This window comes from Stenella coeruleoalba (genome assembly GCF_951394435.1).
Source record: "Stenella coeruleoalba genome assembly, chromosome: 16".
In the NCBI taxonomy this organism is placed as follows: Eukaryota; Metazoa; Chordata; class Mammalia; order Artiodactyla; family Delphinidae; genus Stenella; species Stenella coeruleoalba.
The window spans coordinates 25,952,547-26,520,803 of NC_137162.1; the positions used below are offsets into that span (position 1 = coordinate 25,952,547).

General features: G+C 46.5%; 17 protein-coding genes and 2 pseudogenes across 55 annotated transcripts in view; 9 read left to right on the top strand and 10 right to left on the bottom strand.

Moving 5' to 3' along the window:
* Window positions 1-6,312: 6,312 nt before the first annotated feature.
* Window positions 6,313-117,123, bottom strand: SUFU (SUFU negative regulator of hedgehog signaling). 4 transcript variants are annotated; one of them, XM_079900643.1, is made up of 12 exons: window positions 116,738-117,123; window positions 112,325-112,459; window positions 83,628-83,764; window positions 44,006-44,148; window positions 43,019-43,104; window positions 42,673-42,745; window positions 39,262-39,415; window positions 37,343-37,454; window positions 22,673-22,807; window positions 20,969-21,107; window positions 12,143-12,211; window positions 6,313-9,699 (listed from the first exon to the last, which is right to left on the bottom strand). In XM_079900643.1, the coding sequence occupies exons 1-12, from the start codon at window positions 116,917-116,919 to the stop codon at window positions 9,610-9,612; spliced, it is 1,455 nt and encodes a 484-aa protein (XP_079756769.1). In that variant the 5' UTR covers window positions 116,920-117,123; the 3' UTR covers window positions 6,313-9,609. The 4 variants fall into 4 exon arrangements, with proteins under 4 accessions (XP_079756769.1, XP_079756768.1, XP_079756767.1 ...); XM_079900642.1 differs by having other exon boundaries at window positions 39,262-39,418; XM_079900641.1 differs by lacking the exon at window positions 6,313-9,699 and having other exon boundaries at window positions 10,822-12,211.
* Window positions 117,124-119,430: 2,307 nt separating this feature from the next.
* Window positions 119,431-137,498, top strand: ACTR1A (actin related protein 1A). The gene is made up of 11 exons (XM_079900811.1): window positions 119,431-119,569; window positions 128,369-128,433; window positions 129,686-129,761; window positions 130,486-130,611; window positions 131,411-131,535; window positions 132,746-132,962; window positions 133,691-133,783; window positions 134,394-134,568; window positions 134,672-134,733; window positions 135,450-135,490; window positions 135,668-137,498. Exons 1-11 carry the CDS (start codon window positions 119,522-119,524, stop codon window positions 135,768-135,770), a joined length of 1,131 nt encoding a protein of 376 aa, XP_079756937.1. The 5' UTR covers window positions 119,431-119,521; the 3' UTR covers window positions 135,771-137,498.
* Window positions 137,499-137,821: 323 nt separating this feature from the next.
* On the bottom strand, window positions 137,822-161,756 carry MFSD13A (major facilitator superfamily domain containing 13A). Of its 5 annotated transcripts, none has more exons than XM_079900808.1 (9): window positions 161,660-161,756; window positions 160,633-160,735; window positions 144,667-144,909; window positions 144,152-144,234; window positions 143,115-143,567; window positions 142,839-142,965; window positions 141,925-142,021; window positions 140,920-141,360; window positions 137,822-139,501 (listed from the first exon to the last, which is right to left on the bottom strand). In XM_079900808.1, the coding sequence occupies exons 3-9, from the start codon at window positions 144,832-144,834 to the stop codon at window positions 139,239-139,241; spliced, it is 1,632 nt and encodes a 543-aa protein (XP_079756934.1). In that variant the 5' UTR covers window positions 144,835-144,909; window positions 160,633-160,735; window positions 161,660-161,756; the 3' UTR covers window positions 137,822-139,238. The 5 variants fall into 5 exon arrangements, with proteins under 5 accessions (XP_079756934.1, XP_079756933.1, XP_079756932.1 ...); XM_079900807.1 differs by lacking the exon at window positions 161,660-161,756 and adding an exon at window positions 161,453-161,564; XM_079900809.1 differs by lacking the exons at window positions 160,633-160,735; window positions 161,660-161,756 and adding an exon at window positions 152,685-152,773 and having other exon boundaries at window positions 137,825-139,501; window positions 140,920-141,113; window positions 141,189-141,360.
* On the top strand, window positions 161,381-167,851 carry LOC307175448 (uncharacterized protein C10orf95 homolog; the record flags this gene model as incomplete). The annotated part of the gene is made up of 2 exons (XM_079900563.1): window positions 161,381-162,070; window positions 166,489-167,851. One exon carries the CDS (start codon window positions 161,381-161,383, stop codon window positions 162,038-162,040), a length of 660 nt encoding a protein of 219 aa, XP_079756689.1. The 3' UTR covers window positions 162,041-162,070; window positions 166,489-167,851.
* CUEDC2 (CUE domain containing 2) lies at window positions 161,958-178,864 on the top strand. 6 transcript variants are annotated; one of them, XM_079900816.1, is made up of 9 exons: window positions 161,958-162,070; window positions 176,874-176,957; window positions 177,318-177,461; window positions 177,556-177,617; window positions 177,705-177,826; window positions 177,912-178,094; window positions 178,236-178,297; window positions 178,395-178,455; window positions 178,540-178,863. In XM_079900816.1, exons 2-9 carry the CDS (start codon window positions 176,884-176,886, stop codon window positions 178,684-178,686), a joined length of 855 nt encoding a protein of 284 aa, XP_079756942.1. In that variant the 5' UTR covers window positions 161,958-162,070; window positions 176,874-176,883; the 3' UTR covers window positions 178,687-178,863. The 6 variants fall into 6 exon arrangements, with proteins under 6 accessions (XP_079756942.1, XP_079756944.1, XP_079756941.1 ...); XM_079900818.1 differs by lacking the exon at window positions 161,958-162,070 and adding an exon at window positions 171,686-171,798 and having other exon boundaries at window positions 177,759-177,826; window positions 178,540-178,864; XM_079900815.1 differs by lacking the exon at window positions 161,958-162,070 and adding an exon at window positions 171,686-171,798 and having other exon boundaries at window positions 178,540-178,862.
* Window positions 178,865-178,903: 39 nt separating this feature from the next.
* On the bottom strand, window positions 178,904-181,690 carry FBXL15 (F-box and leucine rich repeat protein 15). Of its 3 annotated transcripts, XM_079900812.1 has the most exons (5): window positions 181,625-181,683; window positions 180,978-181,107; window positions 180,651-180,804; window positions 179,799-180,304; window positions 178,977-179,301 (listed from the first exon to the last, which is right to left on the bottom strand). In XM_079900812.1, exons 2-5 carry the CDS (start codon window positions 181,028-181,030, stop codon window positions 179,112-179,114), a joined length of 903 nt encoding a protein of 300 aa, XP_079756938.1. In that variant the 5' UTR covers window positions 181,031-181,107; window positions 181,625-181,683; the 3' UTR covers window positions 178,977-179,111. The 3 variants fall into 3 exon arrangements, with proteins under 3 accessions (XP_079756939.1, XP_079756938.1, XP_079756940.1); XM_079900813.1 differs by having other exon boundaries at window positions 178,904-179,117; window positions 180,978-181,690; XM_079900814.1 differs by having other exon boundaries at window positions 180,594-180,804; window positions 180,978-181,687.
* Window positions 181,691-184,844: 3,154 nt separating this feature from the next.
* Window positions 184,845-198,105, top strand: PSD (pleckstrin and Sec7 domain containing). Its single transcript, XM_079899556.1, has 16 exons — window positions 184,845-185,513; window positions 185,788-185,890; window positions 186,382-186,742; window positions 187,484-187,924; window positions 189,145-189,339; window positions 189,506-189,586; window positions 189,793-189,905; window positions 190,531-190,589; window positions 190,698-190,787; window positions 194,561-194,604; window positions 196,057-196,247; window positions 196,332-196,402; window positions 196,511-196,668; window positions 196,828-196,972; window positions 197,234-197,377; window positions 197,863-198,105. Exons 1-16 carry the CDS (start codon window positions 184,860-184,862, stop codon window positions 198,091-198,093), a joined length of 3,081 nt encoding a protein of 1,026 aa, XP_079755682.1. The 5' UTR covers window positions 184,845-184,859; the 3' UTR covers window positions 198,094-198,105.
* Window positions 198,106-198,789: 684 nt separating this feature from the next.
* Window positions 198,790-206,543, bottom strand: NFKB2 (nuclear factor kappa B subunit 2). 2 transcript variants are annotated; one of them, XM_079899557.1, is made up of 23 exons: window positions 206,439-206,543; window positions 205,079-205,170; window positions 204,717-204,798; window positions 204,559-204,599; window positions 204,206-204,304; window positions 203,975-204,126; window positions 203,610-203,716; window positions 203,357-203,515; window positions 202,963-203,067; window positions 202,749-202,834; window positions 202,532-202,670; window positions 202,165-202,293; window positions 201,834-202,040; window positions 201,613-201,754; window positions 201,110-201,224; window positions 200,804-201,017; window positions 200,486-200,655; window positions 200,259-200,361; window positions 199,979-200,130; window positions 199,780-199,849; window positions 199,368-199,540; window positions 199,143-199,254; window positions 198,790-199,043 (listed from the first exon to the last, which is right to left on the bottom strand). In XM_079899557.1, the coding sequence occupies exons 2-23, from the start codon at window positions 205,097-205,099 to the stop codon at window positions 198,919-198,921; spliced, it is 2,703 nt and encodes a 900-aa protein (XP_079755683.1). In that variant the 5' UTR covers window positions 205,100-205,170; window positions 206,439-206,543; the 3' UTR covers window positions 198,790-198,918. The 2 variants fall into 2 exon arrangements, with proteins under 2 accessions (XP_079755683.1, XP_079755684.1); XM_079899558.1 differs by lacking the exon at window positions 206,439-206,543 and having other exon boundaries at window positions 198,790-199,040; window positions 205,079-205,383.
* Window positions 206,544-211,924: 5,381 nt separating this feature from the next.
* GBF1 (golgi brefeldin A resistant guanine nucleotide exchange factor 1) lies at window positions 211,925-334,115 on the bottom strand. Of its 7 annotated transcripts, XM_079899565.1 has the most exons (41): window positions 333,883-334,115; window positions 319,939-320,047; window positions 318,362-318,428; window positions 243,571-243,702; window positions 237,962-238,080; window positions 237,326-237,434; window positions 236,752-236,812; window positions 235,224-235,278; window positions 234,399-234,497; window positions 231,348-231,495; window positions 230,786-231,009; window positions 230,072-230,237; window positions 229,436-229,647; window positions 228,997-229,095; window positions 228,210-228,404; window positions 227,808-227,997; window positions 227,074-227,214; window positions 226,662-226,750; window positions 225,509-225,711; window positions 224,907-225,030; window positions 224,498-224,623; window positions 224,146-224,228; window positions 223,259-223,495; window positions 222,884-222,977; window positions 222,337-222,513; window positions 221,942-222,006; window positions 221,733-221,856; window positions 221,240-221,311; window positions 220,995-221,089; window positions 220,582-220,735; window positions 217,384-217,609; window positions 216,706-216,866; window positions 216,328-216,574; window positions 216,003-216,208; window positions 214,971-215,121; window positions 214,734-214,864; window positions 214,430-214,531; window positions 214,033-214,146; window positions 213,703-213,883; window positions 213,423-213,551; window positions 211,925-212,939 (listed from the first exon to the last, which is right to left on the bottom strand). In XM_079899565.1, the coding sequence occupies exons 2-41, from the start codon at window positions 320,032-320,034 to the stop codon at window positions 212,659-212,661; spliced, it is 5,685 nt and encodes a 1,894-aa protein (XP_079755691.1). In that variant the 5' UTR covers window positions 320,035-320,047; window positions 333,883-334,115; the 3' UTR covers window positions 211,925-212,658. The 7 variants fall into 7 exon arrangements, with proteins under 7 accessions (XP_079755691.1, XP_079755688.1, XP_079755686.1 ...); XM_079899562.1 differs by lacking the exon at window positions 234,399-234,497 and having other exon boundaries at window positions 216,015-216,208; XM_079899560.1 differs by lacking the exon at window positions 234,399-234,497.
* Window positions 334,116-346,701: 12,586 nt separating this feature from the next.
* On the top strand, window positions 346,702-348,351 carry PITX3 (paired like homeodomain 3; the record flags this gene model as incomplete). Its single annotated transcript, XM_079900039.1, has 3 exons — window positions 346,702-346,831; window positions 347,005-347,207; window positions 347,764-348,351. The coding sequence occupies exons 1-3, from the start codon at window positions 346,714-346,716 to the stop codon at window positions 348,349-348,351; spliced, it is 909 nt and encodes a 302-aa protein (XP_079756165.1). The 5' UTR covers window positions 346,702-346,713.
* Window positions 348,352-349,596: 1,245 nt separating this feature from the next.
* Window positions 349,597-352,512, bottom strand: ELOVL3 (ELOVL fatty acid elongase 3). Its single transcript, XM_079900275.1, is given in 6 exon segments — window positions 349,597-350,004; window positions 350,263-350,299; window positions 350,303-350,364; window positions 350,367-350,413; window positions 351,052-351,183; window positions 352,130-352,512. Coding segments are annotated over 6 exon segments (786 nt in total). The 5' UTR covers window positions 352,231-352,512; the 3' UTR covers window position 349,597.
* Window positions 352,513-355,779: 3,267 nt separating this feature from the next.
* Window positions 355,780-356,889, top strand: LOC307175449 (formylglycine-generating enzyme-like; annotated as a pseudogene). Its single transcript has 2 exons — window positions 355,780-355,789; window positions 355,882-356,889. The product of its transcript is annotated as a formylglycine-generating enzyme-like (transcript).
* Window positions 356,890-377,654: 20,765 nt separating this feature from the next.
* NOLC1 (nucleolar and coiled-body phosphoprotein 1) lies at window positions 377,655-404,960 on the bottom strand. 2 transcript variants are annotated; one of them, XR_013824345.1, is made up of 15 exons: window positions 404,527-404,960; window positions 402,280-402,335; window positions 402,026-402,165; window positions 401,799-401,929; window positions 401,221-401,386; window positions 399,752-399,882; window positions 399,478-399,622; window positions 399,033-399,161; window positions 398,653-398,763; window positions 397,919-398,560; window positions 397,629-397,735; window positions 397,362-397,454; window positions 397,050-397,187; window positions 382,722-382,854; window positions 377,655-379,659 (listed from the first exon to the last, which is right to left on the bottom strand). XR_013824345.1 is itself a non-coding variant. In XM_079900632.1 (13 exons), the coding sequence occupies exons 1-13, from the start codon at window positions 404,644-404,646 to the stop codon at window positions 397,029-397,031; spliced, it is 2,130 nt and encodes a 709-aa protein (XP_079756758.1). In that variant the 5' UTR covers window positions 404,647-404,958; the 3' UTR covers window positions 391,889-397,028. The 2 variants fall into 2 exon arrangements, 1 of the variants encoding a protein (XP_079756758.1); XM_079900632.1 differs by lacking the exons at window positions 377,655-379,659; window positions 382,722-382,854 and having other exon boundaries at window positions 391,889-397,187; window positions 404,527-404,958.
* On the top strand, window positions 399,958-401,135 carry LOC307175522 (ubiquitin-ribosomal protein eS31 fusion protein-like). The gene is made up of 2 exons (XM_079900645.1): window positions 399,958-400,167; window positions 400,455-401,135. The coding sequence occupies exons 1-2, from the start codon at window positions 399,960-399,962 to the stop codon at window positions 400,727-400,729; spliced, it is 483 nt and encodes a 160-aa protein (XP_079756771.1). The 5' UTR covers window positions 399,958-399,959; the 3' UTR covers window positions 400,730-401,135.
* A 997-nt stretch (window positions 404,961-405,957) lies between the features above and the next one.
* Window positions 405,958-421,336, bottom strand: PPRC1 (PPARG related coactivator 1). 6 transcript variants are annotated; one of them, XM_079901022.1, is made up of 14 exons: window positions 421,084-421,336; window positions 416,592-416,780; window positions 415,902-416,048; window positions 415,680-415,781; window positions 412,631-415,565; window positions 412,288-412,341; window positions 411,408-411,465; window positions 410,564-410,634; window positions 408,838-409,561; window positions 407,723-407,872; window positions 407,546-407,612; window positions 407,301-407,422; window positions 406,906-407,057; window positions 405,958-406,620 (listed from the first exon to the last, which is right to left on the bottom strand). In XM_079901022.1, exons 2-14 carry the CDS (start codon window positions 416,694-416,696, stop codon window positions 406,517-406,519), a joined length of 4,791 nt encoding a protein of 1,596 aa, XP_079757148.1. In that variant the 5' UTR covers window positions 416,697-416,780; window positions 421,084-421,336; the 3' UTR covers window positions 405,958-406,516. The 6 variants fall into 6 exon arrangements, with proteins under 6 accessions (XP_079757148.1, XP_079757147.1, XP_079757146.1 ...); XM_079901021.1 differs by lacking the exon at window positions 421,084-421,336 and adding an exon at window positions 420,635-420,995 and having other exon boundaries at window positions 415,689-415,781; XM_079901020.1 differs by lacking the exon at window positions 421,084-421,336 and adding an exon at window positions 420,635-420,995 and having other exon boundaries at window positions 410,564-410,631.
* Window positions 421,337-432,171: 10,835 nt separating this feature from the next.
* On the top strand, window positions 432,172-446,282 carry LDB1 (LIM domain binding 1). 4 transcript variants are annotated; one of them, XM_079900631.1, is made up of 11 exons: window positions 432,172-432,619; window positions 440,611-440,713; window positions 440,839-440,883; window positions 440,992-441,067; window positions 441,163-441,265; window positions 441,439-441,611; window positions 442,168-442,290; window positions 442,525-442,608; window positions 442,701-442,824; window positions 443,029-443,177; window positions 443,889-446,282. In XM_079900631.1, the coding sequence occupies exons 1-11, from the start codon at window positions 432,595-432,597 to the stop codon at window positions 444,117-444,119; spliced, it is 1,236 nt and encodes a 411-aa protein (XP_079756757.1). In that variant the 5' UTR covers window positions 432,172-432,594; the 3' UTR covers window positions 444,120-446,282. The 4 variants fall into 4 exon arrangements, with proteins under 4 accessions (XP_079756757.1, XP_079756754.1, XP_079756755.1 ...); XM_079900628.1 differs by having other exon boundaries at window positions 432,444-432,619; window positions 443,029-443,171; XM_079900629.1 differs by lacking the exon at window positions 432,172-432,619 and adding an exon at window positions 437,688-438,046.
* Window positions 446,283-463,491: 17,209 nt separating this feature from the next.
* Window positions 463,492-463,965, bottom strand: LOC307175450 (large ribosomal subunit protein eL32-like; annotated as a pseudogene). The gene has a single exon. The product of its transcript is annotated as a large ribosomal subunit protein eL32-like (transcript).
* Window positions 463,966-470,725: 6,760 nt separating this feature from the next.
* HPS6 (HPS6 biogenesis of lysosomal organelles complex 2 subunit 3) lies at window positions 470,726-473,596 on the bottom strand. The gene has a single exon (XM_079900458.1). It carries the CDS (start codon window positions 473,498-473,500, stop codon window positions 471,089-471,091), a length of 2,412 nt encoding a protein of 803 aa, XP_079756584.1. The 5' UTR covers window positions 473,501-473,596; the 3' UTR covers window positions 470,726-471,088.
* Window positions 473,597-473,801: 205 nt separating this feature from the next.
* Window positions 473,802-568,257, top strand: part of ARMH3 (armadillo like helical domain containing 3) — a 173,796-nt gene continuing 79,340 nt past the window's right edge. Inside the window, exons 1-22 of one of the 7 annotated variants that reach the window (XM_079900635.1) lie at window positions 473,802-473,889; window positions 496,016-496,128; window positions 498,656-498,712; window positions 498,822-498,968; window positions 501,312-501,419; window positions 505,474-505,566; window positions 506,290-506,364; window positions 506,449-506,535; window positions 511,064-511,120; window positions 513,033-513,076; window positions 514,151-514,211; window positions 516,064-516,110; window positions 516,630-516,705; window positions 518,390-518,483; window positions 524,263-524,364; window positions 529,048-529,106; window positions 530,707-530,772; window positions 532,262-532,331; window positions 533,362-533,422; window positions 538,401-538,489; window positions 560,124-560,206; window positions 560,739-560,865. In XM_079900635.1, coding sequence (XP_079756761.1) covers window positions 496,027-496,128; window positions 498,656-498,712; window positions 498,822-498,968; window positions 501,312-501,419; window positions 505,474-505,566; window positions 506,290-506,364; window positions 506,449-506,535; window positions 511,064-511,120; window positions 513,033-513,076; window positions 514,151-514,211; window positions 516,064-516,110; window positions 516,630-516,705; window positions 518,390-518,483; window positions 524,263-524,364; window positions 529,048-529,106; window positions 530,707-530,772; window positions 532,262-532,331; window positions 533,362-533,422; window positions 538,401-538,489; window positions 560,124-560,206; window positions 560,739-560,865 — 1,705 coding nt within the window. In that variant the 5' untranslated portion in view covers window positions 473,802-473,889; window positions 496,016-496,026. Of the gene's footprint in view, window positions 473,890-478,246; window positions 478,385-492,942; window positions 494,231-496,015; window positions 496,261-498,655; window positions 498,713-498,821; window positions 498,969-501,311; window positions 501,420-505,473; window positions 505,567-506,289; window positions 506,365-506,448; window positions 506,536-511,063; window positions 511,121-513,032; window positions 513,077-514,150; window positions 514,212-516,063; window positions 516,111-516,629; window positions 516,706-518,389; window positions 518,484-524,262; window positions 524,365-529,047; window positions 529,107-530,706; window positions 530,773-532,261; window positions 532,332-533,361; window positions 533,423-538,400; window positions 538,490-560,123; window positions 560,207-560,738; window positions 560,866-568,257 lie in introns of those variants that run through there. The other 6 variants (XM_079900639.1, XM_079900634.1, XM_079900636.1 and 3 more) reach the window with 6 other exon arrangements.

The window sequence follows — 568,257 nt, forward strand, 5'->3', positions numbered from 1 at the left end:
CGGCTGGCAGGGTGGAGACGCGGGCGGGCAGCGGGCTGCGGTGAGCCGGAGTCCCGAGCTAGGGCGGAGAGAGGCGGAGGGTGGTGTCCCTACATCAAGGCCGGTCCCGCTACTCTGCAAGGGAAGGGCGGGGAGACTGGGAGGGGGAGGAGAGGAGAAAGCAGCAGCGCAACAGCGGCGCCTGTAATCAGCACCCGCTGGTTCTGCCCACCCGGCACCGGAGAAATAAGCAGACGCGGAAGGGGGGAGGAGGGGGCGGGGAGTATTGTCCGGAAGTGCTATTACAGCTGCTGGGGCGCCCGGCTCCTCCCCTTTTCCCTATCTGGAGTTGGGGGCTGTTCCGGAGATTATTCCTGCTATTGGTCTCCAAACTGAGGCTCCGCCTCTTTAAGGCGGGGCAAGCCGTGGGCCTCATGTGACTTGCACTAACTTCGGTTACCTTAAACATTGGGGATGGGGGTTGAGTTTCCGCGCTTCTTAAAAGGGAGATGATAACATTGCGGGGTGGGACCACATCTTTCTGGGCCTCTTCACCCATAGCTCTTTTTACCTGAGAGGGAAAGGAGGGTTTGTCAGTCTGCTCATCTGTCAGATGGAACTGAGCAGTGACTTACAAAGGTTCACTGTGCAGCAATTTCCCGATATCCTCAATACTTTTCCCTATATATATATATATATTTTTAAATACGTTATTTATTTATTTATTTTTGGCCAGGCCTCGTGGCTTGCGAGATCCTAGTTCCCTGACCAGGGATCGAACCCATGCCCCCTGCAGTGGAAGCACGGAGTCTTAACTACTGGACCACTAGGGAATTCCCTTCCCTACATTTCTAACTTAGAACTACCAAGGAAAATATGCATTATCTCTCTTCAGTTAATAAGGAAATGGAGGCTTAAAAAACTGGGGTCAACCGGTCAGTTAACAAATATTTAACAAAAGCCTCATGTCCCAGGCGTTTTTCTAGGCCCTGGGGATTCCCTAGAGAACACGTACCAAACTTTTTTTTAAAAAATTAAATATGTAGGATAATTTCTGTGATAGAGAGTACGGGACTCACACAGTACTCTCAGAAAAAGTGACATTTGAGCTGAGACCTGAATGTTCAGGAGGGGTTGGGCAAGTGACAACCTGGGAAAAGAGTGCTTCAGTCAGGAGGAAAAACAAATGCAAAAGCAATCAATCAATCAGGCATGTTCCAGGGCAGAAAGAAGGCCTGCGGTGAGGGAGAAGCCAGGTAGGGACCAGAACACACAGGGTCATGGTAAGGAGTTTGGACCTGAAGCTGGTTGTGAGAAGCTACTAGATTTGGGATATATTTTGGAAGTAGAGCCAATAGGACTAGATAGGATTTAGACAGAGGGCGAAGAGGAATCAACGCATAATAGTAATGGGGTAGGAATGGGATCAAGATGTGCTTATCACTGTATATATATATAGTATATCCTTCTGAACTTATGATTTGGGCCTCAACAAGAGGCTGGGTGGTGGTGCCATTTACCCAGAAGGAGACAATTGGAGAGGATTAGGTTTGGGTGGGGACATTTTTAATAGTTCTAAGTTAAATCTGAGTTGGTTTAGCTATCCCAGTGGAAATCCTAGAGGAGACAATTGTATATACAGACTCAGAGGGGAGGTTTGTGCTGGAGATTATGGATTTCAGAATCATGGGCGATTATGTTCTGAATGGTAGGGACGTCCCTGGTGGCACAGTGGTTAAGAGTCTGCCTGCCAATGCAGGGGACGTGGGTTCGAGCCCTGGCCCAGGAAGATCCCACATGCTGTGGAGCAACTACGCCCATGTGCCACAACTACTGAGCCTGTGCTGTAGAGCCCACAAGCCACAACTACTGAAGCCCGCGCACCCTAGAGCCCATGCTCCGCAACAAGAGCAGCCACCGCAATGAGAAGCCCGCGCACTGCAACAAAGAGTAGCCACAGTTCACTGCAACTAGAGAAAGCCAGCGCGCAGCAACAAAGACCCAATGCAGCCAAAAAAAAAATTTTTTTAAGGTATAACTGAGATTCAAACTCAGTTCAAAATGACCCATGGGTCCCTGATCCTTCCATAAAACCAGTGAACTTCTCTGCTTCAGGACCTTCAATCTCCTTATTCCTGATGGGGGGGTGGAGGTGTTAATGTGGGCCCTTCAAGGACACAGCATGTGTCTTTTAGTACTTTACATCCCCTTACATGGAAGGTCTTATGCTGAATGAATGACGCATGCATGCATGTCTGAGTGAATAAACAAGGAGAAAGTGGTTTTCTAGCCCTAATCCTCAATTCCATGCTCTAAAGACAGTGCAAAGAAACAAGGTCTAGATTGGAGCTGTTGGAGCGTCCTTCTCTGGCCTCCTCACCAATGACCTCCAGGAGAATCTAAAGGCTTCCACTCATTTATCACCTTTCTAGACGGCTCCCCTTGACTTAAACATCATACTCTTCTGATTTTCTTCATATCTTTCTAACCACAGACTTCTCCAATTTCCATCTCCTAAATGTTGGCTGCCCTCCATGCTCTTCTCTTACTAACCTATACCTGCTCCCTCATTTACTCCTAAGGCTTTATTACTGTCTATATACTGATGACTCCCCAATCAGTCTCCAGCTTAGATCCTCACCCTCCTGGGTGCAAACCCATGAAACCAACTGTGCTGTCCACCCAGATGTCCCACAGATACCTTGAATTCAATGTACTGGAAACTAAAATCTTCATCCTCTTCGCTTTCCAGCCTGCTGCCCCTTCAAAATGTTTGCAAATCTTGACTATTTCTTAACCTCTCCATTACTTCACCACAAACTCTTGCCTAATTATTTCAGTAGGTCCTAATTGGTTTCTGTTTCTGCCCTTATGTCCTGGAGTCAATTCTCAACAGAGTAGCCAGAGTCATCTTTGAAAAGTATGTCAGATTGTGTCACTCTTCTGCTCACTTTATAATTGCCAGCAAGGTCCTACAGGATCCGGCCTCTGTGTAAGTAATCTCTTATTATCCCCTTTCTCTCACTCTGCTCCAGCCCCACTGGCTGTTCCTCAAATACACCTGGTGTGTCTCCCATGCCCCACCCCTCCAGGCTCTTAGCAGTTGCTCCTCACTTTGCCTGAACCAGTCTTCCCCTAGATATCCCTACTGCACCCTTCTTCCTCTCATTGAGATCCTTTGTTCAAGTTAGCCTAGGCAGTGAGGCCTTTCCTGACCTCTGTATTTAAAATGTGCCCCTCCCCCAGCCCTATCTCCCCTCCTCTGTTGCGTTTTTTTTCCTCCATAGCACATAGCTCCATGTACTATGTATTCTACTTTAAAAAAATATTATCTTCCATTTCCAAAATATAAGATCTGTGAAAGGGGTTTTCTTTAATGCTGTGTCCCTGATGCCTACAGTGGGACCTAGCACATAGTAGCTGCTCAATAATTATTTGTTGAATCAATGAATGAACCCCATTCTCTCCATTCCTACCACTTCTACCCTAATCTAGGCCTGACTGGTCACCTTGCCTCCAATCTAGTTCTCTTTCAAAATGTTCTCCATCCAGCAGGCAGGGGGATGGTCCTACTGTGAAAGCTGGATGACTTAAGCCATGTACTCTAGGCAATTGGAACTCCACAGTTCCCAAGAAGAGTTTTGGGGCTTTGCCCATGTTGTTCTGTCTGCCTGGAGAGCTTTTCAAAGTATAGCCCCACCTTCTTTTACCCAATTCATCCTTAAGCATCAGGTTTTGGCTTAGATGTCATTTCTTTCAGGAAGGTTTATAAATCTCCCCAGACTGGGTTGGGTACCTTCTCTGTGTTCATATCCTAGCATAGCCCTTTAATAAAGTGTTAACTCTAACTGAGCAATTACTATGTGCCAGGCATTTCATGTGTATTATCACATATAATCCTTGCCAAACCTCTGTGAAGCGAATATCCACTTTTAGCAGAAGAAACTGAGGCACAGATTAGTTAACGTGCCTCAAGTCAAACTGATAACAAGTGGTGGAGCTGGGGTAGGATTGAAAGCAGCTTACTGCCTTCCCCTTTTAGGGCTCTTGCAATTGTTTCCCGGCCCGTCTTCCCCCACTGCACTATGAGCTCCTTAAGGCCAGGCCTGTGAAGAGTCTCCCAGCATAGAGCTGAGTGCCTGCCACACGTTTGTTGAAAGGACAAGTGAACATATTTTCTAGTTCTTACCATTTCCACAGTGTTATCGTAGTGGCTCAATAATGCTCAGGTGGCCTTCCTCTGACTTGTCAAAGTTAAGACCCAGAAGCTCCATTCTCCCTCCTTTTGGTGCTTTCAGCACTGAGACGGCGTGTGGGGTGGTAGTGGGTGAAATTGGCAAAACAGAGGAACAGCGTCTGTTCTTTTAGTTCTCTGGCCCCAGGAAGGCCACTGCTCACCTCACAACCCCCTCAAAGTCTCCCTTGCCCCTCAAGTTCCTCAGAAGGCTGTGCTCACACAAACCATGGACACCCACCAGCAGTCTTTTTTGCCCTTTCCCCACCCTGCCCGCAGCTCTCCCGCGGAGACTTCCTGCACTGAGGAGGAGGGGCTGGTTAGTCCCACCATAGCCCATGGAAGGGTCCCGAGATGGCCACCCCTCCCAGGCCACATCCTGCCCTGCCCTACGGTCTCGGTCTCGGGACATTCCTCTCCCTTCTGCTGCCCAGCTAGTCCCTCCCCTCACCCCACGCTGGCCTCCCAACCTCAGAGCCTGGCAGGCTGGGTTGAGTCACTCATTTCCAGCATGCATTCTCCTTCTGGTCAGGCCAGTTTGGCAAATCTCTCAGGCTCCCCAGACCCATGGCCTTGGATTCTGTGGGTACCCCTCCCTAGGGCCCCTGATCCCCCAAATAGGGCAGAGCAGACTCCTGGAGGAATGTACAGGCTTTCGGAGGAGACATTAAAGATCACATGGACGGCTTCTCCCCTCCTTAAACCTAGGGACAGAGTCTCTGCTCTGGGTCCAGGAGCCCTTTTCTTTCCAGAAACAACCCCAGCCTACTCCTGTCTCCCGGAACCACCTAAGCACAGAATCTCGCTATTCTGTTTTCTTTGGGACAAGAACTTCACCCTGACCCTGGGTCCTTCCAGGCTAGTCAGATGAGGAGGATTAGATAAGCAACCTGCCCCCAGTCTCCAAGGAGAAAGGGGAAGGGGTGTGGCCTGGGCCACCCTGGGGTAGTCAGCCTGGCTCCAGACCCTCCCAGCTCCCTTGCTCTGACTGCCAGAGGGACTGAGGGCCCCAGACAGGACCTGCCCCACTGCTGAGGAGGGGCGGGGTGGGGTGGGGGGGGCAGCCATAGTTCAGCAGGAGGTCACAGAGGAAGGAGGAGTGACCTCCCCCTGGGGCAGGTCCCACAGATACAGCTGCATCTCAAAGAGGACAGGGAGGGGAGCTAAGAGACCCTTCACAGGAGCTGACTCCTTCTGCCCCCTACCCTCTTGTGGTGCCCCCAGGACCTCTGCAGAACCCCCTCAGTGCTACAGCTCCATCCTGAGGACCAGAAGAAAAGGGCCCTGCTATTCCCCAGGACAGACAAGCAGGCCTAGTGGGAAGGGAGAGAATGTGTTTGGGCCCAGAGCAGTCCTGCGGCTTCCTGGACCCTGCCTGGGTGTAGACCCACTCCTGCCTGTCTCTAAGGCCCCCGGCTGTTGCCTTCTCCCCCTCTAGCACTAGGCTCTGCTCCGCCACACCAGGCCCTGGAGAGATAGGAGCTGGGTGATCCAGGGAAGGAAGATCCACCTGCCTCCTCACCCAGACCAGGCCCAGAGGATTTAACAGGAAGGGTAGGCTGGCCTCTGTGTCACCCAGCGGGCCAGTTCTGAGGCTGCCCCTCCATCCTCCCCACAGGCCCTGGATTAGGAGGTTGAATTTTGGTGCCTGGTGAGGGGAGCGCTGTCTCTTGCTCTCGCTGAAAGGGGCGTAAGGACCTTGCATGAGCCTCTCCAGCCCCACAGAATGGCAGCTGGGTCTGTGGTCCTCCTGCAGCCCACACTGGACCTGAGGGGCCGTGGGCGTCTGCCTCGTATAGCTGGCAAACAGCATAGGGGAGCCCCTTCTTCTTGGAAGCTTCAGCCACGGGGACCTGAGGAAGGCCCGCCTTCCCAAGGGAAAAGGGTTTTTTGGTGAGAGGTGGGTAGGAGAATGAAGCAGAAGCACAGTCTCCCCAGACTGTGTTCCACCTCCTACCCCCCTGACCTTACAGGCATTCAAGACCAGTGAAAGAGAGCCTGTACCTGTGAGGTCATTTCTGCATGACTGAAGAGTCACAGGCCATGTGATCCTGCTTCCCTGGCACCCTCTCCACTCCCAACATCAGTCTTCAGGGCCCTTCCACAACCTGGCTTCTTCTAAGTGGCTGAGTCCAACCCACCCCCTCTGGCAGGGCCCCTGGCTTTCTGCTCCCCTACTCCAGGCAGCCAGAAAGGAGCACAAGACCCAGGCACTTCTGCAAATACGTTTAATGCACTTAGATTACACAGAGGAAGAGGGGGCAGGAAGGAAACGACATCTAAGTGAGTCACCCAAAAATTCTTACAAAAGTCCCAGGCTGGCTGCAGCCCCCAGGAACCGAGTCACCATTGACATTAGAAACTAATATAAAATTTTACAAAAGTCTGCTCATTGCAGCATTCAGGTACTTGTACAAAAGGAGGGCTCTTTCTACAGGGCTCCTGACTTACAACAGGGACCCAGGTACCTTACCTGGCACAGGGACCTGGAAGCCAGAGAGGAAAGACAACCAGATAAAAAAATACAGTCAAGGGAATTCTCTCTTGGTCTGCCCCATAGGGGCCGACCTTCAGGTTTTTTCCCTGCTCTCAACGCAATCTCAAAACCCAGTCTCAAGACCCTGTGTTTATTTTTTAAAACGTCCTAGCCCTTTAGACTCTCCCCAGGGCTTCCCAGCCCCTGCCCTGAAGCCTCGCCTTGGGAAGAGAAGGGCAGGAAGAGGCACCAGCTCCCCAGCCAGACCTGAGACCTTGCATGAGCCTCTCCAGCCCCACAGAATGGCAGCGGGGTCTGTGGTCCTCCTGCAGCCCACACTGGACCTGAGGGGCTGTGGGCGTCTGCCTCGTATAGCTGGCAAACAGCATGGGGGAACCCCTTCTTCTCGGAAGCTTCAGCCACGGGGACCTGGAGGGACGGGGTAGGATGGGGCAAGTTTCAAGGAAGCCTGTGGAAGAGGCAGATTTAGGGAGGGAGGAATGAGGTCAGGGCTCCCAAAGAGCTACAGGGAGGGCAAGAAGGGGTCCATCTAGTGAGCGTCCATCATATGCCAAGTGCTGTGCTGGGCATGCCCCATGGTCAGCCTCGCTTCATTCCCATTGAGGGTCCCCTCTCACCAGCCAGAAGCTCAGTGGAGGGCCCCCTCGCTGAGAAACCTCTGGAAGGCACCACCCCCTAAGGGAAAGGAGGTCTGGGCAGAGATGGCGAATGTTCTACCACTCCCCCAGAGCCTATGCACTGTAGGGAAAGGAGATGGAGGCTGGTTCCAGCCAAATTTTGGAGGTTCCCCACCTTCCTGCCCACCTTCCCCAGGGCAGGAAGGGGCCACGGGCTTCACAGGCTCATCGTCTCAGAGCTCCCCTGCTTCCCTTCTGCCTCCCACACTGACAACAACACTTAGCTCAGAAAATAGCCCTTCCCCCCAAGCCAAACCAGGCAGGTAGAGGCAGGTCCCCAGAAAGAAAGAATCTGTGGAGGGGCAGGTCAGGATGGCGAGCAGGGAGGCAAGCCAGTGGCACCTCTTTGGCCATGAAATGTCTGAAGACAAGAGCTTTAAAGGCAGGGATGCTGTGGTGGGTGAAGGCCAGGAAACGTCCTTCTGGAAAAGTCCTCAGAGCAGAAGGCACAGCTGCTGCCAACATCAGGTCCCGAGGGGCTTCCATCTTCGGCGCTTGTGTGCGTGTGGGGGCGTCTCTCCCAAATGCCAGGCTGATCCGCCGTGAAGCGCTGAGTTTGATGGGGTTAGCCAGGCAGCCCTGCTGGTGTATGCAGAGAAGGAACCAGACCCGAGTGGCCCCTTGGAAGTCCAACAGCCTGGCCACTACCCTCACGGCCCCTGGAGGCAGCTCTTTGGCTAGACTGCTCATCAGAGGCGTCCTGCACCCCGTGGGCCTCCTTGGCACTCCCGGTGGTGCCTGTGTGTATGGTGGCTGCAGACAGGGACAGGGCACGGGCCTGTGTGGTCCATGACAGACAAAAGGACTTTGCTTTGGAAAGGCCTGAAGGGTGATCTCGGAATAGCCGTCCCTGGAGTTGGGGCTAAGAGGGCACGAAAGGGGCTTTGCTGATTCCAGGTCGAAAGTGGGAGACAACCCAAGAAGAACCCCAAAACCATGGGCCAGAGATAGGCTGGCTATGAGATAGGAAGACCATGAGATCTGCAATACTGGGGTGAGGGACCAAGGACCGAGAGAGGCCAGGATGCAGGAAAGGAGACAGGACAAGGGGTAGAGAATGAAGGATGAGAAATGAATGGATGCAGGGAGGGCGGGAGGGCGGGAGAGTGCAGCGTTTGCAAAACCAAAATGAAAGACATGTTGAGAGGTTGATTTTTCTGTTTTTAATAAGCCAGAGTCCTGCAGCCTGGAGGTTGGGAGGCCCAGGGGATGAGGAAATGGGATGGGAGTGGCAGAGAGCTGGAGACCCAGGCCCTGAGTGGCAGGTGGGGATGGTCTGTGAAGCGCTGGGCTTCGCCCTCTCTCAGGCACGCCTGGTTGGGAGGAAAACACCTGGAAGGTGAGGCTGCAGTCACCAAGTCTCGGAGGTCCTGATGATCCTTGAACTTTGTGGGGACCCAGTCCAGCTGGGAACCAGCAGCAGCCCTTCCTGGCCCCAGCTAAACTGGGCTCAAGGCTGCATGGGGGAGTGCCTCGGCTCCACCAGGCCCAGCTGGGAAGAAAAGCCTCTCCGCGAAGCTGGCTCCTCCAGGGCCCCGGACTGGCAGGCGAACACTGGCACCTTCTCTGGTGGCAGCTCAGGGGGAGACGGCCCCAGGCCCTTGTCTGAGAGAATGAGAAAGTTCATCTGGAAATAAAGTTCTGTTTAAAAAACATTATATAGATGGCTTCTGGGCATCTTTGAAGAGCAATAAAATACCATCCGGTTTCTACAAAATAAAATAAGGAGGAAGAAAACCAAACACGATCGAAGGAATCGTTCCATGGTCAGAGGAGCTTGACTAACAAAGGCTCCCCAGAGTTGAGCTGGGCAGCGCAGGCGGCCACTCCGCCTCCCTGCTGCTGGGCTGTGTGGCAGAGGGTAGGTGAGAACCAGGCCTGTCTCCACCTAGGAGCACATCAGAGGTCCGGAGGCAAATCTCAAAACGGAACCTGTGGCAGTGGCAGGAGGGGAAGGTTGGCATTTGCCCAACTGTGCCCCACTGGGGCCAGGGCCTGGTCACATGGCTTGGCCGGCTGCCGGGGGAGGCCCCGAGCTGCAGGTGAGGGGGGGGGGCCTGTGGCCTGTGCGTGGCATCCCAGCGGGCTACGGGCGCAGTGGCTGCGTGGTCATCCTCACACTTGTCCTTTTATTTGTGGGAGTCTCGTTTACGCAGTTGTTACACTGGAGTCACCGGGGAGCAGCTGGGCTCTCCCTTGGCCCCTGCAGGGCCCAGCCCAGGCTAGTGCAGCGGACTGTCAAACACCATGTCAGGTAGGATGGAGACTTTGAGCTTCTTTTCGGGCCAGCTGTACTCTTTGGGAAGTTTGAACTGTGGAGGGGGAACAAGCACAGAGCCAGAGTATACATGGTTAGCAGAACCCTCCGCCTTCTTCCCACGCTGCCTAGAGAGAGGCCAGGACCCTCACCGAGGCCCCGTCCCCTGGGTGCTGGGGGCAAGACAGGCCACTGGTTGCCTGGCTTCAGTCACCAATGCTAGACCCAGGTGGGCGGCTGGGGTCAAGCTGCTGGAGTTCGCTGACCCCTCCTTTCCCCTTGCCCTGCCAATAATTAACTGGGGTTGGAGGAGGCCTGTTTTCTAACACTTTCTTGACTGTGCTGACCTCCCTCCAGCTCACTTCCTTGGTTCTGCCTCAAGCATGTAAGGAATCTGCTCCCTGAGGCCCAGGGGCTAGAGGATGGGGGGCAGGGGAGGGTGCAGATGCTACAGGGAAGTGGCTTGAGGTCTGGAAATCTGCGGTCCTGTCCCTGCCATGGCTTCTTTCTGAGGCTGGTGGGGAAGAACGCTGGAACTGGCCCTCTGTAGCCTTTGCCAAAGGGTCCCCAGAGAAGGAGGTCCTGGCTCGGCCTCGGTGGGTGCCGAGAAGTACGGCTAGTGTGGCTTAAGGTGATTTCTTGGGCCTGGTGCATTCTCGAGTGGAGTAAACCCCCATCCTGCTCCCCCTTGTTCATTCTCACCTCCTTCCCAGGGTTACCAGCCTGAGAGAGGTGCCAGCAGTGGCCAAGGAGAGCCCAAGGTCTTCCTACCCGACTCCCCGGAATCACTGATTTGCCTACAGTTGTGTTTCTCGAGCTTCTGGTGGGGGTAAGGGAAGAGGCTGACCTATCTTATTCCTTGTGTATGCTAGGACCCTGCATGGGTCCTATGGTGCTCATAGATGCTCCGCGATTTAGGAGCAGGGTCTGCCTTTTATGACTCCAGCTGCCCCGGGGCCAGGCAAGAAGGCAGGCCAGGCTGGGAAGGAGGGAAGAGCAGGGCCTTCAGCCTGCCTAGAGCTGGTGCTGGCAGTGGGTGGGCCTGACACTTCCTGGCTGGCTCCCTCTCCCTCCCTCTGATGGGGGACTGTCCAAGCCAGGACCAAAGTGGAGAGTAGGGCAGGGTGTGGGGACAGCCTCTGGACAGGAAAGAAAAAAAAAGTCATTTTTAGTGACCTACTTTCCTAAGCTCCTCCTGGCTCCTGTCCCTCCTGCCTGGACTACCCCCCTTCCACCCCCTCAGCACCCGAGCTGAAAGCAGCAGTCTGGCATGGTGCCGTCCCTGTGCGACATGGCCTCTCCGGAAGCACTTCTGGGCAGCTGGCTCTGGTCTGACTGAATGGGAGCCAGGCTTCAGGGACCGGTGACTTGCGGGGGTTGACTGGCCAGCACAGACTGGGTACTTCGTGACTTCTGAATGTATAAATGAGTTAATTTACCAAGCCACATCCCAGAGGAGAGAGAAGACACTATCCCTTTGGGGGTGACCTCAGGCTCTGAGGACTTCCTGTTCACCTGGAGACCTGGACGGGCCAGTCCTGCCCTGTGCACCGTCCTCCGCCCCGTGGACGTCTGTCGGAGGCCTCCGTGTCCTGGCTGACTCAGCCCTGGAAGCCCCGGCAACTGGACGCTCCAGCCCTGGCTGAAAGCTGGCTCCTGCCTGACTTCGCTCTAGCTTGGAAGCCTGGCCCCTGGGAGGTGAAGGCGCTCTTCCCCAAACACACTTCCTGGCACAAAGGACGAAGGAAGGGTCTCTGCCCCGGGGCAGGGGAGGCCCAGAAGAGCAGGAGGACAGCCAGCTTTGTTAATGTTCCATTAACCTATCGGGCAGGGCACTGAGGCCAGGAAGGCTCAACCCTGGGGTGCTGCTTGGTAGGAGGCCGGGGGGAGGGGAAGGGACTTTCCAGGATGAGGTAAATCCCCACAAATGAGGATGCTGGGAACAAGGAAGAAAAACAAAGGGGATTATGGGCTCCATTCCTATACCCCAGCAGAACAGCCAGGGAAAGCACAGGCCCCCACCTGGCCCGCCAGCTTGGCTAGGGCTGGAAGAGATGGACCAGAGGGGAGAGCTCATGGCCAGAGAAGGGAGGAAGGAGAGTGGCTCCTGGGTGGCCTGAGGCAAGAGCAGGAGTCCCTCGCTGCCCACCAGAACTCTCCCGTGGAATGTTCTCTGGCAGCAGGCGTGGGCTTTCTGTTCAGAACCTGCCAGGGAACAGCAGGGACTGAGGAGAACTCTGTGCTCCTCAATGAGGAGCCTGAAGGCCCTGGCTGCCTCTTCAATGAGGTTCTCAGGAGTTGGCAATTCAGACAATTTGCTGGGTGTCCTTACAAGGGCTGGCGGTGGGGTAGGGGGTGGTTCAGGGAAGAGAAGTAAAGTCATTTAACATCTCCTTTCCAGCCTATCTCCACACGTCAGACACACACACACACACACGCACACACACACACGCTCCTGGAGACTGGAACCTGCCGTCAGAGAGAATCAAACAGCTTACTTCCTCTGGAGAAGTCAAATCTTCCAAGTCCTCCAACATTTTCTCTACAAACTCTTCAGTCAACAGAATCTGGGAAGAAGGCACAAGACAGGCTTTTATTATTTTTTTTAAATATATGGTCTTTTTGCTAACTGCCAAGCTATGGACCTTTCTTCAGGCCATTAAGGAGCTATGAGGCCACTACAATGTGTTCTAGGGACACAGGGAAGGGCCTGTCGCCCACGTGCCCACCACCACCTGCCTACCACATCAGAGGGACTGGAGCAGAGGAGGAAGGACATCAGAGGACAATGGGAAGCAGGGGGGGACATCTGGAGAGATGGCGGTGCTGCTCCCAGAAGGGACACGAGAACGGGTGGGGAGGAACCCCTGTTTTGGCAGTTCGGGCTTCCTGCATGCTGCAGTATGGTAGTGGGGAGACAGAAGAGCCGAGGGGCAGAGAAGAGAGATTCCAACACTGTCCTTGCCCAACCAGGTTCACTTGGTAGGACAGAAGGGATCTGTCTGGATTTGGAATACAAGCCTCGTCTGGAATCTGGAAATGCCCCGGAAGGTACATCCAAGAACGTCTGAGCTGCAGAATTTGGAGATTGTACACCAACCTCTCTCATTTTACAGAAGGGAAAGGGACTCCTTAACTCCCACTTCCATCCGTGGCCTCCACCTCCTCCCAGACTGGAAGATCCCAAACCCCTGCCCTGCTGGCCCCATTCAGCCACTGAGTTCTTCAAGCTTTCCTTTAAGAAACCTCTTCTCCAGGGCATCTCCCAGCTATCCCACTTTGCTGTTCTAGTCTGGTGTCTTGTGGCTTCACGCTTTGATGTAGAGGACAGCCTGGTCCCACTATGCGGCAGGCACAACCACCACCCTCACCCCCTAAAGCAGTTTTCACAGTTAGCAGCAATGTTCAAGGGTACCCAGGGCTTCCTCAGCCTGGTGGGCCGTCTTCTCGACTGGCTCCTCTGCCCAGCCTGACCCCTTCCGCTACCCCTCTACCCCCGTGCTGGTCAACGGGGCCCCCTGACCTCTGCAGCAGACCCTTCTGTCCCCCCGGGCTGTGGCTCTCCCCGCCTCGTTCTGCCTTCTCCAGCAGCCTGTGAACGCCCGGGGTGGGGGTGGGGGGGACGGAGGGAGAGAACCATGAGTTGAAGACCAAGGTGAGGGGCTCCTCTGAGGAAAAGTCCCCTATGACAAGGAGGAGGATCCAGGACTTGAGAAAATACCCATCAGGTTTCCCCTGGGAGTTGTCCACTCTGACGAGAACCTAAGTTTCAACATGTGGAATAGAGTCAGCTTGTGAGATCAAGTGAAATGGCAGAGAAAGGAAGGCGAGCAAGCAGGATCACTGGGCGCCTCACAGGACGGAGGGCTCCGAAGGAAGGAAGTTGATGGGCTGGAGGTGTGAGCAAGGAATGAGAAAACTACCCCAAGTGAGCAGGTAAAACACCACCACATCAGGCACCGTGCTAACCGCTCATGTATCTTATCGCCTTCCAGATGAGGAAACTGAGACACAGATGGGCTATGTGATTTGCCCAATGTCACGTGGCTTGTGAGCAGCTGAGACAAGATCAGGTCCCGGTCTTGCCTGGACTCTAAAGTTAGCGCCCAGAGCACAGCTTCCAAACCCTAAGGTCTTACCCTCATTTACTGATCCTTCCACTCATCTGCCCATCCATCTATTTGATTCCATAAGCATTCCCTGGGTGCCTCTGCTAGGCCTGGCCCTGGGTGGAGCCTCAGGAACACAAGCATGAAGGCAGTCCATTCCCCACCTGGACAAGCACCTTCCCGCGCTTGACAGGGAGCCAAAGGTCATCTCCTTCTCAGGCTGCAAGCCCACAGTCAGGGACAAAACAGCTCCAACCACTGGCCCACAACTCCTCCCCAAGGTTTCTGTTTGAGGAGCTCAGGCTTCAAGTGGAGACAGAGACAAGGTTTAGACAGGCAAAGCCAGTCCAGGGAAATGCCCACCTGAGGTGCCCCCTCCCACCTTCCTCCTGGTTCCCCAAGGCGGGACTGGCTGGCTCCTCTCACAGACTACCGAGACCCCTTCCCAATCCCACCCTGACCCTTGCTCCTCCTGCTTTTATCCCAGGGCTCCCCTCCCCACTGCCCCCCAAAGCCCAGAGTCTCTCTACCAGTTATCACCAGTCTGCTTGAGTAGTACAAAAGTCACATTCACATTTTTGGCATTTCCGGGGCCTGCTGCCATCTCTGCAAATGCTAGCACAAACACAAGCATACCTAAAACCCAATTATATTACAGTGGCTCCAGTCCGGGCCAGGCTGAACTGATTTCTAACCCACAAATACTTCGGAGGGAGGACACTTCTGCCAGAGAGGTAAATAGGCCTGGCACCGTAGCTAGTGCTGGGGGTGAGATGGGATTGTGGGAGGGTTCACAGGGACGGTGACCACGCAGAGAGACTCCAAACAGCTGTAGAAATGGTAAAGGTAAACCCACCAACACTGAGTTCAGCCCTAAGCCAGTTCCTCTGACAAAGGTCTGGAACTGGTGGTGGAGAGAGGGTATGTTATGGTGGCCTTTGGTACGATCTGTGTGCGGACTCATTTTATACTCAGCTGGGGGAGGGGATGGTAAGACCGAAAAAGGGGACAAACCCTAGTCGCTCCTCAATTTTCATTTTTGGTGATTTGTTGGTTCCTGCTGGAAACTTCGCATTTTAAAAGAATTAAACGGGGAAAATTATACATGAGATCTCCATGATATTAAGGGTGACATTCCCTGCAAAGAAACACGACAGACTGTCATAGCTCCAGGCACCTAATTTAATTTCCTTTGGGAGTTAAACCTTAGAAGCTTGGATTGAACAAACAGGCCCTGTTCTTTGTATATTTCAGACCTGGAGCTGAGAATGTTAACAGATCTTATCAACAGGACACTGGAGATAGACAGCTATGATGGAGCAGCTCCTGGGCGCTCTCACGAGGAACAGACTCGCCGTTGTGATGCAACTGTGGGAAAAGCCTGTGCAATTCTGGGGCTTCGGGCTCTTGAAGCTCCCTGGGTCCCCATGGAGCTGCCTGGCTCTGCCACAAATAATAACAGGAAGGGTTATGATAATGACAGTGAGTGGTAATAATACCGCCAACAGCAGAAGCAGCGCCTCCCCCGTGTGCCAGGCACTGGGCCAAGTGCTTGACCGGTATCATCTCACTGAATCCTTAGGGCGGTCCTGCAAGGGAGGTAACCAGCATTCCCATTGTGCAGATGGGCGGGTGTCGAGAAGAGACAAGTCTGGACTTTAGAAGAACAGTGATCTGACCTCATGGTGGTAGAAGATGCTCTTTTCCTGTCTGGGGAAAGTACCCCAATTCAAGAAGCCTTGTATGCTCAGAGCTGACTCCTCTCTCTCCTCTGATGGGGGAGGTGGAGGTGACTTTGGCTTCAACCAATGGCCTGGAAAACCAACGACACATCTCCCGGCCACCTGCTCAGCTCAAGAGGGCTGGAACCCTGGGCGTCACAGACATGCAGCTGCTCAAAAACCAGGATGGCCAACTGGAAAGGAAGGCAAACCATGCCCCAATACAGTTTCCAAGTAGGGACAGCAGGTCAAATTTCCAGGTCAGCTTGGTAAATGTGTACATAAGACGACAGTTGCATTAGTCCAGAAAACAGCAGTAGAAATAATAATAATAATGAAAGTAGCACTTATCGATGGTAGTACTCACCAGGAGCTGGGCATAAATGCTTATGTCTGTGCACAAGCAACCCTTGGAGGGAGAAGACTCTCTAGTGAGACGGGAAAGCCCCCCCAAGCAATCTGAGCAGCAAACTCCCCTAGAAGGATTCTGAAAACCCAGAGATACCAGGCCCCATCCAGACCTTCTGAATCCAGACCCTCTGAAGCTGAACAGCTCAGGCAAGGCCAAGGCATCTGCATTTTTAAAAGGCAACCCCTCCCTCCAGGAGATCATGGTGGCGGGAGTGCTGGGGAAATACACTCACAGGGGAAGTGGGTTTGGGCACAGGTTTAACCAATACAGATGAGTTAGTGGCTGCAGCTCTACTACCAGCTCTAACTGGTGGAGCTGCGAGGGGAGCAGTGGCTCCCTGCCCCCCACTCCCAACCTCCACCTTTGATGAGGCTTGGAACACAGGCCAGCAGCTTACTCCAAGGTGCTCACACCCAGTGCCTTAGGACAGCCTGGCTGGTTGGTGAAGACGCAGGATTGTCAACAATCTCCCAATTCCCCAGGCCCCAGCAAGTTCCAGAAGGAACCTGAAAAGTGATCTTTCACCAATGCCTGCTCTGGGCAGGCCTGGCTATGGGACAGGCAGGGGCCCAGCTGCTGTAGATCTGATTCAAATGTCTGCGGTCAGTGATGTTTCTGAGTCTGCAAACAGCACTGACAATGCCCACTCCTTCCCCTTAGTATGACAAGCCACACTTTGTCTGGGGCCTTGTTTGCTCTTAGTGTTGACACGTTGTTCTTGCTTCCCAACAAGTTTGGCTTTCTTTTTCCTTCCCTTTCCTTCTCTCAGGGAAGGAGATGTGCTGTTTACGGGGCAGAGCCTGCCATGGAGCTGCTCTGGCACTCACAATGGCAGCGGGGGACACAAGACCAGGAAGCAGGCCAGTCTGCATCCCCCCAACCCCGACCGGCCAGACAGAAGTGAGAAAACAGCCCAGATGACCCCCATCCCCCAGGCTCGGGGGCAGAGGTGTGTGTGGCAGCTACCACCGCAGTGGTGGCACAGGGAGGCCACCTTCATTTCCTGTCCTTGCTGGGTGGTGAGGAGCTGCCTGAGGCGGCCAGGAGCAGGCTCACACTCCCCCTGCTCTGGCTGGCTGCCGCTGAGGGCAGAGCGGGCCGTCACAGTCCTCGCCCGAAGGGGAGGCTGCTGCACCTCCCTAGGCACAGTGCTGGCATTTAAACCCTAACGGCTGTACCCTGGACACTGAGGTCCCCATGGCAGCCCAAGCAAAGGTCTCCAGGGAGACCAGGTCATGGCCAGGTTCACCAGTGGAAGGAGAAACAGCAGAGGCACGGAAGAGGAGCTGCCCAGGGCCCGGGCCAGGGATCGCCAAGTGTCTTCCACACAACATCCAAATGGGTGCATGGGGACAGGAGAAGGCAGCGGCTTGTCCAGAGGACAGTGGTGAGTCAGCCGCTGGACTAGGAGGAGAGCCCAGCAGTGACTCCCCAAACCAGGCCTGGAGAAGCGAAGCCCACTTGAACAGCTGCTGGGTGTCTTCTCCCAAGCCCTGGGCCTCCCATCAGGGCTGGTAGGGAATGGCTGGGAACGGGGGGCCACCTGGGTGAGCTGTCAGACACCACACAGCTGAGAAAGCATTGCAGGGCTTAAAAAAATATTCTCATATTTGGCGATGTGACCCCTGTGTGACCTCTGGGGCCGACTTCTCCCCCTTCAGATCAACCTTGGCTGGGGACGGATGAACGACTCAGCTCTGGGCCAGGCTCCCACTCAGAGGCTAACAGCCCGGTGTTGACAGACTCAAGGGAGAGAGGCTTGTTAAAGCCACTGGGATGAGGAATGCTGGGGGAAGGAGTGCAGGAGAGGACGCTGGCAGGCATCCCCCTGGTCTGAAGACCCTCCTGTACAACCCTGGAGTTGGTGGACAGCCTTTACCATCTCAGAAAAGATAAAAACAGCAAATGGTAGGGCAAACGGAGGAGTCCAGCGTCAACCTATGGAAACTGAAGAGCCTAAGGAATTGGAGGATTCCTGCCTCTCCAGCTCCTCCAGGAAGCAGGGAGTGCCCACTGTGCTTACTCTGGGGTTGCAGACAGCCCTGCCTTTCTGGGCCGGGGCCTTGACGTTCCTGGGGCTGGAGAGATGGGGCAAGGAGGAGCCTGGAGGGCAGGTGCAGGCCCAGGAGCAGGTGGGTGTGGAGGCCCGTCTGGGGCCACTCCACAGGCTCCGGAAAGGGCCCAGATTCCCTCACTTTCTGCCTTTTTCTCTCAGGCTCTCCTTTGTCTCTCTTCTCCCATGTGGGGTGTCTCTGCCATGCCACTTCCCCAAGAGATAACAGGCCTGGGCTGGAGGCCAGAACAAGGTGCCAAGGCTGGGAGTGAGGGCTTCCAAGGCTGTTGAAGGCTGATGCAAGAAAGTCATCCTAGCCCCTCCCAACTCCTCTGGGACCAACAGGGAGTGTTCAAGCAGCAGCCAAGAGAACAGAAGTCTGGGTCTCTTCAGTCCTGGGGCTGCTGCATCCAGTTCCTTCCTGATGCTCTGCCCCCAGCAGGCCTGGGTACACAGGGGTCAGGGAGACACCCTGGATCCCGGAAGCATGAGTGAGAGATTCCTGTAGGAGGTGAGGGCAGGCCTCTCTGTTGGGGTCTCCCTCCAGAGGAGCCTGGGGTCCCTCTTGGCCCAGTGGAGTGGGCCCTCACTGGTGACTATGAGCCTGACCCCAGGCCTCCAGGAGGTCCTCAGACTCCCGGGGAGACAGGCAGCCCCACAGGGAGACTCAGAGGCCCACAAGTAATTACAAGCCCAGGTTCCCACAGGCTAGGGAGCTGCCTGTGACCACAGTGGCAAGACCCTAAAGAGGAAGGCGGGCTGCCAGTCAGATGCAGAAAGTGCTGACTGCTTTGGGGGCGGGGCGGGGAGGAGGGCTGGTGTGGGTGTTGGCTTCACAGCTGAGGACCGGCTGGCCTGGGGGCAGGGGCAGGGGGAGTGGGTTTCCCAGGGCTCCCTGGAAAGGGCCTTGAGAAACCCCTTGGTGAGTTAGGGTGCGTGCCTGGGGAGCGGGCCCCAGCCAGCCTTCCCGGGAGCTCCCCTGTGAGCTGGCCCCTGTGGTGGACCACACTAATGAGCCCATAACACAGGCCTTTGATTAAGCAGCTCCCAGCACAGCAACTTTATTGAAACATGCCGAGGCCAGCGGCTGGTTCCCACAGCTCCCGTTCCCGGGGCAACGGCGCCTGGGAGGGGACCATGTGCTGGGAGTCAGCAGGGCGAGTGCTCAAGCTCACTGAGGGGCTGCCAGGGAGGCGAGGGGGAGCAGGGCTGGAAGGGAACACCAGTAGCCGGAGGATCAGGGGCTTGGGAATCAGGGTTGGGCCCAGACCTTTGTGGGGACTGGGGGGCAACGTGACATCTGCCGAGTCCTCTGGAGGCCCAGGTCCCCAGGCTGCTGAGAACTGGAGACGCTGACTCCCCCCCCCATCTCCACTGGGGGCAGGAAGATGTTCCAAGGGGGATGGCGGGGCTCCAAGGACAGGTTCAGAGTTCAGCATGTGAAAGGCAACTGGGTGAAATTTCTTCTTGAGTTTGGGGAGACTCTAGTTCCTACTTTCCCAAGAAAATGTGCTTAACCTTCAATACACAAAAGTGCTATCTGAGGACACTTCTGCTGAGACCTGTCAACACACTGTCACCTGCTAGGAAGGAGGACCTGTGACCTCTCAGGGGCTGGGGGTCTCCTACACGGTCCCTCGTTCCCCAGTCCTTCCCAGCTCTGCCCAGGCAGAAGGTCTACCCCCTCCCTGCTCTCCACAGAGGCAGCCCGGTGCCCTGGGACACGCTGGGGCTGGGGGGAGGCCCTTTCCACTTGTGCTGGGCTAATTTCAAATGTTATACTTCAGAGCTTTTGCTACAGCAACTACCAACACCACATGGACAGAAATCTAATGTTACCAAGTGGGACTTTTAAAATGTATTTATAACTTTATGGTTCAAAGTAATTTTGTTATGAAACAATGTAATAACAACAGTGGAAAAAGGCAAGATAATTTATGGAACACAATATCCCTAAAGCACCGGCTTCCATTTCTACCTCAGCTTAGTCTGGGGAGCGTGGTTGGTGTCCTTTGTTTGCCGTTTGTTTTAATTAAGGGTTAGTATTTTGGTGGGGAGGGGCAGGGAGGAGCTGGCCTGAGGAAGAGACACAGACACTCAAAGACTAAAAATGTGCCTACATTGATGCTATACACACTTCACAGACCCCCACAGACCAGGCTAAACCCACAGAACTGGCAAAATTCTCTTCCCCTTTACAGTAATCCCTCCGCCCACCCGCACCCTCCACCATACACCACAAACAAGGCAGAGTCACCTGTTAGATCAGGGTCAGATGCCCTTTCTGAGAGAGGTAAGGTAGGGTTCCTCCTCCCGTGCCCCCAACAAACAAACAGAAAAGGATGTTGTTCCTCTAATACATCCGGGAGTGGGAATCAGCGTTGGGCCGAGTACCCATCAGAGACCTGGACGGGGCCGGGGCTGGAAGGAGGCCTATGGCTCTCAGGCCCCAGCACCCCGCTTGGCAATGGCTTGAAGCTGTGCTCCAGCCAGAACAGCAAAGGAGGGACAAAGTATTCCGGAAGCGCCAGCAGGTTTCCGCACAGAGAAGCTGGGTGTCCATCAGGAGGAAAAGGAGAACCATTAGACGGGGGAGGCTCTGTGTGCCAACGCCTGCCCATCTCAGCCCAGCTGAGGCATCCAGGTCCAGATGCCCACTTTCTAGGAATTCTGGTGGGCTTTCCATATAGCACGAAAGTGGCCTTCCTCCCATCCTGCTTCACCCTCCCGCTTCCTGTTCCTTGGTTTACCCAGTGTGCAGAAAGTCTCCCATCCCTCAAACCTGAATTTCCATGGCCAACAGAATTATCAACGGCCAGGGCCTGGAGAGTTATCGCTCCTGCCTCAGGGTCTGGGGGAGAGGCCAGGAAGTGCTTCTGGAGCTGGTGGGCTAGGCAGTAGCATCCACACTCCACATGGCATCTCACAACCAGCCCCTCAGGAAGAGGAGCCGCCAAGAGCTGCCAAGGGGGGACCGAGAGGGGGCGGGCACGGAAGGGAGGGAGGGAGAAGAAAAGGAGCCTTCTCACTTGTAGCCAGGGTCCATGAGCTGCGTAAGGGTGCTCTTCGGTGGCAAAGGCGCCTTCTACTCCCGTGGAGACAAAGGTGATGGCCATGTCACCTGTGATACTTTTATATGTAAAGTGCCGTCCGTGCAGGAGCCTGCCCCTGGGGGTGGGAACATGAGACAGTGAGAGCAGGCCTGGCCAAGGCTCAGGGACTGTGGAGGCTACACTCCCCGGGATGGGCTGTCTGGCAAATGCCCTCCTGACCGACCATCTGCCCACTAACAGGGGCCTGGAACTAAACACGTTCATCTCAACACCTCCCAAGAGAAGCCTCTTACGAGTTCTCTACTGTTATCCTTCCAAAGTGCTCAAGGCTAGCAGATACTAGAGCAGCATTCAAAGGGCCTGAAAGGGGATGGGAGTCCACCTCCTTCGTGTCCTGGTGAGGAGACTGAGGCCAGAGAGGCCGGTTAGTAATGTGCCCAAGGTCAGGCCCAAGGCTAAAAGGCGGATCGTGCCCCACCTTTGTTTGGAGGGTAGGGGTGAAGAAGCACCTAAACGAATTTCCCACACCCTGGGATGCCGGCCTAGTGCCCTCACAGCACAATCCTGTGTCCGGGGCACAGTCTTCCACCTCCTCCTGGCTCCCCACGAGATTTAAATGGCTACCAAGGCCACATCTTTAAAAAGAAAGCTGAAGCCAAGTGGGGTCACTCTGAGGGAGCCACAAGAAGTTACTGTTAATCCCAAGTCTGGAAATACACCTGGGGGAAGGGCAGGCAGGGGCAACCAGTGGGGCAGAGATGCCAGTCAGCAAAGGAAGCAAAACCTGCTCTTGGCTTTCTCACGTTGCCTCAGATTAACCCTTCACCAGCCTAAAGGCCCTGAGCCTGGGCCAGAGAGGGAGCTGGAGAGGAAATCGTTGGGGTCCTGGGGCGGGGGGGTGGTGCGGGGGCCTGGCCAGACCCTGATCGCTCTGGCCACTTGCTCTCGTTGCCCTACTGGGCAAGGCTGGTCACCACACAAGGTCCTTCCTCAGGCTCCAGGGACAGTGGGGACGGTCCAAACCAGTGCAACCCCTTTCTTCCTTGTCACTGCTGTCTGAGTTTAGAGTTATCCTTGCTGCTTCTCCTGCTATAAAAGTGAGGGTAGAACCCCTGAGGGCTGTGGAGGAAGCCACAGCTGCAACAGGTTCAGCCCTGTGCAGCATCCCCATGCAGAGAGCTGAATTCTGGCCACAGGGGTGGGTTTCTGGCACTGTGGACAGCAGCAGGAGGGACACAGCTGGGCTTCTGGGTCCCTCAAGGAGTCTGCTGTGCGGGCCACGGGGTTTGGAGAACTGAGTGTTTCTGCATGGAAAAGCAGCAAGGAGGAGAAAATAGAGTCCCACCCATCAGATTCCCCTGCCCTACTACCCCAGTGCTACTGGGGACCCTGCCACCCCTGACTCTGGGCTGGTGGGATGGCAGGGCATCTGAGACTCCCTAGGTCACTGAACCTTCGTAAGGGAGCAGGGCTGGGGGACACTTCTCTGGACAAAGGAGTGCTCTCCAGTGCGGTGAGCACTACTGGAGGGCTCAGGGTCCACAGGCTCCCCCAAAGGCCCAAGACGGAGCGGGCTGACTAGCTCTCCTCCCCACCTGGGCCCCAGACTCTGCCTCGGTGTAGGGGGCAAGCACAGGCCTGGTGGCTCCTTGAGGCCAGGTTGTATGCTGTGGGGCTTACCTTAGGCAGAGAGGAATGAGGGCTCCTGACTCCTGGTTGAATTTCAGATGTACGCTCTCGAGCTGCCGCGTGCGGATCAGCTCATGGGGAATAATGGCCGTGGAGCTGTCACTTTCCAGGCTGTCTTTGCGGCTCCTGCAAAGCAAGCACAGGAACAGGGTCAGCACAAGGTGAAAACCGCAGGACAGAAGGCTCTCAGGCCAGGCTCCTGAGGAACGACAAGGATGGTGATTGATGATGAAGATAACAACAGCCACCATTTACTCACTACACGCTCGCCAAGTGCCAGCCCTGTGTGAGGCACCTCTCGCTGATTACTCCTCACAGCGCCCCCGTGAGGTGGGCACTATTATTATGGCCCTTTTACAGATAAGGAGCTGGGGATCAGGGAGGTGACCTAACTCGTCCAGGTCGCAAAGTGGGGACTGTGGAGCTGGGATTTGGTCGCAGGTTGGTCTGGCTCTGAAGCCTCATCTTTGGCCAACACTCTGTATAAAAGCTTATGTCACAGTGGCTTGTTCTTCCCTAAGATAGCAGCAGGGGCTTCTGGGAGCCCTTCTTCCCCTGCCCTAGAGCCTCAGACCCCAAGTTCTCTAAGGCTGGGGTGCTAGAGTGCCAGAAGACATGGCTCCGAGAGCTTCCTTCCTGCTGACCCTGAAAAGGCTGACATCAGAGCAGGCTCAGAGCATGCACACTCCTGCTAACAGCCAGCAGCTGCCATGACATACACGTCCTTCATCCAACAGGAAATGACACAGTCCTCATCGAGGGGTGGAAACCAGGCTCTCATCAGTCACATCAGTGAGCCTGGCTGGGCAGCAGGACCGGGCCACCACCCTGCTGGGCTACGAGGCCCCAGGAACCCTGGACCAGATTCCTCCTGACTGTGGCCCCAGCCATGGCGAACTGTCACTTCTGCCTCACGCTCCATCCTGTCCTGCTTCCCACCCACAGCTTACTCCACAGCTGGGCCACGGGGTCCCTTTGCAATCTAAGATTTGCTCTTTCAAATTCAGCTGCCCCCACTGACAACCTCTCAAATCCGCCTCAGCCAGAAGTGAGGGTTACCCACTGATCTCATTCAAAAGGCCAGATCCTGGTTTGGACTGTGAATCTCAGAACAATTCCCCAAGTGAATAAAATACTGGGTGAGAAGCTTTAGTTATTTATCGCTGAAGCAGCAATAGCCACCCAGGATGTCCGGGCTTGATCTGGGCTTGACAGTCGCACAGCCAGTGGGGGCCCAACCTACTTACACACTGGGGGGCTGAGCACCGGGGCCTGTGGCCCAGTGAGGCACCCCAACACTCAGAGCACCTCCCCAGAGGGAGGAGGATGCGAGGTCAGCAGGCAGGATGGAGGGTGACATCAGAGAGCACAGGGCCCTACTGACGCAGCGGTTTATAAAGCTCCCGAGGTAACGGGGACCATTCCCACCAGCTGGGTGGATCCACCCTCAGATGTGACATGTGACTGATCTTTCACAAAGTGGTCCCTTCCTCTGGTTTCCAAAGCCAATTCTGAAACTGCCCTTTGCCCTAGTGTCTCCTTTGACAAACCCTTTCACAAGACCTGTGAAGGAGACAAACATGCTGGCCAAGAGGGTCACAGAATTTCAGGGCTGGAAGGAAACTCAGAGGTTGTTTAATCTACCTCTTTCCTTTACAAAAGAGAGCCGGTAATGTGCCCAAGGCCACAGAGCTGGGCTGTGGCAGGCCATCGTGGGAGCCGAGGACCTCTGACCAGCTCTCCTCCCCTTACACCCCGGCTGCTACGCCTCCCTTCTGAGGAGGGCAACACCAAACACCACCCTCGGGGCTTGGACAAGAGCAGGACTCAAGAAAGACAGCAGCCCTCTTTGGTGAGCCCTTACTCTCCTCCAGAGTAAGGAGTCCATAGATTCACTCACTGAGTCCTCACAGCAAGGACTCTACACCAGGTAGATTCCTCTATAGTTAACGCTTCTTGTACAGGTCAGGAAACCCGTGGCTCAGAGAAGTGAGGTGATAAGCCTACAGTCACAGAGTGAGTTTAAGAGGAAAAGCCAGGGTGTGACTCTCACCATCACTTCCCTGTGCTACCTCTGAGACACACCACCATGCTCCCAAAAGACCTGGCTGCCAGGTGGGGCCTCCGAGCCGGTGGGCCTCTCTGACACAGGCAAAAGTGCTGATGAATAGCAACTGGGGGTGGGAGCAGGGGGGTTGGGAGAGCAGAATCAACAGCACACAGGGCTAGAGATGTCTCAAGCTGGAGGGAAAAATAAATTGTTGAAAGTCAGCTAAAGTCACCTTGGTAACTGCTACAACACACTCACCCGGAACGAGGACATCAAACCCAAGTGCAAACAGCTTTAAAGAAATGGAAAAGAACTTAATCATCTGAAGAATTAATGTGACAAGTGCCCACATTTACACCTCCCACCAACCTTCAATCATTTGAAAACGTACTTTAATCTTTTAAAAGAAAAAAAAAATTGCAAAATGCTAGATGTGCCGTCCTGGAGCTTGGGTATTTCCGGCATGCTGCTTCAATGGAAACGCGGCTGCTCCACATACACACACGCAGGAGCCCAGCTTTTTGCTGATTTGTTTTTTCTGGACATCGATGCAGAAGCATGAATTATTTGTGTGGGCTGGGTGAGGTATTAAATCTGCAGCCGACACAGGTTTGCAATGTTTTGCATGGTTGTCAGCTTAATCTTAGTCATAAAAAAATAAGTAGTGTGCTCGCCAGCGTGGCCTAATTTTTCAGCTGGGCTGTTTTCTCCCTGAGTTCCTAGCAGAGGGGAAGGCAGAGGGCTGGAAGGGAGAATGGCTCCTAGGGAGGCATGGAGGCCCATAACCGCTGGGGGCTGCTAGGAAGATGGGGCCAGGGGATGAAGGATGCTCCGGGAGGCAGAATGGCTAACAACATAGGTTTGGGGTCTGAGTCCCATATGACCTTGGGCAGATAACTTAGCCTCTCTCTAAGCTTCACTGTCCTCTCCACGGGAAGAATAACAATACCCTTTCCTTATAAGGATGAAATGAGATGACCCAGGTGAAGCATCAAACAGCGCCTGGGATATAGTAGGTGCTCAAAACGTTAGCTGGCTGCCTCTAGAACTCTACCTGCTCCTCATGCAGGAATGTTGATAGCTTAATAGAGACTTATTTGCCTTTACCCTGGGCCCAGAATCCAACTGCCTCTGGCCAAGCCAGTCCCCCATTCTGAGCAAAGGTCCTTGCCCTGGGCTTGGAAGAGGGGACTTCTGAGATGGGGAAGCAGCCACTGTGGGCCCCAGGCAACCGGTGGTGTTCTGGGAAGGCCCAACTACAGGCCAGCAAAACCCCTTGAGGCCTTTGTTCTGCTGAGAGACACGCTGGCAGGACCGCCTTCCTACACAATCAGCACAATCAGCCTTCCTGCAATTCTCATCTACTGGTCCTCAAGTTGCCGAGAATTAGTTTAATCCATCCTCCATGACAGCCTTGTAAATCCCCGAGGCTCTCACAGACCAAGAGGAGTTTCTCTTTTCCAGTATTTGCAGCCCCAACTTTCAACTATATTCTTAAGATAAGGTCCTGAAATCTTCCATTCATCCAAGTCACTCTCCCTTGGATTCGCTCTAGCTTGTCAAAGCCCGAGTGTCATGTCCAGAAGTGAAGTGTCACGTGTGGAAATAAATACAGTATGTGGTTTAACCAGCAGATCACAGAAGGACTGTGAGCTTTCTCGTTTGGGATACTTTACTTCTATTAAAACTGTCATCAAATTGTCTATTCTTTGTAACCTCAGCATACTACCAACTTATACCACACTCCCTCTGTCAACAAGATCTCCCTCAGGCTTTCTCGCATGGACTGAGCTCAGACCTCTTCCGCCCTAGCTTGTATGTACTCTAGAGGATTTGGAGCTTAGAACAGAAATCTGCATTATCTGGCTAGGGTGTCAAGCAGTCTGGATACTTCTGAAACCTGACTCTGGCACCCATCATATTGGCACTCCCCCCTGACTTCACATCACTGACAAAACTGATAAACTTGCCATCGATGTTCTCATCCCAGGCTTTGATTAAATAGTGAATAGGACAGGGCCAGGCAGACAAGCTGACAGACTGACATCATCACTCTTTGGGTATGCTCATCCAACTGATTATAATCCACCCAACCATTCCATCACTAAGCCCCTCACCCTCCTGGATGCTCTGTATAGACATTTCTCTGTCTTGCCAGCAGTGATGTCAGAAGACACTCTCAAAACATCTTGCTAACCCCCCACCTATACAAGGTCTACAGCACTTCCTTTATCTACCAAATAGAAATAGGTTAAGTGTTTCTAAAAAGGCAGTGAGGATGGTCCGGCAGGTCTGACTCTTTGTGAATGCATGCTGTCTCTCAGGCCTCACTGTTTTTCCTTAGAGAGTGTTCACAGCCTACTCGCTGAATAATCTAGCCCAGAGTTTTCCCTGTGAGTTGACACCAAGCTCACTAGTCTAGAGAGTGCAAGATGCTTTTTGCATCTTGAAATTTTTGAGTGCTTTCAGTCTGTCAACACCTCTCTCCCATTCCCTCAGAGATTACTGACAACAGCTTCCTGAATCTCATCTGCCAATTTGACTGGTATTCTGGGGTGCAATACATGTGGACCAGGAGATCTGAAATCATGGCTTCAATCCTCTTATCGATGCCTGTACGACTCTTCCTAGTCTAATAACCATTCTTTTTGAGATGGAAGCACAATATAAGTAGAGGAAATTTTTGTTGCCTCTCTGCCTCTGATTAACATTACTCTGTCCAAACAATGGGGCCTAGGTTTTCTTCTTCTTGTCCCAAACAGAACTATGAAAAACAAAGTCCTTTTTGCTGATCATAGCCCTTTTTTGCAAGACTTAATTCTTCTTGAGTTTCAGCTTTTCTTGATCCTGTTCCTTAAAGTGTCTGTTGGTATAACATACTTCTCTCTCCAGCTTTTGTTCAAATTCTTCAAAAATATTCTGAGTTATGTAAAGAATTCTCTACATATCTCTACTGGTCCCCAGAGGTATTACATCTCTTTTTAGTTTTCAGGGGACTTTCTGCAATAATAGTATTAAGGGGTACCTTTAACTGAGTGCACACTATGATGCCAGGTCCTATGCTAAACCCTTTATATACTTTATTCCTTTCATTTCTATAACAACCCTATAAATAGGTATTATTTTTCCCATTCTACAGTTGAAGAAACCGAAACTCAGATACTTAAATAACTAGTCCAAGATCACACAATGGGCAAATAAAGGGCTGAGACAAACACCCCAGGTCTTCCTGATGCCAGCTAAAGTGTAACCACAATATTTTTCCTTAAGAGCCTCCCATCCCTCTGAGTGGTCTTTTCTTCTGGGGTTTCAAAGTCCATGAAGACACATCTATTTTTTTTTCCCCCTGAACTCTTAAAAGAATTGCTTCCTAGAAGCCATGGCAGGGCTTCCCAAAGGGTATTTGATGGAATTTTAATTTAAGAGAAGCTTCTAGAAGAGCAGATGTGGCAAAGGCTGGATGCAATACACTGCATCTCAGATTAAAGATTCGTAAAATGTTGGCATTTCGAAGACTCTGAGGAGGACTACAGAGGGCAAAGGAACCAGTTTCATTTTGTGTAAGCCAGTGTCTTCCAACCTTAGCCACAGGAACCCCTTTTCACTTAATCCCCAACCGACCTCCCTAAAAGGCTGTGGGGACCCTCCCTCTGGGGACCACTGGTCAGGCAGTGCTCTGACAAGGCCCAGGGTTTTCCCTCCTGAACCCTGCTCTGCCCAAGCGCTCTTTCCCAAGGCCCTGTCACTCCCACTCCATCAGCTTCCTTGCCGGTCAGAGTCAGGTGCACAGCCGAGGCGCCTCGTCATTTTCTTCACCCCAAGACAGATGATCTCAGGAGGCCTGTCAGACACTTATACGATGCTCACCTTCAGCTCTCAGCCCAATGCCGGGGAAGCTGAAGTTCTTCTGAGTGACCAGGGCTTACCTTGGTGCCAATTTTCTGATTTTTACCTGGAATTTTGTGTCATTCTTTCTTTTTACTGTGCAGGGCAAGCTGTAACAGCTCCTACAATATCACTTCTTTGACTTTTTTTTTTTACTATTCTTTTTTTAAAGTTGAAAGAGCCAAATAGTTCTATAAGGTTCATTACAATAGTCAGCAGTCTTCCCATTCCCCACTCCTTGGAGACAACCACCGTCATCTCTGTTAGCTGATTCTTTTGGTATTTTCCTCAATACCTCTAATATACTTTCTTTCTACTTCCTGGTATTCCCTTTTCAGGCTTTATCTATTGACTTGCTGCTACAGAAGATGAGCTTCTAGCTCCCTTCCATCCCACCCTCCCATCTTCCCAAGATAACTATATTGTAAGTTTGCTTGGCTAAGTATTAAGTGTTTACGTTATTATACTAATGCTATTTACGACTGAGTCATGTAGTATAATATGATTACTTTTCCTTTCTAGTGTGATTTTTAAAATTATTTATTTATTTATTTATTTTATTTTTGGCTGCATCGGGTCTTAGTTGCAGCACGCGTGATCTTTCATTGTGGCGTGCAGGTTTCTCTCTAGTTGGGGTGTGTGGGCTCCAGAGCACGCGGGCTCAGTAGTTGTGGTGTGTGGGCTTAGTTCCCCTGTGGCATGTGGGATCCTAGTTCCCCAACCAAGGATCAAACCTGCATCCCCTGCATTGGAAGGCGGATTCTTAACCACTGGACCACCAGGGAAATCCCTAGTGTGATTTTCTATTTTCCTTGTATTTAATAACTGTATTGGTTTTCTATGTGTTTATTGCTAATTCAATCCTAAACTAATGACCAATGGCCTATAGATTCTCCCAAGACTTTCAAATAGAGCAAATATTTATCAATTTTATCTTCTTTTTAAAAAATTAATTAATTTATGTCTGCGTTGGGTCTCCGTTGTTGCGCGCGGGCTTTGTCTAGTTGCGGCAAGCAGGGGCTACTCTTTGTTGTGGTGCGCGGGCTTCTCATTGTGGTGGCTTCTCTTGTTGTGGAGCAAAGGCTCTAGGTGCGTGGGCTTCAGTAGTTGCAGCACACGGGCTCAGTAGTAGTGGCTCGTGGGCTGTAGAGCACAGGCTCAGTAGTTGTGGTGCACGGGCTTAGCTGCTCCGCAGCATGTGAGATCTTCCCAGACCAGGGCTCGAACCCGTGTCCCCTGCATTGGCAGGCGGATTCTCAACCACTGCGCCACCAGGGAAGTCCCTCAATTTTATCTTTTTAAAGACACTTCTCCAGGGGCTTCCTTGGTGGTGCAGTGGTTAAGAATCTGCCTGCCAATGCAGAGGAGATGGGTTCGAGCCCTGGTCCAGGAAGGTCTTACATGCCGCGGAGCAACTAAGCCCGGGCGCCACAACTACTGAGCCTGCGCTCTAGAGCTCATGAGCCACAACTACTGAGCCCACGTGCCACAAATACTGAAGCCCGCGGGCCTAGAGCTGATGCTCCACAACAAGAGAAGCCACCACAACGAGAAGCCTGCGCACCGCAACAAAGAGTAGTCCCCGCTCGCCGCAACTAGAGAAAGCCCACATGCAGCAACAAAGACCCAACACAGCTATAAATAAATAAATAAATAAAACTTATTTTTTTAAAAAAAGAGTAGCCCCTGCTCGCCACAACTAGAGAAAGCCCGTTTGCAGCAATGAAGACCCAAAAGAGCCAAAAAAAACCAAATTAAATAAATAAATTAAATATCATTAAAAAAAAAAAGACATTTCTCCAGAGGATCCTTCCAAACGACTCTAGTCTGAACTGTCTACCTTCCGTTTTTGCAGCACAACTGTCGTCATGGGATCACCCCTTACCTTCACACTGGTGATTCCTCTCGCCTCTTTCTCACGTTGGATCCTATTTCCTGCTCCCCGTATGTCTTCCTCACTCATTTCGATGGAGCATATCCTCTAGCAGATTTCACTTTTTTAGTATGCTTCTCTCTGACCTGCCACCCTCAGGGGTTTTCAGGCAAATTAAAACACCAGCTTTACTCTGTGCACTGGTATAGAGACTTCCAAGGCCTTCTTTCGTTATTTTTTCCTGTGAATTGGCAGGCAACTCCTCCACTTTTATCTTCTTTTACAGGCAGTACCCAGTGGTGAAGAGGTCTGGATCTGGATTCAAACAACCCAAGGTTCAAATTTTGGCTCTGAACTTTATTAATCTTGGCTCATTGACCCAAAATAAGTTATACAATCTATCTAAGCCTCCGTGTTCTTGTTTGTAAAATGGGGACAAAAATAGCCCACAACACAGGGCCTGGCACATGGCGATACTTAATAAAAACTGCTTGCTTGGGACTTCCCTGGTGGTCCAGTGGTTAAGACTCCGTGCTTCTACTGCAGGGGTTCGATCACTGGTCGGGAAGCTAAGATCCTACGTGCCGCGCGGCCAAAAAAACAAAAACAAACAAACAAAAAAACCTGCCTGCTTGGTCACAGAAGCTGTCCAGCCCAGGATTCTTCCTGTATTGGGAGCACTGAGGACTGGTTTGTGGATGGCTCAGAGGCACACCTCAGTAATTCATCAATTGATCTAAATCTTTCCACGTCTTTCTTTTTTACTACCTGTCTATGTAACACATCCTATATTTACACTTTCCACTGTTTAAGGGGACTTTTTACATATCCTAACACGCCTTCTCTTTCCAGTGTCAGGACAGACTCCTGATTTCCAGTGCTGCACAGTTTATAGTACAGGCCCCTGTTCACCCTACCCACACTTCACAGATTGACAGAACCATATCCATGTTGCCTCTCCACCCTGGTCTCTACAGACTGAAGAGTCTTAATTTTTCCATTTTAGCCCCAGGGTATTGGTCACATTCTATCAATGGCAGCAGGTGTGGAAAGGAGAGGAGCCCAACCACCGAGACTCCTTTTAGCCACAATCCCAGTCCTGTGACAGTGATGACGTCTGCACTGGCCACACGACTTGGGGCCTTTTCCTTGGGGACGCCCGGGAGCAGGAACCAGGGCACCCGGGTTGGCAACTATTCAGAAGTGAAGTGGGTTTGGCCTGCTGAGCCCAGCTCAACCTCTGGCTTCTGCCGCTAGCTTGGGAGATTATTCCTTTTGCTTTCAGATTGCTGACGAAAGCTCTGAACTTTCCAGAGAAAGAACCACTTGCAGGTTTCCCTTCAGAGCAGGACTGGGACAGGGTGTGGGTATGGGTGAGGGCACCAGCTCACCTCCACAGTTACTGCTACCATCTGAATTTGGAAAAATTATCTGATGAGGATGACACACGGAGTAAAAGGCCTTAAAAGGTTATTGGTAAACACCAAAAACCAAACGATGAAACGCAGTATTTTCACTGTGAATATTCCAAGGATGGAACGTGATGATAGAACAGTGGGACGGAGTGTGGGTGAAGAAGACAGAGTGAGGAAAACTTGTGTTAAGGTTGGTGGATTCCTTCATCAACTATTAACTCCTCTGGGCACCAGGGACCGCCACCCGCAGCCTTGTGGTCTGACTCAGGTGGGAGACTAGGACCCCTGCTCTCCTGAAAGAGCCTGCTCTAGCCAGAGCCCTTGGCTTCCTGGTTTCTGAGACACTGAGTCATTTCCTCTCTCCAGCTCTCACCTTTGAGCCTTCCTTTTCCCTTCCCTGGAGAAGTGACTCACTACTGAAGTGTTGGGTGACACTGAGGATCAAGGATGGGCGATAAAAATACTCCTGATTGTGCAACTTGAGGAAGAGAGATGCAGTTTGGATTGAGAATTCAATGTGCCGGCCATGAACTCTGAGGCTGGGGTGTTAACGATGGCCACTGCTTCACCTCTTTGGGGAAGTAGAGCAGAGAATGGAGTTCAAACAGAAATTCACCCAGGCAGGACTGCTGTGGAGCCCTTGTTCTGCCCTTTCAAGTGTGTATTTCCGAGAAAGGCACATAAAGGCAGGCACTTAGCAAGACAAATGTGGATTACAGAGGCCTGGGCCCTTCCTCCCATCAGCCCTGTGGGGCCTGGCTGGGGCCCTGAGAGCAGGGCTGTTTCTTCTTGGGTTTTTCTCTCCAGTGAAAACAACCGTACTTCCCCAGCGTGGGAGCGGTGAGGGGCGCCAACATGACACACTCGGGCTCCAGGCAGGCCACTGCACTGACATGATAGAGCCCTTTGAGCAGGGTTACCCAAGACTGCCCTGCATGCAGGAAGTGATGGCAATAGCCCAGCTGTTTTCCCAGATGGAAACTCACCTTCCTTCACCCAATTCACTGGATGCAAACGAGATATTTTCTTCTTCTAATTAATCTTCATGGGTCTCATGGGCTGAGCAAAACAAAACACAATTTTCTCTAAAGGATGACTCTTTGGCCAGGTCACAAGCTATTCAAGATGGGAACAGAGGCAGCATGGCTACCCATCCAAAAGGCTAAAGAGATGGGAGCAGAGACAGTCATAAAAGTGGGGAGAAATACATGTGTGTTTTGTGTGCATGTTGGGGGAAGGGTGCAGCTGAAAATGTCACAACAGGAGAAATCATGCTACAAAACCTTAATTTTCCAGAAAATTAAGGCAACAAGCAAAAAAAAAAAAAAAAAAAAAAAGCCTTAAAAGCTGCTGGTGCAATTCCAGAAGACTGAGAAACTTAGCTCAGCGATGACGGTTAGTTTGCTTTTTTTTTTTTTTTGCGGTACGCGGGCCTCTCACCATTGTGGCCTCTCCCGCTGCAGAGCAGAGGCTCTGGACGTGCAGGCTCAGCAGCCATGGCTCACAGGCCCAGCCGCTCTGCGGCATGTGGGATCCTCCCGGACCGGGGCACGAACCCATGTCCCCTGCATCGGCAGGCGGACTCTCAACCACTGCGCCACCAGGGAAGCCCTAGTTTGCTTTTTAAAGGTGCCGCAACTACAAAGTGTCTCTCCAACAGCCAGGAACCTTCCCCCCCAACACATGTGCACACACATGCATGGGCCCTGCCCCTCTTTGGGGGGGGGTTATGTGACCCAGAGAGCTCCCTAAAAGTCCCCCAACCTCAATCAGTGACTCACTGGCAGAAGGAGGAGGAGGTCCTGGTACACTGATGCAGGTTCCCAGCATCAGAGCAAGTTTACACAAATGCAAACCTCCCCACGCAATGCACCTGACCAGACCATGCACATCCCCGGGGTCACTGTGGGGAGGCTGGGAAGCAAAGGCCAGACTCCACAGAACAGTCCACGTCTAACCAGGCAACCTCAGACAGAGGATGCCAGTGACGTTTTCTCCCTCGACCCAGGTCCTTATAAATGTCGGCAGGCACAGCCCTTAAGCCGGGCTCCCCTCAGTGGCACAGAGGAGTTGCTTCCCAAACTCACGCGGGCAGGCCATGGGAAGGGAGGCGCCAGCAAGCCGAAGGAGGCTTTTCTCAACTGATCATCTTGGGAAAAGCCAGATACAAATTTCACGGCTGGAATGCAGGGGTTGTGAAACGCTGGAAGAAGCCCCAAAGAGGGCCAAGGACTCCCCTTCCGGGAAGGCGGAAGGCGGTGGGAGGAGGGTTGGCAGGGGGAGTGGGAGAGGAGCAGTTACCCAGAGGGCCCTGCCTTTCTGGGAAGCAGGAAGTGAGGCCTCAAGCAAAAAAGAAAGAAATCCCCTAGCCCTGAAGTGGTGGAGGGGCCAGAGATATACGGTTGATTTTGTTTCTGAACATGAAGAAAACAAGGCTCTGTGTTAAAAAGTAATTCTGGTATAAATGAGACAATTATGACACATCTTGTTATCTCTGGGATTTGGAAGCACTGAGCCTGGCGGCATGTCTTCCCTAGAGTTAAATACAAACAGTGAGCTTCTAACATGGGGCTTTAGCCTTGTCCTCGGTGCCAAGGGAGCAGTCTCTACTCACGCTCTGACTAGTTAGAGGAGGTCCACCTATGAGGGTGAGAGACACAGTCTGGGGTGTCCCTCACACGGTCCCTGAGAATGGAGTAAGGAGGACCACACCGTGTTAATGGCTGAGGGACTGCCCTAAGTGCCACCCTTTTCTCACCTTGGCCAAGTTACTTATCAGCCTCTTTGTACCTCACTCAGTTTCCTCATCTATAAAAGGGGGATAATAAGATTATCTACTTCACAGAGTGACTATGAGGATGGTATAAAGCACTTGCACCTGATCAGTGTTAGTCGCCATTAAGGTGGGAAAAGATCAAGTGCCTGATTCCCTCAGGTAGGCCAGAGCCCAGCTGCTAATACTCAGGCTCCACTGGCTCTTCTGAACCTCTGTTCTATCTCCACAGCCTTCTCAAACCACGCTCAGGCCCATAAGACTATGCATCAGGGCCCCAGCCCAGAAAGCCTGACTAAAGGAAATCGGACACGAAGACACAATAGGGCCCATGCCGGTCACTCCCCCACAGGGAGAGGAGCAAACACTAGTGCCAGCACATTTTGGGTTGGCTTTCTCAGTCACAATCCATGCGGTTTATCTGAAACCGGGTCAGGTCCCAGGGTGGGCAGCACAGATATTACAGTCGTGCGTGCTAATCTGAACTGAGGCCGCCGTCATCGATCCTGAGGTGACAGGGAGCTGGAGACTTGAGGGAGGGTTGGAAAATGTTCTTGGCAAAGGAGGAACCATTTCTCAACCAACTGCTAACAAACTGGTAACCAGCACTGACAACCTTAGAGGAGACATTCCGAATCCCTTCAGACTGCAGATTCCAGCACCTTGGAGACGCGACTGGGTCCTTGAGCTGCAGGGAGGGGAGATGACCCCAGATGGCTGCACCTCTGATCTATTCGCATCCATCTCTCTGCAGCTCAGCCAACTCAGGCCAAAGAGAGGAGGCTGCAGCCTCTGCCCTGAGTCTACAGATAGCCCTTGGACCAGATCCGATGCCCCACTGCCCAGTGGGCTGAGTCTGGGCTGGACGTCTGCATCCAGGAACTCTGTGTGCCTTACAATGTCTGGGGGTGCAGCAGCTGGAAGTACGCCCTCGACTGGGAGTGAGATCTCAGACTTGTCCCAGATGTATAGTAGGGGCAAGTGGGCTGCCTCCACAGGAGCCCCTGCCCTTCTGCCCAGAAACCCAGACCTTTGGAGGTGGAAGGGCCATCTGGACTGAGACTACAAGTTATGGGGCAATCTGCTTGAGCCTTTAAGCCTTCAATTACCTCCCGACCTCCCATCAGTGCCAGTGGGGCTCAGAGGAAGAGGCCAAGCTCAGGGCACGCGAAGGAGTATGGCCCTGGGACAGGGTCCAGACTCACAGGTGGAGAGTTTCCAGATGCCCCACGACTCAGCCTGGCCATCTGCTCCTGCCAGGGGAAGATGGTGCCTTAAGCCAACTCCTTCAAGGCGGCTGGCTGCAGAAATCCACTGGCTGGAGTTGAAAGCTGCTTGGAGGTGGCAGTGGAAGCTTCTCCAGGCTCTTGCAAAAGGCCTCTACTCTCATGGCTTCTGGATGGCAGATTCTTCAGGTTGGCCACCTTGGGCAGCTGGAGTAACTCTCCCTACTCCACAATCTGCTCCCAGGTTACAGCCTCGACTTTAACCAGCCAGGCCTCCCCTGTTCCATCCCTGTCAGCTTCTTCACCTGCTTGTTAAAATTCCAGGGCTCCTTCGAGGCCCGTCTTATGTCCTTCCTCCTCCAAGAAGCCCTCCCTAACTACTCCAGATCATGCTGACTTGACCCTTCTGTAGCACAATAGATCATTACCATTTCTGGGGATCGTGGATGAGCAACTGGAGCTAGAATTCAAAGGAACTATTTCCAACAAATTACACCCACAGCCAGAATCATGCCAATTAATTAACTGTTTCAGTTCATGTGCCCCCAAAAGAGCCTACACCTCAGATGGCCCTCTGGGTCCTGAGCCTGCCACACAGCAAGTGTGTAATAAAGACTTCTTAGAAGAAGGACGGATCACCCTGGTCTTGCACGAGTGGTCCGCCTCCCTGTTAGCCCAGGGCACAGCAACTTCCTCTCTGGCAGGCAGGGTTCCTGCTCTGGGCTGCCAGCTCCCAGGCATCCCCTGCCAGCAGCTATTCCCTAGAGTTGCCCTGGGACTAAGGGCAGAGGGGGGTGCCCAGCTCCAGCTCTGCCCACCATTCGCCCCCATCAGAGGAAGAGAGGTCAGCAGGAAGTGGATCTGACCTCTGGGGTGGTCACAGTCTCTCCTAAGAGCTATAGGGGCTCTTGGACAGACAGCACAGGCCTGCAGAGGACTTCCCTTCCCTGGGCCCCATGGAAGGGAGGCAGGAAGAAGGGCCTCAGCAGCAGGCGTCCAGTCCGGGGCTGGCCAGACAGGGAGGCCCCTGGGGTTGCAGCTATCAGCCGGAGACCAGGCTCCAGGAAGGAAGGAAGGGCAACTCTGGCCGAGGCCGAGATAAGGAGGGGAATCGTGCTCAGCACAATGGGCTCCCACAAGGCTGGGAGGCCCCAAGTCAGATTTTGCCCCAACTTGGCCTCCCATCTGCTCACACAGCCTATGTAAATATTTACTGTTGTTTATATTTCTGGTCCGCTGCGTTCCCTCTGAGGCCCTTACAACCCACAGATCTGTGTGCCCCAGAGACCCTGAGTCCATCCAGCAAGGCCTCTGGGCATTGTTCTCTCTCATGCAAGCCACAGGGACAGGCCCTGAAGGACAAAACTGCCCCCTTGTCCCAGTCCCGGGACACTGCTGTCAGGAAGCTAGACTAACCCCTCTGTGGGCAGGGCACTTACGGGGCCCGGTCGTGGGTGAGGCCGTTCTGCCGCTGGGGGTTGATTGGCGGAAGGACGGGTTTGCTGTTGATCTCAAGTCCTCTCCTCAAGGTCTCCCGGATCTGCTCCGTGTCTGCAATGACACCATTAAGTTACCTGATGGCCCTCTGGGCCCCCAGCATCCCCATCCCTGTCCTTGGACCCTGGCTCTGCTGATGGGCTGGGGAAAGGCCCCCACGAAGGCTGGTCTTGAGGCCACTCTAGGCATCAGCTGTGCGATCTGAGTGCAGCATGAGGACACAGAGCAGACGAGGCATCGTGTGCTCTGGAAACATCTGGTCTGAAGAGCACCATTCTTGAGGAAGACAAGGAATGGCCTCTGGACTGCAGAAGGGCACTCTCCAAGGCAGGGCTCTCCTCCACTGTCCTTTCCCATCCTGTGTCACAGGCCCTAGGCTTACCCCTAACATGGCTCCAGACAGTGACTCACAAGACAGCCATTGCCCAAGACCACCCAGGGATTCTACCCACTTGATGGATGCCAGTAAGGGCTGCGAGTGCTCTGCCGTGAATGAGCAGGCAACCCTTACACAAGTTCCTGGCTTCTGGGTGGTCAGCTGGTATCTGGCCCTGCCACCCCTTCCCCTTGGGCCGGGTCAGTGGGATACTGAGTCATCTCCCCACCTTGGTACTACCCCAGGGAACCCTGCCTCTCCACGGGTCTGCCAAGGGCCAGGAGGTGACAAAGGAGTCCCCTGGTTGAATTATTTCTTTGCAAGGCGCTTTTCTGGTCTTTGGGGTGAAGCTTACTAGTCTGGTCCCCTATATTGAGATTTTCATCTAAGATTTACTTCTGCAAACTGCAAACACACACAAAAAAGCAAATTAACGTTTGTTGGTTAAAGGGTGGGCTTTGAGGATAGAAGTGATTATTCACTTTTCTAGTGTTTGGCTTGTTATAGTGGCATGGATCTTACTTTTATAATTTTTTTAAAAATAGCCAATGATGGTTGAAATTTTGGACAAAACTGCGAATCCCTCCTTAAATTAGCTCTTTTGTCAAAAGCAACTGAATGATTCTAATAACTGTACACTCTCTCAGAATCTCCCCAGGGCTTGGCACGTCATTAGAATAAGCAGGAAGGAAAGAAAGGGGTCAGATATTTGCACTAGGGGTTTAAGTTGTTTTTTATGGAAAGAAAACCTTTTATAAGTGCGGTCACATGCGCTGGTATTTTATTCAGGATTCTAGGTATCTTACTCTTCAAAAGTTAAGAAAAGGTGGAAGAATTGAAAAAGGAAGTAGAAAAAGCAGCTGCGATCACGTCTGTGTAAAGGGCCGCTTTTCTTTTGGAGTTAGTTAGGGATGCCCTTTCTTAAAAACCACAACTGTTTCGCTAACCAAGACCAGCATGGTAAGCTTCCAACAGGGGAGCCATATCCTCCTTCCCCAAGGCCCCCCGACAAAATGCAGCAGGTAAGGGTGCCCTGCCTACGCCCCTTACGTTATCTCTGCAAGAGAGTGGGGTGGGGAAGTGTGCAAACTGGCCTCACACTCAGGCCTCTCTTGTCTGAGGCCTGGGAGGGCCCAAGGCCAGAGTGATCCTCAGGTCTGGCATGACTTTCAGGCTAGAGCTGGGCCCTGTGTCAATTCTGTGGGTGGCCGATGCTTGTTCTCTTGCGTTTGGGTGGACTATGGCTGTTTCCTGTAACTGTTCTAGGGCTTCCACTCACCTCCCTGACCTCAGATAGCAAGGGGCAAATCTAAAACACAATGGTCACTGCTGGAAGTGCGATCTGAAATACACACAGGAAACACAGGAGAAACGGGTCAGTAAAGCTCCCTTCATTCCACCCTGCTGAAGACCTCACTTGCTGTTTAAATCCTGCCAGGAAATACTGAAACCCGGCCTGGGGAAAGGGAAGGCGACGGCTCCCACCTTTGCCAGAGAGCCGCCGGGGCTGAGTACCGATGCAAATGCTCCGGCTGTCCTCGTCGTCCTCGGGGGGCCGGCTCAGGTCATCCCAGGCACACTTGGCGCTGACACCGCTCAGGTTGGACCCGTCCGTCTCAATGCCTTTGTCAACTCTCTCCTGCTTGGAAAGAGTCAAAGAGCCGGAGTTCCTTCAGCGAACCGGTGGCCCAAGGTCACCACCACCTTTCCCACGTTTACTGAGCCCTGGTAAGAGCTGAGCACGGGGCAGGGGCCGGAAGAGCAGGGTCTCTGACCTTATTCTGCCCTGGTTACTAACGCATGGCGGTCTCTGCCAGCCACGGGTCTCCTCCAGGGGAACCAGGAATTAGGGGAGCCGGGAAGAATGAAAATCCCAAGGGAAGCGTCTCCTCTCCCATCAGCCTTCCAGTAAAGTGACTGTCATTACCCGCTTCAGAGCTCCGACTCTGCCCACCCTGTGCTGGCCCGTGGAGCTGATGTGGCAGAGCCAGGAACCACCCTCCTGAGGAAAGGCACAGTCCTTCCTCTCCTCACTGATCACCCGGTCGCTGCTCCAGAGGCCAGGGTGGACGCCGGCCACAGGCGGGAGAGGCGGGGACTCAGCCCAATTTCTCCAACTCCATACCTGCAGTTTTCTCTTCCAACAGCAGAGGGTGTGGTCACACAGGGAAGAGTCCCCAGAGAGCAGAAGGGCCGGACTTCCCCTTGCTGCATTGCTGACTTGTTTGGCCAAGAATTCTGGATGGAGATTCTTTTCCATTTCTTAGACTGAAACGGGGGCCTGGAGGGCAGTGACCATCTTTAGACCCCACCAGAGGCCCTGCCTTCGCACAGGCCTTGACACTTCTGAGTCCAAACACTCTCCAAATGGCCTCAAGGAAGAGCTAAACACAAACACCTGGGATTTCTGGTAAAACAAAGTTGTGATGTTGGGTTTTGGATGAAAGGTCATCTGGGAGGCTCCCGCAACCTTGTTCATAAACAGTCATGTAGGCCAAATAGAGCTCCTGAGTTAGTACTTCAGTAAGAGTCTGCTCCTCCCTGTCTGGGGAACTTTCTCCCCGTGGCTCCACAGGCTCTGAACAGGCCTGCTGCTCGGCCAGGGAGCCCATCCAGGGAAGCACAAGGTAAGCTTACAGAGGGTCCTTATTTTTTGAGACCAGTCAGCAGGTGGCCCTGGCCCAATGCCTCCTTCCCATCAATCCCATCCTCCTCCTCTCCAGTGCTACCAGCAGCCTAGGCAAAGCTGGGGATTCTGAGCAGAGGCGTGGGAGGCTGATGACAGGGAGTGGCTCTCTGTGCTCTAACCAGGGGCGTGTGAGCCCTAGTTTGCTTGGGGTGGAGTCTACGCTTTTCCCTCTCCACTGGCCACCCTGAGGCGTCTCACCTAAGCAAGGAGCTCAGGACACCTCTTGGCTCAACAAGCTCAGCCCACTTACTTTATGAGTAAACAAGAAAGGGTGAAGACGCAGAGGAGTTCAGAGACTTGTCCACGCACATAGCTAGCTAGTGGTGGAGCTTGGAGCAAAGGACCAGGAGCAGCTCTGAAACAAACGGCCTGCAAGCAAGCCCCGGAGACACAAGCGAGCACACAGGAGCTCCCACTGGGTGCACAGAGCGCCCAGGAAAGGAAGCTGGACTTTCTCACCAAGGTGCCCCTGCTTGCTTTTTTTCTTTAAATATAATCCTTCTCTTTATAAATTTATTTATTTATTTATTTTTGGCTGTGTTGGGTCATCGTTGGTGCGTGCAGGCTTTCTCTAGTTGCGGCGAGCGGGGGCCACTCTTCGTTGCAGTGCGTAGGCTTCTCATTGCGGTGGCTTCTCTTGTTGCGGAGCACGGGCTCTAGGCATGTGGGCTTCAGTAGCTGTGGCTCACGGGCTCCAGAGTGCAGGCTCAGTAGTTGTGGCGCACGGGCTTAGCTGCTCCACAGCATGTGGGATCTTCCCGGACCAGGGCTCGAACCTGTGTCCCCTGCATTGGCAGGTGGATTCTTAACCACTGAGCCACCAGGGAAGCCCCCCCTGCTTGCTTTTAAAGAACACTAGGCGCTCTGGGTTCTGCTGGCTGGCCTCAGGGGCGCCTGAAGACTAGGGAGGAGAACTGTTCTCAGCACACAGAGAAAGGATGGGCTGCTTACCCTAGTAGCTTAAAGGATCAGGTGCTTTCTTAGCACTTGGCACCTAGGACAGGGGCCAAACAACAGCCCATGGTGCCCCGTGCTGGATCCCAGTGTGGCTGCAGAACAAGGGCTTAGGGAAACATAGCCTTTGTGGTTCCTGGTTCTTGCATAAGCAGAAGCTACAAAGAAACCAAGTTTAAAGTACAGATAACAGAGGATATCCTGGCAGCAACTGGAAAGCTGCAGTGTTCAAGGCACTAGGAAAACAGAGGAGCATCATCTGTGAATGAGTAGGGCTTCTGCCCAAGAACTCCCAGGTCTGCAGTAAACAGCCCAGGAACTGCTGGCTACATGTCCGCCTGCTACCTCTCCTGGCCACCTCCCACCCTTCCTAAAGGACATATAACTCCTGGCAGCAGCCTGTGGCCTACCAGATTTTTGCAGAGGCATAAAATGTTCAGAGATGGCAATGACCCGCAATGGGCAGGGGCAAAGGAGAAGGAGGCAGGCACATGTCAGGCACATTATTAGCTGTCTGCGGTTCCTGCTTCAGGAGCTGCCAATAAGAAAGGAAGTTATGCTCTACGTGGCTTTCAAAATTCACCTTCATACAGAGTGCTGCTTCTAAAAAACCCAAAGACAACACTGACACTCTGTACAGGTGGGCTACAGTGAGTGAGAACTGCAGGCCTGTGTGTATAGAGACTTCCTTTTATATATGAAGGGATGCCAACCTAGCCAGGGGAGGAGCTCGGTATCCGACTACCCAAGATGAAAAATGTATCTAAAAGGGGGATGGGATCATTAGACCAATCAGCGCTCCTCCCTGCAGCTGGGCTGTGGAGTCACTATCACCTGTCCTACTGTTACAGGGTGGCGGTGGCAGTGGGATGGCTTCCTGAAAGAAACTCTGTGTTCTTCTAAGAAGGGGAACATGGCAGGATGAGTACTGGGCAAGAAATATCCACTATACTGATTTTCTTTCCTTGCTAGTGATCGGATTTTCTGGTCAGGTTTATTGATGTATAATTTGCATTCAATAAAATCAATCCTTTTAAAATGCAAAAAAACATATGTCTAAGACAAGTTTTCCTGGCCTGAAATCTCTGCTCCCTTATGTGCTCTGCAGAATTCAGAGGACAAATTCCAAATCATGCCATATTTCTACTCACTCACAAATAAAGCTCCTCCGTTTTCCCAGGATGAAAGCCAGTGTTATTTGGAAGAAGCCTAGGCACAGTGTGCTAGAAAGGTTTTCCTCACTCAAGACATACTTGCAGGTGTGGATCGATCTCAAATATGGTCTCTCCCCTCCTCATGTCAGTTATCAGCCAGGGGCCGCCAGCGCTGTGGACAAGGAAAGGGGACAGGATGGTAACTGAGGGTCTGGGGCTGATGGGCTGGGTCTACATCCTGCCCTGTTTGCTGCCCCCAGCCCAGAACACAGGGGATCAGTTAGTGGCCAGAGACAGTCAGGGAGAGTGATCAGGAAGCCCCAGTCTGAAAACCCAGAGCCTGAGCAGCAATGTAAGGGGGCACCCACATGTGGAGAGAAGGAGGGGTTCCCAAGCCCAGGCCCAGGGACCCCGCCCCCATCTCATAGTGCAGGGATGTACTCACATGGGTACTGTCCGCAGCAGCTCCAGGATGCCCTGCCCATTCCACTGCTGGGCTGCGTGGAGCTCCTCGGTGCAGACGCCAACAATCTGAGACCCCGGGACAAAGATGCCATTGTGCGTTAATGGCCATTCCTCCAACCCACCCGGAAAGTCAACTACCCAGGCTCTCTTAGTATCACCAAAGTTGGGGGACCACAGGCAGGATCTGTGCTCAGGGGCTGATGTGTCCAAAGTGGGATGGTTCCCTTAGGAGGGAACAGTGGCCTGGCTAGCAGATGGATGGGTCCACACACAGGGCACTGAGGTCTGACCCTTGCCCTGCTGTGATGGCTCAGGGGTCTGGGCGACACAAAGCCTAGCCCTAGACTGCAGAAGAGAAAATCAGGGCCCTGCCAACTCAGGATGGGTCCCCAGCCCATGTCTCTGGAAGCAGGGATGTGCTCCTGCCCAGTCTAGGATCATGGGGGTTGTAAACAGAGGAGATTTTGAGACGCTTTAAGCTTAGCACGATGACCAAAGGGCACCAGCAGCTCACAGAGAAGCTCCCTTCCTTATCAGGGGCTGAGCCTTTGAGTAAATCTCAAAGGAAACAACTGAACTTCCACACAGACCCCACCATGATCACAAGCAGCCCGGGTGCAGCTGGGGTAGGTGCACGTCGTCCCTTCCGGGTAAGGGAAAGTCCAGTCCAAAGCTGCCTGCTGGGAGGTCCTGTGCCTGTGGCTATCTGGGTCTTACGAGTTCACAGAAATACCCTCCCTGCTATCCACTCAGTACAGCCATCCTTTCCTACCCAAATGGCCCCTGCCCCTGCCCCCTTACCCCATCTCAGCAGGTTAAATCAGGCCATCCGAATCTACCCAACAAACCATCAGAGGGACTAGAAAGTGGAAGGAGACCACAGGAAATCTCTGTTCCCTCACTGCCCCACCCAAGCCCTCCTGTCCTACCAGGAAAGGCTCAAGCCCAAGTCCAACCTGTGCCTCACCTGGAGGAAGGTAACCACCCCAAACGGTGTCTGCACGGGCTGCATCTGCGGGTCCTCTGTCAGCAACATGTGCTGAATTCTCGACTCACTGTTATCCAAAGGGCTATGCCAAGACACGTGGTCCCCGCTGCAGAAGGTGTTCTCTGTGGACAGACGTGAGGGTCCTCAGCGACCGAGGCCCTGCAGCCAGGCCTGGAGCCCGACCCGGGGTCTCAGAAGCCCTGGCTGGGAGGCTCCCCAGCCTTCCAAGGTGGCCCCTGTGAAGGAGGGGACGCATTCACTTGGATGGGAGCAAAGAGTATGGTTACTGCCCCCAAACCAAACACGTTCCTGCTCGCCAATTCTGCCAGCCTTCAGTGGAAGATGACGGGCTACCAGTGTGGCTGCGTGCTTGGCCTGACAAGTCCAAAGACTTCTGGCATCTTTGCTTCCCCAGCACCTTCACTCATTCGGGAGGCAGGGGGCAGCCACAATCGGGTCTGCCAAGAAAGAATAAAGTTCTTTACTGTGTGACCATCTGGGCCAGAAGCCCACAGGAAGGCTGGAGGGCAATAAAACCCTTCACCTTGGAAAAACATACCAGGATTTCTGTGCAGCTGAAACAGTGTTCAAACAGGAACTTCCTTCCTTGGAGGGCTTTTGAGATCTGTCACCAGTTTCTCACAGGTAGACAGATTCAGGGAATAGTTCCTCATTAGATGGAGGTCTGACTTTGCCTCACACGCCTCGGCCTAGATGTGCAGCCTGGAGGGGCAGCTGTTCCCATGAGGACACAGGCACTGGACCCAGGCTGCCCAAGAGAAATGTGCAAATATGGCCACCCTGTAGCCTCACTGTTGCCCTTCACAGAGGCCCGCTGCTTTAAAGAAAGATGTTTAAGGTATCACAGCCACAAGGGAAAAACAACGCCTTGGGTGTCCTTCCACAGGTACTCTGCATTTACTAGCCTATAAGCATCTATAGGTCCTCTCCATTTTTTTTTCACTTCACACCATTTTGCACATTTCTTTTAAAATTATGTATCTTGGAGATCATTTCATATCAACACATAAAGAGTTACCTCATTCCTTTTTTCCCCCAGTTTTACTGAGGGGAAATTATTATTTATAATTGACATATAACACTGTTTTGTTTAAGCTATATAACATAATGATTTGATATATGTATATATTGTTAAATTATTACCACAATAAGCCCATCACCTCACATAGTTACAAATTTTTTTTCTTGTGATGAGAACTTTTAGGATCTACTCTCTTAGCAGCTTTCAAATATACAACACAGTGCTGTTGACCATAGGCCACCATGCTGTATAATTACCTCCCCAGAACTTATAACTGGAAGTCTGTACCTCTTAACCCCCTTTACCCATTTCACCTACCCCTCCCCCACCTCCTCTCCCCTCTGGCAACCACCAGTCTGCTCTGTACCTATGAGCTTGGTTTTTGTTTTGTTTTCTTTTGTTCATTTGTTTTATATATTTTTTAGATTCTACATATAATTGATATCATATGGTATTGTCTGTCTTTGTCTGACTTATTGCACTTAGCATAACATTCTCAAGGCCCATCCATGTCCCAAGTGGCAAGATTGCATTCTTTTTTATGGCTGAGTAGTATTCCACTGTGTATATATACCACTTTCTTTATCCATTCATCCATCAATGGACACTTAGATTGTCTCCATATCTTGGCTACTGTAAACAACACTGAAGTGAACATGGGGGTGTGTGTATCTTTTCAAATTAATGTTTTTGTTTTCCTCAGATACACCCAGAAGTGGAATTGCTGGATGACATAGTAGTTTCTGTATTTCATTTTTTGAGGAACCTCCATACTATTTTCCAAGTGGCTGTACCAAGTTACATTCCCACCAACAGTACATAAGTGTTCCCTTTTTCCACGCTCCCACCAACACTTGTTATCTTTTGTCTTTTTGATGACAGCTGTTCTAACAGGTGTGAGGTGATATCTCACTGTAGTTTTTACTTGCATTTCCCTGATTAGTGATGTTGAGCACATCTTCATGTACCTGTTGGCCATTTGTATGCCTTCTTTGAAAAAAGGTCTATTCAGTTCCTCTGCTCATTTTAAAATCAGATAGTTTGTTTTGGCTACTGAGTTGTATGAGTTTTAATTTTTTTGTATGAGTTATTTTTATATATTCGACATTAATTCTTTATCAGCTGTATGATTTGTAAATATTTTCTCCCATTCAATAGGTTGTCTTTTCATTTTGTCAATGGTTTCCTCTTCTGTGCAGAAGCTCTTAGTTTAATGTAGTCCCACTTATTTATTTTTGCTTTTGATGTCTTTGCTTTTGGGGTCAAATCAAAAAAAAAAATCACTGCCAAGACCAATGTGAAGAAGCTTACCCCTTATGTTTTCTCCTAGGAGTTTTATGGTTTCAGGTCTTACGTTCAAGTCTTTACACCATTTTGAGTAGAGTTCTGTGTACAGTGTAAGATAGGGGTCCAGTTTCAATTTTTCGGATGTGGCTGTCCAGTTCTTCCAACACCATTTATTGCAGAGACTATCCTTTCCCCCATTGTATATTCTTGGCTCCTTAGTTGTAAATTAATTGACCACATACGTGTGGGTTTATTTCTGGGTTTATTTATTCTGTCCCATGGATCTATATGTCTGTTTTTATTTATTTTATTTTACTTTTTAAATAAATTTATTTATTTATGGCTGCGTTGGGTCTTCATTGCTGTGCGCAGGCTTTCTCTAGTTGCGGTGAGTGGGGGCTACTCTTCGTTGCAGTGTGCAGGCTTCTCATTGTGGTGGTTTCTCTTGTTGCAGAGCATGGGCTCTAAGTACACGGGCATCAGTAGTTGTGGCACACAGGCTCAGTAGTTGTGGCTCGCAGCCTGTAGGGCACAGGCTCAGTAGTTGTGGTGCACGGGCTTAGTTGCGGTGCACGGGCTTAGTTGCTCCGTGGCATGTGGGATCTTCCCAGAGCAGGGCTCGAACCCGTGTTCCCTGCATTGACAGGCAGATTCTTAACCACTGTACCACCAGGGAAGTCCTATATGTCTGTTTTTAATGTCAATACCATACTGTTTTGGTTATTATAGTTTTGTATACTGTAACTACCTCAATCTTTTTTTTTTAATAATCATGAAGTAAGTTTGTATTTTTCATCCTGAAATAGCTGAAATTGTCAACTACTTCATCTTTCATATAGCTGTATAGTAGTTCATTGTCGTCTGTCACTTATTTTATTTATTTATTTGTTTATTTATTTATTTATTTGGCTGCATTGGGTCTTAGTTGCAGCACATGGGATCTTCATTGTGGTATGCGGGGTCTTTCATTGTGGCGTGCAGGCTCTTCGTTGCAGTGCACAGGCTCTCTAGCTGCGGCACACACGGGCTCTCTAGTTGTGGCGCACGGGCTCAGTAGTTGCAGCACATGGGCTTAGTTGTCCCGCAGCAAGTGGGATCTTAATTCCCCAACCAGGGATTGAACCCACGTCCCCTGCATTGGAAGGTGGATTCTTAACCACTGGACCACCAGGGAGGTCCCTGGTCTATTACTTATGATCTGGGAATTTCAACTGGTGAGATCTCTTGACTTTTTATCAATATTTAAAGTAAGGCACAGCTCCAGGCAGAGCCAATCATAAACCCCCAAATTTCCCAATTTCTGCTTGGCCCACTCCTCCCAGATTTTCTCTCCTTTTACAGTAGTGTGTGTCTACAAGCAGCATGCATGATCTGCAAGTAAGAAAACAATACAACAAGTAAAAAGACTGAATTAGTAATTAAAAGCTTCCCCCACAATAAAAAGTCTAGGCCCAATGGCTTCACTGTAAATTCTACCAAACATTTAGAGAAGAATTAATACCAATTCTTCATAAACTTTTGCAAAAATTAAAAGAATAGCTAACACTAATTCATTCTATGAAGCCCTGATACCAAAACCAGACAAAGGCACTGCAAGAAAAGAAAGCCATGGATCAATATCACTTATGCATAGACACAAAAATCTCCAACAAAAATACCAGCAGACTGAATACAGCCACATATAAAAAGGGTTATACACAATGACCAAGTGAGATTTATCCCAGAAATGCAAGTTTGGTTTAACATAAGAAAATCAATTGTTACATACTATATCAATAGAATAGAGATTTTTTTAAAATCACATGATCATCTCGATAGACACAGAAAAAGCATTTACCAAAATCCAATACTTTTTTTTTTAATGAATTTATTTATGTATTTAGTTAGTTTGGTCTGTGTTGGGTCTTCGTTGCTGTGTGGGGCTTTCTCTCTAGTTGTGGCGAGCGGGGGCTACTCTTCGTTGCGGTGCACGGGCTTCTCATTGCGGTGGCTTCTCTTGTTTTGGAGCATGGGCTCTAGGCACACAGGCTTCAGTAGTTGTGGTGTGTGGGCTCAGTAGTTGCGGCTTGCGGGGTCTAGAGCACAGGCTCAGTAGTTGTGGCGCACGGGCTTACTTGCTCTGCAGCACGTGGGATCCTCCTGGACCAGGGCTTGAACCCGTGTCCCCTGCATTGGCAGGTGGATTCTTAACCACTGTGCCAGCAGGGAAGTCCCAAAATCCGATACATTTTAATGACAAAAACACTCAAACTAGGAATAGATGGGAACTTCCTCAACCTGTTAAAGTGTATCTACAAAAAACGTACAGCTAACATCATACTTGGTGGTGAAAGACTGAATGATTTCCCTCTAAGATCAAGAACAAGACAGAGTTGCTGCCTCTCACCACTTCTATTCAATGTAGTGTTAGAGGTTCTAACCAAGGCAATAAGGCAAGAAAGAGAAATAAAAATCCGGATAGACTGATAAGGAAATAAAACTATCTCTATTAAAGATGGCATGATCTTATACATTGAAAACCCTAAGGAATCTACTTAAAAACTATCAGAAAAAACAAGTTCAGCAAGATTGCAGGGTACAAGAATAATATACAAAAGTCACTTGTATTTCTATACACTAGCAAGAACAATTTGAAGATAAAATTTATAAAATAATTCCAGGGACTTCCCTGGTGATGCAGTGGTTAAGAATCCGCCTGCCAGGGCTTCCCTGGTGGCACAGTGGTTAAGAATCCACCTGCCAAACTGATTCACTTTGTTATAAAGCAGAAACTAACACACCATTGTAAAGCAATTATACTCCAATAAAGATGTTAAAAAAAAAAAAGAATCCACCTGCCAGTGTGGGGGACATGGGTTCAAGCCCTGGTCTGGGAAGATCCCACATGCCGCGGAGCAGCTAAGCCCGTGTGCCACAGCTACTGAGCCTGTGCTCCAGAGCTCGTGAGCCACAACTACTGAGCCCGTGTGCCACAACTACTGAAGCCCGCACTCCTAGAGCCCATGCTCTGCAACAAGAGAAGCCACCGCAATGAGAAGCACAAGCACCGCAACGAAGAGTAGCCCCCGTTCGCCACAACTAGAGAAAGGCCGCCCACAGCAACAAAGACCTAATGCATCCAAAAATAAATAATATCAATAAAAATAAATTTTAAAAAAAGAATCAAGTTGGATCCCTTCTTCAAACCATAAATAGAACTTAATTCAAAATGGATCACAGGCCTAACTCTAATAGTTAAAACTCTTAGAAGTAACATAAGAGTAAATCTTCTGACCTTGGATTAGGCAATGTTCCTAGATAGATACCAAAAGCACAAGCAAACAAAGAATAGATAAACTGGACTTCATTAAAATCAAAACCTGTTGTGCTACAAGAAAGTGAAAAGAAATGCAAATGAAAACCACAATGAAATAACCACTTTACATCCATTAGGATGGCCATTATAAAAATAAAAAAAATAAAACAAACAAAAAACCCCAGAAAATAACAGGTATTGGTGAGGATGCGGAAAAACTGGAACCGTTGTGCAATAGTGGTAGAGATGTAAAACAGTGGAACTGCTTTGGAAAACAATTTGGTGATTCCATGAAATACTAAACATGGAATTACCATACGACCCAGCAATTCCACTAAGTATATACCCAAGAGAAATGAAGACATGTCCACACAAGGACTTGTATCTGAATGTTCACAGCAGCATTATTCATAATAGCCCAAAGGTGGAAACAACCCAAATGTCCATCAACTAATGAATGAATAAATAAAATGTGGTATATCCATATGATGGAATATTATTTGGCAACACAAAGTGCTGAAGTACTGATACATGCCACAACATGAATAACATAGCAAAAACATTACGCTAAGTGAGAAGCCAGTCACGAAAGGCCATGTGTGACTCCATTTATACAGAATGTCCTGAGTAGGCAAATCTATGGAGATAAACAGATTAGTGGTTGCCTAGGCCTGGGTTGGTTAAGGGGGAATCGGAAGTGACTGGTCTGGAGTTGCTTTTTGGGGTGATGGTGTCACAACTGTGAACTATAAAATATGTGAATTATATCTCAGTAAAGGTGATTTATTAAAAGAATAAAGAAAATGCAGTAGGCGAAAGGGAAGAATTTTGCGGGAGAGGAAAAGTGGGAGAAGCAAGGCCCTGGATTGTTACTACCACTTCAGGTTAAGCAGGCTGGCCCAGGAGAAACCTAAGTCGTAATGCCCAGACATCACAGCATTTTATAGTCCAAATCACCTCAATGATCACCTACTGCAGCATTTTCATTTTCTGCAAATGAGGAAAGGATCCTCAAGACAGCCCAACGTCAGGGAGCAAGCCAGTGAGGATGGGCACAGTGTAACGCCTCTCAAACATTTTTTGTTTTTTGAATTTTATTTATTTTTTTATACAGCAGGTTCTTATTAGTTATCTATTTTATACATACTAGTGTATACATGTCAATCCCAATCTCCCAGTTCATCCCACCACCATCACCCACCCCCGCTTTCCCCCCTTAGTGTCCATATGCTTGTTCTCTACATCTGTGTGTCTATTTCTGCTTGCAAACCGGTTCCTCTGTACCATTTTTCTAGGTTCCACGTGTATGCATTAATATACAATACCTGTTTTTCTCTTTCTGACTTACTTCACTCTGTATGACAGTCTCTAGGTCCATCCATGTCTCTACAAATGACCTAGTTTCATTCCTTTTTATGGCTAAGTAATATTCCATTGTATATATGTACCACATCTTCTTTATCCATTCATCTGTCGATGGGCATTTAGGTTGCTTCCATGACCTGGCTATTGTAAATAGTGCTGCAGTGAACATTGGGGTGCATGTGTCTTTATGAACCATGGTTTTCTCTGGGCCTCCCAAACTTTTGAGTCATCCATAACACCTGTTAGGATTTTTGACATATCTATGTACACCTGTACTGTCACCTGCATATATTTTTCCCCCTAAAATTGACTCACTTTTTTTTAACCTAAACAAACTTACTTTAAAAGGAAAATTCATTAAAAAAAATAAAAAATAAATGGAAACTTCATATCACTGTACTAAATAATAAGGAAAATAGAGAGAAAATCAGTGTTGCTCACCGTAAAGTGGAAGATAACAACTTCAAAATAATTCAATGAAAAACAATGTTATTAATTTATAACTGATACTGTTGCCTACCTAACATTGTTAAAAACTGAAATGAACAAGGGTTAAAGAGCTGTTAGAGGTTTAAAGAGTCATGCCAAACTGACAAACTCAGCAGGATTGAATCAGAAGGGGGAAGACAGTCCTCACTATTCATGTCACTGAATGCCTTGTCCAGTTATCACTTAAAATCTCTTGCTCGCTTTGGCAAACCCTGGCCGACTGGTTAACCTTGCGTTGGGAAGGCCCTGTTCCTTACTAGCTGTGACCCTGGGCAACTTACCCAATCACAATCTATAAGCCTGTTTCCTCATCTGTAAGCAGGAAATAGTGTGCCTACTCAGTGTGTGCTCCACGTTACTACTCCTGTACTGGAATACAGTATAGCTACTCCCATCCAGGTCCCAGTCCCTTTACCAGAAAACAGGACCGGCCACAGAACCTGTAGCTAACAGCAACTGCCAGTAGGTGGCACCATTGCTCCTGGTTTAAGGAAGAGCTGGGCCAGTTAGTTCCCTCCAGCGCCCCACCTCTAGCTGACTTAAGCTGGAAACAGGGAAGAGGCTACAAAGGTTTGGAGTCATGACCTTTTATTAACCATAAATAACATCGATTTAAAAATAAATGTTGTACCAACCCACACTGTTGAAATACGAATGACCAAAAGCTCCTATGTACAGACAATTTGGGAAGGGGCTTAATTTAGGCAGCTGGGAGACAGGCCCCAGTCGCTGTTCTTGGACCAACACACCAGCCTGCGGGATCCAGAGTGAGTTAAAGACAGGAGGGGGAGGAGACAGTGTTAACTATCCACAGAAAGGTTCAGAGAGCATGTAGCTAACAACCTCCCAGCCCTGCCTGGTGGGGGGACCAGACTTATTAGCTCTGCTATATGGCCAAGAAATGGTCTTTCTTAACAATGAAAGAGCCTTGGTCACAGTTTTCAAGCCTGGGACAAAGCCACAATGGGCTCATTCTTGAGTCCAGCCTGGTCTTTATGCCCCGGATGCTCAGCCCCATTCTGTGCAGAGCCACCGCGGGTCTCAGCACTCAGGCCCAGCACCCACCCCGGGAAGCCCTCAGACCCTTCAGAGGGGTTTTCAAATGCTAATACTGCCTCGGTTGGAGGCCCAGCTGTTCAGTCCAGTGGTCAGAGGCGCTCGCTCCCTCTCCCTTCCTCTCTCTGGTTCCCTGAAGGGTCCTTACCAAGATATTAGGATGCAAGTCCCTGAGACCCCAACCCAGACAGCACGGCAGAGTGGCCACAAGGGCTGTTCCAAGTGAGGCCTGCAGGCTTACTTCCCATTCTCTTCCCTCTTCCTCTGAGCTCTGCCTCCCAGCACCATGAGAAACCTCCCTTGGCCGCAGCCTGTTTGGCAAATTCACACCATTCCACGGTGGCAAAGAGAGTCCAAAAACTACTAGGTTCAGTTCTGCCCCTTGCTTTGTTTAAAGAAAGGTTTCATCACTCAATGTCTCTTTCCCCATTAACAAACAACTCCCTGGCAAGAACTCTTAAAAGGTGGAGGGCCGTATGGCTGTGCAGATCCTAACTGACCCCTCAAACTGGCTGTCACCCTACCCCACTTCCCAAACATCCAGCTTTAGTCATGGTGGTTTGAAGTTGGACTGTGCCGGATATAAAAAGTTAGCAAAACCTAGGGAAATGGGTTGCAGAAGAAAACAGCTATTGTTCGCAAAATAATTAGTGCTGCCTTTGAAACACTGAGAAACAAGTGCATTCTTCAAGAGTTCTTAATTCATCCCAACTCTGGAGAGTGACTGTCTGTCTCCATTCTGAGTGGAAGGACAGGCCCAGTGGTGTTTCACACAATACCTCAGAAAGCAATGTCCCACCCACAACATTCCATCTCCGTGGTCAGAATCCATATACCTGGTCGGAGGAGAAAGGGTTAACGTCTTTTGGAGCCCCAAAAAGAGGGTTTCTCACGGCTGACGCTTGGAGGCCCGTGTTTGGAGATGGCTACATGCATTCCAGAGACAGAGAGCAAGGGCAGGAAACCCAGATGAACTGTGCCAGGTGTCAAAGGGGTGGTGGGTCTGCAAGAAGTGTTTTAGGGAGTGCAGGAAAATGGAAGGTGGATCAAAGCAGGTTGGTAGATTGGAGTCTGTCAACTTTTTTTTTTTAAAGTCTTTATTGAATTTGTTACAATAGTGCTTCTTCTGTTTTATGTTTCAGTTTTTTGGCTGCAAGGCGTGTGGGATCTTAGCTCCCTGACCAGGGATCAAACCCGCACCCCCTGCACTGAAAGGCGAAGTCTTAACCACTGGACTGCCAGGGAAGTCCTGGAGTCTGTCAACTTTAAGGTCAAACTTCTCAACAATGGGGTAGCCATCACCGTCTCTCAAGAAGCAGTCTCCATCCCTCTCACCTTCTTGGTGCTCACAAATTTTCATGGTGTATTTCCAGAAAAGAAGAGCCTACAAAATTTAAGAGGTCATAGGGTGTAGACAGACTGATGTCACCGCCACAGATTACATTTCTGGAGCCTTTAACACACTCATGAGATGCTATGCTCATTCTGGGGAGGGGTGACCCGAGGCATCACACAGAGGGCACTGCCCTCACTGTCTAGCGCCAGTACTCCTCTACCTCCACCTGACAGCACCCACCAAAGGAAGGGCACAGACCACCTTCTAGCCGGTTAAGATCAGTGCTCACCTTCCCCTGGTAACTGCAACTCTCCTTCCTCCAGGGATCCAAATAAAGCTGTGAGTGAACACTTCCCCGCCCGCCTGCCCCGACTCCCCAGCCCCAAGCCAAAGCTAAGAGTTCGGTTCAGAGCCTTGCAGCCTGGTGAGGCACGGCCCACCCTAGGAGCTCTGGATGGCAGCTGAGAGCAATATGTATGTATATCGCATAGGAGCAAAAAACAAATCTGTCCCAGGTAGTTCCCCTTTAACACTTGAGTGCTGTAAGGAGAGAATAAGAGTGGGATGTTCTGGAGCTCAGAGGCTTCAATTGGTACAAAACAGCAGAATCTGGCGCCCCTGCCCTTCTCTACACACATGCACAGCAGACAAGATGCTTGTAGGGAAGATCTCAGGAGCGTGATTACACAATCGCCCCACTGCAGCGTTTCAAATCAAACTCTCCCAAAGAAAGGCCGAGACAGGATTCTTTCTTCAAAAAAGAAAAAAAAACCCACAAAACAAACAGCATGTGGAGGAGGGAGAGAGACAGATTCTCTGTCCGTGTGTTAATGGGCCTTCGTGGCTAGCAGGCAAAGCTCTTCGTAGCTGAGTGGATGGTGTGGACGGTGGCCCACTGCCAAGCTTTTCCAACCCAGGCAAGTGGTGGAAGCAAGGATTAAAACCCCCTCCCACCTTTTAAAAGTCCTGAAGGCAGTTTCATGACTGGAAAAGTGAATCTGTTTGGTTAGAGAGCATCCCTCATCTAGTTCTGTGTGATATCAATCTGGCTCAATGTGGCTGCAAGACACAGCTCGGGAAGTGGGCGTGCTGTACCACTTGATTAAGTAAAGAAGAGCGAGAGGAGACATGTTTATTCTTACAAAACTGAAGGGGAACTGAAAGGATGTTCCTTCTAGGTTTTTCCCAGAATCAAAGGAATTGCCAAGGATTAGAAAGCCAGTCCAAGGAGACTCAAAATTGTTTCCCTATGTATTTTCTCAACAACCTCTGTCTCTCCACCTTCCTCCCTCTCCCTCAAAGCCACAGACACAAAGGCAAATGGTTCAGGGGAAGGAAGATCCCTTTTATAAGCAGAGCTCGGCAAAGCTACTGCAGGGAAGGCAGGAGGCTGGCAGGCTGCTTGGGGCCCCCAGGGCCTAACCCAAAAGCGAGTCTCAGGACTGGCTCTCTACCTGGCAGTGGTGATACCCCCAGAGTCTGACTGTGGATCCCAGACACTCGCCTTGTGTCCGCACACACAGGGCCCTGGCCAGACACCCTCATTCTCCCCGCCGGTGATGGTGAGGACCTTGACTGCAAAGGGAGCTTGTAGGGATTTATCCGCCACGGCTCGCAGCTGTCACTAGTCAAAGCCTGTTCCTTCACCCACTATGGGCCATGCCCTCCTGTAAGGAATTCAGGGCCTTGCTCACCACTTCAAGGGAGCCTTGAGTCCTAAGCTGGCAGATGCTTCCACTTCTCTTTTAAAGCAGCTCCATCTGTTTAGACACCTGTCAGTATGGAAAGGAAGAGTCTTCTGCCCAGAGGCCTGTAAATGGGCAACACCCGCCCACGCTCCTCTCACTCTCCTGAACCAGCACAGAGGACCTGCCACCTACACGCAGGGAAGATTCCAAGCTCCCCTGCTCTGAAAGCCAAATTAACTAAAAAGGTTTTAAACTTGCAGTACCTACGTACATTTCAATCCCTCAAAATGCCAAGAGATGATTTGGAACTTTAAAATCAAGCACATGCTTCTACTCCTTCCACCTTTTTCCTAAAGAGACTACTATTTAAATCCACAAGAGGGCTTCCCTGGTGGCACAGCGGTTAAGAATCTGCCTGCCAATGCAGGGGACACGGGTTCGAGCCCTGGTCTGGGAAGATCCCACATGCCGCGGAGCAACTAAGCCCGTGCACCACAACTACTGAACCTGTGCGTCTGGAGCCTGTGCTCCTCAACAAGAGAGGCCGCGACAGTGAGAGGCCCGCACACTGCGAAGAAGAGTGGCCCCCGCTTGCCACAGCTAGAGAAAGCCCTCGCACAGAAACGAAGACACAACACAGCCAAAAAAAAAAAGACACATTGCCTTTGACTTAATCATTCTACTTCGTTTTGGGTTTTTTTTGCGGTACACAGGCCTCTCACTGTTGTGGCCTCTCCCACTGCGGATCACAGGCTCCGGACGCGCAGGCTCAGCGGCCATGGCTCACGGGCGCAGCCGCTGCGCGGCATGTGGGATCTTCCCAGACCGGGGCACGAGCCCGTGTCCCCTGCATCGGCAGGCGGACTCTCAACCACTGCGCCACCAGGGAAGCCCAATCATTCTACTTCTTAGCATCTATCCTAGAACAAAACGTGCACAAGGAGGAATGAACAAGGATGCTCACAGCATCTGTGCACTGTTTGTGATAATGGAAAAATGGAAACAACCCGAATGTGCATCACCAAGAGAATGGTTAAATGATGGCCTAGCCATACTACCAAGTCACAGGCAACAGTAAAAAAAGAATTAGATAAAGCTTCATATATTGACATGGAAAGATCTCCAAGACATACTGTTACTTGAAAAATCCAACCGTGAAGAACAGTACAGTTTCACTTACATTAAAGAAGGGAAAAAAAAAACCCAAACCATTTCTTTAGGTATCTAGAAGAAGGTGGATACACAGAAAAAAATGTCTGGATGGTCATACAGATATGTTGCTCCTTTTAGGGAGGGGCCTGAGATTGGGTCGTGTGGTCAAGGAGGACTTGACTTTATCTGTAGAATCTGAATTTTTAACCTCCAAAATGTATTTATGTATTATTGGTATATTTTAAAAAATAAAATTAGAAAGAACTCCTCCTTGATGCCTTGGGCACGCAGCGGAAACTCCTTAGCTGCTCCGGCAGCCACCACACTGGCTACCATGCCACTCACTCTGGGTGCAGTGATACAGATCTGGACTGGCCAGGAAGCTAGGGGGCCACCCTTGGCTCACATCTAACATGTCACCAGTGACACTTTCACCATCGAAGCTTTTAAGTTCTTAAATGCCCCACCTTCTCCTAAATTAATCAGACTGGTGATGCTGGTCCCCTTGCCACAGACTTCAAACTGTTGCTGTTACTTTATTATTCTTCTTCTCATGGTGGTTATGGTCAGTTACATAAAAACAATCCCCTTTCTCGGGCTTCCCTGGTGGCGCAGTGGTTAAGAATCCACCTACCAATGCAGGGGACACAGGTTCAAGCCCTGGTCCAGGAAGATCCCACATGCCATGGAGCAACTAAGCCCGCGAGCCACAACTACTGAGCCCATGCGCCACAACTACTGAAGCCCGCGCACCTAGAGCCCGTGCTCCGCAACAAGAGAAGCCACTGCAATGAGAAGCCCGCGCACCGCAACAAAGAGTAGCCCCCGCTCGCTGCAACTAGAGAAAGCCAGCACGCAGCAATGAAGATCCAATGCAACCAAAAATAAAATTAATTAAAAAAAAAATCCCCTTTCTCTCCCTTGCAATTTTTGTTCTTAGTCCTATTTCTGTACACTGTACATTGTTTCTTATGAGCACTTCTAGCATTCTTACGGCTCAGGATTAACATTGCCTTTGAAAAATCTAAAATCTAAGATCTGTAGACATAGCTATAGACCAACAACCTGATAGGCCCAGGTGAAGATGACCACACATACCTGCTATTCTCATTTTTTAGGGTAGACAGAGCTGATGCACTTTTGCTCTGGAACAAAGCTGCCTTCGTATCTCCAAGCATTTCTGAGTCAAAGAACTTCAGCACAGCCCTCTTTTTGCCTAAATTCCAAAAAGGAAGGGCATTTTGCCCCTTTGCAGAAGTCTGGAAATCTGGAGGGACACACTACTCTAGGATATACCTTTTTGCTTTGTTGTCGTTTTGCGTTTGCTTTGGGAGTAGAGAGTTGTATTCCTGGCACGTACAGGCTAGGGAGATGCAGACAAAACAATCATCTTTGTTTTTCCTTCAGGAGAGAGGACGGTGAAGACAGGATGTGGCTTCAGAACCTTTCACGGGAAGAACCTGCCCTGGCCTTACGTACATAAAGCATTTGGTTTCCAACGAATATGAAGAGAGAAACTTTCAGAAGCCAGGTAAGAAGTTAAGTAAATGAACGTTATCTCAAGTGCTACCCTCATTAAAGAAAATGTCTACCCTAATCCAGACTATGAGTTCAAATGTAAGCGAGAGTGGACCCATTCAATAGCAGGCCGGGGGTGGAGCTCAGTGTTTCACCCCAATACTCTCAGGAAGAAGCCATCACTGAGTGAATCACTAGATTCAGTCTGGTTGCAGGGGAAACTGATGGATCAATCAATCAATCAAACCAATAAACTTCACCCTCTTCCCAGCCACCAACCATGGTGAAACAGGTAAAAGGAAAGCATATGGTATAGAGGTGACCCGAGTACTACAGAACACAGTTTCCAAGGAATTCTCTTACTTAATCCACTAGGACTTGGCCAGCCCACCATACAGCTTTGTACTTCAAACCTCTCCAAAGTACATTAAAAAAAAATTTTTTTTTGCCACTCCTGGTCTGAAACTTAGGCTTTAGAAACAAACAAACCTTAAGGTGAATTTTCAAACAAAGTAGAGAAAATAATACAATAAATTCCCATATACCCATCACTTGGCTTTAGTAATTATCAACTCATGGACAGTCCTAAATCATCTATAACCCCCGCCGCCCAACTTCCCACCCTAACCTCACATGGTTATTTTGAAGCAAACCTCGGATATATCATTTCATCCATAAATATTTTAGTATTGATCTCTAAATGGTAAGGATGCTTTTAAAAAAACATAACCACAATTATAAGCATCAAACCTAAAAACTTTGACAGTAGTTTCTGAATATTATCAAATATCAAAGTTATTGTTCAAATTGACCTTCCATAAATGTCTTTTACAGTTAGTTTGTTCAAATTACTATTCAAACAAGGATCACACCATGTATTTGGATGGTTTACTTTTTAAGCCTTTTAATCTCAAAATTGTATTCTTCTTTCCTTTTTTTTTCCTTGTTGAAGGAAATGGGTTGTTTGTCCAGTAGAATTTCCCACAGTCTGAATTTCGCTGTTTGCATCCCCATGCTGCTCTGTCCCTTGGTGTTTCCTGTAAATACCAAAGGTTAGAGCTAGAGGTTGTGAGGTTAGCAGCCAATGATGACAATTGCCTAGATCTAATATTTCATTGGAAAGTTCCAAAAACTATTCTATCATTCTTTACAGTTTGTAAGCCGCAAATCGTCTCTAAAGTTACCTTGAGGTAATTTTTACAGGAAAGGCAGAGTAAATGTGTGGTTCTTTTCCTTTATTTGCCAGTTTTCAGTATAATAAATTGTTGTATCTTCTAAAGATGATCAGTGAGGTTTTTCTGTTGTTTGCCTTTTCTTAAAAATTTATTTTTTGAAGTATAGTTGATTTACAATGTTAATTTCTGCTGTACAGCAAAGTGATTCAGTTATACATGTATATATATATACATATATATATTCTTTTTCATATTCTTTTCCATTATGGTTTATCACAGGATATTAAATACAGTTCCTGTGCTATACAGCAGGACCTTGTTGTTTGTTTGTCTGCCTTTTTAAGTATTACTATGAACACATAGATTTTAATATATCTGCTGTGTTTTAATCACTGCAGTTGTTATTGTTATTAATACTTATGTTGTCCCCTCTTTGATTGGTGGAAGTCTTTACAATAGACTCCTGAGTCTGTTGATACGACCTTCACAGTCTTTGGTAGCTTCCTTGTTTTCTAGTATAAAAAGATGTTGTAAGCTCGTCTTGTATATTTTCTGCCCCAGATCTGGAATCAGCCACTTCTCCAAAAAGCCCTGATTTCTTTTAATGGGAAATAATATATAGTGACCAAGATCTGGACCTAAAAGTGTCTACTGCTACTGGATTGATTATTGTTTCAAGACTTTGTTAATGAAGAGATAAAATACACTTTTTTTAAAAAAGCACATCTCAAGTTTATCCTGATATTTTCAGTTAAAATTTTAGAATACAGCATTTTAATTTATTTGATTTTATATTTTTTTCTCTTATGCTGAAAATATTGGTTTCTAACGTAATTATTTGCATTATCCTATTATACACATATACTAGTTTCAGAATAATAGTACCAATAGTATTATGAACAATATGATACTGAAAACAGCTTTTTTTTTTTTTGTCTTTGTGGTATATCTATTAGGGATATAAAGTCTGTTTTAAAATCTATGTGTATTGTGTTTTTTGTTGTTGTTGTTGTTTTTGCGGTACATGGGCCTCTCACTGTTGTGGCCTCTCCCGTTGTGGAGCACAGGCTCCGGACGCGCAGACTCAGCGGCCATGGCTCACGGGCCCAGCCGCTCCGCGGCATGTGGGATCTTCCCGGACCAGGGCATGAACCTGTGTCCCCTGCATCGGCAGGCGGACTCTCAACCACTGCACCACCAGGGAAGCCCCTATGTGTATTGTTATGACATCATTTGGATATGCTGTGAATTTCATTTGCTTCATTTTGCTTTTAATTTTTAGGAAATGTGGCAGGCCAACTTTAAGGCAGCCCCTGTGATTCCCCACCCTCCTGGTGTTCACATCTTATATTCTCTCCCTTTGAGCATGGGCAAGACCTGCACCCTGCTCCTTGCCAAGAGAATATGGCAAAAGTGAAGGGATTTTACAGATAATTAAGATCCCTAATCATTTGATTTTTAAATTTTTACTTTTTGCTTGTGTTGAAATATACATAAAATAAAATTTACCATCTTAACAATCTTTAAGTGTACAGTTCAGTACTGTTAAGTACATCCACGTTGTTGTGCAACCAATCTCCAGAACTCTTTTCTTTTTTCTTTTTTTTAACATCTTTATTGGGGTATAATTGCTTTACAGTGGTGTGTCAGTTTCTGCTTTACAACAAAGTGAATCAGTTATACATATACATATGTTCCCATATCTCTTCCCTCTCAGGACTCTTTTCTTGCAAAACTGAAACTTTGTACCCATTAAACAACAACTCCCCATTCCCCCCTCCCTCTAGCCCCTGGCAACCACCATTCTACTTTTTGCCTCTGTGAAGTTGACTACTCCAGGTACCACATATAAGTGGAATCATACCATATTTGCCTTTTTGTGACAGGCTTATTTCACTTAGTTAGCATAATGTCCTCAAGGTTCATCCATGTTGTAGAGAGTGTCAGAATTCCCTTCCTTTTCAAGGCTGTATAATTTTCCACTGTACGTATACACTACATTTTACGTATATACATACATTTGTATACATATATATATATACGTATATACATACATTTTGTCTATCCATTCATCTGTTGATGGGTACTTGGGGTGCTTCCATCTTTTGGCTCTTGTGAATAACACTGCTATGAACATGGGTGTACAAGTATCTCTTGGAGACTCTGCTTTTCAATGCTTTTGGATATATACCCAGAAGTGGAATTGCTCAATCATACGGTAATTCTATGTTTAATTTTTTGAGAAACCACTGTACTGTTTTCCACAGTGGTTTTACATTCGTACCAGCAATGCACAAGGGTTCCAATTTCTCCACATCCTCGTCAACACATTATTTTCTGGTGTTTTATTTTTTTTAATAGTAGCCATCCTAATGGATATGAGGCCCAATCAATGATTTTAAGTTAATTATAAGGGAGATTATTTTTGGTGTACTTGACTGAATCAGGTGAAAACCCTTAAAAAAGGACTGTAGACACACACACACACACAACAGACACACACACAGACACACACACACACACACACACACACCGGAGACTCTTTCTGCACTGCTAGCTTTGAAGAAGCAAGCTGCCTTGAATCCTACAGCCATAAGGAAAGGAATTCTGCCAACAACCTGAGGGAACTTGGAAGCAATCCCTCCCCAGTAGAGCCTCCAAATAAGGATGCAGCCTGCAACTACTTCGATACCAGCCTTGTGAGACCCTAAGCCGAGGGCCCAGCAAAGCTGTGTCCAGACCAATGACCCAAAGAAACTAATAATAAATGTGTGTTGTTCTAACCCATTAATTTTGTGATAATCAGTTTTATAGCACAGAAAACTAACACAGGAAAAATGTTCATTTTGGTTTTTGTTTTATAATTTTTTTTTCAGAAGTAATTATTTTTTCAATATTAGGTAGTAATGTCATTTCCTCCATTATTGATATGCATTAGTAATCTTTAAACAAAACAAACAAGACAATCTTCTCATCTAGAAATCTTCTCTATATTATTACACTTTCTTACTCAAATTTCCTCAATGCTTTTGTAGAATATAATGAGGACCAAATTATACATCTGGTTATAAACTATCAAATTTATACAATGTGAAATATAGATCAATCACAATCTGTTTATAAGGACTAGTTTGGTAACATTATAGTCTTTTTTGTTTGTTTTATAATTATATAAAATTTACATCACTCCAAAGTCATAAATCTAAAAACAAAGTATATTCAGAGAAGTCTGGCTTCCCGTCCTCTGCATTCTGTTCCCTCCTTCTCCCATAGATCACCATTTTAAAAATAATATGGTTTACCCTTCCACATAAAAATATAAAGAAAAAACATGATTTCTTATACAAATAACTTATGTTACATACTTTTCTCCACATTGCTTTTTTTTTCGGCTGCTGCACTGTGCGGCCTGCGGGATCTTAGTTCCCTGACCAGGGATCGAACCCGTGGCCCCTGCACTGGGAGTGCAGAGTCTTAAGCACTGGACGGCCAGGAAGTCCACATTGCTTTTTTTTTTTTTTTCTTTTTTAAGATCGCAACGGCCATAGTTTTATTTTGGTCACAACATTACCGTATATTTGATTCTGTATCCCTGAGTATTCAACAACTTTTTAGGCTATATGAAAAAGAAACTTTTTTGCTTTGACTCGTTTGCCCGCATTTTAAGCAACAACTCTGAGGACACTGCACAGGAACTGAGGCAGTTCCACTGCTTATCCTCATCAACGTTATCATTATTACCACCAAATCTTTTATTGCACAGATAGAATGATGAGTATTCATATTCCCAAACATAACGTCTTAATGTATATTGAAATATCTGAAATAGAATGGTTGGATTTATACATTTTTAAGAGACATCTTGTTAACAGAGTGTATTCTACTTACATAACCAAGATCATAAATCTATAAACCATGCTGTATGAATTACAAGAAAGATTGTAACTGTACTTTACTCTGTGGTAAACTGACTGTATTAGGAGCCCCAATTAACACCCTCTCCGAATTCATATATTTTACCTGTAACTTTGTAGACCCTTCCCTCTCTGACCCTAGGTTTGGACAGGAGGCTTACTTTGGCCCATGGGACAGCAGTAAACACAGCAGAGGCCTGACAAAGCATGCACACATTTCCACGTCTTCCCATGGACCCACTGCTGTTGTGAGAAGATGCCTGCACTAGTTATTACAAATATGTAATGTTTCAAATATGATTTAAAAAATGCTTCAATTAGTAGCTATTTGTGAATATCTTTTCATATTTTTGCTCATATGTCTGGGATTCCTAGAAGTGAGATTGCTGTATCAAAGGGTAAATAGATAAGCATTTTGCAAGACAGTGATATGTTCTCTTCCACAGAGATAGCACCATTTTGCATCCCACCCTGAATGCATGAAAGTGCCTGTTTCCTCACAGCTTGGCAACAGGGTATGTGACCAAACGTGGATTTCTGTCAATCTGACAAGTGAGAGGTGGTATCTCAGGGTAGTTTAACTTGCATTTTTCTTATTATGGGACGAACATCTTTCCTTTCATGTGTTTATGGGCCATTTGCTTGAAATATCAACTTTTAACCCAGAGAGCTTTTTGGTTGGCTTCACCTCTGGCAACCCCAAAAAAGATAAATTAATAAAACACTGACTTCTCTTAGCTCTGTCACTGGCCACCATGGTGTAAGGTGAAAGCAACACTCAGCACTCATTGCTTTTCTTCTACCAGATCATGGGAACAAAGAGTCACCCCAAATGCATTATATTTACCCTTCTGTCCAAGGCAAAAACAGAGTCTCGAGTGAAGAGTCTCTGTGTAATCGTACTTCTCTTTATTTTCTGATGCATTTTCCTTTGCTGTGTAACCTTAAACAAGTCACTTAACTTTGCATCTGTTTCCCTATGTATCAAAACATGATACTATCTACCTTGCAGGGTAGTTTCTAGAATTAAATAAAAGAATTAAAATATGTAAAAATTGCCTTGAGATGAAAGTACTGTACAAATTAAGTAGCTGTTACCATTTGAAACATTCTACCGCTGGAAAACACGACCACTGTTGACAAGAAAAAGAATGAAGGCAGAAGGGCGCAGTGGGAAGTGAGACACTCAGAGTCTACCCACTGTGGCAGAGCAGACAACTTCCTCAGGGAGCCAGGATTCTAATTTTCAGCTCAGGAAATGAACCCCCCTCTTCCTTAGTTTACATCAAGAAACACAGCTACAGTATTTATGGCGTTCTCAGAGATCACCCATCTGGGTCAGACCAAGAGGGCCCTGGGACAGAAAGCACAGAGAGGGAGGAGGCAGGCCGTTTGCAGGAAGCCAGACCAGAGCACAGCGGAGCCAGCTGGAAGCTGGATTAGAAGGAAACAAGCATGTCTTAAGTGGCCTCTGGGTTCAGTGGTTTGAGCTCCCAGATCACCAACCCCATACCCAGCACTTAAAGCCTCTCTTCTTAAAGCCAGACTTGACCAGGACAGCTTCAGAGATGGTGGGTCTACTGCCTCCCGAGGCCTACCCATGTTAGGAAATGCTTCCACATCTCAAAGAGCAGTCAACACCTTTCTAATTGTCTCCTCTGGATAACAAAGAAAAGTCAAATCCCTCTTCCATATGGCAAGACCTCAGATATTTTTAAAAACACCTGTGTGGGTCATATGTCGTTCACCACTCTCCACACCTCATCCCAAAGTCTTTTCCTCTTCAAACCAAAAATGTTTCCAGTTTCCTCACTTTATTTATTTATTTATTTATTTATTTATTTATTTATTTATTTATTTATTGTCTTGCCGGATCTTAGCTCCTCAACCAGGGATTGAACGGGGCCCTTGGCAGTGAAGGCGCTGAGTCCTAACCACTGGACCGCCAGGGAATTCCTTCCAGTTTCCTCACTTTTAAAGCCATTCCTCACACACCACAGTTGAGCAAGCTTTTGCCAGTCTGAAAGTCACTCTTCTCTGGATACTCTCTGAGTTGTCAATGTCCCCTATAGCATATGGCACCCAGGAGGGACTGCTGGGTTGGAGATGGAACATGAAACAGAAACTTAGTTCTGAGTACAAGGGTAAAGACCAGACCTCTAGCTATCCAAGTGTCTGCCCAAGTACCTCCAAAGTTCCCTACCCATCAGATACAGAAAGTGGGCTGGGGATAACCAATTTTGGGTGATCTGGTTATTGGAAGAGGCAGCAATAAATTATGAGTGAGAACAGTTTGGTACTTAGGCCAGACTCCTTGCCAGGACATCTCTTCCTGCTTGAAGGGATGGAACAGGGACTCAGCCATGACAGTGAGCTTGGAAGTGCATTTAGCTGGGCTTTCTGAGCTATGGTGTCCGCTTAGCCTATATGTCCCCAGTGTCAAAGAACTCCTTTAACATTAGAATAAAGCCAGCCTTGAAGTTACCAACAACGGGAAGGCTCCTGTGATTCACTTTGTGGACCTCAGAAGCTACAAAGTCCTTCCCCAGTGCCTGGGCTGCCAAATGACCACGACTACAGGTGAGAGAACACAGTGGCAGTGTTGGTCAGGGGCCACCCAGCCTTGTGGAATCATCTTCATGGAGGATAGCTGGGCATATGTACCAAACTACAAAATGTGCAGATCTTGTGACCCAGAAATTTCACTTCAGAAATTTCTTCTGGGTGCCAAGGACCCAAGATGTCTGCCTCCTGCCAGAGTTCACACGGATGAACACACCCCACTGTTTCCACCACCAGCTTCTGTGACCCCAGGGAGAGCCACAGCTGCCCCCCGCCTCCCCCAGAGACCCTCCAAGACCCGCAGAAAATAATCAAATTCATCAACATCAAGAGTCAATATCCAAATGTGTCAATAGCATAAAGGACCTTGAACACTTCTACTGCCAATGTTATCCTTTACAGAGCTCAAGTCCAAATTCCTCCAGGACAGGGTGTGCAGGGATTCTGAAATTCCCAACAAGCCTAGCTGGGTAACCTGGGTGTTTGGAAGAACCAGTTCCAGGCAGCACAGGCAAAACCAGCCTAGACATGAGTTCCAGTAAAAGCAGCTGTTTCACCAACTCTGAAGGGGCTCCTTTATTTATTTATTTTTTATTTTTTTTTTGCGGTATGCGGGCCTCTCACTGTTGTGGCCTCTCCCGTTGTGGGGCACAGGCCCCGGACGCACAGGCTCAGCGGCCATGGCTCACGGGCCCAGCCGCTCCGTGGCATGTGGGATCTTCCCGGACCGGGGCACGAACCCCTGTCCCCTGCATCGGCAGGCGGACTCTCAACCACTGCGCCACCAGGGAAGCCCAGGGGCTCCTTTATTTTATCTTCTGATTTTTCCTATTTGGAAAAATCTCAGCTGCTGACAATGTCCAATCTGATATACTCCTCTGGCCCGCCTCAAGAAACATGTATAAGGAAAGGCCCACAGAGAAGGTGAGGACAGAGTCATCACAGAAGCTGAAAATGCAAGGTTTAGAAAAACACTTTAGTGAGTTCTCTATGACTGAATGATTTCTTGTACCCTAAAGATTAGGCAGGGTCTTTTCCATGGCAAACGCCAGAGGAATATGTACGTTAGCCAGAAAAATAAACACTTATTTATGCCAAAAAACAAAGAAATTTATTCTGAGATAACTGAACATGGTCACCAAGGTGTACATACATAAATGTTCCTTAGAGTATTGTTGAAAGTGGGGGAAAGCTGGAAACTCTCTGAAAGTTCATCAAGAAGGGTCTATTTATACTGGAGGGGTCTGTTATCTTACTATGTTGATACTGTGATATAATAAAAAATATATATTTTGCTTTTTGTCCCCAGCTCTTAGAGCTCTTAAAACCTTTGTTATTTCTTAAGTGAAAAAGGTGCTAGAAGCATCTTTTGTTCTTGGTCTTTACCCCAGTTCTTGACATAGACTCCTAAATCCCTTGGAATTTCCTGAATTGATAGGAGCATCTTTTGTTCTAATAAGGTGACTCTTGGTGGGCTCCTGGATAGCTGCAGGATGGGGGCTGGTCACTGAAAGGACCAAGCCATGATTAGAAGCTTGGAATGTTCAGCCTCACTGCCCCCATCCTCCACGGAGGGGAGAGGCTCTGGAGACCGAGTTAATAAATGATCATGTCCATGTGATAAAGCCTTGATAAAGATCCCTGAAGTATGAGATTCAGAGATCTTCTGGGTTGGTGACCATGTGCAGGTGCTGGGAGCATGGCACACCTGGAAAGGCACGGAAGTTCTGCACCCCTTCCCACATACCATGCCCTATTCATCTCTTCCATATGGTTGTTCCCAATGAGTATCCTTTTTTTCTTTCTTTCTTGTTATTGAGATAAAGTTGACATATAACATATTCGTTTCAGGTGCACAACATAATGGTTCAACACTTGTATATATTACAAAATGATCACCACAGTAAGTCCAGGTAACAGCCATCACCATACACAGTAACTAAATTTGTTTTCTTGTGATGAGAACTTTTAAGATCTACTCTCTTAGCAACTTTCAATTATATCAATACACTACAGTATTATTAACTATAGTTACCATGTTGTACATTATATCCCCATGACATTTATTTTATAACTGGAAGTTTGTACCTTTTGACCACCTTCACCCATTTCACCCACTCTCCACCCCTCTGCCTCTGGCAACTACCAATCTGTTCTCTGTATCTATGAGTGTTTTTTGGGGGGAGAGGGGTGAGATCATACATTTATTTGTCTTTCTGTCTGATTTATTTCACTTAGCGTAATATTCTCAAGGTCCATCCATGTTACTGCAAATGGCAAGATTTCCTCATTTTTTATGGCTGAATAATACTCCATTGTATATATATGCCACATTCTCTTCATCCATTCACCCACTGATGGACACTTAGGTTGCTTCCATGTCTTGGCTATTGTAAATAATGCTGCAACTGAGTTGTATTCTGTTACAATGAACCAGTAACCTGAGTTCTGTGAGCTGTTCTAGCAAATTATCAAACCCTAGGAGGCGGTCATGGGAACTCCAATTTATAGATAGTTGGTCAGAAGGACAGTTGACAATCTGGGACTCGTGACTGGTGTCTGAAGTGGGAGCAGTCTTATGGGACTGTGCCCTGACTTGTGGGATCTGACGCTAACTCCAGGTAAACAGTGCCAGAACTGGGAACACACTTCTATTTACTAGATGGGATGCTGCCCAATTAATTAATCATTGAATAAAGCCAGTTAGAGCTTTAAAAAAAAAAAGTGTCAGAACTGAACGGAATTGTAGGATACCTAATTGGTGCCTGCAGAAAACTGGAGAATTGCTTGGTATGGAAAAACCCAGACATCTGGTCATATAAGGAAGTAGGGTAGTAGAGGAAAACCATGCATTTTCCTTGCACTATTATACAGTGGGACACCATACAACCACTACAAACACTGCTACTGATCTCTATTCACTTAGACTATGACATAATGCTGGTGAAGAAAGCATGCTAATACAGTACAGTATTGTTAGTAGAACTGTCTATTTTATGTGTAGAGACATCTCTAGAAGGATGGTAAGCAAATATTAAGAGTAGCTATCTCAGGGGCTGGGATTTAGATAATGTTTCTTTTTCATTTTCGATTATATACTTATTTAAATTACAAAGCAACAGAGGTTTTTTTTTATAAGAAATTCAAACAACAGACAAGCGTATAAAGTGAAAAATGAAACTCTCTTTTCTCATCAGTCCCATTTCTCAGATATAACCACTATTCGTGTTTGACTTGCATTCTTCAAATTTTCTTCTAAGCATATATAATCAAAGTCACACTTTTTTCTTATTTTTTTAAAGTAAAAATGCAAGCCCACTCTACCCACTGTTCTGTGACTTGCTTTTTTCATGTTTTCCACATTACTTGGATTTTTTTAAAACATTACTTTTTTTTTTTTTTTTCCTTACGCGGGCCTCTCACTATTGTGGCCTCTCCCATTGCGGAGCACAGCCTCCGGACGCGCAGGCTCAGCGGCCATGGCTCACGGGCCCAGCCGCTCCGCGGCATGTGGGATCTTCCTGGACCGGGGAACGAACCCGCGTCCCCTGCATCGGCAGGCAGACTCTCAACCACTGCGCCACCAGGGAAGCCCTAAACATTACTTTTTAACTGGAAAAACAATAAAGTTATTTTTGTTTGGGGGAATGAAAGTGCATCAGCCAAAACAGATTACAATGCATGTATGATCTGAGTGGTCCAGTAAACAGACCCACAGGACAAAGGCTTCCCAAGTTCAGGTCACCAGGCTGGCCGGTCCGGGTGGGGATCCAGACGTACCCAGACGTGCCCAGTCGGCCCAGGAAGTTGATAAGTGTCCTGTTCTCCCTAAATCTTCAAACCCAAAGAGGGACTGTTAGAGCTAGGCCCAGGGCTCAGGAAAGCACAGACACTGGGCTGCAGCCTGTCCCTGAGATGCCTGCCCTGCACCAGTGCAGTGCCCCAGGTTGCAGCTTCCACTGGGCCAGGCCAGACAAGGCTGAGGATGGCTACCCCACTGATGCCAGCAACACAGCCACGTACGGCCTGGGCTTGCTGCAACCACTCTTGAAAAGCACCCAAGCTCCTTGCTCTTTTCCTCCTCCGGTTCTAGTTTCAACTGTCATATTCCTGGAGAAGGGCTCTGTGAGGGGTCAGAAATGCTGCTGGAACTTCATCAGAGCTCTGCGGGGAGGAGCAGGCCAGTTGCCTGGCCCCTGCGTCCTGGAGAGATACCAAACAACAAGCCTGTCACCATGTCTGCCCTGAAAAGCAAGAAGACAGGCCTGACTGCGGAGACCCAATGCCAGAGGGGCCAGAGCAGAGCTGTGTCTGGCTTAGGAGAGTCATTTTTTTTCCCACTGAGAGAGCTATGAAGAAACCGAGCAAGAAAGCAGGACCCCTGCACTGGCCCATCAGGGCATGGCATTCAAAGCTGTTCCAGTAACTGCAGCGGGGAGCACACTCTGAGGTGGTGACTGGCCCTGTGGTACTGGCCTGGGACTGCTTCTCGGGGCTCACCGTTCCCGACTCTGGGAAGTTCTTTGAAAAATTCAGTCACAGTTATCCTTCTCATTTTTTCTGATTATAAAATCCATGCTCTGTGCAGAAAATTCTAAAATGGCTGGAAGGTACCAAAAGGAAAATGTCAATAACTCATAACCCCATCACCCTAGGATGACCTCTGTGAGTATCTTCATGAATCTCCTCCAGGCATCTATATGGACATGTACATATTGTTAACAGGGTTAGGACCCAACTCTATATAGAGTTGTAATGTGCATCTTTTTTGTTCTTTTAAGCCTGTTTCCTTTTTGTCCTGCAATATACTTCTTAAATGACCACATAAATAATATTAACTGCTTCCATGTATTATGCCAGGTACTGTACTAGGGACACTGAATATATTATGAAGTAGATATCCTGATTACCCCATTTCACAGATGAAGTAACCAAGTCTCGGAGATGTTCAGTTTTGACCCACAGGTGCCACAGGTCCCACATGGCCAAACTGGCAAGCTGCGTCTTGGGCTCTTGCCCCTATCTGTGCTGTCCTCCAGCCCTTTCACTGAACATTCAATTAGGAGCCCCTTCAAGTTACCAGAAGGCTTTACCTCCTGCAGAGGTGCTGGGTCTACTCCTGACGCACCGGCTGCTCTGTTCTACTGGCCAGAAGCCCTCACTGCCCCCTGCAGGGAGCGTCCCTGAAATGCAGATGCTAGAGACAAAAGAGCCGCATTCTGCTGAAAGAGCTAAACAATTAAGACTCCCTAGGGGGCCGGAGAAGAGAGAATTAGTCTGAGGGTGAATATCCTAGCTTACTACCTTTATCAAATAACTCCTTTCTGAGAAGAAGCTCAAAACATTTCATGCAGTTCTCCAAGTAAGATACAGACCCATGGAAGATAAAGGGATCTGCCTCAAATTCTTCCTCCCCCAACAAACCTCTAGGTACTGTGATCCCTCTGTCCTGGGCCACCGCACAGGCCACAGCTAAAGCGAGGCACCTCACAGGGCCTCTGGATCTATCACAGAGATGGAAGGATGGTCACCTCTCTACTTGGATAGTTATTCAGAAGTGGAAAACACTCTGTCAGAGGTCGGCAGATTTTTTCAGTGAAAGGCCAGATATCAAATATTTTAGGCTTTGAGGGCCATATAGTCCCTGTCACAACTATTCAACTCTGCTGCTGCTGCACAAAAGCCACAGATAATACGTAAAGGGCACGTGTGCATTCCAATTCAATTTTATTTACAAAAACAGGTGTCCATCAGGATTTGACCCACAGGCTATACTTTGTCAGCTTCTGTTTTTAGGATTTAAGTCTTCTCTAAAAACACTTAGATTTAAATATTGGATAAATTATAATTTACATGCAAACCACTTAAATTTTAGGCCATAAGACCATTTCTGAGGGGTTGATCTATTTTATTTCAGTGGAATAGAAATACAATCTTTCAATCACTAATCGAAGATCTTGAGAAAGTACAGAGAAACCAGAGATTGTTTTGCCTTATAGTTGGTAAGTATTACTAACAGATGAAAGGGAAAATATTTTACAGATCCATAGCAACCAGAAAAGAGGATAAATCAGGCTGAGGGAAAGAAAACGTCAGGAAAATCAAAAAGAGTATGAGGAAGAAAAATGATATTAATAAAACCAGGCAGCTCCATTTGGCTTCAGTTAGCTAACTGGGGCAATGGAACCAGGAAATGAGAGAACTCAATAGCTCTCATTGGTAATGATGGAGCATCTCCTTTCAGAAAACTTCACTTGAGGCAAAGATATAAAGATGGAATACACCTGGGACATCTAGAGAGAAGCAAGCTGCTGATGGGAAACTGAACTGCAGCCTAGCAACGTCTCACACCTGGGGACATGCTCCAAGTGCCTCACTAAATCTTCTGACTTCCTTCACTCACTTGCCGAGCAGGGATGAGGAAGCAAGGCCTGATCCACTTCTTGAACCTGGAAGGAGAGCCCTGTGGTGTGTTGCTGGGCACAGGGAGGCAGAGGCTGCTGACAACCCCTGAGAGAGAAGAGGGGTTCCCCTCCTTAGGCTGGGGAGCTTTAGCAGAGGCAGGCTGGCGGCAGGATGACACTGCAGTAAGGTCCCAAGGACCAGAATGGCAGGGCTGAGAAGAATCCATGACTCTGACGCTGCGCTCCAAGGACTGCAGCGGCCCCAGCACCTTCTAGGGAAGGGCCACTCTAACAATACAGGCAGAAAAAAAGCTCAGAACACCTCAATTCCAAACACGTCTTAATTTTTTTTTAAGTGTTTTAACTCCCCAAACTGGTCATTTCCCCTTCTTCTCTGAAATGCTTTTGTAGCTCTCCACTGCCCTTAGAATCAAATCCAGACTCTTCATCAAGACTTTGAGTCCAAATGCAAGTACAAAGCCCAGCACTTTTCCATGCCTGCTAAGCCTCCAGCTTTTCCTGAGCCCTTTCCTCTCTCTCCCTCCGGTTCCTCATATTCCTCAAGCTCTTTCTCTCCTCAGGGGCCTACACGTGCTGGTCCCTCTGCCAAAAAATTCTTCTCCTCATTCTTTGCCTTTAGTCCTGTCCTTGCCCAACTCTACAATCTCAAATGAGTCCACCACTTTATTCTTTTGAAGCACCCTGAGCTTTCCCGTTCTGCGATCTTATGGAATCAAATATTTATTCACCTGTGCTTTCAGTGTCTCTCTCCACTACCTACGGGAAGGGATCCTATCTATTTGTTCCACAGGGCTTACCCAGCATCCGACAGAGTCCTTGGCATGTAGCAGGTACTTAAATAAAAAACACAACTAATAAAAAAGTGCTCCTTTCCCCCAAGGCCTCTTGTCATTTAAAATGGATCACTGGGACTTACTTCCCTGGTGGTACAGTGGTTAAGAATCCACCTGTCAATGCAGGGGACACGGGTTCGAGCCCTGGTCTGGGAAGATCTCACATGCCGCAGAGCAACTAAGCCCGCGCACCACAACTACTGAGCCTGGGCTCTAGAGCCCAAGAGCCACAACTACTGAGCCCACGTTGCCACAACTACTGAAGCTCACGTGCCTAGAGCCGGTGCTCTGCAACAAGAGAAGCCACTGCAATGAGAAGCCCACGCACCACAATGAGGAGTAGCCCCAGCTCGCCACAACTAGAGAAAGCCTGCACAGCAACGAAGACCCAACACCCAAAGCAGCCTAAATAAATAGATAGGTAGGTAGATAGATAGATAGATAGATAGATAGATAGATAGATAGATAGATAAAATGGATCGCTGGAGGCTCAGAGGCCACAGCACACAAACCAACGCTGGTTAGGGTGGCCCTGGAAACTAGCTCCTGCCACTCACCAGCTGCAGGAAATTCTCCAAGGCCCACCACCTCTCTGAGCCCATTTCCTCATCTGAAAAGTGGCAACATCAGTATCTTCCTCATCTAGCCACCTACTGCAGAGGTTAAATAAGAGAATGTAAGTGCTAAGGATGGCTTGGTGCTCCATAGCTACTGTTTTATTTACTTACTTTTAACTATTAAATTAAAAAAAAAAAAAGGAGGGCTTCCCTGGTGGCGCAGTGGTTGAGAGTCCGCCTGCCGATGTAGGGGACGCGGGTTCGTGACCCAGTCCGGGAAGATTCCACATGCCGTGGAGCGGCTGGGCCCGTGAGCCATGGCCGCCGAGCCTGCGCGTCTGGAGGCTGTGCTCCGCAACGGGAGAGGCCACAACAGTGAGAGGCCCGCATTCCGCAAAAAAAAAAAAAAAAAAGGACCTCAACAGGAAAAGACTAACTGCATTAGTAATTTTAACTTTAGAAAAGGTAGGAGGAGGTAAAACTCAAAAAAACTCCATAATTCATTGGGGTTCATTAATAAAACTCGACCCACTGTCAGTATCTGGAAAAGTCTCTGACTTCAGGCAGCAGGGTGTGTCCCTCACCACTTCCAGCTTCAGACACAGGAAGCATGATGGATGGGTTCCTGTGCTAAATCTAAACAGTATGAGAACCACATAAGAGCTTGCTCACTTTCCTAACCCCAAATGCATGCCGTTTAACATGTATTAACAAGCTTCCTCAGGCCAAGTAACCTAAGAAAGGGGATCAATTCTCAAGGACTCAGAAGACAACTTGGTTGCTATAAAAACAATTTTATATAACAATCATTTTGTTGTTTGTTGAAAACAATTACAACATTTATGGATGATCACAAAAGTATTATTACAATATTATAATCATTCATCTGCAATGGCTGTTAACATGTAAAATGTTCATTTCCCTTAACCTAGCAATCCAACTTCTAGGAATTTATCCCACAGAAATACTTAGGCAAGAGTGCAAAGACATACATCTACAAGGATGCTCACTGCAAGTTTGTGGTAGGGAAAAATTAGAAACCACCCAAATGCCCAATACCAGGAGAGTGATTAAAGTAAAGTATATCTAGATAATAAAGTGTACAGTTAGAAAGAATATACTAACATGGAAAGATGTCCAAAAGACATTAAGTTGAAAAACTATGAAAAACATGGTCCATTTTTATAAAAGATATATGCATTGAAAAGAAAGTTGAAATATAGAACACTAATGTTTCCTCAGTGGGGGAATGAATTATGAAGGACTTTAACTTTGTGTCATATATTTCTATGTTTCAGGTTTTTTTTTTTTAATATTCATTTATTTGGCTGTGCAGGGTCTTAGTTGCAGCATGCGGGGTCTTCGCTGTGGCGTGTGGGATCTTTAGTTGCAGCATGCAGGCTCGTAGTTGCGGCATGCAGGATCTAGTTCCCTGACCAGGGATCGACCCCGGGCCCCCTGCATGGGGAGCGCGGCGTCTTAACCGCTGGACCACCAGGGAAGTCCCTATGTTTCAGTTTTATAATGAGCAAATATTTCTTTTATAAATGGGAAAAGGAAAGAAAATGTGAAAAAAAAAAAAAAATCTCTTGTTGTCATTAGTCTGTCCATACCACAGAGTTCAGGATGCTCAGGCAGCACCCTCCCCCCAATCTCCCTGATTGGGCCTGAATCACAAAGTGAGCCGACTCAGCACATGTCATGAGGTTGCCATTAAACAGCAGCAAGCGACGGCACTTGAATTTCCACACAGTGTCAGTTACAAGATTGGGGGGCCATGTTTCTCCTGAAACTCAAGTGAAATTGCCTTGGAATTTGTGGTTAAGGCCTACCAATGGCAGAACTGAGAGCAGGCAGCCTCTCCAGCAGAATTCTAAAGCACAGCTCAGAAATCAAGCCCTGCTGAGCTGGGGAATGGTTTATTTCTAATGAAACCCAGAGGGAAGGGGGCAGGGGAACAGTCACTGGCAATCTGAGAAGAAAAAGTGAGCTGATCAATAAAATTAAAAGGGAATGGGTAAGTAAGAGAAACTAGCTGCCAAAAAGAAGGAAAGAAGTTGAAGTGTCTACTGGTGAAGTTACTGATGTATTTACTGCAGAACTTACCAAATGGTTCATGACAGTGGCTGGATTTGGTTCTAAATCTATGGAGCAGGTGAAACAATGACAGCTACCCTGTCACATTTTCTTTCCACATGACACTTTTATACCGGCCCAGCATCCTGATCAGTATGCAAGGATCCTCTGACCCCAGGTAACGCTTGGGGCTTCTTGGGTAGGGGAGCAGATTCTGTTTTGCCCACCTGGTGGCCATTCCCCTTCTTACTAAGAGAATCCCACTTTTCTTCCTCTGCCTTTCCTTGGCCATGACTTTCAGGGAACAAGGGCCCATCCCCAGCCCTAGGAGGTGGATACTGATCGGTAAGCCAACATGTTTGTCTCACTTTTCTGACAGAACTCTAGCTAATGAGATGCAAGAGGAGATCAATGAGGGCGGTTCTGTGGAGGCTTTGATTGGTCTTGAAAAGACACACAAGACACAGGGAGCTCAGCTCGGTTCTCTGTGATGACCTAGATGGGTGGAATGGGGTGGTGGTGGGAGGGAGGCCCAAGAGGGAGGGGATATATGTACACATATAGCTGATTCACTTCGTTGTACCGCGGAAACTAACACAACATTGTAAAGCAATTATACTCCAGTTAAGGAAAAAAAAAATACTCGCGACAGAAGTGTCTTTTTTGCTATTTGCAGATTCTGTCAGGTGTGATTCTAGGATGCTAGGGATTGCGGCAGCCATCTTTGGAGTATCAGGGAACAAGTTTAAAAAGTCAATCCAAAGTGCTGAGGAAGGCAGAGCAGGAAGTTAGAAAGAACTCAGGTCCTTAACAGCACCCCTGAACAGATGACAACCACCCCTGGAACGCCCCACCTCCAGATGGCTCGCTCTGTAAGATAAGTGCCCTTATTGTTAGGCCATTTTAGTTAGGGTGTTCTATTACCTGTAGTCAAAACCATCCCAACAGATACAAGACAGAACAAAAGGTGTCCGCTCCACCTATGCATTCTCTAATGATTTGACTTCCAAGCATAACTGCACATCACAGTTACTGAGGCAGTAGATGCCTTGTGAGAGCAACAGATTTTGCCTACCAAGGGCTATACCTACATGTTTTCTGCCAGTGCTTTCTACCCTTTGCTTTAGAGGACTTCTCTTCCACTCCGTGTAGTTGGAAGTGAGGAGGGAGAAGACCTTAAACATAAATCCTGGTGCTCCATCCGGACTACCACCCCCAACCAGGGGGGTGTCCTACTGATCTAGACAGAACTAAACTGGGTCCTTCCCCAGGACTGACAGAGGAATGTTGGAAGTAAAAAGCCTTCTGCCTGCTGGGACTACAAACTGGGAGAACTGGAAACTCTGGCTGGTGGTGCTCATCTTTCCTGGCACGTGGGAAGAGTCAGTCTACAGTACAAGACCAACACACAAGTCGGAGCCCTGAGGACACTGTTCGAACGTATAGATCAAGCCATGCCTGAAACCCTGGACATCCCAGTAACCTGACCAATAAAGTCTGTTATTATTTCAGGTAGTTTTTGTTGGACTTCTGTCATTTGCTCATGATTAGGAGCATCCCGACTCAAAGAAACACTAACCTGTCTCACCCCCACATCCTGACTCCTTCACCTTCTCTGGATACTCTTCTTTCCCAGGCCTCTCACGTTTCCACTTCCTTTTCTCTACTGCTCAGCTTCCCACCTCTGAGCAAACCAACCAAAAAGTGACTGCCCTCCAGCAGTTCGGGGCTAAGTTACAGAACCTGTCCAAGTCATTCTTCAGAGCAAGCGTCAGAGGCAGCCTCATGCAGCCCCAGGCTGGGCGTGGGAATCACCACTCCCCATCACACCACCCCCCAGAGTCTCGTCGTCTCTTTCCCTTGCCTCCCACTGCCCTGATGCTGTTTCTAAGTCTGGATGGCAAAGCTGTGGATGCTGTTTAGACCTGGAAAAGCAGGTCTAAGCATTCCACTTACTAGATACTGCTCAGCATGTTCTCACATGCAAATGGGCGGGGTACTCCATGTAAGTCACTGAGTTTAAGGTGGACAGCCCAGGTGAGGCAAGACCACCACACAGAACTATGCTGCTAGGTATACACGTGTAGGTCTATCTATCTATACATCAAACATAAAATACATGTTCTGTATAATAACATATGTGTAACCCTTGTAGAGAGTAACCAGTTGGGACAGAGCAATGCCTACAAGGGAGGTTCTCTGCAGCATCAGGAGAGTGTGCTCTGCTCCGAGAAAACTGGAAAGGCCTAGATCCAGTCTTACGAAAGAGTTACAAAAAGGGGCAATCATTCACACTATAAAAAGATTCTTCACCTTATAAAAAAGGATTTACTTACAAGGTCCCACTAAACTGCATGGGCTCTATTGCGTATAGAATAGGATTTCATTTGTATAAGACTTTACCGGCACTGCCAACTACATAAATCAAGGAGCCACAGTTGAACTGAATTTGCTTTTTGCGTTTACACTGTGATATACAAAATGAGGTAATTTTACCTCATTTGTGTCACTATTATTAATTTTCTGTGTGAAAGAAAGATAATGGCACCAAATATTATCATATCAGCTGAGGCAGGCATCTGATACAGGGACAAGCAATGCATCTCCTTCCTATCAGCGTTTCCTGTAAAATGGGGTCTTTACTAATACTGCAAAAAAAGACCAAGGTACCCATCTTCTCTATTCACATAAGGTTTTTGAAGACTGAATAATAATAATAATTGTGGGTGATACTTATATATCAATAGTACTTACTATGTATCAAGCACTGTTCTAAGTGCTTTGCAGGTATTAACTCATTTCATCATCTCAAGAACTTCACGTATAGTTACTATTATTATCTCTGCTTTATAGTTGAACAAATAAGTTATGATGCCCAAGGTCAGGAGGCAGTAACTGGCAGAGCTGAGGTAAAAATGCAGGCAGTCTGGGCCTAGGGGCCATGCTCTTAAGCATGATACTATTCTGTCCTCCTTGATCTAGCAGTAACGTGCAAGATGGTGAAGAGTGCCAGGGAGAGAAGTGGAAATGGGGGCTACGTAGCCTAGCTACCTACCTAACTTACCAACGAGCTCAGGGACATTGGGCTGAGGACCTGTACTATGCAGTGAAACAGGAAAGGTGGAAGGAAGGGAGGCAGGGAGGGAGGGAAGGGAAGAGAGAAAGAGAGAAGGGAAGAAAAGGTAAGAAGGTGATTGAGAGGAGGCACAAGGGAGGTTTCTGGAGAACTAGCCTGTTTCTTGATCTGGGTGCTGGTTACATGGGGTGTGTTTAGTTTGTTAACTCTCAGCAAGCTGTACTTTTTATATGCATATTTTCATGAACAAGAGTTAAAAGATGAAAGTATGGGTTTAAGAGGATTTGGGTAATATTACGAATGGCTTTAGCCCTCCTCTATGTATTTTCCAAATGTTCCAGAATGCCCGAGCAAGGCATGCTGGAGCTCAGAGGCTATGTGCACAGGTGCAATCACCCATGTGGATGATTCTCAAACCTCATGGTCCAGCCTGAGACATGCAGCAGCCCAAATATCAGCTGGGCCCCCAGCAACGTGGTGTCATGGTTAAGAGAGCGGCGTTAAGAACTACAACGGCTGTCCTTTGCACTTACTAGCTGTGTGATTTTGAGCAAGCTACTTCCCCTCTCTGCCTGTCTTCCTTTCTGCAACTGTAGAGCTGGTATAACAGCGCCTAACTCACAGGGCTTTACTGCACATTGAACGAGCACTTACAACCGTACCTGGCACATAGAACACACCACTAAATTTTAGCTCTTGTCCTCACTATTCAGGCTCATAGCCATGGTCTTCTCTCTTACATCAGTTGCCATATACTTTTCTTCATCATTTTCCCATTATTTAAATAATTACTACTCCCTGCCATGTTTCAAAAAGAATTTAAGGAAGATTTGTTTTAGTTACTATTCAAGTAGTACAATCATATTATGAAAATCTGGAAAACAGAAAATCAGGTATTATACTTTTGGGAGTATAGTCATCCTGCGGCTGCTGTGAAACGCCTGAAGTGATCTACAGGCACAAACTATAGCTGTTACATTACAGACACCATAAAAGGGCCTGTCGCAGCAGACAGGACTATGGAGCCACACCAGGCAACATACACTCAAGAAACAGCCACAACTTTTTATTCTCAAAATTTTCAGTCCCATAGAAAAGTTAGAAGGATAGTACAATATATCCTTCACCTCCATACATCCTTCACCTAGATTCACCCTTTAACATTTTGCCACATTTGCTTTCTCCTCTGTCTCCCCCCGACACACTTTTTTTTGCCAAGTCATTCGAAAGTTAAGTTGCAGATATCATGTCATTTTATTCATAAATACTTCAGCTTTTATCTCCTAGGAACAAAGACACTATCCTTTATAACCATAATACCATATCACACCCAAGGAATTTCACAGTTACACAGTACTGTTATCTAATACACAGTCTATATTTTTTCTAATTGCCCTAAAAATAACCTTTTTTTTCCAATTCAGGGTCCAATCAAGGATCATACATACATTTAAACTGTCATGTTTTCTTTGATCTAGGTCAGCTCCAGCACCTTGCCATGTTTTCTTTTAGAGCATTGACATTTTTGAAGAGTCCAGGCAGCTGTCTTGTAAAATATCCCACAATCTGGATTTACCTGACTATATGCTCAGGATTCAATTCAGGTGAAACATTTTTGGAAAAGTGCTACATGGGGACTTCCCTGGTGGCGCAGTAGTTAAGAATCGCCTGCCAATGCAGGGGACAGGGGCTCAGTCCTTGGTCCGGGAAGATCCGACATGCCGCAAGCAACTAAACCCGTGCACCACAACTATTGAGCCTGCACTCTAGAGCTTGTGAGCCACAACTACTGAGCACACGTGCCACAACTACTGAAACCCGTGCACCTAGAGCCCGTGCTCGGCAACAAGAGAAGCCACCACAATGAGAAGCCCACGCACTCCAACAAAGAGTAGCCCCCGCTCGCTGCAACTAGAGAAAAGCCCACGTGCAGCAACGAACACCCAATGCAGCCAAAAATAAATTAAATAAATAAATAAATAAAGTGTTACATGGTTGGTGCTTTATATTTCACAGTGTAACATGTAAGGAGGTACATAGTAGTCATTTGTTCCATTTTTGTGTTGCTACATTTGATCATTTGGTTAAGCTGATGCCCACCCAAACTTTTCCATTGTAAAGGTATTCTTTTTCTCTTCGTAGCACATAAGTAATCTGTGGAGAGATTCTTTGAGTCCTTGTGACTATGTTATACCCCAACAATCTTTCTTATCTGATAGTTTTGACATCTGTTGATAATGTACCTGAATCAATGATCACATTAGTGTTGCAAAACAGTCACTGTGATGTTTACTGTGTGGCTGAAATGAACCCTTGCAAATCAAATCCCGCTTTTCTCCCCACTTGCGTTATTATTTCAGAACTATAACATCAGAACTATTTCAGAGGTTCATCTGCTTGACTCCACCTGACAGTGATTCATAACACCTGTTCTACATTTCTCTGATCTTGATCCACATGAGCAGGTACATTAAGTGCAAACAAACATATAAATGTACTGGCTTAAGCACTGGGCAGGAAGCTACCTGTCTATACAAGCAAGAGGTTGCCTAGTCTTTAGAGCCCCATTTCCTATAGTAGATCAAATTCCATGTCAAGAAATGTCTATTTTCCAGGAGCTGAAATAGGTCAGTTGGGAGAGCATTAGACTGAAGAAAGGTCTGTTTTCTCAAAGACAGTTCTATATCGGCATCAGTTACAGGCATCAAAGAAGGGAGAGAAGGGGACACAGTGGGTTCAGGCAGTAGACTCCTGGCACAATCTTAAAACATTAAAAGATTGTGCAGGGGACTTCCCTGTTGGTTCAGTGGTAAAGAACCCGCCTTCCAATGCAGGGGACGCAGGTTCAATCCCTGGTCAGGGAACTAAGATCCCACGTGCCACGGGGCAACTAAGCCCATGCATGTGCCACAACTACTGAGCTTGTGTGCCTCAACTAGAGCCCACTTGCCGCAAACTACAGAGCCCATGTGCCCTGGAGCCCACGTGCCCTGGAGCCTGCGTGCCACAACTAGTGAAGAGAAAACCCGCACGCCACAACTGGAGAGAAGCCCGCGTGCCACAACGAAGAGCCTGTATGCCGCAACGAAAGATGCCCCATGCCACAACTAAGACCCGATGCAGCCAAAAATAAATAATAAATAAATCTTAAAAAAAAAAGATTGTGCAGACCTAGACGCTAGGATAGTACCAAATCACATGAGCCAGCTGCTTCAAGCAGCCTGCTTCCCCCGCCCCTGTGAATGATACTTCTTCCCATCAACAGTCCTTTAGAGTCCAAACAACATCCCCAGACCAGCTGCATTAGAATCTCCTGGGAAGCTGGTTAAGAAACAGATGCCCCAGTCCCACCTCTGACCAACTGAATCAGAGCCCTCCGGGAGCGTTTGGGACTCAGTGTGTTGAGATCCCAGAGGATCTCATGAGCAGCCAGGTTTGGGAACCCTTGCTTACAGAAGACCCACTGTAGCCTTCAAAAGGGTACTATCCCATAGGCTACACAATGATAGATGGTAGTTAAGGATCAGTCCCATTACATGATGGCCAACCAGCCAACAACTGACCCCCAGGGGTCTGAAACGAGGACAGAGGGTTTCAACCTACATGGTCAATTGCACCCCCAATTTATAGCCTACTCAAGGCTGAAAAAAAAGTCACTATACTCAGAGAAGTTGCCAGATCTATGGTTCTCCAAATTTAGTCTCTACCAGAGCATCTGGGAACATCACCCACCAAAGATTCTAAGTCAGAGATCTCCTCTGGGGCCCAGGAATGTGTGCTTGCAACAAGCTCTCCAGCTGATTCTGATGCAGGGGTCCAAGGACCATACTTTGAGAGACCCTGGCCTAGATGCTAGTCTGCTCCTATCTATGACAGTCAAAGAGCAAGAGTTGGATAAAATTGTGTTGGCTTTCATTTGAAAACTACTTACCAAACCAAAGACACAAAATATAAAGTCATATGGGAAATGTTTCTGAGCAATTAATTAACCACACAGAAACATTCAGATGATATGAAACCCTCCATAAAAGGTACTGAATTCCACTCCGACATTTCATTCCACTTGAGGACTAGAGGCAGGCTGAGTCAAGAGCATGCGACCAAGGCTCCCAGCACAAAAGTCCCCACTTCCGGTTCCATATTAGCAGTCTCCAGAAGGGCACCAGGGGCACAGGACCATCCCCTGGAGGACACTTGAATCATGTGAATCAAACAGTATTTCTGACTGTCAAGGTCCTGCCTGATTCCAACTTCCCGTTCACACTGTGAGAGAGCAAGTTCAAGGTAATTCGTTCTCTCTCTGCCCTATCCTCTACTGTGAACACTAGACTTAGCCAAGATTAACATGTGTGCTCGTGCCCCAGAAATGGAGGTGGCTAGGCCACTGGCATCAGGGAGGAAAGAGTGTGCTAATTGTGGGAAAAGGGGGAGACAGAGGAAGTGCTGGTCAGCTCCATGCTGAGCTGGCCTTTGGCTCGCTGGGAATCAGAAGTATGGCTGGCAGACTGCAACCAAGGCTCAGGGTGTCAGGGACTCCCGCTGCAGGAGGTCATATGACATATCCTTCCCTCCCATGGCCCAGGCAGCTTTCCACCCAGGAAACGCCAGGAAACAAGCCACCCTTATGGTACAAATGCGGTATAGCACTCCCAGGAAAGGTCCTTCCACGGACATCAAAATATACCTTCAGGTTCCCAACCCAAGCAGGCTCATGGTGAAAGGACAAGCACACCAGCCAGCTCCTGGGGCTCTTACCTGACTGGAACACATATCTGGCCAAGCCTTGCATTAGTTCTGCTGGCCATGTTGGGGGCGCAGACTCCCCTGTTTCTCTCTTCAGACGAAATGTCAACTCAAAGCCAAAACCACTAGGTCCATCTGCTCCTGTGAATCTGGAAGGAATAAAAAGCAAATGTTTTTTGTTTAACTACCTTAGGGAAAACACTGTTTCGTTGTCTAATTAAAGTTCTTTCCCTTTTTGGGTAGGCTCGGCATCCAAACCCCCTAGTCGGAAGAATCTTGAGCCTTGAGGGGAGGAAGGACCTCGATAGCCAATACGGAACAAGAACTCTAGCCTTGCCCTCCTGCCAGCTACAGCACATGTGTATGACCTCAGCCCCGCCAATCAAATTCCCCTGCTGGTACTCTGAATTACGAGTTCCAGGTTTTGTGGCTCTGGAACATTCCTTTCTGTATGATTGAGTTAAAACCCTACAAAGGGAGATGGGTCACTAGGGCAAAGGGAAGATTTCCATTACTGAAAATAACCCTTACACTCTTTATTCCTTCAAGGTATTAATAAGCACCTACTTACTTTGCTAAGGATATATGTCGTACTGTATGCCCTATGAGGATGAGACCCTTTCTCCACTCCCACCTCCACCCTGCCCCACAAGGGGACAATCCTTGGGCTAAACTGGCTGGCCTCCAAACTCAGCATTTGAGGATGGGTCCCAAAGCAGATTCCAAATATCCAAATACTGGGCGGGCCCATGATCTTCCTGAAAGCCAGCACCCCACATGCACTCATCAATCCGCACATGCTCTTCCTGAAACCTGGCACCCTGTGTGTACTCTTCAATCACTGGAACCTTGAGGAAGCAGAGTTTGCCCTCCCTTCCCATCCCCAAGTGGCCCAGAATGATGGTGGCCACAAACATCATAGGGAGATGAGGCAGGGGGAGCAGTGCCTGCCTCGCTGTCTGCTAGGAAACGCCCAGGAGGCTGAGTGTCCACAGGAGTCCCTGAAATGGACTTCTGCCAGAGAGGGAACTGATGTGGACGAAAGAGCAACGCTGGTTGGTGGTGGCGCCTCCTGGGGTGAGGGAAGCATTCAGGGAGGGGCTCCTGAGAGTTACAGGAGGCTTGCCAGCATGGGAAGGGCTAAAAGTTAAGCTATGTTCATGATATAATTTTCAGTAATAATATCTTGTACAAACATGAGCCACAATGATTATACACATTTAAACTCCTCAGCATACAAATACAAGCCATAAAATAAGATGACAGCCAACACCTCCTTGTGCGCCAAGCTACCGGAACAGGCGGTCAGAGGGGAGAATGCTGAAGGGGCAGTGATGCAGTCAGTGCCCAACCCTGGGATTCCAGTGGCATCTTTCCTCCATCATCACCATCATCGTCCCCAAGGGGCCGGGCCGGGAGACTGGGCAGAAAGAGGTGCTAACGTCTCAGAAGCTCTGACATCAGGGCTAGCCCTGCTTGTGTACCCAGGAGTTAGTCCAGCCCTCCTGCACTTGCTGCAGTGAGGAGCTCACCTCTGATAAGCTAAGTCCTCTAAAGGACTGAAAAGGAGCCTTAGAATCACTATTTTCTCTGAGTATCTATAATTGTGGAAGGCACACTCTCTTTTGGGGGTACACTCCTAGAATTTTGGAGACCGGGCTAGAAGATGCTTGGCAGGATGCAGTGTAAGCTATTTTCCTTCCTTGCTGAATTGCCCTGTGTGGGGGCAATTCTATGCAGAAAGGCTGAGGGAATAGCTAAGCAAGCTGAGGCTGTTAAGAGCTGCCTCCCAAGGGCTATAGGCTCGCAAGGGGTATGAAAACCTGGGGTAATGCAAGACTGACTTGGAGTTAAAACCCTACAAAGGGAGATGGGTCACTAGGGCAAAGGGAAGATTTCAAGCAGCCGCCAATTAGAGGCAGCTTTGTAAAATGTATTAGACCATTACTCCCAGGGCTTTCATCTCAGGCCAAGAAAAATACATGATTTCTAACCGCAAAAACTTGAGAAACAGACTAAAAGAAACATGCTCCTCAGACTGTGCGATGGGGTGAACCCTCAGATGCAGAGAGAGTAGCCACATGCATCCAAGCAGCGAGGGCTGTGCACACACGCACACGCGTGCATGGGTGTGCATGCACGCACACGCATTTCTACGCCATCTGCCTCCACACGGGGTGCTTTCTGGGCCAGCTCTGCGGTGGGCAGGCCGGCCCTCACTCGGCTGGCTGAGATGGACAGGTCTGGCCAGATGGTCTCCACCTGTGTTTGATTACCACCCACCAGGCTGGCTGGATGCAACCTCTAAACTCTGAAACATGAGTTTGGAATGGCCCAGCCTCAGGATAAACACACAACCTGGAGCCTGTCAGAAGGCCTCTTCTTCAAAGCAGATTGCTCAGGCAATAGCCCAGTGACAAGGTCATTCAGTCTTTAAGGTCCCCTGGAGAGGCCTGGCCTGGTCTGCATTCCCTCAAGTGAGGGCTTCTCCAGCCAAAGCAGATTTATCTGACCAGACGATGAAGCCCCTCCTGGAGAGCGGCTGTCTCGTGCATCCTCCAAGAAAGGAAAGCATGAGAGGAAATCGGCACGTGCTGCAGAAGGTGGGATCTGGGTCAGAGCAAAGAATCTTTCTAACGCCGAAGGCTGCTAAAATACTGGCTGGTGGAAAAGGGGCCCAGTGGAATTTCTTCCTACAGAGATTCTTAAAGGAATATACTACAGATCCCCCCCAATCTGGCAGGGAGGGGTTCTAACTGTCTTGTTGCAGAAGGATGGATGAGACGGCCTCTCAAGATTGTTTCCAGCTCAAGAACTTCTGATCCTGCTCACTGAGGTGCTCAAGGGAGAAGCTGGCTTTGTCCCAGCAGTTTAGTGAGCCTAGGCAATGGCTGTGCCAGCCTCAAGAGTAACATTAAACCTGCCAACAGGAAAAACATGTGCCTTGAATCCTGACATAGTTGTGCAACCACTGGAACCTGCCCAAAGGTCTCCCCCAAAGCACCTGATTAAGAAGGTACCAATCAGACAAACAGGAACCTGGGAGAGACTTTCTAGAGTGTGGGTAAGCAGAAAAAGCTGACCTAAAAGTTGGCATCTCATGCTCAACACCATTAATTATTAGGAAAATTCAAATCAAAACTACAATGAGGTGCCACTTCATACCCTCTAGGATGGCCAAAATAAAAGACAGACAGTAACAAGTGTTGACGAGGATGTAGAGAAACTGGAACACTCACACTTTGCTGGTGGGAAGTAAAATGGCAGAGCTGCTTTGGAAAACAGTCTGGCAGTTCTTCAGAAAGTTAAATACACCATATGACACAGCTGTTCCTCTCCTAGGTATATACCCAAGAAAACCAAAAACATTTTTCACACAAAAACTTGTACACTAATGTTCACAGTAGCATTATTCATAATAACCAAAAAGTGGAAGCAACCAAAATGTCATCAACATATAAACGGATAACCAAAACATAGTATATCCATACAATGGAACATTATTTGGCAATAAAAAGGAATGCTGTACTGATTATTTGCTATAACATGGGTGACCCCTGGAAACATTATGCTAAGTGAATGAGGCCAGATACAAAAGACCACATATTGTATAATTCCATTTATATGAAATGTCCAGAATAGACAACTCCACAGAGACAGAAAGACTAGTGGTTGCCAGGGGTTGGAGAAGGAGAGAATGGGGAATGACTCCTAATGGGTATAGAGATTCTTTTTGGAGTGATGGAAATGTTCTGGAATTAAATAATTGTGATGATTGCACAACCTTGTGAATATACTAAAAAGCACTGAATTGTACACTTTAAAAGGGTGAATCTCATGGTATGTGAATTATATCAAAAAAAAAAAAGCTGGCATCTCAGATACACCTAAATGCTAGGGGAAGCAGGGCCAACCATGTCAAGTATGCCAGGCCTTTACCTGGCTCTATCTACTAATAACCACTACAATTAACTGAATACCTACTAAGTTTGAGGCCTTGTACTAAGCACTTTTCTGATGCCATATTATTTAATTCTCCAACAACCCTGTGACTCAGCCATTGTTATCCTCATTTAACTAACATATGAGAAAAAGACACTTGAGAGAGTTTAAGTAATGTTCTGTAAGTCATCCAGTAAGCAAGTGGTGGACTTCAGACTTGAGGTCTGCCTGACTCCAAAGCCCATCTTCTTATTGCTGTGTGACCTCAGGCAAAATATTTAACCTCTCCATGCCTCAGTTTTCTCATCTATAAAATGGGGATAATAACAGTAACTATTTCAGAGTTGTTGTGAGGATTAAATATTCAGAAACCACCTGGAACACTATAAGCATTATATCACACTAAGTGAAAGAAGGCAGTTACAAAAGACCATATGTTGTATGAATCCATGTATGTGATATGATAAATAATATAATTTGTAATATATTATATATTTATATTACATAAAATGTCAAGCATAGGCAAATCTATAGGAACAGAAAGTAGATCAGTGACTGCCTCAGGCTGAGGACTAAGGACAAATGCAGAGTCACTGCTAATGGGTGTGGGGTTTCTTTTGAGGGTGATAAAAAAAGTTCTAAAATTAGTTTATGGTGATGGTTACACAACTCTTGAATATACTAAAAACCACTAAACCACTAAACCGTATACTAAAAACCACTAACCGCACACTGCATGGTATGTGAATTTTATCTCAATAAAGCTGTTTTTAAAACCTGAAGGGAAAAAAACCCAAAGAACTAATAGTAAAAAAAATTCACAAACTATAGCTATAGATATATTCCCCTTAAGCATACAACAAGATGGTCAATCTCACTCATTTGCAACTCAAAAGCAAATTAAAAAAACAATGATACCGTTATCACTTCTCAGATTGGCAAAAATTTTAAAGTATGACATTACAATCTATTGATGAGGCTATGAAAAAGGTATTTTCATATGTTGCTGGTGGGGATACAAATTAGTACAACCTCTTTGGAGGGGAAGTTAGCAACACCTAACAAAATTACATATTGTTTACCTTTTTTTTTTGGACATGCTGCACAGCTTGCAGGATCTCAGTTCCCTGACCAGGGATTGAATCTGGGCCACAGCAGTGAAAGCCCAGAATCCTAACCACTAGACCACCAGGGAACTCCCATCATACTGTCTACCTCCTGACCCAGCGATCCCACTCTAAGAATTTGTGATCCCCAAATATTGGAAGCAACTAAATGCCCATTCATAGGAGAGTGGTCCGAAGAGTACTATGCAGATATAAGAAAGAATGAGGAAGAGCTCTACAAACTGATATGGAAACTGTTAAGTAAAAACAACAAACGAGTACTATAGCATGCCACCTTTTGAGGAACAGAAAAGGGAAGACAGGAAAATGTACATGTATCTGCTCATTTCTGCAAAAAGCAACACAGGAAGGATAAATCAGAAGTAAGATTGGTTATCTACAGGCAATAGCAATAGGAGGGAATCAGGTGGAAAGTACTGCGTGGTGTGGGATGTATGAGTGTATGACATTTCTCTGAATATACATTTTTTTGGATCAATGATAATGCTTTCACATACTCAAAATAAACACGGATGGAGGAAAATGCTAAATGTAATACAAACATAAATTAGTGAACTGAACTGTACTTCAATGAACAATATAACCACACTGAAGAGGGGAAAAAAAGAAGCCACCCAAGTACCTTACGTACACAGTATGTTGACCATATGTCATCAGGCTAAAGCCAAAAAGTACAGTAAAATACTGAACCCTGGTTAGTAGGTTTACTTTTTGCAGTGTTATGAGTTGGTAATTCTGAAACTACCTTCTGTGTAAATGTACTGTGGATAATGAGAGCCAGGTTTCTCTCATTGTCAGAAATGTTAAAAACTGGTAAACATTTCAAAGTTAGAAATACATAAAAAAGGATGGACAGAATGAGCCTCATAGGTATAATTTTGGAATTAAAGGTATCAATATGGTATTTAAGAGAGGAATAGATATAGAAATAGATAAAGATGTGGGTGTGGGTGTGATATATGTGTGTGTATTTCCTAGCTCTCTCCACTAAGTGACACCCCAAAAGCAATGATAACTCCTAGCACTCAGATTTTGGTGCCTAAATACCATCTGCCATTAAAAGAAAAGAGCTCACTGGAGAAATGGCTGAATCTAGGGTTGGGAAAGCACAAAATGAGCCTGGAACTTTTCATTGTGCCAGAAGGTAAGTAAGTACTTGAAGAATGATGGGAACATGTCAAAAGTAGAGAGAAGCCAAACTGAAGGGCTCCCACTGGCCAAATCTAGGACAATTTGAGCATCGAAACAAATGGTATTAACAAATTATAACCTATTAAAGTAAAAATCCATGACTCCACACTGATTGCAATGGACCTAGTAACATTGGCTCTATAGATTTTGGACTTACCAGCCTCCATAATTACATGAGCCAATTCCTTATTTTATGTATATATGAGGGGGTAGCAGCTTTTCCCTCTTGTGTTTGGAAAAAGCCTTTTCTATAAATATATTCTGTGGTATTTATAAAACATTTAGAAACAATCTAAATATTCTACAAGTAGGGGTATTATCAGTTCTGGTGCATTGTGTGGTGGGACATTACATGGTCATTAAAAATGAGACTTTTTTTTTTAACAAGTTTATTTTCCTTTTCTTCTTTTTTATATTTTATTTATTTATTTTTGGCTGTGTTGGGTCTTCGTTTCTGTGCAAGGGCTTTCTCTAGTTGCAGCGAGCAGGGGCCACTCTTCATCGTGATGCGCGGGCCTCTCACTGTCGCGGCCTCTCTTGTTGTGGAGCACAAACTCCAGACGTGCAGGCTCAGTAGTGTGGCTCAAGGACCTAGCTGTTCCGTGGCATGCGGGACCTTCCCAGACCAGGGCTCGAACCCGTGTCCTCTGCGTTGGCAGGCAGATTCTCAACCACTGCGCCGCCAGGGAAGCCCAAAATGAGACTTCTTGAAAGCAGGAGGACTAATCCCTGAGTTTTGAGAGGCAAAGAGTTTTCCGCCTCTAACTGGTGAGGAGGAACAGGAAGTATAAGTCAGAACCCCACTCTATATCCTCTATTGTTTGCTGTTCACCTACTTCTAACTATAAGATAAAAATATAAATAACTTTTTTAAATGATCATGAAATTGGAACCTTTGTGCATTACTTGTGGGAATATAAAATGGTGCGGCCACTGTGGAAAACAGTATAGCGGTTTCTCAAAAAAATAAAATAAACATAGATTAAAGATTAAACACAGATTTATCAGATGATTTAGCAATTCCACTTCTGGGTATATAACCGAAAGAAATGAAAGCAGGTACTTGAACAGATTTTGTACACCCATGTTCACAGCAGCTTTATTCAATAAAATGAATATAACCCAAATGTGAAAATAACCCAAATGTCCATCAACGAATGAATGGATTTTTAAAAATGTGCTATATACATACAATGGAAAATTATTTAGCCTTAAAAAGGAAGGAAATTCTGACACATGCTACAACATGAATGAGCCTTGAAGACATTATGCTAAGTGAAGTAAGCTAGTCACAAAAGAACAAACATTATATGATTCCACTCACATGAGGTCCCTAGAGTAGTCAAATTCAGAGAGGCAGAAAACAGAATGGTGGTTGCCAGGGGTTATGGGAAGAGGTAAAGGGATGTTATTGTTTAATGGGTATAGAGTTTCAGTTTGAGAAGTTGAAAAAGTTCTGGAGATGGCTGGTGGTAATAATAATTCCACTAAATACATCAAAAATGATTAAAATGATAAATTTCATGTTATATATATTTTACTAGAAACAAATGGTTTTAAAAAAGCATGAAACAAAACTTACTATAATGTGTGATCCAAAATATTTGACACACACAATGTAGAAATATACGAGAAAAAGGAAGAAAATGCAATAAAATTATTGAATATTATAGTGGCTATCACAATACAATTTTTCTTTTTCAAACTTCTTTGTATTTTCGAAGTTTTTTACCATTTATACCCTCCAGTCTAGACTGTAAACCCCACAAGGGCAGGACTGTGTCTTGTTCACTACTGTATCTGCCCATCTAGCCTGCCAGGCTTCTCACAGAACCTGTTGGCTAAGTGTCCATACTGGACACTCATGGTATGACAGGAGAGTCCTGTGGTCAGTGCCCACTTTTTCTAGGGGTGGCCTGGATACTTCTGAAGCAAGAAACGCTGGGCCAGCTAAGAATGCCACTGACCTTGTGAAGGTAGTACCTCTGAAGTCAGGTCTACAGACTGTGGCTCAGTCTCAAGCTCAGTGCTGGTGTCAGAAGAAAAGGAAGAGGGGACCATTTTCCTCTGGAGACATATGGCACAGGAGGACAGCCCAGTCCAATTCCAGAATCAAGACTGATGTCACTTCATTCCCTACAAAAGCTCCTGTTGGGCTTCCCTGGTGGCGCAGCGGTTGAGAGTCTGCCTGCCGATGTAGGGGACACGGGTTTGTGCCCCGGTCCGGGAGGATCCCACATACCGCAGAGTGGCTGGGCCCGTGAGCCATGGCCGCTGAGCCTGCGCGTCCGGAGCCTGTGCTCCGCAACAGGAGAGTCCACAGCAGTGAGAGGCCCGCGTACCGCCAAAAAAAAAAAAAAAAAAAAGCTCATGTTGTCCTTCCTCCCCTACCCACTGGTTCCAGGCTGGCTGGAGAACTGGGTAAAAACAGGTCTTTATCCTGGGGCTGGTCTTCCCTTCCAACCAGCCCTCCTCCTTGGGATCAGGCTTTGTTCTCTGCTTTACTGAGTTTGATATTCTCTCCCAGAAGAATGGAGCCTCTAGGTCCCGTTCCAGGGGAACAGACAGAAAAGCTTTTCCTTTGGTGTCCTCCCTCCAAGTGCAAACACACATCCCCAGCTGGACCCAGCGATTACAGAAAGAACTGAAACGAAGACCTCCAGTAGCTCTGGGGCTCGGCACAGGAGGCTGCCTATCTCTTCTCCACAAGCTCTCTGCCTTCCAGGGCAACACCAAGCAAGTGCAAGGACCATATATCCAAACTCCAGCACATGCTTGGAGCACCAGCTGCCTTTACTATTTGCACCAAGTTTCTTGAGAAGGTCAGTCTGCTCCAAGGCCCTCAGTGCTGGCCCAAGCCCCATGACGCCCTGGGATTGGCCACTACTTTGCCCCTTACACCCATGCAGAGAATAAAGAGCTGCCTGGCAAACAGAGGGCATCACTGGAAACCACTTCACTAGGGAAAACAGACTGTGAGCATTTCCCCATGCATGGCCTCTATCTGTCCCCTAGGGGACTTTCTAGGTGAAGAAAGAGGGACAAAAGCCCGAGCCCTGCTTTCTCCAGGGCTCAGCTCCTGCCACCTCCTTACCACACATAGTTTCCCCAGGTAACCTCATAAAATGGTTTCCAGCACCAGGTCTGTGTTGAGGATTCCCAAATCTATCCCCAAGCAAAGGACCAAACCCAGACACCGCAAACTCAGTACATACAAATCTGAACTCAGTATCTCCCCAAACGTGATCCTTCTCCATCTTTCTCTAACTGAAGACGAGTACTACTATGGTAGCCTGTATAATGGCTCCCCAGATATACACATTCTAATCTGTGGAACCTGTGTATGTTACCTTCCATGGCAAAAGGGACTTTGCAGATGTGATTAAGGATCTTGAGATGCTAGATGATAATCTGGGTGACCTCAAGGTAACCATACGAGTCCTTAAAAGTGGAAGGGAGAGGCAGAAGAGTAGGTCAACGAGATGTGACATGAGGACTTGGCCTGCATTGCCAGTTTTGAAACTGGAAGACGGGGCATGAGCCAAGGAAGGCACGTAGCCCCTAAAAGCTGGTAAAGGAAACGGAATATAGCCCAACTGACACCTTGATTTTAGCCCAGTGAGACCCATGTCAGACATCTGACCTCCAGAACTGTAAGATAATCAATGTGGTAATTTGTTATGGCAGCAATAGGAAACTAGTACAGCCACTAAGCCAGAATCCCAGGAGTCATGCTCCAGCCCTCCCTGTCCTCCTGTGCAGCCAGGCTGGCAGTCACTGAGGTCTGTTGACACTTCCTCCTCCCTCCTCAGCAGCTCTCAAATCTGTTCTCTTCTCTCCATCCTCACTGCCACACCATGGGTTGGCCTTTTTTTTCCCCTAAGGTAGAGTCGATGTGCAGTATTATGTAAGTTTCAGGTGTACAACATAGTGATTTACAATTTCTAAAGGTTATATTTCATCTAAAGTTATTATAATATGTTGGTTATACTCCCTTCATCCTACACTTGGATGGCCAACACTGCTCTTCCTCACTGATCTCCTGCCTCCTGCCCTATTCAGTTCTTCACTCTGATGTTCTCAAAATGGGATATGATGTACCTCTCCCCTGCTAAAAAATCCTCCAATGCCCACCCCCACTCCAAACCTTCAGGGTAAAGTGCAGACTTCTCAACAAGACCACCGGGAACTGGGTCGCCCTCACCTCCTCGGCCTCACAATGAATGAATGACTGGCAGATCCCTGACACACTAATGACTTCCTCACCTCTGAGACTCTGCACAGGTTGTTCCCTTTTTCTCTGCCCTCTGCTCATCTTCAGGAAAGCTCAGGTGTTACCTTCTCTGAGCTGGGTACCTGTGCTGAGTATCTTCGGTTTGCTCTTCTAGGTCCATCCCCACCGTGGCAGACAGATCCTGAGGTGGCCCCCACGACCTCTGCCTCCTGTGTCCATGCCTTTGTGGAATCCCCCCTCCATTTTTTTTTTCAAGTATTTATTTATTTATTTCGCTGCACCGGTCTTAGTCGCAGCACGCGGGATCTTCGTTGCAGCGTGCGGGATCTTTAATTGCGGCATGTGGGATCTAGTTCCCTGACCAGGGATCGAACCCGGGCCCTCTGCATTGGGAGTGTGGGGTCTTAACTGCTGGACCACCAGGGGAATCCCGGAATCCCCCCTCCTTGAATGCGGGTAGGACCTGGGACTTGCTTTTAACCAACAGAACATGGCTAGGTGATAGAATACCACTCTCATGATTACGTTACATTATGTAAGACCATGTCTTGCTAGCAGTTGCTATCACCATTGCTGGCTCTGAAGAACTTTCCAGGACTCTTGCAAGGAAAGAAATTCTGCCAATAACCTGAGGGAGTCTGGAAGTACTAGATACTTCCCCAATGGAGCCTCAGATGAGAATGCAGGCCAGCTGACACTGATTGCAGCCTTGTGAGACCCTAAGCAGAACACTCAGCTCAGCTACACCTGGACCCCGGACCCAGAGGAGATGTGAGATTATGTGTGCTATTTTGAGCTACTAAATTTGTGGTAATTTGTATTGAGGCAATAGAAAACCAACACACCCACCTTGCTCTCTGCCCTTTAAGGCTGACCTCTGTGGGGCTTCTGAGCCTTCTGGCTTCCACTTGGGTTCAGCCAGTGGAAGCCCTAAAGGAAATCAGAGGGAGGAAGGAGAGAGAGATCAGGGCTCCCTCCCTTTGAGACTACCTGAGGCTGGCCATGCTCCTCGACTGAAGGTTAGGGCTAAAGGTCACTCTGAGGAGGGACACTCTACACAACTCTTTCCTTCTAGGTTCTCAAATCTCACTCCCTCCTCTGGTCCCGTCAGCGCTAGGAGAGCAGCAGCCAAGCCAACCGCTAGCCCTGCATTAGTGCACTATCCTCTATGGTGCCCTTCCCTTATAAACAAACCCTCCCCCAGTCATCCTACTTTGAAGGTACCAAACTCTTTCTTGTTGGGTCCCTGACCAATATAGGGCACCTACCACTCTTCCTTACTCCTGTGCAAACCACCATCACAGGACCCTCCTTGCTGTACTGTAACTGCCTTCCTAGCTCTCCCATTAGGACTGGATTTGCCCCTTTTTGCACCACCAGTGACTGGCAAAGAAGTGCTCAGTGAAGGCTTGCTGAACAAGGGAACAGAGTGAGACTAAAATATTTACTAACTAGACTAAATCTGAGAAAAGAGGCAAAGTTTTACAAGATTTAGAATACTGGGCAAGGGATAAGGAGGCAAATGCCAGCCCAAGGTTATGAGCTGAAGGGCTTAGGCAGAGTGGTGAGTCGGTCCAGCAGTGCAGGGAAGCTGGGAAGTGAGGAAGGGAGACACAAGAGATTCTTAGTCTTGGGCTCTTGGGCTCTTTGAACCCTCTGGAGGTCCCAGGGTGGACTTAGGGAAGAAATTGCATAAAATTGTACTACCCTAGGGTCCTAATAAGATGCTAGAGAAGAGTCCAGTGACATAGGCAAGCATACGGGCAGTGGAGGTCACCTGAGCTGACACAAAGTCCAGCTCCACCACTTGCTAGCTGACCCCTGGGCAAGTTAATTTCCATGTGCCCTGGAGTCTCCTCACCTATTAAACTGGGAGAAGAATATTTGCTTCATAGGGCAGTTGGGAGGCTTTTAATGGATGGCACAGTGTCCAGCACCAGCAAGTACACAAACAGAGAGGCCAGTATTCATCCTTCCCTTGCTTAGTGCTCAGTAGAAGCAGTCCTGCTCATCATTTCTCCCTGAGAACAACAGCAGATGCCTCTAGCTTCCCTACCCTCTAGACTCTGCAGCTTAATCAGCTCCGTCCTTCAAGAGCTGCCTGGATCTTCCAGCTTTGCCCAAGTTCCTGACCTTGGATCCCTCAAACCAGGCCCAAGATTCTTCCTGACTGCTTCCATGCTTTGAGTGAAGCCATTACAACAGAATTCAGTAAACAATTACAAAATAAACATTTGCAAAGATTATGTCTTTATTTTGAACAATTCACAATTACTGATAGATACTTCATGAGCTGTTTTCGAATGGTGTTTGGCGACTACACAAGTACTATTCAAGGTAATAAAACTTTGTAAAATTCTTTTCCAGTATGTTTATATGGTAATATTCTGATAGTTAAGATTTTTAAAACACTTCCAGCTATATTATATGAATTTTGCACAATCTTAAAGGAAGGGAAAAAAAGAAAGAAAGAGAAAAACCATATCAGTTGAGACTCTGCACCCTCACACTGAGCTGGGATTCTCATGAGTCTACAATGCGGGGCAGGCACCTTTGAGTTTTAACTCTGAGTAGCAGATACTCTTTCTACTACAACCAGACTCGTGGAATGCATTTGCCTACTCATGTAGATGTTTCCTGAGATCCCTTGCTGGGAGCCAAGTACCATGTTCCCACAGCATTCCTCAAGTTTAAAAACAGTAGCTCCCAGGACTGATTTAGCTGAGAACCCAGCTAAACAAACTACCTGGCTCCCAACACTTAGGGTGGCTTAACTCTATCCTGGGCTTTCAGTGAGCAAAGAGCTTCCCAGACTGAGAACTGAATCTAAGAAAAGCACCAAGCTAAGAGCAGCAGACGCTTTCTCTGCAGAATGGTGAAAGCTGATCACCCCACCCTACTGGAGACCGACTGTACCTTCTTTCCTCTACTCCCATCCACCACCAAAGAACCCAATGGTCAGTCCCCAGAGGGATTCCAAGTCCGCCCCGTGCTCTATAGGAATTCTGGGCCAAGGAAGAGCCTGGTGCTTGAGTTCCTTGGCATCACTATGACAGCCCCCACTCTTGGCTTTGGGCTAAAGCAGCATCTATACAAAGATCTTTTTAAAAAAAAAAAAAAAAAAGACAGGCTAGGCCAATGGCGGCAAGATCACAGTCTGATTTGGGAAGCGAGGTGCTGTCTGCACACAGGTGTACAGCCTGGGGGCTTCTTACAGACCCAAGAGCCAGGGCATTCTGTCCAAGGACTTTCTGTCCACCCACTAGCCTCCAGGACTCTGGGAAGTCGGCCACCCCAGATCGAGACACCTGAAAGAGGGTAATGGGAAGAAACAAATCTTTTTCAGCATCTCAGTTCCCCAAAAGCAAGGATTGTACTTATTGTGTTCTGTACATGGGCACATCATGTCACAGCTAAGCAAATGCTAAATGATAATAATATTCCCATTTCTGTCCAAAGAGATAATTAGGCTGAGACGTTCAATGACAAACAAGATAAGACAGTATTAAAAAGCAATGAGCTTTCCTCTTAGTCACTGCCAAAGTTAGACTCAAATATCTTAATGGTATTTCCTTTGAGCCACTTTGCTGTTTTCTTTTTAGGGAAATAAAACCATCACTCAACTCTGTTCTCTTGCCTTCACACCAGTGCTGAGTTCCCAAATTACCAGAAAAGTTTCCTAAAACCCCACTCCTGCCCCCATAATATCATCCCTTTGCTTCCCTCATCAGTCAACAGATAACAGATAATTTGTTGAATGTCACGTTCTTTGTATTGTCCTCAAACTCTCCAACCTCGTCTTGCTCCGCTGTCCTCTTCTTACCAAGCCCCAAGCATATTGGCCTTCTTTCTGTTCCTTGAACACCTCAAGGTCCTTCCTACCTCAGGGCCTCTGAACTAACAATTTTCACTGCCTACAATCTTCACACGGTTGGGTGACCAGAGCATTGTACAACTCCAGGGAGCACAAATTGCACTGAATAATATGAACGGTGCCCCTAGAGTTGCAAGACATGACAGCCCTGGCTGCCACTTTGTCACTGAAGTCTCAGTTCAAATGTGTCTTCAAGGAAAAGCCGTCACTGATTACCTGCTAAACGCAACCTCTCCACCCACCTCAACCCCTACTTCTCCCTGGGTATCTGCAGCACATCCTCCCTGCTTTATTTTCAACACGGCACCTGCGCTATCTAAAACTGTACTTATTTTTACATGTTCTTCCTATTAAAATGTAAAATCCATGAAAACAGAAATCTTGCCTGTCTTGCTCCCATGACAGCCCCAGCATTTAAAAGGTAATGTGCACTAAACACACTTCAGGAAATCAATTAAGGGATTACCATATACCAAGCACCGTGCTAGGTGCTGGGGGTTCTCCCCCACCCCGATAAAGCAAGCTTCCGACCTTTTTAACAAAATCACACACCTCCTCCCAGAGAAAGGCTCTGACTCCTATGAAAATGCCCATGGAGTATCAACCCTATTACAAGTACATGGGTCCAAACTGAAGAAATCCCCGAGTGAGCTAAACGCTCAGACTTGGTGCTGGACCAGAAGAATTCTTTGCCTCTGCTGTGAGAATGCTTTCCCAGCAGCCAGAGAAATCCCAAAGCAAGGTTTTTTTTAGTTTTTCATTTATTCATTCCTTCAACAAACATTTGTTGATGCACCGGGGAAACAATGCATAAAGCTGGTATACATCCTTTCCCTAAGGGAGCTTACATTCTAGTGGGAAGGAGGGCAGACAGACAACAAACAAGCCAACTAAGTAAAATAAGGTAAATGGTCATAAGTGCTTTAAAGAAAAATTAAGCAGGTGATACTGCTTCATGGAGGGGGGTTCAGGGTTCCCATTCTAAATAAGGAGATCGGGTAAGGTCTCACTAAAAGGTGATATTTGAGCAAAGACCTAAGGAGGTGAGGGAGTAAGGCATGAAGCTATCTGAGAATAGAGCTTTCTAGACATGGGGAGAGCAGGTGCAAAGGCCCTGAGGCAGGAGACTGCCTGGCACTTTGGAGGAACAGCAGCAGACTAGAGTGGGTGGAGCACAATGAGGAAGGAGAGCAGCAGGGGATGAGGTGGATAAAAGAATCCTGGCAGCAATGGCCTTTGGCTATTACTAAAGTGAGACTGGAGGCCACTGGATGGCAGAGGAGGGACATGGTGTGGACACTGCCCCCAGCCACAGAGCTGGCATAGAACTAAGGGATCCACATTAGCAATGCTCCTGTAAAGCTCGAACCCCAAAGGCTCCCTGCTCATCTACTGCCTTCCTTCTGGGCCTTTTCTCTGTGCAAAACCCCTGGCTACGGGAATGAAAAATTGCCAGACTGGCTCCAGGAGGGTGGGAATCCAGCACGTCTGCAATCCGATATATTGAAAAAGCTAGAACGGGAAGAAGAAGGGGTTAGGGCAAGCCATGGTGTTGTCTGTCAGATTTCACTGTTTTGTCCTCTAACCAATCAAGCTTTTCAGAAGCATTTAGGAGTCAGATCCATCACAGGCAGAAAGTGCAGCCAGCCAGCTTGATCCCCTGGGACCGGCAGCCTGGGCCAGGCCCCATTCTCTAGTAGTTACCCCTCCCCACAGGCATGGCTCCTGAGCTCCTAACCTCATGTTGAAAGGCCTGAGATCAGAGTAAGGGAAACTGCTGGTCAGAGGCAAGGCTCCAAGCACGTCCAGGCATCACATGGAGGTCAGCACTTGAGAAACAAAAACATCTTGACTGGCCTCATTATGGCAAAGTTGGTTCTATGACGGGGACTCAAGAGGCCTGAGTGACACGGGAGGGAGTAGGAAGGTAAAGGACCTCTGAAGGCCACCAGCTTACACTAACCTGCTAGTTAAGGGCCTGGAGTCCAGTGAACCACATCCCTCTGAGCAGCTGCTATGAACCCATGTTCTCACTTACAAATGAGGAAACGGCCCAACCCCAAACATAGGCCTGGCCTCATTTCTGAGCCTCAGGACTCCTGCTCGCAAAGAGCCCCACACTAGGCCTCAAGGGACAGACCGCAGAAAAGGAGGCAGGGAGGTTCCGCGTGACACCTAAGGTTCTGAGGCGGTAACCAGCCCACCTCTCTGCACTGTTTCCCTGCTCAAGGACACTTCAGCCAAAAGACTGGAGGCCCCATGAAGACCAGACCAGACCAGGAGTATGCTTTTCATTACTACGTACCTCATACCCAGAACTACCCCAATAACAACTAACCCTGTAATGAGTGAACGGCTGACCCTCCAAATGAAGAAGACAGGCCAGTGATTAATGCTGGATGGGAACCAAGTGTACCCACCCATCACCTGGTAGACCCAGTGCCAGGAAAGGACAGCAGGCCATCCTTTCTCCTAGATCCACTGATCAGATCCTGCTGCAAACAGACAGTATTATTATATTATTGATTCCTATGTATGGCAGAAAGCCTCAAAAGTCCTAAGTGGTAGCTCATTTATTTCAGGCAATTACCTGAGAAGGATCTTATCTGTCTCTTGGCAATTGTGCTTATACTTGTGAACCTTCTGTATAACTTGGGTACCAGGAACCTGGGGCACTCTGTAAGCCCAGTCTCAGTCTTCTGTATCCACACACCCAAGAAAGGGAGAGACAAGGAGGCTTGCGGTATTAATTTCCAGGTGACAGTGATCACCAAATCTAATCACTGATCAAGTTTCTAAGGGGCAAACAACAAGAGGAACAGCACACACTCTCAGGACTACCACCACCATGCACGGTGATTTGCATTAAAAGGATGGAGGTATTAACTGAGAGGTGGGTGGCCAGCACAGTTGGTACGTATACTACCTCAACCGCTCTTCACTTCCGTGAGAAGTCAAGCAGCAAGAGAAACGGATGTAGTTAATGCAACATGACAATGGGTAGGAGCCATCATCCCAAGCAAAAGTGCTGTTTTCAGAATTTGGAAATCCTAGCAGCCGTGGGCCAGATGAACTTAGAAAATAGCATGAGCCAAGTACTAGGGAAGCCTTGGAAGATGTTAGTCTCAAACTGAGAAACTCACGTAAGACAGAAGCCCTGCATACACTGGGCACAGCATCGCTCACAATGAACTGTTTACAGAAATCATCATAAGGACAGACGTAGGATCGCAAACAAAAGGTGATAGGATTATGGATGATTTTTTTTCTTCCTTCTCTAATTTCCAACATTTTTGGTAAAATGGTTCGACTGTCTGTCTTTGTAAATGAAAAAACACAAATTTATAACTAAAAAGTGACAACAATAATGGATGGAACAGGAAAAGTACAGGCCAGCAAAGTTTTGGACTTTAAAGAGTCTTCTTGATGCTGGTTCAGCTAAAACAGAGTTTGAGGTCTGGCTGGGGCCTTAAGGAGCCTGATGTACTCATTTCTCATCTAAGACAAGATTAAGCTTGCCAGGGTCTGCTGTTGGACAAGCTTGCACACCAGTCTTTGTAGTGTCTGTACTGGAGGGCATATCAATCTTGAACCTTGGGATTGAAGTTGTAGGCTACCAGCCTATCCAGTACCAGCTACAGACTTTATGAAAGACACCACCACTAGGGAAAAGAAGGTACAGAACACACGGGCCAACCCCAGTTAAAACCCACCGAGATGGAGGGATTCAGATGTGGACTCAGTACCTACTCAGGGGAACTAACTCACTTAATGGCTTGAGAAGTGACCAAAAGGAAAATATGCCAGAAAACACTGTCTGAACCCATGATGTAAGAAAAAGGGGTTTTGTGTTCGGGGGGGTAGAATGGGGAGGGGGAGGAAACGAAGAACAAAAACAAAGATATATCACTGGAGAAGACATACAGATGTCAGATAAGCATATGAAAAGATGCTCAACATCATGTGTCACTGGGGAATTGCAAATTGATATAACAATGAGATATCACTCCACCCGTTAGAATGGCTAAAATCCAAAAAACTGACAATACCAAATGCTGGTGAGGACACAGAATAAGAGAAATTCTTGTTCATTGCTGATGGGAATGCAAAATGGTGCAGCCACTTTGGAAGACAGTTTGGTAGTTTCTTACAAAGCTAAACATAGTCTTACCATGTGATCCAGTAATTTTACCCAAATGAGTTGAAAACTTATGTCCACAGAAAACCCACATATGAATGTTTATGGCAGCTTTATTCAAGATCGCCAAAAACTGGAAGCAATCAAGATATCCTTCAATAAAGTGAATGGATAAACTATGGTATATACACACAATGGAATACTGTTCAGTGATAAAAGGAATAAGCTATCAAGCCACAAAAAGACATAGAGGAACCTTAAATGCATATTGCTTAGTGAAAGAAGTCAACCTGAAAAGGCTATATACTGTATGATTCCAACTACATGACATTTCAGAAAAGGCAAAACTAAAGAGACAGTAAAACAATCAGTGGTTGCCAGGGGTCTGGGAGGAGGGAAGAAAGAATAAAAAGCACAGGGCATTTTTAGGGCAGTGAAACTATTCTGTATGATACTCTAATGGTGGATACAGGACATGTTTTTGTCAAAACACACAGAACTATGTAACAAAAAGAGTGAACCATAGGGCTTCCCTGGTGGCGCAGTGGTTGAGAGTCCGCCTGCCGATGCAGGGGACACGGGTTCATGCCCCGGTCTGGGAAGATCCCACATGCTGCAGAGCGGCTGGGCCCGTGAGCCATGGCCGCTGATCCTGCGCGTCCGGAGCCCATGCTCCGCAACGGGAGAGGCCACAACAGTGAGAGGCCCGCATACCGCAAAAAAAAAAAAAAAGAGTGAACCATAATGTAAACTAGAAGGCAATAGCTAGTAATAATGTACCATACTGGATCATCAATTGTAACTAATATACCACTAATGCAAGGGAATTAGTAACAAGGGAAACTATAAGCAGAGGAGAGAAAGGGTATATGAGAACTCTTTGGGCTGTCTGTTCAATTTTCTATAAACTTAAAACTGCTCTAAAATATAAAGCCTATTAGTTTTAAAAAACCATTACAGTAAGTCCCCTACATACGAACCTTCAAGTTGTGAACTTTCTAAGATGCGAACGTGTGTTTGCATGTCTGATCACGTAAGTTAGTTCACGTGTCTGGTGTTATCTGTGAAAGTTTGGTACCTAGGCTAACTTTGTTGGACTTAAAAACAAATTGGACTTATGAATGTGCTCTTGGAGTGGAACTCGTTCATATGTAGGGGACCTACTATACAGGAATTAAAATGCTTTAAAAAATGATGTGGGGCTTCCCTGGTGGCGCAGTGGTTGAGAGTCCGCCTGCCAATGCAGGGGATATGGGTTCATGCCCCGGTCCGGGAGGATCCCACATGCCGTGGAGTGGCTGGGCCCGTGAGCCATGGCCGCTGAGCCTGCGCGTCCGGAGGCTGTGCTCCGCAACAGGAGAGACCACAACAGTGAGAGGTCCGCGTACCGCAAAAAAAAAAAAATGATGTGACAGTCTGCATCGATATAAGGACAGAGGAAAAATATATCCTCTGCTGGTTATATCACTCTGCAGGATGACAAGACAACTTTATTTCAGAATAAAAATCCTTCCCATGTCGGCCCTACAGACAGCTCAGCTAGAAGGTATGGGTACTCCCAGCTTTGAAGTGTTCCTCATTTCTATACCTCCTCCCCAGAGAGAATGATCAGATAGTCCACACATTCTGGGCAACATATGCTCTGGGTTGTGGGAATGCTGGGGCACATCCTTGACCACATAGGAAGCATGACCATGTGAACTTAACATCCAAGCCAGAAGCATCACCTTTGTACTCTTAAGAGCAGATTTTCCTGGGAACTCACTAAAAATGACCACAGTAAGGCTGCAGAAGCCTTGACTTGAATTTGACACAGGATCCTATCACCTACCCTCTTGCCAATTCCCGACAGAACTCTTTCTTCTCTACAAAGTTGCTTCAACACTCAGCTCAACATTTCCCCTACAAAGCTCTTCCTGCTTAACTATTCACACTCCATTAATCCAAGATACCTTTGAACTGAGGCGCACGATAGTAATAGAGGTCCAAGCGGGGACCTTCCTCCACACACCCACACAGGTAGAGAAAGGGAAGGGTGAGGACTGTTGGAGCCAGACTGCCCAGGTTGATAGCCCAGCTCCAGCATTCCCTGGCTGGGTGATTATTTCCTTAACATCTCTGTGCCTCAGTTTCCTTGTAAAATAAGATTAATAATATCTACCCCATGGAGCTGTTGTAAGGATGAAATGAATTTATATAAAACACTTAGAATAGTGCCTTGCACACAGTAAGAGCTACAAGTAGTCTGCAATTATTATTACATGTTTTAATGAAGCACTGAGGACCACAGGGTGAGGGGAGACAGCCACAAAGTCACAGAAGTCAGGCAAAGCCTTAAGTTGCTTCCAGCCCCAATCCTCACTGTCGTCTTCTTTCCCAGGGACTCTGCCATCTCATATCAAGCAGATCTTGGGTTTTTTCAAGGACAGAAGCTCGGTATGACTTCTCATTGTCCCCCACCCAAACACATCACCTTCTCCAGTGTTCTGCCTGTACTGGGATATATTATCTCTGCTGGTGGGGTGTGCCGCGCAGCCTGGTGCTCTGTGGAGAGCTCGGCAGCAGGTCAGCGAGCTTCGAAAGTATGTGCAGGGGTGAGGAGACCACTCCCGTGGGGCTCAGGTCAGAGAGGACAAGACCTCTCCACACACTTCTTAGGACCAGACATCAGAACGGAGCTACTGAAACAGGAAACGTAGTTGACTGGGAGACCTCAAAGGCAGGACAGAGGAATGAATTTAGGAGCCAAAGGCCAAAGTCCTGAGTCAGGACCTCTGAGTCAGAATGCTGGGCAAAGGAGATGCTGGCAAACCCAGACCCAGAACACGGCAGGTGTGAGGACGAGCATGCCTGGGAAAAGCTGCGGCGTGGAAGATGGGAGTCTAAAAGGGTGGGCTGGCAGGCAAGAATCCTGGGGCTGAGAGATCTGATCACATCAAACCCATGAAGGCTTCCAAGTTTCTGCCTCTCTCTGCAGGAAGAGGAAGAACTCTCCCAGTGCTGACAGCCTGGCAGTCACTCCTGAATAACCAGGCCTCTCCGACTTTTAAGTCAGTTTGACTGGGCCAGCTCAAGGAATCTCCTCCCAACTGCCCCCTTACTGCTGAAGGACTCCTTGAATAGGAGAATTTAGCATCTCTACTCCATGGAGGAAGAGAGAATCCATGCTGCAAATGAAATGCTTTACAAAGAATGAGGCCACACACCCACACAGATCTGCTAGGAACCCCACAATGCCTCAGGTCTTCCTGTGGTTACAAAAGAAAAGGAATTCTCAACATTTCAAAATTCAGAGATTGGGGGCCTGAAATCCAGCCCAGAGTGGTGGTTTCAGCCTCAGGGAGAGCTCTATCCCCACTGCTGGCCCTTATTCCCACCCCAGGCCAAGACCAAGGGTGCCCCACTCTTTCTAGGTAGGCCAGGCCACGTGTCCTTAGCAGAGAGCACCACCAATTCACACAATCATCCTGAAACTAAACCCTCTGAGATGAAAGACAGAGGGAGGGACCAAAGCTTCAGGGAGGCCTGCCTCCCAGTGAACCTACAAAGCTCTTCCTCGGCCTGCTGTGCCCAGCTAGGGGGAGGGCTGGGACCTGCCATCTGTGGGTGGCTTAGAGAGGAATTCCACTTGTCAGGCTCCAGAGAGCTTTGGAAAGAAAGCAAAGGCCAACCAGAGGAGAGACCACACTCCTGGGCAGGTATGTTATGGCAAAGGCAAAATCTCCACTGGAAACCCCAGGGAATGAAATGGCATGTTAAAAGGTTCCTGCCAACCAAGCTTTGAGGAAGGCAAATTAGCATTTCCCAACTGCAGGGGACCAAGGCCACACAAAACAACAAGTGGAAAAGTTAATCTGTATCCAGTGTTTTAATAAATAACTCATTTAGTGCAGAGCCCAGATGGGAGAAACCCAAAGGGAAAAAGAGATTATCCACCAGCCCAGCAGAGGCAGCCACGGGGAGCCAGTCAGCAGCAGTTCCAGGCCCCAAGGGAGCAAGAACTACTCTACACTCCGTGGACATACCTGCCAAGAGGCCAGCGTTTGTGGGGCAGAGCCCAGATCGACCATGGAGGTAGAGCTGAGGTGTGGGCTCTACCCTGTGGAGCTGCCAGCCTGCAGGCCAACACCACACAAAGGCTGTCTTTGGAACCAGCCTGGCGCATACAGCGGATGACCTGCGCAGTGGAATCCCACCAGGGAAGTCTGCCTGAGATCACAAACACACTCTGCAACTAGCCAGCCTCCTGTGCCTTGGTTAGGCCCCCTGTAGTCTGGGTCTAGCCAGGGCTGCTGGCAGGACCGGGGACAGCCAGAAATCCTCACGGAGAGTGGTGCTGAAGCCCCCCTCTTCCACAGCTCTGCAAATCCGCACATTCCAGCCCACAGCTGCCTGGCCACAAAGGGAAGGGCCAGAGCTGCAGTCTTCCGACAAGCACTTGGCAGCTGAAGCTCAGCTGTCTCACACCTCCCAAGCTGGGGGGAAGAGCACCAGGACAGTCTCTCCTGCTGAAGTCAGTTGGCGGTGGCCTTAGGGTTCCTAGAAAAGCACGTTGATCTCCCGTGTGGCTGCCCCGAACTGCAACTTGCTCCATCTCTCCAACTTTAGAAACAGCCTCTTAAGAACCTTTAATCCAAACAAGTGCTCTCTTGCCCTATTTCCTTTAGTGACTGTGAATAGGGAAAGAACTTGGATGGAACTGGCCAAACCAGGGCTCATCCAGTCAGCTTACTCTTCTCCCCTCTCCGGGCTACCAGGGTGGGGCTGCTCCCCTTCTGCTCGCTGAAGCAAGCCTGCCAGGAGCAAGAAGAAACGCAGGGGACCCCTAGGCTTCTGCCTGTCCCTGTCCTCAACAAGCTGTGAGGATAAAGAAAGATCTTAATGGGAAGAAGTACACAGTAGGCATTTAATAAATGCTGTTGACTGATTAAAATGGAAAGGCAATACAGAACAGTAGCTAAGAATATAGGCTTTGGGGTTGCTAGAACTGACTGTCAATTTACCACCTGTGCAGTAAGTTCTCTAAGCCTAAATTTCTATATCTATGAGCAAGAGGTAATAAGAATTCCTTATGTCATAGAATTACTATGAGGATAATATAAAGTGATAATTTTATATAAAGAACTTAGCACTCAGGACAGGAATAAAGACACAGATGTAGAGAATGGACTTGAGGACACAGGGAGGGGGAAGGGTAAGGTGGGATGAAGTGAGAGAGTGGTATGGACATATACACACTACCAAATGTAAAATAGATAGCTAGTGGGAAGCAGCCGCATAGCACAGGGAGATCAGCTCGGTGGTTTGTGACCACCTAGAGGAATGGGATAGGGAGGGTGGGAAGGAGACACAAGAGGGAGGAAAAATGGGGATATATGTATATGTATAGCTGATTCACTTTGTTATACAGCAGAAACTAACACAACATTGTAAAGCAATTATACTCCAACAAAGACATTAAAAAAAAAAAAGAACTTAGCACTAACCTGCAATATAGTAAAAACTAAAAAGAGGGCTTCCCTGGTGGCGCAGTGGTTGAGAGTCCGCCTGCCGATGCAGGGGACACGGGTTCGTGCCCTGGTCCAGGAAGATCCCACATGCTGCGGAGCGGCTGGGCCCGTGAGCCATGGCCGCTGAGCCTGCGCCTCCGGAGCCTGTGCTCCGCAACGGGAGAGGCCACAGCAGTGAGAGGCCCACGTACCGCAAAAAAAAAAAACTAAAAAGAAACTAAAAAGAAAAAGTTTGCTTAAATTATTACCTTAAAGACGAACAATGCCCTGTACATTGAAAGAAAGCATAGAACATTTTATTTTTTACACTTTTTAAAAATTGAAGTATAGTTGACTTACATTGTTGTGTTAGTTTCTGGTATACAGCAAAGTGATTCAGTTTTATATATATACGTTCTTTTTTCATATTCTTTTCCACTATGGTTTATTACAGGATATTGAATATAGTTCCCTGTGCTATACAGTAGGACCTTGTTGTTTATCTAGCATAGAACATTTTAGATGTTAGGAGACCCTGCTGCTCTCATTACCTTGCTGTATGGCCTTTGGCAGGCTACTGTACTTTCTAAACTGCACAATTTAAGGGAGATGGACTAGATCAGTGTTTCCCATTTGTCTGCGACAAGAAATAATACTGAATCATACTTTAAAAAAAATTCCCTTCTCAACTGTCTTTCAATTTTTTAAATCATAGCTAGGGCCAGGTTCTATTTGGTGTTAGCATGTCTTTTTTAATACCTCGCTCGTACTTACTAATCTCCTGAACAAAGAGAAAGCTGGCCTCAGGCTCAGAATCTTCTGTGACAGGCCACTGTATTAAGCTAGAATTTAATAATATTGCTTTGTTATCACTGTGTTTACTTCCATAACTACCTTTAAATTACAGCAAGTGATATTGGTTTCCATATATGGTAGTGATTTAACTTTTTTTTTTTTTTGCGGTACGCGGGCCTCTCACTGTTGTGGCCTCTCCTGTTGCGGAGCACAAGCTCCAGACGCGCAGGCTCAGCGGCCATGGCTCACGGGCCCAGCCGCTCTGCGGCATGTGGGATCTTCCCGGACCAGGGCACGAACCCGTGTCCCCTGCATCAGCAGGCGGACTCTCAACCACTGCGCCACCAGGGAAGCCCTGATTTAACTTTAAAAAATATATTTATATCAGGGGAGGTTAATTTAAAGAAAACATAAAGTAGATAATATACTACAGGTGGCAAAGGTTATGAAGGCAGCACTAAAAATTTTGGAAATACTGGGCTAGAAGATTTTGAAATCTCCTCTCCTTTCCAAAAGTGAATGTTTGTGCCCTAGAGGTGTCAGACTGCAGATCTCACCCCAGCCCCTTCCTACAAGGTTCCTCTCAAACTTCACTTCCTCCCTGGAGCTTCTTCCAAACCAGCAGCCTGACTATAAGTCACTCACTCCACTGTGCTCCCAGAACATGTTCTACATCATGGATTGCAGCATTTATTTACCCAGTACTGTAACTATCTCTTTACATTTATCCTCCCTCTACAACATGTGCTCCTTAAGACAGGAATTTTGTCTTGGCATCTTATCCCCAAGACATCTATTATGGTGCTCTGTGTCCGGTACAAAATAGGACTTCAGCACTTGATAAATGCCGAATAAATGAACCAAGGCTTCTGCCCTTTTTTTTCACTGAATGAGAAGTCAAAGGCAGTGTAAGAAGAATGTTGCCAGAGAGTCATTTGCCATAATTCCAATTCAACACCTCTTAGCACTTAAGCTGGGTGATAGAACACTCATCTTTCTGACCTCAGTTTCAAGCCCTAAATTATATGAGAATCAATGAATCAGTTTTAAAGAGGGCTCACCACATGAAATGTTTGGAAAAGCAAACTTTTCTTCAAGAAATTTACCAGGATCGAGAAGAGACCAGTCACACCAGCACAAGGCCAATTACAAAGGTACTTTTGACTTCTGCAACATAGACCAGAACTGGGTAAATATCCAAGAACATTCCTTCCACATCCTTCTAGTGGCAGGTTTTAATACCAGAAAATACGAGGCTCGAGTGTGAGACCTCACCTCAAATGGAGGTCTCACTATTGTCATGAATGACATCTGAATATCAAAGTGTTTTATCACATAGAAATGACACACATATACGAGGGTACTGCTAAACAAAGAAAGGCCCTTTTTCAAATTCAGAGGTTGCCCTTTCTGAAATATGGGACTTCCTCAATTATGTTCTTCATGTCATTTGGGCCTTAGACTCATACCTCATAAGCAGGTAGACTGTAAGAATCTTTAGGCCACATAGAAAACAGTATTCTTTTAACTGGAATAAATCTGTCAACAAAAAGGTACAGGCTAGCTGCACTAAATATCCTCTGCAGGTTCTTATTAAAAATATAAATTAAAGTCCAGCATAGTCCCTCTACTCCCTGCATCTGTTTGCTATTCTATCTCCATTATTAATAATGCAATGCAGGGTCTTGATTCACGCAAGATTAATTCCTTGTTCCCAAAGCCTTAGGCTGACATTGCAATGGATATGTTTGGAAGGCTATAAAGGCAGGCCCAGGAATTGCTCCTGACACGTGATCAGTGAGGAGATGGGGCCTGGGCCTCCAAGATTAACAAGAGAAAAGAGGAAGTTGGGTTGGGCCTGTGATCAGAGCTGTGGTATAGCCTAGTGGTTAAGAGCTCAGACTCTGAACAGCTCAATTCAATCCTAGCTCTTTTACAGCCTACAGGCGAGACTTTAGACAATTCATTTAACCCCTCAAGGGACTCAGTTTCCCCACATATAAAACAGAGATAACAAAAGAACCTGATAAGATTGTAAAGCATTTGACAGGATGATGAAAGATAGTAAGAACGAAAACAAAGACAAAAAAAAAAAAAAAAAAAAGACTATTATCATCTTCTTCCTCATCATAGCATCATCATCTCCAGAATCAACCTCTTAATGCTGAGGCAAGGTAGGAAGAGCCCTGCTACTCTTTCAATCTACACACGCTAAGCAGCCACCACCAAGATACCAAAAAGATGGTATAAGAGGTAAAAAAAAGATAGTATGCAAAACAAAAAACAGAAAAGGACATAATAGAAAGAGAAATCATGGACTTCCCTGGTGGCGCAGTGGTTAAGAATCCGCCTGCCAATGGAGGGGACATTCCTGGTCCCGGAAGATCCCACATGCCGCGGAGCAACTAAGCTCGTGTGCCACAACTACTGAGCCTGCGCTCTAGAGCCTGCAAGCCACAACTACTGAGCCTGCGTGCCACAACTACTGAAGCCCACGTGCCTAGAGCCCGTGCTCCTCAACAAGAGAAGCCATCACAATGAGAAGCCTGCACACCACAACGAAGAGTAGCCCCTGCTCGCCGCAACTAGAGAAAGCCCACGTCCAGCAATGAAAACCCAACACAGCCTTAATTAATTAATTAATTAATTAATTAATTAATTTTAAAAAAAGAGTATGGACTCTGGAGCCAGACTGCCTGTGTTAGAATCCTGGCTCCACCACTTCCAATCTGTGTGACCTTAAGCAAATTATAGAATCTCTTTGCGTCTCACTTTCCTCAACTGTAAAATGGGGCAAATGTTAGTACCTACCAGTATTTTAGGGTTGTGGTGAAAATAAAATCAGTTAATACATATATATATAAAGTGATTAGAAGAGTACCTGTCTCATAACCAATGCTTAACTGTTAGCTTTTATTATTACTGTTGCTATTTTTTCAACTGACAATGTTTAACTTAATATTAGAATGTGTTTAAATTCAGTGATTATAGAGGGAAGTAGGGGAGGCAGGTAGGAATTATAAGTATTACAGGGCAGCAAATGGAAGAAAGACTAGGATAAAAAATGTACTGCAGGGACTTCCCTGGTGGTGCGGTGGTTAAGAATCCACCTACCAACGCAGGGGACACGGGTTCAAGCCCTGGTCCGGGGAGATTCCATATGCGGTGGAGCAACTAAGCCTATGCGCCACAACTACTGAGCCCGTGAGCCACAACTACCGAAGCCCGCGCGCCTAGAGCCCAGGCTCCGCAACAAGAGAAGCCACTGCAATGAGAAGCTCCCGCACCACAACGAAGAGTAGCCCCTGCTTGCTGCAACTAGAGAAAACCCACGCGCAGCAACGAAGACCCAACGCAGCCAGAAATAAATAAATGTACTGCAGCTGATCTGAGCACAGATAACTGCAGGTTAAAAGGAAGTAGGTAAGATCGACAGAGGGATAGAGATGGATACAGTCATGATAAAGCAAGTAGAATAAAATGTTAATGGTAGAATCTAGGTAGTGGTACATGAGTGTTCACTGTAAAATTCTTTCAACGTTGTTTCTTGTTTAAAATTTTTCATAATAAGCTAGAGGGGAAAAAAGGAAGTAGACCTAGAGGAATCAACCCAACATCTGGGTCATAGCTGTGCTGCCTGTCATTTGAGCTCAAACATCAGAAAAAGCTTGGAAAAACCTAATGGTTTTGGAACTCTTGCTCACCAACACTTTCCTGCACCAGATGAGCAGAGCTCAGGTGATGACCTGGACCACCTTGGCACAAGGAGGTACAGGCAGAAGGCAGAAACCCAGATGTTTCATGTGAGAAATGCCAATCTCAAGGGACAATGACATTATCATCCCTGCTCAGGAAAACCTCAGAAATAAGGCTCAAGGCTAAGGAACAGGGAGATGGAAGGGCAAGTGTACACACTCACTCATGGACTCTGTTGTCGCCATAGAGATCACTCAGGCCAAAGCTGATGTAGTGCCAGTGCTCAGGGATGTTGGCCGAAGGGCTCCCCACATTCCTGTACATGCTAACATAGTCCAAGGGGTCTGGGCCACCCAACCTGCAAAAGACAAAACACAGGAGTGTCAGTGTGAGCCTGAAATCAGAGAATGTGAAGTTGAGGGGCTCTACCTTACAAACCTAAAGACCCCATCCTAGAGGAACCTGGGGTAAAAGATAACTAAAGGGAGGCCACACCTCTCCAGGATAAGACCAAAGGATGGGCATCTGGAGGCAGCCCAATTCCATAAGCACAAGAGACTCCCTTCTCCTATCTCCAACAGGTAGAACCTCCTTCAGAAATAAAACAGACTTATTAATATGTATAAAATGGATAACTAATAAGAACCTGCTGTATAAAAAAGTAAATAAAATAAAATTCAAAAAAAAAAGAAATAAAAAAGACTGATTGGTTGACCCTTTGGCTTCCTCCTGTTTCAAATTACCAACCCCAAGTGGGATTGGCAGGGATTATCTCTCTTCCATGGTGCCTATAAACACGCCAAGCTTCAAGGCAAGAAGCGCATCAGTCAATCAATTGGCCTCTGTTGAAAGACCATCCTGATCATCCCCAATGGGCATTGTTACTGGAAGCAGAGGCTCAGCTCCACTCCTGCCTCTTAGACAGCTAATTCCTGAAAGACTATATTGTGCCCTATGTTAATTACAGTTTGTTCTAAACAGACCCAATGCCTCCAGACCCCAGCCCGCACCCCCCAGACCAAAGCTGGTCTTTTATCATGGAAGTGACAAAGGCCAAACTTAGGCTAGCTCGGCTCTGCAGAGAAATGAAGCAGGAGCCAGGCTGAGAGCCCTATGAGCTCTTGCATCTGGAAGATGATCCCAGGACACAGCTGCCTCTAAGGTAGAGCTGGAACATTAAATGATTTGGGGCCTCTGAGAACCACATTAGACTTCCCCCATAATTCCAACAGAGAGGCAGTTGAGGAAGAGATTCAGCCATTAGCTCACTCTGAGGATTTAATTCAATAAGGGTTCCCTTTAGTAGAGTAATTAGTGTTCTTTTTAAAAAAAAAAACCCTGCTTTTCTTCAGAATGGATAGGGAAACTTGGTAGACTTGAGAAACAAGACTAAATGGAAACCATCAGCAGAAGGAAGTCTGCATTTAGCCCACAAACACTGCACTTGAGCTGCCTCGGACATCTGACTGTTCCACAGACTGCAAAAACTTTGCCTGCTCCTGGGACAAGAATGGGGTACACTTTACATTTGGGATCATATGCTGAAGGAATGCCAACAACCAAATAAAAGACATGTTACATGTATGTGATCCCAGCAAGCATGCCAGTACCATGCAATTCAAACACTATTTAAAACCAGTAGGTCTGGTTTCACCCTCTTTTGCCAGGATGTTATTTGCCTTTGTAGAAATCCTTATTCTCTGCTAGGAAATGCTAAGTTATTTATAGGACTTGTAAGAAAGTCGCTACAAATAGCTTAGAATCTCAACTGAGTGGATTAGGAAAAGGGACAAATCTCCATGTCTTTCCTTAACTCTGCTTTCGCCAACTCATCCGACTAATTCCACAACCAGTTAGATTTAGAAAAGTTTGTCGGGGAAAAGAGGAAAGAAAGGGCGGCTACCCCTGCAAGGACCTCATGATAACTGCAGAACCCTGGAACAGGTGGGAATGATTACAGGCTCCATATCTGCCCATCCTTCAGACTAGGTCCATCCAGCAACAAGTGGCAAAACTGCATCCGCTCTTCCATGCTCCATCTACCACACCCCTGGCAGCCCTCTTTGTGGCCAAGTCTCCCAGAGGGTATTTCATCAAAGAGAGAGGCTTTACCTTAAAACTCCAACTGCAGAGAATGACCAAGAGTCAGACAAAATCAGCCTCATCTCTAAGCACAGAGCGTTCTGTTATACTCACTCAGAGACCTGATGGGAAGCAGATGAGTATGTGGAAAATACATCTTAGAAAAAGATGTTATCCCAGGACCCAGATCATCCCTCAACTTAAGTCCTTGAACACCTGACTTCATTCACTCCACAGGGAGGTTGCCAGAGTGAAGTGGCCCTAGGGCACTGGTTCTACTTCAGCAACCTGATCACTCATGTCTCAGCTTTCAACCAGGATGTCCCGGTTGGCTAGGGACCACTAGTCAAAGAGCCACCCTTCTGTCACAAGAAAAAGAATCCCAAGGTACCCTGGGCCACAGCCAAACTGAGGCAGCCTCAGTCAGCCATCCTGCTATGAAAATTGAAGCGGGACTGTGGGATCCCAATTGTGAGGTTATCAGTAAATTACTTTCAGGATCTTAACTATGCAACCCCCTCCAAATCTTAGAAAGAACCAGTCACTGAGCTGTTCCCTCTCAAAAATTCTGCATCTAGGCAGCATTTCTAGTTCCACAAAGTGCTATGCAATCCTTTTTATTCGTCATTAGATGCTGGCCCATCTTTCAAGATAAGTCCTGGCCTGGTTAAGAAACTTGCAACAAGATGAAAAAAGAAAGGTTCCTGGGGGGATGGGGGGAAAATAAAGGGTTCCCAAACCAGTCTTAGTCCTTTGCACCTGTTCAATACCTTTTACACACAACTCTATCCTTCATGGCCACTTGGGTGACATAATAACTGTTGCCCAAGGCTGCGTAGGGATTTCTCCTTATACTCAAATGAGGCCTGAACAAACAGCACGGCAGTGGCAGGTCCCCTTTTTTTCATGACACATCCCAATAGAGTCCATCACTATACATATTTAAATATAGTGGTACAATATATTTAAATATGGGTGATTAAGTTATCAAGAACTGCTTTGTACTCAGAAGCTCTCTTGAAAAACTCCTCTCAACCAAAGAACAGTGTGCCTGCTGGAGAGAACTGTACCACTGGCCACCCCTCCTCCTGGCTACCAGACAGAGGCAGGCTGCTCCCGTGGCTCTCCCTAAGGAGCAGGTGGCTGCTCCCCAGGCCCTTCACACGGTCAGCCTCTTCACATCCTCCCATAGACACAGGGAGCTGGCCTCAGCCCTACACAGCCTAGCTTCTGCCATCTCCAGAAGAAGAAAGAGGTTGTCACAGAGGAAAAAGACTCACTCTTAAAGGGAAAGGTAACCAGCAAAGACATCCACTCTATTCACTTCCCCCTTTGAGTGTACCTCCCCTTTGGCCACACCCCAAGCAGCTGCCTGAACAGAATTTCAGGAGTCAATGAAGGGGCTCATCTAATACAGCGCCTGCACGAATGTGGTTTTGGACAGATTCAATTAATTCTCAGTCAACTTTTGGTCCAGAAACACCATGAAGAAGAGTCCCTATAACATGTTTTGCCCAGAGGGGGCAGGAAGAGACAAGTTGCAAAAGAAATGGGAAACTAGAAAAGACCATCCCCTCCCCAGGGGCAGCCCATCTGTACACAGGTCTGATCTTAACAGAGCTACTTGAGCATTACCCTCAGCTTCCCTGAGGAACTGCTGCCTAAATCTGGAAGCTCTGGACCACCAAGCTCCTCTTAACATCTCACTGCAGGATCCTCCGTGTCCAAGTCCCAGGTCTTCATCATTTACTGCAGTCTTCTTCAATTCTGAGCCAAACCATGGATCTCCCTGACCCTGTCTGCCTCTGTTCTAGCCGGTGACCTAAAGCAAAGCAGCTGCAGAGCCAGAAGCAGCTCTGCATGGAGAAACAGAACTGTGCAGAGTAAGCAGAAAGTTTATCAGGAAAAATTGCTCCGCCAAACTTCAAACGCAAAAGCACTGCACTGATATCAATGTCTGAGCTCATCGGGAAGGGATCAAAAAGAGGCCTCCTCCTCATCCCTTCACAAGCACAACGCTCACAACTTGCTCCCCTCCTAACCCACAGACCCACACCCGTCACTACCCTGTGCAGTCTCGTGCCCTCTGAGCTCCTCCAGCCGCGCGGCTCCAAAGCCTTCTCAGATGCTCCCCAGGCCCCGCCTCGCCTCCCCCATCCCACTTCAGCAGCCGCCCCCCCCCCACGGCTTCCCCTCGCCCACTAATGACCCCCTACAGGCGCCCCCTCCTTTCACCACGTTTACAGTTCCTTCTCTCCTATCGTTCCCTCCGCCGCTCCTACTCACACCCCCAATTCACTCTATTCTCCTAATCCCAATTAACCCTTCATTCCCCTCCTCCCTCGCTAACCCTTCGCTACCCACAGGCTTCTTTAACCCCTTTGTCCCCATTCCTAACTTGAGCCTTAACTTCTTCCCTCGCAGCAGAAAGCCCTTCTTCCAAGTGCTTTAACCATTCTCCTTCCCCCTCCTATTCCCGCACAAATGACTTGGCCCCAGCGCTTTAACCCTTCTCAGCCCGCCCCTGTCCGTCTCCCCGCGGCCCAAGGCATACCAGTACTTGACGATAGCGGTAACCTGGAGCGGGTTCGGCTGGTCTGGGTAAAGGCGGCGGCACTCTCCGTAGATGGCGTGCAGTCCCGGGGGGAAGAGCGAGGCGAAGGCCGGAGGGGCTGTAGGGCCAGGGGCCGGGGGCGCGGTGGGAGCGGGGGCGCCGCTAGGCCGCAACTCCGCCATCGGGGCGCGTAGGGTGCTGGGGGGACCGGGGAGGGCAGACGAGGGGGAGAGCACTGACGCGCCAGCAGGCGACCTCCCTGGGTGCGACTCCCGGAGGCGATGGGGGGGCTGCAGCGAGGTCTAGGCTTCGCGCCTGCGCAAGGCGCACCGTCCGCCCAGGCCGTAGCCGCGGCAGAGACGGCCAGAGGGTGCCTCGGGGGCCGCGGGGCGCTCAGGGGGCGGGGCGCCGGCCTGCCCTATTCCGGCACCCATTGGCTAGTGTCTGTGCCAGTCACAGGTGGGTAAGGCATGAGTTGACAATAGGTCCCGCCTCCCTCTCCCAGGGTTGCGGGGGTGTCCCAAGGCTCTTGGCCTCCCCCTAGTGTTAGGAGGAACCCAGGTTTAAATAGAGATATAGGGGCATCGTTCTGAAGTGCTAGGGTCCCATGAAAGCACTGGGAAGTGCGCAAAGGGCTTGTCACTGTTATGGTGACACGCTGCTCAGAAGGATTTAAACATATACTTGCCGGGGACTTCCCAGGTGGCGCAGTGGTTAAGAATCCGCATATTAGTGCAGCGGCCACAGGTTCGAGCCCTGGATCGAGAAAATCTCACATGCTGTGGAGCAGTTAAGCCCGTGCGTCACAACTACTGAAGCCTGTTCGCCTAGAACCCCAGCTACGCAAGGGAAGCCTCCATTCGCCGCAAGCGCAATGAAGACCCAACACAGCCTAAAATAAATATTGTTTAAAAACCTTAAAAAAATGTCTTACAATGGATTGATTCATTCGGCCATGTAGCGTTAGTTTTAATAGATTATAAATGTAAATGTTTCCTACCGTCTTTGAATATCCATTGACCGTATTGACTGACACTAACACCGCCAAATTCGGGGGTCATATGTTGAAATACCTATTTTGGAGTTCTGTTAGAAAGTAGCAAGACTTAAACTAGGATCAGTTAAATAGACATGGTGATTATTTATTTTTATTGGAGTATAATTGCTTTTCAATGTTGTGTTCGTTTCTGCTGTACAGCAAAGTGAATCAGTTATAAGTATACGTATATCCACTCTTTTTTAGATTTCCTTCCCGTTTAGGTCACCACAGATCATTGAGCAGGGTTCCCTGTGCTAAACAATTGTTTCTCATTAGTTATCTATTTTATACATAGTAGTGTATATATGTTGATCCCAATCTCCCAATTCATCCCACCCTCCTCTTCCCCCCTTGGTAACCATAAGTTTGTTCTCTACATCTGTGACTCTATTTCTGCTTTGCCTATAAGTTCATCTGTACCATTTTTCTAGATTCCACATATAAGCGATATTATATGATATTTGTTTTTCTCTTTCTGACTTCACTCTGTATGGACTTGGTGATTATTTAATACATGGTTAAAATGACATGGTTAAGATGACAATCTCTTTTTTGTTCTGTTTTAAGCAGAGGTATGCAGGTTGCCTTGAGGAACACCAATATTCATTATCTACTGTGAAGCTGCCCCTCTCCATTACCTTTGACTCTCTGTAACTGGGACATGTTTTAATTCCTAAGACACCAGGTTGGGAATTATTTTCCTGCCTACAATAACTTTTCATACAGTAGTGTCTTCCACTCAGTGATCTTGAAGAAATTCCAAGAGAAAGGGATAGAAGAGAGTCCTGACTACTGCTGCTATTAACTAAAGGTTCCCTGCAACTTGAAGGGATGGAGGAAATAATTTAGAGAAAAATGCACTGGGCTCATTAGAAAACAGTGACACATAATCTCTCTTCACTTCCATTTTCTCATCCATCAATGTCAATTCTAAATCCCCATGAAAATTAAAGATATACTGTTACTGAAGCTATTAGATGAACGATGTTTTAATGACCAAAAGATCATCTATACCAGTAGTTCCAAATGCCAGTCTTCAGACCAATGTTAGCATGTTGCCAAGTTTACACCTATCCAGGAAAAAACGAGAAAATCAACCAAAATGTACTTTTTTTTCAAAAAAAGCAAATTTTATGCAATGTAAATTATTTTCCTTTGTTCTGGGAATAGGTTCCTCCCCATGTGTATTAAAATTTCCTTTTATTAGAGTGTGATGGTAATAGATGTTTAGAAACTGTTTATTTTGTAATAGATGTTTATTAATGTCTTATAGACCCATATGAGAACATGGCAACCTCAAACTGTCCAGGGTAGGGAGTGGAAGGACTCATCTGTAAAATCCAAACATCCATGAGTTACTCATCAATCCAAACCGAACTACAGACAAGTACTCAGGACTACATATTTCAGCATGCACTGCGAATCGCTTCAAAGGGACTACATATCCGGGCATGCAATGCAACCATCAATCGGCGTTCCCTTCTACTTATCTACGGAGACTACAAAGCCCAGGGTACTGTGCGTCGGAAACGCGACGCCCCGTCCCTTAAACTAGGCGGGCCTCCGAAGCCGCCTGGAGGGCTTACTCAGGTGCAAGGCATGCTGGGTGTTGTAGTTCTTCGGAAGCGAGGTCGGGCCGCTCCCTGGCCGCCCTGTACCGGCGGCTAGACTGCGCATGTGTGTCAGTGGCCTTAGCGGCGGACCAGGCTGGCAGTTCCTTCCTCAGAAGGAGAGATTCCTCTGCCATGGAGTCCTACGATGTGATCGCCAACCAGCCTGTCGTGATCGACAACGTGAGTTGCATCCCCCTAGCGGGGCTTATGCTCTCCTCCCCGAAGGGATCGCTTCCCGTGTTTCAGTCTGGGCCGCCGGCTCTTTGTCACTGGCCCGGCCTGTCAGGCGGGTTCAGCCGCCGCCGCCTCCGTCCTCCCCCGACCCGTAGTCCGCAGACAGGGCGGCCAGCCGGCCAGCAACCATAGGATGGAGAACCTTGGGATGGATAAAGGGAAGGGTTATAGTCCAGGCAGGGTCCTTGGGCCCTTGGCTCGAGGGGCCTTAACCGCTCTGTGAGCGCCCGGCGCCCGCCCCTCCCCAGTTTCCGATAACTCTATTGGCTCCTCTGGCTCTCCATCTTGACCGATGACCCCGCCTCTGGGCCTTGCAGGATGAGGGCAGCCCTCTGCAGTGATTGGCTCGCGCCCCTGTCGTTCTTCCGGGCCGCCATAGTGTTTCGCCTCTCTAAGGGGCGGGGCGGTGCACGAGGGCTGTTGGGATTGGTTTCTGGGACTCCCAGTGGTGCGGCCTGACTGGCTAGGGCCCGCCTGCTGGTGGAGAAGGGCTAAGTTCCCTTAGATCCCGAGCCGGCCGGGAGGCTTGGCGGTGTACCTGGGTGGGGCCCGACAGTCAGGTGCCAGAAATGGGCTTAGGATTTCAGTTTTTTCTGTGATTATAAATTACAGAGTTAATAAAAGTCGAGAAGAAAGGAGAGTGACAAAGCAAGCAGGGAGGTACCTTCCTCTTCGGAACGCCTAGTTTCTGGGGGAAAAAATTACTAAACATAATATTTGCCAGGCGCTCTAGCGCTTACATGGGGGTTTCACATACATTCGAACTGGATCCTCACAAAAACCGGGTGAACAGTTGAGGCAGGAATTTTGGTCCTCGTTTTACAAGTGTGAAAACTGAAGCGCGAAGAGGTAAAAGTGAGCCCAAGGTCGCACAGTGTAGGTGCCCTAAATCCGGTGCTTTATCCATTATTCCTCTTGATAGTACCCCACGCAAATGCATCAGTAGTGACAAATGGAAAGCTCTTATTTTTGGCGGAAGGAGGCAGTTGTTAAAAAAAAAAAAATGGATTTCTGTCTTCCACTCAAAGGTTTGGTCTCACGGAGATTGGTTGCTACCTTTCTAATCCCCTTCTAAGTCTCTAAATCCCTCCATTGAGGAAAAACTGACAATTCTGTCTTAAAGTGACTGTCAGATTCGCTCCGTTGATTCGGCCCTTTGGACCTTGCGCACTTGCAAGGTCCTTTCATTTGCATCATCTCATTTAAGCTTCAACACTGATATGTAGATAGAACTTGAAATATGCAGAAAAGTGAGGCTTGGAGAGGTTAACTAACAGTATTCAAACCACCTGGTTTATGAATTAAGGATCCAAGACTCAGATTGAGATTGGGTTCCAAATTCCTCACTTTTTCCAAGGAAAGGTGCTTCTTTGGTTAGTTTTCCTTCTCTCCAGGAAGGAGGTTGAGCTCAGTGAGACATCTCATGTTGGGGAGCAATTTTTTTTTTTGTCTGCTTCATTAGACTGTTAAACCCTGGTGGGAAAAAAAATGGTATTCCTTCGTTTTTCATTACTCTCTCTTTCCCCACCTCCCTCCCACATACAGTATCTAGGGCCTGACACCACTATGTGCACATTGGATTTTTAATTTTACTGATGGGTGGGGGGATAAATGACTGAATATCTCTATCACGGTAATAAAAATGTCCCTAAATAAAGAAAGGATTGTGGGGGATGGGGGGAGCCTAGTTAGTTTCTGTACAGGGTTGAGTAGGACTCCTTGTTCTTGATGTTGATTTTCAGAGAACACTATTTCTGTCTTCAGCCAGTTTGTGTGTGCTTCATCTGCCTTTTTCTTAAGTTTTAAAAAGAAAAAAAAAATTAGCAATCTCCTGTTTTCATCAGCAGTGCAGAAGGAGTAGTCTGTCCATCCCACCAGATCCTTTGCTTCTGGATTTGTCGGGCAGCAGTTCTATCTCCATCCGCTTTCTTTAATGTCACTTAAGCGAAGCCTCTTAGTTCCTTCTTTCTCTTTCTTGGTAGTGTATTTGAAATGCATCAAAACAGTGGTGCATTTTCAGTTTTAAGTCTTAAGGAATAGACTTGCTTTTTTCTGGGAAAACATTTCCTTTATTATGCCAGCAATCCCACCAAAAGGTAAAATAGGAGAAACTTAAGTAATTTTCCCACTAGGATTTACTGAGCATCTGCCACAGTTTTAGATATGGGGCCTCACGTAGTTCTTGCTGTTTGATATTTAGAGAGTTTTGTTTTGTTTGTTTCAAAGTGAAAGATGGATAGGAAAAATCATTTGAAATATTTGAGCCAACTTTATATTTTGAGAATGTGTCTCTAGCAGATTCAACAGCTCCATAGCTTACCATGCTGCCACAATTTTATTTCTGGGCTAAAGAGAGTGTAATTAGGGCTTCCCTGGTGGTGCAGTGGTTAAGAATCCGCCTGCCAACGCAGGAGACACGGGTTCGAGCCATGGTCTGCGAAGATCCCACGCCCGTGTGCCACAACTACTTAGCCTGTGCTCTAGAGCCCACGAGCCACAGCTACTGAGCCTGCATGCCACAACTACTGAAACCCGGGCACCTAGAGCCCATGCTCCACAGCAAGAGAAGCCACCACAATGAGAAGCCCATGCACTGTGACGAAAAGTAGCCCCCGCTCGCCGCAACTAGAGAAAGTCTGCGTGCAGCAACACTCAATGCAGCCATAAATAAATAAATAAACAAACAAACAAACATAAGTCATTCTTCCCAAAGGCATATCATAGATAGTAATACAAGAAAGAGGAGGACAGCTCCCAGGCCACATTCTGAGGTCCACAACACTTTGATTAGAATACTATGTTTATTCTGAAGCTCAAATCTTTGTGAAGATCTCGAAGGTTAAGTTCTTTCCTAAAATGGATCAACATTCTGGTCAATTTTAAGATTGTCTTCGTGACCATACTGTGTGGGCCTAAAGGCAGGAACAATACCAGATCTTTACAGGTTTTTCAAGCTAAGAATTTAACTGTTTGGGGGGAACGTTATGCTGCTTCAGCCCCCTTTTTGAAAAGTGGGATACTTTAAACACACAGAAAAGTTCAGAGAAGTATATAACAAGCACCCATGTAGCATGTCTTCCACCCAGATTTAATAAATGTCATTTGCCATATTTGCGTCATATATTTTTAGGAAATAAAACGTTACAGATATAATTGAAGGCTCTTTGTACCATCTACAATCCCATCCTTTCTTTCTGGTCCAGACATAACCCCAGAAGCAAACCATCATCATAAAATTGATGTGCTCCTTTCCATCCATGATTTTATGGACACATGTATTTTATAATGTGTGTGTGTACAGTATTTATGTTTTGAATTTTTACTTAAGTGTTATCATCTTATTTGCCAGCTCTCCTTATTATAGAAAATTTCAAATATAAACAAAAGGAGGAGGACTAGTATCACAAACATCCACATATCCATCACCTAGCTGAAATGGTTATCAACTCTCCGTCAATCTACATTCCCACCCACTTCCCTCTTCCACACTCTTTTATTTTATTATTTATTTATTTATTTTTGTTGCACCAGTTCTTAGTTGTGGCAGGCAGGTTCCTTAGTTGTGGCATGCATTGGGGATCTAGTTCCCTGACAAGCGATCGAACCCTGGCCCCCTGCATTGGGAGTGCGGAGTCTTATCCACTGCGCCACCAGGGAAGTCCCCACACTCTTAAAAACATAACCAAGGGCTTCCCTGGTGGCGCAGTGGTTGAGCGTCCGCCTGCCGATGCAGGGGACACAGGTTTGTGCCCCGGTCCGGGAAGATCCCACATGCCGCAGAGCAGCTAGGCCTGTGAGCCATGGCCGCTGAGCCTGCGCGTCCGGAGCCTGTGCTCCGCAACGGGAGAGGCCACAACAGTGAGAGGCCGCGTACCGCAAAAAAAAAAACAAAAAACATAACCAATATACTATTATCAAACCTAATAAAATTAATAATAATTCCTTAATATCATCAAATATCTAGTCAATGTTCAAATTTCACTAATTGTCTCATTTTTTTAAACAATTTGTCATCAGCTCTTTTTTTTTTTAACATCTTTATCGGAGTATAATTGCTTTACAATGGTGTGTTACTTTCTGCTTTATAACAAAGTGAGTTAGCTATACATATACATATATCCCCATATCTCCTCCCGCTTGCATCTCGCCTCCCAACCTCCCTATCCCACCCCTCTAGGTGGTCACACAGCACTGAGCTGATCTCCCTGTGCTATGCGACTGCTTCCCACTAGCTATCTATTTCACATTTGGTAGTATATATAAGTCCATGCCACTCTCTCACTTTGTCCCAGCTTACCCTTATCCCTCCACGTGTCCTCAAGTCCATTCTCTACATCTGCGTCTTTATTCCTGTCCTGCCCCTAGGTTCTTCGGAACCATTTTTTTTTAGATTCCATATATATGTGTTAGCATACAGTATTTGTTTTCCTCTTTCTGACTTACTTCACTCCGTATGACAGACTCTAGGTCCATCCACCTCACTACAAATAACTCAATTTCGTTTCTTTTTATGGCTGAGTAATATTCCATTGTATATATGTGCCACATCTTCTTTATCCATTCATCTGTTGATTGTCATCAGCTCTTAAGATCTGCTGATTCACTTAAGTTTAAGGGACACTAGAATTAGCTGAGGAAATGGAAGTCAATATATTTATGTAACACCGTCACTTGTGGTGTGACTTTCAGGCTGTTGGTTATACAACTGCAGCAAGAATCCATCCGTAGTTTGACGGAGAGAGTGAAGAGGAGGTGGCTTGCAGAGATAATCTCACTATTCAATTATGTATATTTTGAGAGCCACGGATGTGCTTCACATCAAGCTAGAAAGCATGTCTAGAACAGGGGTCTCGAACTCAATGCCTGCGGAGGCCAAGCAGATACATTAAAAAAGTCGTGGGGGCCAGGGGGAGAAGGTAGCCTTAACAACAGTGCGAGGAATATGAAAGGTGCGTTGGGCACACCTGACCAAAGGGCCAGCTGCTTCTCATTTCCAGCCAGTTGTCCCCATGTAGGAATGCAGACCCAGTGTTGCCATATCTTCTGATTTTTCAAGAGAAATCAGAAGTATTAAATTTCATGTGCAATCTCTAATTTTTTAACTGTTAGAAGTTAATGTAAAAGTAGTTTGTGGTCTATGGAGACAGAAAGTAGATTAGTAGTTGCCTAGGGCTGGGGGTTGGTGGTGGTAAGGATGGAGAGTGGCTGCTAATGGATATAGCGTTTCTTTGGGGGATGATGACAAAGTTTTAAAATTAGATTGTGGTGAATCATTGTACACTCTGTGAATATACTAAGAACCATTGAATTACACACCTTAAATGGGTAGATTGTACGGCATGTGAATTTTATCTCAATAAAGTTGTTTTTAAAAAACTACCTTGTGGGGGACTTCCCTGGTGGCTCAGTGGTTAAGAATCCGCCTGCCAATGCAGGGGACACAGGTTCGAGCCCTGGTCCGGGAAGATCCCACATGCCACGGAGCAACTAAGCCTGTGTGCCACAACTACTGAGCCTGCGCTGTAGAGCCCAAGAGCCACAACTACTGCAGCCCGCGCGCTTAGAGCCCGTGCTCCACAACAAGAGAAGTCACCTCAATGAGAAGCCCGCGCACCACAACAAAGAACAGCCGCAAATAGAGAAAACCCATGTGCACCAACAAAGACCCAACACAGCCAAAAATAAATTAATTAATTAATTTAAAAAAAAACTACTTTGTGGGCCAAACAAAATATGTCTTTGGGCCAAAATGGGCCACCAATATCCTAGAATCTGAGGCTCCACCTCTCAGCGTCCTCTTCCCACTGGTAAAATGTCAGACAGCTAGCCTCCTTCCCAGCACGTCAAGAATAATCAGTGCTTAGGATAAGGTTGCCCAAGCCACAAGGCCTATAGCCAGCAGGTACTGGGAGAGCCTTGCTGAAGGATTTGCTATTTGTTTGCCTGCATCAGAAGGAGAATTGTCAGTGGTGGCTGGCAGCAGACTCGAGTCCCCAAAATCAAATGTTTAATGAGACTACTTTTTCAAGTAGCTTCTAAAAGGCATTTGTTTACTTGGCTTTGCCAGAGTGAATAACAAAGAGAGTGGCAGCTCATTTGCCAGGTATACAGTTCCTAGTTACAAATACTGTTAAAGAAATTGACATGACCCTGGAGAAATTGACATGCCCCTTTTATATGCTCTTATGGTATGGCTTGCGCAGAATAGAGGCAACTCAGCCGGCTCCCCCATCCCCACACATTCTTAACCCATTCTTCAGCTGGCCTGCCAGCAGCTCGTGGAGCTGCAGGGACAAGCTGGGTCTGGTTCCACCCTGTGCATCATTCCCAACCCTGCCTTTGCCTTCCCTGTACCACCTCTGCCTGGGGCTTCTGGCATTCCAGCTGCTCATTAAGGTTCCATACTTTAGGCTTCATCAGCTCAATCATTTGAGCTTGGTTTTCATTTTAGTCAACCAGCATCTATTCACGTACCTTGCACATGTGAGATACTGCTGATATACAGAGTCTCTGACTTCAAGGAATTTGCGCTGAAAAGAAACAAAAGTGGAAACCATAAATTCGAATAGAAGGCAGAATGAGGGAACTTCCCTGGCGGCCCAGTGGTTAAAACTTCGCCTTCCAATGCAGGGAGTGCGGGTTCGATCCCTGGTTGGGGAGCTAAGAGCCCACATGCCTCATGGCCAAAAAAAAAAAAACAAAACAGAAGCAATATTGTAACAAATTCAATAAAGACTTAAAAAAATGGTCCACATCAAAAGTATATATATATATGTTTTTTTAAAGAAAAGCAGAATGAAATTTATGCTACCTAGTAAAACAGGTAATGGTGATTTGGGGAGATAATAGGAAGAGGATAATTAATTCCAACTGGGGATTATTCTTCAGGAGCAAGGCGGTGGTATTTGAACTGGGCATTTTATTCTCTTGCCGGGAAGGATGGAGAGAAAGAAAAGAACCTAACATCTTAATCTGCTTTGTCACTCAGCCTCCAGTCCTTTTGCTAGTAAACTCAAAATCAAATATCCAGGAAAATCATCTCTTAAAAATATCTAGGAACTTTCCTGGCGATCCAGTTGTTAACACTCTGCGCTTCTACTGTGGGAGGCACAGGATCAATCCCTGGTCAGGGAACTAAGATCCTGTATGCCACGTGGTATGGCCAAAAAAAAAAATCTGGAGTCTGAAGCACAGACTCTAGATTACTTTTCTTGTTTTCAACCTCTACCAGGAGATCCAGTTAGTCTGCTGGCATCACCACACCCAGATGAAGGCAGTGGGCAATTATTGGAAGCTTGAGCTCACAAGTTCCCAGAGTTCTCTTGTACAGTGTTCTTTTCACTAGCTGTGCTGCTGTCCCAGGGCCCTTGGGTTTGCAGTAAGATAGTCTTTTCCTCCTTCCCGGTCTTTGAGCTCAGTTTACAGCTGCACCTTTTCCAGGCTCCTTGCTGTTCTGCCTAGGCCAATGGGTTTGCACATTGTCTCCTGTTTTTTTCTGTTGGCAGAGGCTCCTGCTGTCTTAGAGAACTGGCTTGCCCTGCTCTCCTCCCATACTGCTTTCCCTGTCCTTCAACCACTTCTTACCTCCTCCCTCTGTCTTGCTACAATCAGGTACCAGGATGACCCATCTCACCCCACCCCAGCCCCTGCCCTTCTCCTATAGAAGAGCAGAAATAAGAGACAGAGAGGGATCCAGGGCTGTTGCCAGGAAGCCTTTGGTACCAAGGTAACCTTGGCTAGTTAGCTCTCCTGATGTGTTTACTGCTTGCTGTGTAGGTCCTGGAAATATCAATATTACACTCGCCCCAGGAGAAGTGGTCACCATGCAGCAGGAAAAGGCTTGCCCTGATTACACTTGCAGCTACAAAGTGTGTTGGGGGGTGGAAGGACGAGGGTATCAGGTGTGGTGGCAGAAGAATTAAGAAGGAAGAAAACAGGGTGAATCTCAAGCAGTATCAGGCCTCGACATCTGTCCTGCGTGGAGTTGATGTCCAGAGTCAATGTTTACTTTGGCTGGGCCCGGGTGGTACCAGAGGTGATGGTGGGAGACATCAGATTCTTCTCAGACAGAGCTTTAGGGCTTTCCTGCTGTTTACCTCAAGAGACCAACAAGTAAAGCAAAGCATAGTGAAAAAACAAAACAACAACCACAAACCCCCCACAAAGCATAGTGGTCTGCCGCTGTAGTCAGAACCAGACGACGTGTGTCATATTGGAGTTAACTTCAAGTATGGCAGCGCTCGTGGTGGTGTCTGTCATAGAGGCCTTGGAGGGCAGGGATAGTCTGGGTCTGAGCTGGGAAAGTAGGTTAGAAGCGTTCCACGATGGTGTAACAGAATCATGCGCTCTTCCCTCCTTGGTTATATTCCTAAACTTGGCTGCTTTGGTGCTTCTAGTCACTTTCCTCTTCTCTCCTCAAGAGTTCTTTTTTTTTCCCTTTATTAATATTAATTTCCCTTTTTAATTCCAAAAGTAAAACATGTTCAATGTAGAAAAGTCAAAGAATACATAAAAATCAAATAATATTCAGAGTATGCAGTAGAAATGCCCCTCACCACCCCCAGCCCCACTGCCCTCCCTTTGGTGTGTGTTCACTGTTCAGATTCTCATACCAGTGGATATAGTACACATAAGTATAAGGTCTCTCTCTTTAAAGTAAAGGTGGAACCATATTATACCTACTGTATGATATATATCTCCTCTTGTTTTTGTGATGTTGTGACTTCTCTTTCTCTCTCTCCTCAGGGATCCGGTGTGATTAAAGCTGGTTTTGCTGGTGATCAGATCCCCAAATACTGCTTTCCAAACTAGTAAGTCATTCTGTAGCTTAGTCAGGAGCTCGGGAGGCTTGTCAGCTTCATTATGGTGTCAGCCCTCCATCTGTTAGGGAGAAAGGATCTCTCATTTGGGTCAGTCTTGGTACTCAAAACAACAAGCGAGGGACAGGAGCTGGCTTTTGGAGTAAGCAGACAGTTGCCTGCAGGGTACAATCCGAGAGGTGAATTTTTTTAAATTTGATTTTATCTGATGCCAAAAATGTTATCATTGGTGACTCATTGCTTTGGATGACAGTCTCCTCATGGAACCCTCTTCTTAAAATTCTCCTATCACCCAGGATGGGGTTAACATTAAACCATACCTACCATCCTAGTGAGAATGAGTTTTTGGTTTTTTTTATATAAGTTTATTTATTTTTATTTTTGGCTGCATTGGGTCTTCGTTGCTGCGCGCGGGCTTTCTCTAGTTGCGGCACGAGGGCTTCTCATTGCAGTGGCTTCTCTTGTTGTGGAGCATGGGCTCTAAGCGCGCGGGCTTCAGTCGTTGTGGCACGTGGGCTCTAGAGCGCAGGCTCAGTAGTTGTGGTACACGGGCATAGTTGCTCCGCGGCATGTGGGATCTTCCTGGACCAGGGCTTGAACCCGTGTCCCCTGCGTTGGCAGGCAGGTTCTTAACCACTGTGCCACTGGGGAAGCCCAAGGATGAGTTTTTTTCTCAGCACTTTCTTCCTAAGGCAGAGAGATTGCAGGCAGGAAAAGGGCACGGGTGCCTGGGAAAGGGGCTCAAAGCAGTAGAAAAAGGAAGAAAGACCATCTGTCAGTTACAACATCACAGTTTTCCTTAAGAGGAGGCCTGGGCAGGAGGCTAAGGAGACAAAAACTTTTTGAGCTAATCGATCTAAATGAATTCTTGTTTCCCTGTCTCTCTTGATCTGCATATATAGTGTGGAAAAAGAAGAACTAGAGGTATTAAATCCTCCAGAATTTGTTTTAATAACTTATAAAATAATATAAATATAATAAATATATGAAATACAAATGACTTAAAATAATAAGTACAAAAAAATAAAATAATACATGTTTATTATAGAAATTGTGGGAAGTGCAGAAAAGTAGAAAGAGGAGAATCAAAATCAACTATAATCTCATTCGTCAACAATAATCACAGTAGAATTGAGTATATTTCTTCCCATCCAAGTACGTGCATCAGTACATCCTTCCCGTGTCCCGTCATGTGTTGTGTCATGAAATGAAAAGTAATGGTCCTCCCTGCTCTCTTTTGTAGTGTGGGCAGACCCAAACACGTTCGTGTCATGGCAGGTGCCCTCGAAGGCGACATCTTCATTGGCCCCAAAGCGGAGGTAATCCCCAGTCCTACTGAAGAAGCCTCAAGCCAGCAGGGCACCTTCATTGTTCCCCACTCGGGCAGTGTCCCACAGTGGGACATGGCCTCGAGTAAAAGGAGCAATTTCCTCTTGAACTCTCCCCTTTCACTCTCTCATTCTAGAGAGAGTAAACCTAGTTGGTTTCTTTCTCCCAGGAACAACCTCTGGTTTTGGAGAAAAAATATCTGGAACCCCACTTTGGGAAATAGAGACCAGTCTAGAAAAGAGGGCTTTCGCCTTCCTTCTGTACTCTGTCACTACATTGCCAATGATTAAGTTGACTGGCTTCGTTATTTTTTTGGCAGAAGTGATTGGGGGGAGATTCTAGCTGGGATACCCTGGGGATAAGTTAATTAGCACAGTTTGGCAGTTAATTAGCACAGTTTTCCTCAGGCAGCTTCTAGAAGCAGAACAACAGAATCATTGTTGCCAACCTTGGTTGCAAACGCCAGGAGATTGTGTCCTGAAACCAGGCAATGAGGAGGGTGCCACCCAGCGGCCCAGGGAAATGCAGAAGCCCTCTGCTTTGCCAGCTGGTTGGGCACTGAGTACAGTTCGCAGCATACAGCTTAGAGACTTGGAGGCTGGGTGGCCCGCCCTTAGCTGTGGTTGAGGACTGCAGGCCCTGGAAGAGCAGGGCCCACCTGGCAGCCCTGCTGAGAGGCTGGCTGTTGCTGTAAGTGCTGCTCTCTGCCCCCAGGAGCACCGAGGACTGCTCTCCATCCGCTACCCCATGGAGCACGGCATCGTCAAGGACTGGAACGACATGGAGCGCATCTGGCAATACGTCTATTCTAAGGACCAGCTGCAGACTTTCTCAGAGGAGGTGAGGGTCCTATGTTCAGGGTGCCCCTGCAGGGTTTGCAGAGCAGGCAGAGCCCCTACCCCAGAGATGAGGCGGATGACGATGATAACTGCCACGAGCGTTTGAGTCTTATGTTCTAGGCACCAGGCCATGTGCTTTCCAGACATGTTTGCATTTAATCTTCACAGCATTCCTATGAGATACAGGTAGTATTATCTCCATTTTATAAACAAGGGAACAGAAGGTCAGAGAAGCCAGGTGGTGTTTTTAAGATCACCCAGTGAATAGAGTAGTAGAACTGGGATTCAAACCCACGTCTTTCAGACTTCAGAGCCTATACTCTTTACCTTCTAAGAAAGGAAGTCTCAACTCAGAAACACAAAAGGAAGGTGCATACTAGGCTTATCAGAATTTCCAGGGGAGGGATATGTTCCATTTTTTAAAAGTACAGTCAATATTGAAATTTAATTTTCTATTTTGAAAAAAAAATTTTAACTATTATTTTTATCTTAATAATTCCAAATTTAGAGTTTAGCAAAATCTTGACAACTGGAGCTATACAGTAGGTACAAGGACCTATATAAGAATCTTGGAAGACAAGGAGGGGAGTAAGGGATGAGGACAGAATGAGACTTTAAAGGGGGTGTGAATTTAGAAAGTTGAGAAGCTGACTTGGGTGGGGATAGGTGATAAGCCCAGTTTGTCCTTTTTTGGAGAGAGGCTGACAAAGGTCGCCTGAGCTCTCCAGCCAGCCACACAGTACTAACGAGGGGTGGGAATCTGGCCTCGCCCTGATTGCCGTCTGGGCATCTTTCACCAGCATCCTGTGCTCCTGACGGAGGCGCCTTTAAACCCACGGAAAAACCGGGAACGAGCTGCTGAAGTTTTCTTCGAGACCTTCAATGTGCCAGCCCTCTTCATCTCCATGCAAGCTGTGCTCAGCCTGTGAGTAGCAGCTGGCTGGCTAGCCTGGCCCCTTGTGGAGAAAGCAGTCCTTTGGCAGAGTCGAGGCTGCCTCTCCTTTGGGTTGGTTCAGAGTCACCTGAGCATCTCTGTCAGGGAAGGTTGGATGGTGGGAAAGACAGCATTGAGGCTGTTTCCGAGTCTCGTAACTCCCTGCTGGTTTGGTGCCAGAGGCTCTCCACTCAGCCTGCTGGGAAGGCCATGTGCTGCAACAGCTCTCCCTGCAGGCCCCTGTGATGACTTCGGGTATTATTTCAGGGCCTACTTGTGCCGGGTGCTATGCAAGCCTGGTGATAGGGTCGTGATGAAAACAGCTCTCTGTTCCCTGTTCTCACACCCCCGTCGTTCTGTCATGCTCCCAACCTGCCTCACACCAGGGTTAGGTATATTGGCGAGATCGTACACTGGTGACCTACAGATGGCATGTGTTTGGCCCCATTAAAAAATTGTGAGCCAGCATTTAAAAATTAGGACATTTCCTATCAAAATCCAAATTTCCAGCTTCTCTGAAAAATGGGAAGATCTGGTCATTGCTGGGCTTGCACTCCTCTAGAACAAAAATCAGCTGGAGCTGAAATAAAGTAGCAGCTGCACTTTAGATAGGGTTTGCAAACTTGACTTCACCACAGACTCTCCATTGCCTGTTGTCCTCCCAACACGAAGGCCAGTTGCTATTTATGAAACATTGTGGGGTTTTCCCCTCATATCACAGAAATATATGTCTGTACCCTTGTCCTTACCAAAAGAGAAAATACTAAGGACAGACCTAGAGGGCCATGTGGGAAGAAGCTAGTTTTTTATGAAAGTGAAGATATTATTTTCTTTTACTCATTCACTTTTCCTGCCTGACCCTTGTAGGCATTTGAGTTTTGTCCTCTTGTCTAGAGAGTAAAAACTGTCCCTCAGGCTGGGTCCCTGAAGCAGTTGAAGGCCAGGCCATCTCCTGCGGTTAGAGGGCCTGCTCTTCTGGGGGTTGGGGAAGCAGCTTGGAGAGACTCAGCCCCTTTTCTTCAGACACTACAGGCTTGCTTGCTTCAGTACTCAGGCTGCCTTCATACTTAGTCCAGTCGAAGGCTTCTGGAGAAGGCAGGCCCCAGCTTTAGTTTAGCTGACACTGAACTCTAGCAAGAAGTGAGTTTCTTCCCCGAGTGAGGAGGCAGGGGTTGGTGATGGTTTGCCCCCTTTGCTTCAGTTACGCCACCGGCAGGACCACGGGTGTGGTGCTGGATTCTGGGGATGGTGTCACCCACGCCGTGCCCATTTATGAGGGCTTTGCCATGCCCCACTCAATCATGCGCATCGACATCGCTGGCCGGGACGTCTCTCGCTTCCTTCGCCTCTACCTGCGCAAGGAAGGCTATGATTTCCACTCATCCTCTGAGTTTGAGATTGTCAAGGCCATAAAAGAAGTAAGTGTTGCCCCCGTGGGCCCAGGGCTGGGAGAGGGAATGGGATCAGCAGCCAGGACCTCCGTGACCTGAAGTGAAGAGCGGCGAAGCTCCTGTCCTGGGGATCAGGCTCTGCCCTCCCCAGCCAGGCCTCCTGGCAGCTGTGTGGTCTCCAGCTGGGTCCCCTGACCCTGATGGATTCACCTTCCAAAGTGCTGCCGTCTTGTGGTAGAAAGGGAGCTGCCTCTATTTCCTAAGCTGGGTGATGAGCACACCCATGCTCGTTTACTTAATGCTTTTTATACATTACGTTCAAATTACATACGTTCTTTTACATCCTTGAAGAAGTCAGAATACTTTTTTCTTTTTTGGTAAAATGAACCCTCCTGCCACCTATAGCTCTAGGAGACCTCGGAGCTGGGTAGGCGGTACCCAGAACCGTATGAGTAGTAGGAGAAAAACACCCGAGTCTGCACTAAAATTAGGGTGTGGTCTCAGACCCAAAGCCAAAAAGCTGAGTTGCCACGCTTGCGCAGCAGGAAGGTGGAGCAGGTGAAAACGATATCCTAAGAAAGGGCAGGGAGATTTCGGTCAGCCCTCACTGGGTGGCACTTAGCATATGCAGCTCTAACGACCTTTAGGGCAGTCACTGCAATGGGCAGATTTCTGCAGCAGCACATCACTCCTGGGGACTTTGACTGGGTAGGCGCCAGGTTTCCTGCCTGCCTGACTTGTGCTTGGTTCTGCAGAGAGCCTGCTACCTATCCATAAACCCCCAGAAGGATGAGACGCTAGAGACGGAGAAGGCGCAGTACTACCTGCCCGACGGCAGCACCATTGAGGTAGGTGTCCGGACCTCTCCCCTCAGGCCCCCCAGGCCCCAAAAGCTCTGGGCCCAAACCAGACTTCCCACGGGCAGGCTGGAGTCAGGTCCTTCACACCATCTGCCTGGAGCAGCATAGCTCTTGAGCCGCAGCATCTTCTGCAGAGCGAGGTGCCAGGGACTTTGCTTGTCCTGTGTGGAGGGGAGGAGGCACCAGAGGCATCTTCCTAGGTCGGAATGGGACTACGAAGGGTGAGGTAGAGTGCTGTCCTTAACCACTTAGGCACAGTGTAGGGTGAGTTCCATCTCCCTGGACCTCCATTGATAGGAAGAAATTTCGACAAATGAATGAATCCATCTATTAAGTCTCTGGCCGGCAAGTGCCAGAGCTAGGATTACACACAGGAGCTTCCTCTCTGTAGTTTCCCAGGAGTCCTGTTTGTTCCTTTTTGTTCCCAGGAGCCCTCTCTTTGTTCTTCTTTGTGCCCTTGACGTACAAGGTCTTGCCTGAGCGTGGCCTTCCTAGCCACCTGGTTACTAAGCCATGGGCAGAGGGCCCTCTTCCATTCCCACTCCCAGAGGGACCTCAGCCCCCACCCCAGCCTAAGAAGCTTGCGGCCCCTCCGCAGATTGGTCCTTCCCGATTCCGGGCACCTGAGCTGCTGTTCAGGCCGGACCTGATCGGTGAGGAGAGCGAGGGCATCCATGAGGTGCTGGTGTTCGCCATCCAGAAGTCTGACATGGACCTGCGGCGCACACTTTTCTCTAACATCGTCCTTTCGGGAGGCTCCACCCTGTTCAAAGGTTGGTCTTTGCTCTCAGCACCCTTCCCCAGGAAGCTTCCACATACTGCTGGGCCCAGACGCCCAGAGAATTGACATGAGATTCTCCTTTCCTGCCCATTCAGGTTTTGGTGACAGGCTATTGAGTGAAGTGAAGAAATTGGCTCCGAAAGATGTGAAGATCAGGGTAGGAGCATGCTGGGGGCGGGGCCAGGGGCTGGGTGGAACTGAGCCTCCCAGGATCTGGAGGGCCATGTGGCGTGGCCTCCCCTCCTCTCTGCCCAAGTTTTTCGGGCACCGCCAGATGGCTCCCAGCTTCTACTCTGCCCCTGAAGCCCACCAGAGGGGAGGACCCCTCTTCACTCTCCGTCTTCACAAAAGGGGGCAGTTCTGATACCCAGATGTGGCAGGGTGCTTAGGCTGAGGGCCCCACACGTGGTCTTTCAGGGAAACGGTAACACTGACAGGAGACTGACTTTGACTGCTCCCCTGTGACACAGTCTAACGTCTCAGTGACTGCGGAGGAGAGCTGGCCTGCCTAAGGGGGGATCCTGAATGGAGGAGTGTGGTTCTTGCCATACAATCTGCTTCCCACCAGCCCCCGACGGAGCCAAATCTTGCCCCCAGATAGCCCCAGCTTCCCTGGGAGCCATAGATACTTAGAGATGCCAGGAACCTGTTTCTTCAGATGAGCAGGCTGGCCACAGTACCCCCCAGAGAGGCCACAGGGTCCAGCAGGGACATAACTTAAAGCCTGTTTTATGAAATATATCCACTGAAATGTATCCACGTATCCACCGGCTCTCACTGGCGGTGAGAATTGGCCACAAAGGTGAGTAGTGGCAGGGAAAGGGAGAGGGGAGGATGGACGTCTCAGATTCCTCTTTCCACCCACCCCTGCAGATATCTGCACCGCAAGAGAGACTGTATTCCACATGGATTGGGTGAGTAGCTCTTCTGGGCATAAGAGCGGAACAGGAAGCAAAGGCATTGATTACCCCTCACCACCCCATCCCTTTAAAGAAAAGCTTGGTCTGGTTTGGCCCCAGGGGGACTGGCTGGCTCCATGAGTACCCACTCCCCTTCTCTGACATTGTTCCTTTGGATTCCCTCCACTCCAGGGGCTCCATCCTCGCCTCCCTGGACACCTTTAAAAAGATGTGGGTCTCTAAGAAGGAATACGAGGAAGACGGTGCCCGATCCATCCACAGGAAAACCTTCTAATATTGGGACATCATCTTCACCTCTCTCTGAAGTTAACTCCACTTTAAAACTCGCTTTCTTGAGTCGGAGTGTTTGCGAGGAATTGCCTGTGTGTATGAGTGTGTGTGTGGGTGTGTGGGTATGAGTGTGTGCGCATATGCGAGTGCCGTGTGGCCTGGGGATCCCAGGGATCCCGGGGCCCAGAAAGGACGATGAACTACCCACGATGGTGACGGCCTGAGACCTGGGGTTGACCACTAACTGGTCCCTGACAGGGAAGAGTGCTGGCAGAGGGCCCTGCTCCGTCAGCGGGGTCTTTGGCTGGCTGTGTGGGACTATGTTTACTACCATAGGGAGACAGAGAGGGAGGTAAACCCAAGCCCCAGGAGACCTTGCTGCTGCCCATCCTAGGCTGGGCCAGCCCCACCCCTACCCCACCCAGGGTGCCCTGCGGCCCAAGGCAGCTGCTGCCTCCCCTTGCTCATCATTCTGCTCTCAATGCCTCTTGATCACAGACTGAGGGCCAGGGTTGAGTTCTGTCTGGTTTTGTTGCAGTTTGGGTTTAGAAAGCTGGAAAAGCACTCCAGGAGCGGTTACTGAGACTTCGGTATCAGGAGGGGGCAGGATGCCCTCATCTTCACCTGGAGACCAGGACCACACTGGGCATTTGAGGAGGGCAGGAGTAGTGCTACTTCTGATGGGTGGCAGAGTTAACGCTCTAACCCCCAACCCCCATCCGGGGATCTCGGGAGAGTTTCAGGAGCCTGTTGGCCCCAGGCCCTTGCTTTCCATCCATCCATGGGCAAAGCCATCTTCAGTTTTATTTATTGAAGTGTTTGTTCAGTACAGGGACTGGAGCGAGGGAGCTCACTGCCTCCTGCCCGCCAGTCACCCTGTTCACACTAACGTTTACAGCACCTAAGCTTAGCATAGCATCCAGGGCCCCGCCACTCCCTGCTAACGGTGAACTGACAGTATCCGTAGGCCTCAGGACCATTTGGGATCAGAGGCTACACTCAGAGTCACTCCAGCCTCTTTCTTTCTCCCTCTTCCACTTGCTCACCACCCTGGAATCAACAGGCTGGTTGCTGGTTGGATTTTCTGAAACAGGAGGTAGAATCACCCTTTGGCAGAGGCTGCTAGCAAAGGAGGGGTGCTGGGGATCCAGCCTCCTTAGGACTGGAGAAAGAGCTGCGATTAAGTTGCCTTTTCCCACGCTAGCTGACCCAGGGGGGACTAGGCTGTAGAGGCGAGACAGCCCCCTCTGGGCTGATTTGTGCCATTCTTGTCTTTGCACTTGTTTGGTTAGGGAGGGGCCAGACCAGAGTGCCAGGAGCTGATGGGCTCAGGCTCACCTCCTCTGGTCCAGTGGGGCCAGGTGCCTACCCTGGACTGGGCTGGCCTGGCAGTGGTCCCAAGGCTCTTCAGGCCAGATGGTGCAAAGCTGGGGCTAGCAGATATTCACCGGCACCCTCACCTGTGACACCAAGACCTGCCCTGATCCCAGATTCCAGGCAGTATTCTCCCCCATGCCGTCCAACGACCAAAGGCCCTGCCAGGTGTGGGCCACAGCAGCAGGTGTGTGTGAAAGCGATGTGGCGACCCACAGACTGCAGTGTGCTTAACCAGCTCACCTCCCCCGCCCTTAGCCCAAGCCTGTCCCTCGCACAGCCTCGCACAAACCACGTTGCCTGGTGGGGCCCAGTGTACTTAAATAAACTCGTTCCAATAGACACATCAGTTGGGCCTCTGTCTGTAGCCAGTGCAGGGTGGGAGGAGGGAGAAGCTGTGGGCCCGGAATCTGAGGCTGTGACTGGGCCTAGTCTGTCCTCTAGAGGGCACTGTTGCACCAGCCAGACTTGGCCTGACCTTAGCCCAAGCCCCAGCCTGTCAGGTGGACGCAGAGAAGATGGTGTTCACAAGGAAGCCCAGAGACCAGGTCAGGAATGAAGGTCCCAGGCCTGTGCACATGCCCAAGCCCATGGATGAGACTCCACCCCAAATGAGGGGGCCAGCTCTTCACATCTCTGAAGTCAGAAGCTTATTAAAATACTGTTCCCAGGGCCCACGCGCAGATATGCTGATTAATCAGTTCTCCATTTTAAACCTGTATACTTGGGGGGTAGGGGGGAGCGGTTTTCCAGGCACTTTACAAATGTTAATCCATTTGATTCTCCCAACAACCGTACAAAGTGTAAGTATGTTTGTTATTCCTTATATAATTTCCCAAAGCTCTGCCCTTTGTTAGCTAGAATTTGAACCCAGGCAATATAGCCCTAGGGCCTACATTCTTAACCGCTGTGCACACCCTCAAATAACCATTGGCCTAGAGCAGTGGTTCCCAATCAAAGTCAGTTTTGCCCCTTAGGACACACTTGGCAATGCCTGGAGATGTTCGGTCGTCACAACTGGAGGGAGATGCTACTGACATCTAGTAGGCAGAGGCCAGGGATGCTGCTAAACACCCACAACGAAGAACAGCCCAGCCCCAAGTGTCTGCAGTGCCGAGGCCGAGAAACGCTGACCTCAAGCAGAGGTTCTCAGTCCCAGCTGCACGGGAAAATCACCACAGAGCTTTCCGAAACCCCAGTGCCAGGCGGTACCCAGACCCATGAAATCAGAATCTTGGGGAACAACTCAGACACCAGCATCTTTGCAAGCTCCCCAGCGACTCCAAGGTTAAGGACCTCTAGCCTAGAAGTGGCCACTCCTCCTTGCCCACCACGTCCAGCAGTGGTACACGGGAAACGCACTGGGGCTACGAACGCAGGCCTGAAAGCTGATTTGCTCCCAAGGGCCCATGCGGCCATGGGCCTGTGGGCTCTCCCTGCTACCCCAGTGACTCTGATGTGGGTGGCCCCCCACTCATCTCTGAAAATGCTCTCAGGCTGCTCTTATTAAGTAAGGAATCCTGTTCCCCAACCCACCACTCCCACACACAGCACAGACCTCAGGAGTGGGAATAGAAATGACCGACTTCGATCAGTCTGTGATGAAATGAACATTGCTGAGAGGCCAGCTGGGGACGCGGGTGCCCTGCAGCAGCTAGGGCGCGCTACTCCACGCACAGCTGAGGCAGAGAGTTCTGAGAGAAGCCACCGCAAGGGGCAGGTGGGACTCAGTTTCCTCTGACTAGGCCAAAGTGGTTTCCGAGCCCACATAGGGCGCCAGCCCCAGCCAGGAAGGGGGATAGGCCTCTGTGCCCACAGCAACCCCACGTGACCACAGGGCGGGCCCCCTCCCTTCGTGATCCTCTTCTTCCTCCTGCCGCATAGGAGGAAGCGGGTCCCTGAGCACAAACGCCCCAACCCTTGCCCAAGCTGAGCCCGACAGCCAAGCAGGAACTTAGACCTCAGTGACGCTCCCTGCGCAGCCCCAGGAGCTCCCACTCCGCCATCTGTCCTCCAGGCTGCACCCCAGGAAGGCGAAAGAGACTGGCCGCCCAGGGCTGCAGGTAGTGTCCTCAGCAGGGTGGCCTTGCCGCTCCCCTCACACCATCTTAATGTCCAGGGTTTGGGCCCGTGACAGGTTCTGACGCTGGGCTTTGACCGCATGCAGGCGTCTCCCATACAGCGTGAACTGGGACCAGGTGAACAGCTGCAGCAGAGCACAGGTGAGGGGAACCAGCACCAGCAGGTAGAAGCAGCCCTGGCGGAGCGTCGGGGCCTGTGGTGGGGGTGGAGCCGGGGGCTCTGGCCAGGGCTGGGCACTCCCCACAGGCGTCAGTGCGGGCTGCTGGAAGAGATCATGACCTAGGATGAGAGAGTCCGCAGAAAGAACAGGTCAGCCCTGGTCTCCTCCACAGTCCACAGTGCCGCATCTCACACGCCATGGGCACGTGTCCAAATGGCAGCTCTTGATTCCTCCCCCAGACTTGCTTCTCCCCTGTTCTTCTCTTCTTGTGGAATGGTACCGCCATCCCCCCAATAACCTCGAAATCTTCCTAGATTCCTCAGTTAATTTCACCACTCCCCAACAGCCAATCCTTCACTTCCCCCAACTCCAAAACACAGCCCAAAACAAACACTTCTTTTCAGCCCCCGGCCCCACCTGCTCCAAGCCTCCATCGCCTGTGCCACAGCCTCCCTACAGCCCATCCTCCGTACAGCAGTCAGAGCGAACTTTAAAGCATGTAAATCAGACGAGGCCACTCCCCTACTTAAAAGCCACCCAATAGCTGCACTGAGAATAAAATTCACACCCTGCCCAGATCTACAGAGCCCTCTTCACTTTTCCAGCCTCATCTCCAAACCACTCTTTTTTATAAATTTATTTCTTTATTTATTTTGCTGCATTGGGTCTTCGTTGTTGTGTGCGGGCTTTCTCTAGTTGTGGCGAGCCAGGGCTACTCTTCGTTTCGGTGCACGGGCTTCTCACTGCGGTGGCTTCTCTTTTTGCAGAGCACGGGCTCTAGGTGCGCCGGCTTTAGTAGTTGTGGCACGCGGGCTCAGTAGTTGTGACTCGTGGCTCTAGAGTGCAGGCTCAGTAGTTGTGGCACGTAGGCTTAGTTGCTCCGTGGCATGTGGGATCTTCCCGGACCAGGGCTCGAACCCGGGTCCCCTGCATTGGCAGATGGATTCTTAACCACTGCACCACCAGGGAAGTCTGCCAAACCATTCTTGATAACTTGGGCCCACTTCCAGTTCTCTCTGTCTGGGATTTGCTGAGATCTTTGTAGACCAAATCCTCGCCATTCAATTCACATCCTGGGTGTCACCTCCTCAGAGAGACCTTCCCGGACCACACTAAACAGCTTCTCAGTCACAATGGCTAGTTTTTACCAACGCACTTATCACTACCTGTTTGGCTGTTTATTGCCGACCCTACCCCCACCCCCTGACTAGAATATAAGCTCCACGATGGCAAAGACCTTGTCTGTCTGATTTTGTCATCTCCCTCCCTAGAGGCACCTAGAGCAGCACCTGGCAGAGAAGGTATTCCATACATATTTGTTGAATGAATGAATGAAAGAGTGTAACCCAGTTCCTCTACCCACATGCAGAGAGGCAGAGGAGGGGTGGCAGCCAGGGGCGGCCCAGACCCAGCCTCTGTTGGCTGGTTGCCATTCTCTCCCTCAATGGACCCAGATCCCAGGCTGATCAGCTGGTACACCAGGTAAGCTGTGCTCCCTGGAGCCTCCAGAGCCCCGTGCCAGCCCCTGGGCTCTCACCTGTGTAGAAGCACAGCAGCCAGGTGCCCAGCAGCGGGGCGAAGGTCTGGCCTGGCTTGGTCACCAAGGCCACCATGCCAAAGAGAAGTGCTGAGGCCGCCTGCTTGCGGTGGTTCAGCACCAGGTCCTCGTCCACCAGGTCAGTGACCACCAAGGTCAACAGCTTACAGGTGCCCTCAGTGAAGACACGGTTGCTGCCGGCGGAGAGAGAGCAGACAAAAATGAAGGGGTGGGACAGAGGTGTGGGGACGAAGGAGGGCAGGGCATACCTGGCAATGAAGAGGCAGAGCAGGCCAGGGCGGTCGGGGCCAGCGCACAGCATGAGCAGGCTCAGGCCCAGCTTGAGCAGGAAGAGCCCGCGCACCACAGCGTAGACGCCCCAGTGCCGGCACAGGGGCAGGAAGTAGAGATTGTTGAGATGCGGAGCGACATAGGAGATGCCTGGGGAAGGGGGTGCGGCCTCGTCAGGGGGCACGGCCACAACCTCCACAACTGCTCACGGTTGGCCATCGGAATCAGAGTTTGCACTGATCCAACACTAACGAGGTTCAGGCTCCGTGCTAAGAGCTTCACACCCTTTTATTTAGTCCTCACGACCCTTTAAGGTAAGTACTATTATCATTCCTACTTTACAGAGAAGTGGAGGCCCAAAGAGATGAAATAAAACACACCCAAGGCCACACGGTGAATAAGCACGGTCAAGACACACACCCAGGCCTGTCAGGACGGTAGTCCTCCCTGTGAACCAGCCACTGTACCACTTCACCTCTGGGTGTCACCGCCACCCAGAGGACCACCATGAGGGCAGCCCTACCCACTCAAACCCACAGAGGCTCCCTCCCTCCCTCTGGAAAACAGAGCTGGGGGCTGGAGGTGCAACCCCAGCACGGATTCTGCCCTCTGCCACCTGGGCCCCAGCTGGGGAGGCGGCTGTGCCTACAGCCGGGCTAGGCGTTCTGGGGTGCAAGCCTTTGTCCTTCCGGCCTGCCCGAGGCGCCCACTCACCCAACAGGAAGGAGCCAGTGGAGAGGGAGATGTGGTCTGACAACAGATGCTCCAGGAAGAGCGGGAAGAAGTTGCTGTTGAAGTGGCAGTGAAAGACCTGCAACCAACAGGGACAGTGAGGAGGCCAGGAAGAGGGCAGAAGCCAGCAGGTGGGGCAGCAGGAGCAAGAGCGGCCTCCACCCCCGTGTCCCTCGGCGTGGAACGTGCCAGAACAAAACCTGAAACCAGGGCTTCCCTGGTGGCGCAGTTGTTGGGAGTCCGCCTGCCGATGCAGGGAACACGGGTTCGTGCCCCGGTCCGGGAAGATCCCACATGCCGTAGAGCGGCTAGGCCCGTGAGCCATGGGCACTGAGCCTGCGCGTCTGGAGCCTGTGCTCCACAACGGGAGAGGCCACAGCAGTGAGAGACCCGCATACCGCAAAAAACAACAACAACAAAACCTGAAACCAACTTCCTATGCTCATCAAGTTTGCTAAAAGTTAGAAGGAATGACAAAATTGTCATTAGAACAATTAAAAGCTTTTTCTCTTATAAAACCTATCAATGCTAAAACAAGCTAAATGACACAAAAACAATCTATTTCTAAATTTGGTTGGCTTATATACTACATATGTTTTAGGTATGGCATGTGGTGTTTTAAAAGTCTCCAAAGGGGCACCTCTTTTTCATATCCTCGCTTTGCAGGTGAGGACACAGCTGCCCCGAGAGACTGAGACAAGCCTAAGATGACGCAGAGAGCTAGGAGCTCAGATGCTGCTAGAATTCAGGTATCTAACAACCCAACTTGTGCTCCTGCCATTGAATGGCCCAGCCATTCTCAGGCGAGGCCAGAACTGATCTCCCAGCTTCTGAGGAGCCTGTCCCCTTGAGTGAGGCATTCGTAGCCATCCTGGACGGAGGCACTGCTCCCGTACCTGCACCAGGTCCATGCCCACGAACCACAGGAAGTTCCGGTGGCGGGCCAGCTGCCGAAGGTACTGGCCCAAGGTGATGCTGCCCGTCTCCTCGCCGCCAAGAAGCAGCTCTTCTTCTTCACACAGGCTACGGGGCAGAGGGGAGTCAAGAACGGCCTAGGCTGGGCCAGAGCCATCCCCCACCGGGCAGCCACCCACCAGCCAGGGGCCCCAGCATGGCAGTCATACCCAGCAGAGTGCTGGCGGGACCCTGGAGAGCCAGAGCTGGCCACTCACCCGCCATCCACAGCCAGGGTTGGGCACCCCGGTTCCCTGCTGGCCGCCTCCACCCGCCATCTCAGCAGCCGTGTGGCCCCCACAAAGCCCAGCCCAGACCCAGCGGCCAGTGCCAGGCAGAAGGCGCGGAAGGAAGAGAAGTCTTCTTTGTTCCAGAAGGCGTAGGAGGCAAAGACAGACAGGGAGCCAGCCGCACTGAAGAGGGAGCAGTAGAAGTTGAGGTGGGTGCGGTCGTGGGCTGAGAGGGCCAGGTCAGCCAGCAAGGCATGATGGTGCAGGTCCACGAGCGTCAGGAAGCCATCATAGAGGCACAGGCACAGCAAGAACTGCAGGCCAGCTGGGGCCCACGGCACCCAGAACGCCAGGAACGACAGCGCCAGCAGCGGCCCATGCCAGCCCAGCGCCCGCACCCGTGCCAGCACCACGGCCCTCGAGGAGAGCCTGGCGCCTGACCTGCCAGGGAGAGGGGTGCTGTTGGGAGATGCCCCTACAGCCTCGGCAGGCCCCAGTTCCCCCTGCCCGGGGCCCAGAGGAGGGAACAACAGAGGCCCAGAGCATGGGACTCACACCAGGGTGGTCCCACTGAGCCCTGAGTTCAACCCCTGATTTAGGAAGCACAACTCACCAGTGGGTACACTCTCCCCTCTGCTCTCTTACCAGCCTGCCAGGGCTGATGGCCAAAGGGTGGTGGGATACCCATTTCTCAAGCTTGGGGGCAGTGATGGGCCCAAGCAGGGATGGGCTAAAGAAATGTGCCAGAAGCAGCAGAGTGTTTGCTGCACGGAGCCCCGTCCTGAGGGCCTGGTAAGCCAAGCGGGGGTAAATTTCTCCCCGAGCTGAGCAAGGCAGCAGCCAGCCAAGGCCACTTCTTCAAACTGGACAGAGTCTGCCTGACCTTGGGAAAGGAGGAAGCCTGCACAACAGCTGGAAATGGTCTCCCTTTCTTCCCCACCCCAAACACAGGCAGGGGTCCTCCAGCTCTGGGGGCGGGGGTAGGTGGGACAGAACCAGTTCTGAGCCATCCTCGGGAAACAAACCGGGGCTGGGAGCTGAGGAACTGACGGTCACTCAGCCAGCCGAACAGGGGGTCATTGAGGCTGTTCCAGAGGAGAAACACCGTCTGTGGGCAGAGGGGAAACGGGCAGGTGGGCTCCAGGCAGTCTCCTCTCCGGGGCTTTCTCCATCCCAGCCTGCTCGCCACCTCTCAGAGATGACCCCAGCTTTCCTTCCTGCAAACCTTTGCTCAGGTCAGTCCCTCTGTTATAACCCATAGCGACTGTCCCATCAAACTCCCACCCATCGAGGTCCCAGCTGATAAATATATGTGAATATATTCTCAATGTGCATACATAGAACAGTGCCTGGCTCACAAGACAGAGGCCAGGAGAGCTGGCGTAATCCTCACTGAGGAGTCATCAAGGCCTCCAGCTCCAGCTTTCCTTGCTGAATCTCGGTGGGCAACTCGGCTTGCCCCAAGCTCCTGGCTGGGCAGGATCCAGCCCTGCCATCTGCCTGGCTCCCACCCTGGCTAGCTGCCCCAGCTCTGGCCTACCTCTCCGACCCAGAAGGCAGCTTTGTTGATCTTGTACACTGAGACAAAGGTGTCCACGTAGTAAAGCAGGAACACGTTGTGCAGCACAGAGATGAAGAGGGCCAGGGAGCCATAGACCATGGCCGTGGGCAGGCCCAGCAGCCAGGCCCAGGGCCCACCCAGCCCCATGGCGGCCAGCCCAGCCTCAGCCCCAGGAGTACTGAGGAGCGCTCATGGCCACGGGCAGTCTGGTCATCCTTGTCCCTGGGGAAGAAGAAGCCAGTTAGCTGCAGGGATCAGAGCCAGCTGATCTAACCCCAGACCTCTGAGTCATCTCACTGGGAGAAAGTCTGTACGTAAAACAAAACTGGGGAATCGTCAATGATGTCCAGCTAAAACAATGCTGGACTAGATACCACTACTGGAGAGTAACCCAAGGAAACTGATAAAGGCGTGGGAAGAGAAGGCAGCCAGCCAGCAAGTGCTGAGCCAGGTCGCGTGCTAGTGCTCAGTATCTTCTTTCATCCATACTTTACTCAACCTTAACGGTCCAGACATGACAACCCTGGGCTTGGGCACACACTGTGCCTACAGTGGCACCTCGGGCAAGCTACTTAACCCCAGCCTCAGTTTTCTCTTCTGTAAAAAGGAAAAGTGGATGATCATGGCTACTGAGAGGAATGTAAGGATTAAATGAGGTAACTCACAGAAAGTGCTCAATAAATGGACGTTAGTGATCTCATTATCATCTTTATAAAATCCCTACAAAGTTTACAGCACTATTACAGTATTATAGGAGAGCAACCCCAAGCTCAGAGATGTTAAGTGATTTGCCCAGTGTCGCACAGCAAAAAAGTAGCAGATTTGAACCCTGACCTGTCTGGCTCCAAAGCCTTTTCTGCCACTTGACCTCCCAAATTGGGTTCCTATGGACTGCTGGGTAGAATGGAGAAACCTGCTGTGATGGCAGTTTCCATAGGGATATACAAGTTATAAGATATGATAAGAGTCCACAACTGCTCACGCACTTTGATTCCGGAAATTCCACCTCAAGGAACTAACCCCAAGGGAACAAGTACAGAGCTGTTCATGGCAGCAACATTTATAAACAGCCAAAAGCTGGACACAGCCCAGGAACACAACAAAGGGACTGGCTCAACAAGCCCGATGCTCTCCAGAAAGGCCAAGTACGTGGGCAACCTCAACACAGGGGAGAGAAACTCAAGAACATGTTACATGAAAAGAGAGAACAGGGCTTCCCTGGTGGCACAGTGGTTGGGAGTCTGCCTGCCAATGCAGGGGACGCGGGTTCGTGCCCCGGTCCAGGAAGATCCCACATGCTGCGGAGCGGCTGGGCCCGTAAGCCATGGCCGCTGGGCCTGCGCGTCCGGAGCCTGTGCTCCGCAACGGGAGAGGCCACAACAGTGAGAGGCCCATGTACCGCAAAAAAAAAAAAAAAAAAAAAAAAGAGAGAGAGAGAACAAAGGACAGCACGAGTGCCTGCTCCCAACCAGGCCGACTCGTGTACAGAGACCAGCAGGCTAGACTGACCATGGATGGAAAAGCAAATAAAAGTCAGATTTTTATTAAAGCAGCGCTTCTCATACTGTAATGTGCTTCCAAGTCACCAGGGGACTTTGTTAAAATGCAGATTTTGCCTCCATAGGCGTGGGGAAGAATCTGAGATTCTGCATTCCTAACAGGCTCCCAGGTGGCACCAATGCTGCTGGTCCATGACCACACTTTAAGCAGCCAGGCATTAAGTCTATCTGTCTCTTTAGATTCAAAGCTGTTGTTCTCTTTTCAGAAAAATAATCTCATGTGTGCTTGTCTGACCCCCAGAGGGAAGCTATGGGGGCTTCCTTCTCTCAAACTCCCTGTTCTGAGTTGAATGTGCCCCAAAGAGATAAGTTCAAGTCCTAACCCCCAGTATCTGTGAGTGCAACCTTATTTGGAAATAGGATCTTTGCAGATGTAACCAAGTTCAGATGAGATCATACTGAGTTAGGGTGGGCCCTAATCCAATGACTGGTATCCTTAAAAGGAGAGGGAAATTTGGACACAGAGACAGACACACACAAAGGGAAGACAGCCACCTGAAGATGCAGGCAGAAATTTGAGTGACGCATCTACAAGCCAAAGAACACTAAGGACTGCAGGCAACCACCAGGAGCTAGGAAGAGGCAAGGAAGGATTCTTTCCTAGAGCCTCCCTCCAGAGGGCACATGACCCTGCTGATGCCTTGATGTTGGATTTCTACCCTACAGGAACTGGGAGGTTGCCTTAAGCCACTCAGTTTGTGGCAGCCCTAAAACTTACACACTTCCTCAGAGGCTTTCTCTTTGAGTCCTCGTGACCCAAGCCTACCCATGGGCTTCATTTACATGTCCGCATGCTTGCACGCACACATGCAGAACAGAAACTTCTGTTTCCCCATCAGAGTCAGGCCCTGGAGGACCGACTTCAGCCCCAGTCCAAATGTGGTGACTCCCCAGGCCCTGTTCTTGCCCCATGAGCAACCATGGCTCCCCTTCCCTGCCCAGCCTTCAAGGGCCTCTGTAGTCTGGCCTCTCCCCGCCAGACCAGCCCAGACTCCCATGGATCTTCAAGCCACTGTCTCCTCTGGCCAGGCCTTTGTTCTTTTTTTTTTTTTTTAAATAAATTTATTTATTTATTTATCCATTTTTGGCTGCATTGGGTCTTCGTTGCTGCGCACAGGTTTTCTCTGGTTGCGGCGAGCGGGGGCTACTCTTCATTGTGGTGTGTGGGCTTCTCATTGTGGTGGCTTCTCTTGTTGCGGAGCACGGGCTCTAGGCACGAGGGCTTCAGTAGTTGTGGCACGAGGGCTCAGTAGCTCTAGAGCGCAGGCTCAGTAGTTGTGGCACACAGGCTTAGTTGCTCCGCGGCATGTGGGATCTTCCCGGACCAGGGCTCGAACCCATCTCCCTTGCATTGGCAGGTGGATTCTTAACCACTGCACCACCAGGGAAGCTCCCAGGCCTTTGTTCTTGATGGTGCCTCCTACCAGAAGCACCCTGCCCATGTCTTCATCTCCATCTCACCCATCCCTCAGGAGCCAGCAGCATGTCGAGAAGACCTTCTCCAACTCCTCGGCCCTCACTGGTGCCTCCTGCCCCTGCACAGCACTCTCCCACCTGCCCGCACTCCAGCCTGACTGTGGGGTTCTCCAGCGCAGGGCCTGTGTCTTCGCCCTCTCTCTCCCTCTCTGGACTCAGCCACTCTTGCTATAAGAGTGACGGGTAAGAAAGAGGCTCTGCAGGGAGAATAAGGATGGTATCTCATGGGAGTCTCTCTCAGGCTCAATGGAAGCTGAGTGGCAATTCACTCAAGAGATCGGTATGCAGCCCCCCCTCTCCTGTGCCAACCTTGTGCCAGCCCACGCCTAGTGGTGGAGCAATGAGAGAAGGAGGAGTGGCCAAAACTACCTGAAAGCAGCCGCTAAGTCTGTGAGAATCTCTCCCAGGCCATAATGATGCCACCTTGATCCAGAGCCGGAGGATATCCAGGTGGCCTCTCCCTGGGGGCTTTGAGCCCCTGAAGAAACATTTGGTGGGAAATACTTTTTTTTTCACAGCTTTATTGAGGTACAACTGACATATAATAATCTGCATATCGGGGAGTCCCCTGGTGGCCTAGTGGTTAGGATTCTGGGCTCTCACTGCCATGCCTTGGGTTCAATCCCTGGTTGGGGAACTGAGATCCTGCAAGCTGCACAGCATGGCCAAAAGAAAAAAAGAAAAAAAAAAGACCTCCCGCCCCCAAATAATAATAATCTGCACATTTTCAAAGTGTACAGTCTGATCAGTTTTGGCATAGGTATGCCTGTGAAACTGTCACCACAATTGAGATCAGCAACATATCCATCACCCTTTAAGTTTCCTTGGCACTTTCCAAGTAACATAGTGGAAAGAAGACACAACTGGAGGTCTCCAAAGTCCTAACTCCACCATTTCCTACCCGTGTGACCTGAAGCAATTTGCTAAACCTCTCCATGCCTGTTTCCTGATCTGCACGATGGGGCCAACCTTCCTAAGGCTAGGGTTAGCAGTCCATGAGAAAATACTCTAACGCAATGAGCACAGGAAGTGCAGCGAGCACCCAAACTTCAGAGATTACTACTAACGAGCCTCCCAGACCCTCCATACCTACCACACAAGGATGGGGTGGGCTAATCTAAAGGTGCTTTGGGGCTGTAAAGCACCATGTACACCTCTGCTGCTATCCTTAACCCAGGTCACCTCCTGTGATTCCCCAGACCCTTTCAGAACTCCCCTCCCTCACCTTGAAAGCCTTTGTCCAAAGGGAGTGAAACCTCCTGGCACCCCTACCCAGATGTCCAGTGGCCTGCCCTGGTTACTGGAGAAGGTGAACCCTACAGGCAAGGTCCCCAGCCTCCAGCAGCTGGGGCAACAGTAGAAGAAAACCTCAAAGTGCGGTGAGATGGAAAACGTATGACTTTTGCCATCAGAACGGCCTGGGTTTACATCTCAACTGAACTTTCTACTAATTGTAACTGCAGGCAAGGTCTGAGCTTGTCTGAACCTTGGTTTCCTCACCTGTAAAATGGGAGTAACAGTGCCTATTTTTATAGGAATTCAGGGAGGATTAAACTATGTCTAGGAAGCCCAGAGATGTGCTCAGAAATGTGCTCAGAAACTGGCATTTCCTTGGACTCACTTATAACAGATCAGGGTAGGAGCAGGGGAATATGCTGGTAATCAGGCCCCTTCCTGTGGTAGGCGAGTTTGAGAGAAAAATCAAGGCACAAGGGGGAAAGTCAGAAGAGGACGGCCTGCAAGGAGCACAGGCCCAGATGATGTTCATGAGTACCAGAGACAGACCACTACCATGGACCAGATCTAGAGGCAAAGCAACCTGTCCAGGTAAGCCTCTGCCCGGGAAAGAAAGCTGGGGGAGGAGTATGCAGGGTCACTCCAGATTCCACTCCTCCATCAGGAACTGCTTCCTCTAATAGCCCTCCCCACCCCCACTCCACCCCCACAGAGAACAACAGCCCTGCCTCTCGGGGGAGGAAGGCTTGGGGCTCACACCAGCCTAGTTGCATAACCTGGCTGAGATAACCTGTAACCTGCAACCAACTCCACCCTCACCTTGGCACCTAGCAGGAGAGCCTGCTGGTGGCCCCAGAGCCCATCTCCCATGCCCCCCGCTGGTATGGTCCCAGTTGTGTGGCCTTGAGCCAGCCACTCCCTCTCCCTGGGCCTCAGTTTCCTCATCTATAAAGTGGGGATGACAACGCCAACCTCTTAGATTGCTGTAGGGCGAAATGCAAAAGATATATAAAGCACCAAGCCTAGTACCTGGCACTGAGAAGACCCTCAATAAAATGTAGCTATTCATGGGCTTCCCTGGTGGCACAGTGGTTAAGAATCCTCCTGCCAATGCAGGAGACACGGGTTCGAGCCCTGGTCCGGGAAGATCCCACACGCCGCAGAGCAGCTAAGCCTGTGCGCCACAACTGAGCCTGTGCTCTAGAGCCTGTGTTCCACAGGAAGAGAAGCCACCGCAATGAGAAGCCCACGCACCACAACGAAGAGTAGCCCCGGCTCACCGCAACTAGAGACAGCCCAGCGCAGCAACGAAGACCCAACACAGCTAAAAATAAATAAATAAATAAATTTTTTAATGTAGCTATTCTTCTTCTTTTTCATGTCTCTGAAGTTTGGCTTTATGATCTTTAAAGAGTTGCAGTCAGTGTCCCCTTCTGCCAAATCCATGACTGAAGTTGTCTTTTCAGCACTCAACATTGATGCTTCTCACTGCTTGATATATCCTGTCATCCATCAAATTCTTTTTTAAGTGCCACCCCCAACCTTTGTTCATGTTGTCCCTTCCACCTAAAACACCCTAGATGTGACTACATACCATTTCTCAGACATATAAGATATGCCTGGTTTTTACACCTATCATCATGAATCCTTACAACTCTTGTTACTATTTCCATCCTCATCTTGTAAGTGAAGAAACCAAGGCTCTGAAGGTTAAATAGCTGGCCCCAAATCACAGAGCTATTAAGTGCTAGAGCCAAAATTCAAAACAGGTGCTTCTGACTAAAAAAAAAACCCCCAAAACTCAGCATTTCTCACATCACTAGGCCCATACCGCCACCACAATTGTATCAAATCGTGCTGATTCAAGCAAGGCCCAGTTCAGGGGCACATACCTTCCCAAGGGCACCAAGTCAGGTGTTCTCTCCCCTTTTCAGGTCCCTTGGCTCTGTATCAGGATCCAAATGTCTCCCTAGCCCTTCTCCAGCACCCAAGCTCCTTAAAGGCAGGGCCAGGTCAGACCTGCCCCTGATCTGGACTCCCAGCTTCCACCAGGCTCCTTCACCACACAGTAAGTGCTCAATTAATACCTTCTGGGTCAATTTGACCCTAAAAGGCCAATGTGGACATCCGCAGCCCAACGGGAGAGCAGTGTGAGGAGGAGTGTCCTCCCCAGATCCCACTGTGCCCCTCAGCTCTGCATTCTGCTTGGCTGTGGGAGTCAAAAAGAGGCAACCTGGGGAACCCTGATGTGAAACATGGACAGCAAGGCAACAGGTGAGGCAACAAAGAGGAACAGTGATAATAACAAAATGTAACACTTATTAAGCTTTCACCCGTGTGCTAAGGAAAATTGATACACACCAGATCAGGAAGGGCTTTGGAAACCACACACAAGATCCTATCCTGAGGACAATAGGATGGGGGGCACTGGGAGTGGCCAGGTGACAGAATCAGATGTTTAGAAGGAGCCCCCAGCATCATGTAAAAACTCTCCCCTCCTCACCCCATCAGGCTTCTGGGAGATAAAGAACCAGAAAATGATAGAAACAGTAGCAGCTCCCTGATTTCTGAACCAGCCTGTGGTGAGTAGGGGGCTGATGAATTTGGTAGAGGAAACCAAGAATGACAGACCCTGGGGTGAGGGGCTTCAGAAAGAGGGTGGGTGTTAGCTTCTGATTCCTTTCAGAGGACTAGAGACTGTATGAGAAGCTATTAGTATGGAGGGAAAAAATCTACTAAAATAAGCATAATGTGGAGTTGGGAGCCCTGGGTCAAGTTTGAACCTTATCACTAACTAGCTCTCTGAGTTTATTCCTACATCTGCAAAGCGGGAGAAAATTCCATTCCCTGCCTGTCCCGGGAGTATTAAATGAATATGAAAGGTATTATACCCTCCGCAAATATTAGGTGTGTCCTTTTTTCAACAAGCAGGTGACCTCTGAATTGTCTTCTGTGTTTCTTGTTTCACACCCCCTTTGTCTCCCTGCTCAGTCTCCCCACGGCAGGACCAGCCCTGGCAGGGCTGTTGGGGATGCCCAACCCTGGAGGGGTGCCCACTTTCCATGCAGTGACTAATGGGCCCATCCTCCTCCTCAGGCTGGAAACGAACTTCACCCTACTGGGGGAGGGACCTTCTCCCTTTCCCTCCCTGCTCCGCAGCAGCACTGGAGGATCAGAAACTTCACCTCAGGACCATGCACCCCTCGCGAGCCACAGAGGAGTCTGGGAACCCAGGAGTTCCTTACTCAATAGCTGGCACTGAACCATGTGGTGGTTCTCCAGCCTGTCAGCACATTAAAATCACCTGAGGAGCTGCTCAATAACACGAAAGCCCAAGCCTCACCCCTGACCAATTAAATCGTAATTTCTAAGGATGGGGCCCAGCATCGGTGTTCTTTTAAAGCTCCCCAATTGGTTCTACAACGCCACCAGGGTTAAAAGCCATTATGTTAATGAAATGGATCCCGGCCTGAAGCATCACGCGACCCCAGGGAGTCCCTCTGCAAGAATTCCATCCTCACCCCTTGAGCCCAAGCTTCTCCCACCCTGCCCCGAGGCACTCTCTCAACCCACACCCAGATCACTTCAGGAACTCCCACAGACAGCCCCCAGGACTCCCAGAGCAGACAGCATTCCTGTACCCTTCGGGTGTGTCCTTTGTGACCAACTGGCCCCTAGTCCGGCCCGCTCCTGCCCCCAAGCCCCGGCCGCGGGCCAGCCCCTCACCGAAATTGTGGCAGGCGAAGCCTAATCCCGCGGCAGCCCGGAGCCAGGTGCCAGCCAGTGCGCCTGCGCGCAGGCCTCCAGCAGCTTCTCCAGCCCCTTCTTCCGCTCCTGCCCAGCGATTGGCTCCGCGTGGTCCGGGACCGCTGCTTCGGCAGGTGCTCGCGCCCGAGGATGCCGCCGCCATATTTGTTACGGGCGCTTGCCCTTAGGGACCAAAAAGAGGACGTGGGCGCCAGCAAAAAACGGGCAGATTGTCTGTATTCCTGGCCGGTTCACCCCCTCCCTCTCACTTCCACGAAGGCTTAATGTCATTTCAGTTCAAAGCAACAAGGTTTTTTCTGAGAGCTTCCCATCCTCTCCCCCGTCCTTTTTTTTTGCCTGTCGTGCGGCTGGTGGGATCTTAATTAACCCACCAGGGATCGAATCTGCACCCACTGCAGTGGAAGCCAGGAGTCTTAACCACTAGACCTCCGGGGAAGTCCCCCACCCCTACTATTAATTCGGAAAATGAAGAGAGCTCAGCACCTTCCTTCAAGCCTTGTGATGTGACTGGATGCACAGCTGAGACAGATATAAAGATGACAGTGGCATGACCTGGGACTCCCTGATGCTGGATTGTGAGCTTGTCAAGAGTGGACAGGCCCAGCTTGAGCTGTGGGCACCAGGGTTCAGGCCACAGGCACCAGGCCCTGAGAGAGCAACCAAGCAGCCCAACCTCTTCTTCTTATTATTTTCTTGTTTCATTTCTTTTTTTTTTTTGGTTGCACCAGGTGTTAGTTGCGGCACGTGGGCTCCTTAGTTGTGGCATGCGAGCTCTTAGTTGCGGCATGCATGTGGGATCTAGTTCCGGGACCAGGGATCAAACCCAGGCCCCCTGCCTTGGGAGCTCAGAGTCTTATCCACTACGCCACCAGGGAAGTCCCAACCTCCTATTAATAGTAATAGTAAAATATAAGGCTACGGAGCTCTTACAGTGTGCCCTGTGCTGTGTTAAGCACTCTACATGCATTATCTTGTTGAGTCCTCACATAGTCATCCCTGGGAGGTAGGTGCTATTATCCCCATTTTACAGATGAGGAAACTGAGGTTGGGAGAGATTCAGTGACTTTCACACAGCAAGCAAGAGGCCCAGACAAGTTGGAACCCAGACTTTCTGACTCTCAGAACAGGAGTCTTCCCTCTTCCTACCCCTGCCCAGACCCTGAAAGTCAAGTTTTGTTTTGCTCAGTCTAGTCTGGTAAGGATGTCCCACGTCTTCTCCCAACAGGCCTGTAAGCCTACTTAGATTTCTAGGCAATTAGACAGCACAGACTCCAGACTTGCTGTTTCCCTACCCTGGGATATGGGGCCATGAGTGTGGCTTTTGGCTTCTGGGGGACCTGGGACTCAGTTCCCTAGCTCCACCACTTCTTTTTCGGGGATGCTCTTTTTGTGAGCCTCTGTTTTACTCCTTAGAGGGATTTTGTGGGCATTAAATGAGAAATAGGAGTGTAAGAGTTCTGTTGTCAACAGGAATATCATCCTCTGCCTCCTTCCTGACAACCTGGCAAGGGCCCACCCAGAGCAAACAGTCCAATACAAGAGCCCAGGTGTCCAGGTGCTAGAGTCTGTTCAACCAGTTCCTGGGGAGCCCCAGAGGCCCCATGAACCTTGTCCCCAGCGTTCATTTCCCACCAGTCTGTCTCACTTTCCTCCTCCCCAGTCCTGCCTTTTCAGACCCTCTTCTTACCTCCTAGGTCTCCTCTTGGCCACACACACATCACCTCTTTTCTAGACTTCAAGCAATTGATGAAACCCCTCATGCTCCAGAAAGCCCTCATGACTAGAAGGAAGATTACCATTTCTCTCCCACCCTTACCCCTTACCCCCATCTATGCTTTACTGGCTGTGAGAATAGAGGGCAGGAAGGGCAGGAAACCAGCATTCAGCATAGAGTCTGGTACACTAGGGCCTCCATAAATTGACTAAAGGAGTCCCTCTGCCGTTCCATCTCTGGCCAGCATGTGCCTTTATTTCAAAGCAACACTGAGCCTTTACTTAGCCCTCCCTGGGTATCCCGTGGGGGAACAGGAGAATGCGGAGAGCTGCCAAGGGGCTGGAACTGGATGTGACCTTATAGGAAAGACTTTGGCTCCTGTGTTGCACTGAATACCCCAGTCTGAGTTCCCTCAGCCCTCTGATTTTACAGACAATGTAACCAGTTACCCTTTTTTGTCAGCACCAGGGCTGGGCCTTGTGATTATCTCTGATTTCCCTTCCCAGTTGTCAAGCACAGAGATAACTGGGAGGGGACATGGGGTGCAATTGAAGATCATATCGCCTGCCTTGAATCATACCGGAGTCTCTGGATCATGGGAGAGAGACATACAAAAACTCTCCCTGAAGTTCTCTCCTCCCTTGGCTCTGACCTCTGTGATCTAGGTTCCGCCATGTTCTCCTCCTACCTAACAACTCCTCCTCGGGCCCCTTCACCGGGGCACTTTTTCCCAGGGCTTTCTTAGTTGCAGAGAGGTCCCCCAAATTTCCATTTTCAAAACTCTTCACACATTCACTTAAACTTGTCAGGCCATACACTATATGGGGTAAAAGGGACTTCAAAAACAAGATTGCCTGTTGGTGGGAATATAAATTGGTGCAGCCACTATGGAAAGCAGTATGGAGGTTTCTCAAAAAACTAAAAATAGGGCTTCCCTGGTGGTGCAGTGGTTGAGAGTCCGCCTGCCGATGCAGGGGACACGGGTTCGTGCCCCGGTCCGGGAAGATCCCACATGCAGCAGAGCTGCTGGGCCCGTGAGCCATGGCCGCTGAGCCTGCGCGTCCGGAGCCTGTCGCTCCGCAACGGAGAGGCCACAACAGTGAGAGGCCCGCGTACCGCAAAAAAAAAAAAACAACTAAAAATAGAACTACCGGATGTCCCTGGTGGAGCAGTGCCTAAGAATCCGCTTGCCAATGCAGGCGACACCGGTTCGATCCCTGATCCGGGAAAATCCCACATGCCGCGGAGCAAATAAGCCCATGCGCCACAACTACTAAGCCTGTGCTCTAGAGCCCACGAGCCAGAACTACTGAGCCCACGCGCCACAACTACTGAAGCCTGCGCACGCTAGAGCCCGCATGCAACAACCACTGAACCTGCATGCTGCAACCACTGAAGCCCGTGTGCCTAGCGCCCGTGCTCTGCAAAAGAGAAGCCACCACAGTGAGAAGCCCGCACACTACATGAAGACCCAACACAGCCAAAAATAAATAAATAAATTAATTAATTAATTAATTAAAAATAGAACTAGCATATGACCCAGTAATTCCACTCCTGGGTATTTATCTAAAAAAAAAATGAAAACACTGTTTGAAAAGATACATGCACCCCATTGTTCATAGCAGCATTATTTACAATTGCCAAGATATGGAAGCAACCTGTGTCCATCAAAAGATGAATGGATAAAGAACAAGTGAGCCTAGGGATTTCCCTGGCAGTCCAGTGGCTAAGACTCCGTGCTCCCAATGTAGGGGGCACAGGTTCGATCCCTGGTCAGGGAACTAGATCCTGCACACTGCAACTAAAAGATCCCACATGCCTCAACTAAAAGATCCCACACACCACAATGAAGATCCCGCGTGGCACAACTAAGACCCAGCATACCCAAATAAATAAATATTTAAAAAAGGAACATGTGAGCATATATATATGTGTGTGTGTGTGTGTGTGTGTGTGTGTGTATACACACACATATATATGCACACATACAGAATGGAATACTACTCAGCCATAAAAAAGAATAAAATCTTGCCATTTGCAGCAACATGGATGGACTTGGAAGGTATTATGCTAAGTGAAATAAGTCCGACAGAGAAAGACAAATACTGTATGATTTCATTTCTATGTGGAATCTAAAAAATAAAACAAACTAGTGCATATGAGAAAAAAGAAACAGGACTTCCTTGGTGGTGCAGTGGTTAAGAATCCGCCTGCCAATGCAGAGGACACGGGTTTGAGCCCTGGCCCAGGAATATCCCAAATGCTGTGGAGCAACTAAGCCCATGCACCACAACTACTGAGCCTGCACTCTAGAGCCCACGAGTCACAACCACTGAGCCCGTGTGCCACAACTACTGAAACCTGCGCACCTAGAGCCCGTGCTCTGCAATGAGAAGCCACCGCAATGAGAAGCCCATGCACCACAACGAAGAGTAGCCCCTGCTCTCTGCAACTAGAGAAAGCCCGCACTCAGCAACGGAGATCCAACAGAGCCAAAAATAAATAAATAAATAAATATTTTTAAAAAGTAATTTAAAAAAAAAAACAGACTCAGATATAGAGAAGAAATTAGTGGTTACCAGTTGGGAGAGGGAACGAGGGAGAGGCAAGATAGGGGTAGGGTATTAAGAGGTACAACCTACTATGTATAAAATAAATAAGCTAAAAGGATATATAGTGTAACAGGGAATATAGTCAATATTTCATAATAACTATAAATGGAATAGAACCTTTAAAAATTGTGAATCACCATGTTGTACACCTGAAAGTTATATACCATTGTACATGAACTATACCTCAATTGCCCTCAAAAGGCATAGGTGGAACGCAACAGATTGGCAGCCATGATGACACAGTGTAATATGGGCCAGGGTAGCAGCTGTTCTGGTAACTTCACCTACTACCTTTCCTTCATGACTACCCCACCTCCCATCTCCAGCCTGAATATAAAACCACTGCTGGATAGCTTCCCAAACGTCCCACATGAACCCAGCACTCCCTCAACTTCCGATCACCCCAATTGTTTCTTATTTCCAGGATTGTCTTGACTACCCACCCAGCTGACCAAGCTAAAAACATGTGCATCCACCTTTACCCTCCCCTCTCCATCCAGGCACTTTTATGGAATCAAGTCCAGATGAATCTACGCCCATGTCTCTTTTCCATTCCCTGATCTTGTTTTGGTTGTCAGTTTTCCTAAACTAGGGTGTGAACCTCCTCCAAGACTGGCTTCCAGACTCTCTCCATCCTCTACTTTGCCCACAAAAGAGCCTCTGATCGTGGGGGTCACTGATCAGAAACTACTCAGGTTGCTGAATTTTGAAATTTTTCATAATAAAATTCTGGGGGAAAAACAGTCAGGGTGTATTGTTGATGCAAGCAACAGAAGACTTCACTCCATAGTATAATAACCTAAACATTTAATCTTCTAAAGACTAACATGATGGTGCTTTGAAATAATTTTTAAATGCCCATTTCATTATGTCTTTTGTAGTTAAATTTACATGAAGTAATGCAAGAGGGAAGAGATATGGGGACATATGTATATGTATAACTGATTCACTTTGTTATAAAGCAGAAACTAACACACCATTGTAAAGCAATTATACTCCAATAAAGATGTTTAAAATAATTTATAAAGTAAACACAACCGGCTATCTGTATAAAAAGAGTCCACTCAAACTAGACTAAGTAGGAAAGGAATTTATGGGGAAAGGGAAATTGGATAAAGGTGATCAAAAGATACAAACTTCCAGTTATAAGATAAATAAATACAAGGGATGTAATGTATAACGTGATGAGCAAAGTTAACACTGCCGTATGGTATAGCTGAAAGTTGTTAAGAGAATACACCCTAAGAGTTCTCATCACAAGGAAAAACTTTTTTTTCTTTTTTTTATCTATATGAGATGATGGATGTTAACCAGACCTATTGTGGTAATCATTTCCTAGTATATGTAAGTCAAATCATCATGCTGTGCACCTTAAACTTATACAGTGCTGTATGTCAACTATATTTCAATAAAACCGGAGGGGGAAAAAACGGGATTTATTGGCTTATGTAACTTCAAAGTCCAGGATTCAAACGATGTCATCAGGACCCAGTTTCTCTCTCTGACCCTTGGCTCCACTTCTTCTGCAGCTCTATGCTCAGAGAGATCTTCACCTCTGGACCCAGAACTGCATTCTTTCAGATCTCTGTCCAGGGGAGAGAGCACTTCACTCCATGCAATTAGAGAACAAAGCCCTGGGCTTGGCTCCCATTGGCCCCAATTGAGTCACATGGCTACCCTAAACCAATCACTATGGCCAGAAGGATGACAGCGATGATTGGTTTAGCCCTAAATCACCCAGGTAATTTAAGGATGAGCTAGAGCCAACTCCCCCAGAACCACTTTCCTGAGAGTAAATAAGGTGTGGGACCCAAAAAATCTGGGGGCTGTTACTGGAATTAGGGTGAATGAATGCTGAGAAACTCACAGCTTGGTCCTTATTTTTCTCATTTTTCCTGAAGACTGCCTCCCCAGTCTCCCTCAGCAAGCACGTCAGAACCAATATTAAAACGCAGGCTTCTCACTGTCCCAGGCTCCAACTTGAGCTTGGTCTCACACTCTCCTCATCTCCCACCCAGGTATGAGCAGATCCCCATGGGGGAGAAACTGGCCAGTCATACAGGGTCCATCGTTGAGCTCCAGGCTGGGGTGAGGTCAGTCTATAATAGGTAGTTTTGGACATTCCTCAAGTGCTGGGATTTGGAGGGGGGGCAAAGTTATAAATAGGAGTGGGGAGGTATATTAATTTCCTACTAACGCTCTAACAAATAACCACAAACTTGGTGGCTTAATACAAATCTATTACCGTTTTGGAGGTTGGAATTCTGTCTCATAAACTAAAGTCAAGGTGTTGGCAGAACTGCATTCCCTTCTGGAGGGTCTAGGGAAGAATCCACTTCCTTGCCCTTTCCAGCTTTGAGGCTGCCTGCATTCCTCGGCTCATGACCCCCTTCATCTTCAAAACCAGCAAGAGCTGGTTGACTCTTATTATCACATACGCTGACTCTTCAGCCTCTCTCTTCCACATTTGACTCCTGTGATTACACTGGGCCCACCCAGATAATCCAGGATAATCTATTTTAAGGACTGCTAATTAACAACTTTAATACCATCTGCAATCTTAATTCCCCCTTGCCATGTAATATAACATACTAACAAGTCTCCAGGGATCAAGCCATGGACATCTTGGGGGTGGGAGGCCTCCCCCAACAAAGGTCACTATGTCCTGGGACCAGTTCTTAAGTGGACAGAGGGAGAGGCTCCCTTCTTAGAGCTGTTGGGTAGGGCGCGTTAGATACATGCCATAACCTAGTCCTAGCTGCTGTTCTCACTAGGCCACTGGCCTGAATTAGACTTGAGTGGCTCAGTCAGGAATAAAGAAATGTGACATCACCAGGCTGAGTGTGGGGGACCTCCTCAGAGGGTAGCTGGGCTTTGAGGGATGCTGAGAATCTAGGAGAACCTATGGGGGGGGGGTTAGTCATGATGCTGCTTAAGTCAACAGAAGGGGAAGGAAAGTATGATGGCCTGGCGGCCTAGAAACTGGAAGAGGGTATCCATTTTAATCATCCAGCAACTACTACCCACTGGGGAAGAGAGGTGGAAGGGCATGAACTGCAGCCAGAGGGGACTGGAGCTCAGACAGTGCTCAACCCATCTGAATGAAGCAACCTTCCTGGCTTCACCCAAGTAGCTTCTGGGCTTTGGAATCATTTGCACTGGGTTCAAATCCCACTGTGCCAGTTATAGACTATGTGAACCTGGGAAAGTGGCCTAACTTCTCCGAATCTCTTGTTCCTCATCTATTAAATGAGAATGATACCACCATGTTCTTCATGTGGCTAATATGAATTAGAAGTTCTTTTTAAAAAAAAGTTATAAGCTCTTAAGGAACATTCTAGAAGGGAGGACTGTGAGATAGTCTAAAAGAAGCCCTAGCATGGATTGGTGATTAGGCTATTGTTGAGAGCACAAGTCTTGAGACAGACACGGGGTTGAATTCTGCCCTTACCATAACTAGCTGTGTGAGTCTGGACAAGACACTTAACCTATGTAAGCCCCAGTCATAGAATACATTTATTGTGTACCAAATCTGAGGCAAGCAGCTTCTTGCTATGTAAAGTCAGAAAAAGATTAGTACCTCATTCCTAAGGTTGATGTAAACTTGAAGTTAGATGCTCATAAGCAACTTGATTCAGTGCCTGGTGTGCAGGAGCTTCACTCAAATGTTAGGATAACTCCACCTGGGTGGAAAAAGAGGATAAGGAGAACAGGGAGCTAACTTGACTGGAAAGGCCACTGGATGTCCTGTGATGTTGCGGGCATCCCTGAGCACAGACCTCAGCGTCTAATTCGCAGCCGGTATGACCAGCAGGCTCACCCAATGTAGACACAAGCTGGCTGGCTCCTGGCCAGCTCAAGGTGTTTCCCTTTGCCTGGAAACCGGAAGGTGTGGCTGAGGCAGGGCATGGAGGAGAGCAGCTCAACTAAAAAGTGGTGGAGAGGAGCCCCGCTCTTGGATCTCTCTGGTTCCCCCAAATGCTGGGGACCAGCTCCCCCGGGCTAAAGGAGACAAGTGAGTAGGGAGCCACCTGGGAAGAGCATTTCAGGACTGGGGGCTTGAAAAAGGCTTGGGTCCTTCTTGCCTGCTGGGAGCCTGGGGTTTGGGTCCAGCCCTAGGACAAGAGGTGAGGTGGGAGCTGAACTCCTTAGGAAGAGTTCCCCGAACTCCAGCACACGGCAGGGCCCCCTGCTGTGAACCAGAGCCCCGGGTAACCAGGCCCCAGGGTCGGTGGTGGAGATGAGAGCAAAGTGCACCCCCACCCCCACCCCAGGTCTGGACCAGGACGAGGCACCAGTAGCAATGCCGGCCGCCTGAGCTTCACATCATGTATACATACTGCTGCCTGGCGCCTGGGCAGGACGTCTGGCCTCTGCTGCAGCACCTCACCTACACCTACCTGCCCGCCCCTCCGCGGCTGCCCCCCATTCAGGCCCACAACTTCTGCAGCCGGCCCCCGAGCCTGAGCGCGGGCGAGTGGGCGGCTCCGCGGGAATACCACTGCTTCCACGCCACAGGCGCGACGCTAGTGATCACGCTGCCCTTGTGGGCCTTCCCGCAGGCCTACGCTGTGGCCCTGCAACCGCCGTTCCCAGCGCCCGGCTACCCAGGGCCGTCGCTTCAGGAGCCCGCAGATGCGGGGCTGGCGGCGGTCGAGAGCGGGACGCAGTGGCCGGACGGCAGCAGCCTGCACGCTGAGCTGCACTGGGGCCGCGTGGAACGTACGCTCCCGCCGGGCCTCTTTCTGCCGGACTTCGTGCGCCGGGAGTTGCGACGAGCGTACGGCACGTACCCACGCACCGACGTGCGCGTCACCTATCGCGGCGGCGAGTTCCTGCTGCAGGGCGCGCCGCGCGTGCGCGAGCCCGAGTACCGTACGGAGAGGCGAGTGCTGCGCCGGCCAGCCAGCAGCTGCAGCGGCTACAGCATCCCCGCGGGGGAAGCGGCGGAGCGCGGCCGCCGGAAGAAGAGGAAAGACTTGAGCTGAGGGCGCCGCGAGGCCCTGCGGCCGGCCAGGGTGAGCACGCGCGCGGCTCTCCTCCTGCCGCCACAGCTGTGCGCTGGGGCTGGGTGCACCTGTCACCTCTTTTTTTTTTAACCACCGCCCACTTCCTGCACTTCCTTGATTTCTCTCAGCTTATTGCTGGATGGCGGGGCAAGGGCGAGAATGGATCAAGGACATCTCTGGGTGGGTGTCCTATTACTCCTTCCTTCTACTTGGACTTGGGAAGCCTGAGTGTGTGTGGTGGAAGGAGGGCCTGAACCCTTTGTTTCCTCTCTCCTTCCTCCCCATCTTCTTCCTCTTTGAAGCCTGCCCTGCAATAAGCCCCCACTTTCGCTTTTTCCTCTCCTCCCTCCAGCAAAGCTCTCCAAACTCCCCAAGCTGAGGGCCCACCTATCCCCAGCTTGTAAGAAAAGTAAACAAATGAGTGAAGTCAAGTGTAGGCTTCAAGATCATTTTTATGCCTGGGGATAGGGGTTTTTCTTCATCTGTGTAAGGTGAGCCTTACTTTCCATCTTGGGGTACAAGGTGTTGGAGGTGAGGATTAGAGTGGACCTCTGGAAAAAGTATGCTTCCTCACTGGCTGGGCTTCACTCTCCCTTAACCAGCTCCCTTCCAGTGCGGGAGGACACTCTTCTAGGTCCTGAGGCCCACCACCCCCAGAGAGATTCGGAGGGCATAAGCTATTTTGTTGAGGCGTGGATGACAGGCATGGCTGAGGAAGGCTGAGGAGGGGATCCATAATCAGATCCATAATGGCTCTGACATTTTCTAGACTCTGAGCCTCAGTTTCTTCATCTGTAAAAGAAGAAGAAAAACAACCCAGCCTACGTGGAAAATTTACCAACGTTTAAATTTAAGATGAATGTCACTTCTTGTCTCCTGATTCTTGCTAACAGTGTTTAATAGGGTGAATTTGCAATATTATAGGAGTTTGCTGGAGGGTTAGGCCACACATCCAATTTTAACTAAGGGTCTGGCCAGACCACCAGATCTGATGTCCAAGCTGTATAAATTTGGCTCCTATTGGAATTGCTTTCACTGAACTTCCATTTGTGGTTGGCCAACAGCTACCTGGATATACAGGTATGTTACTGAAGCTGTAGATCACTTGATTGAACACTGCTGTATTTATGAGCTTCATGGAGAAGTTCTATTAAACCTCAGCATTTGGTAAAGATGTTTCTACTGATAAGTTGTTTGCTTTTATCTTTGAATCACCAAGGATCTCATAATTGATCATATTTTTCTATTTGCCCTGGTTTCTAGGGAGCCAAATTTGCTTAGCATCTTTTGTGTAAAACCTTGATCCTGAACTGTTACCCCTAGTTTCATCTTATTTTCCTTTCCTTTTTTATTTTTTAATTATAAAGACACAGGGAGGTGTTGTAGTGTGATGGGTTTGCTGTGTGACCTTAGATGAATTGCTTAATGTCCCTGAACCAATTTCCTCATTGCAAATGGGGATGATAGTATTAGGACCTATCTCATAAGATTATTGAGAAGGTACTGTGAAATCCTGCACAAAAAATGTTTACCACAGTGCCTGTCATGTACTAAGTGCTCAAAGGGTAGTGTTTGTTCTTAAAAAGTAGTCTGCAATACAGAAATTTATAAAATAGGAAGTTAAAATCTGTTCTAATATCTCTCACCCCCAAATGATCACTGAGGTCCAATCTAGTATTTTTTACTATTTTTTTCTGTTCACCTAGTATTAATTACATAAAATGAATTGCACAGTTTTGCTTGTTGCATTATACATTAAGTATATCTTGGACATCATTTTATGCCAATGCGCATGGAGTTACCTCATTCTTTAACAGTCATCCAATATTCTATAGCATTTGGATTCTTTCCAGTTTTTAGCTATTAAAAGTCCATCCAACAAATTTCTTGAGTGCCTTTTATTTGCCAGGAACAGTGGTAGGCCCTGAGGATACCATAGTGAATGAGACAGCCATGGCAGTTTCTGTCCTTATGGAAGACATTTAAGCTGAGATCTAAAGAATATGAAGAAGTTAGCCATGCAAAGAGAAGGGTGAGGGGAAGCCAGGCAGGAAGTATGGTGGGTGCAAACGTCCCAAGGAATGAAAGTTATCTTTATTCACTCGACAGGCATTTGAGAGCCCACAGTTTGCTGGGCAGTGTTCTAGGCACTGGTACTACGGGAGAAAAACCAAACAACTCCCTGCCCTCGTGGAGCCTACTTTAGAGGTGTAATGTAGAGAAACAGAGACTGACAACAAGCAAATGGGAATATACGATGTAATGTCATACAGTGATAAGTAATGGGGTGCTGTTTTCAACAGGATAATTAGGGAAGGCTTCTCTGAAGAGGTGACTCTTGAGTGGAGACCTAATAAAGACCTTTATGAGCCATTTGAATAGCTGGGGGAGAAAAGCAAGTACAAACACCCTTTGGCTGGGGTGTCCTTGTCCTGTGAGCGAGCGGGAAAGTGATAATTAATGAGGTTACAGATGAGGCTGGATCCTGTGGTACCTTGAAGCCATGTAGAAAAATTTGGATTTTATTCTTAGGGGATGGAGGGTTATAAGCAGGGGGAAATGTGATGAGATTTTTTTTTTTAAGTTATTCTGGATACTGTGTGGAAAAGAGACTATAGAGGGGCCGTTTTGAAAATTGGGAGAGCAGTTAGGAGGCTTTTGAAGTAATACAGGCAAAAAATAAGCTGATGGCTTGGTCTTATTTGGAAGCTGTGAGGGTAATGAGAATAAATGTCCTTGAATATGCATCTTTATTCACATACACGAGTGTTAAATTGTGGAATCTGAAGTCTTAGAATTAGAAATTGAATCATTGAACAATGCCACCCTAGCAGCACAAGCACAGCCAGTGCCTAGATCTTTGGTTCTAAATTACATTCTCCAGTAAAAGGAACCAGTCCCCTCGGGAAAATGGCTGATTCCAAGGCTGTGGCAGGGAAGGTACAAGATGAGACTGGAACAACTTGTGCCAGAAAATAAAGGACTGATCAAAAATGTCAAAAGAACAAAGGAGCCAACTTGAAGGGACTTCCACTGACCAAATCAAGGACAGTTTAAGCATAGAAACAAATAATCACAGTAACAGATTATAACCTGCTGAATAAAATAAGGATCCCTAAGTCCATACTAATGCTAACTAAAAAATACATATGAAAGGAAAGCTCTTCCTTATAGTAGAAGTAATGATGAAATTAGAAAATCACCATTCCCAATCATCAGAGTAATGATTGATTCAGGTGAGAATCATTTCTGAATACTAAAACTGATGGGTGAAAGTTTGATGTGAAACTGGATATTTATATAGTTTCAAATATGTTCCAATAAGATATTTATTAATTACAAATTTTAAAATAGTAACCTGAAAAAAAATAGTAACGTGATAATATAATAGAGAAAACTGGTGGATAACACTTTAACCCCATTGCGGTAGTCCCTCTTAAAGTCTTTCTTACCATCTTTAATGGGTTTCTTTAAAAAAATTTTTTTCAATTTATTTATTTATTTTTGGCTGCATTGGGTCTTCAGTGCTGCGCACGGGCTTTCTCTGGTTGCGGCACGCAGGCTTCTCATTGCGGTGGCCTCTCTTGTTGCAGAGCACGGGCTCTAGGCGCGCAGGCTTCAGTAGTTGTGGCGCACGGGCTCTAGAGCGCAGGCTCAGTGGTTGTGATGCACAGGCTTAGTTGCTCCGCGACATGTGGGATCTTCCCGGACCAGGGATTGAACCCATGTCCCCTGCATTGGCAGGTGGATTCTTAACCACTGTGCCACCAGGGAAGTCCCTAAAATTTTTTCTTTAACAGAGACAAATTGACATCATGTGCTGTCTGATATGTTAAACTGAAAAATACAACATCAGTTCAGCAGTAAGGCATAATCATGAGGAAACCTCAGATAAACCTATATCGAGAGAAAATTGTTCAAAAATGTCAATGTCATAAAAGACAAAGGTTTCAGGTCAAAGGAGACAAAAAGAGGCATGAAAACTAAATGCAACACATGATCCTGTTTTGGATCCTGGACCAGAATGAAAATTGTTGTGAAGGACAGTGTCGGGACAAGTAACAAGATTTGAATGAGGACTATAGATTAGAGAAAGCAGCATGGCAAAACGTTAACAGTTGGTCAATCTGGTAGAAGCCTAAGCCAGAGTTCTTTGTACGATTCTGGCTACTTTTCTTTAAGTTTGAAATAATTTCTAACTAAAAATAAAAATAGCAATAATAAGTAAATTGAATCTCTGGATCAAAAAGGATACACACTTAAAATGTACTCTGTCACAGGTTTTATGTTTTAATCTTAGAGAATTGTCTGCATGCTGGTAAGCCTCCTCTAATCCTTTTTTTGAAACAAGGCAGGCTTCAAGTAAATCATGAGTCTCATACCAAGTTAGGTGTGTTCTGAATTCCCTTCCTTCTCTATTGTCTCAGGTCCAGACCCTTGAAGTCTCTCAACTTCCCCCATCTCGGGACTTCCCTGGTGGCTCAGTGGTTAAGAATCCGCCTGCCAATGTAGGGGACGTGGGTTTGAGCCCTAGTCCGGGAAGATCCCACATGCCGCGCAGCAACTAAGCCCATGCGCCACAACTACTGAGCCTGCGCTCTAGAGCCCGCGAGCCACAACTACTGAGCCTGCGAGCCACAACTACTGAAGCCCGCGTGCTCTAGGGCCCACGTGCCGCAGCTACTGAGCCCGCATGCCTAGAGCCCGTGCTCCGCAACAAGAGAAGTCACTGCAATGAGAAGCCCGCGCACCGCAACGTGAAGAGTAGACCCCGCTCACCGCAACTAGAGAAAGATCGCACGCAGCAACGAAGACCCAACACAGCCAAAATTAATTAATTAATTTTAAAAAAAGAACTAAGTACACATCCCCCAAAATTCCATTCACAGGAATTTAAAAACAAAAAAAACACTTCCCCATCTCTGAGAATCCGCATTGCTCACATTCTTCCCCCAAGTCTTCCACATATGCCCTGGAAATGCCCAGAGACTGCAAACAGTATACCCCTATCCCCCAGCCCCAGTGAGGGAGGAGGCCCCCAATTACAGGCTTTTTGAAGGAAGTGCTGCCACTCAGCTCAGTCCAACATGCCAGTCCTTCCAAACCCCAGTGCTTGCTCCAGCCCTAAGGATGTAAAGAAGCCCTGCAGGGAGCCTAGATGCTTCTTTGTTTGTTCTTTTCTTTGAACTTAACCCTTAGAACTCATAAAACATCTGGGCTGCCAGGGACTTTACTGTTCACCTGGCCCAACCTCCTCAGGTGACCTTATGCTGGGAAACCGAGGCCAGAGAGAAGGAGTGACTCACCCAATGTCACACAGTAGGTGGGAATCCAGAGCATCTAGATCCCAGCAGGGCTTGGGCTACCAAACTCATCTTGGTGGCCTTCTCCTCCTGGCCTTGCCCCAGCTTTACCCAACCCTGGCATCTGGTCTAGAGCCCTTTGCTCAATAAACCCTGACTGACCAATTTTAAACCCTGTCCTACCTCCCAGCTGGGTAGCTCACATCCTACTGAAGGGAGGATAATAAGAATCATAACAGGGAGTTCCCTGGTGGCCCAGTGGTTAGGATTTGGTGCTTTCACAGTGGAGGCCCAGGTTCGATCCCTGGCCAGGGAACCATCGCGCATGCCATGTGACATGGCATAGCCAAAATAAACACACACACACACACACACACACACACACACAAAAGAATCATAGCAATCTCACACACTTAACTCAGAACTTACTATGTGTAGGCACTGTGCTAGAGCCCTGTACAAAAACTATCATTTAATCTTCACAAAAACCTTGATGTGGATATAATTATTATTCCCATTTATAGATTAGGAAACTGAGGCCGATAGAAGTTAACAACTTACCCAAGGGTACACACAGAGAATACACCTGGGAAATCTGACTGTAGCCTTAACATCTAGGCCAAACTGCCTCTTCATACATGAGACACACTCAGCAAAATACAAGGAACGTTTATTGAACAGCCACTCTGTGTAGGACACAGGACTAGACACTCTGGGGCTCATGAATCAAGCCCCACTGGAAGCGGAGTGCGGAGGATTTGTAGGAGATCGTATGCATCATTGAGGGTTGAAGAAGATTCTTGTAAGAGGCATCTGAGAGAGGCTTTGAAGGATGTATAGGATTCCAACAGATAGCGATGGAATGGAGGTGTCCCAGGGAGAACTGAGGAGGGATCAGCATGAATAAAAGCATGCAGCGGGAGCAGGAAGTAGCAGGGTTTCATTGGAGGACAGGTTATAACCAGGGAGCAATGGAAGATCAGGCTTGAAAGCTAAGTGGAGGCCATACTTTGAAAGACTTTAATGGCAAGGTGAGGAGTTTTGGGGAGCCATTGAAGTCTTTGACAAGAAGAGTAACTCAAAGTTATTAAAAGTTCTGGCAGGTGGCAGCACCTGGCTGGGACGCTGTGAGTCTGAGATAGCAGGTCCCCCATGACCTCAGTATTGACAGTACAGCACAGCCGGGCACCAGAACTGAGTCCCCAGGGCATTTGCTAGAGCTCACAGCCTATGGAATTCAGTTCTCAGAGCCAGATGGCCAAAGTTCTCTTAGCCTTGATGCTGCCCTCCTGTGCTCCCTTCTGTGAATTTTCCCCCATTCCCAGGATGTCTCAGAAGAGGAACCTGGGATCTCAAGATTCCTCCTATCCCATCGAGGGTCTGAGCTCAGAGCTGAAAATAGGGGCCCATTGCTAGGGAAAGAGGTAAGGGTTCTCTAAATTCTAACAGGATACTGATGTAGGATATGAGGGGAGGGGACTCAGGGCTGTGGTAGGGATTCCGTGGGTACTGCAGAGTCAGACCCGTCATCTCCTGCCCAGATACGCTCCTGGTGGGGCCAGATGTGGAACTGGATGGGCAAGGGGTTAGGGGAACAGCCAGAACATGTACACTGAGAAGGGCATTTCTCTAGAGAATGAGTGGCTTCCTGAGCCAAAGAGGACCCACAAAATATGGATCCCCAAGGTAGAGGGAGGTCCAGGAGTCCCAGCTCCCTGAAAATCTCCCCACCTGAAGTGAAGATCTGAAGTACCTGGGATAGATAAGGGAGCAGAAGAGAAAGACTTCCCTGAAACACACGTTGGCTTTCTACAGAGTTAAACTGAGGGCTGGGGTGTTATTCCCATTCACAGGGCGGACCTGCAGCCTATCCCTGGAGATGGGAGAGGCAAGCTGGCAGGCTCAGGAGTCACCCTACCCCCACCCTGCTTGAGTTGAGAGAAAGGGGTCTGCATTTACCCATGAAGCCTCTTCTCTCCCTCCTGGAGCTGGATCTACAGGGATGCTCCCAGAGACTGCTCCTTAAATAGGGCCCGCCCCAGCCAACTCCCGCCCCCGCCCCATCCTGGCTCTTCTGAGAAAGGAGGAAGGTGTGGGAGGGCCAGGCACCCTGCCCAGAGAGCCCTTGCTGACCTCAAGCAAGAGTGGGGACCCCCCTCTTCCCCCCCACCCCATCTTTCAAAGCGTTCCCTTCCTCACCTCAGTCTCTGAGTCCCTCCCACCCCTTGAGACCAGCCAGCTGGGTTCTTTCTCTGCTTTTAACGTCTGGGAAATCTGCTCTTTATGCCTAATTCAAGCCCAATTTCCTCATTCTGAGGTTGGATGATAGGGAATTGATGTGCTAGGGGAAGCTTCAGCGCAGGCTTCTAGCTTCTCCCATCAGCTCAGGAGACCCAGCATCTGTTGCAGAATTCGTTTGACGGAATGGGGAGAGAGGAGGTATCGCTCTACCTCCTTTCACCTCATGTAGCTTCAAGCACCATCCAAAGCGTAAGTGGAGTTTGTTCCCATCCTGTGGAGAGAGATTGAGACCTGAGGGGACAGCAAATCAGGAGCTTAAGGTCCAGCCTGCTATGGAATGTCGAGAAGGACAAGTGATCCCTGGATCCCCTGCCTTACAGTTTGTGTGTGTCCTTGTGCCTGTGGTGGTCCCTCTCCTCAGCCCACTATCTGTCCTCTGACTCCAAAACCTAACCCTTGCTGCACAGAGTTGAGACTCTCCAGGGTCTGAACTGGGAACTGAGGGGCTCCCTCTAAATGGTCTTTCCCATCATCCTTCCCTGAAAGCTCAGGAAGTTCTTTCCCACGATAATATGTAGCTACATCCAACTGCTATTCAAGAAACAGGCCGTGGGGGAGGGGGAATGGTATGCCTCAGGGATGGCCACAAGGGTCCTGAGCCAGGACTAGGGACAGCTCTTCTGAGGAAACCTGAAAATTCCTGTAATGGGGGTGGTAGGGAGAGAAGAGTCATCATCAGTATTGTGCAACGGAGGGGGAGGGAGGATAGGGGACTGGGGGAGGGGAGCGATGGCCAAGTCTTTAGAGGGCTGGCAGCTATCCATCACCCCTTTCCCAGGGGCCTGCTTGGCCAGAGTTGAAAGTGGCTGTCACCTCACACCTCATTAACCCCAGCAGCACCAGGCTGGCAGCAGCAGTGCTTTCATGGGAGACACGTTGCTAAAGGTGCTCCCTCCTTCTTCCCTCCCCTTTCCTGCCCCCTCTCCCCAGCAGCCAACATCTTGCTCTCTTTGAGGCCAGACGATCCTGGTGGGGAGGTGGGAGGCTGCTGTGAGGGACAGGACTGGAAGAGGGAGCAGTGATCCCCTTTTTCTCCATATTTTGGCACTGCCTCGGTCCTCAGGGAAGAGAGGATGGGACCTTCTACCTTGGACTGTGAGCTCCTGTGGATAGGGACAATCTCTGGGTCCCCAGCACCCTACAAGGGGACTAGCCCTGAAAAGAGGCTCATCCCTGCTGATCGGGGATGGGAGAGTTCATCCTTGAATGGAACTCCTTCCCTCATGACCCATTAAAGGGTTCTTGGGAAGGGAAGGCTATGGGCTTCCCCACAGGGTAGTACCGGGAAGCTCCGTAGCAGGAAGAGAAAGAGGAAGCTGAGGCCTTACAAGGTACTGGAGTTCAGCCGTCCTGTCATAAATGAGAAGCCCTGCCAATTCGGGCATGAAGTTACCGGGGGTGGGCATGGCCTGCAGGCCGTCCTGGATCTGCGCTCAGGTGGATCCTCGCTCAGAGCACCTGCTGCCCCGCCTTCCCCATCCAAACCAGGCTCCAGGTCCCAAGACGCAGGCCCTGTAACCCACACTAATCTTGGGGAAACATCGCTGTTAAGAGAATACAAAAGAGAGTTAGATATGGCGGGTAAGTCAGCACCTCAGAGTTGTTGGGTGACAGGGCTTGAATATGGACTGGACACGAAGCGGGAGAGACAGGATTTGGGGAAGAACACTGGGTCTAGGAGTAGGGCCACCAGAACCAACCAGGGAGAGACAAGGGCGGGGTGGGGGTGGGGAAGCTACAGGATTTGAGGGCGGAGATTTGGGGGCGAGGAAATAAGACGGATGGGAAGACACCGAGTGGGGTCAAAATGTTCTCCCGTCTGTGCAGACGGCAAGGCACTAGGAGGGGATACAGTCAGTCACTGAGATTCCACCCACTGGCTGGACCTCCACGCCTAACTCCTCCCTACTGTCAACAAAAATGGTCGCCGCGGGATCTCGCCCAAAGCTCTGAGACAAATGAGAATGGTAGCAGGAGCACCGCCCACTTGTGGGCATGCCCTTCTTAAAAATGGCTACCATGGCGCTTCTGGAAAGTAACCGCTCTGGGCCCCGCCTTTGATCTCGTTGGTGGGGCTGGGGGATGAGAGCTGCACCGCGCGGGACAAATCGCCGGCGGCGCCCGACGGAGCAGGTGATTTCCCCTTCAGGCCCCGGCCCAGGGCTAAGAGAGTCGCGGAGAGCGTTGACCCAGGGTACCCGTCCTGTGTGTCTCCCCACGGTACCCCCGGGGCCCGCCGGAACCCCATCTCTGATTCTCGCCGTGGCCTGTATCAAGGCACATCCTAGCCTGCTCAGGCCTCCCTCGTCATGTGTCCCTCAGGGCCGCAACCGCATCCCTGTGCCCTCGGGCCCACTATTCTGGATGCTTATGGGTACCCCGCTAGCTCGTTTAGGGAGCTCCTGCTTCAGGGGTCGGCCATCATCATGGTCCCACTTCCTGTATTCCCGCCTCCCCCCATTTGTGCTCCTGCCTGACTTTGGATGCCGGAATCCCTTGTGTACCCATCGGTGTCCTTGGCTCCTCTAAGACCTGATTTGGGGGTCAGGGTACAATGATGTGCTCTGGAACCTGCGTTATGGGACTAGGGCCCCAGGAGCTGAGCTTCATAAGGGCTGGGAGAAGCAGTGAAGACCTCGTTTCTAGACCCTCTTGAGTGCCCCAGACTTCTTCCACTCTGCTTCCCAGAATTCCTCCTCCCACATGGCCTTCTGCTCTCCCTCCACCTTGGGCATCTCCCCACCCCAAGGGAACAACATGGTACTCCTTCCCCCAGTCTCACTTAAACTTGTCCAGGGGGGTTTTATGGAACATCTGGAAAGTCCAGGCCTGTGCTTGGTCCCGGGGATGCTCTCAGACCAGCCGAGGGCAGTGAGGATGGGGCAGTCAGGGTTGGCTCCAGGGAGGAAGTGAGGCCTGCAGAGTGAGAGGCGAAGGGAAAGACATTCTGAATGGGGAGAATGGTGTGAGCAAAGATTCCGAGGTAGGCAGAGGGCCAGCCAAGCAGGAGAGGATCAGATTACAGGCTGGGGACTGACCATTTGCATCATGAAAGGTGGTATAGTGTAGTGGTTAACAATGAGCCAGACTGCCTGGGTGTAAATCTGCCATTAACTTACTGTGTGACCCTGGGCAAGTTACTTAACCTCTCAGTGCCTCCATTTCCTTTTGGGTAAATGGGATAATATCAATATGACATATTAGTATCTATAATTGTGAGGATTAGGTAAGTTAATACATGTAAAGTGCATAGAACAATCCCTGATAGATTGTAAGCAGTCAGTAGATGCTAAATATTTTTACCTTCATCAGAGGTGTTTAAACAGGACTCATGACAGGATGACAATCACATTTCATGGGTGCAGCTAACCAGTGGACTCTTATTTGGAGCCCCCAGGAAGTAACGGGGTTCTGTGGGCTATATCCAGAATTTGAAAAGTCTCAGGGAAATCATGTTCTTGCCCTGGAGAAGGCTGGCTGTTCAGGCTGCAGCTTCCCCAGCTTAGGGACTATGGAGAAGAAATATTAGGAGACGCCTCTGGGTAGGAAAGAGATGCTGAGGAAGCCTAGGGGGATGGAGAAGGGTGAAAAAGAAGTGGCAAGCTTTGAAGGCTGGGTGGAGTTTGGGCAGCCCAAGAACAGGAGGAAGGGGGATGTTCCATTAGGAGACAAGTTAGAGCAAAAGCTCAGGGCAGGAAGACTTTTTTATTTGGGCACAGTGGGGGGGGGGTGTTTCCTAATAATAACTCCCTGGCTCTTGGACCTTGGTTAGAAACCTAGGGGCATCAGACACATCCCTGAGAGCTTTTTCCCTAGAAGTTTTCATGCAGCATCCGTGGACTTTTGTCCCAGCAGAGGTTGGCAGGCAACTGCTAGCAGCCAGGATTGGTATAACCCAGGGTGGATGTAGGTCTCCCTAGGGGGCTGACTTCTTGGGGGAGCTGCATGATGGGATCTGGTATGCCCTGTCTGAGCAGTTCTCTTCCTCCCCAGGGCCTACGCTAGGGTCTGGAGCAAGAGGCTAGCCTCCCCTGGTAGGATAGGGCTTCTCAGTTCTCCTGTCCTGAGCAACCCCTGTGCTGTCACGGCAACTCTGTGTTACCAGTCAGGGGACAAGGGAACTGCGATAATAGATGGTAGCCCTATCTCAACCCAATTGGAGGTCTTGACATCTCCCCATCCCCTGGAGTAGCCCCTAGAATATACACTCACTCAACTAGGTGTCCTGGATTTATCTCCTGACTACCACAGTCAAGCCAGGTGACTTTGGGCAAGTCATTAAACCCACTCAGCTTCAATCTCTTCATTTCTAAAGTGGGGAGTAACTGTTTATTGAGTGTCTACTTCACAGAAGACACTGAGTGTACATTGATGAATAAGCCAGGAGTGTAGTCTCTGCCCTCATGAAACATGTGGAAGAAACATTAAACATTGCCCCAATAATGTTTTGATTATAGCTGTAAAAGGTGCTGCTAAGTAAGGAAAAGTGTAGTCTGCAATGAGGATGTAAGATAGAGGAGACCAAACCAGTTCTAAAGGGTCAGGGGAGCATCCCTTGAAGGAAATTGTAAGCTGAAACCTGAAAGGTGAGAGGAGTTAGCAAGTGAAGGGGTGGAGGTGGCACGTTGCCCAGGCAGAGGAAACAGTTTGTGCAAAGACCCTTGCTGTGAAAAAGCTGGAGTGCTGGCAAGCTGAAAGCAAGCCGGGGTGGAGGGGAGTGATCCCGGGGGTGGGTGGTGCGTGGTGAGGCTGGAGAGATGTAGGCAGGAGTAAGGCCCTGAATTGAGGGCCATAAAAAGAAGCTGGACTTATCTGAAGGGAAGCAGGAAATCACTGATAGATTTTAAGCAGAAAAAGTGTGATTTTTTGGTAAATATTGTACAGCCATGATCTTTGTAGAGAATAGGTTGTTGGGGGAAAGATGGTAGTGGGGAGAACATTTAGGAAACTCTTGCAGTTAAGGCAAGAGTTGGAGCCAAGTGGGAGTAGAGATGGAGACAAGTAGATATGTTGAGGGATAATGGTCAGGGCATGGTGACTGATTGGATGTGAGAAGGCAAGAGGTAGGATGGTGTCAATGATAATTCCCAGACTTGTGGCAGAAACAGCTGGGTACGTGGACATGCGTATACTGAGATAATTCCCAGACTTGTGGCAGGAACAGCTGGGTACATGGACATGTGTATACTGAGGACAGCCTTGGAGGAATAAAAGACTTGGAAGAATGTCAGTTTGGGACATGTTAAGTCATCCCCACAGAGGTGTCAGAGAGGTAGACGTACAAGTGTGTAGCTCAGAGGAGGGGACTGGACTATAGGATTGGACATTTGGGAATTGGTGACATGGAGTTGGTACAAGAAGATGTGGGCCCAGATGAGATTTTCCAGAGAGAGAGGGTGCAGACTGAGGAGAAAGGAGAAGCAGCTTTGAGCCTGAACTTTGCTGCCACATTTAGAGGGAAGCAGAGGAGAGGGGGACAGAGAAGGAGCCTGGGAAGAAATGGCCAGAGAGGTAGAAGAGAAACAGGAGGATGTGATGCCTCCTAGACCAACATTGGTGCTACTTGAAAGGGCAAATATTAGGTGAAACTACAAGAAATTGCCTTTTTCTTTTCTTTTTCAGATCAAAAACAGGTAATATTGGCAAGTTCATATGGTTCAACCTAATGAGACCAAAACCTGAAAAAGTAACTCATGCCCTTAGCCTGAGAAAATTTAGTAGAGCAGAAGCCAGACTGAAGTTGGGGAGAAGTGGATAGAATGGAGAATAGTAAGGGAATAGATTCAACAGGACCTGGTGATTGATTGATTGCAGCAGGGGTTGAGAGAGGGTGAAATCATGGGTAACCCCCAAGTTTCAGGTTCGGTAGCTGAGTGAGTCATGTTAGCTGGTGAAACAGGAGGAGGTGCCTGTTTGGAGGGGGAGTACACACATCGGGAGGATATGGTGAGTTGGGGCTAGGTGCAGTTTGAGGTGCCCCTGAGTCTCCTGAGTGGTGTAATGAGCTGACATTTGGACTCGTGGGTCTGGAGCAGTTCTTTACCAAGTAAATGTTCCTGACTACCAAATACAGACTTTAGGGAGTCAAAAGCATGTAAGTAGGAATGAAATAAGTCAATAAGTATTTATCGAGCACCTACTAAGTGCAGGCATTCTTCTAGGTGCTAGGGCTATACCAATGGATAAGACAAAGTATCCCCCCCTCAAACTCCCTCTTCTTGAAGCATACATTCTGTGGGGGAGGACAACAGGCAAATAAACATAAAGATAACATGGAGCTGTAGTATATGCTATATAGAAAATAAAGCAGAGTAAGGGATTGGGGAGTATGGGGAATGCCTAATTTTGGTCGGTTAGTCATGAAAGGTCTCTCTATGGAGGCAACATTTGAGCAGAGCCCTGGCAGAGGTGAGGGGATGAGCCATGTGGATATCTGGAGGAGACAGGTAGAAAGAAACTGGGCAAGTCTGAGGAATAGCAAGGAGGCTGCTGGGGCAGGAGTGGAGTTAGCAAGGAGGGAGTGGTGAGGTTGGAGAGGTAAGCAAAGGCCAGATCTTGTAGGGCTCCGTAGGCCTTGGGACGGAGGATGGAAAGTCCTCCATAGATAGGCCCAAGCTGCTGGAAGGGCAAGGACCTGGCAGGAAGAGAGAATTCATGAAAGGCTTCCCCTTCTATCTGGGCCCCAGAGCCAGAAAAGCCCCTTTGTGCAGAGGGTGGGTGGCCCACTCTGGGTGGGGGAATGGCTGTGCTCAGTCCTGAGGCCTGCTCCTTGGGGGGCTGGACAATGGGTCCCTTGTGGTTGGACTTGGGGGCCAAGTGGCCCTCTCAGTGATGGGATTCCTCAGCCAGGAGGCATGTGACCTCAAGACCTCGGCTTCTTTCCAGAGGGTCTAGGCCTACTGTTGGGGAATGGGGTGGGGAGATGGGGAGAGGTCGGGGGAGGGGGGAGGGAAACGTCCACTCTGGAAACTTTCTCCTGAGACAGTGTCCTGCCCTGTCTCAGGCTGGAGGAGGTGGAGAGATAGGCAGGCAGGGGGCTGTGGCTCTGCTTGAGGGAGTGGGGGAGGGCTGAAGAACTGGAAGCTATGGGCAACATCAACAAATGGTTTCTACAGCAGGGCAGGAGGGAGGAGCTGGCCGCCCCTGGACCTGGTGGGCAGCGGCAGGCAGAAGAGGGCCTGACAAGCCTCTGTCTTGTGTCCCTTCAGAAGAGAGAGCATGGAGCTGGAGAGGATTGTCAGTGCAGCCCTCCTTGCCTTTGTTCAGACGCACCTCCCAGAGGCTGACCTCAGGTAGAAGCTGCTCTCCTAGAAGGGTCATGCTGGGGCCAGAGTTGGAGCTGCTGGGCAGTACTCTGGGCCTTGGCCAATGGAAAGACTGGGGTGGGAAGTACTCAGCCCTATTCCTCAGGTGGAGGAGGGCTGGTTATCATTTGCTGGTATGGCCTCACCTCTCATCCTGTTCCTGTCACCCTTGTTGAACAGATGCGAAACCAAAGCTCTGAGGGGGTCGGGGGGGGGTGGGGGGTGGGATACTCTTCTGGGCTTAAGGCTTGAGGTCTGGCTCCTGGACCCCATGAAGCCCAGGGCTGGAGTCCCAGGCTAGGTGGCAATGCTGGAGGTAACAGGGCTTGTCCTGTCCCCTTGCTGCAGTGGCTTGGATGAGGTCATCTTCTCCTATGTGCTCGGGGTCCTTGAGGACCTGGGCCCCTCAGGCCCATCGGAGGAGAATTTCGATATGGAGGCCTTCACTGAGATGATGGAGGCCTATGTGCCTGGCTTCGCCTACATCCCAAGGTGGGGCCTGGCTGGGACCAAGAGGAGGAGGAGGGCTGGCTGATTGTGGAGGGTGGGCAGAGTTGTCCTTTTACCGCCCTCCTTGCCTTTTCAGAGGTACAATAGGGGAAATGATGCGGAAGCTCTCAGGGCAGTTGAGTGGTGCCAGGAACAAAGGTGAGTCTGGGAATCGGGCACTTGGGTGACTTAAACCCCCATCCTCCAAAGCCCTGGCAAACCTGTTGCTCTTTCTGCCTCTTTAAGAGAACCTGAAACCACAGAGCTCTGAGGTCCAAGGTCAGGTATCTGTCTCCCCAGAGCCTCTGCAGCGGCTCAAAGAAGAGACGATGTCTTCTCCGACTGCTGCTGGGGACACCCAAGATGAGGTACTGGTAGAGGAGGGTACCAACGAGGGAGCTAGGGCCCTGGAAAGGAGGAAGTATTGCCTCTTGTCAACATTTATGCCCACAGGCATCCGGCGCTGAGGAGGAACTGCTGCCAGGGGTGGACGTACTTCTGGAGGTGTTCCCTACCTGTTCGGTGGAGCAGGCCCAGTGGGTGTTGGCCAAAGCTCGAGGGGACTTGGAAGAAGCTGTGCAGATGCTGGTAGAGGGGAAGGAGGAGGGGCCTCCAGCCTGGGATGGCCCCAACCAGGTATCCTCTGCTAGACAGCCCCCCAACCCCATGTAACCTCAGCTATGTTCCACCTTAGTGTTAAGCCCCCGCCCCTAGCCTATCCCCATTTGCTTTTCCTGCTGGTACCCTAGGCCCTAGACAGGCTTCCCCTCTCTGCAGGACCTGCCCAGGCGCCTCAGAGGCCCCCAAAAGGATGAGCTGAAGTCTTTCATCCTGCAGAAGTGAGTCTGGGCTGGGCTGGGCCGGGCCGGGCCGGGCCCTGCCCTTAGAGGGTTTTCCTAGGGTGGCAGGAGCTTCACCCAGCCAAGTTTTTGGCAGGTACATGATGGTGGATAGCGCAGAGGATCAGAAGATTCACCGGCCTATGGCTCCCAAGGAGGTGAGCCGGTTGCAGCTCCTAGGGTCATGGAGTGGGTGCAACTGTCTCCTGGCTTCTGCTACTCACTACCTGATTGCCTGACAGGCTCCCAAGAAGCTGATCCGATACATCGACAACCAGGTAGTGAGCACCAAAGGGGAGCGATTCAAAGATGTGCGGAACCCTGAGGCTGAGGAGATGAAGGCCACATACATCAACCTCAAGCCAGCCAGAAAGTACCGCTTCCACTGAGGCACTCGCCAGACTGCCAGAGCCGTCTAGGCTCAGATCCCAGAGGGATGCAGGAGCCCTACACCTCCACACAGGGCGCGCCGTAACTCCTGTCCCCCGTCTTTCCCTACTTCCTCGCTCCACAGTGTTAACCTCCTCTTGGAGCTGCCATGGGCACAGTAAAGGTAGCCCCAGGAAGGTGTGAGTGCATTCTGGTCATTTCACAGCTGGGGTGCTGGAGTACTGTGTCTGTCTCTCCCAGCCTCACATCCCCTATCTCCAACAGGGCAGCAGCGCCAGGCAAGAAGGGGTAAAAAGCTCTTTATTTGAAGCTCCAGGGTAGGGCAGGGCACTGGCCTCTCAGCCGAGGCCCCCACAGTTCAGTTTCCCTACGGTTCACAGTGAGGCCCCGCCACACAGTCCAGCTGTGCCCATCGGCAGGCGGGTCAGACCTGCAGGTTGACAAAGGGTGCAAAGCCTGCCATGTCCTGTAGCAGCACCAGGGCCTGATGCAGCGGAGGCTCCACATCGATGTCCACGCCGCGCTTCCGCAAACGGCTTAGGCTGGGCTCGGCCACATGGTGGCAGTGCCGCACCCGCAGCGAGCGCAGCGCGGGGCAGTACTCGGCCAGCGTCCTGGGGGAGGAGCCGGGTGAGGTGAGGGGCGTGAAGCCGCTACACCCACGGTGGGGGAGCCGGCAAAGCCCCTGTCTCCCTCCAGTTCGGGGTATACTTCTTCCCTCCGTATAGAAGGGAGGAGACCCGGTTTGGGGTCATACATTTAATGCGTCCAGTGAACCGGAGACTTCCTGTCTCTGAAACAGGGAACCTGCTTCTCAGCTGTGCCCAGGATTGCAAGGTTTTCCCCTTGTTGAAGAACAGCCAGAAATCTGACTTTTGTACTCTGTATGTGGAATCTCCCAATGTGTAAATACTGGTTCAAAAAAGTTTTTAAACTGTGGGCTCTCTGGCCTAGGCATTCCTAGAGGCCCTTCCTGTTCAGAATGGGGGTACCGTGGTAGCAGGAAGATACAGGAACCCCAGTTCTGCCTTTCGACAACTACAGCCCGCCCCAACCCCCAGAGGCTAATTTATTGCCCTCCTCCCATCCCACCGACCCCAGGCCCAGGCACCTGACACCGTCGCTTCCAACCCGGAGGCAGCCGGTTAGGTCGAGGTGCTGGAGTTCCGGGCAGTTGCGAGCCAACTCCTGGACGGCGACGTCCCCCACATTTGCGTTGACCGCCAGCGAGAGGCTGCGAAGGCCTGCGCCGCGCCTCTGTGCCAGGTACACGATGGCTTCATCCTTGAGCTGTCGGCAGGCGGTGAGGTCCAGCTCCTCAAGGGCCGGACAGCGGTCAGCGAGGCCGCGCAGCGCCAGCCCATCTACCCAGTCACAGTGCGCGAGCGAAAGGCGCTGCAGGCGGGGGCAGCCCTCGGCCAGCGCCCCCAGCGCGCGGCGGCTCAGTTGCCCGCAGCCGGCCAGCGCCACACTCCGCAGCTGGGGATTCCGCGCCAGCACCGGCACCAGATCCTCGTCCGACAGCCATTCGTGACACGGCGCCAGCGCCAGCTCCTGCAGCCCCTCGGCGTCCCGCAGCAGCCAGGCCAATGCGGCCTGCGGGATCTGCGGACCCACCTACGGGCGGGGAAGCACCTCGACTCTCAGCTGGTTACGGGGGCGGACGCTGCCTACCCGTCCCTGAGGAGTGCTTTCCTGGCAGCAGGTCGCCCTCGGGGCTTGCCACCTGACCTCCCAAGAGAGACCCTACGCGCCCTCTGAGTTGATTCCCGGTACTCGCCCTTTGAGAGTACTTCTCGCTGGGTGGATCGCTTCCAGGTCATTCCTAGAGGCCCAAGGGGGATCCCAAAGGGTAGACAGCAGAGCTGGGAGCTGGAGGTTCAGGGCTGGCGACTGGAGGTTAGAGGCGGGGCTGGAGCCGGGGCGGGGGCAGAAGTGGGTGGGGCTCCGGCCCCAGGCTTACCTGAGCGGCGTCGAAGCGGCGCAGCCCGGCCAGGTGCAGCTGCACTAGCGCCCGGAAGGCCCGACTGACGCGCTGCAGCTGGAGCAGCTGGCGCAGCGGCACACGGTTCAGGACGTGTGGGAGCAGCACGTCTTCCCAGGGCAGGTCCAGGAGCCTGCGGGCAAAGGGGCGTTGGCGGCGGCGTCACCGGGTTGCTGTTACCTGCGAGTCCGCCTCCGTTATGCTCCTAAGCCCCGGCTCCTAAAACCGACCCCCAGACCCGGCCCTGGTTCAGCTACCCTCCCCCAGGCCTTTTTTCCCTCTCTCGGCCCCTCCGGTGCTCGGTACCTGACGGCTCCGGGCTCTTGCTCCCCTCCGGACTGCTCCATCGGTGGCTCCATCGGCTGTCTACTGCGCGTGCGCAGTAAGGTCTTCTTGCTTTGGCCTGGAGCGGCCGCAGCGAACCCGCCTACTTTGGCTGTAGAGACAGACCGATTCAATCGAGTGCCGGCTCACTGAGGATCCTGTCTGAAAGTGTTCCGGATGGATCCCGAAACTGAAGGCGAAACAGGCCGGTGGTATAAAGTTAGACCTCGCCTTCTCCGCTACAGGGCTTGAGACCCGAGGCTGAAGAATGCGATGGTGCAGCAGAGACTGGCTTTTTTCGTTTTGGGCTAGTGGCCGCCTCAAAGTGAAGTGATGGGAGGAGCAGGCAAAGCCAAACGTATAAGGGGCGGGGCCAGGACTGTTAAGGTTCTGGGCCTATTTTCTCTGCCCTCTGATCGCGTTTAGCGAGTTTGAAAAATGGGGAAAAACTGTCCAGGCTCTTATTGCCTGGCACGTAGTAGATGTTGCTGAATGAATTGAATGGGGAAAGCTAGAATTTTTCTTCCTTCATCAAGCAAACTTGCCCAAACCTCCCATCCCTGGTTAATTGTGAAGTACAGAGCTATCCAACCCTTTCCACTCCCGGAAGATTTGTAACGGGTTTACACCTTGGAGGGAGAAACGTAGGGTCGAGAAGAAGGACTGTATCTCCAACTGGGTCCCTTTCCTTTACCCAGGAGGTCTAGAGTCCTGAGAAGAATAAGTGTTCAGGTCAGCCCTCCAGGAATACTGCTTATCGGTTGGCCTGGGGGTTTAGTTGTGGGGTCTGGGGCTGGGCCCGCCCTGGGGCAGTAATCCCCCCCCCCCACACACACACACAGAGCTCTGGGCTCAGACTCTGGGTTGCCCTCTCACTGCGTCCCCAGATCCTAGTTCAGAGTCCGCTCCAGGGAACCTCTGGAGCAGTGCTTTCCCCATCATCCATTGGCGGGGAGGATGTGAAGGAGGCCGAGGGCTGCTGCTCTCCCAGATAGCTCCCATCCCCCCACCCCAACCCCCGGCCCCAGCAGGGTTGCACTTTCCCGTCGTGCAACCGTTTCACCTGCCTCTTCATAACGAAAAATGCTTCCCATCCATTATCAGGGCTTCGGCATCTCTGCAAGGTGGGCATGTCTGTTCCGTCACTCCACTTTGAAGATGAAACCGAGGCCCTGGAGAGGCAGCACCTTGTCCGGGGTCAAGCGAGTCGGGATAAAGAACTCAGGCATCCTGGTTTTCCCAAAATCCCTTTCACACTCCTCCACCCTCCCCCACCCCACCCCCACTCCCATGATGCGAGAAGGGAGTAAACAGCAGCGGGGAAGGACCAAGGAGGGTCAGTTTGGGTGAGGGACTTGCTCCCTTTTCCTCCGCCTGCTTGGGGAAGGGTAGCTGGGAGGACAGATCTGTGCTAAGCTAGAGTCAAGTGGGCGCGCACCACCTCGGGCCGCGCGCCTCCGCCCCATCCCAGCGTTGTTCCCGCTTCTGCGCCTGCGCAGTGTGACAAATCTGGCGCTGTCCCCTTCAGCACCACGCCGAGCCCGCGCAGCCCCTCCCCGCGGTGAGCCCCGCGCACCCTCGCCCCGCAAGTTCTTGCGCCCCCTGACCACTCGAACAGACCCCTTCTTCCTTCCGAGGTCACCACTTGCCTGCCCTGGAGTTCCCAAGAAGAGCAGTTGCCCTAGTAACTTTAGCGGTGCTTTCTTAAAATAGCCGGGCCCGCTTCTACCTTGGCCAAGGACACAAGGGTTGCCTGTCTCCCACTTCCTCTAGTCCAGGCGTCATTCCGTCTAACCTCTTACCAGACGGGCAGGATGCCTAACTCAGGCAGCAAGGAAGTTCTTTTTGAAGTCTGACTAACATCCCTTCTGCTGCATCCTGGGCGAGTGGTCAGGGTTGTGTCTCCTGAGTCCTAGTCTTAGAACATCCGGAGGGTTTGAGGCAGTGCTCCCTAGATCTTTCTTCCATAAATTGATGGTTTCCTGGATTTAGGGGGCGGGTCCAGTCTACACCCGTACCGTGTGCTGGCGCGGCCGCGTGCTCGTGGGGGCGGGAGCGCATGTGGCATGTAACAGGTCATGTGGCAACCTCCTAGGGACACGCGTGGGGTCTGGAGCGGGACACGCGTGTGCAGCTGGGTCCTGCGTGCCGCTCGGGGTGGTGGACGAGAGGGACGTGGACACGATTGGGGTGGGTCATGTGAGGGTCTGAAGAACAAACCAGAGGTTCCATACGTCCTCCCCCTCCTCAGGGGCGGGTCTCAGGTTGGCGGGATTGCCCAGCGGGGACCTAGCGTCGAGAAGGGGGGCCAGCCTCCGGGGCTCAGGGCCCCGGGAAAGGGCGGGGTGGGGGGGAGGATTAGCTCTGAGCCGCGCGTAGGGGGGAAGGAGGGACTGAGAGGCGGGCGGGCCTGGAGCAAGCGGGAGCAAGCGGGAGTCGCGCTGCCTTCACAGCTGAGCTGGGCCCAGCCTCTCCCCTGCCTCTCCTCGGCCCCAGCTCCAGGCGAGCAGCGGTGAGTACTGAGGCGGCTCGAGTCCAGGGCTGCACTGGGGGTGCGCTGGGCCCCGATTGAGCTTCAGAAACCTGCCTGGCATGGTTGCTGCTCCTGACCCTTGCCCCTACCCTGCATTGCCACCAGGAGACCTTTTACCCCTTTATGGTCCTTCCTGGGTTGGACAAGATCTGTCATACGCCTGGGGGGTGGGGGGAGAGATGGGGAGAGGGTCTGGTTCAGCCTTCACGCTGCCCCCCCCAGGAACCAGTGACTAGTGGGGGTTGGGGGAGAGGGTGTATGTCCCTGTTTACGGATGTGTGTGAGGATGCATCTGTATGTGTGTGACTGTGATCAGTAAGTGTCTGTGAGTGTCTGATATGCCTGTGTCTCTATGTGCCTTGGAGAATGAGGGCCTGTGTGTATATTTGGGTATCTCTTTGTGTGTTCCTGTTTGATTGCAGTGTGTGTGTAAAACAAGCATGTGCCTTTCCATTACACACATATTTGTTATGACTGTGAGAGTGTATGAGGGTGTGTCTTTGAGCAATGTGTGTGTGTGCCTGTGTCTGTGTGTGCTGGAGGGTGTTGTCTATGAATGTGTTAGCTGTGTACTGATATTATTTGTCCTTATGTGTGTGTGTGTGCATGAGTATGTGTACCTGTATGGAGAACAAGAATGTCCCTTTCCCATTCAGCATGTATGTAGTAGAGGAGGAGCCTCTGTTCAGGCCTTTCTCTTCCCTTTCACCTATGCCTCTCAGCCCCTCATGTCCCTATGTACCACCCCCATTCTTCCTCCCTCTCCTTCCAGGAGGCCTGAGTTCTCTCCCCCTGAGTGAGGGGCTTCTATAGAGAGACTGTGGAAGGTCCATGGCTGGACGATGATGATGGCTGGCTGATACTTCTGGTCCTGAGGGTGGGGTAGCAGTCTTCCCCCTCCCCCACCAGAAGTAGTTCCAAAATGCCACAGGAACTCTGGGCTCACTCAACTTCTGAAATGCCTTCCTCTCTCCTCCCAGGGTGATGCTTAGAGCCCCCAGGCAGAAAGAAAAGGAGCCAGGGGCCCACTGGGGGTACAATTCTTTTCTCTTCAGGCCTCCATGGAAGTAGTCCCAGCAGGAAGACTGATCACCACCCCCAGGGGTGGGATCAATGATGCCATATTCCCGGCGTGGGCTAGACCCCTGGTGCTCAGTGACCCCAGCCAGCTTTCCCTTCCCTGTCTCTGCTCTCCTGTCCACCCAACTCCCCGGCAGTTCACCCCCTCCTCCCCTTCCTCTCTTGCAGGCCTGTCTGAAGAGTATGCTGCGCCCTCACTCCCCACCTGGCCTGGCCATCCCTGCCCCCCCAGCCTGACCCCCGGCCCCAGCATGGCCCAGGGTGCCATGCGCTTCTGCTCGGAAGGCGACTGTGCCGTCTCCCCGCCACGATGCCCACGCCGCTGGCTCCCCGAGGGCCCAGTGCCCCAGAGCCCCCCAGCCAGCATGTATGGCAGCACAGGCTCCCTACTGCGGCGGGTGGCAGGTCCAGGTCCCCAAGGCCGGGAACTTGGACGTGTGACAGCACCCTGTACGCCCCTGCGTGGCCCCCCTTCACCCCGTGTTGCTCCCTCACCCTGGGCACCCTCTTCACCCACTGGGCAGCCTCCACCAGGGGCCCGGAGCTCTGTGGTCATATTCCGCTTTGTGGAGAAGGCCAGCGTGAGGCCACTGAATGGGCTACCTGCTCCCGGAGGCTTGAGTCGGAGCTGGGACCTGGGTGGGGTCTCTCCTCCCAGTCCCACCCCAGCCCTTGGTCCTGGCTCCAACCGAAAGTTGCGGCTAGAAGCATCCACATCAGACCCACTCCCAGCTGGAGGAGGCTCAGCTCTGCCTGGCAGCCAGGGCCCTTTACACGGGCCACCAGCTCAACCTCAGGTTGGAGCAGACGGCCTTTACTCCTCTCTCCCCAATGGGCTGGGGGGACCCTCTGAGCACCTGGCCACATTATTCCGAGGACCTGCTGACACTGGACTCCTTAACCAGGTATGTGATCTCGCTTGGGCTCCCTGGAACCCCAGAGACCCAGCAAAGGCCAAGGCTTGTCTTCTTGGTGGTCTTGGGCCTATCAGCTGTTCACTCTGAATCCTTCAACGTGTGCTAAATCTGCCTCTTTCTTGCCCTCTTTGTTTGTCCTTATGTCTCTGCACCTCTGTCCCTGTCTGTTTTTCGTTCTGTGTTTCTGTCCCGTGTTCTTGTGTCTGTGTGTGTCTGGCTTTATCTCTGGGTGCCTGTGTCTATGTCTCCCTCCTTGGCTTAGGGGGACACCTGGTCCTCACCCAGAGAAGTCTCCTCTCATGCCCAGAGAATCGCTCGAGCCAAATGGGAATTCTTCTATGGCTCTTTGGACTCCCCCAGCTCAGGTAAGGCCTGGGACTGAGGCAAGGGGAACAGGACAGGGCCTTTTCCACAGCAGCCATGGCGGGCTAGGGAGCCTTCCTTTAAACCTCCCCCTATTCTTTCCTGGGCTTCTGAGTCAGCTAATGCCTCTCTAGGCCTCAGTCTATCCATCTGTGTTATGATGGGGGTTGGGGGATGGCAGCTAGGTTGGGCACTTGGAGGAAGCTGGGTAGTAGAGGGAGGGGATGGCAGGATGTCAAGGGTCATTCCTTGGAGTAGAAAAGAGGCTGGTCTCCCTCAGGCCCCTCAAAGCTGTTTGATAAGAACTTGATTTGAAATGAGCTCCACTGGCACCAGGAACAAGCTGAGTTTGTAGCAGGAGGAATGGCGGCTAGACAGTGAAAGAGCTTCCTGCCAGTTTGAGGTAGTGGGGGAGAGTTCCTTCTGAGAACAGAATCAGGACAGGGAGCTGACCTGAATAACCTCCTGACCAGGATGCCTGTGCACACTGCAGGTGCTAAGCCCCCAGAGCAGGCCCCCCCATCTCCACCTGGGGTGGGCTCAGGGCAGGGCTCTGGGGTGGCTGTGGGGCGAGCAGCCAAGTACTCCGAGACGGACCTGGACACAGTGCCCCTGAGGTGCTACCGCGAGACCGACATCGATGAGGTGCTGGCTGAGCGGGAAGAGGCTGACTCCGCCATCGAGAGTCAGCCCAGCTCTGAGGGCCCGCCTGGCACTGCCCGCCCACCTGCCCCACGTCCCGGCCCATGCCTTGGCCCTCGTTCCAGCCTGGGCAGTGGCAATGAGGACGAGGATGAGGCAGGTGGGGAAGAGGATGTGGACGACGAGGTGTTTGAGGCCTCAGAAGGGGCCCGGTGAGTGGGGGAGTGGGAGAGGAAAGTGGCTTGCTCCTTCCCACTGGCCCAGAGCCAGAGCTGGGCTCAAAGGGATGGGAATAGAGACAAGGGTGGGGCCGGGAATGTCAGGACAAAGCGGTGTGCTGACAGGGCGCTGTAGAACTCGGGATTCCGGACAGAGGCCTGAGGCCTGGCAGGGTGCGGGGGGTGTGGGGACCATCAGCAAGAGCCCAGGAGGGTAGGGGCAGCCAGGATAGAGGAGGAAAGTGGTTCTAATGAGGGCCAGGGGCAGAGTGACAGGCCGAGGTCAGAATCAAGCCTGGGGGCACGGGAGCATCAGGCTAGATCCTGGATCCCGGCAGGAGAACGTGGAGTGTAGGGGCCTTCCTCTCTGTCTCACACCCCATTGCAGCCTGGAGCCTCATCTTCTTTTCCTAAGATGTTGCCAGAAATAGAAATGGGATGGCAGGAGGAGAGAGGATCAGGGAGAAGGAGGAGAAAGGGAGATTAACAGGGAGTGAGAGAGGAAGGGGATTGGGTGTTGGGTATGGGTAGGGCTGGGGTGCTCCAGGGTCACTAAATAGCTTGGCAAACCTGTGGTGGGGACCCCGTACCCGGGTGGCTCTTTTCGGGGGCTGGGAGCCTGTGGAAAGGGGATGATAATCCCCTTCACAGAGTCGGTATGAAAGTTCAATGAAATGCTACCTGAGAGCTGTCCTGTAGGCCCCTGATCAGAGATTCTCCTCCCCGCCCCTGCAGGCCAGGCACCCGAATGCCTCACTCCGGGCCTCTCAAGTCGCCTCTGCCCTTTCTACCTGGGACCAGCCCCTTGGCTGATGGGCCCGACTCTTTCAGTTGTGTGTTTGAAGCCATCTTGGAGTCACACCGGGCCAAGGGCACCTCCTACACCAGCCTCGCCTCGCTGGAGGCCCTGGCCTCACCTGGCCCAACCCAGAGCCCCTTCTTCACCTTTGAGCTGCCTCCCCAGCCCCCTGCCCCCAGGCCTGACCCACCTGCTTCTGCCCCACTTGCCCCTCTCGAACCGGATTCTGGTACCAGCTCTGCTGCTGATGGGCCTTGGACACAGAGAGGGGAGGAAGAGGAGGCAGAGGCTGGAGCCAAGCAGGCCCCAAGGAGGGAGCCCCCTAGTCCCTGCCGCTCAGAAGACAGCTACGGGCTGGGGGCAGCTCCCCTGGGCAGGTGAGTGATTCCTTTGGGTCCTCAGACTTGAGGCCCCGGGGCCTCAGACTTGAGGCCCCGGGGCCTCAGGGCCCCAGGAACAGTTGCTCTAAGGGACAGAGCCTGAGTGTGAAGATGTAGTTTATATTCTTAACCCCTGATAGGAGTGGTTAGGGGATACAGATGTGTTTTCTCATTTGGAGGACTACTTCCATTGGCTGTGAGTGGGAGCCCCTCACAGCCTGCCACCTTGGTCTCAGATCCAGTGACTTGCGAAACCATGGTTTAGGATTGAAGGGTCCCTAGAGGACACCCTCCTCTTTCTCTAGAAGGGCCCTTCCCTCCCCAGACAGAGCCCTAACCTGCTTAGAATTCTTCTGATCTTACCCTCAGTCAGCCTGGAGGTTTCTCCCAAAGATGCAGCCACCAGCTTCTCCTTTTGCTTCCCTCCCATGTCACCTCCCCCCTCCAATCTAGAGTCTCTCACCCTTCTCCAGGAAGTCCTTTCACCAGTCTAACCTTTCTGCTCTCCCCTCTGCCAACTACCCTCTCAGTCACTGAAGCCATGGCAACAGGAGGGGGTGGCCAGGGAGACAGGGTTGCCTAGCAACTAGGAGTTTCCGGCCTCTGTCTCTGGGGTGACAGGTGGCTTTGTGAGTAGAGCAGCTGGGGTGGGAAAGGAAGGCAGAAGGAGACAGGGGATGAGGAATTCACTCTGACCCCCAATACCCTCTACCCCAGAGCCTACTTCTTTGAGGGTGTAAGAGAAGGACTGGAGGAGGCTCCTCTCCCTAAAAGGCGGGAAGGGGAAAGACATAGGAGCAGGAAAGTGTCCCTGCTGCCCTCACATCTTTGTCTGCCCCTCCACTGTTCCTCCCTAGCAGTCCATCTATCCTATCTTTGCCCATAGTCTCAGACAGAGAGGACTCTGTCCTGAGTAGGTCCAGTGTGGGAATGGGGAATCTATGTCTAATAGCAAACTTAGGGAGCTTTGGGGAAAGCAGCCAGAACTCCCAAAGCAGCAACATGGACGTGGGTTAGATTTGAGGCAGGACTTCCACAGAGAGGTGGTAATGATGGAGTAGGCTGATGGAAGGAATCTACTTCTCTGGAGAAAAGAAAAATGCCTTCCCCATGTCCCAATCTTCCCTTCTCTGTCTACTGGGTCTGGAGGCAGAGGAAGGATCTGGATGGCCCCCGAGGGCTTGCCCCACCTCTGAGCTGGTGTTCTACCCTGGCAGTGAACCGCCCCTGAACCAGCTCGTGTCTGATTCGGACTCAGAGCTGGACAGCACAGAGCGGCTGGCCCTGGGAAGCACAGACACCTTGTCTAATGGGCAGAAAGCAGACCTGGAGGCTGCGCAGCGCCTAGCTAAGAGGCTGTACCGACTAGATGGCTTCAGGAAGGCGGATGTGGCCCGGCACCTGGGCAAGAAGTAAAGGCACTGGGCTGGGATTGAGAATGGGGGGAGAAGGGATGCATCCTGCGGGCAGCACCTCCACATCCCCTGTATCTAATACCCCCAGGTCTCTAGGTAAACCCCACCTGGCCCCTTGACACTTCCCCTTGAGACTCCACCTGTCTCTCTGCCCTGCCCACAGCAATGACTTCAGCAAACTTGTGGCTGGAGAGTACCTGAAGTTCTTTGTCTTCACGGGCATGACTCTGGACCAAGCTCTCAGGTGGGTGTCCAGCCCTTTGAGGGCAGTGCCTACTCTCCAGGCCTGGTGTGCAGGGCCTCAGTTATGCCTCCTCTGAGCCCCGTGACTCCCCTAAACTGCCCTGAAGTCACCCTTTCCCAAGGTGTCTGGGCATGGCCAAGAGCCAGGGCTGCCTGGTAAGGGGACCTTGGGTAGAGGTGACATGTCCCCTCTTCCCACCTCCCCAGGGTGTTTCTGAAGGAGCTGGCCTTAATGGGTGAGACCCAGGAACGGGAGCGTGTGCTGGCCCACTTCTCCCAGAGATACTTCCAGTGCAATCCTGGAGCCCTGTCCTCAGAGGGTGAGGAGGCCCGGGGCAGGGCATTCCTGGCTGGTCACTGAGGCAGATGGGCACATCTGTGCAAAGCAGCATGAGTGTGTGTGCAGAAGTACCCAAATGCACGAGCTTGCAGGCATGCAAGCATGCATGTATGCAGACAGTACTGGCACGGCTGCACAGATGTGGAACTGTGCATGCGGGCAGGTATAGTGCTAGGTAGGGTCTAGTGTGTGTTGTGAAGAGGCACGTGGCAGGTGTGTTTGCATGCCGTTGTTTGCATACATGTGCAAGACACTGCTTGGCCTGAGTAGGGATTCTATTTGGTCTGCATAACTGTGTGGGGCCCAATGGCTTGCATAGACACAGAGGCATGGTGGTGTTGGGGCAAGCAGTGGGCTGCCCCTAGAACCTTAGGGAGTTAGGTAGGGTGACCTAAGAAGAGGGAGAGGTCCCATCTGAGGGATTTACTGGAAGAGAGGTCTTTGCTCTGGAGGGGTTTGCTAATGGGGTCGGGGACTTACAAAAGTGTGGTTGTGAGCCAAAGGGGTTCCTGAAAGGGGGCAGGGGATGAACTGGAAGATTGAGGAAGATAGATGTGGAAGAGTCCCTGCGAGGTGGCCAAGGCTGAATGTCAGTTCTCTCCTAGACGGTGCGCACACGCTGACCTGCGCCCTCATGCTACTCAATACGGATCTCCACGGCCACGTGAGTAGGGGGGCTGGCGGGAGGGAGCCCGGAGCACCCCGTCCAGGCCCTCAAGGCCTGGGAGGCGAAGGACTCCCCAAGCTCAGAGGCCTCTGTGCCCTCCATTAGAACATTGGGAAGCGCATGACCTGCGGAGACTTCATTGGTAACCTGGAGGGCCTCAACGAAGGCGGCGACTTCCCCAGAGAGCTGCTCAAGGTGGGGGGTGGGGTGGGGCGGGGCAGAGGTCGTTGGAGGGGAGGGACAGGGGACCTGTCAGCAGGCCTCCGAGGGAGGGGCGGGGAGGGGCCTGCCACCACCCAGTTCCCGCTGTGGAAGCCTGAGCTCTAGTGACTCAGCCTGGGGACCGCCCCCTCCCCCAGCCCCCACAAGACTGGCTTTCCCGGAACATGCGCACTCGCAGTCCCAGCGCGCAGCGGGGGAGGGCGGGGAAAACAGTTCTCGAAAACACGTGACCAGCAGGCCCTGGACCTTGTATTTTGGCTTCGTTAGTGCCCCTCCTTAAGTGTTCACTGAGGAAAGGGGTGGGGTGTGTGTGTGTGTAGGTACACCACTTCCCTCCCCGCGCCCAGCCCCCGCCCCACGGTGTACGGCCACAAAGGCCTCTCTGGTACCGCTGCACTGGAGGGACCCGGAGATGGGGGCCCTGAGAAGGACAAAGGCTTTCCGGGGTCCTGAAGCCAGTTAGCACCAAGCTGGGACTACACACTGCGCTTCTGGCTCCTTAGTGGGCAGGCCCCGCGCCCAGGCGCCAGGTCCTGAGGGGTTAGCTACACTGGAGCGGGTAGGATGGGAGGAGGAGGGGGGTGGCCTGGTCCTTGGCTTCAGTCCTCTTCCAGATCGGGTGGCGTTTTATCTGAGAAGGCCTGCACGCCCTTGAAACCCCCAGAGTTGTCAAAGGGGTCTCCCGGCCACCGCATACATGTGACAGCACAGGAGTGTCCTGGGGTGTGTCTGTGAACGTGGGGTATGTTGAGCTTCTGAGTTTGGGAACGTATCTTGAGTGGGGCCGTCCACTGTGAGTTGGGGGGGGCGTCAGTGAGTTGGGGTGTATGCTGACTTGTATATGTGATTTAGGGTCTGTGAATCATAGGGCTTTGACTTGGAGTGTGTTTGTGCTTTAGGGCTTATGATTTAGAGTGTGTTGGGATGTAGGTTGGGTGTTTGTGTGTGTTGGGGTGTATATCTACGAATTGACTATCTGGTTTATGACAGGTGTCCATGAGTAGGGGGTGTATGTCTGTGAGTTAATGACTGTAAAATTTGAGGTGTACCTCTGAATTTGTAGTGTCTGTGAGTTGAGGTGAATGTGAATTGGTGCATCTGGTTAGTTGGGGTGTATGTAAAGTGGGGTGTTTGAAGGTGATTATATACTCGGGCATTTGAAGTATCTGTGGGTCGGTGAGCTGGGTAATTCCACGGCTGTCTCCATCCCGCGCCGCTGTCTCTAGACTCGTGGCCCCTCCTGGCTCTGTAAAAAAGGGCCGCCAGGAGGCGTTCCGACCTTTCTCCTCACCACCGCACCCTGACGAGCCAGGAGAGCGCTCCAGACCCTACAGGGACAGCCCATCTCACAGCCCTAACCTCCCAGCACCCCTAGAAAAGGCCACCGCGCCGCCCCCCCACCGGCCCTCCCAGGCGCCTCCCCCGTGACGGCGCGCGGCGGGCCCTCCTCTCGGTCGGACGCCTCCATTTTGCGCCGTCCCCGCCCCTCGCCCTCGCCCTCCCCTCTCCGTCGGCGCCCACCCCCCCACGCGCTCTCGCCGAGCTGCAGAGCAGACCGCGTCGTCGCCGCCGCCGCCGAGCGCTCCGTGCGTCGGTGGGAGCCGGGCCGGGCCGGGCTCGGGCCGGGCCGGGCCGGGCTGCTCGCGCCGGCTGTCGGGGGAGCCGTCCGCGGGCCGTCCGGGCCGTCCGCGGCCGAGGCCGGACGGCGGCATGGCCGGGGGCCGCGGCGCGCCGGCCGGGCCAGCATGATCGGTGTCAACAGCATCCACAGCAGCGCCGGGCGGCTGCGCTCGCGCTCGCTGTGCTCCGTGCGCTACGGGCGCACCCACCGCGGCGCGGAGACCCTGTGCTACGGCTGGCCGCAGCGCTCGCGCAGTCTCAAGCCCGTGCTCTACACCGACCTGGTGGTCAGCCGCCTGCAGAGCCGCAAGAAGAAAAAGGCGGTGAGGGCGGTGGGGCCGCGGCCCACGCCAGGCTGGGGGACGACCGAGGGGGTTGCTGAGGGCGGCACGCGACTGAGGGGGCGGCTTGAGGGAGGCGCCGAAGGCATCGCAAGCCGAGGGGGGAGCCCGACACGGACAGAGCCCACGGGTAGCCAGGGGTGGGCATGGGGTGGGGGTAGGGCAGAGACCCTCGGATCAAGTTGGGGATCGCAGACCAAAGGGTCTTTGGACCTTCTAGATGAGAGCATGAGACGGAGCTCACCTGTGGGGTTTAGGAATTTTCGAAGGAAGACGTTGTGGGCCAAAGGAAGTGCCGAGAGGGGCAGGGGATGAACTGCAGGGGTGGAGACAAGGACCGCAGGTTGGCTTTCGGTGGCCACTTCACGTCCTGGCCCGAGAGTTGGAGCGTGAGGGCTTAGGGTCTGCGCCTTGCTGAGTTTGGTCGGGGTGGTGCTGGGAGGGCTGAGTATGCACCTGACTGGGCTGTGCTGTGTATGCATCTGACTGGGTTGTGCTGTGGGGTGGAGGTCGTGGTGTACCTGCCCCCCGCCAGGGTGTGCCCATGTGGGGTGCTTGGCAAGCCTTGTGGTTGGGTATAGCAGTGGACAGTGAAAGAGTCAGAGACCGTGTTGTGTGGGCAGTCGGGGCCTGTGTCCCATCTTGGAGAAGGTGCCAACGTCACCACTGCATCCAACTCCTCGCACGCAGGCATCACACGCCACACGCTTAGCCGCATGTGCTGGGGACACACCCACTCACGGACAGGCTGGTGGAAGCGCCCCCACAGTGGGAGGCACTGGTGTGAACCCACGTTGCAGGCTACTCCCAAGAAGAGGGGTCCCCTATGCCACTACTGGAACCCATCCTCTCCTCCGACCACCCCAAGACCCCTGCAGGTCCCCCAGGCCAACTGTACAGAGGCAAGTGACTGGTTCGGGAATTCACAGGGAGTGTGGAGTGTGCAGGGTTTGGAAGCTAAAACTATTGTCTTTTAGACTAGTGTCCACTCTGCAGGAACATGAAGTATGTGCGTGGGCAGGGGGCTGGACCACTCTGGCATTTGGCTTGGTGGGGCTCTCTGGGTTGGGCGAAGATCTCAGCTTGCACTGGGGCTGGGAGCCATGGGAGTGTGTTCTCTGTTAGCCAAGGAGGGAGGTGACAGGGAGAGTCCTGTTCCTGGGCCTCAGTTTCCCCATATGCCCTGTGTGGGTTTATCCTGTCGAAATAGGCCAAAACACATGGTTGGGGAAAGGAGAGCTTCTTAGGCTGCTCTTTTCCATTCCTTCTAGGGCTGTGCTTCCCCCACCCAGGTTCTGAATAGGATGACTCTTAACAATAACAACAACAGCAAAGATAATAGCAGTTGCTATTTGTTGTACATAAACCGCCAGGATGTCCTGTGTTAGTTGCTTGCCCTATGGTAAACGCGTGGTACTTGGACTTCCCTGGCGGTTCAGTGGTTAAGAGCTCCCAGTGCAGGGGTGCGGGTTCTATCCCTGGTCAGGGAACTGAGATCCTGCATGCTGCGTGGCGTGGCCAAAAAAAAAAATAAAACGACCATGTGGTGCTACGTTTGTTCTTCCCATGGAGACTTGTCCAAAGTCATGCAGCTCAAGTGGCAAACCTGGGCCTGGGTCATAGTACCTTGTTCTAGAGCCTGTCAGTCATTACACCCTGCTGCCCATCCCCACCCCCAGTTCTGTCTCCTCCCCCAAACTTGGAGGGAGGGCTCTGAGCTCTGGCATTGGTGCCCCTCCCCCCAGGGTTGACCCCCACCCCCTTGGTTTGTTCCTCCCTCTGCAGGCCTTGTACAGCTCCATCAAGAATGAAAAGTTGCAGTGGGCCATGTGAGTCCTGGGGCGTGTGAGGGGCTGGGATGGGACGTCGGGAAGGGGCTGCCTGGAGAGGTCGAGAGCCCTGAGATGGGCTGAGTGAATCCTGGGGCTGTGGAGCCGGGGAGGCGGGTGAGAGCACGAGAGGCAGTGAGGCTGCCTCACTTCCTTTTTTGGAGGTGCCCGCCTGGACGTGGGGTTCTGTGTCTTGTCTCTAGCTGGGTTGTTATGACAAGCTGGGTTGGGGTGGGTGGCCATTGTCAGCTGGCCTGGGATGAGGGTGCTGAAACAAATGGGGGGAGGTCTCTTGGCACCCAAGTGGGAAAATAGAAGTCTCTGGAAGTAGGGCCCCGACCAGTAAAGGGAGAGCCTCCTCCTGGGTCCTAGGGAGCCCAGAGTGTCACAGAATTGTCTACTCTTGGCAGCCCCAGTGGAAACAGAAAGACTCAGAGTTAAGTCTTGGAAGAGTCTAGTCTGAGGGAGGAGGTCTAGTTTTAGTCGAGTCCCCCAGTCTGAGGTAGAGCCCTCATCTAAACAGTCAATAGATCACTCCTACTTGCTGGTATCTGCTGAGAGTCCAGTCACTGCTCAGTTTAGCTGGGAGCTCCCAGTCTGCAGGAGAGAAGACCTCAGAGGAGGCAAAGCTCAGGACTGGGGTACAGGGGGGATCAGGGAAAGCTTCTGTGAGCATTGGTCTTGGGGCAAGCCTTGACGGAGAGGAAGCATTGTTTGGGGAGAGAAGGAGGGAAGTTGGCATTTGGGAGGCCAATGTGTGGTGGCTGAAACGAGTGTGGGGTGAGGAGACCAAGAGGAGGCAGGCTAGCTGGAATGGAGAGTGGCAGGAGAGAGACAGTGTTGGTGAGGATGTAGTGTAGGCTCCAGGTGGAAGGCAGTAGGGAGCTACTGCAGGTTCTTGATGAGGGAGTGACAAAATAGAATCAGATTCTTTAGATGACAGCTAACAGAGCCTGCAGACCAGGAGGTACTAGGAAGCTCCTTCTGCCACCATGTAGCCAGCAAGCTACGAGTAAAGCCTGGTGCTGGGTGTGGTTGAGAGGCTGATTCAGACATGTGTCTGCTCTGGTGAAGAAGGGAGTGAGGGGTGTGTGTGTGTGTGTGTGTGTGTGTGCAGAAATGGAGAGGATGGGGCTGCGTACACGTGAGGGGAGGAAGGGACAGACGTGGCCCTACCCTTGGGAACTCTAATCTGGGGGCAGAGACATGCTGCCTCGAGGACCCCTGATCTGAGTGCGGAGGTACAGCTACACCCTGGTGCAACCTGGTCTGAGGCCAGAAATGTGGCTCCAGGAGCCTCAGGCTGAGGGGAGCCACGCCCTATGAGAGGGGCAGTCCCCCCAGCCCCTTCTTCACAGACACTGGAGGAGCTTTCCTGGGTGGCAGAGGCCGGGCCTGAAGGGGGGGTCGTGGCTACACGGCCAGCCCCCTCTGAGGTGATCACACCTGCAGAGACGAGGAGGAGCTGAGACGCTCTCTGTCTGAGTTGGCCGACCCCAACCCCAAGGTCATCAAGAGAGTCAGCGGGGGCAGTGGCAGCGGCTCCAGCCCTTTCCTGGACCTGACTCCCGAGCCCGGGGCTGCAGTCTACAAGCACGGGGCCTTGGTGCGAAAGGTGCACGCAGACCCTGACTGCAGGAAGAGTACGTGGCCAGGTGGGGAGGCCTGGGGGATGGATGGGAGTGGGCCTGTCTCAGGCCCCCCTGACTTGTCTTCCTTCCCCCCAGCACCTCGGGGCAAGCGGGGCTGGAAGAACTTCCACGGGATCCTCAAGGGCATGATCCTCTACCTGCAGAAGGTGCGGGGGCCAGCTCCAGGGGCTGGGGCTGAGCTGGCTCAGGGGAGGGAGTAGGGGCGGGCCGAGCTGGGCTGGGACTGCAGCCAGGACGAGATGGGCACCCCACAGGAGGAGTACCAGCCTGGGGAGGCCCCATCGGAGGCTGAGCTGAAGAACGCCATCAGCCTCCACCACGCACTGGCCACGCGTGCCAGTGACTACAGCAAGAGGCCCCACGTCTTCTACTTGCGCACCGCTGACTGGCGGGTCTTCCTCTTCCAGGCTCCGTGAGTGCCCTCCTCCTGCCCATCCCAGACCCCTTCACTCCACTCCCAGCTTGCTCCCATCCCTTGTCCCTGGATTGCCTCATTCCTTCTCAGGCCAGGACTGGCATCCCTGGATGGAACCCTGGGCCCAGGTCCCAGATGGCTGTGCTGTCTCCCCAGGAGCCTGGAGCAGATGCAGTCCTGGATCACTCGCATCAATGTGGTGGCTGCTATGTTCTCCGCACCCCCCTTCCCAGCTGCTGTCAGTTCGCAGAAGAAGTTCAGCCGCCCTCTGCTGCCCAGTGCTGCCACCCGCCTCCCCCAGGTACCCCCAGCTCTGTCCACCTGGTGCCAGCGGGACGGAGTGAGGCAGGCCTAGGCCGACTGCACTCCAGGCCGCTGTGTATGATACATGTAGATGTCCAGTGCGCCAGGACATGGGCCATAGGGGGGCGTGCAGAGGCTGAAATACTGTTGGTTAACCCATACATGGTGCTTTGTTCATCCAAAGGATGGGGCACCTTTTCTAAAAACTTGCACAAAGGCACTGTCTCTGCCAGAGTGACCATGCTCCCCCGGCCTCTAGGAGGAGCAGATGCGGACCCACGAGGCCAAGCTGAAGGCCATGGCAAGTGAGTTGCGGCAGCACCGGGCTGCCCATCTGGGCAAGAAGGCCCGGGGCAAGGAGGCTGAGGAACAGCGGCAGAAGGAGGCCTATCTGGAGTTTGAGGTGAGCCTCCCGGCCCGGGCAACTCTGTGGCTCCTTGCTCCACCGGTGGGACCTCTTTGTCCCCATACAGAGGCTCAGACTAGTGATTCATGGCATGGACTCTAAGAGTGGGACTAGCTAAGTGACCCTGGGCAGACTGCTTAATCCCTCTGAGCCGCGGTTTCCTCTTCTGTGGGACAGGGACAGCATTCCATTCCCCACTAGGGAAATAAAAGGAGATGATGTCTCTTACGTGCTCAGTTTTGCCAACTTTGGTAAAGGCTCAAGAAACATTAGCTGTTACAGTTGACAGTCTAGAGAGAGCCCAGAGAAGGTCACCAAACTACCCAGGGATCATGTCGCAGTCAGTCCTTGGGGGCTTTTGGGGCTTCAGAGGTAGGCAAGAACGTGGCATCTCCTAGCCTTTGGCGTTCCCTCCCTGCTCCAGACGGGGGTGGGCTGGGCAGACGGCGGACAGCAGGCTCATCCCTGCCCCTCTGCCTCAGAAATCTCGCTACGGCACATACGCAGCGCTGCTTCGGGTCAAGCTGAAGGCGGGCAGTGAAGAGCTGGATGCGGTAGAGGCAGCACTGGCCCAAGCCGGGAGCACGGAAGACGGACTCCCCCCCACTCACTCCAGTCCCTCCTCGCAACCCAACACCTCCAGTCAGCCCCGGGCTCAGTGTCCTGGCGCAGAGTCTCGCGCAGGGGCAGGCAGTGGGCGGTGGAAGCCCTGAGTTGAGGGTGGGAGTCGGGGGGGGTGCGGGTGGTGCCCACCAGGCACCTGCATGACAGGGCCCTGCCTGAGCCCGGGCCGGCCTCGGGCCACCTGGGAGGGCCCCTCGGTCCAGGGCCTGACCGCGCCGGACGCGGTGTCCGGGGCAGGGCAGGGCTAGGGCATGGGCCTCAGGAGCCTTAGGCTAAGGGCCCCTCCGAGACCCCCTTTTTGTGATAATGTTTTGCACTTTTTCGTACAGGGAACTGGGACGGGAGGGGCCAGGGCCCCTAGACTTTTGATGCTTTTTTTTTTGTGTGGGGGAGACCTGACGTTTCTGCTGAGACACCCCACCCCTGACACCAGCAATCGCCCTCCACCCTGGGGCCTGGCTCAGACAGAAGCCAGGAGTTGGGGCTGAGCTGGTTTTCCCTCCCTCTTCCATGAGGGCTCACCCGCTCTTTCCAGAGGTGGCGGAAGGGTGTCCATGCTGAGGCCCTATGCACAGGCCGGGGGCAGCATGGCCTTGCTTTCCCTCCTTCAGTGGGCCCTGCCCTTTGTATAGCCTCCACCTCCATTAAAACTGCTCTAGACTTGCTGGCTGGGCCTCCTCCTCTATCCAGTGCCTGGCCTGAGGCCAGGATAGGCATTTGGTTCCCAGGAACAATAGTCACACACATCAGGGGCTGCTCTAAGTTGGGGAGGAGGCCACACCCCCTCCCTTTCTCATGAGAATCTTTTATTTGCCCCAACTGAAGGGTGGGCACGGGGTGTTAAATAAGAACTGGAATAGGTGGGGACACTGTACAGAGGGGCCCAGGAAGGGGGCTGGTGGGTGGGCAGCAGTTCAGTGCACCTGAGGCTGGGGATGTCCGTGGCAGAGCCCTCCTGGTGGCTCAGGAGGGGGACCCAGCTTCTCTGCTTCCTGTTCCACCGACTGGCTCCCGTATGCACTGTCCTCCTTCACCTCTGCTGGGGGAGTGGACACGGGGAAGGACATAGGGAAGAGTCAAGGCCTCAAGCCTCCCACCCTCCAAGCCCAGATCCACCTTTGAGGTAGGGCCCCTTTACCTGTGCTAGGCAGCTTTTCTCGGGTCTCAGGACCTCTCAGCAGCCTCACTCCCTCGTCCAGGCCCATGTCAGACAGGGCATCCAGCAGGCCCGCCAAGTCCCCACCAGCCAGCTGAGGAGAAGGACAAGGCAGGAGGCTTGAGTCATGGTTAGGGTGTGGTGTCCGCAGAGAAGCACCAGAGACCTGAGGCTGGGGCATGGAGCACGGGACGGGGACCGACTGACCTTGTAACTGCGTAGGAGACTGCCGCTGGGTGAGGCCGTCTTTCGATATGTGTCCACCAGACTGCGCAGACCCAGCCGTTCTGCCAGCTCTGCCCAGCTGCCCTGGGCTCCTGGCCCGTCTAGCAGATGCTCCAGGTTCTGTAGGACTGTATCCTCGAGTGGCATCTCTGGCTCTGAGGGGGACACACACATACCATGTTAGTTACCCCCCAGAGATGGGCAAAAACACAGCTGAATGCCACCTTTCTCACATGGTAACCTGACAGATAAGGCAGGAAGGGCCACTGGGGGGCAATGGACGGAGGACAGGGATGGAGGAAGGGAGACCTCCTTGAGTGGCCCTGAAGGAGAAGAGACCTCTGTGAGCAGGGGTCTGGGGTCTGGCATCTGGCAATGGGTGGGGAGATCTCACCTGCAGGGCTAGGTGGGGTCAGGGGGGGCGCCATGGTGTCCTGAGCAGCATTTAGCAGCAAGGTCTTCACCTGGGGAGACAGCCTCAGCCTTGACTACCTCCCATCACAGTCCTTAAGCCCAGGTACCAGATACTCAGGACCCATCTATAAGCCCAGCTGCCCCATCCCCTGGTACTTCTAGTCCCAGGCTGGCCTCACCTTGCTGCTGCGAGTGAGGTCAAGAGGTGTGTGGCCCCGAAAGCTGCCTCGGGTGTCCCTCTCAGGGCCCTCAGAATCTGAGTCACTACCAGAGGTGGGGGGCGAAGGCAGTGGGCACAAGGGCTCCTCGTTCTCTGCATGGATGTCGGCACCTGGGTGAGGGGATAGTCATGGAGAAGTACAACAGGAGCCCACATTAAGGATGCAAAGTGGGGGGACTGGGAGGCCCCGCTTTCCTTCCCCCCAGCCCTGTTCATATGCCCCTGAGAGTGAGACTGACCGGCCTTCAGAAGGAGGCGGGTGAGGGTCGGGGATCCCAGTCCAGCTGCCAGGTGTAGGGGCGTGTTTCCCGCAAAGGTACGGGCATTCACATTGGCCCGGAGCTGTGGGGTGCAAAGGAGTGGTTGATCACAGCACCAACTGATTGGCTGTCCCTCCGCCACACCCTCCCCATCCCTAGTCCCTCCACACCCTTGGCTCCATGCCTTCCACAATCCTCAGTCCCACCTTGGTGACCAGATGGGTGACCAACCCCAGCTCCTCCATTTCTGTGGCTAGATGCAGGGCTGTTCGGCCCCCCTGCCGCTCTGCAGCCTCCACTTCAGCTCCGTTGTCCACCAGCAGATCCAAGCACTCGGGGCTTCGGGCACGGACCGCCAGGTGTACAGGGTACAGTCCTAGTGACACAGCATGCTCAGCCTGCAGCTGTGCCCCCAGTGTGACCCCCTGACCATTTGACCTCGATGCCTCATGTCCACTACAGGCACTCACCAGGTACCCTCTCTGGTCCCCACCCTTGCCCGCTGGTCCAGGTGATGAACTCACCTTCAAAGTCTGGCAAGTGCAACAGTTGGGGCATGCTGGGAACTCCACTCCGCAGAAGGGTGCGCAGCACGTCAGGGGCACTGGCACGTGCCCGGAGTGCCAGGTGCACGGCTGAGTCTCCATGCCGATCCAGCAGTGCTGGATCTGCGCCCACCTGCAGCAGGAAGCTCACCACGCTGGTCTGCCCGGTGATCACTGCCAGATGCAGGGGCGTCTGGGGAGGCAGGCAGAGTGAGCCAGGCCTGCTCCTGGCCTAGACCCACCTGACTTCCAACCCCTACCCCCTCACCAATAGATGCCCCTCACCTGGTGCAGGTGGTTGGTGAGATTAACAACGCCGAGGTGCGGGGCGTGGTAGATGACGTGGGCTATTTGCTCAATGACGCTGGTCTGCCCGTGGATGATGGCCAAATGCAGCGGCCTGGGGGTTGGGGAGTAAGACTCTGGCCTAGTGAGCCCAGCAACGCAGCATCCTTCACTCTCAAAACCCCACCACCTCCACAATCTCTCTCCCTCGGCCCCGCCCAGCCCAGACGTCTCCAAGGACATCGCTGCACCTGAACTTAATACTTCCGAGCACCTTTTGCGCTAAGTATGTACTATTATTGTGCCCCTTTAAAACTGAAGTGTGCAGAGATTAAGTATCTTGGACAGAACTAGAGCATAACGAGGCCAGGCTTGAAACCGGGTCTGTCCAACTCCAGAGCCCTGGCTCTTTTTAAAGTCCCTTTCCCGCCCCGCCCCCCCACGACCTTCCACCGCGCCAAGCCCAGGACCCCGCCCGCCCGGCCGCCCGCCCTCCCACCTACGTGTCTCCGTTCTCGTCCTGCGCGGTCAGCAGGTGGCGCTGTCCTGCCAGCAGCGCGCGCGCGTCTGCCGTGACGCCGTAGTCGAGCAAGGCTCGGGCGCTGCGCTGCGCCAGGCCGAACAGGCGCGCGTTGTATTCCCGGGCTGGGGGCGACAGGGGGTGTGGGCATGGGCTAGGTCCCCACCCGCAGCGTCCCGACCGCCCGGATTCCCGAGGCCGTACCTCGATGCAGCAGCTCCGGGGCCTGTTCGCGTTGGAGGGTCCCGGAGGGGGCGCTCAGCTCTGCTGCTTCCTCCCCAGCATCCACGCTAGGCGCCTCGGAGGCCATCTGCGCCCCGCCCCCGCCTCCCGGGTAGCAGCCCATTGGGGCCGCACCGGACTGGTAGGGGCTGTAGGCCAAGGAGGAGGAGAAAAAGCCGAGGCTGCCACCTGTGGACACAGGCAGGACTGTGGGGAGGGGGCACCAGGAGGACTCTTCCAGATTTCTTCCCCCACAACTTTTCTCCCCTTTACCCCTCCCTCATCCATTCCCCTTCCTGCCACCAGCACTCACCTCCTCCTCCAGCTCCTCCATAACCCCCAGCCGAGCCCCCAGAGCCTCCACCCATGTGGGAGCCACCCCCAAAGGGCTGGGAGAAGGTGGGCAAGGCTTTCCTCCGCTTCCGCTGCACCTCCTCCTTGTCTGGGGGGAGAGGCAAATGAGATATTAAAACCCCAACTCACGCCTTGCCTCAAGAGCCCTGTCCCATGTTTGGTAATGGCCTTTCCCCTGAAAGCCCTCAGGCTGGCTCCTAGGGTCACCTCTTACTGGGACCTTCCCTACTCCTGATTTGACTCATGGGTCCCCTGATCTAGTTCTTGGGACCCTCCAGCCAAGCCCCCACCCTCCAGCCCCCGTGGGATCTTCAGCCCAGCTCCACCTTCCACCAGAGGATAATAGGTGAACTGTTTGGAGTCAGAGACATCCCCCCCACGCTTGCGTTTCAGTTGCAGGAACACAGTTACAGGACGCTCAATCTTCATCTTGTGATAGGGAGGTGTCCGGAACACAATGGCATACTAGGGGGAAAGAGAACATAAGGTGTATTAAGGCCTTGGCCTAGTTTCGGCCCAGGCCCAGCCCTGGCCCTAGGGTACCTGTTTGTGAACATCTGTGGGAGAGAAGTCCCCGAAGGCCTGCCATCCATTCTCATCATCCTCGTAGAACCGAACCTCAATGTCATCTACAGGGGAAATTGAAGTTTGGCCACAGCTCCTAGTAGAATCTCCAGGGCCATTTGTCCTGGAGCTGTCCCGGTCCCCAAGCTTGATACCCAACATCCCTAGCTCCCAGCCTAGGCTCCAGCCTCACCTTTCTGCACCTTGTCACAAAGCAGATAAACCTCATCTCCACCCCGCACAGAGCCAGCTGTCTTGTCCATTCGAGAAATCTTCAGGTTTGAGGCTCCAGGAGACTCTATGGAGATGGGATATCAATTACTTGAGAGGATATAATAGCCATGGTCCCAATTATGGAGCCAGAGGCTTTGTATTATCTGAACAACCCCAAGAGGTACAAGAACTGCTAGTATCTTCATCTACTCAAGATGGAAGCCATACTCAGAGAGGGGAAGTGACTTGCTCAAGATCACTCAGCTCATACATGGTGGGGCCAAGTTCAAACCCAGGCCTATCTGACTCCACAGTTCAAGGTTGCCCTCCATGCTCCCTCTGGCACCCAGGCCCCAGGTGATCAGGATACTCACTGCTGTCATGGATGGGTTGAGAGATAACTGGCTTCAGGGGCAGAGAGAAGGAGCCATCACTGGCTCGAAGGAAGGCAGAAAAGCGCAGCCGCACAATGCTCAGATCCATCACCTTCTTTAGTTCCTTGGCCTCCTGCTCCAGCTCCCGACGCTCGGCCTCTGGGCAGCGGGCACACGTGTGACCCCTGGAGTCCTCCTCCTTCTCTACTCCTTCCATGACCACCTCCCATGACTCCCTCCATGTCCTCCATACCCGTAAGGCCCTGGGGCCTGGAGCGAAGCCGCTGTCTCTGAAGTTTTTGTATCATAATCTCCATCATGTTCTTCTTGGTCACATGCAGGACACCCAGGTTGTTAAATCTGGGTAGGGGAGGGGAGGAGTCAGAGGCCTTGCAGGCAGTTCTTTCCTCCTGAGGCACCCTCCCCACTGCCAGGGCTCAGCTCAGCTCTACTTCCTCTAGGAAGCTTTTCTAGTTTTCACTTGGGGCCTTGGGTTCTAGGGCCAACCAGGGTCTCTCCCCTTGGTCAGATGCTAAGCTCACAGAGGTGGGCTGGGGCCTAGAACTGGCAAGCAATGAGGGGGCACGCCAGTGGAGACCAGGGGTAGGGGGCACCTACTGGGCAGTCATATCCTTGGGCCCCACAGACACTGCGCAGACCCCCAGCTCCGAGCATTGCTTGCCCACCAAACTGTGGGCGTGAGCACGAGGCGGGTCACTGTGTGTTACCAGGTCCACCTCTATCTTGGCTGGTCCCTCGTAGTTACAGATCTGTGAGGGGTGAGGGCTGTCAGTAATGCCCATGAATACACTGTCCACTAGCCCACCCTCCAGCACTATCCTGGCTCACCTTGACAGTGGGATACGTCTTCCGACCCTTCTCGCTGGAGGCACCTGGCAGCCCTCCGTGGGAAGGGCCTTCACAGCCATATCGAAATCGGAAGCCTCGCTGAAGGTGCCAGGGCACAGTGACATTGTGACCAGGACAGACACCAGCCCCCCATCCCCCCCAGCCAGCAGTGACCATAATGACTGGATGTGTGTATCCTGAATCACAACCACACCACTGTGATCATCAGCAGCTAACCATCCCAACCCTAAGTGGGTCTGTGTCAGTTACCCTCCCTGTGGCCACCCAGCTGCAACTACCCCACTCACCCCCAAAGCTGAAGCCATCCCACACTATCCCTTCCACTCGCTCACCTGCTTAGGCTGTTCCACGATCACCAGGTAGGGGCCATCAGCTGGGGACAGAGGGGCCTTGCTGAGCCAGGATCTCTGAGCCCACTCCCAAGGCAGAGGGCACATACTCCTCCCTTCCCCTCCCTCCAAGACAAGGGGAGGTCAGGGGACTTACTAACCTGTCTCTGGGGCTGGTTCCTTGGGTCCCACCATGGACGGGTTGAATTTGAAATCATCATATTCAATGATGCCATCCAGACCCTGGTTTGGAGACAGACTGGGGTGGCAGCTGATTCTGACCCCCAGAGCCCTCCACCTCTCAGCTCTGTAAGCCCTCAGTAATGACTCCCTCTCCTCCCCAGGCCCATATGAAAGCTCCTACTGTAAGCAGTTTGTAGACAGACTGACTGACAGGCAGGGTGAGATAATCTGAGGACATTACAGGTGTCGGGGAGTAGATGGCACTCCGAAAGATGGGCAGACAAGCAGACAGGCACGGGGGGGCAGACGGCCGGCTTTGGGGCCAGGCGGCGTGACTCACTGGGTCGTAGCAACTGTCCATGTCTCTGGGCTAGGCCCGGCTCTGTCCGGTGGCTTCGGCGGGTCCTGTTCCCCAGAGTTTCAGGCGCCCGCCTTAGGTGGGGAGGAGTGGCGGGGGTAGGGAGAGACAGATCAGGACGGGAGTTGGGGGAAGAGGGGGGCCCAAATTTGGGGGAGGGTCCGATCTCCTCCAGCTACCCGTCCGGGTGTGGCGGGCAAGATCCGGTGGAGGGCGAAATCTGGAGCTGGGCTGGGCCGGGCCGGGGAAGGGGCAGGAAAGTTAGAACAGCTTAGGAAAGTCCCGAAAATACCACGGGGAGGCGGGGCCGGAGGGGGCGTGCCTGGAAATGACGCCACTGGCCACTCCCCCGAGGCGGGAGGGGCGCGAGATCTTCTCGCTGGCCTGCGGGCGCCCGCAGCACCTCTACAAGCAGAGGAGCGGCGAGACCCAGAGAAGGCCTCGCGGGGTTGGGGGCCACCTCCTCCCTCCAGAGCAGGCGCCAGGGCCTGGAGGGTCTTTCAAGGCCGGGGGAGGCTACTAGTCCGGGGCCAGGCCCGCCTCCCGTCCCCTTCCCCTCCCCCGTCCTGGAGCAACCTCGGGATTTTCTACTCCGAGAGAGGCCACGGCTGATTCACCCCGGGGGGTTTTGGGGGGATATTCCTACTGTAAGGAGGCCTCCTCCCCGAAGGGCTGTAGGCGGGGGCTCTTCCCAGGCGGGGGCCCCGGGGTTCTGCCCCGAGAACCGGTCTCTGGGGCCACGGGGCGGCGGGAGGAAAGGTGTCTCCTCCTTGGGATGGGTTCCTCTATTCCCTCTCCCCGAAACATCTGTACAGCTGTTGATTCCCACACCGCACCTGCTTTGGGGGCCCACGCCCCCCCCAGTCCCATAGCCGTGTGTAATGCATGGATGTGTCTGCATCACAGGTGTACAAGTGTGTTTCGGCCCATGTGCTTGTGTGTGCATGGTGTGAACATGCGTGTACAGGTGAGCGTCCTTTAATCAGTGTGGACACATGTCTGAGCATGTATGTAAGGGCACAGGTGAACATATCTTTGAGTTTCTGCGTGAAGGGTATGGGGTGCAGGCACCTGTGCACGGGTGAGTGTGTTTTGCGTGTGCATGTGTGTGTGAGTCTGAGTGCATGGACGACCCTTTGCACCCGCCGGTATATGTGTAGATGTACGTATGGCCCGCGTCTTTGTACAGGGATATTGATGTGTATCCGCGTGTCTTGTTCGTGTGCGTGCTCTCTGGAGTGTGCAGATGCCGCTCTTAAGCTCTGGGGCTCGGTCAGCTAAGGGCCCTCCTCCTGCCCTTCCCGGCGTCCCGCCACCCAGGGGTCTGAACCCAGCCACTCACCGCGGCGGCGGCTCCGGTTCCGGATTCTCTCCTTGCCCGACCCACCTCGGACGGGTCGCGGCACCTCTCCAACCACCCTGACTCCAGTCGGGAAAGCCCCTTTTCGGCCCCCGGGAGGGGGGAATTCCCGTGACGTTTCCGTGCGTCACTCGCCATGCCCTTTTTTATTGGCTGAAAGTTTAAGTCCCGGACTCGCGCAGCCAATCAGGAGTGGCTCAGGCAGCCCCTCAGAGGAGAAATATTTGCGCAGCGCGGGAAGCAGGAGTGAGAATGACTCTCAGGCGCTGGCTCTGGCCTGGGGACCAGTCCGCTGCGGGATCCGCTGACCGAGTGCCATTCCCCAGTCGAAGGACCCGGCTCCAGTCTCCTCACCCACCCAGGCATGTCCCAGCCGGCTGGCAGCCCCCGCTGCTGCTCGGCTTTATGGTGCGCCTAATACTTTGCCACTTCTGAAGCCGGGGAACCCCAAGGGGAAGCTGGTTTGCCTCAGCCCTCTGGCCCCCCGCCCGGAGCGGGGCCCCGCTGCCGGGAAGACTTAGGGGAAGAGGGAGGAAGTTGATCTTGCAGTCGGTTCCAGAGTGCCATCTGGTGGCCTCTCTGGAGCCGCGAGGAGACTCCGTAATCTTCTCTTAATCAGTCTTCCCTGGAAGCGACAATCTGTACCTAAAACTTGTTCTATAAATGGCAGGTTAACAGCTGGCCAGACTTTCAGACCTGAACTCAGGTCTGCGCCGCGTAAGAGAAATGAGTTGTTTATTTGGGGGACTCAGGCCTTGTTCATCGATCACGGAGATTTGGAATATTAGAATGGAAAAGGCATCCAAAATTAATAGTTAATACTTCCTCCGATGTAGGAAATTGCCTTTTATACAGTTTCCAATGTCCGCTTCGACCCTTCTAGTGGCAGCAAGGTCAGTACAGAATTTCACAAGGTGCTGAACTCCGAGGCTGGACATTTCTGGTTGGTAGAATTTATTTTTAGGAGGTGCCATGAGTAATCTCCATTCTTGCAGGCGTCCTCCCTTCGGCTCACCGAGGTAGAACACAGGCTGTTGTTTCAGATCTTTCCTGCAACTTGCCCCTGACCTTAATAATGGAATTACAGGCCTGCAGTAGCTCTGCATAAAGGGAGACTATTATGGCCCTTGATTTGGGCTATTTCCTGTCACTTCCCCCTCTTCATGTTGCCTGCAAATGGAATGTGCCAGATACTGTGTTAAGATACTTTAGTATAAATTCTTATTCTTCCTCCCAGCAGCACTAGGAGGTAAATATTACCTTTACTGATAAAGAAATTAAGGCTCAGAGAGGTGAATTAACACAACCAAATACACAGCTAGAAAGGGACAGAGTGAGAATCAAACCCAGTCTCTTAACTCTAGGACAAAGCTCTTTCCCCTAAATTTGTATAAAACAAAGCAGGCCTTTCCACTGCACTGTGGGCCTCCAAATAATTTGTCAGAATCCAGGGATATTGTCTACTACCTTCCCCTGGTAAATCAGACCCAAAACCGTTAAATTAAAATGGAATGAGGTTAGATTGGTGTACTACAACTTAGTGAACCTGTGCTAGTTACCATTGATTACAACTGTCCTTTCAAAGTGCTCATAAACCAACAGCTGAAATTGGCATGAACACTTCTAGTCTCCAAAATGTCTCTAAAAGCAACCCTAGGGCTTGAGCTATTCTTTTTTATTTTATTTAATTTATTTATTTATTTATTGGCTGCGTTGGGTCTTCCGTTGCTGCACGCGGGCTTTCTCTAGTTGCAGCGAGCGGGGGCTACTCTTCGTTGCGGTGCGAGGGCTTCTCATTGCGGTGGCTTCTCTTGTTGCGGAGCACAGACTCTAGGCACGCAAGGTTCAGTAGTTGTGGCTCACAGGTTCAAGAGCGCAGGCACAGTAGTTGTGGCACGCAAGCTTAGTTGCTCCAGAGCATGTGGGATCTTCCCGGACCAGGGCTCGAACCCATGTCCCCTGCATTGGCAGGACGATTCTTAACCACTGCGCCACCAGGGAAGCCCAAGGGGTTGAGCTATTCTAATTATGAGATTCTGAGCTGTAATTTCTTTCTATTTATTTATTTATTTGTTTATTTTTGGCTGCATTGGGTCTTCGTTGCTGCACGCAGGCTTTCTCTAGTTGCAGCAAGCGGGGGCTACTCTTCGTTGCAGTGCACAGGCTTCTCATTGCAGTGGCTTCTCTTGTGGAGCACGGGCTCTAGGTGCACAGGCTTCAGTAGTTGTGGCGCATGTGCTTAGTTGCTCTGCGGCATGTGGGATCTTCCCGGACCAGGGCTTGAACCCATGTCCCCTGCACTGGCAGGTGGATTCTTAACCACTGCACCACCAGGGAAGCCTTAGTTTATCTGAAGATTTAAAAAAAGAAAAACCTTTATCATAGAAAGTTTCAGACATATATAGTGGAGAAAATAGTATAATGAATCCCCATGTACTCATCAGTCAGCTCCAACAATTCCCAGTGTTGTCCTGGAGATTTTAACTGACTCAAAGTTTATTGTTAGTTGCTATTGCCTCATCTGTCTCTACTTAAGAAACCTCTTCATTGTTTGTTTCACTAATTTCCAACCTAATGATTATCTCTGTTTCTGTACCCAGGCCTAGCACTACTGCTGGCCCAGAAGAGAGGCACCATAAATTCGCTCCATTCACTCACCAATAAATAGGGAGGGCCTATTCTAGAAATCAGTGTCCCTATTTGAAGACAAAAATCAAATGGTTGTATAATATGTCAGTTGGTGATAAGTGCTACAGAGAAAAATAAAGTAGTAAGAGTATAGAGAGTGACAAATGTTTTCTGTGTAGCAGTCAGGGAAGTCTTCTCTGATGAGGTAACATTTGAACAGTGACTTGAAAAAGTGAGGGGGTGAGTTATGTGGATATCTGAGGGAAGAGCATTCCAGGTGGAGGCACCAGTAGTGTAAAGGTCTGATACAAATGCGTTTGGTATATTTGAGGACCAGCAAGGTTAGTTAGGTAGGTGAGAAAAAGTAAGAACTTTGGATTTTATGCTGAATGAGATGGAGATCCATTTGAGGGTTTTGGGCAGTGGAGTGAAAATGATATGACATGTATTAAAAGTATCCATTTGGCTGCTGTGTGGAGAGTAAAGGGTAGAGAGTATGGGACTAGAATGAAGGAGGGAGACCAGTAGTCCAATAGATGGTGGCTTAGACTTGAGTGGTAGTGGGTGAGGGTGGGAGAAGTAGTCACATTCCAGATAGATTTGAAAGACAGAAGCAACAAGACTTGCTGAGGGATTGGGTGTGGGATGTGGGTGGTGGGGTGTGGGCATTGGTATAAGAACCTAGAAGAGATGAGGGGTAGTTGTACATAAAGTCAGAGTGATGGATGGTATTTAAAGTTTCGACAGTGGACATCACCCCACGATTGAATGTGGAGAAAAGAAGTTGACAAGCACTGAGCCCTGGGGCATTCTTTTTGGGTTTTTTTGGCAGCGTTGGGTCTTCGCTGCTGCGCGCGGGCTTTCTCTACTCTTCGTGGCGGTGCACTGGCTTATCATTGCGGTGGCTTCTCTTCTTAAGGAGCACGGGCTCTAGATGCATGCATGGGCTTCAGTAGTTGTGGCTCATGGGCTCAATAGTTGTAGCATGCAGGCTCTGTAGTTGTGGCTCACAGGCTCAGTAGTTGTGGCTCGCGAGCTTAGTTGCTCTGCAGCATGTGGGATCTTCCAGGACCAGGGCTCGGACCTGTGTCCCCTGCATTGGCAGGCGGATTCTTAACCACTGTGCCCCACCACTACTTTTGAGCTGAGGAAGTGTCATAGGAAAGACCATGGGGTTTAGAGTGAGACAGACCTGGGTTTGAATCCCAGCTTCCTAACTTCCCAGGAATTTGGCCTCTCTGAACCTGTTGCCTCATCTGTAAGAGGAGTAAATACCTCTACAAGGTTGGGTAAGCAGTGCACTTAATATTGACATATATTGGTGTTCCAACAATGTCACTTCTCCATGTTAGGGTCTTAAAAGTCTCTAGCTTTCCTCTGGACTTTTTGAAACCTGCTATCCTAGAGTTCTTATAGGAGACATCATTAAGACCAGCATTTCCCTTCAGATTATTCTATTACTTTCCCACAAGTTTTGTCACTTCCACATCATCAGCCATTCTTTGTTGGTCAGAATTAAGGCCTGAATATTAGTTCTTCTTGTAGTTTCCCTTGCCTGACAGAGACAACACTGTCAACAACACAAGTCACGTATGTCAGTTGATCTTTCTATAACAGAATGAGGCTTCCGACAAATGTTTTTCTTTGCTTGCCAGCGAGGAAGGGTTCAGTTTGCAATTACTCCAGCTTCTTTCCCAATATTTGTAGACTGAGGGATACAGACTTTTCATATTCCTTTGTTCATAGGATGGCCTTCAGGTTTCTATACAGTAGTCAATGTTGTTTCCCCCATAGGGAAACAAGCTTCTGAAGGCAGAGCTGTGGGGCTCAGAAGGGAGAACAGAGATGTTATAGCTGAAGCCAACGGCCCTAGTGTTAACCTGACTGTAGTTCCGGGCTTTTCTGCACTCATACAGAAATGTGCAAAGGAGGAGTGCAGTCTTACTCCTAATTTTCCCAGGGGCAAGGCTTCTAGTTAGTGTGGAAAGCAGGCATGGTCTGGACTACTTGCAGAAGGAAGGGAAGAGGGAGAAACTAGTGTAAGAGCTGCAGGACTCATGTCAGTATTGTTCCACATCAGGCTGTTTCCATTTCCAAAGCACCCGAGGGAGGCACTTACAGACATCCAGACCCAGCAACATCCACGTGGTTGTGCTGAGCAAAGGAAAGCCCAAGGTGCTGAACGATTACATAGTCATCTGGGACCAATGAAGAGGTGAGTGCCCCTAACTCTTCGTGAGGGAGGCCAGCTGGTAGTACAGCAGGTACCACTCTCTGCCCTCCCTTCCCCCGGGGGAAGAGACCATGGTGAAGGAGGATGCCAAGATGATGGAGATGCTTCACTTGGGAAAGCTTAATAGTATTCTGCATCACACCCACAGTACCTCACCCCTGTAGGGGCCACACTGCCTGCCCCATACACACTCCCACTTATTTTACCCTGACGCAAAGGGAAAGAAGGGGAGGGATTCTCCAATCATGCTGCAGTGACTGGGGTAGATGGAGGCTGTGGGATGGGAAGAAATTTTCCCTCCTCAGTTCTGGGCCAAAATGAATGCCCTGTGTCCAGAAACACATGATCACAGCTATGGGCAAGATAGCCTCCCACCCCCTAAGCCCCATGGGCTCCTCTCTGCTCCTGGGACCATGAGGCACATCTGAGGGAAGACTTCTGAATAACTACAGCTCAGCTCTGGTTCACCTTCCCTTTGACCCCAGCCTAGGCTGTCACGCTTATCTCCGATGGAGCAGTTAGGGAAGAGGACAACTGCCAACCCCCTAGCGCATCCCTGGTGCTAAGGGGGCACTGCTGTGATGGTGGTGGTGGGGCAGCAGCAGTGAAGGAATCCTGACTGCGTCCTGGCGTCTGGCTGGCTGGTGACCAGGGGCCACGTGGGCCAGACTGTTGGTAGGCTCAGTCTCATTTCTGTTCATGTGATGGCCTGGGTATCCCGAAACATGGTACCCACAAACTCAAGAAGGAAACCAGAGGGAAAGGCAATGATGTTGGTACTAAGACATTTATTACATCATAAAAAATCCATTGTTGTCCTGTTTTTCCATATGTACATGCTCCTGTGGGCAGTCCCTCTGTCCAGCCCCACCTGTCCACCCTCCATGGCGCCAATCAACTCTCCAAACTGACCAACTAATTAATAAAAGAGGAAGAACTAGAGGAGGTGGCCCAGGGCTGATGGGAGTGGGGTTCGGAGAGGGAAACAAAGTGCAGAGTGATTGGCTTGGCTCTCGATGCCTGACCACGGGCAGGAGGAGCACAAGGGCGGGCACTGCAGGGTTGGTACAGTGATGCCTCCCCGAGCTGCCAGGCTGCAGGTGATACCTGAGTGTGCTCTCAGGTTGGACTCCCAGGAATGGAGAGCAGAGGAGGAAGGTCCCACAGACTGACTGTGGGTCCCAGGAGGGGCTATAAAAGTTCTTTTTCAGGTCCCCATCCAAGTAGCAGTAATAGCAGCTTGGGCTGGGACTGAAGAATTTGTGGCCCCTGGGACAGCTGAGAGGTGGGCCAGGGACAGCCTGGTAGGAAGTACTGGTCCTGATCGCTGAGGGCCCTGCCTTAGTTGACCTCAGAGGTGGGCAGGGGGTCTGTGGGGCGGGGTGTGGCCAGGAGGGGCACAGGTGAGGTGGCCTCGATGAGAGCGGGGTTGAGTATGATAGGCAGAGTCATGGGGGGCACGCCCACCTGCAGTGGGGAGGCCAAGGGCTGCAGGATCAGTGGGGGCTGAGCCAGGGGTGGAGGCCCATCCGGGGTAGGGCTCAGTCTGCTGGGGCTGGATGCCACTGGTGATCCAGAGGAGCTGCTGTTGGCAGGTCGGGGGCCCTCGGGCTTCTCAAAGTCTAGAGGGAAAGCAAGGTGGCTGCAGTCAGACTCGCTCACATTCTGCAGCTAGTTTACCAAACTTCTGCTTCTCCCACTCCTGTAAGCAAGATGACCCCTCCCAGTCTACACAGTTGAGAGTCTCTGCTCAAAACTTATTCCAGTGTCCAGCTACCTTATATCTACCCTTTATCTTCTTTGCTGTACCTCCAGTAGGTTAATTTTGGTCTGGTCTTTATTAGAATTCCTGAAGGGCAACCTCTGCATATTCATTCCAAGTCCCTGATCCAGCCTCCTTCTCTGAAGCCTGAAAATCCCAGGCAGCTAGCTCATCATAGCTGACCTGGCCCTGCCATTTCCCGTAAGAAGAGAGCAGGTGAACAGGATCTTCTGGTTCTTTCCTTCCCCTGCCTCACAGCCCATGCCCAGCAGCAATCTCAAAGTACCCCGGACCTCCTTGACTTCCTGTTTGACATCCAGCAAACTCGCTCAGAGGGACTCACCACAGGTCCCCAGCTCAGAGGGCATCTCTGGGGGAGGTGGATGGCCAGGTGTCCTGGTGTCACCAGCAGCAGGAGTCAGGTGGGCTGAGGCCAGAGGTTTTGGGGCATGAGGCTCCATGGGCACAGGGTCTGGGGAGGGTAGAGAATCCAGATGGCGGCTCTCGGTGCTTTATTTCAAGTAGAGTCCTGGCTACCCACTAGACTTAACCCCCACCCCAGGCACAGAGAACTAATTATTAGCTCCAGACTCTCTTTGATGAAGTTGGTTGGAGCCCCCTACCCTGGATGACAGTCTGCTTGAAGAGCTCATCTCGTAGGTGGGGCAGGAAACAGTCAATGCGCTCCCAGGTGATCTCCCAGAGGGCTGAGGGGCTGCCTCCTCGGGCATCCGCACTGTGGAAAATCTCTGCTGTGTCCATCACCAGGAGCATGTTCTTCAGAGACTCAGGGATGGCCTCTGACTGCAGGTGGCAGTGGGGCCATGAGAATGGGAAAGAGGGCATGGGGGGATATGGTAAGGAGAAGGCAGCCACCAAGGGGGAAACAGCAAGTCTTCCCAGAAGATGGGAGAGGAAGTAGGCAGCTGGAGTTGGGCTGAGGCAGAACGTACCAGTAAGTCACTGGAGCCTGCATGCATGTACTTGTCCATGAAATCCAGGATGGTCAGCCAGAGGGCCGCAAAGGTAGAGAGCGACAGCAGTGGAGACAGGTGCTGCAGGAAGACCTATGGTCCCCCAGCCCCTCTCAGCCAAGAGTAGGGTAGGAGCCTTCTGCACCCCTCTCCAAGGGTGGGAGGCAAGCCTGCCCTATCTTGTGTGGGAATCCTGGATCAGAGACTCCTCTGAATTCCAAAATCCTCCCAAGTCCCTGGGTCCTGCTGAGTCTCCATAGCTGGGAGTCCTAAGCACCTACATTACATCTCTAGGTCCTCCCAGCAGCCTTGGCTTCCCTGCTTGTGAAGAGGCAGGTGTGGGGAGAGTGGGTGGGTGTAGGGTGGTGAGCAGTACCTTAGAGAGCAGGGTGGAAGCCCTCATCCGGGTCTCCTCCATCCCGCCCACATCTGCAGGGCTGATGTTTTCCAAGAGCTTGGTCAGTAGAGGAAACAGCACCTGGTGGGTAAGAAGCCAACATCTCCCTAGCAGGGTCAGGTGGAAGCCTTGTCCACTTGACCCTGGGCTGCGGTGGATGGGTACAGAGCAGGAGGGAAGGTCTGATACAGGCTGAGGATTGACATCAGGGGCTCTTCAAGCTGCTTGGCTCTCCTTGTCTTTAGGATTTGCACTTTACCTTAAGACCAGAGGGAAGTCCTACCTTGTTAAAACAGGACTCCCATTCCAGGGCATCTAACTTTTGCAGATCATGTACCAGTAGTGCTCGCTGCAGATAGGTCAGTGCCTGCATCCGCACCTGGCGCCGGGCATCACAGCACAGGCAGGCAATGCCTGAGAATGAGAACAGGCTCAGGATCCTTTGGGCATCCTGATCCTGGTACTTCCCAAGCGCCAGCTCCACCTCTGCCCCTGCCCTGCCTGCTCCCCTGAGGTTTACCCTGAAGTAAAGGGCACCAACAGTGGGCCCAGAGGGTGCGTGAATCCGCTTCGATCTTCCGGCCTCCTGCGTCCAGGTGGCGCTGCTCCTCTGCCCATGAGCTGTAGATAGAGGCTGCCCTTGTGTGTAGGGTGTGCATCAGGTCTAGCAACTGGGGTCACAGGAGGGGCACGACATGAGTGAGGTTAGGTCTGGTGGATCCCCTCCTCACCAGCCCACTCCCACTGTCCCTGACTGAGTCCTCAAGGGAGTCCCTAGTACCGATCACACCATACTCCACCCCTCTCACCACTCCCTTCTCCTCAACTTTATGAGCTGGTTGTCCTAGTCCTGACCAGTGTTTCCCAAAGATGGGTATTACTCCTAGTAGCGGGGATTTGAGGAGGTGTGTGGACTAAGTATTTAATAACACAATTACACAGTGAGAAAGGTACTTTTTCACTCCTTTTTCACACTTTCTGATGACAGATAAAGCCTCATCTTGTTAATCTCATTTTAAAAACGGCAAACCTCAGGCTCAGAGGCTTTGATAGGCAACAGTGTCTGGCCAGATTTAATAATTTTTTGTTTTTGTAATTTTTCTAAGGTTATTCTATTTAAAGCAATTAATTCTCCATTTATTTAGTGATGTAAAGTCTGCTCATAAAATAAATTTTATATGTCCTGAATAGACAACAGAATAACTCTGGAAGGATAAACAAGAAACTGATGGCAGTGGTTGCCTCTGGTAAGGGGAACTTAGCAGCTGGGGACAGGAAATGAATGGGACTTTTATCTGCTTACCCTTTTGTACCTTCTGAACTCTGTGCTATGTGCATTTGAATTACTTATTTCAAAAACAAACTATAATTTAAAAATGAAGCAAACAAAGACTTACAGGCGGTCCTGGACAGGGGGGCACTGTGGGGACACTGGCTGAGGCCCTGGCTGGAAAACAGGCCCTTCCTTTCCGCCCTGGCTGTCCCTGGCCCCACCAAGACTCCCAATGTCAGGTACCGGGAGAGGAGAGGAAGTAAAGGGTGCCATACTTACGTCCTGACTGACCTGTAAAGACACCGTATGGTAGCTGGCAGGCACACCTTCGTCCTCATCGTCATCACTATGCCCACCCCGCGTGGCATGTTGGCTGGAGGTTCGAGGCCGCCGAAGCATTGAGCCTTCCTTGGATTTCTTCTTGAAGCGGTTCCCTTTGCTGTCATACTTGTGACTCTTGCCACGTTTCTCCTGGGACTTGCACCCTGAGCAGGGCCAGACGCAGGTCACATTTCCATATCCATGGGTACAGACAGCCTGCTCCTCCCTTTCCCCCGTAATTCACATGGTTACTCCCCAACTGCCCCTTCATCAGGTGACCCACCGCCATTCAGACTGGCCTCCACAAAGATGCGGAGAGTCTTGACACAGAGCTCAAAGTTGTCAGGTGTGATGTGGGCAGCGTCACGCACGATGAAGGACAGGGACTCCACACACTTGAGCAGGGACTTGGTGTCATGTGGCCCGAGGTCCAGCCCCACTGTTAGGCTGTACTGATTGACCAGGGGTGAAGGACCTGGCCAGCTGGTCTCAGGCCCTGGCTTGGAGTTATCGATGTCATCCTTCCCCACCTGTAAAGTATAGAGGAGCTGAGAATCCAGGCTTGACCCTGATCTTCCCCTAGCTGCCCTCTCAGAAGGCCAGGAATCTTTCCCACAGGCCAAGAGGGGAAGACTCACCCGCTGCCCGTATGCTCACTCACCACTAACCAACCGCTGTTGACCACATCAGCATCTGTGGCTGATCGGTGAATCTTGCCAGGCCTGCCATGGTCAGTGTAGACCTCCGAGTCAGAAGTGTACCCTCGGTCCAGGCTCACATCATTTTGATGGAAGGATGGGAGTTCACTATCTGATTGGGCCCCTGAGCCAGCAGGGAGAAGCGCAGAGTCAGGATGGGGATGGGGAAGTTGGGATGAGGCATAGTTTCAGCTCTCAGAAGAAAGGTGCTGAAGCCTGGCCTCTCTTTTCTCTTGGTCTGGATTAGTTTCAGCCCTGTCACTAGAGGGCTGAAGGATGGCCTGGAGAGCTTCTCTGTTGACCAAATGGGGCAGCAGGCTAATTTGGGCTCCTGACAGCATCTAGTAGCAGCTGTTGGGGAGGGAGGTGGCAGTGAGGACAGAGTTTCTGAGAAAACAGTCCTCAGGACAGTAGGAAGCCTGGCTTCATAGCCTTCTCCATTGCCTACTTGCCTTTATGCTGTTTAATCTGTGGGTAATGGGGAGAGGCCCGTTAGGCACAGGAAGCTCTGGAAGCAGATAGCAGAAGCCAGGGGTATTTAATCTGCTGAACACAACAACCTGCGTTTTGTTTTCCTGTCTCAACCACTGGGGCCATAATTGTTTATCTGCCAGTGTGGGTCTCTCTGGGAAAGGGCTTACCAGCATCAGGTGCATCGGCCCTGGCTGTGGCCTGCAGGGCAGCTGGAGGCTTTACACCTGAGCCAATGCACTCCAGCAGCGTGAAGAGGGTGGCCCAGTCATCACTTGAGTGGATGTTGGCTGCGTTAGTCTTAAGGAGTTCATGGAGCCCATAGGCTACCTGGTGACTGACTCGGGACAACACGCTGGGCTTCATTAGTAGCAAAATGCGCAGGGAGAGCAGTACCTGGGGCAGGAGATGGGAGCAGGAAGTGGAAAGTGGGCACACGCGTCTTGTCTAGCCTCCTTCCCCACCAGCCTCCCTAGGCTAGTGAGAACAGTTTTGGCTAAGACCCAACTTAGGGTACTCTGTGGACAGATGGCCAGGGGCTAGGAATGGGGGCAAGAAAGAGGCAGGTGTGGTTATAAAAGGGCAATACGAGGGATCCTGTGGTGTTGGAACTATTCAGCATCTTGGCTAGTGGTAGATACACAAACCTACGCAAGTGCTTAAATTGTGTAGAACTTAATACACGTATGAACAAGTAAAACTGAGGAAATCTATATAAGATTAGTGAATTGTATCAATGTCAGTATCTTGGTTACGATACTACACTATAGTTTTGCACAATGCTACCATTGGGGTAAAGTGGGTAAAGTGTACAGACAGCCCCCAACTTATGATAATTTAACTTAGATTTTTTTGACTTCACAATGGTATAAAAGTGAAACACATTCAGTAGAAACCATACTTAGAGTTTTGATTTTTTCCAGGGCTACTGATATGCAGCACAATACTCTTTTGTGTTGCTGGGCAGTGGCAGGGAGCCACAGCTCTCAGTCAGCCATGCCATTATGAGGGTAAACAACTGATGCACTTAGAACCATTCCGTACCCAGACAACCATTCTGTTTGCCACTTTCAGTACAGTATTCAATAAATTACCTGAGATATCCAATACTTTATTATAAAATAGACTGCATATGAATCTATAATTATCTCTATTTTCAAAGTTTAATTTTTTAAAAACTGAAAAAAAGACCAGCAACATTATGCAAAACTACAGCATAATATCATAACCATTGTAACATTGATACAATTCACTAATCTTATTCAGATTTCCCCAGTTTTACTTGTACTCATACGTGGATTAAGTTCTACACAATTGAAGCACTTGTGTAGGTTTGTATATCCACCACTAGCCAAGATGTTGAATAGTTCCAACACCACAGGATCCCTTGGGTTGCCCTTTTATAACCACACCTGCCTTTCTTGCCCCCATCCCTAGCCCCCGGCCATTTGTCCACAACTTCTAAAACCTCATCAATTCAAAAACGTCATATAAATGGAATGATATAGTATATAACCGTTTGGGATTGGCTTTTTTCACTTAGCGTAATTCCTTGGACAGTCATGCAAGTTGCTGCATGTATCAATAGTTTGTTGCTTTTAATTGCTGAATAGTATTCCATGGTATGTATGTACTACACTTTACGCTGAAAACCATCTGGGCTGATTCTAGTTTTTGTCTACTACAAATAAAGATCCTGTGAACATTCATGTATAGGTTTTTTATAAAAGTAAACTTTCATTTCTCTGGGATAAGTGCCCAAGAGTGCAACTGCTGGATTGTGTTGTAACTGCATGTTTAGTTTTATAAGAAACTGCTCTATCATTTTATATTCCTACCAGAAATTTATGAGTGACTGACCCACATCCTTGTCTGCATTTGGTATTATCACTGTTTTTCACTTTAGCCATTCTGACAGGTGTGTAGTGGTATCTCACTGTGGTTTTAATTTGCATTTCCCTGTTGGATAATGATGATGAACACCACTTAAGCTTCTTCATGTGCTTATCTGCCATCTGTATATCTTCTTCATATCTTTCGCCCATTTTCTAATTGGTGTTTTTTTTTTTTTACTGTTACGTTTTGAGTTCTTTTATATTTTAGGTATTAGTCTTTTTTCAGATATTTGATTTGCAAACATACACTCCTTGTCTTTACCTCCTTTTCACACTGGGCTCTCATAGAGTAGAATTTTTAATATTGATGAAATCTACCAGTTTTTCCTTTTATGGATTGTATTTTTGGTGTCAAGTCTAAGAACTTTTTGCCTAGCTCCCAAAGATATCCTCCTATTTTTCTTTCTAGGGTTTCATAGTTTTACATTTTACATTTAATTCTATGATTCATTTTGAGTTAATTTTTCTATAAGGTATGAGGCTTAGGTCAAGGTTCATTTGTCCCCTGCCCCCTCAACCATGGATTTCAATTGCTCCAGCAATTAAAAGGATTATCCTTCCTCCACTGAATTGTTTTTGCACCTTTGTCAAAAAATTAGTTAGGCATCTTTGTGTGCGTCTATTTCTGGTTTCTCCTGTTACATCGATGCATGTGTCTGTCCCTCCAAAAATACCACAGTGTTGATTACTATAGCTGTATAGTAAGCCTTAATATCAGATGGAGTGATTCCTCCCACATTTTTTCTCAAAATGTTCAGCTATTCTAGGGCCTGTGCTTTTCCATCTTAGAATAAGCTTGTCTGTGTCTACAAAAAAACCTTGCTGGGATTTTCATAGGAGTTGCATTAAACTTACAGATCAATTAAGGGAGGAATGACCTCTTCACTACGCTGAGTCTTCCAATCCACGCATATGGTATGCCTCTTCATTTATTTGGGTCTTCTTTAATATCTTTCATTAGCATTTGTAAGTTTCAGCATACAGATCCTATACATGTTTTGTTAGGTGTATAGCTAAGTATTTGATTTCATTTGCAGCACTTGTAAATGGTTTCATTTTCTATATGTTCATTGTTAGTATAAAGAAATGTGATTAATTTTTCTGTATTGATCTTATATCCTGTGACCTTCCTGAACTCACTTCTATACTGTTTGTCTTTTATAAATTGGGTGAAGAGCTCTCAGGAGGGTCCTAAACATGAGAGCCGGGAAATCAGGTATGGGGCTGGGACTGCCACAAGGCAGCAGCCGTCCAGCCCTACTGAGCAGAGGTGCTGAGTACTAGCTTCATACCTGAGGCCATTCCAGATTCACTCTCAATGTCCCTGTTAGACTCCCCTAGCCCTGTGGTAGGTTACTGGGCTCATGCTATGGGGCACTAAATGAAGTCTCTGTCTCAGGCCATATCCATAACTGATACTGTGGCTTTAGTCCCTTGTACACCTTCCTGCCTTCCCAGCTGCACTCAGCTTACCTGGCCACTGATCTCTTCTCTCCGGAGTAGCCTAATGGCTAGGCGCAGCAGCCCCACCACTGCCCGCTCCACAAGGAAGCAGAAGTCCTGTGCCTGGACACATAGGTGGTATAGATGGTCTCGAACAGTCTGCCACACACAGCCCACACGGTCCCTGAGAAACATAAGGGATGAGGATAGTCTCAGCTGTAAAGGCCACTGGGCAATAAGCCTCTTTTTCTGATTGAGGCTAGGTCCTTCAGAGCTCAGTGGTATTATACCCTAAGCAGGCAGCTATAATGAGCAAGCTTCTCCTCTACTGCCTATAGCTTCATGTGCTTCTTGTCCCTAGAGCCCACTCTGCAAGATTACTCCAGGCTTCCATCCCTTTGGTACAAGCCCAGTATGAGGCCTGCCTAAAGACTGCCTTCTACCTGTTCTCCAGCACAATCCTCAGCAGCATCTCCAGGCAGAAAGCAGCATCCTCTTCATCATAGGTCTCTTCATCTGGTGTCACTGAGACCAGAGCCTGGAGGAGAATAATAGCAGGAAAATAGACATGGAGGAGAAGCCAGCCACTGGCCCACCCCTGACAGAAACTGAGGCATACACTACTATCCCTGTCTCCCCTCCCGGACCCAGCCAGCCCTTTCACCCCTCTTCCCTCTTCACTCTGTACCTTCATGAGCTCCTGCAGTGACTCCAGCTGGAGGAATTTGCTTTCTGTGATCATCTTTTCTGGGTCACATTGCTAGAGGCGGCACAAGAGAGGGTTTTTTTTTTTTTTTTTTTTTGCTGTACGCGGGCCTCTCACTGTTGTGGCCTCTCCCGTTGTGGAGCACAGGCTCTGGACACGCAGGCTCAGCGGCCATGGCTCACGGGCCCAGCTGCTCCGCGGCACGTGGGATCTTCCCGGACCGGGGCACGAACCCGTGTCCCCTGCATCGGCAGGCGGACTCTCAATCACTGCGCCATCAGGGAATCCCCGAGAGAGGGGTTATTGATAAGGACTAGAGGGAAGAGAATGTTCCCAAGAAGCCAGGGAGAGAGGGCAGAAGGAGTCAGCTCTGGTCACAAACCCTAGATGACCCTATTCTTCAGTTCATAGGACAGTGTCTATCTAGTAGAGAAGGGTCTACGCTTGTTCACCAGGGGTAGGCAGGGGCAGTTACCTTGATACAGTCCAAGGCCATTCTCTTGGCCTCTTGGCTCTCAGTGGATGGGCCCCGCACGCTAGACTGCTCAGTACCACTAAGTGTCAGCCAGCTCACAAAGCTCAGCACTGTTGACTCTCCTCTGTAGAAAGAGAGTACAAGCTCTAGTGAGCTCCAGAGTTCTAATCCTCCCTCTGCAAGGTCTCCAGCCTCTGATTTCCCCTCACCGGTTTGATGGTGTCTCTTCCCGTTGTAGAGATATCTTGCCATTGGGATCCACAAAATCTTCTACCTGGAAAATCAGGTCAAGAATAATTTCTTTCCACATGCCCTCTGCATTTCCCGCTCTGCCATGCAAAGTTTTCTGGTTTTCTTCCTGTTGTTCTCTGCCCTACACTATTGACTGGGCCCCTCCAATTGATGACTGGCAACAACTTCTACCAGCCTTCCTTTACAGCTATCCCCATGGCCAAAGATCTGCGGTCTTACATTTGAGGCGTTCCTGGTAAGTTTCAGCATGCATCAGGCCCAGTGCTACTCTCAACCAGTTCTATATGCAGACAGTACGTAATCTTGGAGCTCTTGCCTTGTTATTATTGATTAGTCTCCTACCAAGAATTACCTCCACCATAGCCTTGGGCAGCAGTTGGGCTCGGAAGAGCTGCAGCATGGCCTCCATGATATTCTTCCAGCCCTCCCGCAGGATGTCACCATGACGATGGGCCAAATGGAATACTGTCTTGGCTGCAATGTGGGCTTTAGGGTTGCTTCCAAACACAGTGGGCAGGTTCTCAATGGACTGGAAAGGAAGATGAGATGAGGCTTAGGGCCTGGCAAATGTCTTGAAAGGAGATTCTCTTAGGCCTCTACCTATGGTTCCTGAGGGTCCTTCTGCTAGTTCTGCTTCAATCCCCCATAATACTGGTGGGAAGGGCTACTCTGGCTAAGGCCTTCTCCACTATTGCATCTCTTCTCTCATCCCCATTATATAAGGTAATGCTATTCTCATCCTAGGGTGTGTCAGACAGAAATGGCTAAGCTCTACTGTAGTCCAGGGGTAGTGAGAGAATATGCTGATGGAAACCAGCTCCACAGATAAGGGTAGGTCTATGGCTAAAAGAGAGGTCATCCTTTGGAACTCCAAGTACACAGTCCCTGTCCCTGCTCACCTCACTGCTGAGAGCTGTGAATTTGCATAGAGAGATGATGAGATTGTCAAACACATCACTGAGGCCATAGTGGGCGGAGATCATGGCGCACTTCCTGTAACGTCACATATCAGATACAGTCACTGAAAGGCCAGGCAGCCCTTCCAAGTCCCCAAGGAGGCTTGCTTGGGATTCTTCCCTAATCAGTCCCAGGAAGAAACCTTTTACTCTTGAGTCTGTTTAAGACTGAGCTTTCCCAAGCTTCAGCCTCCCTGAAAAACTCAGGAGGAACCCATTCTAAGGAAAATAAGAGTAGGAGTCAGAGAGGCATGGAGGCAACCAAGTTAAATCAAAGAGGTGGAAGGAGATCCAAGACCATAGTCAAACTCTGGCTACCTGAAGCCTGAGATGGCTTTTTGGATGATTGTCTCCTCAAGGCTTTTGTCAAAGACATAAGAAAGAGCAGCAATAGTGGGGCCCCAGGTCATGGTGAAGAGGTCAAGATCGTAGCTGCCAGCAGGCACACGTAGGAATATGCCTTCTGGGGTGGCACCTCGATGAAGCAGCACATTCCATACATAATTCTCCCGAACCAGGCCTGTCTGCTCCTCAGGCATCACAATCTCCTCATTCCTGTCAGGAGGTAACAAAAGGAGTAGGTGCACTGCTCTGAACCTGACTGGTTACAAACTAGGACAAGGGGCTTTCTGCCCATTACTGACACTTTCCTTCAATGAGAGGTCATCAAAACTGCAGCTCAGTGGTCTGCTTCCCTCCCCACCAGTGGCACCAAGGAGAAAGAAAGGAAGCATCCCATAATCTCCAAGCCCCATCTCTAAGTGGGCCTTTAGTTCTATAGTAAGATCTCATATTTTTTCTGGGTATGAGAGGATGAACAATTCTACCTTTTCTGATTTACAGTAGAAACCTAAGTGTCCCAAACCTCATCCTCTAGTACCCATCTTGGGTTCTCTACTAGCCCCATAATGCATCTTGCAAGCTAGACAGGAAAACCCAGCTTCTCTGCGTTTGGAAAATGGGGTGATGACATTCCACTTAGCAGGGGCAGTTTGGATCCTGGCTCAGGGTACTAAAGTTCCAGTACTATTCAGGCTTCTTTAAGGAATAAATCAGTTGGGGGAGAAGGGGCTGCCCAGATAAATTACGATGCTAAATCCAGGGTGTATGAGTCACTGCAGTCTGATGTGACTCCAAAATCTGGAGAAGGAAGTAGCGTGCTTCTCCTTAACAGAGATGCTACACCATTCTCTACGCATACTCACTTGATGGCATGGTACATGTCCTCCAGAATGTCTTGCTCAAAGTCCTTGCCTCCATTCACACCTTTTAGATTTTTGCGAAACTCCTAGAGACAGGGCAATAAGCTTTACCCGCCATGTGTCAATGCTGAAGCCCCACTCAGGGAACTCCTGGGTCTATGGTAAATAGGACTTTAGGAAACAGTAAGTGACAGAATCCACTTCCCTACCCCAGTTCCTCTTCTGGATTGGCCAGCACCCCCTGACTCCCTTGGACAGAAGCTTGTCTATTGTGCCCACTGGAAAACCCATGTCCTTCCTGCTACCTCCAAAGCTGTGCTGGAACTGCTCTGCCATGGCTGGGATCCAATCTTACCTCCAGGGTCATGGGTGCATTTTGCTTGCGAACATTGTGGTTGTGCTGGTCAGTATTAAGCATGATGACAGCATAGGCCAGGGCAAAGCAGGCATCGCTATTGGCAAATGGGGAGCCATTACAATTCTGAAAAATCAAAGACCCCACCTATGTCAATGCCCTTCTCTGGCCAATCAAACCCTCACGACCAACCCACTGGTCAATGATGATAAAGAAGAAGGTACCAGCCAGAAAGAGGCCCATCTCTTGCCAACTCCCTGATGGAAGCTGGCCCCTCTATGGGAAAGCTCACTGACATTGCTCTCAGCCTTCTTAGGAGACAGCAACTGGGTCCTTCAGTTGAGGCCATAGAAACCCTTAGTCAAATTAATTTGGGATGCTGGGCTCAGTCCCTGCCACTCAAACTCACCCTCCAATGTTCTGTGAATGCCTCTAGCAACCTCTGGATGACTGGTGCTTCCCCGGGCAAGCGGAAGGCTTCCAGGTAGAGACGGAGAGCTTCATCCAGCCGCAGACCCTGAAAGCTGAAGGTGCTACAGGGAAAGAAAGAAGGACGAAAGGCTTAAGATGTATAAGCTGCAAATGTTGGGTGCTCTATTAGCTACAGTCCCACTAAGCTTCTCCTATTGGAACAGAAAAGGCTGAGAGCTCTGGCAAAGGGGAGGTATCTCCTAGGTCATCTCTAACACAGAACCAGAATTTGACAACCTCTAAGCTTAGTACTCTTCACATCAGTGTGCTCCTACATAGAAACCTCATCCCTGGAACCCAGGAACCTACCCTGTGCTCAGGAACCCTACTCCACCCCTTTGCAATGTTCTCTATGGAGAATGGAATGGTGCCCAAAGCTTTCTTGCTGGAGACTCTTTCAGATCCAAAAGATATAAATCTTGGGAAGAGGAAGAGTGTATGACCTGGGTCACCATCAGGAACTGACTGGTACTGTTTTGAACTGTCTGTCCCCCCAGGCTGATCCTCAACTATGTCCCACATTTCTTGCAGTTTCCTCACCTCACAAAGCTCTCCAACAGGTCAATGTTTTTGCGGTCACTCACAAACTCTCCAATCATTTTCTTGTCCAGCCGAGGGTTCTCTCGCAGCCACTGGGCTACCTCTGTGTTGTCCATTGGGATGGTGAGGAGACCTTTCTCTTGCAGAAACTGGATCCCCTTCTTTGGTTTCTGGTTGAACTGCTCTGTGCCAGTAATCAGCAGCTAGAGAAGAAATACAGGAGGTGTCAAAAGCTGCTCTGCCCCTAAACCAGACAAGGGCAGGTCTCCATCACAGTCCACAGCTGGTCACCTAATGGGCTCCTAGGACATGGTTCTAAGTCACTCCAGAACTAAGGCTGAACCATATTGGCCCCTAGCTTTACCCAACTCCATGTTTAACTAGAAGTGGCTGAGGAGCTCCTTTTTACTCCTTTTCTGAGTGCTAAAGATGCACAGCACTCTCCTCCAACCTGAGAACCAGAGAAAAAAAATATAAGAAAGAGACTAGAGAAGGTTTTCTCTTCTCTCCAGTATTAGAGCTGTTCCTGGCATCTGTTTACAGACTAGCTCGGATTCCCCTTCTTTCTTTGGCTTCCTAGCTCTTAAGGCCCTGGGGTTTGAAAGACAAGGTGAAATAACTGCAATGATAACTTTTTGACTGTCTAGTCACAGCCCTGCAATCAAGGGCACACATAAACCAAAGTCATTTAGGCTGGCCTTACGAGGAAGAAAGGGTTAAACAGAAGGTTTTCTTTGTGTTAGAAAACCAGAAAGTACAGTTATTTGAACTTTACTAAAAAGCACCAGAATAAATGTCAATTCCCTTTTATTGCCAATCATCACCCCAGAGCTCGAGATGACCAATAACCTTCGGTGACCCACAGGATACCAGCTTCCAGGGCTCTTGTCACCACAAGTAACACCTGACTCTCAGCTAGGGCAGCATTTGCCCAGGAGTACACAATAGGAGATGCCAATTACATGGCTTAGGAGTAAGGAAAGGGCTTCAAAGGAGATTGGGGGGTTGCTGAAGCTCCAAGAAGCTCAAAAACTATCCTTGGGAAGCTGTTCAGTGAGCTTAGACTCTCCCTCATTCTCTGAGACAGAAACCCAACAGAGAACACCCAGTCAGAAGTGGGTAGAGGCTGAGCTCTGGGGATATCTATATATACCTTCTTTTTATTCTTAATTTCAATCAACTCCCGTGGATCTGGCAGGAGACAGGAAAATCGAGGTGGCTTCCGGGTAAACTTTTTGTCAGCTAGGAATGGGAGGAAGAGAGGGAAACACCAGTAAGACCTCTTTTTAACCAGGATAATGACTTTTGGAAGGATGCTGATATACTCTCTAGTGAAAAAAAGGATGCCTCAGAAAATTTCTTGTCCTCATCAGTCTTCCCCTTCCTTAGAAGTCCTATCTTCTAGGGCTCCAAATGTTTTCTTTCCTCTCTCTGGGTCTGAAGGCATGGTGAGCAGCCAATGTTCATTCAGGTACTAACCTAGGGTATTTCTGCTCCCCTCCCCTCTGTTCTCTAACAGGCCTTCCAGTTGAGGGGGCTTAGGATGATGGATACCCAGTACCCACCCCCAGAGTCACCAGCTTCCTCCAGATCACTGCATCCTGGTTTCCCATGTTCTGCTGGCAGCCGCCCTCCACCTGGCACATGTAGGCCTGCGATGTCTGGGGCCATGCCTATAGCCTTCCCATCGCTGGCTGCTCTCTCAGCTGGTAAGAGAGAAGAAGGTAAATGAAGACTGATGGTGTAGGAAGCCAAGCAGAGCTGCAGGAGAATCGAGCTTCAGGCCAAGGAGATCTGCATGTTCCCACACAGGTCACCGGCCCTGACAGGACAAACCCAAGCCCAAATAAGTAGTCACTATCCCAGGTCAGCCAAGCATTAGCTTCTACAATTTAATAAAGAGATTATGCAATCACTTTCCCTGATCTTCTGCAACCTCAATCTCAAGGAAAAGTTAGAGATTAATTAGAGTGGAGGCAGGCACTGGGGGTAGGAAAAGGTAGGGCCTGGAGCTTTTAGGCACAGAAGTCCTATATCCTTTAATCTATATTCTCTTTTCTCCCCATAAAGAAATAACAATTCTGTAAAAATAGCTAAAGCATGGAAGAGGAGAAAGGGAGAAGTCCATGAGTCCTGCTAATGTGCCAGCCTGGTCTATGATTCACATCACCAAACCTCGGAAACACAGAATTAGGAGTACTTTGGAGGAAATGACATAAGGGTAGGAGAAAGGATTCAGTGAGTAGAGAAGGGATAAACATAGAACCCTGGGATCCTCAAAGAAAGAAATGCCTCTCACTATTGTTGGCTTCTCGAGTGCCATCTACTGCCTCACAGCCAGGTCTGGCTGCTTCTTTCTTTTCTTGCTGGGTAAGGTTGTTGAGGACTTTGGCTTGGCAGTGGGCCTCAGTGCTGTCAATCACTGTCAACAGGGCATCAAGAGACAGCAGGTGTGTTGTATAGAGCTGACCAGACACAGGGAAGGAATTCTGGAAAGTAAACAGATACAGGAGACTTGGGGTTAGAATACTTTTCCAAAAATCCTAAAACCGCCCATAACTTCTACATTGCCTTAAGATACACTTCTTCTTGTTCCCCAGCTCTCAAGTGTTTCGTTCCCTATATGTAGCATCCTCACTACCACTAGAGAGATCTCCTTAATAAAGTCGTCTTTCTAGAGGTCAGTAATAATGCTCAGCACCTTGGACAGCAGCTTGGTGAGATCTTCAAAGAGGTTGGAACAGTAGTAGTCACAATCATAGTTGATATAGAGCTCAGTGACAAAGCTGGGGATGTGCCAGAGCTGCACAGTGGCCTCCAAAGCCATCTCCTTCATTTCATAAGGCATCTTGGGGTTCTCCACAGTGATGATATCCATGAGCTTTTTGATGTACATCTGACAATAATCCAATAATTGCCATTTGGGTGGGGAAAGGATTCAAGATAGGAAGAGACAAATTGGACAGGAAAAACATTAAACAGGAAGCAGACGCCTAGCCAGAAGGTATGCATTAAGAGATACTTAATGGTATTCCATCCCCTAAATACATCCCCCTCTTTGTCCTTCATGATGGGGGAGGCCTGGCTCTCTACCTCCTACCTGATCAAGTTGCCCATTGCCCTTTTTGTGCTCTCTGTGTGAGCCTGATTTGGTCCTATTCAGAGTTCCCTTTTGCAATTTAGTGGCGAAGCCAGCTTGACTTGCCTGCCTGTGTTGCAAAAGAACTGCAGACAGAAGAGTTTTACCCACTCATGGTGAGGTTACCTGCCAGTTCTCATATTCGGGTTCTCCCATTTTATAGCCAGCCAGGTTTCTCTGGGCACCTCTTAAGTTCTTCACTAAAGAGGAGAGCCAATGAACCAAACTATAGAGGCTAAAAGCACTCTCCTCAGAAGCCACCAAATCCCACTCCTGCAGCATGACAAAGCTGACCCGAATGAAGGTGCCATACATCTTCCTATTTTTTTCCCAACTTCAAGAAACTCACCTCTAATTGGAACTTGAGGTGCTCCCTCATGCTCTCAAACAGTAGGAAGCATACGCGCAGGGAAGCAGCATAAAGGTTCAGTCGCTCTACGCTGAGTAGCTGGAGATCACAGTAGGATGGGCTATTAGGTTTCTGAACCTGACTGTGGCTCAACCAAGAGAAAGCAGGACAGCAAACTGTGGGAAGTTGTCACTAAGGTCATGTGCTCTGAGGGAACTCTATATCTAGCCATTCCTATGTTTCCCTTTGGTTGCCAGAGTCCCCGGGGAACTACTGGAGTCCTCTTGACTATGACTACTGGTCAGTAGGGGAGGTAGGTTCTTTCCTGGGTCCTATACTCTTCACATGAATCAGCCAAACCTCCCTGTGTTCCCCTGGCCCTTGAAAGACCCTGAAAAAAAGCCAGGTGTTCGGAGTCCCTCTAGAAATCCAGTCTTACCTGGAATAAGTGGCGGCACATCTCATCCTTGATGAGGCCCAAGAGGGTTTGGCACTGGGCTACAGGGGCCGACTCAAGAGCCACTGTCAGCAAATGCAGTCCCATGTGGATCATAACCTCTGAGTTGTGGCGGTCGTGTGGGTTGGTGAGGGAGATGAGGAATCGGAAGAGCTCACGGATGCAAGGAAGACCATAGGGGACCAAAGCTGTGCCTGGGAAAGGCCAGGAGGGAAGTGGGACTGCTAAGAAACAACTGGCTCGATTACTTGGCCTAGCCTGCTCTGCATTATACAGGCAATTTCAGATAAGTGATTCTCTTCAGGAAAAAAATGGTTTTTTTCTGGGGCAGTAAGGAGACTAGTCTCACTTACTGAAGGGAATCAGAATTGATGATCCCACCTTTCTGTTAAAAGTCCCAAGCTTTCTATTCTTCCCTCTCACTTTCTATTGTCCACCAAACTCACTCTCTGTGTAAGTTAGGGAAGGGCTCCATCCAATAGTCCTCTTGCTTGATTCCATTTCCTGACTAGAAAATGGCGTAGGACTAGGACCAGCAGACACCTTGGGTCTAAGATGGTTTAGGCTCAGACAGCTTAGTGGGTAGGATGGGGGAAGAGCCTGCCTGAGAGTACTTACCTTCTTTCTGAGAGGACTGTGTAAAGCGCACACCCCGGGGGTTGACGTAATCCATGTCATGGACAGAAGCAGAGTCAGAGTGGTCAGCAGGAGATGTGCACTCCTCTAATACTTCAGGGATGGATTCCACGGATGTTGATTGGGCCTTTTCCACATGGGCCCCTTCCTGCTATGACCAATAGTGGGGAGGATACAGGAAAAGAGATGAGGCAAGACCAACTGGGAACTTATTTCTCTTAAGTATCTGTCCTCCAAGTGTTTCTAATGGACCGCAGGTGTAGGGCCAGCTCAGTGGGCTGTGAATCAATGCAAGATGGTTCAGGGAAGGAGTACGATGAAGGACTCAGAAAACATCACCTGAGGCATCAGTGACCTACAGTGACTAGAGCCCCAGAGGCAACAGAGGCCCTCAGGAGCTTGGATTTAGATCATTAACTTCCAGAAAAAGCCATGGCCAGCATCCTCACCTTTGCCAAGTACTGCATGTATGCACAGCTTGAAAATCCTGTGAGCTACCTCTCACAGTGAGTAATGCTGTGGTTTTTCTAGGTAGCACAGCTAATTCTAGCAAATTCTAGCACAGCTAGTTCTAGCACAGGGAAGAACCTCCTGCCCCAAACTTCTTTTGAGCCAAGGCCTGGATAAAGAGCCAAAGGATCAAGCCAATTCCACAGCAGAAGACCAGACAGGGGTTTTTAGAAATCAAAGCCGTACCTGGGGGTCAGGTTGCTCAGGAACCCCTAGCTCGCTGCTGCCAGGCTCTGCAACTGTGCTGTACCCTGGAGAGCCAGGTTGCTCCAGGTCAGTGAGGTCCTCTTTGGAGGTGGTCTGGGAGGAGAACTCCAGGCCACTGTCTGTAGAGGGGCTGACCACTGCTGAGGCAGCTTCTGAACTTGCAGAGGAGATGGGAGTGGGTACATCTATGAAGGGCATGCCACCTGCCAAGCAAAGTGAGTGAGGCTTGAAGAAAAGAGACCCTGTGGGAAACACATCCCTTCCATGGTACCGTTTGTTTGTTTTTCCTAGACTGCATATTAATTTCTGCATATGCTTGGTCTCTAAAGTAGTCAGAGTCCCACTGGAAGAAGAACAACCTTAAGTCACTGTGAATTGCTAAATGGTCACAGTTTGATCTGACCTGGAGTTTTCCCTTTTTGCTCTCAGTAGAAAGACCACAGCCCCTCAATCAGTTGGTCTTCAATGTCAAAATTCCTGAGAGAGGAAGGAACTTTTCTTCTATCTATTCTAATCAGAAGAAGCAACTCAGGGTACTCACCAGTGAGGTTAGAGGATAAGCTGGTTCCACTGGGGGTGGGCAGCTCTGAACCTGGTGTGACTTTGGTCATATGGCGGGGGGGTCGGGGAGATCTCTTCTGTTTCTTCCACTTAGATGAATCACTCATGCCTCCTGCTCTCATTTTCAGCTGGAAATATCACACCTCATTAGCACTGGTATTCAAATTAAGATTGTATCCCTAGAAATCTCCCTTCTTTTAGTCCTACTGGTCCCTAGAAAATAGTCTATACCCCACATCTGTGCCACAGTAAGAATCTAGACCATCAGAGCACATTCCTACTCCTCTAACTTGCCTTCTACTCTTGCCACTTTAAAGGTCAGCCTGAGAGCCTCCAAGTGGAAGATGACATTCTGGTTTTAGGCTGGTCATTGATAAGGCCAGCCCTCATACATCACTCTGCTTCCCTGAATAATGGGTGGCAATCCTCAGTCCTGAAAGCGTAAGGGCAGGGGGTCCTTTGCCCAAAGCTGCAGATCTTCAGGCCCTGGATCCCTGGGCCTTCCTCCTCAACTACCTGCATAGTAGCCTCCTACTCCTAGTTCTTATCCAACCGTTGAGAGTCTACTCCTTCCCAGCCAAACTCTTAGCTTTCCTATTACTTCATGAACTGGGCCTAGATCCTAACCATATCCCTTACTGTGGAAAGTCTACATCAAATTGGTCAAAGAAAGGTTCATTCCTTGGAATTAAGGAAGGAGTGGCATCCCAGTTGATTTGTGGAGTTAAGGATGAAGGATTATGTCATGCTGCTGCTCTGCTCTCTGCTGCTCCCAACTTTGGTATATAAATGAGACCTCCTGTCCTTCTCACTGCTTTCAGATGGTAAGGCTACTGATTTCTTGGACTCTTGCTCTATTCCATTTCCCTTCCTCTTGCTGCATTTCTCTCTCTCCTATAGCTTCCTTTTAGTCACAAAGGAAAATCTTTATCACCTACTGACTACCTTAGGGTATAGGTTTTCATGCATTTTTCTCCACCCTAAGTTCACAGCTACTTTGTTTAAGCCCATTTCATTTTCTTAATCCTGATGCCTTCTCAATTACAGTTTGCATCCAGTCCTTCTACAGTTATATCAAACTAGTCCTAGATTGATAGACCATTCCTGGAATGGGCAACAGCAATTCTCTTCTAGGAACCATTAGAATGACTCTAAAAGAGAGTAGAAACAATTTTTCTCCCTGCCTCTTTCTAAAAGCTGAAAATACCCATATTATCCTTGGCCTATTCAATTCCTTCTGCTATTTGAAGGATAAGCCCCTCTTCCTCCCCCAAGTCCTCCAGAATCTGGACAACCTTTGATCCTTTGCTTAGAAACCACATAATTCTTCCTTCCATACTCATATCTCCACCCATAAAGGAGACAGGCCCAACAGCTGAGCCCCACCTCCAGCTCTTAGTAACATAGCAACAGCCTCACATTGGATTTACACTTTTTGTCCCTGCATCTCCAAAATGCCAGCAGTCATATGCCTAGAATAGAGCTTCAAGTGCTCTGAGCACTGTGGTTAAGCAGGAACCAGGATGCTCCCTCCAGAAACCACTGAAGCCCAAAAGAAAGTTCTGGGGGTAAGAGTCAGTTAAACATGCAGATAGGCCAGAAGTCCAAGAGATCAATGTGGGAAAAGAGGAACCTCCTGGTTTAAACTGGAAACTGTCACTGAGCTCCAAATGGCACTCACATCTGGATTGACTTGTGTGAAATATCTTTTCTCTCCAGGTGGCTCCCCAATATCAGGAATTCCAGGTAGTCCTACTTCCATGGAGAAGCCCAGTCATTGAGATTCCGTCCCACACTAGGATCAGTCCTTCCTATTTCCTTCTCTATCCTCTGCAGAGGTAGCTCTAACCTGATCATTTCAATGAATGCTCTCTGCCTCCTGGATGGAATAGGCGTTGAGAGGCTGCCAGTTCTTACAAGTGTCTCAGTCCTTTAAAAGTATAGCTGTGCTCCCTGTTCTAAGATCCTAAGGTGGGCGGGGGAGGGGCGAGCAGTTCATGAAACTCTACATCACCTTATCCGTATAACTTTTTATTTCCAAAGGACAATATAAGCTTTATAAAGAAAGGGCAGGTCCTAGGTTAATAATCATGGCAAAATGGTGGGTAGCCACTGAAGAGAGCTGCAACTTGAGACTAGGCAAGCACACAAATGAAACTTGAGACAAGGCATGCAAAGAAAACACAGGCCTATGGACTGTCTAGTGCACACACACACACGCAAAACACACACAGTTCTTTTTATCTTCAATGACCTGGATGTCCACAGCCACACCTCTAGCATGCACACTGTTATGAGAGCTTAGATAGCCCATACCTCCTTCTCTCCCTCTTCTTCCTAAAGCAAGGATATGCGGATTAGGGTAATCTTTAGCTTGCACCTCCGTTGTAAGTTCCCTTACTTCTAAAGGACAGAGGTCACCTTTGCAGATCCCAAAGTATTGCCAGTGTCCTGGGCTAACCTGGGACCTGGCTCCTTTTCATCCATCTAGAGTCCTAAACCTTAGAATGACACCTTTAATGGTAACCCAGAAAAAAATGACCCCAACTAGACAGACTACCCTTTCCCTCAAAACCAAGTTCAGGCATCCAGCTAGAATCAAGGACTGTGCTTAAGCTTTCTAATGCCAGCTCTGAGACAGGGAGAGGGCAGAAAAGGGAAGGGTCTTGTTTGACAGTTCCTCATAGTTCCCCTAGAAATGGTAGATATTAAGCCCCCCCACAAGACGTCAGCAGGACCCAGGCTCTCTTTCTAGGCCTACTACATAACGTATTATCAGTTCAAGGCTTCCTTCTGCCTTCAGGCGGCCAGATGCCCCACGAAAATTCCCAACACTGCAAAGTTACAAACACATGCAGCTCTTCCAAAGCCATGCTGTGTTACTAAGGAGGGGTAAATTGTGCTCTACACAGTGGATATGGGACCCAGATGTTACATATAAAAAATACACATTTAAATAAATAAATGAAAAGGGGGTAAGGAGAGGGAGAGGGAGAGGGAGAGGGAGAGGAAGAGGGAGAGGGAGAGAGACCTTGAGGTTCTTAAAGAGTAGTACCCTCTCTAACTGGTTCAGGGCTTTGGTCTGCTCCCCACTACTTAGCTCCAGTTTGTTGAGGAGACATGGAGAAATCTGTGAAAGACAGGCAAACGAACGATTTAAGCAGAGTGAAATAAACTCAAACACACACCAACAGGGCACAGGGCAGGAATGGGGATGGATGGCAGGGGAAAGGGGAAGGTTATGTGCATGCACCAAACAGCCAAGGGTCATCTCCAAGGGCAGAACCTCTTAGGGCTGCAAGCAGAATCCTCATCAGAGGCCTGTGAAGTCCAGGGCTTCACTTCAAGATAGAAAGAGGCCGTTCTTCTGAACACCATTCTTCTCCTAGCAGTTTGAGAACCTTCTGATCTGGAGTCAGACTTGATTTATCTTGTCAACAGAGGCTAGCCCAAGCATGAGCCCAGTCTAATCCAGTATTAGGATGGGATTTGAGGTATAGCCTCTCTAGGCTTCCTACCTGCTGGTAAGACTGGGCCCTGAGGGGATGGCAGGATTTTCACCTTTATCAACATACATTTTCAGCCCAGCCTGATGGGCCTTACCCAGTTTCCATGAAGGACTGGCTCACTAGCTTACATGGTGGGTCAACAAATATAGGCTGGAAAGGAAAGGTTGGGGAAGGAGAGGTACCTGGGAAAGAATAAATTTCTTGGTAAAGGAGAAATAGCTATTTCTAGATTCCAAGCAAACCTGTCTAGGCGAAAGTATGTTTTTGCTAAGCAAGGGTATCCAGGAAAATCTCTATAGTACAGAATTTGGGAGATCGAGGTTTGGATGAGGGATAGCAGGTCATACCTTCTTCATGTTGGTCCCCATATAGTTCTTGGGTTCTTCTTTAAACTGAGGTAACCTGTAAGACAGAAAATCCCATGGACTGTAATTAAGGATAATAACAAATCTTCCCCTCCATGCCAGCCACAGCCCAAAGAAGCTCTGGGCCAGAGCATGCTATCTCTTAGGAAAAGCTAGGAAAAGAAGCAGGCTAATTTCACCCTTTTTGGAGCTTCACTGAAGAGCCACAGAAATTGAGGGACCTGTGACACAGATACTTTCTAAAAAAGAAGGTAGTCATGAGGGAAAGGTGACTAAGTACCCTTGGAGTGTGGAGGCTCTTTTCATCTTTAAACTGACTCCTTTCTGCTTGTATTCACTAAGCAAGTATTGCTGAAAGCCATGATATGGGGAAAGGGCAGTCTATCAAAACCCCAGGAGACTGGGCATAGGGTGAGAAGTAAAAGGCAGGTGGAAGTTTTGAAATTAGTAAATTTGAACCTGAGAAGTAAGAAACAATTTGCAGCAGGGTCCAGAGGCAGATCTAGTCTGTAGATAATAAGGATTATTACCCATGTCCCCTGCACTGGCAGTAGAGAGTGTTAATCACTGGACCGCCAGGGAAGTCCCTAATAGACTTTTTTTTTTTTTTTTTTTTTTTTTCAGTACGCGGGCCTCTCACTGCTGTGGCCTCTCCCGTTGCGGAGCACAGGCTCCAGACGCGCAGGCTCAGCGGCCATGGTTCACGGGCCTGGCCGCTCCGCGGCATGTGGGATCTTCCCGGACCGAGGCATGAACCCGCGTCCCCTGCATTGGCAGGGGGACTCTCAACCACTGCGCCACCAGGGAAGCCCTCCTAATAGACTATTTTTAAAAGCAATCTTAGGTTCACAGTATACTGATTTCTCATATAAACCCTTGCCCAAACACATGCATAACCTCTTCCATTATCAATATCCCCTAGGGGAAGCTGTAAAGTCCTCGCCTCAGCGCTTCTCAAAGTTAGTCTACTCAAAGGAAGTGCAGAAAACAGGGTGTTAGGCATAGTATGAAAAGGTCTCCTAGGCCCTAATTTGAGGGTCTTGACGAGGTAACAACTGTTTTGGTTTGTGGGGATGAGGGACTTTCACTGCTAAAATTGGGACAGTCGGGCAAACCAGGATTGTTGGTCACTCTAGACTTGGTCCTTCCTTACAGAAATCGGGCTGAGCTCTGGGAGCTCAGCAACCTGTTCCAGGCTCCCTTGAGTTTGGCTTCCTCTCTGGGTTCCCTTTCCCAGCTGCTACCTGCACAGAAACAGACACAAGTATGGGAAGCAGAAGTTCTGTCAGCCTAGATCAAATAACCCTCTGCTTCCCCCTGAGGCCAAGCCAGCTCCCTCCTCTTTCTCCCTTGCTTGGTAACCCTGGTCCTAGAGAACCACGCCCATCCATAATCTCAGTGGCCTCTGATGTGGCTGTGGGGTTGGCCAGGTCCCTGAAGTGGCTGTGTGGAAGCAAGCAGGCTCAAGAGGCCTGGGCAGCCGGGCTGAAGCAAACAGCAGCAGGTTTACCTTGTGAAGAGCAGCTGCACCATGTCTACGAGAGTGTGCTCTGCGGATTTTCTCAATAACTCTGCACAGGCAAAAACAAATAACACAGGTGTCATTACTTGCCGTGCTATTATCAGGAGGCTTCTCAGAGCAGACTCCCCTCCAAACCTTGTTTACTAAGGATTATACCAAACTTATTAAAACCAGCTCCAGCTCAGCCTGGCAGCCAGAACATCACTGGCCCACTAGATGGCACTACTGAGTCAGGATAAAAAGGGGGAGCAATGATGTGTTCTCAGGGGTTGCAGGCTGGTGTCAATCCCAGAAACCTCAAGGGAGGGAGATTTGGTTCTGGGCTGAGTCATTCTGGGATCCAGCCCAATTCCTGCCCTGGCACAAAAAGCTAAGGTCTCTATTCTAGCTGCACAACAAATTGTCAAGTACAGAGACTCCTAGATCCCTATGGCTCCACAAGGTAGGTGATGGAGAAGTCATGAGTTTTCCATCTCTCTGGGACTGAGAGACAGCATCCTGTATTCATACTCACAGATACTGGCCCCAGGAATGGTGAGGGGCCCAGTATTCAAGCACCTACCACTGAGCCTCATTTCAAAGCAGATCCGGAAGCAAGACTGCATAATCTCACACACAGATTCATTGGTTAGATGGGCACCTACTGGGGTCAGCAACAGAGTCCGCAGTACCTACCAGGAAAAAAAAGGAGAGACCATGATAAACATGGCAGGCTGGGTGAAGAAGGGTGTACATGAGGGGAGAGAAGCTGCCTCCTGTTTCTCTAAGTCTCCTACGGAAGCACTCAGGGGTGAGAAAGAGGTTAGCAAGAGCGGACCTTGCTTCAGTTTGGTGGGGCGTCTCCCAGGAGCTTGTCTTAGGAACTGTGTCTTTACTCTGCATGATCCCAACATAGTTCAGCACTCATTCCAGCCCTAGCCCACAAGCCCAACGGATGGATGGCACAGATACAGTCTGCCAGAGGTACAAGCCTATTAAGGGTTCTGATATTTGATATCAATTCATTTAAGGCTTTTAATTATTTTCCTTAGAAAAAGCTTTTACTTCGGGTACCGGAGCTGCTTGTTTGGAAACAAAGTAGCTCTCTAAGCCCCAGTGGAGTCAAAACATAGCTTCAAGCTGCCATCAGGCTCCGGTAGGTAGAGCCAGAGGCACCAGCTCCTGGCCATTAGCCTAATTGCTCTTCCCCTCCATTTACCTGAAGGATTTTCATCAGGACAACCTCATCGCTGGCAGGATCTGTGCCCACAAAACGGGCATGGGTGACAGCATCTGCCATGTTCTCCATGCCCTCTGCCGTGCCCTCATGGGTGGGATCTGCTCCAACAAAAAAGAAAAGATGTGTAGAGGAGAGACAGAAAAGTCAAGACATCCTGTCTAGAGACTGTTTCGAGAGACTTTTGGTTTTCTCCTCTCCCAATTCCCTAACCCATGGCTTCCTGAGCTACCTGAGAATTTTTGCCCATAACTGGCTTTAATAAGCATCTCAGCACAAACTCCACTGTGTAAAAGTGGTTCTCAAACTTAAACATATATCAGAATCACTTGGAGGGCCTGTTAAAAATAGAAATTGCTGGGACTTCCCCGGTGGCGCAGTGGTTAAGAGTCCACCTGCCAATGCAGAGGACACAGGTTCAATCTCTGGTCCGGGAAGATCCCACATGCTGTGGAGCAACTAAGCCCGTGTGCCACAACTACTGAGCCTGCGCTCTAGAGCCCGTGAGCCACAACTACTGAGCCCACGTACCACAACTACTGAAGCCCACGCACCTAGGGCCCATGCTCCTCAACAAGAGAAGCCACTGCGATGAGAAGCACGTGCACCTCAATGAGAAACATGCGCACTGCAATGAAGAGTGGCCCCCGCTCACTGCAACTAGAAAAAGCCTGCATGCAGCAATGAAGACCCAACGCAGCCAAGAGTGAATAAGTAAAATAAATAATAAATTTGTAGAAAGAAAAAATAAAAAGGAAATTGCTGGTCCCACTCCCAGAATTTCTGATTTAGTAGGTCTAGCGTGGGGCCTGAGAATTTGCATTTCTAACAAGATTCCAGGTAAAGTTAATGCTGCTGGTCAGGGGACCACACTTTGGAAATCACTGGGGTAAAGCTACTCATTTCATAGAGGAAGGGCCTGGAAATCTGAGGTTCTGGCCCAGAGCAAGGGCCAAGTAGGGCCAGAGCTTTGAATGCCAAGGTTGCAACCTTTCTCTTTTCAGATGTTCTCTTTCAACACATCTCCCTCTGATTGCTTTTGGAATGTTGTGTTCAGGTGCAACTGAGGTAGGGGAGTAGGGGGAAGAAATGGACAGTCACTGCTGCCAATACTCATATATGGGTGCCCATTACAGCAAATCAGAGAACTCTTCCTGCTTTGGTTTCATTCTTATTTAAAACAGTATGTCAAGGACAAGAATCCTGTAACTAGCTTAACTAAAGATTAAGGAGAGATAAGGGACAAACTAAACAGGACTGGAGGCTGGCTAACTGGGGAATAGGTGGGAGGGAGACTTTCATCTGTAAGAGGGGAGAAGCTAGCCCTGACAATCAGCACCATGCTGCAAGCTAACACAAATGCTGCCAAGGAGGAAACTCTGCTCCCATTCATGACTTTAAATATCCACAAGGAGGACTTCCCTGGTGGCGCAGTGTTTAAGACTCCGCCTGCCAATGCAGGGGACACAGGTTTGATCCCTGGTCCGGGAAGATCCCACATGCCGTGGAGCAACTAAGCCCGTGTGCCACAACTACTGAGCCTGCGCTCTAGAGCCCGTGAGCCACAACTACTGAGCCTACATGCCACAACTACTGAAGCCCATGCACCTGGAGCCCGTGTTCTGCAACAAGAGAAGCCACCACAATAAGAAGCCCATGCACCGCAACAGAGTAGCCTCCGCTCCCCGCAACTAGGGAAAGCCCGCGTGCAGCAATGAAGACCCGATGTAGCCTAAAATAAGATAAATAAATTTATAATAAATAAATATCTACAAGGAGTAGCCAAAGTGACCTCCATCAAGGCTTACAAGGGTCCTGCTGAACTGCCTGGATTGTTCTTGAAAGGGGAGCAAAAGTAGGGAAAAAAGATAGGGACGTGACAAAGCTTTGTGAGTGACAGAGAAAAATGCTCCAGAGGTGGCATGGTGTAAGCTAGGAGAAGCTCCTAGTTTTAAGTGTGGGAATTAGGAGAAATTCTTACCATTTTCTCTTTCTTGGTACCTGAAATTAATGGAGTTCCTGAGTTTGAAGCTCAGCAGATGGCTGAGAAACCAGAACATTTCTCTTGCCACAATGAGCCAGAAAACTTTTATCAATTGTGAGTGGTTTTCATTTGTTTTCTTTCTTCTCTTCCATCCTGGTTAGTCTCTGACACTTAGTCAGGCTCTCTTTGACTGCATGCCACTACTCAGTATCACGAGCGGCTACTTTAGAGGTCATGCAGAAGGAAGCCAATTTCATGATGATCTACAGTATAGGAGGTGACCCAGCTCCTTCTATCACACCAACTCTCCATGTTTCTCCCAATCAACACGGAAAGTCCTATACTCTCAAGGCTGTTGCCTGAGTCCTCTCTCACAGCCCTGCTGGACAGGGTCCTTTATTCGGCCTCCAGGGTCCACAGAAGGACCTTTCCTTGTTCGGGAAATCCAGGACCTTCTCAGTGCTGTGTACTGTTTCAGAGTTCCTAGTGAATGGCAGCCTTGCTCCCAACTTCTGGGGGTCTATTTCTTCCCCTCTTTCAGTAGTCTCCCTAGGTAAAGTGGTTTAAGCGCTACTGATCTTTTTGTAGCTCTTATCCTCTGAGCTTGAATGAAGTAGCAAAGTTAATTTTCTAAAAAGGTAGGTACAAGTGACAGGTCCTTAGAACCACAGGCAGGGCCTCATAAGCCAGGCAATCAGAGGCACAAATCCTGATCTGGCAGCTGTGTGGGGCCAAACAAAAGGCTGGTCTTTGGAGTAGGATCTAAAATAACCCTAGACGCCTTGGGTCACAGGGCTGAGAGGTGGAGGGCAGTTTCTTCCAGAAGGGCAGCCTAAACAGAAGATGGCTCACTTAACAGACCTTGTCTTCCCCAGGACCCCTTCTTTAGAATCTCCTCCTTTCCTGGCCACCCTGGAGAAGACTGCAGGGAAATCTGCCAATCTCATCTCCTTTACCTTCTGGCTTCCATACACTCCTTCCCGTTCCTATTCTCATGCCCAATGCAATCACCACCTCCAGCACTCTCTTTTCCCACCACAGGAAACTCCAGTGACCAGCTGGCCTGAGGTCTCCAATGACCAGCTTGTCTGCCAACCCCAGAAGGGGGAGAGAGTAACACTGACGAAAGAGCAGAGGGAAACGGCACCGAGGGCAGCTGCTGGAGGCCATGAAGAGAGATGACCTGCAGGTGGTGCTCAGGGCAAGGCTGTAAGTAGCTGGGCCTGATTTTTGCTTAGGAGAAGTATGAAGCTAGGACTAGGGTGCCTGGAGAAGCTCATGCACCTAGAGAACCTAGCTGGCACCCAGGATACCTGCTCCCAATCCTGAATGCTTCAACTAAGCAAATCCAACTTTCTAGAAAAGATAAAGGGTTTTCTTGCCTTCAACTGAAGGTCATTTTCTTTCTTGCTAGCTACAGCCTGAGCTTCCTCTTTTCCTATCTCCTTACTTAGAAACAAGGACAGCTGCCCGTGTTCTATGTTCCTCACCCTTGCACATGGGCAGACAATAGGGGAAAAAAATCGGTATTCTAAGTGACAAAACCAACTATAAAGGAATCCAAAAAAGACACCATAAACAAATTCAGAGATAAACAACAGACTAGATAAAATATCTGGACTAGATTGGAAGAAAATATTTGTAATACTGTGATAGACAATAGGTTAATAAACACTATACAAAGAACTCCTACAAACTGATAAGAAAAACAAAAACAACTCAATAAAATAATAGGCAAAGGAGAATAAATTCAAATGTTCAGCCTCAAGGAAATGAAAGCAACAAAATACCAGTTTTCACCCATCAAATTAGCACAAATAAAGAATATCGATAATAATCAGTGCTGGTGACAGAGTGGGGAAATGGAAACTCTCAAACCTTACTGTTGGACGTGCAAATGATTTTAATCTTTTGGGAAAGCAAACTGGTAGTACATATAAAAATGTAATTTGCACATGGCCTTTAAACCAGAAATTTCAAGTTCAGGAATCTGTCATACAAAAGGAAAATGAATAATAAAGACATATGAACAAGGTTGCTTATTTCAGCATTATTAATAATGGCTTGGGGTTTCCCTAGTAGCACAGTGGTTAAGAATCCTCCTGTCAATGCAAGAGACACGGGTTTGAGCCCTGGTCCGGGAAGATCCCACATGCCACGGAGCAACTAAGCCCGCACGCCACAACTACTGAGCCTGCGCTCTACAGCCTTCGAGCCACAGCTACTGAAGCCCGCGCGCCTAGTACCTGTGCTCCGCAACAAGAGAAGCCACCGCAATGTGAAGCCCGCGCACCGCAATGAGGAACCCGCGCACTGAAACGAAGAGTAGCCGCCGCCCGCTGCAACTAGAGAAAGCCCACACACAGCAAAGACCCAACGCAGCCAAAAATAAATAAATAAATTTATTTATTTTAAAAATAATAATGGCTTAAAATAAGAAACAACCTAAATATTAAATATTACTCAATAAGAGAATGATTGAGTGAACTGTATTATATCTATACTATGGAAATCATACAGCTACCAAAAAGAAAAAAAAAAGTCTTACCAGGGACTGAGGGGCAGGGGAAATGGTGTATTATTGCTTAATGATTAGAATTTCTTTTTTGGCGTGATGAACAAGTTTGAGAAATAGATGGTGGTAATAGTTGCACAACACTGTGAATGTAATTAATGTCACTGAATTATATACTTTAAAATTATTAAAATGGCAAATTTTATATTATGTATATTTTATCACAGTAAAAAAAGAACATACAAACTTCCAGTTATAAGATTAATAAGTTCTGGGGATGTAGTGTACAGCATAATGACTGCAGTTAACAATACTGTATTGTATGTCTGAAAGTTGCTAAGAGAGATCTTAAAAGTTCTCATCACACACACAGAAAAGTTTGTTTCTATGTGAGGCAATGGATTTAACTAAACTTATTATGTTTATCATCTTGCGACATATGCATCTATCAAATCTTTTACACTGTAAACCTTAAAATGATACAATGTTATATACCTCAAAAAAACTGGAGGGAAAAGAATAAATCAGATGGATAATTATATCATGTACACCTAAGTTAATACTATTAAATGAGAAAATATGTAGCACATAATCCTATTTTTATTTCTTTTTTAAAAGAGGTGAAACTTTATATATATTTATACACATGTAGAAAAAGGTATAGGAAGATTCAAACCTGCCTGTTAATATTATTTACCTAAAGAAGGAGGAGAAACATTGAGAGAGACCATTAACTTTTCTTTTAGACACCTCTTTATTGTTTATCTTCTTAAAATGAGCATGCATTATATTTGAAAAATAACTTAAAAAATAAACCAAAATAAATCAAACCTTCAAGGGCACTATACCCTTAACTGCCTCCAGAGCACAAAGAAATCAGAGTCCCAAGGAAACCTCTCATTCCCCACTCTGCACAACCTGAGTCAATTAGTGTGATGAGTAACCAATAAACAATCCTATTTCTCTTCTACAAGGAAACGGATGGCTGGGAAAAACCTTCCAGTATCACCAGCTCATTGCCTAAAGCCTGACCACTCCAGGAGAGGCAAGAAATGAAGAGCTGTGGTCATCCAACAAAGTCTGAGCTCTTACCTATGAGCGCATAGGACAGGAACTTGTTGACAGAGGTGAGTGCTAGTCCAGTGATAGGGCCAGTGGTATCTTCAGAGCGAATTACTTCCAGAAATGGACGAAGGAACACATTGGGCTCAATTTCTGAGAGTTCTGCAAGAAAAGAAATGAGAATAAAGAGCCATCTTACAAAAAGCTAAACCCTAGAAAAAGGCCCTTCTTAACTGTGCCATGAGGCTAGAGTTCTTAGTTGCTGGGACAATCTTCCTCCCTCTGGATTATCCTGAATCAAACCCCAAACACTATGTCATTTTATCTGCAAAATTTTTAGTTTGTACCTCTAAAAGATGAAAAAGCTTAAAAAAACACAGTATCATTACTATGCTTAAAAATTAACAACAAAATGGTTAAGATGGTAAATTTTATGCTTTTAATATACTTATGTATGTATACATATTTTTAAACCACAATTTAAAAATTAACAGTAATTCTTTAATATCATCAAATATTGCTGGGTCAATTATCCATGTCCATTTCACCACCCTCCCTAGGGGTGCACAGGGAAACATCTTGAGTACAGCCAACGTGGCCAAAGAGATCCCAGGATGAGCTGCTTGCTGTCTTAGGTCTTTTGTTGTTATAGTTAAGGTCACTTTTCTTAGAGATAAAGAATGCAACACATTCCAGGAAGTTGAGGGGGAAACTTGAGGTTTATAGTCCCTTGCTGAAAAATAAGCTCAAAAAGAACAAAAGGCTGTGTTGGAGGCAGTTTATAATCTTGCAAAGCTCCTAACCACTCTCTAGCCTCCTTTCTGTCTACAGTAAGCAGAGGGCTAACTGCCTTGAGATGAAGAGGCAATTCATAATCTTTATTTTACAGATGAGAAAAATAAGGCTCAGATAAGACACATGATTGGCCCCAAATCACACAGCTAACAAGAAGCAGAGCTGGGATTTGAACCCAGTCTATACATATGGTTCTAAAACTTGTAAAACCATTATATCTATTCTACTTAATTATCAGCACATACTCCTAAATTTAGAAGGTTTCATTCCAGGTCTAAGAAGCTACTTTATACTGGACTTGCTCTGTACCCTACTATGCCCAGGGTTTAAGTTTTGTTTTTCTGCTGTGCTTTCATATCTCAGACACTAGCTCCCTAAAAGGCTTCCTAAATAGGCCAGAAAGACTCAGGGACTGGATATGGGCTGCCCCACCTTTAGAGACAAAAGGAAGCTGGGTTTCCTAAGCACCTTCATTTTCATGCAAATGTAGGGAGCTTCCCACTCAATTCTTACCACCCTCCTCTTTGGGTAAACATTCCCTGGCCCCGCTGTTCCTCAGATTAATGCTTTAATTAATTGGCAGATTGAGTAGCATTTTCCAAGCTTGTCTGTACAGTGATCACATCAGCTGTATAAAACCTGCTTCTCATCCCCCACTACCCCCACCTAGAGATGTACAATCTGCAGAAAAAACCTAGAGAAAAACCTTTGTGTGTGTTCAAGATGGTAAAGGGTTGATATGTAAGGAATAGATATATTTGGGAAAGCTGAAATAAAATACCTTTAAAAAGCACATCGAAAAAACTAAAGTCATCTAGTCTTGCTGCTTTAGGAACACAACTGTATTACATATGATTTGGTCTGTCATTTAAAAAACAGTCATGTTTGGTATATTTGAGATATGAAAGTGTTAGATGGAAGACAAATCTTTGCGAGGTGGGATAGGGAACAGATTTTCTGAGCATTCACCCAGTTGCTTTACCTATACTTGTTTCATAGTCAAAGACTAGGTCAATTTTACACCCACCATTTGACACTTCCAGGGCCAAGTGCATTCTGCCTCTTTTTGAGTCCTATAAATTTTAACACACATATAGGGTGTGGGCTCTCAAAGCCAAATGACTTAATGTACCAAAGCAGTAGTTTCTCTGCTGTGTTCAGTGGGCTTGAAATTGATGGAAGTTTGATCTGTCTCTGCAGGGCTGCTTCAACTGAAGATTTTTCTTTTTTTTTTTTTAATAAATTTATTTATTTTTGGCTGCGTTGGGTCTTCGTTGTTGCACGTGGGTTTTCTCTAGTTGCAGTGAGCCGGGGATACTCTTTGTTGTGGTGCGTGGGCTTATTGCAGTGGCTTCTCTTGTTGCGGAGCACTGGCTCTAGGCGCGCAGGGTTCAGTAGTTGTGGCACTGGAGCGCAGGCTCAGTAGTTGTGGCACACGGGCTTAGTTACTCCACAGCATGTGGCATCTCCCCGGACCAGGGTTCGAACCCGTGTCCCCTGCATTGGCAGGCGGATTCTTAACCACTGTGCCACCAGGGAAGCCCCTAACCTTCTGCTTAAGAGGAAAGAGTTCAACATGGCATTGAGAGACTTGGAGGGAGCAGGAGTGATACCATACAGACGCTTGGACAAAGTCCCACAGAAAACTCTCTGGATGCTCTGGATGTGACCCTCGCGTAATATACAATCCAGTCAATGGACAAGGAATCATTAGTCTCACTCCTACTAATAACCAGGCATATGATACCCAAGCTCATCTGTCAAATTAGATAGTTGGAATCTGACTGTTAAAATACATTCATTCCAGCACTTCCATTCTGTGAGTCAATGCTTTATGGAAACTTAGTGATGGAAAACTAGAAGGGCTGGACTTTTTTTTTTTCAATTCATTTATTTTATTTATTTATTTTTGGCTGCGTTTGGTCTTTGTTGCTGCAGGTGGGCTTTTCTCTAGTTGCAGCAAGCAGGAGCTACTCTTCGTTGCAGTGTGCGGGGGCTACTCTTCGTTGCGGTGCACGGGCTTCTCATTGCGGTGGCTTCTCTTGTTGCGGAGCATGGGCTCTAGGCACGCGGGCTTCAGTAGTTGTGGCACATGGGCTCAGTAGTTGTAGCTCGCGGGCTCTAGAGCACAGGCTCAGTAGTTGTGGCGCACGAGCTTAGCTGTTCTGCGGCATGTGGGATCTTCCCGGACCAGGGCTTGAACCTGTGTCCCCTGCATTGGCAGGCAGATTCTTAACTGCTGCGCAACCAGGGAAGCCCAAGGGCTGGACTTTTTAATGAGCCCACCAGGAACCTTCACTTTCACCCTCACTCCCCTACCCCTCTAAAAAAAGAGGATGATGGTATATAAAATTAACTTTCCCAAGAGAATTTGGTCTAGGCAGAACTGGAGTTTTGCCCTCTAGGTTCAACTGCAGATTCAACTCTACTTCTTCCTACGAATCCAGAAAAGAAAAATTTCTGGTGTTCTACCTCCTGGCTTAGCCTGCCTGGGGACAGAGATTCAACTGTCTAGATCTTCTTTGGAAGAGTAAGAAGAGTTGCCTGAGTCCTTCAGGGAAAAGATGCCATGATGCTGCTCATAGTGAGCAGGCTGAGTAATTTCACAACCAAGGAGACATCTGACACCCCTGCCAAGCAGCCAAAATTCCCGCCCTGGAAGGCTGTCAACCTCAAGGCACAAACAGTTCAGTAAACAGAGAGTGCAGATCAGGTAGAGGGGTGCTCTGAAGGTGACTGATTCATGTTCTAAGATGGGAAGTGAAAAAAAGGAATGGGTACAAGAAGGAGAGGAAATCCAACTCCCACCGGAGAAAGAACACTTGGGATCCTTCTAGGACTAGGCCACCTGCTGCTAAAATCAAGTCCAGGTCCAACTTCTGGCTAGTCAGTGCCCAATAAGAATAATCACAACAAGACTTATTAAACTATTTCTGGAGAAGCTGTAGGTCACTTCAACACAAAGCAAAGTGAAGCTCTTCAGAGGTTTCTTGGTGTTGTTCTGCTCATACTCTGCTCAACATCAGTGAACAGGGCTCTCAACTCCCTATAGTGTGACATTAAGACAGGTAAGTCTCCAAGTGACTTTTGGCCTAAAGTCAGGTTGAGAATCTGCAGATGTCCCCCAAGTCTCCTATCTTCTCAGATGATGAGGTGACCTGTCCAAAAGGAGATGAATACTGACACTGTTTTCTTTTTTCACATCAGGGCTGCCACCTTCTCTGACAATCTATGTCAAAGGCCTCAACATGTGGCATCATGCGCTGCCCTTAGACAAAAGGGAACAATCTCTTCTCAGCATACAGGGGAGCAGTCACCATCCTCCCAGGAGGCTTGTGTTCTCCAGCCTGCAGCAGCCTTTTCTCATTTGGCCAACATTGGGCTGGCACATTCCTGAGCCAAAATGCACACATAAGCTGCTTTCCCTGGTAGCAAGCTCTTTACTCCTGAGTGACTCTTATCAGGGGCGGTTGGGCATTCTCAATTGGATTACGCTGACAAGGAAAAAGTCCTGTGGTATATTATTTCAACACCATTTGGCTTCAGAAATGCTTGTCTCGACCCTTTTGCCCTCAGAGGCTACTTCTCCCTTCTTGCTTTCTAGAGGGTCACCAGCCTGCTCCCATCCTAGCTCTTCATCCTGCAAATATTGGCTCATGTTCCTGGAGACAGAATATCATCATTCACAAGGTAAATCATGTATAACAGACTAATAAATCAGAGCATGTTAAAAATATAAGTCTAGTTCATTTACCCCACTTGACATTACTGTATCCAGAGACACAGTACAGAATTATTTGAGCATAAAAAGCTCTTTGGTTTTGGGCTTTTATGTCTACGCCTCCACATTCCATTTTAGGAGAAAGTGTTTGGTCCTCATATTCCCCCTAGTTCCCCAACCATGGATTGAACCGGCATCCCCTGCAGTGGAAGCTCAGAGCCTTAACCACTGGACCGCCAGGGAAGTCCAGGTCCTCATAGTCATACTTCTCTGACTATGCTGTATCTAGGAATACTTCTTGTAAAAGTCAAAGTAAGATTGAGAATGAGCTGCAAATGGAATTTTTGAAATACTGTTCCATAGGAAAGAGCTGTGCTCTTCTTGGTCACTACAGGACATCAGGAGTAGTGGTCCAAAGGATGAGACAAACTAAACTTTGGTGTAGCCAGAAGCCTCTGGAATATCTGCCACACCTTTATTTCCAGCCTTGAATGGTCAGGTGGGGATTTAGGCTTGATTTCATGAACTGGCTTGAGAGATGGCTGCCAAAGGGCAGCTCTCAGAAAATTATCTAGTCCAGGCTTAAGGGTTAAACCCAGACAAGCCTTTGCAACCCTGCCTTATACAACAGGAGAAATGAAAAAAAGAAATGCACTATGCCCAGTCTTGGTCTGTCACTAATTATGCGACCTTGGGCAAACACTCCCCTTCTTTGGGCCATAGTTTCCTTATCCACAGGGTTTTCCTGGGGAAGAAGATGGTGGTGGTAGTACACAGTTTAATGAAATTCTTTAAGGCTCCCTTTAGATCTCCAAAATTTATTTTAAACGCAAAGTACAGTTTGGGAGTAAATAAGCATGAATGCAGACAGTCTGTTACAAAGGTAGCCTGGGGGAAAAGCAAGCCCAGTTTGTTTGTCTAAGCTCCTGACAGCGGATCCTCTTTTTTCAGCTATCACCCAATAGTTTCCCAGATCTGTTTCCTATTCTCAAACAAATCCTTAGTTTCTCAAAGTGCCTTTAGACTGCAGTGGGGATGAGGAGGGGGATTATCTTTGATATTATGACCCTTTAAGAAACAAAGTATGGTGATAACTTAATCACTACCACACCCAGGTACAAGGTGAGTTCATGGGTCCACCTAGGGCCTGCAGTAGAAGATAATGATACAAACAACCTTACACCAAGAAAGGCAAATTATTTTCTAACACTTGGTCCTTTAAATACCCTTTGAGAAGTATTCATTTTTCAGGCTTATTTCTCCCTCAAAGGCCAACCCAACCTGTTTTTATGAATTAAAAAACCAAACCTTAACTCTTACTCTAATTAAACATAAGCAAATCCTGAACTTACACATCTTGGGGTTTTACTGAAAGTCTGAAAATCCCAAGGATTAGAAATCATAATTTTATATCTTCCCCGAGCTGTCTTAGATAAGTAATTTGTAGAAGGTCATGTTCATGAGGTCCCAACCTAAGCCAGAGATGACATAAAAACTCCTCTCCTCCTCCGTAGACATCTGGCCCCCAAATGTTCAAGATGACCAGAAAGAAAAGGGTTTTTGGCATTTACATATGTTCTCTGGCTCAAACACCTTTTCAGGACCTGGGCTACCTTTGTCCCTATAGCAGGTCTGTCTCTCCTAAGAGAGACGATAGAAAGAAGATGTATTTTTTTCAGACTGAAATCTCTGATATCATATACAGCCCATAGCAGGCTGCTTTCAGGCTGCTCCTGAAATCCTCACTTTTTTGTGTGTGTGTGGTACGCGGGCCTCTCACTGTTGTGGCCTCCCCCGTTGCGGAGCACAGGCTCCGGATGCGCAGGCTCAGCGGCCATGGCTCACGGGCCTAGCCGCTCCGCGGCATGTGGGATCTTCCTGGACCAGGGCACGAACCTGTGTCCCCTGCACTGGCAGGCGGACTCAACCACTGCGCCACCAGGGAAGCCCTGAAATCCTCACTTTTATAATCTCCTCCTTGTTGAGTAGGACCACCCTAGTCTGCCTGGTATCAGATTTAGCCTACACTTTCAGAAGATAAGACAGGGACTTAAAGGCAGCATACACGTGGGAAAATAGTTTGTTTACTGCATGACTTTCTCCAATATGATACATAATCCTGATTGGAAGAGAAATGAGCTTCCCACCTTGGGCATTTCTGCTAAACAGCCAGTTTAGCTTGCTGCTAGGAGCTGCTATCTACCACCCTACAAGAAGAATCCCATTCCATTGCTCAGGACAACAACCTTAATTGGCCTCTGACATCAGCAACAGCTACATACTAAACTAATTATCATATGTAGGTTATTTACTTTATCTTCCCAGTAACCCTGAGAAATAGTATTACTGTTCCCATTTTATAGATAAGAACACCAAGGCTCTATGAGGTTAAGTGACTTGCCCAAGGTCATGCAGTAAGTGGAAGAGGTAGAATTTAAATCTGGGTCTGTTCTGGATTATGTTCTTAAATATTATACTATGCTATTGCTATGGGTTTACTATTAGATATATTAACTACATGACATGGACGGCAAATAGAAATTTAAGACTTAACTATGCTAGAATTAAAGTTTCTTCTGCACCCATCCTCTTCCTAGCCAATGACTAAACACTGTTAGTTCCTGACTTTAGTACTGCCATACAAATTAATCTTCAGGTTTGCCCACGTTCCTTCCTAATCCAAGAGGGAAGAATGAGGCCCCTTTAACAAGGCTGGCAGGGCTAAATGAGGCCCATAGGGACCTGAAACATATCGCAGAGGCCCGAGGATAGACTGATCCATCTGTCTTACTGAGAGCACAAGTTTGATGCGTATCAACTCTAAACACCAGTTCTCTTCCTTCTAGAGGAAACTGGCACATATTGAAAGGAAAGCAATTAGGCTGTAACATACAGGCAAACCAGAGCTGCTGTGTTTCTTTATTCTACCTTGCCGTTTTCTGCATTCATTGTATAAGACCAAGACCAGGGGGCTTCCCTGGTGGTGCAGTGGTTAGGAGTCAGCCTACCAATGCAGGGGACACGGGTTCGAGCCCTGGTCCGGGAGGGTCCCACGTGCCACGAAGCAACTGGGCCCATGTGCCACAATTACTGAGCCTGCGCTCTGGAGCCCACGAGCCACAAGTACTGAAGCCCGTGCACCTGGAGCCCGAGCTGCACAATGAAGAGTAGCCCCCACTTGATGCAACTAGAGAAAGCCGCGCAGCAACAAAGGCCCAATGCAGCCAAAAATAAATAATAAATAAATTAAAAAAAAAAAAAAGACCAAGACCAAACTTAAGCAGGCAATTTGAAAGCCCAGGAGAAATTAAAAACTTCTGTTGCTATACTTTAAAACAGGACATTCACCCCAGCTTTATGCAGTCATTACACTTGGAGCAACTTTTTCAATCCAAATTCCCCTCATAGTCTAGTAAAATATTTCACTGTTCCATGGCAGCAAGAAGACAATTATAGGTTTATCACCAATTACCACCCTGTCAGGTCTCCTCTAGGGGCCCTGAAGGGAAGTAAAAGGAAATAAAAAAGAACTAAATTCTGAACTGACATTAACAAAGTCTACAGATGATGGAAAAGACTGAAGGGTTAATAGCCAAAGCTTTTGGAGAAGAGTAAGAGAATCCCTAAAGAATATCAATTACGGGACTAGTAAGCAACTCTCTCTGTTCCTTAAGTGTACAGAATCCTATTTATTTACATTTATCCAGAAGCTGGAAATGCTTTTTTACAGCAGCATATCACAAATTCTTAGTGACAATTAAGTCTGAAGAATCTTATTCAGCCTCAGACACCCTTTGTGTTAACAAGCTCAAGAACGTTATGATAAGAGACATTTCCCATCTTACTGATGGGGAAACAAAGGCATCAAAAATATAACCAGTAAGGGCCAGGACAAGTACTCTAACCACTGCCACTGCTGCCTGTAAACACATGACTGTAAGCTGGAGAATGAACAAATAAAGTTTATAGGAGCAGCAGTACTCTGAGAAGTCATATGTTATTTGCTCTGAAAGGTGCCCAGAGAACCTTCAAAACAGCTGAATCTAGAGGAGCAATCCTGAAAGGGTTGGGAAACAACTTTAGAAAACATGGGACAGAACCCGGGTTCAGCCAACACCTGTTTCCCAAACAATATCTGTCTCTCTCTGTCTCTCATTTTATCCCAACCGCACACAATACAAAAGCTGTATTATTCTGGTAAAGTTGCATTCCAGCCCAGAATGCACAGTTAATGTTTTTTACAGCCCACATGCCTCCTTGCAATGGATGGCCACTTTATAATGGAAAACTTTATGCTCAATCAACTTACAAATAATGAGTGTTCCATTACAATGCATTAAAAACAAACCCCAGGGCTTCCCTGGTGGCGCAGTGGTTGAGAGTCCGCCTGCCGATGCAGGGGACACGGGTTCGTGCCCTGGTCTGGGAAGATCCCACATGCCGCAGAGCAGCTGGGCCCGTGAGCCATGGCCGCTGAGCCTGCGCGTCCGGAGCTTGTGCCCCGCAACGGGAGAGGCCACAACAGTGAGAGGCCCGCGTACCGCAAAAAAAAAAAAAAAAAAAAAAAAACACCCAAATCAGAAAGACCCAGAAAGAAACAAGGAATAGGAACGAAGGTGATTGCTGGAAAGCAAGGAGGAACTCAAGAGAATTCTCTGTAACTCCTTCAATCCTAAAGAAGATACAGTCCTAAGGAGAATTTGGTATTGAAAAAGGCATTAATTTCAACAAATGCTGTTGGGACAACTGAACATCCATATGCCAAAAAAAACCCCCTACTTTCATCTAAACCTCACATGTTACATGAAAATTAACTAAAAATAGATCATAGATGTAAATGAAAAGCATAAATCTGCATAGCTTTTAGAAGAAAATATAGGATAAATCTTTGTGACCTGCGATTAGGCAAAGAGTACTTAGATATGACACCAAAAGCACAGTGCACAAAAGAAAAAAACTGGTACACTGGACCTCATCAAAAATAAAAATGTCTGCTCTAGAGACATACTAGAGAGATGTCTATCTCTAGAGAGATAATGTTAAGAGACTGAAAAAACAAGCTACTGAAAAAACAAGCAATAATTGTATAATTATAATTGTGATTGTAAGAAAGGACTTGAATCCAGAATACACTTCTTTAAGTTTCTAAACTCAACAGTAGGAAAACAAACAACTCCATTAAAAAAATGGGCAAAAGACTTGAACAGATGCATCACCAAATGGTGTTCGATGTCACTGGCCATTAGGCAAATGCAAATTTAAACCACCTTGAGGGCTTCCCTGGTGGCGCAGTGGTTGAGAGTCCGCCTGCCGATGCAGGGGACACGGGTTCGTGCCCCAGTCCGGGAGGATCCCACATGCCGCGGAGTGGCTGGGCCTGTGAGCCATGGCTGCTGAGCCTGCGCGTCCGGAGACTGTGCTCCGCAACGGGAGAGGCCACAACAGTGAGAGGCCTGCGTATCGCAAAAAAAAAAAAACCACACACCTTGAGGTACCACTACCTACCTACTAGGATGGCTTAAATAAAAGTACTGAAAATACCAAGCACTGGAGAGGATGTGGAGAAACTAGAATTCTCATTTCTGGTGGGAATGTAATGTGGTACAGGACTCTGGAAAACAGTTTGGCAGTTTCTTAAAAAGCTAAACATACATTTACTCTTTGACCCAGAAATCCCACTCCTGGGTGTTTATCCCAGAAAGATGAAAACCAATGTTCTTAACACAAAAACCTGTACACAAATGTCTGTAGCAGCTCTATTCATAATGGCCCCAAAATGGAGAAGCCAAACGTCCTTCAGCTAGTGGATGGATAAGCAAACTGTGGTACAGACATGCAATGGAATACTACCTGGCAATAAAAAGGGAACAAACTATTGATCTAGGCAGCAGTTTAGATGAATCTCAAAGGCATCATGCTGAGTGAAACAAATCAGTCTCAGAAGGTTACATACTGTATGATTCCATTTATATGACCTTCTTGATAAAACTATGGTGAGAGAATAGATCAGTGGTTGACGGGAGTTAGGGGTAGAGGGATGGTGTGACCACAAAGGGATAATAGAGGGAGTTTTCTGGGGAGGTGAGACTGTTCTGTATTCCAATTGCCACAGTGGTTACATGGATCTATGTGTGTGTTAAAATTCACAGAACTGTATACTAAAAAAAAGTCAATTTTACTATATGATAATGAAAACATTTAAGTATTGAATCTTAATATACAAATCTCAGCCTAGTTCACACCAAGAATGGCATTCACAAGATGCAGCCCAATAGCAGGCCCTGCCTTCTAAGACTGAGGTCTGAAGATACTGAGATTATGTTTAAGGGAATGTCCACCTATGAATGTGGACCTGAATTCAGAAACGCCCTTTCCCCTCAAGAGTTGTGGAAAGGCTAGACTGGCATGGGGAGTCCATTTCTTCTCTCCCTGGGCCCTTCTAACCAATAGTAGAAAGAATTTGTTACTGGAACTTGTTCTTTTGAAATCTTCAGTTCAGGACTTCCCTGGTGGCGCAATGGTTAAGAATCCACCTGCCAGGGGCTTCCCTGGTGGCGCAGTGGTTAAGAATCCACCTGCCAATGCAGGGGACATGGGTTCGAGCCCTGGTCCGGGAAGATCCCACATGCTGCGGAGCAGTTAAGCCTGTGCGCCACAACTACTGAGCCTGCGCTCTAGAGCCCACGAGCCACAACTACTGAGCCCGTGTGCCACAACTACTGAAGCCCATGCGCTTAGAGCCTGTGCTCTGCAACAAGAGAAGCCACCGCAGTGAGAAGCCTGCGCACCACAATGAAGAGTAGCCCCACTCGCCTCAACTTGAGAAAGCCCGTGCGCAGCAACAAAGACCCAACACAGCCAAAAATAAATAAATAAATTTTAAAAATAAAGTAATTAAAAAAAAAAAAGAATCCACCTACCAATGCAGGGGACACAGGTTTGACCCCTGGTCCAGGGAGATGCCACCTGCTGTGGATCAACTAAGCCCGTGTGCCACAACTACTGAGCCTGCACTCCAGATCACGCGAGCCACAACTACTGAGCCCACATGCCACAACTACTGAAGCCCGCAGGCCTAGAGCCCGTGCTCTGCAACAAGAGAAGCCACCGCAATGAGAAGCCCGCACACTGCAACGAAGAGTAGCCCCAGCTTGCCACAACTAGAGAAAGCCCGCACACAGCAACGAAGACCCAACGCAGCCATAAATAAATAAATAGATTTATTAAAAAAGAAAGAAAGAAATCTTCAGTTGAAGCAGGCGTGCAGAGACAGATCACACTTCCATCAATTTCAAGCCCACTGAACACAGTAGAGAAACTACTGCTTTGGTACATTAAGTCATTTGGCTTTGGGAACCCACACCCTAACCTTCCGTTCCTTGCTTTAACCCTTGGCCCATGAGAATTAGTTCCCTAAGACCTAGGTAAGATAGAGGCATTAAAAATATAGAGAAAGAATTTTACCAGGGCATACTTTATTTCCCATAATATTTGACACACAGGATACCAAATCCTACCTGGCTAAAGTCCCTTGGCAATATTAATGTTACTAAGGGAAGTGCTGATTTCTACTGCATTCAGCTTCGAGAAGAGATGGGGATAAAAAGCAAGGATGGGAAGGGACTTTCATCTGCCACAAAGACTAACCACCCCATGCTCAAGAAGCATTTGGGCCACCAAAGGCCCCTCTCCTACATGACAATGTTCATTTACCTGCTTCAAATGTATCAAAATGTATCAAGTCACAGTACATACATTATTACATAGCCATGTCCTGAAAAACCGCTAATCCAGCATCCATTAAATTAGGTCTGAATTCTGCTGGCCAAGCCCCAGCCTCTCAGGGGGCTGGCATCAAATAGGGAGGCTGGAGTAGGGTTTCAAACACCTGTTTCAGCCTTTTAAGTGTCCGATTCAGGCCACTGTGCTCTGGCAGCAGGGACCCTGATGATGTGGGTTCTCTTCTCCTGCCAAATCGTCAATTTAAAGAGCCTAGCCCCCCCAAAAGGAGGAAAAGATAGACTGGTGGGGGGGTTATAGCCACTTTGAAGAAATGTTTCTTTTAAAGTTAAACACACATCTATGCTATGATCCAGCAATTTCACTCAAGTATTTATCCAAGAGAAACTAAAATATACGTTCACAAATAGACGTGTATTATGTTTATAGCAGCCTATTCATAACAGACAAAAACTGGAAACACTCCAAATGTTCTTCAGTAAGAAAATGAGTAAATTCTCTTATGGTTTGCCATACAATTCAATATTACTCAGTAAAACAGAATGAATCAAAACCAAAAAACCCAGTGATACATGCAACAACATGGATGAATTCCAAAAACATGCTAAGTGAAAGAAGAAGCTAGGAAAAAAAAGAGAATATCCTATATGATTCCATTTATAGGAAATCCAAAACCAAAACTAATGCATGGTAATAGAACACAGAAAGTGGTTTTGTGTATGTGTGTGTGGGTTAACTTAAATGGGGCATGAGGAAACTTTCTGGGGTGATGAAAATGTTCTATATCTTTTTTTTTTAAGGTGGTTACTGAATTTACACAATCATCAAAATTTATCAACTGAACATTTAAGGTCTGTGTATTTCACTGTATGTTAATTATATCTCAATTAAAAAAAAAGAGAACTGAGGGGGTCTGGGGTCAGCCTCTCCTACTTGGCATTATTTAGGAGAATGAAGATATAGAAGAGAAGAAACAAATTTGCTTCCCAACTCACCATTCTGGGAGCAGAGGCTCAACAGCCAGCTGAGCTGCCACCTCAGTAACCCTTGGGCAACCTTTTGGGAAAGAAGAGATTTTCAGGTGGTAACTGATATGCCCTTAATGGGGCCCTGTTGTTCCCCAAAGGGGTGTCACTGAAATGTCTTCAACAGTGTTTACTTCCCCATTGCTAAAAGTATAATCAAGGTTCAACTTAGAAGAAAGTTCACATGTAACCAAAGTTAGGCCCTCAGTACTTAAAATTCAGGGACTTCCTTGGTGGTCCAGTGATTAAGGTTCCGTGCTTCCACTGCAGGGGACATGGGTTCAATCCCTGGTTGGGGAACTAAGATCGCGCAGGCTGCGAGGGTGCAGCCAAAAAAACCCCCAAAACGAACAAAAAGCCATTCAGACAGTCTTAAAAAAACATTACATTATAACCATAGTAATAGACAAGTCAGAGCTCTAGTTCCAGAAATGTCACCACTCTGTCATGACGCCTTACACAAGACATGACCTCTAAGCCACAGATCCCTCTCAATAAAATGGGCCTGGATGACCTCTATGTTTCACTTTAGCTCTGCCACTGTATGATTTTAATACTCTTATAAGTTCATATGACCTCCAGGATCAGATGGGGAAGGCAAGCCTTGTAATCCTTCTCAGCATTGTTATAGAGACTCATCCTTTATTTTAATGAGGACGCCCCAGAGGGATTCTGCATTTCATGTGAAATGATTTCTCCCCTCTAACACACAGAGTTAGACTCAAAGAGAACAGTTTACGGTTAGCATGTGAGGTGATGCTTACGCGGCAAACCCAAGGTGGCACAGGATAAAAGAAGAGTAGGTATCCTCAAAATCCAGTGGGAAGATTTAAGAAGAAAACAAACATATATCAAGTGCCTCTTATATGCAAGGTATGCATTGTACTAGACTCCTTGCATACATCATCTTGTTTAATCCTCACAACAACCCTGTAAGACAAGTTTTTAATCTCCATTTTACAGATGAGAAATGGAGGTTCAAACAGGTCAAGTAACTGCCAAGACAACCCAATGGTAGAGATGGGATTTGAACCCAGGTCTATTCAGCTCCAAAAGTTATGCTTTTTTCCACAACCATTTGGCAGGAAATAAGTTGGAGATCCTGCATCTCCAAGGGGCCCTATCACTTTCTCCTTCTTGTAAATAACACATTTCACACATCTCACATAGCCCTTGGCACTATACAGAAGAAAGGGTTAAACCTACAGTTAGGAAGAGGAAATACCCTGGAAAATTGAAACACATGCTGTGGCTCTGACTAAATTTCACACCCATTCTGTTGAGCAACATCCATACTGTATGAGAAAAGATTCCTTCCCCCTCACCCCGACCCCATTCTTTATTCATTCTGTCACCTGCTGCCTTCCTTCAGACTAAGCTGAGGGGGAGGAAGGGAGGAAGACTATACATCTTTGCTTGGTGCATATTTAAGCCAGAGGTTAGTAAACCCAGGGTAGGAAGAAGTACTGTGTGAAAAAAGAAAAGGAAAAATACTTTCTCACTTCTACTTGGACTAGCACAGGAGGGAGCTCTTATGATAGGCCATAATGAAGAAAGGGGTTGGACTTCTGCTGGGGAGGCTGTTCTTCCTGAAGAGCAGGCAGAATTCAGGAGAACAAGGCCAATTTACATCTGTCCCCTTATCTGGTATTTCATGCTCAAGTGAACACTGAATTTCTGTCCATGAGAGTTATGCCTCACCCAGGAGAGCAAATGGGAAGGTGGAAACAATTTTTTTCCCTCTGCTACCCCCTTCAACCAGATTCCTACTTCCAGTACCAAATCACAATGGGTATAGTTATTTGGTACTGGACGTTGACTGGATATAAGATACTTGTGGGAAAGTTAAGAGCCTAGGGTAGCTACTTGGTATAAAAGAAGGAAGAAAAGAAAGGTAAGGACAAGTGAACAAATGCCATTATGATAATCTCCAAAGATAGTCCCATACAATGCCACCCCTCACATGCCCTTCCTCCAATCAAGAGGTAGAGCTTATGTCTGTTACCCTTCAATCAATGCAGGGGAAGTGACAATCTGGGACTTCTGTGCCCAGGCACTAAAAAGGCTTTGAAGTTTCTATTTCTTCCATTTTGGTGATCTGAACTGCCATGTACTGTACAAAGTCTAAGCTACTGTGAAAGAGAGAGAAGTCATGAGGGAAAGCCCTGGAGACTGAGGCATCATGTCAAAGGAAGCCACGTGGCACCAAACATCCAAGCTACAGTCATAGCTGATGCAACCTCAGGAGAGACCCCAAGTGAGACCATTAGAAGAACTGCCCAGCTGAGCCCTAGTCAACCCATGGAATTATGAGATATAATAAAATGGTTGTTGCTTTAAGCCATGAAGTTTTGGAGTGGTCTGTAATATAGCAACAGATAACTGAAACAGCTGGCTTTTGTTAAAAATGAAGCTAGTAGTTCTTTTGTCCTGGGTATATAACATAAACTATTGCAGAAATAAGGAAAATCCAGCCAGTTTTAGCTAAAAGGAATTTATACTGGGGGGAAATCTCATTCCACTAGCAATTGAAAATAAAAAATACCTAAGAATAAACTTAAGAAATTTACATAAATGGGGGAAAGAAGAACCTACAAATTTTACTAGAGTCACAAAAGAAGTCTTGAATAAATGTGGAAGACAAAACATGTTCCTGGATAGGGAGGCCAAATATACTATAAAAATGTCAAGTCTCTCCATATTGTTATTTTTTAAATTAATTAATTTATTTATTTATTTTGGGCTGCATTGGGTCTTCATTGCTGTGTGGGCTTTCTCTAGTTGCAGCGAGTGGAGGCTACTCTTCGTTGTGGTGGGCGGGCTTCGCCTTGCAGTGGCTTCTCTTGTTGTAGAGCTTGGGCTCTTGGCGCGTGGGCTTCAGTAGTTGTGGCTCGCAAGCTCTACAGCGCAGGCTCAGTAGTTATGGTGCACGGGCTTAGTTGCTCTGCGGCATGTGGGATCTTCCCGGACCAGGGCTCAAACCCATGTCCCCTGCATTGGCAGGTGGATTCTTAACCACTGTGCCACTAGGGAAGTCCCTCCCCATATTAATTTACAGTTTTAAATCAAAATCCCAATGGGAATTTTTTAAAGAACTTGAGTAAGTGACCCTGCACTTCATGTGAAAGAATAACCAGATAAGGATAGCCAGAATATTTTTTAAAACAACTAATGACAGAAAACATGCAGTATCATTTTAAAGTGAATTATAAAGCTATAACATATAAGCAAGTATAATACTAGCAAAAGAATAGGTAGGACAATATGTAGTACATGATATATGATAAAAGAATATTCAGTAAATGGTCCTGTAACACATGGTTAATTATCAGAGAGTAAAAGTTAAATTCCTGTTTCACTCCACTTGACAAAATAAATTCTATCTGATTAAAGGAAGACAATAATTAATTCACTGAACAAATATTTATGAGCACCAACTGTGTGGCAGTCACTGGGCTAAATAATAGAAACACCTTCATGGGGTTTCCTGAGTAGCGGAACAGAAAGACATTAGGGTTCGCATAAGTATTATGAAGCCAGGTGCTAAAGACTGTTCAAGAGTTAAATATAAAAACTGAAACATATAATAGGTAGAATAAAGTGACCTTATATGAAGGGAAAGGTAAGTAGTTATAAGATTCATCAACATATTCTTAGCAGAAGAAAAGGAAATGGAAGTAGAGCTGAAAAGGCTGAATACCAAGTGCCTTTAGGGGGAAGCACCAATGAGAAACAAGCTCTGAAATGGAAGCACGAGGTGGAGGGTGAGAAAAAAGGAGGGAAGAACAGAAAGAAATGGAAGAAGAGGAAATCACTGAAGAACTAATATAAGATCATCTCCCAAATGATACGATTTTCCTAGATCAAAAGGACCCTCACTAAGAACCTAACACAATGAATAGAAAGACATCCACATCAAGTGTTTTAGAACACTAGAACAAAGAGATTGCAAAAACGTTCCAGTTCAAACACAAAGGACTGAGAATCAATATGGCATCAGACTACTCAAGAGCAACACTGGAAATGAGGAGACAAACAAGCAAAGCGGGGATGGAGTTCAAATGGCGGAGTAGAAGGACACGGAGTTCGTGTCTCCTTGCAACCAGGGCACCTACTAGGTGCTGGAGTGGGACCTCGGACACCTAAGAGGACGGGAGGATTCCCCACACGCCCGGGTATGACGCTGTGGGGGAAGGGGGGGGGAGGAAACATGGAGGCAGGATGGGACTGGTGCCCCTGAGGGGCAAACGGGGGAGAGGAGGAGCTCCCATGCTCAGAGGGGCCCACTCATGGCGAGGGAATCAGCAGGGATGGGGAGAGACCTTCAGGGGATCGGGGAATCAGGGGGGAATGAGGCCAGCATCTCTCCTATCCTGCTCGGACCCCAGGCCTGGAACTCTGCCTTCTGGGGCCCCCTCTGGGCCGTAAGTCTAAGCTCCCCACAAAACCCCAGGCCAGGGCCTTTTCCAGCTTTTTTTTTTTTTTTTTTTTTTTTGCTGTTGTGGCTCTGTTTTGCTTTGTTGTTATTTCATTTTTATTTTTTCTAACATATTTTTTATTTTTCTAATCTTATTTTATTTTTTATTCTTTGTTATTGTTCTGCTCCTTTTTGTTTGTTGCCTTTTTTTTTTTTTTTTTTTTTGCCATACTGTGTGGCTTGTGGGGTCTTGGTTCCCAGGCGAGGGATCAGGCCTGAGCTCCCGTGGTGGGAGTGTTGAGTCCAAACCGTTGGACTAACAGAGAACCTAAGGTCCCAGGGAATTTTTTTTTTTTTTTTTTTTTTTTGCAGTACCCAAGCCTCTCACTGTTGTGGCCTCTCCCGTTGCGGAGCACAGGCTCCAGACGCGCAGGCTCCAGACGCGCAGACTCAGCGGCCATGGCTCACGGGCCCAGCTGCTCCACAGCGTGTGGGATCTTCCCGGACCGGGGCACGAACCTGTGTCCCCTGCATCGGCAGGCAGACTCTCAACCACTGTGCCACCAGGGAAGCCCCTCATGCCTGCAAATTCTAGTGCTGGATGCCTCAGGCCAAACAACCAGCAAGATAGGAACATAGCCCCACCCATCAAAAACAATGAGATGAGAAAAAAATACCTTACAGACACAAGGTAAAAACCTACAAGACCAAATAAATGAAGAGGAAATAGGCAACCTACCTGAAAAAGAATTCAGAGTAATGATAGTAAAGATGATCCAAAACCTTGGAAACAGAATGGAGGCATGGAGCAAGAAAATACAAGAAATGTTTAACAAGGACCTAGAAGAACCAAAGAACAAACAGTGATGAACAACACAATAACTGAAATGAAAAATACACTAGAAGAAATCAAAAGCAGAATAAATGAGGCAGAAGAACAAATAAGTGAGCTGGAAGATACATTGGTGGAAATAACTGCTGAGGAGCAGAATAAAGAAAAAAGAATGAAAAGAAATGACAACAGTCTCAGAGACCTCTGGGACAACATTAAACGCACCAACATTCGAATTATAGGAGTCCCAGAAGAAGAAGAGAAAGAGAAAGGGCCTGAGAAAATAGTTAAAGAGATCATGGTCAAAAACTTCCCTGACATGGGAAAGGAAATAGCCACCCAGGTCCAGGAAGCACAGAGAGTCCCATATAGAATAAAACCAGGGAGAAACACACAGAGACACATATTAATCAAACAAAAATTAAATTCAAAGAAAAAATATTAAAAGCAGCAAGGGAAAAGCAACAAATAACATACAAGGGGATCCACAAAAGGTTATCAGCTGATTTTTCAGCAGAAACTCTGCAGGCCAGAAGGGAGTGGCAGGATATATTTAAAGTGATGAAAGGGAAAACCTACAATAAAGATTACTCTACTCAGCAAGGATCTCATTCAGATTCAATGGAGAAATAAAAAGCTTTACAGACAAGCAAAAGTTACTCAGCACCACCAAACCACCTTTACAACAAATGCTAAAGGAACTTATCTAGGTGGGAAACACAAAAGAAAAAGAACCACAAAAACAAACCCAAAACAATTAAGAGAGTGGTTATAGGAACATACATATTGATAATTATCTTGAATGTAAATGGATTAAATGCTCCAACCAAAGACATATACTGGCTGAATGGATATGAAAACAAGACCAGTATATATGCTGTCTACAAGAGACCCACTTCAGCTTCCCTTGGCGCAGTGGGTTGAGAATCTGCCTGCCAGTGCAGGGGACACCGGTTCGAGCCCTGGTCCGGGAAGATCCCACATGCCGCGGAGCAACTAAGCCCTTGTGCCGCAACTGCAGGGCCTGTGCTCTAGAGCCCACGAGCCACAACTACTGAGCCCACATGCTGCAACTACTGAAGCCCGTGCACCTAGAGCCCGTGCTAGGTGACAAGAGAAGCCACCGCAATGAGAAGCCCATGCACCGCAACGAAGAGTAGCCCCCACTCACTGCAACAAGAGAAAGCCCGCACACAGCAACAAAGACCCAACACAGCCAAAAATAAATAAATTAAATAAATAAATTTTTAAAAAAAAGAGACCCACTTCAGACTTATGGACACATACAAACTGAAAGTGAGGGGATAGAAAAAGATATTCCATGCAAATGAAAATCAAAAGAAAGCTGGAGCAGCAATACTCATATCAGATAAAACAGGCTTTAAAATAAAGAATGTTACAAGAGACAAGGAAAGACACTACATCATGATCAAGGGACCAATCCAAGAAGAAATTATAACAATTATAAATATTTATGTACCCAACATAGGAGCACCTCAATACATAAACCAAATGCTAACAGCCATAAAAGGGAAAACCAACAGTAACATAATAATAGTGGGGGACTTTAACACCCCACTTACACCAATGGACAGATCATCCAGCCAGAAAATAAACAAGGAAACACAAGCTTTAAATGACACAGGAGAGCAGATAGAGTTAATTGATATTTACAGGACATTCCACCTGAAAGTGGCAGAGCACACTTTCTTCTCAAGTGCACACGGAACATTCTCCAGGACAGATCACATATTGGTTCACAAATCAAGCCTCAGTAAATAAAAGAAAATTGAAATCATGTCAAGCATCTTTTCTGACCACTATGCTATGAGATTAGAAACCAATACAGGAAAAAAAATGTAAAAAACACAAAGACATGGAGGCTAAACAATAAGTTACTAAATAACCAAGAGATCATTGAAGAAATCAAAGAGGAAATCAAAAAATACATAGAAACAAATGACAATGAAAACACACCACCCTATGGTGGTTTTGCTGCAAACCTATGAGATGCAGCAAAAGCAGTTCTAAGAGGGAAGTTTAAAGCAATTCAATCTCCCCTCAAGAAACAAGAAAAATCTCAAGTAAACAATCTAACCTTATACCTAAAGGAACCAGAGAAAAAAGAACAAGCCAAACCCAAAATGAAAAGAAGGAAAGAAATCATAAAGATCAGAGCAGAAATAAATGAAACAGAAACAAAGAAAATAATAGCAAAGATCAATAAACTAAAAGTTGGTTCTTTGAGAAGATAAACAAAATTGATAAAACTTTAGCCAGACTCATCAAGAAAAAAAGGGAGGATTCAAATCAATAAAATTAGAAATGAAAAAAGGAGAAATTACAACTGACACTGCAGAAATACGAAGGACCATAAGACACTACTACAACAACTATATACCAATAAAATGGACAACCTGGAAGAAATGGACAAATTCTTAGAAAGGTACAACCTTCCAAAACTGAACCAGGAAGAAATAGAAGATATAAACAGACCAATCACAAGTAATGAAATTGAAACTGTAATTAAAAATCTTCCAACAAACAGAAGTCCAGGACCAGAAGGCTTCACAGGCAAATTCCATTAAACATTTAGAGAAGAGCTAACACCTATCCTTGTCAAACTCTTCCAAAAAACTGCAGAGGGAGCAACACTCCCAAACACATTCTATGAGGCCACCATCACCCTGATACCAAAAGCAGTCAAAGATGTCACAAAAAAAAAAAAGACAGAAAAAAGAAAATTACAGGCCAATATCACTGATGAACATAGATGCAAAAATCCTCAACAAAATACTAGCAAACCAAATCCAAGAACACATTAAAAGGATCATAGACCACGATCAAGTGGGATTTATCCCAGGGATGCAAGGATTCTTCAATATATGCATATCAGTGTGATACACCATATTAACAAATTAAAGAATAAAAAACATATGATCACCTCAATAGATGCAGAAAAAGCTTTTGACAAAATTGAACACCCATTTATGATAAAAACTCTCCAGAATATGGGCATAGAGGGAACCTACCTCAACATAATAAAGGCCATATATGACAAACCACAGCAAACATCATTCTCAACGGTGAAAAACTGAAAGCATTTCCTCTAAGATCAGGAATAAGACAAGGATGTCTCTCTCTCTCTATGTTGCACTATTATTCAACATAGTTTTGGAAGTCCTAGCCACAGCAATCAGAGAAGAAAAAGAAATAAAAGGAATACAAATTGGAAAAGAAGAAGTAAAACTGTCACTGTCTGCAGATGACATGATACTATACATAGAAAATCCTAAAGATTCCACCAGAAAACTACTAGAGCTAATCAATGAATTTGGTAAAGTTGCAGTATACAAAACTAATGCACAGAAATCTCTTGCATTCCTATATTCTAAAAATGAAAGATCAGAAAGAAATTAAGGAAACAATCCCATTCACCACTGCAACAAAAAGAATAAAATACCTAGGAATAAACCTACCTAAGGAGGTAAAAGACCTGTACTCCAAAAGCTACAAGACACTGATGAAAGAAATCAAAGATGACACAAACAGATGGAGAGATATACCATGTTCTTGGATTGGAAGAATCTATATTGTGAAAATGACTCTACTACCCAAAGCAATGTAATCCCTATCAATGTAATCCCTATCAAATTACCAATGACATTTTTCACAGAATTAGAACAAAAAAATTTACAATTTGCTTGGAAGCACAAAAGACCATTAATAGGCAATCAATCTTGAGAAAGAAAAACGGAGATGGAGGAATCAGGCTCCCTGACTTCAGGCTATACTACAAAGCTACAGTAATCAAGACAGTATGGTACTGGCACAAAAACAGAAATATAGATCAATGGTACAGGATAGAAAGCCCAGAGATAAACCCACGCACCTATGGTCACCTAATCTGTGACAAAGTAGGCAAGAATACACAATGGAGAAAAGACAGTCTCTTCAAGAAGTGGTGCTGGGAAAACTGGACAGCTACATGTAAAAGAATGAAATTAGAACACTCCCTAACACCATACACAAAAACAAACTCAAGATGGATTAAAGACCTAAATGTAAGACTGAACACTACAAAACCCTTAGAGGAAAACAAAGGAAGAACACTCTGACATCAATCACAGCAAGATCTTTTTTGACTCACCCCCTAGAGTAATGAAAATAAAAACAAAAAAACAAATGGACCTAATTAAACTTAAAAGCTTTTGCACAGCAAAGGAAACCATGAACAAGATGAAAAGACAACCCTCAGAATGGGAGAAAATATTTGCAAACGAAGCAACAGACAAAGAATTAACCTCCAAAATATACAAACAGCTCTGGCAGCTCAATATCAAAAAAAAAACAAACAACGCAATCAAAAAACGGGTGGAAGATCTAAATACACATTTCTCCAAAGAAGACATACAGGTGGCCAACAAACACATGAAAAGATGCTCAACACCACTATCATTAGAGAAATGCAAATCAAACCAAAATGAGGTATCACCTCACACCAGTCAGAATGACCATCATCAAAAAAGCTAACAATAAATGCTGGAGAGAGTGTGGAGAAAAGGGAACCCTCCTGCACTGTTGGTGGGAATGTAAATTGGTACAGCCACTATGGAGAACAGTATGGAGGTTCCTTAAAAAACTAAAAATAGAACTACCATATGACCCAGCACTCCCACTACTGGGCATATACCCTGAGAAAACCATAATTCAAAAAAACACATGTACCCCAATGTTCACTGCAGCACTATTTACAATAGCCAGGACATGGAAGCAACCTAAATGTCCATCGACAGATGAACGGATAAAGATGTGGTACATATATACAATGGAATATTACTCAGCCAGAAAAAGGAACGAAATTGGGTCATTTGTAGAGATGTGGATGGACCTAGAGTCTGTCATACAGAGTGAAGTAAGTCAGAAAGAAAAAAATATCGTATATTAACGCATATATGTGGAATCTAGAAAAATGCTACAGATGAACCTATTTGCAGGGCAGGAATAGAGACACAGACATAGAGAACAGACGTGTGGACATGGGGTGGGGGAAAGCGGGGGTGGGACGAATTGGGAGATTAGGATTTCATATACACACTACTGTGCGTAAAATTGATACCTAGTTGGAACCTGCTGTATAGCACAGGCAGCTCAGCTTGGTGCTCTGTGATGACCTGGATGGGTGGGATGTGGGGGTGCGGTGGGAGGGAAGTCCAAGTGGGAGGGGATATATGTATACATATAGCTGACTCACTTTGTTGTACAGCAGAAACTAACACAACACTGTAAAGCAACTACACTTCAATTAAAAAAAAAAAAAAACCAAAAATAGAAAAAAAGGAGCAAAGCCACCATATTCTGAAAGAAAATAATTTCCAAACTAGAATTCTATGTCCTGTCAGACCTTCACTCAAGTGTCAGTACAGAATATAAATAGTTTCAGATATACAGTCTAAAAAAAGTTTATATCCCAGGTATCTTTTTCTAGGAGACTTTGGAGAATTTTTGAACCAAAACGAGAAAGTAAACCAAAAAAGAAATGGACATGGGATCCAGAAAAAAGGAGTCCAGAGAAAAGTGAAGAGAAGTTCCAGGTTGACAGTTGTGCCTAATGCCTAAAGAGCAACCAATGCAGAACGGAAGAAGAGGCTAGCAGGCACTGAGAAAGATTCTCTAGGAAGAGATAAAAATGGAGTAGAAGAACTGTGTGTTTGATCATGTGGGAAAATAGTATTCAAAGAGTTTTAAAAACTGTACTGTAGAGCTTGAGAAGAAATAGTAATACTAACATAGAAAACTGAGCATATTTTTCAAAAAGGGAGTAATACTCGACTTGGTAGTGAATAATACTTAATATCTTAGTAAGGTAAAGACTGAATATTGATTTAACCAATTGGAGACAGAACTATATTGGGAGGATGGAGGAAAGGAAATTGAGTATCAAGTAGTACTGCAAAAGTGTTATCTCTACATCTAGGAGTAGGAAGTCAACAGATATTGGTTCAAATGTTAAAAATCTATTTTTTTAAAAAAGTATCAGCAGGGCTTCCCTGGTGGCGCAGTGGTTGAGAGTCCGCCTGCCGATGCAGGGGACACGGGTTCATGCCCCGGTCTGGGAAGATCCCACATGCCGCGGAGCGGCTGGGCCCGTGAGCCATGGCCGCTGAGCCTGCGCGTCCGGAGCCTGTGCTCCGCAGCGGGAGAGGCCACAACAGTGAGAGGCCCGTGTACCGCAAAAAAAAAAAAAAAAAAAAAAAAAAACCCAAAAAAGTATCAGCATATTACTTAGAAATATAAAAGTAGATACCTGAACAAACAGCTAAAATAATTTAGGGAGGGGACCTTAAAAGTTGTTGGTGTGGGGGAGTTATATGCCTTGCAGCACTGACTTTTTTTTTTTTTTTCTTTTTTGGCTGTGCCAGGCGGCTTGTGGGATCTCAGTTCCCCTACCAGGAACTGAACCTAGGCCACGGCAGTGAAAGCCTGGAATCCTAACCACTATGCCACCTGGGAACTCCAACTATTTGACTTTCTAAAACTATGTGTTACCTAAATAGAAATAAAAATAATAAAGGAAATCTATTATAAGGAAATAAGAGTGATAGGCCAAGAATTTTGTACAAAGAAATTTATACTACACTGCTTATAATACTGAAAACTGAAAATAGTCTAAATAACCAATGACAGGGAACTTCATTTTTTTTTTAAATAAATTTATTTTTGGCTGCGTTGGGTCTCATTGCTGCGTGCAGGCCTTCTCTAGTTGTGGCGAGCAGGTGCTCCTCTTCATTGTGGTGCACAGGCTTCTCATTGTGGTGGCTTCTCTAATCACGGAGCATGGGCTCTAGGCGCACAGGCTTCAGTAGTTGTGGCCCACAGGCTTAGTTGCTCCGCAGCATGTGGGATCTTCCTGGACCAGGGTTCGAACCCGTGTCCCCTGCATTGACAGGCGGATTCTTAACCACTGCGCTACCAGGGAAGTCCCCCAATGACAGCGAACTTTAAATAAAAATTCTGAAACATTCATACAGTGAATATCATTAGATCTTATTTTTGAAGAATGTGTAATAATGTGGGAAAATGCCCATAATATAGGATAACAGAAAAAAGGAAAAGGCAGAAATATATAGAATATGATTCGAATTTTGCTAAAGGGTGTTACTGCATGTGTGTGCGCATTAAAAAAAAAAAGTTATTTCTAGGTGATTGGGCTATGGGTGGTTTTGGGCTATGGGTGGTTTTTATTTCCATCTCATACTCCCCTGTATTTTCCAATGTTTTCTACATGGAATAGTATATTATTACATAATTATTGAATATTATTTTTAAAAAATTTTAAAGCTAGCTCAAAAAAAGGGAGAACTAGGCAGCCTAAATCACAGGAGTCTAATGAAATACTATCACTAAGTTTTAGTGAAACTGACACTTACCCAAAACTTAATATGAATATTTTGTTGTTCATGTATCCTAAGAATTATTTTTTACTATAATATTCTGTTTTTAGAAAATTAAAAATAATCATAAAAACTTGGCACTTATAAGATCACTGAAACAATACTAGTCTTTCTGGACCCAAGTCCCTCACCCTCTCCTTCAATAAATACTAGTTTGCATCTCCCACAGGCCTGGCCCTATGTTAGACTTTGGAGATACAAAGATTAATAACCTATAGACTTATAGACTATAGACTACAGACTATAGACTACACTAGCTGTATGATCATAGCCAAACTCCAAATTTTCTAGGTCTTAACTTATTAGCTTTTCTGTCTATCTACCTAAATGAAAATGACCATACAGCTCTGAAATTAATGACTATGACTTCTAATTATCAGGCATGGCAAGTGTTCCTACTTGTTAACTGAGGTACAGTTTTAAATCTGTAGCTCACATAGGACCTAAATGGTGGTTCTGTTCCTAATGCTTGTTGAATAGTCACTAATACTGGATGAGACAGAGTATGAAGAAAGGGGAAGGGGAAGAGGATAACTGAAATTACCAGAAATATAAGCAGTCTGTGTCCTCACCTAAACTATACTCAGTCGAAAAACAAAGAGGTAGAGCCTCTCAAGAGTATGATCTAGGGACTTCCCTGGTGGCACAGTGGTTAAGAATCCGCCTGCCAATGCAGGGGACATGGGTTTGAGCCCTGGTCCGGGAAGATCCCACATGCTGTGGAGCAACTAAGCCCATGTGTCAAAACTACTGACCCTGCGCTCTAGAGCCCGCAAGCTACAACTACTGAGCCTGCGTGCCACAACTACTGAAGCCTGCGTGCCTAGGGCCCATGCTCCACAACAAGAGAAGCCACCGCAATGAGAAGCCTGCACACTGCAACGAAAAGTGGCCCCTGCTAGCCACAACTAGAAAAAGCCGGTGCCCAGCAATGAAAACCCAACGCAGCCAAAATAAATAAATAAATTTACTTTAAAAAAAAATGAGTGTGATCTAAACATAGAGGTAACTGACAAGAGACTATTGTCCTCATTTGTATATGAATTGGTATCTCACTTTGAAATAAAGTAGATAAAGGGAATGGCAAAGAAAATTGAGTACAAACAATAAAGAGGATTACCACTGCCCAACTTGCAATAAAAGTAGGAAGCATTATTGCCACCATGATGTGTCAAGATTCATATTCTGGGTTAGTTCTTATCCATTGACTCAGGGTATACAGGTCTCCACTTTGATGGCAGTAACAAAACCAAGATCTTCCCAAGAGTTTAGGCCTGGCTCTCTCAGTACTTTCTTGATTTCAGCAAAAATAACTATCCTTAATTTCTTGCTATCAGAATTTAATCTCTTCCTTCTTGGTACTTCTAGAGTGCTGTTGCTTTAGTATACCATATTCCAGCTTATGGAATAGCTAATGGTAGTCTGTAAGCTCCTGGAAGGCAGAGAGGGTTCATGAACATAGTGCTCAACCAATGTTTTTGATTTAGTTGAAAAAGGTCATGGGGGAGTACTAATGAACTCCATATCCCAATTTTCCTATCAAAGATTTCTTGTCATTTCCAGGAAAAACTGGTGAAAAGTAATGTTTACAAGGACTAGGGCAGCACCTGGAACAGAAGGTCCCCCCGTATGTGACCAGTGGCCATTGGCCAAAAGTGAGAGTTTAGAGAAGTAACATCTCTGAGAACAGCCTGCCAATGGAGGTGGAAAGCAGCTTAAACTTTGAGGTGGCTGTACTGGGAGGGGAGATGGGAGAGAAGCCATTTTGTGCTCTTTGGGGAAAATGTTAATGAGAGGTTTCACAAATGTCAGACTTGCCTGATTAAACGAAGCCAGCTAGGTAGATGTTTTTCATATTAATGCCATCTCTGCTAAAAGAGCAAAGGGGGGAAGAAAAGGAGGTTTGAGAAAGGAAAATGATAAACTTCAATTATTTACAGAAGAAATTACGCTTCTGCTAACTTGGGCTAGGATATAAAAGAAGAGAACTGTTATCTGGCAGGTGTGGCTGCTCCACCTCCTTGCCCCTTCCAAAAAGAAAAATGTAAGCCCTGAAGCCAGGAGAGAAAGATGCGTCAGTGCACCCAGTGCCCTGCCTAGGGTGTCTAATAATTAAGAACTCAAAGAATCTAAGCAAGTTAAGTCATAGAGAAAGTTTTATCTGAATAATTACTCTTAAAACTTAAAGGAAGGGCTTCCCTGGTGGCGCAGTGGTTGAGAGTCTGCCTGCCGATGCAGGGGACACAGGTTCGTGCCCCGGTCCGGGAGGATCCCACGTGCCGCGGAGCGGCTGGGCCCGTGGGCCATGGCCACTGGGCCTGCGCTTCCGGAGCCTGTGCTCCGCATCGGGGGGAGGCCGCAGCAGTGAGAGGCCCGCGTACAGCAAAAAAACAAAACAAAACAAAAAAACCTTAAAGGAAGAGAGAGTATAGGAGGAAAGTCAATAAAATAACTGACATGTTTAAGGGACTTCTTCCTCCTTAGTTTGGGCCTTTATCTTTAGAGTTTCTGTCACTTAAATTGAAGGTTAGGGGTGGGCAAGTGCTGTTGATTAGAGAGCTCAGCCTCCTTTTGCTTCTGTTTCTCCCCAGCCCAGCCTGCAATTGTGCCCCAATCAACCAGCATTAATACAGATACACAGAGGTATTTATTCGCTGCTGATTCTGCCTGGCTGTATTCAGACTCGATCTCCATGTGTATTTAATAAATCACAGTAGTTAGGTGGACAGGATTAGTTCCAAGTCACCTAATGACTATATCATGAACTGCAGCATTAAAGGGATTAATATTAATCTGAGCCACTGCAGTTCAGTGGGAAGGCCAGTCCGTTGACCAACAGGAGCTCCGGCCGGCAAGAAATCCTCAGCAAGACCAGGAAGATTAATGAGGGCTTCTACATTCTGCCTGCAAATCTTCACCTACCAGGGTGTGGGGTAGTGAATCCCAGCCCAGAAGAGCTCATAAATAACCCACAATATCACAAGTATTTGGGGCAGCTGAGCCCCAGCAAGGGAGGGCCAGCCAGCCCACTCCATCTTCTCCTCCTGTAACCTACACCACCGAGATGGCACAAGAATTTTACAGGCCCACACAGCAGCCGGTTTTGTTTTCTTTCACATAAGGGCCCACACCTCGTAAATCACTTCCTTATTTCAGGAAAAGAAAAGTACTAACTGCAGTTTGGACTTGTCTGTACTCAGAAGAACATGAAGCTTCTTGTTGTAGTGTCACTTCCCTGAAGTTGGGAACATAACCTGGCCTCCACAATACAAAGAGCCTGCTTTCAAGTCATGAAATTTTTTCTTTGCCCAGCAGCACAATTCCTCTTCATTTAGCCCCCACAGTATTGCTACCCTTGCATGGGACTCTGGAGTGCACATTCAGAACTACTTTCTTGGTCCTGCCAAAGTAAGCACTCACTAGGAGGAACTATATCCACAAAACACCATAGGAACCAGCATTTTCTTGTGCCTTGATCCTAATTTCACCACTAGGAGACCACGAAGATGAGCCTAGGCAAACCTCGGATCTCTACAGGACAAGGTACATCTTTGCTTTAAGTAGCTTAGAAAGCAAACTAATGGTGCCAATGTGAGATGCAGACAGAGAAAGCAACAGGCCACAATTAAATCCAATTCACTGGAAACCTGTTTCTTCCTCAGTGATTCTACAGGCACTTGAGGAAAACACCTGGAGGCGAATTTCATGAGCAGAGTTGTTTCTGCTGAAGAAGACAAACTGAAACAGCTGTTTCTACCTTGCAGCATCACAGTTTCACAGTTTGGGAACACCAAAAGCATGGGTTTACTCCAACTAAAGACCCTTTAAACTGCATAGACAACAGTGGATCAGCTGCCAAGATTCCCCTGTAATGGATGAGACTGCTAACTAGAATAGTTAGGCACCAACAAAGGTTACTGAACTAAAAGCTAAACTTCAAAAGCATTAAAATAAAAGTGAACCGAGGGCCTGGTGCCAGGTTATCCAAAGTTTATAAATGTTTTGCTAAGCAACATAAGCATAGAGCTGACATGGTTGCAGTTGGGAAGGGAAAAGATCCATTAAGTGCATTATGCCTCAACCCCACAGCAGAGTGGGGGCAGTGAGAGATTTAACATTTTCTAAGTTTGTAAACATTCCACCATTCTTATAGGAGATATGTCTAAAACGGGGCCCACTCAAGCTCTTCATTCAGTAAAGGAGGACCTGAGGGAATTGTTAAGGCTAGGTCTCTGTTTTCCAGTTAAGATGGAAGGGAAGAGAACTCTCATTTGTTGGGAAAATGCCCTGATAAGCTAGGGAACCTATAAATTCTCAGTTCTACCAGAGTAGTTCAACTTTGGGGAAATGCACAAGGCACAGGAATGGCTGATTCTACAGCCAGCAAAGGCAACTAGTTCACTTGAGTGAGAACAAGAGAAAATTATGCCCATATCCACAATCCATGTTTTCCTGACAGCCAGGCTGGTTAGCATAAAGTTCCCAATGGACTGATGGAGTAAAGTGACAGGGGCTTTCTCATCACTCTTACCAAACCAAAGTTTATAAGCTTTCATCAGACATCCCAGTTTTGTTCTCCACAAGATAGACACGAAGGAAGACCAGCATGAGATCATCCTGGAGAAAAAGATGGGTATGTGCAGCAACTTTTCTTGATAGTTGCAAAAGGCTCAATTCTCTCTCTCCACCTATATTCCCTGTACCATTTCTTCATCTTCCTATCCCTTACAGCCCCTCTCCTGGTTCTAAGAAAATTAACCACCCCACACATGGAGTACAAAACCCTTTCTTCATAGCTAAGTCAGCCCAAATTAAGGCTCAAGTAAGTGGCCTTAAGACAACTAAGGACATTAATCAGAAGTGGTACCATGCTAAGATCACGTGTATACACCACAGCAATCTGCTTAGAGCTTCAGCCCCAATACAGAGTGACCAGGAGTATTTATAGCACTTAAGAGCTCCTCTGTCTCTTGCCAGACATTCCTGTCCTTCTAACAAATAAGTCCTCAAATCATCAGAGGAAAGATGCTCCCCAGACATAAGGAACCTATGTTACATAAGTCTGTGGGAAGGGGACTTCTATAAGCACCAGGAAACTTTCTTTCCTCAAAGCACTCTCTAAAGGAGAGCACCCTGCACAATGCTGAGTCCCCAGGCCATCATGTACACAGGAACAGGGCCATCCAGTGGGATGCATCAGGCTCCAGGAATGCTGAAGTCTACATATTTGCCATTCAACACCAAAATGGCTTTTCAAGTTCAATCAGCTATAAATGTTGCTTTGTTTTAATTTTCCACTGAACTTCCTGGAACCTATTATCCAACTGTCAGGGATGTATATTTAGCAAGAGCAACATGGCCTCTTTGCCGCTGCCCCACTGCTCATGTCACCTCTAATAAATAGAAAATCAACCCCCTCCTCAACCCCGCTCAAACCCCTGTGGCTTAGGGCTGATAAAGACCAGTCTTGGTGTAGAAGCCACAAACTGACCAACCCCTCATAGTTACCTGCAAATCCCAAAATCTCTCCTAGGTTAATGCTGCTGCAAAATTTTCTAACAGTCCCAGAAAAAAAACCTTAGTGCTTATGATCATCAGAATACAAGCATGTACACATGCCTCTATTCTAGGGGATGCCAGTAATAGAAATGAGGTACCTAACAGAGACCAGAAATCTAACACAGATTAATAGAATCTCAACCAATATAGGCATAGCAGACTCTGAAATATTTAATGCTAATATAACATATCTTATTTAATAGGAAAGATTTGAAAAGCTAAAATCAGGGCTAAGAAGAATAAGCAGGGCAGATATACAAGTTCAATTTCATCTCAGGAAGCTAGTTTGAAAATATAACCTCCTCTTGGTCAACAGAACACAAAGCACAACTTTTTCAACTCTGTCAAGATGCTTCTGCGTTTTTGACCTACTGACACTTTTTACTGACATCAAACAATCAGAATAGACTACCCCTGAATGAGAAACAAGTGCACCCTACCACTTTTCCAATTCACCACTTCTACCAACTATAAATCCACCTAAATCCCACAACTATCCATATGGCCTATTTCCAATTCCACAATATCCAACACAGCTCTTTAAGCCCAACAGAAGACATGAAGCCTATATATATTTAAAATACAGGTGGTCATATTTTCTTAAGTTATACAAATGTAAACCAAGAATCATAAAATGAGATTTTTTTGATAACCCAGAAACTCAGAATAAATTGAAACCAGAATTGAAAGCAATTTCTAGGACTAACTCAGCATCACTAAATTAGCTTCTGATTAAAGCCTGATGACAGCAGATCTAGAATAGGGAGAAAATTCAGGAGAACAAAATATGTCTTGCCTTTCATTCCACAACTAATAATGAATCAAGTTCCAGATCCACAAACAAGAACACACAAAAATCATAACTAGAAAGACCAAAAATTCTCAAAAAAACAAAAAAGGAGCCTAATCTGAACAGATACAGTAGACAAGATATGCTTATCAGCCATGGAAGGTAGATAAGCAATATCTTACTTACAAATGAAGATACTGAGGCAAAAGTAAGAAATTTCACAAACTGAGCTGCCCAGGGAGAGAGAGTAAGCTTCACACTTACAACTTCTGGAGACTAACTCTGACAGGGGAAAAATTCAGTATTATAAGGGGAAAGAGTAGACCTCTTCTTGCCATTTCATTTTAGTTATATTACACTCATTTCCCCAAAGGCCATCTTATTAATACTGATGACCAAAAGAGAATATACCCTTGCATCCATAAATTTAACATTTACTATCTCAACTATTTTAAAATGACTCTAAAGATCCAAGACAAATCATAATTAATAACTTTTCTGAGACAAAAGTTTGAATCCTGCTCTAAGTAATTTGTAACAGCAAGTTATTTAGGTAGTGAGTGAGCCTGGCTGACTGCTCAACATCTACAAACTTAAGCTCTCCCTCCCCTTTTAGGAAATTTTTAAATTAAAGCACATAACATCATTAAGCTCAATGAATTTTCACAAACTTAATCACCCAAATAACCAGCACCCAGATCAAGACATGAACATTACCAGGATGCAGAAGTCACTATCATGACTTCTTCCAGTTACGACTCCAAAGGTAACCATTATCTTGAAATCTAATACCACTGATTTGCTCTGCACAATCAATGCAAAGCTTGTGGTAACATGTAGTATGAACTCCTCTGTGTTTGGCTTCTTTTGTTCAAGGAAAAATTAATCTATGTTGTCATATGCTGTAGTTCACTAATTCTCCTTGTCGTATAATATTTCATTGTGAGACTATACCACATTTTACTTATCCATTTTACTTACTACAGACATTTGGGTAGTTCCCCCCCCTCCTTTTTTTTTTTTTGGTGGTACGTGTGCCTCTCACTGCTGTGGCCTCCCCCGTTGTGGAGCACAGGCTCCGGACGCGCAGGCTCAGCGGCCATGGCTCACGGGCCCAGCCGATGTGGGATCTTCCCGGACCGGGGCACAAACCCGTGTCCCCTGCATTGGCAGACGGACTCTCAACCACTGCGCCACCAGGGAAGCCCTCCCCCTTTTTTTGCCTTCTATGAACAGTGCTGCTATAAACATTCCTGTATACATCTTTTGGTGAACATATGTATGAATTTCTACTGGGTATATCTCTAGATAAGAAATTGCTGGCTCACAGAGTATTGCCATACCAATTCATTTCAGTCGTTCTGCTCTATGTGTAGTAGTATTCCATAGTGCCTTTGAATTCCTCTAATGACTAATGAACACCTATTTTTGTTTACTGATTACTGAGATATCCTCTTTTGTGAGGTGTCTGTTCAAGTCTTTAGCCCATTTTTCTGTTGCAAAATCTGCCTTTTTCTTATTGATTTATACAAGTTTTTATAGAGACTTTTTTATTTGCCAGGTTTGGTGATTTGTAAATATCGCTAGAAATATTCCTCTCAAAAATCAGTTTACTGTTATTTCATGCATGTCTCTATTATTCTCTGGATAAAACTCAACTCCAACTAAGCTCATATGCCGATTTTTAACCAGCAGTTCCAACCTCTGATTTTATCATCCTGAGGCCCTTGGAATCTAAGAATAGTAGGAAGCACTAAAGTGTCAGGTCCCAATAAGAGCTGCAAATTATCTTCCCAATATAAAAGGGACAAAGTGTGGGGAAAGAGGAACAAGAAAGCAATACTTTTCCTGGGATGGAAGCCCCTACAGACACAGACCTGATTAGTAAATGGAAATTCTAGATAGCCTCTGAATAGAATCCTTTTCTACCTTTCAAATAATTTACAGCTTAATGTCAGCTAAACTTAGTAACTTCTCCCATTTGCCCATGGCAAGGAGATTGTTGGCTGGCTCGTCATGGTCATCACAGGCCCTCTCACAGATCCCTGACATATGATGTGGCCATCAAAATGTCAGCACTTACCTGTTGCCCACACTCTGGACACATGATCCAACTCTCAGGTCAGTAACTGACAACATGAGGAAACAAGACTAGCTTCAGATCTGATTCATGAACAGACACCTAGTAGTTCCCATGTTCTTTTTTTTAAATTTATTTATTTGTTTTTATTTTTGGCTGTGTTGGGTTGTCATTGCTGTGCACCAGCTTTCTCTAGTTGCGGTGTGCGGGCTTCTCATTGAGGTGGCTTCTCTTGTTGTGGAACACAGGCTCTAGGCGCACGGGCTTCAGCAGTTGTGGCACGTGGGCTCAGTAGTTGTGGCTTGCGGGCTCTTGAACGCAGGCTCAGTAGTTGTGTGTGGCACACGGGCTTAGTTGCTCCGCGGCATGTGGGATCTTCCCGGGGCAGGGCTCGAACCCATGTCCCTTGCATTGGTAGGCAGATTCTTAACCACTGCGCCACCAGGAAGCCCCAGTTCCCATGTTCTTGATAATATAACCTAATAATGATAATGATGGTCAACTTGATTACATGAAGAATTATCTAAAGTGACAGTCCCTCTAGAGCAATTACATAACGGTGAAGAAGCAGCATTAATAAAAAGGAGTATCCAAGCAACAAAACAGCAGTAATTCTGCTGACGAAAAAACTGTGCTCAGAAACCTTCAGCGATTTCCCACTTCTAACTGAATTAAGGAGAATCACAGAATTTTAGAACTATAAGGAAACAAGCACTCATCCAGCCCATTTCCTATCCCATAGTGTGTGTGTATGTGTAAAGAAAGTGAAGTCAAGAGAGATTAAGTCACTTACCCAAGATCATACACAATTATGACAAAGCCCAGTCTATATCTCAAGTATTCAGATTTCCAGTTAGGTCTCTTTTCACTATACCTAGTGGCTTTCCTCAGTTGGCAGTTAAGGCCCTCCATAACATGAATCCTACCTACCTATCACCCTTCTCTCCCACCGGATTCCTTGCTCTTCCCCAAACCCTGGATTGTCCTACCTCCATCCTTCTGGCAGGAATGCTCTTAACCTGTCCAGAACAGTATGTGAAACTCATAAAATGTGGTTATTTTTGTATTCCACAAAGTACCCAAAAGTGTCTGGCATACAGAAGACATTCAATAAAAATATAGTGAGGGCTTCCCTGGTGGCGCAGTGGTTGAGAGTCTGCCTGCCGATGCAGGGGACACGGGTTCGTGCCCCGGTCCGGGAAGATCCCACATGCCGCGGAGCTGCTGGGCCCGTGAGCTATGGCCGCCGAGACTGCGCGTCCGGAGCCTGTGCTCCACAACGGGAGAGGCCACAGCAGTGAGAAGCCTGCATAACGCAAAAATATATATATATATAGTGAAATGATTCTTTAGGAGAGAAACAGTTGAAAGGACTTCGACTTCTACAGCTAGGAGACAAATATTGGCTAGAATTAGAAGTAGAGTGGTACCTCTTAATATTATTTCACCAAGGTGACCAAGTTTAAAAGCTAACACTTCCTTAGGCATGTGGAACCAAGAATGCAAACTCATAGAGAAAAGGAAGTCTTAACACCAGAGTTGGAAGGAAACTAGTGAACACAGGACAGTTCCATCATCTTACACGTGAAAGAAAATGAAGCACAGAAAGTTAAAGTTACTTGCCCAAGTTCATGGAGATTTAGAATGTAATAGCTCACTTTGAGATTCTGATGAGATATCAATCTTCTCCCCAGAAAAGTGTGTGTGTGTGTGCGTGCACACACACACAAGTCTGCATATAATTTCAGGAGTTCTGTTAATCTCCTGAATCCCATTCCTAGACCCCAGATCAGAATGTCTGATCTCAATCCTTCTTGAACCAACTTCTTGTATAAAACTTTATAAATTTACTAACAACCACATAAGGTAGAACTTTCTCTTATACCTAATTCTAATTTGAAGATTATGTTCCTGAATTCCAATATTCCAAGATCTGGAAGTCCTTTCTTCATTATATTTTACCCTTCTCTGAATATTTTTTCATATATATATATATATATCTCTTAGATGCTGCAACTAGAACCACAAATGATATTCAAGGTGTTGGCATGCTAAAATTTTGTTTTTAAAATCCTGCAGGATGAGGCCCACCATTGTAAGGACCACTTTGGCTATGGAGCAAATAAGAAGCCAATGTATTCAGAAAGCAGTCTACATTCCCTTTCTGGGTCAGAATACAGACTACAAAAGGTCAATGAATCTTAAATATAGTTTAGATTTCCCCCTAAGTATATATTGGCTTAAACTTAAGTCTCATGTACCATTTTTCTGTTTGAATACATTTTTATAGTTATTATTCCTATTAGAACTCAATTTTATGTGAAGATGGAAACCTCACTATATGCTTTCTAAAGACAGTAGCTTTGGAATCAAAAAGACCTAGATTCAAATTTCAGCTCTGGTGCAACCATGGCAAACTTCTCTAAGCCTCAGTTTCCACATCTGTAAAATGGAGATTTTAAAAACCTTCCCTTGGACTTCCCTAGTGGCGTAGTGGTTAAGAATCCGCCTGCCAATGCAGGGGACGTGGGTTCAAGCCCTGATCTGGGAAGATCCCACATGCCACGGAGCAAGTAAGCCCGTGCGCCACAACTACTGCGCCTGCGCTCTAGAGCCTGTGAGCCACAACTACTCAGCTCATGCACCTAGAGCCCGTGCTCCACAAGAGAAGCCACCGCAATGAGAAGCCCTCACACCACAAAGATGAGTACCCCCGCTCGCCACAACTAGAGAAAGCCCATGTGCAGCAACAAAGACCAACGCAGCCAAAAATAAATACAATTTAAAATAAAAATAAATAAAATCCTTACCTCATAGGCTCAGTTTGAGAATTAAATGAAATAATGTATATAAAGCATTCAGATAATAATAGCTAAGAAAATTTTTGAAAAAACTAGGTCCTGAAAGGGTACTCACCCTGCCTATTAAAATGTATCATAAACAACAATACATTACTGACAGAATTCCGAGTACTTGGTAGAGAGTTGGATTAAATGATCATTAGGGTCCTCTACAGTTTTAATGCCACACCTTAGCCTGGGGAATGCTGCGGCTGCACAGTGTGAGCTGCCTGAATATATGACAGGAGGAGGCTTAGCGACACCACAACAATGGTGTCCGTTCTCACTCAAGTATAGCAACGTTCATATGGAAACATCCTGCGTTATTCTGAAGTAATACAGTCATCAAGACTATCTAAGACCTCAGGGAAGCTATGTAAGGCTTTTCTAGGAGAAATCTGTACAGATATCAGTCATTTTATACTAGGGTCATTTATGGTCAATTGATTTTTTTTAAAATGAGACTTTATTTTTAAGAGCAGTTTTAGGTTTGCAGCAAAACTGAGAAGGAAGTCGAGAGTTCCCATATATCCCCTGCCCCGCTCCTTCAGAGCCTCCCCCACAATCAACATCCCCCATCAGATTGGTGCATTTGTTACAACTGATGAAACTGCAATGACACATCATTATCAACCAAAGTCCATGTTTTACATTAGGGTTCACTCTTGGTGTTGTACCTTCTATGAGTTATGACAAATGTATAATGACATGTATCCACCATTATAGTAACATAGACTAGTTTCACTGCCCTTAAAATCGTCTGTGCAGCACGTATTACTCATCCCTTCCTCCTCCCTAACTCCTGGCAATTCCTGATCATTTTACTACCTCCATAGATTTGTATGGTCAATTGATTTTTTTAAAAAATAATTTTATTTATTTATTTTTGGCTGCATTGGGTCTTTATTGCTGCACATGGGCTTTCTCTAGTTGTGGCGAGTGGGGGCTACTCTTCGTTGTGGTGCGCGGGCTTCTCATTGTGGTGGCTTCTCTTGTTGTGAAGCACTGGCTCTAAGCACGCAGGCTTCAGTAGTTGTGGCTCACAGGCTCTAGAGCGCAGGCTCAGTAGTTGCGGCACACAGGCTTAGTTGCTCCACGGCATGTGCGATCTTCCCGGACCAGGGCTCAAACCCGTGTCCCCTGCATTGGCAGGCGGATTCTTAACCACTGCGCCACCAGGGAAGCGCTGGTCAATTGATTTTGACAAGGATGCCAAGACCATTCAATGGGTAAAGAACAGTCTTTTTAACAAATGATGCTGGGACAACTAGATATCCACATGCAAAAGAATGAAGTTGGACCCCTACCTTATACCATATACAAAAATTAACTCAAAATGGATCAAAGACCTAAATGTAAAAGCTAAAATTATAAAACTCTTAGAAGAAAACACAGGTGTAATTTTTACACCAGGATTTCTCAACCTCAATACTAATAATAGTCTGAGCCAGATAATTCTTTGCTGTGGAAGGCTATTCTGTGCATTGTAGGATGTTAAGTAGCATCTACCCACCAGATACAAGTAGCATACTTCCCTCCCCAGTGTTGACAACCAAAAATGCCTCAAGATATTGCCCAATTTCCCCTGGGAGGCAAAACTGCCTGGTTGAGAATCACTATTTTAGACTAAATGATCCTCCTTATCCTCTTCCTTTCCAAAATTACCAATGTCTATGTCATGATTACCTGAATGGTTATTTGCTTAATGGATGAACTCCAAGAACTCTTCAGAAAAGTCATTTAATACTCTATAATCTATCATGTTGGGATGATCTCAGGACCCTGCCTAAGTGCCAACAGCTCCATTTTGAAAAGTTCTTAGTCCAACTCCTTCCATTAAAAGATCACATATCATATGATGATTTTTTTTTGGTATGGCACTTTTTGGGTAAAAGCTTTATTGAGATACAATTCACATGCCATATAAATTCACCCCTTTAAAGTGTACAATTCAGTTTATTTTTTTTAGTATATTCAGAGCTGTGCAATAAAGTACAATGATTTTTGAAAACACTGGTCCTTTTATATTTTAAACCTTTGTCCCAACCACCTACTCAGCATATCTATCAGGGAACTAAAACCAAAACCAAAGCAAAACAACAGGCTAGTCACCTTGACATTGTCTCCTCAAAACATAGAAAACAGTAATGTCTCTCATTAGCAATCAATGACTTAGTCACATATATATAGTAAAACAAGCTATTAAAGAAGCAAACTAAATTTTAGAACTTTGCTTGAAATTTACTGTCACTGCTGTAAAGGAATTAGGAAAAAACAAGCCACTCCTAAACAAAAGCCCTGTACCCAAACCCCAAACATTCCTTTTTTTCCTGCTTCCTGAATTCCAGTGTAATCAGCTAAAATGAATATAATTCACAGACCAGTAAGTGCTAGTAACACTAGAAAGTAATTAGTACAGGTATTGTAATTAGCAGGTATTGTAAGACTGGAATCCTTTTCACTATCAATTCAACTTGTTTTGATTCAGGTTCTGCACTCTTGTACAAGACAACCAACCTACATGACAGAAAGGTCAAGGTTTCACTTTAGAGCCTTTGTTTCACTGCTCAGTAAAAACACAATACCACTTCGACCTTAACATTTTTTTAGCTCTTGAATAATGCTTGCCCTGCTGCTGTCACTGTCTAATCCAGAGACTGGCTGGCAAGAGGAAATGGCTCTGGAAGACACAGCTGTTATACAGACCAGTTACCATCTTCCAAGTGTGAGAGCCACTTCCAGCATCTTCTTTGACCAGTTTGCTCAAATCAAAATTTCAGATCTAATCTGAAGCCAGTTAAAGGAGCTGTGGCTTCTGAGACCAAAGCCATTTTTTGTTTTGCGGTACACGGGCCTCTCACTGCTGTGGCCTCTCCCGTTGCGGAGCACAGGCTCCGGACGCGCAGACTCAGCGGCCATGGCTCACGGGCCCAGTCGCTCCGCGGCACGTGGGATCTTCCCGGACCGGGGCACGAACCCGTGTCCCCTGCATCAGCAGGCGGACTCTCAACCACTGTGCCACCAGGGAAGCCCACCAAAGCCATTTTGTTGAAGAATAATATCAAGGGAACTGTTCATGCAGTCAGAAAAGAAGCGAGATGCAAGATACTCCAGAAATACTCTGCCTAATCTTCCCCTACCTTCCAGAAGATCTCAAGTCCCTTGCAAAGTCACATGAAAATACATAATCCATCTGACTCACCGTTGCTCATTTTTCTCCTTGTTTATTCACTGACTGCACCCATGTAGATGATGTGGAAGTTTAGTCCACCTTCCTTTCAATGAATGTCACCATATTTAATATCATATTTTAATGATAAAACAACCCTTTAGTCATTGTGTACTACATACCAGGTACTGTGATAAACACTTTAGTTACATTATCTTATTTTTAATTTTCACAATGACCTTATGAGAAGAGTTTCATAACTATCCCCATTTTTTACACTTATTGTCTAAAATTAACATACAGTAAATACTTTTTTTGGTGTACTGTCCTATGTGTCTTTAACATACAAACAGAGTCATGTAATCACCACCACAGTGAGGACACAGAACACCTTCACCACCTCAAATATTCCCTCTACCACCTTTCTTTATAGTTGCACCATCTCCCCACCTCTAAACTTGACAATCATAATCTGTTCCCTGTCTCCATAGTTTTGCCTTTTCCAGAATATCATATAACTGGTATCGTTTACTCAGAATAACAGCTTTGAGATCCATCCAAGTTCTTGTGTGTATCAATAGTTTAATTCTTCTAATTGCTGAGTAGTAGTCCATACTGCCTCATTTTTATAGATAAGGCAGCTCAGGAAAGTTAAGTAACCTGCTGAAGGTCACCAATGTGAGGCCAATATTCAAACCCAGGTCTGTGTAGTTCTAGAACCCATACCGTTAACCATTATGCTATACTGCCCCCTATTAGCTTAGACTCTCAGAAGAGCATGCCATGATCCTGATTTAAACATGAAGGGCTCTTCTGGAACAACAGAATAAATGAGAATCATATTTACCAAAATGGAAGCTGAGAATAGTTTGTCAAGACTTCTAGCAATGATTCTGAAGCTCTTAAGGGAGCATGATATAGAGGAAAGAGCAGGAGCTATCATCAGGGAAACAGGCCTAGGTTTAAAATCCCAGTTCTGCCTCTTACTAAGTATGTGAACTTCTACAAGTTCTTCACTTTTTAGAACCTCAGTTTCCTCTTCTATAAAATGAGGATAATATTATGTTGAAATATTCTTGGAAGGACTAAATGAGATGATATATGACACACAGTAATATTACTGCCACCTGTATTGAACAGAGCCAATAAAGCTATGCCAAACAAATACCTACTAAATACAAAAGTCAGTATTTATTAAGCTCTGAAAGATGTAGAAGGCATGGCCCCTGACTACAATGAACACATATTCTAGCTAAAGAGACAAACACTTTCCTAAAAATAGAATAGATGCTATTATATAATATGATGTTAAATTGTGTGGCTGGATCTATAAATAAAATACAGAGATAAACTCAATTTAATTTTAGCCAATAGCTTCAAGTTTCCAATTTTTAAAAAAAATCAGAATCAAGACTCAGGTGTGGAATCTATCTGTCTTCCGGTCTAGAAAATTCCCTAGGCATTGGTAAGGGCAAAGTCTTTACTAGTCAACATATAGTACGTATTCTAAGAACTACCGGTTCCAGATCTCTCATTCCAGGTATCTGCATCAATTTCAAAGTGGTAAGTATTTGTCCTAATAATTTTTGACACCTGAGAGGAAGAAAAATACATAAGGGCCTGAGTTCTGTGACACTTGGTGAGTGACTATTTAATAAACTTTTGGGGTTCTTTAGGAGAACAGGGTATGCTTCAAAAGGGTTATTTAACTAAAGTCTGAAAGAGTCAAATTCTCTGCCCAAAGGAATTTTGTAAGATCATTTCCTTCCATCTTGCCTCTGTTTGGTCTTGGTGGGAAAATATATAAATAAACAGGCATAGGAAAGGACAGTAAAAAAAGAGGTGAATAACCTGTAATGGTGGAAAGACTACTAGAATCTACCTACAAGAGCCATTCTACTTTCTTCTGGTGCTTTCTATAAATCTTCCCTCAACTGATGTTTACTATGTGATTCTTTGCCAGTATAGCAATAACTCTGAAAGTCAGCCCAGGTTTTTAGGCTTTTAAATTAAGCATGAAAATAAAACATATATAAAATTAAACTCTCCAAATCCTTATTTCACAATTTGTCCTGGGAGCAAAAACCTAGTAACAGCTCCATAGCAAAGTGTCTTACCAAGGCTCTGTCACAGTTACTTAGCAACACATTCCCCACATGGCAAGTCTGTACATCTATTCTGCTAGCTTAGTGCTTTGGACTTGGAGAAAATAGTTAAAAAAAATTTTTTTTAAGTACACACAGAAGTAGTTTTTAGTGGGAACAAAATCTCACTTGAGGATCAAACAGAACCAAGGGGTTCATTTTTCCAGTCCTGCCTCAACTGAAGTTTTATGCTTATAACTTGCCTAAGCTCTGCAATTTCTTATCATCCTAAGAAACAGAACCATCACTAGGCCTGGATTTCCACCAGACTTTCAGGCTGAATCTCTTCTCTTATCCCTAACACCTTACAAAAAGAGAGAAGTCAAATCTCTAGCCAGTGTTCTAAAAACAAATAGTTAAGGTTAAAACAAAACAAAACACACACAGAAGAAAACTGCCAGGCAAAACCACACCCTTTTTTCTTATATAAATCAATGGGGCAATTTTCTCATAAGAAACAATGGATATAGAATCAGGAGACCCAAGTTCTACCTTTCCCCACTAATAAGCTGTGTGACCTTGGTCAAATCACAACTGCTCTGTGCTTTAGTTTCTTCTTCTGTAAAATGAGAAGGCTGGAGCAAAATGAGGAATCACAAACTGAAGGCCAGGTAAAACATTTGGGCTGGTCCATAAATATGTTTTGTTTGGTGTGTGCTACAAGTTTTATTTTTTATAGCAATGAATGAATTTAATAAGCATAACTGAAACCACATTTTGAAATCACGTTATCATCTACTACTTAAGAATACAACTAAATATTTAACTAATTATACAATAAATATTTAAAAGAACAGACTAGGGGCTTCCCTGGTGGCGAAGTGGTTAAGAATCCACCTGCCAATGCAGGGGACACGGGTTCGAGCCCTGGTCCGGGAAGATCCCACATGCCGTGAAGCAACTAAGCCCGTGTGCTACAACTACTGAGCCTGTGCTCTAGAGCCCGCGAGCCGCAACTACTGAGCCCATGTGCCACAACTACTGAAGCCCGTGCGCCTAGAGCCCGTGCTCTGCAACAAGAGAAGCCACCGCAGTGAGAAGCCTGCACACTGCAACGAAGAGTAGCCCCCACTCGCCACTAGAGAAAGCCCGCACGCAGCAACGACGACCCAATGCAGCCAAAAATGAATAAATTTTTTTTAAAAAAGAATAGACTAGACAAATGAACATTTACAATAACAAACAGTTATTTGACTGAATATACTGTTAAGGGCCTGGTGACAGTATAGCTAAAAGAACTGCCTTTTTTCTAGTCTATTCTGGATTCCTTTCCTCCCTATTCTATTACTCCTCTGCTAAGGGGACCAGGTTCTGAACCATAAAATTTCTTTAACATTTATTATGAAAAATTTCAAAATTATGTAAAAGTAAACAGACTAGTGTAATGAACTCCCATGTACTCCAAATCTAGCCACAATAATTAGCACCTCAGGGCTAATCTTTTTTCATTATCCCTTCCCCCTCCCCTATTATCTTGAAGCAAATCCTGTACATCATATAGTTTCATTCATCTTGATCATAACCATAATATCATTATCATCACATCTAAAAGAGCAATACTGCTTTAGTATCAAAGTGTTAGTGTTCAATTTGCAACTATTCAATTTCTATAATCCTCATAAACTTCTGTTACGTTTGTTTGTATGAATCAGAACCCAAGTAAGACTCATATATCATAACTGTTTGTTATGTGCAGTAAAAACAGAACTGAACTTCTTTAGATGGGGTAAACTTTCAGTTTGCTACAGTCCACAATGCTCCCTATTCTCATACTCATTTAAGTTACCTGCTAGGCCCTTGAAGTTTTTTGAGTTTGGGTCTCTGGAAGAGACCATTAGACCATTAAACATTAGCAGAGACATAAAACAAATGAGTGGAACTTCATGCTTAAAACTGAAAAAACCAAGAAGTAGCAATATAAGCTTGTTTTTTGTAATATTTATTTATTTATTTGGCTGAGCCAGGTCTTAGTTGCAGCATGCGGGATCTAGTTCCCTGACCAGAGATCAAATCCAGGCCCCCTGCACTGGGAGCGCAGAGTCTTAACCACTGGACCACCAGGGAAGTCCCTAAGCTTGTTACTTAGAAATGTTGACGTATACTCCATAAGAATCTGCTAAAAGAGATGAAAGGAGTTGCCTCCTGGGAGTAGCACATGATGGAGAAGAATTGGTATTGGGGATCACTATTCCACATCCTCATGCCTACCTCACAGGATTGTTGTGAGTCTTAATTGAGATATATTTATTTATCTTCATATATATTAATATATAAAATGTAACATATTTAATATGAGTAAAGTTTTAAATCAAAATAGGACACTCAAGCAATATTCATTTTCAAGAATTATTGAAAATTTTAAGAGATACAAAAATCTCAGCATCATTCATTTGGAACTAAATGGCTGTTATGCAATTATATAACAATCTGAAGCAGTTCACCTGCAAAGCAACCCAACTGGACAATGGAAAGACAAAGGGAAATTGTAAAGTGAGACTACCTCAAAATACATGGAAGCAAAGATTATGTGTACTTTCTTTTTAAAATTACACTCTGTAATATTCCAACATCAAAATTTTCATTACAAATAAAGGGTAATGACATTCATATAGAATAGGATCCCTCTGAAAGTATTTCCAACCTTGTATGAGAGGACAATGGACCTAAAGAAGCTGAGTACTTTACAGATATCAGAGATCGTTCGATCCACTTTTCTAATTTTAGAGAAAAAAATGAGGGCCCAGAGAGAATGCTAGGAACTAGACCTTAGAAAAGGTTCTAAGAGTCTGGGCCTTTAACTCTCTGTAGAGACCAGTGAGAATGATTGGGCACGGCAGTCTATAATAGAGGTAAAAAAGGACCTTGCTCAGTGGTGTGGAGAATGACACATGCTGGGTTACCAGCTCCTCTTTCACATGGTCAATCTGTCCTCAGCATGGTGCCATGGCAAAGAGATACAGGGCCTTTCACTGTTTAGAATTCCACTTTCTTTGGAAGCTGGATATGATGTCTAGTCAAACAAATCCCCAAACCCACACTTTTCACTTAGTCATCTCACTCTAAGAGAAACAAGAAAACAAGGCAGAGCTGAACAGTATCAGCACTTCTTATTTTTCTAAGAGGTGAAAACAGTAACATTTTCTTCAAAAATCCTAATGCCTCCTCTTCATGGCCAAACAGTAAATAACTTGGGGAAGACAATAAAAGTCACCTAATTCCTATTTCAAAGCACAAAGTTAAACCTTAGGTTATTTATAGGTCTGTTGTCAGCCTTGTCCTCACCTCCCCTCCTTACTCCTTGGATTGCCTGCTCTCCACACAGGGAGGCTCCCATGCACACTCTGAGTCAAAGGCTCTCACAGGACCTCTCATTTCTACACTTCAAATGCAAATAAATTAGTTGATGGCCAAGAACCTCTCTGTAAGGATCAAAAATACCACTACCAACCTAGGTTTCAAATTGCCCACAATAATTGGGGAAAAAAAGACACTGGAAATAAATATGAAAAGATAAAAAAGCATTATCCAGATATAAAAGGAGGTGATACAAATCCAAATGGATACTAACCAATTTCTGTCAAATAAGTGGCCAAGACATAAGAATAGATAATTCACATAGGAAAAACTTCTAACAGTAAAACACTTGAGAAAATGCTAGTAATTAAAGAAATGTGAAACAAATTATAAAGGTATCATCTGTCAACTAAATTAGCAAAAATAAAAAGAAGTGAGAAAACTCAAAATAGGATAGCACAGCCATAAAATTCAGTCATTCTACTAATGGGACTATTATTTCACAAAGATAATTAGAAAGGAAAACAATTTTATCAGTACAAAGATGATTAAAGTTGCACTACATACAACAAATTAAAAATTTTAAAAGAATAGTTAACCTATGACATCGTAATTCAATGTATTTTTACAGTAACATTAAAAATGATACATAGGTGAATGCATGGAAACTTCTATATTAAATTATGCTAAATGAATAAAAGGAACAAAAATAATACGGCATATTGATTAAACAATTTAAATTATGTGTATATAATAAGGATTAGAGAAGGTCAGAGAGTTAGGTATAGAGTGATTTTAAGGTGAAAACGTTTTTTGTTCTTGTTTGCCTGCTTTGTTACTTTTGTTTATGATCTTCCATAGAGTTAAAACACAATTTTGGATCCTCTCTGGTTCTATATACCCTACGTCAAAAAAAGCATCCAGTACATTTTCCCAGGTATGAATTTTCTACTAGGCCAGTCAACAGCAACAGGAATATGAGGCCAGATGCATTCACAGCTTCAGGCTGTTCCTAGGAAGCCAAAGATGCTCTGGGATTTTTGAGAAAGTAAGCTAATTCTCCATTTTACACACACACCCACCCCCGCCAAGAGCTGAACAAGTTCAATTTCACAACAGAGGTTATCTGTTATCAGGTATAGTGTTTGGTGCAGGAAACTCTACCAAGGTTGGGGAAAATGTCAATGTAACAGCATGGCTTGCATGGTCATCAAACAGGCAGGACAGTATCGCTGGTTAGCTTCAAGATCAGCCTGTGCATTCTTCATCACTGTGACTATAGATCTGCTTGTCCTAGAAAGGTGAAGAATAGCAAATCACTCTTCAGGCTCTTTTCTGACTACTATACGAAGGACCAGATGAACCCATCAAGTAAAAGACGAGTAATTTAGTTTTTAAATATCTCCCACGTGCAAGGCCTTTATCTCCATTTCAGAGTTCTGGATAGATTCTAAGAAGAGCTCACATCATTATGTATCTCAGTCTAGAAGATCCACAGTGGTCCCATAACTCTGGTCACTCCAGTCTATATGCAACAAATTTTACAGGATCAGTGGTAAATGGGTTGAGGAAGCACAAAGGATTACCTGAATACAACTGAGGGGCTCTCATGAGGAGAGGGCTCCTTGGACCAGTTGCCACAGATGTTTCTCTTAAAAGAAAGAGAGAAGACAGGGCTTCCCTGGTAGCACAGTGGTTGAGAGTCCACCTGCCAATGCAGGGGACACGGGTTTGTGCCCCGGTCCAGGAAGATCCCACATGCTGCGGAGCGGCTGGGACCGTGAGCCATGGCCGCTGGGCCTGCGCATCCGGAGCCTGTGCTCCACAACGGGAGAGGCCACAACAGTGAGAGGCCCGCGTACCGCAAAAAAAAAAAAAAAAAAGAAAAGAGAGAAGACAGAGGGAAGAGAGGAAGGAAGCAGCAGGAGAGGGATGGATCATGCTTACCGGTTTGCTTTAGAAAAAGAGAGGGTTTTTATTAATGCTTAAGCCTGAGATGGTAATAGGAGAGAAAGATTCACATGCTGAAGCACATATATTCCACATATATATTTGCCATATACACCCTGGATAATTTAGAGACAGGAAAGTTTGAGAAAAGACAGAAAGAGAGGGCTGAGTAGGAAGAACACAATTTTTCAGGGGGAAAAAAATTAGTATTTAAGTCCAAGTAAACTTCTGAAATTTTCCAATTAAATTCTTGTGTAGCTAGCCTCCAAGATGACCCCCAATGACAATGATTACATACTTTTGTGCAATCCTCTCCCAGATCATGTCAGGGTTGGTCTGGGTGATCAAAATTATATGACAGAAGTTCTGAGACTAGGTAAGAAACATTAGTGTGGCTTCTGCTCTCTCTCGGATCATTTGCTTAGGGGTAAGCCAGCTGCCATGTTGCTAGCCATCCTACGGAAAGGGCCACATTGTGAGAAACTGAGGCCTCTGGACAACAGCCTGCGAGAAACTGGGGCACCTTACCAATAACCACATGAGTAAGCTTCGATATGGATCCTCCAGCCCAGCCAAACCTTCAAATGACTGCAGCTCTGGCTGATCATCTTGAGAGATCCTAAGCCAGAACCACTAGCTAAGCGGCTCCCAAAGTCCTGACCCTCAGAAACTATTGTGAAATAAAAAAAATTTAAGCTGCTTAAGTTTCAGGGTAATTTGCTACATAGCAATAGATAACATGATAACATAACATCAAACTAAACAAGTTTGATGGGGAACTGTACCATATTGTAATAATATCATGATCCCATCTACTGAGTGAGAAAAAGAATCATCATCAAATTAAAAGTGGTGTGCTGCCCAAGACACTATTAAAAGCTAAATAAGGCTAAAAATGGGACTCCATTGGAGAGAATGAATTGTCCTTCTTTTCCAACATTAATCTAAGGATTGTCACAAAGAGGCCCCATCAGAAGAGTCCAACACAGTTTCTTCCCACTAGTCATATTATCTATCCTACAGCCATAGACACGGAGTTAATGAAGGGTAGGTTTCACGTACAAGCCACTGTGAGGGTGTCATCCCATATAGAGGAGTCAAAGTTAAAATTGAGGCAGCAAACTTATCCCCAGAAATATATGCCTGGTACTAAGTTGAGATTCATAAGATTCTCCCTGAGTTTTCCTTACCGCTAAATGCTGGGATAACTGATGCTCACTGAATGCCGATATTTGTATGAATAAAAATGAAGGGATTTAGCAAATCTTCTTCCTGCACACAGTTGTCAAAAAAAATCTGACCTTTACAACAGGAAAAAGAGGGGGGATTTAAAGATTTAAAGAAGAGGCAGTGACTGTCTGATGTATAACAAACCTTTGAAAAATTATAAAGCAGTGAAAATCCCCTACTGGTCCCAACAAAATGTGTCCAATTTGCATTCCAGCAAAGCTTTCCATACATACCGTTTGGCTCCTGTGTGTACTTCCAGGCAAGTAAATCCCGAAGAATAATACCACTGGGACCTAAGTCTGATCTCTGATATATTACTGCTCCACAACTCCAGATCAGGCTCCACAAATGCCTTTTTGGTTCCAAATAACTAAATCAAAGTCATCCTGATAAGCTTTGAAAACAGGGAATGTGAGGAGTGGTTTAATGAATGTTACAACTCAACCTATTACAGACCACAGTACATTACTGGAAGAGGGAGGGTAAAAAACCATCCCCAAATCTCTCAAGACCAAATCCAGACATACCTGTCATTCAACCATACCTGACTATAAAGCCTTATTCAAAGCATGACTTTGATCAAATGGTTAGGATGCATTTGTAAACCTAACACCAGAGTGGCAGGTGGGGGAGGGGAGGGAGGGAGGTTAGAGACTACAATTTTCTGTTTGCTTTGAAAACTGGTCCAAACTCATTTAAAAAAAAAAAAAGCAACCGATGGAAGCAATAAACACTGAAATGTATTCTGATTTATTGAGATTTAAAACACAGCAAACACATTACACTAGAAAAAATAATTTTTCTGAAAGTTAGAAAAATCTACCACCCAACACATAAACTGGAGAAAGCAGTGCTACAAAAAAAAAAAAGAAAAGAAAAGCTGGACTTATAGAGAAAAGCAAAAGAACTAGAAGGTCAAGCTTCCTAGTTCCCAGCATCAATTTTCTCCTTTCAAAAGAAGAAAGTAACTTCCACAACAGAAAAATTTAGATAAGACACACTAAAACATTAACCATAGTGACTATTATTATATGAATCACAAAATATATAGACATAAGAAGTAGAAATTGATGGCTTAAAAAAGGTAAGAAAAAGGCATTTAGGAACTCAATAATTTGATGCAGAAGACATCCTGCCAGATAGAAAAGAAATGGGAACATTTAGAGTACTAATGTCCATATAAGTAGTAATGGAATAACAACTGAAATCAATTTATGTAGCACCTTAAAAAGAACCAGTCACTCATTAGACGGAATTAGAGCTAACTCTGTCTCCAGAAGGTTATTCAGCAAGCAGGAAAGTAAGCTGGCAATCTGCAAGCAAACTGAGCCTCCTGTATAGTCAGCAAGACCCAGCCCATTGCCTGGTGCAGGATTCTGATGGCATATGAAACCAGAAATACTACCATCTACTGTCAAGACCCAAAGAGTAACTGACACTCTCTTTTTGGCAAGTCAGATTTCAACCCTGTCTAGGCAACCCACATCAGCTGTGATCACTATCTCCTACAGATTTTAGAAGAAAGTAATTCTTTAGCACAAAATGTAGAACCTCAATACTTTATTTGACCAGAAGAGCCTTCCAGCGACTTCAGGGAAGCATGCCAGGAGATCCATAAGTACTGGAAGGAGTTTTACCTGGTGCTGGTGAGGATGTGGAGAAACTGGAACCCTCATACAGTGCTGCTGGGACTGTAAAATGATTCAGCTGCTGTGAAAAACAGTTTGACATTTCCTCAAAAAGTTAAACATAGAGTTACCACATGAGCCAGTAATTCCACTCCTGGGTATATAATTCAAAAGAATGAAAACAGGTACTCAAATACATGTACACACATATTCCTAACAGCACTATTCACAGCACTATTCAGCTTTAGCTGCTCCACCACATGTGGGATCTTCCCAGACCAGGGATCAAACCCACATCCCCTGCACTGGCAGGCAGATTCTTAACCACGGTGCTACCAGGGAAGTCCCAAAAGTAATGATTCTCTTATCACTAGTTCTACTTAATTTTTCTACAGTGTTTTAACAGGATATGAGCTTCCCTTCTGGGAAACCATAATCAAGTTCCAGTTAGGGCCTGTGGTATCTCCTGTGTAGCTTTTGTAGAGACAAGCAGTCAGCTCAGGCCATAGTACAAAGGGACCATTTTGGATTCTTGCAAAAGTAAAGTACAACTGGTAGCTTTCCACTCACCAAAACTTATTGTTCTGAAGCAGAAATGTTGGTGAGCCATCTCTGTCTTGCACTCCCCACTGGAGACTCACTGAATCCAAGCTTCTTCAGCCAGCCACAAATCCTTAGAGACTCTACATCTGCTGAGACCTCATGAGGATTTCACACTATGCAAGACCACAGTAAGGAATTTCCCCTTCCTCCATCACAGTTCAATGCTGAGTTCTCTGGAGACACAGGTACTTCATTGTTTCCTGTCTTGCATTCTGAACAAGACTTTTCCCCTACCTAATGACAGTTTAAATTTCACCAATAGATAGAATTTTCTAGCTTGAACAGTCATTTTTCATATTGTCACTCTGTCTTTCACATTTTCTCATTCAAATTGGTAAAGCAAAAGCATTTTCAGAGTATGAGGTCCATCCTGTAATGTTTAATACCTGTTGTAATCTTTGCTCCTATCGATAACCTCCCACCCTCTTGGCACAAGGCCTTAAGTCACCCATGTCCTTAAAGACTCCTAAAATTGGTGGTTTATAACATCTACTTTGTCCCCAACCTACTCCATCCATGATGCCATGAAGACACACAATATACACAAACTTCCCGAAGTCCTTCCTCATTGTTTTATTCATTGCTATTTTCATAGCTTCCTTTTGGAGAAAAAAAATCAGAGCTAATAACCAAAGAGCAATAGTCACTACAAAGGGGTACTAAACCAGCCTCTAGGCTCACAGCTATACATCATAAAAGCACAAACTGAGAAGTATCCCATTTCTCATTAATTAAAAAAAAAAAAAAAAACCTGCTTTTGGAATTCCCTGGTGGTACAGTGGTTAGGACTCAGCACTCTCACTGCCAGGGCCCAGGTTCAATCCCTGGTTGGGGAACTAAGATCCCACAAGCTGTGCAGCGTGGCCCAAAACAACAACAACAACAACAAAAAAAACTGCTTTAATAAAAGTGGTTGTTGGGCTTCCCTGGTGGCGCAGTGGTTAAGAATCCACCTGCCAATGCAGGAGACACAGGTTGGAGCCCGGGTCTGGGAAGATCCCACACGCTGCGGAGCAACTAAGCCCGTGTGCCACAACTATTGAGCCTGCGCTCTAGAGCCCACGATCCACAACTGCTGAAGCCCGCACGCCTAGAACCCATGCTCCGCAACAAGAGAAGCCACTGCAATGTGAAGCCCGCGCACCGCAACGCAGAGTGGCCCCAGCTTGCCGCAACTGGAGAAAGCCCGTGTGCAGCAACAAAGACCCAGCGCAGCCAATAAATAAATAAATAAATAAATAAAATTTTAAAAAATGAAAGTGGTTGTTAATGGCATCAATAAACTGCTTACCCTGTCAGCTTAATTTGGAGAACTTTAAAAGTTGACCTTCACCTCCAAAATATACAAGCAGCTCATGCAGCTCAATATCAAAAAAACAAACAACCCAATCCAAAGATGGGCAGAAGACCTAAGAAGACATTTCTCCAAAGAAGACATACAGGTGGCCAACAAACACATGAAAAGATGCTCAACACCACTATCATTAGAGAAATGCAAATCAAAACCAAAATGAGGTATCACCTCACACCAGTCAGAATGGCCATTATCAAAAAAGCTAACAATAAATGCTGGAGAGAGTGTGGAGAAAAAGGAACCCTCTTGCACTGTTGGTGGGAATGTAAATTGGTACAGCCACTATGGAGAACAGTATGGAGGTTCCTTAAAAAACTAAAAATAGAACTACCATATGACCCAGCACTCCCACTACTGGGCATATACCCTGAGAAAACCATAATTCAAAAAGTTACACGTACCCCAATGTACATTGCAGCACTATTTACAATAGCCAGGACACGGAAGCAACCTAAGTGTCCACTGACAGACAAATGGATAAAGAAGATGTGGTACATATATACAATGTAATATTACTCGGCCATAAAAAGAAATGAAACTGAGTCATTTGTAGTGAGGTGGATGGACCTAGAGTCTATCATACAGAGTTAAGTAAGTCAGAAAGAGAAAAACAAATACCGTATATTAATGCATATATATGGAATCTAGAAAAATGGTACTAATGAACCTAGTGGCAGGGCAGGAACAGAGACGCAGATGTAGGGAACGGACTTGTGGACACGGCGGGTAAGGGGAGGCTAGGACGAATTGAGACAGTAGCACTGACAGATATACACTACCACGTGTAAAATAGCTAGTGGGAAGCTGCTGTATAGCACAGGGAGATCAGCTCGGTGCTTTGTGACAACCTAGAGGGGTGAGATGGGGAGGGTGGGAGGGAGGCTCAAGAGGGAGGGGACAGATATATACATATAGCTGATTCACTTTGTTGTACAGTGGAAACTAACACAACATTGTAAAGCAATTATAATCCAATAAAGATGTAAAAAAATTTTTTTAATAAAGAAAATGTGGTAAAACAAACAAACAAAAAATTGCCCTTTAATACACAGGTACAATCCTATGACTACTTCCCTAGGCAAGGGGTGCTATTCGCTCCCTTAAGAGCTAATGGTTTGTACCCCCATAGTTTCTATCACCATGATATGATCTTTTAATAGTATCTAGTATCATCAGTAACTACTACACTTTACCTCCTCTCCCTGCCCCCCCAACCTTATCCCGCTGAGTAAGGCATTCAGAGCCAGTAATTGCCACGTCTTGGTGAACTTTTAATTTTTCTACCACCTCTCAGCACTACAGTTCTGTGACTCTCCTAACCCCAAGCCAGAACTTCAGCGTGCTCAATTAGACCCTGGAACTAAAAAATTCATGTGCTTTATTCCCAGAAAGTTACTTCCACACACTACCAGAAACAGCCTGGCTCTGTTAGTGTGTATGCCATGCTTTCAGTGAACCTTCCTATTGAACTTGGATGTCTAACAACAGGGACCAGCGAGCAGCAAGCCTGCTGCTAGAGAACAAGGTCGACTCATCAGGCAGTCCAGGATTCTCTGGAATCAGCTCCTTTGATAGACACAGCATAATCACAAAGAAAAAGGGCATTTCCCATGGAGTTGTGATTAAAATAATAATGTTAATTTGCATCCAGGTAAGACAGAAAGGTCCAGAAACAAGTAATACTTATTCACCTCTGTCTCTTGATCCTCTTTTACAAATGGCCCACCTGAAAGTTAGCTATAGTTCTGCCCTCATCCACATAAAAAGCAAATAAATAGTTAGGTCATTGTCTTTTTCAAATCATAATCACATTTTAATAGAAGCTTTTACTAACTGCGTAACCTTGAACATGTTACTTAATCTTTCTGGAGCCTGAATTTTACCTGTAAAAGGAGGATACTAATAAAGGCTCAGTCTATTTTGTGGGTTGTTATGAGATGTAAATGAAAGAAAATATATGCAGACTATCACAGTCAAGAGGAGCCTAAGGAAACATGACAACTAAATGTAATGTGGCATCCTGGATGAGATCCTGGAACAAAAAAAGACCATTAGGTTAAAACCAAGGAAACTTGAATGAAGTACGGACTTCAGTTAATATATTAGTACTGGTTCATTAATTGTGACAAATGTACCATACTAATGTGAGAGGTTAATAACAAGGGGAAATTTGGTGTAGGGTATACGGGAACTTCTTTACAACTTTTCCATAGATCTAAATCTATTCTAAAATAAAAAGGCTTTTAAAAAAGTTTTAGATACTTCCCTGGTGGCACAGTGGTTAAGAATCCGCCTGCCAATGCAGGGGACACAGGTTCGATCCCTGGTCTGGGAAGATCCCACATGCCGTGGGTCAACTAAGCACATGTGCCACAACTACTGAGCCTGTGCTCTAGAGCCCACGAGTCACAAGTACTGAGCCTGCGCTCTAGAGCCTGTGAGCCACAACTACTGAGCCCTTGCGCCCTAGAGCCCACATGCCACAACTACTGAGCCCGCGTGCTGCAACTACTGAAGCCCGTGCACCTAGAGCCCGTGCTCTGCAATAAGAGAAGCCACCACAATGAGAAGCCTGTGCACCACAACGAAGAGTAGCTCCCACTCGCTGCAACTAGAGAAGGCCCGCATGCAGCAATGAAGACCCAACGCAGCCAAAAAAAAAAAAAGTTTTAAAAATATGCAAAAGCATTTCACAAACTGTAAAGTTCTAGTCAATTGTAAAATATCATATAACTTAGTAGATTTAGTCTTTCATAGAGATTGTTGGTAGGTGGGCAGCCATCTTAAGCAGCTCAGATAACGGAGGTAGCTTAAAGAGTTAAGTTCCGGTGTGGAAGAGTCTAGCCCCCAGAAACATCCCAGCTGTTTCCTGCCAGCTGGTGCCTCATGTCTGACTTTCAATAGAGTTGATTTTCGTTGTATAATTATATTTGTCTTTCAACTTGTCTGTTTTACTAAAAAAAAACGGTTACTTTTTAAAAAGAGGCTCTATCCAGGTATGTGCTTTAATTTAAGACTACAAAAAGTGAACTGTAAGGCAAGGGTATGGCTGTTTATTGGGTCCATTTCCTAACTGCTCAAACAGATCTAATTTCTATTCCCAACTTCAAATATAGGAACAGACAGACACCCAGAGATAGAATACAGCAAGTGTACCCAACTCCTGCCAACTCCTGTTCTGCCCTGAAAAAAAAAAAAAGAAGAAAGCAAGAGTCCCAGAAGTGCAGGAAATTGTTTCTCAGACGAAAGACAACACTTCCTTTCCCAGAACAATCCATCTCCCACACTGACATCCTGCTCCTGCTATATTTACCCAACCCAAATCTGCCGATGATATACTTCCAGCTGCACTCCTGCCACATGGTCCTGTCACTCAGCCACAACACTCAGAGGGGAATCTGTCCAGAGGGCAGAGCCTAGAAATCACTACACACTAATCCATGCTTCCTCTATTGGTAGCCTTCAGAGTAAAGTGAGACAAAATACGGACAGTATTACTCCCTGTTTATTTTGGAAGTGACTGGGGAGACAAGACGTACTTCATTTTGTATAGTTGCTAATTTTGACTGCTCTCACAGTAGCCAGTGGAGGAGCCTAAAGAATGAAGGGATTGAAATGGAAGGTTATAAATAACTGTTAATGCTAGCTCTCCAAAAGGCATCACTTAATAGACTCTTCCACCCCAACCTACTAGGATCAGGCTATCAAGTCACCCTATTACAGGGTAAGCCCTTCAGTTCTGAGTGGATGGATCCAAGGAGTCAAAGATGGGACCATTTCATTCAACCCAACCTCATCCTACCTTGCAACCCACTCTACTGAAGGGGGAAAGCCCAAACAGTAGACTAGGTAAAGGTAAATGTTAGAGCTAATTCCCAGTTTCCTATTTAGCAGCCCTGTATTCTTGGTCCTTCCCTCCAAGTTCTTTTCTTCTCCTCCTTTCTGTTCATTCTTCCTTACTTTCTGCCTCTCTAGTTCCATTTACTTTCTTTCCCTACTTTTATCTCTCTTTTTAAATTTATCATGGGCAAGGTTTCCTCCACAAAACATAACTGATAGCTAGTAAGGCTTTCAGTAGTAATGTCATATCATCAGCCTACTCTTCACTGTAGTAACACCAAAGGACCTGAGACTCAAGAGCAATACCTCTTTCTCTCTCTGCCTTTTCTTTTCTTAGGGAAGCTCATTCACGCATATTGATCAGATCCTTCAAAGGAATAAAAGGAAAGTAGAAGCAAAAGGAAAAATGTAGAGAAAAAAAAAGCGAAGGAGAGAAAAGGGTGATAGTAAATAAGAATGGGGAGTACTTTTCTCAAACCATTTTTCTCTCTTAAAGCTCCTGATGGGCATTTCAAAACTTTATTCATTTTAAAAAGCTGAAGTAGAAGTTCTTAATGAGCCCAACCAGGCTTTTAAAACAGATTTGAGAAAAGTTGAAATATGTTGCATTCATATTGCTATCCCACTTATTAAAAGGGGGAAAGAAAAAAAGAGAAGGGAATCAGCTTCACATGGCTGTTTCCAGTCTGGCTTAGAGGAGAAACATTTATGCTGTTGGTTGAGTGGAGAACAAATTCCACTGGGTTATGTTGCCATATTCTAGGAAATCACCAAACCCTCAGTCAAGCCTCATTGAAATAAACCTTTTCCCAATTTTCAAAACTCTTTTAAGTTACTGGATTTTTTTTTTTTTTTTTTTTTTTTTGGCTGTGCCACACAGCTTATGGGATTTTAGTTCCCTGACCAGGAATCTAACCCGGGCCCTTGGCCATGACAGCGCAGAGTCCTAACCACTAGACTGCCAGGGAATTCCTCAAGTTACTGGATAGTTTTAAAAAACAGCATCACCGAAGCCATAAAGAAATACAGACCTTCAGGACATGTGACTGTATTTCTTAGAAAGGAAGAAACACAAGCAAGCTAAGAAGAAAATTCACATTTTCTTTCCATACCTAAGAACAAGTCCTTTAAGAGCAGGTATTTCAAGCAACCACTCAAAATTTTCTGTCACTGCAATCTGAAAATGGTTCAGGCAAAAATCATCAATGTATGATAAATCATGGGGGGAAAAGTTTAATGAAGAGCAAAACAAGGTCTTAATGTGTCTCCCCACAGACTCCTTATGAGTTCCAAGGGGCTAATAGTATCTATCCAGTGGAGAAACAAAGTAACATCTTGATGAAATGATCAAAATTAATATCACAAATGAGGGGCACCTCCACATATCATATCCTGAGAAGGACACTGTTATCAGTAGTGATTGTATAGATTCATGCCAGATACATATAACCTGAATCATCATGACGAAAACACCAGACTAACCCAAATGAGGAACATTCTCGAAAGAAAGAAAGAAAGAAAGAGAAAGAGAAAAAGAGAGGGAAGGAAGGAGGGAGAGAGAGAAAGAAAGAAAGGAAAAGAAAGAAAGAAAAAAAACTGGCTGGTATTCATAAAAAATTTCAATTATCATAAAAGACCAAGAAAGGCTGAAGAACTGTTTCAGATTAAAGGAGACTAAAGAAACATGACAACTAAATGCAATATGTGATCCCTGACTGAAGGGAAAAAACTAAAAAGTTTATTATTGGGACACTTGACAGAATTGGTATATGAATAGTACTGTATCAATGCTAAATTTCTTGAATTTGATAACTGTACTAAAGATTATGTAAGAGAATATCCTCGTTCTTAGGAAACATACACTGAAGTATTAAGGGATAAAAGGTCGTGATATATATAATCTACTCTCAAATGGTTTAGAATAAAGTTTATATACATATGTATGTGTGTGTGTACAGAAAGAGAATAATAAAACAAGTAGCAGAAGGGTATATAGGAGATCTCTGTATTATCCTTGCAACGTTTCTGTAAGTTTGAAATTATTTCAAAATAAAAATTCGAAAGAATTCACCATCAGTTGACCTGATTAAATGTCCTGACACCAATTAGGTAAGGAGGAAATGGGGCTGGACTCATATTCTAGATAACAATACAACCATCTATGGTAGGGAAGCAAGCCAACTTTTTCCTTCCCTTTGGAGCTTTCAGAGGAAAACTATTACCAACATAAATATTTCCCGCTCTCTGACTTCTGTTACTGCATGCACACAACCCAGTTTTGCTGACTCTCGAGACTGTAGCCTACCTAGGACCACTTAGCATCCTGGCAACAGCTCCCATTCTCTAAATACCAAAGAGTTCTACCAAATGCAGCCACTGCTCATTTCCTTCTTTATAAAGAACCTAGAGAACAGAATAAGTCTTTAAAACCTCTGAAACGAGACTGATTAAGATGCTAATCTTGGGCTCACTTGGGAGGATTAATGAGCCATATTTGGATTCTGGCAACAGAAATCCACTTCCCTTGACTACTTTCCCCACAATGCTTCTTTCCAGGTGGGCTGAACCAAAAGAAAACTTCTCTTCCTGGGCCAGAGGGAACCAGGATCCTCTGCCAGTCACTGGGCTCTGGTCACAAAAAGTATTTGGCTATAGTAGGTATTAACGATGTACCTTGGATGTACACTCATCCCAGAAAAAAGGTAAAGGAGAAAGAACTGCACTTCAAACATAATAAGCGGGTTTCCCTGGTGGCTCAGTGGTTAAGAATCCGCCTGCCAATGCAGGGGGCACGGGTTCGAGCCCTGGTCCGGGAAGATCCCACATGCCGCGGAGCAACTAAGCTCGTGTGCCACAACTACTGAGCCTGCGCTCTAGAACCCATGAGCCACAATTACTCAGCCTGCGAGCCTAGAGCCCGTTCTCCACAACAAGAGAAGCCACTGCAATGAGAAGCCCGTGCACCGCAACGAAGAGTAACCTCCACTCACCGCAGCTAGGGAAAGACCGCGCAGAGCAACGAAGACCTAATGCAGCCAAAAATAAATAAATTAAATAAATTAAAAAAAAACATAATAAGCTATCAAGCAAATGATAGGTCACAGGTCTTTTTGTGGAATACATTTATACTCCAACAGCCACTCCAACCTTCTTTTTTCTTTTTTGGCTGTGTTGGGTCTTTGTTGCTGCACATGGGCTTTCTCTAGCTGCAGCGAGCGGGGGCTACTCTCATTGTGGTGTGCGGGCTTCTCATTGCGGCGGCTTCTCTTGCTGCGGAGCATGGGTTCTAGAGCGTGAAGGCTTCAGCAGGTGTGGCATGAGGGCTCACTAGTTGTGGCTCATGGGCTCTAAAGTGCAGACTCAGTAGTTGTGGCTCACAGGATTAAGTGCTCCACAGCATGTGGGATCTTCCCGGACCAGGGCTCAAACCTGTGTCCCCTGCACTGGCAGGCGGATTCTTAACCACTGCGCCATCATGGAAGTCTCTCCAACTTTCTCTTTTAGAAAGATCTTAACCACTGTTTGTTTGGTTTCTTTTTTTGGCTGCATTGGGTCTTCGTTGCTGTGCACAGGCTTTCTTTAGTTGTGGCGAGCGGGGCCTACTCTTCGTTGCAGTGCGCGGGCTTCTCATTGCAGTGGCTTCTCTTGTTGTGGAGCACGGGCTCTAGGTGTGCGGGCTCAGTAGTTGTGGCACGTGTGCTTAGTTGCTCCGCGGAATGTGGGATCTTCCTGGACCAGGGCTCGAACCCGTGTCCCCTTGCATTGGCAGGAGGATTCTTAACCACTGTGCCACCAGAGAAGCCCTTAACCACTCTTTAACTGCTTCACTGCCTTACTATCTCTTTCCACCCTTGAAAATCCTAGGAATACATTTTTTTTTCCTAAGGAAAAAGGACATTTCTAAAGGGCATTCTCTCTAAGGACCCAAGTTTCTTAAGGGTTACTTCTAAATAAGGGTGCTTTTCTCTGGGATTCACAAGATAAATATATGATGGTATGTTCTATTAATTTGAAGCTAAATCCTATCCAAAGTCACATGGGTTTTGATACTTTTTCCTCATATGAGGCCGCTGGGCTAAAGACAATGGGCTGCTACTAAAAAATGTTCATGTTATTTTTGAAATGGCATTGTCCGATTCGAGCTATAGAAAAGGACTTTGCTCATTCTTTATTTATTTTTGGTTGTGCTGGGTCTTCATTGCTGAGCCCGGGCTTTCTCTAGTTGCGGTGAGTGGGGCTACTCTTTGTTGTGGTGCGCAGGCTTCTGATTGCAGTGGCTTCTCTTGTTGCGGAGAATGGGCTCTACGCTCGCGGGCTCAGTAGTTGTGGCGCACAGGCTTAGTTGCTCTGTGGCATGTGGGATCTTCCCGGACCAGGGTTCGAACCCGTGTCCCCTTGCATTGGCAGGCGGATTCTTCACCACTGCGCCACCAGGAAAGCCCCTCATTCTTTTATTTATTTTTTTACAGTGTTAGCCCAATTAAGTTATGAATTTTTATTTTATTTTTTTGGCCACGCCACAAAGCTTGAGGGATCTTGGTTCCCCGACCTGGGCCCTCAGCAGTGAAAGCAGAGTCCTAACCACTGGACCGCCAGGGAATTCCCCTCATTCTTTCGGCACCTTAGCTAAATAGCTATTAATATCTTCGTTTTGTGCCCCAAGACCGTAGAATCCTAACAATTGTGTTAGAAGCCCCAAGCCTGAGAGCTGAATTTTATTAGAAGCTGATTTTTTTTTTTTTTTTTTTGCGGTACGCGGGCCTCTCACCGCTGTGGCCTCTCCCGTTGCAGAGCACAGGCTCCGGACGCACAGGCTCAGCGGCCATGGCTCACGGGCCTAGCCACTCCGCGGCATGTGGAATCTTCCCAGACCGGGGCACGAACCCGTGTCCCCTGTATCGGCAGGCGGACTCTCAACCACTGTGCCACCAGGGAAGCCCTAGAAGCTGACTTTTATTAGAGAAGACAATTAGCCATTGATTTTTTTTTAATAAGTTTATTTATTTATTATTTATTTTTGGCTGTGTTGGGTTCATTGCTGCACGCGGGCTTTCTCTAGTTGCGGTGAGCTGGGGTTACTCTTCATTGCAGTGCGCGGGCTTCTCATGGCAGTGGTTCTCTTGTTGCGGAGCACGGGCTCTAAGCACTTGGGCTTCAGTAGTTATGGCATGCGGGGGCTCAGTAGTTGCGGCACTCAGGCTCAGCAGTTGTGGCCCATGGGCTCTAGAGCGCAGGCTCAGTAGTTGTGGTGCAAGGGCTTAGCTGCTCCGTAGCATGTGGGATCTTCCCGGACCAGGGCTCGAACCCATGTCCCCTGCATTGGCAGGTGGATTCTTAACCACTGCACCACCAGGGATGTCCCCAGCCATTGATATCTTATCCTGTGGTACAATTTTAGTCAGTTCAGCTCTGAGATGCAGACTGATTAATCAAAGATGAATATAAATGGACTAATCGAGCCAAGACATTCAAAGCCCTAAAGCAGCTAATGAAGCTGCCATGCACATGGTTACTGCCAAGTAGCCAAGGCGAGAGGAGAGAGTGGGGGTGGGATAGATAATGCAGACAAACACAAGTGCTGTTCTTCTGACCACCCTAGAACCTCTTTCAGCACACCAGGGCATACAACAATTTCCTGAGGTCACATGTGGAAGCTGGGAAGACTTCAAACCAGTGCCCAGCTGTCCACTCAAATTCCAGAGCTTCTCAAATCAACAGCCCACTAGACCATATACTTTATGAGGACAGGAACTGTGTTGGTCTCCTTGAAAACTAGGTTCTTAATACCTAATTCAGTGTCTGGCACACATTATGTGCTCGAGAAATACTTGTTGACTTAGTAGATAAATGAATTTCTGCCAAGAGCAAAGTTCCTGGAAAAGATGCTGTTCTGGAGTCTTTCCAGCACAAATTACTCCCTCCTTGACCCACCAAAAGAACTAAAAGGTTTAAAAAAAAAAAAAAAAAAGAACTAAAAGGATGGCCAGGTCAGGCCATGTCTAACACAATGTGCTATCCCCCTTTCCTGAACAATCAGCTTAACATCACATAAAACAGATAAGGTACAAGGTGCAAAGTGACTAGTTAGTCACAATTACATCCACAATCATTATCTCCTTGGGGGAAATCATAACATTCTCCAGGACTGTTATGATTCAAATGGTCTCAAATTAACCTCTGCCTTGCAAAAGCTGATTCATCCAGAGAGAAACGACCATATAAATAGAACTGCTTCAGCCATAAACAAAAAAAAGGAAATCCTGTCATTTTTAACAACATAGATGAACCCTGAGGACCTTATGCTAATTGAATACATCAGACAGAGGAAGATAAATAATGTATAATCTCATTTACGTGTGAAATCTGAAAAAACCAAATTCATATAAACAGAAAGTAGAATTGTGGTTGCCAAGGGGCTGGGTGTTGTAGGGAATGGGGAGACGTTGGTCAAATGGTATAAACGTCTAGTTATAAGATGAATAAGTTCTGAGGATCTAATATACAGCATGGTGACTACAGTTAAAAATAATATATTATATACTTGAAAGTTGCTATGAGAATAGATCTTAAATGTTCTTAACACACACACACACAAACTGTAATTATGTGAGGTGATGGATGTGTTAACTAACATTATTGTGGTAATCATTTTGCAAAATATATGTGATTCAAATCATCATGCTGTACACCTTAAACTTACATAATGCTATATGTCAATTATATCTCAATAAAGCTGGGGAGAGAAAAGAGATCTTTAAGTAAATAAAGGAATGAACAGATAGATAAGATAAGGCTCTCTTTACCAGGGCTTTCAAAGTTTTTTTTTTACCATGACCTACAGAAAGAAATACAGTTTGCACTGTAACCCAGAACATACACGTCTCTAACTGAAAACAAAAGTTTCCCCAAACAATATTTATCCTTATTATGTGTGATGCACTGATACTTTCTATTCTATTCCTTTTAATGACCACAGCTTGTACCAGAAAGCAAGGAAGTGCTCAAAGCGGTCATATCAAAGGAACTAGTTTGAAGGGGCTCTCACTGATCAAATTTGGAATTACTTGAGCACCAAAAATAATCATAAATGAAATTAACTGTAAACATTGAATAAATAAAAATTCACAGGCCCCCCAAAAGGGGGAAAACTTACTTGCCACCGTCAGTTGTCATTATTACACAAACTCCTTACCTGAAAATTGGCGATTTAAGGGAAAGAATTAAGCATTTTCCTTGCCTTTTCAGGAGAAACTGTGGTTCATCCTCCAGTTTGTGAAGGAAAGCTATTCTAGACACTGCCAGCTAATAATGTAGAAAGAATGACAGAATTAGAAAATCATCATTCTGCAAACCCCCTCCCCCCAGTGAAATAAGTGATTCTGGCAAAAATTCACCAGTGGGTGATCATTAGGTAAAAGGATATTAGAGACAGGATATTCACAAGGTGCCAAATTACCACTTCACAGATTATCTACCAATTGCAAAGAGAGAAATAAATTTATTTTACAGTGAGGAGATATGGCAGTCACCACCAGAAGCAAGTAATCAAATTTAACACCACCAACGGTGGGACAACATGTGACAGTATGTGCCTCCTGTGGTGATAGAATATGAAGTACACAGTAACATCTATGAAATACTCTTGCCAAAAATGTTTAACCTGAATCAAATTAAGCTTTTAATCCTAACTTCTAGAATGGAAATATATGAGATAGAGTCACAAGTTAAATAACACCATAAGGACACAGACAAACCCAGAATATAGAACATTCTAAAGATAAATGGCCTGGTCTCTTCAAAAAGTCAATGCCAAGAAAAAAAACAATAGGGTGGAGAAAACTGTATTAGATTTTTAAAGTCTAAAGAGATATAACTACCTAATGAAATGAGAATTCTGCTTGGATTTTGGTTTGTAAAACCAGCTATAGCTATAAAAGGCAGTTTGGGAACAAAAAGGAAATTTTAATACATGGACTAGATATTAGCTAATATTGGTAAATTACTGTTAAGTTTCTTAGGTGTGACAATGGTACTATGATTATGTAGGAGAATGTCCTTATTTAGGATGCATGCTGAAATATCAACACATCTGCAACTTATTTTCAAATGGTGTATGAAAAATATACACACATATATATTGATAAAGCAAATTATGGCTAAATATTAATAATTTTGACTCAAGAGCTTCCCTGGTGGCTCAGTGGTTGAGAGTCTGCCTGCTGATGCAGGGGACACGGGTTCGTGCCCTGGTCTGGGAAGATCCCACATGCCACGGAGCTGCTGGGCCCGTGAGCCATGGCCGCTGAGCCTGCGCGTCCAGAGCCTGTGCTCCACAACGGGAGAGGTCACAGCAGTGAGAGGCCCGCGTACCGCAAAAAAAAAAAAAAAATTTTGACTCAAGTGTGAGATGTAGGTGGTCACTGTTGTATTATTTCAATTTTGCTGTGTTTGAAATTTTTCATACTAAAATTTGAGGAAAAAATGCTGTGCAACCCTTTAAAATGATATTACAGTTCATTAATAGAATGCAACTTGTAGTCTGAAGATACCACTCTAGCCCACAGTAGGGTAGTCATCATATTATCTTAGCTCTCTGGGACTTCCTTGGTGGTCCAGGGGGTAAGACGCCGTGCTCCCAGTGCAGGGGGCCAGCATTCGATCCCTGGTTGGGGAACTAGATCCTGCATGCATGCCACAACTAGGAGTTCACATGTCACAACTAAGAAGTCCTCATGCCACAACTAAGAGTCCGCATGCTGCAACTAAGACCAGGAGCAGCCTAAATAAATAAATAAATATTTTTAAAATAGTATTATCTTAGCTCTCACTTTATTACCAGTATGGAGGCAGTTTTCTTTAACCTGTGGCCCAAAGAGAAGAATGAACCTTCATGAAAAAGCTCACATGGAATGAGGCTTTCTTATTCTGCAACCCTTTGTCAAGAGCCTCCCAAGTGTTATATTTTTCTGCCAATTAATAACTCGCTTTACTTGAAAAGGAAGAATAATCAGTTGAAAAATTCCTACTAGTGTCAGGAAGATTTCATTTTGTCCCTCTACTTTTAGATGATCTTTCCCAATTCAGGGTCCATCACAGATAACATTAAAGTCCTTTTGATCCTCTTCCTCACCAATTAATGTCCCCAACTACCCTTAGCCTCCAGTTCCCAAGCTGCTTTCCAGGACACCTGGAAGCAAGCTACATGGCTGACTGCAGAAAAACCTTTGCTCCCACACTACATCTGGCCCTGCCTTTCCACTAAATCAAATGCCAATTTATTGCCCTCTGATGTACAGTCTATCAGTCCACTTCCTGGACGGCCCCACTTCACATTGGGCCAGAAACCCAAAGCAATAATGTGAGTTCTACAAACGGGCAAGTAATTGCTCAACAAGCGTGGAACAAGGAAAGGTCAGTTGTGATATGTGCACATGTGGCAGCCCTTCACAACTCAAACTACAGTGGTAACAGTGGTAACAGAAGGCTGGTGTTCCAGAAGAGGCATGCACTGAGAAGCCAGCCAACAGGCAGCCAGGAGTGCTTGTCCATCTAAGTCCTTCAGACTTCCAAAGACCAAAGTAAAGAAACAAAGACAAATGCACTCACCCTTTCCATAAACATATCCAATATCATTTTAGAAACTGGGGTGACCAACTGAGCATCTATGAGCATAGAGAGGTGGTTAGAGAAGGTAAAGCTAAGACAAATAACTCTATACTATCTCTCCTAATCAAAACTGCACACTGAATTTCAAACACCTGGCTTCTTCTGAAACCCTCTTGGCACTTGCCCTGAGTTTGAGTGGGTGGAAAAGAAGAAAGGGACTCTGCCTGCTTCCTTGTTAAAAACAAAGCAGCAGCTGGCTTTCCCTCTTTTAACTCATCTGACTGCTGTCATGGCAAGTTGAGCACATACCCAGAGAGAAATTTCAGGCCTCGAGAGGTAGCTGTGCTAAAGAGGACAATGTCAATGAGAGCAATACCAGCAACAATGACACCCACCACACACCTCACTGTTACCCTGTCCCCCAAACTCTACTAGAAATTAGGTTCTTTGCTTCTGATTTTGAGAGCCGAGCTATTAAGAAATGCCCTTTTTGGGACTTCCCTGACGGTCCACTGGTTAGGACTCTGTACTTTCACTGCCAAGGGTGCAGGTTCAATCCCTGATTGGGGAACTAAGATCCCACAAGCTGCACAGCACAGCCAAAAAAAAGCCCTTTTTTTCACAACTTCCTTTCAGATACAAGTAGTGGAAAATGTGCCAGGAGACTAGTTCTAACGGCTAAGCGTGTTTGAGCACCAGGGAGAGAAAAAGGGAGAGCTGGACCAATAAGAAGCCAGACTACACAGAACTGCTTCTTCTCAAGAAAGTCTTCATTTTATAGTCCTGAGGACAAATAAATGTTTAGAAGAACTTCTTGGTTTAGAAGTGTCAAATGAAGAAGGTTCAGATCATTTGGGGAAAGCCCCAGTAAAAAGAAATGACCAAGTTAAGTCATCAAAATACAGGCCTCTGGAAGCCATCTTATTGATATGAATATTCCCTAGGGGAAAAAGAATCACAGTACCTTTATTTTCCCTAACTGTGCTCAAATGCCTGCAAGACTGAGGCTACTCAAGCTACCAAGATTCCAAATTGCCAAAGTCAGCCTGACTCAAATTCAAGTCACACCCTAATGTGCTACTCAACAATCTCCAAACTAATATAGTCACGAATTTTATTATACAACAAGAAACACAAAAAGGGCACAGGAGGGACTTCCCTGGCAGTTCAGTGGTTAAGACTCCACACTTACACTGCGGGGGCACAGGTTCAATCCCTGGTCAGGGAACTAAGATCCCGTGTGCTGCATGGCGTGGCCAAAAAAAAAGGCACAGGAAAGAGATACTTATATTAGTGTGCCCAACCTTGCCTCTTCTAATACTTAGCCCATTACATAAATTTGTCTGCCAAAGTTTATCATACTTGGTTCTTTCAGCCTCCACTTAGGCCTTGAACAATTCACCAGCTCATTTCCAAGTGGGTCAAAGCTAATGACTCGGGGAATTTCCTGGTGATCCAGTGGTTAGGACTCTGAGCTTCCACTGCCAGGGGCCCGGGTTCGATCCCTGGTTGGGGAAGTAAGATCCCACAAGCCGCAGCACGGCCAAAATCAAAAAAAAGTTAGTGACTCATTCAACCTTCTTCTCATGGCTTCTCATGCTGATTAATAATGATATATTGCTTACTCTAGGGAGATGGTAGCTCTAACACCAATTTTTTTTTCAAATATTACCCTTACTCTAACAGCAAATTTTTTTTTTCAAATATTACCCTTACTCAATCTTTTTCCTGACAGTGACTACTAAAATCTCTTCACTACACTTTCCCATGTTCCAACTGAAACAGATTAACTTGAGGTATGAGGCATCCTGGAAGAGTTTTGCTTCAACTTAGAAGGCTATTTCTATGAGGCCTAAGCCAAACAGGTGTTAAGTCATAGTTCCTCCCAGGTTGGCTTTCAGACTCTGTTTAAATGTTCTCTGTAAACCTCTGGAGGTTACACGGATTCAAACCTCCTAGCTCAGATTCTGAATTCACAAAGCTTGAGACAGACAGTACCCTACAGGTGTGTTTGTCCAGGATAAACTATATTTAAATAAACTCCTGATACATCCACTCTCTCCAGGCACCTGCTTCTCCCTCTTAAACTCAAGCACACCATATCTTGCTGTCCAGGTAAGCACAGTAAAGAAATATCCTATCCCTCAAATATCTTATCCCTCAGAGTTACAATATGCAAACCCACCAACGTCTTTGGGAACACCTACACTCTGGCCAGAACAGCTTTACATGAGAAAGCCAAATAAGCAAATATATGAGTTAAATTTTTGTTCATTTCTTTGGCTTATGTGTTAGCAAGGGAAAGAGTGGGAGTAAGAAAAGATGGCAATAGATTTTTCTCGTTCACTCTCACCTATTCCATACCTGATAGGGAACCATATGGCACAGAGTAGAGGCTACAAAGGTTAGCCTTGGAATGGTCAGCTAGAGCCACTAGTCTTAAAAACCAGTGGTTACGAGGGCAGGAAGTTTGTTTACCATTACAGATCCAGTGCCTAAGTGCCTAAGCAAAATGTCTAGCACATAGCAGATATTCAATAAATATTGGTTAGAAGCAATTCAACAAGCTAGACCCAGAAGAAATCCAAAACTTGGTGAATCTCACAAAGAAAAGGTCCAAGCAGCTACAACAGTTCCATAGTTAATACAGGTGCTTATACTGAGCCTCAAGACCATATTAGTCTTATGCTAAATACCCCCAAACCCCATAGGTCCTCAGAATTAAAAAGGCCAGCCAGGGGTTATATCTCCAAAGGCAAACTCACTACCCTCCCCACCACCACCACCCCTGACACACACCACTAAGAGGTCTTCCTCAAGCCCTGGCCTTAAAGGGCTTTAAAGGCTTTAAAGTCATTAACAGGTGATTCCTTAAGAGAAGATTCTGGTTGTGATACTTTTAGACTGTTCTTCTCTCTGTGCTTTAAAACAAAAATTTTCTGGAAAAGAATCTCTTTGTAATGATCTAAGTTTGAAGACCAAGGACAAAGGCAGCCTCAATCTGGAGGCAAATGAACACAGCCAAACACCACAAATCACAACTGACTAGAGCCTTGTCCATGAAGTTATACTGAATGAAGGGTACTAAGGCTTGCAAGGACTTGCCTAATCTGGGAACAAAGAGATCAAAGACCAGAGATAATGCTGGCTAGAAGTATTCTTCTAAACTGTCTACTCTGGGGGGACTTCCCTGGCGGTCCAATGTTTAAGACTCCATGCTTCCATGGCAGGGGGCACGGGTGTGATCCCTCGTTGGGGAACTAAGATCTCACATCCCGTGCTGCGTGGCTAAAAAAATAAAAATAAACTGTCTACTCTCCACAGACCTAAAACCAAGAGCAGTATCAAGTATCCTAATATTTCACTTCCCCTTTCATCCCCCTATCCCATGCCACAGATCTTACCACCCAGTCTAACTGTGAGATTGGAGATAACTCCAATAAGCAAGAGCCCCAACAAGATCTCTAAAAGGATAAAAGGAAATGTGTCTTTGGAATCTAAGCCCATGGTAGGGCTTGGGCAGATGCAAGGCAGAGGCATTGGTCCTTCTGCCCCTAAGGCCAGGACAACCCAGCCCTGCAGGCAGCACAGAGTTAACTACCCACCCGCTTTGAGAAGCACAAAGGTACATCACTGCAACATGCCTAACATTTACATTGCCTCTCTCTGCTCATTAAACAGGTTTTGGTTAAATAATGAACAAACTGTATTACAGACTCCGATGAGAATTCCAAAATTATAAATCAACTGGGAAAGCCCAAAGGGGCAGACAGACAGGGAAGGGGGGAGAAGGATAATATTGACTAATATAAAGGGCGCAGCTTGACAGTGGATATTCCTGCCACACCTGATCAAACACACTCCGTTGGGGGAGGGGAAAGAGAGCAAGAGAGGGGAGATGGGACAAGAGAGCCTGAAATTTGCATCCGGAAAAGATTAAAATGGATTCTTTGGGGATAGAGAAAATACATAATATATATTACTATAAATGCAAAACTGTACTAAAAGCTAACTCAAATGTCAAAGATTACAGCTTGAATAAATTTAAATATAAAAGCCATGTGCTTCTTGAGTTAATGAGAGAGACATAAAAGGACAAACTGGGCTAGGAGGCTGAATAGAGCCTTATGCTGCCTTTGCTGGGCAATGGGTTCAAAGAACAGCAGCAACTATAGTCAGAGGCTTCCCTTCATGGCTCTGAGCCTTGAGAAAGAACTGGCAAATCCCATTACTTTTCCAGTGTTCATTTGCTATTTTTAAAAATTAAGATACAATTCATATGCCATAAAATTCACCCTTCTAAAGTATACACTTCAATGGTTTTTAGTATATTCACAAAGCTGTACAACCATCATCATTATCTAATTCCAGAACATTTTCATCACCCCAAAAGGAAAGCCTATAACCATTAGGTTATAACCCTATAACCATGCCCACTCCCAGCTCCTGGCAACCACACATCTGCTTTAACTCCTTCAGAATAACCTCCTAAAGGATTCCTAAGAGAACTGAAAGACCAAATGAGGGGCAGCAGTCAAGTCTCACTGGTGGTGAGCTATGGCTTTATCCAAAGTACCAATATGCAAACTTTGCTCTTAGGCACTCCATACCTTCCAAGTGCAACCCTCTCTTTAGATTTGGTATTAGAATATTCTATTACTCTAGATGTTACAGAGCATCCAGTTGTCATGCATTTTAGGCAAATACTGACTGCAAATGTAGTCCAGAGACATATCTGTGAGAATAACTGATATGGACTTGCTAAACTTACTAGAGACAGTGGACTTATTTCCTTCACAATGCTCAGATAATGTTCCTGGAGAAGTAGGTAGCGCTTATGTCGGTAAAAGATTCTCTGACTGCTTACAAGAAAAGAGACAAAATCATTTAGGTTGATTGACAATGTCCAATGAACCACCTATTTCCATTAGTAATATTCTTAACCAACCCAGCCAGCAAATAACCTAGAAAAGTGCAAATAGAAAGCCTTTGTAAAAAGAGACCAAGCCCAAGTCATTTTCATGAGTTAAACTGAATAGAGTCTTAGAATTCCTGCCATACTTCCTCCAAACTAAGTGGTACAACATTCCCAGTCACATAGCACAGGCAGTCCCTTCAGTCTCTCTCTCCAAGTTCAAAACCCTTTCCCAGCCTCCAACCGTTAACAGGCTTCCAAGAAAGCAGTCCTCCTGACACTGCCAATCAGAAAAATCTGTTTGTTTTGGTAAAAGAAACAAGAAATTGGTCATGGATTGCAGAGTCCAGGACCACAGGGGCAGTTGACCCATAAACCTGTTCCTGGAAGCCAGCACTATGTGGGGGGTCAGAACCAATCAGAAGACCATGAAATGCTCTATTTTGGGTCCACTCTGTTATTTTCTCAGGCAGGTAATATGCTAAAACCCAAGAACAATGGGGCAACCTTGGCAGGCACCATTTCAACATCTGCCACAGCTGTTGGTCCCTGGAAAATACTACAACCTTCTTCCTTGCTCTGAGGGAAAGCCTGGCAACCTTGTTGGAACCCAGCTATGTTCCTAGTACCACTGACAGAACTGGCTCCTCAGTGCATTCTGGTTTTAATAGTTTCAAGCAGAAGATAATCTGGATTCCTAACCCAAAGATGTAAGAAAATTAGGCAGCAGACTCAACTTTGGTAGCTCTTAGATGGTCTAGACTCCAAACCCTGGACTGCACTATTCACCACAGATACAGTCTCTGAACTGAAGTCTTGGGATATGTCAGAATGGAGAAAACAAGTGTGGGATATGGATTGGATGGCAAGTAGGAAATGTGGCTCTGTCAGGATAGCAGCACCACCTCAGCTCCTCAAGGTCTGCAGCATGCCCAAAAAGCCTACAAGACTACTCCAGTCTGACCTCAGCCATTTTAAGGTGTCCCCAGCCACTTATAACAACAATTCCTAGCTGTCTATAAAATAATTGCCAAGTTTCCAAATGTATTAACTTGTTTAATCCCCTTAACTCTCTTAGAAAGACAATACTCTGAACTCTGACCCAACAAAAAGAGTTGTAAATATCTACTCACTACATTTTCTTTTTAATTGGGATGTGTACGCTTTATCTGAAAAGTTGAAAATATCTGGCAGCAGCATGGATGCAATTAGAGATTATCATACTAAGTGAAGTAAGTCAGAAAGAGAAAGACAAATACCATATGATATCACTTGTATGTGGAGTCTAAAATATGACACAAATTAACCTACCTAAGAAGCAGAAACAGAACAGAAACAGACTAACCTACCTAAGAAGCAGAAACAGAAACTCACAAAACAGACTTGTGGTTTTGGGGTGTGGGGGGAGGGGAGAGATGTAGTGGGAGTTTGGAGTTAGTAGATGCAAACTATTACATATAAAATGGATGAACAACAAGGTCCTACTGTATAGCACAGGGAACTATATTCAGTATCCTCGGATAAACCATAATGGAAAAGAATATAAAAAAGAATGTATACATGTATAACTGAGTCACTTTGCTGTATAGCAGAAATTAACACAACATTGTAAATCAACCATACTTCGATTAAAAAAAAAAATCTGTGCAAGCCACCAACTTTCTAAAGCAGCCAAATCACTTACAGTACAGGCCATAAAATGGAAACATGCCACCTAGTTGCATTAGCCTTGCTCACCAGCTAACAACAACAACCTCTATACTACTTGATCGTTCTTGGTTAATACTGCCAACACTTTTTAACTGAGTAGAATTTGCTCCTTTTAAGAAACATGTAGGGGCTTCCCCGGTGGCGCAGTGGTTGAGAGTCCTCCTGCCAATGCAGGGGATGCAGGTTCGTGCCCCGGTCCGGGAAGATCCCACATGCCGCGGAGCAGCTGGGCCAGTGAGCCATGGCCGCTGAGCCTGCGCGTCTGGAGCCTGTGCTCTGCAACGGGAGAGGCCACAACAGTGAGAGGCCCGCGTAACGCAAAAAAAAAAGAAAGAAAAAATAAGAAACATGTAGGGAATCCTTAGATAACTTCTGCCCATGTTTAGGAAAGTAAAAAGGAATTTTTCTCCAGATATTCTCCTATTGATACATTTCTCATGAAAGGAAAAATTTATTTGTTCGTTTATTATTTATTTAATTTGCAAAAGCTTTAAAAACTATTTCATTTGTGGTCTTAGATATGTGACTAGCTAAAACCATTCCAGGGTTATACACTGCAAAAGCCCTTTACAGTCAACAGAGGAACACGGCTCAGAGGCTTTCCCTTTAGGTCTACATATACCCCCTTGAAAAACCTGAAGTGTTGAGACTTGCCTCCTCCCTTGGCATGTTTTTATACATAATATAAGGCACTTCCTGTGTACCTTCTCCTCTAACTGTAAGAACAGAAGCAATGCAGACAGGGCACTAAACCAGGCATCAGGGGCCTGAATTCTGACGGAAACTCTGATGGAGTTTTGACTCTGCTTCTTAGGATCAGTGTGACCTCAGCTAAATCACTTAAAATATCTCTGGGCTTCAACTTCATTCATAAAAAGGGGACAATATCTAACATGACTCCCCAACAGGGTTGTGTGAAAGTTCAATAAGGTACGGTAACTAGACTTACCATGGTGATCATTTTGAAATGTACAGAAATATCAAATCACAATGTTGTATAACAGGAACTAATATAGTATTATAGGTCAATTCTATTTCAAAAACGAACAACTCACAGAAAAAGAGATCACGTTTGTGATTACCAGAGGCAGGGGGTGGGGGAAGGAGGAACTGGATGAAAGCAGCCAAAAAGTACAAACTTCCAGTTATAAGATAAATAAGTACTAGGAATGTAATGTACAACATTATAAATATAATTAACACAGCTGTATGTTATATACGAAAGTTGTTAAGAGAGTAAATCCTAAGAGTTTTACATCACAAGGAAAAAAACCTTTTTTTTCTATTTCTTTAATTTTGAATCTATGTGAGATGATAGATGTTCACTAAACTTACTGTGGTAATCATTTCATAATGTACGTAAGTCAAAGCATATGTACACCTTAAACTTACACAGTGCTGTATGTCAGTTACATCTCAATGAAACTAGAAGAAAAAATGAAGTTCCCCATACAAAAAATAAATAAATAAATAAGTGAAAACAGTTCAATACAGTAATAAATATGAAAGTGGCTTTGAAAATTCTAAACACATGAATATTATGTAACATAATTATGATTAGGAAAACAGGGGCAGAGTGTGTGACACAAAAGATTCTGGGAACAAGAGAAGACTAAAAGATCTGCATTACAGAGAGCTAAGGCCCTAAAACCAACAATGATTTTCTGTAAGAAAAGGGTTTTGCTGCAAGTATTAAAAACTTCACTTGTGCCACCCACTTCCTATCTTATAGAATACTTAAGTTAGAGAAAGAAAGTAGTTAAAGCAAAACAAAACAAAACCAAAAAATAGCCAAAAATAACTTATTTATAACTCAAGCAATGAAGGAAGTTTATAATTGTACGAATGCTGATTCCCCACTAAAACGGGACACTCTACTAGGAAGGATCAGCAATAAAGTAAACCAGAGCAAACTATACCCGTGGGCCAAAGCTGGCTTGCTGCCTGTTTTTTAAAAGAAAATTTTATTTATCACTCATTCATTTAAGTATTATCTGAGTCTGCATTTGAGCTACAATGGCAGAGTTGAGTAGTTGCACAGTTGCTACAGCCTGCAAAGCCTAAAATATTTATCATATAGTCTTTTACAGAAAAAGTCTGCCCATCCCTGCAATAAATCACTTACCTGTTACATTGTTTAAAACCTCCTTTAGATGACTGAAACTATGCAGCAGAGGATCCCGTTCTTCATCCTGTAACACATAAATTAAAAAAAAAAAATTCATTATCAGGCCAAGAGGAAAGAGGAAATAAAGGACAGATCAAGAGCTCTTTCTCTGAAGCCAACCAGAAAATTCAGTTTTCCTTCTGAAGAAAAGAAAGTTAGCTATAGTTCATTTTTCCAGTTCCCTAACCTCTTATCTCATAGAAGTACTCTGGGCTTACCTAAAACAGTACCTGAAATACTAAGCTTAATCTACACCATGACCATAGCACTCAAGCTACCATAGATTGCTAGGTCCTTTATATGTGCTATGGTCTGAATGTTTGTGTCCCCTCTAAACTTCTAGGTTGGGATTTCCCTGGCGACTTCCCAGTGGTTAAGACTCTGTGCTTCCACTTCAGGGGGCGCGGGTTTGATCCCTGGTTGGGGAACTAAGATCCCACATGCCACATGGCGCGGCCACAAAAAAAAAAAAACTTCTATGTTGAAATCCTAAGGTGGGTGATTAGGTCATGAGGGCAGATTCCTCATGAATGGAATTAATGCCCTTTATACAAGAGGCCCAAGAGTGCTCCCTTGCCCTTCTACCATGTGAGCATACAATGAGAAGTCTGAGACCCAGAAGAAGTCCCTCACCCGAGCATGCTGACATCCTGATCTTGAAATTCCAGCCCCCAGAAATAAATATCTGTTGTTTAAAGAAAAAAAAAATCTGTTGTTTATAAGCTACCCAGTCTTTGGCATTTGGTTTTGGTTAGAGCATCCCAAACAGACTGAGACATACAGACTAAGATGTATGTATTATTCTATCTTTTCTATTTCTTCATAGTCATCATAATCACACATATTCATTTCTAAGACATTCCTGACTCCACTCGTACTTCTAATACAATCCACTTTTTTTTTTTTACAATCCACTTTTATAAATGAACATAAGAAATTTCTAAACACACATATACATATTCACCAAGTTGGAAATGTCTAAACTTAATTTTAAATTGTACCAAAAACTGTCTTACACAACTGTACAAAAAATATCCTTAAACATACAAATACAATAAAGAAAGTCCGCTTTACAACAGGTAATCTTACTCATCTGATTGGCAAGATATGGTCTGCTCTATATAAGAAAAGTTGCTGAATTCCCAAGGAGTACCATTACCAAGCCATACTCCATGTATCAATAACTAAACTAACTGAAATGAATTCGATAGCTAATTATAGTTCTTGGGAATTAGAAGATAAGGAATCTTTCTGACATTTTTAGGCATATAAAAGAGATCCCAAGTGTTTGCTTAAGTTGTTTATGAAAGCAGCTAGAAGAAAAATGGTATCATCTTTTGGCTTCCAGAGAAAAAAACGCAGCTTATAAATTTGACTCTAGTTGAAATAAAACAAAACGGTCCTTGAAACCCTTCTGAAAAACACTGAATTCCTACTATTATCATTATTATCAGGAAATTGATTACTGTTTTAACCACACACTAGATTCCCTACAGCAACTCAGTGACCAGGTTCTCTACCCACTGCCCACTTACCAGTGGAGTATGGGTGCTCCATCGCGCATTTCGTTTGATGGCCCCAACCACAATGCTAATTTCCCCTTGAATGATGTAAATATTTTTATCCACCATCCTGGCAAACCTACTGAAACAGTGAAGAGAAAAGTTAGTTAATATTTGGTTACCCAAGAGCACACCCATGCTTAAATCAGTATCTGATAAGGTCAGAACTACGATTTAACTTTTCAGTACCAAGATTTCCCACCTGTAATACTAAGATGGGATGAAGCCCATCTTATGTTATGAATCCAACTACCTGGCTCTTCTAGAGGTCTCTGCAAGTTCAAGATACAACTCAAAAAGCATCACACCAGAAACTTTTCAAAGGCACCTCAACAACCTCTAACAAGCATGTCAAATTCTTCAAAGTCAATTGTCCCCCAAATCTCTCCTACGAATCATACAGATATGCAGATACATCCATGTTGCTAGTTTGTTAAAGAAATATTTCAGATCTTCCTTTTGTTCTTCCTTTTTTATCAACTCAATAAACAATGAAGGTTTAAGTTAAAAGAAAAGAATGAAGGCTGTTAGAAAAATAGCCCTGGTCTGGAACCACAGTTACAATGTCAATTTATAGACTGCATCCATTCTGCCAAGTCAGCTCCAGAAAATTGGACAGTGGCAGTGATGCAACCTTTGAAAAGTTCTGAAAAGTCAAGTTCACTTGCTTATAGCAGGAAATCGCTAATAAGCAGACTGTAAGGTAGACTCTTCTTGGCATAGAGAAAACCCTAGGAACATGTAAAATCAACCTAATCACTTCCCATTGTTTAGAAATCCTCCTGAGAAAAGACAAAATTTTAAAAAACGAAAGGGATAGAAAGCAGAGTAGGGGAGACATACAGTTAGACAAACATTTATATCAGGCTCAAGGAAAATTAAAAAAGTAAGGCTAACAGAGTAAGGAAAGGAATTCCAAAAATATTTACTTAATAAGCACCTACTATGCATAAGGCATCTTTCAGAGTGCTAAGGATACAAAGCAAATAAGACATGGAAAGAGCTTCAGGCATACTCTGGAATGAAAAAAAAATTGTAATGCATGACTGTATGTTGCCAACTATGTAAAAACCAACCAACCAACCGACCTTACATAAAATACTAGATTTTTGTTTTCAAAAATATACCGTATTTAACATACAGTAAGATATAAAGAGAATATAACAACCAGTATCCAGATTAAGAACAGTACAACTGAAGTCTCTGTGTGTCCTCCCTAATTACATCCTTCTCTCTTTCATCTATAGGTCCCACTATTCTTTTCTTTATAAATTTATTTACTTACTTATTTATTTATTTATTATTTTTGGCTGCGTTGGGTCTTTGTCGCTGCACACGGGCTTTTCTCTAGTTACGGCGAGTGGGGCCTACTCTTTGTTATGGTGTGCGGGCTTCTCATTGGGTAGCTTCTCTTGTTGCAGAGCACGGGCTCTAGGCACGCGAGTTTCAGTAGTTGTGGCACTCGGGCTCAGTAGTTGCGGCTCACAGGCTCTAGAACGCAGGCTCATAGTTGTGGCGCACAGGCTTAGTTGCTCTGCAGCATGTGGGATCCTCCCGGACCAGGGCTTGAACCTGTGTCCCCTGCATTGGCAGGCGGATTCTTCACCACTGTGCCACCAGAGAAGCCCTGGTCCCACTACTCTTAATCTGATGTTTATTAAACTTTTATGTTGCTTTATACTTTTACTTCATTGATATGTATCTCTAGACAATATGTATCATTCTGCATATTTTTATATTTTGTATAATTAATATCATTTTGTATGTATTCTTCTGCAATTTGCCTTTTTCCCTTGAAACATTATGTTTGTGAGTCATCTATGTTGTTAAGTATACGTAATGTATTTTGTACAGGCATATAAAGAGATATATAACACAGAATAAAAGGTCTGGGCAGATGTACCCCAAACTCAACCATCATAGTCATCTCTAGAGAAGGTACTATGAAATCAGGGTGTAATCAGAGGATACTTAGCCTTATCTATATTTTAATTTTTTACAAGGAGAACATATTACTGTACCATCAATATAATTAAAAATTAATAATTATGAAAGAAATGAGATACAATTTCTGCCCTTGAGGCATTTACAGAGTTCAGTAGGATCTAAAAGAAAACTGAGCCAGAGACATGGAGGGAAGAAAAGCACCCTGAAAGTAGCTCTATTTGCATATTTTTTACACAAGAAAGTGAGAAGAATGAAAACCACTATGATAAAGGAAAAAAGAACTAGTACAAATTTTGTCCAGGCCCATAACACCTCTCCCAATCCACAAGGGAACCCAACAAAAGACAACACTTATTTTAAAGACAATTTAAAGAAACAACTAGGTTACTCTCAGAAGACTAAATGCTCTAGACACACAACAATGTTCTCTTCAATGAATAGATAAGATTCAATGATGAGAACATACCACAATGAAGAGGAGGAGAACCAAGAAGTGTAAGAAAGATAAACAAATTCAAAAATAGAGTATCAGGGGCTTCCCTGGTGGCGCAGTGGTTGAGAGTCCGCCTGCCAATGCAGGGGACACAGGCTCGTGCCCTGGTCCGGGAAGATCCCACATAACGCGGAGCAGCTGACGCCCATGAGCCATGGCCGCTGAGCCTGCGCGTCTGGAGCCTGTGCTCCGCAACGGGAGAGGCCACAACAGTAAGAGGCCTTCGTACCACCAAAAAATAAAAAAAGTATCAGAAAAGAAAAGATAAAATCTCTAGTATCTCTCCTTCCTTAAATTATTTAGGCAAGATGAATATGCTCTAGATCTCTGGATTTTTTTTAATACACGTTACATTTTATTTTATTTATTTATTTTTATATATTTATTTTGGCTGCATCGGGTCTTAGTTGCGGCACGCAGAATCTTCGTTGCAGCATGCATGATCTTTTGTTGTGGCGTGCAGGCTTCTCTCTAGTTGTGACACGCAGGCTCTAGAGCACGTGGGCTCTGTAGTTTGCGGCACACAGGCTCTCTAGTTGAGGTGTGCAGGCTCAGCAGTTAAGGCACGCAGGCTTAGCTGCCCTGTGGCGTGTGGGATCCTAGTTCCCCAACCGGGGATCAAACCCATGTCCCCTGCATTGGAAGGCAGATTCTTAACCACTGGACCACCAGGGAAGTTCCTGGAAGGTTTTTTTTAAGAAACTCCTAATAACACAGGGAGGGGGAAGGGTAAGCTGGGACAAAGTGAGAGAGTGGCATGGACTTATATATACTACCAAATGTAAAATAGGTAGCTAGTGGGAAGCAGCCACATAGCACAAGGAGATCAGTTCAGTGCTTTGTGACCACCTAGAGGGGTGGGATAGGGAGGGTGGGAGAGAGACGCAAGAGGGAGGAGATATGGGGATATATGTATATGTGTAGCTGATTCACTTTGTTATAAAGCAGGAACTAACACACCGTTGTAAAGCAGTTATACTCCAATAAAGATGTTAAGGGACTTCCCTGGTGGCACAGAGGTTGGGAGTCCACCTACCATTGCAGGGGACACATTGCAGGGGGGGTTCGAGCCCTGGTCTGGAAAGATCCCACATGCCATGGAGCAACTAAGCCCGTGCGCCACAACTACTGAGCCACATGCCACAACTACTGAAGCCCGCACGCCTAGAGCCTGTGTTCCGCAGCAAGAGAAGCCACCGCAATGAGAAGCCCGCGCACCGCAACAAAGAGCAGCCCCTGCTCACTGCAACTAGAGAAAGCCCGTGCAGCAATGAAGATCCAACGCAGCCAAAAATTAATTAATTAATTTAAAAAAAAAAAAAAGAAAGAAAACTCCTAACAGAGGTTGCCTCCAGAGAAAGGAACTGGGGAACAGTGGTGAGAGGAAGACTTATTTTTCTCTACATATTCTTTTGTACTTTTTGAATTCTGTGTCACATACATATATTACTTATTTTTAAATTTTAATTAACAGATTTTTTTAATGAGTAGGCGCTACAGAAAAGTAGTTGTATTATTCCATGTATAAATGATTAAGAGCAGCAATCAAAGTTAATTAACTAACAAACATTTATTTCAGTCAACCAGATATTACTTAGCACACGCTAAGCAAAATGCTAGACAGAGTCATACAGAATTGTCCCTACCCACCCACAAGGAATTTATAATCTAGTAGATTAAACACATACATCTACACACAAACCCATACATATCTCCAATACATAAGTGATACACAGTGTCACAGTAGTGAAGCAAAGAAAATTATTTCTGGCAGAGGACCCTGAAAAGGCAAATGAAAGACAGGATTCAAACAGTCAAAAACACAAGGAGAGAATGGCAAGAGTAAAGGCTTATTGGTAGGAAAATGCAATATGTATTTAGGGGGTCATGATTATTCCAGACTTGTTGGAACATTATTCCTAGGAGAATAACAGCATGTAAAGCTAGAAAAGCAAGTTGTAGGGGGAGCATATCATGGAGGGCTTTCAATATATATAGTACATATACAGACTACCTATCATTGTAAAAAATATTTTGGGGGGCCTGGAGGGGGCCACTATAAAATAAGAATATTTAATTTCTCTCTCTTTTTTTTTTTTGGCTGTGCTGCGCGGCATGTGGGATCTTAGTTTCCCAACCAGGGATCAAACCCGCGCCCCCTGCAGTGGAAGTGCAGAGTCTTAACCACTGGACCACTGGGGAAGTCCGTTTAATTTCTCTTTTAAAGAACTAAGAGAATGACAGAAAACACCTATACTGAGAACAACACAGCAACAAGTAAATAACAAACACTACACTACAAATTGCAAACAAAAGTGTCAACAGGACTTAACTGAGATCTAATAGGATCTACATGCTATTTGGAAGGCTTTCTGGAGGAAATAAATTTTGAACTGGGATACCAACTGAAATAATCAACCTAACACTCAATCAAAATTCATTAGGCATCAGAAGCTAACAATTTTCTAAGATAGCAAAGATCTAAGCAAAAAATCACTGTCTTAAGTTTCTTAGTAAAAAAGAAACATCTCAGGAATAAAGAGGAATTATTTTCAAGGACTATGCAGAGTTGCCTAATCTCCCTCCAAGCCTGAGCATGTCTCCTCACCCAAGAATCTCCCAAGGGAATTTGCCCTTGATGCTCAAATGGGAAGCTCCAATGAACCACTTGCTGTCTGGTAGCCAATGGCCTAGAACCCCTTGCCGTAAGGTCACAAAGGCCGGCAGAGACCTCACGAGTATGGTAGAAAAGAACTTAAGGTTTACCTTTTATCAGAAATAATATGAGAAGGAATGACCAAATACACACCAACGAATATCCCCCAGCCAAATAAGCTAGTGGTTTATCTGCTCAGAGACTGCGAGCAACATATATTCTTTGAAAGCACGATCTGTTTAAAGCTGGGCCTATAGGATTACAATGGTGCTTTGCTGCATTCTGCAACTGGCAACTCCCTCTAGATCTAAACAAAAGCAGGAGAAACAGAAACAATAAATTGGATCCTTCATGGAATACCAAAAATTCTCTTTAGAATGAGTTAAAGACTTAAATGTAAAAAAGCAAAACCTGAAAACTTTTAGAATATAAGAGGGTGTTCCCTGGTGGTCTAGTGGTTAGGATTTAGCGCTTTCACTGCCGTGGCTCAGGTTTAATCCCTGGTTGGGGAACTGAGATCCCACAAGCCACGTGGCGTGGCCAAAAAAATATATGAGAATATTTTTATAATTTCAGCATAGGGGAGACGTACCTAAATAGGAAACAAAAAGCAGAACCCATAAAAAAAAAACTGGTAAATTAAATCATGTTAAAATTAAAGACATTTATTCAAAAGACACCATAAAAAAGAGGAAAAGATAAATCACAAACTGGGAGAAAATATATGTAACACATATAATAAAGAAGCAAAGAAGAATGGATAAAGAAGATGTGGTACATATATACAACAGAATATTACTCAGCCATAAAAAGGAACGAAATTGGGTCATTTGTAGAGACATGGATGGACCTAGAGACTGTCATAGAGAGTGAAGTAAGTCAGAAAGAGAAAAACGAATAACATATTAACGCATATATATGGAATCTGAAAAAAAATGGTATAGACGATCTTATTTACAAAGCAGAAATAGAGACACAGACACAGAAAAAAACGTATGGATACAAAGTGGGAAAGGGGCTGGGGTGGGGGTGGGGGGATGAGCTGGGAGATTGGGATTGACATATATACACTATTGATACTATGTATCAAATAGATAACTTCTGGCAACCTACTACATAGTACAGAGAACTCTATCAATGCTCTGTGGTGACCTAAATGGTAAGGAAATCCAAAAAAAGAGGGGATATATGTATACGTATAGCTAATTCACTTTGCTGTACAGTAGAAACTAACACAGTATTGTAAAGCAACTATAATCCAATAAAAATTTAAAAAAAAAAGAAGCAATATCCATAATATAACTGCTACAAAACTATAAGGATAGACATATAAACCCTCCCCAAAACTGGCAACAGACATGAACAGGCATTTCACAGAATAAGGAAAATACAAACAGTAAATATATATACGCAAAGACTATGAGCTTCATTAATAGTCAATAAAATTACAAAATAAGATTATTAATGAGAAACCATTTTACACCTCCAAAATAGCACAAAATTTTAATTTGACAATACCAAAAGTTGGTAAAAATACAGACCAAGTGGCTGTTGAGTCTGTAAATTGATACAACTCATTTGGATAACAATTTGGCATTATCTTGCAAAGCTGAAGAAGTTCATATGCTATACCTCAGCAATTCCACTGCTAAGACTATACCCCAGGGAAATGAACAAAAAATTTACAACAGTTGGCTAAGGGAGGGGAGACGTGACTAATAGGGAAGGGCATACCCGCTGCCCCAGTTTTGGTAATGTTCTGTTTTTAAGCTGGGTTGGGGACACTGATGTCCCTTATATGCTGTATAAACCCTAACCCTTACTCATTCCATCCAAAAGTCAATGAGAGAATCAGAATACCACAGTGGTATTCCTGACTGTTATTACCTGTACGATCTTAACCAAGTTTCTTAGCCTCTCTGATTCCCAGTTTACAGTTCTGCATTGCATAATGGAGATAGTACCTCCTCACCCATTTGTTGTAAGGCCTGGCATGCTATTAGGAATATTAAAACCCAAAAAAAGGTTGGCTGTTATTATGATAATGCCTGCTCTGTTAAGTCTTCCCTGGCTAACCCACTCCCCCAGAGAGTATTAGTACTCCTTTTTTGTCACCCCATGGCACAGGACATACCTCTATTTAAACATATCTTATACTCATTTATAATTATTTATTTAATCTCTCTCTCCCATGAGTCTATGAGCCTCTCAGAAAGAGACCATAATTTATCACCTTTTTATCCTCAATGCCTAACATATAGTAAGAAAAATGATAAATACTGAATGAACAAATGAATAACTGAAAGAATATCAAGACTGACTCTTCAGTATTGGTACAGCTCACATCCACCTCTTGTGAGAACAATTACTTCATAGAAGACAAGGACTCTACGCCAGGCAGGCAAACCTTCTTTCTGTATCCCATGTTTGTTTCTGTACTAGAAGTTACAAATCTTCCATATTAGGCACTCTATGGACAAAAAGAACCCACATTTATCCACCAGTCAAATCATAATGCTTCTGTTTTCACATGTATCTTCCTGAAGTCTTCTCATATGCTATTTGCATGTTCACATTTCTTCTGTGAAATATACAATTCTTTATGTAATTGTCCATTCTTCCCATATGTATATATGTGTCTTATTTTCTTTGGTTCTAAATAGATTATTAGTGCTCGCTTCGGCAGCACATATACTAAATAGATTATTAGTAGACCATTAAGTTATTTTTTTTCTTCATTGCTTAAAAGTTGTTCTTATTCAATTAGAAATTAGATTCTCCAAAGGCAAAGACTCAGGTTTTTTTTCTTTTTCATGGTGCTTTGATGTCTAATACAGAGCTATGTAAACCACGAAAACCCTGATGGGCTTTCTGAGAGGAAAGAAGGTACCAGGGAGCTGAACAACCATCAGCTGGCCCTTCTGAGGTTTATTTTCACTCGATCTCTCAAACATCCCGGAGAAGCACCAAAGACACAGAGTTTTTAAGGTTTCCAGAGCTAGCCAAGGAACGCGCCATAGTTCTGTGTTTTGTTGAGAGTGACCCAAAATTACTAAACTAGTAAACAACTTGCTAGACTCAAGAAATTTACTCAAAGGGTGGAGGTAAGAGAAAATCAAACCAAGAAAAAAGCTGGTGCCCTGACAGGATACAACTGGAAAATCCTCCCAACCTGATAATCAGGTGACCAGTGTACCTCAACTCTGCCATTCCCCCTCCTCCCTCTATGGAGATTCTGAGGTTATCCCAAGAATTATATGCAAGGTGAGCTACTGAGATAAGCTCAAAGTTGTCCTAAGATGCCCCTTCTGCCAGCTTGGAGATGAAAAATGAAACAAGACTTCTTTCCCCCACTCATCTTTTAACCACTCAGGGCACCGAACATGACAACTAATGGTGAAAGTTGGCTGAGTACGACAAAGATTAAAAAGTGAGCCTGGTGGGCTTCCCTGGTGGCTCAGTGGTTAAGAATCCGCCTGCCAATGCAGGGGACACGGGTTCAAGTCCTGGTCCGGAAAGATCCCACATGCCTCAGAGCAACTAAGCCCATGTGCCACAACTACTTAGCCTATGCTCTAGAGCCCACGAGCCACAACTACTGAGCCCATGCACCACAACTATTGAAGCCTGTGTGCCTAGAGCCCGTGCTCTGCAACAAGAGAGGCCACCGCAATGAGAAGCCCACACACTGCAAAGAAGAGCAGTTCCCGCTCACTGCAACTAGAGAAAGCCCGGGGGCAGCAATGAAGACCCAAAGCAGCCATAAATAAATAAATAAATCTATTAAAAAAAAAAGTGAGCCTGGGACTTCCCTCATGGCCCAGTGGTTAAGAATCCGCCTTCCAATGCAGGGAACGTGGGTTCGATTCCTGGTCGGGGAACTAAGATCCCACATGCTGTGGGGCAACTAAGCCCGTGTGCTCTAGAGCCTGCGTGCCACAACTGGAGAGCCCATGCGCCACAATTAGAGAGCCCGTGCACTGCAACTACTGAGCGTGTGCACTCTGCAGCCTACATGCCAAAACTAGAGAGAAGCCTGCACACAGCGAAGAGCCTGCGTGCCGCAACGAAAGATCCTGCATGCTGCAACTAAGACCCAACACGGCCAAATAAAAAAATAAATAAAAAGAACCCCCCCATATCGTTCTTTAAAAAAAAAAAAAGTGAGTCTGGAGGATTTCCTTGGTGGCACAGTGGTTAAGAATCCGCCTGCGGGCTTCCCTGGTGGTGCAGTGGTTAAGAATCCGCCTGCCAATGCAGGGGACACAAGTTCGAGCCCTGGTCCAGGAAGATCCCACATGGCACGGAGCAACTAAGCCCATGCACCACAACTACTAAGCCTGTGCTCTAGAGTCCGCAAGCCACAACTACTGAGCCCGCATGTCACAACTACTGAAGCCCGTACACCTAGAGCCCATGCTCCACAATGAGAAGCCCGCACACTGCAACGCAGAGTAGCCTCCCACTCGCCGCAACTAGAGAAAGCCCGCATGCAGCAACAAAGACCCAACGCAGCCAAAAATAAATAAATAAATAAATAAAAAGGAAAAACAAAGTGAGTCTGTATGATTGTACGTAGAGAATTGCAGTGATTAAGTCTCATAAGGCCTGCCCGTTTTGTATATCAGGGGTCATCCTCCACTGTCATCAGGCAGAATCTAGTCCACAGACATACATTTTTCCTCCTGTAAAAGGTTTTTAAATAATTTAACTAGTTGCCAACAGTTTAAAACACAATGATCTGAATTCCCAGTTTCTCTTGAAAAATAGGAAGAATGGTCATACTGTGCCCACATTCCAGTACACTACAGTCACTAGTACATCCTAATACATTCCCTCCTGGCTCACTTCCCTCATTTACATTACCTGCCTGATACTCAGGCATTTGAGCTTGTAATCCCTGCTTTATTTACATGATGGCAACAAATCATTACTTCCATGATCACATCCACTGCAACTGGGGCCCCAAATCACCACAGTGCCCTACTACATTTTCATTTAATTTAAACAACTGCTGTGGAACACACTGAAATACAGAAAAAGAGGAACAATAAAAACTGAACACCTGCCAATTACATTTACAAAGCTCTTCCAGCCAGAGATAAAATGAACCTCCCTTTCTCCCTTCAACTCAACCCCACAATTACCCCAACAGCAGAATCACTCTAATTAGTCACCTTGAACCACAGGGACAGACTGTGATCAATCAACCGAAGTGGTGTAAAAAGACTAGGCTGATCCTTCCAGTGAGTACTGTATAAATACAATGGGTCTCCTCAAAAGCAGGAGCTGTGTCTTTTTCCTCTCCAGCTGCTCACACTAGCCAGTCTAAGTACCCTATCAATGAAGTTATTATCTAAAAGTAGCAGTCATTCTGCCTTCTGGAACACGGGGAAGTGAACTAGTAGTGTAACTCTGAGAACTTCGAGTTCAACTGGGATTGGTGCCCAGCTACTCATGAGGAGATGTGCCTACAACCTGAGTTCCGACTGTGCCAATGAGCATCAATGTCAAGGTTAGAACATACTGTCTACCACCACCTTTAAAAAGAAGCTGAAGAAAAAAAAAAAAAAAAAGCTTAAATACAAGTCTTGAAGGAAAAACAAATTTTCTGATCTGGGATGGGGGCTGGGAGTAAAGAACTATTCCTATCCAGAAAATGACTTTTTAAAGTAAGAAAAGGTAAAATCTTGTTGCCTGACTTAACCTCCAGGCCCAACTGAAAAGATGCTGAACTGGTCACACTATCAACCCAAAGACTAGACTGCCTATTATGCAAAGCATTATCAACTCAACAGGGCTCAACAGGGCATATCAACCCAGATGAGAAAGGCAGACCCATCAAACCTGGATACTTCCCGAGGTGACTATGTCATTTCATTAGCCATTCTAAATTACTTTTTTGGAAATTCTACAATATAGATCAGCAAGTTAAAATGCAAACAGTTTCCTATACCATTTCCACCTCACTTATTTTATTTATTTACTTACTTTCTTATTTATTTATTTATTTATGGCTGTGTTGGGTCTTCGATGCTGCGCACGGGCTCTCTCTAGTTGCGGCTAGCAGAGGCTACTCTTCGTTGCGGTGCACAGGCCTCTTGTATGGCCTCTCTTGTTACGGAGCACAGGCTCTAGGCACACGGGCTTCATTAGTTGCAGCACTCAGGCTCAGTAGTTGCGGCACGCAGGCCCTAGACTGTGCAGGCTTCAGTAGTTGTGGCGCATGGGCTCAGCAACTGTGGCTTGCGTGCTCTACAGCGCAGGCTCAGCAGTTGTGGCCCATGGGCTTAGCCGCTCCACAGCATGTGGGATCTTCCTGGACTAGGGATCAAACCTGTGTCCCCTGCACTGGCAGGCGGATTCTCAACCACTGCACCACCAGGGAAGTCCCACCCCATTTATTTTAAATCAATAAGTATCAATACAGCAACCTAAATGTCCATAAACAGATGAATGGATAAAGAAGATGTGGTACATATATACAATGGAATATTACTCAGCCATAAAAAAGGAACAAAATTGGGTCATCTGCAGAGACGTGGATGGACCTAGAGACTATCATACAGAGTGAAGTAAGTCAGAAAGAGAAAAATAAATATCGTATATTAACACATATATGTGGAATCTAGAAAAATGGTACAGATGAACCTATTTGCAAGGCAGGAATAGAGACACAGATGTAGAGAACGAATGTGTGGACACGGGGTGGGGGAAGGGGGGTGGGATGAATTGGGAGATTGGGATTGACATATATGCACTACCATGTGTAAAAGAGATAGCTAGTGGGAACCTGCTGTACAGTGCAGGGAGCTCAGCTGGGTGCTCTGTCTTGACCTAGATGGGTGGGATGGGGGTGTGGGAGGGAGGCCCATAGAGGGAGGCAATATATGTATACATAATATATACATATAGCTGATTCACTTCCTTGTACAGCAGAAACTAACACAACACTGTAGAGCAACTATACCCCAATTAAAAAAAAAAACAATATAAACAATGCTATCTCCCCTACCAACGTGCGTGCGCGCGCGCGCGCACACACACACACACAATTTCAGGAGAGCAGAGTTTAGTCACTCTAGAACCTAGATAGTTTTCCCTTCTAACACAATGAGGTTTTGATCCTTCTTATTACTACCTCACCATGCAAAAGTCCTGACTGCCAGGGCTAGAATCAGGCCACAAGTCAGGATCACATACTAGAACTAATCCTAGGGGGGTCTTCCCTGGTGGTGCAGTGGTAAAGAGTCTGCCTGCCAATGCAGGGGACACGGGTTCAAGCTCTGGTCCAGGAAGATCCCACATGCTGCGGAGCAACTAAGCCCGTGTGCCACAACTACTGAGGCTGCACTCTACAGCCCACGAGCCACAACTACTGAGCCCACGTGCCGCAACTACTGAAGCCTGTGAACCTAGAGCCTGTGCTCCACAGCAAGAGAAGCCACCGCAATGAGAAGCCCGCGCACTGCAACGAAGAGTAGCCCCCGCTCGCCACAACTAGAGAAAAGCCCACGCGCAGCAATAAAGACCCAGTGCAGCCAAAAATAAAATAAATAGGCACAGATAACACTTATTGAGTGTCCACTATATGCTGAAAAGCATTTAGGTTGACATGCTCTAGCTAGACTGGTGCACATACATTGCTACTGCTTTTAAGAAACGCATAAACTGAACAGAGCAATCCCCAAATGGACCTTTCCATTTGCGTCCTCCACAGGGCTCAGAGGAGTGCCTTGTGTACCTAATTTAAAGGCATACAAATTTCTATGTCGTGTATCAAAAGACACTGTACCTACACTCTTCCTCATTTTTAAAGGCATTCTTTACCCTTGAGGGACTTTTATAGCTTTACAATACAGCAGTTTATCAAAGATCATCATAGTGCCATAAACTATAGTTTTGGGGTTGTTCCATCATTCACTCTGCAGCCCTGACCCTACCACTTTTTATTTGACTGAACACCTCTCATGACCTCTTCTTACCCACTAAAAATAACAGGCCCAACTTCACAGGTATTCAAATCCCTCTCTGCTCTCGTCCAAATATGTCATAATAGAGTGGCTTCCTTGTGACTGAACTTCATCTCCTTAGGCCAAGTGAAGACCTGGGGAGGAAATGCCAACCAAGAACATACACCAGAAGAGAATATTACACAATATAAAAGATTGTGTAAAAGAAAAAACAGGCTCAGAAGGTAAGTCCAGTGTTTACATACAGTCCCAGACTGGCAGGTGAGCAGCCCCATAAAAGGAAAGCCTTCTCTTAGCCCAGGTCCCCAGGAGGCTGGCCTCAGTCCTTCCACACCTTTTCTCACTACCTGGTCTAGGTTGCATTAGTTCATCATCATTAATGAAGCAGTTCAGCTGAATTAATGAGGCAGTCACACAGAAGTGGGCGCTGCACAAAATCTGGAGAGACTCTCATATCTAAGGTCTAAAAATCAACCCTGAAAAATAGATACAATACTCTTCAGATTTGCTTTCAGCTTCTGAGGACTGGAGTCTTTAGGATGCAAAAAGCTCCAGAAGAGAGAAACTGAAAGCTAAGTTAAGCCTAGAAACACAGGGAGGATTCCGGTACCCGCAAGGGTTGAAAGGCCAGAGTTGAAGTCGTCCCTCCGGCGGCAGGGGCCTGACCTTTGCCCCCTACACCTCTCCCAGTTCCCTCCCACAGCAATCTCTCCCTCGTCTCGTTCCTGCCCCTGCGTCCTTAACCCACCCCGGCTCATTCAGTTTAAGGGCCCTCCTCCTCTTAGTCCCTCTCGCTATGTCAGGGCGGCCTTCATGACACTGGAACTCTAAGAAGAGACTTCACTGACCTGTCAGCGGATCCAAAATGGCGGGGCCTAGTCCCAGGACCGGCAGCCGCTGCTCATGTCCAGCCCAGGCCCCGAAGGCGTCCCCGAGCGGCTCTCCCGGCTCTGGTGGCAGATGGGAGCAGGGAAGAAGCCCGTTTCTGGGAGTTGAGGCCGAAGTCAAGGCCCGCAGAATCAGTCAGGAAGAGTCGGCCGGAACGGGCGGTGGAGCCGGCTACCTTCCCTGTCAGCTCACTGACGTGGTAACTAGCCTCAGTCTAGCCCGCTGCCTGGTCACTGCACGAGCCCTGCCGCGCACAGCCAATCATAGGTTGGCATCGTGAAAAGTGGCATTCCAGCAATCCAATCGAAGAAAGGAAATTGGCTTCGGGAGGCGGGTAGTGCCTAAAGAGGCGAGATTACAAGAGAAAGAAAAGGGTAGGCAGGGAATAACCAACGGATATGAGGACTCTCTGAGTGACAGTACTGAGAAACCAATAAAAAAGGAGAAAGTGCGCTGGGCAGTTGGAGAGGTGGAGTTAGGTAGAGTTCGGTTGCAGTGCACGGTTTGGCAGTGGCTGCTGGGCATTATGGGGAAGAAAGCTACGACTTGCTGGAAAGGGGGCGGAGTCCTTTTTGAGAGCCTGAGTGGACGACCCTACTACCCCTAAGCGCAAGCCCGTCGCCGCTCCCTATTAAAGTCACCTGGGCCAGTACCGTGACCCTTGAGGGATCATTTCCTTTCTAGGCAGTTCTGAGCTCCTTCCAGGATGGAGGGAGCAATCTATTCCAACCTCCCTTCCCCCACCGTCGCGTCTGCTTGCCCTGTTTGGCTTCTCATAAATGAATCTGTCCCATCCCAACTTTGTTTCTATGTCTTGTGCCCCATTCCTATCATCCTGAAATAGAGACAATGGGAGGTGACAAAAAGCTTGGATATCTAATCCAGGTCCTTTCATTTTACAGAGCAGGAAATTGAATCCCAGAATGGAAAGATGGCCCCCACCATCTGTATAGCTAGTTAATGACAGAGCAGAGAAACAAACCTAGGTGTCCTCACCCCCAGTCCAGCTCTCTTTTTCACTGCCCATCAATACCTCTTATGCTTTAGTTTATCAGACTGTGACTCCCAGCTCTGACCATCATCCTAAGCCTTGGACACTCTTTACCTACCTAGAAAAAAGATAATCACACAGGTTATTCCACATCACCACTGACAGGAAACTGCAGCCTTTCCTGAAGCCTTAGAAATGCTGAGAGGCCTGAGGGCAAGATACCCACCGCAGTCTTCACTCTCCTGCCCCCAGCTGCCTCTCCCCTGGCAAAAGATGATAGAGGTTGCTAGGATATTTAGAATTACCTATAAGTGAGAGTGTGTAGAAAGAGGACAGAAGGATGAGTTTTCTCCTTGCAGATTGAATGGTGGAATTCCCAGCCCATCTGCTGGAATAAATCCCAGTGTCCCTACAGACCTGAAGAGACTGCTAGGAGACAATGAAAAAAGATACCAACTCTCTCCCCATTTCCTCCCATTTATGGATGACTCAAGTCCAGGGAAGCTCCATTCCTAACCCCATAGGACTGTGGTCTCAAAACCAGACATCCAAAGACCATCCTCGTGCTAGAATCCTCTAATACCAAGAAACCATCAGGCCTGAAATCAGAATTGAAGAACTCCTTAACAGCTTCTTGTACCTGCATGTTGGGCTCCTGATCTCTGGGTCCAGCTGAGGATCTTGCCTCTTTCACCCAACGAGAGTCAGGGGCAGAGGATACAACCACCATAGCACATCTTTCTAGCCCATCTCTGAGCCATTTTCCACCTTCATTTGAAAACTGGGATTTGGTCTCCTGGGCTCATCTCAGATTGAGAGGTCCTGCATAACCAACTGAAAAATCTTCTAAGTGGGACAAAACTCCCTACTACCCTATCTCCACTCCTACATACCTCCAGAAATCAATCAACCTAAAAGTATGAATGGAATTGTGTGTTAGAGATAAGGAGGAGAGAGATGACAATGTCCCAGCCCCTTCTAACCTCCATCATCTTACCAGACAAAACATCTCCCTCTCAGATTTTAGTACTGAGTGTCTACATCATGCCTAGGAATAGAAAGATGAGGAAGACATGGTCCTTGCCCTCCTAAATCTTAGCATCATAGGGGACAACACATAATCTGATCTCTTCCATATCATGGGTGGGGAAATAGAGATACACACAGCAGGGCTGGGGGAGCAAGACACTACACATCTGGCTAACGTGGGAATTCAGGAAAGGCTTCCCAGAGAGAATGAGGCCTGAGTGGAGCTTAGGGGGATGAGTAGGAGTTGACAAAATGAAGACTGGTTAGAAATATGTTACTGTCAGAGGTGTGCAGAAAACCACTAGGAGACTGGAGATTAAGACAGGGTCAGGTCCCGAAAGTCTGCTGTGCCACGCAAGGGAGCTTAGCCTTTATCCTGAGGGCAAACAGGAGCCACTGAAGGGTTTTAAGCAAAGACATGACTGGTCAGATTCACCTTAGGAGTATATTATATAATAGGGCTTAGGGCCCTCAGGGACACCCTAGAAACCCAGCCTGACTCCACATGTTGCTTGGGACATCTGTCCTATCCCTTGCAACTCCCTAACCTGCAAGCACCAAGGCCACACCTTGCCCACAGAACTGAATTTGGTATCACCAAGGAGCAGGTAGCCCTGGTAAGGCTGGGAGAACATAGCTTGTGTGAGACAAGAGTGCAGACTGACAGGGAACTTGCCCAGGCCTCTGAGGAGTGCCCAGCCCAAGCCCTGAGAACCAGCTAGAACCTCTTTTAATTTTGCGGGGGGAGGGGGAGTAAGGGAGTCATAGTTAAGTTACTTGTCCAAGGTCACTCAGTGATGTTGCAGCTGGTGGCAGGGTTAGAATACTGTTTTAGTTTGTCACACTCCAAACTCTGCTTTCTCCACGAAGCCACCTTCCTTGGAGGAGAGGAAAAAAGGGCTGGGGTGGGGGTGGGGATGGGGGGTGGGGGCGCAGCCGAGAAGAGGAAGAGAGAAAAATGCAAGGAAAAAAGGAAAAAGAGGATCAGAAAGAGAAATTAGTCTTTCGAAGTGGCAGGGGAGGGAGGAGTGAGACAAACAGCAGGGGCAGAGTGGTGGCGGAGAAAATAAAAGAGGAAAGAAAGGCGAGACGTGGGAGGATTGGAGCAGAGACAAAAGGGCAGAGAGACAGACAGCGACAAGTGGAGAAAAACGCCGAAACTTGAGCGGCAACGAAGTCTGAGCGCTGAAACCCCACGGCCTCTCCCGGCCCGTGCGCCCTCCCACCTGGTCCTATCCCCCAGCACCGTTCCAGTTCGCTCGGTGTGGCGGCCTGGTCCCACCTCGCCGCCGACCGGCCCCGGTTCCGCGGGGATACCCGGTCCACTCTACGCTCGCCCGCTCGGTTCCGCCAAAATGTTCTTCAGCAGCGCCGTTTCAGCCACGTGGGAGGGGCGTGGTCCAGTTGCTGAGGAGCGCCTCCGATTGGCTAGGGGGCGGGGTTCCTGGCGGCGCGCCGGCCGGACCACCCCCCTGAAGGCGGGGCCAGAAAATTCACAGCTGGAAAGGGTGGAGCCCCGGTAGCGCAGCTGGAAGGGGGCGGGGCCCGACGCGCGAGGCTCGCAGCGGCGGGCTGGGGGCGCCCTGGACTGCCATAAAGTGAATGGGCGCCAGCGGGGGGTGGCAGTCCGCGGCGAGGCTTACTCTCTCCCAGCGAGTCCGGGAGCGCCGGAGCGGAGCGGCGGCCCGGGCGCAGGGGGGCGGCCCCCACCCCGGCCGGGTGCCCGGCCTCTGGCCCCTGCTTGCCCTCCAGACTGCGGCCGCCGCCGCCGCTGCCGGGAGTCTGCCTGCTGCGGGACTCACTGTGAGTGCTTGACCATGCGGGGGACAGGGGCTCACGGGGCCGAGGGGCCATGGCCGGACTTCAGGATCCCTAAAACGGGACCTAGGGCTGCTGAACTGGAGAACGGTGCCTGGGGAACGGGTCGAGACAGGGAGGGGGGACTGCAGACCTGGGGCCAGGACTTAGAAAAAGGGAAACTTAGCGCCAGGACTCGGGGGACAGAGAAGGGGAAGACTCGAGGGATCCGAAGAGAAGTCGGAGACATGAGGTCAGGACAGGGGCTCCGCGAAGCAGGGAGTAGAGTCGGGAAACCATTACCAGAAAGCGCCCCGGAATCCGGGGGCGCGGGGCCGACAGCCAAGGAGCCAAAGGGGTTGGCGAGGCCCTGGCCAGTGGGGGCAGCTGGCGGCGGGCGCCCAGCAAGGCGGCAGTTGGCAGTGCCCAACACCCCTCGGCTGGGTCTCAGACTCCAGGGACCGGGAGCAGGGGTGCGTTAGTCGCACAAGCTTCTCTCTTCCCAGCTGCTTTGCAATTGGGATAGGAACCGTGTTGTGAGAACCCGACAGCGACCGGGTCAGATGGCCGCTGTGTGGGCTGCAAGGCCGAGGTTGGGTAGTCCGAGTGACCAGGCGGTGGGTCTGGTGTGTCTGCTTGGGGTGTCAGGGCCCCGATGGGTCCCGACCTGGGGCAGCCACGGAATTGGACGGAATGTCCGCGGCGCGCGGGGCTCAGGGCTTACAGAATGTCCGGCGCAGCGAGGTTGGTCTCTCCGGAGCAGGCGCTGTGTCGGGCAGTGGTGGACAGAATGTCCCTGGCCGAGTGGCATGTCCATTTACCCCGCAGCGCCTGCCCAGCTGCTGCGTGTACGGTGGTGTTTGCTGTGGTGGGTTGCCTAGAATCGCAGCTCACACTTTTCAAACTTGTCTCTGCTCCTAGGGGCTGCGGGACATGGAGCAGGGAGTGAGAGTAAAGGCTGAAGCCTGGCCTTGGGCTGGAGTGGCCCGGGAGACATTCCCTCTCTAACCCAGACTAGATGCGATCTGAGCATCACCCCGGACTTCCAGAATCCAAATTTGTGGAGAGAGAGCCAATGGTGGGACTGCTAGTGGGAACCAAGACCAGGAAAGGAAGGAATGAACCACAAAGGGCAATGAGAGGGCAAAGAAGAGCCTAGCACAAGCCCCTGACAGCTTCAGTTCCCTCACAAACTCAGAGTCAACCCCTAATTCCAATACAGCTGACCAGGTACCCCCCAGACTCTGCCTGGGTGTCAGCAGGCTAAAGTCTCCTTTCCCACAGTGGGCAGGAGCCCAGGCCCAAAGAGAAAACTGCAGCCCTTTAGCAAAGCAAACCCTGTGGTCTTGTTTCCCTTTTTGCTTCCTCAGTCCCACCAATCCCCACACCACTCTGGTGGCTGAGAGGAGGTAGGAAGGAGACACAGAATCCAGACACTGGGATCCAACACGGGACTTTATTGGCCTCCATCTCTGGTTGGGAAGGATGTCTCAGCCCTACCCAACTACCCTGTTTGCTTTTCCTACAGCTGGGAGAGGGCCCTGATTTCTTTGGACCCGTACAATGACCGCCCATCCTGACTCCAACTCTTTAACCAGAGCCCAGTTAAGCTGAAGGGAACAGAGTAGAGAGAACTCTCCCAGTCTATGTAAGTAAGCAAAACAGCCCATTTGGCGACTGAGTTTCATGGGGACAAGTGCAGGGTAATATGTTTAGCAATGAGTAATCTAAACAAGTGGGTTTCAACCTTTCTTACCCTCCAACCATGAATGACATAAAATACGTCCTCCCCACACTCCCACCTCCACTCCTTACTTTTAAATTCACTTATCACCAGCTAGAACATTGTTTTCCAAACTCTTTTGTCCCTCTCCCCTTTTTGATAAATATAGAGTCATATCCCAGTTACCCCCATCACATTCTGATACCCTTTTCAAGGGGCTTGTGCTCCCATTGTCTTTGAAAACCACTGAAATTATGGGTGAAATGAAAGGCTGAGTCAGGAAAGGAATAGGGAAGGCATTACCTGAAGACTGTAGCCCTAAGTTCTACTTTTGCCAAAAAGGCCAAAAAGCAATGGCATTATAATAAAGATGACTAGAAACAAAAGGCAGACCTCCTGCCCCTGCATAAAGCCATTTAGCTGAGTGCATGCCTGGTCATTGGCTCTTAGGGAGAATCTCATGGACCTAGAGAAGGGTCAGAGAATGGTGGCAGAAGGGGGAGCCAGAGGCTGCTGGAGAGAGCAAACTTGAAGGTTTAGGCCTTTGGAAAGTGAGATAGGATGGAAATTCACAAAATAAGGAAAGGCCTAGATAAGCAGATTTGTTTGCTCCCCAAATCCTGAAACCAGAGATGAGGGGGCCTCTTAGAACTGGAATGATGCAAGCACAGGATGAATAGGAAAATGTTCCTTGGCACACTGTGGGCAGCAAACTTCCAGAGCTCTTTTCCAGAGAGGTGGTAGAGGCAGGAAGTAGAAAAGGAATCCTTAAGGGCTTGGAAGGATCAATGCATGTCAGAGCTACAAATGGTTGCTGGAGCGGAGGGGGTGAGGAGTGGAAAGAGCTCAGTCCCTGGTCTTAGGAGAACTGGATTAGAATCTCTTCAATCTGTGTAACCGTGAACAAATTCGTCTTCTTAGAGATGCAATAGGGATGGTCATTCCTGCCATTCGAAGTGGTTTTAAGAGTTAAACGAAATCATATATTTGAAAGCCCTTTGCAAATGGAGAAGCACCACAGAAATAAGAAACATTATTGCTGTTATTATGCCCAAACTGTAGGTCCCCTGTAAGCACAGAATCTTCATTTCGAAGGGTGGTGTCTCAAGCCTTAGATCAGCCTGCTAGCGTCCGTGATCCAGTCATGGGAAGATTCTCAATGACAGATGAGACACCCTATCCTAGGCTTCAGATGCCAGCCACTATCCCTCCCCAAGAAGAGTTCCAGGGAGCTCCCCAAATGCTTAGATCCTCTACCAGACCAAATATCCTGATCTGATCCCTGCCTGCCTCCTGCTCAAGGATGTGAATATGGACCCGGGACCCAGGTCCAGGAAGGGAGGGCAGAGGAGGCAAGCTGGAGCTGAGTTGGGGATGAGCACAAGAGAAAGACAACACCCAAATCTTTTCTTCTCCATTTACTCTAAATGATGCTTCCTAGAGTGTGAGGGAGGGAGATGGCAGCTAACCTGAAGGATCCACTAGGTCCTGAGCTTTGGGACTATCTAGAGTGTCTAGAGTGTCTAGTCCCTAGTCACTGACAGGGACTCATGATAAGAGTGATAGGGAAAGAAAAGAAAAGGCAGTGGGGTGAGAAAGCTGCTTTCAGAACTCTCTCCACTCCTCCTGCTTCCCTGGGGCCTTCTTTTCACCTCTCATAGTTTCCCTTTTCTTACCTCTCCCCTGCCCAATCCATTCTGCTCACCACTGCCAAATAAAGATCCCAAAGACATTGCTTTGATGTCACTCCCTCACCTACAAGCCTCCAGTGACTCCCACTGCTGGGAGCAATGCTTCTCAGTGGGGGGTGAGGTGGGAGAGGGCAGTATAGGAGTGGGAGTGGCATGACACTGCAGGCTAAGCCAACCCCATCTTCCTGGTGTGGTGATGTCACTTGAAGATGTCTCTTGGATAGAAAACACTTTTTTCATATTAAAACAAACATAAGTATGGAATGGAATGCAAAATTTGCTTTGATTTTTAACATAAGGCTGAAGATCTCAAAGAAATTTCATACTGGCGGCCGCTGTTTCAGGTTGTGCCCCTAGTGTCCTGTACTATCTTCTCTCTTACTTAGTCTTAGGGTTGTGTTGGTGGAAAAGCTGGAGTTGCTCTAGCCTACACTGTATCAAGCCTGGACCCCCACCTCTTGCCCCTCGTTGGACACCCTCTCAGCCTGACCATTATTCTCTGATGATCTCGCATTGCCCACACTGAGACCCTGGCCTCTGATGATCTCGCATTGCCCACACTGATTCCCTGCTACCCTCTGAACCTACTGCTCTGTTATTTAGAAGCCTCTGCCCCCTTCTCTGCCTCCCTAATTTCCAGATGAGCCAGGTGCTACGTCCTCTGAGCCCCAAAACTTGATACCACCTTACATGCGCTACCGTCTTTCTGATCTTCCACGATCTGAGAATCAGGCCCATGCAGACCACCATTCCATCCTGTGCTCTGTTTGCCTCCCTAGACTCTAGGCTCCTAGAAGTTAGGGTCTGTGCCTTACCATTCTTGGGTATCTGTCTTAGCACCTAATGCTTGTTGAAGGAAAGAAGAAGGGAAAGGGGGAAAAGGGTGTAGAGGCCCATTTCTCTGATCCCTGATTTACCCTTTGATAAATTAAGTGCATCAAATCATTGCTGCCTCTACCCGAGTCTTAGGGTTTCCTCTTGGCTGTGAGTTGTGAGCCTTGTCTACAGCTGTCTTCATTTGCCCTCATTTGCTGACTGCAGCTCAGCAGACCAGACAGTGTGGGTGCCCGGCATCCCTAATGAACATGAGGCTGTGTGCACTTAAGGGCCTCACTTTAGTTTTAGGTTTATAGGATGGTTCTGTCCTAGTTTAGGGCCCTGGTTTACACCTGTTCGCCAATTTGCTGCTTGCTGAGCTGAGCCACAGCATCACAACTCCATCCCCTCTTATCTTCTTTTTCATTCAGCCCATGCAAGAAAAGGTTTTCTCCCATTTCAGTTCCAGGGTGTGCCTCCTGCCTTGGGTATTATTATTGCAACTACTTGGGGGCTCTTTGGCTGTGACCCTGGCCTACCCCTTTGGCTTCAGGACAAAAGTGGGCGCACATGGCAGTTGCCTTCTTGCCATGAGTTGTGTCCCTTGGAAACCATGGCCTCCCCACTATGGCCTCGCTGGTCTGTGACATTCTCGGATCTCCTCCTTAATTATCTTGGATATTTTGTTCTTGCTGCAGTCCATGACAGCTTCCTGTAATTCCATGCTGTACTTCAGAGTCAGAGGTCACCTGCAGGCCTTCTATTCTCCCTAGGGCTGGGATTGCCACCCTGACACCAGTGGGGCCTGGGCCATGCACCCCCTGCAGGGTGTGTTGCAAAGGCTGGGGTGGGGCAGGAGGCCCCCCCAAGAGCTGGACTCAGCACCACTGTTATCTCTTGACTCTCTTTGGCCCTTTCTGGTATTTCCTACCAGCATCAACCAAACGTGTGGCTTCCAGACCTACTGCCTGTCCCTGTCCACTGAGTGAGGCGAAGTCCCTGGCCGCAGTCCCAACTCCCCAGCTTCCCGACCTCCAGCAGTTTGGGGGAGCTTAATCCTCAGCCAGCCTGTCTCCAGCTCAGACAACAGCTTGGCGCCCCCAGCCTCTGCCTGACTAGCCCACCGGACACGAGTCTGCTAGAGGCCTCTGCCCCCACCCGCTCTCTCTGCTGCCTGCCTGCTATTAGTGTTCCTGCTTTTTCAGCTCCACAGGCAGGGCCCTTCTCAGCCACACCCCCTCTTTCTGCTATGACTAACCCAGCCAAGAGCCTGAAGCCTTTATTCTTTCCTCTACCACCAGTCACTGGTGCCCAAAGTGGCTCCCAGCTTGGGCTACTCTGCCCATTTGGCTGTTTCCTTATTGCCTGGACCCTCCTTTATGTTTAGGACAGAGTGCTCACAACACACACTTGCATCCTCTCTAAAGTGCAGCATGCTTCCCTGTATTCAGAGCAACTCTTCACTGGGAGACACAGGATCTAGGGAGGTGAACCACTCAAGCAATGGCAGAGACAAGAATGAGATCTTATTTACCACTCTATCCTGAGTGCCTTACTCAACGCCCAGCTCACAGAAGGTGCCAAACAAACAACATTTCAATGAATGAGGGGGAAAACAACAACAAGAACAACAACTTGGATAGAGTTTGACCCCTACCCATTTTTTAAAATAACTTTATTTATTTATTTATTTATGGCTGTATTGGGTCTTCACTGCGGCGCACTGGCTTCTCATTGTGGTGGCTTGTCTTGTTGCGGAGCACGGGCTCGAGGCGCACAGGCTTCAGTAGTTGTGGCACATGGCCTCCGTAGTTGTGGCGCACGGGCTTAATTGCTCCCCGGCACGTGGGATCTTCCCGGACTAGGGCTCGAACCCGTGTCCCCTGCATTGGCAGGTGGATTCTTAACCACTGCACCACCAGGGAAGCCCCCTACCCATTTTTAAATGTTATGTTTTATTTTAACCTTGTAACAATACTGAAGGTAGATAGGGAAGGGATCATAATCTCACTTTTACAGATGAAAAAATATGCCTAGATAGGTAATTTGCCAAGGACACACAGCTAGTAAGTTGGGGAGCCAGGACGTGAACCCAGATCTTTTGACTCCAATCCTAGTTTCTTTGGGGTATACCAGATTACTTTCCCAGGAGGGGCCTCGTCAGTTTCTGCCCCCCACTGCTACCCAATCCTCTTTTTCCAGCATTCTCATACCTTCTCCCCACTCAGCCAAACAGTCTCTCTCCAGCAGCCACTGAGTGTAGACCACTCCCTCCCGTGGCTCCTTTGGCTTCCTCCTCCCCCACAGAGTCCTTAGTTCCTGGGACTGAGAGCTGCGGTTCAAAGAGGCCAGGAAGGGGAAGGGGGAGGATAATGGCTAGCTCCAAAACAGCCGAGGCAGCTGTCCCTGTCACAGAGAGAGGAGACTGTGTGACGGTGTGTCCGTCTGCCTGAATGTGGGAGCGCGTGTGGGAGAGTGTGTGTTTGTAGGCCTCTAGCTCCGAGTCCTGGTGCTTATTTTGTCTGAGTGGGGGCCCGTGTGTGTCTGCATGTGTGTCTGTCTGTCTCTGGGAACACACAGCCTGAACTCTGCTTTCTCAGCCTCGTCTTTTATTCTGGCCCTTATCTCTCCTCACCCTGCCTCCCTCTGCTGAAATAAAGGGTGAAACCAAGACACAGGTATGGAATGCTGGGGGAACGGGAGTTTGGAAAATGGGAAGTCTGGAGGCAAAGCAGACTGGAAGGATGAACGGCAATGGTGGGATTCAGCTTTCCCTACAGGGAAACCCAACTGTCCCTATTTTCCCAGCTCTGCCTTGCTCCTGTGGGCCTCTGGAGAGGTCAGAGGCATGGTTTGCAATTTTGAGGGCATCTTAGGTATGAAGAGACTTCAGAGCACCCCTTTTTCCAGCTCTCAGTTCTAAGCCTCCCCAGCTACTTGGGAAGAGCTACTAGTCAAGGCTGCTCCAGGTCCCTCCCAATGGCCTCTCCCTTCTATTGGAGCATCATTGGGCCAGCCCTAAGCCTCTGGCTCCAGTCCTCATATCTGGAAGGGGAGGGAAGCAGAGCAGCCCCACCCCTGGCCTGACTTCTCTCCTTCCTTCCCGGGGTTCCATTCAGCCCTGCTTCTCCAACCCTAGGAGAGGGTCCAAGGTCTAGTCCTCTCTGCCTGTGGAAAGAACAGGGACTGTTTCTCAACCTCCTGCCTTGACCTCTGACCCATCCCCAATCTAGCTTGAGAGGTGGAGAGGTGGGGGGACAGCTGTCATCTCTGAGCTTGTTGAAGGGGGCATTACCATGTGCAAATACAGGCCGCTGCCCATCTGCGCCTCCCTGAGAAAGGCTCCTAATAAATTCAGAGCAGCCAAGTGACACACGTCTCAATCTAGGCTAATCCTCCACATTAATGCCACCTTGCACAGCCTGCATTAAGTCCCTGTTAATGGGGAGGCAGATGGACCCCTCCTACCCAGCTTTTCATCCCTGTTTCTCTGTCCCCAGCCTCCTTTGGTTCTCCTCTGACCAAGAGGCATCTGGAGTCTTGAGCCCCACTAGTGCCCTTTTCCCTTCCCCCCACCAGAGGGGGCCTGGGAGAGCCAGAAGGAAAGGGGACCCTGCAGGGGAGACTTGGAGGGGGACCCAGGCAGGCTCCTGGGCAATGTCAGGTAAGGTTTGGCATAGGGAGTAAGGGTAGGAAGGGGGTTTTAAGAAGCCCACATCCACAGCCTGGGGTGGGCCAGCAAGAAGCTGTGCGTGACAGTGGTGACTGGTAGGGTGCAGTGTGTGTCTGGGCAGGTATAGAAGCAGAGAGTGATTTTCAAAATTGTTTTTGATCATGGAAGACTTTCTTCAAATGAAATCTCTCCAGAAAGCATAAACAAAACAGACAAAAGCAGGGCTGCCCTAGTTGAAGTAGACCCGAGTAAGATCAGGCTAGATCTCTGTCCCTGAGGTTAGCCCTAAGTTCCAGTCCCTGAGGGGGTTTGTGAGGAGGGCCCCAAAGAACACAGTCTGAAAAAGCAAACCAAGAGAAGCAGTTTAGGAATCTCCCAGACCTGGTTCAGATCCCAGCTCCACTGCTTACAAGCTCTTTAACCTTAATCATTACTTCAAGTCTCAGTTTCCTCACCTGAAAAAGGGTGATCATACCTAATATTGATGCATTCTTGTGAGGGGAGAGATAATGAGGTGAAGACACATAGTAAGTACTCATAAATGATAGCAGTGATTCTCCTTATGGGAGACATATAAGGCCTGGTTCAAAATCAAATCTGTCCCACTGGAGAGTGAATAACACAGGTTCAGACTGCGTCTCAGGTGTGACTGGCTGAGAGGCATGTTTGAGTTTAAGGGGATATTGGGCACTCGTGTGAGAGGGAATTTAATTTTTGAGTATGTGGTGTATGGTATGTGGTGTGCAACAGTGTGGTTTTCATTAATTCAATAAATATCTGTTGAACACCAACAGTGCACCAGGCAGGGTTCTAGGTGCCCAACACTGAAGAAATCAAAGTCTAGTGTGTATAACTGTGTATAAAATCTCTTGAGTATACACCTCTCCCCGCCTTAGGCTGCTGTTTCACCATTCTATCCTAGGGCACCCTACACAGGGGTAGCTTTATGTCGGTGGCAGAGAAAAGGGGCAGAGAACTAGTGGGGAAACACTACTGGGAACCGGATAACCCGGAGATTTTCTACCCATTAACCAGGTCTGTGTCTTCGCTTCCCTCCAGAGTCCTCCCCCCATGGAGTTCGGCCTGCTCAGCGAGGCAGAGGCCCGGAGCCCCGCCCTCTCGCTGTCAGATGCGGGCACCCCCCACCCCCCAATCCCGGAACACGGCTGCAAGGGCCAAGAGCACAGCGGTGAGCGCGCCACCTTCTGGGGGGTGGGGGAAATAACAGCTCCATCCCTAACGAGGGTGGGACCCGGGAGTGCAAGCCCAGGTGGGAGTGAGGGGCCCCGCCGAGGAAGTCCCCGAGCCCGGGAATCCGCACAGGCAAGAACGCGCTGTGACCGACCCCACCCCGGCTCCCAGACTCGGAGAAGGCCTCGGTTTCGTTGCCCGGCGGCTCCCCCGAAGACAGCTCGCTGAAGAAGAAGCAGAGGCGGCAGCGCACGCACTTCACCAGCCAGCAGCTGCAGGAGCTGGAGGCGACCTTCCAGAGGAACCGCTACCCCGACATGAGTACGCGGGAAGAGATCGCCGTGTGGACCAACCTCACCGAGGCCCGCGTGCGGGTACGCCGCCCCCCACCCCCAGAGCCGCCACCCTCACTCCATCCCGGGCCTCCCTCTCGCGGGCCGCTCCGCAAGTAGCTTCGGAACCAGCATCCTGTAGTTCTGCCCTGCCTGCCCCATCCTCGGACCCAACACCCGACGTCCCCCGGCCCCGGCCCCTGCCCGCACGGCCTTCTTTCCGCCAGCCTCCAATCTCTGCTCTTCCTGCATCCTTTCACTCCAGACGGCGCGCTCCCTCTCCCCTGGCACTGTCTCTGGTTCCCCTCTTCACCTCTCCTAGACCCGATCCTGCTGCCCACCCCCGCAGCCCTGTCGCCCCCGACTCAGTTCTGCGGCAGACTGTTTCTTTCTCAGCCCGCTGACTCCGTGAGCTCTTCCCTCACCCCGACCGGCTGCTCTACCACCCCATTCCCGTTTCTGGGTGGTTATGCTCCACCACCTCCTCTCGCTTATGCTCCGCCCGGCCCCGGACCCCGCTTGGTCCCCTGCCTGGGCGACCCACCCACCAAACAACTGCGAGGGCCGGGCCCTGACAGCCTTTCTCCCACGCCCACAGGTGTGGTTCAAGAACCGGCGCGCCAAGTGGCGAAAGCGCGAGCGCAGTCAGCAGGCGGAGCTGTGCAAGGGCGGCTTCGCGGCGCCGCTAGGGGGGCTGGTGCCGCCCTACGAGGAGGTGTACCCCGGCTACTCGTACGGCAATTGGCCACCCAAGGCGCTGGGCCCGCCGCTCTCAGCCAAGACCTTCCCGTTCGCCTTCAACTCGGTCAACGTGGGGCCTCTGGCTTCACAGCCTGTCTTCTCGCCACCCAGCTCCATCGCCGCCTCCATGGTCCCCTCGGCCGCGACTGCCCCGGGCACTGTGCCAGGGCCCGGGGCCCTGCAGGGCCTAGGTGGGGGGCCCCCCGGGCTGGCTCCGGCCGCAGTGTCCTCCGGGGCAGTATCCTGCCCTTACGCCTCGGCCGCCGCAGCCGCAGCAGCAGCCGCCTCCTCCCCCTACGTATATCGGGACCCGTGTAACTCGAGTCTGGCCAGCCTGAGGCTCAAGGCCAAACAGCACGCCACTTTCAGCTACCCCGCCGTGCCCGGGCCGCCCCCGGCCGCCAACCTCAGTCCGTGCCAGTACGCAGTGGAACGGCCTGTGTGAATGGCCCCGCCCGTCGATCATCCCTGAGGGCGGGGGCGATAATTTACGGCCTCTACGGACTGGGGTCGTCTTGCCTGGCTTGCCCCCGCCCCGGGGTCTGAGAGGGGTGCTGGGGCAGTCGGGCTTGGGGAGGCGGCCGGCTCAGGAGAGAGCCTTCCCCCTCCCAGGCCTGAGGGGTGGACTGGGCCCTTAGTCCGCGCCCCTGGAACTGAGGCCAGGAACAGGGACCAGTTCCCCGGGGGGCCAACTCACCCTTGGTCCACCCCGCCTTCTCCAGACTCCCCTTCCCCGGTTTTCAAAGATAAATGAAATAAACGTGCGCGGACTGTCAAAGGCCTGATGATTCAGAGTTGCGGTTGAGCCTTCTCCCCTTATCCTTCCCCATGTCTAAAGGAGAGCTGGGTGTACAGGAAACAGATAGGGGTCCAGGCTTCTAGGGCTTCAGTCCTCCCCAGGCCACCATCACCAAGACGGGGAAGCCTGGGGATTCCTGGAGCTGAGCGGCGCACGCATGCGTGCGTGCGTGTGTAGGTGTGTATGGCTTGGACAAAGCTGGTACTGCAGCGCCACCTCGTGGTCTCATGGAGGATAACTGGAAGGTCTGATCTCGAATGCTTACTTAAAGATGTCAATTCTGCAGCTTAGGAAGCCTATGACTTTAGAAAAAGTTACTCCACCTTTCTGCAGCTGTTTCTCACTGTTCCTATGAGGGGCTTGGGCCTCTAACAGCAATAAACTTCTGGTCTGTAACAGACATTTATTAAGTGCCTACCAGGCCTAGTATTCTTATTGAGTGTCTGTGTGTGACTCATCCTTCCACACACCACACCCTCTTAAGCTTCTCACCCACTGCCAGCAGCCCTCCTCCATCACAGCAGTCCCCTTCATCCTCAAAATCCCCAAACCCCAAAAACCTTGTTGAAATCTTTAATTTAAAAAATAGAGCAAGAAGAAGAAAGATTTCTGGAAATATAGATCACTCAGCTCTGGGGAGCCTCTTCAGTCCCACTCCATCCCAGGGACTGTTTGGCCTTCACATTAAAAACAGAAACAGCAAAGTACTAGATCACACCCCCACCCCAGGGGTGACACTTCTTGACTGTCATAACCTCCTGCCACCTTGGGGTACACATCCCGTGGGGAAACCATGCAGAAAAGGCATCCTAATTATTTTCCCAAACCTAAGCTCAGCCCTTCAGTGCCCTGGGGAGGAGAGAGCTCAGGGCTCCTTCTTTTCTCCAACCCTTCACTGGCTCTTGGTCTTGGCCTTGACCTTGGTAATTACATAGTTTTGGTGGAAATAGGTTGTATACAAGATGAAGGACCAGAAGAGGTGTTCCTTTGTTGTATGGCATCCCTGTTCCTGTCTCCAGATGTAAGTCAGGATACCGACAGTAGCTCCCATAAACATCTGCAGGATTTGCAGGCTGGTGACGAGCATGGGAAACCACCTGGGGGGCTTTACTTTGGCAGCCTTCAGAGTATAGTAGGTGTACATGATGGCACGTACACCGTAGTTCATGGTCATGAACCAGCCGCCTGCAGCCACCTTGTTCTTGTATCCAAAGCTCTTGTACACTAGCTCTGTGCTGTGGTGGTACCAGTGCACAAAGATGAGTGGCCATTTATACAGGATGATGAAGGCTGTGTCTCCTGGGAGATGGGGAGTCATAGCTGGCATACCACCCAGTGTTGGGACCACCCTCCGCACTGGACGTGGGGGCATATGGGGAATTGTCAGGGCAGGGAGAGGGGTTTTTGTGGCAGAGAATCTAAGGAGGGGCTTGGGTGAGAGGTGTTGTTAGGACCCAGGGGTGGGGAAGGGACTTTCCATGTGATGGGTAAGGCGGGGGGGCCCTGAGGAGGGGTGCAGTTGACTGGACACCAGAGAGACGAAGCCTTGCCACTCACCAAGTTCAATGATCTTGCTGAGAACAAAGTGGCAGGATCAGAATTTGATTATGGGATTATCGGTGAAGATGAAGAAGCATACAGTTTTCTTTAGGCTCCCCTAAGTAGCACAGTTCCCGTATAGCCCCATGTCCTCACTGCCCCAAGGATACTGAAATGGGACAGAGGAAAAGGGTATAAGGGTCATTCCCAGGCACCAATCCACGCTTCACCTGGTCAAATTCCACCACCTCCCCCCGCTCCACAGGGGATGGGTCACAGCTTCTGAGATCCTGTGGCCAACCTGGTAGAGCCAACCAGTAATCTAGAAGACATGAAGGCTAGAGAAGGACCAGGGAGTGCTGGAGGTTGGGACTGAAAGTTGAATTAGGGAATAGGGCTCATGGGATGGGAGGAGATGGGTGGCAGGATGGGGGGTGATCGAAGGAGTTTGGGGGGGCGGAATATGGGAAGAAGGGGCTGGGGAAGTTATTGGGAGGTCTTGGGATAGGGTATTAGATGCAGAGAGTATTAGAGGCTGGGGAAAATGTTGGAAGTACCAAGACTCCATGAGCACAAGAGGACTTGTGAGAGAGAGCAGAGACAGCTAGTTCGGGGACTGGAGAAGGAAAACGGGAATATGGGAGGAGGGTGGAACCTGAGGAGAGAGTTAGAGCTGAGAGAATGGGATAGGAAGAGAGTTAGGGGGCAAAACTTGGGGAGTTGATACAATTGAGGTTTCTAGAAAGTTTTTAGGGATAGAATGTGGGTCTAGGGTCTATAAGATGGGTTGTGGGGGGGGGGTCTTACCTGAAGATTGCAAGGCAGAATGACCAAAGGATGAGAGGTCCCTGCAGGTTGAAGCCCTTCCGTGCCCTCATGTAGTTCTGCCCCACAAAGATGAGCAGCAGGTAGATCAGAGCTATGGTGAATGAGGTTGCCCTGGCAGGCAGAAGGGAGAGGGGATGGGCTTATGGGTAGGTGCTGGTTAGAGGAATGCCCACTCATATCCCCAGGTGAGTGCTCTGGGTTGGAGTCCTACTTCTGCCATTTACTAGCTGTGTGACACTGGAAAAACTACTTAGTTTTCTGAGCATTAGTATTCCCCTTATTTTGTAAGAGGGGAATACCACTCCTTTCCTGACAGTGTTAATATATACAAAGTACCTAGCACAGGGCAGGGGCTATGTCCAAGGTTTCTTTGATTACTGCTCTCTCAATGGGGTTGGGAGCAGGTGACAGCTGCTGACCCATGCCTAGAAGCAACCCAGGACTGTGGTGTAAGAAGAATGTGGCAACAGCTTCTGCCTGGTTGGGTCATGACAAATTGGAGCACAAAGTCAACCCACAAACACCTCTGAGGAGCTCTTGGGCAAAGCCCGAGGAAATTTTGGAAGAGTATCTAGATTTTGTCTCCTTCTCCACAGCAGGGATGATGGAGCATTTGAGGAACAAGATGATAACTGTGAAGGGAAGGCTGTCCCCGGGTACCAGCACTATGCACGCATGCGCACACATGCGGCCACAAAGGATGGAGAGTCATCTATAAGGTGGGTGCGAGTAGGAGTTCAGATCAACTCCATTCTTCAGAGACCAGTTCTCACTACACTCTTTCCTCTTGGTTTCTGTCTCCTCCCACATTCCTCACCCCATCCTCTTATTTCTGCCTTCCTTTCTTCCAGACCTAACCTCTCTGAGGTGCCACACTACCTGCACCTTGGACAACGGGTACGTGAAGCCAGTACTGGGGAGCCCGATACCTTTGCTCTTTAGCAAAATCACTGTGGGTATTCTGTGTATCGCCCTCCCCCTCTTCCGCCAATCCCCCCAAATAGCAATCATCAGAGTTGGGCCCCTGACACGGCTCTTCCCCTTCTCCAGGTCTCACCAGTACTCCTCCAAAACGGGCCTTATGTCCTGGAACAGCTCGAAGTTGTAGGGCTGGAACATCTGCTCTACTTCATCTGAGACATTCATGGCTGTGACCATTTCGTTCTGCAGATGCTGAGGTCGGGAGCTTAGGGAGCCGGACGAGAGTTAGGGGACCGAGGATGGAGCGAACCTTGGGGCAGGACTGACCAGACCCAGAACCCAAGGTACTACGCGGCAAGCCGAAGAGCGTCAGATCCAGGCACGTGCGCTGCAGTCCAGCCGGCTTCCACCACCGCCGCCACTGCGGTATATAACGCGGAATTGCCAAGCAGCAGGCCTCGGAGGCTCGCGGCCCCCTCCCTGCGCCCGGCCAATCTCGACCAAGATACGCCCCTGTCCCACCCCTGGGCCGCAGCCCGCTCTCTGATTGGTCATTCAATGGATGAGGCTCCCCCCAGAAGCCTCGCACTACAGTTGGCCTTCGCCACGCCCACCTTCCCATCTTTTTCTCCCGGCAACACTTCCACTCCCACCTGTTTGGCTTAGCCATTGTGGCCTTGCTAGTTACCGAGACAGGCCAGGCTTCCCCTGGCACTGCCGACTATAACTTTGGCTTCAGTTTGCTTTAATCCTGACCTACCTGGCAGTGAACAGAGAATGGAGGTGTCCTCAGTCTCTGGTGCCAGACATAGGGGGTGTCAGTTTCCCACCTCCCCGAGACGCTGGGAAAACCAGGCCTGGGATGAGGCTGGGTCAGGCTGGGGAAGGAGCAGCAAAGAGCCCCTCCCGTAGTCCCACCTGCCTCCCTCAGGTCTGTAGTTGTGGGTGGGAGGGAGATGAATTATAATGAGTTTTATTGTGGAGGTAGTTGATGTTTGTTGAGGCTGTTGTGGTTTCTTTACAGTTTCCTGAATTCCTGAACTGCTCCAGCCTGACACCCAGTAATAACCCTGGGGAGGGAATGGGGTCACCCTCTGGGCTTCTGGGATTATTGTCTTCAGGTTTCCTGGAGACCTCCTGCGATTTATAGAAGAGGAGATGCAGTGCATCTCCCAGTGTCCTGCGTTCACCCCTAGTCTGTGCTTATCTAATCAAATCTACTTTTTCCTTGCCTGTATACCCAGCCCCAAGCAAATAAATATTTTAAAACTTTTAAGGCCTTATTTATTTCTCTCCTAGTCTTTATGAGAGTGAGGGAGAAATACAAGGCTTGAAGGCAGTTTGAGATAAGATGGAGATTTGCAAAACAAATGCTAAGATAATTAAATGTAAAATATTTAAAACCACAAAGCTGCTATAAATGGCTCTGTGCAGTAAAGCCCACAGGCTCTGTAGCCAGAGGACCCAGGTAGGAATTCCAGCTCCACTTCTCAGCTACTGTCTGAGCTGAGGGTGGAGTGAGAAGTCCTGCCCATGCTATCTAAATGACTCTCAAGTGCATCCCTTTGTCTCTGTTCCTCATCACTTCTCACCGGGTTACTACAGCCACTACCTTAGTCACAATAACTGGTTGCATCACCACCTTCTCTAATATAGTGCTTTCTATTGCATTAGAATCAAAAAAGAACACCCAAACCTGGCTGATCATAGCATTCCTGAGCCCCAACCCCAGAGCCTCTGACCCAGTATGTGGTCTCGGACCATTCTTTGAAAACCACCACTTTCTGTCCTCTCAGCCAAAAGAGGGTTCTCAAACGTAAATTGGATCAAGCTGCTTTCCTGCTTAAAAACTTACTGGCTCTCGATTGCTTCACACATAGCCTGACACTCAGAAGGTGATCAGCACATGTTTGATGGATCAATGAACAAATGAAAGAATGAACATTGCAAGAATAATACCAGCTAGGGACTTCCCTGGCAATCCAGTGGTTAAGACTCTGTGCTCGTAATGCAAGGGGCACAGGTTTGATCCCTGGCTGGGGAAATAAGATCCTGCATGCTGCACAGTACAGCCAAAAAAATTAAATTAAATTTAAAAAATTAAAAACATAGGTGTGGCCACCTGTTGGGATCTTTAATAATTGAAAAAAGAAAAACAAAACAAAACAGCTTAAAAAAAAATAATTCCACCTAGGTGTTACAAGACCTGGATTCAAATGTCAGCTCTACCATTAGTTATGCGATTTTAGGCAAATTACCTAACTTCTCTGAGACTCAGATTCTTCAATAAAATGTAGATAGTCATACTTGCCTGCCTACCTCACAAGGTTGGGGTCAGTATACAAGTCAGATAATATCAATGAAAGGATATTATGGACTAGACACATGGAAATGTCAGGGTGAATCATTTGGGGAGGTTTACAAATGCATATGGGTATGTATACACAGTCCTGGGTTTCTCTCAAATAAAGATATTTTACATTGCCTTTCCCTGTGAAGTTTAATGGTGAGGCTTGAGGGAGGGGTGTGTGTAAGAAGGGAAGAAGAAGAAAAACCTCCAGAAATTATTTCCTAGGGGAAACCTTCCCTGACATTTGGACTTGGTCTGCTACTCCTGTTATATATAAATTGCTCTCATAGCATGGCATTTCTTTCGTTCAATGAGAGTTTATAATTATGATTTCTTGATTAATACTTGTTTCCCCTACTAGTCCTTGAGCTCCATAAATGCAAGGAATATGTCTACCTCTCATTAGCTACCAGAAAGGTCTTTCTAAAACATACATTAGATCATGTCATTCTTCTTTAAGAACAAAAAAATCTTCAGGACAAAGTCAGATTCCTGAGGTTAGCCCTAACTCTTTCTTTATAGCCAATGTCCCACCATCCTTCAGCCGCAGCGTTCCACATTTTAGCTATAATGGAAGAGTTGCAACCCCATAACACAGCACCATATTTTCAGACTTTTCAGCTCCTTTACCTCTCTCCGTATTGTTCCCTCTCCCCACACATCATTTTCTCACCTGGACAAATCTTATTGTTCCGCCCTAGCTCTGAAGTCACTTACCCTGCAAAAGCCTAATCTTTTTCAGACAGGGACAACCCTTCTCTTCTTTGTCTTCCACCCACAGGACTTTGCCCAAACAGCCTTCCAGGATTGTGCTTCTACCGAGGGAGTACAGTTAACCATATATTTCCTATACTATCCTGGCTCCCACACCCTATCTCAAAGGGTCGTTTTTGTTAGGTCACTCCCCCTCTGAGGGATGCACACAGCTCTTGGCACAGAGTGGGCACTCAAAATATGTCTGTTGCTTTGAATTGAGTAGGCACCTAAGAGGAAAAACAAACAATAAACATGTGTATTTTAAAAAAGACTCAATTCCTTAGTAATTAGGGAAATGCAAATTAAAGACTGTAAGCATAGTATGGTTCCAATTAACAGCCATTAAACAGAGTAAAAATTAAATACCCAGCGCTGGTCCAAGCTTTGGGTAACAACAGATACATTCACACCTGGCTAGTGGCCAGGTAAACTGCCATAATCCTTCGAGAGGCACACTTAGGTCACACTTAGCAAGAGCCAGCTAGTTTGCTTTGACCCAGTCTCTCATCTAGGAATTTAAAACCCGGAAATAGAACAAAACAAAAAAAATATCTATGTGTACTAAAATACTTACGTCATTGGGACTTAAAAGGGCTGCAAACAATCCACTAATGAGTGCTTAAATTATTAAATACTATACTACATACTAAGATTACAAAACAGCTTGCAGCTACCAGAACATGGAGAAACGTGAAACCATGTTTGTAAAATAACGTGAAAGAAAAACAATATTTAAAACTGTATCTAGCTCGTCCTTCTGCCGCTGCTCTTGGGCCGGGCAGCGCGTGGGGGAGGGGGGCGAAGGGGCCGGGGAGAGGCTTCGGGCGCGGCTTCCCTCGCAGGCTCCTGGGGTTCTGGCACTCCCCAGCGGCCCGGGGCCCATGGCAGCTCGGCGGCAGCGCACCGGGAGGCCAATGTCCGGGGCTCGGTCCCCAGAGAGCCGCCGTTCCTACGCTCCAAGGTGATCCCCATCCCTGCCGGAGTATTTACAGTGGGCACCAATGATCCTCAGATAAAGTAGGATGGGGAAGCACTTGCGAGGAGAGTTGCTATTGATGTCTTTTACATGGATGCCTATGAAGTCAGTAATGCTGAATTTGAGAATTTGTGAACTCAGCTGGCTAGCTGACAGAGGCTGAGAAGTTCGGTGACTCCTTTGTCTTTGAAGAAATGTTGAGTGAGCAAGTGAAGTCTAATATCCAACAGGCAGTTGCAGCTGCTCCCTAGTGGTTACCTGTTAAAGGCACTAACTGGAGACACCCAGAAGGGCCCAACTCTACTGTTCTACACGGGCCAGATCATCACGTCTCCTACTGCACGTGGATGGGGAAGTGGTTGCCCATGGAAGCTGAGTGAGAATACAGCTGTCGACGAGGCCTGTAAAATAGACTTTTCCCCTGAGGCAACAAACTGCAGCCGAAAAGCCAACATTATACCAACTTCTGGCAGGGTGAGTTTCCTGTGACCAACACCAGAGCGGACGGCTTTCCGAGGAACCGCGCCTGTTGACGCCTTTCCTCCCAATGATTATGGCTTATGCAATATAGTAGGGACGCCTGAGAGTGGACTTCAGACTGGTGGACGTTCACCATTCTGTTGAAGAAACGATTAACCCAAAAGGCTTTCCCCTTCTGGGAAAGACCGGTTGAAGAAAGGTGGATCCTACGTGCGCCATAAATCCTACTGCCTATAGGTGTCGCTGTGCTGCTCGAAGCCAGAACACACCCGACAGCTCCGCTTCGAATCCGAGATTCCGCTGAGCAGCCGACCGCCTGCCCACCACCGGCTAAGAGCCAAGAAGAGCCTTCCCGAATCCGAGAAGTCGTGTGTAACCTGCACACGGCTTCCATCAGAACGCTGAACAATCTCGTGTGAAGAATTCCCGCCCCGAGGTGGGTTACATGCCTGCCCGATGGCCAAAGGAACGCCATTGCCAGACCAAATCGTTGACTTGCATCAGCATGTGTGGTTTATCGTGTGGTGTATTTCACGTTACCTTTGAGAGTCTTTAAAAGAGGAAGGAAGTGGAGGGCACCCTGAGCTAGGCTTCAGGAGGCCTGCCTTCTCCCCCTGCGGTTAGACCCCAGAGTCCCACACTTGACCTTCCTGGGCCTCAGTGACCTCATCTGTCCAGTGAAGGGATACATAACACGATTTCTGAGGCTCTCTCCCGCTCACAGATTCTCTGAATATATCAGATTCTGTTGTGATTTCATAGTGAGAATTTATGACTGATGATTTTTTACCTATTTTTTTCCATTTGTGAACCTTGGGTGATACTAACCATGTACAATAACTGTTCTCTTATGTATTATTTTCAGAAAAGGATGGGGGTGGTGGTGGTGATGAGTCTTTATATTCATACTGCATTTCTTTTTGTCAAGGAAATCAGGGTCTTTTACATTGTTATGATGAATCCCACTTGGGTCAGTGATGGTATGCTCAAGTTCAGCAATCTAAACACACAGGAATGTCTGCGGGGTGACTCTACTGTGCTTTATCCTTTAACATTAAATGCCTGTGGTTCAGGGGGGCAGTTACAAGCCCCATTTCCCCCGTCCCCAAAGCCTTTGGTGAATGTGAAACGTGTGCTACACGGAGAAACCTGTTTAATTCCAGACGTACGAGAAAAGTAACAAGCACCTTGAATTAACTGTTTTCAAGGTATCCAATGTTTTGTAATAGGGAAGCAGGAAATCTTACTGGCTGTGGAGTATCAGATGATTTGGATCATGCACTGTCAAATAAGCTGGTATCTGCTAAATAAGAAAAAAAATTTAAAAAAGAACTATCTATCCTATCACCTCAGTTATCTAAAAGTGATGATGTCCGTAAAGTTTGAAGTCAAAAAGAAACACTAAAATATGAAATCATTTGATGGGATGGGTGAGATTATAGGAAAGAATTAGAAGCATTTAAGGTTTTTTTCCATGATATTTTAAAATTGATCTCATAACATTTTTTAATGCTATGCACCCAGGGAATTATGCTTTTAATATAGGAAATGATCAGATATAATGTTAAGTAAAAAAATGTAGGATATAGAATGTACATGTAATATGGTCTCAAATTGGTGGAAGAAATGTAGATGGAAAGAATATTTGTAAACTTTTTGTAGAGAAAAAATATGGAAGAAAACTATGTTGAGAACCAGTATTGGAAGGAAATTCACCAAAATGCTAATAGAGTTTGTCTGAATAGTGAAATAATGGGTGATTTTTATATTATTTTTAAAATCAGTAAATGTTCAAAACTAAAATGAATGTATTGAAATTCCTTGGATTTCAGTCTTTGCCGTGTGTTCTGTCACTAATTGGCTTCTCTGCTTCTACCTTCCCTACTCTAAGGTCCTGCATGTCCCTATCAGGTTCATCTCCTTTCCCCAGTATTTTTACTGACTTGGTTTGGCTTCTAGATTTCTGCTGTGCCTTTACTGATGCTTCTTCTCATACTTCTCACTTCTTTAATGATGTTCTTTCTTTCTTTTTTAAAAAATATTTATTTATTTGGCTGTGCTGGGTCTTAGTTGCAGCATGCAGGTTCTTCGTTGCGGTATGTGGGATCTTTTAGTTGTGGCATGCAGGATCTTTGAGTGGCGGTATGCAGGATCTAGGTCCCTGACCAGGGATCAAACCCATGCCCCCTGCATTGGGAGCACGGAGTCTTAACCACTAGACCACCAGGGAAGTCCCAATGCTGTTGTCTCTTAAAGTCCTGTCCCATCTCTTTCTCTCTCACTCTATACTCTCTTTCCTGGCTATCTAATTCCCTCTTAGGGCTTTACCTGTTACTTCTACTTGGATGACCCCACATTACTTATCTTCTATATTGACCTGTCTTCTCTATTCTTGCTCACATTTGCAGCTGCCCATTGGACTTCTCCACTTGATGACTTGAGTTACAGACAGCTCACACTCAGGTGTAGAAACCCAGCTCATCTTTTACCCAGACCTGCCTGTTCATTTTGCTAACTTATTTCCATTAAAATCACCACCGGGCTCTAGGTTCCTAGGCAGGATTGGCTACATAATTTGCAGGGCTCGGTGCAAAATAAAAATGTCAAGTCCCTTGTTCAAAAATTATTAAGAATGTCAAGTTGGCGGCAGCAGAACCTCAACCAAATGCAGGGCGCTTCTAAGTGTGGGGCCCTGTGTGGCTGCACAGGTGGCACACCTAGGCTTAAATCTAGGGGTCATCTTGGACTCCTCTCTCTCCTTTATTTTTATTATTTTTTATCATTTAAAATTTATTTATTTTTTTATAGAGCAAGTTCTTATTACTTATCTATTTTATACATATTAGTGTATATATGTGAATCCCAATCTCCCAATTCATCTCACCACCACCCCACCACCCCCGCCACCTTCCCCCCTTGGTGTCCATACATTTGTTCTCTACATCTGTGTCTCTATTTCTGCCCTGCAAACCAGTTCATCTGTACCATTTTTCTAGGTTCCACATATATGCTTAATATATGATATTTGTTTTTCTCTTTCTGACTTACTTCATTCTGTATGACAGTCTCTAGATCCATCCACGTCTCTACAAATGACCCAATTTCATTCCTTTTTATGGCTAAGTAATATTCCATTGTATATATGTACCACATCGTCTTTATCCATTCATCTGTCGATGGGCATTTAGGTTGCTTCTATGACCTGGATATTGTAAATAGTGCTGCAATGAATTTTGGGGTGCATGTGTCTTTTTTTTTTCTTTAACATCTTTATTGGAGTATAATTGCTTTATGATGGTGTGTTAGTTTCTGCTTTATAACAAAGTGAATCAGCTATACATATACATATATCCCCATATCTCCTCCCTCTTGCATCTCCCTCCCTCCCTCTCTATCCCATCCCTCTAGGTGGTCACAAAGCACTGAGCTGATCTCCCTGTGCTATGTGGCTCCTTTCCACTAGCTATGTATTTTACATTTGGTAGTGTATATATGTCCATGCCACTCTCTCATTTCGTCCCAGCTTACCCTTCTCGCTTCCTGTGTCCTCAAGTCCATTCTCTACATCTGCATCTTTATTCCTGTCGTGCCCCTAGGTTCTTCAGAACCTTTTTTTTTTTAGATGCCATATATATGTGTTAGCATATGGTATTTGTTTTTCTTTTTCTGACTTATTCACTCTGTATGACAGACTCTAGGTCCATCCACCTCACTACAAATAGCTCAATTTTGCTTCTTTTTATGGTTGAGTAATATTCCATTGTATATACGTGCCACATCTTCTTTACCCATTCATCTGTCAATGGACACTTAGGTTGCTTCCATGTCCTGGCTATCGTAAATAGAGCTTCAATGAACATTGTGGTACATGACTGTTTTTGAATTATGGTTTTTCTCAGGGTATATGTCCAGCAGTGGGATTGCTAGGTCATATGGTAGTGCTATTTTTCATTTTTTAAGGAAACTACATAATGTTCTCCATAGTGGCTGTATAAATTTACATTCCCACCAACAGTGCAAGAGGCTTCCCTTTTCTCCACACCCTCTCCAGCATTTGTTGTTTGTAGATTTTCTGATGATCCCCATTCTAACAGGTGTGAGGTGATAACTCATTGCAGTTTTGATTTGCATTTCTCTAATAATTAGTGATGTTGAGCAGCTTTTCATGTGCTTCTTGGCCATCTGTATGTCTGCTTTAGAGAAACGTCTATTTAGGTCTTCTGCCCATTTTTGGATTGTGTTGTTTGTTTTTTTAATATTGAGCTGCATGAGCTGTTTATATATTTTGGAGATTAATCCTTCGTCCATTGATTCGTTTGCAAATATTTTCTCCCATGCTGAGGGTTGTCTTTTCATCTTGCTTATGGTTTCCTTTGCTGTGCAAAAGCTTTGAAGTTTCATTAAGTCCCATTTGTTTATTTTTGTTTCTATTTCCATTACTCTAGGAGGTGGATCAAAAAAGATCTTGCTGTGATTTATGTCAAAGAGTGTTCTTCCTATGTTTTCCTCTAAGAGATTTATAGTGTCTGGTCTTACATTTAGGTCTGTAATCCATTCTGAGTTTATTTTTGTGGATGGTGTTAGGGAGTGTTCTAATTTCATTCTTTTACATGTAGCTGTCCAGTTTTCCCAGCACCACTTATTGAAGAGCCTGTCTTTTCTCCATAGTATATCCTTGCCTCCTTTGTCATAGATTAGTTGAGCATAGGTGCATGGGTTTATCTCTGGGCTTTCTATCTTGTTCCACTGATCTATGTTTCTGTTTTTGTGCCAGTACCATATTGTCTTGATTACTATAGCTTTGTAGTATAGTCTGAATCCAGGGAGTCTGATTCCTCCAGCTCCGTTTTTTCCCTAAAGACTGCTTTGGCTATTCGGGGTCTTTTGTGTCTCCATACAAATTTTAAGATTTTTTTGTTCCAGTTCCGTAAGAAATGCCATTGGTAATTTGATAGGGAATGCATTGAATCTGTAGATTGCTTTGGGTAGTATAGTCATTTTCACAATATTGATTCTTCCAATCCAAGAACATGGTATATCTCTCCATCTGTTTGTATCACCTTTAATTTCTTTCATCATTGTCTTATAGTTTTCTGCATATAGGTCTTTTGTCTCCCTAGGTGGCTTTATTCCTAGGTATTTTATTCTTTTTGCTGCAGTGGTAAACGGGAGTGTTTCCTTAATTTCTCTTTCAGCTCTTTCATCATTAGTGTATAGGAATGCAAGAGATTTCTTTGCATTAATTTTGTATCCTGCAACTTTACCAAATTCATTGATTAGCTCTAGTAGCTTTCTGGTGGCCTCTTTAGGATTCTCTTTGCAAACAGCAAAGTTTTACTGCAAACAGCAACAGTTTTACTGCAAACAGCAACAGTTTTACTTCTTCTTTTCCAATTTGTATTCCTTTTATTTCTTTTTCTTCTCTGATTGCCGTGGCTAGGACTTCCAAAACTATGTTGAATAATAGTGGCAAGAGTGGACATCCTTGTCTTGTTCCTGATCTTAGAGGAAATGCTTTCAGTTTTTCACCATTGAGAATGATGTTTGCTGTGGGTTTGTCGTAATGCCCTTTATTATGTTGAGGTAGGTTTCCTCTATGCCCACATTCTGGAGAGTTTTTATCATAAGTGGGTGTTGAATTTTGTCACAAGCTTTTTCTGCATCTATTGAGATGATCATATGGTTTTTCTTCTTCAGTTTGTTAATATGGTGTATCACATTGATTGATTTGCATATATTGAAGAATCCTTGCATCCCTGGGATAAGTCCCTCTTGATCATGGTGTATGATACTTTTAATGTGTTGTTGGATTCTGTTTGCCAGTATTTTGTTGAGGATTTTTGCATCTATATTCTTCAGTGATATTGGTCTGTAATTTTCATTTTTACAGTATCTTGGTCTGGTTTTGGTATCAGAGTGATGGTGGTGGCCTCATAGAATGAGTTTGGGACTGTTCCTTCCTCTGCAATGTTTTGGAAGAGTTTGAGAAGGATGGGTGTTAGCTCTTCTCTAAATATTTGATAGAATTCACCTGTGAAGCCATCTGGTCCTGGACTTTTGTTTGTTGGAAGATTTTTAATCACAGTTTCAATTTCATCACTTGTGATTGGTCTGTTCATATTTTCTATTTCTTCCTGGTTCAGTCTTGGAAGGTTATACCTTCTACAAATTTGTCAATTTCTTTCAGGTTGTCCATTTTATTGGTATAGAGTTGCTTGTCATAGTCGCTTAGGATGCTTTGTATTTCTTCGGTGTCTGTTGTAACTTCTTCTGTTTCATTTCTAATTTTATTGATTTGAGTCCTCTCCCTCTTTTTCTTGATGAGTCTGGCTAATGGTTTATCAATTTTGTTTATCTTCTCAAAGAACTAGCTTTTAGTTTTATTGATCTTTGTTATTGTTTTCTTTGTTTCTATTTCATTTATTTCTGCTCTGGTCTTTATGATTTCTTTCCTTCTGCTAACTTTGGGGTTTTTTTGTTCTTCGTTCTCTAGTTCCTTTAGATGTAAGGTTAGATCGTTTATTTGAGATTTTTCTTGTTTCTTGAGGTAGGCTTGTATAACTATAAACTTCCCTCTTAGAAGTGCTTTTGCTGCATCCCATACATTTTGGATTGTCGTGTTTTCATTGCAATTTGTCTCTAGGTATTTTTTGATTTCCTCTTTGATTTCTTCAGTGATCTCTTGGTTATTTAGTAACGTACTGTTTAGCCTCCATGTTTTTGTGTTTTTTACGTTTTTTTCCCTGTAATTGATTTCTAATCTCATAGTGTTGTGGTCGGAAAAGATGCTTGATGTAATTTCAATTTTCTTAAATTTACCGAGGCTTGATTTGTGACCCAAGATGTGATCTATCCAGGAGAATGTTCTGTGTGCACTTGAGAAGAAACTGTAAGCTGCTGTTTTTGGATGAAATGTCCTATAAATATCTATTAAATCTACCTGGACTATTGTGTGATTTTAAAGCTTGTGTTTCCTTATTAATTTTCTCTCTGGATGATCTGTCCATTGGTGTAAGTGAGGTGTTAAAGTTCCCCACTACTACTGTGTTACTGTGGATTTCCTCTTTTATAGCTGTTAGCAGTTACCTTATGTATTGAGGTGCTCCTATGTTGGGTGCATATATATTTAGAATTGTTATATCTTCTTCATGGATTGATCCCTTGATCATTATTTTGTGTCCTTCCTTGTCTCTCGTAACAGTCTTTATGTTAAAGTCTATTTTATCTGATACAAGTATTGCTACTCCAGATTTCTTTTGATTTCCATTTGCATGGAATATCTTTTTCTATCCCCTCACTTCCACTGTACGTGTCCCTAAGTCTGAAGTGGGTCTCTTGTAGACAGCATATATATGGGTCTTGTATCCATTCAGCGAGCCTGTGTCTTTTGGTTGGAGCATTTAATCCATTCATGTTTAAGGTGATTATCAATATGTATGTTCCTATTACCATTTTCTTAATTGTTTTGGATTTGTTTTTGTAGGTCCGTTTCTTCTCTTGTGTTTCCCACTTAGAGAAGTTCCTTTAGCATTTGTTGTAGAGCTGGTTTGGTAGTGCTGAATTCTCTTAGTTTTTGCTTGTCTGTAAAACTTTTGATTTCTCCATTGAATCTGAATGAGATCCTTGCCGGGTAAAGTAATCTTGGTTGTAGGTTCTTACCTTTCGTTGCTTTAAATATATTGTGCCACTTCCTCCTGGCTTGTCGTGTTTCTGCTGAGAAATCAGCTGTTAACTTTATGTGAGTTCCCTTGTATGTTATTGGTCGTTTTGCCCTTCTTGCTTTCATAATTTTTCTTTGTCTTTAATTTTTGTCAATTTGATTACTATGTGTCTCAGCATGTTTCTCCTTGGGTTTATCCTGCCTGGGACTCTCTGCACTTCCTGGACTTGGGTGGCTATTTCCTTTCCCATGTTAGGGACATTTTCGACTATAATCTCTTCATATATTTTCTCAGGTGCTTTCTCTCTCTCTTCTCCTTCTGGGACCTCTATAATGCGAACGTTGTTGCGTTTAATGTTGTCCCAAAGGTCTCTTAGGCTGTGTTCATTTCTTTTCATTCTTTTTTCTTTATTCTGTTCCGTGGCAGTGAATTCCACCATTCTGTCTTCCAGGTCACTTATCCGTTCTTCTGCCTCAGTTATTCTGCTATTGATTCCTTCTAGTGTATTTTTCATTTCAGTTATTGTATTGTTCATCTCTGTTTGTTTGTTCTGTAATTCTTCTAGGTGTTTCCTCTTTAATTCTTCTAGGTCTTTGTTAAACATTTCTTGCATCTTCTCGATCTTTGCCTCCATTCTTTTTCTGAGGTCCTGGATCATCTTCACTATCATTATTCTGAATTCTTTTTCTGGAAGGTTGCCTATCTCCACTTCATTTAGTTGTTTTTCTGGGGTTTTATCTTGTTCCTTCATCTGGTACATAGTCCTCTGCCTTTTCATTTTGTTTGTCTTTCTGTGAATGTGGTTTTCATTCCACAGGCTGCAGAATTGTTCTTCTTGCTTCTGCTGTCTGCCCTCTGGTGGATGAGGCTATCTAAGAGGCTTGCGCAAGCTTCCTGATGGGAAGGACTGGTGGTCGGTAGAGCTGGGCGTTGCTCTGGTGGACAGAGCTCAGTAAAACTTTAATCCACTTGTCTGCTGATGGGTGGGTCTGGGTTCCCTCCCTGTTGGTTGTTTGGCCTGAGGTGACCCAGCACTGGAGCCTACCCGGGCTCTTTGGTTGGGTTAATGGCAGACTCTGGGAGGGCTCACGCTAAGGAGTACTTCCCAGAACTTCTGCTGCCAATGTCCTTGTCCCCATGGTGAGTCACAGCCACCCCCCGCCTCTGCAGGAGACCCTCCAACACTAGCAGGTAGGTCTGGTTCAGTCTCCTATGGGGTCACTGCTCCTTCCCAAGTCCTGATGTGCACACTACTTTGTGTGTGCCCTCCAAGAGTGGAATCTCTGTTTCCCCCAATCCTGTCAAAGTCATGCAATCAAATCCCGCTAGCCTTCAAAGTCTGATTCTCTAGGAATTCCTCCTCCCATTGCCGGACCCCCAGGTTGGGAAGCCTGACATGGGGCTCAGAACCTTCACTCCAGTGGGTGGACTTCTATGGTATAAGTGTTCTCCAGTTCGTGAGTCACCCACCCAGCAGTTACGGGATTTGATTTTATTGTGATTGCACCCCTCCTACCATCTCATTGCGGCTTCTCCTTTGTCTTTGGATGTGGGGTATCTTTCTTGGTGAGTTCCAGTGTCTTCCTGTCGATGATTGTCCAGCAGTTAGTTGTGATTTCGGTGCTCTCACAAGAGGGAGTGAGCACATGTCTTTCTACTCTACCATCTTCAACCAATCTCCTTTATTTTTTTTAATTAAGTTTTTTTTTTGGTTTTTGGTTTTGTTTTTTTTGGCCATGCCACACAGCTTCCAAGATATTAATTCCCTGACCAGGGATCAAACCTGTGGCCCCTGCAGTGGAAGCACAGAGACCTGGACCGTGAGGGAAGGGTAGATAATGCATCCATTCACAAAGATGGGAAATAATGGGAGAGGAATACATTTGAATAGTGAGGTGAGAACGGAGATGAGTTCATTTTGGGTCCTATGAATGCAAGGTGCCAGTGGAACTTCCAGGTCAGAAGATCCAACAACCAGTTTCTAGATATCAGGCTGTCAGTAGAGGCTCAAGGTAGAGGGTATCACTGAACTACTGTTTTGAATGAAATTGGCCATGGAGTGAAGGTCAAGCAGGGCTTTTCAAAGTGGGGTCCATGGATCACTCATATTGTAATCTGAAGCTTGTTAAAAATGAAGTCTCTTGGGCCCAACCCAGCCTTCTGAATCTGAATATATCTGGAGGTAGAAAGGGCTTGGGAATTATAGCTTTTACAAGCTCTGCTGGTGATTCTTATGCTCCTTAGAATTTGAGAACAATTGATGTGAGTGAGAAGACTAAAGCAGCTACACCACCAGAGGAAATGTCAATATATAAAGTAGTGGCTTTCATACTTTTTTGACTGAGACATGGAAGGAGAAATACATGTTGTATTGTAATTCTGTACATATTTGACACAAAAAATTTTAAAGCATATGTATCTTTACCATATTGTGTCTGATATTTTTTTCTATTGTATTTCATTATTTATTTTATTTTATTTATTTATTTAGGTTGCACCAGGTCTTAGTTGCGGCATGCATGCGGGATCTAGTTCCCCGACCAGGGATTGAACCCAGGCCCCATGCATTGGGAGCTCACATTCTTACCCACTGGACCACCAGGGAAGTCCCTGTATTTCATTATTTTAAAATGCCCATCATGACCCACTAATAGCCTGCATCCTATAATTTGAAAAAAAAAAAATCTGGTTAAGGAGTTATCAGAGGGAGAGGATGTTGCTAGTGAAAGGGAAAAAATAAATCTAAACTCTCCACAGGTTCTTCAGAGTCTAAACTACATTTCAAAGCTTTTGAGAGCAGGCCTGCATCTGAGTCATCTTTGAAGAACTCTCTGTGCTTCACATGTGGTAACTGTGACTGGATGAATGAATTCACAGAAGCCATGGCTCTGCCAAGAGCCCACAGTGACCCCCGCTGTCCATGTCAGCAGCCCAGGTCACAGGGAGGCTGGTGCCTACTAGATGTAGTGGCTAGAGAAGCTGCCCTGGCTTTGGCTCTGCCAGCTGCTCACCAGTCCTGCTAGGATTGCTTCTGTCTTCTGGGTGGCACCTGCCTTCCTTCTCAAAGGCCTCCCTGACCCCAGCCTGTCTACATCATCACCTTCTCTGATTAAGAGCCCAAGAACTAGTTTGAGCCTAAGAAAGAAAAAGGAGGTCCTGAAATCCAGGAATTAGTCTGACACTTAAAGCTAGATCTCAGTATTGTTAGAAGCCGGCCTGGGGCTCACAACTGGGCCAAGTTATTCTGCTCGACATAAACAATCTCATAGGCTATTGAACATTAGGCAAAGTCAATCTGAAGTCATGATAGAGTGAGGCAAAACAAAGCTACTACATAATTGTGTCTAAGCACAGGGACAAGGTCACTGTGCAACCCACAAAATCCTAAACATCCCCCTCCCAGCTTATGTGAATAGCACCTGCTTCTTAAACAGCTACAGCTTTATTCCCACTCGTTTGTCCTCCCCATAAATAAGATCTATTGGGATGAAGATGAAAGAGTAGGAGGATGTGGAGTTCAAGTCTCCTTACAACCAGGGCACCTACCAGGCATTGGTGGGGGACCTCGGACACCTAAGGGGACAGGAGGAATCCCCGTGTGACTGGGTAGGACGTGGTGGGGAAGGAGGGGAGAGGAAAAGTGGAGGAGGGATGGGACCAGCGCCCCTGAGGGGCGGCTGGGGGAGGGGAGGGTTTCCCATGCTCAGAGGGGCCCACTCATGGTGAGGGGATCAGTAGGGAAGGGGAGAGAACTTTGGGGGATCGGGGGAACAGAGGGGAATGCAGTCAGTGTCTCCCCCACCGCTCAGGCCCTCGCCAGCCTGCTGGGGTCCTGGACCTGAACCTTCGCCCTCCAGGAACCCCTCCAGCCACGCAGGTCCTGAAACTAAGCCCCCCTCTGGGTCTTTTCTGGCCCCATGGGTGCTGAGCCTAAGCCCCCCTCCCCCCACCAAGGCCTCTTCCGGCCCCAAGGGTCCTGGCCCTGAGCCCCCACCCCCACAGCCAAGGCTTTTTCTGGCCTTTTTTTTTTGCTGTCGTGGTTCTGTTTTGCTTTGTTGTTGTTTCATTTTTATTTTTTATATTATACTTTTTATTTTTCTAATTTTATTTTACTTTTATTCTTTGTTATTGTTCTACTCCTTTTTGTTTGTTGCCTTTTTTTTTTTTTTTTTTTTTTTTGCTGCTCCACACAGCTTGTGGGTTCTTGGTTCCCAGGCCAGGGTTCAGGCCTGAGCTCCTGTGGTGGGAGTGCCGGATCCAAACCGATCCTCTGGACTAACAAAGAACCTCAAGCCCCAGGGAATATTAATTGATGTAAGCTCTCCCAGAGGTCCTCAGGCCAAGCAACCAGCAAGACAGGAACACAGCCCCAGCCATCAAAAAAAATGAGATGATGAAAAAATACCTTACAGACGAAGGAGCAAGGTAAAAACCTACAAGACCAAATAATTGAAGAGGAAATAGGCAACCCACCTGAAAAAGAATTCATAATAATGATAGTAAAGATGATCTCAAATCTTGGAAACAGAATGGAGGCACAGATGGAGAGAATAGAAAAAATGTTTAACAAGGACCTAGAAGAACTAAAGAACAAACAAACAGTGATGAGCAACACAATAACTGAAATGAAAAATACACTAGAAAAAATCAATTGCAGAATATCTGAGGCAGAAAAATGAATAAGTGAGCTGGAAGATGGAATGGTGGAAATAACTGCTGAGGAGCAGAATAAAGAAAAAAGAATGAAAAGAAATGAGGACAGTCTCAGAGACTTCTGGGACAACATTAAATGCACCAATATTCAAATTATAGGAGTACCAGAAGAAGAAAAAGAGAAAGGGCCTGAGAAAATATTTGAAGAGATCATGGTCAAAAACTTCCCTGACATGGGAAAGGAAATAGCCACCCAGGTCCAGGAAGCACAGAGTCCCATACAGAATAAACCCAAAGAGAAACACGCCAAGATACCTATTAAACTAATAAAAATTAAATTCAAAGAAAAAATATTAAAAGCAGCAAGGGAAAAGCAACAAATAACATACAAGGGGATCCACAAAAGGTTATCAGCTGATTTTTCAGCAGAAACTCTGCAAGCCAGAAAGGAGTGGCAGGGTATATTTAAAGTGATGAAAGGGAAAAACCTACAATAAAGACTACTCTACCCAGCAAGGATCTCATTCAGATTTGATGGAGAAATCAAAAGTTTTACAGACAAGCAAAAGCAAAGAGAATTCAGCACCACCAAAACAGCTTTACAACAAATGCTAAAGGAACTTCTCTAGGTAGAAAACACAAGAGAAGAAAAAACCCCACAAAAACAAACCCAAAACAATTAAGAAAAGGTAATAGGAACATACATATCAATAACTACCTTGAATGTAAATGGATTAAATGCTCCAACCAAAAGACACAGACTGGCTGAATGGATACAAAACTAGACCCGTATATATGCTGTCTACAAGAGACACACTTCAGACCTAGGGACACATACAGCGAAAGTGAGGGAATAGAAAAATATATTCCATGCAAATGGAAATCAAAAGAAAGCTGGAGTATCAATACTCATATCAGATAAAATAGACTTTAAAATAAAGACTGTTACAAGAGACAAGGAAGGACACTAACTACCTTATGATCAAGGGATCATTCCAAGTAGAAGATATAACAATTATAAATATTTACGCACCTAACATAGAAGCACCTCAATACATAAGGCAAATGGTAACAGCCATAAAAGGGGAAATCGACAGTAACACATTCATAGTAGGGGACTTTAACACCCCACCTACACCAATGGACAGATCATCCAGCCAGAAAATAAACACTTGGGCTTTCTCTAGTTGTGGTGAGCAGGGGCTACTCTTCATTGTGGTGCGTGGGCTTCTCATTGTGATGGCTTCTCTTGTTGCGGAGCACAGGCTCTAGGCATGCGGGCTTCAGTAGGTGTGGCGCACGGGCTTAGTTGCTCCACGGCATGTGGGATCTTCCCAGACCAGGGATCAAACCCATGTCCCCTGCACTGGCAGGCGGATTCTTAACCACTGCACCACCAGGGAAGTCCCAAAACACAAGCTTTAAACAACACAATAGACCCAATAGACTTAATTGATATTTATAGAACAATCCACCTGAAAGCAGCAGAGTACACTTTCTTCTCAAGTGCACACAGAACATTCTCTATGATAGATCACATCTTGGGTCACAAATCAAGCCTCAGTAAATTTAAGAAAATTGAAATCATATCAAGCATCTTATCTGACCACAACACTGTGAGATTAGAAATCAATTACAGGAAAAAAAATTGTACAAAAACACAAACACATGGAGGCTAAACCATATGCTACTAAATAACCAAGAGATCACTGAAGAAATCAAAGAGGAAATCAAAAAATACATAGAAACACATGACAATGAAAACACAATGACCCAAAACCTGCAGGACAGAGCAAAAGCAGTTCTAAGAGGGAAGTTTACAGCAATTCAATCTCACCTCAAGAAAAAAGAAAAATCTCAAATAAAAATCTAACCTTACACCTAAAGCAACTAGAGAAAGAAGAAGAAGAAGAACAAGAAAAAACAAAGTTAGTGGAAGGAAAGAAATCATAAAGCTCAGAGCAGAAATAAATGAAATAGAAACAAAGAAAACAATAGCAAAGATAGTAAAACTAAAAGTTGGTTCTTTGAGAAGTAAACAAAATTGATAAACCTTTAGCCAGACTCATCAGGAAAAATAGGGAGATGATTCCAATCAATAAAATTAAAAATGAAAAAAGAAATTACAACTGACACTGCAGAAATACAAAGGACCATAAGAGACTACTAGAAGCAACTATATGTCAATAAAATGGACAACCTGGAAGAAATGGACAAATTCTTAGAGAGGTACAACCTTCCAAAACTGAACCAGGAAGAAATAGAAAATATAAACCGACCAATCACAAGTAATGAAATTGAAACTGTAATTAAAAATCTTCCAAGAAACAAAAGTCCAGGACCAGATGGCTTCACAGGCGAATTCTATCAAACATTAGAGAAGAGCTAACACCCAACCATCTCAAACTCTTCCAAAAAATTGCCGACAGGGCTTCTCTAGTGGCGCAGTGGTTGAGAATCCGCCTGCCAATGCAGGGGACACGAGTTCAAGCCCTGGGCCGGGAAGATCCCACATGCCACGGAGCAACTGAGCCTGTGCACAACTACTGAGCCTGTGCTCTAAAGCCTGTGCTCCACAATGAGAGAAGCCACCGCAATGAGAAGCCTGCACACCTCCATGAAGACCCAATACATCCAAAAATAAAAACAAATAAATAAATTAAAAAAAAAATTGCAGACAGAGGAACACTCCTAAACATATTCTACGAGGCCACCATCACCCTGATGCCAAAACCAGACAAAGATATCACACACACACACACACACACACACACACAAATTACAGACCAATATCACTGATGAACATATATGCAAAAATCCTCAACAATATACTAGCAAATCAAATCCAACAACAATTAAAAGGATCATAGACCATGATCAAGTGGGATTTAGCCCAAGGATGCAAGGATTCTTCAATATATGCAAATCAATTAATGTGATACCATATTAACAAATTAAAAAATAAAAACCATATGGTCATCTCAATAGATGCAGAAAAAGCTTCTGACAAAATTCAACACCCATTTATGCTAAAAACTCTCCAGAATGTGGGCACAGAGGGAACCTACCTCAACATAATAAAGGCCATATATGACAAACCACAGCAAGCATCATCTTCAATGGTGAAAAACTGAAAGCATTTCCTCTAAGATCAGGAACAAGACAAGGATGTCCACTCTTGCCACTATTATTCAACATAGTTTTGGAAGTCCTAGCCACGGCAATCAGAGAAGAAAAAGAAATAAAAGGAATACAAATTGGAAAAGAAGAAGTAAAACTGTTGCTGTTTGCAGATGACATGATACTATACCTAGAGAATCTTAAAGAGGCCACCAGAAAACTACTAGAGCTAATCAATGAATTTGGTAAAGTTGCAGGATACAAAATTAATGCACAGAAATCTCTTGCATTCCTATATTCTAAAAATGAAAGACCAGAAAGAGAAATTAAGGGAACAATCACATTCACCATTGTGACAAAAAGAATAAAATACCTATGAATAAACCTACCTAAGGAGGCAAAAGACCTGTACTCAGAAAACTATAAAACACTGATGAAAGAAATCAGGATGACACAAACAGATGAAGAGATATATCATGTTCTTGGACTGGAAGAATCAAAGTTGTGAAGATGACTATACTACCCAAAGCAATCTACAGATTCAATGCAATCCCTATCAAATTACCAATGGCATTTTTCACAGAATTAGAACAAAAAATTTTACAATTTGTATGGAAACACAAAAGACTGAATAGCTGAAACAATCTTGAGAAAGAAAAACGGTGCTGGAGGAATCAGACTCCCTGACTTCAGACTATACTACAAAGCTACTTTAATCAAGGCTCAAAAATAGAAATATAGATCAATGGTACAGGATAGAAAGCCCAGAGATAAACCCATCCACTTATGGTCACCTAATCTATGACAAAGGAGGCAAGAATATACAATGGAGAAAAGACAGTCTCTTCAATAAGTGGTGCCAGGAAAACTGGACAGCTACATGTAAAGGAATGAAATTAGAACACTCCCTAACACCATACACAAAAATAAACTCAAAATGGAATAAAGACCTAAATGTAGACCAGACACTATAAAACCCTTAGAGGAAAACATAGGAAAAACACTCTGACATAAATCACAGCAAGATTTTTTTTTAAGTTAAGATGTACACATTTATTTTATTTTACTTATTGATTTTTGGTTGCGCCAGGTCTTAGTTGCGGAAGGCGGGCTCCTTAGTTGCGGCTGGTGGGCTCCTTAGTTGCGGCATAAGAACTCTTAGTTACAGCATGTAGGTGGGATCTAGTTCCCTGACCAGAGATCAAACCCACGTCCCCTGCATTGGAAGGAGGATGCTTAACCACTGCACCACCAGGGAAGTCCCAAGATCTTTTTTGACCCTCCTCCTAGAGTAATGAAAATAAAAACAAAAATAAACAAATGGGACCTAATTAAACTTAAAAGCTTTTGCACAGCAAAGGAAACCATAAACAAGATGAAAAGACAACCCTCAGAATGGGAGAAAATATTTGCAAAAGAAGCAGTTGACAAAGAATTAACCTCCAAAATATACAAATAGCTCAGGCAGCTCAATATAGAAAAAACAAACAACCCAATCAAAAACTGGGGGGAAGACCTAAATAGACATTTCTCCAAAGAAGATATACAGATGGCCAAGAGGCACATGAAAAGATGATCAGCATCACTAATTATTAGAGAAATGCAAATCAAAACTACAATGACGTATCACCTCACACTGATCAGAATGGCCACTGTAGATCAAAAAATCTACAAACAGTAAATGCTGGAAAGAGTGTGAAGAAAAGGGAACCCTCTTGCACTGTTAGTGGGAATGTAAATTGATACAGCCACTCTGGAGAACAGTATGGAGGTTCCTTAAAAAACTAAAAATAGAACTACCATATATGACCCAACAATCCCACTCCTGGGCATATACCCTGAGAAAACCATAATTCAAAAAGACACATGCACTCCAATGTTCATTGCAGCACTACTTACAATAGCCAGGACATGGAAGCAACCTAAAGGTCCATCAACAGATGAATGGATAAAGACGATGTGGTACATATATACAATGGAATATTACTCGGCCATGAAAAGGAACAAAATTGGGTCATTTGCAGAGATGTGGATGGACCTACAGTCTGTCATACAGAGTGACGTAAGTCAGAAAGAGAAAAACAAATATCATATATTAAATCATATATGTGGAATCTAGAAAAATGGTACAGATGAACCTATTTGTAGGGGAGGAATAGAGACACAGACGTAAAGAATGGATGTGTGGACACGGGGGAAGAGGAGGGTGGGATGAACTGGGATATTAGGATTGACATATATACACTACCATGTGTAAAACAGATAGCTAGTGGGAACTTGCTGTATAGCACAAGGAGCTGAGCTCAGTGTTCTGTGATGATCTAGGTGGGATGGCGGGAGGGTGGAAGGGAGGCCCAAGAGGGAGGGGATATATGTATACATATAGCTGATTCGCTTCATTGTACAGCAGAAATGAACACAACATTGTAAAGCAATTACATTCCAATCAGAAAAAATTCTATTGGGATACCCAATCATAGAATTGTCCTTGTTTTCTGTCAGCACCCAATCTACAGCAAACCTCTGTTTCCTTGCCCTCCCCCACCCCACTGCTCCAAATCAACCAACAAAGCCCACATCTTAGAACAGTCTTCCTTCTAACACCCCCTTACCGAGACATCCTGTGATTCTCTTGGTGTATGTTCTCCCTCACTGTGACGAGTAGTAAACTCCACTTATTCAACTACAGCTGTGTTCCCGGAGGTCTTTGGCTGGATTGCAATGACAAGACTACACAGAAACCACAAGACTTCCCCATGTCCCTGTCTCCTCCTTCTCCTCCTTTTTAGCCTGCCTCAAGTATTCTCAGGTGGCTCTGCTGTGACTCTTTTCTCCAGCATCATCTTCTGCCTCTCATCCCCTTTCACCTCAGAACTCTGCATTTTATTTTTCTGCTGCATGGTTTGCGGGATCTTAGTTTCCCAACCAGGGATTGAACCTTGGCCCTCGGCAGTGAGAGCACAGTGTCCTAACCACCAGACCACCAGGGAATGCCCTCTGCATTTGGTATGTTGTTTTTGGGTTTTTTTGGTGGTACACGGGCCTCTCACTGTTGTGGTCTCTCCCGTTGCGGAGCACAGGTTCCAGACGCGCAGGGTCAGCGGCCATGGCTCACGGGCCCAGCCGCTCTGTGGCATGTGGGACCTTCCCGGACCGGGGCACGAACCCATGTCCCCTCCATCGACAGGCGGACTCTCAACCACTGTGCCACCAGGGAAGCCCGTTGTTTTTGTTTTAATTAATCTCAAACTATTTTCTAATTTCTCTTGTGATTTCTTCTTTGACCCATTGGTTATTTGAGATTGTGTTATTTAATTTCCACATATTTGTGAATTTTCCAAATTTCTTTCTGTTATTGATTACTAGTTTCATTCCATTGTGGTCAGAGAAGACACTTTGTACAATTTCAAATGTATTAAATGTATTGAGATTTGCTTTGTGACCTAACATATGGTCTGTCCTGGAGAATGTTCCATTGCAATTGAGAAAATTACATACTCTGGAGTGTTCTGTAAATATGTTAGGGCTTGTTCATTGTTCAAGTCCACTTTTTCCTTACTGATCTTCTGTTTAGTTGTTTTATCCATTTTTGAACATGAAGTACTGGAGTCTCCAACTATTGTTGTAGAAATGTCTATTTCTCTCTGCAATTCTGTTTGGTTTTGCTTCATATATATTGGGGCTCTGTTGTTAGGTGAGTGTATGTTTATAATTATTATATATTTTTGGTGGATTGACCCTTATCTATAAATAATGTCCTTCTTTGTCTCTGATAACACTTTTGGGTTTAAAGTCTATTTTGTCTGATATCAGTATAGCTACCCCAGCTCTTTTTGGTTACTATTTGCATGGAATATCTTTTTCTATCCTTTCACTTTCAACCTATTTATGTCTTTGGATCTAAAGTAAGTCTCTTGAAGATGGCATATAGTTGAATCATTTTTTAAATCTATTCTGCCAATATTTGCCTTTTAATTGGAAAAATTAATGTTTACATTTAATTACTGATAATGAAGAACCTACTCCTGCCATTTTGCCATTTGTTTTCTACACCTAGGTTTTAATCCTCAGTTCCTCTACTACGGCCTTCTTTTGTGTTTAATTTTTTTCTAGTGTGCCATTTTGATTCTCTTCTAATTTCTTTTTCTGTTTTTGTTTTTAGTTATTTTCTTAGTGGATACCTGGGTGTTACACGTAACAGCTTTGGTTGATAACAATCTAGTTTGAATTAACCCAATTTAGCTTCAATAGTATACAAAACTCTGCTCTTATGCAGCTTTGTCCTCCCTTTCTTATGTTGTTATTGTCACAAATTACATGTATATACATTTTGTGCCCATTAACATAGATTTATAATTATTATTTTTGTGTTTGTCTTTTAGTCATATAGGAAAAAAAAAAGAGTTACAAACCAAAAATACAATAGTACTGGATTTTATACTTACCTATGTAGGTACAATTACTGGTGTTCTCTATTTCTTCATATGGTTTCTAGTTACTGTCTAGTGTCCTTTCACTTCAGTATGAAGAACTCCCTTTAGCATTTCTTGCAGGGCAGGTCTACTAGCAATAAAGTCTTTTGGCTTTTTTAAAATCTGGGACTACCTTAATTTCTCCTTCATTTTTTTCATTACAATTTTTATTTTTTTGTTATTATAAAAGTTCTATGCATTTGTGCTTTAAAATGTTAAAAACTGTCCTGTGTATACATTTTCCATTTTTTTTATTGTGATAAAATACACATGACATAAAATTTACCATCTTAACCATTTTTAAGTGCACAGTTCAATGGTATTAAGCACATTCATATTGTTGCACAACCATCACCACCATCCATCTCCAGAACTCTTTTCATTTCACAAAACTGAAACTCTATACCCATTAAGCAATAACTCCTCATTCCCTCCCCCACCTCCAGACCCTAGCAACCACCATTCCATTATATGTCTCTATAATTTTGACTACTCTACTCTAGGTAGTCACCAACAAGTCACACCAGGAACATGGGCCACTATTCCCAAAGCTGACACCAAGTTTTACAATCCTTCTTTCCATGTCCAGAATGTCTTCTGAAATTATCAGAAGAGAGGACACAATGGTATTTTTTTCCCATTACAAATACACACACACACACACACACACACACACACACACACACACACACACGTGAGACTGAAGTAAGTAGTAAAAACTGAAAAGGAGGGACTTCCCTGGTGGTGTGGTGGTTAAGAATCCACCTGCCAATGCAGGGGACATGGGTTCGAGCCCTGGTCCGGGAAGATCCCACATGCCAGAGCAACTAAGCCTGTGTGCCACAACTACTGAAGCCCACGCGCCTAGAGCCCGCGCTCCGCAACAAGAGAAGCCACTGTGATGAGAAGCCCGCGCACAGCAACAAAGACCCAACACAGCCAAAAATAATCAATTTATTTAAAAAAAAAAAGTGAAAAGGAATAAAAAGTAAACCGAGAAAATCAACTCTGTCTCCCACTCCTATCCTTAGTTCTGTTTCCCAGAGGCAACCGCAATTATCAGTTTCTTGTGTATCCTTTCAAATATGATCTATGCATAAAAAGGTATATGTTTGTGTAACCAAAAGTGGGGTCTGGCTGCTCATCGCTCAAAAGCCAATAAAGAGGCAAGGTTGGTGGAAAGGAAAGTTTGCTTTATTTTGGGTGGGGGGGTGGGGTGGGGGTGGGGGAGGGCAGACTCCTGTCCAAAGGCCAACTCCCCCCCACAACAACTGAATGATCAGTGGGCAAGAGCTTTTATAGACAGAGTGAGGGGGCTACATGCAGAAACAGCACAGTCAGCTCTGACAGTCATCTTAAAATTGGTCATGCGGTAGTCTGATCAGCGTCATCTTGATTGTTTTAGGTACAGTTAGTCTTCAGTTCCAGGGTCAGTTTGTTCCCATTTCCTTGAGGCCAATCCTTGGAATTGTGGCAGCTTATGTCATGGCCACAGTCTGATCATCATGTAGTTAACTTCTTCCACCTGGTGGGGGTTTCTGTATCTACAAGACAGCTCACAGTATATGGCTCAGAATATTATCTATAGCCATTGAGAAGGAAGTAAAGGTCCTTAATTATGCTTAATGACTAAACTATTATTATTTAGTTGTTTTTTTTTTAACAAATTTTGTTTATTTATTTAGGCTGTATTGGGTCTTCATCGCTGCACGCGGGCTTTCTCTAGTTGAGGTGAGCGGGGGCTACTCTTCGTTGCAGTGCACGGGCTTCTCATCACGGTGGCTTCTCTCGTTGTGGAGCACGGGCTCTAGGCACGCGGGCTTCAGTAGTTGCGGCACGCAGGCTAAATGTTGTGGCTCATGGGCTCAGCTGCTCCACGGCATGTGGGATCTTCCCGGCCCAGGGATTGAACCTGTGTCCCCTGAATTGGCAGATGGATTCTCAATCACTGCGCCACCAGGGAAGCCCTATTATTTAGCCTTGTTGGACTGTTTTCCTTTGTGTCTGTATTTTCTCACTTCTCTGATTAAACTTATTCTTTGGCTAAAGGTTTTTTTTTTGTTTTCACAGACAAAAGGCAGGCAGAGGACATGAGGGGGAAGGACCATAGGGTCCTGCTCCATTTCATTTGTATTTATCTTCTTAAAGGATAGCACTTTTTCATATTATTTTTTTACTTTAAATTTATTATTTATTTATTTATTTACTTATTTATTTATTTGGCTGTGCCATGCAGTTTGTAGGATCTTAATTCCCCAACCAGAGATTGAACCTGGGCCCTCAGCAGTGAGAGTGTGGAGTTCTAACCACTGGACTGACAGGGAATTCCCTTCATATTGTATGTTGCCTTTTAAATATGTCTTGGGGAGTGTCGCATATTGGTACATCTAGAGCTTCTGCATCTTTTTGAATAGCTGTATACTATTTCATTATCTTAGTTGCAGCATGCAGGATCTCTGTTGCAGCATGTTTAGTTGCAGCATGTGGGATCTTTAGTTGTGGCATGCAGACTCTTAGCTGCAGCATGTGAACTCTTAGTTCCATCATGCATGTGGGATCTAGTTCCCTGACCAGGGATCAAACCTGGGCCCCCTGCATTGGGAGCACAGAGACTTAACCACTGAACCGCTAGGGAAGTCCCAATTTTCCAATATTAATGACAGAACCAAACTACAGATCCAGGAAGCTCAGAAAACACCACATAGGATAAATACCCAAAATCCTGTACCTGGGCATATCATATTCAAACCACAGAAAACCAAAGTCTTGAAAGAAGCCACAGTGGGGTGCAGGGAGACCTTACACATACAGGAAAAAGATAAGAAATATGTTGAACTCTTCAGAAACCATGCAAGCAAGAGGTGCGTAGAGTGAACTATTTTAAGTGCTAAAAGAAAAAAACCATCAGGAATTCCCTGGCGGTTCAGTGGTTAGGACTCAGCGCTTTCACTGCTGGGCCCAGGTTAGACCCCTTGTCGGGGAACTAAGATCCCACAAGCCACACAGCACTGCCAAAAAACAAAAAACTATCAATCTAGAATTCTGTATCCAGCAAAATTATCTTTAGAAGTGAAGGAGAAATAAAGACTTTCCCAGACAAAAACTGAGGGAATGTGTTGCCAGTAGACCTGTCTTACAAGAAACATTATAAAATGTTCTTCAGAGAGAAGAAAAATGATATAGGTCAGAAACTTGCACCTATGTAACAAAAAAGAAGAGCGTTAGAGAAGGTATAAATGAAGATAAAATCTTTCATTTTATTGATCTATTAGTTAATTGTTCAAATAATAGCACAATGTATTGGGAGATTATAGCTTATAGATAAGTGAAATGAATGACAACAATGTTATAAGGGACAGGAAGGAGGGATTCATAATACTTTTATAAGATACCTGCACTATTCATGAAGTGGTATAGTGTATTTGAAAATGAACTTAGATTTGTTGTAAATATATATTTCAAACTCTAGGGAAACCACTAAATATTTTTTAAGTATAATTAATATGCTAAGAGAAGAGAGAAAATGGAATTATATAAAATGCTTGTTTAAAACTAGAGAAGAGGGCTTCCCTGGTGGCGCAGTGGTTGAGAGTCCGCCTGCCAATGCAGGGGACACGGGTTCGTGCCCTGGTCCGGGAAGAGCCCACATGCTGCGGAGCGGCTAGGCCCGTGAGCCATGGCCGCTGAGCCCGTGCGTCCAGAGCCTGTGCTCTGCAACGGGAGAGGCCACAACAGTGAGAGGCCTGTGTACCGCAAAAAAAACACAAAACAAAACAAAAAACACTGCATATTGTACAATGCCATAAAAATGAAATTCTAGAAAAAGCAAAACTAGAGTAGCGAAAAGCACGTCAGTGGTTTCACAGAGCTAGATTTTAGGTGAGGAGATTGATTACAATGGAGAAAGAGGGGACTTTTTAGGGTGATGGAAACATTTTATATCTTAATTGTGGTGATGGTTACATGACTATATACAATTGCCAAACTTATTAAACTGTACTGTTAAAATGGATGAATCTTATTTTATGAAAATTATACCAAATTTCTAAATTGGGGGGAACCTAATCCCCAGAATTCCCCCCTAATCTAAAAATAGGAGGGAAATCTTTTTTTTTTTTTTTAAAAAGGAAGAATTAGGCAACTCAGTAAGAACTGATTTGGAAAGCTCTCCAAAATACATTGTTATGGCTAGTATTTGTACAAGGAAAAAATGGCCGAGTCTGTGACTGTAATTGCATAGAATATCCTTGAAGTTTAACGAAAGAATTGGTATAAGGGCTGTCTGTGGGGAGGGGAACTGGGTGGTTGGGATAAGTGGTGGGCCTTTTTACTTTTTTGGAATTTTTTCTGGGTGCACATAATATCTAGGTAAGAAATAAACAACTAAAGTAAAATAAAACAGTTATAAAAATAAACTGAATTCAGACTCAGAATTTTAAAAAGAGAGAAATGTGACCATTTTTAACAGTCAAATTTGGTAAAGTGGGTTGTACCAGTTATATGAACATACTGCTATGTTAATAATAATATAATAATAACAACAACAACACTTACTGAGTTGTGTCATGTGCCAGGAATTGTTAAGAACTTAATAACAACTTGAGACATACAGAAGTTAAGTAATGTCTCTAAGTTCATACAGCTAGCTGGAAGACATAATGATAAATGTCTAAAGGATGCCTGGATCCTTACAGCATAGAAGGGAGTAAGATGAAGCACAGTGCTTCTCGTGGGAGTAAAGTAAGTGTGACAAAAAAAGAAAGTTTACAGTACTGGCCACTCAAGAGGCCCTGGTCTGAGAGGCTGGGCTGATACATCTAGCAGGCCCCAGAGGACACGTCCAAGGGCCGAAGACCTAAGGATCATGTCGTGGAAGTTACGCCCCAATCAGAGTTCTCTATATTGAGTCAAAGGGAACTACTCCAGGCAGGAGTTTCCAGTCTGACTCAGGAAAACCTGAAGTATGCAAATAACACCTTGATCTCAGATGCTCTGCAATCTAGCAGGGATGTAAGTTTGATGTGTACCTTTCAGCATTTGGAAGAGCCAGGGTAGCAGAGCAGCATTCAGGGAAAAGAGAGAAAGTGGGGGGAAAACTGGGAGGTATAAGTGAGGTAGGGTCTGTGATGGAGTAATCGCCCCCATTTTATCCTGTATATGGCTTCAGGATGGAATAGGCACAGGACAGCTACTGGGTATAACAGGGTTTTTCTTCACGAACCCTGAGAATATCTCCCTGAATATCTCCACAATCTGTTGTCCTCCTTTATCTCCAGACCATCTGGTTGGGAAGCTGAGCTATTTCAAGCCAGTGTCTGGTTTTTGACACTTCACCCAATTGACTAGACCTTTTCCTGGAATCGTTTCCAGGAATCTCTATTTCCACTGCTTCCTTGGGAGACCCCCACTTTACTGATTCCTCTGTGGAAACCAACCAATTCCCTCTAATTTCTCTCCTGCATATCTGAGGACTTGGAGAAGAGTCAATTCTGTCCCCAAGGCAAGGAGATAAGGGGATAGATGGATTAGTGCATTGAGTAGCTGGCTCCAACCATTTTGCAACTTGAGGCTATAGCTGGACTACAGTTAGTATGCACCTGTGTTTTTTTCTAGACTGTACGTCCTTTCTCCTCCAATTTATGAGAACTTTTCTAAGAGCCAGGATCCATGTCTGTCACACCATCCAATCCATCAAAACCGCAAGGCTCTACCTCCAAATATATCCATTGCTCTCTCTACTACACCCACCCTGATCAGGAAGGCAGGAAACTGATAGCAACTCAAATTGCTAAAATTAACCTTTTTTTTTTAAAGGTTAAACTGCTCAAATTTCCATGAGCTCTTTACAGTAACCCCATTTCTTTTTCTTTCTTATTTTTTTTTTCTTGGCTATGCCATGCAGCTTGCGGGATCTCAGTTCCCCGACCAGGGATCAAACCCATGACCCCTGCAGTGGAAGTGCGGATTCCTAACCACTGGACTGCCAGGGAATTCTAGGAAAGTTTAATAAAGGAACTATTAAACTAATAAACTGGTATAGGGAAATACAAGTGCACTAGTGGTGGCCACTATAGGCCTAGAAGGAATGAGGGAGGGGGGCCATTACTAGAATACAGAGACAGAGAGAGCTTTGTGGAGAGGGCTGCCTGGCAGGAACTGTGGCCTTTCATCAAGGGATATAGGTGCCCACAGCAACCCTGCAGATGGGGAACCAGGAGAGTACCCTGATCTCATTCTCCCCTCACCCTCTGATCTCTTACCAGTCCTCCACGTTGGCAGTGCTCCACACTGGCCAAGTTTAATCAGAAATCAGAGGGTCTAGCAGCTGGTTAAACGGTCAACACAGGTCGGCTTCCTGGAGCACAGAGCAGGGTAGAGAATGATAGAGTGGACCTGGAAAGGTAAACAGAACATCATCTTTAACCTGGATTCTTGCAGTAATCTTAACCTATAGTCTGATTTCTTCACAGCTGCCAAAGCAGTCTTTTTTTAAAAAATTGTGGTGAAATATATATACATCACAAAATTTGCCATTTTAACCGTTTTTAAGTGTACGATTCAGTGGCATTAGTTATATTTACAATGTTCTGCAACCATCACCACTATTTCCAAAACTTTTTCATAACCCCAAACAGAAACTCTATCCATTAAGCAATGATTTTCTATTACTTGCACTTCATGCTCCTGATAACCTGCAATCTACTTTCCAACTCTGTGAACTGGCCTATCCTAGATATTTAATATAAATGGAATCATACAATATTTGTCTATTTATATCTGGCTCCTTTCACATAGCATAATCTTCACAAGGTTCATCCATGTGGTAGTATGTATCAGAACTTCATTCCTTTGTATGGCTTATTAATATTTCATTGTATGCATATACCACCTTTTGTTTGTCCATTCATCATTGATGCACACTTTGGTTGTTTCTACCTTTTGGCTATTGCGAATAATGCCGCAATGAACATTATCATACAAGTATTTGTTTGAGTCTCTATTTTCAATTATTTGGGGTTTTATACATTAAGAGTGAATTTTCTGGGTCATATGGTAATTCTATGTTTAATTTTTTGAAGAACCCCACAACACAGTCTCTTAAAAATATAAACTGATGTTGTTAGTCCCCTCCCTAAAATGCTATATTGCTTTCCAATTTCAAAACTTATTGTAAAGTTACAGTAATCAAGACAGTGTAGTACTGGCATAAGGGTAGACATAGATTAATGAAGTAGAACTGACAGCCAGACATAAACCCATATATTTATGGGCAACTGATTTCAGACAAGAGCCCAAAGACAATTCAATGGGAAAAGAATAGTCTTTTCAATAAATAGTGCTCGGACATCTGGACATCGACATGCAAAGAATGAAATTGGACCCCTTACTTACATACACACAGAAAATTAACTCAAAATGGATCATAGGCCTAAATGGAAAAGCTAAAAGCATAAAACTCTTAAAAAAAAAAAAAAGGAGTAAATCTTTGAGACCAAGGGTTAGGTAAAAGCTTCTTAGATATGACACCAAAAGCATAAGCAACCAAACTAAAAATAGATTAAACTTCATCAAACTAAAAGCTTCTGGACTTCCCTGGTGGTGCAGGGAAGAATCCACCTGCCAATGCAGGGGACACGGGTTCGAACCCTGGTCCGGGAAGATCCCACGTGTCGTGGAACAACAAAGCGCATGCGCCACAACTACTGAGCCTGCGCTCTAGAGCCCACGTGCCACAACTACTGAATCCCGTGGGCCTAGAGCCCGTGCTCTGCAACAAGAGAAGCCACTGCGATGAGAAGCCCGCACACTGCAACAAAGAGTAGCCCCCGCTCGCCGCAACTAGAGAAAGCCTGTGTGCAGCAACGAAGACCCAACGCAGCCAAAAGTACATAAATAAATAAATTTATTAAAAAAAAAAAAAAGACTCAGGATGTTCCTTGACACTACAGATCCCCCCTTCACCAGAACACACAGGCTCTCTAAGAGGCTGTCAGAAAGTGGTCAGGTTTCCTGACCACGACAAGTCCATGAAGTCTAGAAACACCAGCAAAGAGACATTATACCATCAGGAATTCTTCCACTGGAAAATAATAAATACTATCATCTATGTTTCCAGACTTTGTGGACATCCTGTATACAGACTAGGACCACTGTCCTGAACAAAATCCAGTTCTGCTCTACTGTCCAGCCCACTCCAGCAGATTCCAGCAGACAATTTATCTTTCAAGGTTTCCAGTGATTCTGACTTTTTCAGAAACCCTCAGGCTATCTGGCAGCTCACATTTGAATTCTAAAGATGGGCCAGGTTCCAGTTCTCGCCTTACATGACTCCTAGGCCTCTGCATAACTCATGTTTCAGTGCCTACCAACATCATAGGACCCTTTAAAAAGCTCTATAGTACACTGAGTTATTTGTAGTGAGGTGGATGGACCTAGAGTCTATCATACAGAGTGAAGTAAGTCAGAAAGAGAAAAACAAATACCGTATGCTAACACATATATATGGAATCTAATTTAAAAAATGGTTCTGATGAACCTAGGGACAGGACAGGAATAAAGACACAGACTTAGAGAACTGACTTGAGGACACGGGGAGGGGGAAGGGTAAAGTGGGACGAAGTGAGAGAGTAACATTGACATATATACACTACCAAATGTAAAATAGCTAGCTAGTGGGAAGCAGCTGCATAGCACGGGGAGATCTGCTCGGTGCTTTGCAACCACCTAGAGGGGTGGGATAGGGAGGGTGGGAGGGAGACACAAGAGGGAGGGGATATGGGGATACGCGTATGCATATAGCTGATTCACTTTGTTATACAGCAGAAATTAACACAACATTGTAAAGCAATTATACTCCAATAAAGATGGTAAAAAAAAATAACCATCTTATGAATGGATAAAGAAGATGTGGCACATATATAAAATGGCATATTACTTAGCCATAAAAAGGAATGAAATCGAGTTACTTGCAGTGAGGTGGATGGACCCAGAGTCTGTTATACAGAGTGAGATCAACTCGATGCTTTGTTATGACCTAGAGGGGTGGGATAGGGAGGGTGGGAGGGAGACGTAAGACGGAGGGAACATGGAGATATATGTATACATATAGCTGATTCACTTTGTTGTACAGCAGAAACTAACATAACATTGTAAAGCAATTACACTCCAATAAAGATGTGAAAGAAAAACAACGAAATAACCATCTTAAATGTGTAGGTACCCAATAACATAGCTTCAAAATACATGAAGAAAAAGCTAACAGAACATAAAGGAAAAATAGACAAGTCCACCATCATAGTTGTTTCAATTTTCCCCTCTCAGTAATTGAACAAATAGAAAAATCAACAAAGATGTAGAAGATTTGAGCAACACTATCAATCAATTTGCCCTAGCTGACATTTATAGAACATTCCACCAGCAACAGCAAAATACATATTCTTTTCAAAAGCATGTGGAAGAGTCACCAAGAGAGACCATTTGCTGGGCCATGAAACAATCTCTATAAATAAAGGATTGAAAAATCAGTATCAGGTCAACTATAGACCTAAACAAGGAAAACAAATAATAAAGCCTTTAGAATATAATATAGAATATCTTTATTATCTCAGGATAAGGAAAATTTTCTTAACACACGAAAGTACTAATTTTGAAAGGAAATATTAATAAATATGTTATATGAGTCAGAAATCCAATAGGAAACAGATGACACACTCAAATTAAAATGGTCTGAGAGGGACTTCCCTGGTGGCACAGTGGTTGGAGAGTCTGCCTGCCAGTGCAGGGGACACGGGTTCGATCCCTGGTCCAGGAGGATCCCACATGCCGTGGAGCAACTAAACCGGTGCACCACAGCTGCTGAGGCCCGTGCGCCCAGAGCCGGTGCTCCGCAACGGGAGAAGCTACCGCAATGAGAGGCCCGCGCACCACAACACATAGTGGCCCCCGCTCGCCGCAACTTGAGGGGGCCCGCGCACTGCAACAAAGACCCAACACAGCCAAAAATAAATAAATAGATTAAAAAATAAAATTAAAAATAAAATAAAATAAAGTGGTCTGAAACAATCTATAAGGATGTTACCATCACTTGGGCAAAAGCAATGAGAGTAAGGAGCAGGTTCAGAATCCCCAAGGGAAAGTTTATATAGGAGACTGTTATTTATTTATTTTTTTTGGCCGTGCTGCATGGCATGTGGGAACTTACCCCAACCAGGGATTGAACCTGTGCTCCCTGCAGTGGGAGCACGGAGTCTTACCACTAACCACTGGACTACCAGGGAAGTCCCGAGGAGACTGTCTTGAGGGGAGCAGTGACTTTTGATTTGAGAACACAGCAGTTTGGGGCTAGGAAAAATAAATACCTACTCTCGTTCTTCACCTTCTTCTGATTTCCTGCAGGGGCACCCCATTGGCCAAAACCCAATCAGGAGCCAAAAAGCAGAGAGCCAATGATGCAATTCCTAGAGGTCAACCTCCCTAGGCAAAGAGCCAGTGGAGAAAGGTGGATAGTGTATATGGAGAGACAAATGCAAGATATCTGGCATATCTGACTAAATAAAAAGTAAGCTCTCTTTCATCAAAAAAAAAAATACAATAAAGTAAGGCAAGACAGAACTGAAGAAAATATCTATACAGCATAAAACCAACAAAGGAACTGTATCCAAAATATATAAAAAACTCTCACAAATCAATAAGAGAAAAACAGAAAACCCAACAGAAAAATGGATGAAAGACTTAAGTAGACACCTTCAGAAAAGGAACTCCAAACAGTCACTAAATATATGAAAAGGTGTTCAACCTCATTAGTAGTCAGGGAAATTCAAATTAAAACCACAATAAGATATCATCCCACACCCAGAAGACTGGAGAAAATTTTGATTTGACGTGACTTACCTAGTGCTGGAGAGACTATGGAACAAAAGGAACTCTCTTGAGCTGCTGATGGGAATGTAAATTAGTAAATACCTTTGGAAAATTGGCATTACATGGAAGATTGAAGATGCACTTACCCTATGACCAGCACTTTCCCTTCTAGGTTTAAATTCAGGGAACTCTTGCACATGTACACCAATAGATACAAGAGTGTTCACAGCAGCATCACAACTTGAATGCCTGTTAATAAGTGAATTAGTAAAGAAATGGAAGTATACGGTGAACTACAACACATCAGAGAAATAAGCAAGTCGTAGGAGAATAGATACAGTGTGGTACAATTTATATAAAGTTTAAAAACAAGACTATATATTCCTTAGGGATATATATATATATATATATATATATATATATATATATATATATATATATATATATATATAAAAGGCCCCTCTGTGCCAGGCATTAACCCTTTATTTGTTGGATTATGGAACAGTTCAAGGGAGGTGGTGTGTGTGTCTTAGAAAGAGGTCAAGGATTTGGAAATGAGAGGAGATATTCAGAGGGTACAGGCCAGCAACTATTTCCCAACCAGTATTAATATATTTCAATATTTTAACAATTGGTACTTATTAATGTTAATACTGGCTTAACATTCGGCCTTAACATACATACAAAGAGGGAATTTAACTGTGCTGGCAACATTCTGCTTATTAGGCTGAGAGATGGGTATGCAATTTTTCAATAAATTATTCTTTATACCTTTTTACATTTCTTAAATATTAACTAATACATTTTAATTTCACTTAAAATATATGTCACAGTTTACAGTAGTAAAAATAAGACGCTTTGCACGGCTTGCGGGATCTCATTTCCCCGACCAGGGACTGAACCTGGGCCATGGCAGTGAAAACCCAGAATTCTAACTACTGGCAACTAGGGAACTCCCAAGACACAGTTTAAAATTTAAGAATGTTATTAATTGCATCATGTTAGTGAGGAGTTATGTGCTTTGTACTCGTTCATCAAGTTGAGATCTAGCTTGAAAACAGAATTTGAGCTCCAGTTTAAGTTAGGTTTTTTTTTTAAGCACTTTATTTCTTCCTAATCACAAAAATTCTAACTCACAATAATAAGGCATCTGGAAAGACAGCAAGCGTTGAGTGGCTGTCAGATGATTCTCTCTGATTAAATTAGACTCAGAAATTATAGACTAATTTATCAACGATGAAAGACTACTTTGGGACTTCCCTGGTGGCGCAGTGGTTAAGAATCCGCCTGCCAATGAAGGAGACACGGGTTCGAGCCCTGGTCTGGGAAGATCCCACATGCTGTGGAGCAACTAAGCCCATGAGCCATAACTACTGAGCCTAGGCTCCAGAGTCTGCGAGCCACAACTACTGAGCCCGTGTGCCACAACTACGGAAGCCGGCACACCTAGAGCCCATGCTCCGCAACAAGAGAAGCCACTGCAATGAGAAGTCTGCACACCGCAATGAAGAGTAGCCTTCGCTTGCCGCAACTAGAGAAAGCCAGTGCACAGCAACGAAGACCCAACACAGCCAAAGATAAATAAATAAATAAATAAATTTTTTTTTTTAAAAAAAGGAAAGACTACTTTGAGTTCCTTAGTATGTTGATGAGCATATCCTAAATTCTCAGGTTGAATATTTCAGTTTGAGAGATGAAAAACGAATAATTGGAAGAGTGTTTTTTTATGTTCTGGTGCAGCATTTGACTATAGTTTTTAAATCCCCCAAAAAGAAAAGGTCATCAATTTCTTATCCTTGAGTGAAGCAAATCATCAAGTGCTAGGAAAGTGTCAATCTCGTGGCAATAGAGACCTAATCACCAATTTGATCTTCTTAAGCATCTTGACATATTAGCCAGTACTTTTATAGTTCCAATATTTATTTATTTTTTTGCGATACGCGGGTCTCTCACTGTTGTGGCCTCTCCCGTTGCGGAGCACAGGCTCCAGGCGTGCAGGCTCAGCGGCCATGGCTCACGGGCCCAGCCGCTCTGCAGCATATGGGATCCTCCCGGACCGGGGCACGAACCCGTGTCCCCTACATTGGCAGGCGGACTCTCAACCACTGTGCCACGAGGGAAGCCCCCAACATTTTTTAAAATTGAAGAATAGTTGATTTACAATGCTGGGTTTAATTTATGCTGTACAGCAAACTGACTCAGTTATACATATATATATTCTTTTTCATTCTGGTTTATCACAGGCTATTGAATATAGTTCCCTGTGCTATACAGTACAAAGTTGTTGTTTATCCATCCTGTATATACTAGTTTGCATCTGCTAATCCCAAGCTCCCAATCCTTCCCTCCCCTACCCGCTCTCCCCCTTGGCAACAAGTCTGTTCTCTATGTCTGTGAGTCTGTTTCTGTTTCATAGATATGTTCATGTTGTGTTTTAGATTCCACATATAAGTGATATCATATGGTATTTTTCTTTCTGACTTACTTCGCTTAGTATGATCATCTCTAGGTCCACCCATGTTGCTGAAAATAGCATTGTTTCATCCTTTTATATGGCTGAGTAGTATTCCACTGTATATATACACCACATCTTTATCCATTCATCTATTGATGGACACTTAGGTTGCTTCCATGTCTTGGCTATTGTAAATAGTGCTATGAACACTGGGGCACATTGTTTCTTTTTTTTGCCACATGCACACAGCATGTGGGATCTTAGTTCCCTGACCAGGGATCAAACCTGCGTCCCCTGCAACGGAAGTGTGGAGTCTTAACCACTGCACCCCCAAGGGAAGTCCTGTTTTTGAATTAGAATTTTCTCTGCATATATGCCCAGGAATGGGATTGCTGGATCACATGGTAACTCTATTTTTAGTTTTTTAAGGAACCTCCCTACTGTTTTCCATAGTGGCTGTACCAATTTACATTCCCACCAATCGTGTATGAGGGTTCCATTTTCTCCACACCCTCTCCAGCATTTATTATTTGTACGAGAGTCACTTAATGCCTTACTCTTCCTCACTGCTCCCCTACCTCCACCCCACCAACCAAGTTCTAGTTTTTTTCCTAAATATTTCTCAAATCTATCCACCTCTCTCCATCTTCTCTATCTTGGCACCACTTTAATTCAGGTCACCAAAATGATCTCTCTCCTGGCCTACTGCAGTAGCCTAACTGGTCTCAAAATATCCGCTCCAAATCCCTTCAGTCTATTCTCATGCTAACCACATTTGGCTTTTCAGCATGCAAATCTGTCACCAGCCTTTAACACATTCGGTGATACTGATGGAGTGTTTAATGTTAGTTGATTACTGTCTGTATTGGTAATTCTTTTATATATTTGAAATTTTCCCTAATAAAAAAAAATGATACCCACACATACACTCACTGTTATGGACTGAATGTTTGTGTTCCTCTGCCCCCCAGAATTTATATGTTGAAGCCCTAACTCCCAACATGATGGTAACAGTAAGCAGGGCCTTTGGGAGGTAATTAGGTTTAGATGAGGTAATGAGGGTACAGCCCCAAGATAGGATTAGTGTCCTTGTAAAAAAGAGACCAGAGGGGGGCTTCCCTGGTGGCGCAGTGGTTGAGAGTCCGCCTGCCGATGCAGGGGACACGGGTTCGTGCCCCAGTCTGGGAAGATCCCACATGCCGCGGAGCGGCTGGGCCCATGAGCCGTAGCCGCTGAGCCTGCGCGTCCAGAGCCTGTGCTCCGCAACGGGAGAGGCCACAACAGTGAGAGGCCCGCGTACCGCAAAAAAAAAAAAAAGAGAGAGACCAGAGAGCTTACTCTGTCTCTCCCTGCCATGTGAGGACATAGCAAGAAGCCTTCTGAAAGCCAGGAAGAGAGTTCTCACCAGGAACCAAACAGGCCTGCATCTTGATCTTGGACTTCCCAGTCTCAAGAACTATGAGAAACACATTTCTGTTGTTTAAGGCACCCAGGCTATGGTATTTTGCTATGGTAGCCCCAGATGACTAAGACACGCACACACTATTCAACAGCTTCCCACTGCCTTCAGAATAAAACACGCCTTACAAGGCTCTACATGCCCCGGTCCCTGCCTCCCTCTCAAGCCTCATCTTATACTGCTCTCCTCCTTCCTCTGCCTTTCAGCTGCACAGACCCCTTCTGGGGTCTCCATCATGTTCCCTCTCACCAAAAGGCCTTTGCACATGCTGTGTCTTCTCACTGAAAAAAACACACAGCCCTGCTCATCTTGCACCACTGAGACAGGCTGGGACCTGGGACCCTTTACTGGAGTGCTTGCACCTAGACAAGCAACAGAATACCAAGAAACTATAAGGGACTATGAACAATAAGATACTAAAAGACGACAAACCAACTGCCACTTCTGAGGAGCCAGGAGCAAAAGCAGGGTACTCTGCATGATCCCAGCACCGCCAAGCGGGTGGGCAGACCACCTAAGCCACTCCTTCAGCCTAACCCACCCATCCACCCCCACCCTCACACCGCTTAAGGAACAAGCCCACCCTCCTCGGAGAGCGAGCAAGGGAACCCGTTACTTGTTTTCCGTCCTTTGTGCTACAGCGTGAGTCCCAATAAAGCCTTGCCTGAATACCTCGTATGGTCTCTTATCAACTTCTATTGATTAAAGAGTCCAAGGACCCAAGTCAGTAACATCAACACCTTCACCTAATTAACTCTCACCTTCAAGTCTGGGCTGAAACATCACTTCCTCAGTGAAGACATCTATTACCACAGTGACCCTATGTCCTGACTTGCCTGGGAAAGTCTCAATCCACACCTGTTCCTCTCAGCCTAATTATCAATCTCTCTCCCTTCATTCTCAAAAACATCCCAGTTTAGGGACTTCCCTGGCTGTCCAGTGGTTAAGACTTCGCCTTCCAATGCAGGGGGTGCAGGTTCGATCCCTGATCAGGGAGCTAAGATCCCACATGCCTCGAGGCCATAAAACCAAAACATAAAACAGAAGCAATATTGTAACAAACTCAGTGAAGACTTTAAAAATGGTCCACATCAAAAAAAAAAATCTTTAAAAAAAAAAAAGCATCCCAGTTTACATGATAAATTACATGGCTACCCAGTCCGTGAGGAAGTCTCACCACTATGTGGGCTACTTTCCCCTGTCACATGTGCTCACAGCTCTTCGTACCTTGCCCTCATTGTACTGAAGTTTATATTTATACATTTATTTGTGTGGATTAATATCTTTGCCCCTCATTAGACTGGGTAAACTTTGGTTGCTGGGACTGTGTCTGGTTTTTTGTTCATTCATGATTTTGTTAACATCTCTCACAAATTACGTGCCTGGTATATAGTAAGCACTCATATTTACTGAATGGATGAATTTCTGTGTCTGACAGGCTAATTTATTGAAATACTCTGTACCCTACCTACCCTCCAATACACTTAGAAGATGGAAGCCTGGCATATGTTCTCCTCAATCCTGCTGGGAGAGGAGGGGAGACAGAGGAGAGAGCACCAGGGCCTCTGAGCTCCCAGGCATAGGAAGGACACAGGTCTGCAGTTTCCATAAGCAGTGGGACCTGTGGCTGGCCCCCCTTATGGGAGCTCCAGTGCCCTGTTGGACCTGAGGGGAAAGTTGGGAGTTCCACATGAACATCAGGGTTCCTCTATGAGCCATGTTGCCTGTTGCTGGTTTTCAGGTAACAGATGACCTCTCATAGATGACAGACTCTCCTCTCCACTCTCCAGAACCAAGGGTCCTCAAGCTAGGACCTACGTCTTATTCATCTCTGTATCCAAAAGCTCATAGCAGGTGCTCCGAATTTGTTGAATGTTAAGTGGGGTAACACAATGCCAAGCTTCAACTATAGAGTCCAGCTCCCTGCAGTGTGCAAGGGCCCCACCTACTGGCCTCTTCAGTAATTGCAGACAGCTTAAGCCAGCTTTGCATGAGGCAGGGGGATAAGAACTCAGTTGTCAGTAGGGGCTTTGCTTTCCCTGCAGCTGTATTTAGTGCCAGGAGCACTGCATTGGACTAGCAATCCCCTAACACACTCAGGAGAACAAAATAAAGTATTAACTCCTCACTTGGGTACAAAAGGCCATTGCTACTGAATCCTCAGACAGTATTAACCTGCCCCTACTTACCACACATCCTCCACCTGATCCATCCTAAAGGCTCTCTTCTCCCACTGGGAACATTTCTTCTTCCTTTCATGGTATGTGCCTTCTTCCCCCCTGGCAGCTGCTACTCTCCTCAGAATCCTGGGCCAAGGTCAGTCTTTTGTTGCTGTCCCCTTGGGGGTGCTACTCTGACCCTTGGTGACAGGACTCAGCATGGTGTACAGAACTGTTCCCATCTCTGACTTCCCCTATTAGACACTGAGCTCTCAGGGAGTTCTATGGCTGGTACATAGTAGGCATTCAAACACTCTTAGTATTTCAGAGCCCCCAAATACTAAGGTTGAGACACCATGATCTAGTTAATATCCACCTAACAGGATTGGGTAGTAGTGAGGATATAACCTGTGAAACATACAGCCACAAAAGGATATTGGAAAGTCTCCTGCTTTGTGTCCATATGAGGTACACTGCAGATGGGCATGAGCCATCATGTGTGTGATTCACTTAACGTGTGGATTTCAGCAACACTGCCAGAACCCATCAGCATAGGTAGGAATTCAGGTCCCTGAAACTAAACAATGAAATGGATAAATTAAATGTGGTATATACATACAATGGAATATCACGCAGCCTTGAAAAAGGAGATCCTGCCACATGTTACAACATGAGTAAACCTTGAGGGCATTATGCTAAGTGAAATAAGCCAGTCACAGAAGGACAAATGCAGTCTGATTCCACTCATGAAATATCTAAAGTAGTCAAAATCATAGCAATCTGTTGCACAACAATGTCAGTGCTAACACTAATGAACTATACACTTAAAAGTGGTTAAGATGGCAACTTTAATGTTGTGTTTTTTTACCACAATTTTAAAAAACTGAGCATTTTCATTTACCCAAGTGGCAAAGATAAACTTGTTTAAGTGTTGGCAAGAGGGCAAGCAAAGAGGTACTTTCATAAAGTGTTGTTGGAACTACAAGTTGGTACAATGGTTTTGGAGAGCAATGATGAACAAATGTTAAATGTACACATCCTCTGACCCAACAATCACTCTTAGACTATTTCCTATAAAAATACCCACACAAATACTCAGTCTCACATATAAAATATCCACTATGGCACTATTTATAATAACAAACACTTAAACAACCTGAACAGCTACCAATAAGGTACTACTGAAAATAATTTATGCTACTTCCATACAATGGGGTCATTAAAAATGAGCTCCAAAGTTATGAAACCCTGCATATAGCAAGCTACTCCATATGTGTGAGGAGAAAGGGGAGAGGATGCATGTAGTAGTACACACAGTGAAACTCTCTGGAAAGAGACAAAAGAATCAAGTCCCAGAAAACGGGGATAAAACGGAAATTTAATCTTTACTTTATACTATTAGATTTAACAAGTACATTTGAAAATGAAAGTATAAGGGGAGGAAAGAAAAATTACCAACTCATTTCTTTTCAAATGCTCTTAGATTAGTGGTTTTCAGCTCTGGTTGCTCTTTAGAATCACCTAGGAGCTTTAAAAAATCTTAACTCCCAGAATCCACCAGAGAGCACCAGGATCTGACTCAACCGATCAGCAGATGGGTCCCTGGGTATCAGTGTTTTTAAAAGATCCCCAGATAATTCTAATTTTCAGCCAGTGTTGTGAAATCACTGATTTAGGCCAGGGTTTTGCAAACTGTAAAACGCCAGATAGTAAACATTATATCCTTTGTGGTCACATAAAGTCTGTCACTTTTTTTTTTTTAAACCCTTTAAAAAATGTAAAAGCATTCTTAGCTCCTGAGCAACACAAAAACAAGCCATGGACTGGATCTGGCCCATGGGCCACTTTGCCAATTCCCCAAGTTAGACTACGCACAGGCTGGTCTATTGCCTGGACAAGGCACCATGAGACAAGGTATCATGAGATAAGGAATAGTCAAGAAGGCTCCACACTGAACCCACAAGTCTGGGCCCCAGCCCTCCAACTAGCAACCAAGTTGTTCTGTTTTGAGTGGAGGTGGGAGAGCTTTGGACTCACATTAATAAAACTCCCAAGATACATTATAAACCAGCCAGCTTATTACTTTTTAGTAAGATGTAGAACTTTTACCATGCAGACTGAATATGTATGTCAGTGTGAAGAGCACATTTTCTTCCTAGAGGCAGTGACACAGAAAACCAGGTTATCTGTGGAACCCAAACAAGGGGAAGCTATCCTTAAGTTACAACTCATCCATAAAGCTAGGGCACACTTTCCCAACACAGGGACAGACCAGCCCCAGAGAACTTGGAGAACTCGTCGACTTTCCTCCCTATCTTACTCTGGCTGAGCACTGCCAACAGTCATCTCCTACAGCTTTATGATCAGCCTGCTTGGCCTAAGAGTCGTATCTCTGCTCACTGTTTTTTACTGTTATCTCCACTGTTACTGAGAATCAAGGTTCTGAAGGGGGCACATCAGTTGCTCCCGTGCACCAACTACAAGACACAATAATCCTGTTAGGATGCTCTCCCAACACCAGTCTAACTCAAGTATTACCAGATAAAATGCTTTGTAATGATTCTTCTCATCCTCTATTTACAGGTTACCTATAAATTCACTTGAATAATGTAACCTAATTCCTACTGAGGATTAAGGTTTTTAATTATAGGTTTTCTTCTTTCACTTTCTTGATCAGTGATTCCCAACCATGTAGGAGTTAATGAAACCAAGAAACTAATTTTGTGTCACCACTGCTACCAAGACAGAAATACCAAGTGATATGTGCTTTTCAGATTAAATTAACGCTATTTTGTTCTCTAAAATGTAAAAAAATAAGATGTAGCCCTCAATTTAGTATTCGACACTCTTAAAGGTCAAGCCAATCAAAAATTGTCTTTGAACAATAAAAAAGTTTATGCTTTCAAATTAAAAAACACATATCGCAAACATTATGTAATAAGAAAATTATAGCAAACGAAATATTCAGACTGACCCGACGGCATTCACACCACACCAGAATTTTGCCTGAAACAAAACAGTAAATTTTATCCGCCAAAGTAGGTAAGTCCATGCTGGCTGAAAACTTCAGTCCTAGACCCCACGAATGAGGTACATAGTTCATGCTTAACAGATAAATACATTAACCAGTCTTAGCCACCCCTCACCAGGGCCCTGAGGGGTAGAAAGGATGAAATGTGGACACAAGCACTCCCATAGACAGAATTCTCCAATTATAAAAATTCATAATGTGACCTTTACCACATCTTGGAAGATAGCTGAGATTTTAATCTGTGAACCCACCTCTGAAAACCACAACAAAAATCAGTAAGAAATAATCTAATGTAAAATATACAAATTTCTCAGTATGAGAACTTCCACAAAACAGGGAGAATGACAACTAAAACAATTTTTCTTAAAAAAGAACACTCCCCTTACCTTGTCCTTGCTACCCAACACTCAAAAACAAATCTGTACAAAACCACAAACACAGAAAAGGACCTTAGAGGATGTTACGACGCAAAGCCTTCAGACCTAATCTAAACTGCTCTCCTCACTGAGACCCTCCCCCGATAGAGCTGAGGGTTCCCAGGTCCACTGGGGAAAGTGAGTGGTCTCAGATCATCACCCCTGCTGTGCTACAGATGGTCCACGGTCACTCGCTGTCAAACTTAACAGAATTGACTTGGACAGAGATGGAGCCTCCCCGGTAACTGCCCCGCTTCTTCTTGGTTTTCTCATGCCGGAAGGATTTGCCTTTGGTGAACTTCAGAACTTGATTGGCTCGCTCCCCCCAGTCTCCGGTTGCACCCCGCTGGTAAGTAGAGACAGGCGGTTAGCACACAGAAGGACAACGCCAGGGCCCTGTCAGTTTCTTCTCCCTGCTCCAGGCAACCCGAACCCAGAGAACCTCCTACCAACCAGAACCAAAAGCTACCCTCTCTCACCCCACCCCCTCAAGAATGGTGAAGACCCTCTCTCTCCTCACCTTGGCGTCAAAGGAATTGTCTGCCACTCGAGCATCCACCTCAATCTCCTCCTCCCTGATCCTTCGGAATGGGGAGGATCCCCTTCGTTCTCCCTGAAGAAGAATGAAGCAGGAAATTCAGGATGGAGTGGGCTTCTGGTCAGGAAGGCCCTCCGGAGCTACACCCACAGCACGTATGCCAGGCCAGGCAAAGGGCTGTCAAGGTGCTTTGCAATTTTTCTTTCTACTCTAAACGCTGGCTCCTGAGAGGAAAATAAGGCAACTTACTTTCTTCCTTTTAGGAAACGTGTTGGGGGTCTGGGGCTTTATCTTCTTGGCTAGAGGAGTCTCTGCCTCCTTAGCAGCCTCATTCTGCTTCCGCTTCTTTCCTGAACCTACAAAACAAAAGGCCAGACTCAGGAGACCAGTTTCCTGTCCCTCTTCCCAGGGTCCCACACTGAGGGCCTCCAACTAACTGGAAGCCAGTCATGGGCCTCGGCTCCCTATCCCACCCCCAAGAGTAGAGCCCATCCTGATCTGGGGGACAAACCCAGGAGGCAGGTTCTTTGGATACAGACCTGGCTTAGCAACTGCCACTGCTGCCTTTTTCTTGCCCCGCTCCTCCTCGTTGCTGTCCTTGTCTGCTTTTCCATTCTGGGCAGTCAGTGCAGAGGTGCCATTGGCCTTGGCGGTTTGTGGTCTTGGAGTGCCCTTGGCCTTGGGCTTCTCCTCTTCCTCCTGCTCACTGGAGTCCTCAGAGGAAGAAGTGCTGCTGCTCTCGGCCTTTGCTTTCTTCACAGAGGCTGGTTTGGAAGGGGCTACAGTTCCCCCTGCCTTCTGTGGCTTCTTTTTGGCTGGCGGTTTAGGCGTCTTCTCGTCCTCGTCTTCCTCGCTGCTGGAGCTGTCTGAATCAGAGCTGCTGTCCCCACCACCCTGAGAGGCCTGCCTGGCAGGCAAAGACGGAGCTGCTTTGGCCATCACCTTGGACTCAGGGGTGGCTCCAGTCTTCTTCGTCTTCTCCTCCTCACTAGCACTGCTCTCCTCCTCGCTGGAGGAGCTATCAGCCTTTCTGGTCAGAGGCTTCTGGCCAGTGGCTGCAGGCTGCTTGGGAGTTGTAGCTGGCTTAACCGCAGACTGCTTGGGAGTGGCAGCTGGCTTACCTGAGGAATTCTTGGTGGTACTGGCTGGCTTAGCAGGAGCTTCATCAGAACTGTCGGAGTCTAGACAGAGAGGATGGAGTGAGTATCTCCCCACATCAGACTGAGGGGAGCCCTTGGAGCTCCCACTGCCCTGAGGGCCTCCTATGCCTTACCTGAGCTGTCTGAAGAGCTCTCTGCTGCCTTCTTTGCTGGAGCTGGTTTAGTAGTTGCTTTGGAGATGACTGCCTTAGCTGGGGGTCTCTTTTCTTCCTCAGAACTTGAATCTGGAGAGAACCTATGGCATTAGGCTGGGTCCAGAGTCCCAATCCAACCAGGGGCAACGAAAAGAAGGATGCAGGGAGTTCCCTGGTGGCCTAGTGGTCAGGATTCCAGGCTTTCAGCGCTGTGGTCCGGGTTCAATCCCTGGCGAGGGAACTGAGATCCCAAAAGCCGCGCGGCACAGCCAAAAAAAAAAAAGCAGAAGGGACAGAACCATTTCCCTCCCTACTCCTCAAACGCTCCCCAGACCCACTCACCACAGGTGATGACTCACCAGACTCGTCGCTGCTGTCCTCACTGCTCTCCACAGGCTGCTGCTTCTCTGCAGCTTTCTTGGGAGCCTGAATTCCCAGGGACTTCTTGGGTGGGGGAACAGAAGGCGGGGGAACTGAACTATAGGGACCTGTTTAAAAGGGACAGTGTGGTGGTTTTAAAATATATACACAAATTCTTTGATACTGCTTCCTTCTAGAAATGGAGCTTAATTCCCTATCCCTTGAGGGTGGGCTAGGATTAGGGACTCATTTCTAACAAATAGACTACGGCAGAGATGATGGCATGCCATTTCTGAGTCTAGGTTATAAAAGGCAACGTGGCTTTCTCCTTTCTCTGGGAGAAGCTGGCTGACACATGCCAAGGTCCACGTGGTGACTGCAGAGGTCCTCCTGCCATTGGGCCCTGGTCACAGACGTCCAGCTTGACTCCCCGTGTCCAGTCACCTGGTTTTTTCTTCATGGGTTTTTTCTTCTGCTCTTCCTCCTCCTCCTCCTCACTGGAGGAGTCCTCACTGCTGGAACTCTTTTGGGCAGGAGTGGCAGCTGCTTTCACTGGGGCCTTGGCCACAGCTTGCTTTTTAGGTACAGTCTGCATCACACAGAGAAAATCAATTACCACAGGAAAATACTGACCCAACCAATCCTGCCATGCGATGGAGACCCCCCAATTACCAACGTCCCCAGTCCCTTCTTTCCTGCTAGATATTAAGGTCCATACCTTCTTAGATACGGCTGCTGCTTTCCCCTCCTCTGAGTCATCATCACTGCTGCTGCTGCTACTGCTGCTGCTGCTGTTACTACCAGCTGCTTTGCCATTGACTACTTTAGGTGCTGGACGAGCTGGTATACCTAAGAAAAAAGAAATAATGTAAGCGAGTACAAAGACATCTTTCGGATCCACCATGGGCAGTGGTGCCGCCGCCAAGATGCAGATTTTCAAGAAGACCCTGACAGGGAAGACCATCACTCTCAAGGTTGAACCTTCAGATACAATAGAAAATGTAAAGGCCAAGATCCAAGATAAAGAAGGAATCCCTCCTGACCAGCAAAGACTGATCTTTGCTGGCAAGCAACTGGAGGATGGCCATACCTTGTCTGACTACAACATTCAAAAGGAGTCCAAAGGCTTCCCTGGTGGCACACTGATTAAGAATCGCCTGCCAATGCAGGGGACACGGGTTCAAGCTCTGGTCCGGGAAGATCCCACATGCTGCAGAGCAACTAAGCCCGTGTGCCACAACTATGTGCCCGCTCACCTAGAGCCCATGCTCTGCAACAAGAGAAGCCACTGCAATGAGAAGCCCGCACACCACAACGAAGAGTAGCCCCCGCTCGCTGCAACTAGAGAAAGCCCGTACGCAGCAACGGAGACCCAACTCAACGAAAAAAAACCTAAATAAATTAAAAAAAAAAAAAAAGAGTCCATTCTTTATCTGTGTGGAGACTTCGTGGTGGTGCTAAGAAAAGGAAGAAGTCTTACACCGCTCCCAAGAAGAACAAGCGTAAGAGAAAGAAGGCTAAGCTGGCTGTCCTGAAATACTGTAAGGTGGATGAAAATGGCAAAATCAGTCGCCTGCGTCAGGAGTGCCCTTCAGATGAATGCGGTGCTGGAGTTTCCACGGCCAGCCACTTTGACAGACACTATTGTGGCAAATGTTGTCTGATCTATTGTTTCAAGAAACCAAAAAATAAGTAATTGTATACTGGTTAATAAAAGACAAGAACTAATGAACAACGATAAAAAAGGAGTATCAAAACATTAAAAGGCCATAAAAACCTCCTTCCTATTAGCACAGAACTTGGGAGTCTGTCAATTCTCTTGCCTCTGGAGGAAGCATGAAGGAGAATGCTGTGGTTTACTACATCAAAGGATGAATTTCTTGCCCAATTTCAGGAATAAACCTGTCTTCCAAAAAATGATATGATGCAAATTATTTGAATATGCCCTCTGAAGTCTTTAAAACATGTTTTCCCTCACTGCAGACTATTTCTGTAGTTACTAGTCCCTAACAATAAAACTTTTTACTTACTAGGAAAATGTTTCTTTTTTTAAAAAAATGACACCAGTCAATACTTCTAGTTCAACATCCAGTGCCATTTCACTCCTGTGCTGAATTAAGGAATTTTCACATCAGTCCCCAGGGCAACCTGGTCCCCAGTCCAGCCTCCTAGGAACATAAACAATACCTGGTTTGGCTAGGGCTTTAGCCTGAGCTTTAGCTGCCACGGGTGTTGTCTTTGGTTTCTGGTTCTTTGGCACCTCATCTTCTGAGCTTGAGTCAGAATCAGAATCAGAGCTCTTGGCCTTCTTAGGAGGAGCTTTGACTGTCTTGGCTTGGGGCTTAACTCCCTTCTGTGAGAAAACACACAACCAGGAGAATCAGCAAGAGTTTCAGGGCACCCAAAGGACATCCTAAGGTAGAAAAGCTTCCTAGGTGCCCCCTTTTTTAGGCCTTGTCGCTGCCACTCCCTGTCTAGAGTTCCCTGTACCTGTCCATAAAACATATTCTCTTACTCTTGGAGTCCCTGACAGTATCCCAGAGAAACCCAATACTGCCAGGCAAGCAGAACGGGTTGAATTTCCTCTAGATTCAGGGCTCAACTTCAACCTCACATAATCCTTCCCAAACCTCATACTTCTACAACCTCCCTGAAAAACCATGTAATCACCTATTGTATACCTAACACCATCAAGCTAAAAACCAAGATTTTAGTTTCTTCTTTCCAATCCCTTAGCAATCCCTTTCCTTCTCAAAGTTGCAAACCTGGACAGGCTTTTTCTTTTTGTCCTCCTCCTCCTCATCACTGGATTCTTCACTGCTGCTGCTGCTCTCTGATGCCTTGACTGCAGCCTTTCCAGGATGCTGAAGCAGACTGGCCCGCTTGGCAGGTACAGCTGAACAAAAGTACAGGTCCCAGTAAGAACCAGAAATTTAGCACAGACAGCCTCCAAATCCTTTTCCTGGAACCACAACTCCCTGCTGGGTCTTACCAGCTTTCTTAGCGGGAGGCCCTTGGGTTTTTTCCTCCTCACTGCTGTCCTCACTGCTGTCACTGGATGAAGTCTTCTTCTTAGCCTTCTTAGTCACTGGTCCATTTGCCTGTAACTTCCGCTTTGGGGCCTTGGTGGACCTGTTGGGGTAGATTAGGCTAACTCCTGGGGAATCAGGACCTTCCCAAACCAAAGAACACAGTCCAGCCTACTTGGGGGGAGAAAACAGCCACACTAGCACAGAGGATACTTACTTGAGCCAGAAACTATAGATGTCCAAGAGGGAAGAGGCATTGGCATCCTGCTGGGTCTGTAAGAGAAAAGAGAGCAGAGTAAGAAATTTTTAATTTGATATAAATGTTACATCTCTGTAAGACTTCTCCTACTTGCATAAATTAGGAGAAAAATATTCTATTTACGTATTTCCCAGTTTTTGGTATCAAAAACTTGGGCTATCCCTGTAGTCTCTGGCACCATCTATCTATTCCCCCACCTGTCAATCCTATTTATCAAAGCCTTTAAAAACATACATTCCCTTTACTCTATCAGTGTACTATCTAAGAATTTATCCTTACCCATGAAACAAACATCTACACAGGAGGATGATTGCGGCAACGTGGTTTATAATTCCAAATCACTGGAAACCATCCTCCAAGAGAAGACTAGTAAAAATCTATGTTACGTATTCAGTACATAATTGCATTCAGCTATTACACTGATATAGATTATAAGTTGGTAACCAAAAAGTGGCAAGGCGTTACAGTATATACAAAAATACTGGCTCAAAGTTAGATGAGTAGATGTGAAACTCACCTCTGCCAATTATTAATGTGTGACCCCGAGCAAATCACTTAATCTGGGACTTCCCTGGTGGTGCAGTGGTTAAGAATCCACCTGCCAATGCATGGGACATGGGTTCGAGCCCTGGTCCAGGAAGATCCCACATGCCACGGAGCAACTAAACCCATGTGCCACAACTACTGAACCTGTGCTCTAGAGCCCTCAAGCCACAACTACTGAGCCTGCATGCTACCACAACTACTGAAGCCCGTGCACCTAGAGCCCGTGCTCCACAAGAGAAGCCACCGCAATGAGAAGCCTGTGCACCGCAACGAAGACCCAATGCAGCCAAAAATAAATAAATGAATAAAAATTAAAAGAAACATAAGTCATTTCATCTTTCTGAGACTGTTTCCTTCCCTGTAAGATAGATGACACTACACATCTTATTAACTTGTTGAGAAGATAAAAAATAATGCATATAAGGGGCTTAGCATCTGGAAATAGCATCTTGCCCTTAGTAAACCCTCCAGAGATTAGTTTTTGTCACATAAAAAAGATTTCTGATTCTGAAAGGCCCAATTCCATCCAGCCCACTCTCTGCAGCCTCCCTAACAGTCAAAACAGTTCCAATATGAAAGCAGCTGTATCAGATCACATGGCAGGCTGCCCCAGCTTAAGGCAGCCCTTTCTGAGGCCGATCTGACTCTCAACTTGCATAGCCTGATTCTACCACAAAGAACAAGCCTACCTTCTTAGTCAAAGACTAAGACCACTAAGGACTACCATACCACTCCACTCTACCCTCAAGGTGTTTTCTCATGCAGTCATGTCTTTCCTTGAGATGTAGATTCCAAACCTTTCACATTCCTGGTCATCTTCCTTTTACTTGTTTTTTGGAACATCCTAAGGTACAATAACTAAGATAACAGCTTTCACTCACTGATGCTTCCTGAGCACCAGGCATCGGTACTGCCACTTTGTATATGTACATATCATGTTACTCACAAAAATCCTATAAAGTGGATGATGACATCCCCATAGAAGTAGAAACAGATTCAGGGACGTTAAGCAAGCTGCCTGGATTATACATTTCAAAAATGGCAGAGGCTGTTCCCAAACCTAGACTTGTCTGATGCCACAAGTCAAAGATTCAAGCCAACAGCTATGCCTGCTTTGTAGAGAGAACTATGATGCTCAATCCTGCTTCAGTAAAACGAAAAGCAGAATCCTGCCTCTACTCGTTCATTTTCTTCTTTAATAACAAAAATCCCAGCCTTCATTATTTCTAAAGCAATTTTACTTATCTTTTGAGTCCCGGGTAAATTCGATTGAGAGTTAAGGTCAAGTCACGCTCGGCATCAGCCAACATAAAGCCCAAAGAAAGAACCAGGAGCCTCCAATGCCTCCGGTGGGGCACGACGCTGCCGCCTCGCCGCACTCCGCCAGCCACGTGACCTAGGCCACGAGGTTCCCACGCGGCCACCGCCGCCCCACTCACCAGAAAAAAGCAACAAAGCTCAGCGCCATATAGTCAGACATCGTGGAAGAGACGCTGAGACTCCAGGCTTTCCGGCCACCGCCGAGTGCTCGGCACAAAGGCCTGGCAGACACTGGGCTGGCGAACCCCACAGACCTCCCTACCTGCAAACCTAAGCATGTCAGGGCCCGGAGCCCTGTGGTCATCCCACCCCAGCCCACGAATCATGCCCGGGACTCACAGCGCCTGTTGCCTTGGCGAACTTGTTGGCCACGTCCGAGAGCTGGTTATCGCGCAGAAAGCCGAGCACGAGGGGATACAGGTCGCTGGGAACCACGCGGCGTAAGCCGGCGTCCGCCATCCTCTCGGCAATACGCGTCACTACCGTTGCCGACGCACGCGACTCAGGAACCCGGAAGAGGAGGGGTAGGGGCGGACCCGCGTGACGCCATCGTGCCGCGCAGGGCACGGCGGAAGGGGCGGGCGCACTCCGCAGAGCAGCCCCGCCCACACCTCGGAGACAGGGTAAAGACGAAATCTACTAACGCTTTCCGGTCCCGCGAGTGTCGCCATCTTGGTAAGGGTGGAGCCCGCCGGTCTGCTTTGTGAAGGCGGAACCCTGACGTCAGGGGCCACGCCCTCAGCCACGGCGGGAAAACTTCGGATTTCCCGCGCCCTGCCTTTTTGATGGAGCCACCTTTTCTCAGTGCTGCGGTTACCCGCGCCCCTGGCATCTGGATGCCAGAGTAATGAGTGGGCCGGGGGGCCCGAGCTGACCTTGAATTCCTCTAAACTTGCTCACATGATCTCCCAACCTACCCTATTCGCGCTGCCCGTGGACTCCCACTCTTCATCTTCACTGCCTCCAACACCCTGGGAGGCCCTTTCTCAAGATACCACCCCAACCTCTGCATTCCCATCTCTATTACAGCGGACACTTCAGATTATCTGTGGTAGTGGTGAGGCGCTGACCTTCAAAACTGCCCCTACCTCAATCATGACTTGCCCATGAGACAACCCTTTCCTCTTACATAACACAGCCTTAGGTCAGCTCCATGAAGGGAAGAAGGGGTTGTGCACCAAACCTGAGTGACAGCAGCAATCTCTTCAAACCTATAATCCTGAAAATAACCCTTCTACCTCCTGGGGACAGCCCACACTATGAACCCTCCCTGTGGAAAAACTAGAAAACCCCTCAGCTGCCTCTCCTTTTGTCATGAGTACTCAAATTTATCAATCAATGCTCAGGCCTGCCAAGTTAATTCCAAGTTCTATCTTATGTCAGTTCGTATTAGCAAACAGCAATCCCTTCAGTCCTATGCACTACCCCTTGACTATTTCCCATTCATGCCCCTCAGGGAGGTAAGGATCCACTTTCTCAAGGGACACACCTCTCCTTTGCCTTTCTCAGGCATTCCCCTGTCCTTGGTATATAATTCCTACAACTCCCTCTTCCCCAAAGGTCTATCCACCTGCATGCATTCTTTAAACATCTGAGAACCTGCTGAATGCCAAGCATTGTGCTCAAGCTATTACGGTCCACATACACACAAGTCTCGGTTTCAAAAACCATTATTTGCAACAGTGTGAGCGTCCTCTGGGTCCTTGATATTAAAATTCCTTCCTGGACCAGTAGCACCACCTTTGTTGGAAATGTAGAATCTCAGGCCCCATCCCAGAAGTCAGAATCTGCATTTTTAAAAGATCTCCAGATGATTCAACTGCTCTTTTAAAGTTTGAGAGGCACTCCTAGATGACTGATTTCACTTACAACACTCTTGAGGAGCAGTTTCAAGTGGTCAGGATTCTACACCTGACCAAAGAGGGGTCCTAGGAATTAAATGGAGGTAAGCATGTCCCTGTTGTGTTCAGAGAGAAAAAGTGACTTGTCTGGCACTACCACCATAGAAAGAAGCACAACAGCACTTGGCAGTTCCCTCTAGTTCATGTTTATTAGTCTGCATAGTGACTTCGATTTTCCAAACACTGGGGGAACCCCTCAACCCCATCCTTCTTACATAGGAATGCAAGTTAATGTGTTTCAATGCCTATTATAAAAAACAAATACCACTTTAAAAAAATCTGATTTAACACATTTTTATTTCACTTTTTTCCATTTCTTTATAAAACAGTCATCTCCTCACTAGCAGCTGTCTCCCCTAGACTGGGGGAGGGAATGGAGGAGGTTGGGCACCTCCAAAGAAAAGGGGGTGGGGGAGAAGGGCCCAGGGTTACCTCCTGAGGTTCTTCTGGGCCTGTTTCAACAATGTGTCAAAGTCAAGAGAATCAAATTTGCTCTTTACAGGAGCAGGGTCAAAGTCTTCCCGGTTGGAGTCTATAAAGGTAAAGAGAGACAAACATCAAGGTCTCTGAGTACACCTCCCAACCACAGCGTCCTCAAGTGGCCAGCTACCTCTCATGTCTATAATGCATGGAGCTAAAATCACCTGGATATTAAGTCAAAAGACAGGTGAGCACCCATTTCTCCTCTCATCCCACCCCTTAGGCTCTTCACGTGTCAGAGGAAGACAAGTCTGCCTAGCTAGCGCCCCTCTCAAAAGCCTGGGGACCTTTTGAGGGAGGAGATGATACCAAAGGCTCAGGGCCTCCCTCCACTCACCAAGATCAGAATAGCTTCTCTTGCAGAACTGCCTGCGGCCCCCAAAGCAGAGATCAAAGGGCTGTTCATCTGCTTGCCTCAGCTTGTGGCCACTCTCAATGGCTGCAAATGCCTCCTCAGCATAGCGATAAGTGACGAAGCCATAGTTGTCACTGGTGGGGAGGGTGAGACAGAGGCTGACATGGCTATTTGGGCACATGCCATGGAGAAGAGACAGCTCGCCAGGGTACAGTAATGGACTGGGGTGGTTCTTCTCATTCCCCAAATTGCCAACCCTCTAACTGTAGAAATGAAGGTGCCTATATTGCCTAGGACACCAGAGCAAGGGGGGAGAAACAAAAAGCATCAAGATAGATAATGAGACAGGACATCCTGACCTTAGGGCCCAACCTCACCCTTGGACACGGAAGTGGATGGTGCACTCCTCAATCTCTCCGAAAACAGAGAACCTCTGTTTCAGCTCTGACCTAGTCATGCGACCAGGTATCTTCCCAATGAAGACCACTCTTCTCTCTTCCTATGTTAGGTCAAGGAAAATTGACACACTATGAGCCAAGGCCATAGCTGCAGACGGCTCTCTGAGCTCATGTCATGGCTCAGGGACAAGCCCTCTCCTCCCAGGAGCTGTTCCTCTACTCACTATTGCACGCTCCTTCTGCAGAACTCTCTGCCTTTGGTAATGGTCGTGTGAACGATAAGAACTGTACCTGACAAGAGAAGAAGGTGCCATCAGTGCCCCAGACATTACGCAGCTCAAGTCTCAGAACTCTTAGGCACCTGCACCCCAGATGCACCGACTCCCTGAAAACACGCTCACCGCCGCCTCCTGTCACTTCTCCGGCGAGGAGATGGAGAGCGGGACCGACTTCGGGAACTAGATGATGAGGATGAGGAAGACGAGGAGGAAGATGAGGAGGAGGAAGAGGAAGAGCATCTTCGGGAACGTCCAGAGGAACTGCAACTGGACCTGGAGAACAAAGGGGCACACAGGAATGCTGGGAGCAGTGCAGGTATATTCTACTTACCTCACCTTGGCCCCAGCCCTGCCTCCCTGTCAGGAAGCTCAGGACCAAAGGCAAAGCAGAGCAGAGGAGATCTAGAAGAACTCTTCGCAGATGACCAAACTGAGAACCTCATGAACTTTAGATGTTCTAGAGTATTTGGGCACAGATCATATTTATTTTCAATTATGCAATTAAAAATAGAAAAATATTTAACAAATCAGAAAGAATAAAAATAACGGAGACTCGGAGATAAAAGGCTGGGCCCTAGGTCTTACAATTAGCTGCGGGTGGGGAGCGGGGCAGGCCTGGGTCTCTGGGATCCTGCTCCCCTCATATGTCTCATAGGAGTACTATGAACACGGCATTTAGGGGATGTGCTAGACCTGTAGTAGGGGACATTTCTGAAGATAAGCTTCACCATCAAAAACCAAGAATTCTTCATTGATTAAGTGGAAAAATTTGGGTCTATTACTGAGAAAAAGGTACTGCCAGAAAATAGCTGAGGCCACAGTGACACTCAAAGGAACTGTCCCAGACTGTTTCCTCAACAGATGATTAAAGGAAGGACTGTTTGCCATTAACAACCCACTAGACCACCATCCCACATACTACCGGGAAAATAGCAGAAATAAGGACTGATACAGTATGCAAAGGAATCAACGTGGTCAAGATCAAACCCTAATTGTCTCCCCAAGGCAGGTCTCCAGGAAGGAGGAGACCTCAGAGATATCCCAATCTCCAACAGGGGATAGAAGCTATCTTCTCAGAGCTTGCCTCCTTCGAATCCAGTAAAGGGGGAGAAGACAAAAGCCAAAGACAGAAATAGAAGCCTTACTGCCTGAAAGTATCGATGTGCTAAAGCTTTCAGAGTAAACCAGAGGAGAGAAATTCCAAAGTGGAGAGAACCTAACAGGCCATCAGAGCTCACCTTCGCCACCTCTTGTGTGGGGGGGAGAGGGACCGGGACCGGGACCGGGATGAGGAAGACGACGATGAGGATGAGGAGGAAGATGCTTCGCTGGTCCGGTTGGACCCAGAGCTGACAGAACGGTTGCTGCGGCCACGGCGGCCTTGCCAGCCCCGGCTTGGGGGGCTGGCTGACCTGCAGGCTTTTCGATAACAGCGCATTGACTGCTGCTTGGCTGAGGGATCAGGGAGAGTCCTAGTGTTCGTGTCATTCCGGCAGGGTGAGGCCTCAGGGGACAGCAAGGTGGATGGGGCAAGGCAAGGGGCTGGGGGATCTGCCTGATCATTGCTAGTCCTGTGATCAAGTGGCTTCTGGGAGGCAGCTGTGCATGGGGGCAGCGGGGTGGCTGGGCCCAGGGACAAGACAGGTTTGATGGTGATATCCTGATGGCGTTTGACATTCCATCGGGAGCCCACCTCTGGAATGACTAGGGCAGGCGTCTTTTTTGGGGGGGTCCTGCTCCGGACACAATAGTCATGGTCCCCAGAGCCCACATGGACTGGACTAGGGCCATGGACCCCTTCTTGGAGGCAGGCTGCAGCTGGATGTTTGGCCTCTGTAACTCCTTCAGGCTTCAGGGTTCCCTCCTGGGCGGTGGACTTAGGAGATTTGGCTTTGGCCAGCAGTGAGACAGCAGCCAGGGGCTTCCATAACTGATGGGGAGGGGTAGCTGGAGGGGTGAGCCCTGTGAGGGGAGGGAGGATGGAGATAGCAGGATGAGATCCGATTCTACACTTCTAAACACTGTGAATATAGGCTCCAGGGATCCCCACTTCATCTCACAGAGTATACTAACAATGATCAACAGCCCAACTTCTCCCACTGTTAAAACTGCTCCTTCCCCTGAGTTCCCCATCTTGGAGACCAGCAGTAGACACCCAACCAGCTTTGGTCCTCCTGAACTGTTCAACCTCTCACTGCCCAAACCTAGCTGGTGGCCAGGTCCTGTCTGTCCTACCTCTTCATTCTTAGACACACCCCCTGTCCTCAGAACTGCCTGACTTCTGGGCTGCATCTTGCCTGAACTCATGTAATTGTCTCCTAATAACCTCCTACCTCGGGCATCACACCTGTCCACCTGTCTTCTACATTCCTGCTGGTGGGAGCACCCAAAAACCAAACTGGTAACGTTTTTACAATTGCTTCTTCACTGTACAGTATAAAGTCCAACCAGCTTAACATGGCAGTCAAAGTTCCCAGAACCTGACCTCCTGCTTTCCACTCCAGCTTTCTCTCTTCCTTTAGCTCTGCCCAGCACCCTGATCAACCACTACACTCCAGCCAAAATGAACCACTCACAATTTCCCAAAACATACCGGGCTGGCTTTGCTTCTCCAGCTCACTCAAACCATTCCATCTACCTAGAATGCCCATAAACCTACCTGATTGGTATCAGTGATTTTCTCAAGCCTCCACTTTGAGGATTACCTTCTATATAACCCTACCCTGACTGTCCCTCTTCAGACCCCACTATAAGCCACACAGGCTTCTTTAACACACAACATCTGATACTCAACATGCTCATTTGTTTACACATCTGACATCTGCCCCCTGGACTGTGAGAACCTCAAGGACGAGGATCAGATCTCTGTATCCCCAACACCTACACACACTTGGTGCAGAGCAGGCTCTAAAAACATTTGCTGCATAAACTAATCAAAGGCAGAGTTCCCCACCCTGAACCCACCTGCCACGTTGGCCAGTTCTGGGGCTTGTAACCGGTCTAGGGGCCTCTTCTCCTGGGGAGTGTCAACGCTGCTGGCGGGGGGAAAAGGGAAAGCCTGGTTCATTGCCTCCTCAACATCTTGTACATCTGCTTTGCTCACAAAGCAATGGGAGAGGGGTGCGTGCAGAGAGGAATGGGGGGCACAAACTGCCCCAATCATTCTCCTCCAGCACAAAAGGGGTCTTAGTGACTGAACTTTATGTAGGTTGGGTCTCAATTCAGCTCTGCCCAATTCCTGGATGACCTTGAATACCCCCCACCTCCTCCAAGCCAGGAGCCTCTCGTGCCCGGCTCAAACCAACCCAAAATCAATGTGGAGGAAAATATGCTTGGCAAAACAGGATGGGGTATTGTGAACATGAAAAAAAAAAAAAGGCCTCTTGGTGCTGGAAGAATGGGGAACAAGGAGGTCCAGGATGCCTGTGCCCTCCAAGGAGTCAGGGGAGCCCTAGCCATGAATATCCTCCCCCACTTTTTCTTACACCATTACCAGTGCTGAGCAACCTTAACGCCTGTTAAATAAAGGAAAGAAATCCCCAAAAGCACGAGTTGCCAGAAAATAAAAGGCATCACCATTTGGAACCCCAGACTGGAATAAGCCAGAAAATGGTACATATATATCCTCCTCCTTCACCACTCAAGACAGTACGCTGTAGTGATGGGCTGAACCGGGGGTGGGGAACAGGGAAAGACTAGAGCGGACTAAATGTCCCTGTAACAGAGGCATCCAGCTGACAGTCCTGGAGTACCGGCCGGCTGCTGACCAACAGCTGGTAGGGTAACTCACTCATGTCCCCATACTTACCCTGAGTTTCCTACAGCCAGGCTGTCAGCAGGAGCCGGGGGAGGGCACTCCTTTTTGGCTGCAAAGAAACCATATTAGTTAAAAGCCCAACCAGATGTTCCATACTGAGGAGGTGCAGAAGGGCTGGCTCTGAGACCCAAAGGAGGAAAATCCATTTTGCCTACATACTCCATTTGGGTCTCTCCAGAGAGATCCATTCTCCTCCAGTGGGTACCCAGGTATATTTTTAATCATGTCTCTCCTCTGCTCAGAAACAAGCACACTCCCCACTAAATCTGGGGAGTCCAAACTTCTAAGCCTAGCATTCCAGGCTCTACATAACCCACCTAACTAACTTCCTAGTCTTATAACCTACTCTTGATCTACACTTATATTTTCTATTTTGCCTTGTACTACCGATACCTGTTACCAATTCAGCAGTCATTTCTGCAAATTCTTCTCCCCAGTCAGACCATAAGCTCATCTGAGAACAGGACATAATATCTCCCGCAGCACCTAGATCCATGCCTTGTACTGAGAAGCTGAGCTATCCATTGCCTTTCAAATACATGCGATCTTTCCTATACCTCTGCCTTTACTCATCAGTCTCTGAATTCCTGTCTTCCAAGCCTCACCTGGAGAGCTACCTCCCCAAATAACCCAACACACTTGAATCTCCCGATCCATCTACTCTTTATAGTTCTTGCCATGCTGTACCCACCACTCTCCCTGGCCTTAGATTGTGTCACAGGTAAATCTTGTCTTCCCATTCCAATTAGGGGGCTACTCTAGTGGCTGAGACTCCCCTTCTCCTTCCCCCCAGTTTAAGCAACTACAGGGCTAGGCCCAAAGGAAACATCAACAAAAAAGGGTTGGAGCAAAGCTACCCAGGTTTCCTCACCTTCTGATTTCTCAAATTGCTCCAGCAGACTGGACAGGTCCGATGCCTCAATTCCTGTGGAAGCATACAACACAGCCCCTATCAACTGAGTACACAGGTCCCAGAAGTCCCAAATCACCTCACTTCTTCCCTAGGTTCCCCATGCTCACTGTACTAAGTAAACCAAGGCAGCAACACAAAGCAGAAAGAATCAAACCAACCCAGACTTCTACCTCTCAAGAACTCTCCAAAGAAATCCAACAAAGGCCAGCCCCATCAAGGTAGTTTATCCTGTTTTATGGAGGACACTCCTCACACAACCCCCATGCCATTCTTCACACCAACGGAACTGTGTGGCACTCACCAATCTCACTGATGAAAGCCTGTACCACATCCTCAGGACCCTGGGTACGTGGGGTAGGCAGAAAGGACAGTGTCCTTAGACGCGCTGGGTGGACAGCAGGCAGCTTGGTGGTAGTGCTCTGCCTTGGTGCAGATGTGGGAACAGCCTTGGTAACAGGAGAGGGTGCCTTCTCCCTGGGCCTAGCTTCCTGGGGCTCAGGCTTTAGCCTCTCTGATGCAAGCTCCTCAACAGCCACACTCTCAGCAGGCAGACACGGTGGAGCCTTGATCCGAGGGCTGTGCACCGGGGAGGACACCTTGTGTTTCAGATGGGGAGATGCAGGCACTGGCTTGACCTCCACCTTGGTGGGCTCTATCTGTGGAGCTCCCTGACCAGCTGCCCCAAGACTGAGGGGAGGAGCCATCGGCACAGTCAGTACACTATCAGGAGGGCCAGGTGGGATGCCACTGGGCTCCACCTTGGGTGAGGGAACAGCTCTTCCAACAGAGGTTAGAGGCAAAGGAGGTGGGGGAACAGCAGGCCAGAATGGAGGGTGTTGCAGCCCTGGGCCCCATCCCAAGGGCCCATAGGTACAGCTGGAGCTATAAGGTGGGACTGGGGCAGGAGGAGGTACCCAAGGCACATTGCAAGTGGAGGGCACAGCATAGGCACCTGGAGTACCAGACACTAGGGGCACCGTCGGTGGAGGGGGCAAGCAAGGATAGCCAGAAGGGGACAAGGGGGGATAACAAGGCCAGGGTGGCACAGGGGCATAGTGAGTAAAGGGATCAGGTGGCACTGGCCCCACAGACATCGGAACACTAGGAGGCTGCAAGGGTGGTGGGGGCAGACTGGGGACACTTTGCCCATTTGTGGGAAGGGGCAGCATGGGGGTCATGCCCAGCCCACCCGTGGGAAAAGGCAGGGCAGTGGGCATTGTGGGGGGCATGGACTGCACAGCAGGAGGTGGAGGTCTTGCTGGCAGTAGCATCTCTTGGGATGGCACCTGCTCAGTGGGAGTTGAGGCCACAGGTTTGCTTGCAGGTGGCTCAGGACTAGGAGAGGCAGGGCTGGGACCCATAGGAGCAAAGCAAGCCTCAGAAGGAGGCTCAGGGCTTCTCTGCAGAATTGTCTTCTTGGCTGTGGCTGGTGGGACAAGACAAGGGATGTCTGCCAGCCCTGTGGGAGTTTCTGGGAGGCTGGGCCACTTCCCAGCTGGGGGATGGGGGTTCCTCTCTTCTGCCTCTGCTTGGCGCTGCTGCCTTCGTCGCCGGTACTCAGATAGGCTAAGAGGCCGAGGCCTGGCTTCCTGGGCTGTTGCACTAGTACCAGTTTCCCCCTTCAGAGGACCCATGACCTCCTTGACTTCAGGATTGATGGCCTTTGGGGGGTCTGAGGACTCTGCTTCCAGGAGGAGCTGGGGGGCTGGACTCCCCTGGGCTGATGACACTGCGCCACGTCTGGGATCAGTTGGCCTAGACTTAACTAGTACAGGGTCAACTGGAGCCAGGTCATTGGGAAGAGAGTCAACTTGTACTGGCTTGGCTAGGATAGGGTCAACTGAAGGCAAGTCATCTGAGATGGGAACAACCACTGCACGGTCTACTGCTGCTGAGTCAGCCAGAACTGGGTCAATCAGCACTGGGTCAGCTGGGAGAGGGTCAACCAGCTCTGAGTTCGCTAAAGCACGGTCAACCAGTTTAGGGTCAACAGGTACAGGGTCAGCCACAGTGGGATCAGGGTCAACTGCAGTGGGATCAGGATCAACCGCAGTGGGATCAGCTTCAACAGAGTCAAGTGGCATGGGGTCAGCTTCAGAGTCAACCAGTGAGAGATGGGTTGAAACAGGGTTGGCTTGGATGGGGTCAACCAGGCTGGGGTAGAGGTCTAGAGGACCTTCTTTAGCAGGACTAGCTTGTCCAGCACTACTCTCCAAGTTCCCAGAGCCAGGCTTCTCCAAGGCAGCTGCCCAGGCCCGAGCCCAAGCCTGGGGCTTCCCTCTACCACGGGGAGGCACAACCTCTCTTTGAAGGTCCTCCTGAGGCAAGCTGCCTCCCTGAGAGGTCAGCTCTGTAACTGCTGTAGACTGCCCACGAGAGGCTGACCTCAGCCTCCTGGCATAGCCTTCTGCACAGGCAGCTGGCTGCTCCTTGCTCTTCTTCTTCCTGCCCTTTCGAGCTCTCTGGGAACTTAGCATTGTGTTGGCTGGTGGGTTCTGAGGGCCCTTGGGTGCCATTGGCTCCATGACCTCCCTGGGCTCCAACAAGCAGGCTGACTCCAGCTTTTCCTTTGAGTCCAGTGACAACCCCTCTTTCTCAGGGCAGAGGGCTTCCCTGGGCACAGCAGCCTCTGTCTCTGCCTCTAGTGTAGGCATGAGCAGCTGCAAGGCCGCACTGGCCTCTAGCGAGTTATCCAGGAGGACAGGCTGGGGTCCAGTAGGGATCTGTCGCACCACAACTGGGATCTCCAGGTCGTTGCCAGCTGTGGCCGCCTGGCCCACAATTTCCAGCACCACACAATCCTCAGGCAGTGTCAAATCACCTGGCTGCTCTTGAAGCTCATCCTCAAGTGCCGTCAGGTGGGTGAGGTTAGGCAGGCAGTACGGGTGCATGGCCCGCACCAGCTCACTCAGGGAGGAGATGCTCTCATCGCCAGCTGCCTGCACTGCCATCTCTGCTGCTACTGCTGTTTTATCTTCCTCCTCGGGACAGGCCAGGTGCATGGGGAAGTCTGCGATGCTGCTCACAGAGTTGTTGAGCTCCCCAGCAAGCATCTCGCTGCTGAAGCCGGCCACCTCCTCCTCTTCTTCCCCATCACTACGCTGCTGGGGAGGTGGGGACTGGCCCCAGCGGGGTCTTGACCTTGGGGGTCTCCAGCTAGGAAGCTTGGGGGAGGAGGTCTCCAAGAAAGAGGGTGGAGAGAAGTCCCAAGGAGGATCTGTGAGAGACATCTCAACCTACAGGAGAGAAGATAAGACATAGGAGTTTTCTCCAGGAATATCTTTTTCCAGACATGTCCCCATATATTCCTCCCCATTGGGAGTCCATGAGGCTCCCTAGGTCAGGCTTACCCCACTCACTCTACTACTGCCTGTGCTGGGCCCCAATGGGTCAGTCGGGGTGATGAGGTCACGTTCTGGGGGTGTCCGAGAGAGGCTGAGCAGCCTGTGCAGCTAAAAGGGAGAAAAAGACCTGAAATGTGTTTGTGCTTCAGAACTTTATGAGTAGGCTCGTGGATGTGGTTCTAACCTTTGCACCAACCACACACCCCCTTCCCCTCATCCCACACTTACAGAGGAGCCCTCCCGAGGTGACACAAGCAGCTCTGAGTCAGGAATGCTGTCAAATGGAGACAGGTTCTCGGAATCTGCATTGTCCAAGATCTCTGTTAGAGCTGTGAGCAGTGACACTTCATTCTGGTCCTCCAGAGATAACCTGCTCTGCTCAGGAAAGACAACAGGAAGGTCCCACCACCATCCCTATGACCTACCAGGCCACTGAGAAGGACTGGATGCCAAGAGAATCCCTCTCCCAGGCTCAGTTCAGCTCAATTTGCCAGAGAGAGATGTTAGTACCAGGAGGCATGGGTTCCAATCTCATTTACTACCATCCACCATCTCTCTAGTGTCAACAGAGACCTGGCAAAACTGAGTCTTGAACTTATGTTTCATACTCCCTACACTCTCAGGTAAGATGTGGGATGCTCAGCAGACAACCCTTGGCTAAGCTGGAATTGGACTCAAAACACAGATCAGAACCCTCTGAACATGTAAGTCAGGGGCCCAGGCAGGGTGAAAGGCCTTGGATGATAATCCAAGTCTGCCAGGGCATCCTCTTACATGGGATGTAGCCCAACTCTCACTGAGAAACAAAAACACACTTCAAGGACTCAGGTTGAGTATCTAGGAACCAAGGTGCTAGGAGAACAGAGCCACTGAGCCAAAGCTCCTGCCTGAAGACCTCCAAGCTCAGCCCCAGCTCACCTCTCCAAGGCCACCAAAATCTTCAATGAGGGAGATGAGGGAGGCATCCATATAGCTGTGCATGGTCCCCAGCAGTGTCCCATCCTGCAGTATCAGCTCCTCCATCTCTAAGTCCTTGTCCCTCAAACAGGGGCCCAGCCGAGATAGACTGACAAAGCCAGAATCATCCCCCTCCTCATGCAGCAGCACCTGGGGCAAAAGGGAATAAGGTCAGGAAGGCACAGTGAAGGCTGCAGGGCATGGGCCCTCGGGGGCAGCTGATTTACACACTCTGTAAACCAGGTACCGAGCCCTCCACCAATGGCCTCAGACTCAGCAGGAGCCCCAACACACTCTGGACTTGCTGGGCAGAGAGAAGTACAAACTATGAGCCACAGCCACAACCAGATGGCAGTGTTCAAGAACCTTCTGGGAAAAAAAAAGTTTAGACTCCATCCAGAAACACTTGGAACCACACGAGATTGATAAACTGGGGAATAAAAACATCAAAAAGACCAAGATTGTTGAGAAGAGTTATCTGCTGGCAGTGATGAAGACAGACACTCTCAGGGGCACACCAAAGGAGAGGAGGTCAGTAAGCAGGCAATTCCAATTACAACCACCCTACCTCCCTCAAATCCCACTTAGGCCTCTCGTCTCTGCTTAGCTCAAATCCCACCTTCTCAAGAAGACACCTCAGCCCTCCCCAACGCATCTCTCCTCACACCCCGAATTCATACGTGTTCCTGTACCGCTCACTTCTCTGGCAATCACATCCTACCCACTTCCCTACCCCATGACATTCCCTGCATCATTACTAAAACTATATTCCAAGTTCCTTTGGGTCAAATAACCCTTTGTATTCTATTAGCTTATATCTTTCTTGGCTCTTGGAAGGGTTTAAACTGTGCTTATACTTCCTGGTCACCCACCATGCCTGGCACAGTGCATCACAGTATACACAGCTGACAGTCACACTTATTTCGAACTTCTATTTTGAAGGCTCTACAATGTGCCACCCAACCTCTCAAAGGTAGTCCCAAGGGACAAGTCTCTTCCCTACCCCAACCAGGTTAGAGCAAAAGAAGAGAAAGCTTGATTCTGTGGACGGAAAAGCCCCGCCCCACCCCACCTCTTCCCTGAGAACTAACATCTTCAGCCTTGTCAGGCAGGGAGCCATCCGCCCAGGCCTGTCAAGAGTGTGGGCGTGGGCAGGGCCAGAAGTGGCTAGAAGGGCTGGCAAGGCCAGAGGCAGGGGTATCTCCACTATACGAAATTATAGATGATGCAAAGGCCAGAGAACAGGAACAAACACGGACAAGCCAGTCTTACCTCTCCTTTGGCAGCAAAGGGAAACTCTGTACCTCTTCCAAAATAAAAAAAAAGCAACAGGTGTGACTGCACCCCCCCCCACCCTCCTAATCAAGCTGAAGAGTAACAATGCCCAACGAGAGAAAAGGATAGATAGGGACACTTTAGGAGGCCAGGCCCAGAGATGAAGTAAAAGGTGGCAGGTTTTAGGCACTAACTCCTCCCAAGCCTTCACAATCCTGTAATTACAACTAGCAACTGAATAGCATCTCGCTCAGCAAACACTCCCAGGTGAGCAAAGAGGCTGCATCTCCTGCCCTGCCACCTACCTGACCCAGCTACTAGGCCAGAATCTCGAGACAATGTCCAGCTTTATGAACCACTCATCACCACTTCCATCAGGCAGGTACTGGAGCCCCAGTCAGTGAAGCCCCTCTTTACCTGACCTCACCCATCCCTCCCCTCAAACCCCAAACAGCACAGCTCCCAGAGTACCAAGATCATGGAGAGGATAAGCCCAGGCTAAGAGTGTGCCAGCCACCAGCATCTCTTAACTTTAACAACCTCCCGACTGGCTTTCCCATATCCGGCTTGTCCCTGCAGGGTTCAAAACCAGCTACAAACGTGAAAATACACATTTGATCACCTCTTGAGACACTCTCTAATCCCCTCCAAGGGCATCTTCCCGCTCTTAGCACTAGGTTTAAAGTCCTTAAATGGCTTACAGTGGTCCTGGTATTCCCCACCAGACTCCTCCAGCGTGTCTTCTCTCACCACTCTGTCTGTCTCTGTATACACCAGCCATACGGGTTTCTCCAATAAGCCATGTCCTCTCCCACCTCAAGGCCTTCACATACTGTTCCCTCTGAGGAAAGCTCCCCCTCCCCTCCGCCCCCCACAATCTCACCTTAAAATGTCTCTTCCCAGACCCTGCAAGGTAGATTACTACTGCTGATTATATAATATGCTGCACTTTCCTCTGTCCTCATCATTATTTATTGTCTGTCTAAAACATAAGATCTGATAAAAACATAAGATCCTGGAGGACAGGGACCATGTGTGGTTTACCACAGTATCCCCCTATGTCTAAACATAATGGAACCTCAGTAAGTTCCTGGCTGATTGACTAGCTTCCACATACTCATCTTTGTGTGTGTTTGTGGTGAACAATCTCTCCACAAGACCCTCTCCAACCCCAAATGACTACCTAACTTGGACTACAGCTGGATCATGGATACTTCCTGCCTCTCCCCCAAAGGGTGGGCAGCACCAGCCCCACAAGATATGGCCTCTGAGAAAATAAGGGAAGAGCAGGTGGGCAGCTCCCAAGTAGAGCCCCAGAAGCCACTCCCCACCCCCCACCCCCAGGGCCTGGATTGGTCTGCTAGAACTGATATTACCTGGCAACCTGCAGCCCAACTCCCACCTAGAAACCAAAAAAGAAAAAAAAAAGCTTTCAAGGACTCAGCTTAATTGCTTAAGCAAGATAACAGTTCAAACGAAGTCTTGCCGACCTCCACTCTGGGTGGGAACTTTTAAGAAGCCCTGGTGAGGAATGGGACGATAACACTTTTAAGTATGGAGAACTGAAGACCAGGAAAAAAAGAGTATGACAGAAAGAATGTCCCCCCCGCATTTAGTAAACGTTCAACTGGTGTTGAGTAGTTCTCAGATCGCCTCCAACTTTTGCCATCCCCAGCACAAATTCCAGAGAAGCTTAAACACAGACCATCTCAAATTTGTCTGTATCAATTCACAGGAGCAGGCCTTAGCTGCCTCCTCAAAAGCGATGCTTGAGAAAAGTGAGGGAAGGAGAGGACTCCCTTTCCTTACTTAAGCCTGTGCCATGTAAATGTTGAAACCTCCCATGCCCCTTGGATCACGAACGAGGCAGGACTGCAGGCAACAAAAACGCCAGTGCCCATGCCTCACAACCCACCCCAAGCCGGTCGGAAAGAGGCCGCCACTCCACAGCCCTTCAACCTCAGCCCTCTACCCTCCCCAACACACTCCGCCATCCGCAGGGCACAGACTACCCGCACACCTGTAAAGTCCTTTACCATCCGTTGTCGAGAAGCAACGCGGATCAAAGCAAAAAGAAAAAAACTCCTCCAAGGCTCTGGGCAAAGTTGATTCTAGCAGCCCCTACCTTCCTTCCTTCCCAGCCTGGGGCCCCCAGCGCCGATCGGAGATGGCGGGACCGGCTGAGACACACCCAGTTCCCGGCAGTGCGGCTCCAGCGCCGATACGAGATGCCCGGCAGCCTGGAGCGGGAGCCACGTGGACATCCCCTCCCCGCCCCCACGTGGACCCGAGGGCCTCCTCCCCCCCGCCCAACCCACGTGGGTGCCGGGGCCGCCTAGAGGGGGAGGGGAAGCAGACAAATTATCCCGGGAAAATCGCTCCCCCCACCCCACGTGGCTCCGAAAAAGCACTGCGGCGCTGGGCTACAGACAGCCCTCACTCGGCATCCTTAGAGGGAGGTCTTACTCTAAGTCCGAGTCCCCCCACACACAGGGGCCAGGTTTCCGACACCCTGCTCTGCCCCTCCGGCGTTCCGGAGGAATGGCCATAAGGACCCGCCTCTGCCCGCATCCCCCCAGCAAACGACCCAGGTCCGGTCGGTCCAATCCGTCTTCCGCAGCCACCCGGCATCGACTCCCGAACGCTTCTTCCCTTTCCTGTGGCGTCCACGTGTCACCGCCCGGCACACGCCGCTTTGCTGCCAGCCGCGGGCCGCCCGCCAGTCTCACCTGCTCCCCGCCACTCACAGCGCCCACAGTGCCATACGGCGCTTGGCTCCGACTCCCCCAACCGCTGCTGCGCACTCCACCGCCAGGGTCGGGGCCGGAGCCCCCACTCAGAAGCGGCGCGACTCCGTCTCTCAGTCCCCGGCGCGCCGCCATCTTGGCCCCTGAACACCCGGCGCAGCTCTGATCGCCGGCGCCGCCTCGCCCAGCCGATTGTAGGAAGGAAACTACAACTCCCGAAAGACACTGCAAGACTACGAATCCCAGAAGACTGAGCGGCGATACCCATTTGCACACGGGAAGAGGGCACTGGCCTCACGAGGGAGCCTGGGAGTAGTAGTCGCATTCAGCAGAGCCTGAGTGGCACGTGCTAGAGGCATACTGTAATGTATAATTTTGTGTTGCGCGCGGGGACCTAGCTGGGGAGCGCGAGGTAATAAGGGGATAATTACCTGTTGCGTATCTTTTTATTTTCCCAATTTGTCCAACTGTCGGAACCCCCTCTTTGTCTGACGTTTTACCTGCTGCACGTTCCTTTCTCCTTAGTCCAAGCGGGCCTGTGTTTTGAAACAGCACCCCCTCGTGGGCACCAGCACTCCAGGAGCTAAGCCTCACCCGCTACACTGCGGCACTACCGCGAGTTTAATCTTAGAACACAGCATTATCGGTGTCTCTCTGAGCTACTCAGAAACCCACGTTCGTGTCTCATCACCAAATTTACTTCCTGCTACTGCAGATCATCTTGCTATCTTCCAAATACAACAGGTGTTTTCCTGCCTTGTGGAAAACTTTAGCCTCAAAACATCTTTGAGGCCCTGTTTTATCCGGGAAAGACTTTTTGGTTATCCCAGCCAACCTTGATCCCTCTCTGTATTTCCACAGTCCATCACTATGTCTATTATTTACTCATTTGCCATTTAGAAGCTACTTCATATTGTTTTCTTTTTCTTTTTTTAAATATTTATTTATTTATGTGGTTGTGCCGGGTCTCTGTTGCAGCAGGCGGGCTCCTTAGTTGCAGCTTGTGGGCTCCTTAGTTGTGGCACACGGGCTTCTTAGTTGTGGCACGCGAACTCTTGGTTGCGGCATGCCTGTGGGATCTAGTTCCCTGAGCAGGGATGGAACCCAGGCCCCCTGAATTGGGAGTGCAGAGTCTTAACCACTGTGTCACCAGGGAAGTTCCTGTTTTCTTTTCTTTTTTTTTTTTTTTTGCGGTACGCAGGCCTCTCACTGTTGTGGCCTCTCCCGTTGCGGAGCACAGGCTCTGGACGCGCAGGCTCAGCAGCCATGGCTCACAGGCCCAGCCGCTCCGCGGCATGTGGGATCTTCCCGGACCGAGGCACGAACCTGTGTCCCCTACATCGGCAGGCGGACTCTCAACCACTGCGCCACCAGGGAAGCCCGTTTCCTCTTCTTTTTTTTTTTTTTTTTTTTAACATCTTTATTGGGGTATAATTGCTTTACAGTGGTGTGTTAGTTTCTGCTTTATAACAAAGTGAATCAGATATATATATACATATGTTCCCATATGTCTTCCCTCTTGCGTCTCCCTCCCTCCCACCCTCCCTATCCCACCCCTCCAGGCTGTCACAAAGCACCGAGCCAATATCCCTGTGCCATGCGGCTGCTTCCCACTAGCTATCTACCTTACTACGTTTGTTAGTGTGTATATGTCCATGACTCTCTCGCCCTGTCACAGCTCACCCTTCCCCGTCCCCATATCCTCAAGTCCGTTCTCCAGTAGGTCTGCGTCTTTATTCCTGTCTTACACCTAGGTTCTTCATGACAATTTTTTTTTCCCGTTTCCTTATTTTTAAAAAAAGTTTTGTATTACAAAAATTTAAAAATCACTTCAAAGAATACAAAACTATTTAAGTAAGAAATATACTTGGCCTACAAATTCCAGTCCCCAGATTTAACCCTTGTCACCTTTGGTGTGTATTCAGCCACACTTTTTCTATGTATATAAAAACGTATAGGTCCCAGTGAAGAAACATTCAAACATTACTTCCTGTCCTAGTCCCAGAGCCTGTAAAGGTGAACCCACTGGGGCTGGCTGGAGAAGAAGAGGAAAATTTGTTCCAGAAGGAACTGAGGGATCATAAGGATTTCAAAACATGGGAAAGGGAGGAATAAATTATTCGTCAAAAATCAGTTGTGTAGGGCTTCCCTGGTGGCTCAGTTGTTGAGAGTCCACCTGCCGATGCAGGGCACACAGGTTCGTGCCCCGGTCCAGGAAGATCCCACATGCCTCAGAGCAGCTAGGCCCGTGAGCCATGGCCGCTGAGCCTGCGCGTCCGGAGCCAGTGCTCCGCAACGGGAGCAGTTGTGTATATTTTTTCCAGGCCCAAAGAAAGAACAAGTCACGTGTAATGGAATCTAACTCTTGGAGAATATCAATAGGGAATTTTCAAGTTATTTGTTATACAACCTAGCTGTTTTAATTAGCATACAATCATTCCAGCCCCTCTAAATAAAAAAGTTTTGTTTTATTTTGTTTTTCTTTTGGCCGCTCCGCGCGTGACTTGTGGGATTTTAGTTCTCTGACCAGGGACTGAACCCAGGCCCTCGGCAGTGAGAGCGTGGAGTCCTAACCACTGGACCACCAGGGAATTCCCAGAAGTGTTTTTTTTAACCTTAAAAAAAATGTATAGGGACAGACATTGACCTTTGTTCAAAAATGGGACCATCCCACATGTATGGTTCTATAACTTGCTTTTTTTTCATGTAACAATATGTTTGTCCATTCATTAACCAATATATACTGAGATCTTGGTGAGTACCAGTTCCATTAAAAGAATATATCATTATTTAAATGAATATATAATTTAATATCATTATCATTATTTAAATTATATTTGTGATTTCTAGTTTTTCACTATTACAAATTAAGTTACAGTGAACATTCTTTTTTTTTTTTTTTGTGGTACGCGGGCCTCTCACTGTTGTGGCCTCTCCCGTTGCGCAGCACAGGCTCCAGATGCGCAGGCTCAGTGGCCATGGCTCACGGGCCTAGCCGCTCCATGGCATGTGGGATCTTCCTGGACCGGGGCACGAACCCGTGTCCCCTGCATCGACAAGCGGACTCTCAACCACTGCGCCACCAGGGAAGCCCTACAGTGAACACTCTTGTACATGTATCTTTCCTTTCTTTTTTGCCGTGAGATCTTAGTTCCCTGACCGGGAATGGAACTCACACCCCCTGCAGTGGAAGCACTGAGTCCTAACCACTGGACTCCCAAGGAATACCCTTTTTTTTTTTTAATCTTTGCCTTTTTGTACACTCTTTCTATAGAATACTTTCCTCGAAAGGAGATTGCTGAGTTAAAGGGTATATATGTATGTACATTTGAAATTTCGGTGGACAATGCCAAATTGCCCTTCAGGAAGGTTGTATTAATACACATTCCCAGGGAATTCCCTGGTGGTCCAGTGGTTGGGACACTGCGCTTCTACTGCAGGGGACACAGGTTCAATCCCTGATCAGGGAACTAAGATTTTACATGCCGTGTGGCACAAAGTATTAAAAAAATAAAAAATAATACACATTCCCACAAAAAATTCATGAGAAGAGAGGACCTCTTGTTATGGACTGAATTGTGTGTGTCGTCCCCCCTTCACCATGGGCAAAATTCATGTGTTGAAGGGCTCCACACCCAATATGACTATATTTGGAGATAGAGCCTTTAAGAAGGTAATTAAGGGTAAATGACATAATAAAGGCAGGGGGTCTAATCCACTAGGAATGGTTGCAGAAGAGGAAGAGACACCTGCAAGCCAAGGAAAGAGGTCTCACTAGAAACCAGCCCTGCCAGCTCCTTGATCTTAATCTTCCAAACTCCAGAGCTGTGAGAAAATAAATTTCTGTTCTTTAAGCCACTTAGTCTGTGGTATTCTGTTAAGGAAGCCTGGGAAGGCTAATACAACTTTCTTTTAGTTAGTTTCTTTTTTCTAATTTTTTTAAAAATTTATTATTTATTTATTTAATTTATTTTTTTGGCTGCGTTGGGTCTTAGTTGCAGCACATGGGATCTTTGTTGAGGCATGCGGGATCTTTCATTGCGGCACCCTGGCCCTTCGTTGTGGTGTGAGGGCTTCTCTCTAGTTGTGGCGCAGCACGCATGGGCTCTGTAGTTGTGGCGTTCCGCTTCCAGAGTGCGTGCACTCTCTAGTTTGTGGCACACAGACTCTCTAGTTGAGGCCCGCGAGCTCAGTAGTTGTGGCACCCTGGCTTAGTTGCCCCGAGGCATGGGGGATCTTGGTTCCCTGACCAAAGATCAAACCCATGCCCCTTGCAGTGGAAGCACAGGGTGTTAACCTGTGGACCACCAGGGAAGTACCTTACTAACCTTTTGGGTGAAGTGAATCTGTTCACAATTCTCCCTATAAAATAGAGAGGGCAACAATAAAGTTTATTTCCAATAAACTTAGAAATAATTTGCCAGTGAGAAATCAGTAAGAACCAATACAGGGTGGCACAATTCTTCCTCTGTTGAAGAAACATTCTCTAAGAGATGCTCTGTAAATGCTGGTGATTTGGGCACTAATTATGGTCATTATTATAAGGATTAGACTCTGGGAAGAAGATTAATGTTAAAGAAAGCAGAAAGCTGTGCCCTTTTTTCTTTATTCAGCATATGATAAAAAAATATTCACCTACATGTGGTGTCTGCATGGAATCTACTAAAAAAGATACGAATATATCTCTAGGTCTCCACTGCCACCTAGACAGGAGTGTTGTGGCTACTAGTCTCCTTGGCTGGTGCATTCCTAAGGGCTAGGAAGGAAAACCTCAGAGACACAGGCCACCAAATATTGGGTGTCAATCACATCTTTGCCTGACTCCACATTCACCAAAGACTCATCTGATTATAATAACTGATTTCCCATATCATTTTCTATGGGGAGAGTGAGATGATCAAGTGAGACAAAATGCCCAGTTCACATGACATATATTTCTCAGTGTGAATTAACAAATCAACATTCTGGTTTACTTATTGAGTGCCTACTATGCACCAGGCAATGTTTTAGGCACTGAAGATACAGCAATGGCAAAACAGACCAACAAACACACAGAAACAAAAAAACCCTCCCTAACAGAGCTCACATTCTAGTGGGGAGACAATCTCCAAGTAAACAAAGAGTCAAAATAATTTCAGAGCACCAGAAGGGCTATCAGAAAATAAATGGGGGACTTCCCTGGTGGCACAGGGGTTAAGAATCCGCCTGCTCGCATGCCACAATTACTGAGCCCGCATGTCACAAATACTGAGCCTGCGTGCTGCAATTATGGAAGGCCGCACGCCTAGAGCCTGTGCTGTGCAACAAGAAGCCACCGCAATAAGTCTGCGCGCTGCAACTAGAGAATGCCCACGTGCAGCAACGAAGACCCAACACAGCCAAAAATAAATGAATTAATTAATGAGAAAAAAGAAATGGGATGGGACTTCCCTGGCGGTCCAGTGGTTAAGACTCTGTGCTCCCAATTCAGGGGCACGGGTTCAATCTCTGGTTGGGGAACTAAAATCCTGCATGGGGAAAAAAAAGAAAATAAATGGGATGGAGACTGTAAAAGGTAAGAGGGGACAATTTTATTTTATACGGTGTGATCAGGTAAGGAGGAGGAGATATTTGAAGTAAGACCTGAATCACAAGGAAGACCTAGCCATTCAAAGAGCATTCTAAAGAGCATTCTATGGTAAGAAGAACAGCCAGTGCATGGGCTCTCAAGTGACAACACGTTTTTTAAAATAAATTTATTTTATGTATTTATTATTTATTTTTTGGCGGCATTGGGTCTTCGTTACTGGCTTTCTCTAGTTGCGGTGAGCAGGGGCTACTCTTTGTTGTGGTGTGCGGGCTTCTCACTGCGGTGGCTTCTCTTGTTGTAGAGCACGGGCTCTAGGTGAGCAGGCTCAGTAGTTGTGGCGCATGGGCTTAGTTGCTCCACGGCATGTGGGATCTTCCCGGACCAGGGCTCAAACCTGTGTCCCCTGCATTGGCAGGTGGATTCTTAACCACCGCACCACCAGGGAAGTTCGACAACACTTTTTTTGTGTTCAAAAGGAAGACTAGTTTAACTAAGGAGTTCTAGAAAAGAGGCAGAGTAGTACCAAGATAATGTTTCATGTGTATTTAATTTGTGTGAATCAGTTTCCTGAATCTGATGAATTCTGATTAACTTCCTAAATTAAACCTCCAGACCTGCAACACTAAGGACCAGACCTGTTGTCATTGAAAACCCCCAGGATGGGTCCCAATAACCTCTGCCTCCTGTTATTCACACTCTTATGTAGTTCTCTCCCCATTTGTACCAGGGTTGGTCTGTGTAACCAATAAGATAAGGCAGAAGTGATGATATGTCACTTCCAAGATTAGATGATAAAACGACTGAGGCTTCAGCCCAGGTGTTTTTGTTTCTCTCTGTCTCTCTCTGATCTCTTACTCTAGTGACAGCAGCGTGCCATATTGTGAGCAGCCCCATGGAGAGTCCCATGTGGCAAAAAATTGAAGCCTCTGTCCAACAGCCATTGAAGAACTAAGGCCTGCCAATAACCACTACAGTGAACATGGAAGCTTATTCTCTAGCCCCAGTCAAGATGACTGAAGACCTGGACAACAGTTTGACTACAACCTTGTGAGAGACTCTGAGCGAGAACCAACAGCTTACCCACTCCTGGATTCCTGACCCTCAGAAACTGAGGGAAAAAAGATAAAAAATAAAAAAATAAAAAGAAACCAAGGGAGATAACAAAAGTTTGTTGTCTAAGGTGCTGAATTTGAGGGTATCTTGTTGCATAGTAATAGATAATTAATATACCTGGTTTACAGTTATTCTTTCAGGGAGATGCAAACTTTCAGGCAATATTCCTTTTAGTGCTTTATTTTTAGCCCCAAACAACCCACAGTTGAGGAATGGTTTACAGTCTTGAGCTTGCTCTCTCCTTGCAATATCCCTGGAAGAATTAGAAAAGTAGGGATTATTGTCCACATTCTACTGAGGAAGAAATTGAGGCTAAGGGAGGGTTAAACAATATGCCCAGGGGCACACAGTGAATAGAGTAGACTGTTTTCTTTGGTTCCTCTGTTCTTAGTAGTGTATCCCCCACTGTACTAAGCAGTTGCTTATGGAATGAATGAATAGGTTTCATCCCATTTGGTGGCATGCTCTGAAGGGGCATGGACCCTTTTAGAAGGAACTATTCCCAAATATTGGCATGTGTAAGAACCAACTGAGGCACTTCTTTAAAATGCAGATTCCTAGATCCCTTTCCTCCAGACGTAATGTTTCCTCCACACAAGGATGGGGCCTTCTACATATTTATTTGGCCAAATCTGCCAAACTGATTTGACAGAGAGAGGGATGGTAATGGTAAATGGTGATGGTGATGGTGATGGTAAATGGACAAGAAGGGAAGGAGTCACTTGTTGGAGCAGGGAAAGATAAATCCTATCAGAATTCTTATAATCATTTAGTAAGTGTTATAGGACACATATCAGGTTCTAGGCACCTTCTTAGGTGCTGGGGACAGAGCCATCAGTAAGACATATTTGCCATCTTGATGGAAAAAGAAGATTCGTCCTTGAAAGAAAGAGCAATACCAATGAGTATTTGAGGGAGTTTCAGGGCTAAGAGAAATGTGGGAGAAAATAGAGAAGGCCAAGGTCAAGGTCAGGAGAAGAAGTTGGATGGGACAGGTTCTAGGAGCTGGAAGAAGCAGGGAACCCACCTGTCCTAAAGCAGTCTAGCTCATTGCTTCTGCTGTCTGCCTCTCTGTGGGGCTCCTCTTCCCTTCTCCTTTCCTTACCACCTCATCTCTTCTCACTTCCCATTTTGCTTCATCCCCATGTCTAGAGTCCATCTTGCACTAATGACTGTATTTAAAAATATTGGAATGCCCCTGAATTATTCACTTTTTTTTTTGCCACGTCACATGGCATGCAGGACCTTAGTTCCCTGGCCAGGGACTGAACCCACGCCCCCTGCAGTGGAAGTGCAGAGTCTTAACCACTGGTCCCCCAGGGAAGTCCCTGAATTATTCACTTTAAAATGGTTAATTTATGTCATGTGATTTCACCTCAAAAAAGAAAATATTGGACTTCCCTGGTGGTGCAGTGGTTAAGAATCCGCCTGCCAATGCCAGGGGACACGGGTTCGAGCCCTGGTCCGGGAAGATCCCACATGCTGCGGAGCAACTAAGCCCATGCGCAACAGCTACTGAGCCTGCGCTCTAGAGCCTGTGAGCCACAGCTACTAAGCCTGCATGCTGCAACTACTGAAACCCACAATGCTGGAGCCCGTGCTCTGCAGCTAGAAGCCACCGCAATGAGAAGCCTGCTCACCTCAACGAAGAGTAGCGCCCGCTTGCCGCAACTGGAGAAACTCTGCGCACAGCAACGAAGACCCAACGCAGCCATAAAAAAAGAAAATACTGGGTGCTCAAATCTATCCATCCACATCAGCTAAGCCTGCCACCCTCCAGGACCTTGTCATTAAAGACCTTCCACATAGACTCATTGCCTTCCTACCACACCCCAGGGCTATCTGCCAGGCATCTGTGACTTCTCCCATTTTTGCCTGCAGCACAGTTTCCAGAGCTGCTCCAATGATGGTTTCCTCTTCTTCCCCAGGCCTAGTCCAGACTAGAAGTAAGGCAGAGAAGAGCACTGGGTCAAGTACTTGTTAGCTGTGTGACCTTGGGCAAGTTCAGGGAGGTGAATCGACTTAACTTAATCACCCATTCAACAGTACTGAGATAATATTCCCTTAAAGGAAACAGGACCAATAGATCAGCTGGGGTGGGAGTGAGAGGAGTACCTCCCCAGAGGAGGTGAAGGTGTAACTGAGGTTTAAAAGGCATTAACTAGTTAGTAGGCAAAGAAGACAGAGAAGAATGTTTTACAGAAAGTTTGAATTTATTAGCCTTCCTGAATCTGTTTTCTTGTTTGTTTAATGGCCAAAGGTCATTATTAAAAGTAAGTGAGATCTCAGGTGTGAAACACCTTGCACAGTACTGGGCACATAGTATATACTCAACAAATGCTGTTTTTCTTCTTCCCAGCCTTCCACCTTCCACATGTGTAATCCAGGAGAAGGGAGCCTTAGATTGAGAGGAGGCAAAGTCCCCTATAGGGTGGGTTATAAGCCCCTTTGTCCACTCAAGTGATTGGTGATCACCGTGGAATCTGGCCAAGCTAGTTATTTGGAATGAGTGGCCTTAGGGGTGAGTGGTTACAGGATTGGGGGAAGGCAAATTCGTACACAGTAGAGAGTGAAAGGGGTCCAGCCAATTCAGCCCACTCCTGAAATTTTTTTTTTTTTTTTGGCTGTATGCGGGCCTCTCACTGTGCATGGCCTCTCCCATTGCGGAGCACAGGCTCCGGGCCCAGCCGCTCCGCGGCATGTGGGATCTTCCCGGACCGGGGCATGAACCCGTGTCCCCTGCATCAGCAGGCAGACTCTCAACCACTGCACCACCAGGGAAGCCCCTGAAACTTTTGAAATAACCGATAACCTCAAAGAAAGCAGAAAGGAGCTAATGTATATTGAGTACTGACTACATGGCTGGCATTGGGCTAGGCGACTGGGCATACATTGTCTCATTTGACTTTCATCAAGCTGCAGGTACCAATTACAGAGGGTAAAGCTAGAGTTCAGAATGGGGAAGTCAGTTGTCCCAGGTAATTTGCTAGTGAGGGGCAAAGCTGGAATTCAAACTGAGGTTTCCAAAATTCCAGGCTAAGTTTCCATTGCTTTAGGTTCCCTTTACTCCCTGTAGTGCTGACCTCTGCCCTGCGGAATGTGGGGAGGAGGTGGACACAGGCAGGGGATGCTGCCAAGGAAATAACTGTGTAAGTGTGGATGGCTTCAGTCACATCCCTCTGCAGGCTTCTATCTCGCCCCCCCTTGCCCCCCAGAGGGTGGAGGTAGGGAAAGCTAGGGGTGGGGGAATCCACAATGTGGACGGAATGCTGGAGTTAGTGAGAGGCTATGCTTACAGTTCCCTTCCCCCACCCTCTCCTGAGCATAAGGGAGGGGATGCCCATCCCTGGGCAGGCCCTCTTTTCAACTCCCAGACTCTGCATCTGCCCTTCGTTTCTTGCTCCCTCAGCAAAAGCTTAAGGGGTCTCATAAACACTTAAGCTTCCACATCTATAACCCTCCCCCAGCCAGTCAAGCCAGCTGTGCAGACTCTGGGCAGGGGTGAGGGAACCTTCATAATCAATCCCCACCTAAGTAACAAAGGGAAGGAGGACCCTTCACCCAGTCTGGGGCAGACGCCCTAGGAAGGGGACACCAGGCCAGGTCCCCAGCATCTACTCCTGTAGCCCACCCTGAAGCTTAAAGAAGAGAAGCTAGCAGCTGGGGACCCCCCAGAAGGGAGGGGTCCAACTCTCTCTTCCAGACTTCTCCCCTCCCCTCCCTCCTCCCAGCTAATAGGTATTTCCTGTTTATGAGGCAGCTAAGGCTGGGCTTTTGGGAAGGGATGGAGATGGAGATGTTGCCCCCCACCCCAGCTGGGTTAGGGAATCCTTGAGGAGCGCCTGAAGGTTGGGAAGCTCCTCCCTGGGGAAGGAGTGTTCCTTACGTTGACCATCCACATCATCCTCCCTTCCACCCCACCCCCTCCAACTGAGGCCACAGCCCCTGCGGGTAGGGGGCACTGGAGGGGTTTGCTTCCTGTTCTTCCCAGTCTCGGAGGCCCTCAAAGGAAAGCAGCTTCCAGGCGATTGGGGGTGGGGGGAGCGGGGGGAGGGAGGCTGAAACTGGATGGAGAAAGGGGGAAGGGAGGTGAGCATCTTGACTGATGAGTCAGAGTCTGCAAGGGTAAAGGACAGCCTACGGATTCTCCCTCCCCAGACCAACCTGGCGGTCATTTCGCTGCCCGCCCTTCTCCCAGCAAAACACAGATCGCAGGCAATTAGGCGAGGGAGCGCCGGGACCTCACCTAATTAACCCTTTTAGGGCCAGTCCCAACTGGTTTAGCAGGCAAGGGAGGGGTAATTAATTTAGGGGGGAGGTGAATTCAGGGGTTGCTACTAGAATTAAGATAGTGCTGCTTTCCCCACCCACGTTGGGGTGGAAGCGCATAACCAGGGGCCTCCAGATTAAGATTGGGGTTTCAGCAGAGAGCATGGGCGGGGGGTCGGCAGTCGCGTTTCCCTCCCAGAGCGCGGCCGGGGGTGGAGAGAGAGAGCTACATCTCAAAGCCCACCCGGGCCCCGCCTCCCCCAGTCCCGGCTCCCGCTTCGGCTCCTCTAAGCTCCCAACCCAGCGGCGCCCGGAGGACGGACACCCAGCATGAGGCTTCGCTTCCTCTCCCTTCCCCTCGCCCGCCCTCTCCCGGGTCTCTGCCTCGGTCTCCTTTTTTAAAAGCTGCGTCACAAGCACGCCGAACTCGGAGCGCTGCCGGCCCCTCGCCGTCCGCCGCCGCGCGGCGCACGCAAGTCGCCGCCCGCTGCGCCCTCGCCCGGGTCACTTTGACACTGCTCTCCCCGCCCACTAGCAGGCAATTAGCATATTAATAAAGCCCGGCCCAGCCCGACTAGGGCTGGTGAGCGGGCGCCTACGAGAGGGAGAGCGAGAGCGAGAGCGAGAGGGAGCGCGAGAGCTAGAGGGGGCGAGCGGCAGCGGCGGCGGCGTTGGCGGCGGGGAGGGCGGCGGGAGCGCACAGACACGCACACGCACACGCGCACACACAGACACACACTCCGGGGACGCACACCCGCGCGCACACACGCAGAGACAGCTCGCCTTCCTGCCTGGCTTCCTTCCTGTCTGCTCCACGCCTGACAGGCCCCTCACTGCAGCCAGGGGCCGCCCGCACCGGGCCGAGGCCGGGCCGGGCCGGCGGCGAGGACAGCGGGGGCCGCGGGCGGCGGCGGCGGCTCATGCCCGGCCTGTCCCCGCGCGGGGCGGGCACCGTGACTTGGCTGGGCCCCCAGCGGCGGGCGATGTGAAGATGTCAGTGGGCTGTGCCTGTCCTGGTGAGTGGGGCGCGCTGCCGCCCGGCCCCTCCCCGAACCCTCCCTGCCGATCCTTCACCCCTTGTTTGGTGAGAACTTGTGTGTGGGGCGTCGATGGCATGGCTGTGGTCGGAGGCTTGAGGGGTGTGTGGGGCCTCAGTCGGGGGAAGGTTTTCCCCAACTGTGTAAATGCGCAGCAGCCCAGAGGCACGGGTAAGGGGCGCTGGGGTTAGCTTGTGTGTGTTTTTTGGTGGAGGAGGCTACTTAGGGAGGGGTTTTGGGGGGGCTGAAATTCCCAGAATTCCAGGGTGTTAGCCAATCAGAAGTGAGTCTGGACTTTTGACCCCCCCCTCAGGTCATCATACAGTTGTGATTGGCTGGTTTGGGTTGCCCCCCCTTCCCTGCTGCCTATTCCCTCTTACCTATTCTGTGACACCTCCCTCCAGGCTGTTTCTGAGGACCCTGTTTGGGGGGAGGGATTGATTGGGGGCCGTCTTGCCCCCCTCCAAATTATCCTGCCTGTTGCCAGGGAAGGTTGGCCCTCCTGAGGGACACGAGGTCCTCCTGGGGTGTGGGGGGCAGATAATTGGGCCCTTGGGTCTGGCATCTTCGCCCTAGTGGGAGGGGGAATGTGGCAGCCCCAGGCAAGCTAGGAAATAAGAGTGACTTGTGAGAATTGAATTGAGGGGAGCGATGCTTGACCCCAATGAGAGGACTTAGGTTCAGATACCTGCCTCCCCCCAAACACATCAGCTCTTGCCAGTGACAGACAGCCTGGATCTGAGTTCTTTCCTAGGGAGGAGGAAGGCCTGGGTCTGAGTTCTTCCCTGCTGCCAGGGAGAAGGAGAGGGGCCGTGTGACTGGAGAGGTGGTCTTCAGAGGGCCTCAGAACACGGTTTATATCCATCCCCAGGACTCTGGGTTCTTGAATTATCTGCAGGACCCCCTTCTGTCCCAGGCAGGAGTTAGCTTTCTCTGGAAAGTCAGGTATTCCTGAATCTAGCCTGGTTTGGATCCTTAGCCCCTCCAAATGCCCTGTTCTCTGGGAGGCCCATACCTCACAACTGGAAACCCCCCTCCCCCCAACACACATCCCCAAGGGAAGCTGCCAGTGCGGAAGCTTCCTTGAAAATCATGTGACCCGGGCCAAAGCTCTGCTGGGCTGGGCACACATTAAAGTGCCTGCTGAGGCTGACGTTTAAGGGGCATGGGGCCCAGAGGGAGGGCTAGTAGAGCCTAAGAATCCTGGGATATCCAGGTGTGGGAACCCCTGGCTCCTGCTGCAGAGGGTCGGGGAGAGGAGGAGAGGGAAGAGCCTGCCAAGCTGGAATCCTTCCTGGCCCCATCATTCCTCCTCCTACCAGCTTGGTGTGTGTGTTTGTGTATTTTCTTTACAATTGCCCCATGCTGAGTACCCTGTTCAGATCCATCCATTCTCTGAGTCCATCCCATGGCCTTGATCCTCCATCACCCTACATAAGCATAGCTAAAGCGCTGAGTCTTAAATATGATTATTAGTGCCTACAAATAGCGAGCAGGAGGTGAGTATGGAAAGGTTGTCAGGCTGGAGGTAGATGGGAGGTTGATCTTGAAGTTGAGGTAGGGTGCCTGGTCCTGTAGGAGAAGGGAGAAAGTTTCCCTCTCAGTCTCTCAGGGAGCAGCATGGGTACAGAAGAGGACCTGTATGTGTGAGGGGGGACAACTTAAGGCAGTGCCCTAAAAGGTATGTTCCTTTTGTGTGTCTGGTGATCTGGTTGGGGAAGAGGGGGCCTAAGATGGCCGAGAGTGGGGAATCATTTTCCTGAATGTGAGGAAGTCTTACGGATTGGTGCCACAGAGGATGGATGGAGGTTAGTCTTCAAGAGAACCACTTGGGGAGGGGCATGAGAGTGGCCTGGGGGTTAGAAATGGTAGGATTCGGGGTAAGGGAGGGCACCACGCTTGCATGGGTGTGTGTGAGCACATGGCTGAACACAGGGACCCCGTGGCAGCATGTCCAGTCCAGGCCTAAAGACCATCCCCCGCAACCTGAGCAGCCCTGGGGTGGGGGCCCAGGCGCCCTGGCAGGCTGCCTGCCTGCCGCCTGCCTGCCTGCCTGCCTGAGTCTCTCCTTTGTGCTCTGCTGTCTCCCGGCTCCTCCTCCCCCAGCCCGGCAGAGACAGCACATGCCCCACACATGTGACTGAGGGAAGCCAGAGCACACGCAGACCCACACACATGCACATGCAGAAGGAAACACTACAAGATACACACATACACACATCTAGCTCTCATAGTGCTCCTGGGGTGTGTAGTAGCTTCTGGGGCTTTGGTCAGGAGCAGGGAGGACCTCTGCTAAGGGACATCATCCTGGGCAGGGCAGGTTGCTGAGGGGGCCAGGGCCTGTCTGGGGCAGCATGTGACTCAGAAGGGTTAAGGTAGGGAGGAGTAGGGGGAGGGGAGGAGGCAGCAGTGGTGGCGGCTGGGAGCCAGGAGAGGAGGATGGCAGAGCGCCAGGCCAACGGGAGGCCGGGCACAGACAAAGGAAGGGGGGCAGGCACACTGGAGGCCTGGGTCAGGGAGCCCCAGGGGCCCGGGCAGGGGGCAGTGCTGGTACCTTATCCTGTGGGCTGGGGCGGGCTGCTCCCCTTCAGAATTCCCACCTCCAGCAGGGGTGCTCTTGCTCTTCCCTCCCTCATCACCTTTGTCAGTCTTTGCTGCTCCCTGCTTTCTCCCCACCCCACCTCCCACCAATTTTAGAGCCTTCTAACTCTGAGTTGCTCTCTTTAGTTGGACCTCATCTGCCCCTGTGCAAGTGGGAGAATTAAGTCCGAACTGAGAGAGGACTTGCTGGAGAAGGGGAACTAGGAGAGGGCCCGTTTTGAATGATATGCCAGGGTCTGGATACATCTTGGTATTTAGGGGCCCTTCTCCCTGAAATTTGAGGAGACAGACTGGGTGGGGGTTCTGAGTTCTGAACTGGATGCTGAAGCCAGAGCACACAACCATCTCCTCTCCCCAAGTAGATAGTCATTTGGGGCCTGGAGTGACCATTCCTTGGAGGGGGCAGGCAGTAGGAATGGCTGCAGTGCCCCAGGGCTGGGCTTGTGTGAGTGGGGTTAGAACCAGGGTTCCAGCCTCAGGCCCTCCTGTCTCACTGTAATCTGTGCAAGTTCGGATAATAGTCCCTGGATGCTATTAGGATCTCTTGAGGTACTGCCTGTGAATGTGCTTTGGAAAGTTTAAAGGCACAAAACAAATGACAGGAATTGTCCTGTCAGTGGGGGAGGAATGTAGTTATCCCAGAGTTGGGCTGTAAATTTGGGAGTCAGGACAAGTATCTCAAGTCCTGGTGGTAGGCAGTATGATGGTAGGCATTCTGGCTGAAGAGTATAGATTTCGATAGGTTTATGAAAGCCAGGATATATCATATGGCCAGGCCATGATGGAGAATGGTGTGCAGATTTCAGAGGGGGGTGGGGTTAGTCCCTGGGTAACAAATGGTCAGGGTATGTGTGTAGCAGTCTGTCAAAGGTTCAGGAGGTATAATGCAGTTTTGGGGTGTGTCTTGGGGCTTGGGGCATGTGCGTCACAGGTCCCACTGTGTATGTGTGTGTGTCCTGGGTTTGGGTTTATTTGAGGTTTGAGGTATATCACAGGTTGAAGTGTGTATCAGGTATGGATTTGTGTGAGAGTGAGCTGTGTTAATTGTGTGTGGAGGATGTTCACAGAGCCAGATGCAATAGTATTATTATTGCACAGTCAGCTGGTGTGTATGCCATCCTGTTGTGGGGCTGTGTGTGAATCTGGTTGGGGGGGGTGGGAATACAAAGCTGAGACTCAAATTGCAAAGAAGAAGGAAGTCCTTACTGCCCCCCACTTCCCATGTGAGAGAGAGAGAGAAAGAGAGAGAGAAAGAGAGAGACTGTGTGTGTGTGTGTGTGTGTGTGTGTGTGTTTCTGTCCAGGTAGTAGGGCCTGGACCACTATGCAAGTTTTAGAAAAGCCCCCTCTCTTGGGCTTCCCCCCTTGCATTGGAGAACAGGTTCCTACCCTGGTAACCATATACCATTTTTTCCTAGGGTTTGGGGGAGGATTCAGCAGCAGACTAGACCCCTTCTGGGGACCCTCAGATGGGCAAGTTTGCCTTCCTGAGCTCTAACAGAGCCCCTTTCCCTTACACCCACGTGCCTCCGGTGGTGGTGGTGGTGGTGGTGGTGGTGGTGGTGGTGGTGGTGGTGGTGATGATGGGTGGGTGGGGGAAAGGGGGCTTCCTGCAAAGGTAGTCAGCATTTGGAACTAAGCTGGGTTGGGGGCAGGGAACGTGGAGTGTCCCCCTCCTTCCAATCAGTGTTTACAGGCTGAAGTCTGAGAGTGTCTCTGTCAAAAATAACCCCCTGGAGCCTTCCCCCCAGCTGCTCTGGGATTTCACCAGCCACGGGTGGCTGCTCAGGCCAGCCTTCAACCCGAGAGATCACTAGGGAGAGGAAGAGAGATTTGGGGGATGTTTGGGAGACCGTTAGAAGATACTGGGAGTCTCCAGAGAGGACGAGTGCCCTCCTCCATCCCTGCCTGTGGCTTAGGCTCCCCAGCTCACCCCTGAGCACCCCGCTTGGGGCTTGGGAGCGGCATTCCAGTTCCTGGCTCCCACAGCCCTCCCCTCCATCCCGGTCTCTCCAGACCCAGTCTCTCTGTATCCCTCTCTCCGGCCTGTCCCCTGTCTCTCCCAGTCTCTGTCTCTCTTTTGTTTTTCTCAGCAGTCCTCCCTGCCTGCCTCCCTCTCTCAAGCTCACTCCCTCCCCTCTCTCCCTCTTCCTCTTTCCTCGCAGGGAGGGGGCGGGGCCGGTGGGGGCAGCTCCACCCTCCGCCCGCCCTGGGGCCTCATTCTGAGAGAGGCTCTGAGAGAGCCAGCGGGGAGGGAGGGAGAGAAAGGGAGAAAAGGAAGGGAGCCGGCGGGGCGCTGTGTGTGTCTGTGCGTGAGCGAGTGTGAGCGAGTGTGAGTGCCGGGCCCTGCCTCTGCTGGTGCCCCGGCGGAGGGGCCTGCTGGCCTGGGGAGGGCGGGCGGGCTGCTTGGAGGCAGAGGCAGAGGCGGCGGCGGGGAGAGCAGAGGAGGAGGAGGAGGAGGAGGAGGAAAGAGCGGAGCAGCCATTGTTGAGGGAAACCTTGCAAACAAAGAAGGCTCCGGACTCCCCGCGGCCCCCCGCCCCCCAGGCCGGCCCCCTGGCCCCGGGTCCCCAGCCCAGTGGCCATTGTAACTTTCTCCCGGGGCTGTGGCCGCCGTGGGGCGAGCCGAGGCCGTGCGTGCGAGTCTTTGTGCAGCCCGCGGAGTGGAACTCCCAGCCAGGCCTGCCTGTCCCACTCGGGACATGAGCGGCTGAAGTTGGCCCCCCCTCAGGCCTCACCCCTGCCAGGGCCCCTCTGGGCTCGCAGCCGCTCCCCGCACCTCTCCTGGCCCCCTCAGTTCTCCCAGGTAAGTAAGTCTGGGCACCCTGCAAGCCTGTTGGGGGTGGGTGGAAGGTCCTCCATCTGGCCCGGGCCTGGTATGCTGGCTGTGAGAGAGGTGACCCAGCTCATAGAGGAGAGGGCTCTCGGGCCTGCTGACCTCTGGTCAGCCCCCAGAGGGAGGGGGCTTGCCCTCGGGTCAGGCTGGTTACCATGGAAATACCCAGCTGGAGGTGCCCCCCTAGGCCACAGGATGCAGCTTCCATTCTGAGAAAACTTTACTAGTTCTGGGCTCTTCCTCTCTCCTCCCCCTTCCTAAGGGCTCCTAGGTTGCTAGAGGTGGGAGACGGGACTCTGCCTGACTCCAAGACTGGATGACACATCCATCCCCTCACCCCCACCCCCACGTTGCTCCCTCTACCCCTGCTGCTGGGGACAGGCAGCAGCAGGGACAGATGGTCTGGGTGATGTTCCCTCCCCTTCTCTTCTCACTCCCCAGCCCTTGTGCTGGGGCTACTGGGAGTTGCTATGGCTCTGGAGAGATGCTGAGTTTATTTGTGTCCATTCACTGGTCGTGTAAATAGAGGCCCCAGAGCTTTGGGCTTTAGCTCCTCAGTACTGTTACCTAGCCCCAGGCAATGCCTGTCATTTCTCAAGTGAGAAATTGAAGCTCTGAAACTTTTTTCAGAGTTAGAGAGGAACCCTGGTGTTTTGCCTCCCTTCTCTTTAGGGTCTTGAGCTGATACATTTCAAGTGGTCCTGAAACTGAGGGGCAGGGGCAGTAATGCTTTTGGGGAAAGGAGGGCCTAGGTAGGGGATGAGGGCCAGGTCTAATAATCTAGACTACTGGGTGCATTGCCCAGGCCTGGCTTCTGGTTGCTAATGTGAGCTTTGACTTCCTACATGGCCTTGTCCACCTGTCTGTGGAGTGGGGGGACTTGGGGTTGGGTGGGACTGCCTCTTTCCTGAGGACACATGCTCCTCATTCAGTCCTGACTGGCATGTGAAGGCTGTGTATGTCGTGCTGGGAGCATTTGGATGTGGCCTGTGAGAGCTCATGCGTGGGGCAAGGGCCTGTTGCAGGCACCCTGATCCTGCCTGGGGCTGCTGGGTTCCAGCCCTTGGTAGACATGTTGGGGCGAGCTGAGGGTGCAAGCCTGCTAGGCAGGATGAGGCACACGCGTGTGCAGGTACACACAGGCTCTGAGTCTTGGCACTGAGTCTTTGGGGACGGTGGAGGGTAGGCCTCTCTGGGACCCTCCTTTGGCCCATATTGTGAGGAGGGGACCCAGGGGAGAGAATTAAATGATACATGTTGGTACAGGGTCTTCCTTTGTCTCTTCCTCCCAAGGAACAAAATAGATTTTGTATCTAAATTGGAGATGGGGCTCAGATACAGCCGATACAGCTACCCTTCCAAATGCAGTCAAGTTTGGGGGACATGAGGAAGCAGCTGTGACTAGGACTCTGCTTCACGATCTCCTCCTGTCTGGTGGGGAGGGGATAAGTGGCATTGTGAGGGTACCTGGCTCTTACCTAGCTATGAAAGTAACACTTCTTCCAGTCAGGTAATAGTAGAGCAGGAGTAGAACTGTGTATGCTTCTGAGTGAGGTGGAGAGGGGACACATGAGCTCATGCACAGATACACACAAGCAGAGACCCTGTCTAGTTACCACTTGCCTCCTAGACTGAGCCCCTGAAACCTAGGCTCCTTCCCTGGGGCTGTTTATTTTCTATATGTAACTAGAGTGGGACCCATTGGAGGCCCGTCTACCTCACTCCCTCACTGCAAGTCTAAGGAGAGAAAAGGGGTTGAGGCTTTGGGTTTCTGGTTTGGAGACAATACTAGACCCATGGTGGGTGTGTGTGTGGGGGGCTGGGCTGATAAGGGAGTGGCCGTTGGTGTGAGAGGCAGAAGGCCCAACTGGTTATCTGGTGGGCGGCACCCAGCAGGCACTACCCCCCCCCCTTTATCTTTCTATCCCCTGCCCTCCTGAGACCCTGGGGGTGGAGAAGGAGCAGGGAGTTGGCAAAATCCCCCTTTACCCTCCCCCAACCTGGTCTCCAGAGGGCAATAGAGGGGTAAATACTATAGGATATGGGAATCGGAAGACTAGGCTTGAGCCCTAGGACTTGAGTTCTAACTCTGCCAGTTAGTAGCTGTACGATCTTGGTAAGTCCCTTTGAACTTTTAGTTGCTTCATTTATAAAATGGGAATGTTACACTCGACCCTGCTACCTCACAAGGTTGTGATGACGATTAAACAAAACAATGTAGATGAAAAGGGAGTTTATCAAAATTTTAGATTCTGATATTTAGATATTTATTTATCTTGTGGTGCTGACATTTCTTCCCAGGTTCAATTCTGTCATCCAGGGCTCAGCCACATGAAGAAATGGGGTCTTGGGTATTAGGGCTGAGAACTTCTAGTTTCTTAATAAAAACTGGGATAGGTGCTCCGTAGGGTAGTCTCCCTCCCCTAGTGCCCTCGGGGGCTCCAGAAGACCAGTCCCTGTGCATACAGTCTAGCAGACTTCCAGGAGCACTGCCAAGAGGGACTCAGGAGACCTCTTCTTTCTTTCCCTTCTAGGTTGTTCCTCAAAGTCATTCAAGCTGTACTCACCCAAGGAGCCCCCGAACGGCAACGCCTTCCCCCCCTTCCATCCCGGCACCATGCTAGATCGGGATGTGGGGTGAGTTTCTTGTCCACTTCCTGTTCCTTCCCCAGATGGCATCCTGCCTGAAAAGGGGAGGGAGTGACACCCCCCAATAATTCCTGTCTTCCACCCCCATTCTCATAGCCTCTTCCCTTACACAGCCCAACTCCCATGTACCCGCCTACCTACCTGGAGCCTGGGATTGGGTAAGTGGAGCCCAGTGGGGAGGTTGGTGCTTTCCATTACAGGGGTGAAGGCGGGGGTGGTGGGGGGAGGCTCTGCTCCTACTGATCTCCCTTCTTCACTTCCCCCAGGAGGCACACACCATATGGCAACCAAACTGACTACAGGATATTCGAGCTTAACAAACGGCTTCAAAACTGGACAGAGGTATAGCCAAGGGAAAGGAGCTTGGAGGGAGAGGGCCATCTGGGCACCCCTGTGGCATGTCTTCTGACACACACACCCTTCCCTGTGCTTCTTAGGAGTGTGACAATCTCTGGTGGGATGCTTTCACGACTGAGTTCTTTGAGGATGATGCCATGTTAACCATCACTTTCTGCCTGGAGGATGGACCAAAGAGATATAGTGAGTGACCTCTGGGGGTCCTGCCAGTGCCGCTGTAAGAGCGTACATCTCCTGTGTCCTTCTAAGATCTGGGCGTGGGTATTTGTCCTAGGGGATCTGTCTTGGCAGGGATGGTATCTGCCTGACCACTTTTGAGATCCTTCTGTTCTGAAGAGTTTGTCCCATCTCTGCAGCCATTGGCCGGACCCTGATCCCACGCTACTTCCGCAGCATCTTTGAGGGGGGTGCTACGGAGCTCTACTATGTACTTAAGCACCCCAAGGAGGCATTCCACAGCAACTTTGTTTCCCTTGACTGTGACCAGGGCAGCATGGTGACCCAGCATGGCAAACCTATGTTCACCCAGGTTAGCACCCAGTTGGATGTGGAGCACTGAAGTACGTGGGTTTGATTCCCCTTCTGGCTCCCAAAAATGTACTTGGCTTTTCCCCAGGGAGACATAATGGGAAGTGGCAGGATGCACAGGGATGGCAGGCATGCTGCAGTATTCAGCAGACATGTATTGAGTTTGTACATGACAGTTTTCTGGGCCTCAGGGAGACACCAGTGAACAAGAGCCTGTCCTCATGGAGCTTATGGCTGACGAGTGTTTTACTAGCTACAAGAGGAGAGGACAAGAATCTGTTAAGCGTTTCTACTGTGTGTGTGTGTGTGTGTGTGTGTGTGTGTCTGTGTGTGTGCGTGTGTCTGTGTGTGTGCGTGTGTCTGTGTGTGTGTGTCTGTGTGTGTGTGTGTGCCAGTGTGGCAGGTATATGAGGAGATGGTCCATGTCAGTTATGCACCCAGATTTCTGTTCAGGTGGCAGGAGTGTATGTAGTGGGAGAATCATGAGGAAACAGGGGAACCGGTATACTTTTGCGTATGTGGGGAGGTGAGCAGACTTGTGACAAGCTTGTTTCCAGGTTTGTGTGGAGGGCCGGTTGTACCTGGAGTTCATGTTTGATGACATGATGCGGATAAAGACGTGGCACTTCAGCATCCGGCAGCACCGAGAGCTCATCCCCCGCAGCATCCTTGCCATGCATGTGAGTTGTGCACAGAACCTAAGCCACAAGGCTGAGGGCAGGCAGCGGGAAGGGTGGAACGAGGTCTGCCATTACCCACCAGTGGCCCTAGACAGAGGGTTGAAGTTTATCCATCTGAAAAATGGGTTTTTATATAGTAGTCCCTCTTCTCTTGGGTGTCACGAGGCTAAGATGATAGGGCAGGTGAGCAGATGCAACCCAGGTACTAGTATTCTTACCTTTCTCCTCCTCTAGGCCCAGGACCCCCAGATGTTGGATCAGCTCTCCAAAAACATCACCCGGTGTGGGCTGTCCAATTCCACTCTTAACTACCTCCGAGTGAGTCTCTGATCACCCAATTTCTGCCCCATCCCATTTGGTCTCCACTCCACGTCTGTCCCCTGACAAGCCACTAACTGGTCTCCCCCCAGCTCTGTGTGATACTCGAGCCCATGCAGGAGCTCATGTCCCGCCACAAGACCTACAGCCTCAGCCCCCGTGACTGTCTCAAGACCTGCCTCTTCCAGAAGTGGCAGCGCATGGTAGCACCCCCTGGTGAGTGCCTTGCACCTGCACCTGCTCTTACCAGTATCTGATGCTGCTTCCCCAAGGCTGTATCGCTGTCTCCTCACAAAGCCCTTTCCTCTTTCCTGGGTCTGCGAGATTGGGATCAGGGTAGGCTCAGGCTCCTTAGGAGCCAGAATGGGGAATAAGGGTCCCAGGGTGCTACCCCACCTGAGTCTCCTTTCCCTGGCACAGCGGAGCCTGCACGGCAGCAGCCCAGCAAGCGGCGGAAAAGGAAGATGTCAGGGGGCAGCACCATGAGCTCGGGGGGTGGCAACACCAACAACAGCAACAGCAAGAAGAAAAGCCCAGCCAGCACCTTCGCCCTCTCCAGCCAGGTACCTGTAAGCATCTCGGCTTTCTTCTCTCTTCTGGGCTGCCCCACTGCTGGCCCCTGACCCTTGACCCTGTCCCATCCTGAGCTCACTAGCAGACGTAGAAACAAAGACAGTTTTTCCCAGTGTACTTTGCCATCGTGGGCTGACTCTTGTCCCTGATGACAGTCCTTGTCAGTCACGTGCATGATTGTGATCACACAGACTCAGACGTAGCAACGTACGACATCAAGGGACGGAGACAGCCATGGGAATGTATGGACATAAAGGACAGACAGCTTAGGGGCACACAGACCACCAGAGAGACACACACGCTGACAGAGGGACACACAGACTTGAATGTGTGCAAATCTAGAATACATACATGCACATACGTTTCCCCACCGGTGTTTTTGATCTGCTCCTTCTCTCTTACATTGGACAGAAGTTCAGGAGCCCCCTAAAATTTTGGAGAGATGGACTAGGGAGCTAGAGGAGTAGACTGACTTCTCCCAGAATCCAGTGGATATAGGTTAAAGGCTGTGATGCTTTGCAGTCATTCAGTGGGAAGTATTCCAGGGGCGGAGGGTATCAGAGGAGTTGGGGTTTTAAATTGGGGTATAAGTTGGGGGGTGTGGGGTTGAGTTTCCCGGGTGGGTGTTGGGGCTCTGGGGGTATCTGCTGCCCTGGGCTGGGCGAGCCCCTGCCCCGATTATGTTTGGGGACCTCCGCCACTCTCAGGATGTGATGGTGGTGGGGGAGCCCACCCTGATGGGCGGGGAGTTCGGGGACGAGGACGAGAGGCTCATCACCCGTCTGGAGAACACCCAGTTTGACGCGGCCAACGGCATTGACGACGAGGACAGCTTTAACAACTCCCCTGCCCTGGGCGCCAACAGCCCCTGGAACAGCAAGCCTCCGTCCAGCCAAGAGAGCAAATCGGAGAACCCCACGTCACAGGCCTCCCAGTAAAGGCTTTGCCATGGCCACCGCCACCCAGCGCTCTGCCTGTCTTCCCCACCCCTCGAAGCCCCAGGGAGCAGAAGACAGAATGAAGAGACTGAGCATCTAAAATGGGCAGCCTCATCCACCCGCTTCAGGGAGGAACTGGACTCACTGGGGGCAGGTGCCAAGATTTGCCCCCCCAGTGGCCCTGGGCTGGGGCTGGCCTCTGCAGAGCCTTTTGGGGAAGGGGGTACTCATGTGGATGCCTGTGTGGACCCTGGGCCTCTGAGAAATGTCCTGACCACCTCCCAGGGCATTTGCCTCCATCCTCACCCCAGGTTCTGGGTTCCCTCATCCTCCTGACTCCACCCTCTTCAAGCCTGGGGTTGTCTATGCCCACAGCCCTTAGGGACTTAAAAGTTATGGGGCTTGATTGAATGCCCCTCCTCCAAACCCTCCCCTTAGGTGGCTGGTAGTAGAGGGGTAAAGCTTTGGGCTCCTCCCTTCTGCCACCTATCCCAGCTCCAAGTTTTTTAAAAAATAATATTATTAAAGATGTAAGTTTAAATAAAAAATCACTCATGTCCCCTATTTCCCCTTATTAAAGGTCCAGCTACCTCCCTATGCCTGGCAGGTGGAGAGCTTAGGGCCTATGTGGAGGTAGTGGGGTATGCATCACCGTTTTACACAGTTTGGAGAGCTTCAGACCAAGGAGACACTTTGCCATCTCTCTTCTCTTTTCCTCTGGGGTGACTGGAGTTGGGGAAGGCATGCCATGGGGGTAGGGCGCCATTGATGGCCTCACTTTTGTGACAGCCCCCTGCTGTTGTCTCTGTCTCCCCATCTTCTAGGACTCTGGCCTGCCCTCCTAGTGCTTGTGACTCCTCCTATCCCAGCCCCCAACCCCCTCCCTCCACGGTGTGTATATTCTTTACAAGTCCTCCACTAGAGCAGCTGTCTTGGATGGGGTGAGGGGGAGGCTCCCTGCCTTAGGGAGTGTGGAGGGAAGGGAGCAGCCTTGTTTGTCACTGTGTTTTTTGTTTTGTCTCAGTTGGGCAGGCATGGGTGGAGGAGGGGTTCATCCACTCTCCAGTACTCTCTTTCCCCAACTCCTCAGACTGCATATCTAGTCCTCCCCTGCCCTTCAAGGAGGGGGAGAAGCCACTGAGGGTGTCCCAGCTCTGAGCCCACCAGGGAGCAATAGGCTTTTGTCCTCCAGCTGAAGTAAAGGCCCTTCATCTCCCAGTATCTCCTCTCTCCCCTTCTTCATAGAAGGACAGGGGAGGCAGCCAGGATCCTCAGCTCTGTTTCACAATTGGACATGTGGAGGCTCCAGGCCCAGGGTGAGGCCGAGAGCAGGGTCCCATGAGTCTGGACGCAGCTCTGTGGCTTCGCTGCCTTCTCCTGTGGCCAGTTCCAGAAGTGTTAGCACCACCTCTCTCCCCACTCTTCCTTCTGGATTCTGGGGTCCCCCACATCCTGTTTCCTCTACTCCAGCTGCCACTTTTGGAAGGATATTGTGTCAGGAGCTGAGGGAAGGGGTAGGGAAGGTGGATGTCCCACCCCGCTCGCTGTAATGCCTTTTTTTTTTTTTTTTTTTTTTTTTTTTTTTTGGGCCATTTGAGTCATGTATGGTACCGCTCAATAAAGAGACTTTTTGGTTTGAGAGTGTCTTGGTTGGTCATTGATGCCTATAATGACTCAGTCCAAGGCAGTCTTTTTCCCCTCCTTCCTGCAGTCCCTAACACCAGTCATTGGGGAAGAGGCATGGATTGGGCTTGTGAATTCCCCCTCACTCCCATCTCACATTTCCCCTCACTCTTCTGGTGGTGTTCTTGATGTGTCCTAGGCTGCCCTGTATTCCTCAAAAGTTGACTTCCCAGCCCCTCCCAGGACTATTGTTCCTCACCCCTAACTGTCATGGGGCTGCCAGACAGGTGGTGGCCCTCTGCAGGCTGGGTTCCTGGGATAGATAGACCTGGATTAAGCTGTTGGGGGAGGGGTGGAAGAAGGGGTCCTTGCCTAGGAGGGGACTTGGATTGGAGGAGCTTTGGGTGGTTAAATTCTTGGGAGACTCAGTCCTGTTTTTGTCAGATTCCTACCCCTACCTGGCCTCTAGCTTACCAGCCCAGCTGAGATCTGAGCTAGTCTCCTCTGGTGCTAGGTCCCTGGGTGGGGAAGTGGGAGAGTAGTGGGGTTGTCTCCTTGCTGACTTTGGGCTGAGGCACAGAGAGAGGAGGATGCTTAAGCACTATTGCTAGGGGACAGCCTGAAGCTCCACAGAGAGATGGTAGAACGAATAGGGCACTTCTCAGACTCCTTTCCAGGTATTCTCCCTGATTCCCCTCCTTCCCCACTATTATAGAAGATTGGCAAGATAGGGAGATACTGCAGTGGGTTGGGGAGGGGTATTAGCACCTGCAAAAACCCCTACCCAGTCTCCCTCATTTTCTTTTTTTTCTTTTCTTTTTCTTTATTTTTGGTTGTGCCGCGCATCTTTCAGGATCTTAGTTCCCTGACCAGGGATTGAACCCGGGCCACGGCAGTAAAAGCGTCAGGGAATTCCAAGTCTCCCTCATTTTCATCCCAGACAGGGGAATCTGAGGCCTCAGACTGTTCCCTCACTAAGGTCTCTGGATCTCAAGTAAGGCCTCATAGACCTGCACCTCTGCCCCCACCTCCCAAGCTGGCAGGAAGAAACCAGAGGAAAGGACTGCATGGCCCACCCCACACCCTTTCCAGTCCATGCAGTTACCTCGGCCCTGCCCTGCTGCCAGCCCAGCTCCTCGTTGCTCCAGGACCTCAGAACTCCAAGGCCTGCATTTGTACACACACACATATCCCACCCCTCTGCAGGCCTGATCTGACTGAAGGACATTTACCAGCCAGCTGTGACCACTAATTCGCCCTGGAAGTCCTAGGTAACACCTATCTGCAGTGTGTTTGTGTCTGGCGCTAGGTGTACAACTGACCTTTTTGCCCGGGTGTGAGCTTGTGTATGTAGTAACTTCTGACCTCAGAGAGGGCTTGGATATGTGTATATAAGGGACGTATACATGTATTAATAGGCATGTGGGCTTGTATATGCATTTGTTTATGATGTATGTCTTGGTGGATTCATTCATTCAGCTAATATTCATTGAGCCCTCTCCAGGTGCCAGTCCCAATTCCATGTGCTAGGGATGCGGTGCTGAACAAGGCAGAGGAGGCATGACCACTGGGTGTGAGTTGGCAGCGAAAGGTACATAAATGAGGATGTGTTGTTGAATGCATGGCTTGGCAGTACGATTGTGTTGGGTTATGGGGCTGCCAGGGTGGGCATGTGACTGGGTTTCAGCATTTGCAGGTTCACATTGTGTGTGTGTGTATGTTTCTGAAAGGGAGGTGGGGGTCCAGGGGAGAGGTAGATTGCTAAGCCTGGACTCTGCCCTGCTAGGCCTGGACTCTGCCCTGGGGGAAATGAATGGGCCAGAGAGACAGGGGAACCCACTTTTTGAACTCAGGAAACCTGGTGGCCAGTGACTTCCTCTGAAGCCCCAGATCTGGCTCCTCCCTGTTTGCCCCAGTGGCCCCTCTGGGGAAGGCCCTTGTTCAGGAGGAATTGCTGGAGTGGGGGAAGTAAACCCTTCAAAGCCCTCATGTCCTCTGTTTCTGGGTGCAGGGGAGGGCCCAGTCCCAGGCCCAGCATGATGCTGAAAAACTTGTTTCAGCCCAACTGTGTATGCCAGCCAGGCCCCACTGCAGAGGTCCAGGCCTTGACCCCCAGGCCCCCAGCTCATCCTGAACCCAGCTCCTTCCCCATGTTTCCTAACCCAGTCCAATCCAGCCTGGTTTCTAGCCCCTTTCTTAGGACTGCTAGTCTAGTCCAGCACAATCTCCAGCCCCTTTTATACCAGTAGCCCAGTCCAGCCTAACCTCTAACCCCTTTCCTAAAGGTAAGAGGCCAGCACAGCAAGCCCAGCCCAGTTCAGTCTGACCTTAAGCCCCTTCCCTAAGGTGGAAAGTTTGAAGCTGCCCTCCCAGAGCTTCCCCCCAATCCCTTTTTTCACAAAGTAGGGTCTCATTTTGGGGGTTGGTAGAAGTAGAGGTGAGAGTACAGGATTAGGAGCTACAGTTAGGATGAAGAAGGAAAGGGCAGGGAAGACTGGGAGATGAGGGGCAGGGGGTGCTTAGGATGGCCCAGGCGTGTCCTGGGCCAGGCTGAAAAGAGGAAACGTGTAAAAAGTTGTGAGTCAGCTGCCCCGTAGTTCCAAACGGAATTTTTTTTTAATTAATTAATTTATTTTTGGCTGCGTTGGGTCTTCGTTGCTGTGTGCGGGCTTTCTCTAGTGGTGGCGAGCGGGGGCTACTCTCGGTTGTGGTGCGTGGGCTTCTCATTGCGGTGGCTTCTCTTGTTGCGGAGCATGGGCTCTCGGCGCACCTGCTTCAGTAGTTGTGGCTCGTGGGCTCTAAAGTGCAGGCTCAGTAGTTGTAGCACACGGGCTTAGTTGCTCCGCGGCATGTGGGATCTTCCCGAACCAGGGCTCGAACCCGTGTCCCCTGCATTCGCAGGCAGATTCTTAACCATTGCGTCACCAGGGAGGTCCCCAAACTGAAGTTTGAAGATGGTGGTTTTGACCTCCACTGGACCCAGCTCTCCAGTACCCAGAATGCTTACAACACTCTACCATGTGGCCACAGTACCATTCTCTCAGGACGCACCTCTTAGGCTTCTTTCCACTCCATCCGGAGGTCTTCAATGAAGAGCAGGAAACGAACGACAGACTACACACCCTGTAGTTCTTAGCCTAGGGAATGGGGGGAGCTGAATGGTAATGGAAGCTGACCCACCTCCAGGTTCCTACTCCACCAATTCCAGGACACTTTTCCTGAAGTAGCTAAACCCTGTATTACTCCTCTCCCTGCTGCCCCACCTGCCACCAGCTCACCTCTCCAGGAGGAGAACCTAGAGAAAAGTCCCAGAGAGGGTTGGGAAGGAAGAAACTTTTCCCCCTCTCCCCCAAACAAATAAGGCTACCTGGAGAAAGTAGGCATAATTTCTCTCCCTTGCCGTTAATGGATGTCAGGTGCACAGAATTAGATTAATCATACCCTTGTTTCATGGCACACTCTTTTCATTGCCCTGTGCACAGGACACATTTATTTAATTATAGTACTGTCATAGAACTTATCACATGAAAGCTAGGACCTTGGCAATAACTGAAATGCATCCTCCTCCTGAGGTATCCACCATTCTCTTCTCCTTTTTATAAATTTATCTTAGCTTTATGTATTTCCAATTTTTTTTTTAGTTTTTTTTAACCTTATTATAGAGGAATACTGCTGTATGTAGTTTTTGGCTGCTTATTATTTTTACTTAATATTACTAAGATTCATATTGCTGCAGTTCATGCATTTTGAGGGCTGTGTAGTATTCCACTATGTGACTATACCACAGTTCTTTATTCTCCTGTCACTGGACATCTGGGTTGTTTCTATCATGGTTTCTGCTCTCTTGAAGAGCCTTCCTATGAACATTTTTATTCCTTTCCCCTATTTTATGTGTGCAGAGTTTTTCTTGGTTTTATATTTCGGTGTGATCTCTGCAAACTGATGTTCCCACCTCTGAAGCCCAGGTCTGAGTGCGTTTACTATGGCAGAGGATCTAGGGTTAACTTGAATTAAAGTTCAAACATTTATTGGGAATTCCCTGGCGGTCCAATGGTTAGGACTCGGCACTTTCGCTGTGAAGGGTCCAGGTTCTATCCCTGATCGGGGAAACTAAGATCCCGCAAGCCACGTAGCCCCCCCAAAAAAAAAAAAAAAAAAAAAATCCAAACATTCATTGAGTACCTGCTATATAAAGTACTCTGTCCATTCATTCATTCAGCCAGTCAAGCTACATTTAGTGAGCATCTACAACATGCCAGGAACTGGAGATGGAACAGTAGATAAGAAAACATGACTTATAGAGTTGGGTAGGGAAATAGATGTTAAACAAACAGTTACATATATATGCAATTACAATTTATATATAACTGAATAGTGCAGGTTAGATATATAATAGAGACCTTTTTTTTTTTTTTTTTTGGCTGTGCCACACAGCGTGTGGGGATCTTGGTTCCCCAACCAGGGATCAAACCCATGCCCCCTGCAATGGAAGCGCAGAGTCTTAACCACTGGACTGCCAGGGAAGTCCCAGAGAGAGACCTAATTTAAACTGGTGTGTTAAAGAAGGCCTCTCTAAGGGAGTGATGTATCGGCTGAGACTTGAAGGATTAGGAGGACTCCACCAGGTAATGTGCATGGGGAGGGGGATTTCATGGGGAGGAAATAGGTCCTGATGCTGGGAAGTGCTTAGTGGGTTGGAAGAATAGAACACCAGTGGGTTCTGGGCCTGGTGAGCAAAGGAAAGTGGTGGCAGGAGAGAGGCTGAGGCTAGATGGGACAATGCCATGGTGTCAATAACGATGATGACAATAGCGATTAATATTCATTCTGCACCAGGTATTGTGAGAAATGCTTTATATCAATTATTATCTCATCGAAAGCTGAGCACAGCTCTGTGTTGTGGGTCCTGTTATTATCTCCCATTAATATGAAGAAACTAAGTGCCAGAGAGGCCAAGCAACTTGCCTAAGATCACAAAGATAGCAAGGTGTTTGAATTTCATCCAAATGTAATGGACTGTCACTGCAGGGTCTAAGGCGGTCATGGTTAAGACCTGGTCCCTGCCCTCCTGAAACTCCCCAAACGGGAAAGTCAGACATAGCCACATGTTGAGTAAAAGCACACATCAGGGAGCAGGATTAGAAACCTGCGAAGTGCTTTAGACTTACAGGGAGAGAAATTCATTTTGACCAAAGTGATCTGGGAACACTTCTTGCTGAAGGTGAAATTGGTTGTGATTGTGGAATGGAGGTGGACCTGTGACAGGTAATTTTGTCAAGGATTGACAGACATTCTAAGTAGAGGGATGGCTTTAGGAAAGGTACTGAAATGGGATGGTCAAGGGAAGGAATGGTGGGTACTTTGCTGGATAGGAGAGAAGGAATCAGCAAAACTGCCCTCCATAGTCTTTCTAGATTGTAGAGAGTTTTGAATGACAAGCTGAGAAGTTTGTTTATTTTATTTTTTTTGGCCGCACTGTGCGGCTTGTGGGATCTTAGTTCCCTGACCAGGGATCAAACCCAGGCCCTCTGCAGTGCAAGCTTGGAGTCGTAACCACTAGACGGCCAGGGAATTCCCAAGCTGATAAGTTTAGACTTAATTTTATAGGGAGTGGGAAGCCACCAACTGTTTTTGAACAGAGAAGTGACCTAGTTAGATACTTCTTTTAAAGTGAGATTGGTTTAGTGTGGTGTATAGAACTAGAGAAGGGGGACCAAGTATGGGGCCGAGAAGCCCATGCTACTAGCAACTTAAAAAACCAAAACAAAAAGATCCTATCTTATCATAAAATAAATTGTATAAGATTAAAGAATTAAATGTAAGCAAATAAAATCAGATGAAAATAAGATGAAATACTATTCATCACCTTTCTAGAAGTATGTGTGGATAGGATAAACTTGTAAGATTTTAAATACCATAGAAGAAATCAGAAAGGAAAAGAGTGAATAATAAAAAAAGAAAAAAACCCAAAAAGAGTGATCAATTTTGCTACATATAGACTGAGTTTATAACTTTGGTATATGTGTGTGTAAATAAAAAAGTAGATCCTGACTCTCTACCCCTTATACCGGCCACAAAAAAAAAAAAAAAAAAGCAGGTGTGCTGGGAAATATATTTGTAACAAATATGATGAGTTACAATCTTTCTGTACAATTAATTAATGCAAAATAAGTTTAATAAAGAGGCTCCTCACTAGATAAAAGGGTAAAGGACAATTTCAGAGGAGGAAGCACTAAGACTAAAACACATAGAAATATAGTAATCGAATGTATATTTAAATAATATGGCTCTTGGGCTTCCCTGGTGGCACAATGGTTAAGAATCCGCCAGCCAATGCAGGGGACACGGGTTCAAGCCCAGGTCCGGGAAGATACCACAAGCCGTGGAGCAACTAAGCCCATGTGCCACAACTACTGAGCCTGCGCTCTAGAACCCACGAGCCACAACTACTGAAGCCTGTGCATCTAGAGCCTGTGCTCCGTAACAAGAGCAGCCACCGCAATGAAAAGCCCAAGCACCGCAACAAAGAGTAGCCCCTGCTCACTGCAACTAGAGAAAGCCCGCACAGCAACGAAGACCCAATGCAGCCAAAAATAAAATAAATTTAAAAAAAATTAAAAAATAATAATATGGCTCTTTTTTGTCTATTAAACAAAGATTTCTTTTAGTAAATTAAAAAAATATGTAACAGCTTTATTGAGATATAATTTACACACCATACAATTCACCCATTTAAAGTGTACAGTTCAGTGGCTTTTAGTATATTTCTTAAGTGTTGTGCGAACATCTCCAAAACCTATTTTAAAACATTTTCATCACTTAGAAAAGAAAACCCATACCCAGCAGCAGTCATGCAACATTTTCCCCCACTATCCCAGCCCCAGGCAACTACTAACCTACTTTGTCTTTTTTTTTTTATGTTTATTTATTTATTTATTTGGTTGCGCCGGGTCTTAGTTGAGGCTTGCAGGCTTCTTAGTTATGGCACGCGAAGTCTTACTTGTGGCATGCATGTGGGATCTAGTTCCCTGACCAGGGATCAAACCCCGGCTCACTGCATTGGGAGTGTGGAGTTTTAACCACTGCACCACTACTTTATATCTTTATTAATTTGCCTATTTTAGACATGTCATATAAATGGATTCATACAGTATATGGTCTTTTGTGCCTAGCTTCTATCACTTAGCAGCATATTTTCAAGTTTCATCCATGTCGCCCCATGTATCAGTATTTCATTTCTTTTTATTGCCAAGTATAATTTTCCATTGTATGAATATACTACATCTTATTTAGCCATTCATCAGTTGAGGGACATTTGGATTGTTTCTACTTTCTGTCTGCTATGAATAATGGTGCTATGAACATTTGGGTACACGTATTTGATTAGATACATATTTTGATTTCTCTTGGGTATATACCTTAATTGTACAAAAAGATTGTAACTCATCATATTTACGCAAATGTATTTCCCAGCACACCTGCATTTTTTTTTTGCGGGTGTAGGGGGTAGGGAGTCAGGATCTACCTTTTTATTTACACAGACATATACCAAAGTTATAAATTTAGTCTATATGTGGTTAACTTGATCACTCTTCATTTTTTTTCTTTTTTTATTGTTCACTCTTTTCCTTTCTGATTTCTTCTATGGTATTTAAAATCTTACAAGTGGAATTGCTGGGTCATATGGTAACTCTATGTTTAACCTTTTGAGCAACTGCCAGACTGTTTTCCAAAGTGACTGCACCACTTTACAGTCCCATGAGCAATATATGAAGGTTCTAATTTCTCTATATCCTCCCCAACACTTGTTATCATCTGTTTTTTTTTTTATCATAGCCATCTTAGAGTGTGCAAAGTAGTATCTCATCATGGTTTTGATCTACATTTCCCTGATGACTAATGACATTGAGCATCTTTTTTCTTTTAATTAATTAATTAATTTTTATTTTTGGCTGCCTTGGGTCTTCATTGCTGTGCGAGGGCTTTCTCTAGTTGCGGCGATCAGGAGCTACTCTTTGTTGTGGTGTGCAGGCCTCTCATTGCGGTGGTTTCTCTTGTTGTGGAGCATGGGCTCTAGGCGCGCGGGCTCAGTAGTTGTGGCTCGCAGGCTCTAGAGCGCAGGCTCAGTAGTTGTGGCACACGGACTTAGCTGCTCCGCGGCATGTGGGATCTTCCTGGACCAGAGCTTGAACCCATGTCCCCTGCATTGGCAGGTGGATTCTTAACCACTGCGCCACCAGGGAAGTCCCCACTGAGCATCTTTTATTAGCCATTCGTATACCTTCTTTGGAAAAATGTCTCTGCAGATCCTTTGCCCATTTTTTAATTGTCTTTTTATTGTTTTGTTTTTTTGAGGTATAGTTAATGTACAATGTTGTGTTTCAAGTGTACAGCAAAGTGATTCAATTATATATATTTTCTTTTTCATATTTTTTATTGTGTTTTAAGAGTTATTTATACATTGTAGATGCAAGTCTTTTATCAGATGTATGGTTTGCAAATGTTTTCTCCCATTCTGTGGGTTGTCTTTTTGCTTTTATGATAGTGTCTTTTTTTTTTTTTTTTTTTTTTTGCGGTACGCAGGCCTCTCACTATTGTGGCCTCTCCCGTTGCGGAGCAGAGGCTCCGGACACGCAGGCTCAGCAGCCATGGCTCATGGGCCTAGCTGCTCCGCGGCATGTGGGATCTTCCTGGACCGGGGCACGAACCCGTGTCCCCTGCATCGGCAGGCAGACTCTCAACGACTGCGCCACCAGGGAAGCCCGAGAGTGTCTTTTTTTTTTTTTTTTTTCTTTTCTTTTTTGCCAATTTTAAATACAGAGAGTGACTTTTGAAGCACAAAAGTTTTAAACTTTGATGAAGTCCAAATTATCTATTTTTTCTTTTGTTGCTTATGCTTTTGGTGCGCTTGGTAAACTATGCTTTGAAGTGTAACATACGGAAAAGTACACATATCATAGAAATACAACTTGACAAATTTTCTCCAACTGAACACACAAACTGAACCAGCACTGAGATCAAGAAGTAGAACATTACCAGCACCCTGAAGTCTTCTCATGACCCTTCCCAATCATTTTTCCCCTGCAAGGGTAAGCACTGTCCTAATTTTTAACACCATGATTGATTTTGCCTGGTTTTTGAAGTATGTAAATAAAATCATACTAAAGCGGCAAAGATATTCAATGATCCTACTCAATGCTGAAAAGGATGTGAAGAGACTAGAATCTCATACACTTTAAGTAAACTAATCTCTCAGAAAAGCAACTTGTATTAAGGTGCACAACATTTGACCCACTAATTTCATTTCTGGGAATCACAGCATTACTTATAATACAGAAAATTTGGAAACTCCTGAAAGTGATGGATAGGAGAATGGCTTGGTTGACTATGGGACATTCTAAGAATGGAATGCTATACAGCCATCAAAATGATATTTACCAGGCTTCCCTGGTGGTGCAGTGGTTGTGAGTCCGCCTGCCAATTCAGGGGACGTGGGTTCGTGCCCCGGTCCGGGAAGATCCCACATGCCGCGGAGCGGCTGGGCCCATGAGCCATGGCCGCTGGGCCTGCGCGTCCGGAGCCTGTGCTCCGCAACAGGAGAGGCCACAACAGTGAGAGGCCCGTGTACAGCGAGAAAAAAAGAAAAAAAAAAAAAGATATTTACCAAGCGGTTAAAAGAATGTGAAAAATACACTTACGATCAATGTTAACTGAAAAAGTAGGATGATAAATTATCATACAAAATGTCTGCAATTATGTAAAAGGTCTTTGCCTGGGGAAAAAGTATCAATACATGGGAAGAAAGTACAATGGTGGGAATAAGATGATTGGATTCTGGGTGGATTTTTCTTCTCTTTGCCATTTTTCAAACTTCCTTTAATGTACTCACACTACATTTATAACAACAAATACTAACCACAAGAGAGACAAAATCCTGGTGGGAAGTAATAAAGACCTGAATTAGGGTGTTTGTGGTGGGCCTGGGGAGAGAAGCAGGAGTATAGATACCATTTGGCAGTTTATTGAATATGGGGAGTGAGTAGGTGGGAAGGATGGAAGGCAATGTTAAGGTTTGGAGGAACTGGGAGGACACTGGTGCCATGAACTAAAATAGGGACTCCTGAAGTAATCACCGCACAGTGGTCCAGAGCACGGGCTCTTGCTAGAGACATACCTTTTTTGAATCCTGGCCCAACCACTTATAGGTGGATAACACTGAACAAGTTATTTAACCTCCTTGAACTTGTTTCCTCATCTCTACAATGGGGATAATAATAGCACCTGTCTTAGAGGATTGTTAGGAGGATGAAACGATATAGAGAGTTTAGAGAATGCCTGGCACAGAGTAAGCTTTCAGTAAGGATTAACTATTGTGATATGCCAAGAGGCCCTGGGAGGTTGGCGGGGGGTGGGGGGGAGGGGGGCAGGACTAAGACGTCTCACTCCCCAGCCACCTGTTAGACCAGAAACAGTCCTTCCATCTCCCCTTTCCCAGCTTGCTCACTGCCAGGAGGTCACCCCAGGAGATGCTTCAAAGCCCACCAGGGTGGGAGTGGCCGGGACTGTGAAGTAGGATGTGTGGGAGGACTGGTTTGGAGGAATGGAAGGACTGGTTTGGAGGAACGGGAGGGTTAAGAGCTAGGAAACTGCAAATTAAGTAGGCCAGTCTAGCAGCAAAGCAGAGAGGCTCTGGAGTACCCCACTGGAGCCTTCCTGTCCCATATCAGTATATCATGATGCTTTCTGGATAGTATAAGGAGGGGCATGGCTAATTGGGTCTCTTCTGTCTCACCACTCTGCCTCTACTCCCACTTAGACCTAGACTTGTGAGAGCAAGGTCTCTTGGTCTCTAAAAAACAAGGACAGCCAGTGGGACATCTTCAAGAAGATAAGGCGAACTCCATGTGTAAGTTTGTCCTCCAGAGGCCACCCTGCCACCACCCCTCCCTGCCCTGCACACACGGGCGGGAGGTAAGACGTGTGAGTAGCTACCTGGATGTCTGGCAGAAGCCTAAGACCACATTCCCTCCAGGCCCCCTCCCAGGTCTTGAAATATGAGGCTGGCTACATAACTGTACCTGCTGCTTGCCTTCATCTTCAGTCTGGTGCTCTTTCTGTCTGGCTTCAGCCTGTAAGGCTGCCTGTGTGAGTTCTGCAGGGGCTATTCATTTTATCACTCCAGTTCCCAGCACCACCTATCTGCCTGCTTCCCGCTGGGTGTGACCACGCTCCTCTTGTTTGTTGCCCTTCCCCTACCCAGTGCGCATGCCTCATGTCTGAAAGCTAGTCACTCAGGCCAGGAGCCACCTCTGGTCTCCTCAGGAAGATCCTATCCTAACCTGTAACCCCTCCCCACCTTATGCAACTTGCTCCCCACTATGACTTTCTGGGCCCCATCCCTCCAAGAACCATCCCCTTTCATTACCCAGAACTCCCCAAACCCAAGCCCTGCCTATACCCTGGTTCCTCTCATCTGCCTCTGACCCCTCTTCCATTTTTCTCTCTCCTCCCTGACCCCTCATCTCCATCCATCTTCTCCTAATTTCTACACCCCCACCTGTCCTCTACTGACTCGCAACCTTTCTGCACATTCTGACCTGGCCTTGAGTTCTTTCCCACTCTCCCCCCTGCTTTTTCTCCCCAGGGGCTGGAACATCTGCAGCTTCATAAGCAATAAGCAGCTGTATGAAGCCATTTCCTACAGCAGCTACTCCGTTGGAAATAACATGTACAGCCTTCACTCTTTCCTTAAGTCCATCCTTCAGGCACAGAGGGGACTTAACCCTCCCTCCACCCCTGGGAATTTCTCTCTGAGTCCCAGACTCAGATCCTACCCCCACTCCAGAATCCCAGCCTCCCAGAGAACCTGAGCCACACCCATGGGAGTGTCAGATTCCAGGCCTTACAGTCACAGATGTGAGACATCAGTCTACCCAATCTCATTTCTCTGTCCCTTCTCCCTAGGATTTCCGGGCAGGAAACCCCCTTCCCCTCAAATTTTAACTTACTCCTAGTGTCCTGACCCTGCTCCCTCTACCTCCCAGGACATGGATGTAAACACTATCTATGGATAGGAGACCAAAAGAAAAATCCAGTCCAACCTGCTGGGTGAGGTGGAAGCAGCCTGCAGTGGGACTAGGAGGAACTGGGAACTCTGGTGGCTCATTATCATCCTGTCTCCCCCAGATTTCAGGCCCTTGCTGGGGATCAACATGTGGATCACCTCCGTGGGTATCTCCATTATGTTTTTTTCAACACCACCAAGCAATTCTCCAGTACCAGCTGGGTGTCCTACAATGCAACGCAATTCTGACACTATCTACCTGGAGAATAGCATCAGATCCTATGGGTTAAGGGCTTGGTCCCACAAGACTGCCCCCTACTTCAGATGCCAATCGTAAGTCCAGGTTGTTACCTGTGCTTCTGACCGACTGGCTAATTAATTGGACATTCCCATGCCACCCCTCCCTGGTTTGATTAATTTGCTAGAGCAGCTCAGGGAACTTAGGAAACCAGTTTACTTACTAGATTACCAGTTTATTACAAAGGATATTAAAGGATATGAATGAACAGCCAGGTGAAGAGATACATAGGTAGAGGTCCGGGAGGGTCCTGAACACAGGAGCTTCTCTCCCTGGGGAGTTTGGAGTACACCACCTTCTGCCCGGTGGATTCATTCTGGTTCACCAACCTGGAAGCTCTCTGAATCCAGTCCTTTGGGGTTTTTATGGAAACCTCATTACATAGACATGATTGATTAAATCATTGACTATTGGTGATGGATTCAACCTTCAGTCCCTCTCCCTTCCCTGGAGGTCAGGTGGTGAACTGAAAGTTCCAACCCTCTGATCACTAGGTTGGTTCCCCTGGCAACCAGCCCCAACCTTAGGTACTTTCCAAAAGTCACTTCATTAACATAAACTCTGGTGTAGTTGAACGGGTTTATTTGTTATGAATATCAAGACATGTTTCTCAAGACACATTTATCAATTATGAAGCTCCAAGAGTTTTAGGAGCTCTGTGCCAGAAATGGAGACGAAGACCAATTACATATTTCTTATTATATATCACAGCATCAAAAGCCCATGCTGGAATCCTTTTCTGAGCAGATTGAGAGTGAGAGGGATGGGTTGGGGGGGCGCTGTGGGCGGGCAGCCCAGCCCAGGCTCAGGTAGAAGCAGGCCCACAGTGACAGCAGTCAAGACCTCCTAGCTGGATGAACAAATGCTTGGGAGGAAGGCCCAACTATTAGGTTTGAATCTTGCTTCCACCTCTACGGAGCCGCACCATAGACACGTTTAACTTAGGACCAGTACAGCCGTCTGCACTCAGCAAAGAGCAACTCCATTTTAAACAACTGGCAGGTTGAGAAGGGAGATGGCATCTCAGTTACACTAAGTGTGAGTTCAATGATTCAAGCATTTTTCATGCAACATGGACCCTAAAAGCAAGCCAGCTGCCAAATCTGGTGCTCAACCACTGAAACAACAATTGGTTCCCAACTGGCTGAGCTGGACTTATTGAGAGGTCAGCTCTACCTTATTTTATGGATGATTTAAGGTGTTATCATGTTTTGACTATATGATTCAATTTTTGACCTATGTGTTTACTTTAAAATCTAGTCTCTTTGTATGATATAATTCTGTTGTACTTACTTTGTGACCCTTTCTCCGTCATTTATCCTCTGATCCTCAGTTTCCTTAAGATCAGAGAAACTGATCTTAAGAGATTCCTAACTATTAGTGCCCTCCAAATGACATGTATAGAACATACAAATAAGTTCTTCCACAGTCATTCTCTCTTTTAATCCTCAAAACTGTTCTATCATGTAGATACTATTCCTTTTCCTCTTTTATGGCTGAGGAAATTGAGGTTCAAAGAGGTTAAGAAAGTTATTCAAGGTTACACAGACAATAGGTGGTAAAGGCAGGATTAAATCCTTGTGAGTTCTTATCCAGTGTGTCTCCAGGTACCCTTCTAACACTTGGGAGGAATGCCCCAGATCGATGGGCAGGCAGGCCCTCTTGAAGGGTTGGGGCTAATTAAAATAGAAGGATGTTTTATTTAATTCATTAATTAATTAATTAATTTGTTTGTTTATTTTTGCGGTACGCGGGCCTCTCACTGTTGTGGCCTCTCCCATTGCGGAGCACAGGCTCCGGACCCGCAGGCTCAGCAGCCATGGCTCACGGGCCCAGCCGCTCCGCGGCATGTGGGATCTTCCCGGACCGGGGCACGAACCCGTGTCCCCTGCATCGGCAGGCGGACTCTCAACCACTGCGCCACCAGGGAAGCCCCGGATGTTTTATTTTTACATGTACCTCCTTTGCCTTATAAGTTTCAGTGCTCTTGGTCCTTTGTTCATATGCCTAAGTACTAAGTTAAACTCCCACTGCTAGGGTAGTCCACTCATGCCTGGGGGTCCTATCCTTGAGCTGAGAGGGGTTCCCCAGGTCCACACGGGAAGGGGAAAGGTGCTGGCCTAAAGCCTGTAGGCCTGTCTCCTTTCTAGTCCCACCTTTCTCACCTGCTGGCCAAGGATCCAGCTTGCCTGTTTGCAACTTAGTTTTCTCTGTAATATGGGCATCATAACTGCTGCTCTGTGGGCTTCAGAGGGTAGGAGGATCAGATGAAGTAGATGACAGGGAGTTACTTCTTTTTCTTTAATTTTTGGCTGCACGCGGGCTTTCTCTAGTTGCGGCAAGCAAGGGCTACTCTTCGTTGTGGTGCGTGGGCCTCTCACTGAGGTGGCTTCTCTTGTTGCGAAGAACGGGCTCTAGGCACACGGGCTTCAGTAATTGCGGCGTATGGGCTCAGTAGTTCTGGCTCTCAGGCTCTAGAGCACAGGCTCAGTAGTTGTAGCACAAGGGCTTAGCTGATCCGCGGCATGTGGAATCTTCCCGGACCAGGGATCGAACCCATGTCCCCTGCATTGGCAGGCGTATTCTTAACCACTGCGCCACCAGGGAAGTCCAGGGAGGTACTTTGAGGTGTGAAATGCTCTTCCAGTGTGTGTGTGTGTGTGTGTGTGTGTGTGTGTGTGTGTGTTGGGGAGGGGTGGGTGGAAGTTATACAAGGCATGGCCTGGCAGAGCAGTTTCTTCCCAGGCTAAGGTCAAAGCCAGGTCCTCTTCCCACCATCAACACCAGAGCCTGGGTCCTGTTTGTTGTTCTTGGCTCCTCTCCTAGCAACCAAAGCAGCGTTGAAGAAGGTATTGCCAAGCAATGGGGACCTTGCCTCTCAGCTCTCTAGGAAGAGGGGTCAGAGCTCCAGACCCTGGCCACAGCCTTATAGCACCCTGGGCAAGTGCAGGGAGCTCTACCAGCAAGTGCAAGTTCATGGCCTAAGGCCTTAGCTTGGTGAGGGGCCCTCCCGAGACCTTCAGCTCTTTACTGCTACCCTGAGTTTGACCCAGAAAAGATAGCTTCCACCCAAGGTATATACCCCATCCTTAGGGAGACCTGATGAGGGAGACCCCACCTCATTCTTGGGGTCTGTATTAGCTTTCTAGGGCTGCAGTAACAAATTATCACAAACTTGGTGGCTTTAAACAACAGAAATTTATTCTCTCACAGTTCTGGAGGTCAGAAGTTCAAAACTAAGGTGCCCACAAGGTTGGTTTGTTCTGGAGGCTCTGAGGAGAATCCATCCCATGCCTCTTTCCTAGCTTCTGGGGGCTAGCAGCAATCCTTGGCATTCCTTGGCTTGTAGACCCATCACTCCAATCTCTGCTCTGTCTTCACATGACCTTCTCCTTCTGTGTCTCTGTGTTGTCTCCTTTTCTGTCTTATAAGGATACTCATTCTTGGATTTAGGACCCACCTTAGTCCAGGATGACCTCTTTTTGAGATCCTTACCTTGATTAACTCTGCAAGGACGCTGATTCAGAATCAGGTCATATTCTGTGGTTCTGGGTGGACATATCACTTGGGGGCCATGATTCAGCCCACTACATGTGCCTCCAATTGGATGGAGGAAACCTAAGCCCACTCTTGGGGAGTCATTGACTCTGAGAGGAGAAATCTGTCCCTACTTAAAGAAGCCCCTCTTTTTTTTTTTAGCCACGCCCTGTGCAGCTTGTGGGATCGTATTTCCCTGACCAGGGATAGAACCTGCGCCCTCAGCAGTGAAAGCACAGAGTCCTAACCACTGGACCGCCAGTGAATTCCCAAAGAAGCCCCTTTATGATGGAGAATTTGATTCCCAGCCTAGTCCCCAAGAGCCTTTAAATTGAGACAGGCACACAAATGTTGGTGGCGGGGAAGGGTCAGCATTGGCAGAATCCAGACCACTGTTCTCTATAGAACAACGGGAGGGTGTTGTGTCTGTCGTGTGAGGATTTGGAAGGGGACCAAGGGGGAGTTTCCGCCTCCATGAGGCCAGTGAGGCAAGCCAGACACATCTTAGTCTTTGCCCTCCCCCTTTTTCTTTCTCCAGCTCCCAGATGTTAATGAGCTGATCTCAGTGTTAAATACATTTTTGAAAATGAACCCCTATATGATCATCAACAAAGTAGGACTGTTCCCGAGGGTGGTCTTAATATGCTGGGGTAGCCATCAGGGTTAAGCCCCCATAAGGGTCTTTTTGCCAAACCAAGCTAGCTCCCCGATCCCTGTTTCTTCCTTACTTGCCAGGACCTACCCATTCAGCTGGGTTCTTTTCTTTCCCACTCTGGGGATTCTCTTCCTGAACTGGGAGCCGTAGAAGCCTTGCAGCTGGTACTACCTCATGCCTCCTTTCTTTTTTCTACAAACTGCAAGAGCCTCAGGCTGCTTCCTACCCATTCAATCTCTGGGGGTCCTCACGCCTCTAGGCTGGATGCTGAGTGAGGCACCAGTTCTCCTCACACCTCTTTGCCCCCCCCCCGCCCCCCGTTAAGATTTCCCTAAAGACAATTGCATGGTACCTTTTCCTTTCAAAGCTTTTACAGTTGGTCACTATGTGGAAGGAGGCCCAAAGTCTGAGGAAGGTTTGAAAATTTCAGAAACCTGGGAAACTTCTGCCAACCCTGGTCCATGGAATGAAAGGGCAGCCAGCCTCTCCACTTAGATCTGGCCTGAAGACACCAACCAGGACAACCATTCATGTTCCCCTTTACCTCTCTGTATGGCTACATTTGAGCACCTCCCAGTTGGCTTTTCTCACCTCTGTATTTCCTCAGCCTCATGCAGGAATAGCCCCTTTATGGAATGATTTTTTAGGAGAGTCACCAAAGAAGTCTCAGTAGGGCCAACTCCTAATCCCCCCTTTCCTAGAATTAGTTGCATGGATTTGGGGTTAGAGAAAGTTGGAACAACAGTAGGGGACCCCCAGTCTCTCCATGGTATTCCAGAAAGAGTGGATAAGAGGGTGCAGACATTGTGGCACATATGGGATGGGTACCCCCCAGCTCCAGATCCTTCTTTTGTACTACCACTCCATTGCCACCACCCCACCCAGATGTGAATACCCAAGTAGAGGATATTGGGATATCAACAGAGTTTATAATACAGAAGATTTGTTGAATTCAACCTGTTAAGAATTTCAGTGTATTGATGGACTCAGTGGGTTTGTCCACTGAGTGGTCAATACACATAAGCTGAGAATCCATTACTTTGAGAGATGGATGTGAGAGATGTGAGGAATGAAAAGAGATGACCAGAGCTTGACAGGATTGTGATGGGGAATTGAAGCTGGGCACAGTGATGGGAGAGGCAGGGCAGAGTTGACGGACTGACAACTGCTCCCTCTTTTTTTTTTTTGCTGAGTTTTATGGTCTTATTAACACAAACAAAATGTGTGCATGAGCTGTCTGTTCATTTTCTTCGCTGCACAGCCTGGCATTGGGATTGGTGACTCTGATGGCCAGCTGGGCTGCTCTCTCCACAATGGCTTTGTGGTTCTTGGAGGAGACGTTGTGAGCAATCTCATCATAGTAAGATTTGTTGCACATCAGCAGCACTTCAAGCTCCTTGACCTTGTGGACCAGGAACTTCCCAAAGCCGCTGGGCAGCATGTGCTTTGTTTTCTTGTTGCCCCCATAACCTATGTTGGGCATCAAGATCTGGCCCTTGAATCTCCTGTGCACTCTACTGTCAATGCCTCTGGGTTTCCGCCAGTTCTGCTTAATTTTGACGTATCAGTCTGACTGGTGCCAGATGAACTTCTTGGTCCTCTTTCTGATAATCTTGGGCTTTGTGAGGGGTCTGAGGGTGGCCATGACGCCTAGTAGGAGATGGCTGCCACCTCCACAGGCAGTGCTGAGGAGAAGAGCTCCCTCTTGTTTTCTTGATGGCTCCTCAGCCGTTCCCACATACATGACCCCTTGGAACTCTGCTTCCAAAAAACTATTCATAGGGGAAGAAATGGGTTAACCACAGATTCTCCTCCTGGCTTTCCCTCATGCCAAGCAAATGAGCCCTCTTTGAGTTAAGGGTCTGACTGATATAATTAAGGGGATGATGGACAAGGCTAACAAAACTGACACAGAATCAAGAGCCTACTCCCAGGTCCAGTTAAGTTTGTCATTAAAACAAAAAACACACCTCTTCAGGGTCTCAGTAGCGAGATCTGGGACCAGCTGGGAAGGTGCTGCTGTCTACAAGGAGAAACTATATCTTTTACTGGAGAAACTACAAAGGTTTAGGAAATCCAACCAGTGTTCCCCACTCTGTTTTTCTGACTCTTCTTCTCTGGTTTGATCCCTCTTGGCCATCCACTTCCAAACTTTCTACTCTGGAGCCATTCCATTCCTCTCTTTTGAAGCAGCCATTCCCTTATACCCCATAAAGCCCACCTTATGTTTTCTGCCCCAACATTTACAGGGGAGACCTACTTGCTGGGGAACTCCCTAGGGCCTGACCAGTTGGTGGAGGGAGGAAGTGGGTCACTGATGTGTCCATCCTCCCTCTCCTAGGCTTCCCATGAATCACCTCTTGCCCATACTGACCCTCCACTATCCCCAAAGGGCTATGAGAACAATGAACCAATCTAGTCAGTGATGAGCAGTCACTTGGTTTCCCCTCTGGATAACTCTCCAGTGATATCCAGGTCAGTGTCCCCCCTGCCTTGGCCCAGGACACTGACCTGGCTATGCTTGGGTCCCCTCTGCCTCTATGCCTCCAATCAGCCTTCCCTTTCCTTCCCCCACTGTAGCCTTCCCACGTCCAGCATCACGGCTCTGTGGGAAGGGCTCTATGCTGGGGAAGGCTCTATGCTGGGGAGGCTCTGCCCCCCAGTTCTGGGGCTCTAGGCTCCTCCTAGAGCCTCTGTGGGGTGGTTAAGGGTGGGACAATGCCCACTTCTCCCTGGTACAAAACAAAAATAATAGAGACTTTGATAAGACTGCATGTCACCTTGGAATCTGAGTGGCTGCCAAAGCCTGAGGACTTGACACCTATGAAAGACCTGGACAGTCTGCCCCTCCAGAACCTTTAGCTCAGCGAGGCCCAAATGAGGTGGACTGACCTCATTCTTGGTGCAGGCCACCCCCCTCCCTTCCTCAGCTCTTCACAGCTCCTTCCTTTTTCCTTCATTTCTCAGATAATGGAAAGCTCTAGGAGACCAAATCTAGATGAGCTGTCCCACTGGCTCTATGCTCTGGCTATAATTCTGGTGAGAGGCCCCAAGGGACCTCTGCTCTGCTCTGTCCTCCATCCTCCAGCAATCACACTTGAGAGAGTCCTCTGCTCTCCAGAGTGAGAGCATTTCCCTGCCTCCCCCAGGTCCCTCTTCCCGTTCCCATCTGTCTGTCTCCTCTCTTCTCCTGGTCCAACCTCATCCTCTTACTCATCTCTCTGCCTCTGTCTTTCCTCACCTTTGTTCTTGCTCCTGTGTAGCGACCTTTGGAGCCAGGCCCGGGCTCTCCCTCTGGGAAGTAGAGGAGAAACCACTCCAAGGCTTCTACCTACAACTGGTGAGTGACCCTGGTCACTCAGCCCTGACCTCACAGCCTGATTCAGCCTCCCTCCCTACCTGAATTTTTGTTTACCAGCAGAAATGGGGACGCATGCAGTAATAGTGTAAGCAGTTTACAATTCACGCAGTCCATTAGCCTTGAAATTGTGATTCTCAAAAAGTTTTATATTTAGGAAGATTCACCTTCATTTCACATTTTGTGCATAAAGTGAGACTATTGATTTTGAATAAAGCCCAGCATCTTATTCCTATATTTCAAATTCATGTAAAATATGACCTCACTGTGCCTTCCCAGAAATCTCTGCTGTGCCCTCAACTTCCTCCTCAGTTGGCTCAAATTATCCAGATCAGTCTGGTAGCTAGGGCAGAGTTCCAACCCTGGAACTTCCTGGAGAGGAAGCATCCTGGCAGCTCAGGTCCCTCTTTCTTCTGGGTGATACTGTCCTAGTACAAGACCAGGGTCACTTTGCCTCCCCTTGATTGCTCCCTGAGTTCTACCCTGACTTCTTCCTCTCCTCCTCTCTTGCCCTCAGAGAACCTTAATTTACCACCTTCAAAGGCTTCTTCAGTCTTAATCAAGAAATGGGCAAGTGTGTGCTTGTTTAAGGGTAATGGTGGAGCTGGCGGTGATGACAGTAACCACCAGAGGGAGCCTGTGCCTAAGAAGAGATTGAGTGGGGCCCTGGGGAGCCACTCTGAGGATTTTTCTTCCTTTCTTCCAGGGCAGGCATTCCAGCCTGAGGGGGCTCCCTCTGGAGCTGGGGGTCTAGAGCTGCACCCTCCCCACTCTCCAACTTCCTCTCTTTCCCTGACCACCAAGGGGAAGTGTGAACCAAGTTCTGGTACATTTGTACAGTGTGGAACACTTCCTAAGGACAAGTTCCCTTGATGGCTGGGTCGGGGTATGGGGGGAAAGCCGAGTGGTTTGGATACAGCCCACTCTGGCCACCAGTTTCCTACAGGAGAAAGGGGTGGGCTTTGATCTCTGGCCTTTGCGGGTTGGGGAAGACTTGGGTTGCTGTAGTCTTTTTTTTTTTTTTTTAATTATTTTTGTCTGTGTTGGGTCTTTGTTGCTGTACGCGGGCTTTCTCTAGTTGCGGAGAGTGGGGGCTACATTTCTTTGAGGTGCGCGGGCTTTCTCTAGTTGCGGAGAGTGGGGGCTACGTTTCTTTGAGGTGCGCGGGCTTCTCTTTGCGGTGGCTTCTCTCGTTGCGGGGCACAGGCTTTAGGCGCGCGGGCTTAGTAGTTATGGCTCGTGGGCTTAGTTGCTCCGCGGCATGTGGGATCTTCCTGGACCAGGGCTCGAACCCGTGTCCACTGCATTGGCAGGAGGATTCTTAACTACTGAGCCACCAGGGAAGTCCTGGGTTGCTGTAGTCTTGTGTTCCAGTCATTGGGTGGCATGGAAACCATGGTCTGTGTCTAAACAGTGAATCTCCTGGTGAGGGAAGGGAATATGGGTGGGCAGTAGGGAGATGATAAAGGGAGGATTGGGCTCCATGGCCATATAGGCAGGTAGAGGAGCCTCAGGATTTGCTTCCTCTCCTTTGCCCAGACTGCATTCTGGTCTTGTGTAGCTTAGCTTCACCTTCAAGCTTTCCAGAGACTACTACCAAGTGAACTTGAGAGTAGTATGCTCCAAAGATGAGGCATACCTGTGGAAATGCACCTACCCAAGGACCTCAGGCCTTCCTACCACCTCCTACCCAGGGACTTTGGACCTGGGATCTTGTCCACTGCTCAAAACCTTCAGCCCCAGAACTTCGCCCTTTACCCAGGCACCCAAGATCAAGGACCTCAGAGCTCCCAGATCTCCCATATCCCCAGGTCCCAACATCCTGTCTAGGGACCCTCTCTACTTTCTGATCCTAGAATACTCCCTGCCAACCAAAGACCTCAGACTTGGGATCTCCACTCACCTATTTGGAGCCCTCTGACTCAGGAAGACCACACTGGGCCAGCTCTCTGATGGTCCTCTCACACACTCCACCAGAACCCAGTCACACAATGATATCTATATCCCCGAGCTGTTCTCCAAAGTCCTGAGACATGGTTGGGGGTCACTTTATCCTCCTCACTGGAGCTGGAGCATGAGCAAGGACAAGAGCAATCAAGCACCAAGTCTGTAACAGCAGGTGAAAGTTCCCATCTAAGCTCACCTGCTCTCCTCAGAGCTGCCAGGCTGGGTGGCTCCCCTACTTGTGGGTGGCCCTGAGGAAATTCCTTGAGCCAAACAAGTCCAAGGAAAAACCTGGCCCCCTTCTTTTGCCCATGCCCCAGAGACCCACTGAATACAATTCTTTTCCCTCCAAGCACAGAAAGAGGCCCAAGCCAATCTCAGGCTGAGAAGAAACAACAATGAGGAACTTCCCTGGCTGTCCAGTGATTGGGACTCTGCGCTTCCAATGCAGGGGGCACGGGTTTAATCCCTGGTCAGGGAATTAAGATCCCACAAGCCACCCGGAGTGGCCAAAAAAGAAAACCCAAAAAACAACAACCATGATTCAGCAGGATCATGAACAGGAAACAGATTCCTGCTTTTGTCCATCTCCAGCTTCCCACAGAGGGGCCATAATGGGCCCAGCCTCCAGACTAAAGAGGAGGATGAACCCCACCCAAACCAGGGCTGAGGTAGAGGCCAAGGGATGACCTGTCCCTAGTTCTGGGCCTCTGGGAGGAGCAGAAGCTTAAGGGTCAGTAGCTTGACTCCTGATATTGGTAGACAACCTGGCTTAAGGGCCAGGACAACAGCCATCCAAATTCTGGATGAGGTCAAGGTACCATCCTTAGACTTTCATGAGGCCGAGGAGTAACACAAGCCCTGTATAAGCCTGAGGTGCTGCCCCCTTCCTCGAGACTGAGGAACTGTCCCTAGTCCCATATGAGCCTAAAGGGCCACCTTAAGTCCGGGATGAGGCTGAGCAGAACCCAAGCTGCAGGTCCTAGCTGAGGGCAAAGCTAAGAGGTAGTCCTTACCTTGGGCCCAAGCCTTGGACAAGGGATACCTGGGGGCCCAGGGTGATGCTGAGGAGCAGCATCCAGAGTCCTACCCTAAGCCCAGAACCATCCTGAGGGGTCACTTGGGTAGAAGTGGGCAGAGGGCCTAGGCCTCTTCAAAGGTGGTCCTGCTGACTAAATCCAGATGAACAGAAGTATGTTCTGGAGACGCTCTTTTTTCTTAGTTTTGGGAGTTAGCCTCCAAGCAACCCTCCTCCAGTGACTCTTGTTACCAAGCCAGAGGGCTCTGCAGGTAGCTCTCCTGTCTGTGGTAAATCTTCCCCTTATCCAGTGGCTGCTCCAGAAATCCTGGGGGAGACAAGCATGGGCTCAGGGCCGGCACAGTTCCTACTCAGGAACAGAAGAGTCTTGGGGAAAGGAAGTGTGTACCTCTGCAGATCCCCCTCCTCACAACAGGCTAGAGAAGCTAGCATTGAGCCAGGAATGAGAAGTGCTTCAAGCCCAAGCCGGTAGAAGCTATTGGGCTGTACAGTGAAGTGATTCAAATCTTAGAGCTACTACTTTCTAGCTGACTGACCTTGGTCAAGTAATCTTTCTAAATCTCTGTTTCCTCACCCGTAAAATGGAGATAATATTAGTACTTTCAGGATGGGGTTATTAGAAACATTAAAAGAGGGACTATTTAAAGACTAACAGAGTGACTGGTATACTTTAAATGCTCATAAATGTAAATTATTTTCATTATTGGAAGTGGTCACTTTAGCCAACAGATTCAGATTTAACCACTCCCTCTATAACCAACTCTATGAGGCCCTCAGCTATTGAAAAACACACCAACCGTGTATGCATTTCTGGAGTGTTTTCCAACACCAACCATCAATTTTCTGTGGACATCAATTGGGTGTCCTGCAAGTCAACTCAATTCTGATACTAACTACCTTGAGTTAGCACAGATCCCACAGGTTAAGGGCTCAATCCCACAAGACTGCCCTCACTTCAAATGCCAGTCACAAGTCACTGGTACTTCTGATCAGCTGGCTATAAATTGGGAGTTCCCATGCTATAAATTGGTTTGATAATTTGCTAGAATGGCTAACAGAACCCAGGGAAATACTTATGTTTACCAGTTTATTAAAGGATACAACAGTCAGATGGAAGAGACGCATAGGGCAAGGCATGGTGTGAGGGGTGTGCATGGGGCTTCCATGCCCTCTCTGGGTGCATCAGCACCTTAATGTGTTCACCAAGCCAGAAGCTCATCAAATTTCCCTGTTCAGGAGCTTTTGTAGAGCTGTCTCTAGCCCCACTCCCCTCCCAGGAGGTTGAGGATGGAGCTGAAAGTTCCAACCCTTTCATCACTCGGGTCTTTCTGGTGACCAGCCCCATCCTGACGCTAGGGGTTTCCACTTTTAAGTTACCTCATTAGTGTAAATGCAGGTTTGGTCTAAAGGGGCTTGTTATAACAAAGACATTTCTTTTTTTTTAAATTTAATTTAATTTTATTTTTATACAGCAAGCTCATGGACTGTTAAATTTTATTTATTTTTCCAACACAAAGCATAGGGAGCTGGAATAAGTCCCACCACCTCAAAGAGTTTCCCTATTTAATTTGTTTTAATATTTCTTGTAGGCAACTTTTTTCTGTTGAAAATGAAAACTTTGACCTTTGGGAAGTAACAATTCAAAACTTAAAAAATATTTGGATATAATATTAACTAAATCTCCAGTTTAAATCTGAAATTTTCTGGTAATTTTTTTTAGCTTTTTCTCTCCCCCTGCATCTGTGTTCATTTTTATGATAAAGCACACCTTAATTTATCTAATAAATATGTTCCCAAAATAGGAATCAGATCATATTTAAAATGTAGTGAGGATTTGCTGTTTAAATGGCTTCTACTGTAAATTTATTTGCAGTGTAAGTTATTTGACCTTAATTTATCTTTGAGGTATGCTTGGATTTTAATCTATTAGGTTTGTCTAAATCAAGGCACATCAATTAACCATTGGATCTATTCCTGTTTATTACTCTCATAAAATCTAAAGCTATCACTTTGAAATTTAAAATCCAGAATCTCCTGTGGTTAGCACCATTACTACTACCAGCAATGTAGTTTTTCTTTTTTTTTGAATTTTATTTTATACAGCAGGTTATTAGTTATCTATTTTATACATATTAGTGTATATGTGTCAATCCCAATCTCCCAATTCATCTCCCGGACCCCTACCCCCCCGCCAGTTTCCCCCCTTGGTGTCCATACGTTATAACAAAGATATTTCTATCACTCAGGAAATTCCAAGTGTTTTAGGAGCTTTGCGCCAAGACAGAAACCTGAGGATAAAGACCAAACATATTTATTATACGCACACACACATATATATATATATAAATTGCTCCAGAGGAGTATTGTGAGTATTGCACACACAGGTCCCCACTCTGGCCCCCTCCAACTCCTAGACACCTTTCCCTGATCACTGTGTCCTAGAAACAATTTTCAGCCTGTGTCAGTCACACAGAGGCCCTGTCCAGATGGTGCCCATGCCTCCAGGCCTGGGTGGTCTGATGCCTGGAGGGCTGACATAGGTCCCCGAGGTGGGGTAGGGGGTGGAGTGCCTGGGTCCCATAGAATGTCCTCATATTGGCTTAGAACTGGGCCAGAGGGTCGTCCTTGAGTCCCAGTCTGCTCCAGCAGGGCTCTGAGCAAGCCCACAGTGAGAGGGGGCTCTGCCCCAGGCTCAGGGAATGGGGCGGGGGGCTCCAACTCATCTGGGAGGTGTGTCCGCAGTAGAAGCAGGAGCTCAGTTGGAGCTAGGTCTGGTGGGCACAGGCGGCAAAGGAGGGGGAGGTGAGCATCAAGCCGGCGGTGCCGGGCAAATTCGGCCAACAGCAGTTTGAAGATCTCACTTCGAAGCAGGGGGCTGGAGGAGCTGAGGGCCAAGCCAGCCTCTAGAGCCCGCTCCCACTCTTCCTTTTGCACCAGCTGCCCCACAGCTTGGAGCACAGCTTTGGGCCGCCCACTGCCCAAGAGCAGGTCTAGCTCCAGTGCTTCAGGCCTAGTCCCCTCCTCACCTAGTACTTCCAGGGCTCGGCGATAGAGGGGCAGCCCTGGGCCCCCTGATCCCCAGCCAGGCCCGCCCTGCTGCTGTGCCAGCTCCACAAAGGGTGGCAGCCATCGTGGCTCCAGCCGGCAGAGGCATCGGCACAGGAGTTCAAAGAGGGGCAGTATCCCACTGGGTGGCTCCTTTCCACCTGTTGTAACACCCAGTACCTTCTTCCACACGTCAGGGGGAGCTTGGGACCTCAGCCTGCCATTCCCATCTGGCTGGAGCTGCAGGGCCCTGAGGATGGCACCCCAGGCCGCTGTAGGGAGGGCTTGGAAAACGGTGTTGAGCTGGGCCAGCTGGTCTCCCATCAACTCAGTCCTCAGCAGCCGTGCCACTTCGTGCTCTGCCAGCTCAGTCCAGCCAGCCTCCTCCTCATCCCCCGCCACCAGCTGGGCTTTAAGCTGCTCTAAGCCCCGGTAATCCCGAAGCTCGGCCCTCAGTGTGGTCAATAGTGTTGATGGGGACACGTGGCCCTGGAGGATGGAAGCCAGGGCCTGAGGTGCCCGGAATGTGCTGTTGTGTCTCAGTTCCTCTGGGGTGAGCCGGGCACCCCGCAGGCTCCGCCGCTGGTAGTACTCGCAGGCCTCCTCAAACACCAGATCTTCAGCTGAAGGCAGCTCAAGGCCTTGTGGGGCTTCCCAGCCTACTCGAAACAGACCCACGGCTGAAAGCAAACGAAGACCCCCTCGGGTCTCCAGCTCTTCCTCATTTTCCATGCCAGGGGCTGGGGGTTCCAGCAGATGTACTCGATCTGTACTTAGGACCTTCCTTTCTAGCAGCTGCCCACTGCCCATGTCCAGCAGTTCCAATGTGGAGCCCAGCACACAGGCCAGAGTGCCATGAAATGCGCCCAGTGCTGCAGACCCTGCCAGGCTGGCAGGTGCCTCCTGAAGGGTGCCAACAGCCCGGGTACCACCGTGGGGCTGCACCAGGCTCACAGTGCCCCTGAAGTCAAGCCACAGCAGGCCCTGGGGAGTTGGGGCCCAGGTGTGTACAGTTAATGGCTGCCTGGGGGACAGCAGCCCAGGAAGGCCTCGGAGCAGGGTCCTGAAGTCCCACGGGTCCCCTCCTCCAGGATTCAGGCTCTTACTGTGGGAGAGGCCAAGACATGGGGCAGCCACCACCACCTTGCCCTTGCTTGGGCTCCAGATGAGCAGAATGTGGCCCACGCCAGGCCAGGTGGTGGCAGTGGGCACCAGGAACAGGTCCTTGCGGGAGGTCAGCAGCCCAAAACGGGGGCAGTTGTGCAGCAGGATGTGTGTACGGCCCAGGTTGGTGCCGGCCTCCCCGCTGGGCTCCAGGGTCCGGACGCACACACAGTGGCTGAAAGCCACTGCGGGAGGCCCTTCGCGGCCCTCAGCGCCGGCCTGACGCTCCTCGCACCACACCAGGCGGCCTCGGGGCGCCGCCACGGCCACCACACGGGCTCCACCGCCAGTACACAGCTCGGTGCTCTGCAGCAGCCGCCAGCCGGGCCCCACCCCCGTGCCCCACACCTCGGCTAGGCCACTCTCCCACACTAGGACTAGCGCCGGTCGTGACGGCCACGGTAGGAAGAAGGCGTCTAGCGGTGAGGGCTGGCCAGCTGGCCAGGCACGTTCCAGTTCCGCGCCGGGTCCACGCACCGCGACCAGCAGTTGCGGGCCCGGTGCCCCCGGAGGTCGCAGCAGCAGCAGGTGGCGGCCGTCCGGGCTGCAGCGAACTCGGACGGCTGGGTCCCCGGCCAACAACTCCCGGAGCCGGGCCGCGCCGCTGAAGTTGTTCAGGTCCGAGAGCAGGCGCAGAGTTCCCGCACGCTTCATGGTGCCGCCCGCGCCAGTGCACGCCCAGGCCCGCCGCCCCGTGGGGCGAGGCCCGACTCTCGGTGCCGGGTTCCCAAGCGAGGTCAAGACTGGGGTTGAGACTTCCGCCCTTCTTTGATGAGGTGAGCCAAAGCCGGGCTGAGTCGGCCCCGCCCAGCCCGGCCCCGCCCCTCACGGCTAGCTCGCGACTGGAGCCGGTATACTCCCTGCCGGCACAACACCGCCCACCAGGGGCGGGGCCGCAGGAGCCTCGCGGGGGTGGAGCCGCGGAGCACACAATCGTCTCAGCGCTCCGACCTCGCGAGTCCTGGGGAAGGTCTCAGAGACGGGATGTAGGCCCGCTGCTTCAGGCCCCAGGAAACCGCGGAGCGGCACAGAGTATGACTAAGGTATCTGGCTTCCAGCCCGCCCAGCATCCAACTACCAAGTCTTCCCTTCCCTCCACGCCTCGCTCTCTCATCCCAGTTTATTCATGAAATTTTTATTGAGCACCTACTAAGTGCTAGGCTCTGAGTAGACAACCCTGAACAAAAGAGAAAACCTCAACTTCAGGGAGATGACAAACTAGTGGAAAAAATAATAATGGCTAGTACTTCCATAGCCCTTACTGTGTGACTCCCCCACCCCACCCCGCCTTTTAAAGATAAGGAAAATGAAGTACAGAGAGATAAAGTAAACTGACCAAGATCACACAGCTGTTAAGCAGTAGAGATACAGGTGGGATTTCAACCACAGGCAATCTGGGTCCAGGGTCAATGCACCAAACCACTGTATCAACAGGTCACCCAAACTAACATTTTGCTAGAAAACAAAATGAACACATACTTTAATGGCACTGAGTCTGTGTGTAATCTCTTTAGCACCTACAAATTGATATGCAGGAGTCCTTTCCACCCCAGATTAACCTTCTCAGGTGCTGTGGTATTCCTCTCTCCTCATCCAGTCCCTCCTTCATTAGCTTGCCCCTCCCTCCCTTTCCACGCAACTTCCCTGAGAAGCATCTGTTTCTGTTTCATCATCCTCATTCTGTCCTCTTGCTCTCAGCATAGAAATACTCCCCAGTCTGTCCTGTCCTGGAAGTCACTCTTTCATTCTCATCTCCCCCAACCTTTACTCCTATCACTCCCTCTCCCTTTCATTTCACAGTCAAGTTTCTTGCAAAGATCTAGTATTTGTTGCCCCTACTTTCTCTCCTTCCATTCATTTCTCAAACCAATACTTACCCGAAGTAGATTTTCCTGAAGTCTTCAAGGCATTTTAATTTCCTTTTCTCTTTTGAGACATTTGACAACTTCCTTATTGAAAGTCTCTCCTGTAGTTTCCACAGCATCTTTCTCCTCTAATTCTCCTCTTTTTTAAATAGTGCTGTCTTCAGAACTTTTATTGCCATTGGTTCCTCTTTCTCCACCATCCTTTAAATACTGGTTTTAAATTCCATTTGGGGCCCTTTTATCTTTTTTCCTCCCCATATTATTAATATTTTTTTAGCCCTCTTCCTAGGCCATTTATTCCCTGCTCATGGCTTGAACCGTTACCACTAGGACAATGGCTCCAAAATATTTATCTACACTCCAGAGATCTCTGCTGAGTTCCAATGAAGGTATCCAAATGTCTACTAAATATTTCTGCCTGGATGTCTCATAGACATTTCAGTCTCAACATGTCCTAAACATCATCTTCCTCCCCAAATTTGCTCCTCTTCCAGCTGTTCCTAGTTGCCATGGGATTTCTTTCATTGTTATAGCCTCACTTAAAAACACTACATTTAAAAAATTGAAGTATTGATTTACAGTATTGTGTAACACTACATATTTTTTGAGTATTTTTAGCCATATTTCTTTTTTTTAAGTTTATTTATTTATTTTTGGCTGCATTGGGTCTTCATTGCTGCGCACGGGCCTTCTCTAGTTGCGGCGAGCAGGGGCTAATCTTCATTGTGGTGCACGGGCTTCTCATTGCGGTGACTTCTCTTGTTGTGGAGTATGGGCTCAAGGCACACGGGCTTCAGTAGTTGTGGCTCGCGGGCTCTAGATCGCAGGCACAGTAGTTGTGGTGCACGGGCTTAGTTGCTCCGTGGCATGTGGGATCTTCCCAGACCAGGGCTCGACCCCACGTCCCCTGCATTGGCAGGTGGATTCTTAACCACTGTGCCACCAGGGAAGTCCCTTTAGCCATATTTCTGATGGATACACACGTGCATATTTCTGATGGTTACAAAAGCATGCATATATGTATATGCCACTGTATTTTAAATTTTTTCTTCCCGTTTTATTGAGACATGATTGATGTACAGCATTGTATAAGTTTAAGGTGTACAGCACAATGATTTGACTTACATATTACCACAATGAATTTAGTGAATATCCATCATCTCATATTGATACAAAATTAAAGAAATAGAAAAAAAAATCTGTTTTCCTTCTGATGAGAACCCTTAGGATTTACAGCAGTGTTAATTATACTTATCGTGTTGTACATTATGTTGTATCCTCACTTTTAGAGTAGAGCCTGGCACAAAGAAAGACTTCAATAGATGTTTGGTGAAAGAATGAGTAAGCTTGAGTAGGCACATGTTTGTGTGTGTGATATCACTTAGGAACCTTTTAAGAGTTATAGAATAGTTACAGAAATATGGAAAAAAAATGAAATTTACTAGAAGAACATTGGTGTGGGGAGGGTCACAGAATCTGCAGGAGACAGGAAGAACAGGCTTAGAAAATGTGCAGGAACCCAAACTCTCTGAAGACCAGGAAATAGGAAGCACAACTATTTTTCTGCAGGAACCATACAGCCAGGACACCACAGCCCCTGGTGCTGCATGACTTGGTCACTGCATTTGTGGACAGCACCTGTTATGAATGAGTTCTGACCATCTTTTCATCTCTGCATCTCTTGATCAAGAGCTGAAGCCCTTGGAGGTTGCACCTAGTGGCCAAGCCCAAGTCACATGAGCTCACTTATCTTGGTTGCCCAGGGCCTGGTTTTCCATCAAGACTCTACCCAAAGGGGCTTCCCTGGTGGCGCAGTGGTTGAGAATCCGCCTGCCGATGCAGGGTACACGGGTTCGTGCCCGGGTCCGGGAAGATCCCCCATGCCGTGGAGCGGCTGGGCCCGTGAGCCATGGCCGCTGAGCCTGCGCGTCCGGATCCTGTGCTCCTCAATGGGAGAGGCCACAACAGTGAGAGGCCCGCGTACCAAAAAAAAAAAAAAAAGACTCTACCCAAAAGAAAAGGCCCCCAGAAAAGGAGGGGAAGGGCTCAGTGCTGGATAACCAAACCAATATAACATAGGCATTTTATTATCCCCATTTTCCAGATAGGAAACTAAGGCTTAGAGAGCTCATTTAATTGTCCAAAGTCATACATCTAGTAGGTAGCCAGCCTGGGATTCATTTCCACAGTATCCCAGAGGTTGCGCTCTTACCTACTCAGTCTGTGGACTTATAAGCTTACCCTCTGCTGAATCTGTATTTAATTCAATTCCCACCAGTGTATTGTGTTTCTTCACCTTCACACTTTCACCTTTCCTTTTCTTCTCTCCTCTAAGACTTAATTTCATCTTCATCTTCCCCCAAAAAGCCTCTGAAGATTGACAGGGAATTTTCCATTCTCTGAATTTTCAGGGCATTTACAGCTTGAGCTTTTCTAAGCTTACCTTCGATAATTCACTGTTTGATATTTAAAACATTTAATTGTATATCTATTTTTCTATCTATCATCTGTCTATCACTTTCTTACAATATAATCTCAGAATTGTAACTGTTTTTCTTTTTACTACTCCCAGAATTGGGTATTCAGTAGGTGCTCAACAAAGATGTGCTAAAAGGAAGTCAGGTATGGAAGGGGTTCTTTCAGCTGTACAGGAGGCTTCTAACTCATGTTCAGGAACAATAGTTCTTGGGGTTCACCTCAAGATGCCTTCCTATTACCACTTCTCACTCTTTTTTTATATCCTATTAGGGTACAACTTTTTACCACTAATCATGTTTTATGCCACTGTGTAAACAGACAAGAAAAATTAAAAGTTACCTGGGCTTTTGGGCTATTAAGACCTCTTTCCTGATAGATCTGGGTTTAAACTTTCCTTCACCTCTTACTAACTCTAGAACATTAAGCAAGCTGTTTAATCACTCAAAACCTTTTTTTTTTTTTTGTTACCTGTGAGGTACCAACTTTATAAAGTCATTATAAGGAGACACATACACACACGCACACACTGCCCGGCATGTCTTTTTTTTGGGGTTTTTTTTCCAGATTCTTTTTTTTTTTAAATTTTATTTTCTGCATGTCTTTTTTTAATCTTCCATTTTGCGTGTGAGAAAACTGAGACTCAGAGAGGTAACTTGCCAAGTTGACACAGATTTACACGGTGCTTTGTACATAGCAGGCATACAATTACATATATGTTGATTGAATGAGTTTGTCTCCAATCTTTCACTTACAGAGTTGCAATAAAGAGCTTGGAACATATATCTTTCCAAACTTTGCCAGTGTTTTTAGAGGATGTATTTACTGCTGGAAGTGGAATTGCCTATTTCAGGGTCTGCCATATTTAAAGAAACTGCTAATTCAACTTGCATCCAGTAGACTCTTGATACATGTTTCTTTTGCTAATTTCTTTCTCGTGGTGCATTTTGGGAGTCGTAGTCTTTGTGATGGTTGCTGGGAATCGTGGTCCGAGCCAGCCTCAGGCAGTCGGCGCGGGCGAACGTATCACGCGGCAGGCTTTAGGATCCTGCGGGGCACGGCGGGCCGGGGGAAGGGTCTGGGGAGGTCGGGAGCGCGTCCGTGAGCCCGGAGCAGCTGCGGCGTCGGTGGCGTCGGGAGCGAGCCGGTCCGGGAGCGGCGCGGGTGGTGGAGGAGGAGGCAGGGTAAGCGGCGCTCGGTAAGCGGCGCCGGCCCGGGCCGGTCTCCGAACCTGGCCAACCTCTGCGGGTACTGCCATACTAGGCCTTGGCCCTGAGGCGGCCCTGGAGGCGGGGCCTGCGCTCGCTAGGGCACGACAGGGGTTATGCGGGGAGAGGGAGGGAGGGCAGCTGGTGAGGAGCGCAGAGGCTGCGTGCGGCGGAGCGGAGAGAGAAGCGGCTCGCTACTCCAGCTGCCGGTCCCTCTAACCCTCCAGTGCCGGTCACACGCCTCTCGCTCCGGGTCCCTGCTGGGCCCTCCTGGCAGCCGAGGCGCCGACCTTTGACCCAGCAAGAGGCTGACTCCGACCCCTCAGGCTACCTTGAAAGCTTTCCTCCCAGGTGTTTCCCACCCGAGTGGCCTTCTTCCCAGCCTGTTTCTGGGGTGAGGGCGTGGGGCAAGACCTCGGAGAAGGGCTAGAGGAAGCCCTGTCTGCCCGAAGTCATCAGGCGTCCCGGAAGGTCCCCGTCTCCTCTTTACAGTCTCTGATCGCCGGGCTTCAGCCCGCCCTTTACACACAATCATTGAAGCTACCGTGTTTTCTCTGGTTACTCTGTGTGAACCTGGGAAACGAACCTGTTTCCAGGCAAGTGTAGGGAAGAAACAGGAGATAAAAACTGGTTCCCTGGGGAAGAACTATCAGAAACTGAGGAGTGCTGCCTTTCGACATGGGGAAGTAGAAACTTGGGCAGGCCCGAATAAATGTGGATCATTCGACCCTCCCCAATTCTTCCTCTCCAGAAAAAGTTTTGAGTTCAGTGAGAGCTGTTTCTTTGCTATTCTATACTGTCTCTGACTTTGTAAACCAGGGCAAATAGAATTTGTGTCCCTGCTCTTAATTTAGCACAAGTTAATTGGAATTATTTTGGGTGTACCTTCAGTTGGTCTTGTGTGCACAGTAGTTCCTATGTGAGGGCTTTTCCGGATATCAGATCAATCAGTCTAGAGAAAGGTGGATCCTTCTAGTTAGGATTGTGAAGGGGGACTCTCATTCGTTCCTTAATGAATAGGGGAGCCTTTAACGTATTTTCATTGGATGTTTAGGCATTATAATTCCTACACTTGTTCGACATTTGAATAATAATAATAAAACCTCTTGAAAACTCAAAGCAGTGTTATGAAAGTTGGACTTTTACATAGAGCCAAGTTCAAGAATCCATAAAATTTTGGGAAAATAACCAAATAACAAATTGATCCAGGATATATGAGGGCACACAATTTATTAAACACACATTTATTGAGCACTTGTTAAGTTTTCTTTTTAATGCATTTTTGGCTGCACCGGGTCTTAGTTGCGGCATGTGGGATCTTTGTTGCGGCATGTGGCATCTTTCATTTTTATTTTTTATTTTTAATTAATTAATTTATAGCTGCATTGGGTCTTCATTGCTGCACGCAGGCTTTTCTTTAGTTGCGGCGAGCGCGGGCTACTCTTCGTTGCAGCACGCAGGCTTCTCATTACGGTGGCTTCTCTTGTTGCGGAGCACAGGCTCTGGGCACACGGGCTTCAGTAGTTGTGGCACACGGGTTCAGTAGTTGTGGCACACGGGTTCAGTAGTTGTGGCTCACGGGCTCTAGAGCGCAGCTTCAGTAGTTATGGCGCATGGGCTTAGTTGCTCCATGGGATGTGGGATCTTCCTGGACCAGGGCTTGAACCAGTGTCCCCTGCACTGGCAGGTGGATTCTTAACCTATGTGGCATCTTTTAGTTGCAGCATGCGGACTTTTTAGTTGTGGCATGCGGACTCTTAGTTGCGGCATGCATGCGGGATCTAGTTCCCCAACCAGGGATCGAACCCAGGCCCCCTGCATTAGGAGTGCAGAGTCTTACCCACTGGACCACTGGGGAAGTCCCTATTGAGCACTTATTATGTAACTGGCACTGGGGTTAGAAATATGAATATCTTTCTTCAAGAACATCAGAGAGACATATTCACATGAAAATTGTAGTGTTGTGTGTTACATATCCGTTAAAAGGAATTTATATGGTGTGAAGGAAGTATTACCATTGCCTGGAAAGTCAGGGAAATGTTTGTAGGGAGGAGATACTTGAGTTGGGTGTTGGAAGATGGGTAGGAGGTTGCACAAGTAAAGAAAGGCATTCCAGATGGAGACAACAGCATGAGTAAAGGCATGGTGAAAGTGTGAGGAAAAAAAAATAACATGATGTTTAAGTGTCAGAAATTTGTCCAAAACAGGATGTGTGGTGGGGAAATTGCCAGGTGAGACTGAAAAGAGAGTAGGGAGGTATTGGAGCGTTTTAATGTTAGGGAGTGACAAGTGCAGATTAAGGTAATGAGAAATGAGGCAGTGAGACTAATTAGAGTTGTTGCAGTTGACTGAGAGTCTGAATAAAATGTGGCCATGGGAATGAAGAGGAGGGGAATGGATTTTAGAAATATTTCTAAGATAGCTGTAATATGATTTAGTGACTGGGGAGAGACAGTGGGCTAAGTTTTCTAATTTGAGAAATTGGGTAAATGGGAATTTCATTGACCAGGATATGGATTAGTAAAAGTAGAGCAGATTTTTTTTTGCGGTATGTGGGCCTCTCACTGTTGTGGTCTCTCCCGTTGTGGAGCACAGGCTCCGGATGCGCAGGCTCAGCAGCCATGGCCCACGGGCCTAGCCGCTCCGCGGCATGGGGGATCTTCCCGGACCGGGGCACAAACCTGTGTCCCCTGCATTGGCAGGCGGACTCTCAACCATTGCGCCACCAGGGAAGCCCTAGAGCAGATTTTTTTAAGGTTTGGGTGGCTATAGAAAGAGGTATAGGGGAGCTAGTCTGGTATGCTGAGATCATGTTGTCATGGGATATGCACATGGAGATGTTACTAGGCAGCTGGAAGTAAGGAGGCCTGGTGAGCTTGATATCTTGGCAATAGCTTGGAGTAAGTGAGGACATATTTGAAAAAAAATCCTGGGAAAATAATGTTTATTTCTTTATAAGGAAATATTAGAATATGCCCTTCTTCCACTTAATAGTGAGCTTCTCAAGGCAGGGACCATATACCTCAATAATTTTGCATCCCTTTTCCCCTTATACAATGCCTGTGTTATTATAAGCTCTCAATAAATGTTAGTTAAGCTAGCAGGAAATCAGTTTACTTTGCCAGGTCGAAGTTACCTTTTGGGCTTTCTTTAAGAAGATTATGGGAGTCTGTCTTATAATTTTCATTTTATACTTAGGTGGTATTCATGAGGCTTGTATGGGTCAACAGGAAAGGAAATGAAGAAGATATGAGTGATGTGTTGCTGCTTGAGGAAGTTCAGGGCATGAGCAGGAGATAGACAGTATTAATTTATAAGAGGCTGCTGCTCATTGAGAAGAGGATCTTACAATGAATTCTCATTCTGGGAGATGTCAGAAAAATGTGATTTTCAATCAGAGTTTCCTGAAATCCTGTCAATTTGAAGTTGGTTCCTCCTTCTGAAGGTGCAAGTGCATTCCTTCTTGTGTAAAATCATTTGAAAGGGAACCTGAGGTGGTCATGTTTATTTAAACCTCTTCATCTGTATTATTAGTTTGTGAAAGTTGGCAGACTTAGTAGATTCTGATGGGACCAGACTGAATTCTCTTCTGTGAAGCTAGTTCACTTCTAGTAGGTACAGACTATGGCTGATATCCAGAGTAGAGACTGCAGAAGTCCTGGTTTTGCCACTTGCTGTTTAGTCTTGGGAAAGTCCCTGAGTTAATTCCACTTTCAAGTGTAGCCTAAATACTCACTCTGAGGTGAGCGCTGTTCAGAGCACACACAAGATATAGACGCTGCCCCATAGTGGCACATGTGCTTATTACTGAATCAGGCTGGTTCTATCCTAGCATCTAGAAAATAGGGATGATGCTTGTCAGATGATGTCCTGAGTTGACTGACTTTTCTTGGATCAAGTGGGAATGTTGATATTATGGATATCAGTTTGGAGTTTCCATAGAATTTTAACTGAATCTGGATTTTGAATGTTCTACTAGTTAGCACCTGCTTTTTTTGCACTAACAAGATATTCTCATAGGGAGAAGGGCTACCAGACAGAAAGATTTAGTGGCTGTACCACTTAAAATCTGTTACTTTGGGCAAAGTAACATCCTCATTGTAAAATTATGGTATTAGTACCTACTTCATTTGTTTATTGTGAGGATTAAGTACAGAATATTTAAATCACTTAGAATAGTGCCAAGTACATAGTGACTACTCAGTAGTGTTATTTATTATTATATACCACCTTGAGTGGGAGGCTGTGCTCTGAAATATTTGGAGGAAAGAGTGATGAATTCCATCCCCAGTAATTAAAAAAAACAGAAATGATAGAACAAAAGGGTGGACAGTTCTGGAGCCTGTGGAAGGAAAACCACATTCACAGAAAGATAGCCAAAATGAAAAGGCAGAGGACTTTGTACCAGATAAAGGAACAAGATAAAACCCCAGAAAAACAACTAAATGAAGAGATAGGCAAGCTTCCTGAAAAAGAATTCACAATAATGATAGTGAAGATGATCCAGGACCTCGGAAAAAGAATGGAGGCAAAGATCGAGAAGATGCAAGAAATGTTTAACAAAGAACTAGAAGAATTAAATAGGAACCACCCAGAAGAATTACAGAACAAACAAATAGAGATGAACAATACAATAACTGAAATGAAAAATACACTAGAAGGAATCAATAGTAGAATAACTGAGGCAAAAAAACGGATAAGTGACCTGGAAGACAGAATGGTGGAATTCACTGCCATGGAACAGAATAAAGGAAAAAGAATGAAAAGAAATGAAGACAGCCTAAGAAACCTCTGGGACAACATTAAATGCAACAACATTTGCATTATAGGGGTCCCAGAAGGAGAAGAGAGAGAGAAAGAACTGGAGAAAATATTTGAAGAGATTATAGTCAAAAACTTCCCTAACGTAGTAAAGGAAATAGTTCAGGAAGTGCAGGATAGACCCAAGGAGAAACACGCTGAGACACATAGTAATCAATTTGACAAAAATTAAAGACAAAGAAAAATTATCGAAAGCAACAAGGGAAAAATGATAAGTAACATACAAGGGAGCTCCCATAAGGTTAATAGCTGATTTCTCAGCAGAAACTCTACAAGCCAGAAGGGAGTGGCATGATATATTTAAACTTATGAAAGGGAAGAACTTACACCCAAGATTACTCTACCCGGCAAGGATCTCATTCAGATTTGATGGAGAAATCAAAAGCATTACAGATAAGCAAAAGCTAAGAGAATTCAGCACCACCAAACCAGCTCTACAACAAATGCTAAAGGAACTTCTCTAAGTGGGAAACACAAGAGAAGAAAAGCACCTACAAAAACAAACCCATAGTAATTAAGAAAATGGTCATAGGAACATACATATTGATAATTGCCTTAAACGTGAATGGATTAAATGCTCCAACCAAAAGACACAGGCTCGCTGAATGGATACAAAAACAAGACCCATATATATGCTGTCTACAAGAGACCCACTTCAGAGCTAGGGACACACACAGACTGAAAGTGAGGGGATGGAAAAAGATATTCCATGCAAATAGAAATCAAAAGAAAGCTGGAATAGCAATACTCATATCAGATAAAATAGACTTTAAAATAAAGAATGTTACACAAGACAAGGAAGGACACTACATAATGATCAAGGGATCAATCCAAGAGGAAGATATAACAATTATAAATATATATGCACCCAACATAGGAGCACCTCAATACATAAGGCAACTGCTAACAGCTATAAAAGAGGAAATCGACAGTAACACAATAATAGTGGGGACTTTAACACCTCACTTACACCAATGGACAGATCATCCAAACAGAAAATTAATAATGAAACACAAGCTTTAAATGACACAATAGAGCAGATAGATTTAATTGATATTTATAGGACACTCCATCCAAAAACAGCAGATTACACTTTCTTCTCAATTGTACATGGAACATTCTCCAGGATAGGTCACATCTTGGGTCACAAATCAAGGCTCAGTAAATTTAAGAAAATTGAAATCATAGCAAGCATCTTTTCTGACCACAACGCTATGAGATTAGAATTCAATTACAGGGAAAAAAAAGTGAAAAACACAAACATGGAGGCTAAACAATACGTTACTAAATAACCAAGAGATCACTGAAGGAATCAAAGAGAAAATCAAAAAATACCTAGAGACAAATTACAACGAAAACACGATGATCCAAAACCTATGGGATGCAGCAAAAGCAGTTCTAAGAGGGAAGTTTATAGCAATACAAGCCTACCTCAAGAAACAAGAAAAATCTCAAATAAACAATTTAACCTTACACCTAAAGGAACTAGAGAATGAAAAACAAACAAAACCCAAAGTTAGTAGAAGAAATCATGAAGATCAGAGCAGAAATAAATGAAATAGAAACAAAGAAAACAATAGCAAAGATCAATAAAACTAAAAGCTAGTTCTTTGAGAAGATAAACAAAATTGATAAACCTTTAGCCAGACCCATGAAGAAAAAGAGGGAGAGGACTCAAATCAATAAATTTAGAAATGAAAAAGGGGAAGTTTCAACAGACACTGCAGAAATACAAAGCATCTTGAGAGACTACTACAAGCAACTCTGTGCCAATAAAATGTACAACCTGGAAGAAATGGACAAATTCTTAGAAAGGTTTAACCTTCCAAGACTGAACCAAGAAGAAACAATATGAACAGACCAATCACAAGTAATGAAATTGAAACTATGATTTAAAATCTTCCAACAAACAAAAGTTTAGGAGCAGATGGCTTCACAGGTGAATTCTTTCAAACATTTAGAGAAGAGCTAACACCCATCCTTCTCAAACTCTTCCAAAACATTGCAGAGGAAGGAACACTCCCAAACTCATTCTGTGAGGCCACCATCACCCTGATACCAAAACCAGACAAAGATACTACAAAAAAAGAAAATTATAGACCAGTGTCACTGATGAATATAGATGCAGAAATCCTCAACAAAATGTTAGCAAACAGAATCCAACAACACATTGAAAGGATCATACACCCTGATCAAGTGGGATTTATCCCAGGGATGCAAGGATTCTTCAGTATATGCAAATCAATCAATGTGATACACCATATTAACAAATTGAAGAAGAAAAACCATATGATCATCTCAATAGATGCAGAAAAAGCTTTTGACAAAATTCAACACCCGTTTATGATAAAAACTCTCCAGAAAGTAGGCATAGAGGGAACCTACCTCAACATAATAAAGGCCATATACGACAGACCCACAGCAAACATCATTCTCAATGGTGAAAAACTGAAAGTGTTTCCTCTAAGATCAGGAACAAGACAAGGATGTCCACTCTCACCACTATTATTCAACATAGTTTTGGAAGTCCTAGCCACGACAATGGGAGAACAAAAATAAATAAAAGGAATACGAATTGGAAAAGAAGAAGTAAAACTGTCACTGTTTGCAGATGACATGATACTACCTAGCGAATCCTAAAGAGGCCACCAGAAAACTACTAGAGCTAATCAATGAATTTGGTAAAGTTGCAGGATACAAAATTAATGCACAGAAATCTCTTACATTCCTATACACTAATGATGAAAAATCTGAAAGAGAAGTAAACACTCCCATTTACCATCGCAACAAAAAGAATAAAATACCTAGGAATAAACCTACCTAGGGAGACAAAAGACCTATATGCAGAAAACTATAAGACAATGATGAAAGAAATTAAAGATGATACCTACAGATGGAGAGATATACCATGTTCTTGGATTGGGAAATCAATATTGTGAAAATGACTGTACTACCCAAAGCAATCTACAGATTCAATGCAATCCCTATCAAATTACCAATGGCATTTTTTTACCGAACTAGAACAACAAACCTTAAAATTTGTATGGAGACACAAAAGACTCCGAATAGCCAAAGCAGTCTTGAGCGAAAAAATGGAGCTGGAGGAATCAGACTCCCTGACTTCAGACTACACTACAAAGCTACAGTAATCAAGACAATATGGTCCTGGCACCAAAACAGAAATATAGATCAATGGAACAGGATAGAAAGCCCAGAGATCAACCCACACATCTATGCTCAACTAATCTATGACAAAGGAGGCAAGGATATAATGTAGAGAAAAGACATTCTCTTCAATAAGTGGTGCTGGGAAAACTGGACAGCTACATGTAAAAGAATGCAATTAGAACACTCCCTAACAGCATACACAAAAATAAACTCAAAATGGATTAGAGACCTAAATGTAAGACTGTACACTATAAAACTCTTAGAGGAAAACATAGGAAGAACACTCTTTGAGATAAATCACAGCAAGGTCTTTTTTGATCCACCTCCTAGAGTAAGGGAAATAAAAACAAAAATAAACAAATGGGACCTAATGAACCTTAAAAGCTTTTGCAAAGCAAAGGAAACTACAAACAAGACGAAAAGACAACCCTCAGAATGGGAGAAAATATTTGCAAATGAATCAACGGACAAAGGATTAATCTCCAAAATATATGAACAGCTCATGCAGCTCAATATTAAAAGAACAAACAACCCAATCAAAAAAATGGTCAGAAGACCTAAATAGACATTTCTCCAAAGAAGACATACAGATGGCCAGGAAGCACATGAAAAGCTGCTCAACATCACTAATTATTAGAGAAATGCAAATCAAAACTACAGTGAGGTATCACCTCACACCAGTTAGAATGGGCATCATCAGAAAATCTACAAACCATAAATGCTGGAGAGGGTGTGGGGAAAAGGGAACCCTCTTGCACTGTTGGTAGGAATGTAAATTGATACAGCCACTATGGAGAACATTATGGAGGTTCCTTAAAATACTAAAAATAGAATTACCATATGACCCAGCAATCCCACTACTGGGCATATACCCAGAGAAAGTTATAATTCAAAAAGACACATGCACCCCAATGTTCATTGCAGCACTATTTACAATAGCCAGGTCATGGAAGCAACCTAAATGCCCATTGACAGATGAATGGATAAAGAAGATGTGGTACATATATACAATGGAATATTACTCAGCCATAAAAAGGAACGAAATTCTGTCATTTGTGGAGACGTGGATGGATCTAGAGACTGTCATACAGAGTGAAGTAAGTCAGAAAGAGAAAAACAAATATTGTATATTAACGCATATATGTGGAACCTAGAAGAATGGTACAGATGAACCAGTTTGCCAGGCAGAAATAGAGACACAGATGTAGGGAACAAACGTATGGACACCAATGGGGAAAAGTGGTGGGGTGGGGGTGGGATGAATTGGGCAATTGAGATTGACATGTATACACTAATTTGTATAAAATGGATAACTAATAAGAACCTGCTGTATAAAAAAATAAGTAAAATAAAATTCGATAAAAAAACTGTAAAAGAACAGAAGAGTGGTGGCCTGTCCTGGAGCTCTCTATGAAGGGAATTTAGAGAGGTGGCTTCAAGAATGCAGGCCTCACTTTATTTTCATTTTGGAGGTATGAAAGACTTGGAGTGACTAGCAGTAAAAATCCATTAAAATGGAAAGGAGTTATAGGCTGGTTTTAGAGCCAATCTATAGGGTGCAATTGAGGGAACCTGTGTCCCATGCTACTGAGAGAAGGTATGGCAGGGAATCATGTGGAACAGCAGTATGTGAATGCAGCAAGTGAGCTAAATCCTTGGGGCCTTCAGAAAGGAAGAGGCATGTTAGGAGCTAGTTTGAGAAATGAAGTGTTGGTATTTGGAGGTAGAAATGCCTTGCATTATAGTGCTAGTGTTTACCTTGAGAGTGTGGGATGCCTTGCAGAAGAACATACGGAGCAGATAACTTTTGCCTAAAGATTTAAAAAAAACCTCGCATCTAGAGGAACTAGGGAACTCTTTTTAGGAGAGTCTTGGAGGAGGCTATTTCTGGCTTTATAAACATATTGCCCCCTCTTGTGTGTTGGGTGAATGGCTTATTGTCAGACAGTGGAATGGTAATATCTGACTCAGCCACATCTCTTGGGCAGACAGGGTTTTCATCTCCTTCACTAGGCATTGTGGATTACTATAGTCAGTGTGTTTTGTAGTGATCCTTCACAGATGGGCAAACTGCGGCTAAGATCCTAAGGAAAGGGGATGCGTTGGTGAGTTAATATGGGGGGAATGAGCTGGAAGTAGGTAAGGATTGCTCCAGCGCCTTTTCTAGAGATGGCAGAAGTTTTATTCATCCTCTCAAAATCATCTTCTGTCCAGATGCTCCTTTCTTTTGAAGGCCTGATTTAAGGCTCAGATGAGTACTTCTCAAACTTTAGTGAGCATCAGAATTATTTGGGGCAGGGTTTTTCAACCTCGGCGTTATTGACTTATTGGGCCATATAATTCTTTGTTGTGTTAACTGTTCTGTATACTTCAGGATGTTTAGCAGCATCCCTGGCCTCTACCCAGTAGATGCTAGTAGTACCTTCCCTCCCAGTTGTGACAACCAAAAATGTCTCCAGGCATTGACAAATGTCCCCTGGGAGGCAGAATTGCCCCAGTTGAGAACCACTGACTGGAGTGATTATTAAAAATGTAGACCTCTGGGCTTCCCTGGTGCGGCGGTGGTTGGGAGTCCACCTGCCGATGCAGGGGACGCGGGTTTGTGCCCTGGTCCGGGGGGATCCCACATGCCGCAGAGCGGCTGGGCCCGTGAGCCGTGGCCGCTGAGCCTGCGCGTCTGGAGCCTGTGCTCCGCAGCTGGAGAGGCCACAACAGTGAGAGGCCCGCGTACCGCAAAAAAAAAAAAAAAAAAAAAAAAAAAAAAAATGTAGACCTCTAATCCTTATCTTGAAAAATCTGTTTCAGTAGTGGGGAGGGGGGCTTAGGAGTCTACCTTTCCAGGAGGCATGCCAGGAGATTCTGAAACGTGATCACGGCTCTGCAGGGGTAAAGCATTTTTTACATCTTTCCATTCATAATGAAGTTTTGCTGGAGAATTATCCTCAGAGCACTGACTTAGCTCAGTTAAAATAGTATCAATGAAATCCTGTAGTGGATATCAGTGTCTTTCGGCCTTGTTAAAATTTGTTTTCTGTTTACCATATTGAATACATCTGTCAACTTGAATAGAAACTCAGATTCCTCTCTAGTTTTTCCTAAGTTTTCTACTATTTCATTAATTTGTCTCTTTTTCACTTTACCGTTATCAATATTTATATACATATGCATGTATCAGACAGTTATCTTTTACTTCCTACCGTGGCACATCTACCTACCGGCAAACTAGTGATGAAACTCAAGATATCTGGACATTCCAGAGTTTGTTCATTAAGGTCAGTGAGCATATACGTTTCCTCCTCACTTACCTGGAACCTCTTCGGTTTCTTTGCAGATGCTCAGCTTTGTTTATGTGTAGGTTACTCTACTTCTGCTCATTCCTCCTCAGTATAGTACAGTGGTTAAAGGCTGAACTCAAACATCAGGCTGTCTGGGTTTGAGTCCCTACTTTCACTTATCCTGGCAAATTTTTAAATTTTTGTTTTTTAACCACTTCATGCTTTAGTTTTCTTATTGTAAAGTTCCTGGATCATAGGTTTGTTGTGAGGATGAAATGAATTAATGTATATAAAGTGCTTGGAACAGTGCTTGGTATGTAGCAAGTACGAAATAAGTGTTAACTCTTTGGTGGTTATTTTAGATCAGTGTCCTATGTGTGCAAGGTGGGGTCCCTATTAGCCTTTGTTCTAGTGTTCTGCATGGGTATTGTTAAATTTTCATATACGTATATGAGCACATGCAGTATTTTAGGTTGAGGAATAGTGTACATAATGTGAAGTGTATGACTTGATAATTCTTTTACACATGTACATATTTGTGTGACTTCCACTCGGGTCAAGATAAACCACGTTTCTGGCACCTCAGAAGGCTTCCTTGTGCTCCTTCCCACTCATCTCCCCACCCAGGGTAACCACTATTCGGATGTCTGTCACCGTAGACTAATTTTGCCTTTTTGAGTTTCACATAAATGAAATCATTAGTTTGTACTCCCTCCCTCCCTTCCTTCCTCCCTCCCTCCCTCCCTTCCTTCCTCCCTCCCTCCCTCCCTCCCTCCCTTCCTTCCTCCCTCCCTCCCTCCCTTCCTTCCTTCCTGCGTTGGGTCTTTGTTGCTGTGCACAGGCTTTCTCTAGTTGCGGCAAGCTGGGGCTGCTCTTCGTTGTGGTGGCTTCTCTTGTTGCGGAGCATGGGCTCTAGGCATGCGGGCTTCAGTAGTTGTGGCACGCAGGCTCAGTAGTTGTGGCTTGCAGGCTCTAGAGCACAGTCTCAGTAGTTGTGGCGCAAGGGCTTAGTTGCTCCACGGCATGTGGGATCTTCCCGGACTAGGGCTCGAACCCTGCCTTGGCAGGTGGATTCTTAACCACTGCGCCACCAGGGAAGCCCCACTTGAATAAGTTTTACAAAAACCTTTCAAAAAGGGAATGTTTGTACTATAGGCACTCTGGCATTTCTGTTTCTTGAACATGCCAAGTGTGTTCAAATCTTGGAGCCTTTGCACTTGCCATTGCCTCTGTCTGAACACTTCTCCCAAGATTTTCACATGGCTGTTTTCTTTCTGTTATTCTGATCTCAGTCCACATACCACTTCCCATAGAGGCCTTTAATCTGCAATCTGTTGTAGTACCCCTAGACAATTTGTCTTCAAGATACTTATCATTGTCTCAACTTAACTTGTCTTTCTTCCTCTACTAGAATGAAAACTCTGAGAGCAGGGATCTTGTCTGCTTGTTCACTGCTGTATCCCTAATGCTTAGGTGATCAATGTTTGTTGAATGAACACCTGATCTGTGCATGTTTTTTTCTTCCTAGATGATGGGCACATTTATTTTTATTAATTTTCCTTCTTTCCCCTTCTTCTTTTCTTTCTCTTCTCCTTTTTCTTTTCTTATATACTGGTTGAAATGTTTTGGGATGTTTACCTTAGCATCTACCTACACTAGTGTTTTGGAGCGTCCCTGGACAGTGAAGTGTGAGGGTGATACTTGCTAATAGTCCATTACAAGTATGAGCCTAGAACTCCAGACCATTGCATTGAAAGCCTACAGAGAGCTGTTCCATGCCCTCCCCCCATTTATCGAAATATAATTTACATATAACATTGTATAATTTTAAGATATGCAATACGATGATTTGATACACATATATATTGTGAAATGATTACCATGATGAAGTTAGTTAACACATCCATTCCCTCACATAGTCACTTTTTTTCGTTTTTTGTGGTGAGAACATTTAAGATTTAATCATAGCAACTTTCAGATATACAATACAGTATTGTTAACTATAGTCACTGGGTTGTATGTTAGATCCCCAGAACTTATTCGTCTTATAACTGGAAGTTTGTACCCTTTGACCAACATCTCTCGATTTGCCCCATCCCCCATCCCCTGGCAACCACCAATCTAATCTACTCCATTTCTATGTGTTTGACTTTTTTTAGATTCCACATATAATTTTTTTTTCAATAAATTTATTTTACTTATTTATTTTTGGCTGCATTGGGTCTTTGTTGCTATGCACAGGCTTTCTCTAGTTGTGGTGAGCGGGGGGCTACTCTTCATTGCAGTGCATGGGCTTCTCATTGCAGTGGCTTCTCTTGTTGCAGAGCATGGGCTCTAGGCTCATGGGCTTCAGTAGTTGTGGCACGCGGGCTCAGTAGTTGTGGCTCGTGGGCTCTGGAGCGCAGGCTCAGTAGTTGTGGTGCATGGGCTTAGTTGCTCCGTGGCATGTGGGATCTTCCCGGACCAGGGCTCAAGTGCCTGTCCCCTGCATTGGCAGGTGGATTCTTAACCACTGTGCCACCAGGGAAGCCCTGGTAGTTTTATTTTTAATATTTGGGGAACCTCCATACTGTTTTCCATAGTGGCTGTACCAATTTACATTCCTACCAGCAGTGTACAAGAGTTCCCTTTTCTGCACATCCTTGGCATGGCTTCTTTTTACAGATTGGCAAATTCAAGCCAGGAAGGGAAAGGAAACTTAAGGTTATAGAATAAGTGTATAAGAATTGGGACTAAAACCAAAGACTTTTTTTTTAGATTTTTTTCCAGTTTTATTGAGAAATAGTTGACAGACATTACTGTATATATTTAAGGTATACAGCATAATGGTTTGATTTATGTATTTGGGGAAATGATTACCTCAACAGATTTAGTTAACCTCCATCATCTCACATAGATACAATACCAAGACTTTAGATAGATTAACTGGTAACTCTGGAAATAAGAGTGAATTTCTATTAGATTAATTTTCTGATACTAGAGTTGGCATGTATTGTGCTCAAGAAGACAGTAAAATAAATGAATAATTAGTTAAGTGTAACTAGCATTCCTTGCTTGTAAGCCATTGGAAGTGTTTGGCTTTAGGTTTTTGATATTTGATTATTTTATCCTGTAGGGATGTGAACTGATGTGCATTTAAGAAGTGTGTGGCTGGATTGCTTTAAGATATAGTTCTTAAAAAGTTGTATGACTTTGGTCTTTCAGAGAGAAGTTGTGCTGCAGGTCATGGGACCAGCAGTCCCTGAGGTTTAGGAATGAAAGACTTCATTGATTTACCATTGAGTTTGGGGGATTTGAAGCCATTCCTAAGTTTGGTGGTAGGTGAAAGTAGTATTGAAAAGTTGCCTAATTCTTTTTTATACTTTGTCTACTGTATGTCTTATTTCTGAGAAACTGTGTTAATGTCTAAGATGACATTTCTGTGGGATTGCCGTGGCTTTGCTGTGTTTACTTCTTCGCTAGAAGGATTTAAAAGCCTAGATCAACAGAGGTCACAGCGTACTCATAGAATGCTTTTTTCTCTTCCTTGTAGTCCCATAGCATTTTCTTTGTACTTTTACTCTATTTCTCATGATTTGCCTTGTGCTGTGGGTTATTCTGTGCCTGTCTCCGCTAATAGATTGTGAGCTCCTAGAGGATCCGGTCTGTAGTTTCCTCTTTGTAACACCTTAGTGCCTAAACTAGTGCTTTATAATATTTAGGTGTTTCCTATGTGTTTGTGGTATTTCAGGGATGCTAAGAGAATCATTAGATGATATGTCTAGTCCAGTCCCCTAGTTTTACTTGTAAGGAAACTGAGAAGCACAATGATTTACTCAGTGTCATCTAGTTGGTTGGGAGAGCTGTGTTCTAGTCTCAGTTCTGCCGGTTGTTTGTTCCATTATGTCTTGCTGCTCCTCAGCTGGTACTCGTTCTCTCTACAGCAGGGGAGGATTGTGAAAGAGGAAAGAAACACTGGGAGGATATAAACAGATTACACTCACATTACTGATGTATTCCAGTTTACTGCTTTACCAGTCAGATATTTTACTTTCAAATTTGGAAGCACAAGCTTAATTTCTGAGACCCCAGAAAGACTTTTGTAAGAGTTCTACACTTCTTCCAATCTATTACCCTAGAAACACCCTTCTTTGCTGTGCTTAATGGGTAGAAGTGCTGGCAGAAGGAGGAGACTTTATGTTGTCAGTTTCCAGTCACACTTCAGACAGCTTGGGTGGTAAATTCCAGGTGCCTGTGATGATGGCAGAGAGTAATGTGTTGAGGCCCTTGGTTGAATTTCCCCCTGTTCCAAATGGAAGGAGAGTGATGAAAACAATTTAATTTCTTAGGAAATTTGGTACTTCGGGTTGAAATTGTTTTTCCCGCCTCTCCTATTCCCTTTTGCTTATTAGAAAGTATTGATTCTGAAATAGAGAAAGTGAGTTTATTAGATTTGGGCTGGACATTGATTAGCAGTAACTTAATTATAAATCTTCAGAGGGAGATGTTTGTAAACATTTGCTTTTAACATCCAGGGACTTGTGGTTCCCACTATTCTTGTTAATCAACTGGTTGAAGCTGAGCACATGAAAGGTCTGTATCCACTAAGCTTAGAATTGCATTGCTTTTGATTTATTTTAATAGGATCCTCTTGATTTCCAATTTATTTTCCCCCGATAAGGACATCTTCCTCTTGACAACCTATTTAAAAGACACAAGAATGTTTTGAATGGAGGCTGTATTTCATGCTTTAAGGCAAAGCCATGATCAATATAGTATAAATTGCCTGAAAGAATCTTCTCTTTTTTTGTTGTTATTTTTTCCTTCAGTTTTCTCTGGATTGTAAAGGAATTTGAGGGCTTAGTGAGGCTTTGATAGAGACAGATCTAACTAAAATTTTAGGTCAGACCTAGGACTTCTCAGGTCTCCACCATGTAGAATCAGTCAGTGATAAGCATACTCTGAGCATTTACCATGAGCCACGTGCTTATGGAAAAAGTGTAAGATATAGTCTCTGTGCTAAGGATGCTTAACATCCAGTTGAAATTTTCTGTGCTTTTAGTGCTCAAAAGTGAATCTCCTTTTTGGCTATATGTATTAGAGATAGATGATGTTTGAGATACAGTCTTTTATGCTATTGGATGCATCTCTTCCTTAAACAAAATTTTGATTTGCAAGGTAGTATATATTTTCCAAACATCATTGAACAAAATTAATTTTTTGCTGTGTTGGATTTGTCTGGAAGTGAAATCCGTCTCCTCACTACCATCCATACTTGCTACTGGCTGAGATTAAGTTTCACAACTAGAGCCTAGGATTTAAGAGAAAGAGAGGAATTTTGTCAACAATAGAAAGAATCTGGGAAGTGAGAGAATATGTGTAAATCCACATGGAGACCTGTGGGGTTTCAAGTTCTCATTTGAAAAAAATTGAGAATTCCTTGAAGCAAGATGGGAAAATTTGAGCATGGTTCATGGAACTGCTTTTATATAGAATTAAAAAAATACTCTGAAGTTTGATCTGCAGTACAGTGTTACAAATATATGTATAATTAAATTTGAGGAACTTCCCTGGTGGTCCAGTGGTTTAGACTGTGAGCTCCCAATGCAAGGGGCCCGGGTTCCATCCCTGGTCAGGGAACTAGATCCCGCATGCATGCCACAACTAAAAGAGCCCGCATGCTGCAATGAAGATCTGTGTGCTGCAACTAACACGCAGTGGAGCCAAATAAATAAATATTAAAAATAGAAACTTGAAAGGAATATATTGTTATTTTTGGTTATTTTGAAATTAAATTTAACTTTTGGTCTTTTAACTGCTGTTTTCTGCCTTGGGTCTCTTTCCAGAGGAATTTCTGAAGATGGTCAAGTGCAGTGTGATTTATGAGGCAGTGAAGGGCAAGTACTTTGCAGTGAGGAGGACCTGCTTACTTTGGGGAAATCAATGGAGCTCGTCAGTCTGCAGCACACTTCCTGTCTTAATGGTCCTAAGCTCGATCAATACTTGAAATTTAACTTCATCATCAGTCTGTGGGCAGAGTGTGCTTTGCAGCCTTCCTTCCATCAGCGTCAGATATGTGGCCAGACTTATTAAAGATGGAGCTAGTTACACTTTCCTGCTTGGTTTTGCATCTTCTTTAAGTCTTGCCCACTGGCATGTTTTAAGGATGTAAAATGTGTTGTGCTGTAAGCCAAGTAATGATTTAAACCTTGAAATTACCTGGTTAGAGAAGGGGGCGTTGGACAGATGCACAAAATCTATAGCATGGTTGTTTATCATTTCTTCTTCCTAAAAAATTTCCCATTGAGAGGTATTTCAGTAGATTCTCCAACATCTTAGAGAGCATTTCTAGCACTAACTGTGGCTTTCTTTTCACAGATTCTCTAACCATGGCACAGGTAGAGAAACGAGGGGGTTTGCTCAGGAAATCTTCAGCCTACAAAAAACCACTGAAGGAAAAAGTGGTGCTGATGTATGATGAGATCTTCATGGTAAGGCCTGGAGCCCTGACATTGGGCACAGGTTGACTCCTTAGTTTCTTGTTCCAAAATGAGAAATAACCTCACCTCTGCCTGCTACCTTCTAGTTCTTCAGAGGGAGAAAGAGAGAGAACAAGGGTGAGGGTGAGCTCTCTCATGGTAGAAATTATGATCATGTGTTAATTAATATAGATTGTTATTATGTTGTTCTTATAGACTGTTGCCTTGAGCTGGGTAAAACAATTGAAAGGAGGGAGGAAGGCTCAGGAAACTTCTTTTCTGATATCTATAAGACTTTTCTTCCTTATGATTTTTTTTTTTTTTTTGGCTGTGCCTCGTGGCATGTGGGATCTTAGTTCCCTGGCCAAGGATTGAACCTGTGCCCCCTGCAGTTGAAACGTGGAGTCTTAACCACCGGCCCGTCAGGGAAGTCCCCTTATGATTTGACATAAGGACCTTTCTATCCTAGATGTCCCTTGAATTTCCTTTTGGCTCTAGAATTCTATCTAATTCAGATATTTTAAAAAGATGCACTATTATATTCCATCTCAAGTTGTTAGTGGACAGAACAATTGCTTAGTTAGACTATCTCATCTTCCAATTCTATGAGAAGACTGAGGAATTATTAGCAATTAGATTAGGGGATTTCTTTGGGTCTTCAGAACTGCTTATTGACCATGGTCCAAGCCTGTGTTGTAAAATGTACCCTATCAGGGAAGGTTAGAGTGATTAGAAACCCTGCAGATGTACTTGACTTCTGAAATCCTGGTCATTAGTAGTACATGTAAACATTTAAAACATGTAATACTTGTAAAAGGAGTTAACCATATCTTGTGTAAATCTTGTGGACTCTCTTTCCTAGAAGGAGGATAATGATAATATTTACCCTACCTGGCTCACTGGGCCATTGTATTTCATGTATGTGAATGGGCTTTGAAAACTGAGCAACATACAAATACAATGGGGATGCATCATAATATGACTAATTGATTCAGATGGCTAGGTTCACTTCTCGCTAAGAAGAGAAGAATTTGAGGGAGATTCTTGAGTTCCTACTATGTGCCTGACATTGTTCTAAATGCATCACCAAATACATTCATTAGCTCTAATTCTGACAAGAATGCTGCAAGAAGGCTATGTTTTTACATGTGCCATGTAAAAGAGCATGATAATGAGAAAACTGGCAGTCACAGCTAGAAAGTGAAGGAGCTGTGATTTGAACCCTAGTGTCTGACTCCAGAGTCCTTACTTGTTCAGTTTTGCCACATGGCCTTGGATAAATAACTTGATCAAGTAAAACATCTAATTCTTGGCAAGCCTTAGAGACAAAGTTTGACATGCCGACAGTTAATACAGAATTGCCCAGGGCAGTATAGGTGGCTATACAGAGAAAATGAGTGGTTATTAGGATCCTATTAGGGCTCTTTCTATGTTAAGTAATAAGCTTGGTATACATATGACTCCTGCTTGAGAGAGCTTTGAGCATGGGAAATACCAGCTCCATGAATTCCCTGTTTCATATATAAACAACAAAATGATATTACAGAAGTGTGAGGGTCAATGTGTGGCCCCTCTTGGGGAGCAGGACTTGAGAGAAAGGGATAGAAAGAATTCACTAAATGAGAACCTTATTAGAAGGCCAGAAATGTTGCTTCTTTATGTCATTCTCAATTAAAAAGCCAGAGGAGATTCCTAGGATAATATCTTCTTATTCGATCAGAAGTTCTTATCTAATGAAGACATTAGTTCTTGGTAGTAATTTTAAAAGGTCAATTTAAGGTAAGGTGATAGCAGGCAATTGACATACTGGTTTTATGTCATTAGCTTTCCTGTGAAGTAAGGGTTCTCTTTTTCTTATTTCACTCACTAACCAGAAGCCTCTAACTTCCTAGAATTTCTGTTTGAAAATTATTGCTAAGAAAATTTGGATTTTAGCACCATAATTTTGCTAATTACGGACCAATTTGAAGTAAGAAAAGAGAATATTACAGGCTCTGTACAGAGGACTAAATGCATACGGGAGGGCAAGTAGAAGCAGGATGTTGTAAAAATCATGGCAGTATTACTTAGATGATCTGGGTTCTGGCTCCTGCACTTGTGTAAGTCTTGTGGACTCTATTTCCTAAAAGGAGGATAATGATAATATCTACCCTACCTGGCTCACTGGGCCATTGTATTTCATGTATGTGAATGGGCTTTGAAAACTGAGTACCGTACAAATACAATGGGGATATATCATAATATGACTAACTGACTCAGATGGCTAGGTTCTTTTCTTGCTAAGAAGAGAAAGATTTGAGGGAGGTTCTTTGAGCCATTTAACTTTTGGTGCAGGGAATATATATCCATGCACAATGTCTTCCATTTGGGAAAAGAACCCAAAAAACTTGTTCCCCATTATAGCTGTTTGGAATGACCAAGCATTTTCAAAGTTAATTGTGAAAGGTAAGGTTGATTATGTGTAGTGACCCTTTCAAATGTGTTCTTAATGCTTTGGTGTTAGCTGGGGGTATTGAATATACTTATCTTCCGGTTTCAGACAGAGGACCCTAGTAAGTGCAGTCCTCGATTTTGGGAGGAGCTCTTCCTTATGAAGGTAAGACTTGGTGGCACCTGTGGATTTTCCTGGTAACTGAGATTGCCTTCACATGTGTTCTAGGTGCTGCAGTAAAAATGCACTCAGGCCCTTATTGTTTCCTCGTTAGGTGAATTTAGAGTACCTAGAAGGCAAGCTGGAATCTCTTGATGGTGAGGAGTTAATGAAGATCAAGGAAAATATTAATTGCTTATTTCAACACTGCATCCAGGCTCTGGGAGAGGAGCATCCAATTCGAGTGGTCAATGCATTGCAGGTACAAGGCTGGGAGACTGGGGAAGTCTTGTTTAATAGGAGAAAGAAATTGTAATACATCTATTGGAACTTGAGGAACCTAAAATTGCCCTTAGGTTTGAGGCTTGCTTTCTTTGTTTTTTCTTTATTTCTTTAAGTAATCAAACATCTATGCCATGTTTGTTTAGCCATCTTCCTGGTTAAACAAATTGACGCCTATAGTAGTTATCTTGTCCATTTTATAATTTGATCTAATGCCAAGAAGGATTGTTTGACAGAATTTTTATTATTACTTGAGGACAGGAAGAGAGAGAGAGGAAACTCTGGCAAGGTTGATTAGTCTACAGCAAAAATCAGAAGACTTTCTTAATTAAATAAACAGTATTTTCTTAATGTGAGGTATCAGAAGGTCCTTGACTCCCTGAAGTTACATGTAATATTTTATGTGTAAATGTACGTTATGTGTATATGAACATTTTTTTTGGAGAGAGGGCTTTTGTCAGATTCTCAAAAAGGTCTGCAACTCTAAAAACATTATTCTTTTTTTTTTTTTTTTTTTTTTGCGGTACGCGGGCCTCTCACTGTTGTGGCCTCTCCCGTTGCGGAGCGCAGGCTCCGGACGCGCAGCCTCCGCGGCCATGGCTCATAGGCCTAGCCGCTCCGCAGCATGTGGGATCTTCCCGGACCGGGGCATGAACCCGTGTCCCCTGCATCGGCAGGCGGACTCTCAACCACTGCGCCACCAGGGAAGCCCTAAGAATCACTATTCTTAATGCTAAGTGGCATGATCGTGAGGAATATTCATTATTCTTGAACTACATTCATTATTTCTTGAATTACTGTTACGTGCTAAGCATTGAGCTGGTGGGATACATTATAGGCTTCTTGAGGGCAAAGACAGTATTATTCAATACTTTGTTCCTAGTGTGTAGAACAGTGCCTGGCAAATAGCATTCTAGAAGTAAATTTTTTTGAATGAATGATGGGCAAAATTTCTAGAGTTTATAGTCTAGTAGCTCCAGTGTAGCCTAGATTGGGCTGAGTATTTAGGGTAGTGATTGACAAGCTTAGAATATGAAGAACTGATGACAGCATAAAGGATTTTGTTGGAACTTTTGGTAGATTGGGTTTAAGTTTCTAACTTACAAGTTGGACAGATCACTTTGTGAGCCCCAGTTTTCTCATCTGTAAAATGTAGAAATTACCTCTTGAGTTGATGCCCCAGAGAGAAGGACCATGTTTATCCTGTAGCTTTGTTAACCCTTGGACAGTAAATTCTACATTTCGAGCATCACAGTTGTAGTGACTCATTAATTGAAAGTTGAAATGAAAGTTGGAAATTGTACTTCCTGTAATTATAGTGGCTTACTGTGGGGGCATGAATTATAAACTGATTTTAGTCCAGTGAAAATAAATTGACATTAAGCCACTTGGTGACCCATAAAAATATAGTACATTTATTATAATACCTGATATTTATTGAGCTGTAACAAAGTTAAGTTCCAGGCACTATTCCAGGAACTTTAACAAAGTTCCAGGGAGTATTCTAAGTGCCTTACAGTATTAATTCACATAGCCATCACAACATCCCTATGAGGTTAATGCTATTATCATTCCCATTTTATAGCTGAGAAAAATAAGGCACTGAAAAGTTAACTAATTTGTCCAGGCTCACACAGCTAGTAAGTAGTGGATGGGGATTGTAATGAATTTTTAAGATTTGAGTTGATTGGTTGTTATCATATAGGGACCTCTATAGTTATTAAAAATGGTAAACTATTATGTAAATTCTAAAACTAATGTTAAATAAAGGAAAGCTCCACCAATCCCATGATTCAAACTCAAGAACTGTTTTTTATTTTCATTTTTTTGCGGTACACGGGCCTCTCACTGCTGTGGCCTCTCCCATTGCGGAGCACAGGCTCTGGACATGCAGGCTCAGCGGCCATGGCTCACGGGCCCAGCCATTCCGCGGCATGTGGGATCTTCCCGTACCAGGGCACAAACCCGTGTCCCCTGCATCGGCAGGCGGACTCGCAACCACTGCACCACCAGGGAAGCCCCCTGTTTCTTATTTTTGAATATCACCTTCCAGTCTTTGTCTGCAGTGTAATTTTTAAAAAGTGGATGGCCAGAAAATAAAAAAAAGAGGATGACAACAGTTTCAGTTGCTGTTCCTCTTTTCATTTCTGGATTTTGCACATATTAAGACCCAGACTGTGTTTTGGAGCTCAGAGAATAGAGCAGTTGAATGTCAGCTGTGTAAGGAGAAGGTTCTGAGGTTGCAGTGTGAAGCTACTGATCCAATGCCCTTTGCATTTTGAGACTTCCTTTCTAGAAAGAATTCTTTCTCTCATCTCTGCAGACCTTGTGTGCACTCATTCGAGGAGTCCATCAAAAAAATAAGTCTACCTCTGGGTTTGACATTATCAACATGCTGATGGGCTTTGACAAGGCGGAGCTGTGCATGAAGGTGAGACATAAGCTGTAGATGTGCCTGTGGATGTCTGCTTCTGACAGCTGTTCATGGATCATCTGCAGACAGTTAGATGCACTAGAAGATTTGGACTCAGACATAGATGATTGAATTTTTATTCTTTTTAATTTATTTTTGGCTGCATTGGGTTTTTGTTGCTGTGCGCTGGCTTTCTCTAGTTGCGGCCAGCGGGGGCTACTCTGTTGCGGCACGCAGGCTTCTCATTGTGGTGGCTTCTCTTGTTGTGGAGCTTGGGTTCTAGGCATGCAGGCTTCAGTAGTTGCAGCACATGGGCTCAGTAGTTGCAGCTCATGGGCTCAGTAGTTGCAGCGTGTGGGCTGTAGGGCACACGGGCTTCAGTAGTTGTGGCTTGTGGGCTCCAGAGCACTGGCTCAGTAGTTGTGGCTCCTGGGCTCTAGAGCACAGGCTCAGTAGTTGTGGCACATGGGCTTAGTTGCTCCGCGGCCTGTGGGATCTTCCTGGAGTAGGGCTTGAACCCGTCTGCCCTGCATTGGTGGGCAGATTCTGAACCACTGCACCACCAGGGAAGTCCCTCATACGGTAATTCTATGTTTACATTTTGAGGAAATTCCAAACTGTTTTCCAAAGTGGCAGTACCATTTTACATTTTCCCCAGCAATGTGGGTATGTGTGTGTGTGTGTGTGTGTGTGTGTATGAAATGTCTATTCAGATCCTTTGCCTGTTTGTACGTTGAATTATTTGTCTTTTTATTGTTGAGTTGTAAGAGTTCTTTATATATTTTGGATACAAGTGCCTTATCAAATATCTGATTTGCAGTATTTGTCACTATCTTGAACGAATGTTGTTCATAATATGAACTTTGAAGAACCTGTCTTCTCATTCACTACATTTAAAATAAAGAAATCTGTATGCCAAAGAATCCTTATAGTGATTAGTTTATTTTTTAAAAGTTACAAATATGTGGGACTTCCCTGGTGGCGCAGTGGTTAAGAATCTGCCTGCCAACGCAGGGGACACGGGTTCAGTCCCTGGTCCAGGAAGATCCCACATGCCGCGGAGCAGCTAAGCCTGTGCACCACAACTACTGAGCCTGCGCTCTAGAGCCTGTGAGCCACAACTACTGAAGCCTGCATGCCTAGAGCTTGTACTCCACAACAAGAGAAACCACTGCAATGAGAAGCCCGTGCACTGCAATGAAGAGTACCCCCATTCACTGCAACTAGAGAAAGCCCATGTGCAGCAATGAAGACCCAACGCAGCCACAAATAAATAAATAAAATAAATAAATTTATTAAAATAAAAACGTTATGAATATGCAATTAGGAATACACAAAGATTTAGTACCTGGAGTCAGTTCCTTTTTTTTTTTAAAAGATGTTGGGGGTAGGAGTTTATTAATTTTATTAATTTATTTTTGCTGTGTTGGGTCTTCGTTTCTGTGTGAGGGCTTTCTCTAGTTGTGGCAAGCGGGGGCCAGTCTTCATCGTGGTGCGCGGGCCTCTCACTCTCACAGCCTCTCTTGTTGCGGAGCACAGGCTCCAGATGCGCAGGCTCAGTAGTTGTGGCTCACAGGCCTAGTTGCTCCGCGGCATGTGAGATCCTCCCAGACCAGGGCTCGAACCCGTGTCCCCTGCATTAGCAGGCAGATTCTCAACCATTGCGCCACCAGGGAAGCCCTGGAGTTAGTTTTTAATTCTAACCTTTTACAGTCTATATATATATATATATATATATATATATATATATATATATATATAGTAAAATCCCTAATATCTTTTTCATTCTTACAGTTTTCACTACTGTCTATATACTGCTGATTACTAAGTCTCTATCTTTAGCCTTAATTCCTCCTGAGTCTCAGACCTGTTCTCTTTAAGCACTTGCTGAATATACCCACTTACACATACCTAGGTACCTCTTGTTTGGCATATCCAAAATGGAACTCATTGTTTTCTATACTTCTGTTCGTCCTCATTCATTCTGTGTCAGAATGGGGATACCTGTCTTCGCAGTTCCCCAAGCCAAAGACCTGAGAGTCACCCTTGACTCTTTCCTATCCCTCATCTTTCATATCCAGACTATCACCATGTTCAGCTAATTTTACCTCAACTCATACTTCTCATATCTGTTTTTTTCTATTTTTCCTCTACTGCCAAAGTCCCCATTATCCCTGAACTATTGCAGTGATGCCTTCATTCTTTTGACAAACATTTGTTATGCTCCTCTGTGCCAGGCATCGGGGATACAGAGGCAAATAAGACATGGCAACCCTCCTCAGAAAATTGATAGGTTAGTCTTCTTTTGTCTCCCTCTCTCCAGCCTTACCATCTTTAAATCTGTCATCCACGCTGACAGCAGAGTGATGTAACTTAACACTCAAATCTTTCTTGCTTAAAACCCTTCATTAGTTTCCTATCACTAAAAGGATAAAGACCAAGCTCCCTCATTAGCTGTATAAAACTTTTATGATCTTCTTTCTATTTATTTCTCAAATCGCATCTCTCATCACTGTGCCTCACTCTTTATACTTCTGTAATAACAAACTGCCTGTATTCCAACTGCATGTCCAGGACCATTTCATTCTTCATGTGTCTTTGATCATGCTAATGCCTGTCTAGAATTCCTTTCCTCCTCAAGTTTTAATTAATTCCTACTGATTTTTCAAAATACAGCCTGTCCCTGAGGAGTCCTGGAATAGGTAACTTCTGAGCTAATTCCCTTCCTCCATATATATTACTGTCATAGTAACCATTAAACTGTTTATTTGTTTTTCTCTCCTGTTAGACTAAAAACACCTTGAGAGCAAGGGTCATTGTCTTATTTTTTTCTTATTTTCTTTGAAAGCACAATATTTAGCGTATAGTAGACTCTTACTACATATTTGTTGAATTGACCTGAAGTAGCTTATTTTGAACCTTCACTTGACCTTCCAGCACACTAAATCCTTTTTTTTTAAGATTTATTTATTATTTATTTATTTATTTAATTTATTTTTGGCTGTGTTGGGTCTCAGTTGCAGCATACGGGATCTTCGTTGAAGCATGTGGGATCTTTCATTGCGGTGCACAGGCTTCTCTCTAGTTGTGGCCTGCGGGTTTTCTCTCTCTAGTTGTGGCGCGCAGGCTCCAGAGCACGTGGGCTCTGTAGTTTGCGGCACGCGGGCTCTCTCACTGAGGTGCGAGAGCTCAGTAGTTGTGGCGTGCAGGCTTAGTTGCCCCATGGCACGTGGGGTATTAGTTCCCTGACCAGGGATCGAACCAGCGTCCCCTGCATTGTAAGGTGGATTCTTTACCACTGAACCACCAGGGATGTCCCGCTAACTCCTTATTCTCCATTCATTTTCCTCCTTTATTTAATGTAAAATATTTCTTTTTTTCTTCCTTGTAGTATCTAAAGGTTTCATCTTTTGACTACATTGGATAAAACAGTTGGTTGTTAGTACAAGTGTTAAACTCTAATCACATTGTCTAGTAGAAGCGACCAGGATGGATATGAGCTAGCTTTGTTGGATAGTGCATATGGCCAGTGAACAGCTAGTAGTGATGTTATCTCTCTGTTGTTTGTTCAGTGTGCCTGCATCAAGTGATATGCTTTCTTATCAAATAATGAAACATATCTAGCTGTTTAACCATTATTATTAACCTTTAACTTAATCATTTGTTTAATTTATTATTTAAAATTTGTTTAATAGAATTTAATTTTATTTAGTTTATTATTTATTGTTTTTAATTTGTATATTATTTAACTGTTATTAATCTTTTAAAAAATTTCATTCTAATCTGAAGGTTTATATGAGGGTGATAGGCTGCAAACATTCATTTACTGGAATAGTAAATTCTTTATTTTTCTGTGTGGTTGTTCTAAGGCATTTTTCCCAAAATAGCTAGACTTAGTTAGAAGTCTTCCTTTTTTATGTCTAGTCTTGCAAGGCCTAGGCCTAAGGGAATGATATGGTTGCTTCATTTTATTTTATTCACATTACCCTACATAACGTAACCCTGAGTTTGACAAAGACATGGTGGAGATGTTCTTTGATATGGTTTAATACTTAATGGTTCTCTTTCTCAGAACTTGATGGAGAGTTTGGATTCATTGCTTTGTGCAGAAGGTTCTGAAAGTCTAAAGAGCTTATGTCTGAAACTTCTCCTCTGCTTAGTGACTGTAAGTAACTTACCTATATGTTTCTTTGTCAAGGGTGTAAATTGACAGCAGGGGCAAATTTGAATTCTTGAGCCCAAAGTTAGAAAGGAAAAGAGAAAAAAAATCTCTACTGGGCCATTACATCACTCTGTTGTGTTTGTGTAGAAGGAAGTTATTTGTATGGGTTTTCGCTTCCTAGAAGTTGCTCTTTGGAGCAACTGCTGACATTTTTAACCTGTACCAGTCTGGATTGTTAGATTTTGCCCTTCATCAGGTCTCATTTGGAAACAGTTTTTGTGATTCTGAATATTTTTATTTGTTCTGACTTTGATTTTATAGCTGGAAGCTGGCCTGTACCTTCTAGTGGGAGGAGGGTAGGGTATTATTCATTTATTTCAGGTGGTTTCCTTTCCCTGCCACTGCTTGAAGACTTCTGGATCATAAAGTTCTTCCTGTGCATCTGGGGAATGAAACCCAAGAAACTGTTAGGCAAATGCTTTTGTGAGGGTATGAGAGAAACAAGGAGAAGTTCAAAGATTTAGGAAGTTTTAATTTGCTAATTTCTTACCCTTCTAGTGTCTTGTCTATTCAGGCTCAGGTGGCTTTGGGAGTGCTTTAAGATCTGCTAAGTATCTAGTAGAATGTTTTAATATTTCTGTTTCTCTTAGATACTAGGTGAGGAGATATACATGAGATATCAGAGTGTCTTAGTATAGACTTTAAATAGCCTTTTATTATATTCAGGTGACAGATAACATCAGCCAGAACACTATCCTGGAGTATGTAATGATCAACAGCATATTTGAAGCAATTTTACAGGTAGGTCAGTTCCCTTGTCACCTCTTTCTTTTTTGGGTAAACCACCTCCTCAAGCACTCTCACCATTTCTGGTTCTGGTTACAGATACTCTCCCACCCGCCAAGTCGTAGGGAACATGGGTATGATGCCGTAGTCCTCTTGGCTTTGCTGGTGAACTACAGAAAATATGAGGTAAGTGGGTCCCTTAATGGAGAGCTGTTACCTTTCTACAATCTTCCTAAATGTGGCCACTCCTAGAGGATTTTGCTTAATGTAGAAGACATGTTCTTGGTAAATGGTTTATAGATTAATTTTGATAAACCAATTCTAGAAGTCCTATGTTAGATGCCTGCGGTAGAGGATATAGCTGTTTAAAGGAATCCTGTGGTGTAACTTCTAAAAAAGTGAGTAAATCTCTCTTAATGTAATGGTTCCCAAACCCAGCTTGTCATTAGAATCACCTAGTTATCTTTTAAAAAATATTTATTTATTTATTTGGCTGCGTCATGTCTTAGTTACGGCACACGGTATCTTCATTGTGGCGTGCAGGCTTTTCTAGTTGCGGTGTGCAGGGGCTACTCTTTGTTGCGGTGGCTTCTCTTGCTGTGGAGCATGAGCTCTAGGCGTGCAGGCTTCAGTAGTTGTGGCTCGCGGGCTTCAGTAGTCGTGGCTTGTGGGCTTAGTTGCTCCGCGGCATGTGGGATCTTCCCGGACTAGGGATCGAACTCGTGTCCCCTGCATTGGCAGGCAGGCAGCCAGCCACTGCGCCACCAAGCAAGTCCCTCAGTAGTTACTTTTTAAAAAGAAGATATTTCTGGGCCTTACTCTTTATATTATTTATTTATTTACTTATTTGTCTGTGCTGTGTGGCATGTGGGATCTTAGGTCCCTGACCAGGGGTCGAACCCATGCCCCCTGCAGTGGAAGCACAGAGTCTTAACCACTGGACCGTCAGGAAAGTCCCTGGGCCTTACTCTTTACACACCAAATCAGAATCTCTTAGGGGGTGAGACCTAGATATCTTTCTTTTTTTTTTAATATCTCCTTTTGAACGTGATGATCAGCCAGGATTGGGAACCACTGACCTAATGCATCTATTTTGAAATATTGGACTTATATATTGGATTTCTGCAATGCAATCAATCCACTTGTATAAATATCAACTGTTGGTTTGGGGGCTCTTTCTGATTTTGATGGGAGTTGAAGACAGAGCCTTATCCATATTAATTCTGGAGTTCTTTTTGCCTCTGAATTAGTCAGGGATAGATTTATAGGTTTTGAGATAAAGAGGTGAACTCAGAGATTTATACTTGGATTGGTGCATCTACTTGATTCCCCTCAAAAGGTAGAATACACAGAAAAAGAAGGGGGCCACTTAGGGAAGACCAGGGACCTCACTGGGGATTGCTTTGTAGGAATAGGGAGCACTTGGCACTGGGTCCTGGACACTAGGAGTACTTTACTGAACCCAGAAGTCAGGAGCTGCATTGAGGCAACTTGACTTTCTTCATTTAATAAGTAGCAATACTATGAGAAATGGGCCAGCTGGAGGGAATGTTTTCATTTTTGAGCTTCTGGATCTTCACTTAGTGATTTTTGATATGATTACTAGCCAGGTCAAAAGTGATGGGTAACATAAAATATGGAGCTTATTCTTATAAATAGGGATATGAAAGAAAGGCTGGCTGTGAGAAAGGAATACTTAAAGAGGGACTGGAATATGTGGAGCAATGTTAACGTGTTATAAATCCCAGGAGTTGATCGCTTTCATTGTCTTGGAGGAACTGACAAATGGTGTACAGAGCTACTAATAAATAAGTAATTTATCACCAACACCTGTTTTGCTGGTGCTCTGGAAGGGCAGGCATGGTAGCCATTTTGATCTCTGTCATGTGTAATAGCCTCTGGGGCCTTATTACAACAGCAGGAAAAATAGCTGAGGAAAAATGCTGAAGGTAGTTAAAGCGAGTTATGTGTGAAAGGAAAGAGCCATCATCAGTAATGAATATTTTTGGAACATTCTGCTGGATGTAGGCCACTCTGAGGCAATGGCTTGGCTTCTCTAAATGTGAACTGAGCCCTAGTTCAGCCCAGTAAGACTTTCTGAAATGTCAGCCTGAAAAATTGGACATGGCCAAGGAACTGGAGAAAATCATATTTCTTGAGTGGGGTATGCATCTCTAGTCTGTCAGAAACCCCAGAAGAATTAATACAGTAGGTGAGGGCAAGCTGGTAGGCATAATTTATCTGGGCTTTGCAGCTTTTGATATAAGTCAATCACCAGAAACCATTAAGGAAACCTGGTGACCATGGAGCAGGAAGGTTTTTGATAGGAGCATGAGGAATTCCAGATGAACATAGCAAAACCAAAAGCTGGTGAAGTTTTATGCAAAATACAAGAGGGTGTGCTAGGGGGAACAACATTCTAGTTACCACCACAATCGATCCCATGACCAGTGGGGTAAGTTGTAACCTTTCCAGAAAGGTGCAGAGAGCACCAGAGAGGCTTGGTGTCCAGCTAAACACAGAGAAGAGAGATTAGGTGTTGGACTTAAGGAATGGAAGTAGTTCTTGCTCACTTCAAATAATGCATTCCATTTTAGTAATTTCATCTCAAGAGATAGAGGAGGCCAAAAAAAAAAAAAGGTCTAGGGAAGAGCAATGAAATTTGTTAAGTATGGTTTAGATCAAGTAAAGGCTGGACCCTATTAGAGTGATTCTGTGAAGGCTGACTGAGTGTGTAATCCTGTCTTGCTGATGAAAAGTAGATTGCCTTGAGTTTTAAAACATGACCACAACAGGTATATAGTGTTAAGGAAAATCAGTGTCTGACAGAATAGAAATTTTCACAGCATTAAGATCTTGGCCTTCTGGGTTGGCCAGGTCTTCTGAGATGAAGTGACTCAGCCCCCAACTGCTGCCCTGAACATGATGTTTCCCAGAAATTACAAAATTGTTTATTATGTCTGGTTGTAAGTTGTTCCTTCTCTTTTTCTTTCTCTCTTTTTTCCCTACAGATCTTCCTTTGACTGTGATAAAAATGTCAAAGGAAAAAAAATATAGCTACCAATAATCGAGCCCTTATCATATGCCAGATACTGTGCTAAGGATTTTACTTGATTTAAGTCTCATAGCAACCCCAAGGAAGAAAACATTTTTCCCCATTTTACAGATGAGAAAATGGAGCTTAGGTTTATTAACGTGCCTAACTTGTCACAATAAGTCGAGGATCTAGAACTCAAATCCTTGATTTTAGCCACCTTGCCTTTTCCTCAACTGTTGCTAATGCATAGGCTGTTCTTGGTAATCAGATGGTCCTTATTATTACTTAGGACAGTCTACTTTTGGGAAGGTGATAACTAGGACTTTTCAAAAATTGTGCCAAGAGACAGTGGCCTGTTCTTTCTACTGTTGTTTTCATTTGATGGCATCTCAAGGTCAGCCTACTGCTGATTTTCAGTTCCAAGGATCCACTTGCTTTGGACGTTGTCTGAAGTCTGTAGCGTCAGCAGGATTTGACTGTTAAGTTATAGGAAGAAGTATTGAGAGCCTTCCTCTGTCAGATCAAGTAACGAATGGAGTGAGTTTTACCTCCTTGAATTGTATTGTAGAAAACCTTGTAAACATTTGGGCTGTTAAAAAAACAAAGCTTCTCCTTCTCTATTCCCAGTTAGCATTCGAAAGATGCCCTCAGAAACTTGATTAATAAAGTCTGTGGGGTGGGGGGGGTTAACCTTTCAGTTGGGTTTCCAAGCTTCTCAGTAATGTTTTCTTGGTTGCTGTAAGAACTGCCAATCTGAGAACTATTGTTTCTAGCTTCCCCTGGGTTAGAATTGGTGCCTGATCTGTAGTAGGTCTTTCCTCACATACTACGCAGGGGTTGTTTCCAAGGTGAGCACGTCATTGGTTCTCATCCCACTGGTAGGAGATGGCCCAGTTGCTTAATGAGTTTAAATATATATATATTTCCATATGCTGCCCAGCTGAGATTGAATCTGGAAAAACTCAAGAAATCTTCCAATATTTTAAGTGATGGGACAATCATTAAATCCCAGTGTCCTGACCAGATTGTAGTTTGGGTAATTACATCTTTTTTTTCAGTTCCCCTGCAGTGTTATTTGGGTATTGGATCTATAAATGGCCTCTCTGGCTGTTAAGCAGCTGCCACTTTCCACCCCCAAGGTGGCTTTGTTTTACGGGTGGGTGAATCAGTCCTTGGATATAGTTTGTGGAATGGTTAGGGAGCCTTTGGGATGAGTGTAAGTTAGCAACTTATAAATTTGTGCCTTATGGCAAGGGAGCTTTTATGCACCCCAAAAGACAGCTGTCCCTATAGACTCAGTAAATTATTGGCAAGATAGGACAAAGTGAGTGTTGTGGAGCGTTCACTTACTTCTTAGAAACAAATAAGAGGGAAAGATGGGAGAAGTGGCAGACATAGGCCTGAGCTGATTCAGTCTAGAGGAAAATGTGGGTAGAACAGAAGTGTGTGTGTGTGTGTGTGTGTGTGTATCTGTGCATGCTTGGTGAATGCCCATGCACACTGAGAGATTTACTGGAAATGGAGGAAGTCACCTGGCAAGATAGTTGGGCATAGGTATTAGGAGCATCACTCTAGAGAGAGCACCTTATGGAAGCATTTTTGTGAACACTTTGTTAAATAGCTAATGGGTTCTTAACTAGGTCACACTCACCTGGAGTCTCTTCTCTTGTTTAATAGTCTGTGAATCCTTATATTGTGAAGCTGTCTATTGTGGATGATGAAGCCACGCTCAATGTGAGTATCTGGATCCTTGTGTATTGTTTTAATTACTTGCCTTTGGTGGCCCTACTTTTAGTAGATATTTAGAACAGAGAGTAGAGAGCTAGTGTGTTAATTTCATCTGGCTATAAAGAGGGAATAGGTATTTCTTTTTAGAGCATCAGTGCTACTGTCTTACTGTTTTCTATTTTCTCATCATGGAAGGAAGGTGTGAGGGGATATTTGCTTGCTAGTCATGATGAAATGGTCAGTTATATTTCATGTTGTAGTGTGCTGAGGTTGATTATCCTACAGAGTCAAGAAGTTACATTTCCAAGAATAAGATTTAGATGGTATATCAAATCACCATGATGTACACTTTAAATATCTTACAATTTTGTGTGTCACTTATACCTCAATAAAGCTGAAATTAAAAAAAAGAAAAGCTTAGATGACTCAATGTTGTGAGATTTCTTCTTGTAGAACCATCCAGATTATATTTATAGCCTGCCTTGGTGAAGCTGAAACATGGAGGACGATATATATCTGCTACGTATATCCATGGAGGTTTGGGAAATAACATCTGATCTCTGAATATAGGGAGGAAGAAGATGACCAGGTGTCTGGCTTTATTCTCTTTCCATCTTGCCCTCTTCATTCTTCTAATTTCTCTTCTGAAAAAAAAGCACACATGATTCATCCTTGTGGCCTTAATTGATCTTTGTGATATGCTTAGCAGTTTCTAGGGGGAAAGTTAATAAATTGATATTATTGGATGCTTCTTCCCATTACATTCCTGTTTTCCTGTGGCCTGAGAGTAGCTTGTCTTTGTTTTTAAAAATAAATTTATTTATTTATTTATTGTAGGCTGCATTGGGTCTTCGTTGCTGCGCACGGGCCTTCTCTAGTTGCCGTGAGCAGGGGCTGCTCTTCGTTGTGGTTGCGCGGGCTTCTCATTGCGGTGGTTTCTCTTGTTGTGGAGCACGGGCTCTAGGCGTGCAGGCTTCAGTAGTTGTGGCATGCAGGCTCAGTAGTTGTGGCTCGCGGGCTCCAGAACACAGGCTCAGTAGTTGTGGCGCACGGGCTTAGTTGCTCCGCGGCATGTGGGATCTTCCGGGACCAGGGCTCGAACCCGTGTCCCCTGCATTGGCAGACGGATTCTTTTTTTTTTTTTTAATCAATGTTGGGGAAGCAATGACAGGTTCTTCATTTTTTTTAAAAAATTAATTATTTAATTTTACTTTTGGCTGCGTTGGGTTTTCGTTGCTGCACCCAGCCTTTCTCTAACTGTGGCGAGCTGGGGCTACTCTTCGTTGCGGTGTGCAGGCTTCTCATTGTGGTGGCTTGTCTTGTTGCGGAGCATGGGCTCTAGGTGTGCGGGCTTCAGTAGTTGGGGCTCATGGGCTCTAGAGCACAGGCTCAGTAGTTGTGGCGCATGGGCTTAGTTGCTCTGCGACATGTGGGATCTTCTTGGACCAGGGCTCGAACCCATGTCGCCCGCATTGGCAGGCGGATTCTTAACCACTGCGCCACCAGGGAAGTCCCTGCACCTTCATTTAATGTGGGACTCGTCACTTTTATTATGGGTTGTCTTAGAGACATTCGAGAGCTTTTTGTTTGAAGATTCTAACTCACTCTTTTCTTTTGAGGTGAAAATTATCCCAGTGAAATTGTCAGTGGTCTGAGCTGGTCTGTTTCATCCCTTGTTACTCTATTTTAATTGTATCTGGAACCCTTAAGTAAGATAATTAGATCAGAAAAATCTTTCCAAAGAAGTTCCTTTTGATCCTTTGACAATGTCTCTCAGAATTCCTGTCCTTGTTGCCTACTTTCAGGTAGAACTTCTTGGGCTTGGACCATGGCACTGTAATTAGTGTTTTCTGTGGTCTAGTCATAGTATCACCAACAGCTCCTTATTTCACCTGTGCTATCTTTTTTTTCTCTCTAGGGAATGGGGCTTGTGATTGCTCAAGCTTTATCTGAGTATAACAGGTAAGTCCACCTTTCCAGAAGGGAAGGGTCTAATTTTCGTTTGAATTGGTTGAGTAGGAAACAGGTTTGTTAAGAGTTCTTGGGTGAACGTCTCTTACCTATCCTAGAAGAGTATTTAGAGGTACAGCTGCTGGCAGATGCATTTGTTCTAGCTGGGCTTGATGGCTTTAGCAGCAGTTGTTTTTAACACTGGGGAGAAGTAGCCACCATGTTAGTGTCCATCTTTTGTTTAAGCAACTCTTACATTCAAACATTCTTATGCAACCTTTGGTATTTTATTGCAGAGCATTTTAACTAGTTTTCCAGCCATAAGCAGGCTCTTCCATTTAGCCCAATGTATCATATAAATACCGTTTTCTATGTAAAAAAGGTTGTGAAACACTGCTTTTTGTATGCTTAAAAAAAAGAAAAGAAAGCACTGAATTAGTTCTAGTTTGACAGATACTTCTTTTTCATCAGTAATCAACTGCAGCTTCCTAGAGTCCCTGTCTGTTCTGGGGGCTCTTTTCATTGATGCTTGCTTTCCCTCTTGCTGGGGATGGGGAAGGATTTGGTATTCAGTGAATGGAAACCAGAAGTGTATCTAATCCTGGCAAGGACCAGGCAGGATCTTTCTTACTCCTTTCCAGACTTTGCTTATACACGATTGGGTATTGGGATTTCAAATCTGTCCCATCTCCACAAATAGTTTAGCTCACAGATTTCCCTCCTTTTCCTTCAAAAACAAACAAGATTTTCACTGTTACAGCCTTAATTTTACTGTCACACTTTTCAAGTAATAGTCTGTTTGGGAAATAACTGGATCAGCCATATGTTAGAGCAGTTTCACACTTTTGCAGCTTGCTTTCTAAGACTCTCCCGAAGTAGCTGGGCATTTTGGTACACGCTACCTCAAGAGCAGATGGGTGCCTCTTAGCTTGCAGGGGAAACTGCAGTGGCTGGGTTGTCATAACGCTTTTGTTTTTTGGAGTCAGTGAATTCTGCGAGTGAGCTGCTCTGATTACCACTTGGTATGCCAAGGACAAAGACACGTGATAAATAATACTAAAGTTGAATTTAGTTATTTTTGTTCAGGCAGTATAAAGACAAGGAAGAAGAACACCAAGGCGGTTTTTTCTCTGCTTTAACAAATATGGTAAGTCCTACTTGTTTTTTCTCTCCTGCTCAGAAATATATGAGATCTGCAGGGGTAGACAAATTTAGACTCAGAAGTTTATTTTATTTTATTTTTTGCGGTACGCGGGCCTCTCACTCTTGTGGCCTCTCCCGTTGTGGAGCACAGGCTCCGGATGCACAGGCTTAGCGGCCATGGCTCACGGGCCCAGCTGCTCCGTGGCATGTGGGATCTTCCCGGACCGGGGCACGAACCCGTGTCCCCTACATCGGCAGGCGGACTCTCAACCACTGCGCCACCAGGGAAGCCCCAGAAGTTTATTTTTATTTTTTTTTCTAATATTTGTTTATTTGGCTGCCCTGGGTCTTAGTTGTGGCATGCAGGCTCTAGTTTCCTGACCAGGGATTGAACCCGGGCCCCCTGCATTGGGAGCATGGAGTCTTAATCACTGGACCACCAGGGTTAGAATTTTTTTTTTTTCCAATTAATCAATTCAATTTTTTAAAGACAACAAAAACAAAAAAAGCGTTCATATTAAGCCAGACTTTTGCTTCCTAAAGAGTTGGCTCTGTTTGAGGACTGATGCTATGGAACACAGAATAGGAGGATTTAGATCCAAGTCCAACCCTGAGTGATCCTTGGCTGTCTGCAGTGGCCCCTTCATCTCTTGTAGTTGGTCCTGGATTCGAGGGATTGGTGCAGTGATCTCAGCCACTCATCTAAAGGCTTAAGGTCTGGGCTGAGAGGTCCATAGTTTAGGAAAGTTATTGGTTCAGTTTGCAAGACTCCTGAGCAAGGTATCTCAACCTTAGCACGATAGGCATTTTAGGCCAGATAATCTGGGACTGATTTTTAAGATATAAATCTAGGAGTCTTGGAACTTAGATTCAGAAAGTCTGTCTTCTTGGGCATTAGTATTCAAGTAATCAGCCCTAGAGCAAGACAGATTTTGAGTTCATTGCAAGAAACAGCAGTCCTCCCATCTTGTCCCCCAAAAGGCAACTTTTCCCCCACAATATCTATGCCTTCTTCGTTCTCAGAGCCTACTGTCAAGGAAAGGACTTGATAAACTCTTTTACTCTGAAGCACAAATGGATAATCCCTCAGATGTCAGAGCAGTGTGAGTGCTGTATTGGTGTTTGATTAGATGAATTAGATATAGTTATATTGCTCCCAGGGACCTTTGCCTTCTAGCCAAGAAGAAAAGGTTTTCTACCAAATAAATGAAGCTCCAGCTGCATGGTTTTGGGCATCAATAAGTAGGTGGAAAAGGTATTCTTAGATGGATGGGCATCTATCTCAGTGCCTCTGATATCACACATATTGGAGGCAATCTACTCCATTTACTTATTCAACTGCCCTAGCTAGGTCACAAACAAAAGGTTTTATGATGTAAAAGATGGACGGTAGGTTTCATTTAGACAGTTCTGGTCTGAAATCCGGATATTCCCCCAAAGATGGCTCTGTGTTGGATGAACAGCCTGCTTTCCTTGTTCTTTGTGAGTTAGTTCCTGACTTCAAATAAGCAAATTCAAGGGCAGATGCAAAGTGATGAGGATGTTTAGGTTGCCGTTTACTTGTTGTCAGTGGTTACTAAACTTATGCATTAAAAAGGAGAGCTGGACAAAAGTAGTGGGATTGTTTTTTTGCTTTTTAAAGTCCCTTTAAGTAAAGACAAGTTAGGGGAGCTCTCATTGTTTCATTTATTACTTATGATTATTTTAAGATCTTCAAAGTGAACTGGTTTTGTTGTGTGTGACTGGTGGGCCAGGGTTCCAAGCAGCTTGTTTTTTGACTGATTAAAGGCTTGTAGGCACAGAGCACCTCTCACGTTTCCCTGCTATAACTCTGCAATTCCCCTTTTCTTCCACAGGTGGGCAGCATGTTCATAGCAGATGCCCATGAGAAAATCTCAGTGCAGTAAGTGGCTGACGTCCTTGTGCGGTGACTTGAACGTTAGTGTGGGCTCTCACTGGATATGAAAGTGTGAAACGTTACCTCTGCTAATCTTTTATAGATTCAAACTTTTTTGGTGATTTATCAGCTGTTTCTTGAGTTTTAAACAATAATGGAACCTTAGAAAACTCTGCTTCAGTCACATGTAACGAGCCCCAAGAAGCTGAAAAACGGTTCCCAGCTGTCTCTGGAATGAAATGAAAGAGGGCTTGGTGTCTGAGCCAGTTAAAGACTTAACTGGATTGGGGTGGAAGAGCGAGAGGGGGAAATAGTGAATGAAGTAGATAAGAACTAGTTCTAAGGAATTAAAGTTAAAGCTCTGACTGTATACCCTTTACATAAGCCCCAAAAGGAAATAAAGGGAGCATTAGAAACTCAAAGGGATTTATAGTGAGGAGCTGGAGTGAAATCTTACCTTGAGGGTTATACTCTTTTAACTTCTTCATTATAAGAAACTCTCCAATTTGTTCTCCTTTTCTTTAGAACCAACGAGGCCATCCTTCTGGCACTTTACGAAGCTGTTCATTTAAATCGGAACTTTATCACAGTGTTAGCCCAGGTTGGTTATGTTAAAAACTTCAATTCTTTTTCTCCCTGAATTTCATACATGGCTGTGCCGTGTAAACCCTACTTTGCATTGGTGAGTGGTAGTTATAAAGAGTTGCCTCAGTTGCCTTTGCTTCATGCTCTCCTCAAATATGTATGTTTCCATCTGGTGCTGAAATGGATCTGATAACATGCAAAGTTAATGGTCTTGACCAGTTTACTGATTCAGCTAAACAAATGAGATGAGATTACTTCATTTTGCTCACCGGAAATCCCTTGGTATTATCTGCCCATATGGATTTTTATAACAGGCTTTCTGCTTTCTAAACCTCTGTGGAATTACAACCGGAGATAAAATAGGCCACGTCACTTATCTTATTATCTTACCCATGTCCAAAGAAGAAGAGTACAAAATATCTTATGCAGCGTAAGGTTAGCTGTTAACCAAAAAAAAGAAAAAAAGTTTACAAATATTGAAAGCAGAAAGTCATAGAATCCTGAGTGCTGGATCACTTGCCTAAGGGATAGCCTCGGTAGTTGGTACAGAAGGGAACTTAAATAGGTTGAAAACTTGAGTGATGCTCATGAAAGCTGTCTTAAAAAATTGATAAAGTGTTTTTATTTTAAAGCCAGACTGTTTAAAATATGTATGAAGGTTTCTTTTACAGGAAAGTTTGCTTATGCTTTTTTCTCAAAGGGCAGATGTGTATGGGATCCACTGAGTTTCAGTAACAAAAAAAATAAGGTCAAAAAGCAGTGTGCTGGTTTGAGGGTCTGGCTAAGAGGGACTTATCATTTTTCATGACTGATAACATGAGACTTTACCCACTATTCTCAGGGTGTTCCTTGTCTGCTTTTTGAATTCTGTAACTGATTTTAAAGGAAGAAGTGAGATGGGTAAAATCTGGTAAAGTTGTTGGGGAAGAGAAGGGAGTAGCCACCACTCAGCCCAATTTTCAAGAGCTGATGTGGCAGGGATGGCTAAGGAAGGTAAGGGAAAGAGGAGTTATCTGTTTTGGTCCCCAGTGGATGTCTCACCCATGTCTCTGCCTCCCAGCCCCACACGCTCTTGTTTGTTGTGAAATGGGAAGGCTGCCCTCTGCATAGCTCTTTTTATAGTACCTGTTATCTCCTTGGCTCACCTGCATTTATTAGTCAACTATGTGGTCATTAGAACAGTCTGTAGATATGTTTTAGGTTGATCTGATAAGAATAGTCCCTTCTCAGATAGGTTCAAATAGGACAGCAAGTGCCCTTTTGTGTGTGTGTGGAATAATTCTGTGTTTTTTTGTTTTGTTTTGTTTTTTACATGGGCCTCTCACTGTTGCGGCCTCTCCTGTTGCAGAGCACAGGCTCCAGACCGGGGCACCAACCCTTATCCCCTGCATGAGCAGGCGGACTCTCAACCACTGTGCCACCAGGGAAGCCCCTATCCCAGTTTTTTATTCATATGGTTCTGCAGAAAAACTTATGTAATGGGAACTTAGTTGCTTAAAGAAAACTAGCCTGCAGAGCTTCTCATTAGAGTTTAGCAAGCATCAACAGTAATCAGGTACTCATAGGAACTAAATGTAGAAGCAGTCCCTCCTCAGTGAGCTTTCTGTCTAATTATGAGGCCAGGAATACCAGAAAGGATAAGCAGAGGATACCCAGAACTGGATTTTCTCTTTCTTACCCTTATCTGTGCTCTCGTTCAGAGTCATCCAGAAATGGGCTTGGTGACAACCCCCGTCGGCCCTGCTCCAGCAACCCCAGCCACACCACTGGGGACCACGCCGCCCTCCTCTGATGGTAAGTCCACCATCTCCTTTGTTTTCTTGACGAATATGATCTTGAAACTTCAGGGGTGAGCATAGTTCTTTTGGTTTTTTTGTTTTTTTTAACAAAAAGCACAATTGTTAATTCTTTTGCTTAAGAAATTATCTGAAGAACTGTCCTTCAGGATTCATGAAGCTCCAAAGAAAAGTCTGGAAAAGAGAGTCAAATGCTTTTTTCTGTAAAGAAGCTATATAACTCCAGCTTGTCCTCCTCAGGGAATGGCTGTAGAATCATGGAATGCTAGATTTAAAAGGGAGCTCAGAGGTCAGTGATGTCCGTCCTGCCAAACTGTCAGGGTACTTGTGAGGCTCAGATGAGATGTTTTATGAATATCTCGCTAAAATAAATGTAAAATAGTAATATTATCTCTTGTTATCATTTGACAAATGAGAGAATTGAGGCCAGAGAAATAAGAGGTTTGCCTAAGGTTAGTGAGAGTTGAGACTAAAAACCACAACATGGATCAGGGCTGGGACCATGCCTGTTTTGTTTACCACTAATTGCCCAGCATAGTGCCTGCATGGTCACTGCTTAGTAAATATTTGTTGAATAAATGGATGAGAAAGTGAACCTGGGATTTGCTCACTGTTATGTGTCTGCCAGGTACACCCAGTTAAAAAATGACAAGTGCATAATAATTGGGAGTTTGCTGGGTGTTTAAGACTTCCCTCCCTAAAAAAATAACAAAAAAATCTCCACTTACCACTGGCACTTAAGAAAAGGGTAACAGAAAAGAAATAATGAATTTTGCCTGATAAACTTTGTGTCAGCCTGAATTGGTTCTATTGTCAGCTGGGTGTGTTTGATGGAATAACTTAACCTAAAAATAATCTTCATTAATATTTGATGTTTTGCCTCAAATGTTGACCTCATTTTGGGTAAAGAAGTACAGGAAATCTAACTTTGATCCTTTCTTTGTGCCTCCCTCCTGTCTGTATGACATGACTGTCTTTGATCTGCTTTTTCTTCTTCAAAGTTTCATATAACACCTGTGGCATTAGCATTTCAAGATAGTACAAGCATTATTGGTATAAAAGCATGACTGGGAGGTGCCACTGATATTCAAGTCTATGGCAGCAAATTGGATCTGTTTAGAATTGAAAGTCAAATTCCAAAATACAGGTTTCCCCTGCTGTCTGAAAGTAGAGCTCTCACATGAAACCTTCTGTAAGCCGAAAAGGCGTAAAGCAAAGAAGCAATTACCTGAGGACACATCTTGCTAACAGGTTTACAAAGGAAATCTAGAAAAAGCACAGATGCTCACAGTTTAAAGCTGTGGCGGCTTGATACTTAGATGCTGCGTGTAGCTCCTGGGGAAGGAATTTGGTGGTGCCACTCTCAACTGCCTGGGATGCTCGCTGCCTCTGTTACAACTTGCTCTAAAACAAACGCTGAACACGACTTTCATTTTTTGCCTTTTTTCTTTCTTTCTCCCCCCCGCCCCCAACTCTTGTCTCTTGTTACATTCATTTCTAGTTGTTAGTAGGTGGTAGGATTTTTTTTTTCTACTTTTCATCGTCTAAATGTGAGGAAAAAAAAATGGAACGTGTATACTTTCTTTAAATTTTTTTTCAGTTTTATTGAGGTGATTTGATATGCATATACATTGTGAGAGAATTCCCCCCATCTATTTAATTAACACATTCATTACCTCACATATTTATCTTTTTATTTTTTGGAGGAGGTGAGAACATTTACGTTCTACTCTCTTAGCAGATTTCAAATACAACATGGTGTTATCAACATAGTCCCTGTATTTTACATTAGATCTTCAGATTTTATTAATCTTACAACTGAAATTTTGTACCCTTTTACCAACCTTTTTATATTTCCCCCACCCCTAGCCCCTGGCAACCACTATTCTACTCTCTGCTTCTATAAGTTTGACAGTTTTTTTTAGATTCCACATGTAAGTGATTCAGTACAGTATTTGTCTTTCTCTTTCTGACTTATTTCACTAAGAATAATATTCTCCAGTCCATCCATGTTGCTGCAAATGGCAGAATTTCCTTCTTCCTTGTGACTGAATAATATTCCTTTGTGTGTATATATATATATATATATATATATATATATATATATATATATATGATATCTTCTTTATCCATTTATCTGTAGATGAACACTTAAGCTGTTTCCATATCTTGGCTACTGTGAATAATGCTGTAATGAACACGGGAGTGAAAATATCTCTTTGATATCCTGTTTTCATTTCTTTTGTATATATACCTAGAAGTGGGATTGCTGGATCATATGGTGGTTCTGTTTTTAATTTTTCGAGGAACCTTCATACAGTTGTCCTCAGTGGTTACACCAATCAACAGTGCACAAGGGTTCGTTTTTTTCCACATCCTCACCAATACTTGTTATCACTTGTCTGTTTTTTCTTTTTTTTTTTTTTTTGGCCAGGCGGCTTGTGGGATCTCAGTTCCCCGACCAGAGATTGAACCTGGGCCTTCTGCAGTGAAAGCTCAGAGTCCTCACTGCTGGACTGCCAGGGTATTCCCTCTCTTGTCTGTTTTTTTTTTAAATTAATTAATTAATTAAAAAATTATAGTATAGTTGATTTACAATATTATGTAAGCTTCAGGTATACAAATAGTGGTTCACAATTTTTAAAGATTATACTCTATTTATAGTTATTATAAAATGTAGGCTGTAATCCCTGTGATATATCCTTGTAGCTTATTTAGTTTCTATAGTAGTATGTACCTCTTAATTCCCTAACCCTATTCTGCCCCTCCCCACTTCACCTTTTTTCTTTGTTTGTTTCTTTTTTTTTTATAAATTTATTTTTGGCTGCGTTGGGTCTTCGCTGCTGCCCACGGGCTTTCTCTAGTTGCGGTGAGTGGGGGCTACTCTTCGTTGCGGTGTGCAGGCTTCTCATTGCAGTGGCTTCTCTTGCTGTGGAGCACGGGTTCTAGGCGTGTGGGCTTCAGTAGGTGTGGCTCGTGGGCTTAGTTGCTCCGCGGCATGTGGGATCTTTCCGGATCAGGGCTCGAACCCATGTCCCCTGCATTGGCAGGCAGATTCTTAACTACTGCGCCACCAGGGAAGTCCCGCCTTTTTTCTTAAAAGTGGAAATTCTCTTTGGATTCTTTCCATTAGCGAAAACAGATACTAATGTAGGTTTTTCGTAAAGGCAAAGTGGCTTATGTAAAAATGAGCTTTCGAAAAGCGGGGCACACCTGTATCTTAATGAGAAGGAACATGTAGCAGGATTGCCTACTTGTCTCTGCTTATTCAGGTCACCAAATATTCCAATGGAAATACTGATCTTTCTCTTTAACGATGAAGCCTGCCTGGTTACCATGGATATCAAAAGGCGTGTATGTAGGTGCGTGTGTGCGTGCGTGCGTGTATGTGTGTGTGTGTGTATCTGAGTTCCATGCAATGTTGGGGTTTGGATGCTTCAGAGAAATGCCTTTCAAACTGTTCATTGGGAACGCTTCCACCCACACACTTGATTATGCAATGGCAGGATTTGTGCTTACTTACAACCAGTGAGCTTTTATTTTTTCTAGTGGGAAGATTGGAGTCAGCCCACTTTCAAGTGACTGTCTCCCTTGACAAAGGCTGCTGGGAAGAATTATGAAGCCAAAGATCAAGGAATAAACTCTTCCTTAGGAAGGAGATTTTAATTTGTGAGGGATTTTATTCTATCTCTTCTATTTTGTTCTTTTTCTTCTCTCCTAACTCATTTCCTTCTGTTCGAGTCTAAGTATTATAACCCTGTTTTCAAGTTTTGGTTTTTCATTGGTTTTTAATATAACTGGTGTTCAATAGCCTAGTTATATTTAAAGGTATGTCACTGGAGCCATTTTTTTTTTTTTTTTTTGGAGCCATTATTTTTTAAAAGCCAGCAGTTTAGCTGTAACGTTTGTTTCCAGTTCAGACTTGACATTTGACCGCTCAGCCTTGGCATGAGAGGACTTTCCGGTAAACTAAAAATACATATACTTCTATATTTCTACATATATAAGGCAGTTTTTTAGTTATTACTGTGTTTGAGTGGGGAAAAAAGTCCCACTAACCAGTTACATGCCTCTTTGTATTGAACAAAGGAATGATTATGGGCTCTGAGCTTCAGAATAGGCTGTAGATTGAAATGACAGTCTCAGGTCATTAACCCATAACATGAATTAAGACCTTTTAGTATTTCAACATAAAAATATATTTGTCTTTTATTAGTTCTTGGGGGCTGAACTGTGGGAAAACAGCCAAGGGTTAGGCGTGTTAATTGCTTCTCGTAAGGCTTTTTGCTGTGCTTGCTATGTATTTTGGATCCATAATATGCAAATGTTTCCCATTGTTAATAAATGTTCTCTGCATACATCGTAATAACTCCAGAGGGATTCATTATCGTTATGAATACATATTATGAATAATATCCCAAACTCAGCTGAGTCTTCGTAGGTGAAAATACAACAGAAAGCTATAGATTCTCTAGTTTGTCTGGGCTATCATGAGCTTCCTTTTGCTTATATATTATGTCTTAGACAGTGTAAAAGTACTTAACAAGATGTCTGAGTCTCGTGTAAAGTATTAGAAACTTGGGAAATCTATATTAGGGCTGTCCTTTGTCAGCCCTAGTCTGGTCCCTTACTGTTCATTGGGACTGTGACACAGAGAATGTGAGCAGGGGTAGTTTCTCTTGGAAACATCAAGCAGCTAGTTATATAAAACTCTGTCCCAATCAGTAATGTCTACCTACCTTTAGTCTGGTATTCCTTTTCAGGTTCCCTTTCAGGTGGGGAAGGGATTAAAAAATAGTATTTGAGGGCTTCCCTGGTGGTGCAGTGGTTGAGAGTCCGCCTGCCAATGCAGGGGACATGGGTTCGTGCCTCCGTCTGGGAATATCCCACATGCTGTGAAGCGGCTGGGCCTGTGAGCCATGGCCGCTGAGCCTGTGTGTCCGGAGCCTGTGCTCCGCAATGGGAGAGGCCACAACAGCGAGAGGCCCACGTACTGCAAAAAAAAAAAAGAAAAAAATAGTATTTGAATGTAGTTCTGCCTTAACTTTTTTTCCTTTCCATCTTGGGTATTTCCAGCCTAAAACCTTATTCTCAAAATTGAGCAATATTTCTCCATATTAGGAATGAATTGTCATTTATTTTAAGCGGTAGACTCATCAAAGCAAGGCTCATTTATATTCAGTACAGCTCTTTCACTTAGGTACAAATTAAATTGCTTTTAAGAAGGGCCTTGAACCCTTTTGGATTACTTGGGGCTAGAAAGTGGAATCAAAATACCCTTCTTAGGGCTTCCCTGGTGGCGCAGTGGTTAAGAGTCTGCCTGTTGATGCAGGGGACACGGGTTTGTGTCCCGGTCTGGGAAGATCCCACATGCCGTGGAGCGGCTGGGCCCGTGAGCCATGGCCACTGAGCCTGCGCGTCCGGAGCCTGTGCTCCGCAACGGGAGAGGCCACAACAGTGAGAGGCCCGCGTACCGCAAAAAAAAACAAAAAAACAAAAAACTCTTCTTAGGATGTTGGGAGAAAAGCACTGTTCTGGAGACTGACATTCTTAGGTAGGAGAGAAGGGCATTGGGCTTAATCTTGGGGGTAGGAAGGGCTGTAGAGGCCTAGGAAGACTAGATAAAGGTTTTATGATAAGCACTTGGTCTTTCCTCTGTTGTGTAAAAAGATTATTTCGTGATTTCCTTGCCTGCTGGCAAGTTGGCTGTCTGTATAGGTAGAAGTGTTAGATGGAATATGTTATAGGCTAAATGCATTTCATCTGTTTTATTCCAGTTATAAGTTCTGTGGAACTCCCACTGGATGCAGATGTACAGACCAGTAATCTACTGATAACCTTCTTAAAGTATAGCTCGATTGTCATGCAGGACACCAAAGGTAAGGCATGCTACTTTGGGGACTTAGGAAGCAGGAGGTGGCAGGTAGCTGCTTAGCTAGAGCAAGGAGCAGCATTAATACTTTGAAGCTTTGACAAGATTTACCATTGGGACCTCCTGTGCAAGGTGATGGTCCTGATTACTGGCAAACAGTGATTTCTTATTGCCAGATGACAATTAGATGGTGTTGGGGAAACCTGGAGCTGGAGGGGGAGTGCTCCAAAGTAGAACAGGAAAAAAATTGATCTCTACAAAAACTAGCAAGTCTTCTTAGCAGATTTTGATAAGTAGATGCAGACTCTTGTGTGTGGGAAGTGAGGGGATTAGCATGTTTCAGGGAATTCCCTTTTGAGGACAAGAACTGAAAACATCAGCTCATAGTGAGAATTAGGACTGTTGTACAGAGTACGGTAGGAAGAGGTGCGATTCAGAGGGACTGTGCTCTTTAACACTTAAAACAGGAGTGTCAGTACTCATCCCTGAAATGCAGAATGGAAGTGGGAGAGAAATAGGTATTAGAAAAGTTTGAGTTTATTCTGTCTAGTGTCCTGTTCTTCCTCTGTTGATGATTTTTCTATGATTTTTTTTTTTTTTTTTGCTGTACGTGGGCCTCTCACTGTTGTGGCCTCTCCCGCTGCGGAGCACAGGCTCCAGACGCACAGGCCCAGTGGCCATGGCTCACGGGCCCAGCCACTCCGCAGCATGTGGGCTCTTCCCGGACCAGGGCACGAACCCGTGTCCCCTGCATCAGCAGGCGGACTCTCAACCACTGCGCCACCAGGGAAGCCCTCTATGATCTTTTAATCGGTGGCAGGGTAGTGGAATAGTTGGGCTAGAAGAAGGGATTGGGAGGAAGCCCAGCAAATTCTGTCCAGTATATACATCTCAGGGTTTTTTTTTTAAACCTAGTTTTTTCTTTATACCAGATTTATATGTTTATAATTTTTATTTATTTATCTCTATTATATTTTTTTTTTTTTTTTTTTTTTGCGGTACGCGGGCCTCTCACTGCTGTGGCCTCTCCCGTTGCGGAGCACAGGCTCCGGACGGGCAGGCTCAGCGGCCATGGCTCACGGGCCCAGCCGCTCCGCGGCACGTGGGATCTTCCCAGACCGGGGCACGAACCCGCGTCCCCTGCATCGGCAGGCGGACTCTCAACCACTGCGCCACCAGGGAAGCCCCTCTATTATATTTTTTATTGTAGTAAAATTTACCATTTTAACTATTTTTAAGTGGCACTAAGTACGATCCCATTGTTATGCAACCATTACTACCATCCATCTTTAGAACTCTTCATCTTGTGAAACTAAAACTGTACCCATTAAAAACTTATTCCCTATTCTTCACATTCTCCCCTTTTCCCAAGCCCTGGCAACCACCATTCTGCTTTCTGTCTCTTTGGATTTGACTACCTCATATAAGTGGAATATATCCCCGTTTTAAGTTTCTCTGGAAATGAGCCTTTTATTTCATGGTGACACTGAGGTAGCATTTTTCCTCCAATTTTTTAAATGAAAAAACTCCAGTAAACAGAGAAGCTGAAAGGGTCACACAGTGATCAGTCATATACCCATTAACATTTTGCCATATTTGGTTTATCTCTAAATTTCTGTGTTATTCTTATTTTGGCTGAATAATTTTAAAGTAAGTTGCAGACGTCATTCTACCTTCACACCAGAAGTACTTTGGCATGTATCTCAAAATTAAAGACATTTTCCTAGATATCCATCATTAAGGCTAAGAAAATCAACAATAGTTCTTTTTTTTGGCCGTGCCACACGTCTTGCGGGATCTTAGTTCCCCGACCAAGTATTGAACCTGGGCCACCGCAGTGAAAACACCAAGTCCTAACCACTGGCCCACCAGGGAATTCCCAACAGTAATTCTCTAATATCATGTAATAGTCCATATTTAGTTTTTTCCCAATTGTCCCCAGAATGTTTTCCATAACCGATAGTTGTCTTTTTTTTTCTTTTAAATAAATAAATTTATTTATTTATTTATTTTTTATTTTTGGCTGTGTTGGGTCTTCGTTGCTGTGCGCCGGCTTTCTCTAGTTGCAGCGAGCAGGGCTACTCTATGTTGCGGTGCGTGGGCTTCTCATTGCAGTGGCTTGTCTTGTTGTGGAGCATGGGCTCTAGGCACACAGGCTTCAGTAGTTGTGGCATATGGGCTCAGTAGTTGTGGCTCACAGGCTCTAGAGTTCAGGCTCAGTAGTTGTGGCACATGGGCTTAATTGTTCCGAGGCATGTGGGATCTTCCCCGACCAGGGCTTGAACCCGTGTCCCCTGCAGTGGAAGGCAGATTCTTAACCACTGTGCCACCAGGGAAGCCCATAACCAATAGCTTTTAAACTACACTAGCATTTTATTTTATTTATTTTATTTTTTCATTTTTAATAAATAGTTTATTTATCCAACAGTTTCAACCCTGATATTGAAGTCTGTTGCAGAGTTTTGTTTTTTTTTTAATAAATTTATTTATTTATTTTTGACTGTGTTGGGTCTTCATTGCTACACATGGGCTTTTCTCTAGTTGTGGCAAGCAGGGGCTGCTTTTCATTGCGGTGTGCACGGGCTTCTCATTGTGGTGGCTTCTCTTGTTGCGGAGCACGGGCTCTAGGTGTGCAGGCTTCAGTAGTTGTGGCTCACGGGCCCTACAGTGCAGGCTCAGTAGTTGTGGTGCACGGGCTTAGTTGCTCCGTGGCATGTGGGATCTTCCCGGACCAGGGCTCGAACCCATGTCCCCTGCATTGGCAGGTGGATTCTTAACCACTGTGCCACCAGGGAATTCCCGGTGCTGTGATTAAACTTGGTTTTTATTGTTCTTTTTTTGTGCTTTTCTGAATTAAAAAAATGTTTATAATGAAATATGCCTTATTTTTGTTTTCAGTAACAATTTCTTTTAAGTGGAGAGATAGCTGCAGGCTTTTCTACAAGAGTTGCTTATCAGCTTAAGGGGAGGGGGAGGATAGTGCCAGAGAAACTCTGGCCAGGAATAGGTAGAAGAGTCTTATGAATCTAATTTTGCAGGCAAAGGCATTTCTCTTCTGGCCTAGGGGCTCTGCTGTAAGCTACTGGGAATGTCAGGTAGGAGCATCATCATTACTCTTTTGCACTGCCTATCACTGAGGAGAAGCAAATGTATTTCTTTGACCACACCCTCATTATGCCTTCTGATTGTCAGGTTTTAGTTGATAGATTCCATCTTTGAGGAAGTAACAGGTTAATGTCAGGGTGTGTACTGTTAGCTAACTTCTACAGCACTGTAATCCGTTAATAGATCTCTCCAGAATGGACTTTAGTCTGGGTCCCGTCAAAGCTAATTTGAAACATCATAAGCCATTTTTCTGGTTTGGATATGCTGGTATGACCTTTTTTTCTTTTTAAAAAATATTTATTTCTTTATCTGGCTTTGTCAGGTCTTAGTTGTGGCACGTGAGATATTTGTGTCGGCACGCGGGCTTCTCTCTAGTTGTGGTGCATGGGCTCTCTAGTTGTGGAGTGCGGGCTTAGTAGTTGTCACTCATGGGCTTAGTTGCCCTGCGGCATGTGGGATCTTAGTTCCCTGACCAGGGATCAAACCCCAGTCCTCTGCATTGGAAGGTGGATTCTTAACCACTGGACCACCAGGGAGTCCCAATGACCCTCTTTTTACCTCCATTTCACCCCTTCACCCACAAAGATCCTGGAAAGTAAAGAAGTTTTGATGGTTCTGGTAATTGGCAGTGATGGAGTAGCTCTTTCTGGGTCATTTGTTTGGGCTTAGAGCCCTGTTACTGAGGTTGCCTTCTTTTTTTTTTTTTTTTGCTGTACGCGGGCCTCTCACTGTTGTGGCCTCTCCCGTTGTGGAGCACAGGCTCTGGACGCTCAGGCTCAGGGGCCGTGGCTCACGAGCCCAGCCGCTCCGCGGCATGTGGGATCCTCCTGGACCGGGGCACGAACCCGTGTCCCCTGCATCGGCAGGCGGACTCTCAACCACTGTGCCACCAGGGAAGCCCTGCCTTCTTTTTTAATAACAAGAATGTGAGTTCTGGGAGACCACAGACCTTTGTTTAGTTCAGTGCTATGTCTCTATTGCCTAGCACAGTGCCTGCCACATAGTAGGTACTAAATAAATATTTTAGAGTGAATAGCTTTGGCAGGAAGAAAAATGATCAGCTTATGGTCATAAGTAGTGTTCACAGTGCAAGGAGAAGCATGAGCTTGACCCTAGTCTCCAGTTAATTTCTTTCTGATTCATAGCCAGTTTGCTATGAACAGTTATAAAACTTTTCTAGATTTTGTGGTAGATGGGTAAAGGTGGTGGTGCTTTTAGCTAGTGGATGAGGAGGGGTGGGAAAGGGAATAGGTTTGATTATTCAGAGGCAAAGGGCTGATATGGAAACAAAGGGCATAGCCCTGACTTGGGCCATGGTATTAGTGACCATTACAATAATTGGATGGTTCTCAGGAAGATGGTTAGCTATCCATCAGACTACCAGGATACTTAGGAAAAAAATCTTATGGGGGAATTCTTTTGCCTAGAAGAAAAGCAAGGATTACTCTAGTAGAACCTTGATTTTCATTCATGAATTTTGTGGGGAGAGAAAGTGTGAATGTTCTTTTTGATGATACACATCTTTATTCTCTATAGAAACATGGTCTGGATGATTTAGAGAGAAGGGTTTATTTTTTCTTTTCAGATGAGCACCGGCTTCACAGTGGCAAACTCTGTCTGATTATCCTTACGTGTATTGCAGAGGTAGGTCTCACCAGCCTTCTGGTATTAGCTAATCTCTTAACAAAGTGCTGTCTCTTTCTGCGCTTCTTCCAAGTTCCTCTCCCCTGACTTTTAGAATCCCGAAGTTTAGGAGAGAAAATCTTCCCACTTTGTATTATCTCCTCCACTAGAATGTAAGCACCACTAGAATGTAAGCAATAGGCGGTACTTTGTCTTCTTCACCAGTGTATTCTTAGCGTCTGGCACATAGTAGGCTCAGTATTTACTGCATGACCTAATAATGAATTGTGATGTGATAACTGCTATAACTGGAATATTCTAGTTCTTTTTTTATTTTATTTTTTTAAGATTCTAGTTCTTCAGAGTTTGAAACTCTGAAGAGAGTTATACCTCTTCAGAGAAAACAGTCCTGCCCTTTTGAAACTGTTCATGTTGGGTCTTTTGCATTTAGCAAAATGAAAAAAGGAGCTCAGGTTTCTGTGGGGACAGGTGGAGACAAAAGCCGAAGAGGGGCATTGGAAACTGAGTCAAGTGGGCTGATTGCAGTTTGATGAAGAACAAGAACCCGAGGGGAAAAAAGAAGAGATGCTTGGGCTTTGTAAGGAGACACTTTTGGTTGGATTAATTAGGCCTGAACTCACCCTAGATCTTGGTGGCAACACAGGTATGGCAGAAATTGAGTCAATTTAGAGCTAAATTTGTAGTTTCAGACTCTTCCTTCACTTACTCCTTACTCTGATCTTTTCTCTCCTAAGAAAAACAATTAAGGCGTGGTCCATGTGGAACAGAGATCTCTCTCAGTCTTTCCATTTTTATGTTCTTGGTGAAAAGATGACCTGCTTTTCACCAGGTTAGGGGTAGCTGGTTATAGAAGAGCTGCTTATTAGCAGTGGAACTGGTGTAATTGCTTTTCAAAAATCTTTCTAAGAAAATCTTCAAAGGAGTTGTTTTTCACAAATGGTAACAGTTCCTAGGAATTGGAGTCTGTAGGCACATCAGATCTTCAGAAGAGATGTTGGGAAAGGGCCAAGGGATGTTTATTACTGATTCATGGTGAGAGGTTTTTGATTTTATATCAGTCTTCAGCAAAGCCAGGGAGAGACGGGGTCTTACCTACTGCCAAAGCTGCCATGTAAGCAGCTTTCTCTTGCTATGCCAAGCCCGTTCCCGGCGGAGTGCAGACCTTTCTTCTTAATCGTAGATCCTCATGTGGGGCCTGCACATGTATCCTGCAATCCCTATGAAAACCTTCAAGCTGTCACAAACAGAGCAGGCTCCTTGGGCAGATGGGAAGGAAGAGAGAATAGGAAAACACATGCCTCTCAGCATTTGCCTCAAGTGCCTGTGCCTTAATTTTTATTGTTCGTAATTTGCTTAGAGACTTTTGGCCAGTTAGAGACACACTGGGAAATTACACCCAAGTGAAATCTCATGGCTTAAGTGGGGCTTGACATAAAGGCTCTAGGCTCATCCCATTACTCTCTAACTGGTCCTTGAAAGGAGTTCTTTAAGTCCTACAAATCCTTGGGCTTTAAGATGATAGATTATAGACAGATTATAAACTGAGTGTCTTAAGTATAGCACTCATTCCTTACTTTTAATCTGTTTTTATTTTTATTAGGATCAGTATGCCAATGCATTTTTGCATGATGACAACATGAATTTTCGAGTAAACTTACATAGAATGGTAAGTGTGACTTTTGCTTCTTGTTTTTTCTTAGAGGAATTTTTCTGCCAACACAAAATTGATCCTACTAGAACAAGTGTGGCTGGAAATTTATGCTAAAGGGCTCTTGCTTAACTGCTGTTCAGAAGACCCATACTGGTTGTTGGGATTTTTTGTGTGTGTCATGGAGGTGTTACCTGCTCAAGAGAGGGTGGAAAGATCCATGATCATATACCCATGGCAGTAATATTAGAATGTATCAGGGGACTTCCCTGGCAGTCCAGTGGTTAAGACTCTGCAGTTCCTCTGCAGGGGGCATGGGTTTGATCCCTGGTCGGGGAACTAAGATCCCACATGCCACCCAACGTGGCCAAAAACAAACAAACAAAAAACAAAAAGGGACTTCCCTGGTGGCACAGTGGTTAAGAATCCGCCTGCCAATGCACGAGACATGGGTTTGATCCCTGGTCCGGGAAGATCCCACATGCCACGGAGCAACTAAGCCTGTGCGTCACAACTGCTGAGCTCGTGTGCCACAACTAATGAAGCCTGCGTGCCTAGAGCCCATGCTCCACAACAAGAGAAGCCACCCCAATGAGAAGCACGCGCACCTCAACGAAGGGTAGCCCCTGCTTGCAGCAAGTAGAGGAAGCCCGCACACAGCAGCGAAGACCCAACGCAGCCAAAAGTAAATAAGTAAAATAAATAAATTTAAAAACAAACAAAAAAACCCCTCAAAAGTATATCTTGACTAGAGATATACTTTTATACAAGTATATACGAGATAGAATGTATCAGTAATGTAGATTTCAACAAGGAGATGGGCCTAAGCCTTTTGCTTTCAAAATGTAGTACGATCTTTGATTGGTTGATGCTAGATCCTGCTTTGATTTATTCATCTGAGAGGTGGGGGAAATAAGAGTATGAAGGATCAGGGAATTTCCTAAAACTTGGAGGTATGTTCAGAAATATCACATTGAGGTTTATATTAAAACTTTCTTAAAAAAAAACTATTTTTTTTAAACTGCTACTGTTGCTGCCTTTACACAGTCACATTTTCTTTTTTGAAAAATAAATTTCTTTTTATTTATTTATTGGCTGTGCTGGGTCTTCGTTGCTGCGCACGGGCTTTCTCTAGTTGCGGTGAGCGGGGGCTACTCTTTGTTGCGGTGTGCGGGCTTCTCACTGTGGTGCCCTCTCTTGTTGCGGAGCACGGGCTCTAGGCACGCGGGCTTCAGTAGTTGTGGCACACAGGCTCAGTAGTTGTGGCTCACGGGCTCTAGAGCGCAGGCTCAGTAGTTGTGGTGCACAGGCTTAGTAGCTCCGCGGCATGTGGGATCTTCCCGGACCAGGGCTTGAACCCGTGTCCCCTGCATTGGCAGGCAGATTCTTAACCACTGCACCACCAGGGAAGCCTCCAGTAGTGATTTTATTTGCATGAAAAACATGATGGTAAGCCATTGGATGTTAGTTCAGATGTCTACTAGTTTCATTTCTTTTTTATGTGAAGCCTATGAGACACAGGAAGAAGGCAGCAGACAAGAACCTTCCCTGCCGTCCTTTGGTATGTGCAGTACTGGGTGAGTATCATCAAAATTGGCATGTTTCTGGGCCAGCGATAGGTTTTCATGATTAAGATGAGGGATAGATCCTGGTTGATGTGCGCTTCCTCCTCAGAGAAGAAGTTACTGGTTATGTTTCTTCCCTGGCCTAAGAAACCATGTTTCTTGTTGAGTTTGGTAAAGCAATCCCAAGGAGTATAATGCTCAATTAAAGGGTGCTCTTGTTCAAAGAAAAAGATCTTTGTAGGGAGACAAATGTCTAAGTCTAACCTTGATACATGATTTAAATTTGTAAACTGTCTTACACTTGATCAAGATTTCAAATTCTTCCCTCCCTTTCTTGGTCCAAATTGTGTGTCAGCTGGCCAGGAGGCTTAAAGTTCAAGGTTCAGACATATAAAACTTCCTCTGAGTAAATTAAGTTGAGAGGAGGCTGACAGAGCTGACAGCTAAGGGGCTGTATTGTAGGTAATTTAATCTGCCCAGAATTCTACATTTTCCTCAGGTAAATGATCTGAACTCTTAATTCCATTTCACCTGGGTATTCAGCCCTACCTCCTAAATCTACTTGATTTTAGAAACAATAATTAAGGCTATATAATATTAAGCCTCTATTGACCCAAAGCTCCTCAGACCATTTCAGTCAATACCTGTCAAACTGAGTGTGATAGGAAGACGAGATAGACTGACATAGCTTTAGAGTTTGAGTCTGGTTACACGGATGTGATCCATAGTTTTTTTCTCTGCTTGCCTCATCACTTGGTTCTCAGAATATGATTTCCTTCTGGCATTTTGCATTAGTGTCATGGTATGAAATATCTGTACAATGAAATCTCCCTTGTATCTGAGTTTATTGGCAGGTCAAAGTATCCTTCTGGAAGTAGGAGAGAACTAATTTTCTTTTTACCTTACAAGTGGCAGGTGGTGAAAGTGTTGCAAAAAGTGCCTTATATAAAATAAAGTGCACTGAGAAGGTTTTTTTCCCAGCCCAAAGGCAAGCAATGAATTTCATTCTGATTGATCTAATTTTTCTCTTTTTCCCATTCAGACCTGATGGTAGAGTTTATTGTAACACACATGATGAAGGAGTTTCCTATGGATCTCTATGTGTAAGTACCGTGGTTCATTTAATGTGTGCAAATCTGTTTTATAGAATGGAGTGATGGGAAGTTTAATAGTCACAAAATTTTTATGTACACTTCAGGAAAAGCACATTTATGTGCGGAGAAGTGTCAGGGAGTGTTTTATGGCCTGTTTTATACATTTTTCCAGAAGGGGGGAAAAGTACAAACTATGTATCTTCATTATCACTTTTAGGCACACTGCATGAAGAACAGGGCTGATGCGTTGAAGCAGTGATCATAGCTGACTCCTGTATCCAAGGATATGGAATACTAGCAGACCACTTAGTCATCCCTGGGCTTTGGCATCAAAGGAGTCAGCAGTATTTAAAAGATATGGAAAGGCCAGAGGGATAGATCTTTTGGTTCATTCTTAGCCTACATTGTACTAGCCACATAGTCAGAACTCTGCTAGCTAGGCAGATTATGTATATAGTGGCCAGGCTGGGAGATTCCTGCCTCCTGAGGAGATCTGATTGTCTGTCACAATTCTTTACAACCAGTATAACTAGAGATGACTGAAAATCTTCATATTTTAATAAAGTTTAAGCCTTTAGGCTTTCTCTCTTCTTTGGTATTTCAGCATTCTTCTTATCATCAGTGCCTAACAGCTGTGCCATGTTAGTGTGATCTCAAATATATGTATTATCTTTATTCCTTAAAATGCATCTGAATTCAATCTGACAACAGAATTAGTACCTCCACTTTTTTGAGTAAGAGGAAGTTTGGTGCACAGCAAGCTTAGTGTACCTCATTCCAATGCTAGGCCTGGGATCTAGGGAGATATGAAAGATTTTACTCTGACTAGAGTAGATCTCCAGCTTTTTAGACTGTTTGTAGGCTACATATTTTTGGTTTCCTAGATATGAAATAATGATACAAATTTTACTTTTAGGTAAGTAGGTTGTGGTTTGCATTTTTCCATATCTTTTGGGTGTTTAAAAGTTAGTCTGAAAAAAAAAAAAAAGTTAGTCTGATCCTTTATTTCAACTCAAAGACCATGAAAAGCTGCTTTTTTTTTTTTATAACACTTACCAGATGAGTTTTCTGCTTGTTTTAGATAGGATCGCTGAACATCAGTACCTCAGGGATCAGATTTGTTTTGCTACAGATTATATTTTTAGCTTGTTTATCTAATGTTCTAGTTCTAGGATATGCTCTTTATGTTGTAGTATATTATTATAGTCTTAGTTTTCTCATTTTCCAGGCAAGGAAACTGAGGCTCTGGAGGTTGGGTTGTTCTGTTAGTAAGCACCATTGCCTGGACTTGAACCCAAAGTTTCTTACAGTAAATCCTAAGCTGTTCCCACCCCTTCTCAGGTGTATTATCTATTGCTATGTAACAAACTACTTCAAAACATAGGGGTTTAAAACAAACATTTACTACCTCATAGTTTTTGTGGCTCAGAAATCCTAGCAGCTTAGCTGGGTAGTTTGGGCATAGGGTTTGGCAGAGGCTGCAGTTAGTGTGTTAGCTTTACTGGGGCTCTACTGGGCTGTACTGGGGCTGGAGAATTGCTTCCAAGCTCACTTACATGGTTGTTGGTAAATCTCAGTTCCTTGCCATGTGGGCCTCTCCATAGGGTTGCTTGACATGGCAGCTGGCTTTCTTCAAAGCAAGTAATCCAAGAGAGAAAGAGAAGAGTGAGAGCCCAGGATGGAAGCTATAATGCCTTTTATAACTTAATCTCAAATGACATGCCATTTCTGTTGGTCATACAGACCAAGCCTAATACAATGTGGGAGGAGACTCCATAAGGTTGTGAATGCCAGGAGGTGGGGACCATTGGGGGCCATCTTGCAGGCCGGCTACCACAGTTACCTACCTAGTTGAGTTGCATCACCAAGATTCAAACTCAAGTCTGTCTGACCCCAGAGGCTGTACTCTTTCTTAACTACTACTATGATAAATGACAAAGGAAAGATTTGTACAGGGTGACTAATGCTCACTGGGGCATCAAAGGGGGCTGTGTTTGACCTGAGTCATGAAGAAACAGTAGGAGTTTTCTATGCAGAGGAGTGGGGGAGGGACATCCCAAGCAGGGGACCAGCATGTTCAAAAGCTTGGAGACTTGAAAGTGTGGCATGTTTGGAGAATAGAAAGTAATTCAGGAGGATTAGAGTGTAGGGTACATGGAGGAAGGATAAGAGAGTAGAAAAAATGTTACCTGATTTAAGTGGATGATGGGTATAACAGTTGAAGATGAGGATGGCATGATAAGACTGTGTATTCAGTACTTAGAGTTACGGTATGTCACTGTCCACCCAAACCCTCACATCTCAGCCAGTGAACCTGATCTACACTAAATATTTTAACTCCCTCTCCCCAGTAGTTCCTGCCTTTTTTTGTTTTGCCTTGCTTTCTCAGTTCTTTTTCCACCTGCTTCCTAATTGAATGTCCTGAGGTTAGGGAAGATGGAGAAGATAACAAGCTGACAGAGCCTGGGCAGAAGTTCCTACCCTCAGGCTGAATTCACTTTCTTCATTACTACCCATGGGCATATTTCCATATCTCCCTCCCCCAACTTCCAGTCTTCTTTCCAGTTTTTGACATTTGGAGCATCAAGTCCTTTTTAGGTGAACTTATCTGCTCCGAGCTGGGCATCAGGCCAGCTTGCTGCTCTCACTTCTCATTTTGTACTGCTTTTCAGCAACATACAGCGCAATGAGAAATTGAAAGCAAAATGAATTTCTACCATTTCAGATAAGTGTATAATCTTCCTGGTGAAATATGAAGAAATATGGAGCATGGAAACACTTAATACTCAAGTCAGAATCTGTGTCAGAAACGAAATAGTCTCATATCTGTGTATGAATGCTGTAGGTAAAGTAATAATGGGGGGAGGTGCTTATACGAAAAAAAAAGAGAGAAAAGTCTTGCCTGGAGCAGTAAGAGGTAGGAAAACCCAACAAATGAATTTCTTCTTCTGGATGTCTACTCTGTGATTCTTGCCGCCACTCCCACTGCTGGCCCAGGATTTGGGAGTTAGGGGAAATAGTCTCTGGGGAGAGTAAACTCTCCTTTAAGTTACTCTTACATGGAAAACTTGGACTCCTTCTAATCAGGGATTCTCTGTGGGTAGAGACTTCAGTGGACCCCACAAGAAGATTTCAGGTTAAAATGGAACTGTCTTGTGTTGAAATAGGAAACCACTACATGCATAAAAGAAACACCCTAAGCAGTCAGCTTAGAGTCATTCAGCCAGTATATATATTTTTTATATATATATATATATATATTTAAATATATATTTTAAATTATTTATTTATTTGGCTGTGCTGGGTCTTAGTTGCCACATGTGGGATCTTCGTTGCAGCATGCGGGATCTTTAATTGCGGCATGTGGGATCTTTTAGTTGCAGCATGTGGGATCTAGTTCCCTGACCAGGGATTGAACCCAGGCCACCTGCATTGGAAGCGTGGAGTCTTGACCACTGGACCACCAGGGAAGTCCCCAGAACTGAATTTTTAATTTAACTTTTAATGTAAATAAAATTTACATTTTATTTAAAATTTAATTTATATTAAAAACAAATTTAAATAGATCTAAAGACTTAAGGTCTTTAATTTTATGTTTTTGCATCCTATGTCTGCAATTTCGAATGGAGTAGTCTAATTTTGGTCTAGTGGTGCCTCCTTCCTCTCAGGAAAGACACTCAAGGGAATGGTATCAGTAGTGCCTAATTGAATATTGACCTATATGTGGTTATAGCTCCCTTTTCCTAGTGATAGGGGGAATTAGCACAAGCAGTGTGTGTGGGATGGGGAGGGGGGATTTTTTTTTTAACACCTTTATTGGAGTATAATTGCTTTACAATGATGTATGGTTTCTGCTTTATAACAAAGTGAATCAGCTATACATATACATATATCTCCATATGTCTTCCCTCTTATGTCTCCCTCCCATCCTCCCTATCCCACCCCTCTAGGTGGTCACAAAGCACCGAGCTGATCTCCTTGTGCTATGCGGCTGCTTCCCACTAGCTATCTGTTTTACATTTGGTAGTGTGTATATGTCCGTGCCACTCTCTCACTTCGTCCCAGCTTACCCTTCCCCCTTCCCAGGTCCTCACATCCATTCTCTACGTCTGTGTCTTTATTCCTGTCCTGCCCCTAGGTTCATCAGAACCAGTTTGTTTTTTTTTTTTAGATTCCATATATATGTGTTAGCATACGGTATTTGTTTTTCTCTTTCTGACTTACTTCACTCTGTATGACAAACTCTAGGGTCCATCCACCTCACTACAAATAACTCAATTTCGTTTCTTTTTCTGGCTGAGTAATATTCCATTGTATATATATGCCACATCTTCTTTATCCATTCATCTGTTGATGGACACTTAGGTTGCCTCCATGTCCTGGCTATTGTAAATAGAGCTGCAGTGAACATTGTGGTGCATGACTCTTTTTTGAATTATGGTTTTCTCAGGGTATATGCCCAGTAGTGGGATTGCTATGTCATATGGTAGTTCTGTTTTTAGTTGTTTTTTTTTTTTTGCCGTACGCGGGCCTCTCGCTGTTGTGGCCTCTCCCGTTGCGGAGCACAGGCTCCGGATGCGCAGGCTCAGTGGCCATGGCTCATGGGCCCAGCCTCTCCGCGGCATGTGGGATCTTCCCAGACCAGGGCACGAATCCATGTTCCCTGCATCGGCAGGCGGACTCTCAACCACTGCGCCACCAGGGAAGCCCTATTTTTAGTTTTTTAAGGAACCTCCATACTGTTCTCCATAGTGGCTGTATCAATTTACATTCCCACCAACAGTGCAAGAGGGTTCCCTTTTTGGGCAGGGGGGATTTATCTACCAGAAAGCTGCAGGTAGAAGTTCATTTCTTTCCCAGGTGTACAGATTCATATCCAGTGTCTTTTGTGGCCTTAGCAAAAGCTGCCTCATTAAAGAAAGGGTATCTGTGGTGAGTTGCACCATATTTTTAGGCTTATTCCAGTTTTTCTCTTTTTCTCTTACAGGCGCTGCATTCAGGTAGTACATAAACTACTTTGCTATCAGAAGAAGTGTAGAGTACGCCTGCATTATACCTGGCGGGAGCTCTGGTCAGGTAACTTTCTCTTTTGAATTCATCCTCTTTTCCTATATCTTTTTTTTTTTTTTAACAAATTTATTTATTTGTTTATTTTATTTGTTTATTTTATTTGTTTATTTATTTGTGGCTGCACTGGGTCTTCGTCATTGCACATGGACTTTCTCTAGTTGCGGCGAGCGGGCTTCTCATTGCAGTGGCTTCTCTTGTTGCAGATCACAGGCTCTAGGCGCGTGGGCTTCTGTAGTTGTGGCATGCGGGCTCAGTAGTTGTGGCTCATGGGCCCTAGAGTGCAGGCTCAGTAGTTGTGGCGCACGGGCTTAGTTGCTCTGAAGCACGTGGGATCTTCCCAGACCAGGGCTCAAACCCGTGTCCCCTGCATTGGCAGGTGGATTCCTAACCACTGCACCACCAGGGAAGCCCCTTCCTATATCTTTTATGAACCCCTAGGCCTGGGCACAAGCTGAATTTTTTTAAAAAACTTTTTAGTTTGTTTAGGATGCTTCTATTTTCAACTCTTCTTTTTGTCATTTCAGCCTCGTTCTAATCCAAACCTGGCCATGTCACATACCATTATTTCATACTTTCTGTCTTGTTCCTTCTCCTCCCTGTAATTTTTGTCAGCTGGTAGAAACAAATATTTGAGTTCCATTGATTCTTCCAATGGGGAGTCAGTACAAACTTGGATTCTCCCTTGGTTCCATTTGGTAGCAGCATATGGACTATAGGGAGGCTTCTGTGTGTTTCCTCAGGATGAGTAATCTCAGGAGGAATGTCTTAGGGAGAGGAGGTGGGGAGGGGGTGGAGAGATGGGGGGAATCCTGTTCTTTGTGTTATATCTGGCATTATTACTGTTTACAGACAGTGTCAATTTTACCACTTCTCCTGTGCCAGAGACAAAAACAGCAAATTAGTGTTTACTTTTGTCTTTGTATCCATTTGGTAGCTCAGTAAAGTCACTCCACCCCTGTAGGAGGGAAGTGGCTCTTCTCTAAGGGTACAATTAATGCTGGCTTGCCACCCATTTCTTTTGTGCAACTAAATTGGAGGTTTCAGAAAAGCAGAGGAGACATTTTTCCTGAGGCATTTGCTTGCTGATAGGTCCTGTGGCTTTTGTGACCTGATGGTACAATAAAGTCTTCTCCAGATGATTATAGTGGTAAATTGTTGCCCCACCCTTGGGAGAGCTTCTCTGTATTCTGAGCAGACAAGGGTGTGTTAGTGTCAGAGGCTTTATGAGAAATGGGTCAGTAACCCCACACCCTCCCATGGAATTCATCTCACTTGTTGTGACACATGGTTTCCTCCCAACCCAATTTGGCTTTCTAAATTTAGTCCTTCATAATGTAAAGTAGAGATCTTTAATTAATGGATTAGCAAGTTTTTTGCAGTTACTGCCTATGGTGGTGAAGGGGGAGTAGGAGAATAACAGTAAGTGGCAATAGTGGCATTTTGATATTTTAGGAGAAGAGTATGATTATGTGAGAGTTTGAAATTGAGGGAATGTCAGAAGAGCTAAAGAGAGATCAAAAGAGATTGAAATGACTAAAGTTAGTAGAATTTCTTAGGTCAGAACAGTGCTTTTTAATATTAAGGACTATTTGGTTGCCTATGGATAGTTGTATGATTATTAGGTTCTAAAAATTTAGGATTAAAGAGAAAACAAAAATGATGCAAATCTCTGGATATTGGTATAATTGTAGGACTTATAGCAAGTACAAATGGTTTATGTCTATAACTGGGATGAAGTTATGCATTGTACTAAAGAGTTGGTGGTAGTTATTATTTCTGCCTGCCTTTGATCTTCTTCTGGTTTTATTTTCTATTTAATTCTATTTTCTTTTCTTTCTATGCTAGCCACCCTGTCTCTGGCCCCTGGGATCTCTCTGGCTTTTCTCCTATCCTCTTCATCTGTTGTCCTCTTCCTCATTGTCCTGTCGTTGCCTTTTCCATTGCATTCTCCCATTCACTCTGGTCTGTCTCCCTGGGGCCCAGGGCTTTCCATTATTCTCCTACCACCACCTTGCATTCTGTCCTTTGTGCTATTGTTGTCATACATTTTACTTTTACATATGTCATGAACCCCAAGATACATTTCTGTCATTTTTATTTAAAGAGGCAATTATCTTTTAAAGAGATAAAAAAGTGTCTTTTATATTTATCTTTTCTGGATCTTAGCATTCACTAACCTAGCTAGAAAACTATGAGGCAAGAGACCATTCTTTATCCTACGTTGGTCAGTTGACTTTATTTCTTTGAGTACTTTATGTCGTGTTCAGCTCTATGTATAATTATTTGCTATCTTGGGACTTCCCTGGCAGTCCAGTGGTTACGACTTTGCCTTCCAATGAAGGGAGTGCGGGTTCGATCCCTAGTTGGGGAGCTAAGATCCCACATGCCTCCGAGCCAAAAAACCAAAACATAAAAAAAAACAAAACCTAAAACATTAAAAAAAAAACAGAAGCAACATTGTAACAAATTCAGTAAACACTTAAAAAAAAATTATTTGCCACCTCAAGACTGACTGATTGGCATTCTAAGGCCCTTGATACTTTGAGAAGAGGTGTATATGAGTGTCATTGATGAGAGTTGGATGGCTGCTTTTTCCTAAGGCATAGGCATTTGTACTAGAGTTCTTTGCCAAGTGAGGTTAGCTCCTTTTCCTACGTAGACGGGGTGAGCCCTCCTGGAACCTGTCTCCCTGTGTTCATACATGGAGTATATACAGTGAGATGCAGAGCAGCAGGTGTTAAGGAAAGCTGCAAAATACTAGGCTACATCTGATGCATCAGAGCCTATAGTAATGTATAATATTGCAGTCAGTGAATATAAATGTGGCTGTGGAGGACCCACCCACTCCTTGGCTGGTACTGCCCCTCATATGTTGGCTTGCCCGTGTTTTCACTCTTTCTTTGCCTTCTAGACTTATGGATTTGAGGGAGGTGTGTGAAACTCATCATGGCAAATATGCTTATGCGTACAGATGCTTGCCCATACATGTGCTGCAAACATTAGTTGAATTATACTTATAAATAAAACTGGTAGGGCATGTGTTGTTAGATAAGACACACGGGAGACCTAGGGTGTCTAGGAAGCAGTGGACTGGGGTGCAGATGCCTTTTGTTATTTGGAATGGGGGCGTTTAGTCTCACTGCACTTTGAGTGGTGATTTTTATTCTTATACTGTTTGACTACAGTAGCTCTTTGTTATTGGGGAGGTAGCCAGAGGTCCCCCTCCAAATTCCCATATGGAATTCTCAGGCTTGGTTTTATGGATGAGGAGGAGCCAGCTGTATTAGTTGGGGGTTTAATCCTGCCTGATACGTTGGTTTTATAGATATAATCCGTGACCTACTCCCTGCTGCCACTGTCTATTTATATGATGCCTGTCACCATGGTATCTGAGTACGTGCAGAAATATATTTAGACTAACCTCAACTTGAATATAGAAAGGAAGAAGTCTTGCCTTTCTCATTGCCCTATTTTCAGCAGTCACTATTTTCCACCAAGTTAAGGAAAGTTCAAAAGCTCTTCTCTGACCTCTAGGCTACCCAGATCTCCTATTTTGAGTAAAAGGTTAGGTTTTAAAACTCTCCTCTGATAAGACAGGAGAGTTGAGTCAGATAACTGAGTTTTAGGGTAAGATCCTAGTGAAATAGTTCTTTACCTTGGAGAATATAATGAAAGATATGATGTTTGCATCCAGAAAAATGTCCATTTGCACATACATATTTTGCATATAATTTCAGAGAGTTCATGGACCTTCTTCTGAAGCCCATCCATGTTCCCATGTTAAGAATCCTGTCTTAATTTTAGGTTCCATGGCCTCCCAATTCTGTTTTCACAGAACATCTTAGTACTTGGTTAAATAGTTTTTCTTTATTTACTGACTGTGCTGCATTCCTCCTGGGAACTTTAGCTTAGTATTTTCTCTCAACTTCTGGAGGCTAAAGACCTTGTTAGTCACTATGTTTTGTTTCCTACACAGGAAACAAACACACTATGTGTGTTTCCTATACATTCCTGCAGAACTTTGGGCTTCTATTTGAGCATATCACATTGTTTTGCTAGGTTTGCATATGTCTGTACAATGATTTGCTTAAATATCTATCTTTCCTCTTAAAAAAAATTCCTGGAGGGCAGGGCCTGTGTTTTAATCATTGTTTTATTCCTAGCACACTACTTGGCTTGTAGTAGGGGCTCAGAAGACATTTGAATGAATAAATGAATGGATGCATGGGTATGTAGAATTTCCATTAATGATGAATCAGCATTCTCTTAAAGCAGCACAATGTTATGTTTGGATCTCAAAAAAAAATTAGGATATTTGTTGTCATGTATCTTTTTCTTTCTTTTTAACATCTTTATTGGAGTATAATTGCTTTACAATGTTATGTCAGTTTCTGCTGTATAACGAAGTGAATCAGCTCTATGTATACATATATCCCCATATCTCCTCCCTCTTGCATCTCCCTCCCACCCTCCCTATTTCACCCCTCTAGGTGGTCACAAAGCACAGAGCTGATCTCCCTGTGCTATGCAGCTGCTTCCCACTAGCTATCTATCTTACATTTGGTAGTGTGTATATATCAGTGCTACTCTCTCACTTCTTCCCACCTTTTGTGGGTTTTTTTTTTTTTTTGCGGTACGCGGGCCTCTCACTGTTGTGGCCTCTCCCGTTGCGGAGCACAGGCTCCGGACGCGCAGGCCCAGCGGCCATGGCTCACGGGCCCAGCCGCTCTGCAGCATGTGGGATCTTCCCGGACTGGGGCACGAACCCATGTACCCTGCACTGGCAGGTGGACTCTCAACCACTGCGCCACCAGGGAAGCCCCTTCCCACCTTTTTATTTGAGTTGTTGTTGTAAAAGGGAGCAGTGATAATTTCTCTTTCCTTTGTCTCTTTCTTCCTTACCTACAGATAGATGGATTGCTTTTAACCAAGTGAAAATGGAAACTTAGATGGTTTCTAAGCCATTAACCAAGCAATGAGCAGAATGTTTAGAGGGAAGCATGTAGTTGTTAGAGAGGGAAATACTTGAACAGAACTTCATGGAGTCAGCTTATTTTACTTCCACTGCAGGCAGAAGGGGCATTGGGGAGGCAGCCTGCATTTAAATAGTGTAGCTTTCCACAGTCTGAAAACATGGGTTGATTTAAAGGCAGGTTTATATTGGCGTTTTATATTTGACAATTTATCTATGGCTCACAGTCCTTACCCTTTCCCTCTGCTGCATCCCTGGGTGATAAGTCATTATTTTTATCACCATTTGTTGGAGAATGTATAGAAGGATAAGTGACTTGCTAAGGATCATGGAACAAGACACTAAACAGAGTCATGATTAGAACTTCGAGTTTCTGACTCCTAAGCTCAGAAGCAGACCACTAGGCAACATTTGCCTCCCTGCAGAAAGAGGGGCCCCCAAAGCCCCCAAAACAATCTGTTCAGCTTTACTGTGCTAAACAGCATCCAAAGCATTCACAGCTTTGTGAAAAAGAGAGAAACTGTACATGGCCTGACCTTTCAGATACCTACTGGGAAAAATAGAAAACCCAGAGGGTGTCACAACTTTCTGGATCCAGCTGGCACTCTCATCACTGACAGAAGCCTATGATTTCATGGTTAGGTACACCTTGAGACTGGGAATTGAGAACCTTTCATTGGGAGCTTGTTATACTGTAGTTGTTTTTATACAGGATTGAAAATTATCAAGAGAAAGACTGACCTGAGCTGTAGATTTCTTTGGCAGTTCTTGAATAGGTATAGCTTTGACAGATTGCCAACCCCTCCTGATTTGGGGAGACTATCCTTTGAGTTTTTAATTGTCTGCTTCTTTTAGTTTAGTTACTTTTTTAAACTTTTTATTTTGATATAATTATAGACTCACAGGAAGTTGCAAAAATAGTACAGAGAGTTCTTGTACCCTTCACCCAGCTTCCTCCAATGGTGATATCTTATATAACTCTATAATATTGTTTCTTTTAGTTTTGAAGAGGGTATCCAGGTGGGAAAGAACATGGCAGTAAACAGAGTATATGGGAAGAGGAATTTTGGCAGCTGTTATTGCTATTTTGTTCTTAAAATTGCTTTTTAAATTGTTCTTCCTATTTCCCCCAAATTTTCTCTGATTTGGGGGAATATGTTACAAGATGTATTCTAGGCTTGGTGTGCCTAATTAAGACTGCTCTAGCTTCCATGTGCAAAAACATGGAGGCTTCTTTCTTCTGTGGATAATCAGTTCCTCTCAAAATTAGAATGTTCTAATATAGGGTCATTAGAAGGTATTTCTCTCTTTTCATAATTTTGTTATAAAGATTCTGTATAGCAGTGTACAAAGCCCCAGGATTGAAAAAGAATGCCAGGAAACCATTTTTTCCTTCAAATCATCACATTTGGCTAAATCCAAAATTTATACTATTTTGAATCTTTCTCTTAGAAACTTGGCAAAAGCAAAAGATAAGAATTTCCAACAAGTTTAGCTTGTTAGAGGGAGAAAAAGATTCCCACCTAAAAGCCCCTTAAAAGAGTGAGAAATCTCTGTTCTTTTCTCTGCACATGAAGGCACTTCCTATCCAGAGAAATGTCACCTCTCATAGGCCCATTAGCATCTTGTCAACTAAAAGAGGCAGAGGAAAGAATAGTTGTACTTTTGTTGCTCTGTCTGTACTGGTTGTATAGGAAAGTATCATTTGGTTTCATAAGGTATCGTTCCCTGGATCTCAAGTGAGCAGGACAAGTCTGTTAGTGGTTTTCCCTAAAACCACTTTCTTGGTTTAACCAAGAAATTAAAGTTCTTGGTTCTACATCAGATGGCTCCACTGAGACATGGTCTCATTGACTACTGGATTTCTTCAAGGGTGATTTTTGACTACCTTTCAATTGGGCAATGTTGGAAAAAATAAGCAGGTGGTATAGGGCCCTAGAAGAAGCCAGTAGCTTCTGAGCATGCTTCGTTAGAGGCAGCTGCACAGGAATGAGGTGTATGGGATCTTGCATTTCTGAGTCTAAGTTCCATATGGGAACTTTCACATAAAAACTCATTTTCATGGTAAAGAGGGTGGGTGGTAATTCTGAGGATTGCAGTGTCCCCAAGTAAAGGGGGAATTGGAGATAGTTGAGAATTTTATTTTCTCTTTTAGCAGATACACTTTAACAGCAAGGAAAATGGTAAGACAGAACCTAACTTCCATTTAAAGAAAGGATTTGTTCTTTTTTCCAGTTCATCTCAAGGGGTGTGGAGCCTTTAGACAGTGCAGTTTGTTGACGTACTGACTTATTATTGTGCTAAAATACACATAACATAAAATTTACCATCTTAACCGTTTTTAAGTGTATGTTCAATGGTATTAAATACATTCACACTGTAATGCAGCCATCACCACCATCGTTCCCCATAAATCTTTTCATCTTGTAAAACTGAAACTATTCTGTCTTTATGATTTTGACTACTCTAAGTACTCCATGTAAGTGGAATCATACAGTATTTGCCTTTTTGTGACTGGCTTATTTTACTTATAATGTCCTCAAGGTTCAAGAAATCAGATTCTCCCCCTTTCTGCAGATTTAGCTATTTTTTTGTTATTATAATTATTTTTTGCTGCACTGCGCGGCTTGTGGGATCTTAGTTTCCTGACCAGGGATTGAACCCAAGCCCTTGGCAGTGAAAGCGCGGAGTCCTAACCACTGGACCACCAGCGAATTCCCTGTTGTTTTGTTTTCGATTGTAGGCTGTCTCTGTGCTGAGGATCAGCCTGAGGTGTAAACTTAATGTTTTCTTAGGTCTCTTCTGAGCCTTTTCTTGGGCATGTGCAGTCACTCTCTAATTTTCCCTGAATATGCAGTTGTTTCTGAATGTCCTAGTTTTTTTTACTTCTGAATGCCTTCTTGGTTAATGTTTATATTATCCTAGTATTTACCTTTTTTTTTTAAATTGAGGTATAGTTGATTTACAATGTTGTGTTAGTTTCTGCTGTACAGCAAAGTGATTCAGTTATACATATGTATATTTTTTTCCATTATGGTTTATCACAGGATATCGAATATAGTTCCCTGTGCTATACAGTAGGACCTTGTTGTTTATCCATTCTATATATCATAGTTTGCATCTGCTAACCCCAAACTCCCAATCTGTCCCTCCCTTACTCCCTCCGCCCCCGCCTTGGCAACCACAAATCTGTTCTCTAGGTCTGTGAGTCTGTTTCTGTTTCTTAGATAGGTTCATTTGTGTCGAATATTCTAGTTTTTAATGTCTGGCTCCTGAAAGGGGAAAAGCAAAAAATGAAGGTGGGGAAAAAGGGGCACTAGCCCCTTAAATCTGGAAGTCACTTATCAGGAGGGGGAAGGGCTTGCAACAATGAGGGGAGGTGCAACAAAAATGGCTGCCCACCTCTTTGTCTGCACCTCTGTGATTAGAAGCAGCAATCAGTGATCATAGCACAGATCCCCAGTATTTGGAAGACAGGGCCCTTTTTGCCCACCCTATCTCCTGTAAGCTGTGTGCAAGCTGCTTCAGAAACAGGTGCACAGCTGCTTACCACAGGCCTGGGATTGGGTGATAGGTGGCTGGTAATGTACTAAGAGTTGAAATTGACCAAAATGAACCAAATTTACCATCCAAGTTTTCCTCTGGAAGTTGCAAACCTTCATCAGAGGTCAGAGTTCTAAAATAGTTACATCAGACAGATTCTGCCAGTGCAGTTATTGCCTAGGTGGGAAGAGAGATTCCTGGTGTTTCATGCTTTGCCACCTTCCCAGAATCCTCCCACTGGATATACTAACTTTTGTGCTCTGTTCACCTGGAGAGGCTCATAGCATACAGCCAAAGCCATTTCATTTTCTTGTTTGATTCATTGGTCTCTGTTTCAGTGAGGTGCTTGGGTTTGCAGCCAGACAGTTGCCTGTATTCTGAGAAGCCACCTAGTGTATTTTTAAATTATTCTGCTGGTAAGTGTTGGTTTCTGAGTCTTTCCTGTGCCACTTGGCTGACCGACAATGAGCCTGCTGATTGCTGGCAATGTCCCTGAGTAATTGGTGATTTTGTCCAGAGATGCTAGAATTGGCTAGAGTTTATAGTGCCTCTGGGGTTTTGGAGGCATTGACTTGTTACACTAGTGCTATTTCTAGCCTGTCATTTGAGTTCTTCTACCTCTCTCCTAAGCAAGTGAGGAGCTAAATATTTCTCTTCTGTCAGTCACTGTGAAATTATCCATATCCCCTAATGATCGGGTTTTGACCTGGGATCTGTGGCATCTCATCCTAGCTCCATGCCAGGCCACAAAATAGGGCCTAGTTGAGTCCTGTCTTTGCTTTCTATCTCTTTCTCTTCATAGCATGTAAAAGCTGTTCAAACAGACAGCTCTCTCTGACCCGATTCTTTGGAGACATTTATTTGTGCTCTGCTGGAGGCTCTGTATCTCCTTCCTGTTTTTAATCTTATTTAAATGTCATTCACTTGGTTTTGTAATTAAACCTCCCCTCTGCTTCTCTGAGACAGGCGCTGAGCTACCACTTAATTGTATCTTCCTGTGGTTGGCTTGTTCCTCTCTGCACCTGGTTTACTTCAATGTCTGGGACAGGTTTTAGTTCTGGAGAAGTTCCCATATCCATTATTCATTCCACTCTCCTACACGGCAACATGGTTTGCTGCTTACTACTTGCTACCTTCTTTTCCTCCCCTTGAATTCAAAGCAGGATAGGAAAAAGTCTGGGAAAGTCCTCATTGTGTGGGGTACATTAATGCTAGGAACAGTTCTGTGAACAAGGTTCCTTGTGGAGTGAGAGGGCCCAGTGTAAGACAGCAGGATTCTCAGATGGGTGGTACTGAGCTCTTCTCATTTGAGAAACAGATTGGCTGCTTTTGCCTCTGGGAATTCACTTGGGACTCAGGGAACCATCAAGGTACTCATTCCTGGTGCAGCTTCCCAGAACCTGCACACTCTGCTTTATTCCACTTGAGTCTGCATACAGAAAAGTCAGAACGTCTGTACACTGCTGCCATATTTGATGCACAAGATTCTCCAAGGAAGGAAACTAGCGCCAGAGCTAAGTAAGAGCCTGACACTTGCCTCTAGTACAGAGTCAAAAGACAGCTGGGGACTTCCCTGGTGGCACAGTGGTTGAGAATCTGCCTGCCAATGCAGGGGACACGGATTTGAGCCCAGGTCCAGGAAGATCCCACACGCCGCAGAGGAACTAAGCCCATGCACCGCAACTATTGAGCCTGTGCTCTAGAGCCCGTGAGCCACAACTGCTGAGCCTGCGTGCCACAACTTCTGAGGCCTGTGCGCCTAGAGCCCAAGCTCTGCAACAAGAGAAGCCACTGCAATGAGAAGCCCGCGCACCGCAACGAAGAGTAGCGGTTGAGAGGGGGTACCCTGCTCGCCGCAAGTCGAGAAAGCCTGCGTGCAGCAACTAAGACCCAACAAGGAAGACCCAATGCAGCCATAAATAAATAAATTAATTAATTAGGGGAAAAAAAGAGGCAGCAGTTGCAGCCAATTTGTAGTTCCTGAAAGCAAACCCAGACACTAAAATTTCAAAGTGCCTGGTGGAAAAGACTTTCCAATGAAGAAACAAGTGTGTATGGAGCACCCACTTCCCTGCAACTTAAACTTATTGAATGTGTAATGTAATACTTCAAATGTTTCACTGACACAACTTCTCTGTTTTTCACTCAGTGCAGGTTAAGAGTATTTGGAGCCAGGTCTCTGGATCCTCATTTAGTAGAAATAGAAAAGATTAGGAGGCAAACCCAGGATCCCTAAGGATTCCCTAGAATATTTTTAGTATAGTTGACCCTTAAACAAGTTGAAGGTTTGGGGTGCTAACACCGCCCACTACTCCCTCCAGCCCTGTCAAAAATCCACCTATAACTTTAACAGTCTGCCCTCCCTATCCACGGTCTCACATCTGTGGATTCACCAACCACGGATCATGAAGTACCATAGTACACATTTATTTTTAAAAATCCAAATATAAGTGGACTCATGCAGTTCAAACCCATGTTGTTCAAGAGTCAACTGTACTTCGGTACATTGTTAGCTTTGATTATAAACTGATTATTATTCTGAGGACTGCCATAGTATTGTCCTGAAGGCTGTCCAGTGTTCATTTTCAATTTGCATTCCTGCTCAAGATCTGTGGCTCTCTGTTGATTGAGTATATTTGGATCCTTTTCTCTTCCCCATCAAAAAGGAAACACCTTTGTATGTTTAGCCCTATACTCAGTATTGTGTACCATGATGTAGATTTCAGCTCATCAGTTACACTGAGGTTACAAAAAGTTGGGATGGCGTGTTTGCAGGGCTCATGCTAGTGTCTGTGGAAAGAAAAACATTGGCCTCTTGTTAGTTAATTGGTAAAACATACATAAAATTTACCATTTTAAGTGTACAGTTCATTGGCATTAAGTATATTCACATTGCTGTGCAACCATCTCTACCTTCCACCTCCACAATTTTTAAAATTTTCTTAAACTGAAACTGTATCCATTAAACAATAAGTCTGCCTTCCCCCCTCTCCACACCCCTGGCAACCACCAATCTACTTCCTGTCTCTATGAATTTGATTTCTCTAGGCTCTGCATATAAATCGAATTATACAGTATTTGTCCTTTTGTGACTGACATTTTTCACTTAGCATAATGTCTTCATGTTTCATACATGTAGTAGCATGTGTCAGAATTTCCTTTTTCAGGCTGAATAATATTCGAATGTATGTATATACCACATTTTGTTTATCTATTCATGTGTCAACGGATTCTTGTATTGCTTCCACCTTTTGGCTATTGTGAATAATGCTGTTATGAATACTGATGCACGAATACTTGAGTCCTTGCTTTCAACCTCTTGTTTTTGAGAGTGTGCAGGTTAAAGTGTCTTAGGTCAGTGGAGTGAAATCCTGAGACGCTTACAAGAGAGATGGACTTGAACTTACATGATTTTTCTTTTGGTCACTTGGATGTGTGAGGGGCTGATTAAGTGGAGTTCTGACTAAAGTTATGGTTTTGGGTGGTAAATATAGGTATTGGCCCTAGATAGCTTGCTCCCACACACCCTACAAATGTTTGTTTTTAAAGATTTATTATTTATTTACTTATTATTTATGGCTTCGTCAGGTCTTAGTTGTGGCACGTCAGATCTTCGTTGAGGCATGCGGGATCTTTTCGTTGCAACGCGTGGGCTTTTCTCTAGTTGTGGCGTGCGGGTTTTTCCTTCTCTAGTTGTGGCGCAAGGGCTCCAGGGCGAGTGGGCTCTGTAGTTGTGGTGCGCCAGCTCAGTAGTTGTGGCGTGCGGGCTTAGTTGCCCCTGCGGCATGTGGGATCGTAGTTCCCTGATCAGGGATTGAACCCGAGTCCCCTGCATTGTAAGGTGGATTCCTTACCACTGCTCCACCAGGGAAGTCCCAACAAGAGTTTTTTTTAATTGAAGTTTAGGAGGAACCAGTACAGTTTCATAGACCTCAGCAGGGGGAGTTCATGGACCTTCTTCTTGGTATGTTGCCCTTAATGTAATCAACTAGTATGTGGCTTTGGGTAACTTATTTAATCTTTCTGAATTTCAGTTTGGTTATCTGTTAATTGGGACCACTAATACCTACTTCATTGGATAATTAATAGGATTCAGTGAGAGTGATGTACTTTAAGTGCTTTACATGATGCCTAGCATCTAGCAGACACCTAATAAATGTTACCTCCCTTGCCATTTATGACTTTTGTGTTTCTCCCTTTGAAAAGAGATGAGAATACAGTTTGGGGGAGGTGATTTCTGTAGTTAAGTGTCTCTTTTTAAGGTGTCAGGTGGAGCACAGTAGAAAAGAGGAAGGTTTGAGATACAGTTGTCTCTCCATATCTGCATCCACAGATTCAACCAACCATGGATCAAAAATATTTGAAAAGAAAATTCCAGAAAGTTCCAAAAAGCAAAACTTGAATTTGCTGCATGCTGGCAACTATTTACATAGCGTTTACATTATATTAGATATTATAAGTAATCTATAGAGATGATTTAAATTATACAGGAAGATGTGTGTAGGTTACACTGCAAATACTACATCATTTTATTTATTTATTTATTTTTTTGCGATACGCGGGCCTCTCACTGTTGTGGCCTCTCCTGTTGTGGAGCACAGGCTCCGGACGCGCAGACTCAGCGGCCATGGCTCACGGGCCCAGCTGCTCCGTGGCATGTGGGATCCTCCCGGACCGGGACACGAACTCGTGTCCCCTACATCGGCAGGCGGACTCTCAACCATTGCGCCACCAGGGAAGCCTACATCATTTTATATAAAGGACTTGAGCATCTATGGAGTTTGGTATCTGTGGAGGGTCCTGGAAACAATCTCCACGCCCCATCCCCCTATCCCCGCTCCCCATCCCCCCATCCCCGCTGTGGATACCGAGGGACCGCTGTACTTTGTGTGAGCTTCTGACACAGTTATTGACTTGTAGTTGTTGTCATTCAGCAGAAAGATGTGATGCATTTCTCTATATGATATATCTATCTGGCATTGGTGTTTTGGGACAGCCTACTCCTGGGACTATGAAGGATGGGGGCCAATGAGAATTGTCTGTTAAGACCTGGAAGGTCTCAACCACCAAGCTTGTCATCTGAAAAGATTCTGCAGTAAGCTGTGCCATTCTGGTTTTTTTTTTTTTTTAATTAATTAATTAATTAATTTTTGGCTGCATTGGGTCTTTGTTGCTGCGTGTGGGCTTTCTCTAGTTGTGGCGGACAGGGACTACTCTTTGTTGCGGTGCATAGGCTGCTCATTGCGGTGGCTTCTCTTGTTGCTGAGCACGGGCTCTAGGCACGTGGGCTTCAGTAGTTGTGGTGCACGGGTTCAGTAGTTGTGGCTCGAGGGCTCTAGAGTGCAGGCTTAGTAGTTGTGGCGCACGGGCTTAGTTGCTCCGCGGCATGTGGGATCTTCCCGGACCAGGGCTCGAATCCGTGTTCCCTGCATTGGCAGGCAGATTCTTAACCACTGCACCACCAGGGAAGTCCCTGTGCCATTCTGTTTTGTGGATGAGTAGCCATTGCTCACCTAATGGGCAAAACTGTTTACACAATAATGGGTTTCTATAACATAGGCCCTTTTTCTTTGGAAATCTCTCAGACTAAGGATCATGTCTTTGGTGAGGAAGAGCTTGTGTTAGTCCCTTCTCCCCTGCTTCCTTTTAAAACTATTATTTAAAAATTAGAAACATGGTAAACCAAAGGGTTAAATTAAAAAGAAAAAAAAAGCATATCCTGCCCCTCTTATCTTCACAATGACTACAACATGTATTGTACTTGATACCAAACTCTTATAGACATATGACTAATTAACAATACTACGTTTATACAACCAACCCCTTATCTTTTGTAGTTATCTTAACTCTTCCCTCTATGTACTGTTACTTCTGTGACAGTTTGGTTGGTTATGTGCCCAGATGGCACCAAGTGGACAAGTGGATCAAGGGCAGTTTTCTAAAAATGTGTGTGTGTGGAGAGTGGTGAGCCAGGAGTCAGCCAACATGAGCTCTGTGCTACTTGTGTGTTGGCACCCAGTACCAGATCTCTGCTGTCCTTGAACCTGCCCCTGGCCCAAGGCTATTCTCTGGCCTGCAGTTAAACCCTGTTCATAGCATTATACCATAATAGCTTATGAATAAGCCTGGATATTAATTGTTTATACTCATGTTTTTTGTTTGTTTGTTTCAGTTCTGATTTTGCATAAAGAAGGGAGATCTTGTCTCCATTTGAAGTCCAGATCTGATCATATTCCATCTTCAGTACATAATTTTGAAGGAGGCAACCCTGAGTGAGGGAAATAGGAACAGTTTTAGTTGACATTTATTATTATTTTTTAAAGATACTAGAGAGGAAGCAGAAACAGAAAGGGAGATAGAGGTGTGTGAAAGGTGAGATTTAAAGGAGGGAGATAAGAGCTGATGTAGAGGGCCTGCTGAGGCAGTTTATGCTGAGAAAAGCTACTGGGTGTGTTTTAGTGTTGAGAGTGAGTAGAAGAAAGGTAATAATGAGGTGTTAAACATCTTTACTCTAATAAGTAGTTGAAGACCAAGAAAAGGAGGGGATCAAATACATGAAAATAACCTTGGAGCAGCCAGTAGGTGGAGAAAGTTATATAAACCAGTCTAGAGAAGTGTTGGTAACAGTATAGTCAGGAAGTCTAAGCACACCATTTATACGTAAGCTTCCTTCCCTTTAACATTTGACTGCATCTAGCACCTTTATTTGTTTAATCTTATGTTAATGGAATGGTAGAAAGAACACTAACCAGGAGACCAGGATCTAGTCCCTGCCTAGTCACTAACTAGTTGGCGTGGTGGTGGGGGGTTGTTTTTGAATCCAAAAAATGAGGGAGTTGGATTAAATGACCTCTAAGGTCCTTTCTAGCTCTAAAAGTCTAAAATCAGCTACGTCAAAGCCTCACAGACTTTGAACTCCCTTCACGTCGAGTCAGAGGATAGAAGACAATGTGTGTGTAGTGATGTGTATAGAACACTGAATAGTTGATAGAATGAGTGCAAAGTCAGATGTTGAAGGAAAAAAGCATTATTTTATGAGATATTTGGGACATTCCTTCTTGAAGAGGAGTTGTGGTCCCTGATGTCAGAGGCTTGTGGGAGCCAATTTTAAGGTTGCTTTGTTCATTTTAGCTGCCTATTAAATTCCCTTTAGAGAATGATAACTTCCAGGTAAGAAAACCCTGGCTTTTTTAAGAGGGTAGGGGTTCTGACCTGAATTGTCAGGGGCAGAATGCATGTTTCCCCTGACACTGACTCTCAGAGTATTGAAGTGCTGGACTCTCCTTCTCAATACTGCTTGGCTCTGCTGACATCTGTGGCAATTGGGACACAGGCCACCTCTTGGCCTGTGCCAGAATTGCTCTTCCTCCCCTCATATTTATCACGTTGTCATCCCTGACTCTGAATCCCAGAGATCAAGACTAGCTGTAGTCTAGCAGAGGAGCAATAAATCATTGCTCTCACTTCCTTTTCTCCAGGTTTTCTACCCGTTAATTACCACATAACCACTTCTGAGGCTGCATCTTTGTGCTGTGTGTGCCTGGGACAAAAGCCCTCCTTGATTGGATATGTGCAAAAGCAGCTTTGTCTCTATGTAGCCATTATGTTTTGCAGAGTGCCACGTGTGTTACCCATCCTTTTCTCTTGTCTCTGGTGAGTTTAAGGAGTCTTATTGTCAGGTGATTTATCCATTAATAGGGCTTTTCTAAGCTCTGGGGTTAGGGGGTGGGCTGGTCAGCCCCTACTCATTAAGGAGAGAGGTTTGGGCTGGGTGAGTGCTTGTTTTTTTTTCCCCCCTGCTGCCGTGCTGCCCGGCTTGCAGGATCTTAGTTCCCCCACCAGAGAGTGAACCCAGGCCATGGCAGTGAAAGCGCTGAGTCCTAACCACTGGACCACCAGGGAATTCCCTTGGGTTAGTCATTTTTATGTGGATTTTAGCCAGTCCCCTTCATTTTCTGGGCTCCTAGTAGGAGCTAAGCAGGTTGTGTGATCCAGAATGGGCTCCCATGGAGCTTTTTTGGGGTCCAGTCCAATAGATCACTTGTTAACAGACAACATCAAAAGGGCCAGCTGCCTATCATTTGCCTTTCCATTATGAAACCTCAGAGAACTTGAGTCAGGGTGAAGAGTTCATAAATGAGGATACCTATCTCCTTCATCCCTAGCAAGCCTTCTTTTTTTTTTTTGGTATTTGAAGGGAAGGTCCAGGCTTTAGAAACAGAATATAGACAAGCTATTGTACTTTTGCCTGCTGTTTCTTTACTGTACCTGTGCTTTTAGAGAATTGAGAGTGAGGGGTGTTGTGTGGCAGGCAGCAAGTGTCTGGAGAGACTTACTTCTACTCATCATTCCCTGCTGTTTCAAATCAAAGCTTACATCTCTTTTCTAAGAGTAGTAAACTTCACACAAAGCTCAGACAGCATGGGAGAATGGACTTCTTTGCTGGCAAAGAAGCAGATATGGTCTTACAAAAGGAGAGGTCAAGCCTTTTTTTGTGTGTCTGTGGAAGTAGGAAGGGTTGAGGGGGAGAAGACAAAAGGAACATCAAATACTTGCAGCTGCTGAACCCCTTCTTTATAGTTCCCCATCAAACAGGGGAAATAGGTACAGGGGCAGTAGTCATGATGGGCAGAGAAGCAGAATTTATTTTATAGTTTTAGTTGAGAGAGTATAAGGCAACTGATAAATTATTTTATGCTTAATGTTTATTTGCAAAACTGTCTTTAAAGCTGCACTGTTAACCTAGGGACTTGGCAGTCAGTCTCATGACTGAGATCGCTTGGGTTTTAGCACTGTCTCCCCTCATTAAAGATTACAAGGCAAAAAGGGGACCTTTTCAGTAAACGTTGTCACAGTCGAGAGAGGACAGAGCAAGCTGCGCTTTTGTTTAAATATTTAGTACAGTTAAGGGCTTTTTTTCCCTTCATGAGCTCCATTCTTTTTTTTTTTTATTCCTAGGTATTTTATTCTTTTTATTGCAGTGGTAAACGGGAGTGTTTCCTTAATTTCTCTTTCAGATTCTTCATCATTAGTGTATAGGAATGCAAGAGATTTCTGTGCATTAATTTTGTATCCTGCAACTTTACCAAATTCATTGATTAGCTCTAGTAGTTTTCTGGTGGCCTCTTTAGGATTCTCTATGTATAGTATCATGTCATCTGCAAACAGTGACACTTTTACTTCTTCTTTTCCAATTTGTATTCCTTTTATTTCTTTTTCTTCTTTGATTGCAGTGGCTAGATCTTCCAAAACTATGTTGAATAATAGTGGTGAGAGTGGGCACCCTTGTCTTGTTCCTGATTTTAGAGGAAATGTTTTCAGTTTTTCACCATTGAGAATGATGTTTGCTACGGGTTTGTCATATATGGCCTTTATTATGTTGAGGTAGTTTCCCTCTATGCCCACTTTCTGGAGAGTTTTTATCATAAATCAGTGTTGAATTTTGTTAAAAGCTTTTTCTGAATCTATTGAGATGATCATATGGTTTTTCTTCTTCAGTTTGTTAATATGGTGTATCACATTGATTTGCATATATTGAAGAATCCTTGCATCCCTGGGATAAATCCCACTCGATCATGGTATATGATCCTTTTAATGTGTTGTTGGATTCTGTTTGCTAGTATTTTGCTGAGGATTTTTGCATCTATATTCTTCAGTGATATTGGTCTGTAATTTTCTTTTTTTTGTAGTATCTTGGTCTGGTTTTGGTATCAGGGTGATGGTGGCCTCATAGAATGAGTTTGGGAGTGTTCCTTCCTCTGCAGTTTTTCGGAAGAGTTTGAGAAGGATGGGTGTTAGCTCTTCTCTAAATATTTGATAGAATTCACCTGTGAAGCCATCTGGTCCTGGACTTTTGTTTATTGGAAGATTTTAAATCACAGTTTCAATTTCATTACTTGTGATTGGTCTGTTCATATTTTCTGTTTCTTCCTGGTTCAGTCTTGGAAGCTTATACCTTTCTAAAAATTTGTCCATTTCTTCCAGGTTGTCCATTTTATTGGCACAGAGTTGCTTGTAGTAGTCGCTTAGGATGCTTTGTATTTCTGCGGTGTCTGTTGTAGCTTCTTTTTCATTTCTAATTTTATTTATTTTTTATTTTTAATTTTATTTTTTTTTTGCGATACATGGACCTCTCACTGTTGTGGCCTCTCCTGTTGCGGGGCACAGGCTCCAGACGTGCAGGCTCAGCGGCCATGGCTCACGGGCCCAGCTGCTCTGCAGCATGTGGGATCTTCCGGGACCAGGGCACAAACCCATGTCCCCTGCATCAGCAGGTGGACTCTCAACCACTGCGCCACCAGGGAAGCCCCATTTCTAATTTTATTGATTTGAGTCCTCTCCCTCTTTTTTTTGATGAGTCCTCTCCCTCTTTTTCTTGATGAGTCTGGCTAATGGTTTATCAATTTTTTTTATCTTCTCAAAGAACCAGCTTTTAGTTTTATTGATCTTTGTTATTGTTTTCTTTGTTTCTATTTCATTTATTTCTGCTCTGATCTTTATGATTTCTTTCCTTCTGTTAACTTTGGGTTTTGTTTGTTCTTCTTTCTCTAGTCCCTTTAGGTGTAAGTTTAGATTGTTTATTTGAGACTTTTCTTATTTCTTGAGGTAGAATTGTATTGCTATAAATTTCCCTCTTAGAACTGCTTTTGCTGCATCCCATAGGTTTTGGATCATCGTGTTTTTGTTGTCATTTGTCTCTAGGTATTTTTTGATTTTCTCTTTGATTTTTTTCAGTGATCTCTTGGTTATTTAGTAACGTATTGTTTAACCTCCATGTGTTTGTATTTTTTATGCTTTTTTTCCCCCGTAATTGATTTCTAATCTAGCGTTGTAGTCAGAAAAGATGTTTGATATGATTTCAATATTCTTAAATTTACTGAGGCTTGATTTGTGACCCAAGATGTGATTCATCCTGGAGAATGTTCCATGTGCACTTGAGAAGAAAGTGTAATCTGCTGTTTTTGTATGGAATGTCCTATAAATATCAATTAAATCAATCTGGTCTCTTGTGTCATTTACAGCTCGTGTGTCCTTATTAATTTTCTGTCTGGATGATCTGTCCATTGGTGTAAATAAGGTGTTAAAGTCCCCCACTATTATTGTGTTACTGTCGATTTCCTCTTTTATAGCTGTTAGCAGTTGCCTTATGTATTAAGGTGCTCCTATGTTGGGTGCATATATATTTATAATTGTTATATCTTCTTCTTGGATTGATCCCTTGATCATTATGTAGTATCCTTCCTTGTCTCTTGTAACATTCTTTATTTTAAAGTCTATTTTATCTGATATGAGTATTGCTACTCCAGCTTTCTTCTGATTTCCATTTGCATGGAATATCTTTTTCCATCTTCTCACTTTCATTCTATGTGTCCCTAGGTCTGAAGTGGGTCTCTTGTAGACAGCTTATATATGTGTCTTGTTTTTGTATCCATTCAGCGAGCCTCTGTGTTTTGGTTGGAGCATTTAATCCATTCACGTTTAAGGCAATTATCGATACGTATGTTCCTAAGACCATTTTCTTAATTGTTATGGGTTTGTTTTTGTAGGTCCTTTTCTTCTCTTGTGTTTCCCACTTAGAGAAGTTCCTTTAGCATTTGTTATAGAGCTGGTTTTGTGGTGCTGAATTCTTAGCTTTTGCTTGTCTGTAAAACTTTTGATTTCTCCATTGAATCTTAATGAGATCCTTGCCGGGTAGAGTACTCTTGGTTGTAGGTTCTTCCCTTTCATCACTTTAAATATATCATGCCACTCCCTTCTGGCTTGTAGAATTTCTGCTGAGAAATCAGCTGTTAACCTTATGGGAGTTCCCTTGTATGACACTGGTCGTTTTTCCCTTGTTGCTTTCAGTAATTTTTCTTTGTCTTTAATTTTTGTCAGTTTGATTACTATGTGTCTCAGTGTGTTTCTCCTTGAGTTTATCCTGCCTGGAACTCTCTGCGCTTCCTGGACTTGGGTGGCTATTTCCTTTCCCATGTTAGGGAAGTTTTCGACTATAATCTCTTCAGATATTTTCTCGGGTCCTTTCTCTCTCTCTTCTCCTTCTGGGACCCCTATAATGTGAATGTTGTTGCATTTAATGTTATCCCAGAGGTTTCTTAGGCTGTCTTCATTTCTTTTCATTCTTTTTTCTTTATTCTGTTCTGCAGCAGTGAATTCCACCATTCTGTCTTCCGGGTCACTTATCTGTTCTTCTGCCTCAGTTATTCTGCTATTGATTCCTTCTAGTGTATTTTTCATTTCAGTTATCATATTGTTCATCTCTGTTTGTTTGTTCTTTAATTCTTCTAGTTGTTTGTTCTTTGATTCTTCTAGGTCTTTGTTAACATTTCTTGCATCTTCTCTGTCTTTGCCTCCATTCTCTTTCCGAGGTCCTGGATCATCTTCACTATCGTTATTCTTAGTTCTTTTTCTGGAAGGTTTCCTATCTGCACTTCATTTAGTTGTTTTTCTGGGGTTTATCTTGTTCCTTCATCTGGTACATAGCCCTCTGCCTTTTCATCTTGTCTGTCTTTCTGTGAATGTGGTTTTGTTCCACAGGCTGCAGGATTGTAGTTCTTCTTGCTTCTGGTGTCTGCCCTCTGGTCCATGAGCTCCATTCTTATACAGAGCTGAAGCAGTAGGTTCTACAGTATATCTGGCACATCTGTTGACCAGTTAGAATTAAAACATTTTCTTCTTAGCAGTGATGTTTGAAACAGTTACATAACTAAAACTTAGTGACTTGGGATGCTAGCATCCTAGGGTGAGAAGGGGACACTCAGTAAACTGAGCAAATATGATGTGGAAATCACCATGCAGGAATAAATTTGGAACACTAAAATGTCCATTTTATAATCAAATTTCTGACCTCAATTGCTGTTTACGAAGTGGCAAAAAGTAGATTTTTAAAAACCTGTGGGCAGATGAGCAGACATGTGCTTGGGAAGGTCAGTGCTTTCTTCAAATACACCTACTTTGCCTGCTTTTAAAAAGTCCTTAGTGGCTGTGATGTACTCATTCTAGCCCTCTTTGGATTTCTGTAGAGCTAGTTCACTTTCATTGCTTTCATTTAATAACTTTATTGATTATGCTTTGATTACCTTATTGATGCCTTTCCTTCTCTTTTTTTTTTTTTTCTTTTTTAAGCCTTGATAAATTTGCTGAAGTTCCTTATGTCAAATGAGACCGTACTTCTGGCCAAACACAACATTTTTACCTTAGCCCTTATGGTGAGTAGCAAAAAAATATATTTATTTTTATGAGCTGTACCCTAAGGCAGAAGTGGGCTGGTTTGAGACAGGAGCTGGTATTCTAGGGATTAAGTCATAGGGAAAACCAGGCCTTTATTTTCCCTTTGGATCAGAATCTCTACACTGGTGCTCCCCACTTTCACCTATGTCTTTGGAGAACCTGGGGTCTTTCATGAGATAATGGTAACACACCATTATATGATATTCCCACCAAACAGATACAAGAGGTGTAAATTAATTTCAAGAGCATTGATAATACTAAAAAGTAGAAAATAATTAGGAAGTGGTGAGTTTTGAGTACTTATAACTTGATTTTAATATAATTTATTGAATTGCAAGTTTATATAAGTTAATCTTTAATAATGACTTTAATAATCAGCTCACAAAATTTCTGAAAATTTAACAATTAACTCTTGCAAGACAATAAGAGCTGGCTATAGCACACTACTGATAATACTCTTCTGGTCTTCATAGTATGATACCTGTTTATGGGCTTTTGCTTCTTTTTTAGATTGTGAACCTATTTAATATGTTTATCACATATGGCGATACATTCCTGCCCACCCCCAGTAGTTATGATGAACTCTACTATGAGATTATCCGCATGCACCAGAGCTTTGACAACCTCTACTCCATGGGTAAGCTGTCTTCTTTTTATTCCTCTCTCCCCATCAGCTGTGATTTTTGGTATATGAGAGGAAAAGACTACATAAGATTATCCTCTAGTTGCTTGGTGCCCTTGCTTGGCACAGAACTGTGTAGTCTCCTTTTCTCAGGCAATAAGAAAGTATATGTGGACTTCTTTGCCTTCAGGAACTCAGAATTCATCTCAGTAGAAAGCTGGTTAACATCCCTGTAGCCCTTTCTTGATGTTTGTGAAAGAGAGAGAATAGGGAGGCTTGTGGATTTAGTGAATACCAGTGAGATCGGAGTGAGAGTGGGTGGGAGTTGACAGCAGCAAACAAAAGAGCTTGGATCCCAAGGGAACATTGTGTGATTTGAGAAGGTACAGCGTTTTAAGGAGTTTCAATGTACCTAGGTATTTTTAGCATAACTCACAAGAGGAAGTGGGCATTAGATAAAAATCTTTCTTGCAAACCTTTTGGTAATTGGCTCACTGAAAATTTACTCTGTAGCCGTAATGAGTATAACTTACTTCTGAAAGAGGTCATGTATCCTTGTAAGTTTGAGTGAAGAGGCTACTCAAACCTACCTAAGTTTGAAAGGTGTTTATAGTGCCCAGAAACAGAAAGCCACTCAATAAAGTGGTCTGTTAAAAACCTCCAACTTATTAGCTTTATTGGGATGTAATTGATATATAATAAACTGCACCGTTTTTAAAAAAAAAATTTATTTATTTTTTGGCCGCACCACGCAGCCTCCTACGGGATCTTAGTTCCCTAACCAGGGATGGAACCCGCGCCCCCTGCAGTGGAAGCGCAGAGTCTTAACCACTGGACCGCCAGGGAAGTCCCAAACTGCATTCTTTTAAAGTATACAATTTTTAATAAGTTTTAGCATATGTACATGAAGCTGTCATTACAGTCAAGATAATGTACATATCCATCCTCTCCCTGAAATTTCCTTGTGTCCCTTTATGTCCCTTTTACCACCTCTGTCCCTCACCCCCCATCCCTGGACAACCAGTGACCTGCTTTCTGTCACTGTCGATTATTACTTTATCCCTTTCATTGGGTCTATTCGTGAAAAGTTCATATTTTGCTTGCGACTCCTGTATCATGAGAAAGGTAGAGGGGATTTGGAGCAAATACCTGGAGAAAGAGTAGAAGCAAACCGTGGAAAAGGATTGCCTAGGAGGACAGAATTTTTTCTATTTCCCTGCTCTCTTATTCTCAGTGTAATAGCTTTAGCATCAGATCAGCTCCCCTCAGAATATTAAGTTCCCACTGTCACATCAAGACCCATGTCTCTTTTTTTTAGGAGCTAGGAAGTCTTCCATGAGAACCCTCTGGCAAACTTCCCATTGGCAAAAGGTGCTCAGAGTACCCTGGTGTGGTTTGCATGTACCTGGTTTTACCAATGTCCTTGTTTTCAAGAATGTAGGATCTTCCAGGGGTGAAGAGCTACCCCAGAGGCTTTAGCACCCATTAATAGATGAATAAAGATGTGTTTCAGTGAGGAAAGGAAAGAGAGTTGGAGTGGGGGAGATATTTTATAGACGTCTGACTTACCTGCTAAATTGTGCCACATACACAAATGAGATAAACCCTTGTAGCCACAGCAATAAGATAAGAGAGGACATCTGGGAATGCTCAAATCTGCTAATGGAATTAAAATGGTAACCAAGAAAGTACAAATAGGAAAGTGAAAATTTCACTAAATGAAACACAACAAATAGTAGGAGGTGGCATGTTTCAGTGCTCTCCATTTTGTATAAAGTATGAGGAAACTTCTGGTGGAAGAAAACATTTGTTTTAAGTCAAGTTTTTTGGGGTATAATTTACATATATGGTAAAATTCACCCTAAATGTACAATTCTGAGTTTCAACAAATGCATATGGAAGTGTAATTATCACAGAAAATCAAGATATAGAAGGGTTTCACTATCTCAAAAACTTCTCTTGTGCTCCTGTGAGGTCAACTCTTCCACCCACCCCAGTCCCTAGCAATCACTGATCTGTTCCATGTCCGCATGGTTTTGCCTTTTCTAAAAAAATATATAGAGGAAATCATACAGTCTTTTGAGTCTGACTTCTTTTTTTTAAAAAAATTAATTAATTAATTATTTTACTTTTATTTGCTTTGGGTCTTCGTTGCTGCGCGGGCTTTCTCTAGTTGTGGTGAGCGGGGGCTACTCTTTGTTGCAGTGCGCGGGCTTCTCATTGCTGTGGCTTCTCTTGTTGTGGAGCACAGGCTCTAGGGTGCGCAGGCTTCAGTAGTTGTGGTGCACTGGCTTCAGTAGTTGTGGCGCACGGGCTTAGTTGCTCCGCGGCATGTGGGATCTTCCCGGACCAGGGCTCGGACCCGTGTCCACTGCATTCGCAGGCGGATTCTTAACCACTGCGCCACCAGGGAGGCCCTGGCTTCTTATACATAGTAATTTGTTTGAAGTTATCCATGTTGATGCATGTATCAGTAGTTCATTCCTTTTTATTATGGAATAATATTCCATTGTGGGAATATGCCAGCTTGGTTTATCCATTTATCAGTGGAAGGACATTTGGGAGGTTTCCAGTTTTTAGCGATTGTAAATAAAGCCCCTGTAAACATTTTTGTACACAGTTTTATGTGAACACAAGTTTGCATTTCACTTGATTACATACCTATGAATGGGATTTTTGGGTATTATGTAAGTGTACGTTGAACTTTATAAGAAACCGCCAAACTGTTTTCCAAAGTGGATGTACTATTTTACATAACCTACAACAGTATGCAAGAGTTGTAGTCACTCCATATCCTAGCCGGCATTTTTTTTTTTTTTTTTTTGGCTTCTTACAGGTGTGTAGCGATATCTCATTATGGTTTTAATTTGCATTTTCCTGATGAATAATGGTGTTGAGCATCTTTTCCTATTCTTATTTGCCATCCATATATCTTTGGTGAAGGATTTGTTAGATTTTTTGCCCATTAAAAAAAAAAATTTCCATACCCGTGTTTATAGCAGCACTATTCACAATTGTCAAAAGATGGGAGCAACCGAAATGTCCATCAGCAGATGAATGGATAAATAAAATGTGATATATATATATATAATGGGTTGCTATGCAGCCTTTAAAAAGAAAGAAATCCTGGGCTTCCCAGGTGGCGCAGTGGTTGAGAGTCCGTCTGCCGATGCAGGGGACACGGGTTCGTGCCCTGCTCCGGGAAGATCCCACATGCCGCGCAGTGGCTGGGCCCGTGGGCCATGGCTGCTGAGCCTGCGCGTCCGGAGACTGTGCTCCGTAACAGGAGAGGCCACAACAGTGATAGGTCCGCGTACCGCAAAAAAAAAAAAAAAAAAAAAAAGAAAGAAAGAAATCCTGTTACATGCTACAATGTGGATGAATGTTGAGTATACTATGCTAAGTGAAATGAGCCAGTCACAAAAGGTTTCCACCTATATGAAGTATCTAAAGTAGTCAAATTCATGGATACAGAATGGTGGTTACCGGGGGTGGTGGAGAGGGTGCAAAGGGAGTTGTTTAATAGGTACAGAGCTTCAGTTCTGCAAGACAAAAAGGTTCTGGAGATCTGTTTCACAGCAGTGTACATATACTTTACATCATTGAACTGTACATTTAGAAATAGGTTAAGGTGGTAAATTTTATGATTGGTATTTTTTACCACAATAAAAAGAAATATACTAAACTCTAGACTTTATTTGGATTCTGCTAATTCCTCTAATGTTCCTTTTGTATTCCAGGATCTCATCCATTGCTACATTTACTCGTGATGTCTGCTTAGTCTCTTTTTATCTGACAGTTTCTTAGTGTTTGCTCATTTTTCATGGCCTTGACAGTTTTGAGGAGAACCTTCTTCAGTTTGGGTTTGTCTGATGACTTACTCATGGTTGGACTAGGGTTATGCGTTTGGAGAAAGAATGCCACAGTGTCAGAGTGGCCTTTTCATCACATCAAGTATATATGTTATTAAGATGACTTAATCACTGGTGATGTTAATCTTGATCACTTGGTTAAGGAAGTGTTTGCAAAGTTTCTCCTCTGCAGGATTGCTTTTTTCCTCCTGTTCCGTGCTCTGTTCTTTGGAAGAAAGTCACTAAATGCAGCCAACTTTAGAGTTAGTGTTGTACCACTTCAGTAAAATATGCAAGCTTTGCTACTATATAGGGTTCTCTAATCACCAGCCCCCCACACTTACTTTGATATTATAGTTGTCATATGTATTACATCTACATTGAAAACTCCACCAGACAATGCTATAACTTTCACTTGTGACAATCATCCAAATTCTAAAGAACTTCAGAGGGAAAAATATATTTTTTATATTTGCCTGTATGTTTTCCATTTCTGTTGCTCTTTTTATTCCTGAAGATCCAAATTCCTTTCTGATATCATTTCTCACAGTCTTTAAGAATTTTCTGTAGCATTTTTTTGGGCTTCTGGTGACAAGATTTTTTTTGTTGTTTGTTTTCTTTCATTCCTGAAGGGTATTTTTGCTGGATATAGAGTTATAGTTCTTACCTTTAAGTACTTTGAAGATGTTATTCCCCTTTTTTTGGCCTGTATGGTTTCTGATAATAAATCTGTGTTCATTTGAATCATGTTCCCTTATTTGTAATATGTTGTTTTTCTCCTGCTTCTTTTAAATTACTTTTCCTTATCTTTGGCTTTCAGAAGTTTGATTATGATATGTTTTGGCCTGGTTTTTCTTTGTGTTTATCCTGTTTGGGGTTTCCTGAGGATCTTGAATGTCACCAAATTTGGGAGTTTTCAGCCATTCTTTTTAAAAAATATTTATTTATTTATTTATTTATTTTTGGCTGCATTGGGTCTTTGTTGCTGTGTGCAGGCTTTCTCTAGTTGCGGCAAGTGGGGGCTGCTCTTCGTTGCAGTGCGCGGGCTTCTCACTGTCGTGGCTTCTCTTGTTGCGGAGCATGGGCTCTAGGCGCGCAGGCTTCAGTGGTTGTGGCACGCGGGTTCAGTAGTTATGGCTCACGGTCTCTAGAGCGCAGGTTCAGTAGTTGCGGCTCATGGGTTTAGTTGCTCTGCGGCATGTGGGATCTTCCTGGGCCAGGGCTTGAACCCGTGTCCCCTGCATTGGCAGGCGGATTCTTAACCACTGTGCCACCAGGGAAGCCCCAGCCATTCTCTTTTGCAAATTGTTTTCTGCCCTTAATTTCTCTCTCCCTTTCTTCTTGGACTACAATAACACAAATGTTAGACTTTCTGATACTGTTACACAGGTCTCTGAGGCCCTGTTTTTCCCCCCATTTTTTCCTGTTCTTCATGTTTAATAATTTCTACTGTTCTGTCTTTAGGTTTACTGATTTCTGTGTCAATCCATTCTGCTATTAAGTCCATCTAGAGAATTTATTTTATATAATATATGTTTTACTTCTAAATGTTTTAATTGGTTCCTTTTTATAGTTTCAATTTCTCTCCTGAGAAGTTCTACCTTACCATTCATTCATTCAGGAATGTTTGCCTTTTTCTAGTGGAGCATGTTTGTAATAGTTGCTCTAAAACTCTGATAATTTTAACATCTGTGTCACATCAGGCATCTGTTTGTCTTTTCTCTTGAGAATTTGTTACATTTTCTTGTTTTATTGTATATCCTGGTTCTTTGTATGTCCTGGTTCCTTATAAGTTGAGTAATTTTGGATTACATCCTGGACATTTTTCTTATGTTGTGTAGACTCAGGGTTCAGTTATAATCTGGAGGGTTTTTTTTTTTTTGGTATTAGTAGGCAATCAATCCAGTTAGACCACAGGTTCTTTCTCACTTTCTGTAGGTAGTGGTTCCAATATCAGTTCAGTTTTCAAAGCCGTTTCTGTGCTACTTTGGATCTGGTCCACGTACTCACCACTCAGGAGACTGGACTGTAGTTCAAATAGCAGTTTAGTTTTTAAAGGGTTTGCTTTGCTACTTTGTATTTGTTCCATGCTTGGTCAGCTCCCGTGAGCCTAACTTTCATATGCGGAATTAGAGGAACGCTTTCTCCTGGTCTGTCCAGGACTCCCTCTATGTTCTCTGGGTAGCAGAAGCCCCTTTTCCTGGTTTCTGTCTACAGAAAGATGAGGTTTCTATTGAAGTTTTAGCCATCCACCCAACTCCTCTATCATGCATCTCTGTGACTGTCTGGATCTTGAGGCAAACCTGCAAAAGAAAAATAGGAAAAAAGAAACCCTGGAAACCCACTTTTGTGGGTGTTTCTCCAAGTTTTGACTCCCCTCTATAATCTGTCTGCTTTTGTTTAATTTTCAGAGCCCTCAGGTAATACTTTTTATATTTTATACAGGATTTTTAACTGTAATCAGCAGGAGAGAGAGGCTGAAGTAGGCTTACTCTGCCACACTGGAAGTGGAGTCTCATCTTCAGTTTTTAGAGACATTTTTGCTGAATATAGAATTTTTCTTTCAATACTTAAAACAATGTCATTTTGTTGTTTTCTGGCTTGCATAATTCCTGATGAGAAGTCTACTGTCATTCTTAGCTTCATTTCTCTGTATATATCTTTTTTCTCTGCATGCTTTTAACATTTTCTCTTTATTGCTGATTTTCAGTAGTTTATCATGTGCCTTAACATGGTTTTCTTTATTTTTCCTGGAGTCTCTTGAGCTTCTTGGATCTGTGGATTTCTGGTTTTCATCAAATGTGGAAAAGTTTTGGCTGTTAATTTCTTCAGATATTTTTCTGTCCCCTCTCCTCTTTTCTTGTTTTGGAACTTCAATTATATATATGTTAGACCTCTTGACAGTGTCCCATAGGTCACTAAAGCTCTGTGGGTATTTTTTCCTTTCTTTCCATTTTTTTTTTTTGGTCTTTTCTCTCTCTTTCATTTTATTTTATGTATTTATACTATTTATTTTTGGCTGCACTGGGTCTTCATTGAGTCTTCGCACGGGCTTTCTCTAGTTGCAGTGAGCGGGGTCTACTCTTCGTCGCGGTGCGCGGGCTTCTCATTGTGGTGGCTTCTCTTGTTGCAGAACACTGGCTCTAGGCACGTGGGCTTCAGTAGTTGTGGCGCACGGACTCAGTAGTTGTGGCTCGTGGGCTTAGTTGCTCTGCAGCATGTGGGATCTTCCTGGACCAGGGGTTGAATCTGTGTCCTCTCACTGTTGTGGCCTCTCCCGTTGCGGAGCACAGGCTCCGGACGCGCAGGCCCAGTGGCCATGGCTCACGGGCCTAGCTGCTCCACGGCTTGTGGGATCTTCCTGGACCGGGACACGAGCCCGTGTCCCCTGCATCGGCAGGCGGACTCTCAACCACTGCGCCACCAGGGAAGCCCGGCAGGTGTATTCTTAACCACTGTGCCACCAGGGAAGTCCCTGTCTTTCATTTTAGATAGTTTCTATTCCTCAGTCTTCAAATTCACTGATCTTTTCTTCTGTGTTTTTTCTAATGTGCTG

Excerpts from the sequence above, each read along its gene's own strand:
- SUFU (XM_079900640.1), bottom strand. The coding sequence starts at position 116,919 with ATGGCGGAGTTGCGGCCTAGCGGCGCCCCCGCTCCCACCGCGCCCCCG. Across the intron at positions 83,765-112,324 it reads GGCGACAACAGAGTCCATGA|ATTCACAGGAGCAGATGGAC; the intron begins GTGAGTGTGTAC and ends TATTCCTTCCAG. Across the intron at positions 43,105-44,005 it reads GGGTGGTTACCTTCCTCCAG|ATTGTTGGCGTCTGCACCGA; the intron begins GTGAGGCACAGG and ends CCGGGGTCTCAG.
- ACTR1A (XM_079900811.1), top strand. The coding sequence starts at position 119,522 with ATGGAGTCCTACGATGTGATCGCCAACCAGCCTGTCGTGATCGACAAC. Across the intron at positions 134,734-135,449 it reads CGAAAGATGTGAAGATCAGG|ATATCTGCACCGCAAGAGAG; the intron begins GTAGGAGCATGC and ends CCACCCCTGCAG. Across the intron at positions 135,491-135,667 it reads CTGTATTCCACATGGATTGG|GGGCTCCATCCTCGCCTCCC; the intron begins GTGAGTAGCTCT and ends CCTCCACTCCAG.
- MFSD13A (XM_079900808.1), bottom strand. The coding sequence starts at position 144,834 with ATGGGGCTGGGTGGGCCCTGGGCCTGGCTGCTGGGCCTGCCCACGGCC. Across the intron at positions 142,022-142,838 it reads TGGGCATGGACCTGGTGCAG|GTCTTTCACTGCCACTTCAA; the intron begins GTACGGGAGCAG and ends TGTTGGTTGCAG. Across the intron at positions 141,361-141,924 it reads CACTGGCTCCTTCCTGTTGG|GCATCTCCTATGTCGCTCCG; the intron begins GTGAGTGGGCGC and ends CCCCTTCCCCAG.
- CUEDC2 (XM_079900816.1), top strand. The coding sequence starts at position 176,884 with ATGGAGCTGGAGAGGATTGTCAGTGCAGCCCTCCTTGCCTTTGTTCAG. Across the intron at positions 177,827-177,911 it reads CTGGGGACACCCAAGATGAG|GCATCCGGCGCTGAGGAGGA; the intron begins GTACTGGTAGAG and ends TTATGCCCACAG. Across the intron at positions 178,095-178,235 it reads CCTGGGATGGCCCCAACCAG|GACCTGCCCAGGCGCCTCAG; the intron begins GTATCCTCTGCT and ends CCCTCTCTGCAG.
- FBXL15 (XM_079900814.1), bottom strand. The coding sequence starts at position 181,030 with ATGGAGCCACCGATGGAGCAGTCCGGAGGGGAGCAAGAGCCCGGAGCC. Across the intron at positions 180,305-180,593 it reads CGCCCCGGCTCCAGCCCCGC|GTGGGTCCGCAGATCCCGCA; the intron begins CTCTAACCTCCA and ends CCCCGCCCGTAG. Across the intron at positions 179,302-179,798 it reads GTTGGAAGCGACGGTGTCAG|GACGCTGGCCGAGTACTGCC; the intron begins GTGCCTGGGCCT and ends CTCCTCCCCCAG.
- PSD (XM_079899556.1), top strand. The coding sequence starts at position 184,860 with ATGGCCCAGGGTGCCATGCGCTTCTGCTCGGAAGGCGACTGTGCCGTC. Across the intron at positions 187,925-189,144 it reads GGGGCAGCTCCCCTGGGCAG|TGAACCGCCCCTGAACCAGC; the intron begins GTGAGTGATTCC and ends CTACCCTGGCAG. Across the intron at positions 196,669-196,827 it reads GTCTTCCTCTTCCAGGCTCC|GAGCCTGGAGCAGATGCAGT; the intron begins GTGAGTGCCCTC and ends CTGTCTCCCCAG.
- NFKB2 (XM_079899557.1), bottom strand. The coding sequence starts at position 205,099 with ATGGACAGTTGCTACGACCCA. Across the intron at positions 201,018-201,109 it reads TCACCAACCACCTGCACCAG|ACGCCCCTGCATCTGGCAGT; the intron begins GTGAGGGGCATC and ends CTGCCTCCCCAG. Across the intron at positions 200,362-200,485 it reads TCACCCATCTGGTCACCAAG|CTCCGGGCCAATGTGAATGC; the intron begins GTGGGACTGAGG and ends TGCACCCCACAG.
- GBF1 (XM_079899565.1), bottom strand. The coding sequence starts at position 320,034 with ATGGTGGATAAAAATATTTACATCATTCAAGGGGAAATTAGCATTGTG. Across the intron at positions 224,229-224,497 it reads ATGCACCCATGACCCTGGAG|GAGTTTCGCAAAAATCTAAA; the intron begins GTAAGATTGGAT and ends CCCTGTCTCTAG. Across the intron at positions 220,736-220,994 it reads AGGATTGTGCTGGAGAACAG|GGACCGTGTGGGCTGTGTGT; the intron begins GTAGAAGGCAGT and ends TATGTTTCTCAG.
- LOC307175522 (XM_079900645.1), top strand. The coding sequence starts at position 399,960 with ATGCAGATTTTCAAGAAGACCCTGACAGGGAAGACCATCACTCTCAAG. Across the intron at positions 400,168-400,454 it reads GGAGTCCAAAGGCTTCCCTG|TCCATTCTTTATCTGTGTGG; the intron begins GTGGCACACTGA and ends AAAAAAAAAGAG.
- NOLC1 (XM_079900632.1), bottom strand. The coding sequence starts at position 404,646 with ATGGCGGACGCCGGCTTACGCCGCGTGGTTCCCAGCGACCTGTATCCC. Across the intron at positions 402,336-404,526 it reads TCGCCAAGGCAACAGGCGCT|ACCCAGCAGGATGCCAATGC; the intron begins GTGAGTCCCGGG and ends TTTCTCTTACAG. Across the intron at positions 397,736-397,918 it reads AGTGGCAGTTGCTAAGCCAG|GTTCAGGAAAGAAGCGGAAG; the intron begins GTCTGTATCCAA and ends TTTGTTTTGTAG.
- PPRC1 (XM_079901018.1), bottom strand. The coding sequence starts at position 420,787 with ATGGCGGCGCGCCGGGGACTGAGAGACGGAGTCGCGCCGCTTCTGAGT. Across the intron at positions 411,466-412,287 it reads GCAATTTGAGAAATCAGAAG|CCAAAAAGGAGTGCCCTCCC; the intron begins GTGAGGAAACCT and ends GTTTCTTTGCAG. Across the intron at positions 407,613-407,722 it reads AGAAGTGACAGGAGGCGGCG|GTACAGTTCTTATCGTTCAC; the intron begins GTGAGCGTGTTT and ends TTCTCTTGTCAG.
- LDB1 (XM_079900631.1), top strand. The coding sequence starts at position 432,595 with ATGTCAGTGGGCTGTGCCTGTCCTG. Across the intron at positions 432,620-440,610 it reads AGTGGGCTGTGCCTGTCCTG|GTTGTTCCTCAAAGTCATTC; the intron begins GTGAGTGGGGCG and ends TTTCCCTTCTAG. Across the intron at positions 442,291-442,524 it reads GCAGCATCCTTGCCATGCAT|GCCCAGGACCCCCAGATGTT; the intron begins GTGAGTTGTGCA and ends CTCCTCCTCTAG.
- HPS6 (XM_079900458.1), bottom strand. The coding sequence starts at position 473,500 with ATGAAGCGTGCGGGAACTCTGCGCCTGCTCTCGGACCTGAACAACTTC.